The sequence below is a fragment of the Anser brachyrhynchus genome, assembly GCF_964034855.1.
Source record: "Anser brachyrhynchus genome assembly, chromosome: 2".
NCBI lineage: Eukaryota > Metazoa > Chordata > Aves > Anseriformes > Anatidae > Anser > Anser brachyrhynchus.
The window spans coordinates 11,168,035-11,744,750 of NC_137695.1; the positions used below are offsets into that span (position 1 = coordinate 11,168,035).

The 576,716-nt window shown below is 41.8% G+C and overlaps 3 protein-coding genes and 2 long non-coding RNA genes across 20 annotated transcripts; 2 read left to right on the forward strand and 3 right to left on the reverse strand.

Moving 5' to 3' along the window:
* Positions 1–6,315: 6,315 nt before the first annotated feature.
* On the forward strand, positions 6,316–113,908 carry ZMYND11 (zinc finger MYND-type containing 11). Of its 8 annotated transcripts, XM_080578247.1 has the most exons (17): positions 6,316–6,532; positions 37,321–37,401; positions 51,493–51,627; positions 68,799–68,958; positions 82,234–82,278; positions 85,086–85,247; positions 94,899–94,976; positions 95,403–95,495; positions 96,979–97,066; positions 98,242–98,297; positions 98,965–99,042; positions 99,589–99,707; positions 101,524–101,731; positions 103,571–103,639; positions 105,452–105,724; positions 106,813–106,998; positions 111,519–113,908. In XM_080578247.1, exons 3-17 carry the CDS (start codon positions 51,512–51,514, stop codon positions 111,639–111,641), a joined length of 1,854 nt encoding a protein of 617 aa, XP_080434373.1. In that variant the 5' UTR covers positions 6,316–6,532; positions 37,321–37,401; positions 51,493–51,511; the 3' UTR covers positions 111,642–113,908. The 8 variants fall into 8 exon arrangements, with proteins under 8 accessions (XP_080434373.1, XP_080434375.1, XP_080434376.1 ...); XM_080578249.1 differs by lacking the exon at positions 82,234–82,278; XM_080578246.1 differs by lacking the exon at positions 37,321–37,401 and having other exon boundaries at positions 6,317–6,532.
* A 3,840-nt stretch (positions 113,909–117,748) lies between these two features.
* On the forward strand, positions 117,749–123,301 carry LOC308188833. The gene is made up of 2 exons (XR_013945799.1): positions 117,749–119,000; positions 120,087–123,301. It is a non-coding gene; the product is annotated as an uncharacterized lncRNA (long non-coding RNA).
* Positions 122,341–439,712, reverse strand: DIP2C (disco interacting protein 2 homolog C). Of its 6 annotated transcripts, none has more exons than XM_080578241.1 (39): positions 438,999–439,712; positions 268,480–268,551; positions 265,720–265,887; positions 255,316–255,426; positions 238,782–238,907; positions 237,723–237,932; positions 231,694–231,804; positions 230,231–230,350; positions 229,054–229,251; positions 218,646–218,737; positions 214,286–214,396; positions 204,101–204,224; positions 203,342–203,451; positions 201,912–202,014; positions 201,469–201,533; positions 199,552–199,645; positions 199,315–199,434; positions 198,396–198,510; positions 193,760–193,899; positions 192,109–192,245; positions 189,654–189,862; positions 189,340–189,454; positions 184,739–184,940; positions 183,257–183,366; positions 182,394–182,474; positions 178,661–178,784; positions 176,955–177,076; positions 174,992–175,103; positions 174,765–174,874; positions 171,798–171,928; positions 161,931–162,099; positions 160,819–160,989; positions 153,839–153,868; positions 152,087–152,148; positions 134,319–134,376; positions 133,390–133,464; positions 132,057–132,231; positions 130,341–130,464; positions 122,341–125,582 (listed from the first exon to the last, which is right to left on the reverse strand). In XM_080578241.1, the coding sequence occupies exons 1-39, from the start codon at positions 439,081–439,083 to the stop codon at positions 125,330–125,332; spliced, it is 4,845 nt and encodes a 1,614-aa protein (XP_080434367.1). In that variant the 5' UTR covers positions 439,084–439,712; the 3' UTR covers positions 122,341–125,329. The 6 variants fall into 6 exon arrangements, with proteins under 6 accessions (XP_080434367.1, XP_080434366.1, XP_080434369.1 ...); XM_080578240.1 differs by having other exon boundaries at positions 231,694–231,825; XM_080578243.1 differs by lacking the exon at positions 265,720–265,887 and having other exon boundaries at positions 231,694–231,825.
* LOC308188831 lies at positions 383,180–423,030 on the reverse strand. Its single transcript, XR_013945797.1, has 2 exons — positions 422,905–423,030; positions 383,180–421,917 (listed from the first exon to the last, which is right to left on the reverse strand). It is a non-coding gene; the product is annotated as an uncharacterized lncRNA (long non-coding RNA).
* Positions 439,713–500,389: 60,677 nt separating the features above from the next.
* LARP4B (La ribonucleoprotein 4B) lies at positions 500,390–557,893 on the reverse strand. 4 transcript variants are annotated; one of them, XM_080580902.1, is made up of 17 exons: positions 557,400–557,893; positions 539,337–539,471; positions 525,450–525,597; positions 525,085–525,246; positions 522,288–522,369; positions 521,235–521,371; positions 520,553–520,656; positions 518,779–518,889; positions 518,141–518,194; positions 517,577–517,786; positions 514,210–514,316; positions 513,441–513,578; positions 512,384–512,429; positions 509,032–509,196; positions 505,906–506,030; positions 504,766–504,877; positions 500,390–504,260 (listed from the first exon to the last, which is right to left on the reverse strand). In XM_080580902.1, the coding sequence occupies exons 2-17, from the start codon at positions 539,415–539,417 to the stop codon at positions 503,979–503,981; spliced, it is 2,064 nt and encodes a 687-aa protein (XP_080437028.1). In that variant the 5' UTR covers positions 539,418–539,471; positions 557,400–557,893; the 3' UTR covers positions 500,390–503,978. The 4 variants fall into 4 exon arrangements, with proteins under 4 accessions (XP_080437028.1, XP_080437027.1, XP_080437030.1 ...); XM_080580901.1 differs by having other exon boundaries at positions 513,441–513,695; XM_080580904.1 differs by lacking the exon at positions 557,400–557,893 and adding an exon at positions 557,203–557,320 and having other exon boundaries at positions 513,441–513,695.
* Positions 557,894–576,716: the final 18,823 nt, after the last annotated feature.

The following is a 576,716-nucleotide window of genomic DNA, read 5'->3' on the forward strand; positions in this document are numbered from 1 at the left end:
CTACTTTGGTTACTTGTCATGACATTCTCTTCCAATTCTGTCAGTGTAAGAAGGTTGTTAGTAATAGGAAAATTAGACTTGAATATTATGATTGGTTTTGAGCAGGCATTTCCTTGCACCTGCTCAAATTATTGAGCTTCTTCCTGGCAAATTCTTGCTTCTTTCTTGCAAATTAAATTGGTGATACTGGATCAGAACTAATTTATCTTATCCGTCATATTATCTTAAAATCTGGATTATAAAAGATGTTTTCAAATAAGGGGTCAGAACCACAGAATGACAAATGTAGTGTTGTGTGTGTGTTTTTTTTTTTCCCTACATTAGCTTTCATCTTGATCATAACGGTTCAAAACTGACATAAATGTTGCTATTAATTATGACTATCCTGTGCAGCCAATCAGTGATATCACGAGGAGGTTTATTCAAGCTGCAGATGACATCAGGCTACATCAAAGCTGCAAACACATCATCGTGGCTCCATGCCAGGCCAGCTTCAGTCTGGAAGGGATCTTTAGCTCAGGCAATGTGTTAGATTCGAGAACAGTTCTGTTCCAGAAACAATTTTACCACTTTTGCGTAGCATCACAAGTGGCTAATAAGCTGTCTGAGACTGGAGCTAATGCCATGCAAAACACTGAGTTCCTGGAAATTGGAGCTTGGGAAAAAGCTGTACAGAGCCACAGCTGGGTAGCTCTGCATATGATCAGCTTGGGTCCAACAAGGCTTATTAGCTTCAGTTCAGTACTAGTGATAACACATTATCTCTTTCAGAAACATTTGGATGTCTCAGCTCTATACACCACAGAAATGTGTTTACTGGAAAGGCTTGTTAATCCCAGTGAAGTGCCACATGAAAGGCTGCACCAGCTTGGGTCCAGCACTGTGTCGGGGCTAACAAGCCAACTTTGAGCAGGGAAGGCTTTGAAGCGCGGGGTAGAGACAGAGTAACCCTGCAATAATTAGCTCAAAGCCAGTGCTGGACCAAACTCGATCAAGCCTGGCTTGTCATGAACTGACTCTTGTGGGCACTTGGAAGTCTCTGCATGCTCCTAATGTATGCTGTAATAGCTCCTGTACACAGGTTTTTTCACTGTTTGGCAATGGGAGACCCCACTTACCTGGAATAGAGGATTTTACTTATTTATTTATTATTGGCAATGCTGGCATTTAATTTGATGCACAATGTAATTATAATTTCCCTGCAGTTGTGACACTCATGTCTCCTTGCTTAAAAACTCCAGGTTTATAATTGCTTTTAGTAACAAAATATAGCATGTATTTCCTCACAGTGATAGCTGTTTTTCCGGCATGCTACATCTCCAGTCACTGCATCCTCATAAAATAAGAGTAGATCCTATTTGACTCCTTTTCAATCTAATAGCAAATTTCATTTTTGTGCATTTATTTTGCATATAAATAAATTATGTTAGATATTACACCAAGAATAGACAAACCTGTGTGAGATAAATTCCGTATACACTTTGAGGCATACATTAAAGCTTTTTTTCGTGTCACATGTTACAGCACCTGCTCCTGAATCTAAAATACAGTAGCCAGATGACACAAAGTATGAAACCGGTACAAACTCACTCTGTTGTTTTGAATTAGTGAAAAAATATTGAGATAAGTTTCCTTTGGCAGACTGTATGCTGAATCAGGCATACAGTTTTCATGAAGCATAATGCTGGCATAAACACGTGTCGTGTCATATGTCATAAACATATGTCAGTTTACTCACAGGTAAACTTTTTAGGATAAACCACTATTCCCAGCTGTGCATGAAAATCTAAGGAGAGAACACAGTGAAAAAAAAAAAAAAGTATTTTGTATCTTAATCTACATCTACACTTGGAAGGCTTTTCTATCTGAATTATTACCAGTGATAATACCTACAAGGTTCTCATACGAATATAAGACTGGCCATACGAAGTCAGACTAAGGTTCACCTCTCCATCAAGTACTGTCATCAACAAACACCCTAACTTCTGACTCTTCCAGAAGATTTTTTTGAAATTCCTCCTGTACTTTCCCCCCACACCTTTATATTTGTACTCTTCCTTTCTCGTGCCCCACTGAGTCACAGAATTCCTCATCAAGCTCTGAGAGCCGCACCTAGCAAGCACTGGACAGACATTCTGCATGGCCAAGGGCAAAGCCAGGAGAAGGAAGCCAAAAAGAGAGGATCCTTGCTGGTGCGGGGTCCACTTCATTCCTCATCATATCAAGTCTGTAAGGCCAGCACCTCTGGGTAGCATGTTTTACCCTGGGATAGCTTCAGAGAACAGCAGACATTGCTGGAGGTCCTCTGCTCTGTGCCCTCCTCCAGAGACTGCTATTTTCTTTTCGATGCCCAGGGAGAAAAAAGGAACAGTATAAGCTTCTCCCTAGGACTCTCCCATCCTCCAACTGTTTTCAGCTCAGTGGATTTCCTGAGTCTGTTGTTATTAAGGTTTTGTTCCCTTCCCCCCAACTTCCTAAACAAAATGCATTGCTGAGATTTTTACTGCAAAGAAAACTATGTTGCTAAGCTTTGTTCTGATGAAAAATTTACACTAATTTGCTGCATTAATACTTCTCCGATCACAACACAGCACAGACCTGCCTCTCAGGAAACACATTTAAGCTATGTTTGTTTCAGTGTGGCTGGGAGCTGAGCATGCACTAAAGTGGGTTGGCACCATCTGCAAGAGGCAGCTCTCCTACAAAGATCTGAGCACCTAATGGGTAGCTTTGGTTCAGTCAGGAAGACGGTAGAAAGTCCTGGAGGAGAAGGTTGGGCTGCACGTTTTTTAGCCTAGCACATGGTCCTGTGCAGGGAGGACACAGCAAAACCCTGCTGTACCAAGTGCAGCATTCAACCAACATTTTCACAGTGCTGAGCCTGGTGTCTGGAACCCTCCAGGTAAGGTGGACTTTTTTCAGCCATGTTTGTTGTACCACTAAAAAAAGAGCATGGTAAAAAAAAGTGAGGTATGAATAAAAGGTCCCATCCACACATTGTAGCATTGTCCAGTACTAGCACTGAAAGCAAAATGATCTCTTGAAAAGGAATAGTATTGTTTAAAAGGAAACTGCAGGCAGCAGCAGCCTTCTTGTGCCCAGAACATGTTCTGGCCATAAGAAGGTACGTCAGGAACACAGCACCAGCCAGGCACATATGTATTTGTGCCCACTAGTGTTGCTTCAAACTGCTTTCGGCTCAGGGACTTCCCAAGACATGTGGATTGTGTGGCTCCAACCTGCAGTGGATTTCTTTTCCACGAACCTGTCCAGTGACCCCTTTAACTCACTGCAGCAAATTACATTCTTAGGCTGGACACACGTGCTGGCAAAACTGTGCTTCTGCCTTGCTCAGCTTCTTCTCCTATCCTCCAGTACTGCCTACAAGTGAAACAATGCCGACAACAATGCTGCAGTAGACCTGACCAGCACATTACTGGCACACGTGTAGCCTGATGTATTTCTATTGTATGTACTTTTACTTGAAAGGAAGCAACTTTATTGTGTTTGCTTTCTAACACTGCAGTAGTGATGCATTTTCTTTTTCCACAACCAAGTAAGAAAAGAGAGAGATGTCTGGACCCCTTACAATTACACTGCGAGCTATTGAGTTTTGACAGGTAAACTGGTTCCCAAACTGAGCTCCTTCAGCCTGAGACGAGCCTGTCCAGCTTCACACACCCAGCTCCGCGTTCATCCTTTCCAGGGACCTTCGAGGCCGAGGAGGGAGGAAATGCCTCAATTTCCCCCGGCCTCCCTTCGCCTCTCGCCCGCTTCGGCAGCCAATCCTCGCCCTGGGGAGGGGGGGGCTGGAGACGGCCCCAATCCAGCGTTTGTATTAACAAACATTTCCCAGCGCCTATGAGGAAACATACTGCTGCCCAGTGCTGTGGGAGGGTGGGATTTCCTTCCTATTGTCTGCCTGTCTCAGCCTGCACGGCTTGGTAGTGGAGTTGTGCGTTAACTGTTTAAAGCTCTTCGCTCGCTTTGCCGATGGAAAGTTAATGGCCAAAAGGGCTCCGCGAAGCGTGCATGGGAGATATCACACTAAACACTGATAAATGCAAGAACCGAGGCTAACCAAGACCAGCTGGAGTCACTTCAATTCTTTATCTTAATGAACATAAAAAAAGTCTTTCCAATACAGTGAAAAATAAATCAAAATGATTGGGAAATGCATCATTTTTATCCTTCAATATGCACCACGAAGGCGATATAATAAAACTGGCTAGCTGAGGGATCTAAAGAGGATATCAAAGCATTTCAAAACAAGGCCCACCAACACCCATATATAAACTATATGCCTGTTTCTCTACAGTTGATTTAATTCACTGCCCATCAGCTCACACAAGGTAAAGTAGTTATGGTTGTAGACACTCCCTAAATGTTTGCTTTAGGATACCTTGTTCTTTACAAAATCAAATATTTGTATCCTGAAACAAATATTTGGAGACGGTCCAGACTACCCTTTACAAATATGTTAACTACAACAAATTGTTGGCAAGCAGTGGATTCCAGGAAAAAAAAACCCTGTAAGGTAAGGCAAACCATAAGGATTCAATCCTGCATACGCTTCCGCGTTCGTGAAACTGCGGCCTAAATATTTATTTGACAGCTCTCTATGGGACCTGAGAGATAAAGGGCTAAAACCTTTTTATACTGAAGATAGCTGAACTTCTGCCTTAAGTAAATATTTGTATAGGTAAGGAGAAGGCACTGTGTCAGAGTAATGAATCTTCTCACTAAAGAACCAGAGAGTGGAATTGGAGCTTTGTCTTGGATGTATGCCAAAGAATCCCCCCAGCCAACGCGGTTGTATGGGGTATCTGGCTGGTTTAGCTGAAGAATTAAAGACGGTTCTGTATGCTGCTGGGTACCTTTCTCTCCTCTTTGCTTCTGGTTGCAAAAATTGGTATGCCTAAAACACACCTGCTTGAGTAGACCTGCCAGCTTGACTGAATGGTAGAAACCGTAGAAATGATAAGCACCCAAACATTTTCCTTCGTATATAAATATAGCTCAGATACAATTTGTATAGAGCAGGTTTCAGAGGAACTTAAGGCAGCCAAGCCACCAATATCCTCTGGAAACTTGGCATATATTTCAATCAAGCGTCTTTTGAAAATTACAAGTCTTAACAAAATCTGAGCCAAACATCACAACTAAATGCTTAACATAAGGTAGCCTTTTTGTAATTACACTGACACTAAATCTCTTCCTGAGTGTCCTTCTTACTTAAAAAATTGCCCATAAATCTCATTTGCTTTTTATTAATGAAAGCAATATAATGCAGTTAATAAACTATAGTATCACTGTTTGGTATCTGCCCAGCCCCTCAAGTACCCTTTGAAAACAGATTACCAGCACTTTCTTTCCTATCTATTTATTTTAGATAATGTAAAATGTTCTTTCATATTTAAATACACAACATAAGTAAAGCTTTATCACTGCCATTCAACAAGCTCTTATTTGCATTTTATTTTTTAAAAGTGGAGGTGAAGTCCTGATGTAGCAGTCTCAAACAAAATGTGGTTTTAGACACTGCTAGAAATTTTATTTACTAAACACACTAGAGAAACCTTCACTGTTCAGAGTGTAAATTGTGTTAAATTCTTTGACTGAACAGGCAGAATGGATGCATCTTTTTTCATTATTAGTATTCCAAAACTATTTTAATAATACTAGTGACTACTCAGGTGAGTAAAATTATTTGCATGCATAAATTTTACGGGATTAAGCTTATAGTGTATTTTAATAAAGTATGTCACAGTGCTAGTCGAGTTTAATCAATTATAAAATGTGTTACTGTTCCATTATTTAATTCCTTGAGTATTTCAGAAACTTTAGAATGCATTTGCTTAGACATTTATGAATAATTAATATTTATCTCATAGTCTATGTAAAAATAGTATTAAAAGTACATGTTTTCCTGCTACTTACATATGTATATATATATACCTCTACAGTTTCATATTACCTAGATTTTCTAATCCTGCAGTGAAAGTGTGGACCCATAATTGGAACACATAGCCAATTCTGGGACAGAACACTGTTTCTATATGCTTTAGTTTCTGTTGCCCAAGGTGTGTATCCACTTTTAAAGATGTTTTCCAAACTGGGTTTCACGATAAGAGGTCAGATAACTGGTAATTTTTTCCTCTGCAATAAGAGAGGATCCAGATCTAAGAGTGTGATAAAATACATATATAATAAATAGTTAAAGATCCGTTTCAAATGTATTATTAAAAAAAAAAATAATAAAAGAAACAAACAGCAACTCCAGCAGACACCACTAGAGTTCTCCTTCTCCCAAATATCCCTAGCACCATCCTAAACCCTGTTTACCCCAGAAACCTGAACTGTGGACAGACAGAAGAGGAGAGAGAGAGAGAAAATTCAGACACAATAAAACTCTGAGGGGAAAAATATGTGGAAGGAGGAGGCAGCAGCGGCCTGGGGAAGGGATTGAAAAGTTTCCCCTGGCTTAACTTCTCCCCCCCTGCAGCAGCAGAAGCAGCGGCAGCAGCACAAGGTGAGAGAGACTTTTAAGTCTGGGGAGGAGGGGTGTGTGTGCGGGAGGGGGGGTTGAATTTACAGCCCTGTGGATATTTCTCTGTCTGCCTCCGTGGCTTTGGGGTGCGAGAGACACCGTGTCTCATGCTGGGTGGATTTTTTTTTAATATGATGGAGGATTATAAACATGGCGCCTTAAAAAAACTACAAAATCATGTACACACTGTTCCAAGGAGATGGGGGAGAGGGGACAGGGGAAGGGCTGGGCACGAGGGGAGGGGGCAATCCGGCCCCGTGGGGGAGCATATGGGGAGGGGGGAGCAATTATACTTAATAATAAAATGTGTGGGGCTGCGGGGGGGGGGGAGCGTGGGGGGGGGCCGACGGGGACGGAAGGCGGGATTTTTATATATATGTATATATATATATATTATTTTTTTGGAGTGGGAAGGATTAGCTCGCAGCCCGCTTGGAAATCGAGAAGAAGGGGGCCGGCGGCGGGGCGCGTGTGATTATTAACGGCGATTATTTTTGTCCTTACACGCCTTCCCCGGCCGGCTTTCGGCTTCCAATAAAAAAAAAAAAGCCGGCGGTTTCGCCAGACTTTCAGCCCGGGCCGGGATCGGGTCGGGGCGTGAGGAGGCGGTGGGGTGGGCAGAGGGGCAGAGGGCCCTCCCCGGGGGGAACGGTGCCCTCAGCGCTCCGCCGGGCCTGCAGGGCGCGGGGGAGCCGGGGACTCGCGTGAGAGGCGAGGCCGAGCGGGGTGTGGTGCAGCCCGGCCTCGGCCCCGCCGCCCCCCCGGCTCTATTCTCACAAGCTTTGCTCCCCGCTTTTCTCCCCCCCCCGCCCTTTTTTTTTCCTTTCTCTCGCTTCTCCCCCGCCGCCCCCGCGTTTCCTCGCTGGGGTTTGGGGGGGGGGGGGGAATGTCTGCTTGGGTCTCGGCCCGAGTAATGGCAGCTGCTCGACAGCGCCGAGCCTCCTCCGCAGAGGGGAGACGGCGGCTCCCCGCAAGCCGGGAGCGGGGCCATAACTCCCCTTCCCCGCAGGCGGGCAGGGAGAGGGCCGGGGCTGGGGGTGAGCTTACAGCCCCGGCCCTCCGCCCCCGGGCGGGCTGCGCCACCCCCGCGGCGGGGACGGCCTTAAAGCCCGGCTCTGCCGCGCCGGGAGGGCAGGTTGGGGGGCGGCCTCCGGCTTCCCCCGCTAGCGGGGTGCCTCGTCCTCCGGCACGGCCCTTGGGCTGCCCGGGGCCGGGGTGAGGGAGGGGTCGATGCGGGGGGCGCCTCCCGCTCCCTCCAAGAATAGTTCACTCGCTCCCCCCCGGGCATGAAAGGGACCTCCGGGGCTCGGAGGTCGGGTTTTAGGAAAGCCTGGACTGCTGAGTCTTTGGCGATGTGGGTTTTTTTTTGTCTTACTTTCCCCCCGCTCCCCGCCCCTCCAAGCCGCGTCTCCGCATAACTCCCTTCCGTGCACTTTCTGAGGCGTTGTCCTTCATCATCCCCAACCTCAGGGATTGTCCAGAGGCCTATCCATCTCCTTTCTTTCATGAGGAAAGGATGAAAGCATACGTGGGGGGTGTCCTGTGGTGGGGATGGTGGGGAGCCTTTCTGTGCTTCCCTGACCTTCCCTGCGTTTCAGAGAAAAGTCCTCCCATAAAATATTGATGTTACAGACTTGGAAAACTTTGCACATCTTTTGGGGCTTACCCTGAAAACGGCACGCTTAATTTTGGGATTTGTGTTATTTATTTATTTCTGCAAATGTGGCAAGCAGAAGTTTGCGAGCGCTGGAGCAAGGGGTGACTCAAAGAGAGGAAAAGGGATGAAAAACTCTAATGTGGTGCTGGTTGGTTTTATAATTGCATAATTTGGCATTTTAATGTCCTGGGATCATCTACCACAGTCTTTGTATTGTAGGAGCAATGCTGTTTGTTGTAAAATAGTTTTGAAAGATCTTACTGCAGTGGAAAGGGACAAATGCAGAAAATGCTTTCTTGTCTTAGTGATACTGGTTTTTGTCTTTTGTTTGTTTTTGTTTTTCTTTTATTTCCCCAACTTTGTTGCTGTTCTTTGTAGGGAATTGTTTAATTCTTCCAGGGTGATCACTGAGACAGGTGTGGGGGGGTAGAGTGGGAGTGGAAATGCCAGTGCGTGGTTCGGGTTGCAGTCCCTTGGGTACTTCTAGTCCCTCATCCTTCAGCATGAAGGACCTGGCATCTCTCCATGCTTTTTTTTTTCTTCATAATTTTCTTATCAACCATTCTGAGCATGCTACAGAAAGCCTTTAGGGAAGTAGACTGTTTGCTGACTGCTGTTTTATATAAAAGTGAGTGTATCTTCACGATAATTCCCTTTGTGAATTTTTGGTTAATGCCAGCTTTTCCATGCCTAAACAAACCTTTTCTGTTTTGACCAGATATTTTAATGGAGAACGGGATGGGGTAGGGTAGGACTGCAGGGTGCACCTCATCTTTCTGATTGTGAGTTTGGTTTTATGAATGGGGAAACGAGTTGCTGTCTTGGTTGACTGTCCTGTGGGTCAGTAGTCTCTGCAGTCATGGAGAGGCACCTGCGACTTACACTTGGTGTCAGGTTCAGCCCCTAAAGGACAAAGAGGGTCTCCTGGAAAACTCCTTTACCCGTCGAAAAATGACTCTTCTAATGAGCCGGATAGTGTGGTGGAAATTACCTAGGGATGAAGTCAGCAGTAAGGGAAATTCTGAGTGTGTGGATGTTGGGTTGAGGGTCTTAAGATTTTGCTGGTGAGCTAGGAGAATGTTCCTATTCCACGCTTCAGAGCTTTGTCATGCTAATTTGACAGAGAAGTGCTTTTTGTGGATAAGTGAAAAGAATCAGGCTAATTCTGTCCATGATTTTTTTTTCTCTGTGTTAGTAAACCAATTTAAATTGGCTCATTCATTTTAGTTTATGGATGTACTTCACGTATCAGAATACAGGAGTTTAGCTCTGTTGACAAAATTACAACTGGTTGAGTTTTTCCACCTTCACACACTGCTTGTTAACGTACTACACTACTGAGTGTAGTAAGTTGGAGTGTGATCACTTCCATGCCATTGTGAACAAGAAGTGCAGGGTGCTAGAAGTGTCTTCCATTGCAGTTAAACTGGTGTATTTTTTTTTCTCATCTAAACAAGTACTTTACAGATTCTTATTTTTTAAATTTGCATTTAAAAACAGTATTTTGGTCCCCATAAACCAAAATTCTTAGTAGTTTGTCTTATCCCTTATGTATTGTGAACTAAGGCAACATTTCTTAGTTCTTCGGGAAAAATTGAATACTACCGAAATAACAAGAATTTCATGGCTGTAATCACTGTGCTGACAACAAATGTAACTGCTGGGTTGTTTGCTGTGATCTGTGCTGTGTCCATTCTGTTTGGAGGTAGGAGGAGGTCTGCATGCAGCTAGTGTTCAGATCCCACCTGCCCTTGGAGCAGAGAGAAGAAGGAGCTTAGAAAGGACTTGAGGCTTCTGTGGGAAAGGAGCCTGGATCATCTTTTCTGCCTAACATCATCTCAAGAGCAAATGAGCCAGTGAAAGGCTGTAAAGTGTGTTCAGCATTTGCACCTTGTTGAGATGTACAGCCCACTGGGTGCAGACATGGTGCTCCTGGAAAAGAAAATGAGGTGGATGGACAAGGAATTTGGCCTGAAACTCCCCTGGAAGTGGCTTAGGCTACATGTAGGCTGTTGTGCATTTCTATCAGCAAACTGCAGCATGGGGACCTCTGAACTGTGCTAGCTGCCATCTCTGAATTAGGATGAAATACTTAGGTAGATAAAAGACAAAATTTGAAGATGTTTTCTTAATTTTAGGCATCTAAACCTCTCTGTAATTGTCTGCATTGTCTAATTTGTTATAAAATTCCAGTGTTTCACACAACTTGAAAATCAGGGAGAATTCCAGAATCAGAATCGTTTCGGAATTAGCTATCTAACTCCAGTTGTGAGTTCACAAACCTTGGACATAACTAACTATTTTTCATAGTTACTGCCTTCTACTGTTTTACAGAGCGTTTAGCTCTCGGAGTCTGTAAGGACTTCAGACAGTGAATCTCTTCAGGATAAAAGTCCTGAAAGAGGAACAGTGTTCTAATAGCAAATGTCTTATGGGAACATCAGATTTTCTTCTTAAACCGGTTGAAGAGTTTTTAGCTAGATTCAGAGCAGCATAAATATCAGCAAAATAAGTCTTTTATCCCTGATGTAGGTTGTTACAAATACTAAGTTGAACTATAAACAAAATTAATCTATCCAAAGTATGTGTGGCTCACATACCAGTGATAAACTTGGTTCACAAAATGCTGAGCTGTTTAAAATCATTGGCCATATGTGTGTAAGTTTACTTTTTAAAAAAGTCTCTGGATGCGGTGAGCACTCCCATAGTACTCGTGTAGTACTTGGAGCGTGGTGCCCTTGGTAGCTGGGCAGTGCAACATACGTCATCTTTTATGTAGCTCTTACATTTTGGTCTGTCAGAGTTGCTTGTGCTAAATGTTGTGAACAAAGATTGTTCTTGTCAGGTTCTGGATGATTTTCGATCAGTTGAATGTAAATTTAGCTCATAATTGGGTTATTGTTCTAAGGTCTAATCTGCCAGTTGGGAGAATATAGCCTGCAAAATAGGTAGTTTATAAGATGAGGTCATGATTCCATTTTGCAGGAATTTCTTAATAAGTTAACTCTTACATTCCTAAAAATAAGTTTTAAATAATCTTCAGTGTGTTATGAGGATGCAAATTCAGTAGCAGTGAAGGAGTATCTTGCAATCTATACAAAATGCAGAACACGTTTCAAACTTTTTTTTTTAATACAACTCAAATTTGTCTTGAAACCGTGGGGGGCAAAAAAAAGTTTCTCCAGAAAGCCTTACTTCCTAGATGTAGTGTACGTAACTGGGAGTGGGCTGGTAGGTGCTGGAGTGGCCGTGCATGGTATAATAAACACTGTGGCCTCTGGCTGAACGTGTGAACCCTTATGGCACACAGAGCTCTTTGATTTCAGAGGCCTGTCTGCATGCATCGCTCTTGGAGAGCAGGGCTGTGTTGGGCCATTTCTTTTTTTTCAGTATATTCAATTCTGGGCTTTAAACATAGCTTTATTATCTGTTTAAACCAATGTCTGTCATTGAGCTAATTGGGCAAGTCTGAACTCTGTTTGTTTTATTATTTATTTATTAACTAAGCCATGAATATTGAATCCATGCAAAGAGATGTGTTTTAGTGGTAACTAAATAACTGCATAGTGGATTTCTAGCGTTATTTGTGTTCCAGAAAGAGTAAATAAGCTACTTGTTCTAGCTATGCTGTTTCATCGAGTATCTAAAGTCGTAACACATGCAGTTGCAGTTGATTTGATATGCATCGATACAAGATGGCTGCAATCAATTTCTTTAAATATACAAGTTATTAAGGGGTGAACTTATTTGAATCATAGAACTGTACAGTCCTAGAGGCTGACGTTCCTTACGTTTTAATAATATTTCATTCATATTTTTTTTATGTCCCTGTTTTGTTTTCTTTCCCCCTGAGACAAACAGGATCTTTTAGTCTTGTTGGCAGATGACAGCAGGCACACTAGTGAGGCACTGTGACATGTCCATGAACCCAAGCTAAAGCTCATGGCATCTAATTTTAGGCCACACAGCTTTGGTAACATCCCGTCAGAGCCTGACCTATAGCTCTACCACGCAGATAAATCCAAAGCGTTGTTATTGAGAGTTTTGTATACAAAAGACTCTTTGATTTTTTTTTTCCAATCTCTCATTTTCCACTCCAGTCACTGAAGTGCAAAAGTTTCTGCTGTGCAAGTACAGAGACATATAATTTGAGTTTAAAGTACATTACTGGTTAAAATGGCAGGACCATAGTATTTCAAAATTACAAACGTATTAAAAATTGTAAGTGAAGTATTGTTATTAGTGCACCAACAGAATAGTTTTGAGTATACCTGTATACTATATTCAATATTTTATTCTAAGGTTAAATAATTGCAGAATAAACATTTTAAATCAAGGATTATGACTCTACATACAATTTTGAATTGCAGTATGGTATAAAACAAATTCTTAACAAATAGTTTTAACACCAGAGGGTGAAACCTTAAGTGTTATCCACTTATTGGCTAAAAAATAAAGTGGAGTATACCTGCCAAAATACCAATAACATCCCATTCGCCCTTTCTGTGGGAATTACATTTTTGCATGCAAACAGCTGGTCTTGCTCTGCTAATTCATTTTTGTCCATAATAGGATATAACCAATTTAAGATCTAGTTACTTAAAAAAAGTTAAATATATTGGTGTTTACCCATTTCTCATGTTTCATTTCCTTTTCCTTTGTTAGCATGTTAAAAATAAACATGAAACCAACTTGCCTTATATTCAAATATATGATTTTATTGCAGCTGACTTAACTAATGTTTCAGCTACAGACTGTAGGAGTCTGCTAGTAGGTGTAGGGTTCAGAAGTGGCATTTTGGAAAGTGGGTATTTGTACTTTGATCTCGTGCACTTACAGTACGGCATTATTATCTGGTCTTTTAAAGATAGGTGGATGGGAGTAGCAGGCGGTGACTCATGGGATATTGTACTTAGTTCACTAATTTTAGCAGAGTGATTCTTATCTTACAACGTTAGGTTTTATTGGAACCTTCTGGAGCGGCGATGAAGTGAAACAAAATGGAGTTGTGGGAAAATGATTAGTGGAATCCCAAAGTAGCTAGAAATAATACACAAAGAAAAAGAAAATTATGTTGGATACGTTATTGCTCAACAAATCTTTGACAAGATCGGAGAGACGAGAGCTTTCTTAGCAAACTCTCATTGTTTTCAGTTAAGTCTCAGACACCGTTCAGTATTCAGCAAGAGATCCTCTCTTCTGCAAATACCTGTTTGCAATTACAGATGTTTCTCAAGTCAGAAGCCAAGTGACAGCCAAGCCTGCCCTGACTGTTTGTGCCTTGTTGCTGTTTTCTTGGTGTCGTTGCTGGTAACAGAAAACTTCCAAAGAGAAGAGTGTCCCTCGCTGAGCAACATTGCAGTGCGTGCATTCACAGACACAAGTTAAAGTGGAAATTTGACCTTAAAATGATGGCTTTTTTTTTTCTCTGATTTTCCTTTTGGTCGATTGTTGATCTTGAGATCGGTACCTTCAGAGCCATTATTGACTTTGGGGGCAGCTTAAACCCAGTGTTTTTGCATAAACCCTTCTCCCCAAGCGATTATTTAAGATTCAGGTTCAAAATTGTACAAAATCAAAACAAAAGAATTGCTATTTCATAAAGCGTAATCACAGGGTACTGATTGTTCACTGATGAAAATTGATGATGTTCACTGCAGAAAATTCATTGTTATCGGTAGATTAATATTAATATAACGATGGAGACTTTGGTCATATAAGCATTTGTTTCAGACTGACATAAAAATGCATAGGCCTTGGAGCATGCTGATGAATCAAGCTTATTTTTCATAAAATATGCAAAAATTAAATCTTTACGTGGAACTCCAAATATCAAGGAAGAGCACAGTTGCAATTTGTTTTGCCTATATAATTTTTACATAATATTTTGGATACTTCAGCTGGAATACTCGATGTCATGTTGGCATTTTTCATGCCTTTTGAATATCAACTGTATGAGTATTGTTATTTTAAAAAAACATTTTTACATGCTAAATTTTACATAGATGATTGCTCCTATTGAAATTAAGACAATTTACTACATGAACGCCAGTTTTTAAACGAATTCACAATATCCAAGAGAAAAACAGAGGAAATCTGGATAACATTTTTCTGTTAGTGGCTTTTCACATTTTTTTTTTGTTTCTTACAGTCTGTATAGAACAGGAAGAGTTAATTATTAATAAAGGAAACTGGTAAAAGAAGAAATGTAACTGTTATTAGCTGTTTTCACAGGAACCAGACTGGCACCATTTTTAGCTTCATATAAATACAGTCGAGGCTCTAGGACATTCCTAAGAACCGACTGCGTGAACCTTTTCCTGGGAAGCTGGATGTTCCAGTGTCACTCATCGTGCTTGTCAAGTGACATTTGAAGATAATACAGCACACTGAATAATACAGCGTTGATAGTAACGTTCTCTGAATTAAAAAAAAAAAAAACAAACTTTATTTTCACCGATGAAAATAGCTTTCTGAAAACTTTTCTTGGTCTTGGTTAAAGGTGGGGGTGGATGAGAGGGGTTTTGTGCTTTAATCAGCAGTAATTCCCATCGATCGTCTGACCTCTAGAATGTAATGTCAGGTTGTTCAAAAGTAGTCATAAGTATTAAAATCTTTACTTTTTTTTCCAAAAAATTATTTTGCTGACGCATCTTTTTGAAGGAGAGGTTGCAATTGAGCTGGTCCTGATGCATACCTGGGAGCCTTTCGGACCTGCTGTGGGAAAGCAAGAAACCTGGCCACTCTCAGCCTAGTAATTGCATCTTTCAGTTCTGTACCTTTGTCAGCCTCTTCTTACATTGACCTGGAGTAAATAGACTCACAGGAAATACTTGGTGTAAGAAAGATTCTTCCTTTTCCTGTGCACTTTCCACTCCTCTGGCTCCCAGGAGGCTTCTTTATAAAACCTTCTAATTGGAAGCATACCCCTGACTCCTTTCGGATTCCAGACCTGAGAGCTCCTCTTACTCAACTCCTACCTTTTAGAAAGCAGGGATTAGCAGTCAAGTACCTCCAGGTGTCAGTTTTATTAGGTTTTCTAATCCACATTGACTTTCTTTATCTGAATAATTTTAAAGAGAGAGTTCTATAAAAAATAACCCATTTACAAATCATCCAAGTGCAAGCCTAATTTGTATCCCCAACTTCTGAAGACGTGTGGCTTTCAATCACATGAAGAAATTCTTGCCCCTCGTAGTGGCACAGGAAATGCTGACAAATAGCAGCTAAAGGCAACCGAAGGCTCAGATGCTTTGTGTCCTGGTGCACCAAGGAGCAGAACAGCGTTTGCTTTGCCAGGTTTGTGGGTAAGCCCTTGCAGCCTTTCCTGGGCCAGTGGGAAGGAACGGTGCCCAAATTCCCACTTGGCTCCTCTTACATGCCAAGTGCCTTTCTTGATCAAACTAGCATGACATGTAATCCAGAGTCTGGCAGTGGCTGGAGACAAATTTCAAATGTCTCGTAGAAAGGAGCCAAAAATCACCAATTTTCTGATGTAGGAGGCTCTAGAGAACATTTTTTTTCCCTCCATATTGGCTCCCCAGCAATGAGCATTTAGATGTTGGTTTCTGTTGTTATGCAGAAAAATAGGTTTTTATTCCAAAACTTTTTTTTGAGAATATTTAAAATTCTCTTTCATATAATAATTGAACATTTGCGCTAATAACATTAATGCCTGCTGCTTTTTGGGTCAAGCCTATTCTTCTGTCCTCTCCGAATGCCTTGCAGCCTTTGTCTGCAGAGCTCTTTCTCCTCTGGTATTTATCTAGAGCTTCCTCCCCAGCTGCAGGAAAGAGCCATGTGTACCTGCCTCTTCGTGCGCTATTTGATGGAGATAAGAGATGTCGAGGTGTGAGCTAATGAAAGCCCGTAGCGGTTGTCTGTCGAGTGCAAATAAGAGCTGGGAAACGCACATATGAAAGGAAGAAAGAGAAAATTTGATGTGAAATGTGCATTAAGTGTAAGTCTGGGTACACACGTCACAACGTGTGTGTGAGAGGGCCAGTTACTTTGCTAAAATAATTTGGTGACTTTAGTGCAGCAATATTAGTTTACACCTGCAGAGAATTTTCTCCTGAATGTCTGCGAATGAGAATATATAATGAAGTGTTTGTGTATGAGTGACAGAGAGCGAGCGTGTGGCAGTGAGAGCGCATGCATGCATTTTCAGGCCTGATTGATTATATATATATAAAAAAAAAAACCACCTAGAGTTGAAAGAACATTATTTTAAATTAACATTCATTATCTTCATGCGTGATGTAACAGTTCACTTTGGACCAGATCCTAGCACCATTATGTTTCTTGAGCAGAGACTGTTTGCATTGAATGAGGTTATTCAGTATAAGAATTGCAAAATGTAGGCTGATTTTTGACACTAAAGATACATTGTTTGGTCACCATATATTAGAACAGTGCTGCATTATTTCTGATAGGAAAACGTGGATTTTTTAAAAATAAATAGTTACATTTCTTTGAAATATAAAATAAAAAGCAGGAGGAACCTTTCCTTGGGTCTCTAATCTTATGCTTGGAGATGCTTGCAACCATTTTAATTTGTGCTGCGTGCATTGATCTAGCAGTTAGATTATTTACTCACATTGTGGCTAGGTCATCTACCTATCAGACACTGGTAAGGAGTTAATATTGTTGGGCTTAGTGGCTTCTAAGTGGCATATCTGCAAGAAGAAAGGAAAAAAAAAAAGGCAAACAAAACTAAATATCCCAGTTAACTTATACACAGTGTAAAGGAAAACAATTGAATTCATGGTCTTATCATGCAGGATCTTTTTTTTTTTTTTTCTGTACATAATTTAAACTGAAAAAAAAATGCATACCAAAGCAAACAAAGGGGAAAAAAGATTTTGATCTTCTTTGGCAGTTCTGCTTTTATATACAGAGTTTTGCAACATTAAGTCATGTAATTAGGCATCAGCTTGCTGTTACATATTTTCTCGGGATATATAGCTTGCAAGCATGAAAATGAAAGCCACGTTTTTAAAATGATGACCCTAAATAACTTTCTAAAGCTAAAAACAAAAATTCTAAAAACAGCTTATTCTTTAATTTTAAATATCACATTAAAAAAAAAAAAGTGGGAAAAGTATTTTATGTATTCAGCAGCAGGAGGAAACTAATTTCCTGGACTGTAAGTGCTGCTATTGTCCTATAGCAGAAGGACAATGATCTAGATTTATAAAAAGAGAGAGAAGAAATGTGGCAACAGCAAATGTGTGGCAGTGAAGAGGAGGAAAAGCGAGACGTGATGCTCTCAAGTGTCCGGTATTTTCTGAGAGGGAGCTACTCACAGTGGAATAAACCTTTTCTTGGTATGCAATAGGCAAGCATATTGTATAAAAAGAGACGGTAAATTCTTTGGCAGTGATGCAGTTGGCAGCAGTGGTTTTTAAAGGGTCACCCTTGCACTTCTCAGTTAATTCCCTACAGAGATGAAAAGAAAAGTTCATGCTCTTCTGAGGTGTTGTTTTGTCTGGCTTAATGCAGGTGGAACAAGAAAGTAATGTTTCATATGAAGATGGACTCGCTGCACAGGTCTGGGATCTGTATTTCCCACTTGTTAAAAGAAAGCTAAGAATCCAGAGATGCTAATTTAATCTGTCTGCATCCCTTGGTACATTTCCCTATGCATTCCTGATGTACACTCAAAGCTGAGTCAAACGACTGGATATGATCATGTTAAGTATCTCTCTGTTGCTGTACCTTCATCAGAGATACTCTAAATGTGTGTGTGTCAATTGTTCATCTTACTTACAGTGTGTTCCTAATAAGCACAATGCTCTTTGGCTTAACTCTCAGACTGTTTTAATAGTTTTATTATATTAGTTGATGACAATTTTGGTACGACTTCTTGTTATACTTTCCTCTGGGCTCTCTGGGTAGTGATTCCTTTCTGTAAGTATCAAAAAATGATGTACATACACGAGGAATCTGACAGTAGAGGAGGAATTTGACGGAAGGTTTTATGAATGTCATCCCCTTGCTGGGCAAGAGCTGTGTCGCAAGGCACTTTCAATGGGGATGTGATACTTCTGCTCGCTTCTGGAAGAGCATTGCATCAGCTGCAAATTCGGACGGATGTGCAGTGCCTATTCTGTGTGTTTCTTTGCCAGTAAATAGGAACTTCAGTCATGGAAGACAACTCAGCAAGATAAAAATAAATAAATAAATTGCTGCTGAAACCCTGCTGCAAGACAAAGAAAAAAATTCAACGAGAATCGAGTGATAATAGAAGCAAAAAGTCTGTTTTAATGCAACATACTTGCATTTTTTTTCGGGAGCTGAAGATGTCTGCTGAAAAAGGCTTGCAAACTCTGGGTGGCTGAGTTAGGGCTTGGGTGCCTTCAAGGGAATGCCGGCTTTGCTGCCAGCATTGACCACGTGGGCTGGAGCAGGAGAGCTAACAGGTGTCAGCGGGATCGCAGCCCAGCCTCACCTTCTTGTGGGTGTAGTGGCCAGGTGGCTATCAAACAAAACAATAAAGTGCAATACGAGGTTACAACGGGTACCAAACCTATTCATGTCTGCCTTACTGAAGTTAGGAAGCAAAAGAGCTCTTGACGGTTTGAAATTTCAGCCCCATCTTTGAGCATTTCTTCGGAGTTGCACTTTATTAATGAAATTAACTGAGCAGTTGGGACTGGTGGAGAGCTGCCTGTTAGCCTTCGTTACGGGAACATCCCCGGCACGATGTTCTGCTTCGCGATGCCTTTGTCTTGCATTTCAATGATGACCTTCGCTTCCCGCATCTCAGCCTACCTCCAGCTGCCGTGGGAGGTCATGGTGGGAAGGGGTTTGTTATCAAGGCTGTAGCACCCTCGGCAGGTACATAAGGTAATTAGGTGATAGATTATGCTGTACTCTTTTGATACTCTGTTGGAAGTGTGTATTTATGTTATGATTTTGACTAATCCAAGCCATTTTAGTGATCCACCGTCACTTTCTACGAGAACAGGTGTCCTTGCCCTCTTGCCCCAGTTCCAGTTTGGGTAGCTGCATTCTGGCTACCTATGTTTTTATAGTTTCACCTGGAGTTTGTTACTGTTGTTTATTTACATAATAATCCGTGTGTACATGGCAGTTTACAAATTAACAGCACAGGCTAAGCAAGTTACAAGAATCCCTGGTTCAAATTAAAATCAGTATTTGTGTGTGAATGAACATGGTGTGGCATGATGCAGTACAGAAAAAATACAAAGCGCTATGTTAAGTAATATCATTGACAGAAGAGGTGGGTTTTCAGGCTTTATGAAACAGAAGAGAGTGCAATCCGTGAAGTGCAAGTGTAAAAGAAAAGAGCAAACGGGTGATGGAGAGAAAGGAGAGGTGAAAACTACATAGATCTGGGATGGATAAGAAAAGAACATGGGATAAGGTATATATAGTTCAAGAATGCTTTGTAGAAGGCACTCCTTACAAAGTGGGTACACAATGGGTTAAGTTGTTGAGTAGTGCACACTGGTATACATATGATGCATTGTGCAGCAGAAACGGATATAATTCTCTGGTAGGAGAAATAATACCTGTCTATATTGTGGTTAAAACTATATATATATTTATTTTTGTTACAAGGTTATTCTAAGAAAATAAGATTCAAAACAGTGAACAGTGGCTTTCTGCCCAGCATGCAGTTCACTTAATGATAAAGGTTTGATTCACGGCTTTACAACATGAGGTTGGGCACCCATTTTATGTGTGTATCAACAAGGGCAGAGTCGATTGGGTGTATGCATGTGCCTAGGATTTAGTCAATCATAGATCTGCACATGGCAATCATTTACTGGTGCAGAAATGTTCCTCTTCTACATATGAAGGCACATTTTATCACTGGCCACTCGATGTCTCGGGATCCTGTTTAAATTGCAATAGGAACAACTTGCTGCCTGTTACTGTGGAGTAACAGGTAGGTCAAAAAAAGAACTCAAGCCACATCCTGTTGTGGAGAGCTGTTCTGTAGAAATATGAACTTAACGAGCTCTGAGGCATTAAAGCTGTGAGCTGATTCTTAAAAAAACAATAATCAATTTTAACTTGGAATGGATTTCCAGAGGAGTTCAGAATAATCCAAATTAAGCCATATAGCATAACCATATCAGACTAATATTTACAAGAACTCTCCCAATGGTCTTCCAAAAATACTTATGTCTGCTCTAGAGGTGCTTCGTCCACAGCCTGAATGTACTCCATTTGCCACAGACATTAGGAGTGCATGGAAAAAAAAGTTGTAAACAATTTTCATCTTGAAAATGCTTTCAAGAAAAATGTTTTTGAATAGCACTTGTGAGTGAAATCATACTCATCTCGAATAAACTGGCTACAAAAGGAGATTTTTGGGTTTTGTTGTTCTGTTGTTTTTGAGAAATGGAGAAAGGTTTTGGAAAAGTATTTTGGAAATATCTTGGAATTTGCATATTCACACTGATGTTTCTTACTGTTATTGTTCTTACATGACTTCATTTGCTATTAAAAGCAGTACATAATGTACTGGATGAGGGTATTTGTGCAAAAGACTTCAGACGATGCATGCACTCTTGAAAGTTGTAGTTCTTTCTATTTTTATTTGGGGCTTTTAAACATATTTTTTTGGGGGGCGATATCTTGCTTGGCAGTATTTTGGAAAGAATTTCAACAAAAATATTACTCACTTTAGGTCATGCATGCACAATAGTACCAAACCTTTAAGCTGTTATCTAGCAGAACTGTACTGATTGTTTATTCTGTCCTCCTTTAGCTCTCATGTAACCCAGCTTAGATAACTTTACCTGTTTCTCCTGGACTGGGCCCACAAAAAATTCCATCATGAGCCTTAGTAACAGCAATCAGTCTCTGTCATGTTTACTTGAAAGAGTTGAAAACCAGTCTTTCAGCCATGTGGGGTAGACAGATCTTAACAATTTAGCAGTCTATGTCTAGTTGGCTCTTTTCTGTCACTTTTTTTTTTTTTTAATGGAAGTAGGCAGGAATACTTCAATGATGAAAGCTATCCATCACCCACATGCTGCCCATTCTGCGAACGAAATCCATGTGCTTCTTACTATTTCTTTTTTCTTTTGTATCATTCATTAAAGCTGTTATGGAATATTTGCATAAGGCTAAAAGAGTTTGGACTCTCAGTCCCAAAAAGGTTTTGGGCTTGGTGCTTAATACTTGTACTTTTATCAAGCTGAGTCACTCAGAGGCTTTTGAAGGAGATACGCACATTCTCTTGAGTGAACTTCTTAGTTTTTCTGCCTAAAATGGTGGCAGAACTATACTTTTTAATCAGCAGGTTTTATTTACTCTCCTGTCTTTTGCCTCTGCAACAAAACTTGATTTTTACACTTTTATGTCAGGAGGGTGTCTACTTCTGTATCCGCACATTCAAACACTTCAGGCTATTCATGTGTGCTTCTGAAGGGTTTAGCAGCTCAGCCATTTCCACGCAGACTGTCAGAGTCGATTGGAGACTGTGTCAGAATTTGCTATTGGACTGTTGAGATGAATCTCCTGCTGTGACTACAGAGGCTAATTTTCCAGAGCACGTGACATTAATGACATTGTTATGAACAGTTGAGTTATTCGAGAAGATGTTATCTGGGCTTCCATCCCTACCTTCACCATGTGCTGTGGCATCACTCAGACCTGTATGCTGTTAAAGCAGTGCTAGAGTGGTTGGTACCAAAGACTCCAGGACCTCGGGTACTCAGTGGTACAGGTGTAGTTGTTTATGTCACTGTGCTAAACTATGCTTGTGCTCTGCTCAAAAAGAGGAAAAAGACGTGATTTACCAATATGCAAAGTTTTGGTATGTGTAGTTCACATCCATGCTTTCTTCTTGACTGCTTTGTTCTCCCTCAGAATTTCTAGCTGTTCCCCGAGTTTTATGTCTATCGCTGGGAGGAAATGAACAGTCTTTGCCTTATACAATTGCAGTGAAAAAGCATGTAAGACTAGTTTTAACTGAAAGAACATATATGTACCCTGTCAGTTTGACTGCATGTGAAGAATTCATATCTCAAAGAATTCCGGTTACTGGTAAACGACCTCTCTTTTTATTTTAACTGTAAATTTAAACTTTGACTGAACAATGAATGTGCTCGGAATAGTGATGTGCTTATTAGATTGAAAAAAGAACAAGCTTTTAATAGGAAAAAATTATCACAGGGCAGACAGCAGGGGATTTCATTAGCATTTATGGATTGCTAAACTGCAATTTAAAAGTCACATTTCCGCCTAAAATTTTTTTCCACAATAGTCATACAAGGAACATTAAAAAGTGTCTTTTTAGTTTGTTTACTTGGGGTCAAATTTTCACTGGTGTTTAAAGTGATTAAAGTTGCAGAAACTGTCTGCACAGGGTACACTACATAGCTACCATTGATATTAATGGGAGTTCAGTATATTTGATAAATACTTGTCTGAAAATCCTACCACGTAGGAACCTAACCTCTGTCTTTGGACATCCTTGAAAATCTGTCCCTTAGGACAGTTAACAGCATTCCCTAAGTTTTTTTGACTGGTTTTCACTTCTCAGTTCCCTTTTTACTCTGCTTGGGAAGGTCCATTGATTCTAGACAGGGTTTTGTAGTCATTCCTGGATGTATGGTTCATACCTGTCAAGAGGCATAGACTGGCAGAAGAGACTTTGCCCTGTCTTTTCACATGGTATTGTAGTTCTTTTTTATAATAAAATAAATAGTTCTTAGATTAATTCTTTTCATCCATAAACGTTTAAGTGCTACACAAGGATTAGTGTAATTAGTTTTGCATTTGGCAATAGTAATACAGAGATGCGCAGTGACTTGCCTGAGGTTAACCAGCACAGGAAGAAGCGGTACCAAGTTAGGAGCCCTAGCGCTCAACCTACTTTCTTCAGCAAATGCAGCTTCAGAGTGCTTGATCTATCCCTACAAAATACCCAAACCACAATCTTCTAACTGCAATGATTTGGTGCTTAAGCAGTGTGAGTCATGTTCTGGGATGCTGGCAGTGTTTCTTTGTGATATTTCCGTTTCACATTCAGCTTCAGGGGCTCAGCGGGGGCTTTTGGTCTGGTTGCCATATGAAGTTCATCAGGGGTGACAAGCAAAAGCAGCTTAATGTGCTTATGTTATTTTCGTCTATATTACAAGTTTGTGATGGAGACTCTCTGTTTTGCATAAAGATACCAAAATAATGCGTTGAGCTGCGAGCCAACTGGAGATGCCCTGGACTATTCACAGCAGAATAGACTGGATAGTGTTAGTTGTTGGATAGAATTATTCTGATTTCACTGGGACGGGCTAAAAATCACGTGTCAGACTTCTGAAACCACAAACCTTGATAATTGTGATGCCAAAGTTAGGTACTTACACTGGGCCTTCTGAACACAGCTGTTTGTGTATTGGTTCCTTGACTGTAAAATGAAAAAAAAAAAAAAAGGAAAATGAATCTTCTAAAGTGCTGTCAGCATAAAATGTTCAAGGCTGCAAGATCCTCAGCTGAGATGGCTTGTGGAAAAAATGCTAGCAACCTTATCCAGCTGCCACTCACTGTGGTCTTATCACTCTTCTGTCCTTGCTTTCTCAAAATTGGCCTTAGAGGAGGGATGCAGGGCCACACTGGATGTGTGTACTGTAGGTGGTACAGGAGATCTGGGCCCAATTTTACTTCCCTCTACCCCATCACTTACAGTGGACTACAGTTGATATGTAGTCTGTCTCCTTTGAACTGATTCCTTCACCTTGCCCAGCTGAGGTTTGTTCCTGATCCCAAGGCCGGAGACCATTTCCTCCAGGGATTCAGTTGGCCAGTGCTTTCCTCAAGAGCTCCCAAGATTAGCGTACATCTCTCCTTAAGATTCCTTCACTTGGGCACAACAAAAAGGCTCCCAGAAAAGACTTGGGATACTTCATGTTGTCTTCAAAGTAAGATTCTTGAAATTCCTCACAGCGTACTCAGTCATTCCAGTCAGAGCTTGATTTAGGGAAAGAACGTGTATCTGTGGGCCATATAGGTATGTTAGATGAGGAAACAACTGGTTGAAACTTGAATGTCATCTTGCCGAGGCAGTAAAAATATCTAACCTTTATTACTCCTATTTGTTGTCTGCTTATATTAATTAGCTAGGATTTAGATTTGTTATGGATTAGATGTTGACATTTCTGTAGTGTTCCAACAGAGAGGCGGAAGCTATGTTGTTACCTCTGTTACCTTCTCCATGTTTAGCACATGGGTGTCCCATGTCTTTGAGTAGATTCATGTCTTACTCAGGGAATTCAGTAAATGTGTCTTCAATCAATCCCTATGGTTTGTATGATCTCTATAAATATGTCTAGAAGGAGGTGACTATGAAAGAAAAGTAGAAAGCCACTTAAGTCACAGAACAATATTGATGTGAAGATAACTGTGTAGAGCCAGTCTGAATAAATGCTGTCTGGAAGTTAGGTGTAGTTTCTAAGTATTAGCATTTCTGATGTCTATATTAGATGTGTGTCATGTCATGGCTGTTTTTCAGTGTTTACTGTATTGGGCAAGCGTGGCCAAACTTACTCACTCTGTGGATTACACACTAAAATTCCTATACGAGAGCCAAAACCCCCATAACGTGTACTTTGGAGAGCTGAGGGCTCCTGAAATGCGGGTTTGGGCTCGCCTAAGCATTGAGTGCTACGTTGATGTTTGCTTCAGCAGCCCTTGTTGACTTGCTTCTTCTAAATCCAACAACTTGAATGTATTCAGCCACTGCTGCATCAGCATAGCCATGCTGCCAGTTACGTGACTGGCATTCTTGTGGAGCCACACCTGAGGTATTTTGAGGCAGGACTGGTTCAGAAGCTGTGCACTGGCCACCACTGCATTAAGAAGCAAGGCTTCTGCAGCTCTGAGTCGTGAGTGGGAGAACACCTCATCAGGTTTTCTGAAGTTATTTGCCAGTCATGCCTTCTCACTTACGTGCCTGTAGCAGATTTTGAATGTGATTCTCTATGGCATGATTTCCTCCCTGTAAAGGAGCAGCAGCACTTTGCTATGTCATGAGGCATTTGGAGTATAAATTAGCAGGGGAAAGTTGCACAGTGCTAAGGCAAACACTTCCATTTTATTGTGGGGACAGGTTTGCTTCTAAGGCCTGAAGCAACTGAATGTAAAATACCGATACTTTTAACACTAGAAGAATAGAAAATTAGAAGTAAGAATTAATGCATTCTATTTTGTGGGTGCAGTGGATGGAAAGAATGTGGTTTTGATAAAAATGAATGCAAGGGCAAAAGTAAAAGGCAAACAGATGTAGTACACTAAATTGTTTACTGGCTCTACAAACGTGGCTGGAACCAAGCTGATGGTACCTCTGTAGCAGCAGGAAATTGTGCTTAAGCCATAGAAAATGTGAAAAATGCTTGCTACTATGACTTTTTTATTAGTTTGTAAGAATTACATTAAAGGTAGCAAGTTTTTTACTTAGTAACTAGATAGATGTTATTTTGCAGTTGAAAAACTGCTAATAACCTGAAGAAAGAATGACACAAGAAGTAGCATCACCTACCTCCACAGAGAAATACGCCTTAAAATCCTCAAGAGGCAAAAAATCTTGCTAGCAATTTCCTTACCAGTAATCTATTACAATTTCTTTATTCAGAGTGAACATCATCTCTTCTCTGTGAAGACTGAAACATATTTCAGTCTTCATTTGGATACAGGCCATTCAGAAGTTTTGTGCTTTTTGCCGTGGCGTCAGAAGTTCTGTTGTCATCATGAACTGAGGCATTCACGGCAATAAAATCTGGAGCTGTCCTAATAGCTTTCCAGAGAACTGCGTATTGCTGTTCTTGCAGGTCAGTTGTCAGGTTTCAAATGTCAGCACAGAGGGTGTTTGTCCTATAGAATGAGACCCACACTTGTATTTCTTGAGTGATGTTAAACAGAAGTGATATTAAACACGAGTGTCTTCTTCAGTTTTCACTCATACAATCTGAATGCTCAACTTTCAAGTATGCCTAGAGAGTATTATCATCAGAAAGTATGTTGATTTTTTCTCCTCAGTCTTACAAAAGTGGAGACAACTTACGAATTGCTAAAAAAATAAAGCTTTGATAACATTTTTTAGCTGAAGTTAAGAAACTTTCCTTGCGTCACAGTAAGTCTGTAGCATTGTCGAGAATTGAACGTGGCCGTACCTGCAGACAGACCTTCTTAAACAAATTTATTTGCTGCACTGTTGAAGCTGACCGTCAGCTACTAGCCATGCATTGTCATTTCTGCTTAAAACAGATCGGACTGGCACGAGAGGCAGGAGGCTTAGTACCAAAATAGTCCGTGCAATCTTCCTGCAGCTCAGCTTTTCTGTTTCTTAGACTTCTAGTGGATTCTTCTGGAGTGTTTATCAGGTCAGGCAGTCTTATTTAATTCTTTCTCAAAGAATAGTAGCGTGGATTTTACACAGGCTTTTCCCTTTCTGAAGAAAAACAATAACAAGAAGTAGATAGAGGGGGGAAGGGAAGAAACAAACTTTTTTGTCTAAGCATGCAAATTACTAAAAGTAGTGATTTAAAAAAAATTTTTGAATAAATGAAGACAATATAATTCCTCTTTATACTTCTTCATGAAGCTCACATGAAACAGAAGTGATAACAGTTTTAAATAATCAATTTTGCTTTCTAATACGTACTTCTGTTGCTTTCTCTTTTCTGGCTGCAAACTGGCAAATTGAAAACACAAGTCAGTTTATTTTTCATTCCTTGTAATTAGCATTTTCATGTTCACTGTATGCACTAAAGCCTTCACGGAAGTTTTTAGATGATTAAGAAATATATTTTTAATTTATTCATTGATACTGCTTTTCAGAAAACCATTGGCCTCTTTCAGGTGCTGACAAATGGAGCTTCGGTTCCTGCCCTCGTGGGGGGAAGGACTTTTCGTACCCTTTCCTATATCTCTACCCCCTGTGTATCAAAAGCTGCTAAACGTGAAGATCAGAGGAAGTGAAGACCACCAAGAACATCAGGCAGAACAGAGATGAAGTGCCCCATGTCCCTTTCCCACGATTACAGGAAACAAGATATAATGAGGAATGGGGAGGATGTCAGGGGGGTGGCCTATAATCCATGAAAATTTACAGCAAATCAGCTGGACAACCAAAGGGGCTCTTGGTGTGGGAAAGTGACTGCAGAAACTGAAGTCACCAGAGAAGTACACAAACTATGGCAAAGTAGAACAGCAGTGAGCAGTTTATGGATGTTAGAAGCGTAATAAAGAGTACTAATAATAAAGGGTACAGAAGTCTCATCCGTGTGAAGGATTATCTAAAGGGAATTAAGCGCCCCTGATTCCCCCCCCTCCCTTTTTTCCCTTTTTTTCTTTTTTTTTTAAATAAAGATATCCAGAAAAATACCTAATTGAGTAGAAGCAAAATCTGTCAATTTTAATTACTAGAGAAAAATGATTAAGGTCCACCACGCCCATATAGGATGAGATCTAAGAAAGGTAACCCCAAATTTCATTTGCAGTTTTTATAGTGATAATGTGGCTGTTGTGGATGGTTCTGAATGTCTTTACCCTATTTATAATTAAAGTAGGTCTGCATCTTGTAGCATCACAGTCTTGTTAGGAAAACATACCATAATGCAGCTCACATCTTAGCTGTTAGTGCCTGCTTCAGTCCCTTTCAAAGTAACTAAAAAATCCTTGAATCTTCCAGCTAGTTACCTGATACCAAGCATTTTTTTTTTATCTTCCAGAGAAAGAAAATCAAGTGTTTCAATTTTCTGTACACTTGTGTTTATCATATAAATAAGTCCAATTCAAAATACATATCATCCTTCATGTCATATTTCTGATTTCACCATCTACTTACCACCTTTGCTATAAAAGTGCAAAGTCTCTTTGTTAGACACTTTGGATACTATTTTCAGATTGAGCAATTCAAAGTTACTATGTGAGAGAGAAGCAATTTTTGTGACATGGCTATGTTCTTAAGCTCTAACAATGATAAATTAGTAACAGTGCTTTACAAGTTTGTAGTGATTTTGCTTTTGATATGATTTGAAAAACTGTATTCCTTAAACTTTTGTTCTTCACAAACTATTTGAACAGAACCACACTATTAAACTTCTATTTTTGGCTGAATTATGGCTAGATTTGTTCTTTAGCCTGGTTTACTGGAATATATTAATGTACAGATATCAAATATAATTTATTTCCTTGGCAGTGCTGAACATTTGTATTTGATTTATGTTTACAGAGCCAAAATCTTTTAACAAATAATAAAAGCAAACTACTTCCATAGCTTGCTTTTTGATCTTTTTTCTGATCTGCATAAAAATTACTGCAAGTGCCCAGGGTAGTACCTGTGGTAAATAGATGTTTGATGTTATGTATTCCTCTACCATCTTACCCACCTGCTTATCTGGCCACAGAGTCTGGTGTCTCTCTTACAAAACATGCTTATTCATAGGAGCTACTAGTGTCATGATATAGACTTGAGAGCTGTTGACAATGTTGAAATGTGAAACTTCAAACATCTTTTTTTTGAGATATCCATCCACCTATTTTGCTGCTGTACCAAAAACAGTGTTTGTTTGTCTTTGTTATTTTGCAATGAGTTTGAGTTTTTTGTAAGAAAGACTATAACTTGTGTTGAGAATTGAACTGAAACTGTGCTTTTCTTAACATCAAATTATTTAGAACACATTGAGAATTTTTTTATCTTTTTTCCCCCCCTATATGCAGTCTTTTAAAATAATTTCTGTTACTCCAGTTGGTATAAGGCTCTGGTGCAGAGTTGTATGTGGTTACAGTGGAGCAAGGGAAGAACAGGAGAGGTTGAGCTTGGAGATTTCTCTCTGCTATTTACACATACTCTGATCTCCTACAAGCCATTTAACCTTTCAAAGCCTTAAGTCCCTCTGCTTTAAACTGTGGGCAGGATGTGTATCCAGTGTTACGAAGTTCTTCAGATGATCTAACAGAAAATCCTACTTCTTTAGGTACTAGGAATTGTGCTAGAGAAACTGATTTTCTCAGTCATCAAGTCTTAGTTTCTCTTCTTGAAAGGTTATCTATGAACTTTGGAAATTAAATATTTCCTTGAGGGTTTGATGATGCTTTGTAACTCAAAGTTAGCTCTGCATCCTAGGACAAGTCCAGTACGAAGTACATTGGCCAAATACATCCAATTATGGTTAGAATTGTGGATTTTGTGTTGGAAGTGGCTTGTGGACACAAGCTGCCTGATGCAGTGGTGGAGGATAACATTTTTGCTTGAATTTAGCTTGTACTGAGTCATCCTTTAGAATACTTCTTCTGCCAATTTACACCTATATGCAGCTCCTGTTACCATCCCCATCATCACCAGCTTCTTGAGGACAGTCACGCCATGGTGTCTCCAACAAAACCATTTTAGCACTCCCTGTCCCACGGGGACCTACCAGAGGAGCACTGTCCATGTCGTGCCGTGTCATTGTGAAACCTTTCCTTAGGCAGAATAAGAGCTTTTCTTTTCACTTTTGTCTTTGTGCTTTAGCACGGTGATGGGCATCTCACAAACACCTTGTTCCCTCCCAAACAGGTTTGGGCATGCCAGCTTTGGTCCAGGCGTAACTCAAAACGCTAGCCCTCTGCACTGCTTGCACTGCTTTCTTGCAGTGCAGTCATGAGAATTGTCACTTTTTGCATTTAAAATGTGATGAATGCAGGCCGTTCACGTTTTTGCCTTTAACAACGTATTTGAAGTAGACATCCAAGCGCTAGTGGATAAGCTTTTTAACTAATCCAGAGCTTTGTGTTAGTAATTAAAAAAATGAGTGGTGCCAGTTTTCATCAGAACTGAAGGTCACCGGAGGCATAATTTATTAAGAATATGTAGCATCTAATTTCCCTCCTCCAGATTCTTTTGTGAAAATTGGAATGTGTATGTTTTTCACAAATACCTGGGTTTTACCAGAATTTTGCTTTGTTTGATTAAAAATAAAATTAAACATGTAATTTTAATACTTTCTTACTCAAGCATGAGGAAAAATGAAATGCCAGATGCAAACCAATGGACAATATCACAGCGATGAATGTATTTACAAAGCAGTTTCTATAATGTACTGGGGAGTTAGTTTCTCTTACCTAGTATCATCTTGACCTTTTCTGATAAGTGAATAAATGAGACACACACACAACAGGTTTCTAACCTTAGGGAGAGTGCAGCCATCTAGGACATGAAGATGTGAATCACGTTAGAATAAATATTTCCTTCTTCAAACAAGTGGAAGGAGTCCAGAGGGGCACCTGAGCTCTCCCCAGCCTAGGCTGTCCGTCCGGCACTGGTGGGGAACATCTCCTTGCCGTGGGGGTTGTCCGAATCCTGGGTAAGCCGTCTTGCAGTCAAGTGCCCTGGTGAATTTGGGTGAAACCCCTCCATACGTTTTCAACATTAGGTGCCCCAGTTGGCAGGTGCTTTTGTACATGTTCAGTAGGAGAAACTGCGGGGCTTACAGTGTCCAAGTAGTGGCCGTAGGCTGCGTCTATGCTACTTCATGAGAAAAATGTCTTTGAAGTAAAAGAAGGACTGGGAAAAATCACACCTTGAGAACCCAAATCTTAAAGGGTCCTGTTTTAATTCAGGTAAACGATTGCAAATGCTCAGCCAGAAGCTCTACAAATATTTATTCTGAGGTGTACATCTGTTGGTTGTCCTACAGCAATCCATAAATGCTTGTACAGAATGTAGATGCACGTACACAGTTGTTAGTCACTTTGTGCTGGCTATTTGGCAATCAGTTAATTCAGTCACTGAATTAATTTTATTTTTTATTTTAAATCTCAGCCATGTTTAGCAGCATTTGTATGACGTACCTTCATACCCCTGAAATGTGGCCTTAACTCCCACTGCACTAGGATGCACCTCTAATAGGGAATAACTATCAAAACTGTGTTTACCTTTCTGACACTAGAATTGTAATGAGGTTTTAAAATATTCTCTGTCTTCAGTGAAGACAGGCCGTGTGATAAACCATTACCTTGTTAGCAGACTTCTGCCATTCTGTCGTGTTTTAATGTAGGGACAATAATGTTTGTCCAAATTCACCACCTGTAGAGGAAATTTACCCTGGTGCTGTGTTTAGCTCAGCACTGTGTATGCAGAATATTTGTGTGCAAATACACCAGATGCAGTTTTCCAGTGTTACTGTACAGTACTTCAAAGGATTCCCTTGTATCGTTTCATGTAGCACTTAGTCATAAAAAAACTACTTGAATATACATTGTGGGAACCTCAGAAGAGTGTTAATTGTATTCTGCTGCAGTGGTAGCCAGAAGGTCAGACGCTAAAATTAATATATTTCTGAATAATTAAAATTTTGTATCAAATTTGATTTTTCATGGATGCTATTCAAAGTATCATGCTAATTTATGGGTAATACATTACATTTTTCCCTGTAAAAACAATGAGGGCCGCTCCCCTCTCCTCAGAGGCAGAGGCATGTTATATAAACATTTTATACCTTTAAAAATAATTGAACATATTGGTAAAATCTTGGACTAATCTCAGATGTGTGCAGAAACCCTATAGAATTAAGAAAACCTTTCTTTTGAAAGGAATCTGCTAGAGATCTTTAGGTCAGTTTCATTAACTTTTATTCATATTATCAATATGTACGTCTGAAATAATTTTGAAAGAATCTTTAAATAGTTTATTCCTTTAAGGAAAACACTGTGTATTAGCTGAGTTCCAATACATTTTTTTGGAGAACAGTTGAGTATAATTATCTTTGGATTAATCAGTTTTTGAAGTCTTTTCCAATGATATGTACAGAGAGGATTAAGAGAGAGATTACTAAAGCATTAAGAATTTTTTTTCTGGTTGTTTTTAAGAAGTAATCCTGGCCTTAAGTCAATTACAAAATGATTTTCTCATAAGAAACTGTTGACCAAACTGAAAAAAAAAGTAAAATCACCTATAGCTATATTCTTGTGTCCTGTGGCTTGAGAGGAGATGTGCAAGCAGTGAGGGCCTGTTCTCATCATGCACCTTCTTTTCTAACTCTTTCTTTCCTGGTTACATGTTAAACTGGAGTTGTCTTTTCCTTTTCCCAATACAAATGTTGAAGTTCCTCTTCTCTGGCTTTTCTTCTGTTCAATGAGGAGCAATAAAGGAGAGGAATAACATCCCTCCTCACATCCACTGCTACCATGTTTCACTGGGGAATAGTTTTGTTTTTCTTGTGCTCATTTTTCATGGGTATTAACTTGCTCCGTAGTGTTCTCTACAGTTTGACCTTTATTTTATGTTTTGCTTTGGAGTTCATCAGAGTGCTGGTACAATTTAAATGCAGTTCTGCAAGATTATTTTAATTGAATGTTTGAGTAGCTCTGTGTGCTGCTGTAATGAATGAAATTAACTTGATCTCGAGCTTGGAAGGACTGTCCCACGGACGACTTCATAATCAAAACCAAACAAACAAAGATCTCTAAATGACTATAACATTCTGTTGAACAGATCTTGGATCACAGTTCATTTGCTTTTGGCTTTAGGGAGCCCAGTGCAGCCGCACCCTGAATTCCTGCTGCTCAAGTGTTTCTTCCAAGCATCCCATTGCAGCAAGAAATGACAAGTGACGTAGTTCGTGCTCGGAGAGCCACAATCTCACCCTCTCCTATAGGAATGTGCTTTTGAGTTATGGCTGTTTCTTCTTCTTACCTGCCTACTGTAATCCTGGCTTAGCACTGGATTGTATCACATCAGACAAGCCTATATGGATATTGTTTGGTAGATCTGTAATAATACCTCCATTACTTTTGTGCCTTCAGGGTTTCTTGTCTGGGTTTGTTTTTTTTTTTTTTCTTCTGCTTTCAAATTCATTGGAGAGGCTGAAGAATAAAGGGCTAAGCGTGGTCTAGAAAAGTTACACCGAGTTAACTTTGCAGGGTGCTGGTGTGGTCAATGATTTTTATTTGCTCAACAAAAAGAAGCTCTGCTTATTTAAGCCTTTTTTTTTTTTTGTTAGCATGACTGCATCCATGTTTGCATATGAGAAGGAACAAGCCTGCTGTTGTCATTATGCTTCCACAGTGGTGAAAGTTTCTATCACAGATCAGTTTTTGTTGCAGCTTTCCAAGAGCAGTGCTCTTCTCATCTCAAGGAAATACCACCCGCTAAATGACACAGCGTGCTGAAGCAAAAGCTGGGTATATACGAGTCCTGAAGCCTATAAAGGCAGGAAGAAAGAACAATCTGTCATTTGAGACATCAGCCAAGACTGATTTTTTTTTTTAAAGGTCCATTGGACTTGTTTCGAGTCGTAGCTGATTGTAACAGAGGGCCTTAGCCCTTGTCTGTAATTCATAGCTCGTGACAAGTAGAAGGGAAAAGCAACTGCTTTAGGTGAGGTTTGCCCATGGGTCTAGCCAAAAACTAGATACAGCCAGCCAAGATGGTTAGCAAGAGGTAATATTTGAGCTGGGTCATAAACCTTGGAAAGGCAGCCATAAATCATAATTAAGGTTTTTCGTTTCCTTGGTGGTGTAACTCCTCGGAGACGGAGACTGTAACTGTTTACCAAAGCCCATTTTTTGTCTTCGGAGAAGTGTTTAGGAAACCTGAAACGGGGTTTATTAGGCATATCTGTGCGAGACAAAAGGGGGAATTGTTGGTCTCCAAGCAGCAAGCAGCACTGACAGGCTGACTGGTGTGGTCAGAAAAGATATTTCATTTCAAAGGATAAACTACAAGATTCATTTTTTTCTTTTTTATCTGAAGTTAAGCTTATCTGGTTTATGCCTTATCTAATTTAACTTATGAGAATTGTAAATTCAGCTATGTTAAGCAAACAATTTATTTTGTTTTAATTCCAGCTTCTCTTTGTTTTAATAAACCTTGGTTTTTGTTAGGATTACTGTTGTGTGGGTAATTTCACACAGATGTCTTCAAAGAGTAAGGAAAAATCCATAACTCTTTAAGGGAATAGCTGAAGGGAAAAGGATCTCTGGAACTGCTTTTCATTCCTGTGCAGTCCTAGTGGCAGGGTTTGGATTAAAGCGGTGTATCAGGAAGTTGTCTGGCTGCAGCTGGCGAGCGTAAGGGACGGCCCGAAAACTGAAGAAGAGACAAAGAGCTAATGGTTTGGGCCTATAAAACCTAAACTTTTAAAATTATAGTCGTATTAGGACTGCTAAATGGTATAGAGAAAAGTAACAGGTCCTGTCTGTGTTGTGATGGGGGGGAAGATGTATTTCTCTTTCCATTTTAGAAATGAAATAATTAAAAAACAAACAAACAAAAAAAAAACTGTTTTGAGATACACAGTAATATGAAATGTGAGGTGAAATGATCAGGTTGTGTTGTTCTCCTCCTTTTCCAGCTTCATAAAATAGTATCAAGAAATCAGCTATTTAAGAGTAGCTTGTAGTTTTAGAAGGTATAAATATTGTTCTCAGACAGCGTGCATTTGGCCTGTAGACTTCGCTGTGGAGGTCATCCAGTTAAATATAGCGGTTCAATTTTCACAAAGGGCTTCATAATATAAAGGCTAATAACAGTGGCAGCAAGGCATGCTTAGAGACGGGTAATCAAATCTCGTGATTTAAGACATAAGCACATTACCTGTGAGCATCTGGAAAGCCCTCATTTCTCTCTGTCACCTGCAAAGCCTTCTGCAATTAGCAAGGTTCATCGTGGGTATTTGTAGTGTCTAATTTCTTTGAAGCATTGCTGCTAGCCGTCGTTAGGGAGAGGATACAGCCTTCTGTACTTCATCGTATCGTATCGAACACTTCCACCGAGCGTGGCCCTGCTTTTCTTGGCCATGCTGGTGAGTGACACCAGCATGGGCTTGAAACAAAAGAACCCAGAAATGTGGTGGTGCTGGCCGCAAAAGCACAAAGTTGCCTGATCCACCAGCAAATCCAAGTGAACTTGAGCTGTTTTTACATGCTACTTCGGGATTTAATTCAACTCTGTATTTTGTGAATCAGTTGAAGTTAAAAGGATCCCTCAATTTATATGCAGTAGTAAGATAAGAACTGAAGGCATGGGAGTAGACAATTTCTTTTGAAATAAAAATGGAGGTATTTTTTATTTCAAAATTTTTGCTCTTTTATTTCTGAAGTTTGCTCTAAATAGCAACTACTGAAGTTAAAATATTTTCTAAAAAATACAATATGAGGAGCATACACAGAGTTGTATCAAACTTGAGCTCATCATTTGCAAGTGAAACCTATGGGTAGGAATTCAGATAGTTTTGTGTTTTTTTTTTTTATTTAGCATGCTGGAAAACTAACATGTTTTAACAGGTAGAACAGCTTGCTGTTTCCTCTAAATAACTCATAGAAAGAGACAAAAGCAGCTTCCAAGGCTGAAGGCTTGAATTACACTGCTAGATTGATCCAAAATGACTTGAACGGCTTTTCCAGCACCCTGTAAACAGGAGTCCCTGAAGGGACCGGGGTGGCAGCCTGGGGCAGGGCTGCTCCTTGGCGCGCTGCTCACTCCCGTAGCAAAGCATCCCCTACAGCTCCTGCTGGTGGGGAGGCTCTACCTGGGCTTTCAACATTTTCCTGATTAATTTTACGTCCCATTTTATAACTTTCTGCGAGCTCCATAAAATTCAAGGTCAAACCGAGGGAACCCTGGTGAATAACGGGAGGCGTTTATTTCAAATTGATAAAGACAGGGACATCAATATTAAAAATTTCCATTACTTACATGTTTGCAGCTTCATTTTATTGTACTTCTTAAACTGGTCGGAAGTAGTCATGGGAAGTGCATGTAGAAATCAAGCTCGGACTAACTGAATAAATTTGATTAGCTGCATGCTGAGAAAGTCAGGAGGATGAGATTGCATTTCCAGCAGTGATGCAGTATTTAGGTCAAAGTCCAAAAAATTAGAAAAAGGGATGAAAAATTTGTACTTTTATTTTAAACGTAGCGACTACTGATCTGAAATCAACAGAAGCCTTGTGACCCACGAGAAAAAGTTAGCAAAAGCTACCCTCCTAAAGTCGGTACGGATATTTGTTTTCTTCCTTAGCTTAGCTTCAACTTGATCAAGGTATTATCATAAAACACTGAAGAAAATTCTGCAGTTACGCTTTCACGGTTTCATTTTGCCTGGCTAGATAGCTGCATTTATAAAATTACACTTCTTGAAAGAAAAATGAAAAAAATCTCTTACACTGCAATTTTTCCTTAATTAAAAACTCAATCTGTCAGGAAACAATTAATTCAAAATATACATTATTCAAATTGAAAATTAGAATATATATCAGACGTTGCCATTAATCAGTTGCCATTTTACTAGAATTGTAATGATATTACTAGGGTTATAATTGAAATGTCTCTGTTTATTTTTTATTTCTGAGGAAAAATATGCAGTTATTTAAGACTTTCTCAATGAAAAACACAACTGCATTTCTCGACCTTAAACAGATGGGGTAAATAAGACATCTTCAGCTATTCAGAGATGTCCATATGGAAACTGAAAACGTATCGATGAAATTTGTCATCCAAGAAAGGCAAAGTAGCAGGAAAAAAAAGCAATAATATGGTGGCTAGGGCCCTTAGCTGAGATGGAAGAAATTCAGTTTCAAGCAGGACTTTAAACTGGGTAAGCATAATTGCTGGTGAAAAAGGATGGCCTTTCTGAGTGGAGCGTGTGTGATTTAACTCCAAACGTATGAATTGGACATCCTAAGCTCACTTTATCTTCCGTGGAGAGAAATGGTTAATTTCAGGGCTTAATTCATCTGACCTATTTGCGATGTCTGCTCCACAACAAGATGAATTGTCGCACTGAGTAGATCACATCAAGTGTGAAGGGAGCATGGAGTGATTAGCTCAGAAATAGATGTCTGCATTTAATCAGTTTTTTTTTTTTCTTCCCCCCAGCCTCTCTCTCATGTTGGAGGTTACATTAGAAAATAACAGATTTGCTATAGGACAAGAGACAGATGGACACTGCCTTTATAACTCTGCTTCTACAGCTATGCCTATGATGCTGGAGACTCCAGGTCAGGTGGAGAGATGTAAGAGAGATTCCCAAGTACATATCAGATAGGACTGGTGTATTTCCACAACCGTTTTGCTACCAATAAAATTGGATTTTTCTAAGGAAAGAGCTTTATTAGAAGAATTTCAACTCGATGTTCTTTTCTATTCTAGTGTGACTATCTGCTTCACTGGAAGGATCATAAAACGTTTGGACTAGGAGGAATACACAAGCATTCAGCAGCCTTTCCAAAAGTAAACATTTCTTGATTTGCGGAGATGAAGTTTCAAATGTCCTCCTTTTGAGCGATCAAGCTATGGAAAGAATATCAGTTTGTTTGTCAGCATTATTTCCTGTTCTTGAGTTGCTTAATATGTGCTCGCTTTTGCAACATCGAACACAGGGAAAAGATTTCTTGCTCTAGCAGCTCTCCTCTTTCTTTACTACAGAAAGCTTTTCTTTTCAGAAAACTGAAGCCCCAACAAACACCCAGTTGTAGGTTGAAAACACCCCTCTGAGCATTGCAGCAGGTTGAGGGGAGAAAATAAGTGTGTGCTTTTTTCTTTCATGTTTGTGTATTTCAGTATTTCCTGTCTCTACCTAGGAGACATTGCCATGCAAAAGTAAGTTTTAGTGAAGTTTATGCTTTTACCTTTGAAAACCAGATTTGCAGCCTTCCCAGCGCGTTTTGGGATAAATCACGGCTTTCTTCTCTGAACAGGTTAGGTAACTTTTGGCCACATTTTTTCCTAGGTAATTATACTTTAGGGGCCCTGCATTACAACTTCTGCCTTGAATTATTTTTATAGAGCAACTGGCAGCGCTGCTGAATAAGGTTTCTTGGTGCTTTCTGTTCTGGTGCTCTTTCCTCAAATGCTTGTGCTTTTGTTAAATGCTATCTGTTTGGCCGTTACCTAGAAGAGACAAATGTTTTACGCTGTTATGTGGTGGACTTTTTGCCTAATCCTTAATGTATTTTTCTATGTGAAAAGTGCTAGTGAGAAGGTATCTTAGTTGTTTTGCCTATATGAAATAGTTGAAAGACCCATATAATTGTTGAAAGACCGTTCATAATGCAGTCATGAAATCTATTCAAAACAGGAAGCACAAAGGAGGGGAAGAAAAATGGAAGTGCAAATGTAAATGCCTTTTTTTTTTTTTTTGTCATCCTCTTGTGGTATTATGTAGATCCCCAGCCAGATGGCTACTGGCTATAAGCTGTGTGTGGATTCACAGGATTTTAACTCCTCTGTTGGTTTCCCATCTGTCATAAACTCAGAAGCTGCAATCCAGAGACTGACATGAATGTCAGTGGCTTCTGTAGCGCTCTGAAACTGTTAAGCCCGAAGGCTGCAGAAGTAGCATGAACTCGAAAGAGGACAGGACGTTGTCCCTTGTAACAGCCACGCTGCTAGACTCACAGTAAAGTTCCTTGTGGTCAGTTTAAAGTGGTGCTTTGAACCGAGTGCGACTGCTGCGGTGACAGCAGCCTCAGACAAACGTTGCCTGAAAAGTCTGCCCCAGAAGGAGGTTTTTCTGTTGTTGGAGCTTGGCGAAGGTTTTAAACCCACAGTCACTTTTGGTAGGAAATCTCATGTCTTAAAATAGAACAGCAGACAGTCTTTAACAGAGAGGAGGTGCATGGAAAGAATAGGCCTGAAACAGCTAAAAACATTACTACAAGTCATTCTTCACTTTAAAATGACCAGTTTAGGTTTCTCTACTTCTTTCCTTCAGCATATGTCACCACTCAATGAGATCTACTCTGTCTTTGTTAGTGGAGGCGAAAACAGCTGAAAACTTCTCAGATTTCACGGTGTACGGGAGAAAAAGGCACTGGTCACTTAGATGACGCATTCCTACTGGGGCCTCATTACCACTGAAAACAATTAAACTTGGCTCCTAAGAGTAAAAGAAGCTCTCAGAGTCTCGCTTTAGGTCATGCCATACTCTAGAAAGTGAAATGAACAATTAATTTGCACCTTTATGAAATGGGCAACAAAAGAAATAGTGTGCTCAGCCCCTGTTTCTAAACCACTTTAGAATTAATCATGGCGGGTAAGCCTGTCAAAAAGAAACATGTGCGTAAGTCTGTAAGGAAATCACTGTTACTATGAAGTCTGCCCAAATTTATGCTTGTTTTTCTTTATTAACATATTTGACTTATGTGAGAATAAAAGTTACATCCCTCCAAGAAAATAACCGCTTTCCTAAGGAGTAACTGTCTGAATTAAAGCAATCCGGTAATCCAGCTTCAAAAACGCAGCCATGAACAAACAAACCTTCCCATTCCACTTTAGGCTCAGTTCTGTAGGATAGGGAATAGCTGAGGAAGGTCATGCAGTGTCAGGCTGCGCGTCAGGTCCTTTCTTTTGCTTGGTGAAGTAGCTGGGAGTTAAACACCCCTTTCAGCACTGGGCATCACAGCCAGAGCAGGTATGGGCAGGTGCTTCAGCGGCACAGCAGACTCTGTATCTTCTGCCCAGGTGTCCCCATGACAAAATAGGATGCTGGTTGGAAGACTTGCCCTGCATTATAACGCCATAACATTACAATCCTCTTGCAATTTTTTCTTTGTGTTATGCAGAGAAGATTTTCACAGAAATCAGAATGGGACTGCTATTTCATGAGTGATACTTTCTGAAATTTATGTGAGATTGATGGTAGAATTAGCTAATTGTGCTGGGCTTTAACTTTGGCTGGTAGCCACAGCAGTGGCACGCTATTCAGTCTTTTCCTGCACTTCCCTCAATTTCCCTCCTCCTCCTGTGGGGTTGTCTCTGTGTCAGAGCTCATTCATCTGCCTCGAGGTTAAAGGAGTAGAGTCACAGCCCAACCAGATGTTGGCAGAGGAATAACTGAAATAATCTGAAAATGAAGCCTTACTTCTGCTGACAAAATTATTAATCCTATGTTTCTGTGCCCGAAGGAAGTGGCTGAGAGAAGATCGGTATGGTCCTGTTCCCTTTAATAAACCTCAGTCCTACATAATGATATAGCAGGAAGAGCTCTTGAGTGTTCAGGAAGTAATTTCCTCCCTAAAGGGCCTTTGTAATCTGCTCTATATCATCGCCATCATCATCAGTGCTTGGAGAAATAGGTTTCAGGTGCACCTGCCACAGGAGAGGGAGAACATAATTTTGCAAGTGAGAGGTGTCATAATCCTGCAGAGCTGCAGAGCACTTTTGTCTCTCTGGCCTCTAGCTCTAGCACACACCATGGACTTGCATATGAATATAATAGCAAACCATTGGTCAAAGTAATAAGTTTCCTGTGGAAGTAATGCAGAGCAGATATAAAATGCAAGACTCGTGATGAAGTGAAATGGATTTTCTGTTACAAAAAAGTGCATAATTTAGTTCACCTACAAGTGGTCCTGGAAGAGCCTTGAGTCGAATTCTCTACATTAAAAAATAAAGACACATGTTATAAGTTGGCTTCAGGTAAGAGAAGATGAGAAATATGAGTTGGAAGCATCTGAAAGTCATAGGTAGTAGAAAATATATCAAAAGAGATCACACTGGTTCTCCCACCAAAATCTTTGAAAGAAACTGCTAAAGAAATTCAGGATTGCAGTCTAAGATAGCATGTACTGTACTGGGGGGAAAATTGTAGAGTAGAAAAAGCCATTTGCCAACATCAGCCACACCAACAGCTGGTTAGAAAATGAAGGGATATATTCCTCCTGCCCTCACTCTGTCTCTTTTGAACAACTTGTCGGAAGGAAATGCTAACTTGTAATGGTAGGACAAAGTTTTCTTGATGTCAGCTGTTATCTGGGTTTGCTGAGAAGCTGGCATTATCAGAGGTTCAACATGTGTTCATCACCTGACCAGTTTCTTTGGTAGATCTTTGTTTCTTCAAATCATTTCTTGACTTTTAAGTTTCTCTTTATAAAGTCTGTGTTTTTCAAAACTTCCTTTTTGTCATTTTTCCACTTGCAATTTATCAACTTCTGCAACAAAGATAAAAACACAAAGGTCCTTATTGTACTCAGCTGTTTTCCACTTAAGGATTTGTTTACTTATGAATCCTGTTATTTAGTACATCACTTTTATTGAAAACTGTTCTCACACGTCTGTAAACTGTCCTCAAGGCAAGCTTCGTCCTTGTCCAGACATGAACGTTTGGGACTGGTGGGAGGAGTGGGGTGGAAATTGAGGGCAATCTGAAGTAAGTACGTGCAAACAAAATAAATTACTCATTTTTTGAGGTTTTTTAAAAAAATCAAAATGTCAATGGAAAAAAAATCAAAATGGGTCTTTGAAATGGATAGGGATAAAGGCTTCACAAAGGAGTGATGATAGACTTGGTTTGGGGCAGGATGAGAGGAAAGTTGAATTGAAATGTATATAATTAGTGAGCTTGGGTAATGGGAAGGACAGAACATATTCAGTTAGTGTACTTCAGAGTATACTTTTAAGCCAGATGTGTATGTTCAACATAGGAAATTCACTTTAAAAACATAGAAGAAAACAAGCGAGTTGGGAACTTGGGGAAAGGCTTCCGGTTGTACAATATATTATTCTTTCTGTTGATCTTGTTTTGATGAACTGTCCCACAGCTGGGGGGAGCATTGCATGAAACTTTCAGTTCCATTATTTCTGACATTCGTCTTGAATTTCAGAAGCAGGATCTAAAGCCCAGATTTTACAATTTGATCCTCTCCCTGCCTTAAAGTTTCTTTTGATTAAAGCTGTAAAAGCCTGTAAGCTTTGGCACTGTTTATCTTTGGCTCATCTTACCTGCATTACAGATCAATGCATTTTAACTCTGGAAGTTCTGAGCAGATTTCAGCAGGTTTCCAAGTTTTGGGCTTGAATTAGCTTCAGTTTGGAAACTTTAGCTGGTTCAGAATGGCACTCGTTTTCTTCATATAGTATCAATTCAACCTGAGATGACTTTTGACAAGAGGGAGTCTCTTCTGGGCAAATGTTATTCATGGCCTGACTTCTGGAGCAAAGTGCTCGCACATGACTAATATGCTGATTTTCAAATAATTCAATATCTGGACAGTTTTAGAAGTTGTGTAGTTGTGCTTTTATTTATGGAGAGGGAGAGGCCAAAGAGAATAGCTTGGAAAGAAACAAGTTCAGACAGTCTTGGTTTTTGTTAAGGAGCAACAAAAATTGATTCAGCTGCCTTTTGTCAATAAAAATGCAGCCTGCTGGAGGAATAGTTTTTACAAACATCTGAGGTTTAAGTCATGCTGCTAGCAGCAGAATCACAATTTGTACTTTAAAGATACTGTCAGTTACATGTAGTTCAGAGAAAGAGTAGGGAAGAAAAAACAGCAATTTGAAATCTCACATTACATCTGCAAAAAGTCAACATCCACTCTTTATTTTACCATATATCTTGCATAATCTGAAATGAATTTACATTTTTCCGTGATTTAGCTGTTTTCCATACATTCCTAATTCTCTGACCTGGGAAACGTGTCTCTTTCTCTTCTGGTTTAGTGTGAAACTGACCTTATGTGGAATTACATTTCCTGGTAATATACCATGAAAAATCACTTATTTATTTATGTCATCATACCTTATTCATTATACTTTACTTACTGAGGGGGAAAATGTATTGCATCAGTTCAGCTGAAGCTTACAGAATAACCAAGCTCCTTAGCTTTTAGAACAGCAAGGAAGATGATGATCAAAAGATTGCTGTTGGAGGAAGAGCTACTCTTCTCATTTACATTTCTGAGCATTTTCTGAGATGTCTTCCACCTCTCGGTTTTAGCAGAAAGAGTTGCAGAATCAAAGCGGCATCTATTTTATCATCCAAAAGAAAATTCCAGCCCTCACTGTCAGCCTTCTTTGGCCATGGTTTTTCCCCTTTTATGACCAAGTGAGCATTAGAGCCTGTCAGGATGCACATAGCTGCATTAATCATCTCCGCTGGCTACAGCCAAGCGAGTGGACAGGAAGTATCTATTTACTAAGGGCTTGTCTACACGGGGAAGTAGCTCTGCTCATTAAGCGTTAACTCCTTCTGTGGATGCTCCTGGAGCACCTTGCCATATTTTAGCTCTAGGCTGCCTTGAAAAATACGGGATTTGGTAGCGGGTGTAGTCAAACTGCAGAAAGCCTGTATTAGCATGCAGCGTGGGTTCAGACACACGATCCTGCCTGCCCCCATGTGTCACCTAATCTTTTGTAACTGACCCTCTTCATGCTCGTCGTCTGTGGCAAATGGAAGGTAAGATGTGTCGGTTCAAGCCTCTTACATCAAGCCAAGGTGATTTGCTTGTGTGTCCATGCTTCCCTGCATTCACAGAAACAGCATCATTGATAGCGATTTGGGTGCTAGCATTACTTTGATTATTCCCCAGTTAAATAATTTGGAAGAGTACTCGTTATTTTTTCAGCCATGATAGTGGACAAGAAGCGTGCGGGACGATAATCCACACCTCGCATGAACCATCTATTATTTAGTGATGTTGAAGTTAGTTGGGTTGAACTGCCTTTTGTATAGAAGATTTCTGTGAACAAAGATGAGTAGTCTTCTGGAGAACAGTCTCTAAGTGTGCAACGTAAAGGCTGTTCATACCAGTGTATCATCATCCTGGAAATAAGGGCTTTGTTACCATGGCAGCTAAAGCTTATCTTCATGAGAAAGTTGCATCACTTTAACAAGAGCCATATTTTTAAAAGGAATTTATACTAGTGTAAGTTCCCTCGTGGAAACTATTTAGTGTAGCTTAATTTCATTAAGCAAGCCTTAGCTAAACCGCACTAAACTTTTTTAATTGAAATTGCATTAATTCAGAAGTTTGCTGAGTACATTAACAGTGTATGCATTTTCAGTGGTGGTATTTTCTCATGCAAACAAAAACTTTTGTGATTCTACTTTTGATATTCACATTTAGCTGTTAATTTTGTTACTAGCTGTAAAAAGAATAGTCAAAATAATAGTCTGTAATATTAAGCAAAATACCGTTTATTTCAAAAGACAAACGTGGAACCAGGGCACATGAAAATTATATTGAGACAAGTGCTTATCAGAAAATACGTTATGTGCTTCAGCTTGCCTGGGCACATTACCTGAGTAAAAACATACCGACCATTCCAAAAAAAAAAAAAAAGTAGTAAACTGAAGGAAGGTGATAGCTACATTGCTAGTAAGTGAAAACTTTTTGCTTTCAGCTCCTTTGACTGCATTGCATTCTTTGGCAGTTGTGTTCTTCTCTTCTACAAACTTACATTGCTAGATAAAGTTTTATTCAGTGAATTCTGCCAGATGGGAACAAAGGGTCGTTTCCTCCGAGTTTTTAGGACGACATTTGCTATTGTGTGTGAAATTCCAGACTGGGGTTGGCTTGAGGGATAGCAGAATGTAGGATTACATTTTAGCCCTGTACATATATTTGTACTAGGTAGCAAACAAAACGACTTTGACAGCCTTTATTTGGGGTGTATGGCTATTATTCTTTCTCAGCAGCTGTCGTTGCTGCTTCACCTCAGGTTTTGTTATACTCTGTTTACGCTGACTTACACTTGCACTTTCTTAGAAATTCTTGTTGTGTGATGGAGGCCTCACCACTTCACAATTTTTGTCGAGTTCTCTCTAGCAGAGTGAATTAAGTAAACAAGAAAGTCCAAGTTTGGTTTCAAAAGAAAGAGTTCAGCTATTTGAACACTGACAGTTCAGAATGTCTGGGCTTAAAAATTCAAGTATCCTGTGCCTTAGCCTCAGTGAAAGACACTATGATTTTGAAATGAAATACAATAAAAATGAACTAAATGCAGTATCAGGGATTAAAATAGAGCTTACACATATGTGTAGTGAAAGTATTCTTGGGGCCTTTAATTCTGTAGTGTCCTTGGCTCTGCTTTCTGCAGTGGCTCACTGCCATCTTGGAATGCCACAAGGTAAAAGCAAAGGCTTTCTTGTGTTCTGCATACTGAAGTTGAAAAAAATTAAATTGCAAAGAGAAAGAAGCAGAACAGCGCAGTTCTGTACTCATGTAGTCCTGCTTTTTGTCTGTACTGCACTTTTTGGAGCTATGCAAAACCTCAGTCAAAAAGTTGTATGATGTCAAGGTTACAAATTTAGCAATCAGGAAATGCAGAAGTTAGGGCCGTGCATAACAGCACAATTATTTCACTTGCACATGAGAGGTAGCTAGGATAATTATGCTAATAAACATCTTTTTTGGATATACTGTGTGCAATTTAATATAACAGTGAAATGAAAAGATTTTCATGAGGAACAATACACATTGAACATCCAAAAATCTTCCCTAGTCTCATAACTTCCAAAATGGCAGCATTACGACATAAACTAATCTCTTACTACAAAAAAGAGCACTGAAGAACTCAGTAATTTTCCTTAATTTACAGTCTAATTTTCTATCTACAGATAGCTTAATTAACAAAGAAATTTCTGCCTATTTCAGCCACAAGTCTTTGTTACATCTTTCAGCTTCTTTAATGTCATTGAACACCTCCCTGAGTTTTTCATTGTGAGGACGTAAAAGAGCAGTCAGCAGTTAAAAGTTTACTCCAAAAATCTGGAAAGTCAGCAGAAAGGCATTTGTTGATTTTAGTGGATTGGGTTTAAGTCCAGTATAAATATCTAATGATACCAAAACACTTGCTTATTCTTAAACATTTGCAAATGAATTTATATGCAAAATCTGTATTTCTGATTATCTCCAGTTTTGTAAAGAGGGTCTTCTGCTACTAGGTGCCCAGCTAATTGTTAGGCTATGTTTGTAATATCGCACCCTCAGGAGGGCAAGTAAATGATAAAGCAAAATCTGGCATTGCCCTTGCAAGAACTTTCTTCTCACCCCAGCAGCTCCTCACCATGCTTTTGGATCACAAGGTTTAGACGACAGACCTGCAGTTAAATCTTCTCTTTTTTTCCCAACATACATGACCTCCACTGCTGCTCAGTCAAAACATTTTCACATTCACATTCCATATGTTAAAATAGGGTAGTTATTACATTTGCTCTCAGTTGTCCTAGGAGAGGAAAGACTGAAGAGTTTACCCTCCCACTAGACTGGTGATGAAAGATATGTTTTAACAGCAGTTTTAATTGTAAACTATAAACTCACAGAACTTCAGAGTACAATAAAGATCTGTATAAAATCTACTGACCCCCAACTCTACATCAGCTCCCAAATTTGTGATCTGGACTTTAGTAGGAAACTCCTATTTAATACAAGAACAAAGAACTAAACATTTGGAACTACTTGTACCACTGATGTATATGGTTTTATACTTACTATAAAAAGTTAGCCTGTAAGAAATACTAGAGTACATCGCATTATAAAGTGCATATAAATATCTAGTGAAGTCTGTGTCCAAGTTTCCTAACTGCCCAAACTCAGCCAGTCTCACAGCATGAAAGCCACAAATACCTAGGATTGAGCCTGGCTTCTTCCTTCTGTTGAGCCTGAAATCTTTTCACCGTGTAGCAAAGATGAAATAATAGCAAGCCCCAGGGATGCGGTGCTGAAAGGCAGAAGCTAGCAGCTGAGCAATGGCAAGGATCAACTCCTTAAATTGTCTTTCCATTGCAATTAACTGCATACCAAATCTCAGCCAAATGGTGGCTAATAGCAGGGATGAAGTTTAACCTGTTTGACTTTGCACTGAAAGGGACGAGTGCCACAGGTAGCCTTGCTTACGGTGAAGTACAAGCAGGAGATTTAACAAGCTACTACTTGTCAGCTCTTAATTAGCAGCTCCCATCAGAGTGGCAGCACCCAACTGCAGCGCCGTCTGCTTCAGTGCAAAGTCCAATTCATTAGTTAAAATTTTCAGAGGCGTAGTATTTTGCTTGGGTGATGGTATTTAACAGCTAAAGCTAAAGATTTACCTATCTTTCAGTTGTTTCTGTCAGTAGGAACAGTTTCCAGCTAAACATAGTACTTGATGGTATCTGCTAAATTGGACACAAACAGCGGGTCAGGAGGTTCCCTGCGCTAAAACACTAGACATGTTGCAAGGTGATTTTTGTTTATTTTGTTTTGACTTGCAGTGCAGATTTCCATATCTACTACTCTTTCAAGACGGCTGTAGAGCATTTGATTTGGCCGAGTGCGTCTCTAACAGCTAGTAGCGGTGCTGTTTTGACAGTTAAGTCTGGTTTGCCTCCGCTGTAACTTTGCCACTGCACGGCAATGCATGCTTTGCTAGGGGCTTTGCCGAGCTTGAGAAGATAACCAATGCTGTGTGTATTCACAAGATAAAGAGCAGTTTGTTGAGCCTGCCTGTTCACCCTTCCTGGTTAGTAAGAAATGTGGGTGACATTTAGCTCTTGACTAAAGTTGTGTGAAATAAAGTGGTATACTTTTCGAACTAGCACATTCAAGAGGAAATTAAAAGATAGTAAAACCTTACTCAGATTACACCGAGGAACAGTTGGAGAGTTGGAAACTGAGAAAAATGATTTGCTTCGGGCCCTGTTGTGAGTGTGTGATTGAAGCGTGTAAGCTGGCATGTCAGCCACACAAAACTTCCTTTATAAGGAGAATACTTCTTATATTTTCCAGGTCCCATGGATTTCTGCAAAATCTGAGACACATCCTGCTGATATAAATTCTTGGATTTTTAGCAATCCTTTAGTTTTCAACCTGTTTCCAAAAAGCTGTATCCTACTGTAAGCTTGTTAGCAGAACATGACAGAAATGGCATGAAACAAATACATTTGTACGGACAGCTAAAAAATCATGATGGCTGGCAAATCACAACTGGAAAATTAATGTTTACCTCAGTTTTTAGTTTTTCTTTCCAAAATATTGAAATGAATGCTGTAGTGAAGGAGGGGGATGAGAACCATCTTCAGGCATTTCTCTGTAAACGTACATTTCTTTTTTGTAGTTTTAAAGAATCTTTGGAGTTCAAACTTCTTGAAAACATTGCATAGATGAATCGGCCTCTTTCAGCACTTAACCTCTAAGCCTTAGATTTGTGTACATACTTACACGCACTGGAGTTTATGCTTGTTGTCTCACATGTGTGTACCCACTCATAAGCAAATAATCAGGGGTGATAAATACAGTTTTAAGAACGTAATATGGCTCCCATTAAACTTCAAACTATTATTTGTATGAGGAAGTTGTGCATACTGTAGTACTGCGAGCATTTTCTATTGCTTGGAGGTAGTGCTATGCAGTATTTTATTAACTATTAACTGTCTGATAAAGGTTATTTTTCAGATTTTGTAATAATATAGAAAACTGCTTAAATATATTTGCAGAAATGCAGAGAGTGTACTGTTCTGGTTGGTTTTACCATGTGGGAAGGGTGACAATGCAATGAACAGGAATAAATATGCCACAATCTTTTTTATCTTTTTCTTTAATACCAAAGGCTCTTTGTATTTCTTTTATACCATGCAATCAAAAGATGAAAATAATGTTAATAGTCTGGGCTTTTTGGAAAACAAACAAACAAACACACATCCCGTTTTTCTATTTTTGTAAGCATGGTGTACAAGACCCACTGTTCTTATGCTCTTGTAAGAACCTCTGACGTTCTACAACACTAGTGGAGCGTCAACTCAGTGCTTAACAAAAGTGCCCTTAAAGAGTAAACCAGAGATGTAAAAATGAAACATGTATATTATTTGAAGGTAGAATAGCTCCTAAAATTATTGTATCACATGGGTGATTGCTGTGTCCTGGCAGAAGGACATGGTGTTTACATGCTCCGATCACATAAAGTGTTACAAGGGTAGGTAGAGGGGCAGCAGGAGATTTGTTCCAAAAGTGTACTCCTGATCCCAAATAAATGCTTTCTTGCAGCCATCCAACTTATTATGTAAGGGACACTGGAGAAGGTAGAATAAAAATGGTGGGAAAATGTCCTCCTCCCTCAGCAACAGGCAGGGGAAGAACTCAGTAGGGCCTTTCCAAGGAGAGGCCTTCCTGCCCCCCACGGGCAGCCCTCTTAGGTGCAGATCTGCCACTGCACAGCCTCAGAAGCCTGCAACTACATCGATCCTTTACTCTCCCTCTCTGTCTCCCTAGGACATCAGCTTCTTTTCCTGCCCTAGGTACACACGAGGGAGTTTGCTAGTCCCGAAGGTCAGCCCTTGCTGAGATGTGGGGCTGCATGGAGGGTGGGTTCCCAGCCCTGCACTGGTGGCCCTCAGGCCGAGGCATCGCCGGGGTTTGTTTGAGAGAAAATCCACCTCCTTGCCCGTCTGCCAGAGCACTGCTCTCACGTGGGCAGCTATATGGCAGACCGCCAGAATAATGTTATTTTTAAAAGAGTTGGGATAACAGGAACCATTTCATTTGTTACAAAATAAACTGAGAACTGGTCTGTTGTTTCACACTGTTATCAGGGTTGAAGAGGATGATTGTTTTCCTCCTTGATCCTCACATGGTACTGTGTACAAGGCTCCGTGTCCAGCCTGTCTGCTGCAATGTTGGCTATCAACCATTAAAGCAGATACTTAGGAGAGAGCTAGAATACAGAAAACAGTTTCATTTTTAGTCAGTTCTGCATTAAACAAGGAGTTTTATGCTTCCTTTAAGATAGTAGGGCTGTAAAGATTGTCCTTTATATTGTTAGCATCAAACCCTCTTTGTGTGTTTTGGAGGTCTATTTTCCTTAAGAATTAAATTCTACATTTAATCATATGGTTCTCTTACAAATTAGGAGGGGTTTCCAACTTGCAATGTCCTCATGTTCTGTAATATGAATGCAAAGGAGGTCAAGGGGATGCAGAATCTTTTCTCCTGCTATTCCCAACAGAGACTTTCTCTGAATCATTCTTAGGTGATGGTATCTACTAGCTGTCATTCTTTGTTGTATTTCTGTCATATTGCCTCTTACCATTCCCTCAAAAATGTATTCCTAGCCTTTCTTTTCTGGGAGGTCCATCCAGTTGCCCTTGCGTTAAATCCCAGAGGGAAAAGATTTCTAAAGCAGAAGCGTTGGGCTGATGAGACCACACTGTGTCTGTGACAGCCCTGTGCACTTCAGCTCTTCTCTGGTATCTCCAGGAGCCAGAGGTGCCTCACATACAATTGCAGCTGGACATACATATCACTTCACATGATCTTTTTTTCTTCTTTTTTTTTTTTTGAAGTGAAGTACGTAATAGTGCTGTTAAATCATTGATTCTCCCTAATATACCGTGCTTTATTTCATTATACCTGTAGAGTGTGTGAGTGTTGCTGAGATAGTACCAGATCTTGAAGCTTGACAGTCCTCTTACACAAGTCCCTCTTAGTCCCACAGACCTCTAAATTGCATTTCTGCAACTGGTGAAATACTCAAATCTGTTTAATTTTTGTGAATTTGAGAGGAGGGACACTTTTAATACTTAAATTCCCATCTTTAGCATTGCACAGATGGTGTAACGTTTTTGCATTTTTATCTTATTTTGGGTTACTGAAGTTAATATTCTGCTAGTTACAAGTATCCGCATGCTCACCACAGAGTTCATTTTGAGGACAGAGCTCTCGAATAAATTATACATGTTGGTAGCAGTCATAAATCAGTCATTTTTTCATTCAGAAAGTGGTGGCACTGGAAGAAAGTTCTTCAGTGATCAAAATGCATCGTTAAGCTTTTAAAAAGAGAGTCTATTGCCTGTTGTAGAGCCGTAGGCGATTTATGGCTTATCTGTACTTATTGCCTTGAGCTTTTGGAAAATTTGTAAACAAAGCCAGATGCTCATTATGTTCCCATTCAGGGTTGGTTAGATGGTTAAATGCCATCAGAAGAACTTTGGTCCTGTTGGGTTTTAGGATGTTACAGAAAATGGAATTGCTCCAAACTATTTTTTTTTATATTTATCATCCATGAAAATATACTTCTACTTTCTGCATTTTTCTGGATTTTTTTTTTAATTGTTGTAAGCGATAAAAATCTGAAATTAAAAATCTGAGAACTATACTGTAAACTAAACAGTGGGTACAGCTTTTTCTCTGTGTCAGAGTTCGTACTTACCCAGAATGATATAAGTCAAGCGCCACTGGCCCTTTTTAAGGGTTTAGAGCAATGCAGGAGTTTGTTAACACCTCAGGCTAGGGTGATTATGCTTATGCTTTTTACCAAATTATAGGGAGTAGAAATGTGAACTAAGTGACTTTTCGTAGCCAATTTGATAAGTTAAGTCATGTGCTATTGGTTTGATAATTTTTACTGCTTACCTTTTGTCTTTTGTATAGATTATGTGATACGGAGGGAATTCTGGTAAACTACCTTTTTGCTTTTTTACTGCTCTTTAAGCATAAGAAAACATGATGCTGTATACAAATTGGATTGCTGTTAAGAATTTTTTCCTTGTATTTATTGTAAGATGATCATGTAATCCATTTCATAATTCATGATTAACTTTTTGGTGTATTTTTTTTTATTTATTGGCTGCAGCTGACCAAGTAAACAGGTCATGGCACGCTTAACGAAGAGACGACAGGCAGATACAAAGGCTATCCAGCATCTTTGGGCAGCTATAGAAATAATCCGGAACCAGAAGCAAATTGCTAACATTGACCGTATTACAAAGTAAGTGATCCATTCAAAAAAAATCTTAACGAGGGGAAAGTTTGATGATATTAAAAGCCCTGAGAAACAGAGACATTAAACATTATGAGAGACTGTGAAAAAGCTACATGAACTACTGAGTTACTAATTATAACAGAGTACCGAAAGATCCCAAAGTGAGATTTAATCTATTGAGATGAGATTTTGTTCACCCTGTATTTGTTTTGTCTAAGAGTTTGGAGGAAATATGCAATCTTTATAGTACTTGAACTGAATTTATTGTGTTAGAGTTACTTTCTAGCTTGGCCAAAAGAGAAGAGGTCTGTCTTGGGACCAGTACTGTTTAATATCTTTATCAACGACACAGACAATGGGATCAGGTGCACCCTCAGCAGATTTGCAGGTAACACTAAGCAAAGTGTGCACTTGATACAGAGTGTTGCACTTGATACAACCGAAGTAAGGGATGCCACCCAAAGGGATCTGGATAAGTTAGAAAAGTGGGTCTGTGTGAGCCTAATGAGTTTCAACAGTCTATGTGTAAGGTGCTGCACCTGGGTCGGGACAATCCCAGACATGAGTTACACACTGGGAGAACTTATTGAGAGCAGTGGAGAACTCATTTCTGGAAAACAAAGATAAATAGGAAGTCAAACTGCTTGGTTGCACAAGCCATATTAGTTGAGATGGGCATAGGATGCTATTAAAGAAGACATGGGTGTATTATATCTATAGTTAATACTATTGTTAATATTAAAGTATTCTTCATGATGTAGTAGGTGCTATATATACAGAGAAATATTTATTGTTTATTCTGTTGAGCTTGCAATGTTCAAAAAGGTCTAACATATTAAAATAGCTTTTTGAATAACTTGTACTACTCACTGTAATAAAAGCTGAAGGTTTTGTGCCTCTCTGCTTTGTCTGCATTTCCAGGCCAACATGCACATCACATTCGTCCAAGTAATCAATATGAATAATTTAAAAGAGCAAAACTAACCAGTTGGCAGCTCTTCAGTTGCTAGAACCGATGTGAACTGATAGTGAGGGCAGAGACCACCAAAGGGGAGAGATATAAACAGTGCAGGTGACTAATGAAGTGAAAATCAGTATAATATGGTCCGCTGACACAGTTTGGAGTCTGTGGGGTGGAAGTGACAGGCAAAACTGGCTTAATAAGTAGAAGTGGAACAGTTTAGGTTGTCCAAGCATAGCAAATAATAAACAGGAAAAAGGAAAAAGATGATGTACCAAGTGAATTAGTATGTACTTGGCTCTTAAAACAAAAATAAATGCACTATTAAACCAAAAAGTACCTTCCTAGAGAATTCCAGGCAGGCTTAAGAGGGAGATTGTATTTTAGGAAATTTCATTTTTGAGCTTGCACTTGAGCTTCTGAATGCTGTAAAACATTATGTATATTAGCATCATGTCTACAAGGAGATAAGTAGGTAAACTAATGCTATACACTTTCCATTTTAACGTTTCAAATGACTTGCTCCAGGCCATATATTAGCTGAATTTGGTAGCTGTTTATGTTTTTTCCTATGTAATAAAGAGAGACAGGCACGTCTGGCGAGGGATTCATCCCACTCTTATAAAAGATGCCTATTTTAAGATGGTGCAAGTAACATTTAGCTGGGTGAAGTTAGGGAAGAGAAATCCTATCATTACAAGGTTGAGAAAACAAGTAATTAAAAATTAGAAAAAGGGGTACTGCTCTTAGTAACTGAAGGGTAGCTTGATGGTTTTTTTAAACAGTCTCGATCCAGGTTGTATGACTCATCTGTAATCAGAAGAAAAATACCTTAAATGACTAAACAGAGATACAAGCAGCTGTAGTACTTTGAGAAAGATGAATATTATAAAAGTTTGGAAGATCATTAAGAAGTTCGAAATGGTTTGTTGTCTCTCTGGTGCAAGGTGTTAACAGTAAAGAGTTATCTAAAACATGCTAGGACACTGTAAATGCTCTACATGCACATCAGTGACAGAAGTTATTTAGTTTCGATTATGTGATATTTTAAAGGAGATAACATTTGACAAGGTAGGAAAAGACAGAGGTCTTTGAGTTGCTTTCGACTTCTAGTTGTTGACGGAGAAACACGGATGAGTTAGAAAATGAGAATGCATATCACATAATATTCAAAATAAAGTTCTGAAATTAGTGGGGTATCAGAATATCTCTTCTGATTAGAACTGAGAAACTGATGTATTCTTCCAGGCTCAAGGATCATTTGGTCAAGTAAAATTGCCATTCCTTCAGAGATAAATCAATGTCTTTTGTTTTGGTTTGGTTTGGTTTTGATTACATATTTAAGGTAAGTGACAGGCCTCCTACCATATCATATAGCAGTTTACAAGCTGAACAGATGATTCATAATTTAATTTTGCTGTTTGCTTGTGGTGGTTTGGGTTTTTTTATTTGTTGCTGGAGACAGGTTGTCCTGTATATTTAGTGACTTGCTAGTCCAAACACCATTAGAGCATAATCCATGCTGCTGGTTTCTTCATCAGATAGTTCGCTACTTTTAGGCATATCTACTAATTGTCTTTTCTTCTAACTGGAAACTCAGCATGGGTCTCTCTCTCTCTTCCTATTTTTAAAAGTTTATTTCATTTAATTCTTGCTTCTCCTGGCCTTCTAGTGCTGGATGGAAGTATGCCACTGTACATATTAGACAGCATTTACTTCTTATGATCAAGGAAGAAATGCTGGTAGTGTAAAAAGAAGATTCATGGTTTATAGATAACAAACTGTTTCAACACAGTATAAAAAAAAGATGAATCCATGTAACACATTAAAATCATGTAAAATGTAACCTCTGTACTTTATATAATTATTAAAAAATACCTGGGGTAAAGAAAGACTTCCCTAAGATACTGGTAATGGGAAGGAGGCAAGAAAAATCTATAGAACTAGACACTCATTTTCTGTAGAGAACATAAGAGTAGGAGGATGGTGTAGGAGGAGCCAAGAGCACTAGAAGGTACTTCTGATATTGTCAGAAAAACCTATAAGGAAAGAGGCCCTTTAATTAAAAGTCAACTAAATCAAGTACGCTTTGCTATTTAAATTGATGAGGGGGAAAAGCAAGAATAGAAAAATGCATGATTAGTAGCTGATTGAAAACTGTCTTACATTGAGGAAAGAGTTTTCACTTGGAAAATTTCAAAATACAAGTTAGAGCCTTTAAGCAATTCATTATTAAGCTTATTGAACTGTTGGCGATTATTTTGATAAGTTCACTGCATACGGAGCAGTATTTAGAAACAGAAAAATGTATCTGTTTTTGAAGGAATTAAAAATATGTGTGGAAAAAATGGCAAGAAGATGACACTAATAATTGGAGTATTATATAAAAACTTAAATAAAAGGATTGGTAGGAAAGAGACCATATTGCACAGACTTGATGTCTCCAAAACAATCACCAAATCATTATATGAAAGGAATTCTGCAATTTTAGTGATTTTACGTAGGGGTACATTTTACTTGGGAAATTACTTCCCATTGATAGGACATAAGTGTTCTGCTGTAGATTGAAAAATAAGTGAAGGACTGAAAACCAATGCTAACAAGCAATAACTGCAGTAAATTTGAAGGAATTAGTATGAAAATTGCAAACTGCCTTTTGAGAAGAACTTTAAAAATATATTTATATGTAATTTCTTCTGTTGGTACATAGGGTCCAGTGTGTTCAGTGCATTTTTATTTAAGGGTAAAGCTCATTTGAAGGCAATGGTAACATGTTTGTACCAATACGCAAAATAAATATTCTGACCCAGCTTATATTGTCATAGTTTATTTTGAGTCATTCAATTGTAATCATTTAAAAATCTAACTACAAGAAATATCTGGCATTTCTAAACTGCCAAATTACTTACTAACAAAATGAAATTTCTAAAAGGTATTTATCAAGAAATGTGACTGTTTTTCTGTCTAGGCCTGGTATTGCAATAATTTAACCTTAATATGACTATTATTTAGATGAGTATTATTGGGATTAGTTATGCTGTAAACACTAGCAGAGAAATAGCTTCCAATATCTTACGAATTCTCTGTCAAGAGCGCAGCTTGACAAATTGTTCATCCTAAAAGTGTGTTAAAAATGATAATTATGCTTTGACTTTCTCAGTTTTTTCCTCATTATCTTCCATCTGTTTTGGATTTGGGGTAACCTCAAAAATTGATTCTATGGAATAAAATGCATTAAAATACACTGGAAAAAAAAGGCATGCATATTTAAATGAGTAGGATAAATTATTGACAGTCAGTTGCATAGCAGATTGGTAAGTATTTCTGTACAGATATGTTTTTAAAGTTCCCTTTCTTTGGCTACTCTAGGCTTCCAGTTTCTTTTGAAGTATTTTCTTTACCCTGAGGGTGACAGATCACCAAATCAGGTTGCCCAGGGAGGTTGTCGAGTCTCTTTGTCTGGAGATATTCAAAACCCGCCTGGATGCCATCCTGCGCAATGTGCTCTGGGTGACCCTGCTTTGCAGGGGGGTTGGATTAGATGATCTCCAGAGGTCCCTTCCAACCTCAGCCATTCTGTGATTCGGTTATAATTTCCTTACAGGTAATCGGACTCCTAAGATTTAATTAACTATTAATTCCTTTTTTGCCCTTTTTCTCTCAAGGTATTGGGTTTCCTCGGTAGCAATTTATGAACATTTTGTGATCTTTATGATTAGTTCGGAGTTCATTATCCGTTAAGGTAATGTTATTAAAATACCCAGTTGACAATTATGACAAATAGGAGTTTGCCATTGTAAACAGAGAGTCCTTCTGGTTTCTAAACCATTTTATGGCTTCTTCACTAATGTGAAGAACCAAAGTGTAATTCTTTTCTTCCATACTTCCTTCCCCATATTTTTTTCTCTCTCCCTTTGATGTGATACATGATTTATTTAGTTGATTCTCTTCTCTCCCTGTCTCTTGTAAAGGCTCTGTCTGTACTGTCTTTGTGTACTGTGACAGGGAATGCCCTGGCACCATCTGGAGCAGATATGATGTGACCACACTGCGTTGCCTTTGGCTCATAGAGTGTTTCTTTGGCTGTGACATATTCTTTGTTTGTTTTATATGTGTGTGTGGTTCTTCAGTTCTAAGCGCCAAAAATAACACAGCCCACAGCAACGCTATTCTTGAAGCTGGAGGCTTGTGTAGTTTGCCATCGGGCATGGCATGAAGGCATCTGAGGACACATAGCATGCTGGAACAGTGCTGGAGTGCCCTGGGCAGAAGGAGTCAGTCTTGGCGTTATTTAAGTCCATGTTCTCTGTCTGGAGCAAACTGACCTCTTGGCCATGCTTTGCCTTCTTCCCAGAGAGAACAAGTTGGCTTTCTCCAGAATGGAGCCTGAGAATGGTTTACTTTGGGAATGAGACAGAGTGACTGTAGTCCCCAGGGTGGAGGTATCCCAACTTTTTGGGAGGATGAAGCTGATGGAAAGAATATTAGCTGGGATAATATTGATATGCTGTAATTGGAGAATTTTAAACTAAAGCAAAAATGAAGTTTCATCAGTCAGAAAGCTGTTTCACAACATCTGTGATACAAAAATGTATTTTCCACAAAGAGGTACATAGACTCTCATCTGTTTTTTAATTGACATACAAATGTCCAGTACCAGGTCCTTGAATGGACATAACCAGTTTTGCATATTTGTGCTGTGGACTCATTTTTGTTACATTCTAATTTGATATAAGTGCAGCTAAGTCAGGTCATCTAAGAGAACCGAGCAGATTCTAAGCCTACAGACAGTAGTCTCTGTGAGTCCCTTGTTAGCTTTGTGCAGACTGACATTAATCAGCATTGATGGAATAGTATCCCAGAAAAGAATTACTCAGTATGAAAGATTACTTTAAAATGATGAGATTTTTCTGGTCCCAAAGTTGAGGTGGAGTCACTAGCCGATTGAGTATGTGACCCTCTTGGTTTGACATTTAGTCCTATGAGGAGGATTTCTTCTCCAAATATCACTGTATGAAATTTCGGTAGTCAGTCCCTGAGGATATTTAAAGTTAAGGGCCTCTCCCATCCATAAATCTGTTTCTGTTGCCTTAATTCTCCTGCTGTTCTCTTTCTAGGCTGTCTGCTTTAACAGAAATCAATTTCTAGAAGCACTGATTAGAGCAAAGATGAGAATGAGCAATTTGAACAGGTAGAGAATAATCATAAGAGAGTATAAATAAGAAAATGAGCAATTTGAACAGGTAGAGAATAATCATAAGAGAGTATAAATAAGAATATGTAATGCAATAGCAAGAAAAAAAATGTAAAATCAAGATACTTACAGTATTGCTTATTTGAAGCTCAGAAAGTTGTTAGAAAAACTTGTCACTATTTATAGTACATCTGATGAGAATTTAAATCCCCCTAGTATTTTGCATGTTGCAACTAAATAGTCATGCGTAAACAAAAATAGTAAGCCATAAGAATGATTAAGAGAGCAGATTACTCTGGATTTAGAACTAGATAATCCTGTTTTTTAACTTTACATGAGCAAAATTATTGTAGCACCTGATATTTCTTTGACTGAAATGGAAACTTAGATACGTTTTTCTGCTCTGGTGGTTTCTTACCCTTTGTCAAGCCATTCCCTGCCTATTTGTTATTGAAGAGTAGGCTTATCTGAAAACAATGGTTCAAAATAAAGCATCCTCCTGTTAGCCATAAAAATGCAGTGGCTGCTTGAGTTTACTTCTAATCACTGTTACTGGCTCCTTTTCCACATTTTTACATTATCCCCCTATATGTTTAAAATGTGACCACATGGAGCAAATAGTGTTATTAAGAGCAACTTTTCAGAGTCCAGTATGTGTTAATCAAACCGTGGCCAGTTATACTGTGGTGGAACAGGTGAATGCTGAAGGAGGTGCTCAGAAAGCTCACATTTTACCAGCTGAGAAAGGAGGAGGAAGAACAGTGCAGTGAAGTCTTTTCCGTGCCATGCAGTGTAATAGCAATTCCTGATTATGTGAGGGTAAGCAAAAGTGTGGAGTCCTACACTAAGCAGCGTGATGCTACTTCCTCAGCAGCCCACAAAGCTGCTTCTAGTGATTGTGGGTCTCTTGAGTATTCACCTCAGAGAAAAGCAAATTCAGTTTGTGTTGGGTTGGCTCGATTGTAGATATGTGCATTACAGAAAACAAACACAGAAACACATCCCCAGGTGATGACAGCATGGAAAACTCTGTTTTAAATACTTTAAACTTAAACTTAAAACTACTTTAAAACAACCTTTTAAAGTAGTTTTAAATAATACTTCATGTGCTTTCTGTTACAGTCAAAGACAAGTTACTTCTTTCAGTGTGATTCCAGTAAGTCAATCTCCCTTACTGGGTTTCTTTTACTGCCCTTCTCTCTCTTTTACCCTAATAAACTTCTTCACTTCCATCTTTTAGCCAGAAAACATTGGATTTGTTTGTTTTTCTGTTTTTATAACACTTCTTACGTTAAACCAAGAGAATACACCAAGTCTGGAGTTTTAAAGCTTGTAAATCTTTACTCGTAGATCATCCTAGAAAAAAAAAAACAAGTATGTCCTCTTTTGATCAGGTTGGTTAAAAATCATTATATTTATAAAACAAAAAAACAATCTAAAATGGATAATTTAACTACTTCATAACATAATTTTCAGTAAAATTGCTGGTTTTGTCATATATAAAATCTCTGCATTATGTCGGTTACAATCATAGCAGTACATTGCAGAGAAATACCAAAGACGTCAAAATATTTAACTTACTGTATATATTATTTTTTATATTAGTGGCTTTGCATTGAAGTTAAATTATACATTCAGGTTGAAATTTTCAGAAATCTTCAAAATGTCCAGATAGATACTATGAAGTAAGAAAGAGAACTGTCAAAACTGCATATATACAGGGAATGTAACCATCTTTTGCATCATAACTGATACACAGTTTTGCTTGTAAATTGGTACGTAGAGTGACCATTGAGGTAATATTCAGGAAGCTAATAAGGAATTTTAACATCCAGATTCACAAAAACACTGAAGAGAAGTGAGGAACTAAGTAAAACATATTTTGTAAGACCCTTAAAAAGGAATGATGAACTTTCAGTAGTTGCACAAGGAATGTTCACAATGGGAGATTTTCATTATATTTCACCCTTGTTACCTGTAGATAGCTACAGTGGTCATAAAGCTTTTATCTCTTTGTTAATATTGGTTTAGTCTTAATTTTGCTTGTGAGTTCATCATGATTTTCTGGTTTGGATGGTATGTGACATTAATGTTAGTGGTAGCGATGGTCCAGTTTAAGATCTGCTTTTAGATGTTTTTGACTTAAGGAGGGTGGAAGCAGGGATGACAGGAAAAAATTGTAAACTTGTCTTGGATAAAGGCTGTGAAGAGCATAGCTACGTTTGCTCTGGGTAGTAGGAAAATTAAAATTGCTGAATTAGGAGCTTTGGTTAAAATACCATCTTGAGTTTATAATACATGTTAATAATTACTGTTTCCCATCAAGCTCTTCCCTCGATAGACACCATTTCTTGAATTTGTGATTTTATTTTAATTACATTAGTTAAGGTGTTTAAATAAAGACATAAAAAAAATGACTGACCCAATGAAGCAGATGGTGGTCGGATAGTTTTCTTTTTTTATTTCGAAGGTCAGTGTTCTTCATTGGGTCAGTAGGTGAAGTCATCTCTGGTCTGAGCAGAAATAAAATGATTCGTTTTAACAGCTCAATCATATGGTTATTAACAACAATGATACTCCATGTTTGATGCTTGCCAGTGACTGCAAACTCATTTAAACTTTATTTACTGTGCATGCTGCTATGAAAATTGTAATATTCGATGTTTAACAGTTTTTCTGGATAATACATGCAAACTATTAATTCCAGTGTAGCTATTCAGAAGGAAAGTGGTAGAAGTATTTCTGACCTGAAAATCACCATCTCCGCTTTCATTTATACACAATATTTGACGTACTCCATGCTTCTGTTAGTATTCCTGTTGAAGTTGTGCAAGCTTACACAGAAGAATACTTAACAGACTATCTTAATTTCTAATTACTAAAAGAAAGCCAATTTCCTTTTTATGTCACAGGCAGTATTGATTTTTGCTTGAATCATAACATCTTTATAATATTTAAAAGGGAAACTTCTAGCTTTTTTTTTTTGCTGTAAATAAATGCGGTTTTCTGTTAGAAATGAAAGATAAAAATGAGTGCGATATGGCTATTTAACAGGTTGTTATCTGGTCTAAAGTGCTCATCAAGCCTTTCTCTGTAATCAGTGGGGAGAGAGTGATCTCCAGAGCACTCCTCATACCATCTATTTTAGGCTGCAGTTTCATATTTCCATTCATACAAACAATATCATCACCAAAAGCAGCAGGCCTGCCCTGATGGCTTTTCCAGCTGTTGTGCTGTTCCCTAGCTGGTAATTATGTGAACATTTGTGTGACAGTGTGATGTGTTTGAAACTCAGATAAGAATGGAAATTAAATTAGATAGAAAACTCTGAAAAACCGAATCACAAAAGCACTTGAATGTGTATTTTTTAAGCGTGTTTTGAATTGAGACGCTCAATATGAGCTGACTAAATATTTCATCTGCAAGGTATCAGCCAGGATGTTGTATTCTGAGTCATGCATTATTTGTTTGTCTCTGCAGTACTTCCCCAGGAAAGTGCTGGCTGGCGCTGTGACCGCGTGTACACGAGCAGTTGTACATATTTACGCAACGCCACGGACTGGTTGGTGCTCCTCCTTGCTGGTGGCGCTCAGTGCGCACGTGTGTGTACACTACCAGCGTATCACATACAAGCAGTTTTTTGGGTCGGAAAAGTTGGAGCAGAGCCCTTTTTTTAGACAAGTTCCTCCTTAAGAAGGTGGTGGTAGTTTTGAAAGGGAGATTATTCTTTTTTTGATAAGGACTGAGTAGCTCAGTACCCTAATTACTTGCTTTCCATGCTCGTGTTGGTGGGTTACACAATCTTAAGTTGTATAAGAGAATTTAAATTACTGAAACAAGGAATTACTCGAATTGAAATTACAATGTTTTTGACAGAAATGACCCAGGTGATTAACGTTATAGGAAACTGCATGGTGCCTGGGGTATCTAAAAGCATGCACAAACAAGATTACTCCTTAGCTTTGTTGCAGCAGGAGCAGAAACATCAGGCAGAGCTGAGTTTTCCTGAACTGCAGTATTTCATTGGATCACTATCAAGTTTGTGTGTTCTTTTTTTTTTTAAAAAAACGTTGTACAAAATCAGTCTGTATTCACGCAAATGCTATATTTCTAGAATATTAAGGAGAGATGAAATTTTAAAAACCCACATCCTGCTTGGGTAGTGTATGTGCCTTCAAAGTGGGTGTTGCAGGCACTGGTGTCAGAAGGAAAAGAAAATTCATAATTTCTGTATAGTTGCAGTTTCTCTGTGTCCCCCATTTGGAATTTTGGACTGCACAAAATGTAGATAATCTAAGCAGTGTTTCCTTGCACTGGCAACATCTCTGTCAATGGCCGTGTGGCCCATGCAGGGTGCTAGTGCAGTGTGGGGTGCCGTGGAAATCAAACGCAGCCTGTTCCTATACCTGCAAGTCTCTTTGTGGAGTGGAGGTACAGAAGAAGGACATTATGTTTTGGTCGTATTTATCTTAGTGAATTTAATCCATAATCAAAACATCCATAACCGTAAACATACCAAAAAGTAGTTTAGGAAAAAAAAAAAAAAAAACAAGTGTGCTGCTACATTCCCAATGTAAGCAGTTCTGCTTTTCTCCATGCGTCTATATTGCCTTCAGCTCTCAGATCAGCTCTCAGTTTCTGGCAAGGACCGAATATCTATTTCAAATATGTGATCTTGAAACACAAATACCTATAATGCTTAGCCCGTGTGTTGTGAAGGTTGATTTATAACACAGCGCTCCGTCTGGGTGTAGCAGGCAGCCTACACTTCGGAGCTGAGAACTTAAGGTACACAAGAGAGAGCAGAAATCTTCACCTGGCTCTCCACTCGGATAGCTGGTAGGATTCCTGAGATTTGGGCTTCAGCATTTTAAGTTCTTATGCTGTGTAGCTGTATTTGTTAGGAGAAGTCACAGCCATCTCTTCCGTTTTTACTTTCAGTATGACCAAGTGACCTATTCTTTCAAATTAAAAAAAAAGTCTGAAAAAATGTGTGAACCCTCTGTAAAACTGCTGTCATGCTCTGAATCTAAAGCAAAATATATCACCAGAAGTAGGAACACAGTATAAAACTCAGAAAGGATTTTTGACTCTTTCCTTTCATTTTATGTGTTATTCCTTAAGCTCTGTCCCTCTATCTAGAACATTTCTATATACCTGCAGGTAACCTGTAGTATTAATGGCAGTGTTTCTGTTGAGTTTAATGGGATCTGCCGTATTTTATCAGATCTCAGTTGGGAGATAAGATTTCCGTGTAGGACAGCCCAAGACCTCTGTTTTTTCCTGGATGAGTTGCTTAGCTGATGGAGAGCTGCTGCCAGCAGCCTGCTGCTTGCCTTCGTACGGCGGAGGGTGGAGGCACCCACCATCGAGATAATTGATCAGACCAAGATTACAGTGTTTGCCACTAAAATTAGCATCTACCTACACTTGTCACGCTGTGTTATTTTACTTAAGGCAGCTGTTTCCTATATGTACTTTACTTTGGCCTTTTACAGAGATGTTTGCATTTTTCCAGTACTTGCCGTTTGATGAGTTCAGATGGCTGAAAATACAATTCTTTATGAGTCCATACAACTGAATTTTTATTTATTTTTTAATACCTTGCCAGCTCTCCTCCTGAGGTAACCTTCCTTCCTTTGCCAGCTTTGTTTTTTTGGGCCACGGCACGGGGCCACCCATGTAAACCAGTCGCTGCGTCTCAGGAGACAACAGCTGCCTTCAAGAGGGCTCTTCGAGGGCCAAGTTCGCTATTCCTGTGCATCGCCCTGTGGCCATGTATATTAAGCTCTTTGGGACAGCGTTTGGCTTCGTGTTGTGTCTTGTACGGCACCGGGCGAAGGAGCTGTGAGCTGTACGACAGCTGTAGGCAAAAAGTTCTCCATCTGATCCCCTGCAAGTGCCAGCTACTTTTGTGTCTGTGTTGTGCTCCCATGGTGATGGCAGCTTTAGAGTCTGCTGCCTCCCCACCCCTGGGATCAAACCAGGCCTTTCCCTCAAGTTTTAAGGTATGTTTTAAAGCATGTGTATGAGATGGAGGCTTTGGACAGAAAGGCATGCTGAAGACTGGCTAGTTTGAGAAAAAAACGATTGGAGTTCTAAGCCTGAATTGCTCCTGTGCAGACAGACCACGTCGCTTATCATGTCTCCTTTTGCACATTGAGCAGGCAGGTGGATTAGAGGTGGGTTTGGGTTCTTCTGTGGTCCAGTTTGGATCAGTGAAGGGAAGTGTCAAGATCCAGCTGCCACTTGGTTGCGGCATGGAGCTTCTGCAGTTTGGTGCTGCAAAGGAGAGGCCGCGGGATGGCACGTACCAGGTTCCCTGCATCTCAGCCCTCCCCCGTTGTTGCGACACGGCTCGGGTGGGGCGTGCAGCAGGTAACCGCGGGGTTCGGGGTGCTGCAAGGCCTGTGAGAACCGCTCGAGTGCCAGCCCTCGCCTCCGGCTGTGCTGAGCCTCTGGGCTGTCTGAGGTGTCGGGGTGATAACTAGAACAAGGTACATAAATAAAAGAAAATGATGGTTTCTTGCTGCTAGTTTTGAAGAAAAGTCCTGACTTCTGTTTATGCGCAGTCCCAAATAAGCTTAAAAATTATCGTTTCACATTTTTATAATTGGTATTTTGGGTATTAAATTTTTGTGTACTATTTCAGTGTACAGGCGAGTGCTCACACTCACGCACGCACTATCTGCAAATAATTAATAATTATCCTCCACTGTTCTCCTCTCAAACTTCTCTTTTGCTATCAGGTGTGCACGTACGTTAGCTGTGTGCACGTGTGCGTTTATCTGATTCTTTTGGCAGAGGCTTGTTTCTGAAGGTCAGCACATTTACATTCAATGGGGTGATGTTGCGGAGCTTTCTTTAAGGGTGGTAACGAACCACAAACAGGCTGAAGATTCTTATCCCTTGCTTTCCAAGTGGTGTTGCAATAATTGAAAACACATTCTAGCGGGCTCTCAGAAGTTGATTACAAAAATTGTAATTTTGCTAGATACTTCTATGCTAATTTCAAGGAGGTTTCTTCTGCCAGTTTGCGAGCGGAGAAGAAAATGACCTGTAAATACTGTAATACTGAGCGGCAGTTTGAAGATTCGTCAGTTGCTTCTGTGTCCTGCAGACTGGCAGCCTCATTTGGTGAGATTCGGAATTTAATATTCAGATTATCAGGCCAAGCCTCCTCTTCTCTTCAGACAGGCCCTCATTTTATAGGGGAGGGATTAGCACAGTTAAATTGTATTCTGAAATGGTTGTTTCAGCCCCCTTGCTGATTAGGGCTGCTTTGCTGATTTAGGGGATTTCACTTTGTCTCCACCCCGTGTTCTCTCATCTGAAAGCATATTTGCTATATTTGCTTTATTTCTCGTGGTTGGCTACATAATAGCAGGGTAGGGATTGGATTACACCTCCCAGCCTGGCGATAGGGAGGACTGGGCAGGAGCATAACAAACCAGTATTGCTTCAACTCCCCGTCTCCGCGGTAAGGCTAATCAGCTCCTGTTGAAAACAGCGATCAGGAATTTCTTTATCTCTCTCCTTTGTTTCTTAACTTCTTGGTGCCACACGCTTCAGTGCATGCGGTGCCAGGAGAAGACTTGCACTCCTGGGATTCGTACTGCCACTTCTGCACAAAGACATGTCAGTATTGTTTTTGCCCTGATCCCGTTGTGAGTCTGATGGGGGTAGTTAGGACCTCCAACACCATGTTTGCTGTCTCTAGGCTAGAGTTTAACTTTGTTTTTATATTCGTCGTGTTTCATACCTTGTGACAGTTTCTCACATTTCATTATTTAAAAAAAAAAAAAGAAAAAAAAATTCTGATTAAAATCCCGTGCCTTAGTAGCTTCTTAGTTTCGCTGCTGACTTCTGGCTGAAAAGGAACAGATATGATTTCACCCAGGTCCTGCCAGTGTTGTTTTACAGTCTGTGAATATCTCTTCCATGTACACCACGCAGGTTTTAATAAAAGTGAAAATTCTTTGGGGGTTTAGGGGCGGAGCACTTTTCTAACAGCAATTCTACCCTTCCAAGTAAAAACTCTCTCTCTAGCCGTGTGTGCTTTGCTGTGAAAGCTGATAGCATCATATTTAAAAAAATTGAAAACATGGCCCTTTTGGATCTCCAGACAGCACAGTCTGAACATTGACTAAGTACTCTACAAAAAGCCACTGGGGATTTATTGCTCCTCATTTATAGCTGAGGAAAATGAAGACAATGTTTGGCTGGTGGCAGTACTTGCACTGTGGTCGAGAACACAGAATGGATTTGAGAAACTGGGGGTTCAGAGCCTTGTCACTAGTGCACACACTGCCACAGTTAGAACAGACAGATTAGACCTCTTAGTTGACTAGAGTGGGTTTAAGGCTTTTTTTGTGTGTGTGTGTTGTATGTCTGCCTGTTCAGGAATGCAAATGAGAAATATCACAAAACGCATTGCTTACATTCAAGAAGTTTATTGGATTGTGGTCCTGCAACTCTGGGTGCTGCTATGCAAAATAAGTGGTTTCTTCAGCAGGATGCTCTGGAGACCACGGCACTGGGTTAAGACTGGATTTCTGTTCCCACAGTTTTACCAGCCTGCTGTATAGCTGTAAGAAATCACTTCTTTGCTCAGTGGCTGATTTTCTTCCATCAGTAAAATGGGGACAATGATAGTACCTATGTTCTGCGTTTTGAGAACTATTAAAGACTTGAAGAAACTGCAGAAGACAAGAGCGCTGTGGTTCTGATTGGGAAGTTATTAATCCAATGTTAAAATGGAAATTTGCTCAAAATCCAAAAGTTAGCAAACATTGACAAAGATAATTTTCACTTCAAAGATCTCCTTGCGTGTATTTGCATAAATAGGTGGGTATATGCACATGCATGAAATGCGTGTAACATGAATATATAAAGAGTTGAGTTTTTCTCCTTATTTCAGGCAGTTTGGAAGCTTCAGCGCTGTATTTCTCAGCATACTGATGGTGTTCACTTGCACAGTGTTTGAAAGTGAAGTAATAGGTTTGAGTCTCTGTCTGTTTACACCCTCCTTGGAATCTGGAGACCTTGGAAAACTCATTTGTGATGTTTAATACCACTTGAACAGGTTCTTCTGTTGAGTTTCGATTTCTACAGAAGCAGAGAGTGATCAGGTTGGGCAGGTGAGCATCTGCCCAGCATGATACAGAGCTGAAGTGCTGTGCCTGGCATCTGAGTCATTGCTTGGCCCGGGATCCGTGTTGGTAGCCAGCATAAGATTCGTGTGTATTAGCTTGGATCGCAGACTCGCACTGTTGTTCTTTCTCTATTAATCTCTTTTATTATTACTTACTTTTTGTGTAGTGGCAACATGTACAAACCAACCAGACTTGGACCACATTGTGGCAGATATTTTGAAAGCATGTGAAGTAAATGGTAGCATCTGCCTCCAAGGGTTTTTACACTAAAAAACCTCCCAAGGTCCTCCAACATGCTACATTTACTTAAATGCCTCTGATACCATGCAGCAACTTATCAATTGTCCTGTGTTGCTCTGATTATTGTGTGATTTACTACACAAACATATACTTCTGCTCAAACAGAAATTTACTATATTATTATATGCATTTAGTTTCCTTTAGAGAAAAAAAAAATAGGCTAAACCAGTTCTGAGCAAAAGCCTGAGAGAGAATGCAGGACTAGAAAATATGTTTATGCATCCAAACCAAGAACAAGTTAGAAAGTAACCTGTCCTCAAAGGGAAGGGTTGATTGGAGGGTTCACCACAAGGAAGGTCTTCATCCCCTTTTGTGAGTTTACAACTTCTAAGGCATTAACAGTTCCTGTCAGCCCTATTACTAAAAAAAAAATCTGAACTGAGGTAACTATTTTTTTTCATGTAATGCTACTGCATTAAATTACGTTTTCCTTAAATTTACTCATGATATTAAATAATTATATTTTGGTGAAGATGGTGGTGATGACAGTCACAAAAGAATCATGGTTGCTGGAATTCATCATCAACCATGGAACTGAGGATACTTAGCTGATAGCTTTGTGTTAAAGCAAGCAAATACAGATTTTTTTGCTAGGAGATAGTTAAATACAGAGCACCTAGAGAAACCATAAAAGGGAGAGAAATTCAGCTAGCTCTGTAACTGTAAGAGAGCTATGACTAGAAAAATATGTTCACAAAACAGATATTTCCAATTGATTCCAAGTCAGGACCCAGTCAATTCACTTACCTGCTGATTGCGTGCAATCACAGCTCTCTTTACTTCTCCATGCGTAGTGACTCAGAGGTATGTTCTTGGGATTCTGCTAAAAATGTATGAAGTGTAATGATCTTAAAACAGGAAGGCTGCCTTTTTTTGAGGGAAGATCGCTGTAGATTGTTTATTCCAAGTAAATATTTTGTGTTGGTCTAGAAGCAACAAATTATACTGGGTAAAGGCCAACATTTCGCAACTGAACCTCATGCATATACAAACATTAGGCTGTGTATGTTTTGTTCTCAGCAGTGGAGTTCATCATAGTGTGGTCACTGTAGTTGTCTCAAGAAAAGGAGAAAAAACACCTAGTGCTGTAACTGTTGTGTTTCATACAAGATGCACAAATTTCACATTCTTTATAAATGTGTTGTACTCACAGTCACGTCGTAGATTTATTGGCACATTTCCAGGCTCATTCTATAATGTGTGTGCTACAGGATATAACATTGTATAGAAATATTACAGAAATTCAAGTTTCAGTGAATTTATACGGGTGCAAATGTAGGTGGAAGTTTAGCGAAGACAAGTCCAAGCAGCATGCATGTCAATCTTGGGGTCTGATCATTTTCTCTGTAGAAGACTTACTGTGCAGTAAAATCCTGTACATCATAGCTTCAAAGAGGTGAAAAGATGATTTTGAATAGTGGGGTAAGTTATATAAATATTGAGAGTTTATAAACAACCTAAAACTTAGAATGTGTGCGATTTTACATCATTTAAAAAGAGTATTTATTTGCTGATATATTTTATAACTTAATGCTAACAGTTAAGGACTTTTGTGCTTTGTGTGCAGGTATATGTCTCGAGTCCATGGTATGCATCCAAAAGAAACCACACGTCAGCTGAGTTTAGCAGTCAAGGATGGTCTTATTGTTGAAACCCTGACGGTGGGGTGTAAAGGGTCAAAAGCTGGTATTGAACAAGAAGGATATTGGTTGCCAGGAGATGAGATTGTGAGTATAAAATCTTTGAGAAAATAGATCACGATTTCTGATATCTTAGCATGAAACTTGTTTTAATTTCTATTTGAAGTTATTTATAGATGCTGTGTTGATGCTTGTGAACAGGGAAGTAATGCACTCTTAAACCTTTTTAACCTTTTCTGTTCCATAGGAGCTCTTCTCAAATTTGAGTTTTCTGCTGTGAAAAATTGTCAAAGTCTTTTGCTCAGTCGTGCCTAATTTATGTAGTGTTACCTCTTCTACAGTTGCACAGGAAGATAGTATATATAATGCTATTGGTATTACTTGAAATCCTCAGACGTCCTTGAATCCCAAAGATGGTATGTTTTGAAAGAGATCAAATGAAGAATTTCTGATTAATATTGCTTTAATCTGAATCTGAGGAAGGAAAAAACTACTCCATTTCAAAAGTATTCACTTTCAAAAGTTTCAATATTCCTCCCTTTTGAAAGTACCACAAAATGTTGTACATTTTGTCATATGTAAACACACACAAGAAGATGTGTTTTACAGATATCAGGAAACACCAGGGCATTCATTTAGGAACGGTTTTCACAGTAAATTAGTTACAGGCATCCAGACATTGTTCCGCTGGATTTGTAAAATAAATTTTTAAATCCAGTTCTACAGGTTGAAAGTTATGTATAGGGAAGAAAAGCATTTTTTCTCAGTCCCTACATAGCTAAGTTGGAAAGTACTTACAGTGCTAACTGAGAATAGTCTAATAGACCAGGAACAAAAGTTGCACAATTATTTTGCCATGTTCAGAAGCCTGCTCTCTGTATTTACAAGACCATGTTTTCCTAATAAAAAACAGTTTGGCAAAGCTTTAAAATACTTGAACTAGGAACTGTTGCTTTGGAATATAAATTGTATTAAATACTGGTGAAATGGACAACAATGTTCAGACATAGATAAAAATGTTGAAGAAAAACAGAAAAACTCTACAGGAAAATTAATTCTAAAAGGCACTGAAATACTCATTGCAGTATTGAAGCCATCAATAAGATCCTGAAAGAGAAACAGTAGATTATTTTTTCTTCTAAAGTGAGAGAAATATTAAGTATCTATAATAGAAAGCATTAAGTTTAAAATTAGCCCAGTTGTACTAATTTGGAGTATTGCAGTATGTACATTATGTCCCTATTAAGATTTTCATTCTAATTTCATTAGAGATCCTCAAGGGAGCTTCCAAGGTGTATTTAGTTTTGTTTTCGCAATTCTCCCTGGGAGTAAACATTCAGAAATTCCAGCTTAGCTCTTATAGGTATTTCTTATGTCAGTTTTATCTGTTTAGAGGTGATGTTAATTGTGTAGACTCAACATGATACAGTCTGAGATCTGCAGTTATCTTAAGTATTCAATGTGTTTGTTTCCTATATTACTAAGACCAAAAAAAAAAAAGAATCAAAATGCCTCACAATAGTTATTTCTCAAAGAGTCTTTCAAAAAATACCCCTAATACTTATAAGCAACATTTATCTAACAAAACTTAGAAGATAATCAGTATGTAAATTCCTGGTGACCCATTAGAATTAAGTCATTATTTTATCTCAGAATGAAAAGAGTTGTCTTTGATTTAACCTTAAGTCATGTTATGAATAGCCCTTTGGTCAGAAATACTGTCTGTATTTACAGCACGACTGCTAAGCCCTGATGTTGTGCTGTGTCCATACGTCTGATGGCCATCTCAGTTGTTCAGAACACCAGTGCACACTTGACTTAACAGCTTTATGCGTTAGTAGGAATCATGTTCCAGTCCAGGCCATGCTTCGACAGTACCCACCTTCCAACTTCATGATCCTAATACTGAATCAAAACACTGCAGACACATCAAGCAAAATGTATTGACTTGGTTTTAAATCATTCTGTTTGTTCTTTTATTCAAAAAATTTTAACGAGCAACAAAGTGTCATTGACATCAGATCAGTTATTTTCCATTCTCCAATAACTGGCTCAAAACGACGTTTGGTGTGTTCTCTACGTTGGACAAACTGGGTAGTGTTACATGTGCTATTTACTGGGTCAAGATGCAATTTGTAGTTCTGTGTAATCCAGATCTGGTATTAATGACTGTTGAACCATAAACTAAAGTTACATTTCATTCAGGATAAACACACGGGATTGTTTTCAGAGATCCACTTGTAGGAGATGGAACTCTTGAAATACGTCTGTAATGTTTGAACAGCGACTTCAGACTCAGCAAATTTCAGCAATTACAGACAAATCCTTGACCCAATTGGCAAACTCAGTTTGGCTGGTACTACAAAAGCTTCGAAAGCTCATAAAATGAAAGACTGGAGGACTTATCCCCCACATCAGTGCAAAAAATGCCATTAGCTCGTTTTCTGGCACCATGCTCAATGAATAGCTCTAAGAACCACCTGTTTCAAGGAGTTAGCAAAGGGAGACATGTTCCTCATGTTCCTCCCTAGACACTTTTTATCTGAATATTTGCTTGATGATTTGCCTTTTTTTTTTTTAATTATTTAATTTTTAAATTTTTGAAGTTTTGGACCTTAATCTTAGCATTTTAAATCCATATTCAAATAAATGAATGAGTTGTCTGTTCAGGTACCGCTGAGCACCTGTTTAATTTATGTAGGTACCTGACTACAGGCTGCCACAAGGCCTGAAAGTACTGGTTTTAATGATGACTGTGGATTGATTGCTCAATGGTAACAATAATTAAAAGCATGTGGATTATGAAAGCACAGCTTTGTTCGGGAAAGATTCATTAGATAGTCTGTGGTGGTTGCTTATGTATTTCCAAACATTTGCCCCTATCCAGTGGGTTGACATCATGATAGATTTATGCAGTGAGGACATGATCTCTGACAGGGTTACTTTCAACCTTCACAGGAAAGTGTTAAAAAAAAAATATGCTGTTTTGTTATCATTGATCTATCAATATGTTGAAGAAGCTGTGGTTTAAAAGAAAAAAAAAAGTGAAGAAGAAGCGAAGTATCCTGTACTTAGACATGTCATACAAAAGAGCTAGCTGATGTGCAAAGATAAAACAGTTTGGGGGCATCAGGAGGAGGCCCTTTCAAAAGGGACAGTCATGTGAAAATGAATGTTCTGAAAAACTGGAAAAAAAAGAATGATCAGATTTAAAACAGCATAAAATTGTCCTGTTTTTCTCTCAGATATATATAGGAGAGAGATTTTTATATATGTTACTAAAACTAATTTAATGTATGGAATCAGTTGCCAAACATACTATATTCCAACAAATATTGAAGGGTTGGTAGCTATGCAAGAACTTTGCTGCAAATATTTTACTTCCTGGGCTTGTGCAGGTACTCATTTTGTTTGCTCATTTACCATCTGTACAGTTGTTTTGCAAATTTTCAAAATGTGTTCTCATCTTACAGGCTGTCTCATCTTGCAGATGATTAATGCATTTGCCACAAAATAAATGAGAGAAGAAATTATTTTCCATTGTTATCCAGCATTTTAGTTGTAATTTTGCATTTTCACTGTTTGTCAATGACATTCTTATGCAATTCAAAAAAATCTCTGCAGCTTCTTGCCTTGCAAGGGAAATGTCAGTCCTGAAATCTGGTAATGGACGTTTACTTTTCCTTTCTAAAAGCTTTATTTCTATTTCTCACAGAACTTTTGGAATTTGGAAGTGTTATTTATTATCAACAAAAAAGAAATGATCTCTTTGCTCTTTGGGTTTAGAAAAAAATTGCAAATAAGTGTTGTTAATGATGTTGTCAATGCAATGATAAATACAAGGGGAGTGTAGTTGTTGAAGAAAATAGTAATGAATGCCCTTACCTATTCATTTATGTTTTTAGTCATGCCATGATTTTTATGTACTTCTATCTTTGTAAAATAGTGGTCAGTCTAATCCTAATGAAAGAAACTGAATTAAAGCACCAATGCCGTGTAGCTTTATGGGGGTTTAGCTATAGTTCTTAGTGTTGGTATGTCTTACTCATTTACATATTTTTGATTTTTCTACAGACAGTGTGCATGGAGCTATTTTCAGCATTTAATGCGCTAATTCTTCTCCTCATGATTAAAGTCATAAAACTGCAGTGACCCAGCGAGAGGCATTATGAATGTATAATTTCAATTTACACGTGTTCATAAAGCCAGACAATATTGTGTTTTTCTAAAATAGAGATCTGTTAGTAACACAAGTTCCACTGTTTGCATTTGAATGCAACTTATCTCATAGCACTGCTGTGGTTTAAAGTTCGTAGTGGCCAAATTCTCTACTGAGATGTGAAGAGCATGGCTTCACACTTAGTTAAGGCACTTGGAGCTGTTTCTTCACTGCCAAAATAAATCAAAGGTACTCATGTTTTTGAGAGATCGCTCTTTTATAGAGGTCTATTTTCTGATCATTTAAATGATTGCTTATGGAAAGAGCCAGCAACTCTTGTGGCCAGTTAAGTCTGACTTTGGGCTTTAGTTGCAATTATTTTTCTGTGCACTTGGTCCTCTCCAAATCTCTAAATTGTTGTCTCTCCAATTCTTCCCTTGTAAAGATTTTTTAGTTTAGTGGAAGAGCATGCGATTTGGAGGGGCAGTTTGCTTGCTTTCCTGTTCAAAGAAAACCTTAGAAGAATGTGATTTTCCCCAGTCCTGTATTCAGAACTTGCTAACTCATACTGGGGATTTTCTGATATTTTGTATTTAGAAAGTACTGGTGCTTGCTCCAAGTAACTCCGGATACTTTCAAGTCTCGAGTCTGTGTAAATAATCCATCTCTTCACACTGTCTGCTTTACCATCATTTTAACCTTTGTCGTAACCCACTGCCAGCACCGTGAGTTTTGCAGGTTATTTTGTTAACCCTAGGCACACACTCAGTGATTATTGTGATTTGATGTGCTGCCGCTTCATTTTTGCTAGGATCAATCTACAGGAAAGGAGTATTTTGTTTGTTATGTTTGTGTTAATGTAAGTTGCTTTAGATTGAGCAACGTCTGGGTTTCTTGCTTGCTATGCTTAATTGCTTTTGTAATTGTATTGATTTTTCTATGCTAGGTAGCCAGAAGCTGTTTTGAACTGGCTATGTCATCTTGAGTCTCTCCATAAATATGAAGATAATTGTGAAAAGCTTAAGAATGGTCACTGTGAGGGTTTCAACCTTTTCCGGCATCAATTCCACTTTAAATTTAAAACAAAACAAAACAGCTACATAGCTACCAGTTATTGCTAGCATACGAGGGGCTTCTAACTAACTAGGCTGAGGAATGATTTTAATGTGCATCCCATTCGTTTCACTTAGGGGCAGAAGGATAATATGAAACAGCAATAGTGACAGCCCGTGGTTTCATCATGAATGCTCTTACTACCAGAGAGCACAAAGAGGAAGAACATGTCATACCAAATGAAGAAAAATTTTCTTCAATATTTAAAAAAAAATCTATTTGTCTTCTCCATCTGTATTGCCTTGAATCTGAAGTCCTGTATGAATTCACTGATCCAAAGCCAAACACAGCCCAAACCATGACAGTTATTGTTCCTCTCATGTTGTAAGCAATTGGGGATTTTCCAGGCTGGAACTTTCCAGAGAGATTCTTAGTTATTTTGAAAGAACCAGTGTTCTTTACATCTGCTACGCACTGATCCAAAGAGTTAATGAATGTAGTTTAGGGAGAGAAAAGTTCAGACTGGCTTCCATCTCTTATTCAACACCTCAGGGAAAGTATGAGGAGACTTTGAGGCTCAGGGCACCTATCAGTATGGTCACACAAGGGCACTCAAGGGAAATGAGCATCTGGGGTTCTTTGACTCTTTCTTTGCTGTCTGTCTTTTCATCCTCTTAAGGTCCCATCATTCAGAGCTTATTTTGCCAAGAGAACAGCATCATATCAATCACTGTGCACTAAAAGCAAAGGATTTTCTAGGAAATTATTATCATAAAGTGCACTAGCATAAAATTATACTTATTACTGAGCAAAAATAAGTGTCCACTAATGTAATATCCTGGTGTGGATTTGTGAAAGTTCAGAAAAAACAAATTTTTTCAAGTCATCAAATCAAAGCATAGACTATTTTGTCTTTGAGAAGCAAAGTGGACCTCCGAACTCCCACTTTATTGATGAGAAATATTATACTCTTGTGTTAAACCCAAGGCCCTCTTTTGTCTTTACTTTAAGACTATTAGCATGTAACGCATGAGAATGGCCTCACTGTCCTTCCAGTGGCCTTTCTTTCCCCAGACAGGTTAAGAATCATGAACAATTCTGTGCATTCCTTTTCCAACTTTGTTTTTCTTTTCCTGTGCATTCAGGAGTATTTCTTCCCTCCACTCTTCTTCCCTCCAAACCCTCCTTAGTTTTCATCCCCTAAAAAGAGAGTACCTGTACCTACCGAATGTCAGTGCAGAAGCTCACATTGTTTGAGGATCTTCACACTACCAAAGATAATAGTGAAAGAGTCCACCTAATTGCATAGCTAAGAGATGATACTTCTTTTAAACTGGTGAAACAATCCCATCAGCATCTTCGCTTGCATCTCCCAGCTTTACCAACTTGACTGTTAAAAATTCAGTCAGTCTAGTGCTGTTTTCTTCTTTAAGGTTTTCACTCACTGCTCTGTAGTTGAGATACTGATGTTGTTGTTCACAGATTTCACAAAATGTTTTTGCTGCCTGAAAGGGTGTTCAGGAGAATGGTAGTTTACTTCCAGGTTTGAAGCAGACTAGTCAAACTAGTGCACATAACGCTTCCCCCATGGGACTCAAATTATTTTAATAGATTAGATGACTTAGACCAGCCCATCTTGAGCTTGTTCTGAAAATGTGCATTTTGTGTTTTTTGTTTGTTTGTTTATTGTTGTTGTTATTCACTTCTTTTGTGCCAACATGGTAGCATTGTTTTCATTCAGTTTGTGGATGCAAACTGCTGTGCATCTCTGGCAGTTACGTTGGTTCTTGTGATGCCATGCTGGTCACTGAATGAAGCTTTGTTGAAGCTGATTAACTTATTAACATTCATGCTTCATTCACAATAAATGCAGACCTCATTCTTTCATATCACTGACAGCTGGAGCCGTACCAGCCACACCTATGACACAGGGGAAAAAGACAAGAAGTTGGAGTTATGTAGGAAGTTTTGTTGTTGGTTCAGATAAAAAAGGTTGGACTATTGTTTGAGGAAACTGTGTGTGGAGAAACATCAACTAGAAAAACAGTACAAAATCTCATGGAGAAGATATGGCCAGGAAAGCAGTGTAAACATATGCTAAGAAAGAAGAGTGGAGGGCGAGCCCTTTTGTGCACAGTGCTTCTTGGAAAGAGGCTTGGAACTACAAGGAAATAATGGTTGTTTTTTGTTTTTTGTTTCTTTTTTCCTGATCTGGATTCATCTTGTGTCAAAAAAGAACAAAACCTTCACATACATAATAAAAATATGTGGAAATAAAAGGCACTGCACCTAATAAATACTTCACTCCATCACTGATTTATCTCCCTAATGAAAACAGCCTACAAACCTCCTCTTGGTTCAACCTAAGTAAAAAATGGTGACATTAATAGCAGAAGCGAATCCAGTTTCTGAGCAGATAAGTTGCAAGTTTCTATTAACCTTGAACTCACTTGGAACGCGAAGAAGGAAAAAAATTATTTTCATTTAAGATCATATTCTATTTCTAATATCCTGGAGGAGAATGTTCGCATTGCCTCACCTCAAATAATATATACTACTGCTACCCAAACATGATCTTCTGGGGAGGGAAACTGAGATTTATTCATTGCTTCAGGAACGCAGCTCATAGGCTGAGAAGATAAACACAGAGGGATTTTAGCAGTTGTTTTGGCTGCTGGCATGCTACTACACTTCTTGGAAAAAGTTCCCGTCTTCATTAGCTCTGGGAGTTAGAGACGGGCTCTGTACTTTGGAGCCAATCACCTTGAACTGGCCAGAACATAAATACAAGATAGGAGAGGGAATAAAAATCTACCTGTCGTGGCAGGCATCCAGAGAAGATTTCGGCGGTTTCTGCCAGAAACAGAAGACTTCTAAGACAAACTGGCAATAAATTAATTAGACAAACTTGGGCTTGCAGATTAAACTCAGTGAACGAAAGCCAAAAGAGTACGGAGAGGCTCTGGAATTCACTGCAGAACCTGAGTCTTCTTGCATGTGTGCATCAGAACTGGAAGCAGTTATCAGTGAAGAAAACGAAAATGGATTATCACGAGCCTATAAACGCATCTGTGTTTAATACATATTACGGAGAAAGAGATTTTGGTCTGTCTCCTGACTGATGATTTTATGTTCTTTTCAGGATAAAAATGATCTCTAAAGTGAGAGAAATTAAAAATAATGGAACAAATTAGTTGTTGGCTGATATTCTGAAAATCCGTATAAAATGAGCCATAATAAATAAATAAAGTACTTGAGGTTAAGCAAGATGACTAGGTAGTTGTGAGGACATATGAAGTCATTATTGCTTTGGATTTCTTTTTGTGATAAAGTGTAAGTAATGAATACCACAAAGTGTCCTACAAAGTCAGTTTGTGGAAATCCATTTTAAAGATGAAGCCCAGGTCATCAAAGGAAAGGATCTATAAAAAGGCAACTGATTTGCAATGGACAGATTATCCTGTCTGTAAAAGCACAGATCATTGTAGCTACTTGCTGCAGTAGGGTTTTAGAAAAGGAAGGAGAAGATAAAGTGAAACAATTTTCATAAAGGGATTCTAGCTGCTGACATCTTTTTGGCTTTGAAGGAGAGATGGATGCTTGCTTATTTGCTGAGCACTTCTGATGAGCAAAAGCAGCAGGAAAAAAAATACCAAGCAAAACAGGAGCCAATGTGTTTAGTAAATACATATATACAAGGAAACTACTGGGGAGAAAATGAGCTTACTTTGATGCTGAATTTACTCTAACGTTAAATGTAAAACATGGGATGATCTAAGAAGCTTTATCACTGTAAAGCAATCATCCTGATCAAGTATGGATCCTGTACAGCAATGATAAAAGGGAAATACTTTATTAAACAGCTAGCTCACTATTTATGTGCTGCAGAGATGGATAAGTCCTCGGAGCCATCAAGCAATTAATCTTGCCTTCTTCAGTTCTGAGCCTTACCCATCGTTGTGATGAAGAAAAGAGAAGAGCAGATTCAGTGGGGTACTGAATGCAAGTTTACAGGAGGATTCTTGCTCACTGAGAAATAGATGGAGCCGAGGATGTTGTGTCATGAAGAGAAGGCTGACCCAAAGGGCAGGAGGAAGACTGCTCTCACAGCAGGCTAGGACCTGTGGAGAAAAACATATGCAGTGTCTCCACTGTGTTCGAAGACAATGGGAATGGTGCTCCATGACGCGTTGCATTTGTTAGACCCAGGTAGTATTTAATACACTCTACTGTCTGACTGAAAACCAAGACATCTGCTAGTGATTCGTGGTAAGATTTCTTACTGGGGACTGTACCCAGTGAGATACAGCATGCTTAAAAAAGAGGCAACTGTGCGTGTACTAGGTGCCTAACTGCTAGTCTTCCTCTGAAGGAAGGAATACGGATCTGCCTTGTCCAGCTCCATAGATGAACAGGCACATTTTGTGAAACTTTTATTACAGAGCAGTCACTTGGAAGTTCAACAGCAGTGCAAAAGCAGTGGATAGTGGGAGACACTTCAAAGTTGAACGTGGTTTAGCATTTCCACAGTTCTTAAGGGCTCTCGCACCTAATCTTGTCCGTGCTCCTTTCAGAGTGCTTTAGTATGGGACACAGTTTCAGATATTTATGCTCTGAGAGAAGTGTCGATGAACAGACCAATCATTTAAGGGTGTAGTAGCTGTTTAGAGCAAATGTATAAGTAAGAAGCATTTCCATCAGGTTTTGTACCGGAGGACAGGAGTGCTGTAGATAGTGCACCCCTACAGTAGTTTATTACATTTGTGAATCATCAAGACTGAAAAATGCACTGCAAAGTTTTAACAATTACCTGTAGCAAAGCTCGTGTAGTCAAAAAGCTTGGATAGGAAAAGCTCGGATGCTGCCTGAAAAAGACAGAAAGGAACAGGTAGATTAACAATGGAAAATTTGTTTAGAAATAGCTATTGCTTTGGGGTTTTGTTTAAAGTGCAGCATGCCCTGGGACCTCTTAAGGAGAGGACTCAGATACTGAAGAAAAGTTCGATTGAGTGATGGCATTGTAGATACATTCATGCTAGAATGCAGTACCACCTCTTGCTATCATAACAAAGGCTTTCCATTTGCCTCAGGAAGTTTGAAATATGAAAGATTAAGTACAGAAGATAGGAAGTTCTTCCCACCAGCAGATGATGATGGATATAGGTTGCAAAACGCAAGATGTGAAAAAGGAATGTGTAGTCCTTGTGGGAGGCATTTCTTTTGATGTATCTGTCTGCTTGATACAGACTGGTAGTCAACTTCTGTTTGATTCTGGTGAAGAGTTACTGAAAGCCAACTAAGAGACGTGAACAGCAGAATCCAAAACTTAAAAAGCTTCTCCCTTAGCTGAAGGAATCAGAGGAAAGAAGTGTTCCTTGTGACTGTTCCTGAATCCTGAAATACACCTGAAGAAACTGAATCCAGAACATTTGCCTCGGGAATAGCATCTTCAAATTGAGCATGGCCCAATTATCTCATTAGATGTCAGAGGAATCATAGGAATTTATTCATTGAGATTCTTTCCAGTGTTTAAAGGGTTACAAAATAATCAGGAAAAGATTCCACTAAAGTTTTGGATTGGTGATTTGAAAATGTCTTGAAATAAATATAGCATGCTACTATTTTCAAATAGGTTTTATTTTGGAAATGACTTCTTTCTGCTAGCTTGGACCTTGTTGCCGTTCTAGATTCCTGTACTGTGACAGACCAGAAGTGTTGTTATGATACAGTCTGGGTGAAATCTTACAGTGTATCCGCTAATACTCTTCCTCTAGACTAAATGTTAAAAAAAGGCTGTTTTAAGTTCTTTATTAGTTAGACAGCTGGAGTTGTCGGGACTGTTTAAAATGCAGACACTGAACAGGGCTGACCATGACTTTGTACACAGGTAGGTCTGAATAAATATGCAGTGATTTGGAAGGAGCTGTGTGTGCACGGGTGTGTATGAGAGTTATAGAGAAACACCACAGCAGCACATAGGTAAGCAGCAAAGAAACTCTGGAGAAGCACTTGAAACAGAACACCTGGAAAAAAAAAAAGTTGAAAGAGTGCTATGGGACAAAGTGCCACACAGGAAAAGGCTGGGAACCATGAGCTCCATGGAAAATGCTTTCCTTCGTTTGCGTCATACTGAATTTAGGACAACAGAACTGTATGTATGTTATTCATGAATAAACATGATTGCGCCAAAGAAATAACTGACTTATAATTGTTTTTCCCATCTATGTGACCCTTTTTTTTTTTTAGCTTACTGTTTGGGTCCAAAGGATAGCCATAATTTGGATGGCTTGGGAAATCTAGTTCAACAGTGTGAAACCAGCAAATCCCCATAAAGGGGAGTTTCAAGAATAGAGTTTTGCCTTTTTTCCCCCTCCCTTTTCCTCTCTCCACCTGATAGTAGAGTGACTTATTACCGAGTATCTGGGCTACCATTAAGGGACTTGGAGAAAACAGATTAACAGGTAAGAAATGAGTTATGTTAATGGCATATGCATTATAAAAAGGCAAAGTGGTCCTTTTAGACAAAATCTAAAGCGGAGGTTATGTTGTTTTCATGTGCTATGACTACTTAGAAATTATAGGAAGATAAAAATGTACTGTTTGTTTTTCCTTTTTTTTTCATTTTTCTTCAATAATTATGGGCTTGGTAAGGTATGGGAGTGACCTAATTGTTCCAGTTGTGACCTCTAAGTTATTGTTAATTTCACTGTCAGTATGTGCTTCTACATCTCCTACTTAATGGTATGCTAATTGTACAGCAGATTGTCACATTCTCCAACATACAGATTCCCTATTTCAATTACAGCTAAGTAAATCTCCATTACTAATGAGTAAGCATTTCTTTTCCATGTACATTTGCATTATAATGGACATTTTCTTTATGCACTAAAATTATTCTTTCCTTGACAACAACTATATATTTTATTTTACAGTAAAGGCTACGACATGATGATTCATTCTTTTCTGTTGGGTTTATCTGTATTTAAATTGTCAAATGTTCTGGATAGCCTGACATTTTTTGTCCCGTGTTATTTTTCTGTATTTCCAGAATTAATTTATGTATTTGCTTTAAGACAACCAACTTAAGACAAATCACAGAAAAGTAAGCTTATGTGTCAGTCATCAATTAAGCCATATTTCAGAATTGTTGCATTGCTTCATTCGTGTTGCTGAGAAATTTCAACTGCTGTTCGTGTCAGCGCAAAGTGACCTTTATGATACCGTGTTTGACTGATTTGAATGTAAAGAACAAGTGACCACAAATGACCCATATCACCGCCAGATCCCACTCTGCTTAACAGAGCATAGCTCTTTGGCTATCAAATACAATCCCCCAAACAGACATTTGCCGCCCTGCTAATGCATATATCTACAAATGCGATGGACAGCTGAGTAAAATGAGGGGGAAGGCCTCCTGGTACATCCGAGCTATGCAGCTCTGCTGCCAAATCCGCGCCCTCCGGAGGGTTGCAGCCAGTCGCTGGGTGCCGCTGAACTTGGGCAGCCGGCTCCTGCCGGCAGAGGATTCCCTTCGTCCGCCAGCACTGTGACCCAAGGGGCTTTCGCTGCCCTGCCTCGGGGAACGAAGGGATTGGCAATTTGAGCCCCTGTGGCGGAGATCCTTCCTTTGTTCTGCATGGCCCTGGGAAAATGTATCACCTTTTGTAAAAAAATAAGGACCGTGAGTCTTGTCGAGAAAGCGATAATTTAATTCTTGTTCGTATGCATTGAAGAAGCATTGCTTTGGTTTTGTTGGGGTCACTGCCTACACAGTAAATTACATTACAGGGGTCTTTTTTAGATGCCCAGCGCAGATTTATGTATCAAAGAGGGTGTGTTAATTAACAATAATTAATATTCTTGAAGATTTTTAAGTTGGCCTGGTGGTGGGTGTGCATATGGGGCAGAAGACGGGGTGCTGGGTTCTTTTAATCATGTAAGTACGTGGGATGTTGAAAAGAAACAAAATTTGTTTAAAGCATTAGGTAGCATTCAAGAAGTGCAGGAGGAAATGTTTGCAACCAGATGTTAGAAGTAACAGATTGATTTCCTGGTCACTGTGCATGAATTCTTTCTAGCCTTGTGTATATCCTGATAATCGGATGGATCACAGTATAGATACAAAGTTTGTTTTGTTTTTATTTTGAAAGGCCTACGGTATGCAGCCTTTTTCCCAGACAGCAGCAAAAAACAAGGTGAACAATTTTTGCACTATGTGGTTTTGAATTCTGTCATATTTTCTATTACGTTTCTGTCTTCCATTAGGATAGCTTAGTTTACTCTATTAACCACCACCATCATCCACATCACTTCCAATTCTGAGTTTAGTCTACATTATGTATGTATATAGTTTGCTGATTTTTTTCTCTCTCCTGGGGGCTGGAAGTGGTTACTCACACGTTACAGTTCAAGATGTTGTTACAATGGTTGCCCTTTAATCAGTCATTTTTGGAGTGGCTGATGACACCTGGTGGTGCGTTTCGTAAATGCAGACTTAACCGGGTTTGCAGCTGGCAGAGAATTTTGACCTGGCCTAGCCCGAGCACTGGCAGTCAGAGTTTGAGCTATTTTAATGAATCTGACCTCCTGCATGAAAAAAAAATAATAAAAAAATCTGTTGGGAGCACATTCTCCTCCCATCCAAACCAATGTAAACCAAGAGAAGCAATAAGATTGCACTGCTGTTGGAGCAAAATTAATGCCTCTGACCTTGCTATTGAAGTCAATAGTATAGTTTCTCACAAGGGCTATGTATCTTTTTTATTTTCTTAATTAACTTTACCGATATATTGCATAAATGAATGTTTTTATATATATTTACGCACTAAATATACTGCATTAAACTAAAAATCTTTCCTGTGAAAATCCTAGGTGATTATATTTAGAAATAATGATGTTTTCAAAACTTTGGAGTGGGAATACTGAGGGAAGCTTCTTCTGGTGTTTTATTTAACGTCATGGTTTCTGGCTTGAGTGCATGATTTTTCTTGCCAGCAAATATATTTCCGTATGTTTATTAAATTCCACATCTCTTTGCCAGTATATTTCCTAACAATGGAATATCTGGGATCTACCAATAAGTAACTAGTACGAATAAAAAAGAAAAATCCTGGAATCCTGATTATTTGGTAAAATTCCTCAGTAGCCAGAACCTATTGGGCTCTTCACCACTTGATTTTTATCTGGATAAAACTTTAATCAAAACTGATTCTCTTTCTTGCTTAATTGGCCTTTTATTGCTATCTGATTTTTATTATTTTTTTTGTGTAGTTTCATAAAGAAGATAAGTGTCACACTAAATATAAAAGAATTATAAGGCAATACTTTATCCTGATTTTTTTATCAGCCTACAGAGAATTCAGATTCTACAATGCAGTATCTTTAGTTATTTCTAAAATATTGCAAAGAAAGGATTCCCAACATGTTCTGCCACCGGACTTTGTGGAAGGGGAAATATTTTGTGAAATGAGAATACATTCTTTATAGCCAAATTAAGTGGTATTGTTCTACCATTCTGAAATATATAGAATTGACATAAAATTAAATGAGAAAAAAAAATGGTAGAAGAGTCAAGTTACACTGTTAATCTGAACAACAAAGGAGGGCAAAGTTCTGAGTTAAAAATCATAGGTTAAGGGGTTGTTGTTGTTTGGTTTTTTTCTTATTTCCCTATTTTTCTTATTTCCCTAAGCTTACTGCCCCAACATTCATGGTGTATAAACTTTAGTGTAGGCAATTTGGGTTGAGACTGTCCTGAAATCTCATTTATTTGTGGGGGGCTCTGCTCAGACAAGTTACAGGACACAGCTGCTCCTCAGCCTGAGGACTGGCAGCTCCGCTTCATGTCGCTCTTACCCCAACCTAGGTGACAGCACTTGCCAGGCATGGGAAAGGGAGAATGGCACAGATGCCTGGTCTGGCCACTGGTGGGAATTGCTAACTCCACCTTTACAACATGACATTAAAAATACCTTGGCCAGATTTTTATCAAGATAATTTAGTGAAGAGTAGGAGTAATTTCTTTCAGAGATCTGAACCCATTGAAAAGTGACATTTGACATTAAAAGGCATAGGGAGTTTTATCTGAGATATGACAGTTATTTTGTCTTCCAAGTGTAGGGAAAAGTGTGGCATTTCAGATAACACAAACATTTAACGGTGGCCACTGGCAATTCTGTCTGGTTTTAGCGCTATAGATTCCTAGAGCAAAATTCTTCCTCCAAATTATATGCATGCTGCTCTCATTTACTTCAGCAAAGCTTATGCACATGTTTCAAAGGTCAGAATTTGGCCATTGGGGCTGAATTTTCAAGAAAGAGTGTATTAAAGACATCTGTGCATCAACAGAACCATATCCTTTGTTTTGTGTAGGACATTTCAGGAGCAAGCCTAGTGCTGTTGGGCACTGCAAGTGAAACTGTTTCTATTTTTTGAATTGTATTGGGATTGCTTAGCAGAAACATTTCTTGCAGTAATAGGTTCATGATTTCATTTATTCATTGTGACTCAACACTTTGATACTGAAAAGTTGTCAGTTTTAAGAGAGTAAAGACTGGAAGGGGCCACCCTTCCGAATATTGCAGTTGACAATATACTGTAACAATCAAAATGAGGGGAAATAGTCCAAGGGAGTAGGTATGGTCTATTGAGGTGCACAGACTTTTGTTTGTAGTCTAATACAGAGAGGTCGACAACAGTGTTTTACACAAAGGTAGAGAAACCCACTTTTCACTGTGGACAGAGCTCATATTTGAAATTATGTTACTAATCAGACACTTGAAAAAACTAAAACTTGGCATTCACATGCTATTGGAGTTAGTATGTATTAAATTGATGAAGATCTTTAAGCATGTAGATTTTCCCCTGTTTTTTAAACATTATATACTTCTTAAACTGTTTATAATGTCTAATTGCTGCTGGATTTCAAGACATATCAATTTTGTTCTTAGTTCCTGCAGATTTTGACAGAATATCATACCAAAATATTTTGTATTTTTTGTAGGACTGGGAAACAGAAAATCATGACTGGTATTGTTTTGAATGCCATTTGCCTGGAGAGGTGTTGATATGTGACCTGTGTTTTCGTGTGTATCATTCCAAGTGTTTGTCTGATGAGTTCAGGCTTAGAGACAGCAGTAGTCACTGGCAGTGCCCAGTTTGCAGGGTGAGTACCTATGAGCTTTCATGTGCTGATTAGAGGATTGATATTCATTAATAGTTTCATTAAGGTGTCCAGATGGTCTGGCCAGGTTAATGGATAAAGAACCGAATATTTAAACAATGGTACATATCTAGAGCATCTGTACAGAGATACCAAAATATGGTGCATGTAGCAGATGGTTATTTTTGAAGACTCCAGCAAGTTTTACATATGCATTTGAAAGCACACAGTATGTACTGTGTGGGTATGTGTGTACGGATGTATGCAATGTATGAATGCAGGATATTGTGGAAATCTTCAACACAAGTAAACAAATTGCTGTATAAGATGCTACTGTTTTTACTTAACTTCATTTTAATGAATCACAATGTATTTTTTTATATTTTGATGACTGCATTTTTAATATTTCATTGGAATCATATTTCACATTACAAAGCCACAATCATGTTACTGACAATGGCAGTATCTAAAGCCATGGGGTGAAATCCTGCCTCTCACTTCTGTGCGTTGTATTGGCACAAAAACAGCCAATATGGATTTCACCCATAGCATCTGTATCTATACTGCTTTTTCTTTACAATTGCTGTTCTTACAAATGTGGTAGGGAGATAGTTATTTCATATATACCGTAGAAGAATGAGCAGGTATGTTGTCTACATGTTATTAGAAGACTAGACATTCGTCATGGTAGTGCTTGCTGGTACCTGGCCTTGAATCAGCCAGATACATCTCCTTACGGCTGTCATCTCTGTGTAACCTCCCACAGTGCACCACATCTCTAGGCCTCCTTAAATAGGGAAAAATGCATACGAATGATTAAAATAAAATTGTTGGTATTCAAATGCATAAAACTCTGCCAGTTGCCCTTTGCCTTGTCTTGCTGGAGGGAAAGGAAGCTCCCTTGGAAAAAGCCTAGATCTAGCTGTGGAGGACTGACCTCTGCGCTGCAAGCAGTGTAAGGCTTCGGGTGCTTCCTAGTGCAGAGAAGCAGTTTTTTAAAACATGTGGTTTGTTTTGTTTCAAAACAATACTTTCTGACTGCTGTTGCCTTAGAACCAGTTGTAAAAACCTGACACTTCTGCCTCAGATTGGGAGCTCTCAGGGTTTAAGGAAATAACGAAAATAAGAAAATTGAGCCTGCCTCAACGAGTGGAAGGGAAGGAAGAAGTAGTGGTGGCAGGGAACAGTTAAGAATAAGGAGGCAAGGAACAGTTAAGAATAAGGACATGTACTGTATCTTCTTGCATTGAAATACCATCATTTAATTTAGCTACTCAATATTCCCTCTGTTAAAAACAACAAATGGTCATATATAGGTGAATTGCTTTTAGATTTTTAAATAAATCTCTTTAATAATTGTTGGTTCTCATAATAAATATCGATAGCTCTTGTAAATGCTTAGATAAACCAGATCCTGTCTCCATTCTAGTTTACAAACAATTTTAGATGACATCTGGTGAAAGGAGAGACTGTGATTTAAGCCACCTTAGGTGGTGGCTTATAACATCCATCTTGTAAGATGGATGTCATCAGGGTGGAAGAGCTGAATCACTGCACGCAGCATGCACAGATATGTAGAGGGGTCAGCTTTGAGATCGGTTTGGCTTTCATACCTAGAGCTTTGAGATCCTCTATGGCAATGATATTAAACAAATGTTTACCTTTAAGAAAAAGCTATGAAACTTAGGCCAAAAATCAACGTTCCTTTTTTTTTTTGCATATTGGTTCCCTTTTTATTATACAAAGTCTAAGGAGAGGTTTGGGGGTCTCTTACATACTTCCTGCCCCAGAGACCTTTGGCTTGCTCAGTGCCTGAGATAATGATCAACCTACTTATAAGGATATTGCCATCCTGAATACCATGGCATCCCTTTTCCCTTTGTGCTCATATCTCCTACTCTCCTGGTAATTAATCCAACTCATTTGAAGCCCTAATTTTGCAAACTGGGACTTGCACAGTCCCTGGAAGCAAGGAAGAGGTCTTGTTGGTCATGGGAATTAGCATCCTGGTGTCAGGTTGCAGTGTCCTTCCAGTACTTTCCCTCCACCTTCTGAGGAGCTGACTGCTCTGGTTTTATTTTAAAAGAGATAGAGAAGCCTATACTCAAAAAACTATGGTAGTTTAGAGAGCTCTGGCTGATATCCAGAGGACATAACAGAGCTTAACTATCTTGCATAAGGGCAATGGGATTTACTTTGCATTATCAGCAGTAAATACGTGTGTTCAAGAAAAGTAATAGCTGGGACAAAGAGATGCATATATTTTTATAGTTTATTCTTGTGACTGGACATAGCACATTTTACCAGGGGATCTCAAAGCTCTTTACTGAGGTGAAGCAGAAGTATGTTTGAAACCTAATATATTGGGAGAAATAATCTAAGAACACTTCATTCTTATGTAAAGATTGCTTCTGTAATGCTGCCAAGGTCAGCAAGCCTTTGGGTTATTCGTTTCACAATTGCTGGTTGTACTGGTTCAATCAACCTGTGCAGCTTTATCTTGCACACTTGACTACTCAGAAACACTGTATAAAGGACATTGCCAAGGATTTGCTCATAATTTTAAAATATTTTTCCTCCCATACGGTTTATAACAGTTCATTGCAAGCTGTGCTCTGAACTCTGTTTCCCTGCTGGCAGTTTTTCTACACTGCATCCATAAGCAAGAATGTCTAATTCCTGTGTTGTTTTTTTTTTTTTAACTTTACCATACCAATCTGAATATTTTGTACCCTACATAACTCTCAGCAGGAGACAAGAGTCAAACAAAGTTCAATTCAAACCACATTGCGGTGATTGAAAGTTTTCCCTGGCTGCTGACTAATCATTGTCTTAAGTTAAATAAATTGGTATTATCAGCAAAATTCCTGGTAGACAGGTCACAAGAGAAAAACGGTATCAAGGGAGCTTAGAGATTGCATTAGACTTTTCCCACTACTGGAATGGTCCATTCAGTACAGGTTTAGTCTACTGGGTCTCTGAAGGATGCAGGAGACTTGTACATTTATTGCTGCTCTTTGGTTAGATAAAAACAGAAAATTAATTTTCTCTAGTTGTTAATTTAGCACCTCAAAAGTGCAGAATGTACTGCAAAAATGCTCAATTTTTTGCTTGAGAAAATAGATGTATACAAAAATTTGAATAGGAGAAAACTGATCCCGTGCTGGCTGACTAACTATGATTATTTCTTTAAAAAGATAATTAAATATTTTTTTAGAAAAGAAAAATTCTGCGTAGTTATTTTGTTTGACCGAGAGGAATACATTTTTATTTGTGAAACAGAAAGTAAGAAATATTCATATGGTTTCACTTGACTCCTAGTTAATTTTTTGCAGTCATCTGCTCACGCATTGATCTCCCATGCATGTGCTTTACAAGGATCTATAACCAATTTATCTATTGTAGTGGGTGGTTCAGTATTTCTCTGTTTTATGTATATGCAAGCGAAGTAAACCGTAGATCTTAAGATATCAAATGCTGTGCTGATACATATTCTATAAATAGGTTGTTTCTGAGTTCTGGTACTGTACTGAGCATTTCATAGGGTACATAAAAATACACCATCATGCAGTTCACAATCAACATTAGACAATGTGACAAGTGAGAGTGACAAACAGTGGAAGGTTACAAATGTAGAAATATGAAGAGTACTTAAGTGAAGCGGATCAAATAGTTAGATGGGGGATCAGTCAAGATAGCTAATATAAAATACAAGAATGGAAGAGAGAATATGGAGAATGATGTTGACTTTATGGGGTGTTACGGAAGAGGCAAATTCTCTGAGTTTGTTAGATAACTCTTGAGGGTTGACCTCTGCAGGCAGCTGAGCCTGGAAGACCCACTCGCCTCCCCCCAGTGGGATGAGGAAGAGAATTAAAAGAGCATATGTGAGAACACTTGTGGGTTCAGCTAGATACAGGTTCATAGGTAAAGCAAAAGCTGTGCGCACCAACAAAGCGAAATAAGGAGTTCATTCACCACTTCCCAGCAGCAGCAGATTTCAGCCCTTTCCAGGAAAGCAGGTCTTCATCAGGTTTAACAGAAGGCAAACAGCGTAGCTCTGAATGTTACCACTTATCCCTTCCTTCCCTCCAGCTTTTACTGGTGAGCCTGCTGTCCTGTGGTGTGCCATGTCCCTTTGGTCAGCTGGGGTCAGCTGTCCTGGCTGTGTCCCCACCTGCTTTTTGTGTGCCCCCAGCCTCCTCACTGGCAAGGCAGCTCAAGACATAAAAAGTCCTTGACTGCTTACATTGCTCAGCAACAGCTAAAACATCCCTGTGTAACCAACGCTGTTTTGGTCACAAATCCAAAACATAGCGCCACAGAGATACTATGAAGAAAATGAACGTATCCAAGCCAGACCCAGTACAAAAACTGCATGACGAAACATATTCCGTGAACAGGACCTGGCATTTGTACACAACAAATAGCAGTGAACTGGGTGGTGAAGGGAGGGCCTAGTACAGGACCGATGGTAGCACCACCTGGTTCGGTGCACGGAGCCCACCTCTGAGGAGGTGCCAGTGCTCAGCAGGCCTCTCCCATCCACCTCACAGCCCCGTGCTCCCTGAAGTAAAACAGGGAGCCAGCAGAACTGGACACTGCGTGGGGCATATTTACTGAAGTATAAAGGAATTTGTCCACAGCAGTGGGAAAACTGGGAAGCTTCCACTCTGCACATAAAAGCATATTTACTTTATGTGGTGCTTCTTTCTCAGAGTTACTGAAAGCATCGTACAAACTAACTTGTGGATTCAGCTGTAATGTCTCCAAAAGCACCTAACTGTCTGAAAAGTCTCATGTAACTGCATGTAGTCTTGAAAGAGGGAGGCCTTGTGCTGTGTTCTTCCCAGGCAGTTGTTTTGGTGATCAGGCTGTTCCCTGTCAGGGCACTGGTTGCTCTGTGACCTGTCCTCTGTGTCTGCATAACTTTGTCACTGGTGCAGAAAACCTGAGGGCCTGACTTAGGGCAGAGAGTTTGAGAGGATAGCAGAGAAGTAAAGCTTTCCATATATAGCACCGAATTCCTCTGTAAATTTAAGCCCTAAAAAAAAATAAAAATCCAAGGGCCTGTGGGTGAAGCAGGGAGTTTGTAAACAGCAGCGGTGGATAAATGTTAGATTTGTACACATAGCTCTCTTCTGTGGATGCAGGCCTGGAAACCTGAATTGCTTCTGAAAATGGAACTGGTGACTTAGTAATGTGTATCTGTCATTGAGCAGCCTTCACCTAATCCATCACTGAACTTTTTCTCACCCATACATGGAGTTCTTCAGTGCATGCACACGTGACAGTTGAGAGAGGAAGGGAAAAAATTTGGTTAATGGGAGACTGTAAGGCAAAAATGTCGTTGTGTTGGTTATAGCTAGACAGAATGCTGCCACTAACTCTGCACTTGTCAGACCTATACCATGCAGTCTCTATTTTTTTTCCTTCTCGAAAGGAAAATTGCAGCAACTGCAGCATAGTGACCTAGTCACCCCAGGAGTTGACAGCTACATGCTAACTCGGGGTGCAAAGGACAGTCACTTCAATCATAAACAGTGCTCCTGCAGGACAGTGCCTTCCTTGGGAGTCCCCCTAGCTGCTACGAACCTCATGTAGTTCGTAAAGTCTTGTAGTAAATTCCTGCACTATAAGCATGCCAGAAGTGACTGTCACTTACAGTCACACCTGCACACTGCAACGTATTGCTACCCTCTTTAACAGCTAAGCTGTATTATTAATTTGGTATATTGAATACCAACAGCAATGTAAATCCAACCTTCAGGTACCAGCTTCTAAGAAATAGATGGGGCACAGCCAGTAAAGCATATAAAAGTATTTCCTGCACCCACCAGCAAGGGTAGGTTGTAGCCGTGGCCTTCCACCTACAGGTCTCATGAATCTTCTACATGAGGATTGCTGTTGTCAAGTTTATGGCTTCACTCCTGCATTCACTATGTAAACATGCATGCCTGACCAAGCCTTTCAGTTTACTGTGATTCCGTGGATTTCTCTAAAAAATTGGTGTGATTTAAAAATCCTCCTTGCTGGGGGCTTTCCCTGGTGGGCAGCTAAGCACCACGCAGCTGCTGACTCTCTTCAACCCCCTCTGTTCCTCAGTAGGGTAGGAGGAGAGGAAAGGAGGAGTAAAAGCAAGAAAACTTGTTGAGAAGTGGAAGAAGAGAGAAAATAAAACAAGGGATGCAAACAAAGGCTGGCTGTTACCTGAGCAAAAGATGGCTAACATCCCTAAACAGACAGTTTTCTGTTTTTATTGCTGAGCATGATGACACATGGCATGGGCTATCTCTTCGGTTAGTTTGGGTCATCTACCTGGTCGTATCCCCTCCCAGCCTCCTGCACACTATTCACTCAGGAACACGGTGAGAAACACAAGTCCTTGATGCTGTGCAAACACTGTTGAGCCATAGCTAAAAGATCAGTGTGTTATCAGCATTGTTTTGGTCACAGATCTGACACACAGCACCATACCAGCTGCTGTGAAGGAATTTAACTCCACCCCAGCCAGAATAAGTGCAAGCCTTATATTAACATGGTATGTCCACAAAGAGTATATCTGCAAGTATAAAGATCCTGAAACTTCTGTTTGAGTTGAAACGAATCTTAGCAGCCTCTTTGAAATAAACTTGTACTTACACAAGGGTTGCAGTAGTGTGCCTTAGTAGATCTGACTGGGGGAAAGGATGTGCAGTGGATCTTACCACTTGTACAAAATTACAAGCCATCATCATTTGCTTTTCCCCAAAGTAGGAAATTAAAAGACCTGATTTGCATTTGTACTTGCTTTTATATCACTCTGGCTATAAAGGGGCCCAAAAGTGGGTACATTTTCTTGTGTCAGAGCAAAACAATTAGATTTTATGTAAATCATATGTCCCATCTAATGTTGTCTATTTTCTTGCTTGAAGTTTTTCTAGTTTGACTTCCCCAAGAACACTGCAAGTCTTCAAAATACATAATTGTTTCATTTTTTATTATTTTGTTTTGTTTTCTTTTAATTACACATTTTCAGTCGTAGCTTCCAAACAATGTGTTAGTGGTACCTCCTAGAGGGCTAATCTTTGCTGAAAATTGAATAAGATGGTTTTATTATAACTTTCTACAGAGGGTGGGTAACCTTGCCATAAAAAGACATTTTGCTTGCTGATGGGCTTCTATTCCCTAAATTCATTACCTTTCAATATTTAGAACCTGAAGATCGATTTTTTCTTAAAATATATCAGTACAGGGAATTGAAAGAAAAGTGGAGAAAATCAAGTTTGCCCGAATTGGCAAGCTAATTATATCATTTTCATTGGTGCTTAGGACGATATTAATTGCTGACATCAGTAACGATACAAAAGCAGCTATCTTTCTTTCATTACGATCTGAAGGATAAATCTGTAAACCATCTATCTTAACACATTCTCTTACAAACTGTCTTGCCCAGCAGGCATGAAAAAAGGTTCACATGAATTTCGAAATACTTGTAAAGGATGATAAATTCAGAGCCGTGTCACAAAAAGAGGACTAGTCTCTGCAAGTCAATTTTATTGAGTCCTAATAAGTCTCAGTCTGTTAAAATGCTGTGTCATAAGCAAGCATACAGCACTCTGTTGTCTAAAATGACAAAATGGCAGTGGCATTTCATAATGCAGAAAATTTAATGCACCTTTGGGTTTCCATTTGAGTAGGAATGTTGTTTTATGCAGAACTGACTAGGTGAACTGAATGTAAGCATCATGCACGTTCTCAAGGCAGACTGCTGCGTGCCGTGTTTACTTTCAACGTGAACATACAGAAGGTAATTCAGACATACGGCACAGAGTAAAAGTCTGTCTCATTCCAGAGTTTGGGCGGAAGGTCTGGGAATGATTAACAGCGTGAAAATAATGCTCAAATGTGATAGAAGCGTTAGAAAGCCCTGCTGCTGGCCCTTTCCACAATACTGCATTTTACCCAATAGTGGCAGTGTCCTCTCAGGAACAAGCTATCGTGGTATTCTGCATGCTGTAGTACCCGTGTAGGTTCATCATTATGGGGCAGAAGCAATTAACAGTACAGCATATGCCATGTTATGGTGAGGTAGAAATATTTCAGCACAGTTTGAAATGATTCTATGCATACCGTTAAGCAATTGAATAAACGCCTACCTCGGTAGCGCTATGTGCAATTTTGATTTAATTTTAAGAGGTAGTAAGTACAATCCTGAGATGAATAGCTTACACACTAGCTGTAGCACAAAGGCCAACCTGTGATTTCAGGGTCGTCAGTGTCTTTCATGAGGAATATAAGCAGAAGAGATTTGGTCAAATTTCTTTTTTTTTTTTCTTTATTTTTGTATTAGTGTGTAACTTATACTCTGCTAAGAAAACATGTAACAGTAGCTGCTCTGTACTCAACATATCTCCTCCCTCTATATGTTCAGGGTCTGATACGAATGCTTCAGTTAAAAGTAACACACTCCTAGTGATAAAATAGTTCATAAGCCTCTTACCTCTCTTAGCTACCTATTAGGACATAGTAAACTGGATTCTGTTTCTTCTTGTGCATCATAAATAATATTGTTTGCCGAGCAGCATCTGCATAAGTGTGCAGATCTTGCTAAAGACCATGCAAATCTGAAGAGGCAGGTGTGGCAGAAAGAGTATGGTCCCCACGGTTTGCATACAGGTGGTGATGTGATGCATGAGAAGGGGAGAACTCAGCTTGGCACTCAGTGTATTCAGACGTGCGAGGAGGAGTACACATTTTTGAGAGAGATTGAGAATGACTGCGGGATAATAAGCCTGGAACCAATGCTGTTGATTCACTGCGCTTTTGTTTTGGAGAACTCTTGTAGGCAAGAGCAAGGAGGAGATAGCACTTCAGCTAGCTGTTGTAAGGCCACACAGAGCTTTGCACACAGCCCCTGTGACCAGAGGTTGGAAAGGCTGGTTTGTAGCAGCACACTTGGCATTTGAGAGCCACCTGCTTTTCAGCAGCATGTTTTCTGCTTCCCACTAGCCTGGATTGACTTTGAAGGGTGGGGATGAGACTCTGTACTAGTCCAAGATGATGAAAAGTTCTGGATTCTGAGCTGCTAAAAACAAGCAGTCTGTGCTCCAGAATTTGGGTTAGATTTCGTGAGGGAAGAACCACAAAAAATAATAACTGCAATATTTCTTGAGCAGTAGAAAGAGTTTTTACTGGCTAGAGCAGTATTTGAGTCTGTCCTAGACAGAGTCTGTTTGCCTAGTAAGCACATAATTTATAGATAGTAATGGATGTTCTTTTAAAACTCATTTCTTACTTTACTGAAAATAATAATGCCTTGCTAATTAAAAAATAATAATTAAAATACTCCCTAAAATGCCTTTCTTCATTACTTTATTCTAATACATTTTTTTTACGTGAGAGGTTTTGACAAAATAGTATGAATATAAGTGGAAATAAAACCTGTAATTCTATAGTTGAAGTCCTCATAATTCAAAGCAACACGTATGATTGTTATGACATGTGTTAGTGTTACCGATTTCCCAGAAGAGATTTTCCCTAAAAACATGTCTGATATATACTGTGGTCCAAAGTTACCTTTTCAAAAAATGTTGTGACACACATAAAATATTTGGTAGATGAATTTTGAAGTCAAATTTAAAATAATAATATGATCCTGTTTTTCTTTGACAGAGTATCAAGAAGAAAAACACAAGCAAACAAGAGATGAGCACATACCTGCGGTTCATAGTCTCTCGTATGAAGGAGCGGGTGAGTCTGGAACAGGAAAGTTTATCCAAGTGTTGGGTTGCACTGTAGGGGATGTAACTGCAGTTGGTCATGTGTGACTGTGCTGGAATGAAGGCTACAAGAGGGTGTCATTTAATTTCCCTTGTCATAAGCAGTGTGTGTATTTCAACATACGTTTATCATGTCTCATTGCTTAGAGTAGTATCATTCTGGCAGGAATAGCTTATGCCATGGGCATAAACTCTTCTGAAGACATGGGTCAGCTCTTCTGAAATGGACATTTTTCAGGTTTGAGATGCATGTAATGTGTAAGATTGTAGAGGACTAGTTGTGCTTTGTGTGTTCCCCACCTGAAATATTCCAAGCTATTCCAATTTTTTAATCTTTTGTGTATGTTTTAAGCAGATTCTCAATGCAATAACTTGCAGTGTCTCATGGTCCTTTCAGGCTATAGATCTAAACAAGAAAGGGAAGGACAACAAACACCCAATGTATCGGAGGCTGGTGCACTCAGCTGTTGATGTTCCTACTATACAGGAGGTAGAGTGATTTGCTTTCTAACTTTCGCATTGTTTATGGTGTCTTTTATCAGTGAAGATAACCTTAAGGTCTAAAACAAACACTAATCTTGTTTAATTCTCCTCATGATGAGTATTTCAGTATTGTAGCCAGCATTGAATATGGGATCTTAAAATATCATGCTTCTCCTTATGAATAGGTAACCAAGTGAAAACATCTTGACTGGTGCCTAGTTTTCAGACACAGAATGTCCTCAATCCATTTTGTAGTAAGGTTTTACTAGGAGCTGCAGGTAGCTGAAATCTTTTTTTTTTAAATATGCTTTATCTAAGTCACTGAGTATGGACTTGAGTGCCTGTGTTTGCATATCTGGCCCAATGTTTTTGACCATATTCCAATTTTAGTCCCTGAGACATTGTATAGATGTCAACTGTATAAACATATGAATGATTCATAAAGAACCAATCATTTTGTTGATCACAAAAAAAAATCTTTTTTTTTCATGTTTTGCATTAATGGTTCCAAAAATAAAGTTCTAGTAGATATTTTTTCCTTTTTTTCTGAACTGAAGGTCTGATGGTGACTCATGGAAATGAACTATACATGACCAAAATGGATAGCATATTCATCTTGTTCATTGCTGCAACTCGATTGCTATGGCATGCTAGTATATATTGTCCTTTACAACTACAGGTGTAAAAAGCCTTTGCTTTATTATTGTTATTGAAACATACGGATAAACAATAGCTACACTGACAGTTTTGGAGACAACCACTACTGGCTTGCTTGAAGTACTGGCAATACTGGTTGAACCTGAAAATTGGTCAGGCTTCCCTTTCACTGTGTCACCTTCACCCACTTCCACAGAAGGTCTTTTTGGCCTTGATAACATCCCAGAAACCGAAGATATTTTGTTTAATTATTGGAATTCTCATATATATTCTTCACAGAGCATAACTGAAAAGACTGCAATCCTTACTAGACCACACTAAGAAAATGAACTGCATGGCTCCCTGTAGGTTTTTGTTATGAGTTTGGAAGACTAAAGCAATCAGCCTTCATCAGAAAGCACTCACTGTCAAAGGAAGATCTTGGAACTATAAAAGCAGTCAACATTGATTTGAAACTAGCATGTAGTTTAAGGTATAAAATCTTTACTTCAGGAAATATACCTTCATATGAATAAGTGTCCTAGGTCTTATGATGAACCTGCTCAGACTTACCCCCATTATAGCTGAGAGGATGTAGTGTTTTTGTTTTTTTTTAACTTAATCAAACATGAAAGCACCTGTTTTACTGCTAGGCGTTGCATAAAGGAACCTCTGCAGCCCGTGTTCAGGTACTACCAAACCATGTCAAAGAGATACGAGTGTTACTTTTGTATGCAGGAAGGGCAGCGTCTGATCTGTATTGCATAATGCAGATTTCCATGAAGGCTTCTTTGCATAAAACAAGTACAACACTTTGACAGTGTTTTCACAGTCTTGTGTTTTCTTTTGTATAGAAAGTAAATGAAGGAAAGTACAGGAGCTATGAGGAGTTCAAAGCAGATGCTCAGCTGCTTCTACACAACACAGTGATTTTCTATGGAGGTAAAGTGCTACATTTACTACTTGCATTATTTGATTTATCTTATTATAATATAATCTTAAGTGTAGATAAAGTCATCTGAGAGCCCTTACAAACCAAAGTAAGTTGCAAGGGAACTTGACTTACTGCAGGGTTTGCTCTTGCCCACCTGCTACACTCCTATTTTCGTCCTTTCTGGCTAAGCCTATCAGTGGGAATGTACAACTTTGACATCCTGTTTCTTCTGCTAAGTCAGTCTACACTACAGATTTCTTCCAGTGTACATACATTGTTCTAGAGTGGAAAGAGGTACAATCTCTGATGTGCTGCATCAGCAGAAATGTGCACTACAGGTGTGTGTTTTTTTCACTTGTGTGCAATATCTGCCTTAATGCAGTAGCAGATACAGCTACATCCACACTAGAAGTGCCCTGCTGGTGCCATCAGGAAAGGGGTCATCAGAAAAGCTGCCAGCCGCTGGGAAGGTTTTAAGTGATTATTTGATAGGGTGGGACAGTCTGGCTGGAAGGGAAAAACACCACCACTACTTCCAGAAGCTATATCCAGGTCCAGTAACAAGGTTCTCCAGAGCCATCATTTCAGTAAGGATGTGGTTCTCCCCCACAGACGTCTCAAGGAAACTGGGAGGAGACTGAGATCAGGCTATTCCTAGTGTCAGACAACCCACACTGTTGTTGGCAGGGAGAGATGTGAATGTGCTAATAGAGAAATACGCAGGTGTAAAAGGAAACCCATAGTGATAAATACTTTCTGAAGCATTACTTTGAGCAGAAATTGACTGTACAGTGATTTGAGCAGAAATTGATTGTACCTGTGTTCCTTCAAGTGGTGGTAGCAGAGAACCATGTTTTAGGGCAATTGTTAAGACATTAGCAGAGAAAGAAACTGGATCCTTATTAAAAGCAACCCTGTATCCCTGCTGCTGCTCCTCAGATTTATATTTGTATTGTTCAGTTTAAAAGCTCCCAACAGTATTTTTGCATATAAACATAAAAGAGCAAGCAAATATAGAACTGATCATTAGAAAATTTGAAATGGAAGGGTTATCCAAGTGGCTGAATTATGTTTTGTATTCTAAAGCAAGACAATTGCAGCATGAAAGTCATAGCAGCTGCAAGTCTTTTTAAGCATTGTGATCGTACTGTGATTGTTTATAGTCTTTATTTTTAATTTATAGCGGACAGTGAACAAGCTGATATAGCGAGGATGCTTTACAAAGACACATGTCATGAAGTAAGTAGTACCAAATAACCACAATATAGACAAGCTATTTGTTTCTTTTGTTTCAGAATCTAGGAGGATGATTCCTTCCCATTACAAATACAAGAAGGATGTGAAATTCGTGAAATTCTAACTGCTGATTCAGAATAGCTTTTCCTTTTTTTTTTTTTTTTTTTTTTAGTTTTGAAATAGTCTAGTAATACACAATTGGACTAGAAATAATTGTACTTGCTAGTATAATTTCAACTTGAAGTGGGATTCCTACCAAATTCTGTAACTGGCGTTGAAACATTTATCAATGTTCAGAGGAGACCAAAAATATAGCTAGGGGCAGCTGTCACCCTTACTCTGTTTGTACAGTTGAATTATTTCTTTCAGAATCTGCTTTAAATATTGATGAATTTAAAGAACTATGCTTTGCATTTTAGCTTTAATAAATCATTAGGAATTCAATTAGTCCCTCCCCCTCCCTTGTTTTTCAAAAGCATGAATAATGTTTGTGCAGCTTGTCTTTCATCTGCTCTCAAGTCACTGTTTCACACCTCATTTACGCAGACAGAAGTAACTCCACCCAATTAGCAAGCAGGACTGAAGAATTCTACCACTTAAGAAAGAGTTATACTAGTGAGGTCGTAGAAATAGGATTTTTGGAGCTTATTTATGTGTTCTTGTTTTTCAGCTGGATGAACTGCAGCTTTGCAAGAACTGTTTCTATTTGTCAAATGCGCGACCTGACAATTGGTTCTGCTATCCTTGCGTATGTTGCTGACACAGATTTTTATTTGTTTGCTCTTCTCTGTAAATACCTGCAGTTTTGGTGTCATTAATGCATTGAATATTCAATTTCTCTAAGCATGTTTCAAATATATAGTTAAGACTCTAAGTCTAGATATTTTACACAAACAAAATGTTGATTGAAGTTCAAAGCTGTAACAATGCAGATAATAAAATTTAGTTATCAGGCAGTTAAAATGCTTTTACAAGAAAATAAGGAGCTTACAGAAATAAAACTTTACTCCTGCAGAAAGCTATGAAGAAAGACAAGTTTAATTTTGGGGCGTTTAAGATCTCTGCTTTCAATAGACAGTTACACCCTTTTCAGACTTTGTGTTTTTTTGACTTTGATCCAACCAATATATCTAACAGGCAAACATGTATTGTAAGAAAATAAAAATGAAAATAAGCATTAGACATAAACGGCAACCATGTTCTTAAGATGCTAGTATACTATTACAGTAAAATATTTGTGGGAGGAATTGGTGTAATACTTCATATCCAATAATAAAAACAACATTTTTTGCAGATACCTAATCATGAGTTGGTTTGGGCCAAAATGAAAGGCTTCGGGTTTTGGCCAGCCAAAGTCATGCAGAAAGAGGACAATCAAGTCGATGTTCGCTTTTTTGGCCATCACCACCAAAGGTAATTTATTAATTCCATGTGCTGCTTTTTACAAACAATACTTAAAAGAGTTTATCTCATCTATCACGTTGTAAATCCTGGCTTAGCTGGTTGCCAACACTAGAAAGACTGTGTATGATGCCATAATTGTTTCAGAAAGTTTAAAGCTCAGTCTAACACATTCGAAGTTGCCAAATGGCTCAGAGATTCCCTTTCCACAGTTGCCATAGGGATGTTACTTAATGCCATTTTAATTAAAGAAAGCTAATGAACTTCTGTCCACAGAACTGTTTTGTCAAATCAGTAGCGGTCTGCTAATCCATGCCAAGGTAAAAATTGGACAGAAATGTACTCCTACTACCAGCACTATTGACTTTGTGCAATGTTCTCTTCTGAGCAGGCACACTACAATTTTATGTTTTAGTAACATAATACCTCACTAATGTTTCAATCTCAGTGCTAGAACATTGATGGAGTTCCTGCTGGGAGATGGTGTGCAGTTTCAGAGAAAAAATCTTTGGATTGGAAACTTCACAGCTTTTATTTCCAAATTCAGTTGTCATTTGTTCAGTGTTTGGGGAGGGTTATGGTAGTGTTACTACAGTGGATGTACTGATGGTTTGGTTTGGTTTGGTTTGGTTTTTCCTGTTTGATTTATATGCTTATAAAGCAGAGGAGATATTTGCGAACTAACTCATGGTTGTTGGGAAAATGGTGTATTTTGGGGCATCCCAAAAGAGCCTAGAGAATTCAGTAATGGTATTATATGAGGCTGTTTATTTAAATTGCCTTTAGCATAACTTGCACGCTATATAACACGTTTTCATTTGCTATGAACTACCAAGATTTTCTGATAGGCATAAAGTGGGTAAAGGATCTTTATTTGCGTCACAATCACAGAATGTTTTACTTTGAATCTGTTTGCAGATGCAGTTTCCCTTATTAGTAGTTCTGACATTAAGTTCACACAGCTTCGAACTATTAAGTAACATGACCATTGTGGGATGAGGTGCTTGCAACTTTTCTTAAATGTGTGCTGGTAGAAAAGGCAAAATACCTCTTACTAGAGAGTCATTGCTTATCTAATGCACTGAAAAATGAAAGGCTGAATTCCCAGTTGGTATACATTAGATCTGTTTCTGTAACTTCTCTGAAGTGATATTTATGTTACAAGGACTGAGAATCTGACCACAGACATTTAATTTGTTACTGTATTTACTCTGTTATGTAGATGTGCATGGCAGTAACTCTTTTTCTTTAATATCCAGTGCTGCTTAGTATAACCTTTCAAAATGTCAAGAGCTGCCCATCTAACTCTGTGAGGACTCTCTGAAAATATTTAAGAGGACAAAGTACCTTTGGAACCAAGTCACTGGCATGAATTCAATTCAAAAGAGCATGACGATCCGTGTATGAGCTCTGTCCTGATGGACAGGATCAGGCCACAAAGTATCTATATTCAAAGTGATAATTTGGTACATACCTTGACACTTCTAGGAGAGAGGTCAAGGGCTAAATCAGATTAGCAAATGAACCTTCAGTAAAGATGCTTCTGTGTCTGCCTCAGGGCATTTAGCAGGAGAGCAGGGAGATGGGAGTGCTATTGGTGCTGGGAGAGGTTTGTGGCTCATCAAAAATGAGAGAGAATTTCAGCCATAGCACCCACAGCTAGTAAGTGCTTATAATAACACAAATGTCTCACAGTATGCAGCACATTTTTTCAAACATGCAAGACTCCGCAAATAGGAATTGTCAGCTATTTTGAAGTCAGTTTTTAAAGTCAAGATCCCTCATCTGTATTTAATGTTTCTGAACCTGACTGTACTGTATTTAAAAGGGCCTGGATCCCCTCTGAAAACATTCAAGATATCACAGTTAACATCCATCGGCTGCATGTGAAACGCAGTATGGGGTGGAAGAAGGCCTGTGATGAGCTGGAACTGCACCAGCGTTTTCTTCGTGAGGGAAGATTCTGGAAATCAAAGAACGAGGATAAAGGGGAAGAGGAGGCAGAGTCAAGTATCTCCTCCACCAGCAACGAGCAAGTGAGTGCCACTGCAATGTTAGCAACCGGGGAAAATCTATTACAGGGTACAAAAATGACATATATTTGATTAATCTACTTTTATATTAGCCTTGTGCTCTGTGCGGTTTTATGGTAACTGTAAGAAGGTTCAAAGGCTTATTTTCCCCATGTTTTGTAGCTTAGTAATAGCAAGAATATAAAGTTTTTCTCTTTCCTCATTTTCTCAGACGACCTCTGTAAGGTTTCAAAATCTTTGTCACCTACAGCACCTTGATGAGACAGACCGAGATTTCTAAACTTAAACAGGCATGTTCAAGTTAAATGTCACGGATATCAGATGGACTGCAACACTGCCTTCTTGGACTCTCATCAAGGGACAGCCCCGTAGCTGTTCAGCCTTTTCACAGCTGGAGTGTGTTCCCTTTGGACTGTATTCTGTGTTACAGATCCTTGAGTAACACCAACCATGACATTTTCAGCCAGTCCAACTAAAGTTAGGTGCAACCATGGCACTTCAGGAGCATGTGACCAGCAACTGATTAAAGTAATTCAAAAATAATTCTGCAAAGCAATAAAAAATTATGATGCTTTAACAAAGGTGAAGAGCACAGAGGCCCAAGATAGAAAACTTTGCATTGCCACATGGAAATTCCCGTATCAAAGCTGGTCCTTGCTAGTCATTCATTGTCCAAGAGCGTGTTACGTATTCACTATCGCTGGCTTGGCAGGAAGATTTTCGTAACTTGCAGGATGCTTCTCAGTATTTCTGGCGACCTCTTCCCTGGCAACATCTTTCTTCATTTAAAAACACCAGCCTCTCTCTAAGTCTGTATTTTAAAAGATCAGTGTGTTTTGACCCACTGCCTCTGCCCTTTGGTCCAACAGGTCTATCATCTAATTTGTGGCTAAAATCTTAGAGTTTATTAAACTGGATGTTGCTTTAAGGGGATGCTTCTTACCAAATCTATTTTCTCTTTTTAGCTTTGTTTGCTTAGCTAGCCTTTTGTAGCCCCTCTTATTTAATGTTGTGCATGTAGTTGTGCAATACTGTAGAATGAAACGGGAAAACAGTCACAAATAGCATTTATGAAAGGTAACAGTTTTGCCAGTTTTTCGAGTGTCCATTTGCATATTTTCTATCCTGTCGCACCTGTTCATCCTTCACTTGGTTAATGCTTATACCTTTTCCACTGGTTTCCCAGATGGAGGAACATAGGAGTAACCATCAAACTCAGAGCTCTAAAATAATCTGCAGTGTTCTGTCACTAACACTAGCTAGTACTGGATGCTTCAAAGTCAGGAGTAAGAACTGTACTGTAAGCAACTGTAGGATAATATACCATTCACTTAGATCTTATCCTTGTTTCTACTTGCTAGAGATTGGCTTTTTTCTAAGCCATGACATTTAATGACCCTCCGTGTATACAATTACAATAAATTATAGCAAGTCTAGATAATCTTACTGTCTTTCCTTATATACATTTTCTTTTTGATCATTGCTACTTTCTGGCTTCAACAAGATCTGCTACCTAATTATGAGTTGCTGATATCAGAATATTCCAAAAATCAATTGAATTTGCGTGTGAAATGAACACAAAGAACAGTTAAGGATATTTTAGCAAATAGATATTGAATATTAGAACTTGTGAATTGTATTCTTTTATCAGATTATAGTCATCACTGATAATGTAGAAGGTTTACATGCTTCTCATTTAATAACTGTATTCAACTTTGTATTTGCTAAATTAAACAATTGCAAAACTCACAAAGAAAATGTATATCAGTCATGTTACAGTGAATGCTACTCATATGAAGTGTTGTTTGGAATGATTCAGTATTCTTTTCTTAATGTTCACAGCTGAAGGTTACTCAGGAACCAAGAGCAAAGAAAGGACGACGTAACCAGAGTATGGAACTCAAAAAAGAAGTAAGTAACCTCAATTGCATGTTTGCAGAGATAGCAAAATACTAAAAGTCTGAAATGGTAATAGACGCTCCTTTGGCTTCTGTCACTTTTTACTGGTTTTATAGTATTAGTCTTAGAAATTCCAGACCCCAGAGCTTGGTCCTCCTTGCCAACAAACATAATCATACCTGCTACACGCAAGCCTCTGGTGTCACTGTGGTAATATTCTGTATCATAAATAAATCAACAGTCAGCTTACAACTTTTTCTTTAGAGCAAATTCAGCTAGTTTAGTAACTAAAACAAAAACAGCAATTTAAAAGTGTCTTGTGAGATCAAGAATATTAAGTTCATAACATGTCATATCCAAACTTGCCCACAGAAATTCTTTCCTCATCTGTCCAACTCACAGACTGAGTGAATTGGGGGAAACAGTAACCTATGATCATGTAACTATGGAACTGTGTTATTATGCTTGTACACAAGAGGGCAGTTGCTGAGACAGCCATAAATCTAGCATTTCCTAACTTTTGAGTACATTTTCCTGGCCTTGTTTCAGCTGCATTATGAACACTAAGAAAAAGTTGCACATATGCACAGGACTCGGGGCCCCACTACAGAGTACAGGGCAGGCTTCGGCTATTTCAGCACCAGAGCTATGTGGGATTGCCCTTGTGCCTGAAGTACAATTACTGCCACTCCTAGCACTTGCTTCCCTGTCATATCTGATGCTGCGGGGCTAGCTCTGCAAGGCACCTTCATCAGTGTGGTGGTAGTGGCACACCTCCCTTGTCCGTAGCTCCCCAGGGCACAAACTATATTTGAGTGCCAGAACAACTTTCTTGGACTACACTTTAGGATGTCTCATCATTTTAATTGCATTTTCTATCAAGCAAATTCTGTAATTTGCTTCATATATTTTTGCCTTAACGTTTGCTTTCTTAGCCCTGTTTATGTTTGATCAGTGATCCAGAAGTCATTCAGAGTGACCTATTAAAGAGAAAATAGTTGTTGCAAAAGGGAATACACGGACTCTCGGTTGAGGTAACAAATGCCCCATCACACAGACTGCAAGTTAAAGGAAACAAACAATGTATACCAGTGTCTTCAGACACATCAGATATCACCAAGAGTTTGCAGGGATATTACTTCTATCTGTTCTGAACAGCAGAAACAATTGATGTTACACTGTAATAACATGAGAAGCTAAACTGGGTACAGTACACTACGGTAACTATGATTTCTTTCTTGATAATTGTGTAATTACAGAAAGCTTCTGTGGTCATCCAAGTCTAGTTCTATATTATTGGAAGCAAGACCTAGACGCTCATTAGTCTTTCATCTTCAAAGCACCTTTGAAGTACTAATCAATCTTTGCAGCAGTTCTATGAAATAAATGGAATATTACAGACTCCAGCAGAGCCTGTTGGGCCAGAGTAAGCCCAGAATTTGCCAAAAATGTTCAGGCACCTTGGCCACACAGTTACAGTTTCTTCAGAAGTAATGGTAGGGGGGAAAAAACTGTGGAAACCCTTTACTGGTGCCACTGGGTCTGCAGCGATTCAGCATAGCCTCTGGTATTCTAGGGAAGGTGGTACTTTTTGTTGAGGTTGGAGAAGTGAGGGTGGTGAGTGTGGCATACTGATGCCATGTGTATGCTTTGTTCAGGAGAGCTCCTAGCCGAGGTCAGAAAAGCCTGACCAGAGCCTCCCCAGTATCAACAAACACCTTTCACATTAGTTGCTCTGTTGTTAGTCAGATAACATTTTTTCTCCGGGGCAGCTGAGAGTTAACTTGTTCAGTTGTGATTTGCAAGTTTGTTCTTTCTCTGTAGGAGCCAGAACCTGAAACTGAAGCAGTAAGTTCAAGCCAGGAAATTCCCACAATGCCTCAGCCCATTGAAAAAGTTTCAGTCTCAACTCAGACCAAGAAGTTAAGTGCCTCTTCTCCAAAAATGCTGCATCGGAGCACCCAGACCAGTAATGATGGAGTGTGTCAGAACATGTGCCATGACAAATACACCAAAATCTTTAATGATTTCAAGGACAGAATGAAAGCTGATCACAAAAGAGAAACTGAGAGAGTTGTGCGAGAGGCAGTGGAAAAGGTAATACTTGTCGAACGCTCTGGTTTGAGGAGAGGAGGAGTGTTTTTTGTTTTTTATTTCACATTCCTTTTTGCTTTTGTAACATCCACCCTTCAGAAAGTGGGTAAAAACCCTTTTTCAAAGAGACCATATAAAAATAGTCATCGATATTGCTTTTCAGGCCATTTCTGTACCAACAGGCCTTAGTTTAAACAGAAAGCTTTTGCTTTTTTTTTTTTTTTTTTTTTATTCTAGTCCAGTGGAATTAGTTTGTGATCCAGAAGTGAAACTGATTGTTCATTCATGATTACCCTTTTCCAAAGCCTTCCTTTGTCTCCAATGTCAAGTGTGGTTGTAAACAATGATATTGTTTAAATCCTATTTGTAAATAATTTTTCTGTCAATCTTCTGACCTAAACGTTAAACAGATTGGCTGAAATTTGCTTGAATTTTCTCATCTAATGATAAACTGTCTAAAAATTTGGTACCTAAGTCTGAACTGGTCACCTTTGGCTGGAGAAAACAAGACAACTCAGAGGATGATTTATCTGACCTCCCTTAGATGCCTGTCTCAAGATGAGAATTTCCTCGTGGAGGAAGGACTATGAAATGAATGTAGGGGGTTAGATGTTAATCCTGTAGGACTAAGATACCAAACTTTTACATACGTAAGCAGGGGCAAAGGAATCCCACTGACAATGAATATTAAAAAGGTACCTCTGAACTGAGGCATGTTCCATTTTGTATTTTCTCTTGTGCCCTTGCTGTAAATTCATATGCACTTGTAGATTTAGAAAAGACAAAGTATTTGAGATAAATAAATGCATAATTTTTTAAGCTGATCTTTAAGAAAATATACATGGAACCTGTGTAGCTGTTTTTGTAGTTGCCTTGCAGAATAGAACTATAATGGCATTTTTATTGTAGACGTCTCTTACGGGATGGAAGTTTTGTTATAGCTCTAAAGGAGATAACTTTTTGCTTTCTAAATAGAAGAAATCTCTAATTATGTTACCTCCACCCACATCAGAAACAGAGGTTTAAAGATGATAGGTTTATTCCAATAGCTATGCACTGACTTGCTTTGCTGAATTACTTTCTTACGGCAGCTGCGTACAGAGATGGAAGAAGAGAAGAGGCAGGCTGTAAATAAAGCTGTGGCCAATGCACAAGGTGAGATGGACAGAAAATGTAAGCAGGTAAAGGAGAAGTGCAAAGAAGAATTTTTAGAAGAAATTAAGAAGCTAGCAGGCCAGCACAAGCAGCTGATTTCCCAGACCAAGAAGAAGCAGTGGGTAAGTCTCAAAAATTTATTACCAGACAGTAACTGGAAATGTATAATGCAGACTGCAGGCCAATTCAAGGTGTTTTCTTCCTTACTTTTAATGGTGTTGCCTTTTCACTTGTTTCTCAGCTATAAGTTTGGTTTTTTTTCCTCTGTAGTTCAGCTTTCGAGTTTTCTTCACCTCCAAATTTGAACTCCAGGTTCTGTTAACTTTCATCTTACTTAGGTAGTGTTGATAGGACCATCTTCTTGAGTCTAACCAGTTGTTTGTATCAAAATATTTTTTCTAAGTGTTGCTAAGCACATGTAATTGTACTCCATGTCAGATAAACTCTACATTATGTTCACACTACTTCGATCTCACGGCCTGGAGAGTACCTAGAAAGTACAAACTGATTCCCCTGCTAAGAATGCTGATATTGATATAATTTTGGCTTTTTCCTCACCTAGCTTTCTCTGCAGCTCTTCTATGTTCTTACATATTTAAAACATGACTTTCTAAAATAAATTTCCTTTCCTTTCTCAGACTTAAAACCGTATCTGTGGCATTGCCTGCTAAAAGCATGTTTTCATGTCCTTTAGAAAAGTGAAACCAGGCATCCAACTTACCATTCTGCAGTGCTACATGCCGCAAACTTTTCCCTGTTTTTTGTTTGTTTTGTGATTTCTTTTCAACCCCAAAGTGCGTTCTCCCAGATGGCTGTGCAGCATCTGGGCAAACACTGCAAGTACTAGAGCACTGTCCTGCTCGTCTCTAGTAGAGTATGAATGGGAACTCTTTTTCCGAGGATCACTGAGCCTGGCACATGTACAACATTGTCTATTTCTTTGATAATTTTCAGAGAAGAAGGAAATTAAAGCTAACGTTCACACTGCATTGTAATAGCTTTTGAGCTTTCGTTTTGCGAAGTGTGGCTGAGAAATGTGCCGGTGCCTTGCCACAAGATGGCACGCTCAGCTGAGCACCGTCCCAGCTGCTGCTGCTGCCTGGGGACAGCCTGCCCTGGCTCAGGTCTGCAGCACAGTTTTTCTTCCCCTGTACAGGGCTGTTTGTGTTCAGCCTCGTTACTCCTTGTTCTTACAGAAGAAATGATGCCCCCTGCAGAGAAAACTGTGTTCTGTAGAGGAGTGAGAGAAGTACTGAAGTGAGACAATAGCTTGCTGCCTATCACAGTTACTAATTTATTTTTTTTAATAAAGAGAAAAGAAATTACTTCAAATACCTTTTGAGCTCCTGTAGAGTTTTCATTTCTGTTCCTAGGAGAGTTTTACTGGGTGTGTTACGATACGGCAGTGCTTGGGTCTCTCAGTTAGCAAATTCCTCCCTACGTACCTGTCTCTGCAGACCCCAGAAGTTATTTAGGTCTCAAACTTGATCAAGTTACTGCGTTTAATTAGTCACCAGCCCCTGGTGTCTGTGTACGTGTTTTTGCTTGTGATACATGAGAGGGAAACTGAATTGGCTTTGACCACTATAAAACGATGTTAAATCTGCTCCATTCTGTGTGCACACGGGAACTGTTGCCCCGTTCAGCTGATAAGCAGTAATTCAATCACAACAACTTGATTGTGAGTCCGGGCTCTTTGCTATAGCTGGCTTTTGGTTTTGGTTTTGTCTTTCGAAGGCAGAATTTAGGAAGGACACTCCTGAGGCTTCCATTTGTCTTCTCCAATGTGTCTTTACCTTGTCCTTTAGAGTGCCGCGGTACCACATCACCGCGTCTTATGATCATGTGCGTGATGCCTTTTTCCAAGCAAGACAATTAAAGATACAAGGAGCGTTTGACGCTCTCACCTTTTCCTGTGGGCCCAGAGCTGTCAGTTACCACCTTAAATGATCGCCTTGTACAGGCAGCTGGTTTTCATGTGGTGGGAGAGGGAGGGAAGGATAAACACCTTTGCATTCAAGCTGATGGATCTGCCTGCCAACACACAGCCTCAGGCGGCTGGAGCTGGTCCAATTACACAACTCCCCAGCGATTTGTCCTTCGGTGGTACTAATGACAGTCCCTGGTGTGTCTGTGGTGACAGTACCACTGTTGTACGCTGCTATTATAATAATGATACCTCCTTACTAAAATCTCATGTAATTAACACGTACTAAATGAGTTTTGGTGGCTTTGCTTTTAATTAGAACCAGAGACCTCTGGTTTTGCGTAATGCAGATGTCTAGGCTTGGGAATACAGCTGCTATTATTCATACTCTATCTGTATACCTAAAAAAAATAAATCTGGTCAGAATAAAGGGATCATTTTGTTGGTGCTAGACAGGCACACGAGCAGACGCACTCCCAGCCCTCAGGAGCTAACGCACGGTTAAAGAACCACATATTCTGTTTCTCTAGCTGGTCCCAGTCCCCTTGGCTTAACCAAATTTCATTTTTATATCTTCAGAAAATTTGGACTTCATGCAGATGCCTCAAGTGAAAAGCAAATGAAAGGAAGAAACAAAAAGGCAGAGATAATGGTCATGAGGTTCTGCAGTGTGATGGTCTACAGAATGCAGGCTGGAGTGCTGCTCCTGTTCTGTTTCTTTTGTAGTTTCTCCTGGTTATTTTACTTGCATATAAGCACCGCTTAAAAGTGGTGCATAGCTCATTGTTAACCACTGTCTCTTCCAATAAGGCTTACATGTATATTTATTCTAACTTGCAACAGGTTGTTTTGAAGCGGATGAGTTTGTCCGTGAGGGGTGCTGTCTGAAACAAACCCCCAGGTGACTGATAACATTTAGAAAGAGGAAGATTCAAAGGGAAGGAGGCCTGAGGCCAGCTGGCATTTTGCCTTCTCTGCCACATGTGCTGGTACCAGCTTGGCTGACACTTTATTTTCCTTTTTAAGGGGAGATATACATCCCACACGTATGGCCAGCATGTGTAAAAGGAACTGCAGGATCTGCAGATCAGTTGTCCTCTCCTGCCTTAGCTATTTTTTGATCTCTCCAAGCAAGCAGATGTGAGCTGGTCTCGGGGCTGAGGCCCGTGCTGTGTGTAATGGAGAGGTGCAGCTGTTCCCTGCACCTTTCCAGCAGATGATCCTAATGGCTCCCACAGGCTCGTGGGCAGCCAGCAACGTGAAAAAACAGGAAAACAGGCCTCGAGAGGACACTTGTTTGCAGACATTTGTACATACAAACTTCCCTGGATCTCAAATATAAAAACAAAGCGGGGAGGTTCCCTTCTCCTGCAGCTCGGGCAGTCCCTTTATCGCTGATGTAAATAAAGTTACTGGTTTAGCCAATGTAAAAGGCAGCTTTCTTGTACCTTTTAGTAGTGTGTAGGTTTGCTAAGTTTTTGTTTTGTTTCAAGGCAATTGGGTTTGTTTTCTTTGTAGCACTCTGTTTTATTAATGCTGTAGCTAGACTGCAAAAAAAGAAAATTCTGTGTTACTCCGTGGTGTGCACACAGCCTGCACATTTCTCCACCCGTTTCCCAGCATACAGTGGGTGTTTCAGACTGGATTCTTAAAAATACTCTCTGATTCTGGGTGTGACAAATTCCAAAGGACAAATCTGAGATCATTAGATTCTGTTTTTCAAGGGTGCTGAGTTTAAGCAGCTCCCTTAGCAGTAACGCTACCCAGATTTATGGGTTTTTGTCAGAATGTTAGTTGATGCTTGTGCAGCACTCCTTTAAGTGGTATAAAAGCAGCTGGAGACAGAGCCCCTTGCCCGTCTGGGTGCCGTACTTCCTCGTGGACTCCCAGCAGCGTTGACCAGCACATTGATCCCCTTGTTTAGTTCCCCAGAGGCCACAGGGTTATTTTCAGCTACCAGGGAACTAGGGGCACTCTGCGTGTCCCAGGGTGGAAATTGTCTTTGCCATGGCACTACCCAGAGCCGGGTATTTCTGCAGAAATCAGGGGCTGCGCAGTGTGTCTTCTTCCAGAAATTTTGTACCGTGCAGGCAACCATGCCAAGGCGTAAGAGCCTGTGTTCCTCCTGTGTTCTCCAGGCCTTCCCTGGCTTCTGAAAGACGTGAAGGTCAGGGCACTTCCTTGCTATTCCCAGTAGCACTGGTGTAGCAGGAGGTCTTGTTTTCACCAGACTGCAGCGCCATCATCAACCTCTGGACAAATCAGGCTTGTAACAAAACCTCAGGAAAGCAGATCTTGAAGTCTGTGCAGAAATTGCTTGCTCCGGGAGTGCCTGTTGATTTATCATAGCTTTTAAGACCTAGATCAGGATGCCACTATACAAATGTAGAGTGAAAGATGGTTCTTGTATTGTGCAGCTGAAAAATCTCAGTCCGCTGCCCTGAGAGGTAAGTTTTCTGAAACGAGAGATGGGTTTTTCAAAAGCAATAATCCAAAGTATGGAAAATATGAAAACATTGTGACTGTTTGCTACAGATTGCTGCTTTTCTCAGCATGTGTGAAAAGTGCCCTGCTGTGTTTGGGTGCCCCAGGCATAAGTACAAGAGAAGTATTGCTCCGTGGGCACTGGTGAATCCACGAGCAGGTGAAAACACGCGTGTGTTTTAAGAAGGGGTCCTGCGAGGGCAGTAATCTCGTCTCGTTTGTTCTCTCCAGTGCTACAACTGTGAAGAGGAGGCCATGTACCACTGCTGCTGGAACACTTCCTACTGCTCCATCAAGTGTCAGCAGGAGCACTGGCATGCTGAACACAAACGTACCTGCCGCAGAAAAAGATGAAAGAGCTGTTCCTCCCCTAGTAAACCACCCCGATGATTGCTATTCTCAGACACAGCGGTTTTTGTTTCCAAGAAGCCAAAATTGTTTAGAATTTGCTTCCCATTTTGCACCAGCCTTTAAACACTTTTCGTAAAAGAAATTTTGCACAGTAATTTCAATCTTCTGTTTAATGCTCCTCCAAAATTTTGTCAGCGAAATGAATTTAACATCTCTGGGAGCAGGTTACTTTAAATAATTTTAAACTAGAGAATTTGTTGCATTTTCAGCAAATTTTAAAACATTTTTAGGTTTTACAGAGATTTTAATCTTTAAAAGCAGCAGATCTAAAAAATAAAAAACCATGCAAGTTTAACAAAAGGAACATTTAAAAACTAGATCTGAATGTAAGAACTACAGAACTGTTTCAGAAAAACGAAGCATACTACCTTGTAACATTTATTTCTTAACCTTGTTGAGCTGGTTTTGTTCAGCTTAATTTTACTGTTTAAAGGCATTATCTATTGGTTATACCAGTGGGTACATGATTGAATTTAGGGAACAGGGTTGACACAGCAGGTGCTAGTCCTGCGTATTTTTTCTTAAATATTTCCCAACTGTGTTTTATTTTCATTATTTCTTTTCAATATATAACTTTTATAACAAAATATTAGCTTTGATCTTGTAGTTTAAAATCACAGGGAACTGGGGTAATCTTTTACTGAGCTGGATCTTAGAGAAAAATGAATATTTAAATTTTGAAGTTTGCACATTTCATCTTTGTCCTAACATGAGTGCTTGTAACAAGAATAAGAAAAGCCAAAAAAAAAAAAGAAAAAAAAAAACTACCTTTATTCATATGTGGAATTATGAGGCATACAAATTTCTTTATTGCGCCCCCTTCAGCCTCCCCAATCCAATGTCATTTGACTGCCTATGATCTGGTGTCACCTGGTCCGTTGTAACTTGATAATAAAAGGAGAAAAAGCACTTAAGTTTCACAGAAGCCGTTATGTTTGTAGTAATGGGTCATTGCCTAATAATGAGCTCCATCACTGTACTCAGAATGAAGAATAATGCATGTTAATTTTCTTGTATTAAAGATGCCGTGATTTGTAAAAAGTCTGTATTTTGCGGAATGTCTGGATTAAGAAGCATTACCAATAGGAATGGATCGATAGTTGAAAAATGATTTTTTTTTTCGTTTGTTTTATATATAGATATATGAATTGCATCCATGTTCAGAGACAATTTTTTAAATAGATGTAAAGCTTACTTAAATAGCTTTTCTTTTAAAGTGTCTCCGCATTTTAGTTTCTTTCAAAGATTGGTCTTAGACTGAGTCATATGCCCATTAATCATCCAGCTATTTTTTGAGAAGTTAGAGGAATAATTTGTAAATATTTATTTAGATCTTTGATATTTATTGAAAGCAATTACATGATGGAACGATGGAAGCTGAAGAATCAGGAGGAAAGCCTTTAAAAAAGTTTTCTCTAGGATTTGTCAGGGTCATTGTAAAGATGAAAATATAACTAAGACTTCTGTGAACTGCCATTGAAATCCTGATCTTTTTTACTTACAGTGGTGATATAAGTTAATTGACTAGATACTGCCAAATAACGCCCAATATGTTGCAGAAATTAAGTGGTGAGCTGATTGGAAAAGAAAAATAGTAAGTAGATGGTAACTTGTATTACCACAGCTACATTATTGCCTGATAAATGTGTAATTAACTTTTGTCGCCTCTGTGTTGTGACTGTAAAACACTTCACAACTAAAAATCAATCTTGTTCGATTACTTTACGAGTTCCAAAACTTCGATCCACCCCTATGAAAGCAAGTTATTGTGGAAATATTTTTGGTGTAAAATCATTCCAGAATATGTAATATTTAACTGATAGCTGCATGAAAGTAAGATTCGTGTTACTTTGGCTTTTTTGTCTCTGTTGACACGGTTGCACATTTCCAAGTTACTACAGTGTGAAAACTGTGTGTTTTAAAGAAAAAAAACAAAACAAAAAAAAAAAGATTGTGGCCTGGTTTTGTATAAGTTTTAGGTAAAATTACAATTGATTGTTTTAGGAATCATGATTTAAAATTAATTTTTCTGCAAATCATAAAGCTATATTAAAGTGTTGAGCTTAGCCACTATGCACATTGTAATTATTCATTGTGGCTGTCCAGTTTATGATGCATTCTGGCATTTTGTAAGCTGCTCTGACTAGCAATATATAGAGTCATTTAATGTGTTAACATTGGGTAATAAATGTATTTAAAAAAAAAAAAAAGAGTTGCTGAAAGAGTCTGTTAATTCTGGCCAGTTGTCCCAGGGTCCTTTGGCTGCCGTACGCTGGGCCGATTTTTTTCTTTTCCTCTCCTAGAAAGCTGTGGCTTTTCCTCTCCTAGAAAGGGTGGCCGTGCCTGGGGTGGCTGTGCCTGGGCTCACGGAGACCTTGCTGCTGCCTGATTCAAGGACCACCGGCAGGTCCATGCAAGGGCTTGGACATTTAACCACAGCACTTGGCACCAAAAAAAGAGGTTTTTTAGCCCATTCAGGGTCAGCAGCCTTCAAGGGCCGTGTCCATCAAGTGCTGGTTTTAACACCATCTCCTTTGTGCCTGCAGCTCACCGACCCCCTGGCCCTGCTCTGCCTCTGGCCCCAGCCACGACTGCCGTGATCCCGCACCTGGGGCAAGAGCAATAGAGCAAGTTTACCTGGAGGGGCTGAGGGGACTTCCAAAGGTCCAGCCGTAACCTGCACGGCAGCAGCACTGCTTTCACAGGCGCAGCCCTGAGTGGGAACATCTCGTGCTTGCCTTCAGGACCAGGACTTGCTGCCCAGCAGCCGCACAAACTATGGCACAGCCCCACGGGTGCTGCTGCCTGCAGGGCATGGCCACGGCGCCCAGCAGAAGGGGCCATCCGGGGACAAGGCTCCAAGTTGCCCTAGAGTCCCCTTGGGGCTTCAGGGCTGCAGGAGCGGTGCTGAGAATTAGGTTCCCAGTGTTTCTCTGTGGGAATCAATACCTGGCAAGACCTGCTTCTTGCAGGAAAAACCAAACATACAGAAAAAAAATCCACACTATATTTTAAATACTTAAAGTTACCCCCAAAATCTCTTTTATTGTTTTGCTATCCAAACTTCTCTGTTCTTAAATGCGTCCTACCATTTTACCCAAGACTGCAAATTTCACTCATTCGAATTGCTAAAAGTTATTTTATTTAAAAAGTTACTAAGCACAAATAACCAACATAGCTCACGTATTGCAAATTAAGCATTTGTACCAAATCAAACCGACAAAGCGAGATCAGGAAAAGGCAGTAACCCTCCCCCAGCTGCCTTTTCCAGTCCTTTTCCCCTTCCAGTAGCTGGCTAGCTCGGCCTCCGAGCCCAGCACCAGCGTGCCACTGGCAGAAATCCCTGGTGGAAATGCCGCTGGAATGAGCAGGGTTGCTCCGAGCAGCCGCCTCCTCACAACAGCAGGCAGAGCTATGCACCCAGCGCTCCCGGAGCATCGCTCTTGAAGGCATTATTTCTCCTTTTATTGGCGTTTTCCTGTTATTTTATTAATTCTGGCTATTACTTTATTTTAAATCGGGAGTTTTCTGCCTCCTGCTTCCTTTAGGTGGAGCGAGCTGCCCGGCTCAGGGCTTGTTTGCTTTTCCAGCCCTTAAAGGACTATGTGAAATATGTTTGGGATTTGTTGCCGGTAGTTAGGGGCTACCCGGCCAATTTTAGCCTCACTGAGTGAGTGCACATACTCAAGCTATACATGTGCTTTCCAAATGTGTTCATAAATCAAATCAGGGGCGTAAGTATCAAAAGCAGAAAGGCCCTTCCTTCGTTGTTTAATGTTAGGGAAATTCAACCGCAAGTGGAAAGGACCATCCTTTTGTGAGAAAGGTAGAGTAGCGTTAGGTTTAAGTAGGGGATGTTCACATCTAATGTAAAAGGAAAAACAAAAAGACGAAGAAAAAAAAACTATCTTCCAAAAACTCTGAAAAAAATGCCATATTTTATCTTACTAAAACCTATTTCCAGAAGTCAAAAGGATTAAAACTACTTTATCCTCTGACTAATGCTCCTTCAAAAAGAACTGCTGGGCTGCTAAGCGTTACCAACTGGGCAGTCAGAGCGAGAGGGAGAACCCAGAGAAAACAAAGTTTTGCTTGGCTCTGCTGCTCCCCTGGGGCTGGTGGCTGAGTGCTGAAAGATTGCTTAAGGCAAATGGCGATGGACGGGCTGAAATGAAACACAGGGTTTACTTCGCAGGTAATTTTCACATAAAAAGAGACCAATAATTCATAATACAGAAGAAAGGCTGAGGAACTGGGGAGAAGGAGAGGGAGAGAGAGAGAGAGGCAGCACATGCCATGCCAAAAGGGCGAGATACGTGTGTGCTCACAAAGCCACCGGCCGGCTTCCGCTAACTGCCTGGAAGTGAAAAATAAGCTGGCGTGAAGCTTCAGTGGAAATAGGATTTGTCCCAGAAAGGCACCTAAAAATAGACCCAAATTCTGCATGAAGACACTGTGGAGCTGGTTGTGTGGAATGCTTTAGCAGTGCTTGGGCAGGCATCTCTGCAGCAGGAAACAATGCCTGTTAAAAAGCCAGAACACTATTTATGTTTTTAAAACTCCTTCGCTGACAGGAGAAGTGCCTTCAGCAGGCAGCTCGCTGCCCCGAGGAGGCCGCACGATGCCACACGCAGCCTTGGGCCCTGCCTCGCCTCATGAGCCACAGCACAGGGGGCACGCACTCATCCCTTGTGGCAGGGCCTGTGAGGTGACAAGTGGCTTCGTTACACACGTGGATGAAGTCAGTGCACTGCCTGTGGCAGCTCTGAGCCCCTGCCGGCAGGAGGGAAGGTGCCTCAGGCACCCTGGGGTGAGCCTGGAACAGGGCTGAGCTGCGGCCCTGCCCGCCACAGGCACCCAGACCCTAGGGGATCGCTGGGGATTTGAGCCTGAGGCGCCACATGGGCTCCTCCTTGAACAAAACACACAGCCCAAAACTCTGCCATGCATGGCTCATGCACTAGATCAACTTTTTTTTTTTTTTCCCTGCGCTGTCACTTGACCAAGGGACCGAGCCTTTCTCTAACTTCTCACGAGTCTGTAAAGACCACAAGTGCCACGAAGCCGTTTACTTTTCCCCTGAAGAAAGGGAGGATCAGCAGATCTTCCCTAATGCAACTGCTTGTGATTCTGTCCTGTGGCTGCCATACCAGCAGTGCTCCAGCTCTGGGCTGGTGCCACCAGCCACCATGGGGCTGCAAACGGAGCCCTTGGAGCCGGCACTGGGGTGCGGAGCTGCAGCCCCAAGCCGATCACTGCTGACACCAACAAGCACCCCATGGCTGCGGGAAGGAGCTGCTGGGAACTGGGAACAGCTCCACACCACCGAGCTGCTCCCCAGCCCAGCACGAAGCCCCCACGACCACCGTGCCCACACACACCTCCTGGTCCAGCCCCAGCCCGCACTGCCGAAGGGATTCGGTGTGCTGCCTGCAGCCCTGGGCTTGACGAGGAGCAGCAACCACCTGAAGCTGTGCCACCGTCCCTTCCCCTAAAACCCTGCTCTGCCTGGGGTGGGCGGCCTCTAGGGGGAAGACAGAGCCGCCTGCTGTGTAGCTAACAGCCTGTTGCAGCCCCTCCTGCGCTCGCTCCATCCCCCTGCCTGGGGTTTCGTGAGGCACAGAAGCCATGGCCCAAAGCAGAAGGTCCCTGGGGTCACTCCCTGTGCAGAATGCGCTGCAGAGATGTAACCAATTCTCTGTCTTTTCTGGTTACAGCTTCTTCCAAATATACTGCTGCTTCACCCAGTTTTCCCTTCTGGTCAGCACCTCCCCAGGCAGGGGTGTGCTCCCGTCCCTCCTGCCGGCTGCAGCCACTGCTTGGTGCAGCAAAGCAGCACCCAGAGGGGCCTGTCCTGCAGCAACCCTTGTTTAAAAATAAATGAATAGATAGATTAATATAAAGTCTGAATCATTTCTGGAGGTTAGGGCTCAGCTCCTCACAGCAGGAATTGTTGTGACATTTTTATGTTGGTTTGAAGTCTTCCAGCTTGCTGACTGATGAGCCCTGCGAGATCCTGAGGCCTGGAGGATCTCTGCCAAAAGGCAGCTGCTGGGGCTGAAACACAAAGCGCTGTGTCAGCACCTGGAGGAGGAGGAGGAGGGGAAGGAGGAGGAGGAGGAGGAGAAGGAGGAGGAGGAGGAAGGCCGTTTTGATTTGCTGCCCATCCAGAGGCTGCAGCAGGCAGATGGCAGTTCAGCACACTGGTGAAGTCTGCCCTTTTACAGGCCACTGCCTTCAAACTTTTAACAGACATTTTTTAAGACACCACAGCAGTGGCTGGGGGCTGCGCTTGAGCAGGACTTGCAGCTCAGCAGTGGGGCTGCTGATCCCCTTCAGGACACTCCTGAGCATCTTTCACACAGGTCTGCTCTGTAATCTATTAACGTGACTTCACTGGGGCTGACTGTACAGAGAGAGTGCAGAACTGGACCCAAAGCAGTACCAAGCTTTTTGTTTGGTTGGTTGGTTGGTTTCTGGGGGGAGGGTTATTTGCTCTGACATTCTTTTATCCTCTGTTTTTTTATCTTTTCTTAGCAACCTCTTAATCTACCGTTGTGTTGACTTGATCCTCTGTTCGGAGCAGGATTGCTCCTGTGCAGCGCCACTCACAAAGGTCAGGGGAAGTTTTCCAAAGACTTTTGTCAGAGCAATGCTGCCCTGAAGGGAATTTCAGCCAAATTTCTTGCTGTTTGCTGAGCTCAAGTTCATTGCATGGTCACGTCCCTCCAACCTCACAGGTCATGTATGACCCCAAGATCCTCGTGTGCCTCCTAATGGGAGCTGTGTGGGCACTGAGAGGTGGCCACACTACTCTTGCTGCTCTCTGAGGACCCTGATGAAAATGCTCTCCGTTTGGTATATGGCCAACCTACACTCAGGTCAAATATGGGCTCAGTTTTATTTATTTTTTTTTATTTTTTTATTTTTTTTAAGGGTAGGTCTTGAAATGTAAATTGTAGGGAGCAAGTGCCCTCAACAATTATTGTCCTTTCTGTGGCTCAGCATTTCCAAGTCAAAACTGGATAAATAGAATGCATTTATTATAATATTTACCTAAAATGAAGTTGAACTGCCTACGAGACCAATTCTAACTTGAATATGTAGATGCTTTCTCTGACACTTACACTTTGTCACATCTCACTTGGGCGGATGCATTGCATACTGACTTTCTTTTCTGCAGATCTCTTGGCTTTAATGTGCTGTAGAAGCAAATGACTCCGTTAGTTATAAGGAAGCTGAAATGGAAGTGCACGTATCTGCATGCACGCACAGCAAAACTGTGATGACGCTGTTTTCACGGCGAGGCTGCAACCCTGCTAGGTGAGCCGCTGAAAAGGGAAGCATTACAACGACAGTTTTAAGAAAAATCTGGTTTTGTTCGCTTCATCTACTTTTTTTTTCTTCCGGTTTGCTAACCAAATAGCTGCATGGGAAGGGAAGAGAAGGGCCTAAAGGAACCGTCCTCCATCCTGCTCGTCAGTGCTATTCCTTGGGCTGCATATTGCCGCTGCTGCTCTATACGCAGCAACCCCAAAGCCACGCTGGGTGTTCCCACAGCCACGGGGCCTTGCAGCCACGCAGGTACACATGAGTGCGTATCCTCACCCCGTCACGCAGCACATGTGTGGTGGGGAGAAAAGCATTCATGCAAAGAAAAATCCTACTGTAGATTTCAGGACACTATCTAAAGGCAAATGCTTGTGGGAAGCATCCTAGAGATGTTAGTGAACAAGTGGGTCTGCAGTGGAAAGTTTAATTCCTTTGTGTGGCCGCCGATTTCCCCAGGGCAGTTGCTGGCTCAAGCTCTCGCCCTCCTCTGCTTCCCAGCACGCTCCCCACCTGACCTTGCCTCACGGAAACGTTATTTGTGTCCTGTGTGCAGCTGCTCCTCTTACCCTTGCCTTCTCCAAGCATGTTCCCTCTTCTGTCCTTTTGCCTGATACAGGGATGGGTTTTGAAGTTTCCTGAACCTTTTGGATTGGGATAACTGCTGTACTTCTCTTGCACAGTGTCTGTCCTCCAAACCCCATGCATTTCCTCTCTTTGTTCTGTCTTAATCTCTTCGTTCTTGTTTCAAAACCCCTACATGGCTGAGGTCAGCACGTAGCAGTTCATCCAAGCCTCTGGGCTGAATCTGAGGTTAACACCAGGGCTGGGTGCAGGCCCCTGGAGCTCCCTGACTTGAATTGTACCCCTTGGTGAGAAGATCAAACTGTGGACACCTCAAATTACGTGCCTGAATCCACCAGGTCTCAGCTGCTGGACCCTTACCTCCACCAGCACCACCTTCTCTTCTCTGGCTCTGCCTCCTTCTGCTCTGTTCTACACCTCTTCCTAAAGCTGCCCTTCGTTCATGGCTCCCTCCACCGCTGTCCTCTCCTTTAGGGAAGGCTCAGTGCAGCTCCTCGCTCCTTGCCTCCCGGAACCCTTCCCACACGCTGCCACCTGCAGCTGGAAGCCATTTGGTGGCACCTGCTTCGTCCCCTCCTTCGGACCCCTCCACCGGACACTGCCTTGCACGAAGCCTGCCACCAAAGCATGAAATTAAACCAAGATCAGTTTTCTTGTTTTTGTTGTTGTTGTTTTTAACTATTATTAGTTGCATTATGGGATCTTCTGGGACAAAGCCTTTTGGTTTCCCCGGGTGGATCATACAGATCACAACAGGGCTTTGGCTTTGAAGAAAGCTTGGCTGTGTAGAGCAGAAAGCAGTGTGAGCTCTCCTGGCACTGCTTTTGAGGGGTGGGCAGTGCTGTCACCTGCTCGGGGAATCTGTGGTTGCTCTGAAAGGCCACGCAGGATCCAGCACTGGGATGTGTGCTAAAAAGGCACAGAAATGAGCTGCTGCAGGTTGCTGGGTGAGGAAAGAAGAGCTGCTGTTTCAAAGATGGTGACCTTCATGAGGTACAGCACAAGTGAGGCGATGCCTGGGAGGCTTCCTGGAAGAGCATTAAGGTGACAGTTCTCAAAAGGGAACAGAAAAACCCTGGAAAGAAAAGCCTAAATCTACCAAAATGACAGCAAGGTGAATGAGGGGTTTGGGGAAGGCAGTCTGCCGAGGAAGCACCCAGGATCACACCAATAGCTCAGGCTGAACTCTTTAATTTTCTCCCCAAATGAAATAAAAATAGAAAAACAGAGTGAGGGCCGGCTCTTGCCCTGGGGACAGGGGGTCCCTGCCCATGGTGACTTCAGGCCGCCCCTCCTGGGCCTCATCACCCGGCCCTGGCCTGCTCGGCGCTGCACTGAGGCCTCTGCCGGGGCCTAACAGCGCCCTGGGCCGAATGGGAAAACCTCTGCGGGAGGTCAGCCGCATCCCCAGAGCCTCTCGTTTTGTTTTTGAGGAGCCTGGTGGGAGCTTGTTGATCTCTGTGCTCCCCTGATAAGTAAAGGTGGATGAAAGAGGTGGATCTTTCTGTTGAAACCAAGCTGCCCAGCGTGTTGTGGAGCTCTCGTGTGCTGTACCGCACGCTGGCAGCTCAGGCCAAGAGTGCACAGAAGAAGCCGCAAGGTCTTTTATCAGACTTTTTTTTTTGTTGTTGTTGTTTTTGCCTTAATACTATCAACCTAATAATGAATAAATTGTACAGTTCTTACCGTGTAGGAAATGATTCACAGAACCTTACTACATTTTTTCCTGTTGAGATTCCCCACCAGTTTTTCAAGCATTATGGCATCATTTGCCAAAATGACTTCTAAAATGTGTACTCAGAGCATTCTGACCTTTTAAAAATCCTAATCACCATCATCATAAAAACATCAAGCCCTTGTTTTTTGTAATAAAACGCTTTATAAAATTGAATCAGGAGCTAAGTACTTGCTGTCCAGCCATCCTCCCCTCCCACCCTCGACTTGCTGCCTGAAATTTGACCACCGGAGCTTGGATTTTATACCCTCGGCTTTTCAGATGGGCTACCCAACAAACAGGGACTCCGAACCTCACCCTTTGAAATCACACGTTGAAAACCAGGGCTAGGTCCAAAGCTGTTCTCTGTGGACGCTGCTGCTACTGGCTGCCAACCAGAGAAGCCCTGAAATCACGTTTGTTCGGTTGGTTTTGGAAAGGGCCAATGGAAATAAGTGGATCACACTTCCTAGTGTTTTTGTCTGGCCAGCCAAAGCGTCTGAACTGATAGAGAGGTTCAAGCCCACGTGTGACAAACCAGTTCCCCATGCATTTCCACTGGCAGAAAGCTCCAGCAGCAGAGATGTAGCACCTGGATCAGTAACTTAAACGACTGATTAGAAACGTGCCAGTAGCAAGACTTTGCAACAAAAGTGATGTGACAAATTTGAGGAGTTTTACAGTACTAATGCTTGTTATTGCTTCTCACAAAATGTTACCAAGCTTACAATAATCTTTACACTTTCAGCAAAAATGTGAACAGTATATTTGAATATATTAAAAAGAATTAAAAAAACATTTCACAAAAACATTTGTTGCCATATGAAAGTCTTTCAGCAATAAATGCCCACACCAGTATTTAAACATTGTTAAAAGTATCATGATTTGTACTAATAAATTATGCAACAAGAGAGGTAAACAAAATAAAATTACAGTATAGCTCTCAATGTTCCTCCACTGAGCTTAGGCAGCTCTAGGAAGCTCAATTTTAGATGACTAATTAAGAAACTGATATTTTCAGAGCAACAAAAATAAAAGCTTTTATTTGTTCATTTGAATATAAAACAGGCGTTATCACAGATGTACAAAGCGTACTGGTGGTTTAACATACAAGAAGGTTGCTGTCCTTTGCACATAAAAATTTTTGTTTGAAACTGTGATTGGCTGAGTTACATGAATTTCTCTAACCAGTCACCACACTCTATGAAATAACGCTGCTAACATTCAACTGATAAAAGGGACAGTCTTCCCTTGGGTAAAGTGTCAAGCAGGATTAAATATATATAATAAACAAGCACCATGAGGAATCTGCTCCTGTTTGATTAGTTTTGTGTTTAAATGTTCATTGTGTACCCTCTGTTTTGTGCATGTGCATCAAGTTGATTACATGGTTTTGTCTGACTTCAAAAGCACAAGGTCACAAGACAAACATTTTATACATTCTCATGAATGGTTTATCTACAGTACGATTTCTAATACAGAACAATCCTTCTTTATTGCTCAGTCTGATGGTGCTTAAATGTTTCCTTTCTTTTGCTTGCACAACAAAACCAGAAACTCAGTTTATCGTTTCTCTTAACTCAGAATTTAACAACCACGGATGACAGGTTGCAGAAGAGAGCTGTTATTAACTGCGCTTCACAACTGCATTGCAGTTCTTTTTTTTTTTTTTCTCTACAAATGCAAAGTTGACTTCGTGAAGGTTAAAGTGATGCTTTAAATGACAGCTAAATTTGTTTTGCAGTACTGAGATCAGCGATAGCAGGACTTCACAAGTTAGTTCACACACTGCAATTATGTTTGTAATCAATCAACATCTTGTCTGAAACCTTACAGCGACTTGCCATTAAAAACAGATTTTATTCTTTTTAAAGGGAGCAGAAAATGAAGTTGACAAAATCTAGGATTGGTCTTCAGAGCATGAATAGGGATATTCACAGGACAGTGAAGTCTGAAAAGATGATTTGAAATAAAACAAGTCTGACATGGTGAGATGCTCTGTACTGTACATGCAGACTAAAATGTCCCCACCTTTTAAAAAGATTTTAAACAACCAGCATTGAGACTCAGAAGCCAAACAAAACTACTATCGTTAGCAGGGGTCCACTTCTTGTACAGCATTCTGCAAAGGCAGACAAAATATGTCCCTTATACGTGATATAAACGTGATTACGTTTGCCCTGCAACAATCTTAGTCATGCATACCTGGTAATGAGAGCCAGCACATGAACGTAATTTTGGACAATAAGAAAAGCATTCTTGGACTGCAGCTGGTAAATCCCACTCTTGACCACAACTGGGTCAATTCAGTTACAACCACATGAAGAAAGGGGAAAGTTTTTAAAAAAAGGGGTGTGGGGTGCAGGGAAGACAGCAGAATTGGGAAATCAAACCTCTCCTTTATCCAAAGGTAGTAAAATGAAGGCAGCTGTGATGCATGTTTTCCTACTCTTCTCCCACTGACGGCCTCAGGTCAGAGACCCTGGGACTGTGGATCTTAAAACAGGCAGTTCAGTTCCTCTGATGTTTTAATTGGCTTAGGGACTAGTTAGCAGATGCACGATTTGTGCTGAATTGGTTGTAGTGACTGTACGCTCCTCTCCGTTAAGGAATAAATTAAAGACCATCGAAACAATCGTTTTCTGTAAATGTAAACTGGATGCCTTGGCCACCGAGCTATGTGTCCTAGCTGAGAGGCAAATTGATAACTCTGTGCAAATAACCCCAGAAGTTTTCCTTATAGCAATAAAAACACCAACTAAAACAATGAAAAAATTGTGCAACAAAGTTTTGCAGCTAGACAACAGTGCTATTCCTCAACCTGCCTTTTCTAAGTCTAACAAGTGTATGCACATGCCAGCACGAATATTTATTGTTGCCTCCATGGCAAAGAAAAAAAAATTATTGTAGTGCATTTTTAGTCTTAAATTCATTCACTGCCTTAAAGGCAGCAATAATTCCACTTGCTGGTATCTAGAGGATTCTTTTAGACAGGGATACTTAGCAATCCAGGATTGCTTTTTTTTCAAAAAATTTGTGAGTAACATTTGATTATCTACAGTGGGAGACACCATGCAAGTGACAAGTACTGCATTTTAAACTTTAAAATCTTTTGTCATTAGTGAATTTATATTTCATATATATATATTTGATGTGATACTATCCACTCAAGATAATACAACACTTTGTTTTTATATTAGCAAACATTTCAAGAGTTTAATATTCTTGAATGTTTCTTCTCTTTTATACTTCTAAAGAGATCAAAATAAATTAAACGTTTTTGTACATAATTACAGAAGAAGTAGTTAACTTATTTTATCTTTTTAGTTTAGTACAAAGATATTTGCAAGTTCATTGCCGAAATACACCTTATTTATAAATTTCTTCCATTCTAATGCTAACAGCAAAGGCTCTTTGGCCTCTGTGCTTTCAGCATCTCTGACAGAAAGCTGCTAGATTTCTAATTTAAAGGTGCTACTTTGGGTATTCTCCTCGTACCACTACATAGTTTCCTAAGATGTGGGACCTAAAATGGCTTACGTTAGTAACAGATTTGTGTTCATCATCCTTTTACGACATATTAAAACAAATGAAGAAAACAATTCTTTGTATTAGTATGTAAATTGTTTTAAAAGAATCCATTTGGAGGGCAGAATAATAAAAAAAAATCTACTTCAGCTTACTTAATGTAAAATACAAAGCCACATTTACTCAAAAAGCAGTATTGTCCAATAAGCAAAAAAAAAAAAAAAAAGTTTAAAATGGGCTTTTCCAACAAACTGAAGGGCCTTACCCCATAGTCCTTCTTTTCTAAAATTTAGTGGTAAAAGAAAACATTTCACATTTTATTTCCTGCCAATCGTGACTGCTTTGAAAAGTTCCAAATAGAAACAGTTCCGTTCTGATGAGTGTCAGCATATTATCTGCACATTTTTTTTTTTAGTGGACACCAAAAAATTTTATACATCTATAGTAAAGTCCATGGAAGCTTTAAGGTACAAGACTACATGTTGTAGGCCACATAGATGGGATCTAGCTGGTCTGCCAAAAATCCATCTCGTAGGTGCATACGTTGTTTCTCTCCACGGGAGTTGATAGGAATTACACCAATGTCCACAACCACCACCACCCCTACAATCAGATAGTGTTCCTCCAGGACCACGTTGGTGACCAAAGGAACCAGGTCCAAAGCTTCTTGCTCCGATCCATCCAGCTCAACTACAACGACCAATAAATTTGTCCAGGTAAACACCGCACTGGAATCAAAGAAAAAGAAGTATTAGTTGCTTGTTTTTTTTTAAAAATCCATTTCATCCCACCTTGATTACTGCTTGTTTCAACCGCGATGCTTCCTTCTGTATGCTGAGCACAAGGCCTAAGTGGCAAGAGGGAACGTGTGTGCAGGCAGGGCAGAAAACCAGCCCCCCTAGCTCTCGCTTCAGTATCGCTGCAACATTAAGACGTGAGCTAAGCTTGACAGAACCTCGAGCCTAATCCTTGCCCGTTGTGTGAGGAGGCAGTAAGGAATACTGCAGTTCCCTCTGAAGCCCGGGAGCTGTCACAGCACGGCCGTGCTCACGCAGGCATGCGCCGTGTGGGTGGAGGCGTTTCCTCTAGGTTTTTCTGAAGAGCAGCCCAGAGGAGCAGAGGAGGTCAGAAGAGAAGACAGCGATAAAGCACCGTACGGCACACAGCCCAGCCTGGAAGACCTTTTGGATAAACTCTGCCTAGGATAGGGGTGCAGAGCTTCGGGAGCATCTGCACGGCACGCTGCGTGCGCAGAGCTCCCCGGGGGCTGGGGAGGGGGCGTTTGTGGCTGCACGGTGCTAGGCCGGTGTGCTACGCGCCTCCTGCAGTGGGCTGGCCGCGGTCCAGGCAGGTCCGAGCTCGGTACAAAAGAGCTCCGGTTTTTCTGGACCACTTGGTTTACATAGAAACCATCTGCTTTATTTCGGTTGTGGTTTAGTTCTGTCGGGTTTAAAGGGACAGGAGTTTTTACGTTCCTTAGGAACAGGTGAGACGGTCAAAGAAACACCGTTATCTCCAGCGTCTCTTCTTCACTGAACGAGCTTTGAATAACCCCAAAATCCTGGCTAGGCCTTTGAACCAAAGCAGGTAAGTTTTGGTTTCTGCTACCAGGCATCTTTCTAGCTAAGGACAAGGCCTTTGTCCTTCCACATGGAGGCTGAGAGGGTACAAAAGCCTGGTGTATTCTTCCCTCCACCCCTTCCCCACTCCTCTCACTTCTCCACAGCCTCTGAAGCCTCACAGAAGGTCAGCAGGGTTGAGAATCCACAAAGAGCAGTCTCGTTCCTCTTTGCACATGTTTAAGACACAGACCGTGGTTATTTCTTGCTCTACCTTATTCTGTTGTATAAATAATTATATTCTACACATGTAACTCTTATATCAAACCCTGTCCTCATTTACCTTGTAAGATCAGGGGATAATTTTCCATAACTATCTTGAGCAAAAGCGTCTGAAAGTTAGACCATATTATGTATATAAGCTAACTTCAGAAAAGAGCTGCTTACACTAAGGTCAATGCTGGACTGAGACCGAAGTGCACTCTTTTGATCTACTAAAATTCTGAATATCCGTGTACTTTGGAAACACACCTTTGCCCAAAAGTTAGCTATGAAAATGTGTTCTAAGTTGATGCTTAGCAGACTTTAGGAGAAAAAGTACTTACACAGTACTTACACAAGTACTTACACAAAACAAGCATGTTTCTTTTTCAGATTCTGCAAAAGTAGTTTGACAGAATTCTTATGAGCTTTTGTGTTTATTGATCTGGAACACCAATGTGTACTCAGAGTAAGGTTGTGCAGGCTCCTTTGGACTTAGTACTGCTACGAAATGAATTTTATTTTGTAATCTTGTTTTCACAGAAGTTCTAGTGAGCTGCACAAGCATCTAAGTTAATACTAAATACATTTTAACAAAAAAGCCTGGGAGGTTTTATTAAAATATTAGATAGCAGTTGAAACCATGCCTTAAACCCACTGTTAGCTTGTTATTTTGGAAAACTATTCATGGAAAGTCTCGGAAGCAATGCCCCTAAAACACAGCTTGGGAGAAGCTGGTTTGTCTGAGCCCAGCAGACTGATACCCCAAACCTTCATGAAGCTGCTAGTAATTCCTAGCATCATTGGCACTCTTAAGAGGGTCTCAATTTAATTTGAAACTCATAAATGAAATTAATTAAAAATTTCAAATGCCATGATTCCAACTCAATGGTGACCACTGTAAGTACAAAAAAAGACTGTCCTTTATGTTCCCACCAGTTGAGATGAATTTATACCGGCCAGCATGTATCACTTATGAATATATTATACTTGTAGCCCTGGGAAAACAAATGAATAAAGAAACAGACCTAGGCACCATTTTCTCAAGAAATCACAGTCACAACCCAAAGATGCAACACAGCCAGTGCACTGAGCTGGGAATGGCCCCTCCTGCTGCTTCCATCCCACTAACTGCTTCAGGAAAAGCAAGGAATTTGTTGAAATACCTCCAGAAATATAGGCCCATAGTAATTTCCTTCTCCAAATATCTTATGTAGCTTTACCTACTTGTCATTATGCACAGAGAGAAAACCATTTATTAGCAAATTCAAGGAAAGTATGTACTGTTCCTCCTTCAAGGCTTTGGAGCTAACATGAGCCAACAATGCGCTCTAATTGAATTACATACACACACGTTATTTCACATTATTAAAAACACTTTCCAAAATGTTTGGTGCAGTTATACATCACAATGAAAATGTACTGTGTGCCGTTCTGTTGCTCATTACATATCGAGACACAGGAGGTCTGAAGTCAGAGGTTGCTGATTTTGTGCTGCTAAAACTTTTTAAGAAAAAAAGAGTTAATTGTAAATGACCTTTACAGATCCTCAATAACAGAAGCTGCACAGCAGGATCACATATCAGCCAACAAGTCCCTACTTTCCTCAGTAGTGTTAAATGTTACAAAACGAGCATATTTCTTTGAAGCTGAGACTGTTTTTACAATTTATGGACTGGACATAGCCAGTAGCTTTTGTTTGCAATAGGTATCAATGCCATTAAGTTAAATCCTTAATGGGTCATTGTAACGTAAACAACAGTGTCCTCCAACAAAAAGAAAGAAACCAAAGAAAAGCATATACAAAGTAAATATACAAAGAAAGATTTTACTAGATATTATTTTGTCAAGGAGTCTTTCCCAAGGACAAGAAGAGGATATCCAGGAGAAGCTGAGTGAGAAAAGTCAAGGACAGTCAGGACAATGACTATAAAAGAAAACTTCACGCTGGTGACTTGAGAGAATGATTAGGTGGACCACTGGGTAGGAAGAGGTTGGGCACTGTAAGCAAGCCAGATGTTGCTTTGAACATCTGTGTGTCCATTTTCTGCAAGGACCACATCAGAAAAATCTACCTCACCAGAAACTTCTCCTCCCTGAGGAAAAGACAACCCTAAAGACTTTTAATGTTTGCCTTTGAGCAAAGTGTAGTAATAGCATCACATAATGTTTCCTGAAATCTTGTTCATGTGTCTTGTACCTTATTGCCCAACTACTGGGAAGAGTTAAGGCACTAAGAAGTATTTGCATGTACTCCGACCTTCTTGCAGATATCCAGGGGCCCGTCTCTTTGGTCCTCCCAGCTTATCTCAACCCTTTTTGAGTTGCTCCTATCCCACTCAGGACTTCCACGGTAATAGAGGGGAAGGATGGAAAGGTATCCCCAAAGAGCTCTCAGTGGTCTTGAGAAGAAGAATATAATTTAAAACTTTTTTGCCACTGAAACCAATGATGACCATTTCTGCAGTATATGGCACCTTCATTCACTGCCCATGAGCTCACACTTTGAGGACATACAAATCTCTGACAAACAGGTACTGCTGAACACACAGATTTATGAATCTGTGGCCATCTTAGAGTTGTCCCTGGACATCTTTCTATCCACTGATGACAAGAATATGACACATATGAAAGGAGCATTTCTCAGTATCCTTTAAGTGTTTGTACTGGTCTGTATGAGGACCCAGTATCCTCTACCCCATGTAATGGTCAGCCAGCACAACAAGACTGTCACCAGTGGCAATGTGCTAGGGAGCCTACAATCAGGTAAAACCTCAGTTACAGTCAGCTGAGCAATTAACTACCTCAGTTGTAACAGATATTGAAGAAAAAAGCAAAGCATTGTGACTGTAGCAACCAGTATGGTCCTTAGGCTTCCTTAGTAAGTTTACTGCTGCAGGCCACACCTTGCAGACAGGACTGAAAAGCAAAATGGGGAGTCATATCTTATATTAGCTGAATTGCTCTACCTGCTATGACAGGTTATTTTGGTTGAAAGGAGAAGGCTGAGCTGAGGTTAGATCAAAACAAAACAACTATCTGATTCGGTCTTCTGGTGCAAGAATAATGAAAAGCAATTTGTTCTCAAGATGGCCTCAAGAAATGATTACCTGCTGTGTGCGTTTGATGATGTGATATGTTGATTAAGACAACATCACTATTAACTCATTGATTTACTGCTTCAATTTCCATTGTTTGATTTATTAATAACTAATTCAAAAGTAACAGTGTGTTCACTAATAAAGTTTATTAGTGTGTTCATTTATTTAAAATGTTTGCTTGCTTACTCCTTCTAATAAAAACACTCTTAAAGCTTGAGCCTTTTTTTCCTGGTTAGAATATAAATCTCAAACTCCAAGAAACAGCTACTGACCTACCTGAAAGCTGCTTGTTTCTCTCAAATTTTCTCTCAAAGTTTAACCTTTCACTCATACTTAAAAGCACACAAAAAAAGGAAACATATTGAATGATAACAGAAAACAGTCCTTCCTGATTAAATTTTCTAATGAAAACTTTCATCCTAAAGATGCATTTACCACTGAGTTATAAATCCTGTGACCATCCTGACAGAGCATTTCCTGGATCAATTGCAATATCCAAGCAAAACCCCAGACATTATAGATATTTCAGCTTTATATAAGAACTGTGGTGTTATATAATCCTTACCATTCTGTGATGCTCTTGTGTGCTCTAATTACAGAGGTCTCAATATCGATTGGATGATATCTCATCCCTCGTAACTCCATGGCTTCATCTAATGCACCCACAACATAAAGTGCATCATGGCGTTCTGTTTGTAAGGGGAAAAAAATAATAATGATTCTGTTCTCTAGAACACTAAATCACAAAAATGTTCACATTAATAAGCAAGTAGTATAACATTTATAAATTATCCTCAAATTTATGAAACCCCTAAGTAATTTCCAAACTAATAAGCAATCTGCATTGCTGAAATACAGCAGAAAGCAGGAAAAAAAAAAAAAAAGGAATGCAGAAACGCTATTCCCATTTGACAAAGAAAGGCGGGTGTCTTTACCCAAATACAGTGGGACAAATTCCTTTTGTCTTGAAGGTGGATACAGAACAGACTCATTCTTTTTTTAAGGCAAAGTCCTAAGTAGACAATAGACTTCTTGCTTCTCTTTTTTTATTTTGAAAGAGAAAGGATGGACCTGACCCTAACAGTATGCAATATGTTGTTCCAGTAGCTTTGAGAAGGTCAGTTCTGCTGCTTAAGGTGTGCCACAAAGGGTTGCATCCATAAGCTAGAAATACTTGCTATGTGCTACATAGCAAATTGGTCATTAAGACAGACGGCAAGCTCTGAAGAATAATTCTCTTGTAGTATGAATTTTTATTGACTAAAGAAATAAATGAGGCTGAAATGAGACTTTTAAAAAGATATCAGGTTGATAATAAACTTTTGCACGTCATCCATAAAGGAAATAATATTTGCTAATAGACTTAAAAGCGGATAACTAATTCTTTTTATGTTAGCTCAGACAGTTGCACAGTGGTAATGTAATGGCAATATTACTTCTACCAGTAATACAGGGCAGAGAACTTTCTGCACAGGAAGCCAGAAGTGGGAGCAGAATGGGGATTTTGCAACTCTACGCCATGAGAAGATTTAAGCAATTCACATGCTTCAGGTGCTGTATTGTCAGAGAATCCTGCGTCTTCCCAAGGGTGGGCTGTCAGTACGAAACACAAAAAGGCTACACAACTGTGCTCGGCAAAAAGCCATCCTAAAGTAACGTTCTCCCAAGCAGAGTCCCGTTGTGTGCCTGGCGGTGCTTGGTTGCTTCCATGTGCACACAAGATAAGGGATGTCAGAAAGAGATACAGTGAAATCCTGTATGTTCCTGACAGGAAACCAAAATGCCCCATAGCTTCTCCTGCAGGCTCCTGCTGGCACTGCATTTCGGTAACCTTCCCCGGCAGTTCTAAAGACAGAGACGTTCAAGAAATAGGCAGTTTCTGTAAGTAAGTTTATAACCGAGGAAGAAGGTGGTCGTTGGAGTTAGGACAGGGCCCAGACTCACACCAGGGCTTTGTGTACACACACAAACATACCCCTGTGCATCCTGCAAGAACAAACGATGATATTCTGAAGCACTGGGCACATTAACAGTTGCAAATAGTCACTGGTGGAGGGACTTTATAGCACCCAAGGTATGGAAAAGGAAAAGCAACAGTTTCAGCAAGAAAAAAATGTCATTTGCTTTATTTTCTGATTGTTTAACTAAGTCTTTTTTTGTAGTTCTAAGGGCTTCACAGACTGAACATGTCAGATAGCGCAGGCCAAGAGACACAGTGTCAGCCTCAAACTAATCCAAATGTTGTGCACAGACCCTTAGCAGATGACGAGAAGCCTCTTACCTCCGTTTGCATCTGTGAGCTCTGTTCTTCGCAGGAACCCCAGATAGCCAGTTCGAGCCCAAATAGTCTGTGTGTCTCCAAAGCTGAGTCTTGAATTAAAGTGATCCGATTGCAAAGATTCGTCTCCATATATGGTAAAATACCCACTGGCATTGTGAGTGCTGTGAACCCATATCTAAGTTAAAAGCAATTATACTGGTATTAATTAAAGTAGCTTTCCAGAACAAAGCATTATTGAAAATTTTTGATGCAAATATTTTTAGTCATAGCTAGATAATACATATAACATCAGATAATGCCTTTTAACTGTTTCTGACCCATTTGCAGGCACAGTCTAGACCCAAACCTGACCTCATCGAAGTCGGAGTGTAGATCTGAGCCGTGCCGCTTGGAGGGGAATGCAGCAGCCACAGCTCCAGGGACACCCTCCTTGCAGCCCTCCGGCCTCAGACCTGCACAGCCCCCTTGAATTGACTGTGCTAGCTCCGAGCTCTACTTGGGCTATGGCAATTTTCAGAAACTCCCACGGACACAGTGCTCTTTCCACAGTTCCCCACGCCCGGTTCAGTGAATTTGCTCCAGCAGGGCATCCTTCACGAATACCTCCAACAGCACCAGTGCAGTGGGATTGCTTACAACATTAGAAGCAGGACTGAAATTATTTTAAAGGGAGAGGCCAGGCACCTTTACCTATGGAAAAGGATTCACTTCATTGAACTCAAGGTATCGTGGAAATATTCCAAATTCATAGCGATGAAATCTTCCAAATGAATCTCACAAATCAGATTGTAATCTTAATTATGACTAAGCAAATCCTTCATTTTGTTAATTAGATCTTTAATTGCTCATTGAAAATAACATTTTAAGTTTTTTTCTCTTTCTAGAAACATAAAATAAATTGGAAAAACATATAGCCTTGCTCAAATCAGCTAATGAGAGCACTTCAGTGCATTGAAGCACAGTGATTATAAAGAGAATAACACTAGAAACCCATCTAGCTGAAATTAGACTAATCAATAAACTTATTTTTTCATGTAAGTTTTCATTGGAATTAGTCAAGCACGAAGTAGCAAATGTAGTTAGAGAAAGCAGATTTTTTTCAAATTCTTTAATAGACAAGTTGTTATTAGTATTTATCGAGTATGTAACAATTTTAATAACGATACGAATATCATGCTACACACTTCATACACTATAAAGGTCTGCATCATTCACAATCTTTTAACCTGGCATTTAATAAGATGTATTACAGTAAACCACTAGCATACATGATGACAGCTTTATCCCTGTGATTTAGTTCCGAGTATAGAAAGGTGAAGTTTTCATGACTCACCTCACCAAGATGAGAATCTCCTAAGGGTCCCTTTGTTTCTGGATTAGCAATAATGATACGTACTCCTGGCAGGATCTATTGAAAGAAAGCATGCAACAGTGAGAAAGCAGATACTTATGCAAACATATGCTAACTATTCCTCACGAAAAACAAACAAAAACACTTTGTAAGAAACCAGAAAACATCATTAAAAAGTTAAAGTAGACATGCAGAATAAAAAATTAAAATAGCCGATCAATATAATAAATTTTGAGATATTTGGGAAAGGCTACAAAACCTCTTATCTTTGTAAAAGCTGTTACATCATTAAAAACTTGTTAGAAATCAAATGTTCATCTAAAGCAGAAAAATCCTACCAAATGGCCCCAAGTCTTTCTGACAGTACGTACCAGAACAGAAAAAAAAAAAAAAAAAAGCCCTGTTCACATGAAACTTTGGACTGAAACAAAAAGAAAGCCCTGGAGGCACCATGTAATCGCTTAAGAACGAGGCTCTTGCCAGTGACTTCATGTAATGGGCTGCAGAGGTGGACAGATGTTAAACCCTCAACGAGAAAAGGGACAGCCTGTCCCCACAACGATGCTGCCCACCACGCCGGGTCCCTCTGCAGATGGTCAGCAGCCATCTGCAAGTAAACAAGCGAAACGCTGACAATCTCAGACCAGTTCTCAGTGGATCCGCATCGATACAACTGCCTGTACTAGTGGCGCACTCGTTGCCTGTTTCTAGAGCGAGATGCAGAGTCTGGGAGAGCAATAATAAATCAGTTACTGCCACTGGGCTGCAACTCCAGCAGCAAAGAAAGGTCTGCACAGTTGATAAAGCTTTTCTGAACACTACATTCATTTAAAAAATGAAAAGAAACGGAAATTCACTGAAAATATTTACCGTGAAAGAGAGAGATGTTTAAATCTCCTTTCAGTACTTACTTTTCCTGACTCCATCAGGGGCAAACTATGCGGAGATCCTCTTTCTACTAAACGAACTCTGTAAAACACATGTAAAAATCATATGCGTAATACATGGCTGCATTTATTTGCTTTCCATTAACATTTATTTCTAAAAGGAAGGGTTGATGGTTGCAGAGATTAATGCTATTTTTGGAACAGATGAAGCTTATATCCTCTAGAACATACTCAGGCCCAATATTTAATCTTAGTCAAGACTTACGGCTGGGAAAATAATGAAAAAAAGATGTGTATGAACATTTTCTTATATATTAAATCCTTCAAACGTAATTGGTGCCTTTTATTTAGTTTTGATAGACTTTTGCAAATGGAATTCCAAGCAGAAAATTATTCACAACAAAAAGGATCTGAAGTATTGATTTCCCACAAGAACATCATAAATGTCAGGGCACAGAAACAAAAGCATGCGAGCTGAGTGAGCAACCACATTCCACGAGTAGCTAATAGTTAAAATCGAAGTCATCTCTAAATAGCTCATAACCAGGCCTCAGCCTGAGATCTGCCTTAGCAGTCTTAGAATTATTTTCAATGGGCAGTGCTTGGTAAACGTTTTAGTAACAAAAAAATAAAATATCAAATGAAAAATGTCACTACTGTCGAGGTCAGACCCTTTCTGAGTGTGACTCTCTGGTCTGCTCTCTTCCTTTCTTAGGTAACTCATTTCCCCACTAAAGCAACAGCAACGGCAGCTCTCCTGGGGTGGCAGGATGGTCTGGAAGGAAATTCCTCATTTAACATTAGAAAAATACTCAGCAGGTTAGAATTAAAGAGACTGTAGGGTCCTAAAATGGCTGATCAGCTCAGCCAGTAGATGGCAAAGAAGCTTTTGGTAACATCTAGGCATTCCTTTGTCCTCAGGGAGGTAACTTGGAAGCTCTAACAGCCCATGAAACCTTAAACTTCCCATTCCTGCACGATTTCATAATCCACTTAACTGATCTAAATCTGTGCTTCCATCAAATGAGCAGTTCTTACCCCTTTCCTCCCCTCAACTGGCTGAATGTAAAGGAAAAAAAAAAGCCTGAGATACCACAACCAAACCAAACCAAACCAACAAAAAACGCAGAAGAAATGTCAGTTCAAGACAGGGCACAGGAAGGCACAGCTACGAGTAGATGTGAAGAAAACTGGATCCAGCTGAAGTGATCACAAACCTGTAGTCAGTTAGGAGCAGTCAGGATAGATCTTTTTTGGACTGTTTTGTCATCTTTTTATAGATGGAGTACTGCAGCACTCAGTTTGGGGAAGGAGGGATGAGACACAGAGACCTCAGCTAAAGGTCCCTATGGGGAAGAACAAAGCTTTAGCAATTTCAGCCCCTAAACATAAAGGAGATGGAGAAAGAGATGGAGAAAGGTGTTCCTTTTTTTTTTTTTTTTTTTTTTTTTACTATTTCTTTGCTCCAAAAATTATCTAAAAGCTGGGATTGTCAAGGTCAAGGCAGGAATAGTGAAGAGTGTTTTATCTGCGGTGCGGGGGAGTCTCTCAGCCTTGATGGATGGGGCAGGGCACATCACTGTGAACAGTTCCTCACACTAAAAGCAAGAGATACAACCCATGCTCCCAGCAATTTCAGAACACTTTTCTAAGTAATTTTGAGATGAAATGGATGCAAAGCGCCCTACGAGAGGTGCTGCCTGGAGCAGGCATGGTTGGGCAGCTGCAGCCTGACCTGCTCTCCTGAGGTGCATGCAGAACACAAACCACCCTTCCCGGCTCCCAGGGACACCCCCAGGGACGGTGATGCCACCACCTCCCTGGGCAACCCGTCCCAACGCCTGACTGCTCTTTCTGAGAAGAAATGTCTCCTCATTTCCAACCTGAACCTCCCCTGGCGCAACTTGAGGCCATTCCCTCTAGTCCTATCACTAGTTACCTGTGAGAAGAGGCCGACCCCCAGCTCCCCACACCTTCCTTTCAGGTAGCTGTAGAGAGCAATGAGGTCTCCCCTGAGCCTCCTCTTCCCCAGACCAAACAACCCCAGTTCCCTCAGCCGCTCCTCACAGGACTTGTGCTCCAGGCCCTTCACCAGCTTCATAGCCCTTCTCTGGACACGCTCCAGGGCCTCGATGTCCTTCTTGTAGAGAGGGGCCCAAAGCTGAATAGCAGAAACCCAGGAACTTCACTATAAGGTGTATGTGCATGGCTTAAGTCATGCTACTCTATAAAGGGCATGTCTACATAAGACACCTGAAATGCTATTCAAACGGCATGCCAAACCTTAGGTGTTTAGGAGTATGCAGCAAATGGTTTGAAAATAATTCTATGCATATTGAAAAAAAAAATCAAATATTGCAAGAAGCAGTTGTTAATTAATGCCTACATTTCTGCCTTCACACATATATATATGTTCTGTAAAATCTCTATTAGTGTAGAAATGAAAAACACCTTTAACTGAACTCTTCTGAGCAACTGACATCTCTGATTTTTAGATCTGTAGTTACAGACAGGTGGCTGTTCTTAGAAGAACTAGTCACCATCCCAGACCCTTGGTACCTCCTTTAACAGAGTTACCTCATTCATTATTTACCAAGATTCGACAAAGATTTGATCTTAAAAAAGAGACAATTCAAAAAAACCCAGCCATACGAAGTGGTAAAAAGGACGGTGTGGCCAATGTCAGGGAGTACTTTATTTGAATTTGAGATTGGTTTAAAAACAGTTCCATTTTGATAACAGGAGCAAAAACACTCTGGGACAGGAAAATCATATCTGAGAGCTGTCCAGTTTTGTAGGGATTCTGCTGGCCTTTGCTCCCTTTCTGGCATCAAGACGTGCCTCAATGATGTGCTGCTGCATTCCAGGCCCAGCAGGAATCACATACAATAAAGCACGTATAACAAAGCTATACATTTAAAGACCAGTGAGTGACTACTGGAAATGAATCAACATTCATAATTCTGACCATCCCTTTCCCCTGTCCTTTCAGCATCTGTGTCTCCCTCCTTGTTGTTATTGCTAGCACACTCTTCTAGCTCCCTTCTCCAGCTATTTCCTTTAACCTTGTCTGAATTTTAGCACATGAAGACCCAGAAGGTGCAATTTCTCGGTTTCCAATTCTGTTAAAGCTCTCCCACTATGTGCTTTCCTCCTCGTATCCCTTCAGAAATATCACAGCAGTGCACTAAACATAGAAACATTTCTTGGAGGTTTTCTGCTAGGGCTCTGGTAGTGCTCAAGAACTTAGACTCCATTTTAAAAAGCTTTGGCTAAGCTCACAATACATTTGGGAGCATGCTGTTAAACCTCTAACAACTCTGAAATAATAAAAGATATTTTGCCACAGAGAGATTTAAAAAAAATAGAAGTGCAACATTAGATTCTGATGTTACTGTCTCCTATGTGCATACTTAATTTTAAGTGCATAATAGTCTTACTAACTCTATGGGGACTAGTACTGTGAATAAATTATGGACATCATGCGATAGTTTTTTAAAATTAGTTTTGCTCTGTCTCATCTTAAAATAATTCAATTGTTCCCACTCCTCTCCCTGGAGATTTCCATTTTTGCACTGACAAACAGACAGCAGACATGACTGAGAACTTCTTCACCTTCCCTCTTGAGCGAGCAGCACCATCCCCAAGCCTGCCTGGCGGGCAAGAGGTAGAGCGCAGGGCTCCTCAGACCCAGGAGAAATACCACCTCTGCATCACACAGATGATGCTGGCAAAGGAACTCACGGCTCCTTATGACACTGTTTCTCAAAATTTAGAGTTCACAATGAATCATAACGTGCTCCCAGGCACCAGAGCTGCAGGAAGGGCAAGTCCCGTTTCTCTGCAGTGCTCCAGGCTGTGAAAAAAAGTCTCTTATAAAGTGAGTGTAGAGCCTTCCCACTGTTTCGTATTGCCTTCGAGTCATGCTGGGAAGGGCAGAAGAGAACATGGCAGCAGAGCCAGCCTGGGCAAAGAGCCCGAAAATCAAGTGGATGGGATGAAGATGCTGCCCTTGGGCGTGAAAGCTAGTTTTGCACCTTCTGGTGGTTTGCAGCCAAGCCGAGAGGGAAAACATAAATGAGTGACCAAATGCGGAGAAAACATGGGCTTTCTCTCCCACCAAAATGTCTCACTGGGGAGGAGAGGCAGAAGATGTTTAAGAATCATTGGACTGTTACAAAGCTATAAGCAATGATGATGCATAATGAATCTGTAGTATTTATATAGTAGGGTATGAGAGAGTGTAATTATTAAATTTTTCTTCTCTGGTTCCTAAGAATTAGTCTTTTTTTAAAAAAATAAAAATCTATAACTGGCGATGTGCAGTTGAGAAAGCTTCTTATGTTTCAAAGCCTGGCTAATGGGATTTAATATGAAAGGCAGCTATAGCATTAATATGTGCTTACATTCTTTCTTGTTCAATTTAATATATTGGATGGATTTCATCTCCTCGACTCTTACTATAGAAAAATAGGACTGAAATCTGACTTCAGAATGAAAACTGGCAAGCTATAACCAACTGGCACTGTAATAATCGTGTAATGAAGGGGATACAGAAATACAGTAACAATGTCTTTCTGCCTAACTATTTACATAAAGCCACAAATTTTGTTTTCTATCTGGTGACAAAAACTCTCCAAAATGTGTTCCACAGCTTATTGGTATTCTCTTTAATCAACGAGTTTGTCAGCAGAGCCATTAAAGAGTGCTTTGCTAATCAGGAGTCTGGAGCGCGCAGCGTGGTAGTAACCAACATTACGATGCCAAAACTGGGAAAACCTTCAAACAGGGCTGTGTTACTGCACTGAGAGAGACTTCGGGCTCTGTGATTCTAATAGAGATGGAAAGAAACTATTAGGTCATCCAAGTCTCGCTCCCTGCCAAAAAAAGACTGCTCCCTGCAGGGCACTTTCGAATGCTTTGTCTACTCCGGTTACAATATTTCGAATGATAGGGCTTCTTCCACTTCCCTTCAGAGTTTACTTCTCAGCTGAATGTATTTCATAGTCAGGAACCTTTTTACTGCCCTGTTTGGCATGGACTTTTTCTATCTTCCTCTTGGTATTTCTAACTAGCTCCCCACATACAGTTCAAAAGATTTTTCCACTTTTCTTGTTAAATATTTCAGCTACAGAGGTTGCCTTCTAAACTAATACTTGGCAAAACCCCACACCTTCAACTTTTATCTTTCCTTTAGAGCCATTCCCGCAGGCCGAGCCATGGCAACTGCCCTCCACCTCCTTGCCAGCGTGCCAACATCTTCTGCTGTTAGCCAGCCTCGTGCACTAGCACGGCATCTTCCATCACTGCCAGCTCTCATCTCCCTGTTTAGCCTACCAACCCTTAATTTGTCTTCTTCTTCCTATCTTGAGTGGTCTGTTCTCACACCATGCCGCCTTGCAGTCATGCCAGCTTGGCAGTCCAGCTCTTTGGTTTCCTTAATATTACCTTTTCTGCTAGTATTTTACTTTTTTTCAGTAGCTGACTTGGAACGTTGTCATGCTTGAAAAACTTCTGCAACAAAAACTAAAGGAAACCAGATACGATACGATGTAAATACAGCCTAACACATTGAAAATACACAGAATATATAAAAATATTGATATTTGTCTCCTAGGCCCTTTCCTTGGCCACAGCCTTTCTGTGGCAGGAAGACACAGCTGATGGGCTCCTTGGTTTCATTCCAGACTTATTCCTTAAGATTTCTTGCTGATTGTCATCTTATGTTAGAAATTGAGGTTGTGGGGAAAGAGTGGATATTTTCTTATCACGCAAGAAATTTATGTTTTGAAAAATTCTGTATACTGAACTGGAACAAAGAGGAGAAATATGAAGTGAGGTTGTAAACTTAATCTGAAAAAAATGCTGCAGGCCAAAAAAAAAAGAGGTTACCTGAGTTTAGTTTTTCAGTATTTGTCTTTTAAGTTAATTAAGTCTCCAAACTAAAAATGTTTTAACAACCATCATGAGCAAAAATTAAAAAGATAAAGGAGGATATTTTGACCATTTTGAAAATTTTACCTTTTTTTCTTAAGCTGTGAAAGATCTGTCAAAACTGACTTTTCTAATTTCAACAAAATGGTCTTTCCTGGTGGAAAAAAACCTCTTATTTCATCGGAAACTTTAACCAAAACCTAGTTTTAAGACATTTGATTTCAGAGGGCATGCACTTAAGTGTAGCTATATCCCATAACCCAGCTGTGATTTAAATGGCCCTGTATTAATGCCGTCATCAACACCTTTCAGACACATACCGCTACCTAAAAGAAGTCTTTGACACTCAAGGCTTTCAGTACATCTTCTCTTTACACAAACAATAAAATATTTGTAAATAAACTATTCCAGAATTTACACGTCAATGAGCTCATTCTACCCTAAAATGAAAATATCGATCAAAGCAGAAGATAAGCTCTGCCTTTCAAGATGAAATACCCTGTTCAAATAGCCAGATCAGAAAAGTAGGAAGATGGCACTGCTGAACACTTTGGCTGAAGGGAAAATCTAGATAATGAAGAAGACTTTCCCTGCATCATCCTGGTTTCCTCAAAGCAGTTTTCTTCTCATTGCATGACAACTTCCGATAACAGATAAAAGACAACTGAGAGTGAAAAAGGGAGTTTTTGGGTTTAGGCAAACTTTATCTAACAAGATGAACAACCATTAAATCTTCTGTATGTCTAGGGCATATTTTAATCCTGTTAATTCTTTAATCAACAAGTTCAGTTAAAAAACAGCAATAATTTCCATTAATTTAAAGACTTTCTTCATTATAAATCTAAATTGTGCTTCATGTCCCAAACTCGCTGAGGTCAAAAGCAAACCAGTTCCTATCTTTCAGATGCCTGAATAAAGAAGCAGAAAGGGTTACACAAGGACTTAAGACAATGCAGAAAGCTGTAAAGGAACCAAAATGAAGCAGGAACTCAGGTTCAAGAAATGAGTATTCCAAGCTTCAGAGGATAAAAAAAAAAGAGTAATTTTATCATAAATGGCTATGGGAATGTGTAAAAATAAATTCCATATTTATGTCTGTTTTCAGATTTAAAGTACTGTAAAGCGTTCAGATTTTTTTATATGGGAATTACATTTAATTTGTTTAACTTCACAGATTGTGTAAAGCGTAATGTACAACCATTTAAAGTCAGTGCAGTGGACTGGGACTGGAGAGCCCCACCTGCCCCCTGGCTCTATCTCACACCTGTCGTGCCCCAGCAGGCACAGCATCGCATTTCTCTGTGCTTCAGGTTCATAACTGCAAAAACAGGCATAATGCTGCTCTCAGCTTTTATCTTTTTATTTAGATTACAAACCTCCCAGGACACATTGTTTATTGCTAATTGTTTTTACAGCACTTTTCATAATCACAATTGGGAGCTGATGACTCTGTTTGATACAACGTGCTTTTCCTATTTTGTAATCTTTTGTCCTCCCAGTTCTAACTGGGAAAAAGAGACTCCACACAAAGGGAAAACTTTCATTCTAAAAAATCTGTGACATTAAAATTTTTTCAAGGAATAGAATTACCCTATTTATTGTTAACAAATGAAATAATTTTAGCTTCCCCGATGCAATGTTTATATTCTACATTCACACAGTATTTTGAAAGGTGAAATTTCTGACATCAAGTGCCCCCTATAAGGCTCCTTCTCTTGCTACAAGCTTCAGGATTCACACCACCAGCTGACTCATGGAGTGGGCACCCTGCATTTTTGGGGAAGAACGTGCAGAAAGTTCCCTCTCCTTACCTACCACCAGAGACATTTCCAGTGCATGAAGTTCAACACGTGGAGACACTTGTTTAGTGGAATTAAAACCACAGATGAACAGTCTGAAGAAAAGGCAGTAGTGCAATGGACTGCAGTGCCACGTACACCTGAAGTCACTGGAGAGGGACCATCCTTCTTACAGGAGGCTCACTGGGAACCCTGGCTGAGCTGCATAAGGCTCTTCACATAAATAAGCTCATCATCTGCAAACAGATGCTTCTAGGATATAAAATCTTCAGGAGGATATGCGAGGCTTGAAGCAGTATATTAAGAGCTATTGAATACAGCTATTTGAAAGGACATTGCATCTCTAACAAAGTTAGGGAGGGATCTTTATAAAAATATCGGACACTTTTACTGTTTTTCTGAGCTCTCCTTCCCACACCCGAGTCATTCAGTATTCATACAGCCACAGACTCTGCTGACAACAGGAGCCAAACGAGTGCCTGAGGCTAGCACAGCTGGAGTGGGTCACAAAGGTGACAGAGCCCAATTCCCAGGGGTAACCACCAGCACGGCACCCACTGCTGAATTATTCATGGCAAATAACCGTCAGTGTGTGGGAGAGCAAAAGCCCTGTCTGTCCTCCTGCAAAGGCTGGCAAGAGAAGGGGAGAAAGAAAACATGGATGGAAGGCACTTAGGGAGCTACATCTCTTACGCACATCTCTCATACGCATCTCTTACAGCGTACCGCAGCTAGGTCTGCAGAATTTTAAAGGCTTGCTCCAAATTTTACAGGTATTCATTAAGCATTTTTCCTTCCAAAACAGTTGTTTCTGTTGTGAAATGCACTCTAAGGCTGCAGTATGGGAAAACAGCACTTTTTCCTGTACTGCCAAAGCCGTAAATGTACTCTAGGTCAATGACTTCTGGCAATTTTAAAGAATCACTGTTTAGTGGTCCATTAGATCACAGAATCACAGAATGGCCGAGGTTGGATGGGACCTCTGAAGATCATCTAGTCCATCCCCGCTGCTGAGCAGGATCACCTAGAGCATCGCGCAGGATGGCATCCAGGCGGGTTTTGAATATCTCCAGAGAAGGCGACTCCACAATCTCTCTGGGCAACCTGTTCCAGAGCTCTGTCACCCTCACTGTGAAGAAGTGCCCTCTCATATTCAGCCAGAACTTCCTGCATATACCACAATGAGGAAAACAAAGCAAAATATGCTTCAGAATACACTGTCTGTAAAAATCAAATACAAAATACATGTTATCTTCAAAGAAAATGGAAGAATGAAAATTCCATTTTTTGGGGAAGACTTTCCTCTAAGTGTATGGCTAGACTCATGGCAAATTCCAAGAGAAAGAAAGAGAGAAGTATGGCTTTTAGGAAAGGAAGTGGAAGAATTTTTAACAAATCCTCCTCAGAAAGGTAACCTGCCACCTTGTTATATCAATTCCCAGCCTCCAAGACTGAAACGGACCTGGAACACCAAGAGAAGGTCGGTACATGCTGAAATGGGCAATCCCTTTTTTTTAGATAGCATCAGATATTCTTCGGGAATAAAAGTGTTGGTTTAATAAGCTGGAATGCTATTGGAAAATTCAAAAATGGTTTGTAAAAACAAAAATTGAACATTTTCCATCTAGTTTTATTGTTAATGTTTGAAAAATGACATGCAAATGGCACTTGCAAACAATTATGTAAATGTTCAGGTGCAGTACACCTACTTTCCTCGAAAGCTAAGGCTTTTTGTCTTCTCTTTGTCTTTGTCTTGGTACGCACTACAGTGTTTCCCAGCCCCTCCATGGAAATATAACTGGAATTTCTCCATTTACAGTTAAGGTATTCTAAACCACATCCTCTTTCAAAAAACACCACTAGAGTCAAATCTTGTTGTGCTATTCCACTAAAATGATAATATTCTGTTCCCTTGAAAAAGACTATCAAATTAAAAGTAGACTCAAGGGAGCAAATACCTCAAGGGTCTGTTCTTATGGAGCACAGGAATTACTTTGTAGGACTCCCATCTAGGTGAGCCTCATAACTCAGCCTGACTGGGACAAGGGGGGGGCTCCCATCTGAAAGTTAATGGATGTTTGTTCCTTTCTCCCACCCTGCAACCGAAGACGATTTATGCCTGGGAACATGAGATATCTTTCAAAGCTCTTAAAATAGGTATATTTACAATTTTGGTTATAACTCTGGATTCTCTTACATAAACAGTGCAATCCCTCAGACAATGTTCTAGACAGTTTAGTTACCCAGGTCATCAGCTGATTTCCAAATCAGCCTATTCAGCCGCGCAGAGGCTGAGCAAGGCTCTTGGTTCATCCCCTGGTGCAGGCAGCAACTGCAGGAGAGGACCTTTCCTCCAGGTCAGGCACACCAGGACTTTTCCTCTAAGCCAGAAGTCGAAGTTTTGCTATTAAACTCATCGTCCAGAATGAACTTTTCTTTCTGGGAGATCTGTTTCCCAGAGATCAGAAATAGTGCCAACAGGATTTTTGAGACAGAAACAAAAATATAATGCCGCTAAAAAGCCAAGGCTGGATTTTCTCCTGAGCAAATACGTGAAGAACAAGGAAGGTTTTGCCAGTACCGTGACAGACAGCTTAAACTCACTAATGAGATTCTACAAGTTAATGGGCAGAATGCCTAAAAGCCATACACTTCTCCAAAGAATCCTCAAAATCAAACTGCATCACAACTTAGCCTACTTAAAACTTAGAGGGACTTAAGCTTTATTTTAAAGACCTCAACCCTTCCTCCTCTCAATGGAGAATGAAAGTCTTCTACTGACTTTACAGGGGTAAAAGACTTTTCATTTTTCCATGACAATTTGTTTCTGTGATAATAGGAAAAAAAAAGAGAGAAGAAAAAAAAAGCTACAGCAACAGACAATCTTAAAAAAAAGCATAGGTAATGTGTGACACTTGGAAATAAAGCTACCTGTACCAGAAGATCCCTGAAGCTCAGGATGACTGGAATGGCACTGCTGGAGGTGGCACTTGACATGACACAATTCGTAAAAGAGCTTATTGCTTAAAAGCACTGATGCTTTTCTGAGGCCGGTGATTTGCCAGGTCGGTGTTTTGAACAGTTCCCCAGGTATCTAGCACTCCAAACCTCAACACACTCTACACACGGTGCCTACTGAATCGCAGTGTAAGGCAAAAGGTGGTGAAGTGTCAAAAGGGACAGTAATAGATCCGTATTACCCCTTCGGATCTCACACAGAGTCAATAATTGAGGACTGGGATTTTCTGTAACCTGCAAATGGATTCTGTACACGGTAACCCATTACAGGAGCTGGGAAAGGCACTGCTCCCCAGAGCGTTAGGGAACAATTTTCGAAGTTTCTTTTCTGTTGCCATTGGTAAATTGCTTTCAAGTATGATTAATCAATTAATGCTTCACAAAGGTAACTATTTTATTGTCGCTTGCCATTAGCATGTCTCTTTCTGACATATTTCCCCCCAGTCTCTTTTCTCTGCTACGTGACCATAAAACAGTTCTCCTCCATGCTGTGACTGTGCTACAGAGCACGGCTGTGGCTGTAGCTTAGATAATTTAGCTAAGTAGTTCTTTTGTCTGGTAACCCTATAATAAGGGTATTTTTCAAGGTAGATGGAAAAGAAGTGCTTGAGAATTAGAAAAAAGCTCCCGTGGTTTTGTTGCTTGGTATTACTCAAAACAATGTATACACAACATGAAAGTTTCAATAAAATAGAGTGCAGAATGATAAACAATTGACAGCCAGGATAAAAGGCTATTTTTCTTTTCCTGCATGAAGTCTGAACTGCTGGAATACATTAAAATGAAGCCAAAGCCTTAACTGATTTCCTTTGACAGAGCCTGTATTTGAGACTGGGCTCAGTGTATAAGCAATCTATAATAATAAATCCTAAGTAACTGTTTTCACATATCTTCGAAACACTACCACTGTTCTTTTATTTTCTTGGGGAACGAGACTCAGAATTTCCATCCTCAGAAATCACCATTCTCAAGGGAACAATGTCTCCCAGCAAAGCTGACAGACGTTCAGAGCTCTTTGAACACCCCAGAAGACCACAATGAAAAATCAGATATAGCACAGCATATAAATACCTTCCTAAGACATAAGTCAGCTAATGACTTAAGTAATACAGGGATCAGTTATTTTTAATTTTGAAAAGATTCACTAATTTACATAATTCCCAAAAAGATGTCTGTGACCCCATAAGAAGACAAGACACCTATTCTTACAGACCTGCCAACTGCTTGTTTAATAAATACAGTGGAAAATCAGACTAAAATAATTTGTTTTAATGATGGAATGGGAATATTTCAGTGAAAGGCTTTGGATACCACATGCGACATCATGAGTACCTGCCAGAATAAAAAACGAGTAACTTGAACCAACATATATCCCACTGCCTCTACCTGGCCACATCCCACAGCTGGATTTGACTCCCTGTTTGGCGCCAGCTGTCTCACCGTGTCTGTGACCATGAAACTATCCAAGCAGCTCACCATTACATGCAGCTCAAAGGGAAATGGAGTAAACCACAAAAAGGCTTAATAATACAATTCTTCTTACTGCACCGAAAAAAAGCAGCCAGACTTAACTTGATGAAATTAGAATAATTTGAATGATCATTTAATGCAACTATTGTTTCACTAAAGGGAATACTGGAATTTAAAGACAGGATCAGAAGGATTTGAGTGGTAAGGATGCCTGCATTTATGAAAATAGAGATAGCATAACAAAATAATAAATGAGAATAGTGTTTATTAACACTGACAAAGTCTTCATTCTTGCCCATTTTTGGTACAAAATGTGGATATAGTCCAATAAGCAGCCTAAATGCAACTTGTAGCCAAAATCAGAGCAAGCTGTCCAACTGCATGTTAAATTATTATACCGAAATCATTATAAATACATACACAACTCGATCAGTGGCTCTCTCCCCACTAGAAGTCTTAGCCTCCACTCTATCAGAGCTCACAAATTGTCACTATCAGCTACTGAACAAGAAAACTAGGGACATCTTTGCCTGCTTTTGGGGGTAGACACAGATTGAACTGAATTTGTTTTTTTCATTTTTATCCTTTTGAAACAAACTCTGATTTCAAAGTAGGTCTTTCACAATGATTTTCATAATTTTGTCTTCTGTGTTGATAAGGTTTTGCTACAGGAAAGAATATCAGGATGCAAGGCGATGTTTATCTTTGCAGTGGCTGCAAGAAGTTTCAGTTTTAGAAGATCAACAATCTCCTTCAGGCATCACTGGATGATCCTTCAGCCCACTAATTTCTGCAGAAAACTTCTATACAACATTTTAAATACAAAAGGTACAAAAATGCAGGAAAAAAATGAATTTCCTATATTAAAATTTGGGAAAAATTTCAAAGCAGTCAAAATACCTAATTTCAACATTTTTCATGATGCTTTATCTCTTATTCATACCAACTGCGTTTCAAATTTATGGCAATTTCAAAATTTAAACTAGCAGGTTAAATCAGTAACATTTTGAAAACAGTTTTGAGCGATTTAATGATAAGTATATTTTAGAATATATGTAACTATACTGAAACTTTTGAAAATCTGACGTCCTAAGAGCATTTAAAAATACTTTTTCCCTGTCTATGTGAAAGGAACGTTTATTTTGGAACACACGTCTCAGTTTGATGAAGTGGCCAGTTTTGCCAATTAAATTATTTTTCTACTAAGATATAACTTGCTGTTAAATTGATTATCTTGTACATTTTTAACCTTACACATGTGTGTAGATATTGTTTTACAGCATCCTCGAAAAAAGGGATGCTTGGTCTTGAAATGTACATCTTTCCTGTCATAATAGCATGGAAATATTAGAAAGTGTACATCTTTCAATATGTGGTATTCTGGTACAATGAGAAAAGGATCTCTGTCTCTTCTTCCAAGCACTTCTCAGCTTTTAGCATATTTAGGTATCTTGTGTTTAACCATCTGAAAAGCTTTCTGAGGAGAACATGACTGGTCCAAAATGATGATGGAAGGATCTGAAAACCAGGGGATTTCAGACAAATGTGAGAAGAATATATTTGTTCTATTTCTCTCTCTTTTTTATTTTTATTTTTTTAATATAAAGTTGTTTTCCCAGAAGCATTGGCAGAGAATTGCAGTCAATGGCACGACAGGGTGCTGATGCCTGGAGTTTTGTTGCACACACACGTGCATGTTTACATGACCTGGGAGGCACAGTGAGCAAGTTATTGGGCCAGCGCAGCCTGCCAAGAGGCCAGCTCATGCACAGTGAAGCATTAATCCACCTATTTTGCTTTTTGGATGTGAGTTAACCTCTCTAGTAGTGCAGGGACATATACATCACCTGCTAGGCGTCCTCTCTTTTTTTTTTTAATTATTATTATTATTTTTGTATTAAGTGGCATAGGTGGGACAAGTCTGTCTTTACTTCTCACTCTTTCTGACATCACCTTCTGGGGACACTGATTTTTAGAAAATCGGTGGGATGACCAATAGAATGATATTGATGCATTACCCCCAAGAGCAAACTGGAGTGGGATACTCTTGCTGTTAGGACATTACTCAGTTTCCCAGACAGAGGTGTCTAATGCCATCCGGTGCTTGGGCCATCTGATTAGTGCTACCAGATACAACAGGCAAGGCCTGATGGAGTAGCTGTAGCACCTAAAATTCCACTGGATGATCACTGTTAGGCAGTTTAATGCTTTTTCTAGTACCACAACCGATGCCTGCTAATGACTGAGTGGTTGCACCCCTTGGCATCAGCTTCCTGAATCTCCATGTGAGCCCAGTCCCAGGCACTTCCCTGACCTGGCAGTAATATGGCTAGAGCTCTAGGAATCCAGCAGCTAAACCTGTGGGCTGAGGGCTAAAACACACACACACAGGCAGATTCAAAAGGTGTTTGAGAACATCTAACCTAGCCCAAGAAATAAACCATCAGAATCCAGTGCAAGCTGGAAAGAAATGTCTAGTCTGGTTGACCAAGCAGCTCTAGATCTCAGTCTAGATCATACACGGCACAGGTATTTTGATCTAAACTGTCAAAGTTACTTTTTGCAGTAACTAGAAAGCATTATTATGCCAAGAAAAAGCAAAAGAATGATGTTCAGTCTTTTTCAAATTCTGGACAATATCCTACAAAATATAAAATACAAAAAAAAACACAAAACAAAACAAAAAACCACAGAATCACAGAATTGTAGGGGTTGGAAGGGACCTCAAGAGATCATCGGGTCCAATCCCCCTGCCAAAGCTGGTTCCCTAGAGCAGGTTGCTCAGGTAGGTGTCCAGACAGGCCTTGAATATCTCCAGAGAAGGAGACTCCACAACCTCCCTGGGCAGCCTGTTCTAGTGAAATCCCTCACATTAAGTGTACAGTGTAATTTTTCCATATTGTTGGGAGACTGGCTGACCTGTGAAGATGCAGTCAGTTGTTACTGTACACTCTCACAGCTACATGAAGCAATCTTTCAGTTGCTGCTAAGTGATAGTGACATTCAGTTCCACTAAAATGGTTAGAAACAGCAAGTGTGAAGAGACTGTGCCAAATAAAGTTGTTTTGTCCCCTAATTTATGACCCATGGATCTGATTCTAAATTCCCCAGGATTGAGTAAATGAGGCACAGCTTTAATCCATCAAATTAAAATCTACATTACCACAATGTGAGAAGGCAACTCCAAAGATCATCTTTCATGTTCTGTAGAACTAGTCACTAAATATAAATTAACACACTGCAAAGTCTGGTCTTGATAATGATGCCTACTTCTCAATGACATGGTAAGGCAAGGAAATAGTAAACCCATGCCATATACAGCTTTTATGAAGCATGATCTTATTTTCCTTATATAAAGATTTACAAATATAATTTTATTATTTATAATTATTATTATAAAACTGTAAATATTCATTTGTCTTTATAAATATATGTTTCTATATATTTTCCTTCCAGTAAATATTACATAAATTTACTTCTCTCAGAAAAATTAATTTAAAGCTATTTATATTTGCTTTATTCTCTCCCCTCTATAGATATAACTTTAGCTCTTTCTCCTGCACTTGAATGATGCTTACTGATACATGCTTATATTGTGTTCAACTTAGCTTCAACCATGTTAGAGCTATGATGTTAGTTTAAACACTATGGGCAAATAAGTCTCACCATAATGCTTCTATTAAAAAATAAACATTTGGTTTAAGTTAGTTGTTTAAGTTTCCTCCCTCATCAATAAAGAAAGAATGGTACCTTAACTGCAATTCATCCCATGCTGATGCATGTCTGAGATAGCTGTGTTACACCAGCGTTTTGTGTCCTTTTTCAATGACTGCAGAAGGAGCCTAGGAGACTGCTTTAGACTGGATGAGATTTATCCTGCTCAGTGTTTGTTCTGCTCTTAGAGAAAAAATTGTTCCACTCCTCACCCCCTTTTTTTACAAAATAAATCATTCAACTTCTCAGGTAAATCCCCTTTCTTCGGTGCACTGCAGAGATGATAGGCTCCTGTAATGATAACATCAGGACCTTTTTTCCCTGGGCTGAGTATGAGCATGTCTACACAGTACCGTAGTTGCTGGGCCAGGAGGTTCAAGTTTTCTGAGGCCGGGTTATGCAGGCAGCAGTATAGCAGAGGACTGATGAAACGTGAGTATTACTGTTGGTAATATAGTGTGTCAAAGGAAGAGAGAAATGGTGAGAGTGTCAAGTATCTTACAACTCCTTCCTTCCACCTGCCACACTCCGTGTCCTGTAAGAAGACGCCTATATTTGTATTTGACTTAACTATTCTATGTTCCCTTTATAGTTAATGGAAAGAAGCACACAATTTTGAGTCCATTTAATGTTTCCTTAAGCTGAAAACTTACACGAGAACAGGTAAATCACATCCTAAAACTTCCCATTTGCCTCTTCACTAAATGGGGTCTAGGCAGGCGGCTCTGAGCTAGATGTCTCTGCACGTGCAGGACAAATCCCTGTTCCTCTTCAGCCCCTCACTGTGACAGAGGAAAATATACGAAAGACTTGCTGAGAAGGTCCAAACTATAATAGACTGAAGGTCATGCTCATTTTAGAATTTATGTGTTGTCCAAAAAATATGAACCTGTTATGACTAGCATTTATGAAGTACTGGGAAATGCAGGGGGTGATGTGGGCAGAGGCCAGCACTACCTTGAGGTTGGTACCCTGCACACTGACCCAATCACTTTGATATAGCTAAAGTCAATATTTGCCTAAGGTGAACAAATTCTCTGCTGTTGAGCTTTTATGAAGGAGAGGGGAAAAAAAGACCAAAAAAGAGTAAGAAGCCCCATTTGGATAATGATTTTTTACGGCACCAGCAGTGGTGAACGCTGTCAACTAAATGTTCACCACTTATAGAGTTAACAGAAAACTGTTTTGTTAAAAGAAAATTCTACAAAGAGACTACCTGCTAGCATTTTGACTACTGTATTGGAAAACTGAAACATGTGCATGGGTACTTTCTAAAATTACACATTAAATTACAAGTTTCCTTCCATCCAGAAGATTTCATATATCTCCTTACAAACACTACATGTAAATTTTAGTTGTTACTTGTTATATGACTATTTAACATTAAATATAAAACTAGAAAACATCCAATGTCAAAGAATGTGGTTGCTCACAATGGCCAAAAATCGATAATTCTTCACAGTCTTCCAGCATTAAGAATTACAGCAAAATCTCCCCATCGTCTTCTCGCTGGCCTTGCCCAACAAGGAGAAACACCTCTGTGAAGCCAACAGGCCCAACAGGACTCCATTCCTTAGGGACTGGCTAGGCCGTCCCACCAGAAACAAGTGTCACAAAAACCCTGAAAAGCTGGGAATCTTGTTAGTGAACAGACTTGCTGTGCCTGATGCTTCAGGTTTATCAATAGTAACATTATTTAATTAACCAACTAATAAAAATAACTACTTCTGCTTGCAGGTAGGAGTTATCACAAATTATTTATGAGGATTACAAAGGCTTTCAGGGTGAGGTGTGCTGACTTTTTTTTGCTAGAAACTCTTAAATGCGTTTGTTATAGAAGAAAAAGGTGGTTCCGACCTGTCATGCCTCAGTGCCCTCATATCAACATAGACTGTGGTTGGATCCGGTCCAGATGTCCCCTGTAAACAACAACATCAGTTAATCAGAACTTGAAGGCTGGGAGGAGAAAAGAGATTTACCCCCCGAATAACTGAACATTCATTTCACTGCTAATTATACTAATCAAACGACAAGTTATATTTAAGCTGTTCATCAAACAAAGCTCAGCTTTACAGAGTCAGCTTTACAGAGCACCTGAAAACATACCTACCGTCAGGTACTTGTTACCTCGTGGTTGGTAAAACGCATCAAGCGGCCATACTATTTAACCAAACACATGTCAACAGAGGTTTTATTTGCTACAAAAGGCCAAGTATTCAGCATGTGGATACATACAAAAAATGTTAAACACATTTTGCCATATAAAGGAATGCAGAAACGCCAAGAGGAGACATAGTTTAATGGCAGAAGCACATGGTCAGGAATGTGAAGCATGGTTTACTGAGAATCTTCCACACATGCAACAGAGAATATATTTGAAGCTAAAGATATTAAAGGTAGCACGCATGACACGAACCAGTGTGGACTGAAGATCTATAAGCAATTATTCTGTTCCTTTTCGGTCTTCCACTGCATAATTTAAACCCTCGTTTTATGTCATAATATTTAGTTACTTGAATAATAGTAGGCTAATTCGAGTTTCCTTTTATGCAGAGATGATAGAGTCTTTTAGGCCTTTCCACCCACAGCTTTGCTGCAGTCTTGTAACCTGCTATGATTTTCCCTTATCCAAGACTTCAAACTCATCACTATACAACTTCATTGGAATTTTCAGTGCTGTAATCTAAGGCTCTTTTCTCTGCTGCATAGCTCACATCACTGCTAAACAGAAAGCTAGAAGAAAAGCACAACTTCATTTTTGAACACTGGAACTTTGGAAATCGTTTTTTTTTCTTTTTTTCCATCAGATAAATTCACCTAGCCCAGGTAGTGTACAAGTGCAGGAACTCCTTTATCAGTTATTTAGATCTTAATTATTTAAAACAGCAGACAGCATCAATTCCCAGTGATTTCGGTCCTGTTTGGGATATACTAGAGTACAATTCTTCACATTAAGTATGTCTGAGGTTAAATTTTGTGTTTCTGCAATGCTGGCCAGTAGCTCCATGATTCATTTAGCACTAAAAATTGTGAGAGAATTCAATGAATACATAATTTTGTATCTAAAGGGGAAAAGAGCTACCAGTACTGATTGATACTTACTGTACAGACACTGATAGTGACCCACCACCAGAGGAGAAAAAGAGTAATAGAGCTGCACATGCATGTTAGCCTCTTTAGCTTGTTATACACAATACAAGATACAATATCCTCTCTAGCTATTAACGACACGATTTTGAGTCTACTAGTAAACTCAGCAGTGTAACAGACTAGTGCTGAGCGGAGAGCTTATTTCAAATATATGCAATGTTAAAAACAAAAAACGAGAAAAAATTGTTTATTGTTAAAAAATAAAACTAAACTTGAATTGGTTTATAAAATAATGAAAATCAAAGACAATCACTATGGTATTTGTTATTTTCAGTGTGAATGAAAGAGTTACAACAGACAACTAATATTTGATGAAACCTGCATCCAGATAAAGCTATAATGGACTTGTATATAATTTCATAGGATCTGAAAATCCCCAAATCTCCAGACTCAATTTCTAGTCTGTCCCACTGTTGGAAGCTGATAGGTGGGTATTGAGGGAACATGAAAATCCCCTACCTGCTCGGCCAGCTTCCCCAGCCTGTGAGGCTATAGCAGCAGGAATAGCAGGGATGAGGGAGAGAAGGAAAGAAGGTAACACAAGACGAAAATAATAGTAAAAAATGGGAATGAAGGGTGGGAGAAAAAAAAAAAGAGGAGAATGCAAAAAGCAGGGAGTAAAATAAAAAGAAAAACAATGTCAAATACAGGAATCTTACAAATTAACCATTATACCATTAAAGGTTAAAAAAAGTAAAAAATGAGGTGTCAACATTTTAGTAGAGCAACAGAAGAGACAGCTGTAGACTGCTAACCTTGGACAAACAGACTTAAATGGTTTTAGGACACTACAGACAATGTTGTTAGTGGAAAACATGTGTCTAGCATACTGATTTTTTATTTATTTTTTTTTTGTGAATAAGTCAGTAAACATTATGGCCCTGCTATTTTAATGCACATCCATTGAGACAGGGGTTCCAAGTCTGCCATTTCACTACTAGAAGTTTGTAAGCGATGTCCTGTAGAAACCATAAGTAAGCTCTCTTTTGGGAAAAAAGTAATTAGTATACAATGGAGAAAAGAGAATGATACTTACAACTTGTTTCATACAGATTAACCTGCTCCTAGAGTGAAATAAAATTAAGGCTTCTTCCACAATCTAATTACTATAAGACCATAACTAAATGGAGTAACTTCATAGTTCAGTAACTCTTCATTCTTAGTCTATTTTCTACTATAAACAATGTAATACTTATATAGAACAGTAAAATTAAAAACCAATAGAAACCCATCAGTTCTCCACCACGATCGATAATGTAGTGAAGAGACAAAACACAGTCATGACTAGTCGTAAGTTGCTACTGTCATGTTGAATTCCTAACCAAAGATGGTTGCTGCGGGACTTAACCCTATAACTTGCGAAAATAAGTAGCTCTGAGTGCACTGCCATTTCACATCCCGTTTGTTAAACTTCTGAATTCCAGCAAAGTTAAAAACTACAGGAAGCCGCCACAGCAGCATATAAAAATAGATATATTTTGGATGCGGGGGAAGATGAAGCTTTTTAAAATATAGGATGGATCTGCTTCTTACACTGCTACCCGAAAATAGAAATCTTACTAATAATCCAAGTTGAACACTGCAGTGTAACTGCAACAAAGCAGGGGAGTTGATGAAATTCATCAGTTATATAATTCATTGCTTGTGACTATTCTGCAGGTCCAGAGAGGTCTTCGAGTGTCTGAGCCTCGTACTGATTTTATCTAAGGCCTTAACAAACAGCAGTTGAGGTCTCAGCATTGTTTTAAAGAAGCAGGATCTTATCCAAGACCTGAGTGACTGACTCAATTTGTGCACATTTATTTTGTGAGACAGAGATGGAGCATATCTGTAACACTGGTAACAGGAAAACCACAACAGAACCTCTGTTGTGTCTGATACTTAGTAAGGACATGCTAGGCAGTGTTGAAGGAAATAAAATGGGCTAAAAAGCTTTTTCTGCCTGAAAACTCGTACATCATCAGTCATATCCTTTGGAATAAATAAATGTCTTGCCCACAGGATGCCACCAGGGAACCATCCAAGGCCGATGCCAATCTCTGCAACATGCCAGGCATTTATTCTCTGAGAAAACTTTGCAGGTCAAAACCGCACCAAGAACCACCATACCAATTAGGAGAGATGACAATGTGCCAGCACTCAGCCTGCACCTAATCTCCACTGCAGTTAAAGGCCCAGCTATGTGCTCTCCTCTCCTTCCCTCCCCAAAGTTAAAAACCAACTACCTGGCAAACAGAAGTCCGAAGAATTTAAAAATAACTGTTTTGCTTCATTTCATTTCATTTTGCTGTCTGGGCTTGTGGCCTCAATGTTTATACTTCTGAGACTACTCCTGCTCTAGTGATGCTCAGAGATAAGATTTTTTGATGTACACTTCCCAATCTCACATACGCAAGCACAGCAGCTGGAGCTGTGAAAAGAACTTCAGAGCATGACTCATAATACAGGTGGGGGAACAGAATCTGATGGAGCTCACCCAGAGCTGCAGCACGGTGCTAAATGTGAATCATCCACAGAGTGCCTGTTGCACTCCTCTCATAGCAAGCTCTTACTACTTTTAATATGGAGGATCCTCAAAGAAGTGCAATCTATCACTAAGGATAAAGTAATGTTATCTTTAACCCCTAAATTAACTGACAAAGTTCCCTTTGCTAGACAGTGACGGAGGGATTCATTTCATATAGTTTCAGTCATTAGAGAAGAAAGTGTGCAGTGTAAGGCAGGAAGTACCTCCTGATGGTGATGAATCCCAAGATGTGCACCTGAGATCAGCTGAATGACACTCTCCTTGGAACCATTTCTTTGTCTCTACTGCCTATAGATGGACAATAGATAACTAACTTTGTCCTAGTGTCTAACTTCAAGGCGAATTAAATGAAGCCAGATGAATCCTGCTCCCCTGCTCTAGCTTGCACATTTTCAGGGATAACTAAGGAAAATGAAACAAAGTTTATCCTCAACTGAAATTACGTAGCAGGTTGAATAAAATTCTACTATTTATTTCGAGTGTTTAAATGGAAATTAGCTAAAATCCTAGAAAACCATCTGTGCTGCTGTAAGAAAGGGGCTACTTTTCATATCTATTTCTCTCTCTCTCTCTTGAGAATGCTAAGATGCTAGTTAATGAGAATTAGAATACGCTGGATGCAATCTTTTCATCTCAGAAATAGCTGGACAATTATCGGTGACTGTACTGTCATAAAAGGTCAGATATTAATGGTATTTAAGTCCCTAAAGATGGAGAAAATTATTTATTTTCAAAAGCATACCTCTAAAAATCTAGTCCAAAGAGATTACATCAAAAGACACATAGCACATTTGCTCTAAATTTGAGAGGAAATGAATACAAATGACAGTACATTAGTCTGTCAGTGATCCTAATCCTGAAATTATAATTCATTTGGTAGGCTAAGACTCTTTTGTACCAAAGAGATTATCATAATGATTTCCTTTTCAAAGTAATCTTTAATAAAAGGTCAAATTCTGCTGTGAAGTTGTATACACATACACAGAGATACATCTCTTCTTCAAATAGGGGTGGAAAACAGTAAAAGCTTTTTGAAAAATCAGTGTACTTTCCCCTTGAAACACCTGAGCCTTAATTTAACCAAAAAAAAAAAAAAAAAAGGAAGTTAAAAAGGTATCAAAAACCACATCCAATTTGCATTAGAGGCAGTCCATGGAGAAGAAATCCTGGACAGGCTTTTTGCTGGTACGGGGCCGCAGCTGAACAGTGAGATACGTTTAGAAAAGTGATAAGTAGGTATAAGATTTAGAATGACACTAGAATAGGCTGGATCACAGTTGTTGCTGTGAAAGATGGTGTCCCAGGAAACACACGCTAACCTCACAGACCATATAACTTGAAAGAAAAAATGGAAAGGCAGATGCTATTGACTCAAACATGTTTAGAAGTATTTTTATGCGATGTGAAGCATACAGAAATCATGAGCAATTTCTGGAACATACTGGAGACAATGTTAATTTAAGGAACATTGTTGACCAAGGATTAAAATTCATTCTGTTCCTCAGCCCAGAAAATGGAATAGCCCCCAAGCTACTGTGGAGTATCACTAGCCATAATCTTCCAGAACATTTGGAAAGAGCATTCAGTCTAATTCAGCATTCAGTCTTTGGCAGTGCCTACTACCAGATGCTTCGAAGGATGCAATCCTGTATCTTTCTTTATATTCTCTGTCAAAATGATATGTTTTATGGTAATGCTCATGAGCATTATTACATCTTTAGTTATATTTCAATCCCCTTTAGAACTTGCCAAACTACTCCTGGCTTAAAATGCTTCAAAAAAGCATTCTACTTGGAAGGGTAATGTTACCAAATATAGACTGTTCTGAAATGGCTTTTTTTTTTTTTCATTCTAGCCACACCATTCTTTAAATTACATATGGCTTTTAGTTTGTCCTGTGAACTGAAATGTAAAATCTTAGTACAAGTAAATGAAGCCTGACACTAAGCTATATGATCAGCCAGGCTGTTAATCACCTCGCACTAGGATTGAGTGCTGTTCTTAAATTCATAGCCAGTATTATCAATAATATTCCTTCAGAGAGTTATCCAATTTTACAGTTTGTTCCAATATGCTCCTCCCACCCTCTTTTTTTATTGCTGAGCATGACTTTATCTGGTGCGGAACATCCCCTGGGAATGTCCTAGCTGTGTCCCCTCCCAGCTTCTTGCACATCCCCAGCCTTTTTGCTGGGTGAGGGAGGTAGGCAGAGTGAGAAACGGAGAAAGCCTGCCTGCTGCACGGCACTGTTCAGCAATAGTGAGACCACTGGTGTATTATCAGCACTGTATTAGTCACAAATCCAAAGGACTGCGCCAAAAGTGTTGCTGTGAAGAAGTTAATTCCACCCCATCACAGGCAGACCAGTACAATATTATTTCCAGTGAGGCTTACTTGGAGCCCTGGGCATTGAATCTGGGTTAGTGTCATTCGCCTGATTCTATTACTTGTCCTGAAAAAATGATTTACCTCCTAGGTGAAGCAGCCACTACTTATGAACAGTCCAGACTCCTGCAAGTCTGAAAAGGAGACTTTCATTAGTGGCAAGCAAACTTCTGCCACTGATCTGTCCTTGTTATCTTCATCCTTGGTCCGTACATGAACCAGAAGCCAGTGGGAGGTCATGGTATTTTTCAGAAAAAGCTCCACCTCAGCTGGCCAGGGAAGCTGGTGGACCCCGTCCTGGTCTGTCCGAGAATTCAAAGCAGTTGGCCAGGGATGTATGCCATCATTTCCCTCTTTCCCTCCTATGCTGGCGTTTCAGAATGGCTAACGATACAGGAATGAATTAGAAAACTGTTGTTACCAAGTAACTAGCCCATCTTTCTCCTCTGATCTCCCTTTATACTTGAGGGAAAATGAGAGTCAACCCCAGGTGTCCTTGCTGCCTGCAACACTCCTCCCAGTGAACTGTTTCAAGTTGCTTGGATTGCTGACTGGGAAAGCACACCAACCCACACCTGCTAACTGGCCTAAACTGGTACCTTCCGAATTATGTTGTCTCAGGTCAGAGTGCCTGATGTTTTCTGAGTTGTCCTCTCTGCCTTGTCACCATATAGCAGTCTAGATTTGGAGAAAGAAACAAAGAGGCCTGTATCCTTGCAAGGAAACATTCAGCAGAAGAGAATTCAAAACTTAGGTCAGTGTTTTTTATTCCTAACCCATGACAAAAACATGGGGAACATGTTGCTCTAGTCCACTGAAGTTTCTAAAAAGATCTAAAAGATGCATTTTTCTCTCAAGACTATTTCTCATTAGGGAAAAGATACATCTGTTTTAAAGGATCCAAGTGCTGCTTTTGAGACAACAGGAGACTTTCTTGAATTTTTATTCCTGGAGAATATTTACGGCAGCAACTACAGAATGTCAAACTATAGAATTCTATGTCTGGGACACAAAATGACTTTTAACCCTGCTCAACTGTGCCTTGTCATCTGTTTGATAATAATAATTAAAGTTACCGTGGGCCGAAGGGATATTGTGCTGACAATCAGAGAGAAAGCAAGTAGTCGTGGAGCTGTGTGATACCTTCTGTATTTATCTTCTGATAGCGTGCTAAACAACAAGGTGACTTTTAGCCAAGGCCTGATGAGAGCCATGATTCTTCAGTGATGTTGAACAGGGCAAGAGGGTAAGGCAGGCATAACACACAGACATACTTGTTCTGTGCTAAACCCATCACCTGTATTAGTCACATTTTTTTTGAATAAAATAAAAAATCTTTACATGGATGACAATCCAAATGCCTTATTTGTAGTGTCACTGAGAAGATCTGTTCTGGCTTTCACACCTAAGCAATTATGTAGGTCACATGCATAAGAAATTCCTTAATGTAACCCAAATGGGTATGGAACTTACCAGACTATGCAGTTGCCAGTGCAGAAGATTATTTCTGCATGATTTTAAAGGATTAATAAGTTGGAAATCATATTCTATCTGAGTAGGACACCTGTGGTAATATTATAGGGATAGTATGTAAGGTTCTGATACCAGATTTGGAAGGATGGGAAGAGATCAGGAGTCATAAAAATGAGAGACAGATCAGGAAAGAAGTCTTAAGATTCTTTATCTATTTATCAAAGACTAAGATTTGTATTATAATCATGAAAGAAATGAGATTCTTTATTCCAGATTAGAAAAACATACTAAAATAAAAAATGGCTGAGTCTAACACCACATGAATTTAAACTAGAAATAAGGCAGAAATAATTAAAAATTGAACACCTTATAAAAAGGGAAGTTTACTTTCATCACTTGGAGTCCTGAAAGATAAAATGATATGCTATAATTCAGCCTAAAACTATTTGCTTGGTGTAGCTATCACTAGGTGAAAACCTAGAGGCTATTCAGATCAGATAGTTACAGTGCTCCATCTGTCCTTAAAATCATGATTCAATAAAGATTCCTGGAGGTTAAATCCCATATTATCCCTGGGTACTTTCTTCTGATTAGTGGATCAAAACAGAATGAAAGATGCTGCAAAATAGTTTTTCATTTTAAGCAATAAATTGCATGCAGAAAAAAAAATATATAGTTAATAGTAAGGGCTGGAATTATTTTCTAAAGAGAAGGAATCAATTTTGTACCATATTAAAAGTAAGCACTTGCAAACTGGATTTTACCTTACATAACTCAATAATATTTCTGGAGTACAGAGTACACATTCTGCCACTACCATGCATTTTTCTGAATTACTGTATTCATGGGCAGGATAAATGCTATGAATGCAACATGAGAGGGATGAATAGTGTTCACTGACGAAGTAACAGAAGTTACTGCCTGTATATGCAAGAAGAACATTAAGTACTACATGCATTTTCTTAATATGCCTACAACAAAGCTGCCAAAGGGAATACAATGAGTATTTCTTAGTGGAAACCATCTTCATTTGAGCCTAAGTTAAAAATCTTACCTGCAAACATATAGCCAGGTTAACTCTACAGCCAAGTGACGTGCTGACTGCCCGAGGATGGAGACCAAGGTCTTTAAATAATTTTGAAAATGACTGAGTAAGAGCTATCCGAGGTCGTTCTTCAGCCACTACTACACATGTCCGTACTCGTGAGAGGTCCAGTCCCCTTGCCTAAAAGGAAGATAAAATGTAACAAAGGCCACAAAAGGGCAGACTTGAAGAAAAAAGGTCAGTAGCATTTAACTGCAGGTGTAACGATTCAAGACGGATAGAGGGTAAGGTGCCAGTATAATTTCAATCTTTCCTGGAAGCCGGATGGCCAGATGACAGTCTAATAGCTGTAGAAGAGCAGACATACTTGCTTGGCATTTCAGCAGGAGCATTTAGGAAGAGATGGGTATGCTCATTCCGAAGGGAGGCAATGCTATTTAGCAGTATTAATTCAGAATGCCACTGAATAACAGCAAACAGGAAGCATTGACTAGCCTTGGAAAAACTGATTAGGAAATTATTAACTGAGGATGGTAAGGACTGGAGACATCATAAAATGTTAGTATCCCAAGATCTAATTTATTTCAGTAGCATACTGGAAATTCTAGATGATTTCAGAAATGTAACTGGCTACCTGGCTTTTAATTCTGAGTTAAAAAAAAAAAATATCCAACCACCCTCCTTCCCCTACAATGAGGAAAATCCAGTTAAAGCAATATGGTACTTCTAAGTATGTGATTATTTAACTATATGGATCAAAACCAAACTAGTACCTCATATAATCATGGAATTTATAAAACATAATATACAAATGTATGTCGTATATTGGGTATCTTGGACTTTCACACCTCTGTTTTCCAGCATACGCCTACTAACACAGACTGTAACACAGATCAGAAAGCTTAGTTAAATAAAAGCATTTCCTTGATGTTTAAAAGCCTTGTGATCGGAAAGAGAATGATTGATATTAATATACAGCCTCTGGCAAGGAATAATATCAGTTCTGTGGAAGCTGCCCTTGCCCTCTGATGATTTTCTCAATGCATACATTTAGCATAACCACTCCGGGCAGAGAAGACCCAAACACTGTGCAGATTATGCAGAAGGACTGAATTACTTACCTTCAGTGACTCTGTTTGTGAACCCAGTCCCTTAGTACAAAGCTCCATGACCGAATACGAACAAAAAGTGTCTCTCACTTTGTACTGACTCACAGCAAGAAGCCACAGAGCAGGATTGGTCTCCAGTTCTGAGGGAGGAATCAAAATTGACTGGTGTCCTGAATAAACGCTGTAAAGATACAAGATTTGTTAACACATGCTAAATGCTTGTGCCTGCAGATGTTTACAAGCTATGTGGTACTAAAACATAAAGATTATCAAAATATGCACTGATCCATGGCAATGTCTTACAGTTCTCTACAGGTCCAGTAGTTTAACTTCAAGGGCCAAATTCTGCCTTTTGCTGTACATTTGGAATCTATGAGGATACAAAGAGGAATGCAGGCAGAACATGCTCCTGAAACACTACGTTACTCAAAATGCCAGTGTGCTTTGCTGTTAGAACTTGACTGAAGAGAGCAAAATAGCTAGGTTATTGATGGTGCTAATAAACACTATTATAATATCAACAAAAATTATGTGTTGCTGACAAATAATTAAGATTGAGTAATTACCATTTTAAGATACCTTGATTAAAAGAGTTCTTGATTACTTAACATGGAAATAACCTCTCTCCTGCTGAGGCAAGCAAGCGGTTTGCAATCATTTTCAGGGATGTAAATCTGGCCCCACTTCAACAATACTTGGGGCTTTACATTTCTGCTGTGAAAGTTTTTTTTCAAAAACCAAATATCCTACATCTTTTGTTTATTGGATACCCAGGGAGCACAAGTATTGAGAAAGATACTCACTAGGGTCCCTGAAGGAAATAATTATGTCAGAGCTAATTCCTTGCTACCCAAGACTCTTCCCCAGGGAAAATGTATTCCCAAACTGAGGTCTTTATTTCCTGTGGGTCCTATGTTGTTCACTCATCTCAGACAGCCAGATTTACCATCATTTTTACAGTCTCCATCAGATCTTAATCTGTGATTTGTAGATATTTCAGATCAGAACAGTCATAGCATAAACCTCCCAAATCACAGAAGTTCTGAAAAAGGACAATAAAGCCCCAGAGATTTATGATGCACAGGAGAGAAATTCATTTGTCAGTTGAAAAACTGAAATGCCAGCTTGCTAAAATAAAGCTGACGCTTTCACATTCAAGTGCCCTAGGTAAGACACCAAATGGATCTTTGTTTTCAGGAATGTGAGCATCTCCATAACATTTGATACTAAGAAGAAGAGAAGATACACACCTGGAAATTTTTGAAGATGTGCTGCTCACACAGTTTCCATCCTTGGTGAATGAGTGCCTCCTACCCCCCACAGCTGAGATCAGAGTGCTTGCAAAAGCTGTGCTATTCAGAACAACGTGCGTGTGACCTGTATATCTTTATGTGGTATGGTAAAGTCCAGCCACAAAGGCAGTTAATAAACCAAATAGTTTAGGTCTGCTTTGGAGTAGGAGCCAGAGGATGTCATGGAATATGTATGAAGTACAGTTCAAATAATTTCATTTATCATATGGTAAAATTTTATTTTGTCCACATTTGCTTGCCCACATTTACGCCACTCTTGGCGATTCATAAGCTGTGACTTGCCATGAAGAGATGTGTTCTCAGATGCAGTTAACATAACTACTATAGCACTCGATAGTCAAATGAAGCATTATGCTTTCATGTTGCTTTTATGGAATCAGAGTAAAGTATGGCTGAACCAGGAGTATGAGCTTCAAAAGAGTGTGAAAAGAGATGCTGGCAAAGCTACCAAAGCCTGAAAGGAGTACGTCCTGAGTTCAACTGACAGATCAAACCCAGCAAGGGAGTAGTAACAGATTTTACTATAAATATTACTTCACTCTTTCTTTCTCAGCCAGTTCCATTAAGTTTTTCAGATTCAGTATCAAACCCTTCCCCCATCCCTGAACTCTTCTAGTTGATGTGACCTCTATCAGGAGAAAAAAAATCTGCATAATAAGGAACAGGCTGCCAAGGGTCAAGTATGGGAGAATTATCAGATGATTCAGAACTGCATTAAGGTCCCTTAAGTGCCACTTATTCACCTGGACAGAACATCCCAAAATAAGAACAGAATCAGAACAAACTGTATCCCTGTACTGAAAAGTGCCCACACAAACTGCGGAGTACCAACGGAGGAAAACACTTGTTACCTGTAGTAGAGGAATGGAACATTGATTCCAAGTGCACTTTACCAGAAAATAGTCCAAAATTTGGGAATACAAATTCACAACAAAGACAAATCTTCCCTCCTCAGGAACACTAATAAGAGAGGGTGAACTGTCTTCCCCTCTTGATCAACTTAAGCTAAACAAGTAAGAAACGTATTTTTGCTCTCCCTCATGATCCCACCAAAAGCCATGCAGCAAAGCATGAGGGAGCCTGGATTTGGACGCAGAATAACCCCATCTTCTTGAGACTGAGGGAAACAAACACACTTATGATCAGACTAGGCAACAGCACACTTTTACCAGAAATTTCACTCTGATTAGATTTTTTTTTTCTGATTTATTAGATAAATGAAGATACTGCTAGTACCTTTTCTGAATTTTATAATCCCTCAGAAATACTGAGAAGTTTAGAACAGAAATGCAGAGCAGCAGGAAATACGGAGCAGGAAGGAAACTTTGTATTGTGCAGAACCTCAGATGTGTGCTGTTCTTGCCTACAGTACATAAACCTAAAGAATGAATACCATGCCTGGAAATTTGATTACCAACACAGCCTTTGCCTACGTAGCTGTGGTCTAATAAGCCATGTGCATCACCTGATTTGCTAGAGTAGTTGGTGGAGCTAGGAAAGGAACTACAAAGACACATTTCTGGGGGGAATGTGCCAGTGTCACAGCTGAACCGGTTAATGTAGCACCTGGCCACCATGATGTCAGCCACGACTTGGCTCACCTTCCTGAATTAATCTCAGAAACATTGAGCAGGTTTTGTGAATCACTCCAAGCAGCAAAACAGTCCTGGAAGCCTCATATCCTTGTGCATGTTCAGACTTTATGCTTCTACATTAACCCCACAGAAGCTGTATGTCACCAATGCTTCTGTGGAGAGAAGCTGAGAAATAAAAGATACTCCCTTGTATGGCTGGTTGAAATGTTTCTACCACTCTGGTGATTTCAAACCACTGTGAAATGTTACAGGGTGTTGGCTTAGCGTGAAAACAACAATTGAGCAGAGTGCTTGAACAGACTGCAGTTGTGGAAGGATGCTTTGGAGGATGCTGGATAAAGCTGTATATGGTCCCAAACGTATAGAAACTTTTGTCAACTTTGCCTCTGGTACATCTAGATACAGGACATTCTAGGTATGGTAGAGTTAATCCTGAAAATGAGGAACTCCAGGTAAATAGTACTATCTCACCTTCATGAAAGAAGACAGTCATCAAGAGATGGTTAGCTTTGCTAGTCTCATACTGGAAAACAACACAATTGTGGTGAACACTGGCATCAGGGTGATCATGTGGGATATTAAGAAAAGTTGGATGTTTAAATATAAATTCTGGAAGCTAAAATTACCATTCTGAAATTGAAACAGTACATAATGTATTGGAGTCAGAGCAATTTTAAAATTTAGTTATGTAAATATTGGGAAGAAACTGAAACAAGACCCTTTCTTCCACTTCTGTAGAAATCTGTTGCCACAAAAGTGACTTTCCCCTGATACAAGCCTTATAACAGCAGTAGACACAGTGTAGAACTGCAGAGACTGACAGTCCTGGACATCTCTGTCATGTTTAGGAATAGGCAAAAAAGAAGACAAAAAAGGAGACTGACTTCAGAGCACCCCTGCACCTGTATCCGGGCATTTTTACATTTGTAAAAATGACTTTTGGGATGCAAATGCAGAGTGAAATGCTGAAGTAGCTGAGGTAGGAGACCCCCGGTTAGAAATTATGTCTTCCTTCAGAGGACTGAAAAGCAATCTGGGGGAGAAGTATTCAGGTGATGGACAAAGCCTTGGATTTTGGCAGTAAGTGAAAAGCCCTGTCTGCCTGCACTGAGCAAGGGCTGCCCAAGGACAGGAATACTCCAGGTAAACACACCAGAATGTATTTTGGTACGACGGCGCCATCTGATCACAGCTCTGGTTCCACCGCCTGGCAGGCTGTTCTGGCAGCATACGGCGATGCCTGGAAGGACATCTTGGCAATTAACTGTTCCACTGAATCAAAGATTTACCCCATGTCGTGCTAAGGCAGATTAACAATAAACTCTGAGGTTTTATTATAGTTCCAGAAATTTTAGCAGGGCAATAAATGCTGACAAACGGCAACTGCAATTTGGAATTGCATTCTGGCAGGCTGTTAACACGCTGCTGCCCTCACTTCTGGTGCCCTTCTGAGGTGGTATTAGCTGCTTTTCTACTTAGCTGCTGGAGGCAGGTAGGTACTGCCGGGTCTTATAAGTATATGCATCTAGTTTCTGCATTTCTACAGGTGATATTTTGCTCTTGGTGATGAGGGACAGCATGGGTACTTGGCATTTGGTTAGGCCCCAAATAATTGAGTTGTTTTGCACATAATTCAAAGTCTGTGAAGGGAGTCAGCAGGCCAAGGGAATCTCAACAGGGCCAAGCAAAAGCCTTCGCAATCATCTGGACCAGAGCTGGTAGAAAGGACAAAAGAGGACATAGGGGACACTGCTTGGACATATGTCTCACGTAAACATCACAGGACTTGGGCCAAAATGAATCTTCAGTTATCCTGAAGACCCATTACATGCACTAAAAGGGGACTTTTGGAGAACAATGAAGATGAAAAAGAGCGTTCCTAACCTGGCATACTATGAGCACTGCTGCACATGGTGAGCAGATAATCTATCAGTACTGGAGACGCAGAAGTATCTCACAAAGAAGTTCAACCAAGAGCCAATGTAGAGCAAAAGGGAACACTGCGTAGAGCATGCAGGTCTTCCAAGAAAGGAAAAGACATCAACCATAAATTTTGATAGGCTTCTAATGCTGAGAACAGATCCAGACTTTGCAACTTCCATATCAGAGTACTGGGTGCCAATGAGAGTGGTGCCATAACCCAGGACCCTGCTTTAACTCGAGCTCTGGTGTAGGTACTCTAATCAGACAAGCGTATGCCTTTGGTTAATGCCGAAATGCCAGTACTGCCTGCTGGGACCATGCTGTTTGCCCTGAATGACAGCTAGATGTAACTCGAACTTCTAGCTACTGTCATTTCTTCAAAAGGCTTTAACCTCCCCCTTTCAGAGAAATGTTTTATCAAACTCTAACCTTGTAAGGGATGGTTTTTAACATGGCTCTAGATTGCTATTGGGCATTTCTGAACTGGTGTGTAACATCCCTGGGAAGTGTGTTGCTGACCGCTCCTGAGCATCCTACACAGCAGCATCAGGAGTGGAAATCATACAAAGTCACTTGAAACAATTTGGGGTGCTTAGCATCATTCCAACACGAAGATCCTTTATCTAAAAACTTCAAAGCAGGCAACCAAATCAAGGAAGCAAGTTTTAAAATTTTGGACACTGTTTTGATTTTGTTTTGGGAAAAAAAAAAAAGAAAAAAAAAAGAAAAAAGAGAGAGAGACAGCAATCTTGCTCTGAACTAATGGAGTTTTCTACAGACCTTTTCTGATGCCCTAAGACCTTGCCTAACTCCCCCAAAAGTCTGCAAACAGAACTTACAGTTTGAGATTAATTGGATATTATAGACAGCAATGTCACTTCTATTGGTATTGGCATTCAAGTCATCCTAAGGTAGGCAAAGGTTAAACACTTCCAGCCTGTTAGTGCCTTCAGTCAGCTACAGAGTCAGTGGAGTTAATCTGTTGTACTCACATATTGAGGTAACTCAGGGCTTTCGGTTGCCCTTGAACCTTCTAGACTGAAGGCAGGTTCAGCAGACCTATTGCAAAGTGGAGAAAATGCAAATTGCCTCTTCCACAAATTGCTACTGGCCATGGGAAATTGGCATGTGTTTTTGTGTGCAGCACTGCTACATTCTGCCTGAACCTCTTGTGCACTGTGCAAAAGATACAAGAGAGCTGGCTATGTCCGTATCTTGCATTTCCCATGCCAGAATTATTCTTTTCTGACGTGGCATTTGATCTTCTTTATGTAGCCCTGCCTTTAATTTGCTACAGGTGGGCTAGAAATTGGGTGAAGTGCTCATGCCTGGCAGATATCTTCAAGTCAACCTAACAGTAATTAATGATTCTAGCACAGTACATTTTTGTAAACTGCAACTGTCATGCTAATGCTGCAATTCCTTCCATATATCTTGCACAACTCCACCCACTTGCTTAACAAGACACCCCATGGTCTCCTGCTGTAGAAGCTACCCACCAGCACCACTGGGTGCTTGTGGCTACAGAACAGAGACAGCGGAAGTGGAACAGGAGGAAGCCACTTCATCACACCTTACCTGGAAAGCTTTCCTAGGACAATTACACAGCATTCACCATATTTATTAGGTGGCCACTGTGCACTGGAAAAATCTAGTTTCTCTGGTCCAGTTTGAGTCTTACTGACTTGCACCATTTTAATCACAGCTTCTGAGAATTACTAAAATATAATTTAAATCATCGATTTTGTTAACTTTAATTTCTACAAGGACAATTTTATCTTTCAATGGTAGAAGCAGAACTATAATATGGATAAAATGGAGGGAAAATTCTTAGTGTACTGCATCACTTAGCAACTATCAATTAAGAAAATCCTCATTAATGAAATGTAGAACTTTCTATTCTGCCCCACAGTGATCGGCATTAAGACAGGGCCGTCTTAATTTCAGGAAGCATTTTTGAACAGTGGGATTTAGCATCATTTGTTTTTAAACTGGAGGACACTTTCAACTTGCCTTTTTTTTTAAAAAAAAAGAACATGATGGGCTTTAAAATGTAATGCGATGCAAGGTAGAACACTCTGATCACCCTCTCATTATTGAAGAGAAAAATGCAAAAATACATTTTTATTGAGTAATCAGTAGCAAACTGTTACAATTAAGAAGTTTGGATTTATAAACTCACATGGGGCTGATGACTGCTGCCACACCAAGGATGTGCTGTTCTATGACAAAGGTTCCAAGGAAACCCTGCTGGAGCATGCAGCCAGTTTAGAGGGAATGGGATAAATCCATTTTTTTTTTCATGTATTGCTCTGCTTTGCAAGGTTTCTTTTCTTTATTATTTTATACCCTTTAGGCCATAAAATAATAAATGAATTAAATAATAATAATAAAAAAAACCTTTGCAAAACTATGCAATATATTCCAGACTTACCAAAGGTCTGGCTCCATGCTCTAGCAGCTTTCCTAAGTAGCTTTGACCTCATAGATTGGTGCATTCTGGGGCACCGCAGTGGAGCAGGCCAGAACAATGTTTAAGCACCTACAATGGGGATAAAAAGTTAGTTTTTCTTCCATTGCTCACTCAATGCCTCCTTTAGTCTAGTTAATAAAGGGATTCAAACGTACTTGTTATTTTAACTGCACTTCTGTACAGGGGCTTGCTTTCTCTTCCTGCTGGGTTCCTAAAACAAAGACTTCCTATTTAACTCTCAAAACCCTACAGCTGATAAAAATTTGAAGATCTAACTTCATTTCCATGTGCCATTAGAAGTATTAATTTGGCTAATGGGGCTGGTGACAGACAACCCTATCTTTCTAGCAGAATCCTCTGAGGTAGAATCTGGGCTGAAAAATGTTGGGAAGTATTTTGGCATGCTAAACTACAAAGAGTAAAATGCAAAGTTGCAAAGTTTTAAAGATTCTAATAACCTCCAGGATGTATTTTTTGCTATTACAGAGCACATCAAATACTCCTCATTTCTAAAATAGTAATGAAATGGAAATGAAGTTTGTAAGTGGAATTAATGAAGCTGTTATCTGATGTCAGCTCTCTCTAAATGACAGTTGCAATTCAAGCAGCCTGCAATCTTCCTGGTTTTATAGGGACAGATATCAGTGACAAAGAAGAGATTGACACAATGGCTCACAAGATTAGAGTTGTTGTCCTGATCTCAGTTCCTTCAGCTCCGTCTTTTTCCTTCTTCTCTTTGAAAATGGTATAAAATTTTCTACTTTATAGAGGCGTACAGACTGATTCTTTCTCCCAGTGGTCTGCTGCCTTGTTCAATTGCCAGTCATAAACAATCTTCTGCAACAGGCTGAACATTATCAGTATTGGGAAGGATCTAAGGGCAGCAAATGCCTACTTGTTCCAAATATTATTTTGGAATAAATAAAAATTTGTGTATCTGGGAGACTCATGGGCACCACAAAATACCTGTTTTTTGGACGTGTCAAAAATTTATCTCTATTCTGTGCATCTATAATGATCTTACATAGAAGCTATTCTTGTATGCCCCATGTTCTACACTACCTGATACAGAAATAAACTCCTTAACTGAATTTTCCCACAGTTCTCTACAGTCCTTCCCTGGTCTTACCTCGCTGAATATATCACAGCAGATTTAGCTTAGACAATGAATTTGACTACCCACCAGAGCACAGGCTGAACAGTGTTGACACATAACTCTGTATAATAAATATGCAGCTGACTTAAAAATATCAATATTTAAAAAAATTACAGAGTGGTTTAATTAAAATTTCAACATTGCTGAAATGTTTTCTGAGTTTTATAGAACTAAGACATTGAAATAACACTTTCAAAACAAAAAAAAATAATATTAGGGCAAGCACAACTGAAATAGAGAAATATTGATCATGAATGAATAGGATAATACTGTTAATTTTTGGCCCATTTCATATTTAATAACAAATATTTTAAAAAGTAAGGGCAACAACAGGCCAATAGAACGCTTTTAAATGAACAGTACTTGCTGAATACAAATTGCTGCAACAGTTTTTCTATAATGTTTCCTTCATGTATTTACTAAATTGGTAAAATGCTTATCCAGAGCTGCAGCATCTTTATTGCCCCTGGCTTATCTTAATTTCAGTAACTAAAACCAGCACTACTGCTAATACCAAAGGGCTTTCCATAGAGAGAGTACAGATGCTGGACTACTCTGACTCTAATATGTCTTCATAAAAATGTGCTCCATTAACCTTCCCATAGCTCTTCCCCTTTGCCTCTACATCAACCCAGCTATCTTAAAAAGAAAAAATCAGAAGAATAAGCACCAAAAAAAAAAAAATCGATGGAACTGCTTTCAGTGTTGAACTGTAACTTCCCTGGAGTATAGAGATTGACAGAATTGTTAAATTTCTAAACTTCCTATTAATAAAAAAAAAAGCTGATTCACATTTCACTAGAAATGTTTGTGTTTTTTTTGTAGTTGGTGTTTTTTTTCCTGATAGCTTAGCTACTGCCAGAGAAGTATCCTTCTGTAACAAAACATACTTCCATGTCTGCAAAAATCACATCCATATGTCCTGCAAATGAGAAAGTCCCCAATATCCACTTGTACTTTCAGATTAAAGAATAAAAAAGAGGAAACCAGGAAACCACTTCCTCAAAGTAATCTTGGTAGAGTGCTGCCTTCATCAAATAAAACTAGCCAGACTCTGCAGATACAGCAGTGAAACTGCAGAAGTTAATGAACAGCCATGCTGACGCTCTGCACTCATAAGCCTTAAATACCTATGGCCATGTTTCGAGCAACCTGGTCTAGTGTCCCTGGAAGGTGTCCCTGCCCATGGCAGGGGGGTTGGAATTAGATGGTCTTTAAGGTCCCTTCCAATCCAAACTATTCTATGAGTCTATATCCCACTCAAAGCAAGTGTACTCTCCATACAGCATTCTCCGTATAGCTTCTGGCAATACCAATTGCCTGTGTTAGTCCCGGAGGTTCTACCTGTTACTCCCATCCTGTTTGTTGTGGTGTAGTACAATGGAAGTGATATTTTAAAATGCTGAGGAGAAACCTCACCTGCAGAGGCACCAGAGGACAAACCCAAGTCCACAGTACGGGTCCAGACAGATAGCGACTTCTCTGGAGGGATAAAGCTCACACTGCAGCTTAATAGAACGACAAAAGGCACTAGTGGCTGCATGAGACATCTGAAAGACAACAGCAAAGTAATTAAAATGATCAACTATGTCATTCTGAAGGCTCATTCCCAAACTGCGCCAAGTGTTTAAATCAGTTACAGGATAAGAAAACAAATAAATATTGACTTTGTGCTCAGTGTAAATACACATGTAATTTATAGTAAGGAAACACAATTTTCCTTCAAGAGGGCATCAAAATAGCCGTGAAAGAGAAGGGGAGACATAAAGAATGATAAGTTTGAAGTGATTTAGGGAGAAATCTGTGAGTGTTTTAAAGACGTGCTCCAAGCTGTGTGTGAAGCTAACGATAATGAGCTAAACTTTCTGGAAGAACAAAGGAATGAATGACTGCAGGACATGAATCTAATTTGAAGTAGTTTGTTGATCTTCAGTAACATATTTCAAAGTACATACTACTTTATATAATAAAGAAAGAAAATTATCAATATACTTTTTAAATTAGAGAGGATTTTGTGTGCAAAATGGTACTAAGGACCTAATCATTCAGCCACAGGGATCCCCGATAAACTTTGTAAACATGCTGAAAATGTCTTTATGTTAACCAGCTCCTAGCTGAGAAACATTTGTTTTTTGTTTTTGTTTTTTAAATCTTGGTAAGGAAGCTCTCAGAGATAAAACAAGAAGAAAGTAGAAACAAAAAAGAAATGATCAAAAAGATGCTTTTTCCATTTTCTTAAGTCATTTTAAATCTTCTTACTGACAACATGTAAATATAGCTGTGTCAGGATGTTTCCCACAAACTCACCCATCCTGACTTAGAAGTTCTAACTACAGTGGGAACACAATTACTTCTTTTAATCTGTGTCCTCTTTGCTAATAACAAGAAAGATATCTGTATTAGAAAGACAGCCTGAGTAGGATTTAACTCATCTAACCTCTGCTCTCTGCCACATATTGGCCTTCTTGCCTTAAATATGATTAAATAAATATGATTGCCTTAAATATGATTATAGTCAGTGGAAAGGAATAAGCACCTGACGTAACATTTATTTGATCCTCAGTAAACAGGATAGAGCTCTAGAAGTGATTTTTTTCTCCACTATGGATTCCATAACCGAAGCTGAACATGTTCCAAGTGATGCATAAAGACCAGCTCAAAACAGGTGTCCGCACTATGAAAGTCTTCAGTTTGAAGAGACTAATTCTTCTCTAGCTGAATCAAGACCATTTTTTGTCATACTGGATTACTGAACTCTGCTGGACAAGAACCAGTGTTATTCTGTGAATTTTGACACCTTACTGGGTTCAAGCTAGTGAGAAAGTTGAGAGTTAACCTAAGTGTAGCTTACTACTTCTGAAGTGTCTATGAAACATTTATCAGCTTTTCAGAAGCCATGTAAGTTGTTTAGCCATTGTTTTTAATTGATCACTGCTGCATTATGACAAGCCTTGTGGCCTCTGATGATCCATTTGCAGTAATTAATCACTACTGGTGATCTAGTAGATGGCACTATCTACATTGACCTGCTGAGATAGTGATCTGGAGGCTTTGTGACCCAGATACCTGAAGCTAATTAAGAATTCCATTAGTGATTTATCTGGATTTCCCTTTAGCCACATTAAGTAAAGGTTCTTTGCCTTGCCCTGGCTTTGACTATCTTTGAAGCTCTGCAAGTACTAACTTTGCATAATTAGTAGTCATTTCTACAAGTCTGATAAGGTAGAATTCAGACCTGATTTAATATGGATGAGCGTGTCTCAATCATTTAAGGTTTCCTGTAGAGGAAATGAGGACTCATTCAACATTCACCCCATTCAAAAATAGATGTTTCAAACAAGCCAGAAGAATTACACCCTAAAAGTCTCTGCTTCTCTCTGTTGGTTATTGAGGAGCCCTCTGACTAGTCCACATCTAGTAGGCATGTAGCTCATCATCTCAAGTTAGATGATACGTGTCTCCTAGGAGTGTCTGATTGGCAATCATAAGCCAGCCCAGTCATTCAGCTATTAGCCTTGGGCAGGTCATTTCACCACGTTGCAGATCAAGTTCTCCATCTGAGAACTGGGTAAATAATGCTTTCTTTGTTTATAAAGTATGCTAACAGTTTCTGAAAATAGATGGATGATGCCAAAGAGGATGAGGAATTCAATATAAACTGTGAGTGCGATACTTCGGGAAAATTGCTGAAGTCTTTGGATATGCAACGGGTAAGAGCAAGGAAGTAATAGGTAAGAATAAGAGGGTGATTTTACCTCTGCCTGTGCATTGCTGAAAGCACCACTGGAATAATAAGTGTGTTATGAGCTAGAAAAATCATCTTTGATAAACTGTGGCTAGAGTGTTGGAGTAAAGGCCAGAATAGAGATTTAAAGAGCTCAACAAACCTAAGCTTATCAAACAAATCTATGAAGAAACGTTTTGCTGATTACATTAGTATTGTACCAGGTAAATATACCAGAAACATTAGCAGTTCCCTTAATCACATGAAGAAGAGAATATTGAAAACCAATGGCGAGCAGCTGAGCTGCAATGAGGAGCAAACAATAAATGGGCACTGGGACAGGTAGAAAAGGATTAACCAAGTCTCATTTCCTTCATAAAATGGAAAGAATAGATGCTTCTTTGAAAAGAATGCCCCAGGCAGACAAGTTACTAGGCTATCTGTGTGTGTATCAGAGGAGGAGAGAGGCTAAACTCACTGCACTCGGGACACCGGTACGGAATAGCTTATTTAATGTTAATGCAATCAAATAATGACTGCAAGGGAAGTAGCAATTCAATTTCTACTAGCAAAAATCGATAGAATTTACAAATAAAGAGCAATGCACCACCTGCCAGCTAGACGTGAGAGCAGGAATGACAACTTTAGCAAGAAGCCCCTACCTTTACCCCCGCTAGCATTCCAGTTGTGGAGACACTGAAGTCTAGATAAGCAAGTGTTTCAGGGTTAGAAGGTTTGTAGATCTGTGCAGGCCGCTTCTTTGGCAAGTCGTCTAGTGAAAATAAAGAAAGAACACGGGAATATTACTCCAGTGACAGATAGACCTCCGAATGCTTGACAAACACAATAACAAATGAAGACAAAACAGTCCCCTGGCCTTGGTATTTACCTGTATCTAGTACTGGAGGCCACGTTCTGACATCCACTGCTGCTGCTGCCTCTCTCGACCGTAACAATTTACATATTAATTGTGTAGTCATTAAGCAGGCAGAGCGGCTCACCTAGGAATTCAACAAACAAATAACACAATGGGATACTGATTAATTCTCCTGTGAAAATGAGCAAGACCATGGTTTGCTTTACGCCAGAACAGGACACAGGTAAATTAGTCTTATGTTTTCTAATCAGGAGGTGAAAAGATCCATGAAAAATTCAGCTCACAAAGCAGACAAAGTCATGTGAGTTTTACAAATTACATGAAAACTGCACTTCGAGTAGAGTGTTGTAATGAAACTAAAGGCACGTCAGCAGTGGGAATATGACTTTTCCAACACATTGTATCACTTATCAACCCAGGATGCCAGTACAGAAGACGGTGACCAGAACATTTCCTATGTGATGGTACTATATCCTGGTTTATAAATAATTCTTTAACATAAACCAAAACCCAGCCTGACACTTACTTGAGCAATTTTACTAACTTAAGCCAATTTTATGTTAGCCATATATTCCTGATTCTTGTGCTTAGTGATAAAGCCTTGGGAACTCGTCTGTTATTGTCTAAAGCAACTCTAGACCAAAAATTGTGCAAGTGACACTAAGAAATGAAATGGTGAATATACTGCAACTGCCATCTGTGCTGATGATGCATGCTCAAGGTATTCTCCTTAGATTTGCTATTTAAAAAAAATATGTAAGTAGCAACTACAACAATATTTTTACTGATTATAAAAACTTACATATTTAAGGAAATTTTCAGACAAACATGGACACTATTAATCACTGAAGATAGTACAGAGGAAAAGCTGAAAAGGCGGCACCATTTTTATTTGCTGTGAAGTCTGAGAATCTGTTTACAGAAATATTGCTAACAATACTTTTTTTTCTTCCAGGAATTTGAGACATTTGATTGCACATCGACTTCCCAGTGTTTAACAACCTAAGGAAATCAGTAGCCATATATACACTAAATTTTACCACTTCAATAACAGAATCACAGAGTGGTTGAGGTTGAGGAAACCAACCAGGTCTAGTTTGCCTATTAGACATGAAAGTAAAAACAGTATAACACATTTTACATCACTTCTATAATTTTAACAACCAATGCTTAAAAACAGTGATTGGCAAAATATTAGATAACGAGAATCCTGAAGACAACGAGCCAATTTCTCATACCTCTACTGACATTTTGCAGCATCTGATGCCGTGAGCAAAGCAACAAATTATAACTATCTCTAGTACTTATTGCTTGAAATTATCAATAAAATCACATTTGCTTCATCTTCTGTTATTTCAGAGACTCAGAATTCCATTCAATAGATTAGGAACTGTCAGATATAAAAGGTTATCTTTTTACAACAATTTTATTTCCATCAGTAACATGCAGAACGAAGTTATTTATGAGCAACAAGGCTACGTATTATCAGATAAAGCCAAAATGCCAAACTAGAGCGTTAAATGAAAAATTCAAAATAACACTGCTCTGGATGAAAATAAAACCATCAACCAATATCTTCCCAGCAGAACTTTGAAACTGATTCAAACTGCACAACAATTAGGTGAGCACAAAGCACCAGCAGGCCACGCTCAGCTTTCTATTGAGATATTTCTCAACGTCGAGTGTAGTGTTGCCGGGTGGGGAATCCCACAACTCCTAACTAAATATGAGAAAGCACTTCAAATACATTTCCTGGATGGTGTAGCACAACTGCAGTAAAATGTGTCAGCAGAAGTCAGAAGGCTGCATGCTGTCAAGGAGTGATGACTGCAACACATTGAAGTCGTGAATCTTTGGAAAGAATACAACACTTTAATCTACAACACCACTCATTTAAGTTACTGTTCCTAAAGACCATGCAAGTCCACTGCCCATTTCATCTGCTTGTGCACTTTGAGAGGTTTTGTCTGCTCACCTCCACGATCATCTTCACTGTAGGTAACGTTGTCGCTATGTTCTGGGGATGTGGAGGTCGAACTGTTATTGGCACACAGCCTGCATACAGGCAACCGTAAAATGCAGCAATCAGGTCTATTCCTGCATGAAGAACAAAACAAAAATCCTCCCCTGAAAATCAAATCTTTTAATCACAGACACCTATGTCAGCATAAATATTATTTGGGACTCAACTCAGAAGGCTAAATTAGGAACTAAGTCCTGTAACAGACATCTTTTTCAGACCCTTGTCAGGATTTGTTCAGCTTCACTGATTCCTTTCAAAGACGACACACAAAGCTGCAGCCAGATATCATCATTTAGGTAAACACCACTTTTATGATCAGGAAGTAACTGGTAAAAAGACTGATTTGTACAGATTAATTATCTTTCTAATGAGAGTTTCAAGAAGTGGGATGTCCCAGCAAAAGGATGAGGGAGCACCATGCCTGTTCCTATCAGCTGTACAAGGAACATCTGGAGGTTTTAATAGATGATACTTTCTTTCTCGTGTCATTTTTAACTTCACTTATGCAGCTTTGACTCCTCTACCTGAAATTTCACAATAAAAAATGGAGCCATGATTTTGAACCCCTGTTCCTACCATAAAACTAAGTGTTGCTCTGTATAAATATTGACTGCAGGTGACAGATTGTGGACACTTCAGCCCATGTAAGGAGGCTGAACTGACAGCTGCACAAAGACCCTGTGACTTTGGCTGTTTGATGGTTCCTTTGTTCTGTACACAGGCTGTGCCAAGGTAACAATGGGGACTATTTTACTCTTCCAGTGGAAAAGGATCTGGAGTACAGGAACAGTATTGTTCCTTCAGTAAAATGATTTATCTTTGGAAAGTGAAATACAAGAAATAAAAACTGAAGTTTAAAATACTTGCCCTCTTCTGTGGGAAAGGTTTTCTCATATTAACCACTGTGAAATTACACCTATAAATTATCAAGATTTAACCAGTATCTTGCAGTCCTTACAGCCTAAATATCATAATCCAGACTTTAAATCAGACTGCTTATTTCACCAAAACACATGAAATGCTTAAGATAAAAGCAGCACTAGATCAGAAATAATTTTAAGCAAATGTAAAATAAGTTACTGGTTAACATAAGCTTAAAAGCCCTTATGTCAAAGGACAAAAATCCAAACCACATAGTGGGGTAGGTTGATGATCTACAAATTATAATAATTCAGTATTTTTTAATTATCTGCTACTTATTAATCATATTTCTACTCTAAAAATGGATTACTTTCCAGGTATTGTTGCTTTACCCTTGTGAAATGCAGCACTTCCAAAAGAGAATTCAACAGGTGAATCTAAGAAGAACACTCAGCAGATGGAAAATTTTAGCAGAACCATGTGCTCATAAAATAGTATGTCTCCAGCAAATTAAAAGAAAAGCAGTAAATCAGTGTTTAAATTTGACTGATTATGAAAGAGAGGTTTTAAAATCACAGGTTAATCTTAATTTGAACCCAGAGAAATAATATGTACATACATAAGGAGAAAATCTTTTAAATATGTTTGGCTAAGTTCAAAGAAATGTATATATGGCAAATATTTCGTGTGTTGCCAGTTAACAAGGTTTACAGGCTGGTAACAACACCGGTACAGCACCATTCTACAGGTCATAAAATTTTGAGAGCACCAAGGTACCAAACATGGTGGTTCTTTACCTGGTGGGTAAACCAAAGCCACATGGTCTCCGTCTTGCAAATGCCCTCTTTCCATCAACATGACAGCTATCTTCTCAGCTCGCTTATGTAGCTGGACACACGTCAGCGAGTTGGCTATTGTTCCCTGCACAGGAAGAAAGATGAATGTCACAGAAGATAATGCAGCGTGCTGAACTCTATATTCTCCTGCAGCTTAGAAGTTACTGGATGAGGTGCTGCAGTCTTCTAAAGCCACAATATGTCACACCAACTTAAGCAAGGAAACCTTCAGCCTTATGCCAAACTGTAGTTGGAAGGAAAAAAGATGTTTGTCAAGGAGGGGATCATTCTCCATTCCCCTCTCTGTAACTTCCGCCCTCAGCAGTGCTTTCTTTCTAACCAAGAAAGTCACAGAAGCATGCTAGAGTCATGCACATGTAACCTGTACTCCTCTTGCTACACACATGGCATTCCTGCCTTTAGGGTCTCCTGCAGCAATCTGGAGAATCTGTGGAGAGCAATCCTGACAATTGCACTTCATTGTCTGCATGCTGGAGTGAAGCCAAATGGCACAGTGGAAATACTTTCAAAGGCAAGAGACAAAAGACACCAGAGAAAACAATACTTTGTGACAGGCGAAAAGAATTAGTCTGGAACGAAAGCTAAGCACATGCATATGAATGAAATAGAAAAGAAAGGCATTTGTTGAATTTGAGTAACTCTGGTCAGCATGGGAAAAAAAAAAGGAAAGTGACAATACGCTACTACAGAGTCTGTTTTTTTGAAGCAATTCAAGTAGCACTAACTCAAAATTATCAAACAGACATAGTGTTTTAAATTGGATGAGTGTTATGGTTCTTGCATTCCCTAAAAATATGTTCGTCTGTATATATGCACATGCACAAATACACATACAGAGAAATATGTATATATGTTGTTATCACAAAATTCACTAACAGGGCTGACAGCTCAGAAGAGATGATACCCCTGATACACAGCTATGATACACCTGGCACCTATCACAAGCACTGAGCTCATTTAAAAATAGAAACGCTGAAGAAACTGCGGGAAAAAAAAAAAAGGCAATATATACTCTTAAAAAGATCAATGCATCAAAAATGCAATGCAATGCAATATCATTTAAAATATTGTATCACTGTTCTTATTAAGAGATAAAGTAATAGGGTCTTCTGTTTTACAGGAGACCACTATATATTCTTTAAACTTTAACAAGGCAAGAAATAATAAGCATTTGGATTGATTGCTGATTTCCATTCATTATCACTATCCTTCACACCACTACAGTATTGATTGATCACAAGCTTCAGAGAGGAGAGAACAGTCTGATAAATGTCTCGCACTGGAAGTAGGGACATAGGGTGTTATCATGTATGTATCACTTGGCATTTACAAACTTTATATGTCAAACACTGTCAAGAAAGAGCACAAGCTAACTGAAAAAAAAAAGGGCAAAGTCAGGGTTTTGCATTCCTCTTCACAATGTTCAGCAACCACACTTAGTGAAATTCTCTTCAGGCAATTTTAGTATGTCTTCAGAATTGTTCTACCAAGAAAACTTTGTCTAAGGACGTGTGCAGCTATTGGGGTTCTGGACTACAGATGGCTTCCATGGTCAAAGTGACCTGAGGTCTTCGTGCCTAGTCACTGCAGACGTAGCAGTAGGAATGTGTTTGAACTCAGTTCCTTCTTTCAAGAAATTGCCTGTCTGCATACTCGTGGGGAGAAGGACCCTTCATTTCCCCCACATACACCAGAATCACAGGCCCCACAGACACAGAAAGGAAACTGCTGCAAATCATGCATATTTGTGCAAAGCCCATTTAAGACCTCTGGCACTTGCTGCAGGTGAACCAGCAGAAAGACAGTGTTTATATGAAGTGCAGAGAAGAATTCTGTTGTTGGACAAGAATCATTGGCAAGCAAAGGGAAACATTCCCTTTGGGTCTCATACATGAACAGTCTCACAATGGGAAGGTGTTGCAATCCTTCATGAAACACACTAAAAACAAGGCACTGTGCTAATTTAGAAATCTTCCAAATTCTCAAAAGGCTCGGGTTACACAAAAACACTAATCTCGGCATGTATCTATTAGACATCAACTGCAAGAGGTCTGGATGTTTTAGAATAAAGTGTACAGACAATATGCAAAAAAGACAAAAAGGGAAAAGTTACAAACCAGAACTAAAATTCAAGATGGGCAATAAAATTTGCTTAGGCTAAAACCTACCAAACCTGCCACACCTTTCTATTAGACATTAAATGTCTTCATAAAACTACAAAACTCTCAAATTTCATACGATGCCATACTCTATGCTGAGAATATTAAAGGAGCAGAGAAATTGAATTTCAAAATTCAACTATTTTTCACTTCTAAGGAATGACAAATTGTTTTGTTAATCCTCACTCTCCATATTGTGTCCTTCCCTCCCACTGTTTGAACCCTTCTGTCAGCATGGGAAGTCTGGCTTTATCTAAAGTTCAAAAGCAACAATCTGTGTGGAGGAGATGGGACAGGACGTGTCACTGTCTCTTTCTCATAGCATCCTTGCTCCTAACTTACAGGTCAGGACAATGCACTCATTTAATGGTGTAATAGTGCATCCGTGTACAGCATTGCCTCTCAAATTTTCTGCTTTGCTACAGACAGCTAAATAACTACACCACTGTCATCTCTAAAGTAGCAAATGTTCATATAATGCTGGTTGATAATCTGAATGAAAACAAATTGGTTTCACGACTCTTTGGTAGCCTCAAACTGAACTTTGGTACCAGCACTGTGATATGGGCGAGGGAAGCATATCCGGTAAATACACTAACTGGTCATTCAGCAAATGTTCACTGGAGGTTTATGATCTCATCTAAGTTGTTTAAGTGCCAAATGGGCTGAGAACAAACACCAGCTATTCCAGGTGGCACAGGTGAATATTCTGAGCCCTTTCCTTTCCTTGAGAACCTCACATACTAGATATGTTTCCCAGTTTTGACAGACATGCCTAGATGTACTGAGGGGGGCTGGTTTGAAATCAGGTTTTTTTGCTCTGCAGTGGTCTTGGGAATTACTGGCTTGTTGTCTACAGTTGTCTAGGCAGCCTGTAATCACCCACTCTTAATAAACTCAAGTTCTGTACCATGTGACATGCAGTAAATCATTTTTGATTGGCAATGAAATATTGTGCCAGGCTGGCACTTCATGTAATCTATGCAGAGAAATGCATTAGTGATCCTTTGCAGACCTGGCGAGATTTTGGACATACCTCTTCTTCTTTTTAATTCCTTTTCCCATTCTTTCACCTCCCATTGGCTGGTCCAGTCTTAAACCCAACAATCATTGCTGTATTTACAAAAATGCTTTCATTTTGTCAAGCCTGTATTTTTCAAATTAGAAATTGAGACTGTGAGCAGTACTAAATACCACTCTTTGGTATCAGAACAAGCAGTAGTGAAACAGATTTGCAGTGTCAGCTCATCCTCAACATGTATGTGGTAGAAAATGAAATGAGAAATGTAAAAGGTGGGGTGCCTGATACAGAAGCAAATTTTTTTTTGGCAACTGGCAATGATTATTCTCTTTTCCTCCCTGCCACAATGAACATTAAATACAGCAGCTGAGTATTAATGGGAAAAGAAACACAAAGAGTTGTGTTCAGCCACAGTGTAAGCAGGTGCAGTTGAAATATCAGCGTGTCATTTTCCATACTGCAACTTGCCAGCTTACCAGTCTGCTCTGCTTACCCTGCAGTTAAGTAGAGTGTAAAGCACATGGTCAGGAGTGGTCTGAGCTCTCCATTGTAAAACTTCTGAGAGGAAGAGGAACTGAAATAAAGCAGAGTGATAGTCATGGCACTAAATAACTTTTCAGCTTTAAAAAACATACAACTATGTATGTTTTTAAACATGTCGTTTTTAGTTGTATTCTGTATTTTACATCAATAACTATGAAGCACTAAACCTAAATTAATTCTCTTGTCATCATACATTTTTACAACAACGTGCTCCTGTGCAGTAAAAGAGGCCTCTCTGGAAGTCAAGCCACTACCGGAATGATGATGCATTACTACATATACTTTCAGAACAATAAAATAGTTCTTACTAATCTCTCTGAATTTAAGCACAATTTTTATTCTTCAGCTTCCTCTCTTTATCTTATTATAAATATAGATAGTTAGAGCGTAGAAATTATTAATTTAATTACTCGCATAAGCCTCCAAAGAAGCTGAACTGAAACATAGTTTTACAGAATCAAAATAAAATAAAAAAATAAGGTCAGGACCATACAGGCAAACAAAATCTCCTGGACTCTACTTGGCCTACTAAAAAGATATAATAGAGAGTAATTTCCGATGAAAGCCCCATTAACACTTTCTACCATGTTTTTTCTATCGTCCCATGTATCCTTGTAAAATAATCCATACACATGAAATGCAGCGATTCCCTCATGTCTATTTCATATTTCCCTGTGAAGAGGGTCCTGAAATAGGTTTGTTTGAATTAAAATGCAATCATCAAATTCTGAAATAACAATATAATCTGTGTACTGCTAAGTCTTCTGATACTAGCTAGCTAAATATAAGCCATATCAGAAAAGTTTAACTCACCTTTCTGGCTTGATCATTATCTTCTATTTGCCCCAAATCTCTACCACTGGCCTGTGCAATTCTTTTTCCAGAGACCAAGTTCCCCACCATCACAGAGGCGGGGCCAATTTCTAGAATAAATCAGAAATGTGTTAAATGCAATAAAGAATTATTTGCTTGTGGATGAAAGTTATTTGCATTTCCTTTTGAATCACAAATTTTCCTCATTGATATCATTTGCTACAACACAAAACCTTGAGCACATCTCTGTTGACACAAACTTTGGTTGATGGACCAGAAGTAGCTGAAAGATATATAGGCCTGGATTCATCTCATCTTAACTATATATTTAACTAAGCAGCCTGTTTAGCATGGGCTTTCTAGGGTCAGAGACACAGCTTGTCTGTCCTGATGTGAGGATTCCTATGAAAATTCATCTCCTAATTTAGGCATGTCCATTCCTAGATGAGATGTGTCCAGCCTTCAGGAATGGGGTTCCTATTACTCTCTTCTGTTCCCAGGGATAAGTTGCATCTGTGTTAGCAATTCTGTAAGCACTACAGACATGAAGTGACAAGAATTAGGAAGGCAGATGGTGCATATGATAAAATATATGCAGACCCCCTAACACACAGTAGAAACTGAAGATAACGTAAATTCAGAAGAAAGGTAAATGTCAAGACTGACACTTCTCCATGAGGCGGATTCCATTGATGTTTTGTTGACTGCCATTAGGGAAAAATACAGATATAGAAATCCTTGAAATTAATCTCTGTACTAAAATCTGCAATTGGATTCAAAGTAAAAAAAATGCAATGTAAAAAAAAAAAGCAGGTTCTTGTTCACTGGGCATGAGCAACCAGAGATGGTACTACAGCAGGCTACAGAACCCTTCTTGGTCTCTTGAGTCCATGCCTCGCTGTACCTTTTCATATGATATTCTTCATAAAATGCAGGAGAACTGCAAAAGAACCATCTTAAAACCAGTTTAGTTTTCCCCACAAATATGTATGAAAAATCCAGAACCTCCCTCCTCAGGTAAAAAAATTCTTGGTTTGAATTTATTCATAATCAGTTTTTAACCATTTGTTTTTCTTCCAACACTGTTATTTAATGTCAATGGTCTTCTACACCTTTACTTCCATTTTACAAATTCAGCCTCCAAATAAGCCAAGATTTTCTCTTTCTGCTTGAGTCTCAGTCCTTGCACTTTAAACACGACTGACCGGGAATTTGCAAGGAACTTCGATTTGTGCATTTTAGAGCAATAAAAAGTTCTTCATTTTTACTATTGAGCAAGCATTTTAGAGCAGTTTTCCTTGTGAAGATACTCCTCCTACCTTCCACCAGAACAGATCATGTCCTTAAAACACCCATAATATTTAACATGAACAGCTGATGGAGCTGATTCTCACCTGCATTAACGGTTACTTGATTTTACCCTGTACAGTGCCATGAACACACAGTGTTAAGTCACTGTCCTTTTGCACTCACTCATCTTACCTGGTTGTTTTTGCCTTGGTTTAGGCAGGTTTGTTACGCATGTGTGGGGACACATCAGCACATTACAAGGATGCAGCGATCCTTCCAAGAAAAGCTGTTTGGTTTCTGACAGGTGTATTCCTCCCAGCGGTGTCTTGGGAAGCGTGTTTGCTGGTACCAGTGCTAAGCAGTAGACTCCCACTTGATGAATACTGTCAATAGCCTAAAAAAAGCAGGAGGTCGATTTTAATGAAAGGCTAATTTTTCATCATGATAATAAACACATTATTCTGAATTGCTGCATAAAACAACCCTAATAATTAACTGGCAGTAGAAAGACACTTCAGCAATGCCTGTGATAAGGAGGTTCTTTTCATTGGGAACAGGTGGGTAGAAGTTTAACATTGATGTTGTTACACTCATCCCAGAAGATAAGAAGAAAAAAAAAAAAGCAAACAAAAACCTCGTGATAAATACATGGAAATCTATTAACAAATGCTAAACAGGCATTCTTTAGGTACATGATAGTAGTAAGTATCACAGACATTTATTACTAAGATGGTCTGGGAGCTCATGTGAAACTGATCTTTAACCTGCACACTTCTCTGAATTAAAGTTCAAAGGATTGCTATCAACCTCCAGTCCACCTTGCAGAGCAAAGAAAAATTTTAAATGCTGCACGTGTATCACTGTACAGCTACTGATGTATGTAGCTTATGTTTTTGTTTGTTTTTGTTTTTTTGTTTTTTTTTTTAAGTTCAAAGCTGTTTTGTTCCCTGATTACTGTGTATAAGATCCTCAGTCAGGAATGAGAACAGATACAATCTAAGGGAAAACTACAAAAGTACTGACTTGAAAAAAATCTGTTGAATGCAGACCTGAAAAATAAGGATTTTTGAATCATATAGTAACCCTGTTCATTGTCTGTCAGTGGAGTCAACTGCATCACTTTCGAAAAAAGCAGTAAGTTCAGTATCTATGTAATTTATTTAGTTAAACATGAATATATATGCACTTAGATTTTAATTCCATACACATTTTAACTGGTTATTTTCCTTGCAAAAATTTGCAGTAAGTGAGTTAGAAAAACAACTTTAAGACATCCAAGCAGACTGAGAAACAAATTACAGACGGCATCTCTAATGAGAAGTCAAATGTTAAAAATATAATTTACTTAACTTGCATTTTAATTTTTAACCATGAGAAAAGTATATGCGTACATTTGTTGTTTCGAAGATACAATCTATATTCCAAGAAACAAATTATTTACAATTATGTACTTAAGTGTAGACCAATAAATTACCGATTACTTCTACAGAAATTCTAAATAATATTTGTCTTTTGACTTCTGTTTGCTTCATTTTTTTTATTTGATTGTAAAATTTGGTAAGAAAGAATAATAAAGCAGTAAGTTGTTTCACAAACATTGCAGTTTAAGTAGCGGTAAATCGCATGGCACTACTAGAAGACCTCACTGCTGGTCTTTTTACACCCTACATTAAAGTCCAGCAATAGCTAGATATGCGTGACAGCCTACAACCAACGTCTCGTGTTTCTGGCAGAAATATGAAGTGTCAGACCTCATAACGATAATGTTATTTGTAGGTTTCTGAAAAGTAGTGATAAATCATGGGATCCTCACCTAACATCAGCTTGAAGAAAAACTGTTACAGTGTAAGTAACCACTCTTATCGAAACATACCACAGTGGCTCCTAAACGTGAATGGAGAGCAATGCCCATCTCTGGTGGCATTAGGGCTGTTATATAGGCTGTTATATATGAGTGACTTCCAAACTGTCTTCTTTGATAGATACCTCTGTGGCACAATGCCTGATAAAATGTCATGGACCATTCAAAATCGTTACCTTTCCCATTTTGGAATTCAGCACATTGCTGAAGCAGGTGAATGACTTTGTTTCACAAGGATGAACACTGATGAACCAAACCTTGACATTCTGAGAGAAGGGTACCAGTCAACTTTTAATACTGCTGGCATTTATGCCTTTTGAAGAGATGGCACAGTTTTTCAAAGACATAACCTAGCCAGTAAACAGAGTACCTGAAATCTTCATCCCTCTGTTTCATTGAGAAAACCAGAACTTGCACAGAGCCCAGACCTGCTACATTGTTCAAGATAAGAAAACATCCTATTCTGACAAAATTCTCCTAGCAGACACCCCCGGTTCTGCAGTAGATCTCCTAGCTTTGCCTAGTCTTGTCAAGTCCTGCCAAGTGTGTTGGCACTGGTAAAACCAACATCCAATCTGCCAGGAACAGGAACTATATCTCTGCCTGAAGGGTCAGATCTGTTTAAAGCAGCCTTGGGAGATGAATGAGTATCTAGGATTTATCCGACTAAACTCAGGGGACCTGGGACCTTTGCTTGCACTGTCACTAACATATCTTCCTATTTCACTACTCTCAAGACACTCTGTATTCAGCCTGACAAATCCCTCCCAACCATGCCTCTGCTAAACCCACAGACACAGCCCGACATAGTCTTGTACATACAGCAGCTCTATTGTCCTTCAGCCCCTTTGCTGAGGAGCTGGAAGGATTGGGGAGAGTGAGAAGAAGGTACAACCCGCTGGAAAGAAGTCCTGAAAATAGATACAGGGAAGAGAAGTAGAAACATAGCAAGCCAGGTGGTGTACAGAAGGACTGGCAGAGGGCAGCACATGGAGGGAGTCTTACAAGTATCAGGAGAAATGAGGAACAATTTGTTACAGTTTGTTATCAAGAGTATCCTTGAGAGTCATGACACAAGTGTGATATTGTTATGTTGCTCTTCCCTAGCAGATGATTCAGATACACTTGGTTACCACTTCCTGACATCTGTCATTGAAACTCTGATTGGGAAGCAGGCACAACGCATCCTGCATGTTCCTGGCTTCTGTTCTCCATCTCAGCTCTCGGCTGAAGTGGAACCGGAAACATCTTGTTCACATAGTGACACGTGCTAGAGTTGCAGACTTCATACACGGGTGATGAAAGCAGCCACACAAACGTGTACTTTAATGAATGGCCCACCATTCCATGACACTGTGGTGACTTGCTTATAGTCAGAATAATAAGAATTGCCTTTTGGCAGGAGCAACTTGACACAGGACTCCCACAGAGTCTGAGTACCGAGTTCTACTGGCTATAATGGTGTATGAATGATTTCTGTGGAAGTCACAAAAATGCGCAGCTGAAAAACTAGGAGAAGTCTAAGTCCAGAACTCCAATCTCTTCTTCAGGAGCTTGTTTCTTGATAATTATTTTCAAAGCATGGACAATCCAAAACCTAAATTGTGCGCTTCAATGGTTTTCTGTGTGATGGACAAGCTAGATGTTCTAGCTTTTCTTTATAACAATCTAGGTTAATTGTGAAGATGAGATGCTTCTAACTGTATAAAAAGTAGCTATCTTCTAAACCAAGAGAGTATACAAATATGTCTTGAGATGGATGAAAGCTTATTTGTTCAGTTTATTTAAGGATATGGCAAAGATTCCCTTTCTTACTCAGCACAAGGCAATGCTGAATAAAAATACCTTATCTGAACTGTGTGGGAGTTCTTTAGCTCTTGGGTAAAGCTTGGGTAAAATGTATTTGTAATATATTTACTTGAGAAGGAACCTTGAGGAAGGACAGAAAGAGGGGTAAGCAAGGGAAGTGGAAGTTAACAGGTGCCCAGCCATAGAAAGGTAGCAACAGACTGACTTCATTTTACTACGTCTCTGCTAAACTATTACTGTTGAGTGAGAATTGGCTTAGCCATGGTGATGGAAAATGACTTCTATCCGAAATATCTGACTTTTATTGTGTGGACATTCATGCTGAAAAACCTTTGAGTATGGTAATGATATTTGTCTTAACTTGGACTACTACATGTAGGAAGAATTTTTTAGCATACAGTGGCTTCTGTCTTCTGGTCAGAATGTCAACAAACCCACCAAGGTGGATTTCATCATGGTGGTATGTGCCTTGCGTGATCCACCAGACAGCTGGAATGGGATTCCTTGCAATAGGCGTCCTCTATGCAGATAATCTTACCATAGATGCCTACATCTGAGCTAATCAATCCCTTCCCGTTATTTCAGTGGAGAGAAATAGGTATTTTTAGGCTGTGTTTCATTCAGTTTACTTTAGGTATCACCATGGTGCACTAGAACACACCTAATTCTCTCCCATTGATTAAAAAGAAATCTAGAGATCTAACTCAGATATGTATGTCTGCTTTTGATGAGGTCAACTCCATGCCAGTGCCAATAACTGTTTAGGAAGAGACTTTGGTAGCATTTCACAGTAACAGTATATGCATTCATTCATTACCCTTTTGAAGTAATGAATGACTGTATGCTTATGACCATACACTCCTCTCTTCTTACTATTGCCTCATTTCATCCCTGTTTTCTTACAGCATTTTGGATAGGGAAGGGATCGCTCTCTGGATACGGGTGGCCTACTCAGAAGAAGCTAATTTTGTGCTCATTAGGTAGGTGGAAGTGTGACTGAAACTGTATTTACAAATACTCAAACACAAATGTTAGATTACTTAGGGGGTCTAAAGGATTAATAAATATATATATATATATAAAGCAGGAAAACCAGCTTCTAAATGTACATAAAAAGCATTACCTGGAGAACTCTACTCATCCATTGAAAACTGTCTTCCTCTGTGGAATCTGGCCTTTGCTCAGCAACAATAACTATCCTTTCATCATGCAGCACGCTCACTGAAAACACTGCTATTCTATAGAAGAGAAGGAAAGAAGAGTATTTAGTGCCAGGACAGGCGAAAATATGATCCTGTCTTCTAAGTTAACCCTCTGTAACCATGATTTTGCTATTCATTACTTCCATGCTACCTTCTGAAAGCATTTTGGGTCACTTACCCCTGGTCTAAACAAAATAAAGATTTCTACTCAGTATAAGAAAAGAAGGGTCCAAACCTGCCCCTGTAGACAAATTTCATCGGTTCCACTGCCAGCGCTGTTGCTACAATGTCATCAGCATTATGTCTTCTTCCACTGACAACCATCAAACCATCCATTTTGCCGATAACAAAGACGAGTCCACCTGGTCCTATAAAGCCTAGGAGTCCAGTCCTTATAAAAGGATATTCAGTGATAGGGCCACCAGAACTGGTCATAGGAAACACCTGTAAGACACAGAAACACAGGTCTTCAGTGCTGTACACTGAGATGATACTGTTAAATATTTCAAGGACGGCCTTTCAGATGGCTCTTCTGGAATTAAGTGAATAGGTCTCTGGTGATGCTCTTTGCTTCACTGACCATAAAAGGAGCATTGAGAAACTCCTAGGCTATGTGTATAATTTTCAGTACCTGAGGTTCATCAAGTTCAATCTCGTTCTGCCTACCAAACACATTTTCCCTAACTATGGCTTTGTGAATCATTTCTGACCTGAAAAATAAAAAAACAACATAGACAGTATTGAATAAAATAACTTCATGTTTTGCTGAGCTAAAATAATCCGAGTTGCTATGTACTGGGTACTTTGGTGATTAAATTGTAAACATTACAGTTCAGGTTCTTTTCAGTATCTCATCCTCAATTTCATTATACTGTAGAGAAATAAACAGGCTAGAAGTAAAGCTATTCTAGGGTATTGTACCTTAATGACTCTTACAACTGACCATATTTTTATCTATGTTCAATTAAGTGCTCACAATACCCGTGTTAATGCCTTATGTAGTATGTCTAAAAGCGACAATACAGTCCTACACAAAGACTCTCTAAATGTTTGAACACCAGATGCATACATGACTTCCACAGGATAGATTTCTACTCAGGTCAATTTATTCTGCTTCCCTTACCCCGCTCAGCCCAGTGTTATCCTTCTGGCACGTGAACTGCTTTGAATCACATTCTGACACAAGCACACTTTCCTACTGTCTCTTAAACTGAAATAGCTTAAATGCAAGTTATTTAATATAATGGCAAGTGGAAGACCATGACTGTATAGTGCCCTTCAAAAAGAAAAGTCAAATTCTGCTGCCAGATGCTCATGGGTGACTCCTATTGAACAGGTTTAATACTTATACATCCTCAGCCATAATTCATCTCAGCAACACAAAACTCTGACTCTATTACCAGCAGCATGAGTAACACACTAAAATAGAAGAGAGTCCCTCATGAAGAGGGTTCTTAAGAACATGCTTAACTTTAAAAATGAATGATCCTGCTGACTCAGTGGCAATGTATTTGCCATTAGGAATAACTCCGAACGTGCTGCTAAACTGCAGATTCAGTTACAAATTATGAATGATTTTACAATTACAGCAAGTACTTCAAATTGAACATAAGCACCTTTCTAGCTTGAAATATGTCAAATCTGGGATTATCTTTCACAATAGCTACTGCTACTTTTTTTAGTAGCACAGTAATCAGTGATCTATAAAATTCAGATCACAATAGCACAGTAGGATTCCTGGCACCAGTAGCATGATGGAGAAATGTATCTACCAGCGTCCATTAATTATTTCATGTATAGTGTTTACAACATTTAGATCTGTATAATGAAAGCTGAAACCATTTTGCAGGAGGTATTAGCTACGTGTAGCCTATAAAATATGGTAAGAATATTTGATAAGGGAAGTGCAAATGCGCTTTTCTTAGCTCTTCCTCAAATATTCAAAGAGAAAATGATCATAACGAACAGAAATCTCAGCTAAATATTTTCAGTATTTCTTGGATTTGTCCACCATTTCATACTGGCTTCAACAGAAATTAATGATAACAAGTGAGCAGGTACAACAGAGTTATCAATACAGCAGTCTACACTGGAGCTGAAACATACTGGAAAACAAATTCCACAAAGCAGAAAAGCTTTCACCTAAGGCAATTCAAATAAAAGCGAGGGTGGGAGGATAACTCGGAAAAGGTATCTTTGCTATTCAGATAGCTCTTGAAGACTATGTCTGTCAGGTTTCTGTATAAACGCAAGACTTTAATGCTGGCTGTGCTGTGGAAATGTTGGAAACTGCTTTTAAAAGATGCACAGCAGCTTTCCCACTGTTTGCAACAATCAAATTCTGCATGTAGCTAGCTCATATACTTGTACATTATCACCTTTTGAACTTTTTTTTTCTTCCTGCTTTCCCTCTGACTGGTTCAGCCACTGGTATCTTCTTTCAAAATTATAGTAAAAGCTCTTCAGAGCCAGAACTAAACCCACATAATGATCTGTTATTGCACTTAATGAAATGGGCTTCGGTGAGGATTGTCTGGCTAAAGTACCTAAGGTCCCAAGCCACAAAAGCACCAATTATTGCTGATATTCTAATACTGTTACTGTCAATATTCTATGTGAAATATTATCCTGAAAAAGTTAAAAAGGAAGTATTTTACTTAACATTTTCCATAGCGTTTTTGTCAGCTTACCTCAAAAGTATTTTTGGTCATGCCTGAGAGTCCGTAATATGATGTACCCGTTGCAATAGCACATACACATAGTTCTCCTATTTCATCTGTTTTACAGAGCTGTGGAATTCCATCTGGCTTCACTGAACACATTATAGCTAAGGGAAGAACAAAGGACTTTAAAAATATTACAAAAATAACTATAGGATAATACAAATTCTGGAAGAAACACCACGGTGGAGTTGACATAAATAAATTACATGTAGACAGTAATCAACAATCCGCTTCTCAAACCCTTAGGTGCTCAACGTTAAAAATGTTATTTACATTATATATCATATTTACAAAAAGATTGCAAAGATCTGTACATAAACTAAGTCTTTAAATTGAAAACAAAACCTAATCTTTTTGTATCTAAAATCTCAGCTGATTTGTAATATTTTTGTGGTGTTACTATGTTTCCAGTTTTGCCTACTGAAGGCCAGATCTGCTGCAGTCAGAGCAAAATGAAGTATCTTAATGGTGTTCTTGATAATAAATATACTGCTAGAGAGGCAGTCGAGCAGGAAATCCACCTCTCACTAAGTGGCAAGTAACACCATATGAAAGATCAAGACATTCTAGCAGACTAATACAGAATAGTAGAAGCTAAACAGAAAGGATTAGAAAGGACTGATCTGAGGAAGAAACATTTTGTGTGTGAGCCATGTGAATAAAAATCAGGTATGCTGCTACAGCTTCAATTCCTGGAATAGGAGTCCAGCAAGTGTAAACTTAGCAGTTGGGGCCCGAGGTTATGATGAACAAGGGACACCAGAAATGAATCAGCAGCATCTCTTATAAGTACAAGTGTAAAGAATCTAGAAAGACCTTTCTCTCACTCCAAGGACAAACAGGAGTGTGTACTTTTTTCAAAACTATCAGAATATATAGTATGAAGTGCAAGATGGTACATCTATAATAATATTTTATATGATCACTTAGACAACAATCAATCTTATCTTTATTTTAAGTTGCTCAACTGAAATTTTATAAGATGCATAATTTAAGTTTTATTTGGTGCATAACAAACATTCTGTTATGAAAAGCTACAGTACTACCCTTTTCTAGTCTCCATAACATATAACTTAAAATACAGCTCTTATGAAAAATCTTATCTTCATCTTTAGAAGCACTGGCTTCAGTCTGAATCTATCAACATGAACTGTTCAGTCGTGCCTCCTCTTTCTGATGACTGGGTGATAGTGCAGTATTTTTGGAAAAACATTCTGCAAGCCTGCAGATAACAATATTGTTGATCCTTAGCATAGGTTATATAAACTTTTACCACAGAGTTTCACTTGGGGCAGACTTATAGCCTCCAGAATAAAGTCTCCAACTTTCTTATTTTCTATATCTGTATCTCACAGTTAAAAAATTGACATTCTGATGTGTTGGGGGGTTGTTTCAAGCATGTCACTAATACAGGTAAAGAGAGCCACTGAAGTAATTATAGAGAAGAAATCTTGAGGTTTCCAAACCATAAAGTTTTGTAAGGTAATGCTTTTAGATTAAATTTTTTTCACGTATGCATAGTCCAACCCTAAAGCTTTCTATGACTTTCTAGAGAAAACCAATTAAACTGATTAATCGATTTATAGTAAGCTTCAAAGGAAGTTCTTTCAATCCTTACCTCCTGGCATGACCAAGCCAACGTCCTGGACAGTCAAAACAGACAGCTTTTCTTCAGAGTCCACTCGGATCACTCCGTAAGTGAGACCATGCATGGACAGAACTCCTCTGCCTGGTGGCTGATTGCTGTCATCTGTTGGCCTGAAACCATGGTTTATAACATCACCACACTATCAGGCAGATGTAAGCATTTATTTAATGGACTAATATTGCAAATACCCCTCTATTTGAGAGTTTAAAATTTCATCTTGCTCTTTTTTTTCTAGCAGATCTGACAGAATCCCATTTTCAGTCATTTCTGAGTAATTATGTCTGCCAACTCTCCCATTCAGTAGTCACCCACATACACGGTGTTGCAGAGATGAAAGTAACACTTAACATTTACCTAACACAGCTTGTATTTGATTTTCAGATAGATTTATAAAGATTGCTTGATTACCTAAGTAAAGGGCTTTTGCCTTATTTTAAAAATACTGAAAGGCAGTGTAAATGATGTGGAGGGAAACTGCATTCTAAATATTCAGAAATGATCAGTAAATAACTTGACAAAGTCTCTTTATGTTACTTAGGGGCAACCTAGAATTAGGAAACCAAGTTCAACGGTCAGAGTAAAAGGTGGTAACATTACCAAGATTAAATATTTATTACCTGTGTTTAAATCACAGATGAGATTTTCCACTCAAAATATTTAAGCACTTAGAATTACTGACCAGAAGAAACAAGGTTTTAATAGATTCACTGCCAAGTATCCGTAGAAGCTGCACAGACTCCACCACTTTTATTTTAGTGCATATAATTTAATTATTCCTACTTTAACTTACGCAATGAAAATTAAAACAAATTACACTTCCATCAGCCATGGTCAAAATGTCGTGGATGCAGCCACTTTGTAACACCTCAGTTTGCTCAAATTCACTCCCAATGTTCTTTACAATTTCACAGCATCAGCACAAGCTGTCTGTCAACTTGTTTCAAGATAAAACCCCATGCTGTATCAGTGAATACATTTATACATATATAGAGTCTGGATTGAGCAAACGAATGTTGATCTACGCAAGCTATTAAGTCAGAAGAATATGTCACGACTTTTCATGTCTTGAAAGATTCTTACACTGTCCTGCATTTTAGAATGCCAAACTGGAGGCTAACATAATGCTGATTTGGGTATGGATAATGCATCCATGTAGAGCAGCCAGATTCCAGCTATCTTCAAGATCCATAAACCAGCCAATATTCACTGCAAGATTCTGTATTTTTCCTAACTAGTCCATCATAATACAACTGTTTCTTCACAGATAATGTCCTTTTTATGACATTTCTCCTGTACAGTACTTGAAATATTAGATGGGCCTTAGCCCATGCTAAGGCACATAAGCCTTGCAGTGATCGGCATTATAAATTTCAATTAATACGTTTTACAAGGCATAATTCTCAAGTGACATTGTCAACGTAGAAGGATGTGGGCACGCTTGAAAATGCATTAGAGCATAACAAATGGTGCTAGTAAACAAGCAGCTGTGATAAATAACATTCCTATCATGTAAAAGGAACTTTCAGCCACATTAATTGATCAGCTTCCTCTCACCCTTGCTCCCCAAAACACACATTTTATTGCTCAGAACATTTTAAACATGAAGAGAGTGCTCGTCTCCTACAGGCAAACACAGCTGCTCACAACCTTCTGAGAGAAGAGACCACGTGTACTTCCCTCATACACATTTTCTTGAATTACTTATTACATCTAAAGACTGCTAAAAAAATAATAAAAGAGTGGGCATAGCTTTGAAAGACACCAGCTGCGTAGACAGGGTGTGCAAGGGAAAGAAAGTGGAGGCACGAGGCCAGTTAGGGTTGTTTTGGGGCCTGTTCAGTAGAGAGGCACATGGTGTGCCCCCGGTCAAGGTAACAGCTTTGCCAGGTTAACAAGAAGCACAGGACAGGCATTTCAGAACTGTTCTTTCATACTACTTCTGGTATGCTGGTAGTCTGAGGTGGATCCTTGAGAGAGTCACCAGTTAACTGTGCTGGAGTCTCCTCTAGGAGGCCACACGTTAGCTGACACCGAAGGGAATAGAGAGGGCCAAGGTGCAGGAGTGAGGTGGGGACCTAGGCAGCCTGGCAGCACAGCTGCGCCCACGCAGCTTCTTAGGAAGCATCTTGTGAGCCACAATCCTGCAATATATAGGATCTTATTTTGTCCTGCCCATGACATCCACATGGGTACATCCCTAACAGAAGTATCTCAGCCAAGCACAAGGACTTGGAAATCACTTGGGAAGGAGATGAGATACAAATAAACCCATTCTAATGTATTTCTAATTTATTTTAAAGTTAACATTTAAACTTTTCTTTACACATTCAAGATTCCCCATGATGAATTTGGAATTCTATAAGACTACCTACTAGATAATAATAAAAATAATTTTTTGATTAAGATGGGAGCAAATAAACAAAGGTATAATTTCACGTACTTCATATGCTAACTAAATTTAGCATAAACCAGACAAACCTATCCCTTTAGTTTCCTCATTTATGCAATAGGGACAATGCTTATCTACTTCAAAGATGATTTGTTCATGCTGAGGAACTGTAGAGCATTTTGAGAACAGTTACCACTGCCATTTAGAGATACAATCTACTCTACCACTACTTTTTGTCATTTGCTTAAATGGGAACAGATTTGTACTTAAACTTTTGCACTCACTTAAGCAAGTGGGTTCAAATTCATATGCAGTAAACCAAAAGGAAATACCATAAAGAATTATTTGCATGAGACATTCCTTTAAGTATTCGGTCTTAGGATTCACCTCTAAGGTTAAACTACCCATTAGTCTAATATTGACTGTCTTTTTTCTAAACTATAAGAATATTTCAACATAAAACTAGTTTTGTCACACTTCCTTGCAGGAAGATCAGTAAAAATACACCATAGATTTTGAAAGAGCCTGAGCATTAACAGGGAGTTCTCTGGATCTGTGCTCTGTAGGGAGTCATTTTAACATATATTTCAGCTGTAACTCCTTGGAACTTGTATGATAATGACTTTACTGTTGCTGGAGATGGCTTGAATAAAATGAAAAATACTAAAGCTCCCAAGTTCAGCTGGTATTACCCTACCATTACACAGACTTCAAAAAAGCAGATATGTGTTCAATAACATTTGCTGCAATAAGAACGTCTCTGTAATTACATAGTGAGGCACTGAAGATAATAATGCTTTTTTTTTCTGAATTATCAGCTATTTTATGTGCTAATAATATTTTTTTATGTAAGCTCTCAATGCTAGTTAATTTGAAAATGAATCTCTAGTGCTTCAGATGGTTATAAGCATAGAGTTTAAGTCTAGAAAGGGCAAGCCAGCCACTGCACGTTGAGATGCAATGAGTTCTTCCACTTCAAACCTGAGAGCTGGGGCAGATTTTCCAGAGCTAATACAGGAAATGAAAACTCTCTCCCATTAATCAGAGTTCAGCTCAAACAATGTATGCTGTCTGTCCACCTCCCCTCTGCACTTCACAGAAACAGTTAATTTGAAGGTCAGAGGGAGTGAAGGTCTGCACAGCCTACAGCAGAGGAACCCAACACATGAGAAAAACAGCTTACTTCTTGGGATAATTCTGTGAATGGGGGGGAAAGGCTCATGGAATGAGCCTCAAAGCTATGAAGGACTCTTTGAGATAATGCAGTTTATGGAAAGAAGACTAACCTGGACAGGATACATCACTGATGGTCAGATTTCAGACATTTTAACTTAATAACATAGTGCCTGAAAGACAACCACATTGTGTCTTTGCATTGTGTCTTTCTGCCTGTGGTATTTTATTGGAAAGCTAATTGAAAATCTAGTTGAATTTCACTTGTACAGTGTATTTTAAACTTTGCAGCAGGAAGTATTTTACTTAATACTATTACAGTCCTTTACAGTCATGTTTCAACATGTGAAAAAATAATTATAAGTGGCTGTAGAAATCTGAACTTAAAAACAAAGTGCCTACTGTTCAAGGTACAGCTTCTGAAAATTATGTCAAAAGAGACAAGTTATGCTATTTACTATGTGCTACAACACCTCAAGACTCATGACTCCTTCATAAGGACACTCCTGTATATAAGGCTTAATAAATTTATCAGAATTTATCAGTTTTATTTCTAGGCACAAATCCCACATACTCAAAGGGCATTTCCAGATGATTACTGAGAGTATACAAAAGGTTAGAAGCACCAGTTAGCCAAAATCAACGTGCAGAATGCCATAATTCTCTTTAAACTGGCCAGTTTAAAGCATGATTTTCCTTAATAGCAATTCCATTTAAATTCCGATATTTTAACTAATTTTATGGTGACATTTTTCCGCTTCTTTTTATAGAATTAGCTTTTGCATTTCAGCCTATTTAAAACTAGATGAAATTACAGGAATGGGAACTATGTTATAAAGTGCTCTTTACTTAGGTGTTAACTAGGAAGTCAATTTATTACTCTACAAATTCTTGTATGACAGCTTTGGAGACAACAAAAAAGAAAATTAAAATGTAATTCAGGAGTTAAGTTGGGAGATCCAATCTTGAATACATTTTGCATTTCTTTTTAAATTACCACATATAATGTACAGTGGGTCTGTTTCAACTAGTGTAACACGGTACCTTCGAATAGCCACAGTGAGAGCTTCCGGTGAACTAGCACAAGGACAAATGACCTCCTGTCTTAGACCTTTACTTTGGAAGACATTGAGAAATGCATCACAGGAAGAAATAGACCCTGGGGTAAGAAAAGAAAAATTAGAGGAGAAAAATAATCTGATTTCTGAAGTGACACTATTCAAACTGCAAACTTACTGTTGAATATATAGGGTTTCCAGGAGGGAAAAATTAGGAAAGACCCATGTTCACTAGGAAATAAGTCATACCTGATACAACTATATATATGTGTGTACATTGGTATACACATACAGTATATAAAGATTAATTTCTGAGCATGAAGTCCTTTCATTATGCTTATGTAGAAAAGCCATTAATGCTAGATTTGTAATGTGGATTTCCTTTTTAGGATGAGGCAAATTAAAGATTTAATTCAGAAACTGAAAGCATTTTAGTATCACAGTATCTTAAACAAGGCAGAGAAACAGATTAGAAAACTAATTGTCATGAAGTGATCCAGATGTGGTTCTCTACAGTAGTGTAAGTATTCCCCCAAAATTCTCAGTTAATTCTACATGTGAATTCTGCATCTGCATTCTGCATCATTCAGAAGAAATGTTCTAATCCTTTCTACAGATTAAGTCTATTTACTTCACTTTTTATGCATGGCTGTCATGTTAAACAAAACTGGATTTACTGCAACTTACGTTATGTGAAATATCAAGTTTGCTTCAGGATTAGCTAAAGAAAAATATATTTAAAAAATCCAAAATTAATTACTGTTTCCATAAATATCAAATAGTTTGCAGTAGACAAACCTTATACTTTGTTAAATATTTTAGCTAAGATGGTTGAAGACTGAAAATTTAGATGCAAGACAGCAAACACTCCTTATTCTCTGCTGGACTGCAGAAGGATCACTTACATGGGTTTGCACCATCAGCCACTATTAGCATACGCAGAGAGGAAAGGTTGATGTCTCTTTGATCTCGATGTGCCACCAATGCCCAGTGCATGTCTCTAGATTTTACACAGGCAACTTTTGCTGCAATAGGAATAGGAAGATTACTAATGCACCATATGAAAGGTATATAGCTGTATCAACAATTTGTTCTTTTGATTTTGACTTGCAAGCATACTTTCAAATGTTCTTGTTCCTTACCTTTGTATTGACAGACTTTTTGTATCCATGACAGTGGATTCACTTTCATTAAGGAATATGGAATACTTATAACATGCATCATGTTCATGACACTCTGAAATTAAATAAGATAAATGGGTTTTAAACAACAATAATGGGAATTATATTGTTTTATGAACAGGGTATCTATGTTAGTCTCTCTATGCTTGTTTTATTGTCAATGCTAGCATTTATCTTTCCTTGTTTAGGTATCTACATTAAGATGAAACGGAATCCCCATCTTCTGTTTTAATTAATGAATAAGGATTTAGACATAAGCCCTACTAAAAAAAAATTAAACAGGTTTTCTTCCTAAGCAATTCACTTTAAATGGAAAAATAACAGAAAGCATTAAAAAATATGTGCATCTACAGGATGAAGAATGCCTGCATGTTTGCTGTGTGGGTTAGCATTATCCCTAGGCCTGCTACACTTCAGTACATATGAAGACTCTTTTCTCAACATATCTGCCTAAAAAAGTCCATCTCTGTGAAGACTGAAAAAACGCTAGTGGCTATTGGTAGTGGTAAAAAAAATATTGAAAAGAGAGTAGACAGAGAAACTGGAGTCATAGATTAAGCAGGGATCAATTTATTTTAATAGATTAAAAAAATGAACTTTTTTATTTTTTTAATCCTGTTTCAGGTAGACCAATTCAAGTGCTTTCAACAAGGTTATGAGAAGTTGCAGGATTTTTAGAAAAAAGATGCTGTCATTGGCTTCACTCAGCTAACAGATCTCCTAGTCTCAGGCAGTCAATTGCTTTAGCGATTTCTCATGGGTTACTGCTAAGCAAAACAGCCTGCAAATGAGGTGCTGTATTGCTTCTGTTACCATTCAGAAGCATCTCCTGATAGCAACAAAGCAGCTTGGGTTAAATACACCATTCATTTTTTTTGGAAAACTTAGGTTTAAGAAAGTTGCTCCTGACACAGGTAAGTGTCCCACTGGGTTAGTCATCCAATTGGTTGCAGAACCACAAATGATAGTTTTCCATTTAGTCTGCCACAGGTTTAGGTACAGAAAAAGTACTTACAAGCAAGTCAAGAAAGAAAATGAACCTCATAGGAAGGTTAATAGCAAAAGAAGGCATAAAAAAGCTCTATTAGATGCTTGCTTTCAACATCAATGATAAAAGTTTTTTACCATGAGATATTTATGGACATTAAGACTAATAGGCTGCTCCTGCTTTAGAAGTGTTGTTACTGCCCTTCGATACTAGGAGCAGTCTAACATTGAATGGGAAAAGTGTATCAGCTCCCTGGGAAACATAACATGTACGACCTGTACATCCCGGGACTCCCAAACAGTGACCCTTCAAATCTTGTCATCTGTTCTTAATCAGCAAATAGCATTTTGTCTTACACCAACTGCAACAGCACCTTTGGAAGCAATTTTTAAAAATACAGAAATCGGCTCCTATGTCAATTGACACAGACAGTCAAACAGCAAGGAGACAATTTATGCAACTTAAAGTATCAGAAACGTTTTAATGTTAGCAAAAGCCCTTGGTGGTGGAAGTTTTGATAGAGAAGCTAGTCAGTAGCAATATAGCTATGCCATTGGACCATATTCTTGCACAGGCAAGTACTAATGTAGGAGGAACAAATGAAAATCAAAGTCTGATCTCAAAAACATGCACCTGTAAGATCAGGATGAGGTAGTACAAATGGTTCCAGAGTACTTGACATGAGGAATAAAAACTCTGACATCTTCACTGTGCTCATTAAGGGGAAGAGCACTAGCAGAGGACTGTGGGTTTAAGTCATACATTTTTTGCTTTCCAAGCAGAAAAAATTGTATTAGAAGAAACTGTAGGACATCTCAGTTTGTAATAGTAATAAGCATATTAGGTTAGTTTATTTTCAAATATTCACACAAAATAAAAACCATACTTACTGTAAGAATCCCATGCCATAAACCAACATCCTTCTTGAAATCTAATACATTCACAATTGTTTCAGCTGTCCAATAAAAACAAAACAGAGTTTACTTTTTAGAACATGGCATTGACTCAAGGCAAACCCCACTCAAAGGAAGGAAATAGAGTAAGCTTCAGTGTAACATGACTGATGACCTCAAAGCTTAACTTTCATAGTAAGTCTCCACTGCAGGATTTGTTTTGGCTAGGACATTATTTGTCTTCTCTTTGGTACCTCTCATAAAGATATTTTAAAAGTGCATTTTCCAAAATCAATGAAAAAAAAAAACCACCACAGTTTTTTAATCTAGAAGCTTTTAACACAGATCTATGTAAAACATGAGACAGAAGCACAAGGTGAGAAACAAATTACAATTCACACTTGATTTTAAGGATGAAACAAGGGAAGTGTACTCCATACCTTCTGTGTATCCACATGCCTGGGTCAGAGCTTGGCAGTGCGTCAGCAGCGCAATCCTTGTCACAGTCACCCCAAGCACACTTCCATCTTTACATGTTTTGTACTAAAGAGAATCAAGCAGAGAAAGTCCATATGTAATGGCTGCCCTATTTCCATTATTTGATAGTTTACAGTGTTTCCTATGTAGGTGAATGCTGGACACATTCAATGAGTATTTTAAGAAGGCAGAAGTACAGAGAAGGTCGGAAGGCTTTTTTAAGATGGGATCTCCCTTCTTGGCTGAAGCTTCTCAGGCTCAATAACAGAAATCCATCTCTTGTTTGAATACAGGCATTGTCGAAAAAATAATTCTAAGAATTCTGACCATGTTAACAACTAAAGGGCTGGCTAGATTTAGCAGAGAATAACGTATCTCAGTCTGCTCACTGTTCACGTTAGATTTTATAGGCCAACTGATAAATCTGAACTTCTCCGTTCTGTGTCATGGAAAGCATGGGATAAGAGCTGATTGCAGAACCACTGCTGGGTGCTGTTATGATAATCTATATGTATACACTCTGAAAGACACAAGCTCTTTGACTGCAAGAATATGAGAGTCATGAGAAAATAGAATAAAAAAGCGGTAGGAGATCACTGCTGATGATCACGGTAATTTTTGCAACTTTATGCAAGAGTTTGAAAACTATCAGTGGCAATTAAAGTAAATTAAACATTTATCTTTCTCCATGATGAAGATAATCAGCAAGATTGAAAATGGAGTTATTTCTGTTCTCTAGCCCAGTGTTCTGACTGTGCAAATACAGGAAATATCTTTGCTCCATTCACTTGAACTTTTTCCCTTTGGATAATCATTTAAATTCAGTACTAGCATCACTGAATTCAAGGCATTTGTGTCTACATAGAAGTGGGAGAAAAAAAAAGGAAAGATAATAAAAGAGAAAAATTAAACTTAACAGCATTGCTAATTTTCCCTTCCTGATGCTGGTCTTCTGGGGGTAGTGTGACTCACAAAGCAGTAAGTGACAGACAAGCTTTTGAACAAGAAGTTCCTTCTCTTTCAAAGGGTCTGAAGGCTGTGATATGAGAACTGAAGCTTCATTGTGAAACTTGTCTATCCATCTCAAGGCTAGTGGGCAAGCCCACACTGTGAATGAGACCTAGGTTGGTCAAGGCAAATTTAATGTAATATTGCAGCAGTGTTGTAGATGACATAAAAACATCAATGTTAGAAACCCCCAAAATACAATTTAACATTCCATTAATTTTTCTGAAATCAATATACAGTATAATTATTAGAAAATATTACTTATTAATAAGCTAAAACAGGATGTTCTTTGCTTCTGTGAGTAACAAATGAATAATTATGTTTACCTAATCCAGAAGTGCCATGTGCAATGATTCAAAGAGAAGATGCATCTTCATTAACTCACCTCAATGTAAGCAGTGTCATTGTTTGCATCCTTGATATGTGGGAACCAGTCACGAGGAGGCTTGGAGAGATGTTTAGACTCAGTGACAAACCACAGCAGCTTTGGCCAGCCTGATACAGCCACAAAGAAAAGACAGTTTTTGTTGAGCTTCTGCCGGATAAGACACAACAAAATTCTTCTCTGCCAAAGTTTTTTCCCAAATGCCTGTGTCACCATTATCTAAACATTGCTGCTTTTAAACCTCAGCATAGCGTGAGAAAGAAGATTTTCCAAAACTGCCTTCTGAACACAGCTATAAAGTACCGAAGCCTTCTCAGCCAATTCCTGAAGAAATGGCTGTGCAGTTTAAGCTGTTATTGACCCAAATAGTTCATTACCATACTCCTATCAGAGGTTACTGTCCCTACCTCTTAGCTATAGGACTGAATCATCTGAAGCCTTCTCATCTACTACAGTCCAACATCTGTTGGCTTAACATAGTTTGCAAGTGAAGACGACTTTAGTAGCCCAGCTGAGCTGGCTGTGAAGCAGCTGGACATGGGGAGCAGCAATGTCTAACAGTGATCCAGTAATACACACCTGGGGCAACAGCATCCTGATAGCCATGGCTGCTCCCGAGGCACCTGTTCTGTCAGGGTTCTTGAGTCACCTCAGCTGAATCTAGCATTTAATCTCACCTACTACAAGTAAACAAATACTATGACTAGTGTCATAGTAAATTACATGTGTGATATCCACCATAATCAAGGGTCAGCTTACCTTTAAACTGTGGTATCTCCCCTGTGGGGCTCTTAGGCAGTCCTTTATGGCATGCATCACTAGTCAAGGCCACAGTAACTCCACAGCTTCCAAGCAAAAAGCCTATTTGTTGACTTCCTGCATCCTGATAGACATCAAAATAAAAGCAATACATAACATTGAAGTGACTACAGAACAAAAAAATTTTTGTCCTTTGGCATATTATCTTGAAAGGAATACAGTCTCTTTCCTTGAAACAACTTAACTGATTAGCAAAACAGATTTGTAAATTCACATAGGAATTCCACAACCTAGATATCTTCTCACCTGTAACAACATAAATTATACAGAGAACTGAAGTTATCAGTTGGTGTCTGCTCTCTCAACTCTTCAGAAATGATGAGAGCCTGGAAAGAGTGGCTGATACACCCGAGAGTTGTGTTGCCACCCAGAGGGACCTTGACTTGCTGGTAGGAACCTCGAGGGATTCAATAAGAACTGCAAAGTCATGCACCTAGGAAGGAACAACCCCAGGCACTTGTATGTGCTGGGTGGGCATCCAGCAGGAAAGCAGATTTGTAGCAAAGGACCTGGGGGTCCTGGTGGACACCAAGTTGAATATGAGTCATCGACGTGCCCTTGTGAGAAAGAAGGCTTAATGGTATTCTTGGCTGCATTAGTCAATGTATTGCCAGTAGAATGACGTAAGTTATCTTTCCTCTCTACTCAGCACTGATGAGGCTAAATCTGGAGTACTTTTCATTTCTGGGCCCACCAGTACAAGAGAGGCATGGACACACTGGAGAGAGTCCAATGAAGGGCCACAAAGATGATGCAGGGACTGGAGCATCTCTCCTATGAGGAAAGGCTGAGAGAGCTGGGACTGTTCAGGCCAGAGAAGAAAAGGTTCGGGGAGATCTCATCAATGCATGCAAATATCTGAAGGGAGGGTGTAAAGAAGATGGAGCCAGGCTCTTTTCAGTGGTGCCCAGTGACAGGACAAGAGGCAATGGGCACAAACTGAAACACGGGAGGTTCCTTTTGAATATAAAAGAACACTTTTTTACTGTGAGTGCTAACTAAGCACTGAAATAGGTTGCCCAGAGAGGTGGTGGAGTCACCATCTTTGAAGATATTCAAAAGTCATGTGGGTAATCTGCTCCAAGTGTCCCTGCTTAAGCACGTGGGCTGGATAAAATGGCATCCAGATGTCCCTTCTAGCCTCCACCATTCTGCAATTCTGTGGTTTTGTGATGATTCTAGGAAATAATACGGGTTATAGATACTTCCTCTTGGAGAATGCTTTTAACTTTAGAGATGTTATGGTGGACATACAGTGGTGACAGTATCACTGTTTATGCTGATCTAATCTAATTTGTCAATAACCATTTCATTGAGTAGTTGTACACATAGTTCAGGAGCACTACAGATAGTCAAGTGCCCATTAAAGAACGCACACTACATTTTACCGTCATCAAGAAGAAATGGGTATTGAGGCTAAAAAGTCATGTAATGATTTTCAAGTCTAGGCCATAGCTGTTCCTTGAGAGCTGCTGTGCTTCCACAGCATTATGTCTGCTTTACTTATAGTGTCTTGTCATGATTCTTTCATGAACTTTACATCTATCCATTAGGCTCTTCAACAGAGAAAAGCCCTGGACATAAATACACACAGAAGAATTAACTCTTTCTTCACACAATGATTCTAGAGAAAAAAGCCTACTGAGTTTCAAAAGATCAAACTAAAATATCTTTCAAATCAACCATAATGCATACTTAACCATGGGAGCAACCAGGAATACAGAACAGTTGCCTTAATATATTGATTCATTCAAAGCAAAACTGCATGATGAGCCTGAAAACTTATCTGACTATTTTCAATGCATTTTTTTTGTAGTCAAATAAAGCAATTTAAAGTGGAGAAACAAGGAAATCAGAGTAAAAACCAAAGCTTATTTGTTTTCCATAGCAACACAAAATAGGCATATAGCACCAATTATCAGAACTTGGATAGCTGACTAAACAATGCGGGACGATAACCTGATCTATCAAACCTACGCTATGTAACTCCTTCAATCCATAATTACTGCATTTGCTTTTGCTCTGTTGCACTATTACCAGAATGAATGTAAAACCAGGAAAAAACGACAAGGTACTTTTTCAGGAAAGCTTTTTAACATTAAGCTTGTTCATTTTTTTTTTTTCCCAATAAAAATCTAAATGAGAGCAGTAGCCTTTGAACAACAGAGAAAAGACTGGTATCCATCAACGATGTTTTGGGGAGCATGTTGATCTCACAGTGCCTTCACCACAAAGATAAAAATGGCTTTGTCAAGCATTACTGTTCTCAGTACAAGTGCCGGGACAAGTGCCTAGCCTGATCAGATACTGATTCCATGTGAGGATGAGACCTGGCTGCACTCCTGTAGCCTTCTTATCAGAAGTATGTGTGGGTGCCTGGACACTGCAGGAGCACTGGTCCTTCCTTGTGGGCCCTCATAAGGAACAGCAGGAAGATGAGGACTGGAGTCCTCCAGAAGACAACATCACTTCTTGAGCAAGACATAGCCTCTGAGATGTGCTACTGTGCCATGTATAATGGAGGGCCACCAGTTTCTTAAGACATCCTATGTATACTTCCATTACCCCAAATTTCCCACTAACTGCCAATTTTTTTAAACAGAATTGAACATAAATTTCACAATCAAATGCAGGAGCTGCATCACTCTGAATTTTAAATTAAAGTCAAAATCTTGTTTTAAGTTTATGCCCTATAAAAGACTGCTAGCAAGCTGTTTCACCACTGCACCAAGAAAATGCACACTCTCAAGTACTAGATCTCATTTCATAGAAGACCTTGCAAGAAACTAACTTAATAAATTCCCGTTTAGAAACTTAACACATATAAACCAGTAGAAAATGTGGACCTTAGAGCATCAGCATATCACAGCCCTGGAGGATGCATCATTTAAGAAGTGATCTGCCAAGCTCTTCTCATAACAAAGCAAAACAACAGGAAAAGGAAATTTATATCAACAGTTCAGGTTTTCTAGATAACACAAGAAATAATGACTGTGCTTTCACTTAGTGTCACACCAATTCTTTTGGAGCACGTCCACTTAAAAATTATTCATTCATTTGTAGCACTCCACACACAAGCAGGGAGAATAGCGTATAGATTATCTAACATAATCTACCCACACATCATAGACTCTTATAACAGACTTAATTTTAGGTCAGGACAACCACATTTCAAATCGTATTAAAACCTTCAACCCATTTTGTTCTGTACAGTTATTTCTTTCATTTAAGGACAAAATGGTTAAACGATTACGTGATGCACCTCTACCACAGGAGATAAGGAAAAAAATCCCCAAGCACAGACCATAGCCAGGGTGGTTTTCAGACTTTCATTTTCTATGACATGCCTTTGGTTTCCACAGTAAATCCTGCCTTGCAAGAAAAAAGTAACTCAAGATGCTGCAGGAGAGGTTCACGATAGACACTGTTCTCAATAGCTACAGGAACTCCAGTTGAGGATCACACAACATGAACACTATGAAGCTTTCTGGTGTTCTGCTAGCCTGTGTCAATCGTTCCCACTTCCAATGTCATTCTCACACCTCCTAACTATCACTGCCTCCTGCCTGCTCCTGGTGGCTTCATCCCAACTTAGAAGCAGAAAGTACTGCAGAGAATAGAGAGATGGAGAAGGGGTGAACATTCCTCTCCCCGCGTAGGTGCCCCAGTGATACCTGCTGCCCTGCAGAAGCAATCGTTTCTAACTACCCAAATGGTGGGAGGTCTGAAACCATCTGAAGCCGAGAGTGTTATATATCCCACAGACACACTGCAACCTTATCTAAAACACTCAAGTATGTAAATGTGATAGTCTTTGCTGTTCCTCATGCCTCAGAATGACAGACCCAGAGCAGTGAGTGCCTTAGGCAAAATTTCTAAGTTTGAAAAATGAATCATAGAATCCACTAGGTTGGAAAAGGCCTTCAAGATCATCAAGTTCCACCACCAACTTGACCTCCTGAGCCCCATCACTATACCATGTCCCTTAGTGCTATGTCCACACGTCTCTTAAATACCTCCAGGCATGGGGGGACTCCATCACTTCCATGGGCAGCCCATTCCAATGCTTGACCACCCTTTCCATGAAGAAATTCTTCCTGATGTCTAGTTTAAACCTCCCCTGGCACAACTTGAGACTGTTTCCTCATATCCCATCACTTGTCACCTGAGAAAAGAGACCTACACCTTCCTCACCGCAACCTTTCAGGTAGTTGTAGAGAGTGATGAGCTCTCCCCTCAGCCTCCTCTTCTCCAGAATAAACAGGCCCCATTCCCTCAGCCTCTTCTCATAACTCTTGTTTTCTGGTCCCTTCACCAGCTTCATTGCCCTTCTCTGCACATGCTCAAGCAACTCAATATCCCTCTTGCAGTGAGGTTGGAGTTGAAAACTGAGTCATTTGTGAGAAGCAGTCAAAGCTTCCATATGGCAAGGAAAGACTTCTGACTTTAGGAGTATTGATTCTTTCAGATTTCAGAGACTAGCTATTGAGCTATCGGCATCCCTTCTGAGTAATGTAAAATGAATGTCTGCAATGTTGAAAACTGCTTTGTAAGTAAAAAGAAGAAATCAAATCACCTACTGCTGAAAAAAAACCACAACCCTCTCCCCCATAAATAAAAGCACCCTCTGCCCTTAAATGGAATATATTTTCAAGACATACTGTTTTGTTAGCACCGTTATTTGCTATTTTGGTAGATTATGCTAATCTGCTACTTTGACAAACCCTCACTTGCCACAAACACTTTATTTTGCTGAATTTTGTTGGGGTGGAAGAAAACCTCACGGCTCCAGCAGAGACCAGGTGAAACAAACGAACGAACGCAGTCCCAGGCGCAGATGGGGAGAGACTTTCCATTGATGCTCATTGTCAGAAGCCTCCACAATTCACAGTTTGAAATGACAAGTAGTACAGGTGGAAGGCAAAAGATACAGCTGAGGTATTGTAGCATGAGGTTTCAGATGAAATGCTAACTTTGGAACTACCATTTTACATTTCTTGAAGGCATCGCACTTGCTGAAGTATGAAAAATGAGGTCTGCATAGCTTTAGACAATGTCTGCACACACCTAGAGAGATCAATCTTGCAGATGAAGCGAGCCAGAAATCCTCTCTGCTGTAGGTAGCCATTCAAGGTTCTCTAAAGACTTTTATTAAAGGTCCCCTAAAGGTTTTCACCACTACCTGGAGGCAAATTGTCTTCTTCCTGCTGCAGAGAGTGATAATTCATTGTCAGGATAAAAAATCCCACGTGTGGCTGCATTTCAGCATGCTGTTAATGTCATTTTTGTAATGCTTTGTGAGAGTATCTGTGTGAAGGAAAACAATTATGTTCCCTTCTCTGTGCATGAGAGTGCATAGTCTTCCACCTAATATGGAAGGAAGGAAGAGACAGCCAGTGCAAAGGTTGGGCTGGTAAAGGTTACTCCTGTCCATTTCAAGTCCCAGACTGGTTTCAAATGAGAATTATGTAGCAATACCTTGTAAAATTAACTATTTATTTTGTTGTTGTTGTTACAATGCTTATTTGAGCTCCATTTGCCTTTACCCTAATAAACAGAGCAACCACCAGACGCAAAGCCCAAGCACCAGTACCTTTAAAACAAACGTGAAAAGGAATCAAGGAAACCCTCTGTTTTAAAAATACAAATATCAAAGATCTTAATAAAAATAATCAAACACAAAGCAGATGCAATTTTCATGACCAGCTTTATGAGGAAGAAATCAGCTGTCTCATCAGAGAGAGCTTTGGTATCTGGTTGTAATTTTCATGTGAAACACGTAACTGTGAGCAGTCTAAATGTCCAAAAGTCTTAATGAAAGCAGGACAACAGTTATTTTTGGCAGGGGACACTGGACGAAACGCGATATTCTCTGTAGGAAACTACCATTTCCTAAACTTGAAAACACAAAAACAAAATGTAGACTGTAAGGGACCTGAGGTTCACGGTGACCAGCTGAGCAAAGACCTCCGCTCAGTGCCTGCGGAGGGGAGGGTGGGCACGGCGCTCACGCGGGTCCAGCAGCGTGTGCCAGGGGTTCAGCAGGGCTGAAGCTGGATGACTGTGCCACCAAAAATAAAATATATGGCATTTTATGCATGTTTTAAATCTAGCGAAGAAAGTTCGTTGTCAAAAGCTGTTCAAAACTATGTCAATTTCCAGTGTTGCTGGAACTCTGTGGATGTTTCAGTGTATCAGGTACAGCACAATAATGATGAAAGCAGGAGGGAAACACAGCTTGTTTTACCTCAAGCTCTGAAGATGTCTGAATACTAGAAAAAGTGTCGAGGTGTATTTCCTTTGGAATACAATTCTGCCTTCAAATGGCAGAAAAGACTGGGACAACTTCTCTGTTTTTTAAAAGATGTATCTCTCTGGCTACTGTTAAAGCTTTAATAACCTAACTTTTCAGGATTTAATAAAAAGAGCTCCTGGAAAACACTTTTTACCCTCAACAAAACATCCATTTGATATTTTTTTTATGTGTCCGGGAGTGGGTATCTCTGAACTTCCTATAGAAACACACAAGAATATTTCAAAATCACATTGTCAAAGCCAGCTTCTGGGAGAGTACAGAAACACTTCCAAGAAGCACACGTAGCATTAAGTCTAACAGGGTAGGAAATAATGATTGAGAAATAGTTTATATGCTTTCATGTCATATTCTGTTACAAATGTTCGCCTCCTATGACAAGAAAGCCATAAAGAGCTATGTGGGATCACTGTTCACATATTCACAGAAAGTGATTGAGCATAAGTACGAAAATGCTTGGAGGACAAAAATGTTATTTTGAGATTCAAACAGATTAGCTCCCCTGACTGTATCAGAGCAAAATAATAAGAACTTTCATGGTGCCCATCAAATGGAAAAAAATAACCTACAAAATCTGAAGAAAAGGAAATCAAAAACATATTTTAAAATCTTTTCCTAAGGGGAATAGTAAGCCACTATTTGAACTAGAACTTGAAATGTCAAAAATCCTGTATCCGCTACTTTGATGGCACGTTCTGTGACACCTAGTTTGCAATTCACATCGCATCACGTATACAATGCGCCAATTCAGAATACTCCAGCTTCTGATAAGATTAACCAAAGTGGCAGTTCTGAAGGAAGAGATGTCGCACGCAACACACTAAAAAGGGACCCATACTCATCTACTGATTTTGGGAAACATAAAGAAATAGATTTTGGGCAGAGGGACTATTGTAAAAAGCACAGCCCGTAATCTAAGGGATGAGGATTAGTTACAAAAAATTTTGGAAGCGATCACGATACACATATTTCAGTGGCATTAGTGCAGGAAAAGAAGATGAAATAAAACATGCTGTTTATTCTATTGTGACAATGACTGTAACTGCTTCTTCTAGAACAGAGTTAGCTCTGATGTAAAAAAAAAAAAAAAAAAAAAAAAAAGCTTGAGATTTCAGTTTTTAACTTTAGATCTGATTTTCCCAATCCAAAAAGCCAAAACCATGCTGACATGAATGCCCGGTCCCAGGTCCTTGCTAAACACCCGAAAGTGTTCTCAGAATACCAAAAGTGAAGAACCCTGCACAGAATCCAGTGAACCCATCCCAATTGCCATGCCAGACAGGTCTCTCTAAGTCCTCTGGGGAAGTACAACAAATTCTAGGTATTTTGTCAATACAAAGATGAGATACAGAAGGAAGATGAGATGGACCATCACCTAATGGATCTACCAGAAAATAACTCTGTCAAAATCTAAAAAAAAAATACACTCACGATACAAAGAGTAGGGAATACACACCGAATGTATGGGCTACTAAAACAGAAGCCTTTACTCCCATACATGCATAGATGCCTGCAGAGTAATACCTAAGCCAAAAGGCTACCTGGCTGCAAGTATTACTGTTCAATTTTAAACTGCCAGGCACAATCGGCACAGAGCTGTGAAAAACTCCTCCTTATGAAAATGCAGAACAGTATTAAAGCTGCTAACACAAGTTTTTAATACTAAAAATGTGCTGATGAATACTAAAAATGTGCTCATGAATTCCCTGAAACAGCTCATCCTGTATGAAGTTGTTATTCTGTAAGTCCGTATTAGCCTGTAATATAATTGTTGGTCTATTTGTTAGTTCACATCTCTGTCTTCCAAAAATCAAGCCAAAAAAAGGTATGCTGCCAGAATTTACTGAAGCGTGAAGAAGAGAGAACAAATAATGGTAAAGCATAAAAGAACAGCCTAGGCCATCGTGAGATGACACAAATGACATCTTCCCACGGATGCCAGAAGCAATCCGCTGCCATTTGACCAAGCAGAGGTATTCCTTCTGGGACTACCCAGAACATGATTTTCATCTCATTGCTTCCACTCCAGTTCCTTCTCCATATAAACAAATGCAGAAATATTTGCAATAGTATACGCTGTGAGATTGCATAGTTTTATTTATAGATCATAGATCATGTTGCTTTTTTAATTATACTGCTGACATCTCTGTTATTGTTTTATCAGTGCAATATTTAAACATTTGGGAATGATCTTGGCAACAGTTAAACAGTCTGAGCCTGTAGTTATTGCCTTTTATAAATATATATATATATATGCATGTGTAAGTATATATTTTTATATATATACATACGCACACATAAAAAAAAATCAAGGTTCAGCCAAATTAGGGTAAGTTATTAACCTGACATAGGGTATTTACTTGGACAGCTGGATTTTATAGCTTACTGGATGGATATGGTATCAGATGTTCTAAAATAAATCTGATTTATACCTATCCATATACTTTAACATGCAATTAAACCTTGGAAAATAAGCAACAGGGAAAGACATACCAGATTTTTATTTTTTTTTTATCCCTTAAAGTCACATTGCCTCTTTTTTGTAAAATGAAAGTCAAGTTAACTATGCGAACGTTCGGTATGATCTTACAATGTATATAGTCTGTTTGCCTTATTTTGGTGACACATTTAAAGCAGAAATAATGCATCACTTCATGCAACTACTTCAAACTACCTTAAGGTACTGCACTCACATATGAAAGCATGGTGATAGCCTGATGCAAATGCAGTATATTTCTACTAAAATCATGACACTCATTCCAGAGTCAAGTCCACTCCTCAGTGATCTCTAATACAACACTTAACAAACAAACTAGCATGAACTTATTCCCCAAAGTGGATTAAAGAACACATGTTGTGTGGACAATTCCAGACCAAATACTTAAAGTAAAGCATTATTAGTGCTAGCTAATAACAAAGGAATTATATAAGGGGACATTTGGGAGAACCTTAGAATGAGCATTGCTGCCAGCCATGCTAAAATTAAGGGGATATGGCAAAAAGAGCTTGGAATGGATAAATACGTTTCATTATATTTACAGCCTCAAAGGTATGCATCCTCAGAAAAAAATGCATGTTCAGCGGCATCAGTGTAACCTTCCCAGCTGTGGCTCTCCAGTACCACTGAGCCCCCTCCCCTCATTGCCCCCAAGTATCTCTTCAACCTGAAACTGTTATACCTGTCTACTAATATTTTCCCAGAAACCAGTGGTGGAATCTGCACCAACACTGCATGTGAAATGTTTTTGATTAGCCATGGTCAGTTTCAGCTACGAATGTATGCTCCGTGGCAAGAATTCACAAACTAGCTTTGCTCAAAGGCCATCCTTAGCAGAGATGACAGTGGTGACGGAAGCTTCAGGATACAACTGCACATATAAACACAGGAGAAGGCATTTCCCTAACTGCTTTGAAGTAGCACACAAAGCACTAGGGGCATTATAACATAGCTTTGGTTGCAGGGACAGGTGGAAAATCAGCAGTTGCTGCCAATGAGTCATTGTCAATGGCCAACATCAGAACGCTTTGAGAGGCTAAAAAGATAATCCATCTAGGGCAGGCAAAGTTGTTCTCTTGCAAAATTTTCCTCTCCTTTCCCAGGCAGACCTGCATTTGCTGAAACTGCAAGCACATCTTGAGATTTGCCATCACAGAAAAGAAGGAACTATATATAACTCACCACACAGCACTATCTTTGTATCTGTAGATTCAGAGCTAGTTAACCACAAATGTACTCAGAAGTTAGATTCAGTTGTGATTCATTCTGACATAAGTTTTAAAAGGCAGTATAGAGAAGAAATTCTGTTCCCTACCTTTCTTGTAAGTGGCACTTCAATAGGGACGGGGACAACTTCTGCAAGCAGGCAGCCATAAAATGCTACCATGAAAGCAGCGGGATCATTGTTAGGGAACACGAGTGTTACCTGAAACAAAGAGACATACGTTAAAGATTTTCTGAAATGCATGTTTTATCACAGGTTTCAACTAACAATAGCTGGAGTTTCTATGCTTCTTTTGGGAGAGAGGTGATTACAGAAACATTTCTACAATTATTACTCAAATACCTAATAAAAGATGAATGAGGAATCAGAAGGAATTTATTCTGATACGCGTTCCTTTTGTGAACATTTTCACTTAGGTTGTAGTTAAATATTTTCATGCTGCATTGTTTCCTACGTTGGCAACACCTTTCATCTGATTTTCAACTTACTGATTGCTTTGCAGATATTAAAGAACCAAACAAATGGAATTAATAGAATTTTACATTCTAATTTAGTATTTGCTTAATGTTACTGAAAACAAAGTGGATCTGCGACCAGTTCAGATTATGCAGACTTACTGTGTCACTATGTCAATCACTAACAATTATGTGTTGTCTCCGTATGCTTTGTCTCACACAATAATTTTATTTTAGGACTGGACTGTTGTCCAAGCATAGTCTGAGAGAGTGAACACAAATAGCTGGTATCTACAGAACCAAATGTCACGTCCAGAGCTGGTAGGATAATGTGAAGCTGGTAAAAGGGCTGGTAGGCATGTCCTGTGAGGAGAGGTCTGGGACATTTGCTTTGTCTAGTTTGGAGAAAAGGAGGCTAAGGTAACCTCGTTGCTCTCTAGAATTTTCTGAAGAAGGGAAGCAGAGAGGGAAGTGATGGTTTCTTCTCCCTGGAGCACAAAGCTGCACTAAGGGAGGTTCAGACTGGATATTAGGAAAAATTTATTCACCAAGAGGGTGGTCCAACAGTGAAACAGGCTTCCTGGAGAGGTGGTTGATGCCCCAAGCCTGTCAGTGTTCAAGAGGTGTTTGGATAATGCCCACATTAATATGCTTTAACTCTTGGTTAGCCCTGAAGTGGGCTGAAGTGGGCTGAAGCCCTGAAGTGGGCTGAAGTGAAGCCTAGTCAGTTGGACTAGATGATCTCTGTAGGTCCCCTCCAACTGAACTATTCTATTTCTATTCAATTCAATTCGATTTGATTTAATTCTAAGTCTGGACTTGCTAAACTTCACAGCTTTAGGGCTAGGGAATTATTTAGATTAAAGAATGCCAAGAAAACATAAGACATTATAGCACATCACCTGTATGCTCATGAGGGGCCTTTCATCCCCAGATGTGCTGAACTGGGCAGCTTACTTCTATGGGCGCTGCAATCTCTTTAGATCATCCAGGGACAAAACAGAAGGATAAATGAGATTGCATGATCTAGCTGAGGATCCAGCAACCTGGAGAGTCCACAGCTCTCCTTGCCATCAATTAGTGGTTAAAGACCTCAGGGGCTGGATCCTGTCTGTATTTTTATTTTCATTCAGTCAGATGCATTTTCTCAACTCATGTCTTCAACAGCTGTAATGAAGCCGGTAACTCTACCTCAGGGCTGACAGAAGCGGCATGCAAGAGGCGTTCCATGTGACTTCTAACTTAACTTCTTTGCGTTTGCACACAGGATCAGCGTTCAGCACCTTAAAGTTTGCTGAAACTACATAATAAGTCTTCAGTTTTCACTGATTTGACATCCTTAGGAGTTACACATTTCAATCTCTTGGAGCAAAACCATCGTGTTTTATATACACTTGCCAAGATTCAGTTACTGTAGATTAAGTGTACTCAGTGTTTTCATATGGCTTCAAAGATGGTTCCCTTCCATAAATTAAATTGATTTCTTCAAACTAGAAGAAATCTAACTGTGTCCAAGGGGCTCAAAAATATCTCTGTTTTTAAGCTGAAGACTTAAAACTTCAGGAACTTCATAGAAAATATACTGCTATCATATCTGTATCCTAGCACAAGAAACAATACAACTGCACGAGATGGCTGTGCAGTTTAGTATATATATTTTCTGTACACATACCATAAATATCCACAAGGGAAATGGAAGGAAAGGGTTTTTGCTAGGTACACTGCAGGGATAGCAGTTTGCTGAGCCCAGCACACATCTGAAAGATGTTGAAAGATCCCAAAAGGTACTTTGAGGATTGTTATTTTTTGTGTTGCTCTTTGTTTACATACACACAGAGAAGGTTTAGCTGGGAGTCTTTTCAAAGGAGCTGACAGAGGTGAAAAACTCTCACTGAAGTCCAGTGGGAATGAGGCATTAACTTCCCCTTCAAAAGACATTAATCACTAACAGACCTGTACCAAATAAACAAATAGCGTGGTAACAGCAAAAAGGGATAAGGCTGAAGGAAAACGAAATATACAGTGCGTTGATGAGAATCTGTTTATCTGGTAGATATATTAGAGGCAAGCTTAATTTCCAGGCAGCTGTCTGGGATGACACGAGGTTAAATTTCTGAAGATACTATAGAAGGCAAATGCAGTTCTTCGAGTGTTATATCAGAACCAGGGACTCACATACAGGCACAATCACCTATTCTTTTGTCTTGGACAAAGAAACTAAAGAGTGATGTAATAGGAGTCATGAAAAATAGAGATTGCATTGATAGAAGATGCTTTTAAAGGGGGAGAGCCCTTTCTGAGTTTTATATCATATTAACTTAAGGAAACAACTACCCTCTGATTTAGAAAAGATCACAAATATGCACAAATGCATTTCATTTAGCATTTCAAAAGTACCTTTAACTGTTGTCACACAAAATACATTATTTAGAATAAAAAGTCATCTTCAAAGAGGTCAGAAAGCTTTTATGTTATTACAACAGGGGGATAACAGCCAGAATAACAGCCTAGAACATCAGTACAGTAACACCTCATCTTCCACATGAAGCGGCTTTAAAAGATTGTGTTTCTGTTACACAGAGATGCTAAGCAAGATGTTTTTACAGCACAAGCATATGCTTTCAGCACTCAGCCATAAACATTTGTTTCGCTGTAATCTAGGTAGACTTATTTTGGAAGGACTGCAATTTGTTATGTATGTGTCCTGCACTAGCTAAACTTCCAGCTTTCAGACTGAATTATCCACAAATCGTTTCCTAACGTTAGGAGATGTCAGTGGTTGCTGCAGTAAATTAATGCAAAGATGGGCAGTTAGCAGACAACAGGGAGAGAGAGGCACACACACCCTGCCTGTATCTGAACTTTATTCCATTTAGAGCCTTCTGGGTGGATTCTCTTGATGCACACACTTGAACAACTTGCTGCTTCTGCTGTTGCTTAGATACACACTTGTAAATCAAGTAAAAGAGATTCTTCAGATGGCTGAATGCCATTGTAGGAAGCAATTTAGACTAAGGATCTTGAGATCCTTTAGTTAAATGCTTTATGATTTATTTCCAAAAGAAACATAGAAAGGACTGTCAGGTTTCTTTTTTTTTTTTTTTTAATTCATTTTTTTTTCTGTGAAGCTTTACTGCATGCTCTCATTTTTGAAGACATAAGAAAAGCGTAATGCATATCAACACATTTTTCACATATGGCACAAAAGGACCAAGTAAACCAGCAGTTTGATAATTGCTTTCACACTGGAAGAGGAATCCTTAATTTCACATTCAAAACTCTAATCACAAGGTTGTGATTAAAATGTGCATTTCTGACAGATCTGTTCAGGAATCTCCATTCCATGACTTAGAGCCAACCTGGAATGGGACCTGCGGAAATTTGGATACACACTCTGGCAGAGAAAAGAGGTAGCATGAAGGCAGCAGACTAGCTCTGTAACCCTTGCCCTCTGTGCATGTTATACATTCACCTAGATACAGCCTCCAACAGTAGCTGAATTAGATTCAAGAACAAGGAATGGAAATACTCTCCACATTACCAGTCAGCGTAATTTATTTATTTAACTGGCTGCCAAAATGTGCTTAGCTTGTTTGTGTTTGTCCTCCACAATGCTCCTCTTTTTTCTACCACCTCAACAACTACAAAGTCATTAGTAAGTACGTTTTACCCACACGACACCTCCAGGCTCTATAAGCAAGCTTTTGCTAAACAGACGGCTGTTCCACGTCCAAAAATCACTTTCCATGGGAACGTTTATTGCTGATGTTGCCACAACTTCAAGTTGCTATTCAGCGAATACTAGCTCAGATTATTTAATATGCAATTCAAAACATCTGTCTGAGTGATCAGCCCTTTTCTGAGTAAAAGGCAGACTTTCCTCCACCCCCAACATTTAACTTCATTAATTTCCCCTGGGCACCCAAATACCTCATTCCTTCTTTGTCAACCCAGGATCTGAATTATTCATAATTAAAAACCATTGAGATACTCACCCTGTCTCCCGGTCGTACCATTGGTTCTTGTTTTGTGCCTAATTTATGTAGTATATTGTAAGCAACCTTCATACTTCTGGTCCAAAGTTTGCCTATTAACACAAAATTTGTAAAATTAATTTTAAAATTCTGCATGTTTTACAAGATTATTAAAGGGAAAGAATGCCTGAGCAGTGGAAGAAATACTTGGAAAATGTATATGAATTTTCCAACTAAATGTGATACCACTGCTGCAACTAATGGAAATATTTAAATACGTATCAGATATTTTCTTTGAACTTCAAGAAAGCAGCATTTTTACGACAAAAAAAAAAAAAAGAAAAGAAAAGAAAAGAAAAAAAAAAGAAGTAGTTTTCTTGCTTTGCAGTGAATTGGATCTGGACTCCAAAAGTCAGCTGTTAGAAGTGGCTGGAATACCAGGAAGTCCAGACAGACTATTAGCAAGCTGCAAAAGCTGCCTTTCGGTCCAGACTGTGCTGTGCAGGGGTACTTCCCTCCAAGGGTATGATGCAGAAATCATAATGGCACTTTCCCTACTCCAAGACACCATGGGAAAAAGGAAAGGAGTCCCAGGAAGGAGAGACAAGGAAAAAAAAATCAACAAACAGAAAACACCCCACAGCCAAAGGGGCACACTGAAGCAGCAGGGACCCTCTGATCCTTAGCACACCTGTAAGACGAGTTGCACTTTTAATTCTGGACCTTCTTCGATTTAATTTGGCTTTTAGTTCTCCCCCACTCCCACACAGTCCTTTCTCTCAGTTTCATTTCACTTGCATCCAGGTATCCTTCCTTTTTACCATCTCTGTTCTCCCTTGCTTCATCTCTCCATCTTCACTTAGTTAATCCTCATGAAGACCTTGTCCCAATATTATTTAAAGAAAAAATGATCTCATCAAGATGTCACTGGCCACATTGTGCCTTTCATTAATCCTTTAAGAGATCAGCGTATCCCGACTATGCAAGCTCTTTCTGAGAGCCTTTGTTTACAGTCCTTGTTACTTCCATTCGAATAATACCTAGCATAACAGACCTTGGTCTTGGCTGGCCCTCAGCTACTATCTTGAAGCAGTATTCAGTCTGACAGTAACAAATCTTTAATTCATGCCCACCTATAACTTAAACAATAATAGGTTCTGACAACGGATTACCTATGGGGTTCAGCAGTTCAGGCTCCCAAACAAGCACTATTGCTATTTATAACTAAGCCAAGCAGTTTTTATAATAAATTCCTCCACATTCTGGATATGAAATGCAATGCCGTATTATTTTAAGTGCCAATCTGATGTAAATGTAACGTATAATGAGGAGGCCAGATTTTCTGTTTTAACTCTTCAGGAAAATTGGAAGGTCACTGCTGCTTGTTATTGAGAAAGTCCTAAGTGCAATTACTTCTTATGAAAATGGTAATATTTTATCATCAAATTATATTTTGTGAAGTTTTAATATATTTAAAATTGCTCCAGTATTTGGATGCTGAACTGCCCTGATGTTTAAAAACAAACACAAGTCAATTCTGTTCCACTGAAAACCCAATGTGGATACAGGAGTACTTCTGCAGAATTAACCATCATAACACTGCAGTGGAACTACCTGCCTTTATTGGGAAAAAGTCTTTAAAAGCATCCCTGTTGCAACAGTCAACACTTAAACTTGACCAGCAAGTGGGATAAAAACAAGGATGCCCTAGAAAAGCAAACATTCATTTTCTTAAAGGTTTCCAACATTAAAGTTTCAGTGGCAACAAAATTAGAAGAGCAATTAGTACTGATACAGGAATTTGGAGAATGGAAATGAAAAGCCTGGTGAAAGTTCTGAATGCAAGGAAGAACCATCTTTACACAAAACACTTTCATGCTTATAATGAACACTGAGATTTTGATCCCTTTTCTGAGAGACATAAGGGGCTGCTGTGAAAAGTTGTATTGGAACTATGGAGATTAAATCTGTTAAAAGTCTTAAATTTGCATTTGTGACATATTCATACTCATTTTTCATATATCAAACGTGCTATCTTGCATACAATATTTTCTTCAACATTTGAGATCTGAAGCACTATTCATATTAAAAGACTTAGATGCATTCTAAGTGTAGTACATGGGTACACACTATAACTATCTCCATGCCAGTGTAAATCAAAGTAAATGTAGAAATAAAGTTCTCTCAAAGACTAATGGGTTACTTTCTGGTAAGGTTGTAAATATTTAAGTCTAAATACATTTTGTCACGATGCTCCCTTACTTCCAAAATTTTACTTCAGCTTCTGAAATATAGAGCATACCAGGCTGTCTCACTACTTCCTCACCTTTCTGTTTCAACACACCTTGAACTGCACAAAGTCTGTAATAATTTCTAGAGGTCTTTTTCCTTCCAGGCCCTCTCCTGTTCTATTTACTGTTGGAATACCAAACTATGTCAGCTAACTGAGCTACCTGTATGTGCAAAAGGGTATGAAACCATGGAAAACTGGAACAAGGTAGGCAGTTTGCACTGAGCTCTGACAGAGCAGGGACACAGGGTCTCTCCTGCATCCCTCAGCGCTTCCATCTCTTCAGCCCAGTGCACTCAGGCTCTGCCCGTCCCTGGCTGCTGTGGCCTCTGCTCCAGTGCCAGCAGTGAGGAGCACTGCTGTGTGCAGGCCGGCCATCTTACACACTGATCCCAGAGTGAATCCCACACAGATCTAGACCGGGACTGTGCTCAACAGCAAGCCCGCCATTTATCTTCTAGGTATATAGCTTCTTTCCAGAAAAGCCAGAGCTGTGAAGCGAACAGCAATGCGGGAGCTGGAGCCAGGAAGGCATGAGTCACCAGGGCCAGGCCTGCGGCTGCTGGATGAGGCGCGACGCGAGGCCGACTGAACTGTGTGTTTATTTTGCCACCTTGGCCGTTTGGCCTGCCAACGTCACTGAAGAACACAAAGGGCTCCGTGACTGTGGGATAAAAGCCCTCAGTAGCAGAGGATGTTATAAAGAAGGAAATCTTTGAAGTGTTTCCTTCCTCGGTTCTGCCTAGGTTGCAATTCAGTGTAATTCTTCCTTTGTAAACTTGAGAGATTAGACGTTGCTGGGAAAAAGCTGATTGCTAAAATCTCTCCCGCAAATCCCGATGAGGAGACCTTGCCTTGACCTCAATTCCGTGCACATCTGCCCCGGGGCAGAAGGCAGCCCGGTGGGGGAACCAGCTGTGCTCCATCCAAGGCTTTCACTCCGGGATGGGGCCGATCCTTGCGTGGGTGAAACCTGCTACGAAGGAACGTGAGCTGCAAAGGAACTTGCGCCGCTGGGGGCTGCTGAGGATATGGCCCTTTGTCCACAATTCAGCACAGGTCTTCCTCAGATAAACACATCGCCATCCATCTTCTAGTAAGTTGGCTTGAAAACAGAAGGGCAGAGGTAGGAAACTCAAGCAGCAGTTTGAGGCAGCAGGGGCTGGACCAGCCCACGTTTCTGAACGGCGACAGATCTCCTTTTGTCCAGCAATGCCACTGTAGCAGAAAACGGTTTTGTGCTCTCCTGTAGCAATGAAAAGCAAGCACCAGCTGGGTGCAGCTACCCCCAGCACCACTGCTGCTTCCAGACCCTGAGGCCCTTCTCATCTTTGCTTCCCTGGTCCTGTTCAACTGCCCTCCCACCTGCCTTGCCGGGGATACTGGATGCTCGCAGTACTTGTCCCTACCTGACTCTGTCGTATGTGAACTAATTTCTTGAGTTTGAAAATGAAAGCTTGGTAAGTCCTTTAGAGAGATAAGTCATTAGAGGGAAATTTGCATGTCCAGTGGCATTTTGGACACCAGGGTACTCTCCAGAGGGGGTCCGCGCTCCTGCAGATCCTGGGCTCTGTCAGTCACACACAAGTGTCCTGGGTAACTCAATGCCTTCAATAAGGACCTGAATTTTCCAGTTTTCAGGTCCAAAACTCTCTCTCAAACAAAGAAAACTGTTCAGTATCCAAAGAATTTCCTGAGTTGATTTGGGAAAACAAACCAAACTGGACAACATTCAGTTAACATGTACCTTGTCACTACATGTCACTACTACAAATTGTAATCTTCCTACCCCCCGTCAAACTGCTTATTTTGGTGTTAGTTTCCGAAATCTTTTATAACTCTACCAGATACAAAGAAATCAAGGTTTTCTCCTCCGTATCTGTTATAGCCCAACACACTTCTAATTGCTGAAGCATTTACTGAAATAAATCTTCTAATGATGATCAAATCTTCCTTAGCTGCTCCTGCCACTTGTCGCAGATATTCCCACCAGACCTGCAAGCCCTAGTAGTGTGTTCCTGCAGTGAGGCCAAGTCACCTTTAATGCTCTTCCTACACTGGCAAACCAAGCTGAGCATTCCCAGTGCCCAGCAAGTATCAGCAAGTGTGTGGTGCAGCAGCTATGTCTCTGAAGCTGAGCCATGTCCTGCAGGCATCACACACACACACACGTAGTCAAGGCAGGAGCAAATGAAAAATGTCACCTCACATTCTGGCAGCCACGACAAACATTGCTAATGCATGTGTGGGGCAAATATCTGTGGGTTTCGTTTGTTTGTTTGTTTTCTGCTGGAATTTTGATTCAGTTGTGTAGTAGCAACTCTACAGCACTAACCACATATTCTAAATATCACTTGTAATCAGTATTGTTCTGTGCTAACAGCCTATTCAGAGGGCAGTATCTTTTTCCTACAAAAATTTGCAAGCTAGTGTGAGTGAATAGCCAGTCCCATCTGGTTAAGCAACACATTATGAGGATAAAGGAAACCACCAGGTCTTAAAAAACATACAAAAAGGGATCAGTTGGTAAAAATATATGCTTTCCACATGACACTGAAGTAAATCCCCTTCCCCTCCACAAATCTGTACAAGGACTATATGTTTGTGTTGAATGTAAAGAAGGTTATAAGAGAAAAGCTGCATCAGGAAGAAAACTTAAAGACAAAACAAACCACAATCAATTCCCTTATTGAATTCTGTATGCTTTTAAGAACCACACAGCACTAACTCAGCAAAACCAAACCTGTGGTCGCTTACCAATCTCCATGCACAGCAATTGCGAGACTGCCAAAACTTAACTGAAAATAATGTTGTCAAATATTCATTCTTTCAAGATCACAATATATTTCTTACACTAAACAGAAACATGAAGACATTAAATCTGGTATAAATGGCAGACTTCTTAACATGATATAGGTAAAGGGGCACCTTTTCTGCATCGCAAAATAATAGCCACAGTTCTGCTGCTCTGCTAACCCTTTCTTCAGAAACATTTGAGATCCACACTGAGCAGCAAATGAAGCAGGTGTCTTATTGGAAAAATATCCAAACAAACTAACAAAAATGTTTTATTGCAGAGAATAAAATACCCCAGACATACACAGAATAGAGGGAATGTTACTATTACAGTACTTGATATCCCAGTCTAAATCACAATTTTGTAATATAGATTTTTAAAGCAAGCAATTTTCTTTATCTTTATTAAAGCAATAAAGGTTGAAAGTATTAACCATATTGTTGATAGATGTCTAAGGACTTAAACCATGATGACTTTTACCTCTGCAAGCAATGATTTATTTCAGAGATAAGGACAATCTGGTTATTTCGTTACTTGGTTATGAGAAGACTCTCAGTTCCCTTTACGCTCCTGGTAACTGTGAAATTCCTGGTCTAGGAGATCCTGGATGCAAGAGGATGTAGATGGCTGTGGTCACACGCCAGCTGCAGCACAGCTTGGGGGTGACTATTTTCTGTCTGTTGAGTGTCAACCATTTCAGGCTATCCCCAGTGTAACACCTCTGCTAAGACAGCATGACTTTGGCCTCAAGATGTTAATGGCTGCATTATGTGTTATTTTTTTAATGGACAATTCATTTGAAAAATGATTTCTTTCTCCACAGAGTCAAAATGGATTAAAAAAAAAAAACAACAGTTCACTATCCAAAGAGCCTTTTCTGCTCTTTTCTCCTAGCTCTGCTGTTTCCAGTGGGCCTCTGATGTGTGAAACAATACACTGGAGCTACTGAAAATGGTTTAAAAAACTGATTACAGAAAGTGTTAGATAAAGGCAATGTGAGATTCTCTGAATCCGATGCAGTTAACTGGTACTCATTTCGTTGGTTTTAATACTGGTTGCAATAAAAAAGCTCAAAACTTGCTTATTTCCAAATTACGTTCAGCTTTTTACTTTTTCCTCAGCCTTTCTGATCCTTCTTACAATAATCACTCCACAGTAAGAAAAGTAGCTGTGATAATGTAAGTAGTATATTGGATTTAATTATCCTTTATTCATGTTTCTCCACTAAGAAATCACTAAGAATTTCATTTGTAATGCCAACAATACCAAAATCAGCTGCCTGACTACTCTGATCAACTTTGTCTGAGCAAGATATTGTCCTTCTTTTCCTCAAAGCGTGTTAGGTTTCTAGTCAGAGTTCAGATGTACATAAAACCTTACAAAGACATCTTTCCCTCCCTTATCTCAGACATTTCTATTTATGCATATTCAGTGATTTGATTTACAAAGGGATTGTGAATAACTTAACTAAGATGCTCTCCACTTAAGCAAGTTCCCAGAGGAATAAAATATTTGAGAAATAAGGAATATTCATAGCATTTCATTCACTCGAAAGAGTTTAGGAGATTTGAGTAACAATTACAATTGGGACAGTGAAAACAACTTGAAGAACTGAGAAAATATTTCAAAAACTTGCTTAAAATAGATCAAGTGTAGAAGTACAGCTGTTCATTTCTTCTGTCTTATTTCTTAATCTGAGACACATGGAGGAAGACAATCCTAACATGCTATAGAAGACAAAAAAACCTTGAAAAACATGCTGAAAAAGTCACAGGAGACATAAGCAATTACTAATTAGATGAATTCCTGCAGGGGAATGGGAAGGCGGAGATTAGGCAAAGCTGTGCAGAGGAAAAGGATCTGGGGGTGCTGACTGATGCTCACCTGAACATGAGCCGGCAGTGTGCCCAGGTGGCCAAGAAGGCCAACGGCATCCTGGCTGGTATCAGGAACAGTGTGGCCAGCAGGACCAGGGAGGTGATCGTCCCCCTGTACTCTGCTCTGGTGAGGCCGCACCTCGAGTGCTGTGCTCAGCTTTGGGCCCCTCACTACAAGAAGGACATCGAGGCCCTGGAGCGTGTCCAGAGAAGGGCTATGAAGCTGGTGAAGGGCCTGGAGCACAAGTCCTGTGAGGAGCGGCTGAGGGAACTGGGGTTGTTTAGTCTGGGGAAGAGGAGGCTCAGGGGAGACCTCATTGCTCTCCACAACTACCTAAAAGGAAGCTGTGGGGAGCTGGGGGTCGGCCTCTTCTCACAGGTAACTAATGGTAGGACTAGAGGGAATGGCCTCAAGTTGCACCAGGGGAGGTTCAGGTTGGAAATGAGGAGACATTTCTTCTCAGAAAGAGCAGTCAGGCATTGGGACAGGTTGCCCAGGGAGGTGGTGGGGTCACCGTCCCCGGGGGTGTTCAAGGAAAGGTTGGACGTGGTGCTTAGGGACATGGTTTAGTGGTGACATTGGTGGTAGGGGGATGGTTGGACCGTGGATCTTGAAGGTCTTCTCCAACTTTAATAATTCTATTAATCTATGATTTTGGGGGGCCAGAGAAAGGCTGCTGTAAGAACCAAGACTGTGGTGACAGATGGGATGAGATTTAGCTGTGTAGATGTGAAGAAAAGTCTGTATTTGTGGAGACTTGCCCCCAAAATTATCTGCAATGATCAGACACAGAATGGCTGTACGAAACTAAAAAAACGCCTGGGTCATTTATCATACTGCGGTTACAGCCCAAGAGACTGGCAGAATGGCAATATTGTCTACACTGATCAAGAAAGGAGGAGATGAAAATGCTTGGTGTGAAGGGAATAAGTACTCTTTCTTAGCCGTGATGTGTTTTAGCTGACAGCTACAAATCTGTCACAGGAACAGCCCTGGAACTCCATTTGGAAAGAAGGAAAGAGATCTGGAATAAGCAGTTAAACCTGTGATTCCTCCATGCAAAGACAAGAAAGTAGAAAAGATGTTTTGTATGAAAAAAGTAGGGAACAGAAGATACCATGCAGGATCCTGCTCCTATCCAGAAAGCTGAATAATGAGGATTTCCATGCAGATATTAGAGAGGATATGAGAAAAGATTGAAGCAGAAACAGTAAACAGAGATAAAATACTGAAGGCAGGGATATAATACATCAGGAGTGAACCTCTAGAAATTTAGAATTATTCTTTAAAATCTTGAATATTTGTCAAAACTGTGAACATATGAAAAGTCCCGGAAATAGTGTTTCCTTGAATTATCAAAGTACACAAAAGGAGCTGTGAGATACAAACTCAGAGGCTACTGGAAGTTCTCAGTGTTGATATTTTAAAGTTTTGGTCATCTGATACAAGGAAATACACACCACAAGGAAAGGAAGTGTCATATTAATGCCATGTGGTAGGATTTGGGGGCAGCCTCATCTTTCAAAAGTTCATTACACTGGGGCCAGGGGAACTAAGCAGGGATAAAAATTCATGCATATGAATGTCTTTGCTGATTTCAAGGCTTAATTTCTGTTAGTCTTCAACTTTTTAAAACGCCATGCCCACAACTGCTAGGAAATAGTAGAGCTAAAAGGTGGCATAGTTACAGCAAAATCATTCATAAAGTCACCAATCAAATGGCACATCTGTAAACTAATTATCTTTCAAAAGCAATCATTATTCATGTAAAGAAAACTAGTAAAGGAAATTAGTAAAGGAAATTGTGATGTGTGTTACATCAAAATGGATTTACTTATCCCATGAAGAAGAATGTACACTTGAAATCTAGGTAGCAGAGAATTCACTCCATCTTCTATGAACTGTGGTTTTGTAATTTATTTTATTTATTTAAAAAAAAGAGGGGGGGGGAGGGAGGGAGATTTGATTTTTTCTAACCTTGGGGAACTACTGAAAAGCAACAACAAAAATCAGTGTAGCTAAATGATAATAATGAAGAAAAAAAAAGATTTAGTCTAATTTTTCTAAGGATTTGGACAATTTAGAAGACGGATTCAAGAAGAGTTAGCTTAGGAAAGAGAAACAGGCGAGGTGGCTTCATAAGCCCCATGGAAGAGCTCCTCAGGCTTTGTTCAGCTTACAGCTCTTCAGGAGAAATAGGACATATGCTCGGACTCTCTGGACAGAATCCCACATTCAGAAATGGTCTGATTCTTACTAACGTCTTCATTTCCTGTCCTGTCAAATTTATTTAGGGCATTCAGTAGATGATATGAATTGCTCTTCTGCAAACATGTAATTGCAAACATAAAAATTCTTCTCTAGTTCCAAGTAAATGTCCTTAAGGAAGAAAAACATCGATCAGTGGTGAATCATCTTTGCTCCCTAATTTAAGTAACTTCTTAACTCTAAGAAGCACCTGAAGGGAAAATGTTTCATGCATGACCTTCAGTTCCTAAAGTTCTGTTATGCTTTAAAAGCCTTTAACCGTATTTGCAATCCCAAACTTGCAGCAAACATCTTTTCAGCCAAGGACTATCACTCAGCCTAAATCCTGAACAGAAGGGAGCATTCAGCACTGAACAATGCAGACACACCTCTGTATCACAGCATATAAAAATATTATTTGCACAGGACTCTAGGTCCCTGAGAAGGCAGAAATAAAAAAAAGCAAAATCATTTTTATATTCATACCAATAACATAGAGAAATGTTCCAACTTGCTTTCAAAGTTTGATGGTTATTCAAAATAATTCATTTGAACATCTCACAAATGCTCTCTGAACTTCTCAAAATTAGAAGATATTTGGGAGTTATTTGACAAAGATATCCTTATGTTTGTCTCCATTTGGCCTCTCTCAGCGCAATGAACTTACGGAAATGAATCGACATACAAAAGATCACACAAATATATCCTGGCAAACCTATTCCAAGGGGGCATATTTGTTAGCTGTACAACTACATATCAGGAGGAATAATTCATATTACACTTACTGCAATGCCAGTAAACTGTAAAAACATGGGAAAAAAATCCTATTTTAACTTTTCAGGAAGCTGGTAAATTTTGTATACCAGGTTCTCCTTTTTCAGAACAAAGCCTGGGAAATATCCCAGGCTTAACAGACTTTAATCTTCAGAAAAGTCTGTCCTAGTATGTATTTCTATTTAAAAGGTGGTTTTAATTTATAATCTGTGATTCCATAGGTATATCAACCCAGCTCTTTTCCTCTTTGTGAAATAAGTCATGCTATAACACCTCAGAAATTCATATTTGGAAACCAACAACTTCAATTTTTTTTTACCTTATTCAGAAATGGAAAAGATGCATTGTTTTGAGTGCTTTTTCACTATACACTTATGTATTTACTATACATACAGACGCTACATACTATACATAAAATCACAAGGAGTTTGAAGAGTGCTCACCGTAAGTGAGAATATACAGTGGTTTTCCATTAGTATCCATAGTGGTTAGGCAAGGAGCTTTTGGTGAGATGGTCCCCCATCGCTGCAAAGCTGCTTCCAGAGAAGGCGGCCAGTTTGTAACCACACCTAATTGTTCCCCACGCATAGCCAACATCTGAGCTCCTTCTGGCTTTGGCTGGTTTGGATCTGGCTGTTGAACTTATGATTATGAAAAGATATACAGTTACCATGTAAATTCTATACCTTGTGTACACCTGTGTAACCAAGAGAATAAGTTACCTTTGCAAAATATCCTGAAAATAATGACATGTTAGAAGGTATTGAGAAGCAACGGAGACATAAAACAAAATAATTAAGTTTTAAGTTTAACAGAGATGAGGACACTGAAACATCTTAGGAATGCATGTGCTTATATTAACACTAGTTCTACAAGCAGGGAAAGAAACTGCTGAGGCAGCATGCATATATTTATCTTAGAAATAATCGGTCTTCCTTCATTCCTAAAGAGAGATGGAGAATACTTTTTCTTGCCAAAAATGCAGTAATACGATGAACTGCATAACTTCTGAAAAATTGTACTCCAGTAAGTCATTAGTAACTCATCAATTTAAGTCATGTTCTGTCGCAGTGCTTTCTTATAAACTGCTACAAGGACTAAACCACCATATCCTGACAAATCTTAATTCCCAAAGCACTGGCCTCCTTAAAAACTAATTTCCATTTATTGACTTTATCCATGTTTCTATCTTAGAATCAGTGTGTTTTTTTGTTTGTTTGTTTTGTTTTTTGTTTGTTTGTTTTTTTTATATGTTCCTTTGTTACACAAAGGATGTATAAAACATTTAACATGCTCCTTCACTGACGGTTTTTTTTCATATTGATGTTCAAAAGAAATGGTTGTAACGCACTGCTGAATGTTCTCAGAGAAAAGCTTTTTCCCCCTCTCTTCTGCAGTTTCATTGCAAGCAGAACCATGAGCAAACAACAAGAGACTTTTGATTCTACCGCACTACATCCAAGCCCACTACAAGCAGATTCCACTGAATATCAACACTTTTTGGTACTTGCCAGTACAGGGAGGGCTTATTTAGCTTTCTAGAAAGTCAATGTGCGAGACAAACATTTTACAGAGTTTTAATAAGAGATCCCCAAACCTTTTGAAAAACAGTCATTTTACCTTCTAACAATTCCTCAAAGTCATCTACAAAGAACTCTCGTAATGGTGGTCGTTTGGGCCGTTTTAGTGTATTGACCAGCTGCTGAATCTTTGCTGACACTCTGCTGCTCACTGGTACTCCTGCAGGACAGGGATCAATGGAGACATCAGTTGACTGCTACGCTGAACGCCACCAGATATTAATTGGGGTAAGAAGAAGGCTAGGACTGCAAGGCCACCACAACTACAGTTTCATGCCATACCATGAGTGTGACTCGAGCATTCAACATTAAGACATTAAGATCATTTCAGCAAAAAGGAACAATGATGCCTAGTGTAAATAAAAACAATAAATACAATAACATCAGAGTGAGCTTGCAAAGTTAGAGGGGAAAAGCACGTAGACTGGGGGAGAGATGCACAGTGAAAAAGCCCTCCCTACAGTGAGTGTTGGCAACCTTAGAGAACTCTTCTAGGTGGCATTGGTGATGGTCATTGAGAAGACGGGCATCGGCTCTTCCCATGATCACTGGCTGTAGTTCAGCAAGGAGCACGGGTCATAGGCTCTGCCCCATCATTTATTCTGGATTGCTCTTTACACTGCAGTGGATGTCTGTCCAGTATCCATCTTAAACATGGCTGACATCTTTGTATTACTTCAGCATGACCCTGTATTCCCCAAACATCCCTACAGCCAGTTCCATCAGCCAGCAGTCTCCAAAGGGAGCATGCTTGTCCACACAGCACTTTGAAAAAGACAATTATGAACAGCAGTGTGGGGCAAGGGGCACTTTTGTAATATAATCCCATCAAACACCTCCCCCCTCCCTTTCCCTGGCAGAGTGCAAAGCCTCTGCAACATTCATGTCATCTGATCCTGAACTAATAACTTTCTGTCACTGCATTGCAGAAATTTCAACTTCCTACCCTTCTATACGGTTGGCTCCAACACTTCTGCCAAGTGGTTTTTATAGCTGAAGCTGCTAAGTTTAGATGTGATACACTTGGTCAACAATTCCACACCCTGCTGAGGTATCATTTAATATGTTTTAGAAAAGAGGAGCAGTAAGTAAGAAAGGGTTTACAAATAACTGTTTTTCAAAAAAAAATATACTCAGAAAATAAAACTTTAAACATGACACTATTCAAGATGTAACCATCCTCTTATATGTCGCATTCCCTGCCATTTAAAAAACAGCCTAGCTGTAACCAGACAGCATGATAAAAGCAGAAAAGCAGATCTAGAGAGACTTGCTGCTTCTATTTGCCAAACAATTTCTACAGGGAATCAGCTGGGCTGATTAAGAAATATTTCTCTATGTCAGCTTCATGTATACCAGTTTATTTGAGGACTGCAAAGATGCTGTAACTACGTAGGTGTTTATAAATGACAAGTGCCCAGAAGAAACAAAGAACAGATGCATACGCTAACTACAAAAAGGTTACAATACTCAAAGTGAAAACGATTTTGCTTTTTGACATACCATCACCAGTTTCCATAAGTTCAGCGTTTCCATACTTTGGTGCCACCCGTGCCGTTGATCCTTGTGGTCTTTCTACTTGTATTGAGTGTTCTGAGGTGTAAGTGGTAACATCTGGAGGGGCAGAATGATTCTCTGTGAAAAATAAGTTTAAAGGTTTAACCATGTACCTCCAGTGTTGAAGGGCATAAGAACAAAGGGGAGAGGAAAGAACACCTTTTGACTTTTTTTCAACATCCAAACAGGCAATGAAATTCACGCACAAAATGAATGTATATAACTACAAAGTACATCATAATTTTAACATGTTTCCATTGATTACACGAAGTACCATATAACTGCAAGAACATAAGCAATAGGCTAAAAAAAAAAAAAAGATACAATTAGATTGTTGGTTCTCTGCTGACATTTAATTTTATACCAAGTTAAAGTTTGTGGACAGCTTCAAATAGAAGAAGACCCAGACAAATATACTTCTCACAGATTACTGCTTTAGTTTTATGAAATAAAGAGAATATGGCATGTTGCCAATCACTTGCAAGTGCCAATGCATATCTCTTTTATATTTTGAATATGAGAATTTTACTTGAAAAAGGAAATCATTGTTTTATTAAGAAAAAAATCAATCACAGCAGGGTTGGAATCTAGGGGAAAGAAATAAAATGTAAAGAAACATGAACTTTACATTCTGCATGGACACTTGCTTGTCTACTATTTTTAGACAGAGCTATTTCAATTCTTCTGCATAACAAAGATATGCCTTCCAGAAGGCAAACACAAATCCAACTGACTTATTCCAGCATTTCTAAACAATTCCACAGAGCTAATCTTTCTCTTTCATAGCCTGATAACTCAGCATGCTCTGGTTTGTTTTCACATGTTTTCAAGTCTGAGTCTGTATTACCTACATATTGTATACTATTTTTACATTTTGTCTCATAATTTTATTCCACATTTTCATAAGCATTAGGGTAGATGGAGATAAATGCCATGAACAAATAACAACTTCTCTCTTTATTGACATAAAAGATCCCCAGGAGCCTCTGAGATAGAAAAGAGGACAAGTCTTCATACTGCTGCCACTGAAGTGACAAAGAATGCTCTCCATTTTACAATAGGGAAAGAATCTTTAGCAGACAAAAGTTCTGGAAAAAATTTAATTTTGTTCCAATATTACTTTAGAGATGCACATTTTAGTAAATATGTCCTACAAGTATTATGATGTCGTAAATCTACTATAATACCAACTCCTACAGTGGATTTCACCTGAAATGCAATTATCAAGCATTTCCATGAGTCTTGAACTTTGGACCAATGTAATTCTTGTGCGTTCAATCCCAAATTCATGTACTACCAACAGAGAAAACTAACTTTATGGCTATAAATACAGTATATGGATGCTATATTAGATGACTATTTTGCATACTTCTCATTTGAATGCAGCATTTGACAGATAATCATCATGAAAAATTAAGACATGATATTAATGTCTATAGTTGTTATATAATGTTTATATTCATGAACGTCATATAGACACCACTGTAACTGGTTGAAGAAAACATGAGATGGCTTTTATTGTGCCACTCAAAAATATCTTGCAACTTGCACATGTCCAGTTGAGCCTTTTGATTCTGATCACATCCACTCTTACCATTCTACTGAAATAAAGACCTTATATTGTGTTATAAGTGACCAGCTGAAGTGTAATAGCTTGGACAATGAAGCTTTTACTGGTAATTATTTGAATAATGTCTTCGTTTGAGAAGTCTTGTCATTTATCAAGTATTTTAGAATCAGCACAATTTTTGCCCCTTCTTTCTAAGTGGCAGCTTTTTATAGATCATGATTGAATTACCCAATAACTAAGTCAATTAAAAAATGCTGATGTTTATCTTTTTATCTCTTACTTATAATGCAGTTTTGCTATGCAAATAGGAGAGGAGGTCATGACTAAGAAAATAATTGTACTTAGTCAGCTATTAGTAACATGAGAAAGTATTTTTTTTAGCTATAATTGTTTACATCTATTCAGCGAAATATTTCCATCTTTCAGACTTTATAAGACAAATTGAATTTGAGTTAAAGTATCTCCTTTCAGGTTTTTACACTGATATGATTTTTTTTTAATGTGTGGGAGAGAAGATACGTGACTCAAAGCACCACAGAACAGAGATGCTTTCCCTTCGCATCTATAGATTTGAAACCAAATACTTCTTTGTAACACATGGTGCAGAGCAGGGTGAAATAGAATGGGAAAGAAGCTTCCTGCTTTTTTGTAAAAGGGCTTTCTTTTGAACAAGCAGCACTGGCACTTGAAATTACCCAGAATGAATTCTCTTCCCTATGTGGTCACCACTGGCTGGTCAAAGAGTGCAGTTTTATCACACCCTCTGCCCACCTGCTATTTACATTTCTATTAAGAAGAATCCTTATCCAGCAGAAGATGAACAATAAGGCTCGTCTTGCCCTATTTCTTTGTAGGATGTTCTTAACAGATGTCTTATCACGGCCATATTTACAGCAGTAGGTTTCATTCATTAGATTTACAAATCTTCAGTCAGTTCCCTTCTCGGGCTTGGAGAAATGAAAGCCACTCAGACAAAAATTCGGTCCAAAAGACTTCTACAGAAAATGTTAATTCTTATGTTATGTGAAATTCTTATGTATGTTTTTTGTGTGTGTGTGTGTGTAGAAAAGTAATCCAGGCATAGACTATGAATAAAATCTGTATAGAGCTTCTTGGTCTTATGTCTGGTAACTTGAAGTACTGTTTGAGGTTTAGTTAAGAATAATCATCTTGACACATCTGTTGATTAAAAAACAGAAACTGTGACAGCTGCATGACTTCAAAGAATTTCCTCCATCAAACACATATCTGCATCACCTCTTCTCCCCATCTCTTTCCAATATTCTTGCATTAGAAGATCACAGACTGAACAGCTGTTTCCAGTTAAGACCCTTCATTTCTGCTACTGGAGTGATATAATCTACCCCATTTCATGAAAATGAAAAAGAACCAACAATTCAGAGCACATTCATTTAGGGACAGAGGGTGTGTTTTGACAGAGCACCATGTTTAAGGAGAAGTAAAGAGGTAGAGGAATACTTTTCAGTGGAAGATAGGAAGCACAAATAAACACTATGCATTTGGAAATTCTCCAGGAATCCAAATAACATCCTTACAATACTGCACTTGATGAGAATATAGCTTTTTCTCCCAAGCAAGCTGGCTCTTCTTGTCAGGGATGGGAAATCCAGGGTAAGAGCTGTAGCTTTTTATATCAGCCAGGTTTCGCCTGTATTAGTATCCAGGTGACAGAGGCTATTTTAAACTAGTCAGTCTCCTGTATCATAAGTTAATATTGGTCCTCAGATCACATTAGAATTTTAAGGTTGTCAGAGAACTATCCATCATGCCTTATGGCACATGTTTCTAAATTGATTTTATTAGAAACCTATGTAGCCTTTGATTCCAAGAGACGCCTTTGATTTCCAAACAGAAACATATTTGAAACATATAAAGGAAACATTAAAAGCAGCTACAGGACCAAAATTTTATACTGAGATATTTAACTCATTAATCTATCTAAATTTACAATCACAGGTAAGTGTTGTGTGATTATTATTACATGAATTTCTGAGCTCTGGGATGTTTTCGCACTTTGCTTTTTATATATGTATAGGTCCAAAAAATGTAACACAGACAAATGAAAGCTTGAAGACCTTAGAAATATATAGAGTACTGACTCAAAGATGTAATGAACGTTAAATATTTTTTAGAGATTTCACTGTTTTGATATCTAAGTTCAAGAATTACCCGACACAATTTTGAAACATATGCCAAACTAGAAATTCTCTCTGTAGTTTCATTCAAACATCTGTCTTATAGCTGAGAATAAATACTTAAAGGAAATATATCCTCTATTAGACCTTTGGCCATAATAAAGTAGCAGCAGCCATGAAATTAAATAAACAGTGTAAGATAATAAACATATAATAGATTATGCAAATAATCTAAATGATACAGAAAGCTGAATTTTGATTATATTATGGCCAAAATGTTTTATCAAATTCCTTCTCAGGACTGTATTACAGCACTTACACTGGAAAAATCTCGCTTTGATTCTGTGATGCACTCTGGAAGTCAAATCCTAGTGGATGTCAGAATGGAGGGCTTTTTTTGGTTATCATTACAGGTCTTCCCTGTTGCGCCTTAAATTTGTACTTATCAAAATTGCATCTCCAGACTATGGCAGTATATCCTTACATACTTACAGATGATTTGCTTCTTGAAACTGATCTGGAGAACAACTCCCTGGACCAAATAAACATCAAGCCATGTGAATATATCTCAGAATTATCATCTGTGCAGCTTCTGTTACTTTTTCCAATGATCTTAGCAACACAGACAGTAACCTTAAGATCACAGTCTGAACCTGTTAACAGATATCAGTCATATTTTGTATCCAAACAAACTTTACGTCACAACTACTGTCCAACTAGAGTTGCTATTTAGCGTATCTAATTGTCAGAATGAAAATGTATTTACAATGAGGTAAGCTTATCTGCTTTCTTCAAAGAAGAGATTGTTCCAGTCAACAACAAAGGAGAAAAAAAAAAGTAGTATTTTTCTTCTTCCACACAATACTGTCATCTTAATTTAGCTCTAAAAATGCTGTATTATTTACCGCAAACTCAGTGAGAAGATTTACTGTGCCAGATTTAAAATTACTGAAATGTCACATTATAAAGAAGCTATATTTTAAGACAGATAAGATTTGGTGTGTGAGTAATGCAACCTTTTAAGAGTTTGGATAAATTTAATTCTCTATGCTATAATTTCCTCTAGCATTTCAAGATGAAGTCACAGAAAATAACCAAATGCAATGATTAATGTGTTCAGAAGTGTATGTGTTTCTAAAACAAGGTTCTAAGCTATTCATTTGGCATGAATTTAAGAATACAATACAAATTCTTCCCCTGCCTGCAATTCAGCAATTCCGTAGTGTGGTAAGCGGATTAGTCATCTGAAAATACAGGTGTTACATCAAGCTATACCAACAGCAAAAGAAAAAGGGACACGGACTACTGTTCCAGCATATAAAATCAGGAACATTTAAAATGTTTTCATGTGTCTCATTACATATACTTGAAAAGGAACGATCAGCTGAGGAACAGTAAAATAAACATGTGTGCAACAGAACTGTAGCAAGGTTGCTTGATCTGTTCCAATATAGGCTCCAACGTATTTTAGTGAGACTACCCAATAAACAGCCACTGCAAGAATGTACCCAAAGCAGACACTTCATATGATTAACAGCAGTTACTGGAGAATGAAGGGAGCACAAGCTTTGCTTTCTACGTGCCTAATCATTCTAATAGCCATCTCATTTAAATGAAGACTAATGGCAATAACACTATATCCAGAAACAGTTAATGTTTGTGAAGTTTAGGTCTGTAATGGAAAGAAAGCCTTGACTTCCTGTGATCTATCCAAGGAATATAAACAAGCTATTAATAATAATACCAGCTTCCTTTTATAAAGGTATATAGTAGTCTTTCTCAAGGTTGATCATAGATATTCCATCCAATTCTAGATTCAAGTAAGAGGACCTACTCTTAGCAGAGAATTACCTAAAATCACTCAAACCGTGTAATTAAACTATTACAGAAGTAGAAACTTGTGTGCAAGCAATCCCTAATGCTGCATGCACTAATTTTCTTTACTGATGGATCCTAAAGAGATCTCTTTTAGTGTTAAGTAATGGAATTCATGCAAATAAACATTTCAGATATTTGGGTGCTAACAGCTAGACTGTTAGCCATAACAGAAGTCTACCCCCAAATTTTAATTGCACTTTTTAATAAATCTATTATTGTAAGAGTAGCTTTTAATATAAAATATGTAAAATGAGAAAAAGAAGAAAAAGCACAAGAAAACCTTTTGCAAGGCTTCAAATAGCAGCATCAGCTGAATGTGAGAGACAAGATTCACATTAAACTGAAGACACTGAAAATGGTGGTATACTAACCTATATGTGTTTGAGCCATAACATCAGCTAGCCTGTGTGCAGCACCACTGCCTCCACTTTGTGTTGAGGAGGAGGAAGTGGTTGACGTAGTAGAGCCATGGATCGCTTGACTGATCCAATGTTCCATGTTTATACTCCCCTGACTTGAGGTGGGAGTTCCCTGGGAGTCACCCTGCACAGAGCCTTCATCTTCTGAACCAGAAGAAGTATCTAATAATTAAAAACAGCCTGTTAGTTGCAGTGCTTTTGCTTGTTTAAGTAGAAATAAGGCATGTTCATATTATAAATCTAAAGAAAACTGTCATTAAGAAAAACTCACAAAGGCAGGCAAACACAATAAGAAAAGTCTGTAATACCAAGAGCCCTGAAACTAGAGACAACTGCTAACTACATTGAGAGTGCTTTCACGCACTAGTTCAATGGCTTGTATATTATTCTACAAGAAAACAGATAAGGATAATAGAAGTTTCTTCCTTTCTAATGTGGCTTTAGATCTTCTGAAGATCTCCAACCACATATTAACAGTGCAAAATACCCCAAATACTTTCCCAAACACACTCCACAAAGTCTGAGAAAAACTTTTCCAGCTGTAAAAAGCCTACCCCTCAGTGAGAAATTGAGTCCTGCCTAAATACGGTGAGTATCAGAACGCATAAGATGTGGAGTATTTTCAGTGTAGTAAGTAGGTAAAAGACCATAAAAATTCATAAAGAGCTGGCTGGTATGACAAATCTTAAAGACAACATTCCATTGCAGAATTAAGGAATAAACCAGAAACTTGAACAATACCTTTAGTCACATATTATATGACAACTTCACCATAGTTAGAGCCTCATAAGATCAAAGCGATTAACACTAGGTCAGGTACCACCAAGGGCAAAGCAGTCATGGAAACTGCCCCAGTTGACTTTCCACCTTCTTCTCTTCCAAGATACCTCAATGTTATGTTCAGTGTGTTTCAAATATCATTTCTGTTACCGTCCATTAGACCATTAGTTCACAGCAGCACAAAGAACCATTTAAAAATTTTCCATAAAACGCACAAACACAAATGCTCACCTGGAGGTGTGTAGGCATCCATTGATGTTTGCACCACCAACGAACGTCGTTTTGAGGGCATGGGGACTGCCATTTTCCTTTCTTTATGTTTAGCAAGGGCTGCCTGAACTGCTTCTGTGTGGACATCTGGAAGAAAAGAGAGATTTCAAGCTAGTGTTCAAACAGAAGAGAACTGTTTGTGTATTCAGTGCATCTGCGTGCAGGTTAGCTTGTGCTCCAGTGAGGCTGACAGTGCATATGAAATGATGGAATGCACGGGATCTCAGAGGGACTGCACCGGTTCTCCTCATGCTAGAAAAAGAGGCAATAGTGAAGAGTGCTGTACCAACAAACAAATCCTTTGAGCTGTACAATTTTCCCAGAACACTGTAGCAGTATTTGGAGAGTAGGAACCCTGCTTCCTTAGAGTAAACCTCCATTTAACAATGTTTTGAAATGAGCTGTTGCTTCAGCAACAATTGTTGTTTTCAGTGAAAGTGTGGTGTATTAACAGCACCTGGTTTTGAAATGAATGAGGTTTCTAATTTATACAAAAGTCACACAAACCAAGTGAACAGGAATGTTTGCTCGAAAGGTAAGAGTTATGAAGTGTCACAACAAAATTGCAGTGGGTCCCCCCATTCCCAGATCCTTCTCCCGCCACCGTCACTTAGCTTTATTCATGAAAAAAATATGACAGTTGGCCCGAGGTGGAATGGGAACAACAAGCACTTTAGACATGAGCCTTTTGCTTTGCAGGTGAGTGTTACATCCAGCTTAGTCCTGTTGGCTCTAACATAGGCAGGTCCACTTCTCAGTGGGGACATCCCCAGAGCACAGCTTCTCTACTTTTCACGTGTATATGCAGCTGTCTGCTTCCCCAAGTTCAAAAAAGTCCATTTATCGTGTGTAAAATATACCAGCAACATATTTTGATAATTGCTTTGTTTTGTGCAAATCCTTTAATGACTACCACAACTATACACTGAAATAAGCCTGCCTTTAATTTAATACCTTGCCCTATTTGCCTGTGTATTCCTATGGTGTGGGGAAGGATATGCATGAGGAGACAGCATGCACAACACATGGTACCCAATAAAAGTCACTTGTGGTTAAAGAAGATGCCACACACTGACCATCTGGAACACAACTGGAAGCACACTAGATGTTGCCTTTCAACCAGCTGATGCTAGCGGTAAAAAATGCAGCAACAAATTGTGTGCAAAACTCAGCTATGCCCATTAGTGAAGTAAGAGCATAGTGAAGCGGGTCTAATCCAGAGTCATCTTGCTTCTCCTGCATCTGTTTGAAGACTGCTGTTGCAGGCTGGGTGGGCAGCATGCAGACTATTTCTTGCTCCTGGTGGTGGCAGCTCTGAAGAGGCAATATTTCCTGAGAAAAGCAACAGAAAAGAGGAGGGTATAATGTGTACCACCTTTATTTAATGAGCTGTTGGTTGGACCACATCAGCGTAAGTGCCCTGTTGTACCTAACAACTGGAAAGGATGACTGGAAGAATTAGACGACACCTGCTGCTGCTCAGCCACAATGCCTCGTTTTTAAGAATAGTGTTCCCTACCTTCTGCCAGGGCTTAAGGACCTCTCAGTGAAAGACTGCAGGGAAGTGTAAATCTAAGAAAAAGAACATCATCGGCTGCTTCTGTGAGTTGTTTTTCACTTCTATTTTAAACTGGGAAGAGAATGAGCACGTCAGGGAAAGCAAAGCAAGAAAATTGACAAGAAACGCAGAAAAAGCATATGATAAAAGAGCCATGAAGCTGAAGGACCAAAACAGAGGAATACTACAACGCTAACATCAAACCAGAAAACAGTTTCTCTTCTGTGAAGTCATTATTTTAAAGTAGAAGGTTTAAATTCTTTCTTATAATTAATACCTGATGAAAAGTTTTATGCAAAAAAAATCAGACTAAGAAAAAAAAATAAAAAGCAATGTAAGTCTTTACCTAACAGCATGTCCTCAAGATAAATTCCCACCTGATCACTCCACACCAGTCCTGTTCATGTACACAGGACTGAACATGCCCGCTGACAGTTTGCTTTCCTTATCCAACAAACAGGGAAAATTCTTGGTTTTCACTCAAAAGATAGAAATTAGGTATCAAGCAGTAAAAAAAAAAAAATGACCTTTCCTATCTTTTTTTTGAAAAACTCTACAGTAATTTTCTGAAGAGAATAAATTTTGCTGATCAAGACAGGAGGAATTACTTGTGTTTTACTGGATTCAGGATTGTGTGGGGTTTTTTTTTGCTACAAGCATTAGGAGGGAGATGAAGTGTAACTACCAAGTTCTTCAAAAGTTTTTTTTTAAGGAGGATCACCAAAAAAAGTCATTATTAAAATGCTTAGTGACAGCTGGACACTGAATCCTAACTTGCCAACTCTTGGATTTCTTTTTTGACGCTTTTTTGATGGAAGAGGCAAATCCCTCAGCATAATTAAAACACACTTTGCAGTGTTTTCATTTTCAAATGAGTCCATGGGAGTCCAGGAATTGAATTGTTTTCTTAGTAAAGCACATGCCTGATATGTTTATTTGTAATGGCTTACTGTGGAATAAATCAAACAGGATAAATCAAACTCTTAACAAAAAAAGCAGGAAAGACAAAACAATGGAAAAGATAAGAAACTCTGATTCAACAATAGGGAAGCTGGGCAGAAGGAATATGCACACCTGCTCCCAGGCAGCCTGCTAGGTTGGCTGTTCTGAAAACATTGCTCAGTCAGCGGGCTACTAAACCAAGACAGGAGACACATCTAGAAAAGGCTGAAGACACCACGCAGGGATGGTCCAGGAACCACCACCAAGAGCTTTCAGGCTTTTGGGGAGAGAGGAATAAAAGGCAGCAGGAACAGTCCAGCTTGGGTGAAAAATCTTTTGAAAATGTTCACTCCCAGGAATAAAAACTCTGCTGGTGAAATGAAGTGTACCTAAGTACATAAAAGAAGATTAAGGATTAGGTAGAGGGAAGGAGACAATAGATTGCATGGTCTTCTTCTTGAATAAAGACCTATTGATGCGTTCTGAAGATACTCTTCAACCCATCTTAACGTTCTTGTATACAGCGGGACTTGTTAACAAACACTGAAGCCATTCATACCCAGAGGCTTAGTCTCTTAGCTTAAACCTAAACTGAAACGTACATATCTGACCAAAAGGAGACTCTGGTGATTCCCTTCTCATCAATTTGAGCAAGAGTGTGGTAGTTTGTTGCTGTTAGCTTGGTGAAAGATTGGCTATGGTGCCCGACATGTTGTATGTGACCTCTTCTTTCCCACTGCTTGCCTACAATCTGTCCCTTGCAGCTACTGAAGAAAAAAAAAAAAAACACAGAGACTTGTAAAGGGAATGCATAGAATAGCAGCTAGAAGCTCCTTGTTCATTAAAGAGAGGAAACCATAGCTGTGATACACTCTGGGGAAAAGTATAATGAGGGTAAGAAGCCATACATGATTTCCGTTGGGACAGGAAACTGTTTACCCTACCAAATCCCCTCAGCAGAGAGCAGTTTGTATTCTCCACATATCACACACAGTATCAGCAGTGAACATCATCCTAGCATTTTGAACTGTCTCTGGCAGGGTGATGCCCCTCGTCTTGCAGGTCTGACAAGTGTCTGGACTGTCTTCTCAATCTACCCTGGTACGGTCAGCTTAACTGAACTCATCAAGTTAGGATTGTTAATTTTTCCTGAAAAAAAAAATCCTTCAGGTATGAAGATTTTGAAAGCCACACAGCTGTAAGCTTTAATTAAAAAAAATAAATCAACTAATAAAGGACTTTTCCTCTCTTTCCTCATGGTGTGGCATGCTGCAGTTTCTCACCCTTTATAAACTTCTGACAGAGGTTCAAACGCAGATATACCTTGACGCAGTTGCACTCAAGCCCTCTAAAAAGCTCCAGGTCTGTATGGAAAGAAAATGCTTTTAGGTGAAATGTTCTTTTATGCAGAAGTCTGTGACATTCTAACTGCACTGTTCCAGCTGATAAAACAACTGCAGGTCCTGACCCTTTACAGCACTCCTATAGGTAGCAAAATTCTCACTGTTCCCACCTGGCTTTTCCACAGGAAAGACTCAACAGAAAATCTAAAGCAGTCTTGGCTCTTGCTTTCAGCCATTTGTTTGTATCTGTTTATTCTCTCCCTTTGCTTTCTATGACAGGACAGAGAGGACAAACATACTTCTGTGAGCAAAGTCTGTAAGTGAAATACAGAGGAAGCACAACTGTAAGAAGAAGCACATGGTGGAGAAGAAGTTTCTCTTTAGATAGCTGACAATCTATTGAATAAGAGACAAGGCCTCAGACCAAAGACAGAGAAATTAAAAACTGTGTAGAGGAGGGTCCATGAGCTCAGATTCCCACAGGGATGACCCATGGCTTTGGCCACAGGGCTCCGTAATCAGAAACTCTAATCTACTGCAACCAGCAGTAAACTCTTTGTTTTACCAGCAGGAAGAACTGTCCAGGTCTCCCAGGAGGTGCTCGGCTTAGCACAGTCATTGTTCTCGTCTGGTTTATCTTGTAACCTGGCACAATGTTCTGGTCCCTGTTTAAATGAAAAGGCTTAGAAAAAAAAACAAAACAGCACTAAAATACATCAATGCCCAGCACCAGCTCATTACAAACAGCATGTTCTTCATGGTCTTTCCCAGCCTTATCCTTCAGTGGGACCTAAAGGCTGGGTGTTCGACACACCAATGCATTCAATTGTCTGTGGAAAAGGAAACAAGCCCACCTCCTGGGATCTGTGGCACCAGGTGATACCCTGCCTGAGCTAGGACACCACTCCGATGTTACACCACCAGCAGAACAAACCAGCAGGAGACTGGACTCAGCAGTCAGCACGCAACCCACAGAGCTGAGCCGAGACCGCTCATGTTAAATGCACGGCGATGGGGGAGGGAGCAGCCGGCTCTGAGCAGGGCGAATTGGGTGACAGAAGATGCCAGGGACACACCTGTGGTAACTGCTGGTAGGTGGGTAGCGTGAACAGCTACAGGTGTTCAAAGTTAAATAATAACGCCCAGAAAACTAGAAGCAAATGCTGTGTCCCTTAGCCATTCATCCCCTAAATTTTTGATCACCTGACATGTCATTTCTTGGGATTTGGTGGGACAATATTTTATGTAGTCAGATGTTGGGTTGGCGTACAGGAAGAGGGGCTGGCCGGGAGTTTTAGTCTGCTTTATATTGGCTCTGTGTAAGTCTCTTCTGAACTTTTACTTAAGTCTTTCTCCCATTCTTGCACAGACGTATGTGTACCTATAAGTGGTGTGATTCCTCTGTGACAAGCTGCCCTCCCCAAGCTGTTTGCTCTGGGGAAGACAGTATGTATGGTCCTTCCAGGCTCAGACGAGGTCTACAAGCAAATCAGCCTTCCCTTCCTGAGGCAAGAAGGGAATTGTTGTGTGATGGACAAGTTCACCCACATCCTGGTCCACACAGCGGGCAATACCACAGCTCGTTTCTCTTCTGAAGTGTGCATCTTCATCTGGCATGGGGCATCATCCTGACTCGCCCTTCCCCTTACACTTCATTAACAGGGACACCTCATTCTTTACTTGGGCCAGACACAGTGCTCCCGAAAGCTCAGAGCTGCAGCTGAAACATGTAAAACACACTGTAAATTCCTAGTCCCAGACTCACGCAGCTTCCAGCAGCAGAATTTGTTCCTTTTTGTTCTTCTCTTTTAAAAAGCAAAATCTATTCAATAAGTTTCAGTTGCATTCTTCCTTCATGTGGAGGGGTTTTTAAACTTTTTTTTTTTTCCTATGCGTGTTTCACATGCCTCAGTGGCTTCCTCTGTTCAGTATTAGCTGCATTTGCTCCACTGGCATGTCAAACACTTGACGTACTGTAAGCAAAGCGATACCTCCTCACGGGTCGCAGATCTGGGTGTTAGTTCGGCGTGGATCATGAAACAGGGCGCTCTTCCCATTGCAAGCGTCAGCTAAATTAAAAATTTTCACATTATAAAACTGTTCCTCACACCCATTGCACAAATGCCTCAGGAGACAAAAGAAAAACGGTGTCTTCTTTTGTACTTAAATCAGATCTTGCAACTGTGTGTCAGGTGGTTCTCTTGCATCTAATTCACCACTCAGCCCTATTCTTTCTAAGACAAGAAATGAGACCAGCAGATAGGTGTGCGTTGCTAGAATCAAGATGGCAGAAGTCTGTTTCCATCTACATTTCAGATTACATATATTACTTCAATTGTCTTTGCTCAAGTCTTTCATTTCCCAGTAATAATAGAGCCTTGATGTTTCTATGTTACTCTGCTTGCTTTCCTGCTATGAGAAAAAAACGGTATTTTTGATACCCAATCACCAGATGTTTAAGAAACACAAACAGGGGAGAACAAGCTGTTGCCTATTTTTTGCTGTACAGATGTAGGATTCTGATCAGAACGGGATCCTGATCATCTCCTACAGCTTGGTTTTCCAGTTCTGAAGTAACGACACTTTCATCCCTCCCTTCAGGGAACTTACCCCTGAGAGAATAAAACTGCCGGGAGACATACCTTACCTAGGTGTGATCTGAATTCATGCCTTTCATCTGTTTGTCCCCCCCCCCCTTTTTTTTTTCCCTTTGGAAACTCTTTCTTCCTTTACTTTAGTAGCCAATTCTTGCTAAGGTGTTGATACGAGTGGGAGCAGGACAGGCCCAAGGACTCCGAGAAGGTCTAACATCCTTGCTTCTATGGGCTCGGCCACAAACGTAACCGACTGGCTCACGGGATGGCAGATTATTAAGATCAAGAAGGTTGATGCTCTGTGCTAATGAGTTTAGAATGCCAACTGATTTTTAATAAGAGGTTATTTATGTACATATAATACATATTTATGTATTATTTATACCGCGGTAGTGGATCAGCCCTGAAGTCAGACATTTAACGAACGAGTAAAAACATAAATACGTCTCTGTTTCGGAGAGGCCAGCACCTGGGGCCGCATCAAGGGACACAGCTGTAGGAACAGGCAGAAAGAGGCAGCTTGCAGGGGGCAAGAAGAGCAAGGGCAGTGGCTGCTGCACCACCACACAGTGCAGCAGACTTGTAAGAGCTGAGTTACTACAGGGAGGCAACCGATCCTATGGGAAACGGCCTCCCAAAGGCCACCAACACTCGCTATCAAAGGTGAATTTTGGCTGAAAATTCTAGATAAGGCAATGCTAAGTATCGCAACAGCATGCTGGTAATTATACAGGGGAAAGGTTGGCAATTGCTGCCTCACAGGAAACTAGTATTTGAAAGCATGAAAGTCTCTTATGAGTTTAATCAGACCTTTGTTGTAGCTACCATGGAAACGAAGGATATACTGAGAATTCATTTCCTAATACGTGGCCTGTAAATACTTTGAGTAGAGATAATTTGGTAGCTACATCTACTGGAAATGCAATCAGGACACACTAAATAGGGTAAGACACGGTAAATGTGGTATCATCAGAACAGATTACAGTTAGGCTTTGTCTTTTGATTGTCCTGGGCTGACAGCATTGACTCTATTTTCAGGGCAAGCGATTTCATAAAAATTGCTGTGTTTATCCAACACAGATCAGCCCTTGGAAAATCATCTCACCCTAGGAATGTGAAAGCGAGTGAGTCCATATAACAACGGATCTTTGCTGTGGGTGATGCTATAATGAAGCAGTGTCAGAATACTTTCACAATATCTCCGGGCATTAGGACAGAAAAGCACACAGCCCGAACAGTGTGACACCTAATTTCTCTCCAGCTGCAAGCAGGTGTGCCATTAATTCTGAAATATGGTATTCACAACACGGTGAATACCCAACTGAATGCAGGAACATCTGCTCTAATAAGACATTTATATGAGGGCTGTGGAGGTTACGAACAGAAATAAACTGTTGCTTCCATGTCAGGAAACAATTTCAGTGTGTAAGTTTCAATCTTTGGGATGTTGTAAACCCATTATTAACCCAGTTAATAGTGGGTCTCTCGTTTTACTAGGAACAGGAGATACATGGATATGCAAGGAAACGTTCTGATGACTTGCCATGAATTTGGGTCATGTTTTGTTGACCTGCACAATTTTTTACGATGAAATGTCAGCTTTTTAGAAAACATCTGCACTCCCACGAATATGCCACGAAAAAGACCTCGCTCTGCTAGGATGCTGCAGCAAAGAAACTTCACTGGTGTGGGAAACTTCACTCTGGGCACTCTGCAGAGGGCTGCACCATGCTCATGCATCCTTCAGCTGCTGCTGAATAACTACAGGCACATACGAAGCAACTGGAAATGTATGTTCTCATGCACTCAGAAACCTTAATTCTGAAGACAAAAATCATGGCTATCATTTTGCAGTTCAGATGGCAGTAGTGGCAATCCACAGTTCTGGGTGAAAGGAAGGTAAAAGCTGAACACACAGTTGGGAAAGCTTTATGGACAGACAGTGAAATAAACAAGTTATACAATTGAAGCAGAGGATACAAAAACTGAACTAAAAGGCTGAACTCTTTATGACTCCTCTGCTAGTTTTGCTGAAAGGCACAGTTTTTGCTTTGGAGTCTTCAGGTATTATAATAAAGTTGATTTTAAAATGTTTTTCTCGAAACTCTGAGATTTAAAATTATATTAACTCTAATCATAAGTGAAATAAAAAAACATGCAAGACTCCCACTAATAATTTCCATCCCTCCATTTATTTATTATCTCATTTGTAATGCAATCTGGAAGTCAGCTTCACATAGTGACTTCATCTCAGGCCCCCTTATTATGCGATCTGAAGTAAATCAACTTTCTATTTGTTTCTCTCTGGAGATCCTTGAGTAATTTTCCTCAAGAGTTCTGCAATTATCCTTACAAATTTTTCTGCTGGGTCAAAAGCAAGGACATGGTCATATAAATTACATCTTTGCAAAAATTTGCTTTCAACATTTTTTTTTTTTTTTGCCCTGATTGAATTGTAGGTTGAAATTAAGTTTATAAGCAACTTAAATCAAATGGGAGATGAATTAATTCCTGAGTAAGTGTTCCTACGGACAGGTTCATTAATTAACTTTTCCAAGTATCCCTCACTCATCTGAAGGGTTAATAAATTTTTGGTTTTATGATAAACGACCTTAATATACATATGCGGTCCTGCCTTGAAACATAGTACATTCATCAGATTTTTGTCCCTCCTTATTCTCTGGAGTGATGTTAAATGATAATGTTTCAATAAAAATAATTGCTCGTATCTTCTCATTCCATCCTTCTACCATACACTGCAACTTTTACATTCTCTTAAAATAATTGAGTTTTATCTGCTATTTTCACTTTTTCCTTTTCAGTTCTAGAAAGGCTACAAAATGAGATCTTGAATACCCTCTCAAAAATGCAAATATAAGCTATCCATATATTTCAGAATCACTGTGAGGTAAGCCGTAAACATGCAAAATGTCAGCAACCTTTGCTATAGGTCATACCCACACTTACCTCATGGTCAGTGAGGACAAACACGTGGTAAGGCATCTATCGAAGCTGACAGAGCAGAGCAGCTCAGCTACCCAGCGTCTGCTGCCAACTCCTCTTCTAGGACCAGGGTCTATAGGGAACGTTGTTTCATTGCTAGCTCCCTTATTTCAAATGCCCCTCGAACTGATCTTGGGATGATTTGTTTTGAAGTTTAATGATCTCATGCTCAGTATAAGCTGTTCAGTCTTTTCCCTGTTGAAGCACAGTGTGGGAAAGGTGGCTCAGGAATGTGAGCTGGGACAGAGCTGTAGTTGGGATGCATTTGTTTTGGCAATTTCTCCCCAGATCTCCTATATTAAGATGTCTTTTAAAAGAAGTGCTGAGTGAGCTTGGAAAATGAACTGTTCTCTGCAGTGGTGGAATCTCTGGGGCAGGGGTTGGCAGCCCTCCAAGAACGGTGCACTTTTTCTTTCTCACCTTCAGAGGTTAAATGCATGGGGAAAAATTCACCACAGGCGGGTGGAAGAAGGGAGATCCTCGCTCCCAAGAGTCAGGGTACCATAACCACCTCCCCAGCAGTATCTTGCCTCTATGATACCAGCTGAGAGGTGCTATTTCACGTATGGTCTTTCTCAAAACACTCTGTTTCTCAGCTCCCAGCCCTGTGCTCATCCACCGTGTGCCTTTTAAGCTCTGTCCATGTGGTGCACGTAGCACATGTGCTCTCGTTTGCTGGTCTTTGCTCCAGGATAACGTGCACCCTGAGACACAGGAGCGGTGCAATTTCACCTACACTCCTACTTCCCACATCATTTCTGACATCTGCAAAAATCAGTTCTCACTGGTCTCATTTTCCTTAAGTGCTAAAGTTGCTCCAGGTGATGCAAAACACTGGCCATCTTCAAGGCCTCTTGGAGACCTCAGGAGAAACAAGGGACTTCATAAACTTGGCCCAACCCATCTGTCATATTCCCATCTCATCAGAGGAGAATTCTACAGCTGAAATCAAAGAGCCAAGAGAGGCTATCTCATTCCTAACACATACATGTGCGTTTGAACATACTACATAACTTTCCCTATCATTTAATGATGGAATTTTTAAATTTCTAATTTTTATTGGTGCATACCTTTGTGTGCTTATGCAATATTTTTTCTCTTTCTTCCTTGACAAACAACAGCTGTGGACACTGTGAAAGACAGGTTCTGGCACACAGGGAGGTGCCTGGCTTTCAGCATTGGGATGGAGAACTGAGGATTTTTGCTCTGGCATAATCCAAAGGCCACAGGGGAGTCCTTTGTAAAAATGAAGTTGTTAAGGACCTGACCGTTTATTTCTCCATGTACTCAACACCTGGCTGAGGGAAGATAACACACTTGTTCTCTGGAGAGGATTTAAAATAGGTGCTGAAGGTCTCTGCAAGAGAGTTGTTCTCTGAATCATGTCAGCCATGACTGGCTGGAATACGCAGAACTGATGGAGATTTCTCGTGATCAAGAAAAGCTTTTCTGGTTGAGAGGATCTGCCCAGTTTAATTATGGGGTATTTCATTACAAACTGCCACAGCAGCAGATGCTGCTGTACTGAGCTGCAGCCTTTATGTGGCAGTAGAGCCAAGCTCTGCTTCAATCAGCACAGAAAGCCACTGACACTGGGTCAAACTCAAGTAGCAGCATTAATTCAGGGTTACGCTGTGGATAGCTTACAGATCACCACTTTAAGCAGGACGTCAGCAAGACCATTCCTCTAAGAGCAGGACGGCCTGGATGATGGCTTTTAAACAATGGAGGCAGAAGCTCCAGTTCCTCCTGTGAGAGACTGCAGTGTTAGAAGGAGCAGGTTAGCCGATGTTAACCAGGGAACAAACAGATCCCTAGTGACTCTAAGATGGACATGTAGAGCCAACATCCTCTGTAAATCTCAGTACACTACTGAGTTAGCAGAGTTCATTTAGACAACACAGTAACACCATGAAAGTTAAGCTATTGAGGTTTCTCACTTGTTTACTCCCTGTTATAATTCCTCCTTCCTAATCTCAACATACCATACCAAACCCATGGATATGCAGCTTCCAAAAGAAGCTGAGAAACCCTGTTTCTAAACTGCTTTAAGGAAATAAAGCTGTATGTCCAACTGTGGCTATATCTACACGGCCATTACTAACTTAGTACTCTTCATACACTGGGGAGGTGCTGGCCTCTTCTCCTTGATAACCAGAGACGGGATATGCAGGAACAACATAATGCTGCACCAGGGGAGGTTCACACTGGACATTTGGAAAAATTTATTCACCAAGAGGGTGGTCCAACGCTGGCACAGGCTTTCTGGAGAGGTGGTTGATGCCCCAAGCCTGTCAGTGTTCAAGAGGTGTTTGGATAATGCTCTCATCAATACGCTTTAACTTTGATTATCCCTGAAGTAGTCAGGCAGTTGGACTTGAAGATCTTTGAAGGTCCCTTCCAGCTGAACTATTCTATTTCTATTCTGTTTCTAAATCTGTGTCTGATTTTGCAGAGTCACGTAACTTGAGCCACATCTAACCAGATGCCTACATCTATTCCTCAGATAGAGGCACAAGTCAAAAGAACAAGTCAATTCTCCCTTGACTGTTTTTTCTCGCCTGAAAACCCACTGGCCAGAAAAGCCTTTTGGCAAAAATTAGTGATCCAACCTACATGAAACGTTTGGCTTCAGTGCCAGCTTGAGCCCCCAGATAGTGTTATAGTACAGGCATGGGCTAAGGAACAGCAGCTGCTAAGAGGAAAACATTGCCATGTTCTACGTCTGGCAAACCTTTTCTGATACTGTTTCTGAGTGAGTAAATAGTGAATTTTTGTATTTAGTAGTAAACAAACCAAAAATCTTTTTGAAATAACATCAGCTAAACTAGTTGCTGTTTTTGTATAAAGTAAATAATATAGCTGAACCCTGCACTGATTCAATTACTGAACTTATGGCATTATCTATTTCTTTAGGCATCTGGAAAATGATCAAAGAAGATGACATCCTGGAACATAATGATTTCAGTATCACTTCCCATATATGAAGAAGGAGCAAGGAATTTCTAAAACTGTCTGGTTTTAAGAAATTAGACTACATTCCCAATGTAGGTTGAATTCTAAAATCAAATCATCTTAAAACACAGAATGTGCTATGAACATTTACCAACAACATAGCTTCCACAAAGTCAGAGTCAATTTTATTTAGAATAGAAAAATCATAGAAACCAGGTTTTCAAAATTATAGTGCTAAAAATTCTGTTACAACATTAATGAAATAATAATAATAAAAAAGACTGAAATGGGAAAATAGGTAGGGATTTAAAATGTCACAGTCTGACATTTTCCATAATAAGAGAGCATAAGTTGAAGGTGATATTAGTGGCAGCAATGATTTTGAGTCTCCAAAGAGAGTTCATTAAACAATCTTTGCTGACATCTAAATTTATGTAAAAAGCAAAGACATGGAAGGAGAGTTGGATGATTTTCAGGGATGTCAGACTTCCAATTAGGAAAACCTTAAAAAGAAGAGACAGAAAAGGACTTTGATCAGAGTTTGAGTAGAGGATTTGTTTTCAGATGTTAATTGAAATAAATTGTGCAAAAAAAATATAGAAGGGAAATGTTTTCCTAGAAGTGAATTACTTATTTGTTAAAGACTGCACATTCATTTTATTTTGGGGCCTTTCCAAGAAGATGTGCCAAATATGATAACAAGCACTGGAACTGGGTAACAGCTAGGATTTAATAATCACAGTACGATCAGAACAGAGATGCTGAAGTATTAAGCACAGCAAAACAACAGGCTAAACAAAGGCTTCGAACTGAAGCAAATCTGAGTCTGAAGACAAGACAACCAGAAGGAAATCTGACTTACAATTTTCTAATCGGCAGTAATAGAGTCATGAAACTAAGAAAGAAATGAACTTCTGATCTCAGAGGGGCAATGCATAGAAGGGGATAGTATAATTCAAAATAGGAGCATTGAATTACATCTTAGCAAGGCGCTTCAAAAACTAAATGTAAAGATGACGATTTGATAACTTCTCACAACTGAAATGGAAGTTTACATTTACTCGTGCTGACATTTGCTATGTACAGTTTTCTTTTGAGCGAATCAATTCTTGGTAGCTGTTCAAACCAATTTGTTGGAGAGCTTGGTGGTTTGCTGAGGAGTCATGTTATACAGCAGTCAATGCAGGAATTCAAAGCCCTGACATAAGCCCCCAAAATACCATCAAACTTTCCAGTTTTAACACCAAGGACATTTTCAGAGCTAAAAAGGAGATCTGAATTTACAGCACAATCCTCATTCTCCTCAGATTAGACTCCTCCAGTAACAACAAGCAAGCCTTCATGCTGAATTCCATACTCTTCCTTTCAGCAACACAACTAATATATTTATTATTTACCTATATTATCACAACACTTAGTCCTAAATCTTATGTGCTATTCAGTGAGCAAACCCAGAATAAGATTTTAAATTCCCTAAAGCTGGGATTGCTTGAATAAAGACAACAGCTGGATAGACAGGTAGCAGAGAAGGAAGGCTTTCCACACCCTCACAAGCACATCCAAAACAACGAGACAGAACTGATCAGCACGGCAAGCTGATCAGCGTGACGATCAGCACATCAGCCATGGCTGAGCTCTTCTGAGGGAGAAAGGTTCGGAGTCCCCACAGCAAAGGAGAGTTTGGAAGCAGCATGTGAAAGGGGTAATGTGCTAGCTTGAAGAGCAGTTCTCAAGTCTGTGTTTCTGAACACATGTGAAAACCGAAGAGTTTGCTCAAAAACATGAGGAGTAGCAGGAGCAGGGTAACAAGAACGGGTCAGAAGGAGGCAGAATTCAACACTGACGGGGACTGACAGATCATATGTAAGATTGGCAGATGATCTTTTGGCCCTTCCTCTCTAAGCTACTTCCCTAAGCACAGATAATTAAATTATTCTCTCACGCCTTCCCTTTAGGACAGCAGGCAGCGACTGGAAGCAAGAAGAAGCAAGAGCAACTCAGAGCACTCCTTGGGTATCAGAAGAGGCACACAGAGAAGATGTGCGTGATGTCTCCTTGCCCATCCCCAAACTGACTCATCTCTTAGTTTACAAATTGCAAGCACAGCTCAAGCAGATTACTTCCAACACACAGTCAAATACAAATGTTTTTAACAGAACTCCTCTGAAGAGTCACTTTGTGGAGGTTTGAGGATCATGGGTTGCACACCCATGAATTAGACAGTTCCAAGAACAGAATTTCTACCTGCATAAAACCACTGTGTAGACAATTTTCAGTATGACGTGGGAGAAGCTTCTAGAAGTTTATATGCCAAGGAGTTATTATGCAGATCACACAACCATTATTCAAATAAAAAAAAGTGTTGGCATCTACAGCGTGAACCCCAATTTTCAATGAGAAGGGAGTTTTCAGATTTATCGGGATGGTCTGGATATACACGAAGTTCTTTGCTAACATTTATCATTAATTTTCCTTTATGTCAGACTGGTAAGCTTTTCGACTAATGGGATGAACTAGTGATATGTTGAAAAAGGGTTAATAAGGAGGTCTCTTTACCTTTCCAGTTTTGTCAGTACAATGAGTCTGACCATGTCCGTATCGCACTGGTACTGGGGAACCCAGCACCTCACATGTGCCTCACCATTGCTGAGCAGAGAGGAAGGATCACCTCCCTCAGTCTGCTGCCAGCAGTCCTCCTACTGAAGCCTTGGAGACCGTTGGCCTTCGTCATGACAGTGCATTGCTGACATGTTTACTTTGTTGGCCACCAGGACTTCTCTGCCAAGCTCATTGCTGGCTGGTCAGCTCCCAGCCTGTCTGGGTACATGGGATTATTTCTTCCCAGGTGCAGGACTTTGCATTTCCCTTTCTCAAACTTCAGAAAATTCCCGTTTGCCCATTCCTCAAGCCTACTGAGGTCCCTCTGAATGGCAGTACCCCCATCTGGTGTGTCAATCACTCCTCCCAGATTGGTATCATCTGCAAATGTGGGAAGAGTGCACTCTTATCTCACCTTCAAGGTCATTAATTAAGCTATTAAGCAGTAGCGGAGCCAGTATTTATCCAGAGAACACCACTAGTGACTGGTGTCCAGCTAGACTCTGTGCTGCTGATCACAACCCTTTGAGCTCAGCAGTTTAGGTAGTTTTAGGTCCACCTCACTGTCTTCTTATCTAGTCTATACTTATCTAGTCTATACTTCACCAGTTTGGCAGTGAGGATGCTACAGGGGACACTGTCAGAAGCCATACTAAAATGAAGGCACAGAACATCCACTGCCCTTCCCTCAACCTCCAAGGTAGTCATCTTGTTGTAGAAAGCTATTAGGATAGTCATCATGGCTTGACCAACCTAACGAGGGAACTTCATAAGGTCATGCTTACTACTCCCAATCACCTCCTTGTCTTTCGTATCTCCCAAAACAGTTTCCAAGATTATTTATTCCACCGCTTTGTCAGATATCAAGGTGAGGTTGACTGGCCTGTAGTTTCCCAGATTTTCCTTCTTTCTATTCCCAAAGGCAGGAGTGACACTTGTTTTCAAAGAATCAAGAGTAGCTTCACAATGACATTGGCCTCAGCACTTGTGGGTGAATCCCATCACGTCCTACAGCCCTGTACATGTTCAGTTTGTTTAAACATTCCCTGTCCTAACCCCCTTTCACAGAGGGTAGGTTTTCATTCCTTGAGACTTTCCCACTGGTCTCTGGGGCCTTGGATTCCTCAAGGCAAGTTTTACCAGTAAAGACCAAGGCAAAAAAAGACATTAAGTATTGTGGCCTTCCATGTCCTTTGTCACCCAGCCCTCTGCCTCATTCAGCAGTGGGCCCACGTGCTCTCCACTCTTCCTTTTGCTACTTACAGGCCCACGGAAGCCCTTCTTGTTACCTTCACATTCTTTGCCAGATGCAATTCCAGATATGCTTTGGCTTTGCAACTCCACCCCTGTACATTTGGACAGTGTCTCTGCATTTGTACAATTAATTTTTCCCATGTGTAGGTATTATAAGAGTTTACAACAGAATTCTTTTAAACAAGACAAAGCAAAGAACCAGCCATTTCTATTTTTCATTCCAATTCTCTAGTCTTCAATCTACTTACCCGATCTATAGCGCTCATCCCGTGACCCTGAGGACCTGCGACGGTGATATCGAGAGGAAGAGGACGGAGTAACAGGAGTTCGACGTTCTTGTGGTAATGCCTGGTCCACCCCTGCATTAATAAAAAAAATAAAAAATGTATCATCCTCATGGAATTCCAGAACCTTAACAGTGAGGAGGAGCTCAGACTACACTAGAAGTAGAAAATGACTATTCAGTGGCTAAACCAGGTCATGTCAATTGATTAAACAGTACTTGGCACTGCTCAGCTTTTCTGGTGTGCTTATATCCCTGGTTCTCTAATAAGATAAGCTTTATCCAAGATCATACACTACATAAGAAGAGCACACAGCCTGTAAGTTTGGGGAGGATTTTTTTCCAAGCAGGTGACCTTTCAAGAAGTAGTATTCAGGAAATATTTTAATATGCTAATAAAGGCAGACACTATTGCAATGGATCTGGAAGCTTTCCTGCAAAATGCTTAAAAACATTTCCTAAGATTTAGCCAGTGTGTATAATAAATGCTTCTCTAAAACCTCATCCAGTTAGACGGTATCAGTTGGCGACAACACAATATTAACCTATGTAAATTACATCCTTGGTGGGAAGAGTACTATTCAATATCTATGGACATTTTCAGCTACCAAGGGCCAGAAAGTAAGCAATGACTGTTCTAAATACAGGCTGAAATAGTAATATGTTCTGGCAAAACAATTAAAATAACTCAGCCTTATAATACATACCTGCAGCATCTCTGCATGCCAGGTCTAAAAAGCCAGTATGTAAGGTTCAAATTTTGTATTCATCCCTCTTCCTTAAATTTTTAATAGGCATTTTCTTGAAGGATCCTTCAAAGATAGTAGTGCTATAACTGCAACAACATTCTTTATTCTCTATTCTGGTCTATTCTCCCACGTGCCTGGTGACAGGACGAGGGGGAATGGGCTAAAGTTGCGCCAGGGGAGGTTTAGGTTGGATATGAGGAAAAAATTCTTTACCGAAAGGGTTGTTAGGCATTGGAATGGGCTGCCCAGGGAAGTGGTTGAGTCACCATCCCTGGAGGTCTTTAAAAGACGTTTAGATGTAGCCCTTAGTGATATGGTTTAGTGAAGGACTTGTTAGTGTTAGGTCAGAGGTTGGACTAGGTGATCTTGGAGGTCTCTTCCAACCTAGACAATTCTGTGATTCTGTGATTCTGTGAACATATATAAACACCTCCAGAAACTAATTTTCCTTCACAACTTCCTGAGAAAAGTGAAGTGAGTTACTTAAGCAGGATAATTCAAACAAACAATAGGAAAAGAAAGCAAACATAAATCTGTAATAGTGGCATAATATGCCACCCTGTTCTCTCACAGAAGAACCTGAGTAAACAAACACAGTAAGCTATGCTTACAGCGTAGGTCTAATAAAGCAGAGCATCAGGCACTATGATTCACAAAGAGAAAAAAAATAACAAAAACAAAAACAAGAGACCATAAATAAATGAAATTCATTCTTTTGCCTTTTATTTTTGGCTTATTATTTTTTGACTTTAAAAACCAGTTACACACCATGTGTTAACTGTAGGAACAGAAGTAAAAATGGCTCTTGCACTTAGGGTTGATGGTAGGAAAGATCTCTTAAAACTCATTAATTAAATTATTAATAATTAAGTTCAAAAGAATGATTAAAAAATTGAAATTGGATTCAAAAAAAAATGCTTGGGAAATATGTTTATATTTTTCTACTAAAACAATGTAAAACCTTTCCATTACTATTTCTGAATTGTTCAATGCTTGCTTAGTGGGGTTGGATGTGAGTTGGAAACAAGAATTTTTAGGTAGAATATAGACCAACAAAAAATGTTACGTTGTTACGTTGACTTCAATGAATCTTAATTGTTTCAATGGACTATTTTAAAAGCATTTTTTTAAAGTTGGCTTTGTACACTTATTTCTTTGTGATGCAGAAACAGAACTGAGAATACAGCTTCTCTCAAATCTTTAGGATATCGGAAACGTTAAGTCTGCCTTGATTCTGTGGAGAAATACCTGGTTGGCTAGAAAATGTACTTGGAGTAAAATCTCATAGATGCACAGAAGACAGAGTGAATCCATAAATTTTCTTTTACTCAGACTGCAATTAATAATTCACACTCTTACTTCAAAGAAAATGTCTTCATTGAACTGCTCTGTCTCCATACTACAATACTGTGTAATTTCACTACAGTAATCTGCAATTTCACTTGCTCTCAAGTCTTTATATTCTTGAAAGTATGTGAATGTAACTTCTGAACATTGAAATAAGCAGAAGAAATCTGTGGTGTTTTGTTTTGTTTTGTTTTGTTTCTGAATTTTCTCCTCATTTGTACATTTAGTGTTTTTCTTTCTTTAGCTGGTCACCACACAACCACCAATATAACACTAACAACAAATATTAAAATTATCAGTTAAACTAATCTTGATTGAAAATGTTCAGAAAATTATGCTTCAGTCTGTACAAGATTATAACCAAATCTCTGTCCTTATCCATATTGCCAGTCTGTTTTTACGGCAATGAGATACGTTCTGAAAATCACATACACTTAAAAAAATCCTGAAAAAACACAGCCAAATCATGCACCTAAAATTGTTACAGGGTTTAGGTGAAGAAAGCCGTGCCAAAACTTCACGTGGCAAACTGTTTGTGTGGGCCAATGGCACATGGACAAGAGCACGCAAAAATCCATTAGGTGCTGCTACTGAAGTACAGCATGACTATAAAGAAAAAGTGGATTAAATACATCCTTCCAACAAGAAAGCTGCAGGCCTTAGAAACACTGAGGGGAATTAAACTGCGAGGAAAAGCAGCAGGGAGATGCGCAACTGTAGCAGGCAGACCTTGCAGGTAGACCTGTTGGACAAAGTACGTTGAGGCCTTTGTTTTCCTTCTGCTGGCCATTTGGCTATGAGACACCCCAGTTGCCTCAGGCAGCGAACAAAGCCCTCTTGCACCTCACAGAGAAGGCAGGGATGCAGGGTAGGCGCAGGCTCTGGGCCTGGTACTGCAGCTGGCAGCAGGAAGCCGGCCGGCCGGCTAACACCACAGGCCGAGCCGCTCTGGGGTAGGCTCTTCCCTCCTCCAGCTCCCCACAGAGACTTGTCCTTACTACAGACACACAAATCTCTCATCTAATCTTAAAATTCAGATACTTTACATTAGTTTACCTTCATCCTACTTTGTATGTATGTAGTATATTTGTAAGTGAGTCTCTTCTGATAGGACCAGTGACAGGGAGTTAGTTTCCTTAACAGTTAGGAAAGAGACAGCACCAACACCCTATGCTGGTATTCATTTAAGGCCACAGCAAACTACATGAGAGTAATAAATATCCTCTACTTTTGTGAGGTCTGGGGATCATTTGGTGACTTTACTTCCCACTTTCCCATAAATATAAAACCAGCAAATAAACCTCTAGCCAAACACAGAGCCAGACGTGTACTTGGTTTTCCGATTTACCCAAGTTAACTCTGCAGTGACAGGTAGAAGCTCTGCATTAGCCACCTGTGGGGAGACCTCTCTTTGTATTAAATTCCCTGACGTGAGAGAACACAGAGCATTTGGAGAGACAGTAAGAAACCTGGTGACAGCTCCTTACTGAAAGGGCTGGAGCAGGACTTGCCCAGCACCGCAGGGACCTGCACCTTCTCTGTCCTGCACCTGCACCGCCGATGGTGCAAGACAAGGTACGCAACAGCTAGAACCTACACGCTGCCATTTCTGAGTGATAGGTAGGAGTGAAAGCCATACAGGCTAATGGATACCATCAAGTCAGTAAAGCGTTGCCATAAATAGCGACGCGGTGTTAACAGCAGAACTGTTCACCTCCATGAAGGCTTTGGCAATACAGTGCAGTAACAAGCATCCTTTTTTCACTTGGAATTCTGAACATAACTAAAACCCCCAAACTGATGGCTTTCACAGCCAGCACACAGGTTCCGTGAGTTAGGCGCTAATGCCTGTCGAAGTACAGCTTCAACAAAACGTGTTTGGGGATCAGTGGAAGCGGTGGCGTAATGGGCTTTGAGAATTCATACTTGGATCGATTCCTAAATTTAAGGAGGCAGCAGAGCAATGAATGACTTTCATTAAAGAAAGGACAGTATCACTCCAGTGCCCTGTAGACAGACACAATCCCAGTCACTGTCAAACTAGCATCATTCTTAATAATGCCATAGTCCTCTGCAGCCTTGTGGATAGCAGGACTTTGAAAGGTAAGTATAATTAGAACCACTGAAAGAATCAATACTAGTTACGAAGAATTTCAGCAAAATATATAGTAAAAAACACATGCCCGGAACACAGTTATTTTAGATAAAAGGATGAGAAATCAGTGCTTTGTGCTCTTCACATTACACATAAGCATTAGAAGGTGCATTGGAGCTAACAGCCATACTCTTAATGTAAGTATTAGTTCATTTATCTAATGCCGCTAATGTGGGATTCAGCTTGCAGATTAAGACACCTATATTTAGGTGTCTACGAGACGGTGCTTAAGCTAAGCTCCCATTTTGAAAAAGAGACCTAGGCCAGGACACAGGACTCTAAACAGAGGTGTCCAATGTCTTTTTAGATGTAGAGTATGATGCCTGCCTTGATCAGGATGGCTTGTGTCCCCTTTAAGTTGTTTTCTATGTGCTCACTGTGCAGATGCCTCTTCTACTTTAGGAAATCTTGAGCAGTATTAGACACTTATGGTCAGGCAACTCAGCGAGCCTAGGGGGGCTTGAAAAGCTGTGCAGGGGGTCAGCAGAGGTATCTATCTGCTTTCGAATAAGCTGAACAGCTCTCTGGGTTTCATTAACTGAATTAACTGTGTCTCTTCACTTAAGAATGGCAGTTTAAACCCCAGGTTCATAGGCAGACAGCTTAATGCAGATATATCAATCTGTAAATCCTAACATGCAAGCTGGATCCTATCTTTGCTGCATTTATCTAAAAATGCAAGAGCCACAGTAAAGCTATTTAAGCAATACCATTGCAAGCTGGACAATTTTATTTTTATGCACACGTAAGGCACAGAACTGTCAGCTGGAAACAGGCCTCATTCACCTCCTTCCTTCATTTTTTTGCCTTCACATTTATGTTCCTCTCTTCCAGCCTTTACTGCTTTTGTAGTTGAATTGTGTTGCTGTGTTTCAGCAACGTGGCAATAACTGCATTGCCCTCTCCAACAGAGGACAACTGTTTCCTCAGTGACAGCTGCCAAGTTGCTTTGATGCATCTCTTATTCCTATGACTGTGTCAAAAATTTGAATCTAAAATTGCTGAAATGTCTAATTGACAACAAATAGAAGGCATTCTCAGACACAGGCTACTTTCACTGTTCTAAAACTAAATTACAGTGTATGACCCCAGGAGAAAAAGCTGTAGAGTAAACCCAGCAACTCCAGGGCTGGTGGGAAGGAAGGCAAACAGTATTTGCAGTTTTAAGAACAGTATTTACATTCAGTTCAAACTTCCCTGAGCTTCTATGCAATGGCTGCTGGCTCTGCTTTAAAAGCAAAGCCAAGGGATGAACACACCATATATTTTGTAAATAGGTTAAATGTCACACCACGGAACTTGTTCCCTAGCATGGCACTTCACTCTTCCCACCGGATATAAGTAATAAATTCACTAGATCCAAGCAGTCCAAAGGAGATTTAAAAGGTGATGCTCCTAACCAGACAACCAGGAAGGGGGAGCCGCTTTTTGCTAGATAAACCTGGAGAAGATGGAATTTCTGATTAGATATGTTTCATTAAAAATCTTTCTTTCACAGGTGATCTTTGACACTTAGTCTTGCACATGGTTCTAATTTCAAACAATGCGCGTACTTCAAATGTATCTTCTTCTTTCCTTATTACAATCTTGAGCTTGCCTTTCATCATTTCCTTGTAAGTGTTAAGCCTTCGGTTCAAACTTAGCAGGGCTAAAAGAATCATAGAATCATTCATAGAATGGTTTGGGTTGGAAGGGACCTTAAAGCCCATCTAGTTCCAACACCCCTGCCATGGGCAGGGACCCAGGTTGCCCAAAGCCCCACCCAGCCTGGCCTCGAACACCTCTAGGGATAGGGCAGCCACAGCTTCTCTGTGCAATGTCTTCCAGTGCCTCACCACCCTCATAGTAAATAATTTCTTCCTTGTATCTAATCTAAAGCTACACTCTTTCATTTTAAAGCCATTGCTCCTTGTTCTATCACTACATCCCTGATAAAGAGGATCCCCACCTTTCCCGCAGGCCCCCTTTAGGTACTGGAAGGCTACAGTAAGATCTCCCCGGAGACTTCTCTTCTCCCGGCTGAACAACCCCAACTCTCTCTGTCTTTGTGGCAGAGATGCTCCATCCCTTCTGATCATCTTCTCGGCCTCCCCTGGACTTGCTCTAACAATGTTTTCAATGTTTCTAATATTTTCCTTTTTTTCCTCAATCTCTTAGAGATGGTGGCCATCACATTACTGCTCCAATTCACTCACGATGTTTGATTTCCTTTTTTCTCTAGGTAGTCCCAAAGCTTCAGTGTTAGATTTGAAGATTTTTTTAGGAGAATATAAAGAAAGAGACTACCTATCCCCACAGCAAACACATTCACCAATGTGCTGGCCAGCTTACACTGCCAGCATTTCAACATCCTTCTTTCAGCCTTCAACAACAGGGATTTGCAGCAGACCTGTCCATTCAGACAGCGTCGTGAATTCCAGCAGTTTTGTATTTTGACAGCTGCACCAAGCTCTTCACATGCCTCCATTTGCTCCTTCTCCTCTGTCCCAGCATACACAAGCTTTGTTTCAAGGACTGCAGTGGTGCATTTCTTTTCTACCCACCATTGCTCACCTCTGATTGAACCATCTTCTCTTACCCATTTGTCAGATTTTCAGACAAACATCTTGATGTCTGGTCCTATGTTCTTACGTTTCACAGATGCTCCCCATGCACACCAACAGATATTTAATTGAAATTCTTCAAATTCTTTAAAAAAGATTCTGACTCTGATCTGTACTAAAAATATCCTCCCTCCAAAAATCCATCATGCTGAGTGGTGAAACCACTACCAGCATCGACAGCTGATACGCTAGCTGATTTCATCATCTACTCATTTCTTCCCTGACACCCATTCTTTGTCTCATTAACAGACAAATTCCTTCCTTTGAAGGAAGATACCTTTTTCTCTGTGTTTGAACAGCCTTTGATGTTATGAGGTCTTACTGCAGGATAGGAAACAGAGGTGCCATCATAAAACAAAGGCTGCTTAAAATAATAAATGGACTCTCAGTCAGCATGGCAAAAGCAAAGCAGTAACACAGCTTCCACAGATGGTACCAAGGGGTAATTCTCAGATGCTCTCAGAACGTCCCTTTTTAACCAAACTGGGCCCTGCAAGGCATCGACCAATTCAAACCGAAACACTTTCTAAAGCAAGACTTACTAAACTCTCATCTATATGCCATAGCTTCTCATCTGTAAAACATCTTCATATTGTTTTCAAAAATGTGGCCATGAGTTGTACAATGCATACGCCTTGCAATGAGATAAATGTTCTTAGCCTGCATCTACGCTTTGAAATGCTCCGCCATGGTTATCCCTTGCTAAGATCTTTGTGAATTAGGAAGGCAGATGTGACAGGAATATTACCTATTGTTAATAAAGTGAATACATGAGGGATTTTTTTCAGTTCTAGAATCAAGTTTTGTTTAAACATTTCCTTGCGATCTTTGCAATCCAAATAATGTTACAATCCAAATAATGTCTGTGGAAGAGAAAATGAAATTGTAATCGCCCAGTTTACTTTCAGCGCCCGAAGGGCTAGCAGCAGGAATAGTTGAAAGCAAATGGCTGTGCACATATGCAAAAGTATGCAAATGTATGCACACATTACAGATATACATAAATTTGTCATGTTAATAACAGAGGATACAAAAATTGGTTCCTGTAATTCTGTAGAAATTTGTTTCATGAGGTAAAGGCATCTTCTGTGAGAAGGTGTTATCTGCTCCGCACTGCATAGCTTGAAATTTCCTCCCTGCACCAGTGCTGTTGGGGCTCCGGCAGCAGGAGATCCAGTATTCTGTCTCTAGGCCTGCAAAAGGAGCAGCAGGTGCCTTTTAAGCGCTGCATCTCACAGGTTTATTAGCCATAATAAATAGAGCACTGGTGACTGGTCTACATGGTTACGCTACAAATTGAGCTACATTGGTGGTACCAATGATGGGGAATTACAGAAAGTAATCCAGTGTAGACACAGCACTTGATTAAGAGAGAATGAACCACCCATGTCTAAGCTGTTAGAAGCAAAGCTTAATTGATAACAACATTGTCTCTCTGTTCTGTGAATGAATAATCAAATTTCCTGGCAAAAGACTGCAAGCAAATTGGGCAAAAACACAGCTTATAGGGGATGCAGGTAATTTAGTTATTTTTCTTCTAGTGAGGGTTTCTCCTAATAGCACGCATGCAGCTGTCTGCATGTTATCGTACCCAGAACTGACTGATCTAATCAAGATAATCTTCAGAAAAGCATTCTGAAATGAATGCCTGTTTAAGTGGTTATTCTTTCAGTTCTCGGCTGTCAGGGCTCCTCTGCAGAGGCAGCAAGAGAAAGGTCACCGCACAAGAGAGATCAGGAAGCATGTGCAGATATAAAGGTCCAGATTCACTATTATTTTTAGATGTCTGACATACGGACACGCTAAGAAAAGAAAAATTACTCTGCGCACAGAACCTCTCCAGCTACAAACTGACATCCTGGAGAAAGCGCTTTGAGGAAACAAAGCTGTAATTTGGTCTCCCTAAGTTAAAGCAGGTGGGAATTTAATGGAAAAGAAAAAGGGGGCTCCCCCTATCCCTTCTCCCATTAACACTGCCAAATGTGGCATATCCGTTCCGGATTTCTGAATGTTCGACAGCCTGGCTGGAACGGTACAAATGTCCTTTGCATATGTGCAGTCTGTGCAGCATCTGGATGTGTCAGACCTATTGTGCATGCACCGCGGAGCCAACTTGCAGATGTGCAGTGGACCCAGCAAGTCCCCCATGTGTCAGGCTCACTGCGCATTTGCTGTGTAGCATATGTGACAACACACTCTCTGGGATTTTCTTGTCCAAAATAGAAACCCTAAGAGTGAACTCCCACATCACCTGATGGAGTATCAACCACACGGCTGCACATTTTCCCCTTTCGGATTAGGATTATACCGATTCCTGAAAAGTAAGTGCTCTCCCTTTCTAGTGTGATAGCATCCCAATAAGCACAACAAAAAGAACTCTGTTATACAGTTATATGTATGTGTTTTTATGTATGAATATAGCCAGTGCTTCTACTGCCTCCATTGAGCACTGAAATGGCTTTATATAATTAATTCCGTTAAAACCAAAATTCCAATTTAAATTTAATCATTTCCATTTTATGGAAAACTCAGGCGGAGGAAGATAACAATGTCAGACAGAGGGAACCTGACTTAGCGCAGCCCCACGTAAGAGGAGAAACACAAGCAACACAATCAGGTTTTGATGCAGATTTCCTCTAGAGTATAATAGCAAATTTGTTTTAAAATGAAAAGGGTATGGGTGTCTCAGAGGGGTCATCTTTTCCCAGGTTTGTCTTACCCTGACAGAACAGCAAATCCCATGGTCCTCCTAGCCATCTTACACTGTGTCTGGGCCGCCTTGTGGGAGCACGGACAAGCACACAGTGAAGAGCGCATGTGTCCACATGGCTGGCAAGAGAAAACCCACAAACTCAGGGAGTAGGAACAGACTGTCTGCCTGCCACCAGCCCCGGGACATCCCCAGAAGGCAAGATGAGTGTCTGCTGCAGGGCACAACTGCACTGGCATGGCTTGGGTCATGCCTCGCCTGTCTACGCTGTGGACATGTAGCCCTGCAGGAAGTTCTTCCACCGGTCTGCTCCAGCAGCCTGATGCCTGCTCCTAGAACTTGGTCTGCTTCTGAAGGGCCTGGACGCAAGCTGAGTTTCTGCGCTGGTCTCTACTTGAAAATAGTGTGGAATTAGGGGTGCTTAGACTTTTACAGCTTCCTCCTGATCCTGATGGGCTTGGACCTCTCCAGAGCTCTGTAAAAAGGCAGTGCCAAAAAGGGAATTAGAAACACATGCCTTCCTGTGTTTCAGCAGCTTACTGTACGGAACCTCTTCCAAAGGATCCATGGCATGGATGCTACACATTAACATGTTCATATGTTACTGAAACTGATGATTCCTTCTCCTTGTCACCCCTCTCTCAGGCAGACAACAGGCGGTTACAGCCTTCCAGATACAGCTGTCCTGCCTTGTCACGGGCAGCTCCTCGTCTACCTTATTGATGCAGGTGTCTACCAGAGGCTTCCAGATGAGGCACACTTACAGACAGGTACGGACTGGAAAAGATGCATTCGTGGTGCTCACCAAAACGAAAATAAAAGAGAGGCCGGTTTCCTGCCGTGCTGGCTGCTCTCTCTCTAGCGGCCGCTTCCCGGATGTCACAGACACCAATGTTGGCAGTGCGGAGCATTCTTCTGGCAGCTCCTTCACTGTGTTGCAGTCTACACCGTACTGCGGCAGCTCCATTCGCTGCTGTAACAAGTTGAAAAAAACTAATTAATTCACGTTTAGTTTTTTTACATTTGTTACAGCAACGAATGGAGCTGCTGCCCCCATGCAGTACAGCACACACGCACACGCACGCACAGACACTACAGGACACTCACGGAGCCAATGGGGTCAATGTTCCACTCTGCCAACATTGGCGTTAGTAATGTTAGCAAAGGTGCAGCGAGAGGACTGGGTGTCCAAACAGAGGGGAACTGCCTTTGGATTTCCTTTAGCTTCTTGAGTGCGGTCACAGAATGAAAATCCCAGCCCTTCCCCGATGCCTTCGATCCCAGCAGAAGAGCTGTGCCCATTTCCATACTGTTTGAAAATCTCTCTAAAACTTCTCTTCCTCTTTAATAGCAAGATCTAAGACCAAAGCTTGTAAGTTCTTGCAGTTCCCCATGAAAACAGATTACAAAAGAGAATCAAATGACTAATTTGGTCATCTGCGTGATTGCTCAGGTATTAACAGAGGCTTATAAAAGGCAGCCTCTGTTTTGCTATGCTAATTCTTCTTAGAGAGGATTCATCTCCCCCTTCCTGGTGAGCAGGGACCTCAAGCCATTCAGGTGAGTAAGGTCTTAGAAGGAAAATACCAAATTGCACTGTTTCAGGTTTTGTCCAGAAGGTAACACAACAAAACAAACAAAAACTACAAAGACAGCAAAGACCAAGCACAAATAGTATCAGTTTCTGGAGGAAAATACTTAAATACAGTAGAAGCTAATGTCTTTAGCCGTCAGCTAAATGACTGAGCTTGATGGATGTGCAAGAAAACAGCAGACAGTATTTCAAAATTCCTTTCCTCTCCATCCTATCATAATCTTCTTTCACTCATCCATGTCCCATATTCCCAGTGCAGGATTTCCTGGGAACTGGTAGAGGGGTAAACATTCACCTTGTTTCCTCCCATCTTTAAAATCGCGCTAGATCAGCTACATCCTCAGTCCTGACCTCTTCAGATTATTGAATGGATCCCACTATAGGACTGACTTCTGTAGATCTCTCTGGAGAGATCCTTTCCTTTACGCTGGAAAGCTTTAGTATCACACTAGAGACCTTGAAAGATAAACCTTGGAGGGTTCTCCACCTTCTCTCTTTCATCATTACATGCATGATGAATCCCCAGCAGTCTGAGACAAGGCTACAGTTCGACCAAAAGACTACGAGCTCTCTGGACAAAGTTGTATTTTCTTCTGTGAAGAAAAAAAGGTAAAACTAACTGTACAAACAAACACTGGTACCAACCACATCACTGTGTGGAGGATTACAAGGAGGTAACACTCTCCTCATAACACAGTTTATCTAAGTACGTATCATGAGAACATACTGTGAAGACTACCGTATGTCTGATAGTTTGGTCAGACCAACGAGTACCCAGAAATCTAATAATTGCATCTCCGGGATTGTAGCTTTGTTGATTTGATTAGTTTCTTTCTGTTATGGCTCACAGTGGTTAAGAAACTTCACAGTCACCCTCAAATCAGGCATTACTACTTCAGAAAAAAAGATGTGTCTGTAACACCCATCTCTTTTGTGGAATTTCCATCAGTGGAGAAGACCAAGTGAAATCCAAAGGCACCAAAATACCATTCTGCTACGGAGCTAGCTAATATATATATACCTGAAGAAGAGAAAACAGGGCAGTACCTCTACACACAGGTAGTTTAAATAGAAAACTATCAACACCATAAAGGAAGAATTTTGTAAAAGAAAAAGTGAACTAGTTCCCAGGCCTGCAATAAAAACAGGGCTCAGAGGACTGCCAAGTGCAAGTGGAGCCTCCATAAGGTCAGTGAGTCTGCACAAGAGTGTGTGGCACGCTCCAGTGGGACCGACACAAAATAGAGGCCTACAATTATACATAAAACCAAATATTCAGCTTCATGATTCTGTGCCTGTAAAGCATGAACCCTAAAGAGTTCTTTTCTTGTTTCTGATATAAACATATTGGAAATAACTTCAATGAAGCAATAAATTATTTGACATTCAATTTAATTTGAAGATTTTCCTACACTTTTTGGGCAAGTACATGCAACCCATCCCTGAATACAGAGACCAACTGTCTATAAAGGATCCGTTGCTTATTCGCAATAGGACAAGCTGAAGTGCAGGGATGTTGCTGCTCTCTCTAGTGTCTTCAAAACAGAGATCTGGGCAGGAAACTCAGAAATGGAGGAAGGCACAAAGCTATAAGGTCCTCTTCTTCCACTCTTGTGGATACATCTCTTTAGAAAGCTTTACATGGCCTAGGTCTTAATGAGCTAGGACACCACATTTTCTTCTGTAGTTTTGTGTTACTTCTAATAAACAATGCCTCTCTAACGAGCCTAGCCTGATGTTATTTTCCAGACATGACCGCCAAACCCACAGCAACGTATGTAAAAAATGTACACACACATCAAAGCGGACATATATGTATGTAAATATACATTAAATGGATGGAATAAGCTTTTTCTGCATAACAATGGCTTCGTTTCTGTCACATAAATTTCTTCAGAGCTGCAGATTTTTATTGTGGCAACTATCAGTACGCTTGACATCTTCATATATCGCAAGCACAGATAAACATACCAGGAGGTTGTGGCAGGTAGGCCCCAATTAATTTTGATCTCTTCTTTTCATATCCCTTCTGTGTGATGTCACCTGCCAAGAAAATAAAAGGAAAATCAATAAGACGTGGACAAAGTCAGAGTCTAGCTTCTTCATGGCTGCACCAACAGCTTAGCCACCACTGCACTGTTCGTCTGTCTTGACAATTATAACGAACAAATGAAAGCACAGTATGATCGTTCTACCCAGAAAAAACTCATTTACGCCAGAACCCTTCTGACAAGTAAATACCCAGCCTTGATTTATTCCAGCACTGGAGTCCAGCAGCAGAGTTTTAAAACCATTTTGATATGCTGTCACACAAGCTTTGAAAAGCTACAATGACCTTCATTAGGTTAATAAACAATGGATTATATGGAGTGCGTGGGCCCATGGTGGCTGGCAAAACACATTGCTGATTAGCATTTTTTGTCATTAATGGGATTTTCCTAATCAAGCATGTAAGGCACACAAGATTTGAAACTGCTGCTCTATCATTTCTGCAGTATAAATGTTTAGCCCACTTCTAAGCAGCAATGAGAGCAACAGAAACATAACAAAACAAATCTACCAAAGATCCACTAGAAAATGGTAGCATAAAGACTTTTGTCTGACTTGCCAACAGAACCTCTAAGAAACCTTCAAGGCAAATGTTTGAATTTCTTAATTTCTATTAATATGACCCTTTGCTGTGTTTGCAGTTTCTTCAGGTCACTTTTTTTGTATAATGTAAGGATTAAAAAATATTTTTCTGTTAACTTTTTTCTAGAAGAAAATGATGGATACTTAAATACATAGAACAAAACATATACTTTTAGTCTTACTAGAGTTCAGGAAAGGCCTGGTCATTGGCTACAGTCCTGGCTCTGGAGCTCAAGACCTGTAGCTAGCAGTTAAAATACATGTTCAAATGTAATTCAGATATCCAGATTCTTCTTTCCAAATGCATGAGTGCATGTGCACACACATATGTGTAAATATTAAATTCAATACAATCTACTCCGGATGCTAAAAAAATTAGATGGGTTTTAAAATCATGAGATTTTAAAAATAACAACATATTCCCTGCCCTTTCTGTGAGTGTATCTGTTTTTGTGAAACTTAACATGCAGTTAAAGTTACAGCACCGGACTTGTACATTTGTAAAAAGCTGAGAGCTTAGGAGGGGAGAAACCACGAAAAGAAGTGGAGCTTCGGCAGTAACGTCCAGGCAGACACAGCAATGTGTGCCTGAAACCACGAAAAGAAGTGGAGCTTCGGCAGTAACGTCCAGGCAGACACAGCAATGTGTGCCTGCTCAGGCTCCCCCATCCCAGTGTTCAACCTTCGCCTAAGGAGACCATTGCTAAGAGGACTGCATACTCATTTCCATCCCAGCCACTCTGTTCTGGATGCCAAATTAGCAAATGTATAGAGAAAGCTTTCTGTGGGTTGGCCTGAAGTCGCTAACTAAATCTAAACACCTTCAAATGGTAGCAGTTGTTCCTTGATGAAAGATCCCTTCTGGGGGATGGTTCCAACAAGCAAGAAGGAGGCAAGAGTCTCCCAGCCTCTCTGCCAGTGACCCGAGCCAACCTCTCACCCCGCATCAAAAAACAGCGTTTAAAATAACACCTACCCTGTTCGCCACCATATCTCAAACTGCTCTGCAGTAGAAGTCAGCTAAAATATCTGTGCTTTTAAATGAGGAAAGTGAGAGTGAAGCACCTCAGATGATAACTGTCCCATATTTACCCAAAGAAGAAGTGGTAGACTTGGCAAGAGGACCTATGTTTTTAAAGTTCAAACCCACTGTCTCTTTAAGCACAATTATTCCCTTCTTGAACATTTCTGGCATATGTTCTAACCAGTGAAACAAGCTCCCTCTCCATTACAGTCTTCAGCTTCTCACAAAACAGACAGTAACTATAGATACTACTTCATTAAAATGTTGTCATTAAAAATGTGTTTATTTCTACCTGAAAATTATAAAATATGAACAATTTTTTCTTTTCAGGTTTTGCTAAACAAATTACCATTCATTTCCTGTGCTCATCAATACTGAACGCTTATGTATTTCGGGCACATCTTAATTTGAATAAAAATCTGTTATTATTATTTTATGATTGCTTTTAAAGGAGCAGAGATACCCTAAGGAGAATTACAGCTCCGTTTGAGTATGTACAGGGTGGCAATGCCATTTTAAACACAAAGCTATTAACAATAGGTGCTCGACTATTGCTTAGTCTTCCACACACGTGGTAGTACATACACATGCAAATCGATAGCTTTCTATAATCGTGCGCATCATTGCCCTGGCAACCAAAGCTAAAAAAACCCGTGAAAGCAAAATACAAAATCAAGATAGAAGGAAGTCTACTGCATCGTATAGTCTGGGGCAGTACACAAAACCACTTTATCAAGATTGCGCTTTGTATTTTTTAGGTAGACTGACTTCATAATGTACACAGTAACTGATTAACCATAAAAATATTATCAATATATATATAAAACTAATGTATTTCAAAACTATCTTGAATTCACTTTGAAAGCTCTACATATATACTGAACACAGATCACCAAAAGTTAACTTAGCTTAAATTGTTCTCTTATAAATTGTTATTCACCCAGTTTTCTATACAGAGTATTAACACCCTTGGTCTACATCCTCCATTCCTTTGCAAATTTATGCAATAATTTTACCTCTATCATATGAGAAGTATTCCCCTTTTTAGTTAGGCTCACCAAGCTCACGTTCTTCCACAGTATCATATCATGAATTCAGGCTTCGTTCTTGGAGAATTTGAACGGGATTACAGGGACTAGAGTTCCTTGCCATAAGAATACAAGATGTACAATACCTTCCCATTTTTAACTAACTCTTCTTTTCTCAAAAAGCCAGTGGCCCCTCAGGACTCTGCTGCACGCTTGCAAAGTCTATCTCCAAAGAAAGAGGGCAACAGCATCTCATCCCCGATGTCTTAATATTCCTCCCATGAGCAGGCAGTACCTGTAGGTTATTTTATTTACTACAGGAACGAACTCTTCAGAGGCCTGTAGACCTCCTCATTACACCAGCACTCTCTAGCATTCTTCTCACGGCACCTTCACCTGCATTTGCGTGGCATCTCCAAGCCGTGTGGCAGTGCCCAACAGAACATTGTGGAGAGGCATGCCAGTAGTATGAGCAGGAGACGAGACTGGCAGCAGGTTGAAGGGAAAAGGCCAGGTCAGGGATGGAGGCAGGAGGAGAAGACTCCAGCGTTAAGGAAGTGCAGGGGCTGAAGGAGCATGTGGCTGCAGGGAGCTCTGGGGATGGCTCTCCCTGGGACAAGAAAACCCCTAATTTCTGGAAATTTAGCAGCTGCCTTCAGCCCTCTGCTCTGCCTGCCTCCTTCCTTGGCTCTCGCCTCCCTTCAGGCCCTGTCTCAGCTCCCGAGTCCCCTGCCCTGCTCTGCTTCTTCTCAGCTCCATCCCACGGCCTGTCCCCGGGCCCTCTCCCCTCCTCGCTCCCTTCCTCCCAGGCTGCGTTCACCTCAGTGCACCCAAGGCCTTCGGCCGCCTGTTCACATCAGCATTTTCCAGGTTCTTCCTCAGGACATGCTGCTCTCCTCCTCCTCACCTGCACTGGTGATCTGTCAGGTTTCTGCCATAGGAGGGGCACAGACCCTGGGGCAGGAGCCGGAGAGGAGCACAAGCCTGGGAGGAAGCTGCTGGGGCAGGCCTGAGCTCCTCACCGGTAACCGGGTAGTACATTTTAACCTGGATTTTTTTTCCCCATCCGTATTTCAAACTGACTGCCAGGGACTACTGAACAACGAGCATGCAGCACACCGACCCCAATCCACAGAACGAGTTCATTTGTTATTTCAAATCTTCCAGAGTCTTTTCAGGCACAATGGGAGAAAACGCCAGCTCTGAAATGCAAGGGGCAGCACAAACGGAAGGCCAGCCAGCCCGCCAAGGAAGAAGATTGCCCGGTCGAGCTGAATACAGGACCAAGGCTTTGTCACTCCATAATCCTATTCCCACCTCTTTATTTGTGGTTTGTGCCTCGGCACAAATTGCAGATGGCAAAGCTCTTTTACACGGGCACTCACTGATAACAAGTATTTTGTAGCTATATTTAGCAAAGCTGCGCTCTATTGTAAGTTCACTCGACTATGCTCCCCACAATGGTTACTGTTTGCGTGATACTCTCCATTTTCTTGGAAAATTTACGATATTTACTCTTTCCTTCAACAGTGTTAGATTTCTGCCCTTTACAAAGATGACCAGGCACAGCTGGGGGAGGCGGGTAGAGGACGGTAAGGACCGCACACCGTCATCACCAGCGAGGAAGGAGCTTCAGGCAGCACAGAGATACTCAGGGTATTCCACACTGCACGAGGCATTCTCAGGAGTAAGATGTGCATGTAAACGTTGAAGTTTCTCCCATTATCCTGTCCCCCCCGCGGCTCCTCAATGAGACAGCTGCCCCTGTTTACACTGCATGTCCTAGACTACAGACTGGTCATGGAGTTACAGCTTAAATGAAAATAATTAAAACGTGCACTTTAGGTAATGGGCAAAATATTGACTTTTTAATATTTGCTGGGGGAGCAAACATTTCATTAAACACGAAAATACTTCCACGAGAAAATATCTATATATTAACATCCTTCTTTAAAGTTTTTTAATGTTAAAAGCTGACAGCAGCTAGAAACACTCTCAACATCGACAAATAAGATGCTACAATACTTCCAAGAAAGTAGACTGCCTAAAGTAAATAGCATAGATATATACTACTAGATATAGTATGAAAGTTTCCTTTTCAACTGAAATGTTTATTAGTTGATCTGTTGTCACTTCCTGAGCACAAACATGTCCAGTCTTGATGGACTGTTACCAGGATATACAAAGTAAATTTATTCAAGCAAAAGATAATTGCATTATGCAGAAGGAAAAAGAAAATAATAATAATAATAATAATAATAATAATAATAATAATAATAATAATAACAACCTAAACCTTTCCTTTTTCCAGAAAGTTGCAAGTACTTATTACCATTCTCAGTCTTTTTGGACACAGCACAGGTGAAAAGCAAATGATAATAACAGGAACCACAATCACCTTGTTATTGCAGTGAACACTCAATTTAATGTTCAGTGATCTCAAAGCCTGACTGATGCTGACGGTTTCCACTACACACGCATGTTTTGAAATGAAATTTCAGACTGGGACTTTGAATTACTTTTAGGCACTTATGAAAAATCTGCCACAGGAAATAATGCAATCAATAATGCCTCTCCAATACACCGACTGAAACAGGTCGTTGGTGAGCGCCTTTCCTGAGCCCGTGATTTTCTGCCCTCTAAAGATTCAATTTTCTGTAAGACTTGTTTATTGCTGATGACTCAAGTTCAGTGTCAGCATCTTGGCAAGAGGGATTTGAATGAAACAAAGCTCCTCATAAAGAGAACTGTGACTCATTTACTTCTCCCACTCATGATGCAGTCTCCCTGTCTGGTCTCCCAAAAATATGCCCAGAGACAAAGGATTTCATTTTGGACGGTGGAAGTATAGAGATATAAAAACTGCACAAATCTATTTCATGCAACTTGTACATGAACACAAAAACACGTACGTCAGAAGCTGTTTTCTTCTCCAATATCTTTTTTAAAAGATGCTCAACCTCACTCACAGCTTAAAAAACCAATCAGAATTATGGGGAAAAAAACATCAGTCTATAGCACTGGTCAGGTAAATTAATGGCATTTGCATGTTTTCATTGCAAGCAGTACCATAAATTACACTCCTGCTCAAATGTCTTTAAGGGGAATACACTATAGCTTAAAGGTTTCAATGATAATTTCACCCACATATAGCTGAATTCTCTCTTTCCCCAAGGATACATTTTGTTCCTGTACGTTGCAAGCAAAGCAGAAAATGGCTGAATTTCAATGACAGCTAAGGAAGGGTGTCTCGTGTACTTTATAGCTTATGTTTTCTGATGTGGCTTCTAATTCAGGAAAAAATGTTTAAACAGGTTTCTCCATTAACAGACACAATAAACTATATGAGCACCGTGAAAATAACACAGAAACAAGGTATTTTCAATTTCAAAAGTATTCCTGTTCAAAATAAGTACTTTCTTCCCATTCTGTGGATATAGGAATTAAATATCTGCCATATAATCTATCCGGTCTTAGTTTTAATTTGAATTTGACATAATTAAACAAGCAAGGCAGTAGTAAATCATTTTACGCAGAACATATTTTTTTTTAGTATGTCCACCTTGAATCCCCAAAGATCCCTTAATCACCTTCCCCACTTACTTTCTGGTCTCAAAGTCTTCAGCACATTTTTCCAATACCCAAAATACGCCTGGACTTCAGAAGAAAGAAAAAACCACCACCGCCACCAACAAAAAAAGCTCCAAAAAGAACCCCTAAAAACCCAGTTCAATCCAACGAAAACAACCCCGCTGGATTTTTTTCACTCCAACCCTCTGCTCTTCTGCCAACCCGGCCGCAAGCAGAGATTGCCAGCGGCATGGCGCACCGCCAGCGACCTGGAGGCCTCGCTGGAGACCCCGTCTCTTCGGAGGCCACAAGTGTGTGGTCCCCAGCCTCCGCCGAGCTCCCCAAGAATGGCATATTTGTGCAGCGCGACTTTTATGGCCTGGATTATTGTAAAGTAAACAGAGACCGGTCTAACAGTGAAGGTTTCCATTCTCAGTGTCAGAGTTTATTTCATTATTTAAAGCTTTAACGAACACTTTATATAATGAAAGCAATCCTTGCCATTTTTGGAATTTTATGGCTGTTGGGACCCTTCATAATGTTGTTTTCCTTCCTTTATTGCTTTATAAGGCTTATAGGGCACCCTTGAAGTGTATATCCTTTTTGCAGCTGCTGGAAGCTCATCTTTCATCTCTCCACTCGCTTTCCTGTTGCCTATGAGGCACTTGCCTGTTCTAGTTATTCTCCCTGCCTCTAACGCAAACCTTGCAGAGTCAGATCTCGCTGAAGATGAAAATAAAATACAGTTCGGAAAAGTACGCCTAAGGAAACATTCCTGATAAATGTTATTTAATAGACAGGCTTTGTATTTCAAGTTAGAAATGTTCCCCGAAGAAAGATAATTACAGCAGTAATTCCACTTATTGTTATTTAGAATTTACAGTTCAGAGAGAATCAGCCATTTCCATACCGAGTGTGCAGCACTGTGCTGCCTACTTCACAGATCTCTGTCCTGATTCTTTCCCAGCCCTGAAAACGTCTTGGGGAAAAAAAATACACAGGAGGAGGAGGAGAAGGAGGAATACTAAAGGAGGAACACATAATAGCTATACGAAAAAAATAGCAAATACATTATCTGAACCAGTCTGCAGGTATACTTCCTCCTCTGTTCAGATGAATACAGCCAGGCTTTCCAAAAGGGAAAACCTGCAATATCTGAGTAAAATTTATTAATAAGTAAATTTCTTTTTTTGCTACATCTCTAGGAAGCAGCCTATGAAAGTAACCCTCCTGGTTAGGACCTTGTATTTTTAACTATTTATTTTTTCACTACTTTGACCATTCTTAAGCTTAACCAAAAAGTCCAAATGGATTTATCTTTGGAAGAGAGTGCAAATCTTTCAAAAAGCAACAGATTTCTAAACCTGTCATCCACAAATTTGCTTCCAGTATTTTAATGCAACAAAGTATGACTTCTGAATAAGCTGGGAAAAAAAAATATATATATATATATTACCTGATATATTACAACTTTCTCCTTTCTGATTTGGGTTCACCATATAGCTTTTGCATTTGAGATTAGTTACGCTAATCAATAATAAAAGTGTTTCAGCACTAATAAAAATCACTTTATTTTTTCCTACTGAGGGTTAAAGACATTATGCTGATTTAAAAATAGGTATTTACAGCAGTTGTACTATTGTATTAGTATGCCAAAATGTCCAAATCTCTTCCCACAGTTTTTGTAATTTTAGAACCTCTTCTAGGCAAAAAAAAACCCTTCATGCAAACACAAATTTCCACGTACTTTGACAGCTGGACGCAAATGCAGAAATGCACAGATTTCTTAACTACCACTGGGAAACTGAAGTAGGAACACTCCTTTTCAAACTATTAGAAGACCGCTAATGGTTGTGGAAGAAAATTGAGGAGTTGTAAGTAGTTGTGAGCAGGGACTTGAATTACCATAACGAGTGACCATAACAGCTTGAAAAACACATCACTGGGGAGATCATCAAACTCAATAGTCTGGTCTACTATTTCAGCACACCATGTTTTGTTTTATGACACAACGTGATTTTGAAGAATTAAAAGAAACTATCATTTATAAAGCAAAAACAAATGTTTTCCATTTCAATATTCACTTTTTCTTTTTTCTGTTGAAAAGCTCCAAAAGCCCAAGTGTAATAATGTGAACCATGTTATATGGTGTTCTAGAAAACCTCCCTAGATCTACAAGGTCCAGCTAGCAACTCACCTAATAACCTAATCCACACCCATTTTACCTCAATTCCAACTATTATGTTATGTTATGTTGTTTTGCCAGTCAACAGTAACTCAATTTTTTTTTTCAAGTTTCCGAGCAAGAGTAGACCAACTTTGATTTCTTTGAAAAAAATAAAAAATAAAAAAAAAGTGAAGTACAGAAACACATTAATTTTCAAAGAATAAAAAAACCTGAGAGACCTCCTCAGACACTCAATCCAACATCCTGCTATGCAAGAACAGCAGAGATCAAAGTCAGCAGCCTTGCTCTTAGTGGAGAGCATCTAGTAACAACATTAAACAGTCACTTACATCTTCTCTTTTGGTCTCAGCAGATTTTTAACTACTCTGGGCAAAACAAAACTGCCTTATTTAGAGATTTAAGTCCCCTCCTGAGTGCCATCTGAGACACAGTTATCTAAGGATTTACTTAAAGGGTGAGATGTTGGTTCAAATCTCCTCTGGAGGAGGAAGCAAGTTTAGTTTTATGTGCTTTAACATCTAGAATAATAAATAAAGGCATTTGCTTCAGTGCTATTTTGTGAGACAGGCTGGAGACGGTCCAAAGTATAGAGTAAGTCATCTAAATTTCCCCAAACCACACTTCTTTCTGAAGTATTTCTTCTTGGCTTATGTTCTTGCTAAGATGTCTGTGATGGACCTTAATGTTATTTTACTTGGGAACATGGGTTTCACTAAGCAGCAGAGCACTTACAACTTAGATGGTGCAGGAATTAACATTCGGGTGCATGTTCTAGATCTAATCAATATTTTCTAGACCCACATCCCACAGTCCAAAGAACCCAGGACAGTTATAAATTTGTGTTACTCTTCTACCTCTCATGCAGTTGAGAAGTAATTCAGATATTACTGCTAGACAAAGAAAATGCCACTCTCAGAAATTTCTGAACTGTAGAAATGCAGCACATGCATATTTATGCTCACTTTTCTGGGCAATTAGTTTATAATTTTGTTCCTCAGAACTTCACTTTAGCACAGCATTAGACACTATCTCTGAAGCAGATCGCCTGAATTATTACTTCTGTCCCAGTGCCGGTCAGTGACAGACTGCTGGCAGGGGAGGCAGAACAGGGAGGCTGCAGGAGGAATACATGGGGTAACATCAAAGCAACGCCTTCACTGAAGAAGCATCGTGGAGGGATGGGTTATTCATAAACCTCTTTGCTCACTTTCACTTGAGGAAATGCTGACCTCCCATTTTACTAACCTGATCCTTCAGAAGGTCTTAAAAGGTGTCAGACAGGCACAGGGAAACTTCTGGGACACTTAGTCCAGTCCCCTGTATTGCAGGAGAGCATGTCAAACCCTCTCATAGAATAATTTAGCTCCAACTTTTTCTTCCAGCCTGTTATAGCACCTCCTTTACCTTTTTTTTTTTTTTTTTTGCGGGGGGGTGTTATAATTCATTCAGATAGGTCTGTAAGAATTATCTGACTATCTTTCCCATCGATTTGAGTGCAAGTAGCTTTTGCACCTCTAGTTTACAGAAATTTCCAGGCACTTCTACAAGCCAGATGATGATCTTTTGAAACTGCAAACCCCAACTATAGCTCTACTTCAATTGTTTGACTATTATATTAAAATAATCAGGTAAAATGAGATCATTTTTTACAGCCATGAGTTCTTCATGACTTGCCAAAAGTTTAAAAATAGTTGCATGTTCTGTTCAGTCAATAGGTGGTGATGAAGGCTGCTGATGACCATATCAAAAAATATCTTTTACTACCCTAATTAAAAACCATTGTTCTCCAAACTGTTTCCAAAAGTTAAAGGCTTCCATAAATGTACACCTCCTGGAATTATTTATTTTTCTACTAATCTGATATCACAGAATCACAGAATGGTTGAGGTTGGAAGGGACCTCTGGAGACCCGACCTCCTGAGGGCTAGCCTTGGCAGTGAAGACTGAAGCAAAGAAGGCATTCAGTATCTCTGTCTTCTCTTCATTCTCTTTTGCCAGGGTCCCTGACCTCTTCAGTAGCGGGTACCCATTTTCCTTAGTTTTCCTTTTGTTATTTGAAGAAGCCCTTCTTGTTACCCTCAACATCCCTAGCCAAATGTAATTCCAAATGGGCCTTGGCTTTCCTTTTCACATTTCTGCATACTCTGACAATGTCCCATTCATTCCAAGTGGCCTGTCCCTGCTTCCACCTCCTGTACACCTCCTGCTTAAGTTTAAATTTTGTCAGGAGTTTCTTGTTCATCCATGCAGGTCCCCTGTCCCCTTTGCTCAATTTCTTGCCCATAGGGATGCACCGTTCCTGGGCCTGGAGGGATTGATCCTTGAATATTAATGAGATCCCTTGGACATCCCTTCCTTTTAGGGCCCATTCCCATGAGATTCTTCAAAGAAGGTCCCTAAGAGGCCAAAGTTAACTCTCCTGAAGTCCAGGGTAGCAATCTTATTGCCCTGCTTCCTTCTCACAGGACACTGAAGTCCACAATCTCATGGTCACTGTAGTCAAGGCTGCCCACAACCTTCGCATCTCCAGTCAGTCCTTCTTTGTCAGAACAAGGTCCAGCAGGACACCTCTCCTTGCTGGCTCCTCCACTACCTGTGTCAGAAAGTTATCTTCCATGCTTTCCAGGATTGTTTGTGCCTTGCTATGTTGTTCCTCCAGCAGCCTTCAGGGTGGCTGAAGCCCCCCAGGAGAACCAGGGCCTGGGACTGTGAGACTACTTCCAGCTGTCTATAAAAGACCTCATCTACTTCCTTCTGATCAGGTGGCCTGCAGCAAGCACCCACAACAGTGTCACCCTTGTGAGTCTGCCCTTTAAACCTTACCCGTAAGCTCTCAACCCACTCATCGCCCTCCCTGAGGCAGAGCTCCAGACATTCCAGGTGTCCTCACACAAAGGGCAACTCCGACACTTCATCCTTCGGGCCTGCCTTTCCTAAAAAGCATGTAGCTATTCATGACAACATCCCAGCCATGTCAGTTATCCCACCACGTCTCTGTAATTGCAATGAGATCAAAGCCCTGTGACTGCACACACATCTCTGTTTCTTCCTGTTTCTTCCCCATGCTCCGTGCACTGGTGTACAGGCACTCCACAGAGGTATTTGAACATGAGGAAACTAAATATTCACTGTAAATAATCTGCAATTCAAAGCAAACAGATTTTTATTTCAGATCTTGACCCATATCTGGGCCTCAGCGGTAAGGGGGATGTATGTGGAATGAATTAGAATAGAATAGATCTATCTCCAATTATAAATATTAGAATTTACCTGTCCTGGTAATGTAGAGTAAATTACTTTTGTCTGTGGTCTTAAGAAATCAAAACAATTAATCCTTGTTTTACAACCTACAAATGCAATTTAGGCTGAAATTTTAAAATACATTTTGTTGACTGTTTATTTGGTACAGCAGCCTGATATGATAAAATGAAGAGCTAGTTAAAGGCATCTGCAATACTGGGACTGCACTAGGTGTTAATAAGGTACCCAGATCACTTCATATTTTCTGTGTAAAAAGTTACACTTGAAAGCTGTTGCATGAATTGAACCCAAGTAATAAAATTCCACTTTTAAAAGAAATAACCTGAAATGTATTCGTGCCATTTTCCCACTGCGTTCCAAAAGGACCTCAAACAGCAAGATGAATTAAGCACACATCATCTGGTTACTCAACTCACTTCCAAGTGTGTTACTAAAGGAACAGAAAAGCCTAAAAGCAGCTCACTGTTCTCCTGGTATGTGGGCAAAGTGTTTATGAAGTACTGAAAATATGCATCCGTTGACTTGAGGACTTCTATTACCAAAAGGCTGACTCAGATCCTACTCTCTTAAGCCGGCAAAACAACTCAAAAGGAAAAACAGTCGCACACCTTCAATTACCTCAAGACACAATCAATGCGCCTGTTCTCTGCAGCTTTCACAATATTTGACAATTCCATTTTTTGCCTGCTGTAGCACCTCTGAAGGCTCCTAAAGGTCTGTAACATTTTGATAGACCTGATGTGACAGCTCATACTGCTGTTAGCACGCAGCAGCTGTTCTCATAGCCGGCATTACCCTCTAGTGACGGGGAAATACGGCACTTGGAGATCTGCAAGTTTCTGCTAGGTTTGATGCACACACTTCTATACAGTTTGGAAATCAGATTGCTGTACTCTAATCTTTCTTTTTAGAGATACTTTTTTTTTTTTTGATAAATTTCCAATTTACAACTACTCTTGATCAGGATAAAGAAATTAGCTGTGGTAAACCGGATGTGGAAGCATTGTCTTTTCTTCATGAACTCTGAGTTCATTATTAATTTCACATGTTAATGAGGTTAGTCTGTGATTTCTGTAGCCTATTACCTCAGATTTCAAAAATAATAAATTTTATAAAAAACAAAGAAACTGCGACTTTTACATCCTTGTTACATTCTCTCATGCAAATGCAGATCTATTCAAAAGGAAGCCGGAATTAAATCATAGCTATACTTTAAATAAAAGTAAGCAAACTTTTATTAGAAGCCAAAACTAGCAATGCCTTTATAACAGGCAGATGTTAGCAAATGTCATTTCCCACGTTGATAAAGTTCAGCACTTGGTTTTGGCTTTCACTGCAAGCCAAAAAGCTGGTGGTTTGAAGTGGAAGTTTTGGAGAAAGACTGTGAAGAGATGTTTAGATCAATATATCAAAACAGATACCGCTCTGCTCTGCTTTTCAATTGTCATGAGCTGACAGGTTGCTAATTATTAGCACAAATGTTTCTTAATTCACTGTTTTGCACATATTCCTATTGTGGCTTACCTAATGTTATGACTCAGCAGGTAGAACAGCAAACATGCCAGCCTGACGATCAAAGGAATACCAATAATGTCCCTCACAGAAGCGATCAGCCCACTTATTTTTATAGTTAACCCCGCTTTATACTTTACAAGTGCCCATAAGGACTACTTAACCCGTGGAAAAGCAACGACAGATGTCATTCATATTTTGTTGTCAGGTCCCAGCTGGGAAGTGGACTAGCAGAGCGCATGAAGGTGGGCATGCTTTAGAAATCAAGAATGCCACAATTAAGGTAAGATTCACAGGATATGCCCAAAACACTGACCTTCTGGCATAATTCAGCTAGCAGGTACTTGTAGATCGTTATGGACAGAAATGCACGTGACCTGCATGCCCACATCAGTCATCAGCTTCCAAACCTTTACATGGAAATTAAAGATCCTCAGTCCTGCAACTGTGCCTTCAAGCACCCGTTTGGCAGCTCCCAGCAGGCGTGGACAATTGTCCAGCTTAAACTCGACAAAGCTGAAGGTGAAGTATCAGCTGAAGTGGTGCTTTTGCTAGCTGACCTACACAGCCAGACCCGTACATCCACAGACCTTTTCTCACCCTAAGTCCACACCAGCAAAGAAATACGCCCACTCACATCAGCTGGTGCCAAGGTAATGTTTACAAATAACTCAATAATCCTGAGGTAATATGCACAAATCATGCTTTTATTTAGTTCTGCATCGTTCTTATTCATCCTTGATTTATCCTTTCCTCAACTCTCCTTCCCAGTGGGCTCTGATTGCTGTAAGTCTGTGTCTGAATCACATTTTCAGGGATTTTCATTCTTTTCTTCTTCGCAAACCACCAGCTTCAAGCCAAGGGCGGCCTCACAGGCCACACTCAGAACTGATGACTCTGCAACTGCATAGCAAAGGTCTTTAATCACCCCTTTGCTTTTTAGTACTCATAAGGCTTATCATCTATTTTAATTTACCCTGATTAATCATCTGCAATCCCAGATATTGCTCATCCTAACATCTTCATTGCTATCCCTCTAAAGCCTTCTACACGTGAAGCTCACATCAAACCTCGTAGCTGCTCCACTATAACACAAAGTCTGGGATATTTCACTGGCTGGCCCCCATAGAAATGCCTCACAGTTTTCATCTGACTTCAGAACTACTGTATATTTTACTTGTGAGATGGTAAATTTATGGTTTCTTATCACGTTAGTACCACAAAGCCTGACTCCCTGTCTGAACTTCTCAGTTCTCACTACAACCTTCATTTTTATAATTCAAACACGGACAGAACAACAAGAATCAGATGCTTTCGCTCAGTAACAAAGAGGTGATTCCCACGCTATTTATATAATTCAAGTACTGAAAGGCATCTGAAAACCTTTACATGTCAGACGGGAAGATGCAGCATCTTTGCGCATTCCAGAACAGAAATAATGGCTTTTACCACTTCTCCAATAATGTCACGCTTTGGACAGCTGAAGAGGTAGTTATTAATTTTTATGACTGTTTGCAGGACTGGAGAAGAATGTAAGAAACACGGTAACTGTCACACTGGATCCCGGCCAATGTTCTTTCACTTCTTTCAGCACTTAGGGTGCTTGTTAGAGGACAGAGTAAGGTAAAAAGTTTGAAGTGGGAAATGTAAATAATCTGCCCTCATAGTGTCACTTGATCAAAAGCTGTTGGAGGCTCACCTAAGCCCAGGAGCACATTACAAAAACTTTTCAGCAGTAACTGCTACAGTTCAGAGTGCCTTTTGCTGCCCAAATTAAACTGGAATCCCATTTTGAATCTTGCCAAAGTCTTGGCTGAAGTCATGGCCTCAACAACTTTCTGCGAAGAATTAATTCCACAATGTAATTACACTCTGTGGATTTGCCAACTTTTAAGTTAATTAAATATCCCCTTACCCTCTACCATGAAAAGTTCATGACATACCTTCTCTGCAGCGTTCATTATTTGACACACTTTGGCCAATTCCTCCTCATTTGGCTCCTTACAAGGTCATTAATTCCAGACTTTCAACACTCTCTAGATAAAGATTTTTTCCATGCCATTCACCGCTCTCACCCTGTTATCCAAGTGATAGCCTTGTTCTCCAGAGGTGAGGGTGAGGGGGTGAGTATGCTTGTGCCCAGCACGGTGGTCCCAGCCCTGGCTCCTCCAGTGCTCCCCATCCCCAACATCTCCCACCAGCCAGACCTGCACCAAGCCACTCACTTCACCAAACTATCAGCACTCATGTTCAGGTCTCTCTTCTCACCTGCCTGCTTCCACCTAAAAAAAAACCTAAATGCAAACCTTTTTCCTAGAGTGAGTTTTCACAGCATATTAAAAACTCCAGAAAGCACAGATTAATAATAGTTAGCTGAGAAAACCTGACAGATCTGATTTTATACTAAGGTTAAGACTCAGGTGATCCAAGCCCATAAGTTTAAAAGAAAAAAAAATACAATTATTCATCCTGACACACAGATTTCACACAGAACATGTTCTGAGTGCTTCACACACCAGCATAAACACAAAACTTCTCTGTATATTTATAATACATTATTTAATTCTGTATTATATATATTTCTTTATTAATAAAAGCTTTCCTTATGGCGCTTTTGATTTTAGCAGGATCAATATTATATCATCATTAGGATTTTTTTTCTTTTTTTCTTTTTTTTTTTCTTCTTTATACTACCCCCTCTGTTTTCCTTGGCAGCCTAGTTCTGACTTTCAAGAGCCCTGATGTAAAACCACTTTTTCTTTAGGATGGCACATCTTCTTTGGACCTTTTCAAACATTCTGTAATCCCAAAGCACTCTGTATTGGAGCAGAGTGGCTTGAACACCCATTTCAGTCTAAACCTATCTTTTATGAAGAGTATAAACAGAAGAAAGAATAAGAGGATTGAAGAGCTTGTGAAGACAAAGGCATGTTTTTGCTTCCTCAAATTTACAAAGATGACTAGCTAATAAAAGAAAGAGTTCTCTTTTGCCATGTTTTTTGTTAGGATTTAGTTCCAAATCTTTCACCAACAAAAATAACATGGCATACATCATGCTCTAATTAACCCTTTCCCTCCAGTTTCTCAAAAAAAAAAAAAAAGTGGTTAATGTAGTGCCGAATGTATAGGTATTTCTAAACATCTCAGTATTCTGTGGTTTTAAATCTGATAAGCACACGCAGTTTCATTTTTTCATTTTGCCCCAAAATGCAATGCCTGAGCCTCCTGCATATACTACAGAAACAAACTCAGTGAGCAATGTAGGAGCAACACAGAGCAACAGTGAGTCTTCTCCCCAGTGGCTATCAATTTATTGCTTATTTAAGAAGCTGGATGAAACAATATCAGAGAAGTTTCATTTAAAACAAAAAAAAGCAATGTGTCCAAGCCTCCACAAACTAAATATCTGCTGGTTTCTTTAGACATGGTTGCTCCTACACAAGAGTTCTGCACAAATACAGGGTTGCTGTAAAAAAAAAACAATTGAAAATGTTGTTTCAACAGTGTGAACTTTTTTTTTTTTTTTTGGTTAAATTATTATAATTTACAACACTAAGAATCTGACTTCTTCAGTCCAAGGAACTATCATGTTTCAGTGCTGTTCTATTCTGTATTTCCGTGTGCACTGATAGAGCTGTAGAAGGTCACACGGAGCTCAGAAAAGCCCTTTTCTGTGCATCTTCTAAATATCAACGTAATATAAATAATGCATAATAACAAACAACACATTTGTACCTCCACTATGAAAACACATTTGCCATGAGTTTTATAAATCAGGCTGGGTATACATTTTTACTCTTTAACCTTTGCAAGCTGTATGTCAAACAGCCCCTTTAAAAATCACAAGTTTTTGCAAAGTCAGGCACTGCATCATGGCTTATTCCACAACCTACACTTTGCATACATATGTATGAAGAAATTACAGGGAAAAAAGCAGCTCAGCTGTTTGTCTTTTGGTCACCTAATCAAAAAGGTGATTAGATTCATTTTTACTGTACCATTGAAGCCACTGGAGAGAAATAACTTTTTTTTTTTTTTTTTCCATGTGACAGATGAATGACCTTCGCCATGGACTCAACATGGTCAACATCATGCCCATGTTCCTCCCAAGTACACCAAGGCCATGGTTCAGCTCTGCTTACGCACGGGGGGAATACCAGATGGAGCACAGGAGCACACTCTTTCCACTCTCAGAGTATGTAATGAGGCTCATTTCATTTCCTTCTGCTGTAGGGCACAGCTGATCAGGAAGACACAGGCCGGAAAAGGAGGTGAGATAAGAAGGACCCCTGCTATGCATGACTCGAAGGAGATACAGCAACACAGCCTTCCTTTCCCAAGGCAAGTCACTGCCCTGCGGCATCCGAAGTCTCTCTACACATCGAGATTACAGGCTGGAACACAGGCCTTAGTTAAGATACATGAAAAACAAACATGCAACCCCGAAATCCAGCTCAGTGATTTTGTTGACCACAGTACAACCACGGGTCTGTCACGAGCCTTGTCACAGCCCTGCCTCCTCCAGAACAGTGTGTGGGATGCATCCCTGGTCTGTGGAGGAGCTCTTCCCCGTCAGGCCCAGCTCAACGAGCTTCCTTCAGGAGTAGGCCACAGCGCACCCACAGCTCTGCAGTCCTCTCTTTTTGGTCTTATGTCTTTGTCTTACAGAGAATTATACTGCTTGCTTTTACCTCAGTTTGCACTATCAGTGCTGGAGCTGGGTCACAGTGCCTTTACTACTACGGACTACACAGGACGTATTACATATATTACACATTGACTTCCACATGCAAATCTGAAGGCAGGCACTGCTTCGAGGAGCAGGGTTTCACCATGAACCCGAACGTCTGCCACCTGGATACGCTTTGTGTGACCTCTTCTCCTCTTCATCTGGCCTCTCAAGGAAGCACCACCACCAGGCCTGCCTCTTCAGGCAGCAGCGGTAGACATGGCCACCCACTGCTGCGGCTTCAGGGACGGGTTCACCAGGTTTGTATGGCTTTTCCAGCAAATCTGCTAACTATGGCAAATCCCAGAAAGGTCTTCAGGTGAGCAGGCTAAGCACTGACAGGGCTACCCCATGAACACAGCATTAACAGAATCTGGTAGAACCTGTGGTGCCGCCTCTTGCAAAGCTATGGGCTGCGTTTGGCTACCTGATAACTGTGGAAAGTAATATAATAACAGAAATAATAACAAATCAATACATTATTATAAATAGTAAATAATAATAAATGGAAATATAATAATGATTGAAAGTCCCTGTTACAGTTGTTGGGCATCAAGGATGGCCAAAATACAGAGATACAGTAAACTTAAAAAAAAAGAGCACTACTATTGTGTTCTAGGACAGGGTGGAAAGGCAACCGTAGATGTAACCTTGCAACCCAAATGACATTTAGACAAACTACTGCTCTTTCTTTCAACCTCAACCTACGCCTTTCAGCTGCAGGCAGACAACCTTCAGTGTTTCCACTGTACTCCAAGTGCTGGGAGATGGTAAGGGCAGAGGGCTGCTGCTGCTCCCCTCGTCAACTTAAATCTGGTTTTGTCTGAGAAAATTGGGCTGCATGGGTAGAGAGCTTAGGAGAGCAATGGAGACACACTGCAGATCTATGAGCCTTAGCAAACTACACACATACTCTTTTCTTTATGAAAATTCAAGAGGTTATAATGCTTTAGTAACAATGGTACATTGGACAACCTGGAAGCTGGCTGTGTTCTCATTTACACTGACCTAATTTACTGTTAAATTTTCTCTTGTTTCAGTGTAGTCTCTCTCTTTTTTTTTTTTTTTTACGAGCAACAGTCCCAGTACTGACTCAAAAAAGCCTTTAAAAACTCAGCTTTCTGTGTATTGCTTTGTCGTAACTTGCATCTATAATTTGCTCTCACAAAAATAAATACTAACGTGCTTGAAAAATAGGATTCAATTTTCTGATATGAGTTTTCTTATGTAAATCTCTCTGTACAATTTGTATGTTATTCTTTCTAAACCTTTAAACTACTTCTTCATTCTAGTTCGAGCTCCAGAGCAAATGCTAAGATTTATATTCAGATTTTAAAACATGGCACAAGGCAACTGCTCTAACTTATGCTCCTGACTTTGTGGACAAGAGAAGTCTTCTGTCCAGATTACACTCAGCACTCAAGATGGATGCAAAAGAGCCTTATTAAATAAACTAAACTAAATAATTAACTGGATAGTAAATTTAACTGCATAGTAAAAAACCATTTCTGCACACTTCAAAAACCCACTTTAAAAATTCTTGGTCACAGGTGCAGACAGCTCTGACATGTTACTCATCATGATTGTTTCTCATAAGAAGAAAAACAAGGAAGATGATTTATCCCTAAACTCCTACCTCTTTGGCACCCAAGCACAGGCAAAGTGATGGCAAATCACCATTTTATATAAATGTTATTTCAGTTGCTCCAGAGAAAGAGCAGGACAATTCAGAATTAACATGAATTAAAAAAATATTAAAATCATTCTTTAAAGCAAGGGACTATACTATAAATAATTATAGATACTCATTGCAGAAAGCAATAATACATAAGCACAACTTTGCAGAAGCAATAGTACTTGAGATTTTAGATTTTGCCTTCCTAATAAAAGCAATACAGAAAGTATTTCCTTTATCTGTATTTGCATGCATTTACAATACAGAGGTCCTGCTAAGTGGCAAAGCGATGGAGTTTTGATGAAATTGCTTCTCAAAGCACATACCACCCACATATTGCAAAAGCCTTGGAAATTGTAGGCTCACCACATCCATCTACCATTTATATGAGCTGCCTGGTACACAGTAGCCCTTGCCTCCTTCAGGCTGAGGCAAATGCGCAGGATCATTTTCATTGCTCTTCTATAGAAGACTGCAGCAATATCTCATTTCAAATATTTCCATTTAAAGTTGTGAATGATGTATCAACAGCATCAGAGCATCACATCCTCTTTTTATATTTATGAGGAAATAAAGGAAGTATAACTTGCCAAAAAACATGTAGGCAGTCTATGGCAGAGAAGAGAACTGAACACAGATCTCCAGCTAGTATGCTACCCATCCTGCTAAACTACCATTTAAAAGAAATATAGAAGGTCCCTAAGAAAGTGATGTTTTCCTTCCTTTATGATTAAAAGGATCCTGTGTTCCCTCTTTCTAGCCCTGATAGGTCACCAGGCTATGCAAACAGGTTGTTCCATATTACCAGAAAAACCACCCTAGAAAACGTACGCTGAATGTGGCTGGACTGAGGTTTTATATCTTTGTGCAGTATGGAGGCTGACAATTGCTTGGGTCCCACTGACCTTTCCTTCTTACCTACAAGGTTTTTTTTATTAGTATCTGATAATGCTCTTCCATGGTCCTGGCAAAGTTGGCTGCCAACCCATGCCTTTCTTGGGGAAAAGCTACGGGGTGAATAGTAATACCATTAATAGCAGAGATTCATATCTGCTCTGAAGAAAGGACGCATCAGTCCCAAGAGGCTGCATTCAAACCTCTCCTCCACAGAGAACAGCATTAAATACCAAGCTCCAGCAAACACCACAATCTGGCAGAAAAGCATTAAAACAACATGAAAAATCATCACTGCTCTTTTATTTATTTATTTATTTATTTTTAATACAATAAACTACCTACTGCCATTCAGGAAGAGAGAATTGTGTGAATTATTGGGATTACCCTTGTGAAATATAATTAGAAATAACCAGAAACCAAAAGTAAAGAGATCTTAGGAATCATTAGGAGAGAATGGGAACCTCATACCTACATCATACAAACTAGATGTATGCTCCATCCATCAGTGTGCTTAGTGCTAGTCACCTCACCTCTGAGAAGATGTGCCCGGGAGATAACAGCAGTGAGGGTGAGCAGACCTGCAGAAACATTTCTGTAAATTGAAAGTCAATGATGACAAGTTCCCTAAAGCTTGATAAAATGAAGACTCCAGGAGATGTGATAGATTTCTATAAAATGAATAGCAGATACATGGTAATACAAGTGTTTCCCATTTAACTAAATAGAAGAAATGGTACCCCAAGGAAACTATAAAGCAGAAGATTTATAAGAAATAATTAAAAAAACAAGCCTTTTTCTCCAAAGCGCATAAATCCTGTATGGAACTGATTGCTCCAGCATGCTCTGCTGGACAAAAGCGAGATGAATTTCAAAAAGGGATACTCACATTTCTAGAAAAAAGGAGGTCCAGACATATGTTGGACCAGACACAAAATGACTTACGTCTCTTATTTTCAGAAACTAGCAGGGTATCTGAGGGGAAGAATCACATTATACCTGACTTGTGCTGTATTTTTCCACTCACCATCCATAGGCGATGGAGGATGGATCTGAGGCAGGCCACTGACTAGAAGAAGGATTAGAGTGATGCAGGATAGCTCTTGTGGTGGAGTTCTCCCATTGCCTGGCTCCTCTCCTCTACTAAATCTATTTTCAGCTATGGGCACATTTTGCACGAGCTAATCTCCTTAAAATGGATAAAGATCAGACAGCCACCGAGCGGGGAGTCTCAACAAGAAGCCTGGAGCCCCTACCAGATGTGGACCTCGGGTACCACCTGGGGCACCTGAGAAGGCTGTCACCTGGGTCACTCCTCCCTCATCTCTCCTGAGCAGTGTCTGTCAGGTCACTAGTGAGAAGCTATGGGTCAAGTGGCTGCGTGGACACCAAGGCCAAACCGCCAAGATGCAGTTTAAGAAGGAGCAGGAACAAAAAACAGTCTGTTTTCTCCAGGGCTTCTCCATTACAGAATAATTTCTCTGCTTCACAAAGAGACAACTGAATTCAAGCCTTCCACCCCCCAAGAAGTGGATAGTTTGGAGGGATGAGAATTATCAAAGAAGCACGGCTACGTACGTCGTTCTGGGCAGAACTGTTTCATTAAGAAGACATCACATGAACTGGGCACAGGAATTCCTGCTATATTTGTATGATCTGTGTTTACGCATGTAAAGCACCAGCATGGGTATTTGGGGCAAACGTAGGAGAATATAAATTAGAGTGCATATTAATCAAATCATTGTGCTTGCAATCTAAACTAGCAGGTCTGTTTATTCTATATACGAACATACTCTTGAAGCTGCACGATACTAATTTAAAAGACAAGCAATTCAAAGCTTCCTTGGTTGACACTGCAGGTAATGAGATTTTTTTCCCTGACATTTTGTGTTTCATCTTACCTCATGACTAAATAATTCAGTGCATTTTTAAAATATATATATATAAGCATTCTGAACAGTAAGCTGTGCACGTCCTATTTATTTTGAGTTTTCTTTTTAAAAATAGATATTCCAGAAAAAAAATATTTCCTATGCAATTGTCAACAGAAGGAAGTTTATTTAATCCATGAAACAAAGACTTGTGAAGGTGAGACACACACAACGGTAATCGTGAGATCTTTTGAACTGTACTACTAATTCTGAGAAATGAGATTTCAATTAAAAAACAACATTTCCCGTGCGACTCCGTCAGTTGGCAAAGCAAATGACAGCTTCAGCCAAACCCGTGTGGCTGCTATGACAGGTAACCCCGCAAAGGATGTTCAGTGTGCAGCTCATGTATAATTGGGTTCATTCTAGGTATTTGCATATATATAAAACGCAGGATGATGCGAAGACTTGATCAGCATGAAAAGGAGATGACTGCAATCTTCACGCATGGCCCGAGCTGTGGGGACACTCAGAGGGTTCAATGTAATGAGTGCTTCAAACGCTTTTACGACCTCTGCTTAGTGCACAAGCACTTTGACTGACGGGACAAGAATGGAAGCTTTATCACGATCAGTTTTTAATACCACTACCTATTTACAATGCTAGCAGAAGCCCACAGCTCCTTCCAGGCCCTTCTTCCCTCCCATTAAAAAAAAAAAAAAAAAAAAAAAATCAGCTGTGTCAATTATAAAGCATTTCAAGGCTTTACTAAAACACGCTGTTGGAAAACCGTCAAAGTGCTTAAATTTCAACAGGCTCCTCAAAGGCCCTTTGAAGTCTGCGGAGGAAGTCTGCGGAGCCTCCACTGCTGAGCCTCTGAAAGCCCGCCCGTGGGACAGGCGCTCAGCACTCGGGGAGGAAAACCACTCTAAGAACTGGTCAGGAGATTGAGAGAAAAGCAAAAAGAAAAGAAAGCGGTTAAATGCAGTGGGTATCTGCTCTAGAAGTCCCCCTTTCCATCACCGCTGAGCTACAAGACGGCTCAGGATAAATCCCAGGCAAGGGCAAGCTATTTCTGAAATTCTCACACAGGATTCCTTCAGAGGAGGCATCCCATGAGAGCACCTCCTTGCTGCTTCCAAAAATAAGAGAGCTGCGAAAGCCCTTCTCCAATGTACAATTTCTGCTTAAACTAGAAAATCTCACAACCTCCTAAGTGTTTTTCTTGGTTTGGGAGCAGCCAGCATTGAGGAAGGTGTAACTTTCCTGAGAACGTGTATGGATCTCTTCAAGGGGAGCAGAAGGGACTGCTCGTGTAGTACTGAATAAAGCTGTCAAGGAAAGGAAATCCTCTCTTTGTTGTTTTATAAGATCCACTGACATTGCTTTTTAATTTTCTGGCATTACACACACATTCAGATCCACGCACAAATGGACACTGTTCCTGTGCATTAAGCACCAGGCAAGAGTCCTGCCTGTGGCAACGCCCACATCAATGCTACTTGACTTTTTAAGGGCAGAATTATTCAAAAAAGGGAAATAGTTACACACAACCTGACAGCATCGTATTGTATAATTTGGACTGAGAATGTTTAGAAAGCAAAGATGCTTTCTAGAGCCACCTGACACTGGAAATACCAGCACCAGGAGCAGTTAGCAATGAAGCGAAGCTGCTTTCACTGGCTTTACAGCACTTTTCTGTTTCATTTCTGCCTCCTCCCCGCATGTAGGGTAGATGGGGTTGGATTAGCATGAAAATTTTCTGCATTAGAGAACTTGCACGCGATGTACCTAACGAAGTCCATAGGGCCTGGATATTTGTAGAATATATACATTTGTTGGATACTGCTTGCCAACCTCTTTTATATTTTACTTAAAAACTAAAGCAAAATGGGCAACTAAAATAAAATGAAAACTAAAACCGCTGCCAAGTTCAGGAGAGTTGGATCTTGAAAAATAAAGACAGCAAACTGGAAGCCCCTCTCTGGGCTCTCTTGTGAAGAAAATGAGTGATTTTCCAGGCTGCACTGGAGTTAAGATTTTAACAAAAAAATATGGCAGATAGCAATAGAAAGGAACATTATAGTCAGGAGCATTACAGTTTTTGAGCAGGCAAAAAAAAAAAAATCTATAAACCATTACCAAACTATTTGTCTAGCACATTTAAAATGGAGAGCACGCACTTATCAGTCACTGAAGCATGATCCACAGCCTGCACTCCAGAAACCAAATGGCACGTGGTTCCAGAAAGCCTCCTGTCTAAGACCTACTGAGAAACAAAAGGTGAAGCCATGCACAGGGATATCCTTCCTCCGTGCATCTCTGGATCAAAAAAATGGGGAGTTGTAATAGAAAGATTTTGGATAAATGCACAATTAAAATAAAGGCTTGAAATAAACTTTTTCGAGTCAATGGTTTTGGAAATGCAAAGTTAAATTGCATTTCAGAAATGGTTTGACCTCCCCCAGTTGTGTGCAAGACACAAAACCAGAAGTTTATGGCTTCAGGGTTCTCTCAGAAACATTATTTTACCTACATAATTTTAGTCCTTTTATTGCATGGCAATAAAAACAACCCCCTATATAGCACAAAACAAGAGTGCAGAAGCATTTCAGACAGTCACTAAACCTTCTTATTAGCGGTTCGCTGCAATAAAATTTTAATATGGGAATGCATGATGCAATTTTACAGGATGAAAAACTGCACAGCTGTCAGCACCTCCTGCAGACAGAGATGAGCCAGGAGTTGTGCTGGGGAGGAAATCGAGCACTGCTCACAGAAATCGGTGGGCAAAAGCCCACTCCTCGGGGAGGAGCTGAGCACCACGGCTGCTCAGGGCAGCGAGCACCAAGGGGAGCAAGCGCCTTCGCAGCACGGAGCTCGCCAGCAAAGGCTGGGTGGGAATTCACGGTCGTGTCATGGAAATTTCCCACAGCAGCTTTCACCACGGGGTAACAATAGAGTCCTATGAGAAATGAAAGCTTATTTTAACCGGGTGATGTGCCAGCTCGCAGTACAATGGACCTTTTTAGCAGAGGCGAGGTGTAGCTTGCAGCTTTCTGCAACCAGGAGGGATGGCCCTCCCTCCACATGGACGTTCAGGGGAAGGCAAGGTAACTCGGAGATACCAACAGCCCGACGGGGATGCCAACCTCCCTGCAGCCTCAAAACACGGGCCAGAGAGATGACAGCTTCTGTGATTCTGTGAAACAATGCCGCCTTCATCACGATAGAACTGACAGCTCCCCACGAACAAGCACACGTTTTTTTTCTTCCCCGTGTCGCGTGGGACAGAGGCGCAGCGTGCCTCTTGTTCGCTCGACCTTTCCCCAACAGGAGCCCAGTCAGCTCGCAAACCTCTGGGGTCAGCTGCCTTTGCTGAGGGCATCGGGAAAAGCAGCAAAATCAATCCAAACCCACTGCAAGGGTCTGGTGTCGCTCATGGGACTCGACCGGTGCCTGTCCCTCTCTGCTGCAGCTTGAGAAGGCTCCGCTGTGGGATACAAGCAAGTGCACGGGCACGGAGGATGCATGTACAGCAAGAGGCGACTGATGCTGTGCGCTGCCTTACACTTCTCAGGCAAGGAGAGATGAAGAAAATCAGAACATCCTCGCCTCCAAAAGCCTCCGCAGAAAAAATCCCAAGCTGCCAGAAATGTATAATGGAAAATGAGATGAAAGAGAATGATGTGGGCATTTAAACTCTGTTGGAAGAGTCCCACCTTCTCCGGGAGCTTTGATGGGAACCGACGAATTGTCACAGGGGTTCACTAATGGCTTTTCTGCCCTCCGGCTTTTACCTGTGCTTTTGGCTACCAGGAACACTCCAAGACTGGGATCTGGACACCAAACAAATTGCATTTGCTTATCTTGTATTTGCTTTTATTTCTCCTAGATGTGTTGCCATGGCTTTCCCCGTCGTACAGGTAACAGAGGCAGGGAGAGCAGGGACCTGACGGGCAGGTCCGCGAAGATCTGCCTCGCCACCAGGGCACTGGGCGCCAGCTCTGCTCCAGCCCACCTCGCCTGTACAGCAGACAACAATTCAATAGGATTAAAATCACGCAAAGTCTTATCAGTGACATGCAAAATCTCTCTTACATCATTTCCCTGCACACTTATGAGCTCTAAACGCAGGCTAGGTTAGCCATGGGTTTGCAAGCCTTTCTCATCCTGAACCTGATTTATTCAAACCATGCTACTGCAGGACTCTGCGCTGAAATCCTACAAAAACTGCAAAACTGGGAGAGTTTAAATTCATGTTCACTCAGTTCCAGAGCAGAGCAGTGCACAAGAGCGTACATGCGATGGAAATGATTCATTTCCAAACCTCTCTGCCAGGCCGCGCGTCCCTTCGGCTGGCTCTGCTCAGAAGCCCTCGGGAGCTATCACGACCGAAGCGCTGATGCGTGACCCCAGCGCTGGCGTCCTACAGCAGCACCAGCCGACTTCCAGCTGAAAGGTCTTTTCAGTGCAGCTCTTGCCCATGAAGCAAACCAACAGAAAACAAATTAACTTGCAGCAAAAGAATTTAGAGAGCATACAGACAAGGGCGTTTGTCAAAGTCGTGTCCCAGTGCCAGCAGTGCCATTGGAGCAGCGACCTTGACATCCATTACGCACTTGCATCTGCAGCTGAGCATGCATGACATCCACACAGGTCAATTATTCAAAGGCAAAATGCACAGTGCCTCTGTTCTTCAGTCATTGTTTTGTTTTACAGTATTTAAATATAGTACACTGTATTTCTGGGCCACCACCAGTCCCGCTCCGAAGGAATCTGTTCTCCATTTGCAAGAGAAAGATGCATGAAAGAGAGCTGCAGTCTTCGGTCCTGTTTTCAACCTGGTTTACTTTATCTTTTAAAATTTGTGTAATACAAGTTTAACTAAGTATTATTTTAGAAGTCACAACTGAAAATTTCATTTCTGTATTGATTTTAAATCCAAGTGTTTTGATTTCTTCTTTTTATTGCAATGCATTCTTTGTAACAGCTATTTGTCTTGCTGCTCCTTGCTCTTTTTGTGGGGGGTACCTCAACTATTTTAACGACCTCAGTGTCATGTATATTCAAATAGGCAGTGATAAGCCACACACCTGTAATACCTGTGCCAAACCAAACAAACCACGTCTGGCCTTGAGCCAAAGATCTACTTGGTCTCCATAATTTACTGCAACCATCGTTTAAGTTCAGCATTCTTTCATCAACTTATAATTGTTTCTTTCTCTTCACTCATGCCTTCAGCTGCAGAGGAGGATTCATCAAATTCAACAGTGGTTGAAAAGACATGGAATTAATGTCTCTTGAACTTCCAAGTGCTAAAAGGTAGAAAACATTGATACTTTGTGTATTTGTCTGATTTTTCATATTAGCATATCTATGGGGTGTTTATCAGTTTTTCCATTGTGCTCATTTTGCAAACATTCTGTGCTTGCTTAATAGTTTGTAAACAGAGGTAATTAGTTGATAACAAACATGATTGAGCTTAAGCATGCATGAAATTATTTTCAAGATCAGGATCCAAATTAGTTAAGCTTGATTCAGGTCATTGTTAAATAAAATTTTAAAACCTCGCTATTTTTATGGAAGACTTTGAAATAAATTCTCTCACTTCTCTTTGATCTTCTTTGTTCTCTTCACCCTACTGCTTTACGGATGACATTCAAAAGCAGAAGTCTGCATTTTTTAGGTAGCAACACTAAAATTTATCCACAGCTTTCTGTATTGAAAATTATTAAAATGGTTGCTCAGAACTTATTACCCTCCCTTCCCCACAAAGCCATAAAAGACTTTTCCTCAGAGTAGCAGTATAAAAGCAATACCTATCTTTATTTCATCACGTCAGCAGCTGCATATATGTCATTAGACTGGTTAAGAAGAGATTCTTGGGAAAATGGTAGCAATATATTTCTTTATTCTATATAGCAATACTTCATTACAGCAGGACAACGCTGTTTTATCTGTGTATGTATCGCTTCTTTCCAATTTCTACCTCTCTCTTCACACCACTTTTCTGTGTGCATGTTTATTATATTTGGGTTTTGCATAGCATTACTCAGTTTATGGCTGCCTAGGCCTGTATAGAGGGCAAGCAAATGTATTATTTAAGGTCATATTTACAGTAGCAGGAGTACTGAATTTATTGTTTCTACTACCAAGGACAACTTGTAAAATTTAACAATTAAGTTATCGTCCCACTAACCACTAAGACATTTGTACTCCAAATCTTTTGACCACTTAAAAAGAAAGGAATGATAATCAATTACAAGTTAGTTATCATATCAAGTGTTCTATTAGAAAGGAAAAAACGTAGGCATATCAGAGCTGAAAGAACAAAATGGGCATCAGGTGCCATGTCCCACAGCCCGAAGTATCTGTAACTATCTGTAGAACAGATCTTTGATTAGAGGGGTCTATAAAACCCATAGTCTGCTCCTTGCTCGTTCATCAGTCCCCTGCACGCTTTTTAGCCTCCTTGGCCTGTTCAGAAGCTCCCACTTCAAAAGCCTCTGCCAAGCACTGCTAAAGGACCTTTGGCAATGAGAAGCAGCAAGTCAATGCAGGTCTTTCCCTCATTATCTGTACTGCTACTTGTTTGCTTACACCTCATACATTTCAAACATAAAGAAACCGTTCTTGAGGTAGTTATATCTGTTTTATTTTATTTTTGAGAGGAAATCTGTTAGGAAGGGAGCCAGATTACCACCTGGGTGATTGGGCTCTTCAAACTGACTTCCCAGTGCTCTCCCAGCACCCTCTTCCATCTTCTCCCTTTCCTTTCTGCAGCGCAATCGGCAGACAACGACAGCGCCACAGAAGAGACTGGGCTTACACAACAGTAGAAAATCCATGCAAACACACTCTTTAAGATATTAAAAAATTAGATGTTATTTTTAAAGGCATTAGGGTGAATATTAAAAAAGGGAAAGTATGTGGAATTAAAGGACTGCCCCTCATTCATGAGGCTTGAAAGCAAGTCTCGTATGACGGTAGGCTGAGGGAGTTGGGGTTGTTCAGCCTGGAGAAGAGAAGGCCCCAGGGAGACCTCACAGCGGCCTGCCGGGGCCTAAAGGGGGCTGCAGGAAAGCTCTAGAGGGACTCAGTGTCAGGGGTGTGGTGATAGAACAAGGAGTAATGGCTTTAAACTAAAAGAGGGGAGACTGAGATTAGATGTTAGGAGGAAATTCTTCACTCAGAGAGTGGTGAGGCCCTGCCCCAGGCCGTCCAGAGAAGCTGTGGCTGCCCCAAGGCCAGGCTGGATGGGGCTGGGGGCAGCCTGGGCTGCTGGGAGGGGTCCTTGCCCATGGCAGGGGGGGAATTAGACAATTTAAGGCCCATTCCAACCCAAGCCATTCTGTGATTCTATGAAAAAGCCCCTTCCTCAAGGCTAGGGAATTGTGTTTATGGTACAGACGCACTCATTGCACAGAGAAGCAACACGTGCTCCTTGCTGAAAGCTGCTCTTGATAACTGCATGTAGATCCAAACACTTCCACAACTCTCTGCAGCCAAACCAAACAGCTCCAATCGGAGGATTTCAGATACGGCACAAGAAATCTGTGTATACGGATTCGTCTGGCCAGTTTTCCCCCCAGTCATTCCCACTTCAAAATACATACAAATCTCAGATTGATTTTTTTTTTCTCATTATAATTTGAAGATTTCTTCCCACATCGAATTTTCAATCAAATTTGAAAATCAAAATGAATTTTCACGTGGCTCCACATTTGACCGGTGTATTGATATTTACAATCGCAGCGCTGTGTGTCCCGTCTCTCATGTTTCCAAGCAGCTTTAAAAGCAGCAAACTAATTCAGGAAGCTCTTTAAGAACAGTACAGGTGTCAGTGAAGAAATCTTTATGTTTACCCTGGTGCTTCAAAGCCACGGTGGCCCGTGCTTTAGACCCACCCAGCTCCGCTTCAGTTCCATTTGACAGGCCTCTGATGTTACTCACTGTAGTGTAAAGTGTACAGCCGGTCAGATAATGCTCTGCCAGCTGGGAAAAACAAAACTGAAACTCTATTTTTAGTGGAAAACAGAAAGCCAAAGAAACGCGTATTTGGAAAAAAAAAAATATATATATATATATACTTTTTTAATCTGCTTTTTTAGATCTTTTTGAGCTTGAACTTTTGTTGGAAAGCATTCTGCCCCCTGCAAAGCATGCACGACTGCCGTGTTTCCAGCGTGCTGAAGCAAACCCAGCTGATCCCTGTTTATCACCAGGCTGGCACCCTGCAGTAAGGCCGGCACGGACAGTAGCAGCGGGCACGGAGATCAAAGGGCCAGGGCAGCCACCCCTGGATGAGGAGGAGGAGGAGGAGGAAGAGAAGAAAGCAGAGCTGGGGGCAGCACCACCCCTCATGCCCCAGCACACCCCCTATCCAGCACCTGGAGAGCAGCAGTCGGCCACATTTAAACATACTCCTTCTCCCCCTGTGCACGGCATTTTGCAAAGACAAACCCGCTTGTAACCTCTTCCACATTTTTCTTCCCATCCCTGCAGTGCAGCACGGCACGGCAGAGAGGAGCGGGAGTGGGTGCGCGTGGGAGGAGTGAAGGCTTTGCCCTTTCCCCGTGCTCCCTGATTTGGTCTACCACATACTGGGATGTCAAAGCCGGTGACATATATGTAGCAGGACAGCTTTCTCCAGGGGTTCGGTCCTGCTCGCAGCATTCAGCAGTCTGCAGGAGAAAATCAATAAGAGCTCGCCCTCATCTCTTCTCTCCGCTTTCTTCCTGCATTTCTCCCTACAGCGTATGTACTTATGCAAAAAGCACGGCACTCTGTACGATTATTCCCCCCACGACAGCCATTACAGTATCTAAACAGTGAAAGGTGACATCGATAACTGACGCCACAGAAAGAGCTTTCATAGCTCCACAAAATAAATATAGACAAACCAAATATTTGAGCTAAGCCCCATTTCGTCATTCCAGGTTTAAAACGGTGCCTGGGCTCTTCTGATCATACCACACCGGAAGTATTTTTACATTTCCATGTTGCTAAATTATCAGGTATGCATGCCTGAAACCCCAAACACCCTTTTCAGTGTCATAAACACAGCGATCATCAGACAGGTCCCCTGAAATGCCAACACCCATTCCTCTTGTTCTTTCCATTGCCGTTTCCCATGCCGTAGTGTTATCTGCTGGGACAGCTCAGTATTTTTTCCCTACAAAGCTAATATTGTTTACTTTGTGCTTTATCTTCATCTTTTTGAACACAGTTTCTTTCCATTCAGCATTTTTCTATTATAACACTCTCTCTTATAGCCATCACATGGTCAATAATAGTATTTTTCTTGGTCTTTTTGGCAGTCACGTCCTGCTTAGATGTTCCACATTCAATTAACACTTTCCTATTGCTCTGTTGGTTCTGGCATCAGGTTCTCCGTGTACTCCTGGGAACACATCTGCTGCAAAACGACACAATTCCAAGCAAAACCTGTTCGAAGACACAAATTGCTCTTTGTCCGCGTGTAATGGAAGACAAGAGGAACCAGGAGCTGCGGGGTTCGTGCTCACCGTGCAGCAGCAGGCCCAGCTAGTGAGACACGTGCTGGCTGACCACATGCCACGGTCTCTGGGCAGCCACCGAGGCAGGTGGGACAAGTCTTTGTCCCCGTGATACCCCAGCTCATCCCACCTGTCCCGGTGCCTCTTTTTGTGTTGGACTTTCCAACGCAGCCCTTCTCTCCAGAGAGCCTCTTTCTAGAAGTGCTAAAGTAATCGAGAGGAACGGAGAAAAGAACAGAGAGGAGATTGTCCAGGCTCCATCCCCATGTCAGATGGGAAAGCAATGGATGAGACCCACGAAATGTCCCCTTCCTTGGGGCAGTGGCCCAGCAGGCGCAGTCCCAGAGGCTGTGCACAGAGCCCTAGGGCTCATGGCGCAGGCTGTCCATGCAGCCTCTGGAGTGTATTGATTTCATATTCTCTGAAGCGAGCGTGCATACACATACAAAGGGAAGAGAAAAAGCAAGCTAAGCCCTAGCACGTGTTGTATTTTATCTGCTAAATGACTTTAGTTCAAACTATGGGTTTCTTGTAGGTCTGTGCATCGAAAGCGAGTCATCTGCTGATCTCTAGAAATTATACTTGAATTACTTGTTAAATTTGGTAAAAAAAACAGTAAACTATAAGGTGCTTTTATTTGCACAAAAACCCAGCAAAAGGAGCAATCTGGCAATATCTAATAACCCCAACAGGGGGAGGAAAAAGAAGTTATCACTTGTAGAGTGAAAGCATTAAGCAGCAGAAACAAACGATAGTCTTGCTTTAGCATTGTGTACACACAGACAAAAGCCAGATGTTGGTACAATAAACACTGCAATCACTGGAACCAGCAGCAGAAACATTCCAGTTTCGATTGAACTGACAACCTTTCATTGCATCACGCAGGTGTTTAATTTTCCAAACTTTGTGCTGGCTTCATTTTGCCTCGGAAAGGCCAGAAATGCTAAAGCACGAAAGCTTTTTGCACTGCCATCTTCAAAACACGCGTCTCCAATGCTCCCGTTACGCAAGCCTTAGGAAACCTCATTTCCTTGCCAGCACGTCGCCACTTAAGCAACTTAACCTCTCTCCCCCAGCTACACGAGCGGGCCGCAAGACAGACGTGGCTGGGCCCTCTCCCAGCTCCTTGCCGTGCTGCCCCTTGCACAAGCTCTGAGTACAGTGCGGCGACAAAAAGCCACAGATCTTGAGTTACACTGGGCTACTTTCAAGTAACAAGACTTAAAATGTGCCTCCACCTCTGCACGGGTTCATTACCAGAACATTCATGGTCCCTCATGAAGAGAAATCCCGTATTTTACCTTTATTTTGAGCCTGTGATTAGAGGTGGTTTATACAAGTCCAGAGACTTAATTCTCACCTCGGCGAGACTTTAGCTTTTCTTTAGTAACGTCTGCAGCCGGTGAGCTTCCTGGCAGCACACACTGCCTCAAAACCGCCACGCTGGGCTCTTGAAACATGTCAGAAAGGCTGGGCCTTTCTCGAGCCTGGTTTTCATTCCTGCCTGCTCGGCGCACGAGCCGCCCTTACCGCCCCCTCCTGCTCGCTGTCAGGCTTCCCACAGAGGAAGCCAGACAAAGTGCAGGTACTTAGAAAATGTAAGTAATAATTTTAATTCAACCCAAATGTTGCTTTGCCACATAACTTCCTTGAATAATATGTCCTAATGTGCCACTTTGTTCCTCTCTTACATTATTTACACTATAAGGATTCTGCTGTGGGAGACGCAGAAAACCAAAGTGCAGTCAAGTAACTGAATTTTGCACGCGGAAGGCGTACTGGGTCAGAGATGCAATTTGAGCAAGCCTTGGCCATTTTTCAGACTCTATTTTTTCGTCAAGCTATTCTGGTACATTAGTTAACTGCTCCAGAAAATTAAAATAAATTAACTTGGGTTCAAGTGAAAGGGCTGTTGACTTGCTTTGTGCAGATTTCATTTATTGTTTCTGAATTTGTAATTGGAAAGTAAAATTGGGTTTTATGTGCTCAAATTATGATGCATTGTAAGGACAGCAAACAGATTTTATAGAATCACAGAATCATTAAGGTTGGAAAACACCTCCAAGATCATCTGGTCCAACCACCCCCCTACCACCAATGTCACCACTAAACCATGTCCCTAAGTACCACGTCCAACCTTTCCTTGAACACCCCCAGGGACGGTGACTCCACCACTTCCCTGGGCAACCCGTCCCAATGCCTGACTGCTCTTTCTGAGAAGAAATGTCTCCTCATTTCCAACCTGAACCTCCCCTGGCGCAACTTGAGGCCATTCCCTCTAGTCCTATCACCAGTTACCTGTGAGAAGAGGCCGACCCCCAGCTCCCCACACCTTCCTTTCGGGCAGCTGCAGAGAGCAATAAGGCCTCCCCCGAACCTCCTCTTCCCCAGACCAAACAACCCCAGTTCCCTCAGCCGCTCCTCACAGGACTTGTGCTCCAGGCCCTTCACCAGCTTCGTAGCCCTTCTCTGGACACGCTCCAGGGCCTCGATGTCCTTCTTGTAGCGAGGGACCCAAAGCTGAACACAGCACTCGAGGTGCGGCCTCACCAGAGCAGGGTACGGGGGGACGATCACCTCCCTGGTCCTGCCGGCTGCACTATTCCTGATACCAGCCAGGTTGCTGTTGGCCTTGCAAGGGACACTACCGCCTACCACTGGCTACATGGAGCCCATTTGAATGGAAGCACCAAAGCGTTCCAGCCACCTGCAAAGTAGGAAGGAGGCTTAACGAAACGCGGCAGTCGGGAGAGCAGAGAAGGCCGTGGCACACAGGTAGTTAATGGCAGAGTTTGAGCTTTAAAGTTTGCTGTGGTAATTCTCTCTGCGTAAGCGTCTGATGGCCCGCAGGCAATCCACGGCGTGCATTTGTGCCTTGGTGCCTTACAGAAAAAGAAGTATCTGTGTTGGAAACAAAAAGCACCCAACAAGGAAGAAAAAGGTTTAGTGCTTATGAAACTATTAAAGGCATTCAAACAGCCATCAAGGAAAAAAGCCGAAAAATCTGGGTTTGGTAGTAGTCAGAGCAACTCATTTCAAATGGCCCTTTCAGTTCTATGCGATATCAAAAATACGGTGGCATGGTACTACAAAAAATTATAATCTCACCCAGAAAAGTATCTTGGCAAACATGCAAATAGATACATTAAATGCTACCGAACTGCAAGTTCTTTCCCGAAACTCTGGAGGCAAAGGTTGCTCATAAACACTAAAGCCACCGGTGAGTGGCAATCCCATGTTAGCTGCTGCTGCATTGTTAAGTGAAGGGCCACCTCATAAATTAAAGAACAAGGTTAAATGCTTGGTGAAACGTGTACTGGAAGTGACCAGTGCAGATCCCCTGGGCTAGAGGAGACGGGAAGCAGAGGGCTCTCTGACACCTATGTGGGTACATGGGATATCAGTGCTTTCACCTGTGGAGTAACTCTTGAGTTTGGCCTCTGTTGCACTTCCGAAATGACAGTGTTTGCTTTTTTCATTTGGTCCTGCGATCGGACTCATGATACTTAATTTTAGCCGTAGATACACTTGACATTTATTCTGCAGTAATGATTGATGCTTCCTCTGGAATCAGCAATAAGAGACAGGCACCTTCAGTTGGTGATTCATTGGGTCCTAAAATAGGTTTATAAAACAGGAATCTCCAGGGATGATTCAATCCACATCCAGTGACTAGGACTGAATTTAACAGCTAAAGTTAAATGAAATAAATCCTATTCTAACCCACCAATCATGGCACATGAATATTTGCCAGGCAGAGGATAAGAGATAAAGCTGAGGAAATGAGTGAAAAAGCCTCATTTTTTGGCATGTTCCATCTGTTCAAACTTACGCTTTTTGGAACCATGCAGCTCCTCTCCATGTAGAACAACCACATGATTTATTTTTATTCCGATAAACTGCCTGTACAGCTTCAATTTTCTTTCTTAAAAAGCAACCAGTTCCTAAAGAAGGTGTCATATTCCTTACTACTTTTTCTTCCCAAACCCAGGTTGATCCGGCACGCCTGTGTTGTCATCCTGACCTTGGAAGAAACCACACCAGCAGCCATCCTTTCTCTGGGAAACTGAAAAGGCATGCGCACACACTCAGCCTTATGTCTCTCCATCCACAAATTTAAAGGTGCCTGTTTAAGTTAGCTAGTTTTATTTCTCATAAATTGCAGTGGCAGATTAAATAGACCTCTAAAGAAATTAATAAAATAAGAGTATTACTAAAAGTAGAATATATTCAACTGAAGATACACAACTCAGCGATCAAATTACTCTTCATTTTATGTAGGAGGGTTGAAGATTTCATTAAGTAGGTTTATTACATACAATTAGCATTTATTTTCTCTTGAAAAGCTAACTCTTAATCACATAATTTATGTAAAAGGCCATTGGATAGGTTAAGAAAATAAGTAACATAAGCAGATCACTTAAACATAATGCAGCATATCCATTTTAAATATTCATTTCTAGAGACACAGAATTAAAAACAAAGCCATAAAAATTGTACAACTCCTTAAAATGCTTCTGTACAACTGAAACAAATGTGCAGAAGAGTGCCACAGACTGTAATTTCAGGGGGCTTGTTCCCTACAGACGTCCATGCAGAAATCAGGCACACACACAAAGTAACACTAAACTCTTTATTTGTGTAACTCCAGGTCAGATAGATGTTTTGTTTTGTGTATTTTCACTATAAACAAATCAGCTCTGTCTATAACAAACTTGCACTCTGTATTTTCTGAAATGTAAGAAGGCTGGCAGATTAACAGATTAAGCAAAATAAAAGGAAGCATTAAGTATCATCAAAAGAGAGGAAACAGTCAACAGCAATATTGTGAAGCGAGAGATTGTTCTCCCCGATACTGGCGATGGTAAACATCCACCATCGATAAAAGAACTCCTGGGACCTACTCTCACGGCACTGATGGAAAATTAATGGGCCTTGCACAGACCTCTCATCTGCACAGGCTGAGCATCACAGCAAAAGATCTTCATTCCACAAACAAGACGCATCATGCAGACTCAAAGGTCTCATTGTATAATCTCTGGCAGACAAGACCTTCACGGATATTTTTTTTAATATGCACAGAATGTTTTACAGAATACGCTATCGGCATACTTCTTCAAAACGCCACGAGACAAAGCGTTTGGAAATGCGCAGAGAATTCTGCAACTCCAAAAAGAAAGCCAGATGTACGTAAGAGAAGAAAAAGAACGTCCAATACAAAGATTAGAAGGCAGTAAAATATGTATATAATGAAGTTACACGCTTCTGGAAGGCAGTTGCACTCCACAGCGGGAAGGATTCCTCCCCATGGGCCCCCATCAGCCGCCTCCCTCCCACCCTGGGAGGATCGGGACCTAGCGAAACGTGCCCGGCAGCATTCTTCGAATGCAGTGAGATGTGGCCAGATGGCTTGAAGGCATGTCCAGGACCTGACAATGCTGCTGGAACCAGAAAAAACCCTCTCCTGAGTAGTACATAGCGATCTCAACTGACCCGGAGACCAGCAGAGAGGCTGGGGTGTAACAAAAATGTTTTCCACCGCTTATTACTGTGAAACTCCATGGTTTTTTTACACTTTGGAAAGCACTCCTCCATTCAGGGGGTAACGTGGCAGCTATTGGTGACATTTGACCGCTGTGATATTAAGATAATAGTTTTTGACGTAGCCATGCTAAATGTCATTCCTCATTCTTCCATGTCAGTACCAGTAAATCAATCGCAGAAACTAATTTATTGCTGGCAGAAAAGTCCTCCTGTCTTTTGACTGACATAAATTAATGAGCTAAATAACATCAAATTATCTGAAGTCAACTGCTATTTGCATTAGTCCTACAGAGGTCACGGAAGCAAACGGCGTGCATACCTGGCAAAGTCCCATACCAACAGTGAAGTTTAGTTTACGTGTAAAATATAAAAGGGGTTATTTTTGTTACCACGAGTTTTACATTCCTCTTCTGCTCAGAGGCCTGCTCTGCTCCGGCCCTAGCAGCGATGCGCTAACACCGTTCAGCGACGGAGTGTTGTGCAAGGCACAGTGGCAAAAACCACACGATGCAGAGCTAATGGCTGACCCTGGGGAAAAAAATCCTAACAGTGCATGGGATCGGCGGTGCTCTGCTCCAAGGGATCGGCAGCACTCTGCCCAACGCGAGCCACGGCTCCCAGCTGCGGCCTACACCACGGAGCTGTGATGTCAGGAAGCCACTGACAGCTTTCTTATTTCTGGGGGGGAGATTAATGGGGAAAACCCATTTGCACCTCCCCAGAGCTCCTTCTCCCCTCCAGCAGCTCCACTGCCCCCACGGCCACCAGCCATGGCCCACGGCCGAGGACGTTGGCGTTACCTCAGGCGCGATCCCGCCAAGCAGCTGCCGCAGGCTCGCCTTCAGCCACGCCGTCACCTCTCCTGTCCTAGTAAACACCAAACCCCCTCCCGCCAGCCTTAAGCAGACATTTTTGGAGACATTTTGGAGGAGCGTATGCCAACCTCGGCGCTCTGGAGGAGTTTTGATGCCCACTGCCTGTCCCTAAGGAGGGCAGGAACGAGTCTGTGCCACGCGGCCCCACTACACCCAGCCCTCCCGCCTGAGGTAGACAGCACCGCACACAGATAAAAGGGAAATTCAAAAGGCAGCACAGTCCTGGTTTCCTACTTGCACCATCAAAAAGGCAGGAAGGATGTCAAGGAGCAGCGGCACTTGGAGCTGAGATCATAACAAATAAAGATTTTTTTTCATAGAAGACTTAATTGACCAAAAACTTCTTGGTTCCTTTCAAGTATTTTGCTCCCACACAATCTGTTGTATCTCCTTCCAAAGCACCTCCCCAACCTTGTTTTTTTCTATGCAAATTAAGAACAGCTTATAGAAAATTCATCAGAAAGATTATTTCTTTTAAATACTAAACCTTGGACTGAGGGATTTTAGCATATGAATGCACGTTACAACAGAAGTATAGCAAACAAAACTGAAACACTCAAGCTTCAGTGTTGTCGTGTAAGCAATTCTGCCTAAATAGAAGAAGCTACCGCCTTGATTTAGCAAGCTATTGTCTCCTCTTTATTAAACTACAGGGATGCCTATGCAGAAAGGTTTTTGCATCCAGAAGAACAGCTTGCTCTATCCAACTGTATCAGTTGGCCAAGCCATGATGCCCTTGGTGAACACAGTCTTTGTTAAAATACTTCACAGCTGTAGTCACCTGTTCGGGCAGAACACCACCCCAGTGAGTGACAGGGCGATTTGTACACTTTCACAGAGTTTTCACATTTTTCTTTAGCTGCTCACTTCACAGATATTATTTTAGGGCGCTTGCCATGCAGCACCTTGCTGCCCCTGATGCAAATATTGGTTTTCCAGTTTCCCTCACGTGCCATAGCTTTGGTTTTCTTCCTTTATGTAACTCAGTTTTCCATTGCTTCCATAAAAGACAACTGGGAAGTGAGGGGTTTCTTCCCCACATGGAGCTCGGGGAACTCGTGCCACCTGGCCCGGCGCAGTGACAGAGCCGGTGCTGAAGGGGAAGGTGGCAGCCCCCGGAGCGTAGCTGGGTACTAAACGTGGTTCTTTCTGGGAAGGGAGAGGTGGACGGGCTGGAAGCCTCCGCAAAGCATTAGCTTTCCGATCCCTCGCACAGATCCCACACCCCATTGTCTCCAAAACCCCTTCCAGACAGCTCTCCAGCCAGGATTAATGGTTTTTATTTGGAGCAAATTAAAAATTAAAGCTGAGAGCACTGCTGCATGCAAGCTCTGAATACAGGAAACGCGACTGTTACTCACCATGGCTTTTTCAACATCAAAAAAACATTCTGTAGATATTCAACATAGATCTGCAAAAAGATCTAGTTTATTGTAGCACAGAAAACTTCCATCCCAAAGCAATCACGCATTCCTCTACTGCCTTTACTCTCCTATTTGCCTTTTTTTCCGGCTTTCATTGCATGAACGTAGACCTAATTCCCCATGCTTCCTGAATGCCCCATTAAATACAAGTTTTCCTACAACCTTAACACATCATGTAGCTTCGAACGTCATTAAAATCAAGAGTGAGCTTTCTCTTCTGCAGTCTTCTCGGCTTTATAGGCTTCATCAGAAATGTCAGCTAGGTAGCACCGAACATGTGTATTAATAAATTTGTTCACCAAGTGTTCAGTTTAAGAGCCACATACCGAGCAGTACCAGATGCATCATTCATTACTCCAAATACAATTATTTACAGAACTCAAAAAATACGTACAAGACTTCTGTAACAGATAGCAGAATATAGCTTATTTGCTCTTCATGCTAAATTAATAATCTATGCAATTAAATGCTTGCAATTAACAGGGGTTTATGATTTTTGCAGTGTATTTCTGTAATTGCTAATGTAGTATAAAAATCTTGAAAGCCATCTGGGGGTTCATTCGAGGGATTTATTAAAATTCCACGGAGCCTTATGACAAGTACCACCACAATGGAACAATGTCTACGGGAGAAAACTACAGACAGTTAATTACTGAGCAAGGTTTTAATCAAACCTCTCTATTTTCCTTCACAATAACAAAAGAGATCTTTGGGCACTGGGCCAGGGAAGTATCTGTAAATTTACATGTTCTTTCCTTCTTCTGAAGAAAAGAGGTTAAAACATCATTTCTAGCTCAATGTAGTAATTATTTAAAATCTCTGACATAAACTGTTGAAACGTTAAATGTATTTAAAATTTAAACGTGAAGGAAGAGAAAAAAAAATGGGATAACAATGAGAAAGGCCATTTTTCAAAGCACCAGGAGAACTGATTCCTAAAATACAGTCAAGGTTTGGGATCTTTTCCCAATCCCCACCGGGGGCTACCTCTCTGTTACCGGTCCGCAGACATTTCAGCCCACGAAAAGCCTTGACACGACTCCGCACACTGCCGAGTTGCAGTCAAGCAGTCTTCAAGTGAAACGTAAAGCTTTTTGGATTTCTTTGGTTGCACGGCAATTTAACTCATTGGCGAGGTTAAAGAAAACTTTTAGATAGCGGCAACAATCTAAACACTGTAAGAGATACTGAAATCTGTGACCATCTAAGTTATCTGTTGAACTTTTAAGTACTTTTAGTCATCCATACATATTCAGCCACATCTGGCCTAAAATATTGTATTCTTCCATCTGTAGTCTCTGTTTAAAAAATGTATGAACGAAGCCAACTGCAAAGCACTTTCCTGCAGATACTGCCAGCAGTTCAGAATTTCCCCTCTCCCACATGATGGTTGTAACCAGTGCGGGGCATGGAAATAAAGTAGAGAAGCTTTCCAGCAACCAACCTGCTTCAAAATTAATGCTGCTCCACGTTTTTTAAAGTACACAGATTTAGCCTAAGTACCCTTCACTTCTTCCACTGTTGAATGACCAAGGTGATGTTAGTCTTTTTTTTTTTTTTTTAAACAACAAAGTAAACATTTTTCTAAGGAAAAAAGTGGACATTTTTCCAAGCAGGGTAACAAGAAGGAAAATTTTAAGAAAAACAAAGGGAAAAATTTGCCTAGCAACAGAATAACTTCAGTTTACACACTCTTTCATGATCACTGTGTACACAGTCATGAGAAAGATTATTTAAAATAAGTCAAATAAAAATGACGTAACCCCAATGCAACGAGTATTAAGAACACAGCGCTTTGCCAATGACCTTGAAAACAAAGCTCCGAGCTGTAACCTGAGTTCTGAAAGAAACGAAAATCAGCCGAAGTAGTATTGCAGCAATTACGTGTGCTGCATTTACATCTCCCAGAAAGCCTCGGCGGTTACACCCGGGGCAGTCAAGTGAGTTATCTTCACTCTCTCCACTAAATTACAGATGTGACTGAGGCTCTCTTGGGTGGGGAGAGTCGTTCTCATGGTCAGTTTTTCCCCCACTACTGCTCATACATCAATGCAGGAAACAGTATAACCCTTAGGAAAGGCAATCTGTGGGACTAAACCCCCAAACTGGAAATCTGTAGTAAAAAATGAGTGGGTGACCTCAGGAAGCCCGAGCGGCCCTGCAGCGCGCCGCCGAGTCGCACGCTGCGGGCAGCACACGTCCCTGGGTCCCAGGAGATGCTGCTCTTCCTTCAAAGCGCCTTTCCAGCTCCAGCCCTGACTCTCCTCTTCATTTCTTTGTAGGAACGCCATCGTTTGACTGTTCCCGTGACCTACTTACTCAATAGTGCGTCTTTTCACTCTGAAAGCAACGTAGCACTCTCTGCTCATAAAAGGCTAAAAGGAGATAGAGGATGCTCTGCACAGACTGCAGGCGAAAAGACATTTGGAAATAGAGATAAGACAGATAATGGGAGTATCCTAATATGTCTGCAGCAAAATGGTGTTTGCCTACCTTCACAAAACAGGAATCTGGCTGCAGTTTATTTTAAAATAACAATACCAGAAAGACAAAAAGAGACGAAGAAGGCGGAGGGCTAAATGAGAAGAGAAGGGTTAAACCTGCAGTGCTTTAAAAAAGCACACGTGAGCTGCCAGCCAGACATCCTGACAGAGGCCACGGTGCTCCAAGACACCATTCCAGCTCCCGCCCTGGCACCAGCAGAGAAAGATGCTTAAGCAAATGCTTAACTTTAAGCCCTCGGCTGACCCCAATAGCTGCAGTTTATCAGTCCGACAAGCTGCCATCCCAGCTCAGCTGACAGCAGCCAAGTACACGCACAATATTCACATGCTTAAAATTAGGCGTGCCCGAGTGCTTTGAGGTGTTGGTTCCATTCCCCTGCCCATCGATTAATTTAACGACCACGGTGCTCAGCTCACAGGTATTTCGGAGCACTGAGGAAGGTCCCAGCCCATTCCTCTCTTTCTAAAGTTATGTGCTTCAAATTGCCAGTTTTGAAGAACAGTTTTGAGGCATTTACCACTTGTCACCATTTCAGATAGCTGCTGTCAACTGGGCCTAACCGTGCCTGCCAGCCCAGCTGATAGCGCGTACCGAGGCAGCACAGCACACGTCCTCGCGCGCCGGTATGGATGGCATGCGGTGCCTCACGTGGCTGGATGGGACGAGCCAGAGCGTTTAAAGGTGCTAAAAGTTAATACCTTTGTCAGCTGTCAAGTGGGGGTCTATCTGGCTGGCTGGTCTGCTGGAAAGCCACCTCGCCTAAAAAGCGCTTTGGTTTAAAGTTCTGCTTTTTACCTTGGCACAGTCGAAACTCCTACAAGCTCCTGTTCGTGCCTGTGTAAATTTATTCCTGCAAGTTCAGAAGACACAGATGCCTGGTAGAGAGGGAGATAAGCACAGTCTAAATTAGAGCTCATGACTGCTGCTAGCACCGGATCAGGAATGAGACGCTATCAATCACGAAACCTGCATGCTTCAAGTTAACCTCCGGTAGTACCCGGTCATCTGCTCCTGAGCGGGCAACAAATCAACAACCCCACCGCCTGCATTTCCCTGCTTACAAAATATCTCATCGAAACACACTAAATCTAAACAACAGGGTTTAAAGGCTCTACAAGAGCCATTGCTGTTGGAAGAGAGGTGAAATTAGATCAGAGCACGCTGGAGAGCTGGTTGTGGTAGGACTGTGCAGCACTGGCTGTGTGCAACCATATTCTGGTCATTTTGCCTGCTTTCTTTGCCTGCTTTTCTCCACAGAAGGATTGGTTGGTTGGTTTTTTTTTTTCTGGTTTTGTTGTTATTATTCTAACTTGAAGTATATTGATAAAGTTCACAATATGATTTTTCAGTTGAGGAGAACGTAGAATAGTCAAGTGTGTGCTCACTTTGTGTAAGAAACCGGAGGGGTTCTTAAGTTTAGTAAATTTTACTAAAAAGATATTTTCACAGAAAAAAACATATTCAAGTGAAAAATATATCTATGATTGTTTCTTAAAATTCCTGTACCCGTCACATGCTACTCCAACAAAATACAACCATGTCTTGTCCAAGCACTAATTTACCTTGTATTTCTACAGCAATCACTATACAGACGTTTCCTATTCAACTCCTGACTGTGTTTTGCCTGGAATAAATACCAAAACCTCCTAAGAGTTCAGTTTGCAAGCACTTTGTGCCCATCCGCTGAGACGTGTGGAAGATGATCAGGGGGGGCTCTGCCCGCTGCCCCCAGACGTCAGCCCCATGCACACCAGGCTGCGGCGGCACCTCTGGCCCCCAGGCAAGGGGGCAGGCACTGGGCAGACCCAGCCTGCACCCCATGGCCCCTCAGTCACTTCTCAACTAAAATCGACAACTAATTCTCATGCTGGAAATGCATTCCTTGGCTTACGGTTACACTTCTATTTGAAATGAAACACGAATTTCTTTTCTTCCATTGCTAAGCAACGTTTTAGCAAAAATTAAAATAAAACAAAATAAAAATAAAATAAAATAAAATAATAAAATAAAATAAACAAAATAAATAAAATAAAATAAAAAAATAAAATAAATAAAATAAAATAAAATAAAATAAAATAAAATAAAATAAAATAAAATAAAATAAAATAAAATAAAATAAAATAAAATAAAATAAAATAAAATAAAATAAAATAAAATAAAATAAAACAACAAAGGAACCGTATGGGGAGCAGGAAAACTGGCCACAAATATTTTTTAATTCCGGATCACCTTAAAGATCAATGGAACATAAATTATTTGTGAGCCTAGCTATTTCTGTAAACACCGCTGAAAGTTACATCAAAAGCAAAGCACAAAGCCCATGAAAAACAGCACTGAATAATTTCCCCTAACCTACTTCAGTCACTGACTGCCTGGGTGTTACTTCTAATGGAAACACAAATATTTCTGCGTGCGTCACTTCAGAATTGATGCTGATTGCTTGAAGCAGTCACTTCTTCCGTATTAAAGGTAACTCAAAGTGTAGTGAGATCTTCTGAATATGCCACAACACTCAGGCAAAGTGTGGTATATTAAAAACAGTCTTTGTGCTTTCATCTATTGTATCCTTACATCACTTGGGTGTAACATTACTGCACTTGTTTCTGTATTACAGGATGCTGTTCATGGACATATCCAAAGCGAAGAAGACAACTTTGCAACACAAACTCCAGGGAGAAGCTCTCAAAATGAGAAGCAAAGAGGGAGCCACTGGGCTGGTGTCTATAAAATAATGATTCGAAGAGAAAACAATCAAAGTACTTGAGGAAAAAAAAAGAAAAAAAAAAGCCTGCTCTGTGTGCAGCAGCCTTGACGTGGCAGAAACAAACACTCCTTTCCAGCCCCCAGGCAGGGCTTTGCCTGCGCGGCCGCTGGGCCTGGAAGGCCCTGGCAGCGGTGAGCGGCACGCGGCTCACTGCCGGCCTCCCCACGGGACACGAGGGCTCTGCCCGGTGCGGCCGCTGCGGCAGACTGACGTGACGTATCGAGTATTAAACTGTCCGTGTTACAAGCCTATTCTGGCCAAAACAACTTTAAAAATAACCGGACACTTGTAATTTGAATGAAAAGCAGGCCAGTGAGCCCGGAAAAGGGATACAGGCCCATAATTTCACACAGCGCTGTTCTCTGTGGAGAAGCGCTCAACACACTACTGCTAAAAATGTGAATGTTGTTGTTTATCTGCTTAGGACACATTAAAGCAATCGTGAAATAATCTTTTTTTTTTGCAATCAGTAAGAGGCAAAGCGTAGCTATACTGGATTTTTTTTCCCTGTGGCTGGAAAGGAAAGCACATTTGTTTTTAATTAGGCTGGCCTTGCTCAGGACTCGCTAAGCCAGCTCTCATCCCCGTCCCGCTCCAAACCCTCCGCGGCCCAGCGAGGGCACAGCCCCGCGGGGAGCTGCAGGTGGGGCACCGCTCGCCTCCTGCCCCTCTGGTGACGGCTACAGAAAAGCCACGATCTCGTCTGTTACCCGTGATTCAAGGAAACAAGGCTTCATAAATGTCTGTGAGTCCAAATTTTACCTGCTTTAGAGAAGATGCAAAGTTAATTCTGTTGTGCTATAAACTCTATTAAACTGAAAATGGAACCGGAGCCCAACGCATGGCACCGAGTGTGGTGGGGTTTGCCTGCATTTCTCTGACAAGCAATGCATTACAATTCTGGCTGTTGCCATCTGGCAGAACTGTCTGAAGTTAAATTTCATAAATCACTCTCGTTCTTCATTATTTGGGGCATATTCTGCAAGCACACGACTTATCACAGCTAATAATACAATTTCAATTAGATTTACTGCATTGAGAAATCTTGAAAATCGCTGCAGAATTCAGGCCTTTACCACAAATCAGTATGTATGTACCTAGGATTAGGATAAACCCATTTTCTCTACCAACTGCTTACGGTTATTTTCTATTTAGCTTCACTGAAAGTTTCACAGAGACAGAAAAGTTGGAGCTGAGCACCACCCCTCATCTGCGGCACGCAGACGACCGTGTCAGCAAGGCCGGTTTTGAACAATAAAAACTTCCACGTATTCTGTGTCAACGTGACATTTAATAAAATCAGATACCAATATTAAACAACAAACTCCATTTGTACACGTGTGCTGCTATATGAAACTATGTCTGCTGCTCTTCTCCGATATTAGAGCAACCGTGACTGCCAGCGTCACAGAGCCGAGGAGCATCATTTATTGATACAAATCAAAGCCTGATGAGTAATTTTACAGTTGTGTTTGGAGTCACTGCTTGGTCAAGCAAACATACCCTTCTCTGTCATGCTCCTGCTTGGAGGAAATGTGACTTGTCATGATGTGTGCACACTTTCAAGTGTGCACGATTGCATAAGTACCATTTTCAATTTCAATAAAAGCACGCAGATAAGGATTACTCTGTTATGAGCACTGCAGTGCAGATCTAAATAACTCAGTCTGCCAAACTAGTGTTACTATGGGAACAAAACTAATGTGCTGTGACCACATCTCTTACTGCATTACTTAAGACCATCTGGTTAAAACAAATATTTCCGCGGCATAGTATTTGTTCATAATTGTGTACTGATCATTTTCCTTCCTCCTTTTTAAATAAACAAATACATTACATTTTATATATGTTTATTTTTGTAGTACTACGCTCAAGTTTTTGCTGTATGTGGTCTTAGTCATATTTAATGCGCTATGAATAGATCCGCTTGTCTCCAAGTTAACCAGGACTGGACTACGTGAAGGTACCTGGTCTGAATTTCCACCAGTGGTCTGAATTTCCACGTTCTTCTGAATCCCATTTCGGATGCAGTACTTTTTTCATATTCCTGTATCACAGGAGGAAGCACTTTACACCATTTGTTCTCCACTGGGAATGCAACCATGTCGAAAAGTGAAGCAACGAGGCTTTCAGCCCCCAAGCTCTGGTTTCTTGATTGCACTGAATGTGAAAAGCACCTTTCAAGTGAATTGGCAGCTCCCCCAGCAGCTCCCTTCCAGCAAGAGGCAGAGCACTTTCCAACTGTTTTGTAACTTAGAAGCATTTTTCAGCCTCATAACTCATCCCCTGCCCCTAACAGCTTCCTGTGCCTAACCTTTACAAGTTTAATATTCTGACTCGAGATGTGTCATCACGGATACTACTCCGATAAGAAAAAAATGCTTTTACAGCTAAACCAGGCCATCAGCAACAGCACCACAGAAATGTGAGGGCCACCTTTCCTATCAGTTTCTAAAACTGGAAATTGGTTTCGCTCCAGGGAAAACAGAGTAAATTTATAAACAGTTGAACTAAAAAAACAAGTAGATCCATTTCTCGTTTCAGTGCTTCTACAAAACTACAGTATTCAGTTCCTACTTAATATGGACTGCATATTAAATTGTCCTTTCCAATTCAGATCCATTAAAATGTTTAGCTGTCCACAAAATACAAGGGAAAACAAAAACAGTGCAATTTCCTCTGGTTTTGAGAGCTCCCAAAGCTCTACAGAGTACCCAGGTTTTGCACAGACAGCCTTCCTGGCTGCATTCCTGAACTGCATTATCAGCTTGAGGACAGAAAGCTGAACACATTTGGTTTTCCAATGATGAAAGGAGCAAAACGTTTTCCATTTTGACAACTAAATATTAAAAGCAGAACATTTCTCTTCCTTCCACAGTCCCTGACTGGAGAAGTTCATTTGCTTTTTTGGGTTTGGCCTGAATGCTCCTCAACAGCGTGACTTGGAGAAGAAAATTCACTGGGGCATGGATTATCCATGCTGCTGGAGGTGTGAAAAGTGAACGGGTTAATACTGGTTAAATGACCTGCAATCTTCTTTAGGCAGCTTTGTTGCATCAAGCCTGTGAGAGCTGAAGTCAGGAAGAAGCAGCTTTGCCCAGGGAATGCAATGAGCCAGCGCTTCCCTTCCGGCCGTAGGAACCGGTGCTCCGTCCACACAGCTGCAGGGGACTTCTGGCAAGAGCTTTGGTAAACGCACAGCAGCTTTAAGGAATCAGGGATGATACTTTAAAGAAAACTCAGAGCAATTAATCTACCACTACATCTGTCTGCTTGCATTTATATCTACACACTTTACCTAGATGGACTACCGTGGCATTTGGGAACTTGTAAAGCCTCAGTTAGATGAGCTCTTCTATACTGGTCTTGAAAACAGCAGTGGAAAGTTACGAATTCAGCTGGGGCCCCCGCCATTTTATGAAATATATCCCTAGTGGAACTATTAGCGTCCTAAATTATGTGCTTCAGAATGCCACCACTGGAGATGGGAGAAGAAAAGCAGCTCTCAGTACAGAGCTCGTGCAGATCCCCCAGGGCACTTCTTTCTGGAACAGTCTTTACTCAATACTGCCGCTATTTCACTCTTCTTTTCTGTTTGAGAAGAAAACTGGGAGAACATTATCCTTTTAAAGAACACAAACGTTAAGAAAGCATAATTTTCCTAGTTCCTAAATACAACTGAGTATCTGATTGCCGACCACGTATCAGTCAAGCATTTCTCATCATTAAGAAATCAGTAATTGCAGCAGGAGATGATTGAAGGAAATCAGCCCATGTCTGTAACAAAAATTGTATGTCACCATTTATCAGATGGATATAACAAAGTGAGCATCAAAGTCTGGCTAGAGGTTCAAAAAAAACAGCTCGGGAGCAAAATGCTGTGTAATTGAGAGGTGATTACAGAACACCTTTACCTACAGCACGGCATGCAAAGCACCCCACGTCCCTGTGCCACACACGGATTGTCCTTCTGTCAGGGGCTCCTCGTTTGGCTGCTAGGAAGGTATTCTGGCCGGGGACATCTGCAAGGTGATCTGCCAGCAAGGAGCAGCGAGCATCCTTCTGCCGCGAGCACGGAGCCACGCGGGTGCCTGCATGCAGGCGGGCTCTGGGGGTCTGTGCACGAGCTGCCCTGGCCTCTCCTCGCTCTGCCTTCTCTTCCACTTGGGTAAACTTCAAAGAAAAGACGAAAGCGAACGTGCTCCTCCGTCACCGATAATTAATGATGGAGCTGCTGCCATCTGATGGCTTAGTACAGAGGCAGGAAATAGGAAAGAGGTGCTTTTCCTACTCCAAGGCGGTGTTAAAAGAGGAGTTGTGCTTGGCTGGTGGAACAAATACAAAAGCAAAGTAATTTCTGTGGTATAGATGATCAGAGGGTAGATAACTAAGAGGGTCTTACTTCATAGGATGGGGAAAACGTCCAGCAGTTTTTATCATCTTTGCAAGGCCACAGAAATACCCAAAATATTTAACAGAAGAAATCCTGTTGTACTTAACTGTTTCCATTAATGACCGACATAGTTTATGCAAGACAATGGAGACATAATTACATGTCACCTCTTGGTGTGATCCTCACAAAATTAAACTACAGTCAGCATCCCTTCCACTACCACCAAGCACAAGCTCCTCGCAGAAACCTCAGAAGCCACCTCAAAAGGAAGGAAGCTGGGAACAGCCGGCATCTGGGCTCCAAAGAAGATGATCTGGAGGAGTTACTGTGGGATACAGCATCTAGATGTCCAGCGTGGCAGGGGGAGAAAAGCAGGGGGAAAACCAGATGCTGACGTTTTGCTGATGGTGGTGTAACACCAGTGGGCTGGAAGCTCCCCAGTGAAGCTCCCTGCTCCCAGCCACAGCAGGGCCCCAGCAAGGCAGGCTCACCTTAAAGCTTAAATCTGTGAGGCCAGATCAAGTTTCTTCAGACTCAGAATACCTCACAGGTTCCTCAAGCCCATTAAAGATAGAATTTGTAGCATATTGGAACGCAAATGTTACAGTATTTACAGTACGTCTTGGCACGCATCCCAGGTAAAGTAACCGGTGTTGTCACAGAAATCAGAGCAGCTCTCATTTCTCCTTCTGACACTTCAAGGAGCACCTGTATGAGCAGCTCCGGTATTTCATGCTCTCAGGTGTTGGAGGTGGCCTCCCCAGCCTTGAGGACAATGACAAGAAGACACCCTGCTGGGCAGGGCGCGGGGTGAGGGTGAGGCCTGTCCCGCCTGGCTGCCCACGGCCCTCCTGCCACATCCTCCGCCGGGGAGCTCCCCCTTCCCTGCCGGCGATGGAGACGGCCCTTCCCGGCCTTTGCCCAGCTGCTCCGCCGCCCTCCGTCCCTGGGAACCCCTGAACCCTAAAGATTTCCCCTGTTCTCACGGTAAATCTTGCTCCCAATTCCTTGTACTGACGGACAGTATTTCAAAAAAGCATCAAAAAAGCATCACGACTCAAGCGTCTTCGGGGTGTGCAGGAAGAAACGAGCACATGCCCGTGTGGACAGAAACGCTGCACGACTTCTGCATCTTTGCCCGCTCTTTTCCCTTTCTCTCGACTGCTTCTTCTCATTATCTAAATTTAGATGGCCAGCCCTTCAGTCCAGACAGCATGTCTTTTTATGTCTCTGAGACAAACTTATTTCTGTCCCGCTTTTCATTTTCGTGTACCTTTCTTCCTCTCTGTGTACTCTCCATGTACACGTCAGGGCCAACAGCTCAATAACTCACTTTCCAGCCACATTTCTTGCTAGGGATAAGGACAAGCAACACAATGAAAGTAATGGAATGGCTGCACTAAAAAGTCCTTTGTAAGATTAACGTTACTGGATTTGTTCCTGAATGTTTTGAGACAGCATCATATTAAGTTTGCTTTCTTTGCAAAATAAAAAAAAATAATAATAATAATTTTCACTCAACAGCCAGCACCTAGGTCTCCTCCTGAACCCTTAAGACTCATCTTGTTCCTCCACATGCTACATCGAGGACAGGACTGCAAGCACAGAGCACCCCTGCCGCCCTCGAGTTACACAGGGACATCTACGCTGCACTAGGGGTTTTTAATAGGATTGCTGTGGTGTTCCTGGGATTTAAAGAGAACAGTCACACGTGAATAGCTTGAATATTTGCAGATAAATAGAAAGAACTATGAATTCTTGAGAATCAATTCTATGAAGTATAAAACTTAATAGGCAAAAACCATGGGGTTTAAAAATTACATATACATATGCACAATTTTAGCTCCCCTATTTCCATTTTCTTAGGTATATGCAAATACCTGAAGATTCATAACTCTGAAAATCAGTCACAATCTCACAACCCAGTATATGGAAAGTTTCCTTATTTAATAATACAGTGGGAACACAGAATTTCTAAGAAGTATATCTGTAAGTAAGTACGGTAAGTACAGTAAGAGTCTGTTTTAGCAGAAAAGTCTGCATACCCTAACTCAGAAGCCTACACTTGGACCACCCATTATTGAATAACATCTCTTTGGCACATACTGTTAATTCTTGTTAAGAATACTTTCTTTAAAATAGAAAAGGATTAACAAAAAGCTAAATCTTCAGTGCTTGACACATACGAAGATCACCAAGGAAACTGCAGTTATTTGAGTCAAATAGTACAGTGGTTGGATTTAAGGAAAAAGCATGCACAGGATTCTTAGGGAGCTTTATTTTGTTTGCATTAAAATGCAGCGTGTTCAAACCAGTCTCTCCAATTTCTAAAATGCATTTATTAGATACTTAACATACTTGTGCTCTTCAACACATATGACCCAAATGGGTAGGTACTAATGTAAATCACTTACAGTGGTCTTCCTAAACACAGTTTCTTCCACCCTGCACAGTATCTGGGGCACCGTTTGTTCACTAATAAGGGGAAATTGCACCCCAGCAGTTTGGACCTGTGCCCCAGCTCTGTCTGATTGCTCCAAGGAAAAAACAGCCCCACTGGTCTAACTTACAGCCTGGTATCTGTATGTGTCTATATTCCGCTGCATACCACTATGTTGTCTTCTAAAATAATAATAATAAAAAAATAAAGTTCATTTTTCCCTTTTCTTTCAAATAGCACACTTTCCAAATGGATTGTGAATCTCAAACCTCTTCAGGCCTACCCAAGTTTTATTTCCCTGTAAACTCTTTGGTGTTAGGTTGACAGTTTAAGTGTATTTTTTACAGAAATGTCACTATTTCAACGGTTGATGCTTAAAAAATTGCACATACTGCACTTTATATATAAAAAAGAGAAAGTATCAAATGTCTACCCTTAAACCTCCTAGTTAAATCCCAGCGACACACCCAGGGAGTGACTTTCCTGAAGCACGAAACACAATTTGGGTAATTACAGACATGTCCAAGTGTCCAGAGGTATCTATTTCTGACTGTTAACATTCCACAGAGCTTTTGCTTTATTATAAACTCGAGCTCTGCCGCATAGTTACCAGTGCTGCAGCACGAACTATTCGGTATCATAAACTGCAACAGCATTTTCCTTGTGCTAGAACGGACTGAAATGGCTCCAGCAAACCTTGATGTACGGTCCATTAAAACACAACCAAAATTTTCATGTTGTCCTGAATGAGGTTTTGAGCAGACTTAACAGGAGACGCAGATACCTGCCCCTGGACTATCTCCATTGTTGGAATACCTACATGGCTCCAAGCGCTAACAGCTGCAACCCGTTCAGCCCTACATTAACAGAGAAGTCCATATTTAAAACCCTAACAGAAAGGGTAGAAGCTGATGGCAGAATTAACGGAAAGAATAGTGGAAAGAAAGTGGAGAAGGGGAGTAAAATGACCAGAAGAAATAAAATTTAAGTAGATAGAGGTAATTGCGGGCAATATTTTTTATAGAGACTTAAAGAAAACACTCACATTACTTACTTTTTCCTGAACTGTTCTAGGAAAAAAATTTTTACTCGATTCTTGTAATTCACATACACTATCTAAAATATTCATGTGATCATCATTCTAGCATGTAATGTTAAATGTGTCCATGTGGGTGTTTGTCTCAAAGCTTCTTCCTCCGTGGAGTTGAGCAACCTCACCTACTTTTAGAAAAAACCCTGCCCATTCATTTCTGCAAAGGAGATCAGTTATGAGCCCCAGCCGAGGGAACAGCTGCTAAACAGAAGGAGCGGTGGTGACAGAGCACTGTGCCTATAAAAAAGGGGACGGACACACAAAATCAAAGAGGTCACATTGGCGAGGAATCAGATTTACTGATAAGCGACTTCCAAAGGAATCTGTTTTTGCTAGACGACACTTAAAAGGACTGGTATTCACCCAAGAAGAGGGAGATTGAACTAGGGTGAGGGTGTCTGCACACCCAGGATGCAGAACTGGGACCTCTGATGAAGATCCAGGACCTGATTCTCAACCTGGCAGTACGACGGCCATGGTGTACGCACTGCACTTGGAGCACCCATCACCAAGCATGCAATACGCCTACAAAAGGAAGTGTTTCCCTAGAGTTATATGTCTCACTGAATTGAACTAGGGCTTTTTCTTACCGTTTGGAGGAGATTTGTGAGGAGGGAGGAGAAAGGTAGAGAATTAAGCACCTCTTAGTTGAAAAACAGATCTTTTTGTATGGTCACATGGCCAAATTGGAGAGGCAGGGACTAGGGAAGAGGGCACAGTGGGTGGCAAGCTGACTGTACGGCTGACTCAAAGGATGGTGACAGAGATACAAGGTCCAACCGGTGGCTGGTTTCTAGTGGTGTCTCTAAGAGGCTGATGTTGTCGCTAATACTGTTCGATGTCTATTAATAATCTGAAAAGTGGCACGGAGGACACTCAGCAAGTCAGTGGATGGTACCAAGTTGGAGGCCGATAATGCTGGAGGGCAGCGCTGTTATTCAAAGGGACCTCAAGAGGCTGGAAGAATGGTCCGATAGGGACCTTCTGAAGTTCAGTAATGACAGAAGTGAAGTCCTGTGTCTGGTATGGAATAACCCCGTACAACAGCACGGAGAGGGGACTGACTGGCTAGGAAGCAGCTTTGCAGAAAAAGACCCGAGGGTTCTGGTGAACAAGTAGTGACACGAGTCAGCTGCATGCTCTTGTGGCAAAGACGAATGACCGCACGCGGCCTGTATTAGGAAGCGTAGCCAGCAGGCTTACGGAAATTATTATTTTCCTCTATCCAGCTTTTCTGACAACAATTCTAGTGTATTGTGCTCAGCCTCAAACAAGATTGTAAGATAAGTGTCACGGAAGGCTAGATTGAATGTGATGTTTTAATCCCCTCAGCTTCACTGTATCAATATTCCAGTCTACAGACCTGTATCAGGAAGGAAGGTGGTGGTACAGAAAACACAGAAAATAGTTCTGGGGGTACTAAATGCTCAAGATAGCAATTAGAAAAATCATTTAGAAAAAAATTAGGAATTTTTGTTTTGAATTCTGCAACACATTTAATTCTTCAATCTGGAAGAAAATGGAAAAAGTATGGAAAAGTATTATATTTGAATGTTTGTGCAAAGCAAAACTTGACCTGATGGTTTCTCTAATCATGGAATGCAAGGTGTTGCAGAACAATCATCTGATCAAGAAAGAGAAATGACATGATATTTCTGTGATCAACCATATAGCCAGTCTTTCTAATCATAAATATTGACCAGACTATGGAACAGGTGCAATGAATTATTTCTGAGTTATTCCCAGGATTTAAATTATGTACAAAACAATTAAAAGTGGCAGGCAGGAAAGGAAAACAATGAAAATATTTTGTTCCTATAAAATTTCTGAATACTAAAATGGCCTGAATTCTATTAATTAGATGTTCACAGTAATTCCTTCATGCAAATTGATTCATAACAGCGTTGCCAATTCTTTCAGCCACAAGTGGGTCATTCACATAACAGCAGGGTTCTGTTTAGTTTGGCCACCCCACCAGGACCAGAAGCACAGGCAGTACAGCCAAAAAAGAATGGGGATTTACACATTTTATTAGGGAATCTATTTTTTTTTTTAATTTCCCTAACATCGCTAGTAAGAAAGCAATTATTTTACTTTACATTTTGCAATAATGCTACTGTCAGCATTAAAATTAATCTTAGCTCAGACCTCCATATAATGAGACTGATATATAACATGCTCAAGTTCCCCCTCCCTTCCTTCTTAACTTTTAGCATATGCTGAAGTCACATTTTCAAACGTATCTCAACATCTTGAGGACTATTAATTTACTCAGCAGAGAGAGAGAACTTAGACCTGAGTACAGGGAAACAAACCAAAATGGAAAAGCCAAAGGGTCAAGCTTCACACCTACTGAAGTCACCAGTCACTTGCAGCAAGGGTTTCACTCCAAGCAAAATCAGGAAGGTTGGCAACGTGACAGTTAAACACAGAAGCACTCTTCATCCTGAAAGATCCTCCATTACGTATCTTCCACTCACATCTACACTCAGTCCTTCTGTTAGCCACTGATCTACAATAACTGCCTAATGGCACAGAGCAGCAGTACATAATACAAAGAAGAGGAAATAATTAATTTTCTGTGGCTCACTGAGAGTTTTGCCAAAACGTCACAGTCAGTACTCTGTCATAATCACTACTGTGCAAAAAGCCAAATGGTCCATAATGACAAAAAAAAAAATCAAAAGCCATCTCATATAAAGAACACAAATAACGTATTTTAAAATTATTTTTCAGCTCTAGTTCAAAGATTTGATTAAAATGGTATTTCTCTGTAAAACTGAACACATGTACAGGGTTTGTTGCATTGCATTTGTGAGTTCAGCAACATGTGAGGACGTTGTACGGTGCGGCAGAAATCGGAATTCAAGGAGAAAAGGAAAACTTGCATTTTTCATAGGGCATGGTCTCAGGCAGTGAATTCACATATGAATGGTCTACACCCTGGCTTACCTTTCCATAGCATATGTGTAAACCTTAGGTGTAACAAATAAAACGGAATTAAATGAAGACTACCTCCAGTGCCTCCTGAAATGGATGCCAAAACCCTCCTTGAGAATAGACAGGACTAAGCCTTTTTCTCACAGCTGATCCAGGAAAGGCTGGTACTAAACTATCAAAACTACTTCAAACCCCCTTTTTTCTTTTTGCATGAACTTTTTTGTACAATTTTAAGAAAGTCACTTAAAGTCTTCTTTGCATTTTGCTCTGTCTGTGGATAATGGCATTTTTCCACTACCTATTACCTTAGTTCCGTTACAACGGTAATTACATTATCACTTGCAAGCTGCTCACATGCTAGCGATGTGGGCCAGCAAAGCAGCACGTCTGGGAGATGGCTGATGTGCTCACAAAGGAAGAAGCCACCTCTGCCCCTAAGAAATAAGCTGTCATTGCCACAGACAGAGTCAGGAGTCACTCCAATTTCTGTCCAAGTGCCACTTTTAACAGTAATGAAGAGATGCTGCGCAAGGCAAATGAGTTTGATATTTATTTGCTCATAATTAGAAAAAAAAAAAGAGTTATAAAAATATGTGATTGATATTGGAAAAATGCATTGAAGCAATTTCTGGTAGACATCAGAAGAATCTGCCCATCTGGCTCTGGCCCCTCCAGCATGTTCACCGCTGCCAGGAATCCAGAGCAGTAATTACAGCTACCCGGTGCATGCAATACCCGCATGCTTTTGCCTTCTATTTTCCGTATTTACAAACCGAAGCTTGTCTCACAGCTGGATGTTCCCTTCAAAGCCCAGAGAGCTCCATACCATTTAGGCAGTGGACGTTCAGAGACCTTGAGGAAGAGAGCGGAGCTGAGGCTGCTTGGACCTTCTCTCCTCTCCTCCAGGCCTGGCTGGTCCTGGTACACGGTTGCCTCTGAGGGCCTGGCTCCCAGAAGACCTTTTTCCTGGAAATCCAGCACCGTTTGAGAAGACAGCCTGTTATTTCAAGAGATGCAGTGAGACTGTAAGAGGACAAATCATTCCTTAGAGCTGGGCAGCCTGATGCCAACAGCGTGTGGCAGGCGCAGCCATCTTGTGCCGTGTGATGAGGAGCGCTGCAGCACTCTGACCAGCCAGCACACAGCCAGCTATGATAGACCTCGGCTGTCCTGCTTAGATTGACTGCTTCTTAATAGAAATACAAGTATATAACTTACAGCGCAAAGCACTAGAAAGAGTGAGTGAACTGACTAAGGGATACAATTAGTCATAAAGGACTGGTAATAAAACTGGGTTTTGTACCATACCATACCTAACACAGAAGCATGGCTCCTTGGCAACACCTCAACTTTAAAAGCAGTAATTTTAGCATTACCAGGAAGGTAACTACATAGATGACACCAGCTCACCTTCCTCTCCTGCAACCGATGGCCCTGCATCTGTCCATCACTTATCGTGTAAAGCTTCCAAACCGCTCTGAAGAGTCCCCTTCCCAAACAAAAAACACACAGCTCGGACCTCATCTAACCTTGAAATGTGCACCAACTGCAGGCAGTAGAGTATTTGCTACAAACCAAGAATTACAGGAGACAAATTTTGCATTTCCCTGTCTGGGATTATCAGTGCAAATAGCCATTTTGCTTGTATACATTCATAGTTGGAACCTACGCAACTACAGCAGGTGTCACAGGAGCACTCCAATATCTAGATGTAAACTTAGACATTTCTGATTAATGAGTGTATCTGGTAGTCCTCAATTCTACATCCCTTTCCTGAAAATGGGTGTATGAGATGAAGAAGCCAGGAACACAGGCACTACAAGTGTTATTGCTAATGGCTTGGAGAAATACTCCTGTCTGGGAAGAACAACAATGGATATCTGCAAGATCTCAAGCACCTATTATCACAGGAAAAAATTCCTTCTGTTGTCAGATTCTGCAGGAAAAGTGTGGTTTACAGGGGAAGTTATTTCAAAAGAATGCAGCAACTCATGGATTAGGAAAAAGAAAATACCAGCAAAAGTAAATTTCCCACTTCTGTCAGCAGAAAAAAATGGCTGTTGTATTTCATTGCAATACGATCTGCGGTGTTTATTATTAATTCTGAAATTTGATTATTGCTCTTTGCATTGCCACCACTTCACAGGTTGTATCAAAGCCCTAGTCTGCAGGACAGGTAAATGTTAAGAGGCATCAAAATGGGTAAGGGAAAAAACACAGAAGTCACAAGTAGAAGAAGAAAAGCAGGACAGTCACTACAAGGACTGGTGTAGAATTGTCTTGGCTCATCAGTATTAGCATATTGACAAAGATCATTCATATATAACCTTATGTGATGTGTGTTACAATATCATATTTTGTAATTCTAAGGTTAGAGAATTCCTGGTTTCAGCATTACATCAAATAAAATAACAATGCCCTAAAATAAAAATCCATTCCCAATGTTCCTAAGTGTGGCCACAAGTGTACATTTACTTCCTTCATTTCAAGCTTTGCAGAACAATTGCTGCAATTTTCTCAGTGAAGAAGTAGAAAACAAGGAATTAGTATCAAACATTGGGAGATCAATTTTCACAGACCCTATTGCCTGATAATTCAAATGATAAGTACTGCAGCCAATTAGTCTAGACTGGAGTATCTGAGGGGGGCAAAATTTAGGTTAACAAATACTCCACAACATTATCTGAATAATACGGAGCAGACTTCCTACAAAGATGATTTTGTATCTGCCCATTATATAAAACAGGTGCAAAGAGTGCGTGGGAGAGGTGAATTCATCCCTCCCCTAAATGGCAGCATAAAATAAAATTAGGATATGAAATTTGGGGGTGTCTCACAGGGCAGTTTTTAATTATATACTTAGCAGCATCTTTGCATATAATCATTACCTCAGCCTCCTCGTTTGCATGTATATATTCTTTTGTGCCATGATCAACGAACAAAGGTTAAATCCTACTGAAACTCTATTCAAGCAGTGAAAATTGAAAACAGCTATTTTGAGGCTTTGGGCTTTTTTGTATTTTTCAACTGTCTGTATAATCTGCTTAAAATTCTGGTTACTTATTAAATCATATATTCATAGTGTGACACATAGACAGTTGCAGAACACAGGTGAACTAGCACAGTTTTAAGGAGGAATGTAAAGAACGTGTGGCTTCCTTTCAATGGGTATATCCCATGAAACAGGGAGAAACAAAAAGAAATCTCCCCCTGAGATACCGGCTGTCTTCAGGAGCTCTCCCAGAGCTGCACACCTCCATTCTGTTCCCTCACCCAGTTTTGTTTTGCAAGGAAAGGTTTGGTAAAAAAAAAAAACCTTTATCATTCTCCAGTGCTCTGTTGCAATACTTAAAACACACAGACTATCTGGACAGCCCTGGGTTAGCATCCAGCCTCAGTGCTCGGGGCGGGCGAGAAGGGATGCAGGGTATAGTCATCCCCATGCCAGCTAAGAAGGCTGAGACTGTATCTGCTAGTTCCACAGGGCACTTTTTAACCACCCCCTTTCCGCTTGAGAAAATTCATGTTTTGTGGGTTTTTCTCCTTCCTCATTGAGCACCCTGTTAAGGCCGGTTAGGGCTGCTGGCTATCTGCATAGGACTGGGAAGGCCTCCACGTTCACTTGGCATTCCTGAAGTTTCAAAGGGATGAAGTTCTCAGTACATAGGCTATTTCCACTGCTAACCCTGAGCACAAACAGAAACACGAAAGAAATGGGTTGGGGGTATAAATGTATATATTCTAATACAAGGCTGAACGTTATTATCTACTTTTATTATTTTTGCTTGTAAAAGACCACATGTGAACGGATCCCTCTTGTCACCCAGACTGCTGTCTTGCTCAGCACAGGACATGGATTCAGCCAGCAATATCTGGAGCAGAGACCAGACACCTTGCAGGTGAACAAGAGCTTGACTTTCATCATTGCGTGAAAGAGAAGAGCAGTAACCCAGCTTCTGCTGAGAAACGCAAAGCAAAGTGATTCAGATCACAGGATTTCACTCATTTTCTGTTCCAGTTAAACCCGCGCATTCACTCCATTTAATGGCCTCACCACCCGTGACAGCATGCTGAGGACTAACACAGGCTAATAGGGGAAAGCCATCACACAGAAATAATTATTTTCCTGTCCTAGTTTCATACATCACTTCCCACAACACCTGTGTGTTAATTTAACAAGCTCCAGGGAAGTGGGGGATAAGTTTCGAAGTCGTACTTTTATCTCTGCACAGAACACTTCGCAGAGAGGTGCAGTCACAGCGTGCAGGCCGCCAGCAGGCCCGGCTACAGCGTGGGGCGGCCATGCCTGTCTGCACTGCCCAGGGCCCTTGGCCACTGCTCGGCCTTCTCCGTACGTTACCACAATACAAAGACCAAAAAAGAAAATTAAAAGCTTCAGAGCAGGTCCCTAAAACATACAAAACAGATTCTTCCTTACACCAGCAACACTACAGCTGCACTACGTCCTTTATAGACTCTAAAACACTGCCAGCCTTTGGAAGAAGCAGAACTGACTGTGAGGAAATTTCTAACCAAACTACCGTCACTGGTTGAGGATACAACCAATGCTTCCACTGACATCAGATTTACAAAATGTGGGGTTTGATTTAGGTAATAGTTTGCTCCTGTTTTTATATTTATTTTTAATTTTTCTTAGTAGAGGCTGGCAGGATCTGACCTATGGTGTAAAATTCTAGAATAAGATCTGGAGAGATGAACTAACCTGTAAATGAAGCCCTACAAGGTACATGATACGGAAACAGTTCAGCAATTCCTCCCATCAATTAAACCTGCAGAGATGCATTTCTGTAGCACTTCCAGCTGGTCCTTGTGATATATTGCCACAGAAAAGAGAATGGTTAGATACAGGTTGCTGACATAAAAATGCCACATTCGCACAGGTGAGAGCACCAGAAAATACTTCAAGGTTCATCTAGACACCAGATATCTAACTTCGTCTACCACCCCAGCCTCCCAAACTGGCTCAAACACTAACTACTGGAGAAAACCTCTTCCTTCTTCTGAACATTCCTGAAGCAACACCCACCTAAGGCTGGGTGACATTTTGTTCCTGGGCTAGTAACCACTTTTCAATAAAGAAAAATCGTACCGGTTAAAACCATTTTACTTCACAGCCCTGAAGGATTTTTCTGTCACTGAAAAGATGCCATTTCGGGTCTTCCCTGCAACCTTGTAATGATCTGAAATAGTGGAATGAAAATTTTCTGTCCCAGGCACTCAATCTTTCAGATCAGTAGTGAACACCTAGATAGACCCTAGTTAGTTTCAAAGAAATAAAATGAAACTTAATTACTGCATGCTTACTCTTAAACACATTAAAACTCATTACAAGAAAGCTGTAGGGGTTCCCCTTACTTCGAGGCAGCAGAAACCTATTTTGTAACTTCCAGAGGTCAATTCTGTCTAGTTCATTAATACACATAGAGGGGATTAAAGGGATTTCTTTTATATTTAATGTTTTGCAACTCCTCGCCAAAGCTACTATAAAGCCCTGTGTTCTTTCAATAGTGGCAATTAGCTGTATTCAAATTAGGCCAAATATTTTGCTGTACTTTAAGTAGATTCAAAATCTTTCATTTTTCTGTAGCTTTTTACTGCTCTTTATTACTACTTGATACCACAAGTCTTCAAAGTACCACCTCATAATGATGGAGCAATGAGAGCTCTAATAAAATTTTCTTTCAGTGAGGATTTGCCAGCCCTCCTTCTTAGAAACTGTTCCTTCCCCTTCCCTCATCTCGTAATTTCCATGCCCTACTAGCCATAAAACAAAGATATGCTGAATTCCCAAAGGCTGTCAGCCTTTCCAGTCACCAGAACTGAAAACCTCAAAATAAAGGAGTTTTATCCTGAAAAAATACTGTTCAGCCTGCCAAAAAACTGCATAGTAGGAAAAGTAGTTCTATATAAGCCACAGTCACATAGTTTGCTGAAATACAGACTCACTCACAATGACCAATGATATATTGTAGAGATGGAAAAAAAAGGAGTCTGAGCCAGATCAGAAGTTAAAATAATGAAGATTTACTATTAGGAGTATTTGACCATTTTAGTGATTTCATATATGGTTTAAGACAGTGTCTTTCCAAAAAAAATTACTTTTCTAACCATTGCTTGTATTTATGTAGACTTATAGAAATATTTCATAAGAAAGGTTTATTACTCTACAAACACAGGAGTGTTTTCTTGATCATGAGTTTAGATTACAGCAGAGTTCTTGGCACCCCAAATACTACTGCAGTTGTGCAAGCATGTTTTTCAACTGGAGAAGATGCAGAAGCAACCCACTGGTGCAGCATGTTTGGAAGAGACCCTGTCTAAAAAAGCAAAAAGCAAAAGCCACCAGTGTGCCCTCAGCATGGATAAAGCAAATCATGCCTTGGGCTACATCAGGAGGAGCAGAGGCAGCAGATCACGAGAAGATCCCCACTGACTCACCCCACTTTGGCCGCGTGACATGATGTGTCCATTTTCAGGCCTCATGGCTTAAGTTTGCTACAAGACTTATCTGAAATTTCAGTTACCAAAGGGACACTGGGATTTTCGTGAACACTTAGTTTTTTCACACTGTGCACACATTAAAAGCTACATGGTAGGTGAATTGATGGAAAAATATTATAGTGCAAGAAAAAATGCAGAGCCTATTCGGACATATGTTTTGTCATGTTATGCTGGAAGTCCTCTGGATAGATTCATTCGGTGCAGGTTTATTCTTTGTTAGATTTGCTAGGGGTAAAGCGAGGATGATTCAGGAGTGGCACTGTGAGATGCACTGCTCAGCTTCAGGCTCTTCCATGGTCTTCCTTTAGAAGAGAGTTTGAGAACAAGAGTGTGCAGCAGAGAAGGAAACCCAGCCGGATGTAAAATACAAGGTGAGGCTCTCCTTCTGTGATACTCAACATTAACAGCTTCTTGGAAAGAACGAAGAATGTGAACAACATCCTATTTCTGTCATGCTCTGCCAAGGTACTATTTTAGATGGGGATGTTGGAGCAGTTCTTTTTACTCCACCAACTCTGTCCTCGTTTAAGAAATGTTTCCACCATATGGGAGAAGTTGTCACTTACAGAATCACAGAACAAGTCATCTGGATATTCAGTCAGCTGCTGCTTTCAGAAATGATGGAATCCACAATCTCAGGAAGTGGCTCATGGAAAAGCACTGAAAGGAGGGTTTCACCTGCAGTTCCAGAGATGCTCTGGCATTCTGGCCTCTTCAAAAGACTGGCTGAAACTAGTTTAAAATGCTCAACTACAAAACTGTGTTTGTCCCTTTCTGTTTAAATACCAAAAATCTGATCTTTAAAATTAGTATGTCCACATTTAATCACAAACCTCCAACAGAAGGAGAGCTGCAGATGTTCAGCAACATCTGAAAAACAATCTATGGAACAAGATAAAAATTACCCTCGAGGCAGCGTGCTGTGCACTACTGGAGTACTGTCACTGTTTTTCATACTGCCGCTTGGAAAACAAATGGCTCTAAGTGTTTTTTCCTCTTTAACAACTATCAGTAGGATTTTTCTGTCAGTGACCAGAAGGGCATGCAGGCATGTCTCCTGCCTTCCAACTCAACTCCTGTGATTTAGGGTTTGCTATGCAGCACCCCTTTAAAGCTCACTGAATTGCTGCTGTTTCCTTGAGAGCTTGCCTCCTGTGTTCAGATGAAAAGAAACTCAACTGCAGTGCCCTGTAGCACACAAATGTTATACGACTAGCTAATTTTATATAAAACAGCTAAACATGCACACATCAAAAACTGGAAAGAATAAAGCCAGAGGATCCGACACTGTAGGAGGGCAGAAGTACACAAAATTACTCTTCTCTAAATAAAATTTAAAATTTAACTCCTTGCATAAAGCATATATGAAAATACAAAATCACTCACAGTGGTACATGCAGTATAATTCGAGCCTGATGTTGCAGACACTAAAAGATCAATGATGAAGCAGATGCCTTATGTAGCCGTGCTTCACTGTCCTGTACATAGAAAGCAACTTGGAAAAACAACCTCGAGATTTGCACTTTTTCCTCCTCATGATGGCAAAACTTATATTTCAATGCTCTTTTATCATTTCAGGAAAAAAAAAACAAGTGTCAAAAATGCCTGGTATCAGGAAACTAATTATAACTTGTACCTATATAAAAAACAGAAATAGATCTCTTTAATAATTGAAGGTGTTTCAAAAAGCCAGCTTTTCTTGTCGTTATTACCCCAAATCAGATTACAATTGCAGCTGAGATTAATATTTTTAGTATCTGAATGGAAACAAACGTCTATTAAAACTGTGCGATGGCCTAAGGCTTTATAAATAACCATGTCACCTCCTTGCCAGTCGCGGCGATGACTGCTCATTCCGAATGCTAAGTTATGCCATCAGAAGCCACGTGCTCGCGGGCGCACTGCAAAGGGAAGATGAAGGTTAAACAGCTACCGCTAATTTCTAACCAGGAAGGTGACTGCGTGACCTTGCAGCTCCGACATGCTCTAACTGAGGAAAGTATAGGCTATGAATTATCCAATGTTGCTCATATTCTTCATAGGAGGTGGTTTTTTTGATGGGGTACAAGCATTTCATGTTTAAGAGGCCAGCTAGTCAACAGTTTGCATACAAAGGTGTGATATTTTTAAAAGGCGTGGTATGTTTCATCTCTATTGACATTAAATACAGACACTTTACCCCAAAATTACTTGCTCGTGCTCATCTCATATGGAAACCTTTCCTTCACCGGAACCCTAATGCATGCAGCTGCTAAAAAGACTTGCTTTTTAACAAAAAAAGTACTTTCCTTAGAAGTATTTTCATTAGAAGTCATGCGCTGCTATGCAGTATTTCCCTAAAAACCAGCACTTTTATAAAGAATGACTTCCTGATGCGAACTGATTAATATTCCAGCTCCCTTTTCTATCCCAAACTTTGCCTGGCATTTCCTCCCCATTTAAGTTACACTTAAAATGCATTTTCATAATCCAAGCACGAGGGTGACTTCTGCTGAGCGGATGGGAGGGAGACTGGAGTCTTCTGGGGTGCCGTTTCCCCCTGGCTACTTTAAGATGCCAGAAAAGAAACTTTGAGAGGCTTTGTCTTACAGAAAAAGCTGAAGGAATGAGACCAGGACACTTCATAGCGGGATTTTCCCCAGGTTTAACACCGTGTATTCGTCCTCAGCTTCCCAGGAGTCGAGGTATGGCTGAGGCTGCCTGCAGCGTTGCAGGTCTGGCAGCTCGCTTCCCTTTCTCTTGCTTCCTGACCCAGCCCTCTCATCCAGGCAGAGTCAGTCCTTCCTTCTCATCGCCCATCTCTGACCTCTGACAAGTGGGTTTTTTTTTTGCCAAAATGACACTTCAGGACATCTCGTTATAATTTGACAACCTCTTAGTTTCCACCCAAATCAACATTTATCACATTCCTAACAGCGTATTGTTGCAGCTGGGGGTGGCCAGTGCTTACATTCTGAGCCTGATTTGCTCTGCTTTCTGAGCTGTTAGAAACGAGGGCTGCCAAGGACCTAAAAATGTTATTGTTTGTTTCTAAATGGTTATCACAGGAAGAGGCCTCAGATCACCCCAACCTTAATAACTGCTGACAAAGCTGTTTCCACCCGCTAGCAGTTGTCAACAGGTTGGTTTTGCTTAACTGGCGGCCTCACTTAGCCGCACTCAACAGCATCTTCCTGGAAAAAACAAAGTTTGCAAACCTTCATGTGAAGTAAATTAACACAGTGGCTACCATAGCATGTACTTCGGAACTGAAATGCAGTTCGCTCACAGAACCTCATCTTCGGTCTGCTACTTTTTTAGTAATTGCTGCTAACCATGTATTTGTGTTGGCAAGAACAATCAAACCAGCATCCTGGGACAGCAGATTTTGGCATGAAATCCATAAATAAAATTAAAGTGCTGGAAAATAACTTGAATAGTTTTTATTTTGTAGGTGTAGCACCAACTCTTTTCCTAAGCAGATCAAGAGTAAGCTGACAGAGCAGATCTTCCTAAGGCAAAGAGGAAAACAGTTCTTCAGAAAGGAGAAGAACTCGAATAATGCCAACCTGCCCCTTACCTGCTGGGCTATTTCTTTCCTAACCAGCACACAGAGCTCATTTCTCTTCCTGTGACAGAAAGCTACTGGAAAACCTATGGTGATAGTTTTTTTTTTTTTTCCTAATTAATGCCAAATTTGAAATTGCATTGAAATTAGAGGAGGATGAAACCTTCCACGCTGGTGGAGGTACTCCTGCCCTCTGCCCTGCTGCTTACAGGGAGCCCTCTCCCCGGCACCACAGAAGGGCACACGTTTCTCTCAGAAGCCCGCCTGAGTGATGTGTTTTCCCCTTATATTCATAATAGGGATTTGTTTGCTTTGGTTTTGGCCTCATGAACAAAGACGGGGGTGAAAAAAGGGAAAGATTTTGTGGGGGAGGGAGGTTTGGGGAGGTAATGGGGTTTGATAGCTAAGCCACTGGTATCTGCTATTAGTGTATGCTATCATTTTTACTGAAGAGAAAACAAAACCTGGCAAGTAACACAGCAGCTACGTGCCCTGCCAGTGCTGGAGGCACCTACCCAGCTCCACCAGTGTTTGTGTTCGGGCTCAGAAGCAAAAGAGCCGTAGTCCCTTCCCTCCTCGTGCTTCACATGCGTGGTTTCTTTACAGAAACAGCGTCTGCAAATGAATACTGGTTGCCAAAAATGTGATAAATTCAAACAGACAGGCTCTCATAATTACCAGAGAAATCTGTATACAAAGAAGGAAAGTGAACTATGCTCTTGATGTAAAAAAATAACAAACAGCATATATGAAAACAAGACAAAGGAAGCTGTTGTTGAAATGAGAATTGCCAGTTCCCAAAACATTTGATTTTCTCTTTTCCCTTAGGCTTTAGGCGTGTAACTGAATACCATCTTCTGTAAAAATAAATAAAATCATTCATTTGGGGAGAAAAAAATAACAATTAGCCCCTCCTCCAACCCCCACCCCCCCAAGCAGCACGCAGGAACCTAGAGCAAAGCTAACTGCCTCCAGGAAAATACCCCAAAGCAGGGGGCAGTAAGCGCTGCACAATTACTGAAGACATGGAGTTGCCCTACCCGTATCATCTAGGCACCCGAGCAGTACAAATTAATAAGGAAAAACTTCATCAGCTGTTAATGCCAGCTGCCCCCACATCACTGCAGAGGGCTTTCGTCCTGCTGGCGTGGAGAAGCAGAGCTGCAGCTCGGCCTCAGAGGCTGCACTCAAATCCTGGGTCTCCCGGAGCTGCTATCTGTAACCAAAAGACACCGAAGGGCTGGCTGGGGATATTTTGATTATTCTCCATAGCATTCCTCTTCAGAGCGTTTCAGTGTTTGGTTTTTTTTCAGTGGTGGGGACATCCTTGCCATGGGATTTGGGTGTCCCAGCCGGCAGCTGGGACGCTGTGGGGACACATCCATCTTGGCAACACTTTCTGTGCCCCCACGTTTGCCATTTGCCATCTTCTCTTCAGTAAATATTGAAGAGATTTGAGAAAAAAAGGCTTCTTCACCTCTCGGTTCCTCCCGGTGTCCGTCATTAACGGCACCTTGTTTAGTTTCTGACCTCACCCCAGCTGCTTTTTTCTGGGAGGTGGCACCTGGAGTAACCCTGAATGCACAGCTACCTGCACAAACAATCAGGTGGCCATCGATCTCTAGTGGGGTTTTCTATCTTATTTCAGGTTTGTAATTGCAATTTTTGAGGGGAGACCGTTGCATCCAATAGATATATGCAGGAGTTTTACAGGCCTTTTTCGTTATAAATAATGTACCTAAAATACCATTTCAAGATCATGCTGCTAAGCCAAAAGAGCAGTATCATTGGAACTTTGAAATGATTTCATAATGCGTTAATAAAAGAAACTGGATGGCAAAAAATGTTACTGCTCTTACCTGTGAAAGTCATTCTGGCAAGGCCTTCTGCCTGCATTCAAACAGCATCACATGCTCACGGGAAACCTTTCAAACACATTGGCTACTAATAACAAGTCTGCCTGTGCCAACACGTACCACATATTAACCACAATGATTTCCTTTCCTTGATAGAAATCTCTCCGCAGAAATTTGCTCTGCGCTAATGCCTAAAACTGATTTTTAATGGCACAGACTAGACATAAACAAAATGAGTTTATCTTCTCAGAAAAAAATAATAATCTCAAGGTTGAACCAACAGTTTTAAGATGCATTAGGAAATAAACTAATCCTGCAGACACAACTCCTTTTACTTTTCTGAGATTTTCATTACAGGTCAGAGTAATGCTTTGCTGATATTTCTAATTTGCCCACCCGTTTTGTAACTAGCTTCAAAATGTGTAATCTGCCACAAAAACCGCCCCTCTAAGAGGCTGTGATCTTGCAATTCACAGCAGACAGGCAGCTCTGAATGCTCCGGATTAAAATATTTACACACTTACTGGTAAGGTCTGCAGAATCTGGAAATCTCCTAAAGGACAAATATTGCCAAGGAATAAAAGTTCTTTTTACACTGATTACATCATATATTGCTCAAGCTCCGTAAATTGGCCCTGAAATGCCACATGTAATGAGTTGGGAAGAATTATTTTTAAGTCTATGAGCCTTGTAGACTGAACAACAGGCGTGCAGTTTTCTGGGAGCATACGCTGGTTAGTAGCACTAAACACGCTGCTTTGGTACATTCACACAAGCGCATCAAAGGTTGACTTCATTTTTTAATACTTGAAGGGTGTGTTTATTAAGTTGTGTTGTTAAAATATTTTGGCACATATATGGCAGAATTTTGAGCTGAAATGCATAACATTGATGTAACAACATTTTCTGTGAACACATAAAATAAGCTGGCACGCTCTTCCCTCCATTGTGCAAAAAGAAATTCAACTGCATTATCTGTACTGCTCTGTGAATTAAAAATAAATGTTTGGAAAATTTTTCTTTTACAAGTTTAAAAAAAAAAAAACAAACAAAAAAACCCCAAGAAATCCAGTTTACATTGCCAAACTCATAATGTTCAGTTTGAATGTATTTTCCATTTCTCTTCCTAGACCCACAGTCACAGATGATAAATAGAAAACATAGAAAAAGAATAGTACAAGGTACACGTGATTGCAGAATGCAAAGCAAGTATCCTCCAAAGCAGGAAACTGAGTCCCCTGCAAGGGGTTACTCTGATTCTGATGGTTTTCTGCTCTGCAGAGCTTTCCATTTTTCTGTTCTTTGATTTAGCCTTCAGAAGCTGGGGTGGGAGGTATTATCTATTTGATGGAGATTTTTCGCCAGATTGTAGCCAAAAAAAGATGACGAGAAGGAAAAAAAAAAAAACCTCATGTAAATAGCCTCAAAAGATTTGATTTACAAAAGAAAAAAACCTGCCAGCCACAAACTAAATCACACTTTATTTATTCTGAAACAGAATTAAAATGAATAGCGTCATTAACTGCATCTGCTGAGAAATTAGCTAGCATCTGTATAGCACGAATTTCTGCTAAGGAAGCCTCCTTCATACTCGTAGCTCGCCCATGGAGGCTGTGTAGTAGAAGCACGTGCCAATTACGGCTTCTCCTTTCAGACAGACCACTGAAGAAAGCAGAGGTCAGAGGGAGAAATGCACTGAAGAGGGTTCACCACGAGAAAAGATAAGATTTATATGCTCAATGAAGAGGGATAAAAAAAAAGGAATGAAGGCATTCAACAAATGGGTCACACATATATATATAACATATATTATATATAAAGATATATGAGAAAAAGCTCGCCACTTCAAAACCCAATAGTAAACAACTCGCTCCCATTACATGATATTGCTGGGACTGCCAAGCAAGTCCACAGATATTAACAAAATTATGTAATCGATGAGGCTGGAACGAAACCTAGCAATAGCTAAAACGCTTTACAGATGGGATCTAAGACCATTAACTAACAAAAGACTGACCATGTGCATACGAACAAACAGAACAGATGTTTCACGTAACTTACTCTTAAAAGCTGGTACTATAAATGCCACGTAAAGCAAAGAACACAAATCTACTCCTAGGTTGCTGGGTGGAGAGGGAGAGTAGGGGTTATCTCTGCCTTATTCCATTACTTGGGAACCACGTAAACAATCCATAATGCTTTTTAGTTTTCAGTTATATATGACTACTGCAGCATGAGAGAAACATGGAGGCATCGTTGAACAACAACGAAGCTGCAGCCTGTACTTACTCGACGTCTGTGAGATACTGAGACCAAACCAAGCAAAGTAAGAGCATCTTTGACAAAAAAGGAAGAATTATTTTAAATTCAGGGCCTGAAATTTCAGTTAAAAATATGGTCAGACAGAAGGACAGAGTGCATTTCTTACATACTATAGAAGACTATAGGAAAGGGACTACAGAGAACCAAACGAACTACTGAACATGTGCTTCATAGAGGGCGGAACAATACCTGGGTGTCCCAGCTGATGAATGACCCACACAGACCTTTCTCTGATTTTCCTTAGCAATAGCTTATTCAAGCTCCTCTTTGAATAAAGACAGCTCGTCAGTCAAGGGGTTAAATCCTTCTTCTCATCTTCCTCCTCTACTCAGCTTCCCACACAAGACCAAACCTATTTCATAAATGAGAGCTGTCCTCCCACGTAAGATTTATAGTAATGAAATCACTCTTCTAGGATCACAGGCTACATCTCTACTAATACATTAAGCCGTGCCAGGGACTGCTCCACCACCCCTACCGATAACGCATCAGATGCTCCGTGGCAGCGCCTGGCCCCAAACCCAGCAGCACCCTCCCGAAGGAATCCCCGGCCCGGCTCAGGAGCTAGCTCTGCCCACCCGTCCGTCTGGATGTGACCACCCAGCTCGGGGGCTGAGCGGCTGAACGGTGCTGGCAGAGCCTCTTCCACGCCGCCGGCCCCTGAGCTTTTGTTCAGAGTAGGAGCAGACTTCACGCACGGTATGCCAGATCCGGATCTCCCCTCGCACTGTTGACACCTAGGTGTCTTTAACAGCCTGGTGCCTGATGCACACACATTAGGGAGCAGATCCAGCTCCAGCAGTACGTAGTTCCCACAAGGGGGCTTCTCCCCCAGCTACGGATGTGCGCTGCCATCAGTGCTTCCTGCAGACGGTGAACTGTAACCTTGGAGCCTGATCCCCTATGGTCCATCCATCATCAGCCTGGAAGCATTAAAGGCTCGATGAGTTTAATTCTGGAAATATGTTATTTTTCTACTAGTTAGTATACAAGTTGGAATTACATAGAGGTAAATTGTTATTTAAAAAGGACTTCAGAAGGCAGCACACATGCTGCAAGTATGTCTGCCTTGCACAGCTGCACCAGGAAGGCAGACGCTGAGCTACAGCAACAGCATTAAAAACGCCTAGGTGAGAACTCTTTGAAATGACAAATCAAGCTCCTTTTTTTATCTTCCTGCACCCTAAAACACTTCACTGTAGACAGGAAAGGTCAGACCTGCCATTAAATATGCTACTGGACTCAATTCTATTATTTTGATAAAATACAAACATTTGCGGAGCAAGGCAGGTGTGTTGCGGGCGCTGCTCTCCTCTCCTCCCCAGTGAATGTTCCACGTTGAGCAATGGGCACGCCCCAAACCTGCATCATTCCTAGGTCTCTCATCGGTCTCCCGTCATCAGAGACGACTTCAAAAAGTAACTGGAGAAGCTTCTGTTAGGTCTGTCTTTTCCAAGGACTTCAGGTAGCTAGCTTGCATACTGGCTGCGGTGTGGCTGTGCTGAGCCAGGCCACGGTATAAGCACCAGGGGATCCTGGGCTAAGACAAATGAGCTGCAAAAATTTAGGATGTTCCTGCCAAGTCTCACCATTGTTTCCCCAAACCTTTGTTTAGCCCTTCTGCTGGTGGTGGTGAAAACAACCATGCGTGTTCTCCAGCCGCAGGCAGGCTCAGCTCTTCGGAGCACCTCACCTGGCCTGCCCGGCCCCGGTGGCTGCAGTGGTGGCAGTGCCTAGGTTAGCTGGTTTAAAGGAGACCCGCATGTCTCCTACAAAAGCTACGCTGATGGAGAACGCTGCCTCTGTGATTAGATTCAGTGATGAAAATGCAGCTCTCAAGACAGAGGACAATTAATTACCAGAGTCTACTCTGCTGTTTCTAAGTATCACACCAAACATGTATTAGCACCTTTTCCTTGACACTACGCAATGGAAAAGAGAGCACTGTATTATATATTTTGGGTTCAGAATACTCGATCAATACAAGCAAATGACAAGAACATTAAGTAGAAGCAAAGATGACTTGAAAAATATGATCTAAAAATCAAACTCAGAGTGAAATGGAATTTTCATCTTCCAGATGACCGGCATAACACGAAGTGACTTAACTCATCTGACAAGATGGATTACAGCTGGCCCCTTATCTCTTGGCCTGCTTAGCAACATGAAAGGAAAAGAAAAACAATGCATTAATTGATGGTAGAGAACGTTTTTTCTTCCTAATGGTTTCCAGCCAGAATTTTTGAGCTTGAGCCATTTCCCAAATAATGTCTAGCATTTGTGTACACATTACTTTCTTTCATGTGACAACGAAATGTAATTTTTCTTTGAAAACATACTCATTAAGGAAGCAAAACCCTTCCCCCCCTCCGCAGAAGCCTCTGCACCCCATTCATAAGCATGACACAGTATAATCCCTCCTAAGAGTCTGCAGGAACTGCAGACCTTTTGAAAACTCCCACAGCAGAGACACTTTCTGATGCCCTCTATTAGCTCAGGTCTACCCAGTATGTTAAGGTTATTTGCAATGCAATAACCATCACAGGTCTCAAGCAGGTTGAGTTATTTTAGGAAATACAGAAATTCAAAGAAACTAATGATTATCACAAATAAGTGAAAGAAGCAGGCATCGTTAATATAGCCCTAATATTACATAGGTTGATTATATGCTCAGGAGCCATTTGGAAGTATTTCTTTTCTGATAGAAGCTTTCCATTTCGGTTGCATAGGGTTCTTTCAAGAAAAGGAAAGCACACAGGGAGTTGCTAATGATTGCACGCTACTTCTTACCAGCCTGAGTGCATGGCGAGGCTGGAGTTGCAGTGATGGTGGCAGATGAAATTCAGTGTGGGTTAGTGAACAGCAAAAGGCACTGGCTGAGAAACCTAAAATTCTCCTGTACTCTGTGAACATGTAGATCCCCAGCAGACAAGGCCAATTGCAGAAATACCCAGTGAAGGTGTCTATCCACTGCGTGCTATACCTATCAGAAACAGGACGTAAAGATTTAGCTAAAAAAGAAAATCAAGATGGTGTGTCACCTAACTTTGTGCCACGCTGTCCATGTTGGGCCTTGGGTTAAACAAATGTATCTGCTTGTGTCTCATTTCTCTATCCACCATTGAGATGCAGCTCAGACTGTTAGCGTTCATGAGAACACATAATCCGCAAAGTGATTATATGAAGGTGCTTTATTAGGCGCCGGAAGTTAGGGGCACGCCTGCCCAAATCTAACTTCGTCTGATTTGTTCTCTTAGTTCTCTTTTATCTCCTAAGATATTACATATGCATTAGGTTTCACAACTCATCTATGCATATTCATTTCCTAACTCCGCCTAGCCTCGCTTTGTATGCTAATTATCTTATCAGTCCTTCTGCGCTTGCTCTCTGGTGGTCGTCTGGGTGGTCGTCGCGATGAAGTAAGATGTCTTCATCAGAGTTGAACATTTTAACCTTTCCTTCTCACGCATGCTCTCTGAGCCCTTGGTCTCAGTCCAAACCGCAAGGTTGGTTTGATCCAGTTCCCAGGGTCCAAGAAGCCCCAGTTATCTAGATGTCTTGCAAATTGAGCATTCTTTTAATCCTCCTTACTCCTCATCATGAATTGGTGCATTCTCATGTTACCCTCGCACATATATTTTGTATCTTCCAAGCGCAGCCTCGAACAGTACATCGCAAATGTAACATATTAAACAATATTGTATTATTTCTTCTTCTATTACTAACAAGACCACAGAGGTCCAGTAGACAGCACGGTATCCAGCTGACCCAGGCGCCTGAGCTGGCGCCAGAGCACAAGACCAGACGAACTCGTGATTCCTTCTGTCAGAGCAGAAACCGCGTGGTCTCCCTCCTTGGGCTGCACCCCCGGAGAGGCTCACTTAGAACAGATGGCAATGGCGATTGAATTCCTTGCCCGAGACTAAAGCTGGAGCTCGGTTTTACAAGGCAACAGACACTTGGTGAATGTGCAGGCATACAAGGTTCATTTGATCTCAGCCTGGACACACGGGACCGAAAGATGTTGCACTGGGGAAATGCTCCTCCCGGTGAGGCTGGTGAAAGCACTGGGTGCCGGGCTGGCCGGGGGGGCTGCTGCCCTGCCAACAACGACGAGGCCGATGCCGTAGAGCACGGCCTCCTCCTGGCAGCCCCGGCACTGACAGACATGGCCGCCTGTGGCGAGGCGCACCTCGTGACGCTCAGCTGGGGCATGGACGGGCAGATTTCTGTCATCGCTGACGGCTATCGAGTAAGGCCGGAGGCAACCCGTGAGGAAAAGGAGCCAAGCAGCCAGCAGCTCTTCCGTCGTGTGTCACCCAAACGTGGGGACCCAAACCCACGGCCCTTTGCTGCGGGGGGTGCCACAAAGCACTGCGAGCTGGGCAGGCCTCTGAGGCCGCCCCGTTCTCCAGGTGGTGGCGAGGTATCTAAGAAACGCACTCGTTCCTGTCAGCAGCTCTCCGAGATACTGAAAAGTTCATTTTCAAGAGTAATAAATATATTTCATAACCATCCCAAGGGAGTGTTTCCTCTTCACTGAAGCTACTGTGCTTGGCAAGCAAGCAGTGTGACATTTTTTCCCCAAAGGCTTTGGAGTGATAAATGGAAGCTAAAATGAAATCTCCTCGCAGGCTCACAGCCTCTGCAGAGCAGGCGTTAGGAAGCAAGGCCTGGATTAAAAAGTCCAAAAAATTTAGAAATCCCAAAATTTAAATGTTCAATGATTTGGAATAGAGCCAAGACTGATTCACGGCGACCAAACTGTACCGAAGCACACTTCCAGGCACTTCTTTGGCGCACGGCAGCCAGTGTAGCAGAGACATCCTCTTACGGCCTTTCACACAATGAACTGCTCTCTGAAAATGCACCACAACTAAACAAATCCAATTCTGTAAGAAACCAACATACTTCATTACTATTTAGCTGTATTCAGACATGGAAGTAGCGTGCTTCGAATATCCTTCAGACCACTCTAGAAAAATTTTTATTCGTGAATGAGCTCACTTGAGGAACACACAGAAATAGTAATGAAAATCATGGGTCTGAGGGGTTTGCCAATCCAGAAATGACTAATTTCTTTAAGTTTAGGTCACCTAATTATGATGATTAAAAAAGAAAATCCAACTGATTTATTTCTCTTGAGGTGTTCAACTGTTAGCTCTACACTTGAGTCCTGTTTTCAGAAGTTTTAATATAAAAATTGTTTTGTTTGTGATGGAAACAGATACAATAGCATCACTCATGAGGCTGGCTAGGTGTTGAGAAAAATGTTCCAAAACTTCACAGTTAACTCTTCTTGACAGCTTACTGTGGAATTTAAACATATTCAAAAACTGCACTGACCCGTGATAACCTTATTGACACGGCACCATTTATGTAGTCTAAGTTCTGGTGAAGAGAAGCCTGACCTACATGCGCTCTGAGCTGCGTTAAGTTCACTTGGGCTCAGCTTATTTCTGGATGGGGATTCTCACATTTTCTTAGAGAGTGAAGCCCTGGCTGCAAACCGAAGCTGCCCAGTCAGTCGTTTCTCAAGGGCAATGGCAGCTTCCCATAGCACCAACTGGAGCAAACTTGGGAGGTTTATCTCCAGATCGTCAGGACTACAGAGCAATGTGGAAATTTATCTTTTCAGCACCCCTTAAGTGAAACAACAGGATGTACAATGATTGATTATATTGGGAAATCGTAATTTTTAAAACATGATAGCAAAGGGTTGACTTAAATGTAGTACTTTTTAAACCTACACAGTGAATTTACAAGAGGTATTATCTTCATCTGTAGCTACTGTAGTCACCAATATCCTGAACCGCAAATGGAGAAGCAAACAATTGGCGAAAGAGAATTACTTTTTTTTTTTTAAATCACGTCAGCTAAATAGAGTGTCATACCACTATACACAAAGTAGAAAATACTAACCCATTTTCTGTTCCCACTTGAACAGTATCCGAATAAAAAGCCAGTGCCCCTAATATCCATTCAGACTCATTTAACGGATATCTCTTCCATTCCCACTCCTGGTGAGAACGCTAGCAGAGCTCAGAAACTACTCAAATAAGTGAAGTCAAACGTTTTCTATTTTGCAACCCATAAACATCTGCTACATTGAAAGATATTTTCACAGGTGACTGAAGAGCCAGGGGAGCAGTTAAGTAGATACAGAGCATTTCACCACTCGATCACCGGTACAAACATAATTTGGTCAGGTATATTTAAAATAAATAAAAATTAAAAACTACCCCCAAAAGCCCAATCCTTCCAGCAGCTGTTCAGTAGTATATATTATACTCCCTAGTTACAACCAACTATTTGAACAACTTCCTTGTACAACATGCAGCATTAAAATAACATCTCGGCCTAAATTACTAACATTTCAGCCAAGATTATTCACATGCCTACAGCCGCCTATCTTGGAAAATCAAGACCAAGACGTGTTTCTTCCCAAATGGCTAGACTTCTACACCAGAAGCCACTGAACTTCAGCAACACTGAGCCAGTAGCCCTCTGCACCCTTCTATCAGAGCTATAATCCATACTTTCACATGATATCCATAATGAGATTCTCACATGTACAGCAAACAACAGACTGCATTCATCTACAGTCAGGCTGACGTGTCTGGTCCTACAAACTCCACTCAGAGAAAAGGCCTAGTAAAACTTCACGTCAAATGTTAAGACTACTCGAGGAAAGGAGACAAGGGTGGAGGAGGACCTGAGTGTCAGGAGGCTCTGCTCACTTGCCTGGTCACTGCACTGGCTCACCTCCCTTCACTGTGGTCCCCATAAGTTAGTGATGATGGCACCAAGGTCTTCCACACAGAGCTCGGTTGAGAATGAATGTCCCTAAGTAAGTACTAGGCAGTGTTCTACAAAGCATGGAACAGAAAATACACTTCAATCACATTTTGGTATTGCTGAGAGCAGCAAAGAGTACCTGAGCACAACTATATAAAACAGCAGTGGAGCCCGTAAATTTCTGTTGGGGCTGTTCTGGTAAGAAAAGGCACAACAGTTCTTACTCCTGAGCAGGATTCCCATCATCCCCGGAAAGGGACTGAGGCTACACAAAAAGAAAATGTCTGATACTTGACACTGAATTACGGTATTAACTTTATGATGTATGCAAGTCAAATAATGTCAGAAATGGACTGTAAGTATTTCACAGGAGTGGACGTGCACTGGGTATGGGGACACGAATGGAGGCAGCCTCCACAATATCCCACCACCACCTCGAAACTGGGTTTTGTTTGTTTTTTTTTCCAGGAGCTCAGAATCATTAACTCAGCTGTCTCTTTTTGCAATCAGCCTTAAAAAAGGCCTTGGAAGTGTGAGCTGCCTGTTTAGCTCAACCCTTTTTTACCTGGGATTTCAAGGTAACATTTACATGCCCTAAATATGAATTCCTTGCTGTACTTAGAGCACAATTAGGTAATCGAGCAAAGCTACAGTCGTGAATTGCAGCCAAGCATCCATTAACTACTGGGAGCAGCAGCATTAACAGCTGGGAGTTTATTTTATAGCACAATGTTAAAACCTATCTCTTGATCCATAAACAATTCCATTGGAGTGTATACACAAAAAAAAGAGAGAAATTCCCATTAAATGGGAAAACACAATGAGATAAAAAAGATGAAACGATGCGACATAAAGAAGCAAAATTTTAACCTGAAGATAAACAGACTAAACATGGGAGAGAAGAGGGAGGCCTAAAGATTATCTAGAATTCTTTATAGAGGACCAAATGCCTTTTGAATAGTTACATTTTAATGAAGTCAGAAATAACCAGATGAAATTCCATGACCTGTGTGATACAAGAGAGAAAACTAGATGGTCTAAGGTTGCTTTCCAGCTTTCAGATCTAAAAACCTATGAACAGAAAAGGAAAGAAGCTGGAGGGATAGCAAAGGAGACAGAGTTATGCAAAATTTGTTATTTCAGGCAGAGAAAACACACTGCCAAAAATAGTAAGAAAACATGTCTGACATATGCATATACATGCTCTGTTCTCCACTACCCACACCACTACTTATGCATTCTACATATAATTTGGCAGGACAAAAGACAACAGAAAAAGATACAGTGGGTCGCAACTGAAGGGCTTCACAGGTGCCTCCTAACTTACACCGTGTGAAATGGAGAGGAAAATTCTCAGCAGCTTCAGCACTCTCCAGACTGGAAATAGAGAGGGCACAACCCCCAAGTTCCTTGGACTTAGAGAGTTATCTTCCTCACCGGCCGCAGCCCCGCCGCGCTATGCACAGGGCATGCGAAGAGCCAGGAATCAGCAAGGAAAGGACTGGCCCGTGACCAAATTGCTCCAGCTATTCACAGCTGCTGGATAATCCCTTGGGGATCCACGGACAGCTGGCACAGGTTGGGCAGCCCCCATTTCTCAAACAAAGAAAAATGTCTGGGGGAAGATAAAGATCAAGATTTCGAGCAGAATCACAGCCAACTGCGCAGCAACAGCAGCAAGCAGCCGGGTGTTACATAAAGCAGAGAGGAGAAGCGAGCAATTTTCGGGAGAGTTTGAACAGGGAAAGTGCTACACGAGAGCGAGCTGTCACTGCCGTGTACCTTCAGTTGGGTATTTTTATCACAGATTATGAGGAAATTTATCTCTGAAGTTGAAAAGAAACACTGCATGCAAAGCAACGCTTTAAAGCTATGTTGCTGCTGGCGTTAATAACAACTGCAGTGGATGTGTTCGTGGAACAAAGAACTGGGCTTTTTGCGGTGTACTCCAAGGCCTCTAAGAGATGTTCCTGTAGGGCTAAGATTGAAGAAGACCTGCCAGAGAGTAGAAGTGTACACCGAGGTCTGTGCCCCAGTAATTTGCCACGGGCAAAACCTATCTGCTTTCACCAAAGAGCTGTGCTACACAGCTGTGCTGTGCCCTCTCTTTTTTTGTTTAAGATAAAGTCTTCTGCTGCTGTGATGCTTTTATAGTGTGTGACCACATGCACGAGGCACAGACACTTGTGCATGGGGCAGCTCAAACCACTTCCCAGTGGGAACCAGTCATGGATGTGCTGCTGGGGTACTCCAGGAGTTTCCCATCACCCGGTGACCTGGGGATCGCCTGCTGCTCTTGCCTCTCAACAAGCACCCACAGCACCCACCTCTCTGAGAAACCCAGGCACCAGGGCTCCTTCCGTGATGCTCCTGGCGATTTCCTACAACACCTGCTGCGAGGCGTGCCATCGCCTGTCCTAAATAAAGCAGCATACATAATATTTCGGAAATGGCCCAAAAATATGCAATAAAAGAGATGAAAATTGTCACAGCGTTTTCTTTATTAAATCAAATCCTTGGGGTTATTATTGTGCAGTTCACCATATAGCAATTAAAAGCCTGTGCTCTGCCTGCACAGACAAATATATGCAAAAGCCTGAGACACATGAAGGTACAGTCAGAGAAAGAAGGAAACAGAACAGAACCAGGAACCCAACTCCCACATGTTTGCAGTTTTCAGCTAGTCTTGTCAATAATAGCCCAATTGTTTCCTTATAGAGAACTGCATGGAGGGTTAATTATCAAAGAAAAACTTAATGCTTTTAAGGCTGGGGAAAAAAAGAAGGAAGAAGAAAAAAAAAAACTTCATTTCTTAGCTTTTGGCACAAGGACTTAAAAATCACTTACAAAACAGAGATTTCTAACGAAACCTTTGGTGTCACTGGACATTTGAAAGCTATTGCTCTGCTTTTTTCTTTTTTCCAGATCACCCACCCCACCATCACGATAACAGACCAGCTCCCAAGAAAAGAGCACAGTCATTTCTGAATCACTGTCCTAACTTTTCATAAAATAAGAGGGAGGACATGAAAATCAAGAAAGAAGCCTTGTCACTCTGACTGAAAGTGAAGAGTACTGAAATGGAAGTGCCACTCAGACTGCTGGTCTCATATCACTGTTTCTGTTCCTGCTACAAGGTAGGAGCTTACTAATTCCAGCAGTTACGGACAGAATTTGAAGTCATCCTGTATTTATTTGAGTATGACGGAGAGTGGAACAACGATGTGGCAACTTCAGTTTCACATTTGGGCTATAATGGGCAAATCTGCACGGTGGTGAGCTGACACAGGACTGTTAGCCTGCATTAATGCAAATGAGACCCAAATCACATCAGACTTCAGAAACTCTGCAATAAAATGGGAAAATATGAAGTTTCTTTTTTCCCTTTTGGTTCCAGATTTAAAACTATTAAACTACAAAGCCTGCAGAGCTGGGATGCTGACTTACCAATTATACCCTTGCAGACTCAAGAATGTACATAGGCTTCCAAGGCTGAACTGCATTTAATTTCTTCCCACATGTCAATAGCTTTGCTGTGATATGTCATACTTAAAGAAAAAAAAAAAAAAGAAAAAAAGCAGCAGATTTCTACTTTTGTCCTAGTGGGGGAAAAAAGAAAGAAAAAAGAAAAAACAAAATTCTTTCCCATGCTCTGAAGCACCCCATTTACAGAAATGCACAACTAAATAGGAAAATAACTGTAACAGTAGTAGTCTTAAAATGATTCATTTATTTATGATGAATAAAACATGATGGAGAGCTGTCATAAAAAAAAGACAGAGATCTAATCTGCTAAGACACGCCAGTGTATTTCCTGTTCATGTCAGTAAGAATAAAGAGCCCTGTACAAAACCCAATGAATTTACCAGGCTGTAAGTGCCTCTGTCATATAAGAAAAAAATGACTTGTTGATGATTCTGTTTCACATATAAAATGAAGAAGAAAAGAATAAGTAAAGCCAGAAAACATGAGGAATATTCACAAAACTAAATGAAAATTTAGAATTATACTCCATTTTTTAACAAGTTTTCATGGACACATGAAAAATGAGTATCCTTGACCACACTGGATACCAGCACAGAGTACAGTCTTTCTGATGAAAAAAAAATGATTCTGAAAAAGATCTCTATTAACCTGCTTCCAGCAAACAGGGAATTTAATGGGACATAAGTGGTTATGGGGAAAAACTGGTTTTCTGCAGTATTATTGATTTCATGCAATTGCAAAACAGCTAATCAACACACTAAGGACATACAAACAAGTGTTTAACTTGCATAATACCCAAAGTAATCCTTCCGCGTTGTTCAGTTTTGATAAAGCTCACGTGAAAGCTGGTGATCAGTCCTGGGCCCTCCAGGTTAACTCAGCACCAAGTAAGATGTCTGGAGTTGTCCAACAAGGGATGGCAGAGGTCTAGAAAACTTGATCCATGCACTGTTTGCTGGCCTGTTACAGTCTTTAACAATCATTTAAAAATACATATGCAGCTGATCCCCGCTGAGACAAAGGAATGAACTGGACAATCTCCCTAGGTCACTCCAAACCATATTTCTAAGAACAGTAAGAGTCAAAATAAATCCATTTCTGCAATCCCAAGTGAACTGATTTTGACCTCAGGAGTGCTTGCAGTTTAAAACTCAACAAAGACAACTTTTTCTATCACTACTATAAATTCGGTGTTTGGGTGCACTATACCTGCCTCAGGATCGCAGCAAACACCAGGCTGCTGCCAAAGCCTAACTTCTCAACATGAGAAATCAGCATGTTGCGTAAGAGATAATACAGAATTGCAAATACAAATAGAAATTTGCAAATGCAATTACAAACATTTTCTATCTATGTAAGTAGTGAGATGATTGCTGACATCTGAACATATTTTGACAAGCAGTTCTATCTAAGAAAACAGAAGCAGCAATTGTTTTAATACATTTTTTTTGGCAGAGGCAAAGAACTATTTTCAAATTCATAGTTAGCAAAGCCACGCTTTATTTGCGAAGGTTTTTGGGAGGTGGGGAGTTACCAGCTGCAGGAAAACCAGTCTCATTGTCTTAACAGCCTGCTAATGTTCAGAAGAGTGACTATGAGAAAACTGCCCCTTCTTAGCAGACATGCTCTGTATGTGACGTCCATGTTAGCTCTGGTTGCTTTAGGGATTGAAATTGTTTTTCTACTCATTTACAGCTCTTTGCAATGCAAAATCCAACATGGAATGGAAAGCATGAACGAGATTGTTTCTGGCTCATACATCATTAGACTTGTTAGTTGAACTCCAGTTGCAGAACAACTATTCCTGGTTGCTGTGTGGGAGCCATGAAAAACATGGCCTGACATCCAATTTACAGGGTTGGCACCTTGGCGTCTGGAGACAGGGAAAATTATTCATAGATGATGCATATTTCAGCGAGAAGTCATTAAAAGGTCTCGAATAAGGAATTCCATAATGCCATTTCCAAAGACCCAGGAATCAGAGCTCTGTCACACATGAAGCATTCTTTGAACCTACAAAATTCCCCCTGTAAGTGGTTTTGTGTTTTTTGTTTTTTCCACAGTCCTACGTTCAGTTTCTAAGCAGCAACCAAGAAAATACCTTGTCCAAAATGCTGTACCTCTACAATAAACCGATGACTGCTAAAGTAAGAAATTGAATGCGCAGCTCTGTAGACCCTGCTCTGCAGGACACAGGTCTGTGAACCTAAAGTAATCTTTAATATCAAAGAAGGATTTTGTCAGATAATTAAACTTCTTACTCTGCACTAGTAGAAAGAGACTCGGTAAGAAATCACATCCGGAGCGTTGTCTACAGGGACGTTTTAAAATAAATAGTTTCTGAAGAAAATTTACATGCTTATTGCACTTACAAAGGGTTGTGGTTTCCTTAAGGAGTTAAAACATTAAAAGATTTCCCCAACTGGTTCTAGTTTCCATTATTTTTGACTGCTCCAAGACAATAAACAGGTGACCGTGCTCGTTCCTCCAGCAGGGCGACACCATCAGACTGACCAAATATTAATAAATTACAAAACATTTAACTAGGAAGAAAGAAGTCAGGAGCTGTCTTTAATTGGGATCACTGCATTCGGTGGAACTGAAGGAAGGCTCTAACATGCGAAATGGCTTTGAGAAGAAAGTACAAAGGAGCCAGTATCTGGCAGGCAAATGTGATGCACATGTGGTGAGGCAGTCTGCTATCCATCTTCCTAGACGGAGATCTCTTTGTTGTTCTGCTGGGAGGGCTGTTAGATGGCCGGCTTGCAGAGCGTGCCACTTCCGAGACAAAACTGTGGCGTATCGAACAAAAATAGTTATGTTTGTAAAATGTGAAGAGATGCGGGGACCAGCCCTGAAAACAGGGATGTTCTTGGTTGTCAGGGCAACACGATCACCCCAGACAACACAGACGTCAGCAGCAAGCTGCAATACACGTCGGATACCTAAGCATACAAACAAGTCGTTTTGCTTCCCCGTTGTAATTAAGCCAGTGGTGTAGGTAACTGTTGCTAAGGTGTGGCTCGGTGTTTTACTCTATGTTATCAGGCCAGGAAGACCAAGAATATGGCTAATGCTTCGAAAACAATCTTACTGGCTTTACCCATGCAACTTTCTAACGTAGGTGAAAAGGCTCGACGGACAGCAAAAAAACTGAGCGAAAATGTACGGAACGATCCTTTTGTTAAACGTAGCAGTGTCCAGCAAACGTGGGCAGCTCTCCCAAGACACAACATACTATTCTTTCTTTTTTCTTACTTAAACTCATGCAACTCTTTGCTTTCACCAGATCAGACTCGTGTTGTGTACCCCCTCCCTGTGCGTTGTCTGCCGCCTGACCTCCGCATAAGCACATGGCCTCCTCCATCGAACCAACTGACTTCAAGATCTCCACTCAGCTGCAAATACACAAAGATTCATGTGTGCCACAGAACCAATAACCAGATGAACAAGTTTTGCTTGCGTGCCTTGCTCGTGAGGCCATAAAACAAATAAATTGAAGTCACATAGGTGACTAAAGCAAAAATGTACGATTTTTAAGGAATTATTACTGAGGGAAGTAGGTGCACTTCCTAACATTTACCGATCCCACAGCGTTACCATTGTGGGTTTATATATTACTCTTCTCTCGCAGTCTACTCACTCAGTGCTTTGGATAGATATCTCCCTGAAACCGTTTTCAGAAAGCTATCCAGCTGAGAAGAATTCCTATGGAGTAGAGAATGTTAAAGATTTTGAATTTTGAATATTAAAGATCATAAAAACAACCCCATGATTGACATCTTGTCAACATTGCTGCTGGTGTCTTCTTTAAAGACTATCTTCCTAAAAATATATATATATATATATTTAAAACCCTTTGTTTAAATCCCTCTAGTCATTAGACCACATCTTTAGCACTACGTGGAGATTAAAATGTTCCGTCATCAAATGGGATACACATTACTGGCTGGAGAAAGAAGTAACATGATTTTTAGAAAATTCAGGCAAAACTGGGTTTATTTTTTTCATTTTTCTGATGTTAAGAGAAAAATTATACTCAGCAAGAACAAGTGGGAGGGAGAAATTAAAAAAAAATGGAGGAAAGCCTATGGAAAAAGAGGGAAACATCACTATTAATTTCCAAAGTAGCAAACTTTACAATCAATTTTGGTTAAAATCTATCATTTTCCTCCCAGCTATGGCTGGGACTGATCATTTGCAGGCAGTTTTGCAACGCAATCTTTTCTCAGCTGGTGAAAGATTGTGCTTCTTCACATCTGAAGCTTGAGAGATTTATTTGTACTTGTGTCTTTTACTCTTTCATCCCTTGAACCGTAATAAATTGGCTGGTTTACTTTTAGGGCTGAGAGGTTATATATGACAAATAAGAAGTCTTTCTACAATAACTTCACAGTCCATACTAAGGTGTGAAGTGAACTCTTCTCTTTCTGTTCTACTTGAAATGAAATTGGTGTTACTAGTGTAAATATTTACTTTATATCCATAAATACACATATACCTTCCCCCCCTACATGCCCCTGCAATCATTATGTAGCTACACAAGCTAGCATTACCAATCTACAAAACAAGGGATTTTTCAAGTTATAACTTGAAACCCCCATTTAGCAGATGCAGGAAACCAACGACACGAACCATCGGCTGGTACTTCTCAGAAGCTACGTAGAGAACAACCCCACAGCTAACATCTCGATCCACGTAATTTACAGATTATTAACAATCTCAGCTCCGCTTCATCAGTATGGTAACGACACTTCCCACATTCAGGCAGAAAATGCTTCTTGCTCTTCTGGTTTGTCAGAACCCAGGAGCGCAGCAGGGGAGGAGAAAGCCAGCCCCGTGGCGGTCCTGCCGGTGCCGCATCCCTTGCCGCAGCTCCCGCCGGGCTGTCCTGGGGGAGAAAGCCCCTGGGCCTCGTTAGCATCGCCGCACAACCCGGCACGGAAGACTCGAAACAGCCACGAGCCATAGATGGAGCGTACAATGGAGTTTAAACCATAGATGGAGATAGGCAAGTCAGATAAGAGATCCAAGTCGCAAATAATACAGATCAGTTTCTGTTTTATATTGATCGCTATATGCATTAAGGGCAAATAATATAAGAAATAATTTTAATGTATCTTTCACATGCTGCATGTTAAAGAGCTTTTAAAGTCTGTTGCAATTACTGCTCTACCCTGTGATCTAAAATATGAACCAGGAAAGGCCAAGCACCACTTTACATTGTTTCCAATCTACATCAAATACCTCTCCAGAATTGTTTGTCAAAAATTATACCATTTTTTTTTAAACACCATTTTGCTTTCAGTTCCACAGGACTGACATCTTAGAGGAGCTCCACCGTCATCCAGCACGAAGGCAGGTGGGGATTGCAGACAATCCGAACCACGCAGAGCTCAGGATGTCCCCAACATCACAGGAAAGCAGAGCCGGATCTCAAAAACACTCTGGATTCCAGGCTGCCCCTAAGACTTCCCATCCCAAGTAAAACTAGACCATGTCTTTGTCTCCACGCTTGGTTACACAAAACAAAATTACTCCAAAAGCTTAGTAATTAGAGAATACGAAAACTTTCCACTTCTTAAGTTCTTCACAGGCAATAAAGGTGACTCAAAATCTAATAAACTTAATTCCTTAACTGGGATTTTTGCTGAGCTTCCCTGAAGTTGCTTCTTTTTTCTTTCTTTTCCATGGCAGCACACCATTTGAGGAAGCTGAAGTTTATCTTCAATCTGCCTCAGTGCGTGCAGGCTGCTCGCTCACCAAAGGGGTAATCTCAATATTCACTTGTGAGCAAGCTCAGATATGACTGTCGTCTCTTCCTCAATTTTTAGATACTTATTGAATTACTGCATTAGAATGCACAGGCTGTGACAGAAATTTATTGAAGTCAAAGAAATGAAATTTAGACATATTTGAAGGAATATGATGGTTACAAAGCTTATACACAGGTTCCATGTTATAATACACAAAATGATTTTTGTGACTGTTAAGTAAAATTCCCAGCCTTCAGTTTAAGGACTTATCCTGAATAACCTACTGCAGAAAGACACCTACTCATAACCAGAAGAAAAAAGTAAGTTCTGTAAGCTTGGACAGCCATGGAACTCAGGCCAGGATTAGGGTAAACACATTGGTTTAAAAAATATCTACTATGAAATGTTGATTTTCATCAATCTTCACTTCCAAGAAATTCCCATAGAAGTCATTCCTTGAATGATCATATCTGGCCAAAATCCCATGGATATCCACTAACTGGCTCACATGACTTCGGATTCCTCTGTGCATTAGAACTGTCCTCAACTGCCAAACTTTTTACTCTTTCCATAAAAAAATTAGCCCTGGCACAATTGGTGGTAGTGACCCTTTGTATTTCTGTTATCAGTTGAACACGGCTACTAGTTGGAGAGCTGGAAAGAAAGCAGAGCCTGCCCCTCACACTGCCCTGGAGTTACAATTTTATTCCACAGCTGATCCCTCTTTTTTCTGCCTGCCAGGTTTGACTTTCTCTCTCCACTATGCGCTTCGCACCTTCCTGTTTTTGCTGGTTCTTGACTACTCAAGGGTCCTCATGTTCCTACTAAAACCTCAAGTGCAAAAACGTAATTATTGAGAATTATATTTGTGACATCAGGGTTTTTTATTCCAAGTATTTATTCCATTTCTAAATAATGATCAAGGATGATCTCTGCCTCCCCCTTTCAAATACAAAAATAATCAATGCAAATACATAAATAGTAGTGACAAAGCCATTCATCATTCCTGATATTAAAACTAAGATCTCTGCTTTGAAGTGAGGAGAGGTTATACGACAGTACCACCCCTCCAGTCATTATGTCCCTTTCATGGCAAGTTTTCTGGTATACAGCAGCTGTTTTTATTATTATTAATGCCGCACACTGACTAGAAAAATCCGACCTGAATGGGATAAAACCAAACCAGCTGTTTCATCTCCTTTCATCTATCCATGTCTCAAAGCAGGCTTTGTGCACTATCAGTTTCCAGCGAAGAGCTGAAAAATCACATGTCACGAGGGGGGCACGCCGTATGTGGGTCATCCAGCAACTGCCAGGCCAGAGCACGGTCAACAGCAATTCTCGGCCCACCCGCTCCTCCCCCATTTAATCTTACTAGGCTAAACAGGCACGAATGAATGCAGCAATTGCTTTTCTTAATTTCTACGATACATAAATAAATGAACGGGCCAGGCGGCTTGTGCAATCGTAGACGCTGCTCTGAAAGCCCAGGTGAGCAGTAGAATTGGAGGGGTAGAAAGGTTTTTTGTGTACAAAATTAGGAGAAAAATAAAAACAAACAAAAAATCCTGCTACTTTAGTTCCATTACATTACTTCTACACAAGACATAGCAGTCACTCCCTTTTTCTACCACAAGGAAAGTACTTCTCCCAGTTGTCTCCCTCCCAGCCTCCTTACTTAGCCTTCAGTTCTGCATACGGTGCTTCTGTCCCCAAAAGAGACACATCAGTGCTGCCCACGGACTCAGGATGACACAAGCTCAAAAATAGAACATTTTAATTACATATCTCTTTTAATTTCACTTGTGAAGAATAATTAGAGAGTAAAAGAAGCCCACACAAAAAAAACAAAAACATCCCACAGGAACTGAGTGGAATTCACTGCGATTCGGGCGCAGCACCCATCTAATGAGCCCAGATGTGGTTACTGCTAAGGCTTGGAATTAGACAGAAGGACATAAGAAGAAACTTGGCTCACTAAGACTCTGCAATGGTTAATTAGTACAGCTTTGACTTGAGATGACATTGCTAGTACCAGAAAATTACACATGTAAAGTATACTTTAAGGTATTATTTAACCGTGACTCTGATGTGGCTGACACTTTTCAGGGTTCCTCTCAAACCCCAGTAATTACCTTTTTTTTTACAAAAAGCTGTTCGATATGCCACTTTTTGTAGCCTAATCATTCAAATGGATGTTTATTTCCAACAGCAGTAGCTGCTAAGATGGAATGCAAAGAACATACATGAGCGGTATTATAAATGCTTCTGTGTTTCATGTATTTTAAGTTGCAGCTATAACAATTAGCAATATGGTACCTCGTATGTCCTCCACTCTGATAAGCAATCAGTCAACTTTCTAACGGAGCACAGCTGTTAATTGAAGATATTTGATGTATCAGTAAATTGATGGAATAATTCGAGAGTCCAGCCTTATTGCCAAGGCCATTAACGTGCACGTGAGCACGCACCAGCAGTGCCTCTGTACAGATGTAAGGTTCTTCTCCGCTGGTCTGCAGCAGAGCACTCCAGCTAGCCAGCACATATACTCAGGGCTCAGAAACACGTGGCCGTGCTGTGGATCAGTTTCTGTGAACAGCCAGGGCTGCAAATCTGGCCGCCCAGCCCGGCCTGGTGCAGCCCAGGCCAGGCCAGGCCGCGGGCATCGCGGAGCCCAGCGTCGCCTGACGGTGGGGACACGGGGCTCGCGTTATGAAATTAAACTGCACCCGAACACAGGCGGGTGCATCCCTTCTTCATGATTTCTCTGGCAAGTCAGCTTCGTACAAGTGGCCTTAATATAACCAGTCTGCCTCAGGCCATGGCGAAACTCCGCACTGCCTGAGATCTCCAAATTTCAGGGCCTAAACACCCCAAAGGCCTGCTCTCACCTCTGGGGAAGTTGTACCAGGGCTCCTCTGTCCTTCACGGGAACAAGCTGAAGCACAACAGCATTCAGACTTTTAATTAAAGTACTTCATGCACGACTTAGTGAGCGATTTATCAGTTGCAGCACTTCTGCGAAGTCTCTCATCTCAAGGTTGTTGTTAATGGTTCAGATAATAATTGCAAAAAATAACTTATTTGGAAAAATTACATTATAAACATTATGAACAACTTCTTCGTGCTGCATCTAATACTCTGCAAAGACTAATCTCCAAGGAGGGAAAAAACAAAGGGAAACAAAGCAATGCACTCGCACAGCCCCATTTGAGCAATTCCTCTGCAGCAATCACTCTTTGCAGAACCGAGGATTTAGTGTTACAACTCGTAATGTTCTATTAAAGCCTTGGAGACAGCAGAAACTCTCCAAAATATATGTTGTTATAAAAATTTCAATGTTGTAACTAAGAAGAACAAATCAAAAACTAGTTGTGTGCCACAGGTTTGAATTTAACGTGAACAAGCCACAGATCTGCATCTGGCTGTGGTTAGAAAAGCCTCGTTTTTAGCACTGTGTAGACAATGAAGGTGCCTAACCAGCTGCAATGAAATCACAACTCAGAATTAGAAACAAAACATTTAAAAGTATCATGAAGAGAAGTTAAAGTTTTGATGATGAATATAGAGATAACAGTAAATAATTTCCAAATTGTCAGAACAACTCAATCTGTTATGGAGATTAAATACCTGAAATATTTATCTGCACATACCTGTATTGCCACGTAACCAAAAAAAAAACAGGGATAAGAATTTCTAACATCCAATGATTTCACTAGCTACTATTATCTTACAAAAAACAATGCTGTGTAATGTGGGGAAGCATCAAAGATGAAATGCATGGTCCTTCTTCTACAGGTGGTACCATTTAAAAGTTACATTTTCATAGCTCTAATAAAGTATCAAAGGGGAATGCAATCCAACCACCTACACGCGCACACGTTTCTGTCTCCAGCCTTCGCTAATCCAAGCCACAGCCACAGGAAATGGGGATTAAAGATCAAGGCAGCCTCCAGCTCCTGCTGCAGACAGGTGGGCCGAGGCTACGGGTGAACCCTGGCCTCCAGCCCCAAAGGTGCTATCTCACAATGTGCAGCCACCAGTTCTTCTGCAAGCCTCTACGCAAGTATTTTGAGCAGTAAGCACATTTGTAAACAACTTACATCCCACCCCATCCTTCTTTCAGCTCTGCTTTAAGCCTTCTCAGCACGCCGCTGCACTCCTGACTTGCTGGCTGCCCAGGCTCACCCTGCAGGTGACGGCAGCTGAAGTGCGCCTCCCTTGGCTACCAGCGGCCATCCAGGCTGCACGTGCTGGCAGCTGAAGAACACCAAGCCTTGGCTACCTTTGGCCATCCTCCCTGCACGTGACGGCAGCTCAGGAACACCTGCCTTGGCTACCTGCGGCCCCCCAAGCCCCGCTGCCCAGAGGCTGGCTTTGGAGGAGCCAGGCCCCCTCGGGGTGCCGATCCCCGATCCCTGGGTACACACGGAGGCAGAGGTGAATCACCCTTGGCAGGTAGCTCGTTCTCTATAAATAAAGCCAGAATGACTAGTTTGGTGTGAGGCAGCCAGAGGCTGGACGTCCGAGTTAGGGCAGATGAATCCTACTTGTCATCTCTGAGTCACGGATCCTCCCCAGCTTTTCACCTGAGGCCGCCCGGCTATGGAAGTCTATGCACAAGCAGGACTTAAAATTACATTCTGGCCAAGAGCAATCTGAAAAACAGAGGAGACAAAATTTGACAGCTTTATCATAAATAACCCCTAGGCCTTCTAAAAAGAAACCATGCGGGGAAAACAATTACTGCCAGATAACTGTATGTTTTAATGGGAGTGCAGATCTCCTCTGAAAATTAACTTTAGAGTGATATTGTGGGGCTATGTTTATTGCTCCTCAGCGATAAAGATAAAAGCAGCACTTAATTCGGCTGCCAGGGCTGAAGCCTCCATCGAAGAACCAAAGGAAAAGTTGTGATCCGTCTGGTGTACGCAGCCCGTCAGCCCCATCGCTAACGCGGCGTGAGCTTTGCAGTCTTAAGGGAAGTAAAAGTCGGGCTAAAAATTGCTTCAGTGACAAAAATAAGCAGATGATACTTGAAGTTGCATAGAGAAAGCAATTCTGTTGTAATGATTTTATGCTGTCATTTTAACAGACTATAAATAGATTTAAAAATATTTACTGAAGGCCAAACTCTGCAGAGTTGGAGCCAACCAGCAGTGTTATGTAAGAAGGGACTGCAGATCTGAGCGCTGAATTAGGCTGATAATACAGCTCCAGAAATAATATATTCCGTTTTCAGGCAGTCTATTTTCCCCTCAAATTTTCAGACTGATAAGTTTACCCTGATATTTTTCTCTTCAAACGGTATCCACAGACCTGCAGGATCTGATGATTTGAGTTGGAATGAAAATTGGCACTCGTGGCCCCTTCGTGCCAATCTTCCCTCACGCTCTCAGAAAGAAAGTTTTGCCATAAACTGAAGGAAAATTATAAAACTGCAGCTTGAACTGCTCTTCAAAGACAATGAATCAAAGTCTTTCTGAATTTCTTATGTCATTCTATTTTAATTTCAATGAAAATATGCACAGTACTTGAAATATTTTGGTTATTATTAGTCATCTGCTGCCGTGGCATGGAGACGAGCTAGGTGAGAGGTTTCTCCTCGCTGCACATCGCCCTGCTCTGGCACCAGTGGCTCCTGTGGTCACAGGCTGCTAAAAGAAAATCTCATGTTTGTCCTGCATACTCAACCACAGTGTAGTCAGCAGCACTGACAACCATCAGCAGGCTACTCTTGCCTACCGCAGTTCATTTTTACATGAAGACAGTTTAAATGAAGACAAAGGCCCTTGTTTTTAAGCCTGTACCTAAGCATATTGCAGCTTCTTTAATAATAACAGCAGAATATATCCAAAATCAGCAGAAATTAGCAATGGGAACCCTGTGGCACAGATCATTTTCCTCACAGCACAGGGAACTTTCTCCTCAGCCACACACTGCTTCCCACCAGAGCAGAAGACATGTTCAGCAGCACAGACAGACTTTACTTCTTCTACATCCACACATATCGGAGCAGCAGCAAGGCAAGGGCTAACAGCACTGTGATGCTCAGACGACGGGAAGGAGGCTCAGCAAAACTTGCCCAAGCCACAGGATCCAAGATGCTGCTACTGAGAGCTCCGCGGGGATCCATGCGGTCGGTCTGCAGGCCACATCCACCTCCCCCTGCAAAGCCAGAAATGTCTCCAGCAGAGGAGAGGGGAGCTCCAAGTCTCAACTCTAAGAGCAGTTACAAATCTTTCCCCCAGAAATCTCATCTACCCCTCAAAGGTGTTACAAACAGTTTGTTTCACGTGCCTACAAGACAGGAATTTGAACGCTCTCCATGAGCTACACTGAATTGCACCATGAATGACCACAGCCTTCTGTTTCGTGTCTTCGAGGGGAACGGCACCGAACTCAGAGCTTCCTCAGCTGGACCGAGAACCTGTTCTTTGCTCAGCTCTGACAACGTGCAGGTAATTGCTGAAGTGCAGCCACCTCTCTAGAGGCCCTGAGACAATCCAGTTTTGGGTTTTGCCTCCAACAGATGAGCATCGGGTCCTCGGTACGGTGTATCGAGTAGCTGCAATATCGAGGTCAGACAATGATGCCAAGGAACATAATAATAACACCAAAGTATTTCTAAATCACTATTTCACACAACAGCCTATTGAAAGAGGATATAAAGTCTGACTCACTGTAATCTTCATACATTTAATGGATTTTTCCACACTCCAGTTGGGCTCCATACCAACAGGAAGAAGGTTATTTTCCTCAGTAAAGACCATTAACAATTCATATGCAGCAGTTTCTGCCATATGTGGCTAATCAGCTGACTGCCTTGATCTATGAACCAGTCTGGTGGTGGGCTTCTTCTAGCTTAAATGAAGAGCACATTACTTTATACTTTTAATAATATTACGGAGAATGATACTCGAGCCATTTGCTGTGAAATAAATGTTGATTTTATTCTGAAACATAGTTGTTTAATCATCCTCTACCTAAACGCGTTGCTCACTTTTTTCCCTTTCTCCTGTGTGCTTGCGGGGGAAGAAAGAGATGTGGGAGGACATTTGCAAGACATAAAAAGCTTCAGAAATTTCCAAATGGTACCATGCACTGATAAAACCTTGTTTCAATTGGCTAGAAAACAAGACAAGAGAAAAAAGGGGGAACATTCATAGTAAAGAACAGTTTTCTCACTTCCTTCCAATCCCTGCTTCGTTTGCCAAAAAAGGGAGAAGGGTGAAAAAGCCTGTTTCCAGCTACACAGAAAGGGCTGGGTTTTAATCAAATACTTATTTTATAAAATTTACGGATTTCAAAGCATTTTTCCACAGATCTCAGCACTCTCTTTACTGTACTTCCTCTCTGCACTAAATCACCATTTTCTAAGAATCCAGTTTTTGCTTAAATATGAGCTATTAGAAGGAACAGAGCAGAGGAGGAAATTATGATTCCATGCCAGCTTTATGCAGAGTTACAGGTACTGAAATCAATTAGATTATTTTTGTGTGCAATGAGACTAGGACCTACATTATGTGCCCAATCTCAGATAAAGGTAGAATGGGAGAAGAACAGAATATCCCAAGTTGGAAGGGACTCACAAGGATCATCGAGTCCAACTCCCGGCTCTGCACAAGACCACCCAAAAATCAGACTGTATGTCTGAGGGCGTTGTCCAATCACTTCTTGAACTCTCTCAGCTCCGCGCCGTGCCCACTGCCCTGGGCAGCCTGTCCCAGTGCCCGACCACCTCTGGGTGCAGACCCTTTCCCTACCACCCAGCGTGACCCTCCCCTGTCCCAGCTCCATGCCGTTCCCTCGGGTCCTGTCGCAAACAAAACTGCAAACTAATGACGGTTCCCACAGACCCACAGCCAAGCACGTGCTAAGGTATCTGCTACATTCTGGCCCTGTTGTTGATATAGCACTGATATCAGCTTTTTTTCTAATACGTAGAAATTATATTCATTTATTCAATGAAAATATGCACGTAAATGTGCACACAAAATCTGTTTGTCTCAGAGTCCCCGACTATTCTATATTCTGTATTGCACAAGCAAAATCTACTTTGTCAAGGAGATTAAAACTTCTGCAAAAGAAAGCACAAACAGCAAACAATGCTTCCGTGCAGTAAGATGGTTTGGCCCAGAACAGCCCTACTTTCAGAAAACAGGGACAGAAACATCCCCTGCCAATAGGATCAGCTATGACCTTCAGTTCTTACGTCTACCCTCCAGATTCCCAATCCCACTCAATGAAACCTACACCTACTTCAGAAAGAAGATAAGCTGAATTACTCCAAAACCAGTGTCTAATTGTGCTGACAACAAACCATACGAGTTCCTAAGCTATATAAAGATTCTGCCAGAAAATAAGAAAGGGGATTTTGACTGTTGCCCTATAACAGTCAAACAGCCAGAAATACAAATCTTACAAACATAGCGATGGGCCATAGGGAGCCATTTGTGTTGGGCTTGTTTTGAAAGGAAACTGGGTTTAAAATCATACTTCGTCGCCCACTCACAGTGAGAAAGACGAGGAAAGGTATAGCTCAGGTGACTGCAGGGCCCTGCCCCTCCCCTGCCATCCAGTTTGGGGCCGATCTTTGACCTTGGCAGCAAGCTGAAAGCCCCCTGCTCTTCATTTGCCTGCGGGGATGGTACGCAGCTGTGACACTGAGGTGTGGCAGGCAGCACTTCTAGTTCGAGGATGCTCTGGACAGGCAAAACCAGAGTTTAAGACCTGAGTTTAAGACTTCATTAAGATGTTTAAATCATTCTTCTTAACATGTTCAAGAGAATTGGTCTGGAGATTAGCATGAGATAGCTTTTCTGTCCTAGATACCAGCAGATTTGGGTGTACCAATTATTCCTGTGGGGTGTCGTTCTCACACTCGGTTTGCACGGTCGGCCGACTTAACCACCTGCTTCTCTCAGGTGTTATTCTTAGACGGCACCGACAGTGAGCTTGATACATTCCTAAATGGATGTCTTCAAAAGAAGCAAAATAAATCCTGACAATCCTGGGAAACCGAGCACCGTTACGATTACCAAGACTTAAGGAATTTGCTTTCTGGTACAGAAATAATGTGGCATCTTGTTAGCAAGATGAAAACAGCTTAGTGGTCACAGGAACAGAGGTGAAATCGAGTAAGAGTCTTTCTGTGAGTGGAAAGGATGACTTGACAAAGAGAGTAATCAGGAGTTATTTTGTAAATGGACTGGCTGATGCTTTGGAAAACATCAAAAAGGCCTCTGCTATTTAAGATAAAAGATTATGGTAAATAAAAATCACACTGTTTCATTTATAAATCATTTTCCCTCAATTTCATTTCTAATTGAAGTGGATTTTATAATATATATTTAACATATAAGAAAACTTCCTCTGGCTTAATTTGTAGAAAATTTAAATCCTGCTCTAGTCTTAACAAAACAAATGGAAGTAAGGTTTTAGCTGCAGTAAAACAGTTTTGATCTGTAAAAATGGTAGGCTTTGTTTGCCTTTTCTCTGAGCACTGAGATTTTTAGTGTGACTGAACATTCAAGAAACGCTGAAGAAAGTATTTCAGTGGCCCTGAAGGAAAGAAATTAGCCAAGAAGTGAGGGCTAGCTTCTACAGCAGCTTCATGGGTTTGGGATTTCCTTTCTGATTGCTTGATGCTGATACGTTTGGAACTCATTTAGAATTAATTAAGCCTTTTCTTCGCCCCTACACATCCGAATACCTTCAGGTATAACAGCCGTCAGCTTCCGAGTCTGAATGAGCACCAGGGAACGGCAGAAGAGTATTCTGATCATGCAAACAAAGCATGTTGAAATCACTAACATGGGATCAGTACAGTAAAAACAGAGCAATGTGAGCTGGAGGAGGCAAAATGTTTACAGGTAGCCGACCTCCAGAAGGGAAATGCCACCCTGAGGTCTGGTGTTGGACAGTGTCCGATACGTAACAGAACGAGGCTTAGGAGTTGTCCTAGAATCCTGCAGCCTCCAAAGCAGCACGCAACATTTACAAGACCCGATTCACTGCCTCCAAGCACAACCCCCTGCAGCAGGGCTCGCCGGCTGGAAACACATCCCTGTGACAAGCCGAGAGCCGGGGGAGGAGAGCAGCAGCACCCATCTGGCCGTGGGGCAATGCTGAAGCCCTCCTCCGAAGCACAAACATGCCAACGCAGGAGAGCGTGTTTTGTCTCAGCACCACGGGGCCTGTACGTGTGTGTCACCTTGAACGAGGAAACTGAAACTCGAATGGCATTAGGTGCATGCCAACCGCGTTAACACTCAGCTAACTTTTTACGTTCAGCAGCGACAATATCATTTCTGCAGCCTCCTTTACTGCTCGTGTGTGTGTGTGTGCAGGCTGGGGAAAAAGAAAAGGTTATTTATCAGTCCGAGTGTCTCTCTCTGCCGGAGCAGAATCGATGACCGAGCCGAACCTGCAGCAGCTCGTCACTGTAGACATCCGTTGTGCCTTGGACCAGGGGATCCGGTGCTCCTCCTCCGCAGTCTGCTCGTGGTACGGCTGGGGTTGAACGAAACATTCCTTCTACAACTGCATTTGTCTAGATCAACGCTGCAGGCAGTTTATATTAATTTCACCACTAAAAGCAAAATAATTAGCCACATTTATCACGAGCGACATCACGCACTGCGCGTCCCAGCAGTTGCGCGGCCGTTTCAGTCCCTCTGCCTCCGCCTGTTACGTAAGCGCCGCTCTGCAGCTCCGGGTGATGGAGGGAAAGCCCCAGCCCGTGCCGCTTTTGAAGTCTGCATTACAGCACAGAGACAGAGAAAAACATGACAGGGAAAAAAAAAAAATCACACCAATCACCTGCTACGGTCTCGTCGGCCACTTTGGGCAAGGAATAAATGGCTTCGGCAATCGGAGTTACCCAAGCGTTTAAATGGTTCCTGGTTAAAATAAAACACAATTCTAACAAGCTCGGTGTGGTTGGTACTTGTGTGACTATTTCATCCTCACCAAATACGATAATTAACTCACATGGTGAAATCCCAGCTGAAACGAAACCAAGAGCAATACCTCATTACCTTGGGGCCATAGTGACCTTTAATTCTCCTATACAGGCTCCACAAATCCTGTTCAAACCGAGCCTCTTTATTACGAAATTACAACAAGCACATATTTTTTTTCGGACTATTGTTTCTAGAAATCAGTTCTGGAAAACAAATCCAACCAACATAGTCTTTAGGGATTGGCAGGCTCACAATTCAGCACTTCCCAGAGAGCATAAAATCACAATCAACAATGTTCAGCTGGCATTTAGTGCTAGCTATGCGGGGACAAAGCTGTTGTTTAAGTATTACACAGCTATTGCTGCATAGCTATTAAAAATTTTCTTGTGTTTAAGACTAAAATACAAGATTAAAACCTGGTATTTTTTTTACCTAATCGTCTGTCCTGGCAATTTGTTCTGTTTCATGTGCATCGCAGTTCCTATTATTTCTTAATTTGGTAATCTCTTGCTGAATATGTTCACGGTATTCATAAATTCGTATCAATTATACAGCATAATCAATGGCAACAACAATTCTCACTGGAAAATCAGACCGCAGCTCTTTAGTATCTAACAGATCCCTTCCCCCTTCCTTGCCCGTATCCCTGTTTATCACCCGTCCCACCGAGCTGAGCACTGAATCAGGACCTTGGTGGGCCAAAGCTGCTTGCAAGAATAGGATGCCAAAGCGGTCATTAGCGTGGCACTGCTGTGCGCGGGCTGCTCGGGGTGGGGGTTATGTGATGTGCAGGCACAGGCTGGCAGAGGAGAGGCCACGAAGGCACCCCAGGAGCCAGCAGTGCTGTAGGCAGCAGCGTGGAGTCGGGCAGCCGCCTCACGGAGTGCGTTCATCCCGTCCTGTCAAGTGCCACAGCCTGCGTGGGTCGCTTCGAGTGCCGCGCCGGTGCATTCTGGGGTGAAAGTCTCATTTTTCAAGGCAGATTAGATACACTAGGACTCACATTAATTACAGGTTCTGGGCACTAATCCACAAAGACAGGTGCAGAAAACACAAGTTTACTGCTGTTTCGAGACTTCTGCAATGGTTTGCCAGAAGCAGCACGCCCTCCCTGCCAAGCGATACGGGTCTGTCTCTGAAAAACACGAGAGCACCAGCACGGCAGAGCCAACATGCAGCTCTACGAGACATGCTTCTGCTACAAACCCAGCTTCTGCCTTTCTTGCTGCTCCTTTGCATTTACTGCATATATTCGTTTTATCACGAACATTAGAGGTGAGCTTTGCTATTGAAATGATCCATCTAAACACGGAAGTTTTGAGAGAAAGTTCCTTTCAGAGAGTCAGAGCAAGCTAAAACAGCCCTCATACTACTGAGTTACATTGATGTGCTACAATAAAAGTAACTTCCAAGGCGTACAGCAAAACTTTTCCTAATGAGAGGCTCCTTACCAGTACGCTCTGCCAGATGAAGTTTGGAGAATCGTCTGAAGAGCTTCCTGGGCTCTCTGTTCTCACCACCGCCCCTGCACGGGGTTAGTGGGGAAGATCTGAGCTGACCTCCTGCAGGCTTTCCTGCTTCTACTGACTGAGACCCAACTGTATGGCCACGGTTGAGTAAACACAACTCCCTCGGAGGCCAAAAGCCATAATTGGGATCATTAGGCAGAGGAATTGCTACTGAAGAAAGTAAGATGTTTCTCCCCTCCAGCAGCTGAGCCCGATGCCCTGCCGCCAGCCTTTGCCAGCTCAGAAAATAACACCAGTTTCAGGTCTGACTGCCAGGCCAGACACTCAACACAGGCAAAATTTCTTCAGACAAGGCATACATGAAGTTCCTCGGCACTGCCTCCATCCACTCCTGCAGCATAAAAACATCTGGGATGGGGGATAATGAGTGTTTCTGGGGAAACATATGTGAGGTTGGATAATATCTATGTTTACACTGTGCCAAAGAAACAAATCCCAGATTTGATAATATATCTCCACAATAAATCTCCCTTTTTCTCCATCATAATACACTCATGAATCCTAGGCATCTACATCCCACAGCTCTTTCCAATAACCCAGTGGGATCTGTCTCCTTCATGCCAACTTTATGGGTGCTGTCAGCCAACTGCTAGACACCTGAATGAATCCCCACGTGCATCTGAAGGGCCAAAACCAGTTACCAGAGGGAGAACATTTTTCATAATCACTACATCCCTTTTCTCTCCCTCCTGACCCACAAAGGAGAACTACGAAGTACCTTCAAAACAGAACAATACCAGCACAAAAAATAAAATGAATTATTTTGACCACTAAAAGCCGCACGTTGGCAAATTATAATTTCCCATACTCCCTTCCCTCAGCCAGCCCCTTAACATGTTTTTAATCGTGTAAATAATTTCCATAATTAAGTTAAATTCAGTACATTCTTTTCAGCTGGTGAGAATTAGCATTAACTATAGAAACTCTGCTGTCACGATGAGTTCATTTCTGTACGCTCAGTTAAGGCAACCCCCTAAGCCTCTTTGCTTTCATTAGCTTAGTTTGATCCATCTAGGGCAAACCTAGGGCAAACCCAAGTGTAGTTTGGGACCTGAAAGGCATTCTGAACCTAGCATTTCCACTGGCACTTCAACAGCGTGGTTGGAGGGTTCAAATATACAAGACAAATATAAGCTTATGTCCAAAAAATCGAAACGGTATGCAACCACTACAATTTAGGCATAAACAAATCTCTGCGCTGCAGCGCCTCCGATTCCAACCCTTCTTTACAGGAAATTATCTAACATTTCTTCATCCCAAATATATTCTCTTACTCCGTTTCCACCTAACCGTGCCCAGCCCACTGGGGCTGCAGAGTTTACGCAAACCTCACAAGTGCTCGTAAAGCGCCAATTATAATCTGGTCTTTCTGATTTCCCCCGTTCCAGTCCTTCCAACTCATTTTTAGGAGATGGGCCAGAAGCTCTTAAAAGGGATCTAGTTACTACACAGCAGTCCTGTTAAGTCAGGAAGAGATACAGATGGCCTTCGGCGATTTCTTGTGTTCAAGTGATGCCAGCTCAGAGAACAATTGTGAATGGCTGCAAGGCTGACTTAAAAACATCTTGATAAACAAAGAAGCCAATAGCCCTTGCAGGATTTTGTTTGCCGATAAGCAAACGCGTTTAGCTTTCCAGAGCTGAAATGCCAAAGATGCAAACTTTCGTTAAAATCGAAAGGCTCTATAATCAATACAGGATGCGCCACCAGCTCAATCAGCACACTCTAGAGCTCGAAAGGACGAACGAATCTAAGGATCTGAATGTTTGTTTGAACTGCACGGCTTGTTCGATTCAGCTGCTTACAAGCCAAATGCTGTGTGCCTCTCTGATATAAAGCAGTCCCAATGAAATCAATACAATCATTTCTGTGACACAAATAATTCGGCCTGAAGTTAACAGATAACTTCTCTCCATCCAGGGAGAAATATTTTTTGTTAAATGCCATGTCAAAATATAAGTTAAGCAGTGGTCTGGTGGCTGCCATGTAGTTTACATGAAGAGAACTAGGGTTTCAGTTTGAATGCCAAAAAGCCAGGGTGCCTTCTGTAGACTTGAGAATCAGCAATACAATACCAGAGGACCAGTACGACTTACCAGTGAGTAACTGGTACCTCAAGACAGTGCCGATATTACAGCTGTGCTCAGGAACATCTTTACAAGTACCTTTCCAGGGCAGTAGGCTTTGCTTTCAACGACAGGAGGCAGCAGCAAGGTCTTACGTGCTCTCTGGGTCCCCTGCTGTCCCCCTAAGAGGGCTAAAAACTTGAAATGCCTGTGACCCTCCCTCGGCTCCACGCCTTACACTGCTTCTGACACTGAGGTCTCTGCAAAGGAGCAAGATGCCAGCCCTCAGAATAAAGGAACAGCATCGGTGAGAGTATAGCTACTGTAGGACAAGGAGCCATCTTCTCCCTTCTGGTCCCCTCAGAACGGATCCCCCCGCAGTGACAGGTCAATGGCACCCGTCTGGATCACAGGGGTAAAGAGTTTCCGCTGTATGTACACAATACAGGGTTGTTCTCCCAAATTAGTCATCAAAATGAGCCGCTAAGAACAGGGCAGCACGGGGAACGAAGGTCAGTGGGCTCTCGCTGTAGTGCTGCTTCACAAATTGGTGATCCCACGCCATCCATGAAGCAGACAGAGATTATTGCTTGCACTGTGATGAGAACATCCCCAGTGCCCAGTGGGGGAGCTGTTAATTCGGTGAGTTGCACTCTTCTATTCCTTTCAGCATCTTCTGCGTTGAGATCTCTTGACCTGCAGCATGTCTGGCTGCAGCCAAAAGCAGCGATGGCACAGATAGTGTGGTCCAGGTGGGAAAATAAAGTCAAGTCCTGGGGTACGTCTAGCAATTTCTTTTTCCCCAGGGACAAGCATGGCCTCAGAAAGCAGGGGCGGTCTCTCTGACCAGCATGCACGTGAATACCTTGTAAGAAACTTCTGTTCCTGTAACAACAAAATCCCAACCCCACCAGCCAAAAAAAGTGCAGTCCCTGCCTGCCTGCAGGGAGCATCCCCAGGGGCACCCTGCAGGAACACAGCCCGAGTGGTCATTTCCAGCAGCCTGGGGACCAAAACAGCTCCTAGTGACTCTGGAACTGGGAATATGCTGGTCCTTGGCTTTTCTTTTCTGGACATGTCAGGAATTTGGGGAAAAAAATTAAAAAAAAAATAAAAAACATACCTGGCAATAATCCCAGACATGGGTCAGCCATGAACAAATACTCTGATTACTGTCATTTTCTCCTCTGGTAAGCAAGTGCTGTAAGAGAATCAGCTCTGATGCAATACTGTCCATGTGATGCAGCTATCCACTGACCATCAGGGGAAGCTGGCTAACTGTAAAATCTGTAATGCAGCTTTTGGCCCCGAAAGGCCCCTGAAATCCAAAGTAAAAGGACTTACTCCGACTATAACAAACATGTCTTATTCCAGTGGTAACAAAAGAATCCACTGTTCCCTGCGTGAAAAGCCATACATTCAAAAAAAAAATCCTTCTCTACTTTGCTGGTTATATAAACAGTACTTAAGATAACTGTGACTAAATCCACTTAACAAGTTACTGGGATTTCTGCAATACATAAATGTTCCGATCAGAATCCACGTCCTATTTTTCCATTGTCTGGCCATAGAAAGAGACACTAAGTCAATCCTCCTGGGGCCTGACCAGAAACCTGATTACAATCCCTAGTGAGATTCTCTGGTTAAGATATCTCAGTTTTGTCACATGAAACTACCCCATAACTATCTGGTCTTTACTCTTAGACAAGGGACAGAGACAGGCATTCCTGGACCATAATTCATTTTACCCACTGGATGTCTAAAAAAAGCGATCAGATGAATTGTGTCTAAGAAAGCCCCTATCTCTCCATCGATTACACAGGGATCCCAGTGTGATATGATCAGAGCTAGACATCTAACTATCAAACTTTATACGTGAGTCACAGCTTTGGTAGCCTTGACAGACCCTACCCCAAGACCCCTGTGCAGCCATTAGCCAAAACAAACCAAGATCCTCCATTCGGTTGCCAGGACCCATCAGCACTGACCATCTTGTGGGCTGGCAGAATCTCCTCCAGCTCCGCGGCTGAGGCAGGGCTGAGCTGGAACCCAGCTGGAACTGCAGTGCTGTGTCCTATGGGAAGTACGCAACAAAAAATCCGTGGTGTTCTTGATCAAGAAAGCGTTTCAAAATGTGATATAGAAGAGAAATGCCAACTAAGAGAAATGCCAAAACAGAAGCATTTTGTTCCACATACCTTTTTTAAAAATGAAATTCCACTTGGAATCCAAACACTAAGGTCTTGGAGGAAAACTTTCTGGCTGAGTAGCTGACATGCATGGAATCCCAGCCTGTGACAACCCACAACGTGGTCCCTCTCCACTGTGTGACCTGGGTGAGCTGTTGTCCCACGGCAGGGCAGCACACGGGCAGGCTGCCCTCGGCAGGACGGGCAAGCAGATTACCCGTGAAGCTAAAGCAGCCTGCCTACATTTTGCTAAGAGACTCACCAGAACCTATGCAATGTGGTCTCCTGGTTACATTTTTTTTTTTCTAAATTTGTTAAAAATCACCCTTTGTTTGTTTGTTAAGCGTTTCTTAGCTAAGTACTCTATCTCATCCTGAAATAAAGGTGTAGCAGTGGCCCTGAGCAAAACCATGCAGAGCATACAGCCCAAGTACAGCAGGCAAGAATACACATGACCAAGAGACACGAGGCACAAAGCCAGTGAAATAAATACAGCAGACAGTGATGACCTCAGATCAAGTTTGTCAGGATACTGACTAATGGGACCAACCTGGGGATAGCAGGAGCCTAAACGCTGGCTTCTTTTCATCAGCAGTATAAACGTAAGTATTTTGCTTTCCTTATCGATGCTTTACACAATGTTATCATGCACTTTTACTGAGTTTCAAGTCTAAGCCCAAACTGATTACAGAAGTGACGCAGTTTGCTTTCACACAGTTAGCTTCACACAGAAGGCTACCTGTTCTCATCAGGCAGCGCTTCTGCGCACATCTACACGGCGAATATTCCCTCAGGAAGCTTACCCCGTTATGCTTCTGTACTGCGACAGCAGCCAGCAGGCTGGTCGGAGTATGGCATATTTACATGCACTTCTAAGAAACAGGTAAAAGGATGAACCCACATTAGATAAAATAAGTAGATCAACAGAAACCACAGCCATAATTCTCCATTTCATTCAGTTTAAATTAAGATGTGAAAGATGCTGAGCATCTGTATTTCTTATCAACTGCAGTGGAGCTAGAGTGCACTCAGAAGACATTCATCACCTGGTGCAAGAAGGAGCGCAGTCTCTGCATAATGACCTGAAGAGGCCTTATCCTGCAAGACGCCAAGTGCTTCCTGAGGTTTGCAAGTGACTCTTGTGTAGCCGTGAGATCTGTCAACACTGCTGTACATGCATCTTACTTCCCCTGCTGCCTCTTCTTGCAATCTCTGCTTGCCGGGAGTTTTTCTGAAGCCGGGATGTATAGCCTTTGGGGTTGAAATTGTTTCTTTTTATATATTCGTTTAATAAGTTGGAGTAACTAGATCCGATTCTGACTGCAACACTAAAAATCACTGCTAAACATAAGTTAATATCAGCACTGCAGATTTATATGGCTCCTTCATGAGAGATTAATTAGAGCAGTTCAAATTATGGCAGGGCTCTAAATGTCTCCTTCTGTCTCACCTCCAGAGTTACCGAGATGGCTGAAACGAGAGATATCATTTTACTTTTCACCCTACCTGTTCATACCTGGGGGAAATAATAATGCAGCTCATGTACCAGCTTTCATTTCTCACGTCTATTTATACTGTAATCAACTATGACAGCTATTGCCTCTTACTCTTACTTTCCACAACACACAGCAGCAGTGGTTTGAACTATATGTGACTGTAATTAATTAGGAATCTACACCATTTATTACCTCCAGACCAGAGAAATGCCCAAGATGGCTCCGCAAGAGGTCTTACACCCCTATGGCAGCCTAAGTCAACAGAGCAAACAGCCTAAAAAAAAAAAAAGATGGACCAAAAGGACTAGGGGAAGGAAACAGCAGGCCTGTGGAGCACACAGTCAACCCCAGTCAGCCTGGAAGTCCCCTGAAGGAAACTGTTGGCCCTGGTGACAACAAATGCCTCTCTGCTCCCAAAGTCCTGACAGAGGTCAAAGGAACCCAACACTTTTTTTCTTTCCATTTAAATTTTGAAGTTACACATAAAACTCAGCAGAAATCTGAGGACTTCTATTGGCTAGGAACACATTTGTCACCGTACAACAGGATTTGACAGCATTAAAACAAGAGATCTTGCACTGGCTGGAATACATCATAAAAGTAACAGCTCCACTTAAATAATGAAGTGTTGTAATACCCCTGGAGAAACACTAATCTATGCAGTGAAAGCCAGGCACAAAGACAAATGTGTCTTACCACATAGTAAATAAATTTCAAGTGTTTAGTAAACCTTTATAAACAACAGGATCCGAACGCCAGAAGAAGCGGTAACAAGGACGGGGTGAGGACACGCGGCCCACCTCGGCGCCCCCGGGCTCAGAAGCTGAACCTCCTCTGGCTTTGCCCTGTCCTGATGTAAGGGGCGAAGATTAGGGGGCTGGGTGGGTAGAAAGCCCTGGTCAGAGGCCTCGTTCCTGCTGCCACCTGGTACAGGGCCTGAGGGGTCGGCCTGGTCCGTGCTCCGGTCACGGTGAGCAGCGGGAGCGTGGCCGGCCCCTATGGGACAGGACGGGACGCGATGAAGGTTGTCAGGTGGTCCAAGGGCAGGAAGAAGAGGCTGGGACACTTGCATCAAGGCCTACTGCTCGGCTGCCTTCAAACCTAAAAGCCATCGTTTTTCGTGACAAGGAACCAGTCAAACATGCTGGCTAAAATACAAGGGCCCCTTTGCAACTACAGATATAATACATAAGGCAAAAATGGCACAGATAACCACATATAACTGTAAAATCATGGATTTAATTGATGCAGTGATCAAAGAGGTAAAAAATAAACATATTTCAGGTTCCATTACATGGCTGCAGACGGCTCTTATCCGTGAAAACCTGTAACATCTCCGTTTCTGATGCCAGAGACCAGACTAGCTCCTCAGCTGTAATGTCTGGCCAAAGACCTTACCCTGGGTGCCAATACGCAAATCAACTGTCCCTTCGGTAATGCTATACAAATGCTAACTGGCAAGCTAGCAATAAAGAGAATTTGATTTCTATCTGTTAAAACACTGCCACAGTACGCATTGTTTCCCCCACACTCGCTCCCAGCTGGCAACTGTGTATTACTTTTGCACCATTAGATTTTTGAGACATTTCTTTTTTGCATGGTTGGCAGGTCTGAAAAATGTATTGGGACATAAGTTGTTATCTTCCCCGCATGAAAATTAGTTATTTGGACTACTCAAATAAGAAGTCTGATTAAACTAAGTTTTAATAAAAACATGCAAAATGACAATTCCTGGGTATATTGAAATAAAACACAACTACAAGCAAACTCTATACTGGAGAAGATAAAAGATTCTGTGAAGAGATTTTACCACCTTTTAGGGCACTAAGTGTTTCTTTATCTTACAACTATAACATCCATGTGAAAAGAGAAAGACATATTTAGGTCCTACTCCTAAAGTTATCTATCAGGATAAAGCAGCTCTGATCTCGGGGTATATTTTCTGACTTGTTCTTAATTCAAACACTTGCTGACTTGCCTTTAGATAAAGCATCCATTCCACCTAGAACTGCAGGTGAAACTTCGGGCCCCGCTGCCTCATCTGTTCCCTCCAGGCATTAATCAGGAAAAGGAGCAGTCACCATCGCCCCTTTTCCATTCACTTTGACTCAATTGCTGTAATACGAAATTTCATGCCTCTGCTTGAGGAGCTCTGACACTTCTGGCCTTTCTTAATTACCACCTATTTTCCAGGTCACTAATTAGGTTTTGCAACACTCAGTTCTTGGCAATGCTTTTTCTAAGATCAATCGCTTTCCACATCTCCTGTTTCTTTCATATCTGAGCTTTAATGAATCAAAGTTTTCCAAGCTTTCTTTTGAAACCATTTTGCTGAGAATACATCCAAAATGTTATTACTAAATTTTGAATCCTTTCTAGAGTTTAACATAATATGGTAAACCAATTCTCTTTCTTTAAGCAGTGTAAAACCAAAGGAGGATAACATACCTCCTGATGTGTACTGTCCAAAATATTTAAGTTATGCCCAGCATAAAGGAAAACACAGGAGATTAAAGTATACGCACTTCTAAATTAGAAAAAAAGAAAGAAAAAAAAAAAACATAACCAGAAACTTAATGCATATTTACAACAGAGGACTGAGAATAATTATGAAGTGGCCAGATCTAAAAATGAAGCTTTTAAATCAAACGTTCGCAACAGCTATGGTTTTTGTCATAAATCAACCTATTTAAATATGCAGCATTACTTGATCGAGACGGTTTACATTCAACTTAAATGAAATGCAATGCATGGGTTATGTTTTTAAGAGAACACGCTCCCCTTCTAAGCGTAACAAACCGAACCCAGGAAGGCATTTTCAGCTGCCTTCGATGCCTGCCAACTGCAATGCCCACGGTTAGCTTACCCATGGGCACTCATTTACGACAGCAGGAATCCTCACATGTTTAAACTTAAGCAGGCTCGAGGCTTTACTGTTCACATGTAATAGTCAGAACATAAATCAGAGCACACTAAAAAAATCCTGTTACATTTTTCACTTCTGCCAAAATCGCCTATCACTGCAGACTGCTGGCCACAGGCCCGTGGACCTAATCTGCCCCAGATCCAGTTGCTTTTAGGCCCAAGACTTGTTTCAGGCACACAAAATGATTCCAGTGTGTAGCATGGACAAAGGCAGCATTTGTCTTCCAAACATTGTTATTTAAATACGATGTTGAATATATTCTTAAGCCCATATATATTCAGAGACACTTTGTTTACGAGTATAACCAGAGAAGGAAAGTATAAGTCAGTAGTCAGTATCAAAGGAATTTGACATTTGACAAACTGGCATAGAAAAATGAAGCAAAGCTATCCCGTTTGGGACACTGGCACTTGTGGCAGAAGGGACCGAAGTCCCAGCAGTGCATATCTTAGCAAAACACGCAGGGTGGGTAAGGAAAGACTTGCTCCAACCCTGACCCTTTGCCCTGCTATATGCAAAACCGAAGCGGCCATCGAAGGAGCATAGAAAAAAGCCCCGTATTCTGCACACCCTGCCCTCGGGAAACCCTGGTCCCAGAAAGCACCAAGTGAGCAACAGTTGTAAGCACAGCAGCGTGAAACAAGAGGTAAGCTCATTCTTCCTTCAGCTCTGGACTACCAGGGAAGTGTCCCTGTGAGCACATCTGGGCATCCCAACCTCAAGATAACCCGTTTGAAAAAAAAATGCTAGGTGCATTTGATTCATATGTGTCTTCTACTTTACTACCACAAACTGCTCTTGCTTTGTTTTTAGACAAAGTAACTCTTCAGTGCACAGTCGCACAGTGGCTTAATACCCAGATAAGATTTTGAGTTGGAATATATTATCACTCACTAAGAACTACACTAATCACTGTAACTAAGACGCTATTTAAACAATTATTTTGGTATTAAAACTATTTTGCACAGCCTTAGTTTCAATGCTTTTAATCCACTGTTAAGTTCCTCTTACTGAACAAGAACAAAAGTTTCGTTGAGAAACTTCTTAATCACACAGTAAGTATTTTAGTTGTAATGCTGACATCAAAGTTCTTAACAAGAAAATCCATTTCATTTATTTTGGATAGCGAGGAAACTTTTGACACCACTAGGTATTACTGGACCAGTTACTACTGTGTTTTGCAAAACCCAAAGAATCCAGTGCTAGTCAGCTCCACCTGTGTAACCACTAGCCAATGTGTGGTATTGTACATACATAAACACAGAAAGAAGAAAGGCCACAGCTTCTTACTTCTCTGCAGAAAAGACAGGACTCAGTTGTGCTTTGGCCACAGGGATGCATCAGGCAGCAGACAGTGCGGAAAATACTGGATCAAATGTGCACATCAGTCTGCTACAGTACCGTGTCTTGAGGAGCAGTAGATGAGTTTGATGTAAAACCATCAGCCAAGAGCATCATAAATCTTTCCTTGTTTTCCTGGCATTAAGCTAGATTGAAATAGACAACGTAATTTCCAAAGTGTAACTAATACCAAAAGGAGGCGGCAATCAGAGCATTTTGATATCTGAGTTATTGACTCCTCCTTCCCAACGCAGCCTTTCAGCCTACAAAGCGCATTAAAAGAGTGCACTCCTTAAATACTGATGGGTTCTGTCTCTAGTTATATTCTTATTAAAAGATTACTGCAATAAGCTTTTCCACATTGAATTTTACCTTCGCTGAATGCAAATGAATTAGTCACACACTAAACAGCATCCAAAACTCAAAGGCTATGGAGACTGAGACGCTGTATAAATACCTCTGCCACTTTCCAGACCCTGTTGAAGTCTCCTGGCTAACTAACTCCTTTCCTTTTGCCGTGCACACCACATGCTTTGGACAATTTTAGCCACATTATCTTCAGTAAAGTTCTCCATTGCCAGTGAGTGGCAACAAGTAATATTCAAAAGACTGAAATGCTTATGCCTTCACATATTATAACCTTAAAATGCAAGAGCTATTTAGTTATATTACCTTTGCGTGTAGCTTCTGATTCATGCCTCATGACTGCTATTAGAGGATCAAAAAGTAAGAAGGCAGCAATACTTTTAATATACCATATATGCCACCAGTAAAACACAATTATTTACACCCCCAACCTATTTAACAGGTCTTTATTAAGTGCAAAATGCCATTCAGGAAGAATTAGAACATCATTTTCTAGTGGGAGAGCAATATGTACAAGGGTAATGAAAAGCAGAAAGAACACTGGTTTTATTACAGCTGCCATTAATATTCAGGTATAGTTGCAACCTCCTTCATCATGTGTTGTGAGTAAACTAACCCCTGAGGGGTCCTACTATTGTCAGGCTTACAAAGAGCAAAGCAGAGGCTCAGATAATTTTAGGCATTAAGCAAAAGTGAGCTTGACATCCCTCCTACAGGGATGATACACAGGATTTGCTTGCATTTATGAACTGCATTTCTAACACTTGGGGAAAAAAAGAAGCCTTAAATAATGGCAACCCATTGCTAGTTTAAAATAAGAAGTCAGTTTAATGTAAAAACTAGTTAGCAATATGCCAGTAATTTCCATCAGAGCTGGAAAGTGAGTGTGTTTGGTGGATGATGCATCAGTCATTAAATCATGCATACCACAAAAGAGACAGCACTGCTTTCCTTGAAGAAAGAATCATTTTCATCACGATGACTGATTCTAGGCTTCAGCAACTTGCATCCCTACGTTCAATACACTCAGTAACACGTCCACTTTTACTTTCAAAGGGCAGCACGATATGATGAACTTCCCCAGAAAGGTGCACTGACAACAAACCTTTCGGTTGCATTAAAACCCCCACCACTTAAATGAGGCGTAATCCTTCCAGGCGGCCGCAGAGCAGGGGGTTAATGCTGCACAGGAGCCTGCAGCAGCCGCAGAGAGCCTTCCTGCAACCTTCCCACTTCAGGCTGCTCGCCGGTATTGGCAACATGCATTTGGTAACAGTCCTACCGCCTCTACCGAACAGTGTTAGTAAGGGGAGGAAGGGGAAGAGACCAAACTGGGAGAAAATGGCATCATTTACATATTGCTGAGTGGGAACACGATCCCTTGCATGACATATGAAGTCATGGGGGGGGGGGGACACAGCAAAACTGTTACTCTTCTATTCAGATGTTTACAATGCTACCCAAAGCCCAAATCTGTAAATCCCGAAATAGAAACAGCCATGGATCTGCAGAGTTTTGTTTTGCAAATCCCGGGAATGACATCAGTGTGACTCACAGGGCACAATCTGAAGAGGCAGCAAGACAGCTAAGAAAAGCACAGGGAGGTGGGAGAGAGCAGCCATTCAGTAATCCTCCAGCTCCGCATCTCAGAAATCATTTACACATTTATGTTCCCCTGTCTCCATTTTCAGATGAAGAGGACGTGCTATATTTAGCTCCAATCTTTCTTGTGACATGTTTTAAAGTGTTGGTGGCATGCTGTATGGAAAAGAGGTGTAATTAGAAGTTGGAACTTTAAATGCAAAGCGGCTGTGAAAACACACAAGTCAGCATGCTATAGATAAATACATCAGTTTTAGAAAACCCAGTTGGCTCATGTTAACCTTGTGAACTGACCCTATATAGAATTCATCTTGCTGCTTAATCCCATGCTTCAAAACAATCTTGGAAGCATAACTTCATTTTCTAGATACAGCATTCCTATAATGCGTGGAAGCAGTAACTGGAGTTATCTCACAAGAGAGGTCCTCCCACTAGTTCATACATTCGCACGATCAAACATTTCTTACAATACTTTTTACCCTGATAAAACAGAGTAGTCATATCTCTGGCAAACTTACGAAGCATGTTCTTATATTTAGTCCTCTGTTGTGCCATTTAGACTCTCTGAAGTCAATTAAAAAAAAAAAAAAAGAGGTAAAATTAACTATAGAGGAAAAGGCTGCAGCATAAACATTTGTTATTCTTTAGGAAGAATCAGCAGCAGGGTTAAATAAAAAATAATAGGATCCAGTGATCGGAGGGATAATGCACCTATTACAACGTACACATCACTAAAAATGTGTACGCTGAAACAGCTGACACATATGGAGTCCTGCACTCATTCAAAACCTTCAGCATAGGAGAACGTTGTTTTAAACATGCATCTGTATCACAGCTGTAAACTAGCTGACATGCAGTCTTAATTAAAAAAAAATGGCTATCTGAATGAAATTGCAAAGTATAATTGAATTTGAAAAGACATCAGATACAGTTCAAATATTGCATATTCCTTCTGCCTACCATTCTGAAATAAGGTATAGCTAAGCACTAAATAAACCACTACGCTCGGCTAACCCTGACAAAATCATCTGGGGGCCTGGGGTGGGAGGATGATGAGAGGCAGGAAAAGGAGCGATATGTTTCCTCTCTCAGACTTTCATCAAATTTTCCATCCCAAAGTCAAAAAACAAGAACTAGGACAGTTTTATTTGTTTATGATCAGACAGCCATTAGCTAAGGCTCATTCAGTATAACAGATATTCCATCATATGTGGAGGGTTTGTTTTTTTTATTGCTTTGTCAAGATCGTGAATATATTTTCTACTTTTTCAAAACTTCAGCACCAGAATATCCTTCTCCAAATAAGCCTGGGTATTTTTTAATAAGAAATAAAATCATCTGCTTGGAAACAGGCTGCAGCAGAACCCAAACGAATTCCCATTGCTGCTGAAATCCCCTTGGTACCTGGTTATTAAGAAAGTGCACCATAAAAAGTACAGCAATAAAATTACTGTTAAAATCATGGGGAGGAGCAATGCATCATCTCTGTTAAAATATATTACAGAGAAGAGAAAGTAAACGGTAAAATGTTCAACTCCCCTTTTCAGATGAATCTGCTCTTAAATCCTGCTTCCTAATTTCCTGTTCTCGTTTTATTCAGTCATTCTGGAGTCAGAACAGAAATAGCTAGGAGTACATATCTCGGCTTTTTTTTTAACCTTTTAGATATTGTGCAAATGCATTAATTTCTCACTCCACCTCTTCACATCTCAAAGTAACTGCAGAAAGCTAAAGAGAGCGACAATATACAGAGGAATGGGAACGTTTTATTTCTCTATTGTTCAAAGGCAGCTTGGATATATCGGGCACAGGCCCTGAGCTTCTCAAGCCTTACCTCTCTCCTAGCTACTCATTGCTTTTGCCATCTTCCCAGATACTGTTGCCCACTGAGCAGGAATGAGTGAGCCACTTCATTTGAAGATTAGTTAAAGGCGAAAAAACAAATGAGTACGAACTCAGTCCTACAGGGATACGAAATCAGAGCCTGGAGCTTCACAGTTGGCTGAAACACCATGTTTTTGTACTTAAGGGACTCCACAGGAATTTCAACCCAATCGTTTACAGGAACAAAGGAACTATCACACTGGATGAAACTGAAGGTCCATCTCCTTGTGAATGTTTTCTCTAGCAATCTCCTATTTTCTCGTACTTTTGGAATTATTATTCCCTTTCCTGTAAGTGCACAGAACTCAAGGGGAGTCAACTAAATTAATATTTAACAGGTTTAAAAAAAAAAATAAATCCAACTAAATGAAAAGGAAGGACTTTTCCACACAAACAAAATCATTAAATTGTGAAAATCCATCCTGTGGAGGCCAGAAGTCTAAACGGTTTTATGAAAAAAAAAATCAGGGGAAATTAGCTCGCCGCTGACTACTGAACACGATGAGCAAGTTAATGATGTAGCTCGGAAAGTTTCTGGCTGGCCAACGGCAGGAGGCTAGGAGGGCTCACAGGGGAAAGGGCTGCCCTGGCCTTGCCCCTCTTTTAATATTGTTACTGGCCAGGATCAGGCTGGGCTGGGCTGATCCAATACAGCCGCCCCTACAGCTGAGAACAGCGACGAGGAGCCTGCGTCTTGGAGGACTGAAACCCATCTCCATTTCACACAGTCCCAGGCCACGACCTCTTTCCCAAGCTCTCTATAGCTAGCCTACGGTGCTAGGATGGCCAGTTTGGCCTTTCGCAGGGAACGGCGTCTTCATTCGTCCCATTTAAATACAAAGCCCATAATGGATACATATTCAAAAATATTTCTGTGGGGAGAGCGTCTTATTCTGGAGGAAGACGATTCACATTCTGAAACTCAGGAAGAATTTTCCCCAGCCCTATTTAAGCTGAGTTTATCAAATTGAGGGAGGACCCTCAAAGTATGTTAGGAGTGCCGTACAAACAGGCTGCATCAACACGACCTGCCAACTGCCTACTGACATCCTCGGAGAACTGCTTGGCTTAGATAAGGTCTAAGGGAACGACAAACAGCCGCCTTGTATCAGTTTGGGGTCACAAAACCACTGGGGTGAGCAGGGTGCTCTGGGGATCATCCAGTCCAGCCCCAAAGAGCGGTGCCCTGGGGATGTCCCGTCGTGGCGGGCAGCCGCCGAGCAGCACGATGGCAAAGAAGGAAGGGAGCAGCACGAGTCCTTCCCAGGCAGAAAGCTTAGAGCAGCGCTCGTGCGATGCTTGGAACACGAGGCAGTCTGTTAGGGTGAAAAAACAAGCACTAGCAAGGACTTTTAACGTCCCCAGAAGACAAACTATTCGAAGCAGAAAGATGAAATTACTGCTATACGGTATTTTACTTCTCCTATAAACTATTTATAATACAGTCCTACAATACCGCACAGTATAAAATTACACCAGGCTTTTCACAAAAATAATTAAATAAGTAAACTATAATTTAACTCAGTACCCTCCAGGCACTCACATCAGAAAACCCAGGCTCTCCATCACAGGCCTTTACCAAAGCATGTTCTCTCTCTCACACACACACATCCCTCCTGAACTTGCCAGACCCTCGCTCGGAGAAGCTGTCTCCCTCACACAGATGTTTAACCGAGTCACAGTTGTGTCCCAGTGCTTCCCCACACCTTTTTTTTTTCCTATAATTCTACTACTGATGAATGGCAATTAGTAGTGAGACATTAATGTTGTCAAACATCCATTATTCTTCCTTGAAGCGGTAATGGGAAAGATGTTTTCCAGCTGTTTCGGGGCAGATAATTTTTTAAAACTGAGTTCCTTTAATCAGCCAACCCAGCAGTCAAGCACAACCTTTCTGCACCAAAGTGCAGCCTCGGCTTTCAAAGGTACAAAAGGCAGCTGAAAGATGGCAGGTGGCAAAAAAGCTACTCCAGACCTTCAGTTCCAGCTCCTCCTCTTTACCAGCCCAAGCTGCATATCTGTGTTTTTCCAGCAGCATGAGACTACTTGAAAACTCAAAAACGGGCTCTTCCTAAGACCACTTAAAGATATTCCTTACTTTTATTTTGTGGAGAGAAATACTGCAGCAATAGTAGGAATGAAAAACCAGAAGGAAAAAAAAAATGGGAAGTTGTAAGAAGAAAGCAAAAACACAATTGGCAAAAAGAGGAGAAGTCCAGAAGTAAGAGAAGCTCGGTAATACAATTACTTTTTAAAACTTCATTTGCCTCCAGAAAGACCAACAGAACTATGATCCTCATGACAGTGGTGAGCTGAATCTTGCTTTAAAACCCGGGGAAATAACAAGTTCACTCCCTATAACGAGACAGCTTCCATTATAAATTGTCACAGGGTGTCCAAAGTTGTCATTACCCTTGCACAATGAGTTAGACCAGCATAAGATTTTTTTTATTCAGAAATAAATCTTCCACTGTGAAACTTCTAATCTGTTAAATGCGTTTTGTAAAGCGGGTTTCTGTGCACAGGACATTGACCTATAAACGAAACAAACTCGACCAGAAAGGTACTTCTTGCCACAAACGCCAGGTTCTGCGTCTCGTTTCAGGCCAGTCCCAAGGGCATTCCCGGCTCCCAGCCCTCCCCGCCGCGAGGTTTCGCTGGCTAAACATAGCCCGGCTGTACGGCAGCACGGGGCGCCCGGCTGGGCTGCTCCGCCGCCACCCCAACAGCTCCCACACGCAAAGTGCCCGGGATTATAAAAAAATTCAGTGAAATGTCACGTTTCTGGAAGAACCTGAAAGTAAGGCAGCTTAGCTAGAAAAGTGGCATAAACATAGCTACCAGGGTGCTACGCCAACCGAGTGAAAAAATACAGGTATCTGGGCACACAGACAAGAGCTCTGACAGAGCTTCGTGCTTGCCCTTGGGATTTCCAGGCACTGGGTAACACTTATGTGGGGAGGATGCAGAAGCAGACGATTTATTCTTAGATAACCTTAATCCTCTCCTTCGGAGTAAATGAAGACTCTGTACCACGTAATGCAGCGCTGGATTTGGACGGGGCACCGGGAGGACACTAGCCAGATACCTTTATTCCCTGACCAAGTATTTTAAGGCAATATTTTTAAAAATCAAAAATTTTGAAAGACTCCTTCTGCCGTTAGCAACTGGAATGCGAATGGAAGGTATGGAAGCAGCTGAGGTAACACGAGTTGCCGAGTGATACGGCTTGGACAGGATTCAAGGCACCTAAAATTGGTCTCTCTGATTTTACATTCTTGGCAGGAGAAACTTGATTAAGAAAAGCAGTTCTCACCAGCTACTGCTTTTAATAAGTAGCCTGCTACTTGTAGCCTACAGAAATCGGTATAATGACTAAGAGTGGGTGAAGCAGAAGAGAGCGGATGACTTGCTAGAAGTTATTATTAGGTATCTGATGTCAGAGCGATGATGGATCCCTCCGAGGAAACACTGCTCCCGCAAGCTCCGATGTTCTTCAGGAGTTCACCTCCTCCAGATCCGCATCCTCAGCCACTCCAGAGAGAGATGAGAGGGGATGGAGACATCACCGGACCACCCCTCTGCCCCCCAGGGAATATAAATCCTCTTTGTTCTCCTCATTTTAAGGCAATGTTCAAACGACACAGGGCATCGTACCCACGAGGACACCGCCACGGGACGGTGTGCCCAGCGCTGCCGCAGCCCCATCCTGCACAGCCCCAGGTGGTTCAGAAGACTTTTGGAGGGTAGCCTGGATACATCCTCCCAGGTGCAAAAACACACCTACCTCTTTGACATCCTCTCACATTTGGCACCATCTGCTGACATTTATTTGCCAAATAATTTTTTAAAGAAGCCTGACTAGAGAGAGGAAAGATAATTTCTCTTCTAGGAGAAAGAACTTGATCCTCTCAGACACTTGAGAAGCTTCCCGAAGATGTAAGAGCAGCAGGACGAACGGCCTGTTAGACAGCCGTTATGCTGACAGAGACCGGCTGAGCCTCGAGCACAGCACACGAAGCCGGAGCTCAGTGGTCTGTCAGAAACAAGTCAGCTTCTGGAAACGGACCCCAGACAACTCGCGACAAACCCATTTTTCTTTCATACACAGACCAGGATAAAGTGATTCTTGGCAATCAGTGCTTCTGCACCGGATCTTTACTTTCGGAGGGGAAACGTGCTTTGCTCAGAGCACCGGGGGCAGTACCACTGCCCGTCTGCCAGAGCGAAGCCAGGCCCCTGGACGCCGTCCGTGTCCGTGCACCTCAGTCCCCGTCAGCGCCAGCCTGCAGTGCACATATGTATCCCCCGGAGCCACCCAGCTGCACCACAGCTCCCCCACCTTCCCATCCCTTTTGCAACTTTCCCCCGCTTCCCGCCCCAGAGGATGAACAGGATCCGTCGGTCAGCACGCACTGAGTTCGGCAGCCAGCTTCGCATTTCATCTGCCGCACACAATCCCGCGTCTGTCTTCGGCTGGAGGCACGGGGTGAGGCCGAAGTCAGGAGGCCGATCCCCGCAGTCAAGCAATCGAGATAATTTTAGCTCATCAACCCGTGGCCAGCTCTGCTCCAGCGGACTTACGTCAAACTTGTGGGCCCTTGCATCAGACGGAAGGACTGGGCCTGCCCATGTCCTCATCTCCTCGTGGGATGCCGGCGGCCCGAGGAGGAGCTGTGACGGGCCACGGGAGCAGAGGGCTGGCAGCAGCACAGCGTGCACCGCCAGCAAGCTCGTGCTCCGAAGCAGGAGGACTTCTCCCTGTTGTTTGACACTGCAAGCAGGGTTAGCTCCCCGCCTCACTTTTACGAGTTACCCAATACTTCAATAGCTTAGGTTCTATTAATCTGCTGGAGTCGTTTCTGGCGAGTCGCAGAAACACTGAATCATCCCACATTATCCCAGAGAGACTTCATAAATACATCCTTCTATCCAAGAAGGACTTGCTGAAGGTTTTTTATACGAAGCAAACTATTTTGGTCCTGTAAATAAGTACCAATGATTCAGCCCGATAAATGAGCCGTTTGCTTTTTTCATGCTGATCTTTTCTAGAGAACGACAGGGCCGATAACTCTGCTGTACACGGGCAGATTTCATTCATCCCCCTGCAGCAACCTACCAAAAGAAGGAAAAACTGGCATAAACTTTTCTTCTGCAGGTTTTCAACCCACCACTGTGTATCCCTCGTTTTTATTTGAAAAGCCTCCCAAAGCAGAGGTGACTCAGCAGTCATTACCTCAGACTTCAACACAGAATTAGAGACTTTATAACAATTATGCCAATTAGATTAGCCAGACATCTTTAGCGCTCCTGATTATACCCAGATATTACATTTCAGACTAATTTGAATTGCAATCATAGCCCATATTTACATCTTAGATGAATGCCAGACAGAAACATCAATTAATTTGTATATATTGTTTGAGAGACCAATTATGATCGTCAGGCACAGTGCTAGACTGGATCTATGCAAGTGGTAAACAATCTGATTTTTTTTCCGACGGATAAGTTTGCCAATTTCCTTCTTTCTAATGCATTTGGAGAATTTTCCTGTTATTTTGAAGGTGGAAAAAAAAGGAAAATATACTTACTTCAGTAAAGGCCTTGAAATTATTAAGATTGTCAAAGAAGCTCTCAAAAGCCATGAGCCTATAATGTGCACTGCTGAAGGCACATAACTCTAATAAACAGTCTTTATTAGCAACTTAAGCTGTACAAATTTTGCCAAAGTATAAAAGTCATCAGACAATAAGCATCTGTTGTACAATGGTGCACTACATCATGCACAAAATCTCAAATCCATTCAGTCAGTGATAAAGATCCTGTCCCTCTGTCTGTGATAGGATTTCTGAGCAATGAATGGGGCTTTCTCCTCCACATAATCCCTTCCTAATTTAGTGTCAGGATTTTACTGTGTAATTCTTCTGTTCTGGAACTGAAACAATTTCAAGTCTTACTTAGTAAAAAACAAAGTACCTATAATTCTATCTCATTGACATGGGAGTTTTGTAAGCCTTCAATTGCTTTTTCTTTCCAAAAGACAATACGAACAGACACTTTCTCTTTGCCATCTAATGTTCTTATATACTTACAGGGGTAAAGAGCATCTATAAAATTGCAGCTGACACACAAATACCACATTGGAAGATCTTACACTCACTCGGAGCTTGTGGAAAACTAGCCAGCCTGTCAAGATGCTTAGTGGCAAATTGGATATCTTATTGTTCTGAGCAGGACTGAAAAAGGAGCCGTGTTGTGCAGAATTGGGAGTGACAATACCCATTACTCTATTTAAAAAGGAAGAGAAAAATAACTGGGCCTGAAAATACAAATACCTGAAACACAAATGTCTTACCGAAGAACCTCCCAGGAGCAGAGGTAGTTTTTCCTCCTAAATACATATTTTCATTTCCTATATAGGCATGTATTTTCTTTACACGTATGCAGGTAAGGACAAAACCGCAACTGTGATATTCTTGTAGGAAATGACTTGTTGAAGAGTAGCTGGGTGGAAATACTCCCTTTATGGCCTGAAGTCACGGGCATAAAACCTCTTTCCTCTAAACCCATAAAACATCACTGCTCTCCCCAGCGTGCGAACCGCTGCCGACATGGAGTTGGGAAGGCGCCCGACTGCCGTGCGAGGGCCCGCTCCTTAACCGGGGTGGGGACAACCAGCCCTCCGCACACACAGCCCAAACGACCGCCAGCAGAAGCACAACGGACATTTTTGAAGTTTCCGCACGTGAAATAACCAGAAGTAAACAAAAAACACCCTGAAACATCACTACTTAAACATTTGCCAGCTTCATTCCCATTTCTGCCCCTGATGCCATGCGGATGACCTCTCGGGGTGCAAGCAGGTGACTGCAGCTAAGCAATGCCCTGCACACACGTTTCACTCTGCAAACACGTTTTTCACCTGTTTTTCTACATAAGCTCAATGGCACGGCTTCACGGGTGTAGCTATACATGAGCACAGTCCTGGATACTGAAAATACTGTTTTGTCACGTGCCGTTTTAAGGGGAACGAGATCTATTTTGACAAGAGGACTGGAGAGCGGTATTTTTAGAATTCACACACACTACGGCATCTCCGCCAAAAAAGGAAAGCAGCAAAATATTTCTCAGCTGAAATATCAGTGCATTTGTACTCCATATCCTCGACTCATTAAAACCCCAAACTGCTCAACGTGAATCTTCCAAGCAGTTAAACAATGCTTTTTTTTTGCTTTATGCATTTCTCATCTGGAATAAAAACGCTTTGGTTCATGTTCTTCCTGTACGAGCCCTAAATAACTTTTTGATTAAAAGCAATTTTCTGCTATCACAATTTGCACGGCAGTACCTTTCTGCTCAGCCTGTTGTCTGCTTGTTTTTTAAATAGATGTGGAGTACCAGATCGGGCCAGCCAGCTATTTGGTTCAGTATTCGATCCCTGACAATGGTGACATATAAACACTCCGTAAAGGTTCCAGAAACCATTATACAGTAGCTTGGTCTTGTGGCAGTTTCTCCAAACTGCTTATTCATTTGCAACTAGTCATAGCTCCAGGGCATCGGAGTTTATATCCAAAATCCTCACCACTTACTTTACTTGCTATAATTGATGCCTCTTTTTGCTGACTCCACCTGAGTGTTATTTCCACCGTGTTCAGTACGTATGCTTACTTGAAATAACTTCACAGAACTCAAAACGTAATTTTGGAGCATTTCTTTGCTGCTTCTTTGTTAAGGTTGCACACACCTTTGTGATACTTGTGATACTTGTGGGATTCGGGTGCTCAGGTGCTAAGGGATGCCTCTGGACAACCGCCTGGCACAACCCAGGACTTGGTGCACGCACATTTGCCACCAGGCTTAAACAAAGGCTGAACCATGCACTGCTAACGAGGTACTGCACAGATGAACTGCAAACTGCCCATCATTAGCTGACCTACCCACACTGCTCACACGCACAGCACGCAAGTGCTGCCTATAGCATTTCAAACACAATGGCAAGAAATTCAATGACTCTTAGCTCTTGGCCCTTCCCAAAATCATTTTAAATGCTCAACTGTCCAACCATGTATAAAATGGCCTGGAGGCTGCAGAACAATTGATGACATGTAAGTCAGATGAGCGGACGATATTGAATGCGATCCTTTTGTGGCAGGGGCTCTTCTGAAGATACGCCACATGCAGTTCAGGTGCAAAGCGCACCTTTAGCTTGGAAATGTCCGAAACTCATTTTCTAACTTGTACCCGATGTAAACAGCACACTGAAAAAAGATTTTCACTCACAGGTTTATGAGTGTGAAAGTTGGGTATCTTAGCGCGTCTTTGTATCAGACAAAGCAAAGTAATAACAAAAATACCTGGAGAGTGTGACTACACCTTGCTTCCTTGGGAACCAAGCCTTCTAAAGCAAGTGAAAAGAAATTAGGGTAATTCCAAAAATGATAACAGTATCTTCTACAAAGTACTAAAAATGTCAACGTATGATCCATACTTTGGCATTGGATATGGAAGATAAAATGAAAAACGTCCACGTAAGGGAAGAAGTTGGTGTTTAAGCAAATTTCACCTCTTCACCGAAAGCATGCAAATAGAAGTAATTAAGAAGACCTCATTATCAAGGTTCACTCTAATTTTACAGTCCTGCATTCAGTTTTTCTCTGAATCTGTTGAAAACAAGATCAAATATTGAGGTCAAACTGAAAGATTCCAGTCTTTTATCTACAATCTGTTTTTCAGTAAAATTAAAACAACAACAGTGCTATGTTTGATGACAGTCATTATAAGAAGGTCTAAGAGTCCACTGACTCTGTCTAAGGCCATATTCTAACCCCAGTTCCTCCCCGAGTACTGAATAATTCATCACCAGTTGGTCTTGAAACATAAAGTACCGCATGACTCCTCCTCAGCAAAATGCCCGAATGTTTTCATTTTGGCTATTAGGCCCAGTAACTAATGCAACTGGAGGAAAAAATCTCAAGTGCTTTGAAGTGCAACAGTTCTGTTTGGGCTTTGATGACAAAGCTCTTGAGGACATGATGTGTAGGGCTACTTTCTGCTTAATAAAGTTACAAATCAGCTGTAAACATGTTATTAAAACTTCACTCTGAAGCAGTTTAACGGATTCTTTTTACAAATTTCTTCAAATTTGTAAAAAGCCTAGGACTTGGAACAATCCATGAGGACTGTACTGGGAGTCAAGCGGCACGAGGCACTCACTACATGTTACGTACTCTGCATCAGGCCGGCCAGCTTCTCACTAGGACACTGTAATTGCTCACTACAGGGAGGCACTATCTCTGCAGTCTCTACACTATTGTTTATCCTTCCTCACCTCGTTACTGCTTTCCAAGTAAATACAGAGCTTTGCAGTTCTGCACACAACATATTTGGTTATTTCCCCAAGCAATGCCTCACTATGACACCTGCTACGAAAAGCAAGCGTGCAGCTGCTGCTTGGCAAACCTGTGATGGACACCAGAATATCTGCATCAGTTGTGCATTCATACTTGGGTTTTCCTCCCACTCAACCACTTCAACCTTCCTGCTAAAAAGCCAAAAACAAAATTGCAAGCTCAGAGCCTTTTAATGAAGGAAGAACTAAAAGTTCAGTTCACTCACTTGATTAAAACTGACATAATTCTCCCCTTAGAAGCTTAATGGTGAGACCGGGAATGAGTCTTTTTCTTAATTTAGTTCAAATTCACGGAGAACTTGAAGCAGATCTCCAGGAATCATCCAAGATGAGTTCTGGAAACCATTACTTTCTATTGGGAACACATGTTTAACAGGGGATTTTGCTGGTCAAATCTTGCTCTTTGCATCGCTTGACTTTACCCATTACTTCTGCAGCGCTGAAGAGCATAACAAATTTTCAGAAAGAAATGTTACAGTCTTCATAATCCCGTGGTAATGTCAATCCTTGATCATCAAACAAGGAGAGATTTTGCGCGCAGCAATCTGCAGTTTCAAGTTCAAATGTTCCAGTTCTTATTTGGAATGATTGCAGGCTTGTTCCTCACGCAATTATTTGCTCTGTTAGGCCCAAATTTTCGATGGCTTTCTAAGACATCGCAGTCAGCACTTCACTTGTAAGGAACGGCAATGTTGCCTAAGTAAGAAACACAGAAATTCTCTTGGAGCAGCTGGCAGAAGCGCACATTATACACTCAAAACCCCGATGTTTTCAGTGATCCAGAAACATAAGTGCGAATCTCTCGACTCAGTCTTCCCTTTTGAAGCAATGAACTGCTACAAGGACACTTTATGAAGGCTTCCCACTGGACCTCCGTCCACTCTTCTCTTATCTCTGGCCAGCTCAACCACACTCGATACAGCTCCGTCCAGCAGAGCAAGCCTGCTTTCTAGTTTCCCATTTTCCAAAAAGCAGACATCCAATTTTGTCCCCCACAATTGCATCTCCTCCTGTTTCCTGCTATTCACTATGCACCCAGATTTTAACACTTGTTTTCCAGCTCATCTCTACCACCTGAACATGAAGCTCGTGCATCAATCCCTGCCTCGTGCTCCCCGTGAGGATGAGGGAGGCAGCTCCAGGACCTCAGCCATAAAACAGCACGTCCTCGGGAGCTGGAGTCTCCCGCAGGAGACTGCTGTATTTTGAGCATCTAGCTCTTGGGTTTGCAGCGGCCTGGGGGAGGAAACTTCTTTCCCTCCTTCCCACTTTCCTGTTCAAATCCATGTTCAAACAGTGGGCGGCCAGAGCCAAACTTGCTCTTGAGAAGCCTTGAATTCAACCCATGGGCTGTAAATGAAAGCCTTCATACCATTATGAAGGAAAACAAAAGAAAAACCACCCCGAACTATCCCTCCACTTTCCCTGGACAGAGCAAAGTGCCGCACTTTGTCTCCAGGCCCTATTCAGTCCTGTTCCATGGGCACATGCTGAAAGCACAGCCCCCCGTGCCACACACAAATTCCTGACAGAATAGGCTGTATTTAGGAAAGGAAACGCAAAGAGAAAACGCATTTCTGTTTTTAATGGGTTGTTTTTGAAATCTCGGTGAGGCATCTTAGCTTTCAGCCTGAGGTTTAAACCTGGATACATCGCCGAGCAGAAGTACGGTCCTGAAATGTCAGAGACAATTGTGCAGCTGGCCCCTGAATGAATGTGGGGAAAGTAAAACACTTGAACCCAAAGTCTGCTCCTCAGAAAACAAATCCGTTATTATTCCTTCCCAAAGTAACCTCGCTTTGGGTTCTGGCGAGCACAGTCACCAGCACCCTGCATCTGCCAGCTCCACTCAAATTAACACAGACCCCATGACAGTGACTAACAGCAAGCATGGAAACTGGCCCGAATACTGAGCCGCTCACAGCTTTTAAAGAAAGGGATAATGGGTAATTTGTAGGAGTGACTTGTCAAATTATATATTTATTTCCTTGTATGCACACCAATAATAGGTTTAAGCCTGTAACTTGCACTTGGAATAACGATTAAAGTAGCGAGCTTCGGAGGTTTTTGTCTGCAGGACTCTCAGCTGAACTTCTCCTCGGGTCACAGCAAATCCTCGCAGTCTGTCTTAGGACTGGACAATATGAATCACTGCTTTTTTACAGCGAGAAGGATAACGCACGTTGGCTACATTTTTTTTTGTTGTTAAAGCTACGATCTGACATAAAGCAAAATCACTGCTGACCCAGGAAGTCCCTGACACAGCCACTGATGAGAAAATCTCATAAAACACATTCGGTGATGTTGCAGCCTTAACTCTGAACGATTTTTGGCCGTTCTAGATGACAAATGGAGCTACAGTTTAAATCTTACCTTGTACAAATAATTTCTGAAAGTTCCTGAAAACATAAAGACCTACCTCATCTTTTCAGTGATCAATACCACGGTATTACACCAAAAACAATGCAGTAGATTTATTAAAGAAGTTGATGCAGAGTTATTTGCAAGTCTAAAATGGTGACGTGCCTGGATCCTTCTGAGAAGGAAATTAATACGGAGGGGTGATGTAGCACGCAGAGGACTGGTAAGGCAGCACAAATTAACGCCCTTAAAGAAAAAAATGACTAAGTAATTTTCACTTCCATAAATCTGTGATTCATAAAGTGGAGCCCAGAACACCTAAACCATGCAGTGAAAAAGGCAAAAATTCAATCCTGAACCTAATGGTTGGACTCGATGACCTTAAAGGTCTTTTCCAACCTCAGAGATTCCGTGATTCTAATTTCAGCCTTGTCCACACATTAAAATTGTATTGCGGTCATAGGATTGGTTTAGAAAGAGCAACCAACAGCGAACACAGAGAAAGTATTTCAAGAGATTTCTATACCAAATTACACCGTGCTCCTCCAGCAATTCGGTGGCCATACAAGTGATTTTCTGCCTGTTTTAAAGACACTGGGTTTTAACCCAGCTTCTAACTGAGGCTCCTGGTCTGTCAGAGCCGAGTAAAAGCAGCGTGCTGTGTGCCGGGGGCTCTCCAGCCAGCTCCGACCCGTGTCCTGCCCTACGGTCTTTCACCCTCTTCCACCAGAGTGCAGGAATCAGCGCCCAGACAATTTTTTCAATGGTGCACCCACGGACACAGTATGCAAAGCACACGAGAAAACCAAGCTTAAGAGAAACAAACACAGGTGATGACAAAAGTTTTGCCTACAAAAAGCCTCTTCCAGAGGGAACAACCAGTCCTTGGAGAAATGCAATCATCAAATTAAGCTTTGGTTACTTCGCATAAACAAATCTATTCATCACAAAAAGTCAAAAATGTAATGCTTAACGTTAGGAATGAAGTGCGAATCTTTGTATGCTACTAAAGCATTATATTTTTCACAGCATTTTATCCATTTATTAAAAAAGCCACCGCTTAAATGCTTAATTTGCTAAAATGGCAAATGGAGCCAGGCTTACGAAGGCATACATTTTTTACTGGTTTTAGTTTTGTCACTTTTAAGTGCAAACATTTTCAGCTTGCAGCTAAAGAACGATTTATGTGAAAGGAAAAGTGAACAGGAGGAAGAAAAACAAATTATACCTTTTTTCCTTTAAAAGACATTTCATACCTTTGATACTTAATTCATATATGTAACAAATACATTTTTGATCACTACAAAAATATCCCCACTTAAGTGATTTATTCTAACCAAACAAAAAGGTTAATTATAAAGCTTGGATAATTAAACCAAACAAAATAACAGACAAAATCTCTTTTTGAATCTTTACGATGATGTCTTCCTTGCAGACTAAGAAATGAACCTTGTTTACATCTTACAAACAGGTATGTGTTTTTTTTTGTCAATTGTGCTGAGACCTTTATGATTACAGCAAAGAACTGCTAACATAATTAAGAAGCTACTTTGTTCACAGCAGAAAAAAAAACAGAAGAGTATAAACTATTTTCATCCTTCAGCCACAGAGGTTACTTCAAGGGCATTACACGTAAGAGAGAAGTGTATGTTTTCATCAGAAACTCTCCACAAAATGCATTCAGTACCTGGAATCCGACTTATGGCTGCCTGACACCATTATGAATTGAGCAGTTGGCTTATTCCAGATTGCAGTATTTTTCACCTCTCTCTGAACAAAAAAAAAAAAAAAAAAGGCAAGCAAACTAGGTATGTCACTGAAACTCTTGACATAAATAGGTATTTGTCTTTACTTATTCAGAAGCTTGCGTTTGTTTACCTTGCCATGCAGGCATTTTGTCCCAAATACTCCACATGGGGCTAGTCCAGCCATGCTGATTCCAGTGAGCTTTCTCACCCTTTGCTGAAAAGCTTGGTACTCAAGAAATGGTGACCTTGCTCTAAGCCTTACACCTCAGGAACGCTACCAGTCCCCTTTGTACAGCGAAGCCTCAAGCTGTGGGCATCCATCATCTGCCGGCAGTAAGAAACTGGAATCTCAAAGCCTGGCACCACAGTAAGCCAAACTGCAAGTGGCCTATCACGGAAGATTGGCTTATGCAGGAGACCGAGCAGAATGCCCACACGCTGGAAGTCCCGTGACTCTGCCACGTAGCTACAAAAGCCAGCGCCGTTCAGCGTTGGTTCGGCAGCGGGACCTGAACAAGGAGCACACAGGCTGAAAGCATGCTGCTGCCCAAACCGCAGTCACCGTCCCCTTCAGGACGCACCTCCAGCTGTCAGAGCTAACACAATTTCACACTGTCTCTAATCACATTTTAATTTTAAAATAACCCATTTTCAACGGTGCATTTCTGTTCCTTCCCATTTTACACAGGATTTGCATTTCTTAGAAGCAACCGGCTTCTGCGGGCTCATGCACTTCTTTTGAGTCATGCATCAAAACCTGCTCTGCTGTTAAACAGCCATTCCCTTTTAATAGGATCCACCGAGAACCAGAAATACAAAGGCATCAAAATAAAAAGGGCAGGTTTGCATCTAATTTGATACAGATATAAAATAACGAGCAAATATAAATGCCTCAAAAAGTAGCACTGAAAGCCACTTTTTTTTTTTTTCCAAGTCTTAGCTCTTATTTGGCTGCACTTGATTGCTTAGAAACTATGATAAATGAAGCTCCATGAATACAATACCCAGCAAAATGACTGCAGCGCAGAACAGGTAATTTGCATGCTATATTTAGCCCCTATGCATATGTTAGTGCTGACATGAAGAGCTATTAGAAATGCCTAAAAGAATTTCAACCTGTGCTTGGGCAAAGAACTTTTCCATGGTAAACACTAGATAAAATATTTAATACATCAAGTTTCTATTTTGGAGGGGCTTACATCTCAGCCTGTTCATCACAGCTTATCACAAGTGCACTACATGTTTCATCTTAGTAGATGAAATACCTCGAAGCTACCAGCTTTAAAGAAATGCATAAGTGACTATTTGTTCGTACTCGAGGCGCAAGTGGGCACACATTCCTAGATTGGTAGATTAGAGATACAAGATTAGACCCTCTCGCCTCTCTCTGGAGTGGGGAAGAGAAGCAGGCTCACTCAGTGACAGACAAATCAATACCACATTTAGGCAAAAAGGGGAAAGCGGTGAGCTTACACTGGTAAGGAAGAAGATAAAAAATAAATGTAGCTAAATGTACACATTGTCTTTTTTTCCTCACATGCACCTAATCTGTAGAGATACTAGGTTTCCACAAACTTGGAAATCAAACTTTTAGAGATGGAAACCTGCCAGTACTCTAGAGCATACATAAAACAAGAGACAGTTGATATTTAATGGGATCACCTTGGTAACAGGTACAACACATGAATAAAAAACTACCCATATTTCTATTTCAGACCGGTTGTACTACTGCAATCTCTTTATACGGCTGCAGATTCTCCTGGTTTCTGAAGGGCCCTCCACATGGTGCCACAGACCAGCGTGGCCTGAAGAGGACACCGACTGGGACTCGGCCTTTAGCTGTCCCCTACATGAACACTTATATGGTCTAAGGACTCTCCCTGTGCCTCCCACAGCCTGCTGCATTTATTTCTGCTCCCTGCCCCACCTCAAGCGAAGTGGGGAGGAGGACGGCTGTCACCGCCACAGCAGCCTCCAGCCCAGCTGAGGCCTGACGCGGGCGGGCTGGGGAAAGCCTCGGAGGCCCCACAGCCAGGGGAAAGGCCTTGAGCAGGACCTGATGGTTTACCAGCACATCTCGAGGCCTTTCTTTCCACATCATTTGTAAAATCAAACCTAATACGGTGTCAAGTGCATAAAGAGAACAAACAGGAGAGGAAAAACAAAAAGCTCAAACACCTTCCCCTCATCTTTTGAGCCTATGATAATCCCAGACAGCGCTTAAACGGGCACGCTGTGAACTGAACTCACTCAGCACTGAGATGTAGGATGATGCCTTTCGTTCAGTAGGCCCTTCGACAGAAATCTTCCAATGTATTTTCTGCTTAGGTAACGTGTTGTCATTGCCATCAGCTAGCCACACCACTCAGAAAACCCCACTTCGCGTTTCGAATTCATACATCCTGCCAAAATGTATTTGAAGTGTAGGTGTGAGGAGACCAAAATATAACCTTATATATAAGGAAAGATGAAACAGGGAAAATGTGACTTAAACTGTGGAACATAATTAATCAGGTTTGTAAGAAAAAAAAAAAAAAAGAGAAAAAAATCAATACAATCAATTTTCCACAGAAATCTGGTTTACTTTATAAAAAACAAGTCTGCCAGACTTGCTCCTCCCCTTTGCCTTCAGATTTGCTACCAGCTATGGCTCCTAAAACTAATGAAATGACTAGAAGAGAAACGTCATGGCCTAAATACTTTTTATGGAGGAAGTAATATACAAAATCAAGCATGAGGTTGTCACCGTGTTCTCTCAGAGAAGCCCCAAGGAGCCTGCAATCCTTTACCACCTGGCTGGAGTGCCCCATTGCTACTGCTCACAAGAAAACCTCTGCCAAGTGCACGAGGGTTGCACCAGAACTGCAACAGTCCTTGCACAGCAGTGGAGACCCGACTGTGCTTCTGCCCGAGTTTCTTTGCTATAAAGAGGTCGTCTGGGATCTTTCATGCTGCCAAGCAGAGAGCCCAGTGCTGACAATGTGAGGACTTCTTCTGGACTAGTGGAGCCATTTTTCTGAGGGCAGCAGGTAGAAATACTAACATGTTTGTGAGTGCTGTCAGATTTAGTGACTGACGCCAGCTTAGTGCATCCACAGAAGAGGCAGAGCAACAACCGAATCACCGTGGTTCCACTCAATATAATCACCTGGATTAGACAATTCAGAAACTGTGCTTGTGCTGTCAGAGTTTTGATTTTCACTAATTGGAAAGGTTTATTGGTTACACACATCATGATACAGATCCTAACAACCTGACAAAGAAATTCACTTGATATTGTACACATCTTGCTTCAGACATTTTACCTTCACTTAGAGCAGCTGATATAAATCTAGGAGCACCTACAAAGTATGGGTATGAATCTCCCCACTCTGACAGGCAGAGCTTGAATTTAACATTTCCACAAGGATTTTCTTATTCCACCATGATCCTGAATAAACAGCTCTGTCAGAGCATTCTGCTATTAACTTCAGAAGGTAGCACGGACACTTTACCAACGAACAAGTTACCATATCTTCATCATCACAGCATCTGAGAAAAGCAGTCATTAGTGGAATTTCTACTAGCAATGTTATACTGAGCTAGTGAATGGAAAAAAATACCACAAACAAAAAAAGCCCTACTTCTGAAGGAAGTCCACAGCTCAGAAAGGAATTAAGACCAGGTTTATGAAGGCTTTCTGTCCATGGCCTTTTCCAAGAAAGCAATCTCTTTATGGAGTATGTGGATCCCGTTTATGTTCTACATTCATTGAGGATGCCATCTTCAGAAAGAAATGGTAGCTTCAGCAAGGTACAGCAACAGAAATCCAAGAGTTCATTCCGCCTGTCTGTTTTGATCTGCTTAGAGACCCTGTGATGCATGGGGTTTTGTCAATCTCAAGTTATTTTAAGTAGAAGCAGTGTACATTTTCCGTAAGAAAAAAAATCAAGAAAAAAAAAGTTGTGTATTTAATGACTAATTAAGGTAACAAACTGAAGGAATTTTCACACACCATTGGGCCAAGGGCCTTGTTCAGAACAATCCCTGAAATTTTTATTTATACTGATTAAAGAATTGTATTATCCTGTTAGAAAGTCTGTAATAGGAAGTCTGGGACTCTGCAAGTAATTGGTAATAGCTTCAACGCCAGCTAGTAAATAATGGACTTGGAGTTCTTCCTAACTGCTGTACCTCGTGCTACAAGGAAACCTCCCTGCTCATTTCTGAATCATTTGGGCAGAGCCACTGAACCCCCATCCTTTGGTAGCACTGGTACCAACAAAAGTGGCATGTGACAGTGCATATAACAGCTCGTTACTGATGTTAAGGAAAAGAAAGATTACAGACCCAAGTCATTATTACAGTCTCCTATTTACAGGAAAGGAAAGGGGGCTATTTCAGAGTTGCAGTGTGGTAGAACACCAGTATCACCCTTATTATTAGCTACACACACAGATTTGGCTTGGATTATTTCCATTTTCTCCTGTGACACTCAAATTGCCAGAGACTGAACCCACATCAGCACAGCTGGGGCTGCTGGGTGCTACCAGGAATACTCAAGTTCTAACAAGTGCTATCCATGTGGCGTTAGGACTTGATGTATTTCTTCACTTTAAAGACTTACTCACAGGGAAATAAAGGAAGGATTGCATTTTCAAATAAAACGTTAGTAATTACAGCACCATTGAGCTACATACACTGAAGTCCTGTAAACATGCTATTGCATTGTATGTATCTGGAAAAAGAACATATTCACAAGCTTTCTCCTCCTATTTTGCATAAAAAGTAAAATACCTATGGAATTCTAAAACTTTGCAAACTTATTTCAAGGCAAGTGAATTCAAGGTCCAATCTTATGTTTTAAGTATATTTTTAGAGGCAGAAAACTAGAACTGCAAAGTAAGCTAATTCATCACCACGCAATGTATGGAAAAAGATAATAAAAGGATGCAAACCACTCTGCAAAGCTATTCTCTGCCTCTTTGTTCTAGCATCCCAGCCCGGTCTTTATGGCTCATTACACAGTGTTTTACTCCAGTATCCACTAGGGTGGACTGGGAATCATCCAGCCACGGACAAGAACTCCAGAACTACCAAGGCAGTGCAAACAGTGGAGAGCACAAAAGGTACGCAGGACTACCACCTGCAACATTTGTTGTACACCTTCAAAGAGGTGCACAGACCAAAACACCTCTTGGAAGTAAGAGCTGCAGCCAACTCAAGAAGGGATGTAAAATGTGGACCAAGTAGGACTGAGGCATCTTTGCATCCCCTTGACTGGAGAAACCAGCTTTACAAAGGAGCTGCAATTTCAGATACACTGCTTTGTTAAATATATATATATATATTTATTGTTTAATCGATTAAGAACAGTATCTGTGGGGTAAGATATAACAAGCAATCAATATATAGGATTTCTGAATTCTTACTTAAGGTCAAATGTAAAAGCAATTTTGTCCCCCATACAACCACGTTGCATATGAAGGTAAATAGCTCTGGTTCTGCTCTCAGTTGCAGGGCTCACGCACCTACAAATGACGTGCTGTCATGCCACAGGCTTTGGGAAGTTTTTCTTGATTTGTTTGTACGGTTATTTCAACCAGCAAAGACAGCAGCATTCCCCTACAAGAGAGAGCAATATAAGCATATGCACAGGAAACAATGCTATGGTAATTGAGCCAGCTAAATGAAGTGCTTAATTTGTAAATGGACATGATGATATTTTGCAGGATGTACTCCAAAGGTTACCAGATCTTCGTTATGTTCAAACTCAAGTATCTGTTATACTTGTAATCACACACTAGAGTCACTTGTTTGCTTGACTGCACCAACAGCAAAGCTGTTAACTAAATTAAGAAGATGTAAAACAGCATAAAAAGCAATAGGAGGAGTGTGAGAAGAAAGCACTTTTTACCATTTCTGAATTACGAATGCATGCTGGTTTTTTTTGTTTGTTTGTTTGTTTGTTTGTTTTTACCATAAACAAAAATGAAATTCAGGTTAGAACCTAACCTTTTATTTATGGACTGATCTCTTGTTTTATTCACAAACGCTACTGTTTTTGAATAAAACAGTATGTTTTTGCAGTCATCAGACATAACCAAACTCACAATTGGACACTAACTTCAAGACACCGGTCTCTGTAACTTACACTACGTGTCAGTTTTGCTGAAGGAGTTAAGTTTCATTAAGGACCATAGCAATACCACACACAATCCGAAGGCCACAGAGATGAGGCAATCAGGAATTGTAATACTTTCCCTAAACACAAGGCAGAGGATTCCTCTGGCAAGCTTAAAATTAACTAAAATGGGACCGGCTTCACTCATCTGGTTTGTGGAGCACGGTCTCTTAGGAGCAGAAAGCTTGTTGTATCCTCTGCTGTTTTGTGAAAGCACCAAGTTTCCAGGGTGGGAAAATGGAGCACAGCCTTGAGAAAGGCTTCCCCTGCAGTAACACTTAAGCATTAACATACAATTCCCAGAGCTTTCATTCTGTCAGATAAGAAGTCATTATTAAATATTGTCAGCTATCTCTGTAGGAAATGCTAAAGAGTAAACTAATAACTCAGGTTCAGCCCGAAAATAAGGAACGGAATCATAGAGAGTAATTCAAATAATTGATTTCTCCTTACAGTGTAATGAGACATCAAAGCCAAGATTCATGAAGAGTTAGGAGGAAAATTAAGCTACATAACAAAGATAAGATACCTCTATGCATTCAGCAAGCAACTGGCACATTCCCTGTGCAGGGTCCTCATAAGCTGAGATCCTCCTCTGCTCCTGAGGGACAAGGCGCATCGCTGCTGCGTGTGACGAGGCAGTGAATGCTGCTGAGCACCAGAAAGGTGCCCACGTTCCCACTTTGCACACAGGGAAGGCAGGGGCAGAGCCACCTGTCACAGGCAGCCTGTAGCAGAAACTCAAACAGAGCTTTTCTACAGCCTAGGCTAACGTCCCGGGCACTGGAAAAAAAAAACCCTTCTTGTTAGGGAGGCCTGTTACAGTCGTAACAAATTCCTTGCATCGCATTATCTGGGGGTTAAGATCTCTGCATATTACAAGTCGCTTCAGTTTGTACTTCAGCCCCTTTGCCAGAACAGATTTATTTCCTAGCTAACACCAATTAACCCAGTTAAACAGAATTAAGCCATTATTTGGGGGAGAAAAAATCAAAAGAAAACAAAATGCCCTCGAGCATTTTCTTCTGGGATGGAGTCTTCCAAGGCAGAGATGCAGGATGCACCCGAGCATGACAGAATCGGAGGGAAGGAGGCCAAAACATTAGCCACAGCATGCTGATTTAGGAAGACAGGTTATGATAATTGCTTTTATACGGACCGCTGTGGCATAATACTATTTGAGACTAATGAGTGGAGATAAGATTCAACAATATCGGTTTCACCTGTTGCCCTGCCCCGGCTAAAACACGCATCTAGAATAAGCAGTCTCAAAATGCAACAAGCACCGAGGGGAAAAAAAAAAACAGCCTTGGAGGTCTGAAACGGACAAAAACAAGCTGCAGACAGAAAATTGATCTTCTGTCCTTCATCGGTTTGACTGAAGACAGAAATTGACTTCCTGCAAGTTATTAATTAAACTTACCGAGCAAAAATTAATCCTTTGCGTGTGGCTATCACATCTTTCTTTATTCAGAAGCCTGAAATCACGCTGGTGTAACTCACCTCACCCTCATTTCCTACGCCCTGGGAAGGGGGAGTACTGAAGCACTGCCCGCCCCAGCCCCAGCCATTAAGGGTGGCATCAATTATTGCTGCTATTCTTGCTTCTGGGCTAATTCCTCCCAGACGCAAGGTCCGGTTTTCTTAAAAGCAGCCATTCATTAAACAAATCCAGACAAAGCAAAAAGGACTTCATTCACGAGGTAAACACAAATAGAGCACAGACCAGCGCTCGGACTGCATCATCTCTAGTGAAATGAAGCAACAGCAGGAGCTTCGAAAAACAGGGGTGAAGGAGATGGCTCCTGAGGACTCGTCCTGGTGGCAGTCAGCGGGCTGAATGGCGCCACGCGTGGTGCTGGTCCCGCCAAGCCTCACCGGGTGCCTCGGGAGCAGCGGGGCTGCAGGCGGTGCTCAGGGGCCCTTCCCCAGCACGAGGGGCTCGGGGCCAGGGCACCTGCAGGGTAGGATGGGCAAGCCACCAGGGAAGGCTCACAGAAATGTCTAGAAAGAAACGGGCAGATTTTTCAGAGATGAAACTCAAAACCTCTGCGTCCTATACTACCTACGAAGATATCCGTAAGTCCCGCAGACTTAAGGCACCTGAGAGCAGTGTCACGTTCCCCTTTTGCCCAGGCACAGCTCCACGCATGCACCCTCCAAAGGATGGCGTGCCAATCACTCGTGCTTGCAAACACACTTCTCTTCTGCTGGCACAAGCCGGCTACATGCAGCCACCTTTTCCACGCATTGGTGAGTGCACAGACAGTTTAACAGCGTAAAAACACATCCCTGACATCAGAAAACAGACTGCAATAAAGCAAGGACTGAATAGAGCGATTATCTCAATATGTGGTTTTAATTACCTCTAACTCGTGGCAGTCTGTTCATCTGCAGCTTTCAGATGAGACCTTAAATATCCATACCCCGTGTGCCTGCCTTGGACAAAGAAGATAGCTTGGGGCTTTCTGGAAAAAACACAGATTCCTGCCTCGTTGTCCTTGGCTGCCACAGTCCTCCGAGGTGGCTGCAATTCAGCAAAGCAATAGGCTCGCAGCCTGGGAATTAGGATGGAAATTGTTATATGAATGCAAATATCCTTCTAGATCTTTTCTTTAAGTGTCAGCAAAAAAAAAAAAAAATTTCCACAGAATCCTGCCAAAAAGCACCTGTCTAGCCACCAGCCCTTAAAAGTGGAACGAGGCTGTAATTAAATCACTAACTGATAGGAAAAAAAGAAAAAAGAAAATCTGACTGGAGCAGCCAAAAAGACCTAATTTAAGACAAAGCAGCTCGAATGACTGTGTAACCATTTAAAGCAAAATCTATCTGAAAAGCAACCAAAGGAATAAAACATAGATAGTAGAACTGAAAATGGATCCAGGGGAATTATGAAATTTGTTTATTTAACAAAAACACAAAATTACATTCTTGTTGGCTCTTTGTAGGGCTTCCTAAGAGGACTGCCCCCCGCTCCTTCTGTGTGGCGGCCACAACCCGGCCCTTAAAGCCTCACCACGACCCCAATCAATTTTTATGGGAAGTGGCAGCTTCCAAATTGCATTTATGGCATCTCCTTACTTGGTGTACAACACACAGTCCGTAAGCCATTCCATGCTTTTAAGAACATCAATTCCGAAGCAAGAGGTTTAAATGCTGTGGGTAATACTGCACTGTTGTTTTTAAACATGTGAATCAGGTATTTTAAGCTACTGGTAAGGCTCTGCTGTAGCTTACAGTCAAAATGGGATGGAACAAGACAGTGTATCCGAAATCCTTTAATTTTTACCAAGATGTCATTTCCTGTCAGAGCTTCCACAAACACATCCCACCTACCTACCACATTTGCAGAAGCCCAAATCCTTCGCCCTCACCCAGAGCCGAGGCCAAGGCCCTGTCCCAGGCCACAGCACGAGGATTAGGACGGGCGCGAAGTAAGCCCATTACTTAAAGCCGAAAGAAAAACCACTTTTAATTACCGGCTTTAGCTGCGGGAAGAGGCAGGCCTGTACCACCGTTAGGGGACACTGGCCCAAAGACAGGCTCGGCCCTACAGCGGCGACGCCGGGGTGATCGGGACAAGAGCTGAGCTGCGGCGTGCCACAGGTGGGGCAGGGACGGGGACAGGGATGGGGACAGGGCATGGCTCAGCCCTGGTCACAGGCCGTAGGTGAGGAAACCAACTGCAGGTACCTGCTAACAGCAGCCCCAGCTCCATGGAAATAAATCCTCAGTTCTGTACTAGGAGCCAACTCCATTTCCTTCGCGCCGGGAGAAGGATTGCCGTGCCGTTTCGTTTGGGATTTTTAGTCACACACCAGGAAATAACACCGGAGAAGGTGGGGGGGGAAAGGGGCACAAACAGCCGTAAGCGGTTCTAAATAAATAACAGCGCTGAATAAAATGCTAGCAGCCGGTGAAGTGAGAGGGTAAGAGCAGCGGGCAAAGACACGGGCTCCAGAGCGCGTGCCCAGCCTGACGGTAACCGAAAAGTTTGTTTAGGAGCGAAGTGGCAAACACGGCGAGCTCCCGTCCTGCTCTGACAGGGAAAGAAGGCTTATCTTGTTTTGGCTAAAATGCTTTCTTCAAAGGATAAGCAAATTCCCAGCACATCATTAAGCCCTCTGCCACAGTTTCCATGAAGAAAGTCGGCAAACAATAGAAACATCCTACAAACTTCACTTGGCGGTAATAAGTGCAGTACAGAAATCGTTTCTTCATGTTAAGTACAAAACACCGGCAGGGCATTTCGAACAGGACCAGTAGCCAAACACAGTACTTAGCACCTGCCACTTTACCAGCTATCTTTATTTAACTGGGCAAGCCATTCGATTCAATAGACAGTTGTGAAATCCTAATAACTTTTGTGACTGGCATACGTATCTCTCTATTTTATCACATTTTAGGGTTATAATTTTGAGATATATATATTTTTTTTGCCATAATTTTGCTGGAATAGAAGCTTTAGGTTTTTTGTTTGTTCGTTTTTAAAAAAGCAACACTGCTCGAAATTGAAGAAAAAAATCAGATCTACACCCCCCAGTTCCAAGACAAGGCAACGAGCACCTCCCTCCCTCCACAACTGCAACCTGCTGTGCCTGCTCCGCAGGCACTTCCATAGCCAAATACCCACCCGCTCCCGTTTTTAGCTAAGGCTGCAGCTGGTCTCCGAGAGGTTCTAAATTAAGGCAGGAATGCAGCACAAAATGCGTGCGCGTGGATTCAGAGCCCCCCACACCCACTGCTGCGCATCTCCAGAGAAACCAAAGGACAGTACAGCAAGGGATGGAGAAAGGGGCACTCGTGCTACATGACACTGATCTTAGAAAACAACTGCTACATGTGTTCCACAAGTTAACTAGGCTGCCTTGGCAACGCTCGATCATCTTTGATTGGTAAGAAACCTGGAATATTAAATAAAATAAATAAATAAAATTAATAATAAATAAAGTGTACGCTAAATTACAGCTCAGGTTCTTTCACGGAGCAGTAACATCTTAGAGGAGTTCAAGAGAGCACAACTGGAGACTGCAAATGGTGTTGCTAATTGTAAATAAATTGAAATAAAATAGAATGGTCTTTTAAAAGGCTGTCTCAGAGAGAAGTGGAACAATGTTCAGAAACAGGCCAAATCTACCTTTGAACGTCTTTGCATGCCGGGATTTACAGATCAGATCCGTGCTTGCGTACTGTATGGGAGGACAAACCCAGCGACCAGCACCCAGCTTCTGCACTGCTTGTGAGCTCTCAGTTTTCTTTCTCAGTCATGGGAGTAAAACGAAGCCTCCCGAACCTAACATGTACAGGCTGTGCAGTTCCTGCAGCACACGCCGTGGACGTCTGCCTTCTCACACTTCCAACACACGCAGAACACGGAGCAGTGCGTGGCCTTAACGTGATGGGAGATGGAGCAAAGCATTGTGCAAGCCACCCACCAACTGACCGTGTGTCACAGCCAGGGCGCATGATCCCATTTGCCTTTGCCAGATGCTAACCTCCCTGTTCGCGTGCCTTCCACTCATCCATTTCTCTTCCCCTCTTGCTCCCGTTGCTGCCAACGTGCCCCAACCTCGCCAGCAGCTCGGCCGCCCCTGCTGCCCGCCGCACAGCGCTGGCCAGCTCAGCAGAGCCTTGCCGCTAGCAGGGCCAAGCACCGACCCAGCCGATCCAGCAGTGGCCCGTGCAGAGCAGCCCAGCAAATTCTCAGCTCCAGGAACGTGTACTGGAACGCTGCAGCTCAAATACCACATTTTAAAGCTTTTTATTTCACGATTAAACCTGGGTAGGCACACTCTGGTGTTATTCATTCAGCATATATCCCAATCACCATTTATTTCTCTGCATATACAAACTGGTGATAGATTGTAAGAGTCTGGTCCTTTTTTTTAAAAAAAAATCCTATTAAAAAACTAACAGTGAAAAATTCCCAACTTACTAAGCCATTCTACAGTCTGACTACATCATTTTGAGATATACAGATTTAATGACGTTACTTGGAACTAAAACTAACTGGTATGTTATTGTGTGTTTACAGAAAATAGAGGAATTAGAAATCTAGTAGTACAGGTTAATCAAACTGTCAACAAACCTTCTTTGCTGCATAGCACCATCCATACAGCAATCTGCAAAAATGCATTACAGAGCATTTAACAAGCCAAATAAATTCAGCAGATTTTGTTTTATAAACCACTCTCCAGTAAATAAAGCACTGCTGCCTGTAAGGCACTACAACATTATTTGTCAGGACAAGAGGGAAGAAAGTCTCCGCAGTAACATCAGAGATGGCGCTTTGATTGGGATGCTGCCGCACGTGTTGATTGGGGCACAGACTGGGGCAGATCCCAGACCTCACCAGCAAAGCCCCAAGTTCCTGGTGTGGGATGAGAGGACCAGGAGCGCCAGTAGAACATCCCTCGTTGCACCCACGGTCTGAGCGCAGACACCAGGCTGCTGCAGATCACTGCTGGGGCACAGCTCGCAGGCGACGGGACCAGTCAGATCTAGGTGGGTATTTCAAAAGAGCTTTTTACTGGCTTTCTCCTAATGAAGTTGTATGGAAAAACTCAAATTCCTTTCAGAACAGAGGGAGCAGGAACTCAGCAGGTTAAGACTGGCCCCAGTCACACATCTGCTCACTTCCACGACCCAAAATGTCTTCTACCAGCATTTACAGCTTAAAATTAAGAAAACAGAAGATTGCGACAGCCTGGTGTCAAAAGCTGCCTCCTCCAAGGCGTTTCAAAGACGTGCAAATCCTTACAGCCACTACAGTGCACCTCTTCCTGACCCACACCAACAACCGCCCCTGGAACCGGGGCCTGCAAGGCTTGTCCCACAGAGGGGACGCTGATATTCTCTAAATGGGGGTTCAAAGACATTGCTGCAGTCCCACAGGCTGCTTTTATACCCTCTCCGGTCTTGTTCAGATGGCTTCCTGACAAAACCGCAGTACTAAGCACTGAGTGGGCCGCGGATCAGAGTGCGGTGGCAGTTTTTCATGCAGAAAATGCACGATGCGCTGATCCAACACGCTGAGCTGAGTAGATCCCCGTCCTCTAAGGTAACTTAGATTATTAGCTTAAATGAAACTTTACCCTCAAGGCAATAGGCTCGCATTCAGATAATAACATAGGACCTGGCTCAAGCGCCATTGCGATCAGTGGAAAGATTCAGAAACGTTTCCAAAGGCTTTGGGCTGAGCTCGTGGAATTCCCCACGCCAGTGCAGCCTGCTCATCGCCCACCAACAACCTGGGGGGAGGAAAGCAGAAAGAAGGGACTACAAAGCACTCAGATGGCATCGCGGGGATTCAGTCCCAGCAGCCTGTCATCTGGGCCGCACAGCGCTGAGTACGTGTCCTCTGCTTGGTCTGTGCAAAAAGCAAGCGTTTCTGCAGTCCTTACCTGGATTTACAGAGAACGGGAAGGGCACCTCCATCTAATGTCAGGCACTTTATTACCAAAACACACAAATTCATACCTCTCACATACAAACCTAACGCCGCTTTCAAAGTTTGGCTCCACAAAACTGTGCAAATCTCTTCTCCTGAAAGTCGGTGACACCTGGCAACATCACATCACAAGAAACCTTGTCCCAAACCCACTAATATATATATATATATATAATTCTACCTACGCTCTACATAAATTGGAATTAAATGTATGCATCTTATAGGATGAATTACAACATATTAAGAAGAGTGGCTTAATCTGTTCAACATTGTTGCATTCTCACCTTAAAAAAGTGTGAAGTGGAAGGCACCATCCTAAACACCCATTTCTTCACTGGAATTATCTACTGCTCCAACAAAAGTACCACCCAGAGACCTAAGCAGGCATGCTGCATTCTGCGCCTTCTGCAGCAAAAAGAAGGCAGAACGGAAAACAAAAAAACATTGAAAATGTGTTACTAGAATAAGACATCATTGAAACCCAATGCATGGGATTTACTGAACAGTATGACATTTTTCTCTCTGTGCTGTAACACAGAAATACTTTATTTTCCCCAAAGCTTAATCTTTTCCCTTTGTCAGATTTAGATTCATTTTTTTTCCTTGGTAGCTTACCTGAGTTTAAATTTGAAATGTGCTAACCAAATATTGTCTTAGATCTTAATCTTTTAATCTACACCACTCAATAACAATGATGGGGTAGCGGGGATACAATTTGGGCAGATTTTCTCCGCTAGAGTCTTGCAGAACTAGATTCCTAAATGCCGAGAGATTTATCATTTTGTATCAGATGCTTCTCTCTTCCCGCATCCTATACATTTCTGAGGCACCAAGGACACACTGAAGGAGAAGTGGAAAATTTCATGGAAACGAAAATTTAGTTGCCATGCAGGGGGCTCTTCTGATGTCTCTGGTGAACAGTGAGCTACGGTGGTATCCCAAACACCTAATCCAAAGAAAAAGTTTTCAAGATGGATTATTTTCTCAGCAATGCATTTCAGGCACAGCCTATGTTTTGTCTTGGTTTTTTGCTTCTGAAAAAAAAAATCGATTTAGGGATCAAAAAACTTCCAGTCTTTCAAAAGATTAAATTCACTCTGCAGACTCGAAATTACAATATCACGGGTTACTAAACAGTAAGCCACTGTTTGCTGGCTACACCAACAGCATACAAAAAAGGCCCACTGCCACTTTGTAAGAGCACATCTCACCGTGAAGCCACACATGCAGCATACAGCATTTTCAGGATGCTTGCCTGGTTTGAAAACAAACCATAAAATCAATCTGTATGACCTCAGACCTCCTGAGCACAGGCTCCAGAACGTCATGCTGCCATTTCTCAGTTTGGGTGGTATATTTTCAATATTATTTGAGAACAAAAGTAAGCAGGTTTCTTCACTAAGAACGTGTGATGACATTGGCATGGCATTTTTCCCATAGTGTCATCACTATCGCATTTTCCTCTTGTCATAATAAATAATAATAATAATAATAATAGTAATAATAATAATAATACCAGTAATACAGGTGATTGTGCCTGTTAGAATTTGGTTGGCAGTTTATAATGTCAGAAAGACTCCCGTTCCTTCACCTGATGCCATCTGATAAAGCCCCACAGATGTCATTCCAGTGTAACCTGAGGTTTTCCTCTAATAATTCAGGCTATGATTAGGAAAAAAAGCAGTTGACCTATGTTAAAGATTCTGTATCTAAATGTGTAATAATGTAATCTTCATGTGAACGTGCACTATTTCCGTGCACTTCAAAACAGGCTTTTTACTTAGCCACAATATCGGGGAAAATTGTCCTTGCATAGAGCGTCTACCGTTAGAAAAACAAACCGATCTTTTAGAGAGGACAAGATATTATTTCAAAGGAGTATAGCAGAAGAATCAACAGATCTGAGTGGGACTTTGGAAACAGGGTAAGGTCTCACTGTCACGGACCTGCAACTTGCAGAATTAAACGTATCAGGAGAGCAAGAAGTGGGGCTGAAGAGGACTTCACAGTGAGTTCTTCATTAGTCCTGACCGCATCTTAGAATTGGTCTGAACAGTCATCGAGTTTCTTCAATATATTAGCATGTGTTTATACGATTTAAAGGATGTGCAACTGTGGCATTTTCAGGATCTCTTCTGATTAAGGTCATTTTGGGAAACATTCACAAGGGAGAGGAATCAGATGAGCTCTGGAGTTAAAGCACACCATAAGGCAACTAAAGTCTACCCTAGAATGGAGATATTCTGTTGAAGTTTGAGAGATTTTCCTTCAGAATAATCTTCAGATAATATCATCTTTTTAAGATGACTGCCGGCCTGACTGTCTGCTCTCAAACCGCGTCGGTGCTCCCGCAGCATCCAAAGCTACAAGGGCATTCTTTCAGCTGGTTAACACCGAAACGTGGGCACAGAGGGAGGCTTCTTCAAAGGAAAACAGCTGTATCGATAAAAAATAGTTGGGAACAAGAACCAATTTTCTCAACACAATTCTCTTTAAGCTGAAAGGGGAGCAATCCCTCCAGCTGAACAGGTGCTGCCGGGATTGCGGGCAGACAGGGAGCAGTTCGCCCCTGCTTCCAGCCAGCCCGCCGGCACAGCACCGGGAGCTGCCAGGGTAGGGCTTGGACTAGTGGGACGTGGAAGCCAAGAAGCTTCCCGGACATAGCTGCAGCTGGGAGGATGAATCCCTCAGCATCAAGCCTGATAGCAAACGGGAAACACACCTTCTCTGGTGAGCGGTGCCAGGGCACAGAGGGGCAGACGAGCCCGGCCTGTGCTTCTTAAACAGCTTTGCTTTGTTTAAAGCTTTCTTTCCTACATGTGAGAAACTAACACATAAAAAAGGCCGTAAATAGCTGTTCAAGGCATTAACTCTTTTCTCCCCTGCTGTCTTTAAAAGCAGTGCAAACTATAAACTACCCCATAAATGTACTCTGAGCTTCCTGTGACAGCTTCGGTGTCAGCCCCAGCCTTGCACAATGAAACAGTTTTCGCTTCCCATTCCCATATTGCCCACGGATCTAACCTCAAGTGCAACCCATTTGGCAAGTTTGCTCTTTTATGAAGTCCCTGTTCCTATTATCTCAACGTGACTCATTTTATGGTATTGAGTATGGCACACGGCATGCGAAATGGCTCTTGCCCATGCAGCACCTCCATTTGCCTTTACAGTTACAGGCAGGAAATCCTGCCAGGCTACATCCCTATTCTAAACAGTGCACTTTCTTGCACAGACAGTGTAGAAGATATGTTTATGGCACGTTAATTACAATGCTACCTTTTAATTAATGCTTCCCTCCTCCCTACAAAAGACTCTGCACTCACAACTGCCCGTACGTATTTATGTAGCACAACTGCACGTTATATCCACAGCATTTCAAAGATTACGGCTAAAAAAAAAAAAAAAACCAGTATTAACATAAGCAGTCATGCAACACAAAAAAGAAGAGCTACATATTACTTAACAAACATCAAGATCACAAGGACCTGGCCAAAAAGCATGTCACACCAACAAGTAACAGCTGGAGCTTCTACTGCAGAGCTCTGCCTTGCCTTTTTTTGTTTCTCTGTACATACGTATCTAGCACCTTCCAAAATCATCTTAGCGAGACCTTCGAATCAAGTAACACCATCAGTTGTATCACTGCTCAAGTGCTGTTATTGTTCCTTTCGCTACCCTTGCATTGACATCACCCAATCTGCCCGCTAAGAGCCATGTTCTGGGGGAAGCCCTGCTGCTCCTTTCTTACAGGCAAGGCCACAGGAGCGGAACAGCATCGGCAGCCTTCTGAGGGGGCAATCAGCAACCAGCAGCCAGGCGCTGCCAGATTTTTATAGATCTAGCAATTTTAAATAAAGCAAAAAAAAAGGAAAAACAGATTTGCAAGCCTTGGTCTTCAAGCACAGTAGCAGATGTTTACTGTAACTTCTTTCTCCGAAATCTGGCAGTCCCACTTCCCTAAGTCTCCACAGCCATCAGGAGCCTGGAGCACAAATATAGAACAAGTGAGCAGAGGGAGACATGCCGCTGGTGTTAATGTATGCGTCTTCCAACACAAACGCATTATAATTCTGGCCGTGTGGTAAGGCGGCGAAGAAAAATATCTCTTGAATAATAATCCATTTAGTGACATTCTCACATTGGTTTGCTTTTGTGATTTAGGCATTTTTTTTTTAAGTTGGTAAAAAAATTGATAGTGACACAAGTAACAATTTGTTCTCCATGTCCTACAAAAAATTCTGGCATTTTGTTAAATGAACATTCACTTTTCTAGATGAACTTGAGGTTTAGTAATATCCATATTCGAGCACCAGAGAAGGCTGTTGCATTTGAACCACACTTCTGCTGCATCCATCATGGTGCGCCCAGCACCCTGCATGCCTTCCAGGCTGCTAGTGAGAAACTTCAGTGCAAGCAGCAGTAAAAGCAGCAAGGTTCACATCAATTCCTCTCTGTTATTACCCAGCAAACTGCTGGGATAGAACCCCGGCTCCATCAGAATGGATGGAGCTTGGCCTTGGCTTTGGCTGGGTTCGCTCCGAAGTTTCAGGCAGGGAGAAATTTAGCCTAAAAATCTTGTCTGAAAGGGTGACAGTGTATTTTCATCTGTTCTTTCCACTGGTGTCTGAGCCTTGCATTCTCCAAAAGCAAGGATGCTCCCTAGAGCATAAACATTATATAATTCAAAAATACAGTTCAAGTTTCCCCATACTTCTCTATTCTTCAAGCAAAATCCACAGATGTGAACCAGGTAAAATATCTGAAGGTCGAACTGATTTTTACAAAACACTTTAAGCCAACTGAGTCACAGAAGGTGCATGAGATCAGTAAGACATACAAAGCTGATTATAACCTTCCAAAAAGCCTCAAAACTTTAGGCTGGGTGACACGAACATAGCGTTTCACACTGTAAGCAACTTCCCAGCGATGTAGGCCAGTTTACTTTTGCGCTATGAAGGGATTTTTGCAGCTCTAGCTACAAGTAACTGCAGTGGTTATTTAGGATGCACACAACTTCTACTTCTAGAAGGCACCATGCGAGATCAAGAACGTCTCGCTGCTGCTAGCAAGCAACATCAAACACAGCTCCCCGGACACCTTTTGCAGAAAACTGCCCGGTTTTGTTTTGAGGACGGGATGAAATTATTTGTAGCATTGTCATATAAAGCATCTGTGAAGCCAGTTAAAACACATACTCAAAAAAAAACAAACCAAAGCAAAAACAAACAAACAAAAAGTCATTAAGAGCCTAGGAAAAATGAGAATTTACTCGAGTTATTCTCTGAGCAACACAGTGGGAGCCAGATTTTCCAGTAACAGCTCCTCAGTATTTCCTGGTATTTCTCTCCTAGGTTAAGCAGCTTCACCTACCAATCAAATATGAATGAAACCTTTGTCTTTTGGGGAAAAGGATGCAGAAACAGTAACTTAACAGAAGTATTTTTGTATCATCCAACATAAATATTTAATCACGTCCATTGTTCTCCCAGTCAAGCATTTCTGAAGACATTTTCAATACTCCACTTAAGATGGAAAATGGGTACAGGTGTTCCAGTTTCTCTGTAAGGAACTTCCCTCTGTGGATGGCCAAGGCGTGCTTTTAAGGTGGCAGGCTTCCATGTTAATGAAATGCAAATTTCACCTCAAATAAAATCCATGATAAATGGTCCAGAGTTAATGGCAGTACACCCTCATTCCTTGAGCAAACTTCTGCTCCTGTTCAGGCGTCCTTCTCATGGCTGGTTGCAGCCAGATGACTCCAGGACCATTAGGGACCTCTGACCTGCCCTGCTTGTGGAGCCTGCACTGTGTCCAAAATGCCCCAAACACATTCAGTTTTGGGGTTGCTTTCTGAGAGGAAACTGACAAAATGGATGTGTGTGTTGGTAAAATTGTTTTCTTTAGGATTTTCTTTAACTGAAAAGTTTGAGAAAAAAACAAGCAGATTCAAATCTTTCCTGAGTCATTAACTCTGACTAATTTAAAGGCAAGTCAAATGAATGCCAGCTTATCCCAAATCTTTAAGGGTTGCTCCTTTAGAAGCTGCTGAAGCATCAGCTAGCAGATGCAACAGGTATGGAAATTCCCCGGCCAGTGCCCAGGGTGTCGGCAGAATGCAGCTCCAAAAAATGCAGGAGTGTCTTTGATGCTTTCTGCATCACCCCACCACCTTTTCATCTTGGGGCTATCGGTGGGGTTAGGACACAGCTAAATTTACCTTGTGGATATGCCCTAAGCAGTAATCTATACAGGAAAGGAAAATAGTAAAGTGGAAGGCAGAAGGCATATTTAGCACTGTAAGATTTTGAAGACGTACCGAAACAGGAAGGAGCTGGTAGAAAGCTGTGTCACAGCAGCTCTTTACAGAGCTAACCCAATGGAAAACACTGTTGCCCACAAGAAGCCTGGAAAACATGAATGTTGATAATTTTTTCCTTCCATATTTCTGGCCTGATACTCTGCGGCACTGCTTCCTGCAACACAATGCACCACTCATTCCCGAAGACAAACACTGTCCACTGAAAACTCCCACGTAGCAGGAGCACTCCTCTGCAAGACTTCACCAACGTAACAACGAGGTTTGGGATTGTGTCCTCTGGCCACCCTGGGTCTAGGTACTTTAAGGCCACTTAACTCCTTGCTCTTCCAGCATCAGAGCCAGCCTACGGTTTTTATTTCGGCTAGAGAAGCATACACGGATGCTGCTAGGAGCTACCGAGAAACATGAAGCGACTGCCAGGGTACGCTCTGCTGCTAAAGGTGCCGCTGGGCCAAAGGCATTTGGTAGCGTTGCAGCATCTTTGTATAGCCAGGATCAATGTTTGCCAGTTCATGCACGTAGATGTGGCACGAGGTTATGCACAGATGCGGCACGATACCAGCAAAACGCCTGAGAGGCAACCACACCCAGCTGGCGTTGGGGACACGAAAAGAAAAATCAAAGATACACTTAGGGGATGCTCAGCTTGTCACTCAGCCAAACACAAAACACACATGAATTTTTGGCAGGACGCAGCTCATTATTGACTTTATTTATCATTTTACAGAGCATACTGTAACAGTTCATAAAAGGAAAACAAACATCCAGAATATCTGAAACCACACATCAATAATAAAACCCCGAAACGGCAGCTCGCAGAATTACACTCCACTAGGCACACTGGTGCAGTGAGGGGCCCCCATTCAGAAGGTGAAAGAGACCCAAAAATAGATTTGTCTATGGAGAGGTTCAACGTGAGCAACTGGAGCTAGATTAATACAGCAAAGTCATGTAACTCCAGGATAAGAATGGAAAACAGACACATTTTTCCGCTGCTTTTTTTTTTTTTTTTTGAAGTCAAGCAGAAAAGATCCGTCAATCCCAACACGTACACGTGGCAGACAACACCGAACAATTCCGTGCTGTTGTCCATGCTCCCCAAAGAACCCCGGCACTGCAACTGCACTGCCCTAGGGTGAACGAACAGAGCACAAGCTGCGTTTGATGTGACAGTCATGTTTTGATTTAAAAATCATCATTATACAGGACAACTTTTAAGCATGCTTAAATAATGTCTCTGCTATGGGTGAATGTTAGCTCATTTTATTGAATCATGTCAGCTAAGAGGCAGAAGAAACAGCATGTGGTAAAACCAATTCTCTCTCAGGAAAACTCCAAATCTATCTTCTAAAACTGCACTTGCCACTTCCACTTTGGTGTTACTGAAAATAGAGCAAAAATCAAAATGCTGGCCCCTACGTAGTTTCAGAAATTACAAACTTACTTCGCTACAGTAGCTGGGATCCAGTTATACTGAAGCAAAGTGGCAGCCACCTCACTTCTTTTAGTTTAAAACGGGGTACAAACTAAGAAGAATGCATCAGTGCTATGAGGCAGGAGAAATTATGTCCACAAATATTAATATTATCAAACCTTAGTTGAAAAAAATATTCTAAATAATTCCTCAAAGCTGAAATTACTGCACCTTTCTATGACAGGAGTTCTGTTATTTACTAATAACCTTGGTTACAGTTATTTCGTTTAAAACTGTTGTGAGCGAGACTTCACACCTCCCTGACGGCAAGCATGAACTATTAGTCACGTCTCTTTCTCCATGCCTTCCCCTGGCGTACTTTCGCCCTTTTAGAGGTAAGTATACGAGCAGTCCGATAGCCAGGTGAGGTACCTGAACGAAAGTCTTATCCCCCAAAAAAGAAGCCGTAATAGAAAGACCCGTATGTCTAAGAGTGCTTGTGCATCTCTACCAGTGACGCATTGGATAGCCCAGGGTGAATGCATTAGGGCCCAGAATCAAGAGTTTCCTGATTTTAATAACCTCCTAAATCAAAGTACATCCCTGTGCACTGGTCATTCCCCTAAAAGCCTTAAAACAGGAGAGGTTTAAACTTCAAACCGTGCAGATACTGTGACAGAACTTCTCTTGGCACTCTGAAATGAGCGCAACAATCAGATGGGTGTAAAGAAACGCAGGAATGAATGCAACAGAACAGCCCTTTCTTCATACGCACAGCATTTATTTGGTTTGGAAATTAGGCCCAAGGACCTGTAGTTACAATTGCAATTTTTCTTTGACTCCAGACACGTATTCAGTTGTGTATTGTCTCATAATTTGTACTCTAATAATCCCCAGTTTGCTCGGTATTTTGCAAATAGTATCGCAACAGTTGAATTGCCTTAAGCTTTTTGTGATTTTTTTTTTTCCAACATGACAATTTTGAACTACCCCCAAGGGTCTGGCTGGCTCAATTTTTACTGCAAGCTATCTTCGTGCTTTAATAACAAATTCTAAATCCTAATGAAATTGAAAAATACAGTAAGAACGTGCAAGAAGCTGGATTAAAGGGACTTACTTTATGTATTTTCAGAGACATGACAAGGGAGAAAAACGGGAAAGACAAATCAGAAAGAGGAGACAGCATTTTTTAATCAATACTTTTCCATACCCCACACTTCTCCCCCATATTCCCAAGCTTTTTGAAGTCACCATGCCACATACAAACATCAAATTGTAGTTTCCACAAAAGAGTACCCACTGAAGTCACAAATAGCTTGCTTTTGGTTCGACAGCTTACACTGCTTAAAACTGACAAGATTTGGTTAAGAAGGGCCATTTGCTTACTGCTCTGAGATGTTCTGGCTTAAAACTGCGATGTTTTAACATCATGATGCAACCTAAAGCAATAGTTCAGAAACTGCATGGTGGATCCAGTGATGACATCAGCTGGTGGGGAAAAAAAAAAAAAAAAAGGCAAGGAAAGAAGAGAGAAAAAAAAAGAACATTTGACAAAAATAAATATTGTCAAAACTTAGAACAAAGTTTTATTAGCACCTCTGCTTAAAAGCAAACACTTTTGATCTGGAAACTGTTTTGCTGTCAGTTCTGTTTTCTTCCTCCTGCTTCTCGCTGCCAGCCTCTTCCCAGCAGGAAGCCGTGGCCATCTTCACGCCAAGCCGCCAGCTCCGCAGGCTCCCGGGCTCTGAGCTGGCACCAGGCAGCGCTCGGCAGAGACGCAGCAACAGCGAGGTTCCCTTCGTGCAACAGAAGGTGCGAATGCCGGCACCCGAACCCCCCGCATCTCAAGGCAATGCTCAATTTATCCCTGTCCTGTCCTTTTGTCAGAGAGAACTCCTGGCACATGTGTGCTCTGTTGACATACCCGTTAGGGGAGAAGAATGGCAAGGGTCCCAGCAAAGCCCCCCACGTGGGACAGCATCCAGGCTTGCCCACGTTCTTCAACTGACTTTCTTTTCATTGGGAAAAGCTCCGTTTTTAAGGCCTTTGTTGTCTTCTCTGAAACAAACATTTTCATTCACGGCTGAGACACCCAAGCTGTCTGTGCTGGGGGACACAACAGGGCCAGGGCACGGGGTCAGACCCTGCCCCACAATTGTGTTCAGCACTCGGCGCTCTCCTTGACACAGTTCTGGCCCACGGCGGCCAGCACTGCCCCAGATAATGCCCAGACACGGCTCAGGGGACAGCACGTCCCGCAGGCTGCTCACAGCAGGCCACTGCTCACAGCAGGCCGTCTGGCTATGACCAGATGCTGCAAAGAGGTCTGGGGCCGCGCGCGGGAGCCAGGCTGTGCCACTCGGGCACGGGACCGGGGAGCAGCCCCCGGTGCTGGCTGACCGCCTTTCTCAGTGCCGGGCTGATCGATGAGGGCTCAGAGCTTCAGGAGCTGCTTTTGTCTTATACAAAATAAATACACAGCCTACGCAGGAGATTGATTGGAAATTGTGGAGGAAGAGGTCTCAGGAATTACTCAGTCAGGCATATATCACTGATGTACCTCACGCAAACTTGAGCTCTGGAATAGAAATCAGCTGCTGTATGGGTAAACTGTTACCTGATTTCTGGATACTGGTCCTTTATAGCTGGCTGAGGTGGACAATTCCTCAAAAGCAGATGACAAGGCTCTCTGCGAGATGCTACCTGTATCAGCTGCCTGCAGACAGGTCTGTCTGAACTGCTTTTCATCCCCTCCAGCATGCTCCAAACCCAGACGGTGGTTTGTTGTTGTTATTTTGTTTTGTTTTTGTTTTTTATTAACAGAACAACAACTAAAAGCTATGAGAACTCTAAATGGTCCTGAGCCATGAAAGGCTTGTGTTAAACTACCATGACTAAATCTGCATGATCAACCATGGTTTTTTTCTCGTATTATATCCAGCATGAAAAATCACCCCCTCGATGAGGTTAACCTAGAGATGGGCTTTAAAATCTCTGTAGTACGGAAGGGGAGACTCAAATGAGCATCTCTGAACACCACGCCAAACGTTCCCAATTCAGCCGCAACTGTTTTGGTAACGCTATTTGCAGAGGCATGCGTTCATTCCAGCTGGGATTCAGCTGCCACCACTCCCCTCTGAGTGCAGCCACAAAAGCCGCTGTCCCCACGGCAGAGGTGGCAGAAGTCAGTGCATGCCACCAGGTCCTTCAAATCTCAGGCCAGGATATTAATCACGGTATTAATTAACGTACAACGCCGGGAATTCATGCGGCGGGGCAGCAGAACGCATCTGTGGGCGCCCCAGCTTTGCTGACAAGCGCAGGGAGCGTGCGGGCGGCTGGGGGCGATGCCGCCCCGAGGGATTCCCAGCGGAGCAGCACAACGTGTCTGAAGGTAAACTGAGCCTCTGGTGCTGAAGAACAGATGCTTGCTGCCTCCTTATTAAAATGTTCCAACTTTGTGTTTTTCCTGTTGTCCACTGGAGGTTATTACTGTTTTTCCTTCGTTGTCTGTGCCAGATATAAAAAAGGGCAGGAGGGAATAAAAAGAACCATGTGTTTCCAAGACTGTAGTTCCTGCCTCTTGAATGAATGTTTTAAAAAGTTTCAGTTCCATCCAGAACGCTATTTGTCCAGCTTTAAGAGCAGGAACATTTAGTCCAATAAAAGAAAAAATTTAAAGGACCGTCAGGCTTGTTACTCTTTAGGACTTCTCTTGCAGTGTACAGCATTACAGTATTATCATCAAACATTGTTTAGATGATTTAAAAAAACATGAATAAAATTATTCCAGATGTGAAAGTCCTTGAGGCTGGAGAACTCAATACCATGTCAATAGTGGAGAGATCACGGGGCTTAACGCTGCACAAGCAGGTTTTGTGTCCACTTCAGTTTACTTCTTCTACAATTTTTTGGGTACCCTTTCTTTTTGACATCCCTTCTGGTTCTGTAATCCAACCCTATTCAGCGGAGTCCTTAACCACACAAGCCCTAAGTCTGTGCCCACTTCCAGCCGCATGTTTCAGTTCTAACCGACCTAAATATGACTTAAACCCACCATAAAAACATTTCCATGCAGCTACGTTTGTACCTACACACTACTACAAAAAATAACATAAACTATCGTTGCCCAACGTCACAACAGTACTCTGAGATAAATTCCTTCTCTGTGAATGTCGCTCTGCAATTTCCAGTCCCGTCGGTTTTTCACAGGCCCGTGCACAACACAATGCCCCAGAGCCTTGTAACAGGAGGTAAGGAAAAGTGTAAGCTCCTGCTCTTGGCTTTAAGTGCTAGCACGGTGCTCCCACAGTAGTGATTGCATTTCCTAAAGTGTAATGGAGTCCAACTCCAATACACCAGGTTACGTTAACCTCAGCTCTGTCAATACTACATAAATTCGCGTCCAAAACCAATAGTTTTTTAAGAAGCCACGCACAGCTTGGTTTCCTAAACAGCAGAGCACCTTCTGTGACCTGCGGATGAATCACAGCTAGAGAACACCGGGCTGGGAACAAAGCCCAGCTCTTCCCAGCACAGGAAAGGACGGCTAGCCGTCCAGCAGGCACTGCAGGTCACCCCCAGGTTACCAGGCCTGTAACTGGGAGAGCCTTTCGTACGTGTGTGTGATCAGCAGAAATCAGGATTTTTTTCTAACCTAAACAAAAACCTCAAACGAAACAGCAATCGACCTATGATTTCCTGAAAGATCTCAGTGTAAATAAATCATTGCTCACGTCCAGAGCCACGGACATGCTGCTATCTATACGCTGAACCACCTATGCACATGTTGGTGGAGGCATGACTTGAAGGGCACGTGTTCTCCTGGAGATGCTGCAGGAGAAACGGCTCCAGGTGTTGGTAAATGGAGCTGCCGTCTGTGCAGCCACTGCTTCAGGTGGTAAAAACGCTGCAGCCTTGCTACCGATTTTGCCTGTGCTAAGGCCCTGAAAAGCTAACACTGCTTCTGTCCCTGCCACGAGGCTTGGGAAGTGCGAGCGTGTGCGTGCAGCAACCGCCCCGAGGCCGGAGGAAGGGATCCTGCCCAGGAGCAGCGTTCACCTCCCGGACGGTTCAGCCTTGCCCAACGCTGTGCAGAAGTCTTTGAGCCAGCTTTGGATTTCAAAGCTCTTTTACTTGCATCCAAAGACTTTCTGAATATTATGTCCCTGTCTGCCAAATTGAACTTCCCTCTCTCATTATTTTCCCCCACCAATTATACGGGTCTGAATTTGCTCCAGTTTTAAATTCGGTTCAGTGAGAGCCCAAGCATTTTGTAACAAAATGCCCCTACAGAGATCACCAGATACTGCAATTGGAAAGGCACAACGTGTTAAAATAAGCCTCAAGATATATACAATGGGGTTTTACTTTATTCACTGTGTATTTTGATATACCAAGGGTTATTACAGTTAATTGTTCTGAGCCAAAAGACATTGTTGTAAACTCAGCAACAGCATGTAATTCACTTCATGTGACTGAGCAGGAACGTACACCCCACAAAACTAGCTGGAATCAAGATATTTGTTAAGTCAGTTTCACAACAAAAGCACTGGTGATTCATTAGAAAGGGTGTGAGCCACTATAAAAGCCAAAACACCACTGAGAAGAAATAAACAGAACAGGATTAAAATTATCTTCTTGTGCCAGACAGTTGAGACCGAGCATCACAAAACCCCACATATTCTGCCTTCGTTTCAAAGGCCTCCTAGTGACAGTGAGCCGCCCTGCGTCCTTCCTGACCTCAGCAGTTATTCCAGGAATTGGAGGCATGGTGGGGAAGGGGCTCGCACATCTGATCCGCAACGCGGGGGAAAAATCTGTGACTCAGGATGTGGGGAACTTGCGCGTGCCCAGCGCTCCGGGAGCTGCTCCTGCAGATAACATGCCCTTAAGTGGGAAGGTTTCTTCACTGAGGAGTCAGCCCGTGAGTTTCTTCCTTCCCCATCCTCTCTGCATGCGTATTCCTTTACATCGGTAAGCCTACCTGCACCGACTTACACACTGCCTGTAGAAATAAGGAGGTCAGTATTGTACCTGGTTTTTACAATTTAAAAAGCAACTTCCTTACAAAATAAAAAAATAATAAATTAAAAAAATAAGTAAACCATTGCCTCAAGAGATGTTTCTACACCTTACTTGTTAGGTTCTGTAATGTATCCCATATAACTGAGCTACTGGCTTTTGTATGGCATACACAGGCCTTGTCCAGTTCTGGTTTTATGCCTCAATTTTAGTTATTCCATCACACAGAGTCACTTCTCACCCTCTTCACACCTTAGTGGTGGGTACAAACAAGAAGATGGTACCACTCCTTTCACTGCACAACCCCAAAGTTTCTTTTGCTATTCAGAGCAAATTCAGAGTAAGTGTGGGATATTACAAGAGGGCCAAGCTCCTTGGAGCTGCTACATTTTCATACAGATTAATGAAGCAAAACAAAGCAGCAGGAAAACAGTGATGCTTCAGGCCAAGTTCAGTAGATCACAGGTATGATGAAGACAATAACACAATGGATGGTAAAAGGAAAATGAAAATAAAAATGCAAAACACATTATAATCACTTTCTGTGATCCTGAACGGAATCTTTTATTTCATACGTTAATGAGAAGAGAAGAGAAGAGAAGAGAAGAGAAGAGAAGAGAAGAGAAGAGAAGAGAAGAGAAGAGAAGAGAAGAGAAGAGAAGAGAAGAGAAGAGAAGAGAAGAGAAGAGAAGAGAAGAGAAGAGAAGAGAAGAGAAGAGAAGAGAAGAGAAGAGAAGAGAAGAGAAGAGAAGAGAAGAGAAGAGAAGAGAAGAGAAGAGAAGAGAAGAGAAGAGAAGAGAAGAGAAGAGAAGAGAAGAGAAGAGAAGAGAAGAGAAGAGAAGAGAAGAGAAGAGAAGAGAAGAGAAGAGAAGAGAAGAGAAAAGAGGAGCACAGCTCCTGCGACTCAGCACCAGCACACCACGAGCACCCTTCACCAAAGCGCTCACTGCACCACTCTGCTGGCACTCACTGCCCTGTGAAGCACAAGGAAATGCTGCACACATTCCTCCTGCTCCTCTGAAACCGGGGGTTACCCCTGGCCCCTGCAGCGCAGGATTTTGGCTTCCTTGTATCAGCCTGAGTTCCTGCTCTGGGAGTCAAACCTGCAGTCACGGCCTGTAGCCGGGAGGCGACAGCAGACACTTCAGACCGACGGTGCTGTTCAGGCAGCCGGATGCCTCCTCCTGCACCCAAGCACAGGCTCACACACTGCCGCAGTCTGCAACGTGGCTTCACCTGCGCTGGGTGACTTTTCAAAAAAAAAAAAATGAAAACAAAGTGGGTGATACAATTCTATCCTGGAGGATGTGGCGCAAAAGCAAGCTGAGCTGGGTCCTCTGTTCACACCTACAGAAATGAAGAATGTCATCACCCAGAATCTCTTAAATCTATGTATTCAGCAAAGCACAGAGAAAACACACAACATGAGAAGCAGCTATCAGCAGTTCCGTTGTTCCTCATCTGATGACCTGACAAGGCTAAGTATATAGTGGAGCATAATTAAAAATAAATAAATAATGAATGAATTAATAATGCTGTTAAGATTCCTACCTTTTCACACCATAGTGTGGGGGGGGTGTGTGGAAGACTGTCGATCCCCCCATTACTACTCTTTTTTAATCAAGCAATGAAAATGACAACGATTTGCTTTCCTGTGCAGGGACGAGATGCTGACCCCAGCTGTGCCGGCTGGGTTTAGGTCAGACCGGCAGTACCGATGAGCCTGAACACATGCTCAAAATGCTTTGCTGAATCGGGACCGTGCCCCACATAACTTCCTCTTGCAAAAGCTATGGCCAGCTGCTCGCTGAGCAGGCAGGAGACAATGTGGATGTGGAAGTTCTTTCTATTTAAAAGCTGTGTTCATACCCCAAAAATGTAATCCAGCTCCCTTTGTACTTCCCTTTTAATAGAAAGAGAAAGCCTGGTGGCTGGGGAAGAATTAATAGGGTGAGGCCCACCATTCCCAAGGCCCACAGCCACGTAGCAGTTTTCGTACGAAGACCTTACTGGGGGGTCTGCAGTGTCAGCGTAACTGAAGACCACCTTCTAGCTTCGCCTGGAGGGTTCCCTTCTGCATTACTGACTTGGGAAAGATACACAGTATTTAAGTGCATGGTCATAGCTCCATGTGACTCTTAGCACAGGTTCCAATAAAACTAATACGAGAGCTCATGACCACTCCAGATATTTTCATTTCTAAAATTAGTGCTAATGAGGAATCAAACAAACTGATTTTCAAAGCCACTGAGTTCTCTTCACGTCCCTGCTCCAGCCAGAACCAGAGCAACTATTTCTTCAGAGATAAAAACAGATACATCCTTTCATACAGGTAAAAACCAGGAATCATTTAAGGGACAGTCATATACCTGAGCGATGGTCATAATGGTGGCATTAAAATCACCAGAAGCAACCTCACCCACGCCTGAATCCCAGTCATTTACCTAAGATGTAAATTCACCCCCATGATCAAGTTTTGCATATAAAAATCAGTAAAGTTATTCGAAGTGAAACGATTTCAAAATCCAATCCCTGCTTAATGCACCGTGCTTCACCTCCCACACTGCACGCTTCTGTTGACCACCACTATTATGTGTGTGGCATAATTAAAACTGAAATTTAAAAACTTGGTGCTATGAAAGGTCTCAGATGAGGAGCCACCAGTAGCAGGCCTAAACATACCACAGAAAAGCCTTAGCGTGTCATTCCAAGGAACACATACACTGCGAAATTGAAGAGAAATGTACAAGGAAGTGCAAAATTCTGTATGTATCAGTGAAAGGTGGCCATTTTTGAGGTGTCTCAGAGTGGCTGAGGCTGGCAGCACCTCTGGGTCCAGCAGGGCCATCCAGAGCAGGGTGCCCAGGGCCACGTCCAGGCAGCTTTCGAAGCTCTCCAAGGAGGAGACTCCACAGCCTCTCTGTGCTCCTACTCGTGCCAGTGCTCCATTACCCTCACGGTAAAAAAGGTTTTCCTTAGATTCACACTGTGTGGACACATCCAGCTTTTTCCTCGGCAGCAAACCTGGATTAAGATGTTTCCATACACGTCCCTTCCCGATGCATCCATCCTTCCCTCCATCCCCGCTGCTCATACCCCTGTTCTCAGCAGAACGCACTTACCACGCTGCACTATGTAGCAAACTGCTCAACTGGCCCAACTTTAAAAATAATCAAAAAACCAACTTTCACAGGAAAAAAAAAAAACTCAAAATTTTCTTCCTCTTGTTGTTCCTTTTGGTTTTGTTTTTAAATCCATGGCCAGAATGATGACCCCCTGCACAGGCAGCATCTTCCGCTGGTGTTGGGCTACTGCAGAGATAAGGCTCCACACCGGATTTAAGAGACTTCCACGGACAAATGATCTCGTTTTTCTTCACCCCGCTAACAGTGGCACAGGACAAGACGAATCGCAGCACTTGCCACTGCTTCCATACCAGGTGTGCTCATCGATATGCAAGGCTGATTTGAAGATACAGTTTCTGATCCATGCTGTATGCCTGAACAATTTAAAAGGCTTTCATCATGGAGAAAGCACCGCCAGCTCCTTGCAAGTAGTTCCGTTGTAATTTTAGGCTACATAAGCTGTATTTTTGTTTAGCGTGGGTTTCACGTGAATAAAAAGAAAAACACTGTGTGGAGGTATTATCAACAGAAACGCATTTTTAGATGGAGACTAAATGGCATAATGCCGGATCAGATTTCAAGAAATTGAAGATGCACCTTTCTCTATAAATGCCTCAGACTGCGGGGAGAACATGCTAATTTGGCTTTAATTAAATAGGATAAAGTAGAGGTAAACAGCAATGACAAAAAAAAGCAAACATCCACAAGATTGGCAAAATCCACGTACCTCAGGCAGTGTCTACACAATCTGAGTGTTTCAGGTAGTTAACAAGTTTGTTACTCCAAGTCAGGAAGTTGTTTTAAATCAACTTAAGAATAAAGAAGATCTGAGGTTTGGTCTGACATTATTTCATAAACACTCTTTTACAGAGCAAAAACAAGAAAAGTTATTGCAAAATGGCATAACGTGAATAATTTACAATGTGATAGTGCACGTAAGTCTGCTGTGCTGCTTGGGAGCAGTGGTGGAAAGACAGACAACAGAGGAATTTTGCTCATGGACTGAGATACAACGGGTGGGATGGTGACTTACCATTGTCTGCCATGCTAGGGCAAGATTCCTCTGGAGAGAGGCCCCAAAGGTCAGAGATAACAACGGAACAAGGGGAAAGAAAGAGAGCAGGGAGGTGAGGGGAAGGAAAAAAATAAAGCAGGAGTTCCTCTATCACAGGCTGGCTTTCTCTTTCTCTGTCGCATAGGAAGAGGTAACACGGAGCACGTGTTACCTCTCACGGAGCGCCAGAAGTGTTACGGAGCGTTTGTGATCACGTAGCTTCCAGCAAATTAGTAACAACTCCTTTAAGCACGGACTGGTTCTCCAGTCATCAGCGGGTCTGCATTTTCTCACTGGCAGTACGCTTTGGCCTGTTGTTCCACGCACGTAAGGACTCCGTGTGACACGCAAAGCGTTCTCCAAGTACCAAGGAGGACGAGACACAAAGCGAAGAACCGGCATCTGTGCGGTTCGTGCGTCCAACCACAGCCCCTTAAATATCACAGACTGTTTCTGACTATTCGCAGGCACAGCTTTAAGTGGAACTACACCCAGTAGTGCACTCCTGATGCCAACATAACTTTTGCCATTTATTTTTAGGTAAACTGGACTTCAGTCTGAGGGAAAAAATAAATACAAGAATTTCTGTTGGCAGGTCTCTTAAACTCCCTCTTTATTTAAGCCCCTGTAAATAAAGCTTCTGCTTTTACAGCAAGACTACTGCCATACTTATATTTTGATTGTAATTCCTGTCGTAATTTTTTTGTATTTGTACCACAAACCCGTATGAGCCCAGGTCTGGGAGGCACAACTGCGCTATCAGCCACGCTGGGCTCGGGAGCGGAATGCAGAAAGCGATGCGGGCGGTGACCCAGCCCATGACAACAGTCACACAGGATTTTCAAAAGGAGGCTGGAGAAAAACAGATGGTATTTCAGAAGGGTATGGTGACTGAGATGCTTCGTTCTCTCTCTCTTAACCCTAACATACCCATGTGAGCAATTTTTTATGATGAAGCATACATAACGCCTTACTATGTTAAACAACAGACAGCTACCACCTTATCATCAGTTACCTTCTCAAACCATTCTTTTTCACAATGCCCCCAGTAGCAAAACCCCCCTATACCTAGCAAGAAGTCTGGTTAGAGACTTCTTTGGGCACCTGAGTTACAGCAGATCTATAACCAAGGTAAAAGGACTGTGGAACTTTCAGATCAACGTGATCTTCATGTTAAAAAGTTAACTGGAAAGCAGAGCTGGCTTCCTTCTTCCTAGTTGCAGCCTAACTAGTCCTAGATACTCATTCTACTAAAAAAATAGGGGAATATGAGGCCTGGAGTTATTTCTAATATATCCTGAGGCAGAATGGCTCATAAAGGAAACTAAATCTGAAATTGCATTTATAATTCACAAGAGTTAACCAGTTATAATAATGAACAAAGTACATTGGAAGCAACAGAAATATGCAGTTTGACATTCTGAGGGATGAGTAATAGACCTAGTGCTGCAGGTGACACTTCCCTATCAAAATACATCAAAAAGCGTTCTGTTGCTTTGGCAAAACCAGATCACCGCCTAGAAATAATAAACAACCAACAAGAGGACTTCAGTTTGAAATTCTTTAAGCTTCAGAGGTACTGCGGTCTGGGACAACATTTCTTCAGTAATACAAAGAGCCAGTGCACGAACCAGCCTTGACCCCTCCCAGGAGGGCAGAGAAACTGGCACTGAAGAGAAGAAGCCCAGTCTTCCTGCATTGGTTGGTCTAAAAGTGCATTGTGGAGGGAAAACTGTTACGGACCACATTACCAAAGTTACTAAATGTCTCTAAACGGTCCAGCAGTCCATGACAAAATGTAGTATCATTGCGACTATTTCTGGCTCCAGGCATCCCCCACACCCCTTCTTCACTTACTTGCTACAAGGTGACCCAAACACCTCGCCTGGCTCCACAGCATCCTTCGTGGAACAAGAAGCAGCCCGCAGCCTGACCTTCAAAGCTGAAGAAAAGCTATCAGACTTGCCAGGAGCGCCAGCCTTCCTCAGAAGTACCACCAGCAGACAACACTGGCTAAGGCATCCTCGTGCTCGAGAAGAGAGTACCTGGGCTAGGTAGGAAGTGTCTTCTTTCTCCTGCTGCAGACGAAGGAGTAGATTCCCTCGACGTGCAGGCTTCTGCACTGCTTAGAGGGAGGGGACTGCCTTACTTTTTCACTGTGCTCCAGCAGTGATTGCATCTGCAGGTCAAAGATACCAGCCTTGCGAAACTCTGAACGAACAAATATGTTTCACAGACAGCACAATGCGCCACAAACAAAGACAGATACACTTCCAGCGCTCCTAAAGCCTTCACCTACTGTCGTGACACAAGAGAACAAATCAGAATTACCAAGACAAACCAGTTAGGAAAAATCAAAGACATCAGAGCCAAGAACTGGCCATCTCGGCAAAACCTTTCTATGAAAACTGGCTTTGCCTTCTAAGTAGGAAGGGTCTTCTACTTGGTTGTAACTTAATACCCTGAAAAAACATGGACTTAGGTGCATTAGAATCACGTATGGCATTACAAGTAATAATAATAAAATAATAAAAACCACTAAATGGGAAGGAAACAAACAGTATACACAGGTCCATATACTATAAAAGGATACCTAGATATATATTTACTGCATGAAAGCTAAAATAAAATGTATAACTAAACCAGGAAAACACTACCTGTCTTGTTCCAACTCATTTCATTGCTGAGTACATACCTCACCTCCCTGGAGCATCAGGGAATAGGATCTTCAGAGGAATTGATCGTTTTCTTATTCTTCATCTAAATTATTAAGAAGTACAATACCTTTACATAAAAGCCAACAATTAAGCCACCTATGATAAATATTTAGGGAGCTTTTTAAATGTTATTGTTCTGCCACTTCACGCTTACAGAGAAGTCACCTGAGCTGCTGGTAAAACCCACAAGCAGTCAGTACTGAAGCAGACATTATCACGGACTGTATGGGATCTCCTCTCAAACTGTAATGTATGTACGTCCTTACAGTGTTCGGCATCGATTTTCAAAAAATTACTACTGCAAGTAAATGTCAAGTCTGCACTGCTGAAAACACACAAAACCTGAAATTCTCAAGTACTGATGTGTTTCCTCAAGTTACCAGGACAATACAGTTCCTGATACTGGACTAAAACTTTTATAAAATGCCATCACAGAAGTACTTACGGCGCTGTGTATTTCTGGTCAAGAGTGCACTCAGTGGCTTACGTACACATGCTTCTTACACTCTGTATTTCTTAGAAAGGAGTCTTCTATCCCGTCGACTAGTGGATTCACTTTTTTCAGAAAGCCACTGAGTCTTCTTTTATTCGTAAGTGTTTCAGCGTTTATCTAGCCTTAGTAATATTTTCGGTCTTATCTCCAATCTGAATTTGTCTAATTTCCTTTCCCAGGAGCTGGAACTTCTCATGTTTTTAACGGCTAACATAAATAACTTTCTGCTATCAGAAAATACTCCTCCTTCCCCAACACAAGATTTGTCAAATAATCCAAATAAACTCTCCAACTTTCTCCTGGCTAACAAGGTTGATTAGGATTGCTTTAATCCCCTATGTCCACGTCCCTACTCTGGGTCACTCTTAAAGACCTCTTCTTAACTCTCCAACTCTCTTTGTCAAACTCTCCAAGTCTGTGGTACGGATACTCGTCTCGCCAAAGTCAGAGCTTGTAAGAGACAAAGATAAAACCTTGGGAGTGGAATGTGTCAATTGCATTAGCAGTATAATATTCATAAACACAGATTGCAAGTCATTTTTTCATCATAAAAAAAATAACAGGAAATTTCATTCCTGCTAGCCCCACTGCTGTTGCTCCACACACCAAACCAACTTTCCCCATTGCAACACGAAGCTGATTAGAAGTAGAGCCAATTAGAAGTATTGCCAATCCGTTAATTTGCCCTCTTAGAAGCAAAAATCACTCTGCAGTCCAACAGGATTTTTTCATTTTTTTCCCAAAAAAAGCTAACCCCTCATTTCACAACACTTTGGAAAAAAAGGATGCCATCTTCAAAACAATGCTTTAGTTTTCCTAGACTAAACAAATATGGCAAATGATACCAGCCTCTTCCTGAGGACTCAGCACAAGGGTTTGCTGTTGTCATTAAGGACAGGATCGGGCCATTTCTATGTTTTGATCTTTCACAGTTTAACTGCTGTATGTTCATTCTCAGGCATCTGTCAAAGAAGTCTAGTATCTGAAGTGCAATTTCCATTTTAAGAGTCTTTACCACAGTTGAACTGTTCACGCCACTGTAATGCCATCATTTTATTTCATTTTGCATTTGAAAAACATTTCTTTCAACAAGGATAAGGGAGGTATGGCATGGAAAAACCTAGGTTTTGCTCATTCTCCTTGCAATTAACAATGAAAAATATGACTTAATATGACTAAGGGTATCCCCCGCCCTCAGAAAAAAATAAAAATAAAAAAGCTACGTTTCATTCATTTCTACGATCTTGGAAGCGTGTAGCTGCGTAAGACTGTAGTTACAGAGTAAATGGATTTCTGAAGGAAGCTATTTTTGTAAAATTTCAGAACCGTTACATATGAGATACCAGGATCCTGACGACCAGCTCGGTCTCTTTTTCCATTGAACAGGAATAGACGCTTTAGCCCTGTCATCGGCCTGCTGGTGCCCCGGCACTTTATCCAGAGGGGCCACGCAGAGTGCGCAGTCAAGCCCTGGGGCGCTTCCAGACCCAGCTCCTCTGAAGGGGCCTCTGCCAGGGCCTCTTTATTTTGCCAGGCTGTTTATGGAGGCCCAGACAGCCTCAACATCCACACAGTAGGAAAAAGGCTGTCACTACACTTCTTTTGGGTCTCTAAGCCAAATCAAAATCTTTAAACCTTTCCTAGTCTAGGCAGGCCTTCAACCAGCAGCCCCCCCAGTGAAACCCCAGGCTCCGTGACCCACACTTACACTTCACTAGGTGTCACAGAGTTTAAGAAACATTTCCCTGGCTTCTGAACAGCTCCTACCAGACCAGACTTACAAGATCTTTTTGGGTTTTGATATTTTAATCTTACACACAAATCAAGCCAAGATGTAAATGAAGAACTATCAGATGCCATGGTTAATACAGAGGTATGGTTTCTGGATCCAGACAGCAGTAAGACCAAACAGAGGTCCTAATACTCCCTTTTATTCCCATAATAAGCAGGGAATATTTGACGAGTCCCTTCTTCCCCTCAACTGCCAGCATTCTGTAGACCCACCTGCGTGAGTGAAAGCAAGCGCTCCTCCAAATACCCTGAAAGCTGGCTCATTACTGGTCCAGCTCAGCCTCTGGAAAGCAAAAAACACTTTCACACCTCCACAAGTCACAGGACATCCTTCCTTCCTATCCTTGTTATCAGGATACTTTGTAAGAATTCTTTCATTCATCCAACCATTTAACATGTGATATTCTTTAAAAGACAGGGCTGAGCTCAGCCATTGTACACTTTTCAATGTTACCTTCTGCTGCAAAACAATGTGACAACTTTCCACATGCTGGCACTTAACACCGCCATGCCTATCAAACAGCCGAGAGCCAGCAACTGACTGTCCTCAGAGAAGGGACCGCAAGGAGCAGCAGGACAAGCCTCCCTCCTTCCTGCAGGAGCCATCGGGTTGCCCTGGCGAGACCCCACGTGGCTTTGGCACCAGCCTCGGGGGGCTGCCAGAGGCTCCAACCACAGCCGCGGCCGGGGCCTTCCAGGTGTCTCTGTCTGCAGCTGAATTGCTTGGAGTCTTCCTAGCTGCTGTTCTTTACTGCAGGACATCATGTCACCGTTATGCTCTGTACTTGTTTTAAAGTTGTACTTAACCCTAGTGATAAATAATACTCATAATTAGAAGCCCTAGCTAACATTACTGAAAAAAATTAATTGATTTACACGGGCCTAAAATGAGTGATTCCCTGACACGTTCCACCAAGTGGAGTGAAACGAAAGCAGTTCCCATTTTGTAAACTTTACCAATAGAAGGAAAGACCAGAAATAACTGCAGAGAGCAACCGTGTTTCGGATCACACCACCAGCACCGCGGTCAAGGAGAGAACCAGGGACCACCCTAGGCAGCCAGGCAACGCTCCCCACCAGCCGGGGAAGACGGCTGCATCCAACCTCAGCTGGGTGACTGCTGCCTGCACCTGGGTTCCCAGGAAGACAGAGCAGAAAGGAGGCAGGGGACGACAAAAGGCAGAATGGGATCATCAGGGCTAAGGCACAACTGATGCTCACCCACTGGGAAGGCAGGGAAATATACACGCATAATTTTAAACGGATTAAGAGTTTGTGTCAAATCTGTTCTGTGCTGGGGTGAATCTTGCACTGCGGTGAGTCATCTTGTCTGACAGTTGCCAGGGAATTAAAGCAGTTATTTTTAAAAAATTATATGTCCTGCTTGACGCTTTATACAAATAGCCTCTTAAAAAATTAAAACGCAGTCAATGCATTTTTAAGTATAGAAGAGCTACGGTACATTTAGGATTCTCTGCATCACACCGCAAACGTCCATCCTGAGCTATGAAAACCAAAAGGAGTTTATTGATGTCCCTTTAGAGAAACATTGATCTTCCTGCTGCTCTCCACTCCCAGGCCAAATCCTCCATCAAGGATTAGTTTGTTATACCTGCCTTTCGTATAGCAGGGAATTTTTTTGCCCTGAGAAAAATGAACCACAAAGGGAAGAGGTGTGCTATATCTGGATTTCTTCAGTACGAAAGAATATTTGGTTTGCTAGAATAAAGTCTATTTGACTCGAAATGACGGTTTTCACCTTACAAAGGAGTAACCCAGGCAGGTCAATACCTTCAGAGAAGGACAGCACGCCAACCCACAACCACGGGCACACGGCGAGCTGTCGCCGTGGCAAGGAGAAGCAGAGGCTTGTGCTCCCTGCACTGTGCAGCACAGTCAGACAGCCGTTCCCTGAAGCTGCAAAGGGCAGCTCCTCGCAGCGCGTGTCCCTGTTACAAACACGCCGCTTTCCGCCCGTTTTGCCTATAGAACTGACACCCCACCGGCAATTTTCACACATCCTTGGGAGAAGTTGTTCGAGTCCGTCTGCTGGGTAATACAGTAGAGATCATCGGAATGATCTATGACGTGTAACCCTTGGGCATCAGTGCTGCTCGACATCAGCCTGCAATAAAGGTGTATTTACAGCGTGCCTCCAGGACAGCTCTTCTGGGAACATCCCGGCGATTTGCATAGTCTGCTTTACAAGGCGTTACAACATACTTCAGCTGAATGAGTGACAGCAAGTCCTTTTGACACAGCAACGCCCCTTAAATGCCCTGAAGTCCAAATATCACAGGAAGATGAAGTAGGTAGACACACATCCAAAAAAAAAAAAGACTTCAAATTCCAGCGCCTTTCAATGTAAACGGATATTAACTCTTGAGTGAATTTAACCTGTTTTTAAAACTACCAAGCAACTCTCCCTCTCCAGCATGCACACCATCCAAGAACCAAAGCAGCTGATGAGAGGAGGTTCATCTTGCAGAGAAAGAAAAACTCATGTTGCCAGCACTCTTGATTTTATCATAATTCTCATGGCATTTGACATATTTGCCTAAAACCTTAGATCTTGTATGTAACGTGAAAATTTCAGCTTTACGTATGTTGAGTAGGTTTGTCCTCTCTGCCAGAAAAAGAACTGAAAACATGAACCAACTGCGCCCTAACGACAAAAAAAAAAAAAGAGAGAAAACAGCAAGAACCAAATGTGAGTATTGAATTTCTTAGTTCACTTCTCACCCAAACTCGGGAAGTATTAACACTCTGTCATTGTGCGGGCTATACCCACTTGCTAAGCAGAGCACTATCTCTCAAGGAGTGAATTAAAAGGATGACTCCGCGTCCCAAATCACAGAGGTGTGGTAGTTATTGAAATTTTCACACTCTGAAACCTCTCCGCGGGTGAAGAGTCAGCTGGCAAATGTCATGCAGGAATAATAACCGGAGGAGCTGACTGCAGTCCTCTGGCCCCGCAGCAGTGACTACATCCAGGCAGGCAGCTTGGCGGGGTCCGGTGGTCCTGCGAGGCACTGCCAACCACAGCTCCCTCCTGAGAGCGGCGGCCCTTTTGCTGACGGGATCGCTCTGCTGGACAAGGGCTTTGCTGTCTCTGTCAGGAGGCATCGTGCATTAACGGGCACCAATAAATGACACGCCGTGCACCTATAAAATAATACACCGACCAGACAATGACCCAACCAACCCATGTAAGATGAGTGCATATAACCAAGCCAGCGGATGTAACCAAAGTTTAGGACCAAATTAATCACCTGAGCTCATGTCCAGTGCCTTTGGGAAGGAGCAAGCATCCCTTGAAGATCCGCTGATGCTTTTTGAAAGCGGTCTTTGGAGAAAGGCTCAAGCTTACCAAAACCTGCTATGCCTCATATGTTTAAAATGAGAGAGGACTGGACGTATAGTACGGAATATGAGTAGAGTAGTTTCTGAACAGGATGTTTTTCACATTTTCCATGTGGCGTCTGTGGTTCTTTTAAGTGTTTCAGCTCTGTTATCTGACACTTGGATAAAATACTGGAAGAAATATAGAGCATCTTTTCCCGATTAATTTTGGTTCAGAAAGTAATTGGAGGGGCAATATAACCCTGTATAACCTTAACTAGAGGGGAAAATGAGAAAAATATTTTCGGGACTTTCTAATTCTTAAGTGTTTTTAAGAATGGAGGGGTTGTAAAATTACGTTTTTAAACAGAAAGACAACATATTTCAAGACTCCTGGTTTTATTAAATGAGTTCTTCAGTTAACAGCTCCCAAGCTAGTCTAAAAAAAAAACGAGATGATTCATCTATTTCCATCCAATACAATTTTATACACAGTTAGAAAACTGAAGCCTCGTAAAATTCTAAGCGGCCCTCAAGAACAGCCACTGCAGAGTGACATGTTGATTGCATCAGCCTCCAAAGGCCACAGTTTTGAGCACTGCGAGCATTAGGACTGTCACTGGAGCCCACCGCAGCGTCAAAGACCACGTAGGTAACAGGCCAGCCTCAGCCACGTTCACTCGAGCACAGCAAAACAAATGCCTTCAGAGTATCTGGCTGGATAAAAAAGATTCCACAACTCACTTCTAATACTCTTACCAGACTTAAAGTGCTGCTGCACCTCTCAGTTCTGAGAAACACGGAAGCATTTTCCCCTCCCAAAATGAAGCGAAAACACCATCAAGAAGTGTGCTATTGCTGCCTTAAGCTGAACATAAAATTAAATACCAGCGCATGAACATGAAAGTCACTTTCAGCACTCATCAAAGTGCGAGGCTACCTACACAGCTCCCTCTCTCTCGTGGGGTAGGCTACAGGCACACATGCTCGGAGGACACTGGTAAACATTTCTGACTCTGACTGATCTTCAGCCTCTAAATCAAAATAATGAAACTAACAAAATCTAAAATGGTTACCCTAATTTGCATCCATAGTACCTTTTAAATAGCTTTGTTTGAAACAAAAAAGCGCATTCGGACCACAACAAAGGAGAGGTAAAAGGCATGCGGCTTGCCCACAATAACCAGCAGGTTACAAGTGCCAGAAACAATCTTAGCAGCGCACAACGTAAACACCTTTCAGACAAACTCCTCTTCCCTCGAAACCAAAGAACAGTACAGAGCTGCCTAAACGCTCGCAAAAAAAAAGGCGCTTTGCCCTGTCGCCTAAAAAGCATGTGCTACCTACCCGGCAGCCACTGCATGAGCTTCTGCTGTCAGAATCGCTGCTGCGAGTCAGCCCCTGCCCAGCGTGCAGCCGAACAGGGAGACCAGAATTTGGCTACAAGAGGAGAAACTGCCACGGCCATATTGAAAGGTACAGTGACTGCCGGCAAAGACCGCGATGACAGCATCCGCGAGTGCCCGCTGTGCCAGCGCCCCAGCACCACTTGTCTGGGCGCGCGGACACCGGCTACCCCATCCCCTGCCTCGAGGCGCGTGGCGTGGGGAGGACCCGCACCGCCACGCGGGATGGGCAGGACCTGGGGAGGAGGCGGCGTTAGCTCCCAGCCAAGAGGCCGCGTTGCGATAATCCTGCCAGTGCTCTCTTTGCACAAGGCAGCAACTTCTTTCAGAAGCTGTCCCTAAGTCTCCCCGGTCCACGAGAGGTTTTGGCACGCGATAACGAGGTTGCCGTGGTACAAGTGGCAGCTGTAAGGCCCGTGGTGTTCAGAGGCACCAGAACTGGAAAGCCCGCGGTCACACTCAGTACAACAAACCACTTCGGGCACTCGGCATTTGAAAAACATTTTCCTAGCAAGTCCGGTTTAGGAAGGGGGACGGAATTTAAGGCAGTCCCTCCACTCCCAACGTTATCAATGAGACCCAAACACGCGTGTAAGCATGCAGTTGCCCATCTACTGCTTTCTACAGCTACCAAATCCAAGAAGGCGGCAGAGATGCCTTAACACATCATGAGCTCGACACACATTGAAACCTCAGTCTTGCAAACATTTCTGCACAGGCTGAAGCCTACCACAGTGAACGGCACGCCACCGAAGCCAGTGGGCTGGCACACGATGGTCAAGTTACATGTAAGGGGCACACACTCGGGGCCTGAAAATGCACGAAGTTGCCTTGAAAACCGCCAAACACTGAGCCAGCGTGGCCAGACTAGGACCAGCCTTCCACTGAAACAAAACCTTACGAGTTACTGATCCTGCCCTACGCAGTCGTTAGTTTTGGGAAGAGGCCAGAATTTGCAACACGTGTGCCTGAAGTGAGGAGCTTTAAGAGGCGGAAGGTTGAGTTTTCCCAGGCACGGAGCACTGCAATTTACTTGACTAAGAGCACACCAAGAGTGGCTTGGGGGAAAGACACTGAAAGCAGGATGCTGGCCCCTTCTCCTCCCTCCTCCCAGTTCCAGCCAATCTTGATTTAGGTTGTCACAGTCAGAAAACACGAGCCACGCTGTCTGCTGGGTGTAACGTCAGTGGCACAGAAGGAAAGATATTGTCAGTGGGATAAATTCATTCCAGCTCTAGCTCCAGGGAAGGCACAGCAGTGCAGATAGAGATGTCCAATTGCAAACCACGTCCTGCTTCCTCCGAGTCTTCTTGGATTATGCTTGCGGCAACAGGAACTGTACCATAAAACTGCATTACAACTTCAGTACACTGAATTAGCGTATTTCTTACTGAGGATCTAAGTCAGTTTGATTTTGGCCTTCTGAAAGCATTTACTAACATCTGTTTTAATTAGCATCTTGCCTGTGTGCAGACAGTAGTGTGATAAACACCAAAAAGCATACAGCAGGAGCACACCGTGGTATCGACAGCGCTCCCTGCTCCCTCCCCAGCACAGGGAAGGGCTGGTGGATGGGCACTACCTCGCTGTAAGGCAACATCGCATTGAACTTTTCTTATTTTGGGTTTTCAGGAGGAGAAGGCAGAGAAAGAAGAGCCCCAGGCTAATCAGTAGCTCCTTCTCCTCTTCCCCCTCAAAGCGTTAAAAGGAAAATACAATGTCAACATCAGCTCCTCCCTGCTGATGAAACTGGCTTGAGCGCATTTTACTTTCTGGCTTGGAGCCCTTACAAACCGTTACGAAAAGACGGAAAGACAGCTCGGTGTATCGAACACTTCCAATAACTGATCTGGGGCACGCTCGGTCATTCCGTCAAGTGTTGCAGCCTGTCAGCGGCGAACAAACACTAACATTTGTCTTTTTTTTATTAAAAGAAAAAGCTCACGGCACATTTGCACTTGAGGAAAGAGCCAACTCTAGCATCAGCAGATACAGATACTCCCCACTCCCTGCCTCTGCAAGGAACAGCTTACATCTGAGGCACCACAATCCTGCCCAACACTGACGGCACTCTGGGCGCTCGATCCCCATCAGGGAGAGATCCCGACGGGCAGCAATCGCTCCGTGCACCTCATTCCTCCGCCGGAGCTGCCACAGATGGAGACGGGGAGCTGGCTGCCGGCGGGCTGAGGTGCGGAGGGCGGGCTCGGGCTCCTGCTCGTCCTCCCAGCCACAGCCGCGGCAGCGATGTGCGGGCTGCACAAGAGCCTTCCCAACTGGCGGAGCATCAAAATCAACCAAGCCAAGCAAACCACCACCGCAAGCTTTCAATTAAACGGGAAATATATATATATATAAATATATATATATACGCAATTAACAACAAAAAAAATCCTTTCCTTTAAGTAGTATTTTTGAGGTGACCTTATCATGGAGTGTCTTGTTGCAAGTGCTACGCTGATCCCGAGGCGTGCACTTGACGGCAAGCCCCTCGATACAGCCAAGCAGCCTTTTCGCCCCAACGTTATGTGGCAGATTTCTGTAAAACTGCATTTTCTTGGCAGGACAGGGATCCCTGCGAGCCAGCCCGAAGGATTTTTCCATCTTCCGTAATAAAACATGCGAGGCTGGAGAGCAGCGAGCCCTGCCGCCAGAGCCCCCCTCTCCAGCGGAGAGGGGGGCGGAATTCACCACAGGTAGAACAAAAAAATATATATATAAATAAAAAAATAATAATAAAAAAAAACCCGCCCGCCCGAGCCTCCGGGGGCGAGCACAAAGGCGCGCACCCGCCTGTCCCCTCAGGAGCTGAGGGAACGCCGAGGGGACGCGGGGCGGGAGGCTGGGAAAGAGGGGTCGGGGGTTGGGGGGGGGGTTGTGGGGTGGCACCGAGGGGCTGAGGAGGGGGTGAGGGGGCGATGGGGGGGGTCTGTGAGGGACCGGGGGGGGTAACGGGGTGCTGAGGGGAGGGGGTGCGCGCGCCCCGCCGCCCGTCCAACTGTCACCGCCACCGCCCGCGCGCGCGCACGGGAGGGCCGTGCCCGCTCCGCCGCCCCCCCCCCCCCCACCTCCCACGTTTCCCCCCCCCCCCAATTTTTTATTTATTTTATAATTTATTTATTTATTTATTTATTACCTTCGGAGAGCTCCAGCTCCAGCTCGGCCAGGCGGGCCCGCACCTCCAGGGGCAGCGACACGCTGTCCAGGCTGCGGTCCGCCATGCTGGCGCGGGGGGCTCTGCCCTCCTCCTCCTCCTCCTCCTCCTCCTCCTCCTCCTCCTCCTCCTCCCTCCTCCTCCCCGCTGCTTCTCCCCCTTTGTTCGAGGCGCGGAGGGGAGAGGAGAGGAGGGGAGAGGGGAGGAGAGGGGAGGAGAGGAGGGGAGAGGGAGGGAGGGAGGGAGGGAGGGCGGCGGGGCCGCGCCGGGTGCCGAGGTCCCTGCGCGCCGCCTCAGCGGGGCATGCGGGGGGAGGCGGGCGGGCGCGCACGGGGACGGGGCGCGGAGGGAGGGAGGGAATGCGGCGATTTCTCCTCTCCTCCTCCTCCTCCTTCCCTCTCCTCCTCCTCCTCCTCCTCCTCCTCCCTCGCCGCTTCCTTCAGCGGGGCCCCGCCATGGCCGCTGCTGCTGCCGCCGCTGCTGCTGCCGCCGCCGCCGCCGCCGCCGCCCGCCCGCGATCGCTCCTCATCGGCTTCCCCGCCGCTGCCGGCTCCCTCCCGGCTCGCCGCAGCCGCCCGGCCCCGCTCCTTCCCCGGGCTGGGCTGGGCTGGGCTGGGCTGGGCTGGGCTGGCGGCGCCTGGCGCTGCGGTGCCGCTGCCGCGACTGCTGCCGGCCGGGCACGGCGCCGCTGCTGTCACGGGCACGTGACCGCGCCGCCGCCGCGCGCCCCCGACGCCGGCCCCCAGGGGGCGCGCACGGCGCGGCGCTGCCCCCGCGCGCGCTGAGGCGCTGAGGCGCTCTCGGGTTGGGGGGGGGGAGGTGGGGGCCGGGGTTTGTCGCTCCGTCGCGACAGCCCTCAGAAGTGGGGCTGGTGGCCCTCACGGTGCCGCTGCGAGGGGGAGAGGGGTGGGGTGGGGAGGCCAGCAAGCCCCGAATTCCCTTTCCTGCCCCACCTGCCGAGCGGCTTGCTGCCTGCTCCTGTTGGCGGCTGCGTTCGTCCGGCTAAACAGTGGAAATGCAGTGCGTGCGTTACACAAAGTGCACATTCCCACTGACATCCCCACTGACATCCCCACTTACATCCCCACTTACATCCCCACTGACATCCCCACTTACATCCCCACTGACATCCCCACTTGCTGTCAGAGATGAGGACGCAGCTGACACAGCGGCGTGCCCGTGCTCGGCGCCAGCGTGCGCCCACTGCCACCTCCATCCGGAGCACCCGCGCCCCAGTCACACCGCTCGTAACAGGGAAAACGTATAATATATATGTTCAGATCAACAGACACGTTCGGCAAGGAACACCTGCCTTTCTTTTCCTCCCTGCGTACGTCTTCTCTTGTATATTTCGTTTTGTTTCAGAGCACCCCTCACCAGAAGGACGGAGCAGGACACCACACCACCTGCCGTTCCATAAGCCCTCGGAAGTCAGTGGGAGAATTTGTCTCACAGGGACACAAGTTTAACTGAAAGAAAAAGGCGTAATCGTCCCCAAGTCAACCACGGCTTACCATTTCGGTTAGCGGAAGGAAAGGATGTAGGAGTTCCTTCAAGCGATGAAGCTCAGGCTGTGACTATACTGAACAATGTAATTTTTTAATACGTTGTGGCACAAAAACAAATGACATCATATTGCCAGCTGTGCTGGACTGGTGTCAGCACCGGGGCGATCCCTGCACTGTACGTGGTGCTGGCAGCTCCTCGTGCTCTGGCTGCACCCAGACACGGACCCGCTCGCGCCCGATGCCGGCGTCCCTTCAGCCAGAGCAGTGCCACCACCGCCTGGAGCACCTCGGCCAAGCTGCCAGGTGCAAGCAAGCCTTGAACACACAAGGTCCCTGCATTTCATGGTGCCGGTGTTTGTTTCATTGTCACTTATGCTGATTTCTATTAACCACCACCGGGCTACTCTTCAATGCGCTGCGGGATTGGAGCCATCTGTTTAGCCTCTCCGTAGCCCACTACTTTTAACAGCATGGCAACACGCATGCCATTTAGGGTATACAATGCATCGCCACCGGCACTGTGCTATATAGGGGTAAGACTTTTTGCCTATTGTTGAGCACCGAATGGCTGAAATACAGGCATTCAAGGAATTATCCACGTCTTTCAAGTTCCTTACATCAGGACCCAAACAATGAAAAGCAATTAAATCCAAATGTGCTCCAGGCTTCCTACCTGAGAAGCCCGGTTTTGTTTGTTTATTGTTTCATGGGGGATGAAATAGGCTGAAAGGCTCAGCGCTCCACAGGAGGAGCTTTTTCCAGCACCGAGGAGGCAGCCACGAGGGAGGCAGCGCGAGGCTCTGCGGCGATCCAGCTTTCTGCACCAGCGTGTATCTCCGAGCTGCACCTTTGCTTCCCCGCTCTTTGAGCTGATGGGAGCTGGTGATTTGATTTGTTATCTGATTGTTGCACAATCCCTACCAGCGACGCTCACCCCGCTCTCCAAATTTTCCCTTTTGTGAAGTTACGTAAAGGGACCTAAAGAGAAAGAGCTGAACGTTCACAACATTTCACATGGAATTTTCCTGGCGCTTCCATGACAAGCCCCGTGTTTCAGCAGTTGGGTACATTTCCTGAAAGAACAGTCGCTTGCTGTGTGAATCCATCGGGCAGGAATGGAAACACCCGAATCCTGCAGCCTCCCCTTCGAGGTGCCCTGCTGGATGGCGGCTGCTGCAGAGGGGGTCTGGGGAGCCCCTGGGTGGGATGCAGCAAGGCAGTGGGGCTGGGGCTGCAGCAGGGGAGCCTCTCCCCTTGGCACGGGGATGGGGGAGCCAAACCCCAGCACAGGAACATGCCTGGGGCCACGGCAGCCTCGCTCGAATGAAACATTTGTTCCAACAGGGCTCCTCTGCCTCATGAGAAGAGATTTCTTGCTTACCTCCGGGTTCCAATAATGAAATTTCAAGCATATAAATTTGCATGATGAATTTGATGAAACACTGAAATTAAAACAAAAAAGGAGCAAGTCAGGAGGTTTGACCTAGTTGGTCTTAATTAATGAATCCTTCCAGATTTGTAGATGAGAGGCTGCGTCATAATCATCCACCAGAATAAGCAGTAGGAATTTTCCTGACTTCAAGAAAAGCAGGACAATATTTGTGTTTTGGACCCAGTGATTAATTAAGAGTGTCAGGATTTCTAGAATCCCTTTCCTATAAAGACAAACGTTTCTGCAAGGCATGACCGTATTTGCACGGTGTACGGTTTCATATGCGTTCAAGAGCAGAAACGAGCCTGCAACGTCCTTCTGACACAGGCCCTGATCTCCGCAGCTTGCCAGTGACTTTGTGCCCCAACGCTTTCGTTGACATGATTTGAATTATTTGCATGCGCTAACCTATTCGAACATACGTGTCTTCACAGAAGGAAGGAAGAAAAAAAGTGTGTTTGTACTTAAAAATGCTTATTGTTGCTGTAAGTTGTGAAGTCCTGCTGGAGATCGCCTTACAGTGGTGTCGGTAGCCGAGTAGAAAGTGTGAAGGACAACACAGAGTTGACCTTGACTAGATAAAAATTCACTTTCCTAGCTAATTCACAGCAGAAGATGTATCCAATTTTGCAGAGATTTAGCCTTTAAACCGGGTCTATACCAGAAATCTTCTCAGCATCATAACCTTAGGAAGGGGGCAGGGAACAAAAGACATTTGGAGAAAGGAAAAGCTCTTGTATAGACGCTATCACATTGACCTAAAGCACCAAAAATTACATGTGGGTCTCCTGGACACCTTAATAAAAGCAACGGGACTGTGTCTGTGAGTGAGCTGGTTAGCTGCTCTTCTGTTTATGTGACTGGGGAATCAGGATTCAGCCAGAGTACCAAAAAATAAAAATGAAAAGCGGAAGGCATTCATAGAAAAACAACAAAAATAATCAGCTGCCTAGAGGGACTGATTTATAAGGAGAGATTAAAAAGAGTGCTTCTCAGCTTGCTAAGCAACAGCAAGGGATGGCCCAGATAGCTGCCCACAATTATCTGAAAGGTGTAAGCACTGCGGAAGTTAAAGGGAAAAAAAAAAAAGCGGGTACAAAAGGATACAACTTTGAATAATAGGCTGGAATTAAGAAAGGAAGACGAAATAAATGTCAGGGAAAGCTTCCAAGGGATGAGCAGCGTTACAGTGCAAAAGAGACTCTCAAAGGAAATAGTGGAATCCCCATAATTTGAAACATTAAAAGCAGAGTAGACAAAGCAATCATGAATATGCTGTAGGAAATAATCCTACTGTGGTATTGGATGAACATGCCTGTCTGGCATTGGTTATGCGGAGATGTACTGCTTTTTTTTTTTTTTTCTAGTGAACTCAATTTATTTTTTACCCTTCACCTCTCCACTCCCACTCTCTCTATTTGCATCTGTCAGCTTGTGCCTCATGTGCAGGTTGGGAAATGCATTACACTTTTTACATTTTACCATGAATGTGGCTGGACGTCTACCTACTACTATACAGCAAATTGTACAAAATAACTGATGAGATGCATTAATCAAGTTATCTCTGAATGGAATGCAAAAGGTCCTATAATTATTTCCAACTTGGGTTCTAATTTCGCTTAACACTTCAAAATTAACTCGGTCTCATCTTCTAATTCCTCTCCCGCCTATTGGGAAGGGAAGGGAAGGGAAGGGAAGGGAAGGGAAGGGAAGGGAAGGGAAGGGAAGGAAGGGAAGGGAAGGGAAGGGAAGGGAAGGGAAGGGAAGGGAAGGGAAGGGAAGGGAAGGGAAGGGAAGGGAAGGAAGGGAAGGGAAGGGAAGGGAAGAAGGGAAGGGAAGGGAAGGGAAGGGAAGGGAAGGAAGGGAAGGGAAGGGAAGGGAAGGGAAGGGAAGGGAAGGGAAGGGAAGGGAAGGAAGGGAAGGGAAGGGAAGGGAAGAGGAAGGGAAGGGAAGGGAAGGGAAGGGAAGGGAAGGGAAGGGAAGGGAAAGGGAAGGGAAGGAAGGGAAGGGAAGGGAAGGAAGGGAAGGGAAGGGAAGGGAAGGGAAGGGAAGGGAAGGAAGGGAAGGGAAGGGAAGGGAAGGGAAGGGAAGGGAAGGGAAGGGAAGGGAGATTAATTACGGAGAGCGTGTGACAGATGCAAGCTGCTACATATCTTGGTGTTCATTTCTCCACCCTAATATTGAGTCTGTAAACTGATGCCAGTGGCCCACTCTTAATTCACAAAAGTCTATTGAAGTGATATCTGGGAATCCAAATGCCCACTGAAGACAGGCTGACCTAATTCCGTGCTCAGAAAGGTGTGTGAACAAGTCCTGCACAGAGGAGAGGCCTTCAGCCATTTTCTGCCTTAGCCTGGTTGCAGACGAGCTCAGTAGTTGGGAAACAGAGAAGTTTCCTTCCCCGCTGCGTCCCTGTGCCAGAGGTTACTGGCCTCGTCGCACCGCTGGCAGCAGGAACATAAACTCATGCCTGAGCTCCTTCTGCACATAGTTTGGCATCGTAGTTCACATGCTGATGAAACGGGGTTGGAGCTAAGATGCACAAAAGACTTTCTTGGCCAGAAGTGAAGTACGACACAGGAAAAGGAAAGAAAAGAAACCCTAGGAAGCATCATTTCCCGTTGTATATTAGATATTTCCTTCTTCAACTCTCATGACCATTGTTCTTAAGGAAATAATTTGATTATTATCAGTGTAAAAGTATTGTTTAAAAAGGGATTTAGTGCATTTTAATAATTTTCATACATCTCTCTTTTTATTAAAAAAATAAAATGAACTTACGAGTTTACTGGCACAGTTTAATAAGTTTGGTTTGAAACTTAGTCTCACATAAGAAGTATTTATTAGGCTCCTGCAGTCTGGCCAAGCCTGTTTCCACTGAGAAAGATCCCTTCCACTGCTGCATTTGAGGTAGGAGTTGATAACACATTTCACAAGTTCAGAGAGGGAACTGGCATCCGAAGATAGGAAATGTCTTAATATTCTAATACAGGATTCCCAAAGCATCCGCACGCACAGCCTGTCTCTCACTACACCAGGCGTCTTACAGGGAAATGGTTATCCGCACGGTGAGTGAGGTTTAAAATGCAGTAACACAGTTTTCTGGAAAGATTCTCTTCAATGAAATTTACTGAACTAGATTTAGACCATTTCTCAATTTACTGAAATTAAAATGCAACGTTGAGTATTCTAGAGCAAATTTAACCTGAATTATTTTTTTTCTGTTTTCTATGATGTCATCTGGAATAAAACGTGTATAGAAAAGGAACTACTCCTTTTTTATAATTTAGTCTCCAGTTAATGCGATATATCATAAGTTTTAGCAAACAAAAATCAGATTGTTACTTTAAGATAATGGCACAGAAGACTGTTGGCACACTGTAAAAGACATATAAGCAATATTCCGTCACTTATCATGCCTCTCTGTGATCCCATCTTCACCTCTCCTAATGAACTTTAAAATTGTATCATGTCAGTGATCAATTAATGTACAAAAAATACCTCTAATACCTGGAAAACATCTCAAGATTCTTTCGGCTGTGATATGAATTAACACCTTGTTGGACGTGCCTTAATATTTTCATGGATTACACAGCAGACAGCTAAGCTAAGCAATAGAAATGTCTATTATAACCATGAAATTCTTTGGGAGATGAGGAAAAATGATTACAAGCTTTTGTTACCCAGCATTCACAAAAAAAAAATGGATATTTAACCATTGAGCATTTTTACCAATCTCTTTAACTTGAGATAGACTAAAGCCATCTCAGACTGATTGTGGTCACCCAAAGTCAGGATTAAAGTTGCCATTTGCAATGATGATGGGTTGTAAAAATTCAAAGCATTCCTCTTCTGAATGTTTTTGATGTTTTAAGATAGTCCTGAGAGTTTTGTGTTTTCTTGAAGATAATCAAGGAGATGCTAGGTTGTTCTTTGTTAATGCAGAGTACCGGATATATAAGCAAAACGTTTTAATAATTCTCTGATTTGAAGTGGTCACAGAACAAATACATTCTTCTCAATCTTCTTTTAATTGGTTTCCCAGCTGGAATGGGAACTGCTTTACTACTCGTAAGACTTGGGACATTTCCACCCCCCAAGATGCAGAATTTTTATCATCACTGATTCCTGGAAATAAAAATAATTAACTTGCTACCACATCCAAATGACCCAAATGAACAACAACGAAAATATTTTGGAGCACTCTCCCAATGTCTGCAGCACTGCCTTTACATTTTCTTTTTTCTTTTTTTTTTTTTTCTCTTTTCTTACTTAGCAACGAAAAACAACAACAACAAAAAAAGCATCGAGAACTTTGTTCTGGGAAGCTCTGTTATAATTATCTCTCCAATCTGCTCCAATTGCACAGTGTCTTACATCTGACAGTCTACCATTAGCAATTTTGCACAAGTGGCAGTAAACGCATGACAATTACCGATCTCATAAACTAATTTCTTCTGCCTTTCTGGAAGATACAGAGCCCCTTCTTGTCTGAGGCAGTAACGTGACTTGTTGAGAAAATACTGCTGTTGCAGTTGCTCTCGGCATCACAATCCACGTAAGAACATAACGGCCAAATACAAATAAATAACACTTAGACTGGGTCCAAATTCTACATCGGTGCCAGTTGTGCACCTCGGTACTGGCAGGATCCAGGAGGTTCTTTTTCCTGAAAGTGAGCGCCCGTCTCAGCCAGCCTGCTGCAAATGTGGTGCAGGCTCAGGGCTCCCTGAGGGATGCCAGGGCTGGCAGAGCTCCCCCTCGTGCTCCCTGCATCCCTGCCTCACCCTGGCCAGGTTCTTCACCCCTGAGCTGGTTCAGTAGGGAAGCTGGTAGGGATTTTTATTTTATTTTATTTTGAAAAAAATCTCCTATTTTGATCCTGCCCTGAACCATCCTTACGTTAATCTCAGAAGGAGATTTCTTTCCAGTTTTACCGTGAAGCTCTGAAGGACGACTTCTGCCGTTTCTCCATATCGAAGTTTCCAGCACCAGCTGCTCCAGGGGCTGAACCCCTTCACTTTGGGCTCGCTGAGCCTAGGTGGGACCTTGCAGAGAGCTGTGATAAAGCTGCTATGCAGAAATGCTTGCCCTGGGAGAGCAGGCTTGCTGCTGCGCTCTAAAACTCTACCCTGCAAAAACTCCTCTCACTGGGCCTTCGCACAAAAATCCTGCCAGGCCTTAAGTGGCAAGCGTTTGCTATTTACATAGCCATTAATGAAACTTTCCAGAAGTTTTCTTCTTTGCATGCCATTGCCTTACTTGGCTTTTGAGTGCAGAACTAGGGGTGGCCCGCTACCATGGTTTTGCAGGCAAAAGCTCAAACGTGAAGCCACAACCCCAATTTTTACTTCAGGTGCGTGACTCAGTACTACCTCAGGGCAGCACACAAGAGAAGAGGAACTCCTCGCTTGTGATTTTGTGTACTTTTTTGTTGTTAAATCAGTACACCAAGGTTGAATTCAGTGCTGGAAACGAGATCAACTAGCACTTGCTCTGATTTCTGTGTGCTTTCCGCAAACGCCGAAGTCATTGATCTAGCCTTCACCTCGCTTCCGCAGCAAATTAATGAATTGGAGTATTCCCTTCGAGTGAGAAACCAGCGCTCACCCTGACACACATCAGAGCTAAAAAGGTTAACACCGGGCTATTTATTCGGCTGTAGCTCCTCAAAGGCACGAGCTCAGTGGACCATTTTAATAACTCCAGACAACGCTCCCTGCCAGGGCTCTCCCTGGCCCTGCGAGCCGTTCTTACCAGAAAAGGCTGAAACTCCACAAACACAGAACCACTGGCCTCCAACCCCACGTCACTCGTCAGGATTGACAGCTGGGAACATCAGTGATCCAGTACCATGCTTAAAATCGCTTTTTTCTTCTTAATACTTTTAAGTATAGGCACCAGAGTGTGTCTTGCTGGCTTCCAGGGACGTTGGAGCTGACAGTGAAATCATTTTGTTTCTCTGGGTTATCATCATCCAGAGAATGGGATTGCAAATAGCCTTGTTGAATGGGATAGCAGCTAGCCGTACAGAAGCCAGGAAATATTTACTTACCTCATCAGGCATTGCGAGGACCAGCTATTTAATAGCACTTGGGCACTTCTGTGGGAAATACCGTGAATGCCGCAGATACCATGTTTATCTAATGATAAGCATTTATTTTGCAATAAGAAAAGAAAAGAAAAGAAAAGAAAAGAAAAGAAAAGAAAAGAAAAGAAAAGAAAAGAAAAGAAAAGAAAAGAAAAGAAAAGAAAAGAAAAGAAAAGAAAAGAAAAGAAAAGAAAAGAAAAGAAAAGAAAAGAAAAGAAAAGAAAAGAAAAGAAAAGAAAAGAAAAGAAAAGAAAAGAAAAGAAAAGAAAAGAAAAGAAAAGAAAAGAAAAGAAAAGAAAAGAAGAAAAGAAAAGAAAAGAAAAGAAAAGAAAAGAAAAGAAAAGAAAAGAAAAGAAAAGAAAAGAAAAGAAAAGAAAAGAAAAGAAAAGAAAAGAAAAGAAAAGAAAAGAAAAGAAAAGAAAAGAAAAGAAAAGAAAAGAAAAGAAAAGAAAAGAAAAGAAAAGAAAAGAAAAGAAAAGAAAAGAAAAGAAAAGAAAAGAAAAGAAGAAAAGAAAAGAAAAGAAAAGAAAAGAAAAGAAAAGAAAAGAAAAGAAAAGAAAAGAAAAGAAAAGAAAAGAAAAGAAAAGAAAAGAAAAGAAAAGAAAAGAAAAGAAAAGAAAAGAAAAGAAAAGAAAAGAAAAGAAAAGAAAAGAAAAGAAAAGAAAAGAAAAGAAAAGAAAAGAAAAGAAAAGAAAAGAAAAGAAAAGAAGAAAAGAAAAGAAAAGAAAAGAAAAGAAAAGAAAAGAAAAGAAAAGAAAAGAAAAGAAAAGAAAAGAAAAGAAAAGAAAAGAAAAGAAAAGAAAAGAAAAGAAAAGAAGAAAAGAAAAGAAAAGAAAAGAAAAGAAAAGAAAAGAAAAGAAAAGAAAAGAAAAGAAAAGAAAAGAAAAGAAAAGAAAAGAAAAGAAAAGAAAAGAAAAGAAAAGAAAAGAAAAGAAAAGAAAAGAAAAGAAAAGAAAAGAAAAGAAAAGAAAAAAGAAATTTCTATGCATTAAAATGCCTCCAGTAGCTCCTTGTGTTTTCAAGAAGAATGTCCTTGAGATTTACACAGTTGCCCTTTCAGCATAATTAAGAGAGAAAAAAAATCACTTTCTGAGATTTAAACCTTAGCTTTCAGAGGGAGCAGGAGAGCCTTGTGTTCTCCAAGCAGTACTGCACCCCAATACTTGGTCTTTTTTTCAATCACATGCTTTTTGCCTTGCTTCGTTCTGTTTTCCTGCTCCATTTGGTACCATTTCTTGGTCTGTTTTTTAGCTGATCTGTTTACTGATCTTTTAAAACCTCTCCACACATTCTGCAGTATCGTGAGAAGAGCGCTTCAGGATAGCGCTTGCCTTGACTTGCCAAGTTATCAGATGTACGTGGAGTGCCGAACCATGAAGATTAACGGGGGCTTGCCTGTATGATAACCAGAGGTGAAATAACTAGTTTGGCCAAAATTCAACTCACTGGATGTTTTTGGTGCAAGTCTGCATATGAACACCTTTATGTTGACAAGATGTCTCCAGGTCCTGCTGGAGTAACTAGCAGATTGCTTCTAAGCGGTTTGAGTCAAAACCTATCTAAACCACTTTTACTTCAAATTAAACTGCAGTTACATCAGTTAGGAACAGATCTAAAATAAGATGAAGTAAAAATACCCCTAATCCAAAATAAGGACAGTTACAGCAGTTTAATTACATCAGTGGCTGTCTGTAAAGAGAAGACTTACCATCAATGCGCTCTTGAAATTATATTATTCAGATGAAATTCTGCCCAGGGGCAAGGATTGAAATCATTTCTTCATTTCCCCCAACCTTCTTTGCACAGACAGTTTGTTAAATGACCTGAAGCGTTGTTACTTGTTTTGTTATTAAGAAGATTTTTATTATTGGTAAGAAAATTCTCCTCCTACGGGAGCTAAATTCAGGTTTAAAAAAAAAAAAAAAAGTTTGTCTTGCAGGAAAGAATTTGATTCACAGATTTTACAAGGTTTCACCTCTCACAGCTGTGATGTTGATTCAGGTCAGATGAGGTATCTCAAGACTAACGTTTTCTGGGATTCCATCTGAAAAATTTCCCAACGTGATAATTTTACACCTATAAGGGAAGAGGATTGTATAGCCCTTTAGCCAGCATAGTCATTCAACGTCTTGCCCGAGTGCATTTGCAGGATGAAAATAAACAGGATATATTTGACATATTCTTCGTGAAATGCTTCCGTTTAACAAACAGCTGGATAAAGTCTCTCACTTTCTGAACACACTGGAGACAACTTGCAGGTGTTCGGGGTCTCCCAAATCCCCACCTTCGTTTTTCAATCACTTCTTTAGCCTGATGCCTTCCTCTTCACTGCCACTGATAATCGCTGCTTCCCACACCCACCGCGTGCCCTGGGACCCCTGCCATCACGTTAGGGACCTGCTGGCTGCTGCGACTTTGCCTCTGATCAGACCTTGGGGCTTGACATAGTGCCTTGGCCAGGGCTGGCCTAGTCTGGGCTGTGGTGACTGAATAATCTGTGAGCTTCAGGCGGAGAGTTTTTAGATATAACAAGATCCAACCCTTGATTTGTGCAGACATCAAAGGGCCAACCCATTGCAACCTGATTTTTTTTTTTCATCTATTCCTCTTTATAGGGTTTGTTGGCTATTGACTCACACAGTTGAAGGATCCAGTACCCACATGAGGCCCAGCATCCAGTGCCCACAGCTGGCAGCCACCCTGGCCCGTGCCAGCCCTTCCTGCTCCTTGCCAACGGCCCAGCTTGGGCAGGAAATCCTAGGCAAGGAGCAGAAGAGGGACGCAGGATTTTCATGGATCTTCCTACAACATCTGGGAGGCCTGCCCTTCCTCTGGAGGCAGGAGAAGGCCCTAGGCCATAGCTGGCTTGGTGGGGCAGGGCTGGCACCGAGCTGCTGGTCTCAGGCTTGGACGAGGCAGAGGCTGGAAAATGCTTCTGCTCCTAGGCACTCCCATTACCCGCCTTCACGGATGGTGCTGATGGCAAGATCTTGTGGCATCTGCTGACACTTTGCTTATGACAGCCGAATGGCTTGCTACCTGCCTGGTTATCTGAGCTGTCACTTTCCAGCCCCGTGAAAGCACGGACTAAACTTTTATCCCTTCAGGCTCACTTTTTGTTATGCGGGAGTAGAAAGACTTGTCTGTGTTGTCTTGTTTTTAATTACCGCAGGACAAGAGTGCTCTTTATGTAGCTTGAAAGCATAAAATAGATGTTGCAAAACAAATCATTGTTATTGTATGTAATGGATACTCTCCAGTGAAATAGCTTTTTTTTTTTTTTTTGGTACTTCACAGTGTATTCACTCATGGACAGCTTTTTTTTATTATTTTTATTGGAAACTACTTCAAAAATGGTATAATTTAGGGAAAGACATAGTATCTGGGACACAAATACCATGGACAAATTCATGGAAAGGCATACATCAGAGAAAATGGTCTGTGCATTGCAGATATGATTAATTATTACAAGGATAGCCCATGAAGGGTAAATTACCAGTGTGAACAAAGTGGCATTTAAAAACTCTTGAATTATTCTGCTCTCAGTTCTACGATCAACTCAGAATTTCATATGCTTTCAGGATCATGTCTTGTTACATGGCTGTATCATGGAAATGACATAGAGTTTCACCTTTCCTTCAAAAATCTAGATTATTATTGTTAATAGGAGTAAGATTCTACGATGTTTTTGTTAATACAGACTTAAATGATGCTAGTAAACAAGGTGCTTAGTTCGCTGGCATGTCAATAAACCTTTAAAATAATCCATACAAAAAGCTAACTGTAACTAGTAGTATATTAAGAGCCTGAGTTTTTCTCAGGGAGACAGAATAAATACTTACTGTTTTCAATTGGACTTATATGTATTGTGGGAAGATGAACTAGATGACTACAGGGATTTTTAGTTTGCTTGGATTTATGTCCTTTTTCATTCAATATAAGACAAAAATGCACAATGTTTTTCCCCTGGTTGTTGTTCATATGGTAAATATATATTGGAATTGTTATATTTGGCTTTCCCTGCTGGAGGGCTTGAGAGGTGATGCAGAGACAATTTTTCATGTCTTACCTACCTTCGTAAAGGAGTGGAGCTTCAAGTCTTTAACAAACCCCAGGTTTCCTCCTGACTGTCCAGTCCCCATTGCAGGTGGAGGCCGGGGGAGCCAGGGCTGTCCGTAACCTTAGCATGCCCCCTAGCTGCTCTCTGGTAATCTGGGCAGTCACTTGGGTCCCTTCCCTCTACACACTACCTATTTCCACGAAGTCTGTCGGACTCTAGTGTCTTCTGTTCTGTTCAGTCATCATTCTGCAGAGAAAAGAAAAAAAAAAAGGCAAAAAGAATGTAGGTTTGTTTTTTTTTTCCATTTTTCTGAGTCACGGTTAAAAAGCTAAAAGACAATATCCAATGCCAAAAAGGCTAACACATGAATAAGTGCTATTGGTTTGTGGAAAAATCATCATCTCATCAGTTTAAAATGTTCCCAAACTGCAGCCATCAAATAGGCTTTCTAAATACACTGAATATTCAAAGACATTGTAGTTAAATCACACTTTAAAAGGCCACGTGAAGAATATTTGATATTGCCCTTGTATCAGGTAGATACGTGCATTAATCAAGACTTACATTGAGTCGAAATTCCTTCAGAGAGAAAGAGCAAATGTAGGTCTTACAGCAGAACTATCCTTGAGATGCGCAACGAGACGGTTCCCGTCCTTAATGACTGGGAATGAAGTCAGCCCCAGTGCAGCTCATACTGGCAGACAGCACGGGATGAGACAGGCTTGGGAAATGGAGGTGAGATACCCGCAGTAATGAAAGTGTGAAATGGAGCTCATCACAAAGCTAAGACAAAGATTAATATGTAGATTACCTTGGTACTCGTCCATGTCTCTTACAGAGGAGGTAGAATACTTAAATACTTAATATGGCTTTTGTCATACAAATTCAAGCCATGCCCAGCAGCATGCACAAAGTCAGGGAAGAAGTCCTGCAACCTGAGCATGCTTTGGCAGCTGGGGATGCCAGCACTGCAGGGCATTTCCAAACCCCCAGCGGCATCCAGCTAGGAAGTTACACATCCCTCTTCGGAGAACAACAGTCGTTAGATCATCCAGTGAAAAGGTAAAGACAGCTCATGAGGCACCCAGTACTGCATTTGTGAGCTAACAGCCCTAGTATCAGTGCACCCTGGCTGCGATTATCCTGTCAGATAAGGCTTATGTGGCATCAGCTAGCTCTTGTCTCTATTGTTCATGTGCCCTAATCACTTCACATAAGATGTGACTCATTCAGTGCAGACAGGGTAGGATTGCTTTTGGAAGATTGTCTACTCTCACTGATATGAAGATGCTGACTCAACATCTTAAGTAATTAGTAGAAGAAAACAACCTTGAACAGATTTAAAGTCAATAGATTCAAGCAGGCTATTTTCCAGAAGTGCTGAGCTTTTCTGGATCCCATTAAATCCCGAGAAAGATGCTGTATTCAGCACCGCTAGAGATCAAAGCAACCTTTAGAGACCTTTGGGGATCCGTGTCTCAAACGCACAACTGAGCTACCAAGCAGCAGAGCCAGGCTCTTTGTTCTTTCACAAGGGTGTATGTCCTAACCTACCCGCGCTCTGATTCTGGTAGATATGTCTATGCTGTCTTTAGGAAATCTGGATTCCAATTTATGTTCTCGATGCATAGAAATGGCATCAACTTCTAAACGCATTTTGATATGTGCCTAACAGGGTACATAGCTTAATGAACATCTGAAACAGTTCTCCAGCTTGCTTTCAGCAAGCAAGCTATATTTGCATCGGTACCATCTTGCATTAATCCTACCCACACAGCAGGAAGTTTCTGAGTATTATCAGTAAAACTGCACATAATTAACATGCAACGCCCACTGAAACCAGCACCGTGTTTCCTGGGCAGCGGGAAAACATCTCAACAACTATTATACTCCATCAGATTTCTTTCAAGCACTTCAAGCAATTAGCTCTAAGGACACTGGAACTACACTCAGATGACAGGCATCTTTCCTTCTTATTCGTGGCTACATGGATTATTTTTATATGAAATTCTTGAAGATTAAAGCAGCTTTTCCAGAGTGCTGTGTCTCTCTGACATTCTGGGAGCTATACGAGAACCATAAATCCTTGTTTTCCCTTGTTATCCTCAGTAGGGTCAGTAATTAAGGAAAGCAGGCATTCGAAGACAGTGACCTTTGTAATTGTAGTTTCAACCTAACACAGGTGAAGAAAATAAATATCTGGCCAGAAAAAGGAGAAAAGAAATCAGGAAAAACTCTGGAAGGAGGCTTGTGAATATTTTTCCATATAAGGTTGGGGAAGATATTGTAACGGAGCCATTTATTTACTTAATTTGGCTTCCAGCACTCACTTCCCTGAGGTCAAGGCTTGGTACTTCTGTCTGGTCCTAGAACAATATGAGATGTTGAGAAAGTGGTGTGAGTGCTAACTGTTAGAGATCAAACCACACAATTTGTGTTTTAAACCCAATCTAGAATTTTTACATAATGGTGGAAGATTTATTGAATTGTGTTAGAATTAAGGTTAAGGTGTCTTTATGGACTTAACCATAATGGTGCTTGAGCTGCATCTCCAGCAGCGTGCTCCAGTGGATGGCATGCCTTTCACATCGGCTATATTGACAATGTTTACCCATGAAGCAGGTCTGTCCGGGGTACCGGTGTAAGCGCTTACCTCAGCACCTGAATCCCAGTTTTGTTGTCTGACCATCAGATCTGGAAGTGCTCTCTCTGGTGGTGACTTTGTGCTCATGAGGGAGCCCTCAATAGTGATGTTCTTGCAGGCTGATAAAATCTGCCCGGTAGTGGTCAGTTCTGCATGAAATGAGGTCCCAGGCATGCGTAGCTCTTTTTCTTCTATTGGAATTTCACCTCTGTGAGAGGGTCAGCTCTATTCTCCTGGGCCAAGCTGACAGCAGAAGTGACCTCTATATGCATACCCGAGAGATCCCCAGCAAGAGATAAGTGACTGTTACATATAAATATAGCCAGTCTATAGTAAGACCCACTTTAGTTCCCTTTTCTCCTGTCTGATTATGAATACTCTTCCATAGTCTCTCTGTCTCCATCTGTATTGCTTTTCACCTCTCCATCTCTGCCCACTTTTCAATTACCTCTTCTGGACAGGGACTCACTGCTGCTTTCTATCAGCAGTGGAAAATTTCAAGGTGATATTTCAGAAGGGAGTAACTAAACTGAGTATACAACCCATTAATACCAATTATGGGTGTCAGATCAATACCAACAGCAGAGACGTTTTTTAGGAGCTTGAATTAATACTATTATGCTGCCCGGTCAACTATGGGCATTTTCAGAGACAATTCCCTATTCCCATTTGATTATAATATATCTTTTCTGAAAATTCCCATCATGGTGAGGACATGAGGGGAACTAATATTGATGGCATAAGGCCGTCACTCTGATAGGTGATAGCACTGCTCTGACAGGAGCACCCCTGGGATGTGGAGTGTCCTCAGGAAGGCTCTGTCTCTTTGTCTCCTCCTGCCAGGCTCACCACGTCCCTTCGTGCCCGGCCTCCTCCTTGTCCAGCTCCAGGTTCTCCTCACCTGTTTCTGTTGTGAAGCAGAGAGTGTCAAGCACCAGGGTGGAGAAAAGGAATATGGGAGGAGAATTTGGGCTTGAAAATATATATGTTACAAAAACGGTTATGTAAGAAATAATAACTAATGCTCCTTGCTTCCTTTTTTCTTTCCAGACTGTGTGTGGGCTGAGATGTGTGGGGACTTCAGCCTCACCAGTTCCCTTCCAGCGGTCAGAAGGGCTGGTGCTCCCTCAGCCTGGTGCCCATCGGCAAATGTTAAACAGCCACGTCGCTCTGGATGGTTCTCAAGGGCTTCCTATTCTCAGACCTGCCGGAATTAAGAAAAGAAGGACTCTCAGGAGTCTTTTCCTAACAAAACAAGGAAAATATTATTGCTGCGTACACAGTACAGCGGTGAGTTTTCTTTGGGAACACCGCGAAGTGAAGCCCGTGCTGAGGAGACTCGCAGAGCTTGGCTTGTTTAGTCTGGCAAGAAGGCTGAGGGGGATACGATTACCATTAAATATGATGTGGGGTTAACATCAAGAAAGGAGAAGTGCTATTTACACTAAAGAGTGATACTGGCACACAGTCAGGTGGGTATAAACCGATCGTGAATACATTTGGCATTGGTTTTAGGAGAACGAGCCTGCTTCCCTGGAGCAGTGAAGCCTTTAGTCAGAATAGTGGGGGGCAAAATATATAGCTAGATTTTAGAAAGAGTACTACACATTTATGAGGGGTATTTTATGCTGCAGTGCTGCCATGGCAGGGGAGTGAATTCAGTGACCTAGAAGGACCACTCAGTCCCATTTCCATGTTCCTCACAGTCTTTGTCAGAAAAGTAAATTGATAACAACATTGACACTAAAATCACCCTTCGGAGACAATATTCTGAGTCCGCAGCCTACTGAGCTGAAAGGTGGGAGACGGGGAGGGAGTTCATCTTTCATACTGCCATTGATTTAATATCTTGGCTCATAGCAGATAATAGCACTAGTTTGCACTCAGCTCACACTTGAAAGGTTTTTTTGTTGCTTTTTTTTTTTTTCTCTTCAAACACAGAGTCTAGAAATGATTTTGTTTAAAAATCAAAGCTCAGATTCTGCAGATGTTCAAGAATCTTTGATGGGAATAGGGGAGGGACTCCTGATTCATCAGTGATTAAACTAAAGTGTATTTGAGTAGGATATTATTCGTTCATTACAAAAGATAATAGAAGCAGGAACACCAACAGTAGCTTTTCTCCTTCATTTCATAGTACTCAGAAAGCAATGATGTGTCCCATTCAGATCTTGGATTTGTCAAGTAGCAGTATCAGCTTTGCATAAAGTCTTTTTTTCTGAACCACTTTTGATGAGAATTGGATATATAATTTTAGAGAGCCAGTCTAAGAGATTATCGTGTATCACACTTCATGCAATTTCTGGTTGGGAAATTGAGAAGATTGTTTTCCTGGCAGCCCAATTTTTGCTTTTCTCCTCCTATTTTTTTTTTTCCTTAACTGTTTCATGGTTTAAGAATCAATTTAGGATAATAGAGTCTTTTCCTTTTTATTTTCTCCTTTCATGCTACTTTAAGGGAATCTGTCATTCAGTATTAAAAGGAAAATATTCTAGCAAAACTTGAGATTGCAGTTCCTTGATAATTATATTCAATGTGCAGAAATGTTGGAGTCTTTCATGGGATCTTCCCTATCAATTTGTTCTTTTTAATGTAACACCCCATGAGTCAGGCCTTTACGTAACCCTATTTACCGATGGCTGCAGAATCATTTATACAAAGAGGAATGTAGTAAGTGCTTTCATTTGTCATCAAAATATTGAATTCCACATGTGACTAGTGTGGGAGCCTACACAGTTGAACTAAAGACACCTTTTGCAGTTGCACCATCACATACTAATTTTTTTTTTCCTATTTCCACATAGAAGGCTAGAAAAAATAATTTGTGTTGTGTTGTAATTCAAGGCAGATGATTATGAATTAGCTCACACGAGAAAGGCTGATTTTTCATTGAAGGAAAAGAGTATTGTTTGCCTCATCAGCTCATTTTTTGGAGACATTAATTATTAAACTTGTCGGTCCTATTCATAAGAGGACATCTGAATCTTCCCTCATACAGTTGCAAATGATGAGTTAGAAAAAAAAACAGCTTTACTCCAGTTCAGCTCATCTGGCTGAGCATTGGTAACTGTGCTGGCTAATTAGATATAAATGGTAATCAATTGATTGAAGTTACAACAAAACCACAAATTTTTGTTTAGACAAATCCTGGTCAGCCTTGTTTGCTTCGTACATCATGCAAATGCTCTCATCAGCATTCATGTTTTCAGAGGAGGTAAGGCACAATACATGGGAAGAAGGAGGTAAAGCCAGCGGCCATGAACAGTTTGCAAGGAGCATGCAGAATTCACTCTCAGAGCACATTCACTGGATCGAAGAAAACTGACAAATTATGAAATTAGTGGGACGTTTCCACAGTTACAGAATGGAATTTAATATCACCTATATCCTGGGCAAATGCTCCATTCAGTGCATTACCGGCTATAATGAGAACTGCCTCCTCTTTGGGAAAAGAAAAACATATTTGCAATCTTTTTCTTTTTTCTTTTTTTTTTTTCTTTTTTTTTTTTTTCAGTGCCTCACTTTTTCCTGGGGGGGACTCAGAACTAGAAAGCACAAAAATATGAAGAAGGTACAAAAAAACTTAAATTACACCTTTATCTCACCTTAGTACTCGTACCTCCTGCCGTAGGTACCTGGGTGTCACCCAGCTCCCACCTGCAGGTAGGAAACATCTCCAGTCTGTTAGCTGGCAGAAGCCAGGCACAGCTGCAAACTGTATGCTCACACCTCCTTTTTTAGATATAGACCTCAGATATTGTTGTGGTGAACATAAGAAGACTAAAGAGGAAATTTCCTATCTAATAATCTTTTTTTTTTTTTTTTTTTTATTAGAGCAGAATATAAACAGTTTGCAGTACATAACACATAGGGCCACTCTTGCAATGCAGATAATGAATCATGAAATTGCGGCACACTATGTGAACGAGCTCCTCAGCAAGTCATCAGGACGAGTCTATCAGCTACTCAATCTGATAGGAATATCTCGTGATATCTAATGGCCCTTGGAACAAATGTGTGCTTGTACTGCATCAGGTCTATGCAGACAAAGACCCTGCCATACAGACCATAGGTACAGGTTTGGCTGCCTCTTAGAGGCAATAAGTTCTTTAATGGACTTTGCAGTGCCCTTGACAAGCAATTATGTCCAGGTCCATGACATTAAATGCACAGACATGGCAGCACAGATCTTGGAGGCTGTCACAAACTGACACTAAATAAATTGTCCAGGACCCCGGGTTGGTACAGCAGTTGATTTCTTTCGAAATATCATGAAGTTTTTTTTCGCTGCAGACTTGACTGGAACAGCAATGCAATTACTTCCTGTTAGGAGGATTAATTGACCTACGCTGTTACTTTGAGCCAGTAAAACTTAAATGGGGACATAAAATCTGAGCATTAGTCAGTTATTTAGAGCCTAACCAAGGACTCTTTGTTTTTACCACATCTTATTCTCTGTCTGGCCCTGCTGCCAAAATGTAGCCGTACTTAAAATGACAACATGCGATTATGTGCTATGTATACAAACTGCATTGAAATAAAGTCGTTCAAGATTCCCAAACATAGAAAAGATAGGAAGCAGCAGATGTAAGAGTTTAAATGCATTAAGGTTAAAGTCTGATCACTTTCTAGCTTAGTTGCTGGACCAAATTTATTTTGCATATAATAATAAATCGGAAGAGGACATACATGCTGGTACAATACTTAAATCTCATGGCTAGCAACATGTGCCATGGAAAGAAGTACCATATTTTCAACGACTGAATCAAACCTTTAAAGAGGTTTTAATTTAGTTTCTTGTGACCTTAAAATCAAAACAAGACGCTCAGAGCTACAAGCTGTACTCCTCTTGGAAATTTCTTGAGGTCGTAAACTAAGATCGATATTAAACAGAGTGTTACCGACTTGTTTCTCAACACTATGGATCCATACCCATCTCCTGTACCTCAGAAAAGTAGATTTCTGTAGTCATTGCTTCACTGTGCACTACGTCAGCTTTTCTTAGTCACAGCTATTTTCTTGCCTGGCAAGAAAATTTATACAAGGTGCTGGAGGTGGATAGACAGCTCTGCCTGGGTCACTGAATTCACTTCAGTTTCCTGCTCATATGGGTAGCATATCACATCTCTGAAACTTACCAAACACCACTTTAAATCCAGAGATACATATTTTTTTAATCTACAATGATGCTTCGTAGCTTCTTAAATCTCCAAAAACATCTTGAATGAGTTAGAACAATAAAGTTCATTATGTGCAATGTCTCTTCAAATGGCCAAAACCTACCGTACTGCTAATAAAATGCCAACCAAGTTAATGACTGTTTCCCAAAGATTCACTTACCTCTGTGTAAGCAGGAGCAGCTTCTACAAAATGAAGAGGAAATGAGACTGATGCAGCTGGAATTAAAGACAGATAGATAGATGGACAGATAGATAGATAGACGGATATCTAAGAGATGGAAAAACACATGAGAATAGCATGCTGGAAAAATAATTCCCATAGAAAAATCTCATTTAAATCAAGGACAGACTAATGTTTGCAGAAATGATAAGAAACACTACACTGGGAATTAGTCTTTCCTGAAATAAATAGGTTGCTTTTATGAGGCTGCAAGTTAACCATAATTACTTTGCCCGTTTTTAACCTTATAGTTATTCTAAGCTTTCCCACTTTCAGAATGCCCTAAGAAAATATTGTGTCCTTTCTTCAAACTAGAGTCAAGCAGCATAAATTGCACTCTGCATGGCACTTGAAAATGATAAGTGGCTATGGTTAAATCTATATGGAAGGACAAACTTGGCCCAACAGCTCACCACATTCCCTTTTCCCAATGTCTGCAGTAGCAAGAGAGGATTATACCCTGGTGCTGAGCTCCCGGCCTGTGTTTCTACATGCCTCCAGCCTGTCTCAGGCAGAATCACCTGTAAACGTGACTTTCTGGAAGTCCTGGGAGAAAACAAGGAAAGGGTAAAACTAAAATTAGAGCTAAATCTGCCTACTAATAACATGATTTAGAGGTCAAGCTCTTTTATTCATTCAGTGGACATAGAAGGACTCTCATAGCATGAGGAAGCTTATTTGTATGAGTAAATGCTCATCTCTATGAGTAAAGCTCTCAAAACATCACGGGGCATTTTAATACTTAATGACTTAGTGACTTAGCAATGACACAGTGGGAAGAGCGAAGCCTCCTGAATTGAGGCAGATGCACCATGGCACACCCAGCAAGCACTCCTGTCAGCCAGTCAGAAATACAAACTTTAAAACTAGGGGATATTAAAACCAGGGAGAAAATAAAGCACTAAACCCACCTGGGATAACTCTCAGTGAGAGCAGAGTTGCAAGCTGTGGTGAAAAGAAACCCCTCCGGCAGCGTGTGCCTGGGAAGTCCAGGGGAGCAGAGGTGCCTCCACACCTTCTTGGAAGCCATTGGGTCCTGATGAGGTTGGGTCTAATTTAGATAACACAGAAATGTCACCACATCCAGCCTTGAGGCAGGCCAGGGGATGTACAAAGCAGCCAAGCTGTGCTTCAGAGGCTGTTTGACGGAAACAAACCCCACGAGGGCCCTGCCTGGGGTTATAAAATTAAAACAAGCACCTTCTGCTGCTGCTGGCTACCTTGGCCAGAAGAATGAGGTGGTCTTCCCCGTGCCTCAGGCAACCCCATAACCAGCAACCCAGGTGCTCCATTACAAATTCCCATATGCCTTAGCTCCACAGGTTGGATTTGGCCCCTGGACAAGGGCAGAAATGTTTTGTCGGTTGGTTTTGGAGGTGGAGCATGACCAGCCACAGGACCTGGGTGGGCACGAACACATTCTCTGGGCTTCCAGCCTGGGTCCGCACATTGACCTGCAGCGGTTAGTGCAGGGCACTGTTGCAAAAGACATAAAAACACCACCTGGGTTAGTTGTGTTGGGCAGGGATTTTTTTTTACCTGTCGTAAGCAGCCCTGCAGCCCTGGAGAGGCTGTAGCACAACCCACACACCCCAATGCTGAGGAAAGAAAGCTGGTGAAGAAACAGTCCAGAAAGATGTATCAAAGCCTTTTTTTAACAAATATGGTTTCTTTTCAGCTTGTGACTTTGCTAAGTCTGTCGAGGTACCTCAAGTATTTTAGCATCCGCTTCACTGAAAACTAGCTTTTTTTAATATCACAGTTGTATCTTTTTTCTATTATTACAGTGCACAGTGTCTCTCTATGCTGCAATCCTGTAGTTAGGCTTTCCCTTTGAAGATAATTAACTGTGCATTAATTACACTATGAACTGGCTGGAATTTATCATCGGTTTCCACACATTCCCAGCAATTTAGAGAATACTAGAATTATATGATGGTTTGGGCTGGAAATCATCTAATTCCAACCCCCCTGCCATGGGCAGGGCCCCCTCCCAGCAGCCCAGGCTGCCCCCAGCCCCATCCAGCCTGGCCTTGGGCACTGCCAGGGATGGGGCAGCCACAGCTCCTGCTCTTCAGGGCTGCTCTGTATCTGTGCTTGGGATTACTTCTGCCCAGATGCAGGACCTTGCACTTGGCCTTGTTGAACCTCACGTGGTTCACACGGGCCCACCTCTCAAGCCTGTCCGTGTCCCTCTAGATGGCATCCCTTCCCTCCAGTGTGCCAGCTGCAACACATTTGTGACCAAACTGCCTGACTGTCACTTGGTTGTGAAAAGGCAGTGACATAAAACACGAGGGAGTTCAGCAGTGCCGTTGCGGCTGCTCTAGCATGGAGACGTATGCATGTGTCCACAGAATCAAACACAGATAGCTGAAAGCTACTTCTTCCCGAGGCCTGAGCCAGCTGACATGTCGCTCAGGGCCTTACAGCCATCCCAGCAGGAGCCATGTTGGCACGGGTGAGTCCTCGTTGTTGTGCTGTGAGCACACGTTAGATCCTTACCTTAGGGTGGAGTCCTTGGTCCCACTGGGATGAGCTGCAATGCAAAACCTGAATCAGCTTGTCACCAGCAAGGGTAACTGTAAAGCTCTGTGCCTGGTCCCAGCACGTTTGCACCAGCCCTGTCACAGGGGAGAAGCCATGGCCAGCCCCTCACCGAAGGGAGGCACAGCAGCTCCAGGAGTATTCAACAAATTAAAGGGTTGAACCTCTTTTGCTGGCAAGCATCCCAGTCGCTTCAGCGAGCTTGTGGTGAGCTCCACGAAACACCCCTACCACCGCAGAGATCTTCATGGCACGAAACAAGATGGATTTTTCTTTTTTTTTCACAAAGGGGGTCACCGAGCAGCTCGGTTTGCAAGGTGGTTGCGTGGGGGCTGCGAGAGATCTCAAGGCATCATGCAGCATTTCACTTCCTTTCCTGGCTGCGTCACAAATCCCTCACAGTAAATACAGGATTTTGTGGTGCACCAGGTGTCCTGAGGCACGCAGAAAACAAAAACACTGGTTGAACAAGGCTTTCCAAGCATCAGGAAGGTTTCATTCAGAGTTCAGGCTAAGGGGAAGATGATCTTGTACCTAAAGTATTCTGAAGGATTCAGGCAAGCCCTGGCTGCTTCGCAGGGAGCGGCAGGGATGCATTTGTAATCTTGTGGGAGGCAGTGCTGAAGGCCATATATGTAGATAAAGAGAGGCTCAAGAGAGAAGATTTTTTTTTTTGATTTATCCCTGCTGGCTCAGGCGTACATCTTAACCCTTCTGGTGTAACCCTCGCCAGCGCAGCGCTGTCTCTTTGCCCGAGCACCACAGCCCTGCGTTTCTTTCATCAGTTGTGCTTCCCTGCTGTTTACACAAATCGCAAAGCCAACGGCAGCACAAATCTGTGCAAACAAACAGAGGCTGCGTAAACGCATCCTGGGATGAAACAAAATCCCCAAGGCCCGCTGCCGTTTCCTGGAGAAAGCTGGAACAAAATGCAGGGCTGCGGTTCCTGGAGGACGTTCGCTTTGATGGCAGGGAGGTTTCTGCTGCTCCAGGGGGTTGTTTTGGTGCTGCCCTGCCCTGGCTGCCAGCTGGGTGCAGGATGGCTCTAGTTGCTGATGTGATGCCTATGTGGGCAGGGTTCGCCAGGTCCTGCCGTGCAAGGAGAGGTCGGGGCTGGATACACATGAGGAGGAGGCAGCTCCTCAACCCAGCTGAGGAAAGCCATTCTGCTGCCTCCATGAGCTGAGAGCACAGGGTGGGTACAGGTGACAGAAACAATAAGCTTCTTCTGACCCCTCCAAAAATTGCAGGCGGGGGAACAACGCCTATATCTGCAGAGGGGAGAGCCAGGCTTCACTGGCCCTCCTCTCCTTGTCCTTCCCTGGAGGCTGCAGGCACCGTGCCTGCGACAGGGCCCCTGGGTTTGGAAACGAGCAAGAGAAGGGCCAAAGAGGACTTCATTTCTGCTGAACCTGCTGGGTCTCTTCCACCATCGGGTCTCTTCCCAAGCGAGGTCACAGCAGCTTGCAGCAGCTTCACAGCAGCTCCTGGCCCCAGAAAGGCCTCAGTGAGGACACCCAGCACACCACAAAAGCCGCTGTCTACAGGATTTTGGGCCCAGCCAGACCTCACAACAGCTTTCCAGAACCCCTTGTTTCTTTGGCCGTGTCCATTCATGCCAGCCTAAAGGGGCCGGTGGGCTCCTGGTATGGACTGCAAGTAGCTGAAGCACCTTGTTCTTCACCAACGCCAGCTTACACCTCTGCTTCTCTGTGTGAACATCTGCAGAGGTGTGAAATTAATGCACCGTTACGTTTCCTGGAAAACAGTGCTGAGCATCACTTTCCAGAAATGCAGAAAGCCTTCTGCATCATGAAGGGTCCCCAGAATCACAGGGGTGGAGTGGGGGAAAGGTTGGCCAGCAGGAAGAGCTTGTCCCAGTGCCATCATTTCTTAACTCATCTTTCAGTGAAGAAAATTAATGCAAATAAAATCCTGGACTGGCAATTAATCAGAGAATAGAAAATAAAGAAGGATATTCCTATATTGCTCTACTCATCCTTACACATGAATTAGGTCATAAGCTTTTTTTTTCCTTCTAAATACAGGAAAAAGTAAAAGTGACAGCCTGATGCTCCATAAAATATAGGCATTATAAGCAAAAGCTGTGTATAAAAATCATCTCAATTTAAATAATAGTTGCACAGAATCATTCCAACATGGGTCAGTTTCCTGTGCTCTATATCTCTGTTCTGTGAAAATGGATTCAGTTCCATCTCCACCACCACTTTTTTTTTCTGAGGTGTTGAACAGGTTCCCTAATTGCTCCATCCCTCAGTTTCTCATTCACAAACAATTGTACTTCCCTTCCAGCATTTTTTTTTTCTTTGTCTTATAAATTATGTTCAAAAAAAAACAACTCAGGGTGCAAAAATTTGTACTACAAAGTTAGGATAGTAATGCTGCATTAAAATTGTCTTGATTCTGCCTCTTGAACTCTCTTTTTGGACTCTCCTTGAGGCATGAGTGGTTCGACAATTAAATACTGTAACTTAATGCAGATAGGGGACAGAATTAAGGTTGCGCACTAATCATGCCTTTCCTTCATCTCAAATGCTTGACTTTGAAGCCTAAATAGAATTCTCCCAATGTATCGCTAAATGTCATTTTCTGTGTAATTTTAAATAAAGAAGTAAAAACTCAATTATGTTACATCTAACTATAATGTCCCTTTTTTTTTTTTTTTTTTTGTGCATTCATTATGCCATATAACTTGAAAGAGCACGCTGGCTACTGAGCACCACTACCACCTGTACTAACATCTAGCCACACCAGCTGGTACCTGTGCATAGCTGTTGTATAGGGTACGGCTGGCAGGATGAGGGGACACCAGGGGACACCAGGGTACAGAAGAAGAGGGGAGGACTGAAGAACCCCAGTCTTTCCATTTCCACAGCACCTGATCTAGACAGAGCTGGTCGTCAGACCTCTAAGGGCCTCACATAGCAGGTAAGGGCGCTCCGGCCACCTTTACTCTGCTCACGTGGAGGTCCTGGTGGTGTCCTGGATGGAGCAGCATGTCCATCACAGTAGGTCTGGAGCCATCCCCCAGCGCCCCCAGCCCTGCTGCGTAGATGAAGGCATGCTTTGGGGCAAAGGGGCAGTCATGATCGATCAGTTTGAGAGTCCACTAGTAAATTCTTCCAGGAGAAGCATAAAAGGATAGAAGAGAAATCGTTGTTTTCAAAGTTCATAACAAAATCTGGATGACTTTTTATGGAAAAAGAAAACACATTTCCATAGCTCCAGGGGTTCCTTCTGCGACACCTCAAAGGCCTGCTGCAAACACCAGCAATACTGAGCTTCTCAACAGCAGAAAGTATTAGATAATCAAAATAAATGGGCTATGATTGGCAGTTGTGGTAATACTACAGCCCTACACCAACCCGTTTGGATGTCTCTATAATCAATGCCTCGGCTAGCACCAGGCTGCTGTGGCTCATCGTGCTTTTGTGCCTCTGTGTGCACGTGTCACTGCCTGCCCGCGTGCCGGCATGTGTCCCCTGTGCACGTCTAATGCCTCTCTCCAGGGAGTGCTGGCAGCTCTTGATGCGGGGGGGGGGGAAATATTGATGACTCTGCACAATATGGGTCAGTGTAGGATTACGTGGGTTGCTTGTTTGTGTGTGTGATTTGATTTGTTTCCATTTGGTATTAAACAATGGGGTAAGGAAGCCCTTGTACAGCAAATGCATACCCTGCCTGCGATGTTTGGATTGCCTGGCAACAGGCGGAGAGGACACAGCGGTATCAGGAAGCGAGATGAGCAAGAGGACTGAAAAACCTGCTGGTGACACTGGCTGGTGAAGAGCACCACAGCCTGCCTGGCCTGCCCGTGAGGTGGCGGGAGTCAGGCAGTGACCAAACTCCTGGCAGTGAGAGCAACCGTGTTTCCCCTGCTGCACTCCATAGAGTCACAGAATCATTAGGTTGGAAAAGGCCTTCAAGATCATTAAGTCCAACCACCAACCTGACCTACCGAGGCCCATCACTTTACCATGTCCCTTAGCGCCACATCCACACATCTCTTAACTACCTCCAGGGATGGGGACTCCACCACTTCCCCGGGCAGCCTGTTCCAGAGCTTGACCACCCTCTCCATGAAGAAATTCTTCCCAATATCCAATCTAAACCTCCCCAGTGCAACCTGAGACCATTTCCATGCGTCCTGTAACTTGTCACCTGAGAAAAGAGACCGACACCCTCCTCCCTGCAGCCTCCTTCAGGTAGCTGGCGAGAAATGTAGTTTTGAGACAAAACGACAAACAAAAACGTGTTTTAGTAGATGGTCAGGGTAAGAGTGAGTTAATTTGTGTAGCAGGGGCCGAGATCTGAGAGTGCCCGGCTGCTGTTGATGGAGCAGCCGACAGTAAGGGTAGCAGTGACAGGACACACACCACGACGGACAGAACACACAGGGGAAGAAGAAGGAGCAAATAGACCCAGTCCAGGAAAGTCAATGGTCTGAGCAGGAACCTATAAGCAGGGTGCAGTAAGGATGGCTTCTGCTTATTCAGAATTAAAATGGAAGTGATAACTGTTTCTAAAGAGCTGATTACAGAGAGGAAAGCAAGTAAAGAAATAAACAGAATGAGCAGAACAGGCTATTTAGCCTCCTTCAGATCCCAGGTTCAGGAAATGCAGAACAACTGTTTTCCATATTACACTAGTCAGCTCCAACAAACCCAAGCAATACAGGCATTTTTTGAGGCACCAATGTTCCTAATTCTTTTTTTTTTTCAGATGTTTTCTGAAGATATATGAAAATAAGGCATTTCAAGATAGTTTTATTCCCTGATGTAACTTCTAGGATGACACTTCCATGCAAAAATGTGGCCTTCCATGTTTCACTGGGCTACTAAAATCCAAATTCCTGAGTCTATCGGCCCTCTAATAACAAATACCTCGTGACTGTCCCTCAGATGTGTTTGTGGTCAGAGATGGATAAATGGTGGCCGAGGCTCGGTGGTGGCCAGAGCTGGCTGCAGCTTGCCAGCAGGGCAGAAGCCAGAGCAGCCCCAAGGTTGGTGTGATTGATGCCTACAAGGGGTATAGGATGTTCTCCTTGTTCCTGTGCTCAGGCCAATGATGGAGGTCTAGTTGTGACTTTAAAAAAAAATACGTATCAATCCCAAATCCCAAAAGGAGCATTTTTACACCAATATGCACCTGAGAGAGAAATAATAGAGTGCTTATTGGGTTTCAGCTGGGGTAAGCATTGATCCGATTGATGAGTTAAGAAGATGACCCATTATCAGGGGTCTTCAGTCAAAACCATTAATGCCATGTAAGAAGGGGAGAAACGGGGAGCTGTGGGTGCCTGGATCATCCACCTGGCTCTTTGCCTGCTTGCCCTCTCCCCTGGGGCTGCTCAGACAGGACAGTGAGCGAGCAGGATCAGTCATTTGGGGAATCTCCTGTCTTCCCAGTTCTTCCAGTAAAGGCTCAGCATCACATCTTCCCGGCCTATCTAGGCAGGCTTCCTGTTTGGATCACGCCTCAAGCCATGGGGACATTGGCCTCGTGGCTGTGTCACGGGGAGCCGCCAGCCACATGGCAGGGCAGAGCACGAAGCCTGCCATGCCTGAAACCACTACTGAGGAGTCCACAAGCTAGACAGAAGTCTGTTGCAGCAGTAAACACAGCAAATTCTGCATCAGAAATGGCCACTTCTGTGTATCACCTGCCTCGCTGTTCCCCAGGGTGAAGCACAGTCCAGGTACCCTGGAGGATGTTACGGTGTGCTGGGGGGAGCACAGAGTGGTGGCTGATGGCTCAGGTCTGAAACATCCACAGACCTCACCGCGTGAGAGGTGAAGGAGAAAAAAAGAAGGGAATCAAACTTCTTAATTTGGGAGCACGTATGTCCAGAGCTCTTTGCCAGCTGTCTCATTCCAGCAGCACCTGGAAACTTCCCCCAGTGCTGCACTTCTGAGCCCTGTCTCAGCTCGGTGTGCAGTGAGAGAGAAGGGGACTTTGTCACATTTGGCATGGACACCGCACTTGCCTCCTTCAGAGCGGGACCTTGCGAGGGGTGAACGTGGCTGCAGCATTTAGCTGTGCACTAGTCAGGCTGAGCGCAGCCACCACCGGCACAAAACCTCTGGCCACATGGGCACGTAGGGCTTGCACAGTAGGTGCCCTGGTCCCTGGCCATGGCAGAGCTGTGCACTGTGGCAGCACTGTGAAAATCAGCCCAGGATTAACGAGTTCCAGGTGAGTTGTGCTTCCCTTGGCTCATGTGCCACACCACAGATCCTGAACCCCACCAAGAAAGGCTTTGAAAGCTGGAGAAAAAGCCACAAGGTCAGAGCAAGCTTTTCTCCCTGCCCCCTGAGCAAAGACACGATGAATTGTTGGAAAAAAAGAAATAGTTGCTGAAACTTTGTCTGTATTTCACCAGTGAGTGAAATACACTAGGACCCAGATCGACTCCGGTTATTCCTTCCTCACGAAATCTAAGCACCCGCGGGTAAAAGCTCTGCACCCAGGAATTTGTCCACCGTGGCCATAGCAAAGGATGTAGTGAACTCAGATATTGGATTATTTGCAAATTGCAGCAGTGAAGCTCATCTAACCTTTCAGCAGCTCTTTTAAGTGATATTATTATTAGCCCTTGTTCAGAGGATGGCAGGCAGGCAGCCAGTAAAGCACTTAGAGTTTACCATCATCCATCTGCTCCTCTATAGATTTGAAGACTGTAGAAATTTTCCTTTTTAGGACTTACTTTGAATATGATTAGTGGGCCACTTGCCATGTTGCTGTACAAGCGTGTCTGTGTGCTGTAGCCGAGGTATGTGACAGGTATTTTATCAATGAGGAACCGATTGAACAGTGTTTCCATTCATCCCTCCACTTGTTTATTTGCGTAGTAAATCTGCCCCTGCTCTTCTCAAACACACATCCGAATAACAAACATTTTGCACCGCAATGAGGGCGGTATACACGTACACATAGCCTTCCAGCTGTAAAGGAAATTAAAGTTAAAATTTAAATTAAAAGGCCTTATTTTTAAATATCTGAATGATGTGGGTTTTTGTTTTTGTTTTTGTGGTGTTTTTTGTTTGTTTGTTTGTTTGTTTTTAATTTTTGTAATGCTATTTATCAAAACACTCAGTGGAGCAGTGCCTGGGGTCATGGGCAGGCACTGGGCAGGGGTTAGCATCATGGCATGGGGGGTGCTGGGGCAGAGCAAAGAGCTAGCCCCCAGCCCCAAACCCGTACCATCCCAGGAGCCATTTGATGCTGTTTTTCCTGGTTCCTCAGAACATAGCAGGGCCAGCTCCGACCCGGCAGCCCCGTCCCAGAGCTGGGGCACTAAGTCCTGGCAGCGACAGGGAGCACTGAAGGCAAGCTCGGTCCTTCTGCTCAGGTGCTGGCGACTCCGAAAGGTGATTTACGACAGACCTCAGCCTCCGGAGGGGGTTCAGTAGAAAGTCAATTCTTCCTTGAATTCTCCCAGAGCTTCGCATTCGGTATTGCGTAAATCTGGACAAGACCAAAGGTGTAATCACCTTAAATGACGCGAACGTGCCCGTGCCAGGCAGGGCTGGCAGCAGATAGGTCCGGGGAGCGTGGCAGACGAAAGCACCGGAGGAAGCCCTGGCTGCGCGATGAAGGAGGCCCAGCCGCCGCCCCAAGGCAGGGGATGCTGCCTGCTGTCGGCACGCCTGAGACTCCATCTGTGCCCGCTGCACGCCTAAACAGCAGCTGCATCTCTTCAGAAAACCCAGCACCGGGGATGGAGGTGCCCGGGGAGGGCCGGTGGTGCAGGCACGGCACCCAGGAGACCCGAACTGATTTGCTTTCACCTGCGAGCCCCTGCAACGCTCCTGCGCCTTATCTATGCCGCTCCCCAAAGACGCGTTTCCAGAAGCTGTCGTTTTTCGTTTGCTCTCTGATAAGCTCAGGAAGGGCTCGGAGCACAGTGTTCCCCTGTAGGCCCCTGGTGCTCCTAGCGATGGTTCTGAAATGCTCTCCGTGCTGGAAAGCCAGAGCTCTGCCTTCCCGGGTACAACCTGCACCCTGAGGAGGCGAGCAGTATAAACACATCTCTTTTGAAGCAGCCCAGTTCTCCCATATTGGGCTCTGGTTGCTGTAGCACCTTTTGTGCTTGCTTTCTAAACACAACTGCTCTTGTCAGGGCAGTGGTCTCAACCAAGAGGCAATTCCTGCTCCAAACAGATACACAGCTTTCTAACCTGGACTAGGATTTATCCACCACGTCCTCTGTCAAGGAGACCAAGCAGATGATTTCCAGGAAACCCAAATCAGTAGGCTGTAGCTAAGCCAATTCTACCATGAAATGAATAAATGGGATGGGGGGAGAGAACAGTGCTGCTGCTTATTTTTGCCATGGACATGGAACCGTCTCATCGTGTGCCCTGGTGAGAAGGGAAGGCAGGGGCAGCCGGCAAGGTCAGCGTTTGCACATGGGACTTGGTCCTGGCACCCTTCTGCCTGCTTCTGTCAGGCTGGGACCTTGCCCAAACACATCGTGAGCGGGTGCCTGGTGACAAAATGCCCTGCCAGCCTTTGAAGATCTGTTCTGTGTGCGTTTCACAGGCCAAGCGCCTTGCACGGTGTTTCCTTGCGACCTCTTGTGAGATTTGAGTTGGCACAGGGCACAGACAAGCAGGGAACGACGAGCTGACTTGTTGGTGCTGCTTTGGTACACACAGCCTGCAAGGAACACAGGAACTGCAAAAAACATAAATGAAAGACTATGGCTTTGAAAGCACTGAAGCATGTGTTTAACTCCTATGGACTTCAATGGCTGTAAGAACCTACTGAATAGGGCTTCTGATGAGAGTAAGTACTTGGATTAAACTTGGACAGAGAAATAACAAGCTCTTTCAGGTTCAAAAACACATCTCGTGGCTCATTAAAAGCGCTTTTCCACGAGGCTCCTCTGAGCATCTGCAGTCTGCGCCGTCCCTTTCTCCCACACAAACTCAACAAAGTCTGGCAGAAGGGTTTCCTCGACCATAAACATGTGCTCGTCTGAGAAGGCTGCTCAGCCTCCGAGGGCTGCTCCTGGCACCCAGCCTCCCACCCCCGTGGTCCCAGCGAGCGGACCCCTAACTCTGCTGCCAGTCTGAACAGCCTCCCACCTCCCAGCAGGACCCCAAAATTGGGCATCCCATCACTGATTCCCACAGGCCAGGCACTATTAGTACAGGTACATTGGGAATTTGTGAGTATTTAAAGCAGCACTCATATATATTTTCTAAAATTGTATCCTTTGTGTTTGGAGAAGACGTAAAGAAGAAGGATAAAAGCTTTCAGAAACACCAATGGTGATAGATCACCCACCTGAAATGCTCTAACAGAGGCATGTCTTTTGTTTTCTTTTTCTTTTCTTTTATTTTTTTTTTAAGAAAATATTGAGCAATCCAGTTTTAAAATCAGGTTTCTCTGAAGACTTCTCAAATCAGCTGTCCATACGTACCACTTGGTTTTTGAGCATGAAGGAAGTGAAGCTCAGCAGCCTGTTCTTTCTCTATATAGAACTGGAAGAACATGAGGAATAGAGGGAAAAAAACACTATTTTGCATAGAAAAATGGCAACTAGCAACTATGCTTAAGAAAATTGCAGAATATAACAAGAAATACACGCCCTATTTACAAAGAAAAGCACTTCCACCGTACCTGCTAAGACATCCAAATTGCTGCAGAGGCAATTAACAAAGACAAGGTTATTACAACGGCTGTAATTCTGTCTTTAATATTGTATAGATTTGGCATTATTAATGAATAGTGACTGAAGGTCAACAGATGTGAACTCTGAAAACACGTGGGACTCAGACTACTTTAGGAAATCATTATTTTCAGACATTTTTATTTTCAAGAGGGCTTTAGGTGAGCCACGTCAGATACAGAAAAGGAGCACTGAACGCATAAAGACTTTCTTTACTAAATAATTTAGTGCTCGTGAAAGGTGCCAGATGGAGAGCCTTGGGGACTCAAGTCTCCTTTTTATCTGGAAAGCTGCAATGGAATAAAAACCAGCAAATTTACCAGCCTCCTTCTCTGGGGGCTCCCGTGGCTGCCCGAGCGGTGACAGGTAGCTGTGGCCCCCGGGGGACAGGATGGCTTCGCCACCTCGCCCCCGTGCAGCCCTGGCTGTTCCTGGTGCCACGCGAGATGAGGGCGATACGTGGTGTGGGTGGCAGGGGACACCCAGCTCTCCTCCGGCAGCAGGGCTGACGTTTGCTCGGCCTTCATGGGTTCTGCCACCAACTTGCTTATAAAATCGATGGTGGGTCACCATGGGGTTTGGGCTGGTTCAACAAGGTGAAGTGGCCTGCGATGAGCACAGAAAGAGATAGCCCGCTGCCAGGGGCTGGGCTGGGTGATTTAGGAGGATATTTATTGTCTATCTCCTGGCTTTAACGATCCCGTAAATAATGAACCATCCGAAGTCTTCTGAAACACTTCAGATTTATAAGGCCCAGTCAGTGTGCACGGTGCTTTGCAAACAAATAACCTGATAAAACTCTCTCCATATGGTCGAAGCCAAACCTGTAATAAAAAATGATACAATAAACAAGAGAAGGGCTAAGGAGAGCCATGGCTACCATATGCCAAGACACAAAGAGGTAAAAATACGTGTTTTCCTTACACATTTTGTTTTACATGGGACCAAGACAGAAGGCAAAATTGTTCCATTTGAGGTGAATTCCTCAGCATGAGGCTTTTGTAGCACAAATCTGAGCTGCGACTGTGTTATCTTTAGCAGTGGGACACTCAAAGGATACCACTGGTACAGTGACTGACTCAGAGGATACGTAAGTTAGCTCTATGTCTGTTGGCCTGTATTTTGTTCAGTTTGGCCTGTAAAAGCAGAAAAGAAGGGCTTTTGTGTTGATGGCACTCACACTTCAATACCACTGCTTAATTCAGTGATGCAAGTCACCTCCTGAAATCTCAGAGGTGATCTGGGCCTGTCTAAAAAAACCTTTGCTCTGTTCAGCCTGGAGTAGGATCGCACCTCCCGTGAAACAACTGTCTGTACAATTAGGTGAAGCAAGGACGAAAAGTAGAAGTGCTGACAAAGCTCTCATCGTAGCCTCTTAGCGCATGAAAGGATTAAGAGATAAGGAACCTGCAGCCCACAAGAGGTGTGTCCATGACTGATATATGGATTTATGCCCCAAGGACTTGAGATGAATGTTTCCTTCTCCAGCAGAAGAAACCTAATTGCAGAAACAAACTTCAGGTCCTGAGGAGAGCCTGGTAGGAAACCACGTCAGCTGCCCAACAAGGTCTGACTGTAGACCTGTCAGATGGAGATAAAAGAATTGCCAGTTGCTCCAAGCCCACAAAAGAGGAGGAGAGCTGCGTGTGCCAGCAGGCTCCGTGCCAGGCTACAAGCAATAAAAGGAGTTTCTGCAGTCCCAGGAGAGGGAATGTGTACAGGATCTGGCTCTGACGCTGTCCAGACCTTGTCTGCGCTCTTCCAGGAGGAGTGTCAGGACACCTGCAAAGGCGTTTTGCTTGACTGCAAATCCAGATCCCTCCTCTGGAGGTTAGCGTACGTCGGGCTGGCTTTTAACACTGAATCAGTGCCAGAGCAAGGGATGGATGTGACCAGCTCCGTCCTCAAAGAAAGGCAGGGGAGAGGCAAGAGAACCAGATGTAAAGAAGTGGGCAGCAAGAGAGGTGGTAGGAGAGAGGGGAGCCATCTTCTAGATGCCTGCATGCCTGATCTCATGGAAACGCCAGCCAGCAATGAGGAGGCAAACCCCAGAGGGGCCTTTTCTCACCTCAGCTCTGAACCAATGATCCCAAAGAGAGCTAGGCAGCTGAATATGTTGTTTTGTGGATCTGAGCCATGGTGTCCTACAGAATCAAATTACAGTCTCAGGCCTGGGAATTAGAAAAACTCCACTCGTGTGCCTGTGTCTTGTGCTGGGAAGCTCCCCACTGGACACTGGCGCAGTCTCATAATTCCTCCACTCAGGACTCGTCAGAGCCACTTCCCCCGACCTGCTGGCTGCACTCCCGGTAACACAACTCCACATGCAATTCCAGCTGGGCTCTGGGTTCCCTAACCCGATCCCTACAGGCTTCAGCGATGTTCCTGTGTTCCTGCTGGGCAGCCTGCCCCTGTTCCCACCTTCTTTGCATTCCCTTTCTACTCTGGAGCTCACTCTGGTTCTGTCTGGACCAGAAGCCCTTCCTTCCACACAGGTGATGTAGTGTGGGGAGTGCCAGGAGTAGTTCTAATTCATTACAGGGCAGGTGAGAAATAAAGTCCGTTTTCATTTACAGAAGAATTATATTTACAGCTACAGCAATACTGAGTTTTCTGAGGAGTGCCTAGAGTCAGAAAGCCCCGGCATCCCTCAGAGACGAAGCTGTGCCAATCTGCACTGCGGCCGCAGAGATTCCCATCTCTTCCATGCGATGTCTCGTCTTGACCAATCTTGACAGCAGAACTTCTGTACAAAAGAAGAAGAAGAGAAAGTCCAACCGAACCAGGATCACAAAGAGGTTTGGCGGTGTTGCATTTTTTATAAGGATGCTGCAGAAACGCAGGCTCTATTTGAGGAGTCTGGGAAGGTTTTCTCATGGGGAGCTGGGAGGCGTAAGAGCAAAAGCACCTCCAGTGTAGAAACAACCCGGTTCCAGCTCTCGCAGCCCAATGGTGCGGGCAGGCAATCTCACGTCACAGTGAGAGGCACGCCGCAAGAGCACAGCTTTGATGGAATATCAAAATTTTCAGCACAAAGATTCCGAGCAAATACAATGGGATGGGGTAAGTAATCTCCTATCATAGCAACATCTAAGATTTGAATTAACCTCCCTAGGCCTTAAATTACATTGCTTCACATGGGGCTAGTGTGTCTCAGGTTAATTGTGTGGACCTCTGGTAATTGGCCCAAATATAGCACAAGGGGATTTTCATGCTAAGCCAACATCAATACTGTGCATCAAAGGCTGCCCTGAATTCTCCCCCTCTGTTGCTCAGTCATCTTTGATCTAAAAAATGAAAGGAGTAAGGGATTTTGTTGTTATTTTTATTCCTTCTTCCCCACCTCTAGATTGAGGTTACTGAAAATACAAACAGAGGAAAGGTGGCAAGGCAGAAAAAAAAAAAAGATGTAAAGAGAAGCAGGGATGATGGGGTGAAGTAAACAGAAAGGGGTAGGCTTGGAAAAGAAAAAAGAGTTGCTGATGGGAGATAGAGAAACGCTGTAGGCGTGGGATATGCCAATGAATAGGGCGGTGAAGAAAAGCCCAGGCTTGGTGTTGTGAACGAGGAAGGGGGATCAGTTCGTGACTTTTGCAGGGTGTAAGAATCAGGTCTGCTTCAGAAGTCACTAAGACCTCCGTGCACATGCAAAAAGGTCTTATACATTTGAGCCTCATCGGCAATCACCGTTATTTGGGAAAGAGATGTTACTGCGTGACCCTCGTACCACTCATATAAAAACCAAAGCGGGTCCATGCCACCCCCTGTTGCTGGCTGCGGAGGAGGAAAGGGGCTGCTCCATCCACTCGGAGCTTGGGAAAGAAAAAATAAGGCTCTCATGGGTGAAAGAAGGTTACCCACTGAAGGACACCCGGTTAAATGGAGCTCTGAGTGTGCTGAGCCAGGGAGAGGAACAGGTAGAGGGAGATGGGAAGCAGAAAGGAGAAGACACATGGAATTCAGGGAATTTGGAGATTTGGGAATTGAGGGTTCAACATCTTTGTTCTGATATTGCATCAAGTCTCCCAGCAGAGCTGAGTGCTTCCTTTTGGCAGCCCCACAGAATGAGCAACTTGCCCTTAGCGACACCAAGACTGAGGAGAGCTGAGCCCCAGGGTTATACAAGTTTGGCTCCAGAGGAGGATGTTCACAGGCTTCCCATTCACACATGAGCGCCAGGCCCATTAATTACAGCAGGACAGATCCCCGGTGTGGCAATCTGGATGAACTCACAAAATGCACGAGGACACTCAGACCTTAATCCTCCAGCCTGGCCTCGCTCCTAATTTACAGCCCCAGGCAATCTGTTCCCAAGCCGCCCTGCCTTATCCTGCGCTGTTATCAGCTCTGCTCCCAGCACTCGCTCATTCACCCCCACAGAGGGCAGTTCGGGGAACGAAGCCCAGCAAAGTGCTTCAGAGAACTAAAAAAGTCAGGAGAGGTGGATTTCCCTTGCCAAGGGAAATGTTTCTTCATGTCTGATGTCGAGCTGATTTCTTAAAGGGGTTAAAAATTAGCTCCCGATGAAATATTTGGGTTCACATCAGCTCCAAATGCATCTGGTTCTCAGCCCCTTAGTTTTCCAGCTTGACCACTAAAGTGGAAAACATGCTGTTTGCACAGCTCTGATTGTGAAACATTTGGATGCCCGGCTAGAAAATTATATACATATATATACACACACATGAAAGAACAAAGAAAAAGAAGAAGAGGGAAAAAAAAACCACAGGAACAAGCAATAACCAACCAGAGAGAAAGAGAGAGAGAGAGAGAGGGAGAGAGAGAGAAAGAATTAATTTCTGGAGCTGTTTGAGCTAGTTTGATAAAAATGTCTCCAGATTTTTTTTTCTGTATTCAAATAAGACCTTACTAATTTTTTTTATTATTATTATTTTTTTCTGTTTGGTAACCAAATCAAATACTGATCAAAAATACAACATTTCAAAAACCTGCCTGTGTGAATCATGAGCAAAAAAAGACTGTCTGTTTTTGTTAAAATTTAAAGATATAGAACAAAAGGACAAAATGGTGCTAGGAGTGAAAATGTATTTGTTCAGGCATCTGATGTGAGAGCGCATCAGGCAGCCTCACCAAGGTAAACAGATGAAATTTTGAAGCCCCCTTCTACACAGAAAAGCAGTGGGTATGTTTGACGTGCTAAAAATGCGCCTACCGCTATGCTGGCTTTTAATTGGACTCATTAGGAAAAACGGGCTTAGCAAACACGGCTTTACCTCCCCACCTTTTGCTGATGCGTTCCCACCGGTGTGCTCCTGCACCGCCGCCTGACCCTCGAGCCTTGTCCTGCTGCGTGGTCGGGCTCTCACCAGCGTGCCATCTGGAGCAGCACGCTCACGCAGAAACCACCCAGCAATTCCCCTGCAAGGCCAGCTAATGGCACTCACTTTCCCTTCTTCCCACTACAGCCTCCTAAGGGCCAAATCCTCCCTCGGCTTGTAATCCGGAAAGCCCCTTCCACCCGCTGATGTTACACTAATGCAACCTGCGGGCTAAATTTGGCCCTGAGTTATTTGTATAGTCGAATATTAACTTAATGTAGGCCATTTTCTGAGCTCGGTTCCTCTGTGCTCCAACATATCTCAGTTTACTGGAAGTGAGAGTATCCTTCCCAGCTTCCCGTACCACAGATACGCATTCCTGGGCAGAGGCAGAGCTGTCGTTTTGCCACTTACGGCTGTGGTGGCAGTAGGATGAGGTTGCCTTGCACTCAAATCCATTACTGTGTTGCAAATTTTGTTGGGGGTGGGGGGATATTTTAGGTGATGGGTTTCTTTTGTGTTATTTGGAAATCAGTCCTCTGTAATTTAAGGTTCCTTGTCCTCGTTGAATTGCTCCCTTCCTGGTGGAGCTGCTTTGCACGCCGGTTGGGAACGGAATGAAAACTCAGTGAGGTCCACGAGTCTGCTGCGGAGATTTCTGGCGACGTACGACCAAAGTCCTCTTTATTCCCAGCCCATTGTTTCCCTCAGCATCTGCTCAGCTGATTAGTTTTAATGAGCGGTAGCTCCACTGGTGCATGAGGGAATTCACAGCTCAGTAGGTAAGGGAAAAGAAGGCTAGCGGTGGAAAATGGCTGTGTGCAGGTGGCTGTCTGCAGGATGTGTACCTCTATAGGCACATCAGGAACAGCCCAGGAGAAAACATCCTGCTTGTACAGGGCAGCCGGCGAGAGACTGTCCTGCACTGAGCAGCACTTCTCACTGAGAGCAGCTCTCTGGGATCCAAAAACACAGACAGCAACTAAGGATACCCAGGGAAAAGTGAAATTACGACTTGGCACTGTTGTGGCTCTAAGTACCTGCAAGCCAAGACTGATGATTTCCCTAAAAATGCCGTGATCGCCTCGTACATGATCGGAGGAGGAAGTCTCCATCCTTGGGTTTTGACTTCTGCAGTTTCCTGCCGCCTTGCACGTTCATCCTGTCTTTTCCACTGGGACCAGGCTTCTGGCACACGAACACGCAGCGGGGCCGTCTGAGCCAGAGGCGCAGGAAGGCACAACTCCGCCGTGCCGTAACAGCACCCCGTGGCCAGAGCGCTTCCCTTCTAGCCGAGCTCGTGTCCTCCCTGTTACAGCAGCCATTCATCAGCCTGCTTCATCCCCGTGTCTGCTCCGTTTTTCACACCTGGGACACGTGAAACACTCAAAGCGCTGGGTCCCTGGCTGTAACAGGGCTCGGTAATGCCTTCCCATAGACCCACTGTCTGTCTGTCTAGCTGAGGTGCTGAAATGCCAAGGGAAAGCCAAGCCCAGACAGAAGCAAAGCTTCCCACTCCTGGCCTGGTGTCTGCCATCTCCCCGAAGTGTCTTCCTCCTCTCTCCGTCACTCCAGAAATCATTTCTGCAGAAGACTGCAGATGCCAAATGCTGTAGAAAAAAATGTTCTGGAAATGATAACAAACAAACAGGTGGGAATAGTTTATTTTCTGTAACCGGGCAGTAGTAGTAGTGGCATCAGCCCTGCAACTAGAACCACTTCAGCAAAAACACATGGAAGTGATAGTGTTGTGTTTTTTTGTTTTTTGTTTTTTTTTTTTTCTCTCTCTTTTGGCTTTCCAAGCTGGGACGAGAGTTACTCAGCAATCCCCAAACTCTCGCCACCCCACAGAGGAAGTCCTGCACATCCATCACGAGGACAGAGTGGTTTGGGGTAAGAATCACCCCAAGTGGGTGAGGCAGGGGCTGTGACTGGTGAAGTGACTGCGATCAGACGTCAGGGTCCCATTCCCACCCATGATCCCCGTACGTCCCTTGGCTTTGGCTGTCCTTCCTCCTGGAGGAAGAAGAAGGTGGCCATGCTGTCATGTCACGCTGGAGGCTAGGGCTGTCCTAGGCATCGGGACCTGCTGCAGCATCCTCCCCTACATCCATCCCAGCTGCTGTGGGAGGTGAACCATCCCCGTCTTCCCTTCCCATGCACGTCTCTCTGGACTGGTGAGAACAACTTGCAGCAACAGGTCAGATTTGTGAGGTGCAGTTGATAAATAAAGGGGCGTTTGTTGTTCTCACCTGCCTGAGAAGCCACCCAATGCACTCATGGTCAAGGCTGGTGGAGGAGTAAGCCCATCACTGGATCACCACTTGCCCTGGGACTACTGCTGCCTGAAAAAAGGCTGAGAGAAAAGATCCAGGGTATGTATGGTCAGACCGCACTGCGTACAGCCCATATGGAGCCTATCTTTAGCCTTCAAAAAAAAAAAAAAAAAAGAAACAGTGATGGTTGCTCAGAGATACAGATTTTCCTCCCCTTGAAGTCTTGCACAGAAGGAGCCCCCGGCACTGAGTTATGTCTCATGGAGGAGCCTCCTGGGCCAACCAGCACCCAGCTGCCCCACCAGCACCAGTCTCTGAAACACAAAGGTGATGAAGAAAGATTTCGTAGCATTTCCTAGCATTTCCTCACACCCATGTCTGTCTGCCCAGTGCCCAGATGTCTCGCTGGCATCTCCTCGCTGGGGAACACCACCACCAGGACTGCTGGCACGGAGGGTCCCCAGCTCCCTTTTTTTTTTCCCCAGCAAACACACACTGTTCATCCTGGTTGCATTTCTGTAGCTGCCTGGAGCACTGTGTTGTACAACAAGCCATGGTGACGACTTTCCTGTGCTAGAGATGCTGCGGCTGAGTTAGACCTAACCCTACGCCAGTGAGTTGGGCTGGACAAAACCCGGGTTAGTCAGGGCTAAATTCATCCTGTGGCGTGGTCCCACTGAAACATTTACACTGTACCACAAAGGGATTTGGGGAGCTACAGTTCTGTAGGAAATACAAATCAAAGCAGCCCGTGCCATCCTCCTTCATGTTTCCACCTTATCAGAAGTCCCCTGAGCTGAAGATAAAGGAGTAGAAAGAACAAAGTCCTGTCCTAAAGAGCTTCCAGCCGAAGCAAAAAGATATGATGGAAATGTGCAGGTATTTTATTAACCAAAATATGCCATGGATCAGTTTACAACCAGCCAAGTGTTGGTTAATTCTGACAAGCAGTAAGAAGACCTGGTGGCTCCTGGGCTCCAGAAATGTTGGGAAGGGTGTGCCTTTGCTCCCTACAGGGAGCTCAGGACAGGGTCACACCGCTAGTTGCTTCCCTGCAGTGCTGGCAGGTACTAAAAAAAATCCTAATTTCCCTAAAGGTGTGTGTTATTTACTGAATAACCCCTTGTATTTACTGAACAACAGGTAGATTTCAGCCTAGGGGTTATTTGATCACCTGAAGATTCCCATATGAGCGTGTAGCAATTGTTAATCACTTCCTGAGGTTTTCTTTCAGAAAGGCAGCAGTCTTTGCTACTTCACTGCCGAAGTGTTGTCTGTCCATGCGCAAAGAAGGCTCCAGGTGCAACAAACACCTTGCTGCTGTCCTCCCGTTTATCTCCCCTAGGGCCAAGACAGAGCATTGTACTGCTGCTGAATTAATCTCAGGATGCAAATATCAGCACAATGACATCGAATTGCAGAATTCCTACGAATCTAGGAACCACAGTGAGACATGTATGGGGGGGCTGGTTCAGCCCCAGTCTGCTCACATTTGGTCCTCCTGCAGTAAGATGTGCTCAGGGGGGCTGACAGGCTTTTTCCCCATTCAGGAAAGACCGAAACAATTTTTTTGTTGGAAAATAGAGTGCTCTTATTGAAAAGCTACATATAGCAGCTGTAGACAACAAACCCAGTCTCAGCTACTCCACAAAATGTGTCCTGTCCAGTATAACATTTTACTTGCGCTTTTGGTGTCCTTTTTACTGTCAGTATATGAAAGACCTATTTTTCTCAATGGAAAATGGAGCAACATTTGTAATCTCAAAGTGCGCCAGACTGTGAAAACCTTTTTCAGTGCAGTTTCATCTGAATTTCAGTCATTCAGTTTCTCTCCACTACACACAACTGGCAGGCCAGTTCAGATGAGTGAGGGGTACACTGCACAGACGAACCGAATGACGAATACAAAGGAAGAATACTTCTAGTTTTGTTTTTTGCCAATTAGATGACTACTTATATTAGGTATGTTAATTACAGGCATTGCAGAGATCAGAAGAAAAATGGAACAGTCTCATTCAATAGAGGTGTAAACCAGTGAGCTGCTGTTCTGCAGCCACCCGTCCTTGGCCCGGCTCGGTGGGCTTCCAGCTCTCCTCGGCCCAGCACACGGCCGACGCTGAAGCCTCTGCAGCTTTCCCCTGGTGGCACCTCCTTGTCTGCAGAAGGTAACAAAGGTCCCCGCAGCGTCAGGGCTCCTGACCGAGCACGCGGTGCCGGCTCACATGCTCTTTTCTCCTTCCAACAAAGGCAGGTGGGGAGCCGGGAGATGGTGGCACGAGGCTTAATCCTGCGCGCCGCAGCCCGGGAGGTTCTTGGACAGCGTTGGCTCTGGCGTAGGCGAGCAGCATGTGATGAGGTGTCCGGCTGAGCGCGTCACAAAATGCCCATATCAGCATGAATTTTAATGAGAGATCCCTCGAGCCTGTTACGAGCTGGTATTTCCTGACTCTCAACCTGGCTCTGCCACCGATGTGCCCTCTGCTTACCTCCCCCATGCCATGGGGCTGCAAATCTCACCTGGCAGGCAGTCTCACTGCGAGAGACAAAACCCATTTTCCATCACACAGGGCTGTTTCCCGCTCTGCAGAAGCCACAGATGCCCACTTTACGCTCAGAGCAAACGGCGGTGCTGCATCAGCGCTGAAGATGAGCACATAGAGCTGCTTTGCATTGTACTACATCTGAAATGCAACATTTAACTATTAAACTTTAATAGAGCTAAAGAGGCTGGGACATGAAGCCCTTGAAACATGTTTGTAATGGGCGGAGGGAGAAGCCTTTCAAGCCAGATTTATTTCTGCACCCTCAGATAGCAGCTGAGAAGAGCCAGGTCCCGGCTGGGAGCCTCTGAGCTCCTTTCTTCTGCCCTCTAGTGCCAGATAGAAACATTGAATGAAAGAGAAGGAGACCGCAATTACCTCCTCACAAGGCACTAAATAAAAAGAAGGGGAGGCAAAAAACATTATTTGTGCCTGCATTCTTCTATACCAGTTAAAGGAAAACATGCCAGGAAAAAAAAAAAAATAAGTGTAACTGCAGCAAGGCCACTATCAGGCAGGGGCTGTGGTGCAATTTGGGTGTCCGCTGTGCCAGCCCTTTCGGGGAAAAGGGCCGAGGGCACCCAAGAAGGTTGGATCCAGGCATGCCTGGGAGGTGAGATGGCAGCGGTGGGGCTGGTGCTGGCAGGGGCACAGGAGGTGAGGGCTGAGCACCAGCTGAGCCAGAGCGCGGCTGCAAGGAGTGCTGGGGACAGGAGGGGATGTGCAGAGCTCCTGTGGTTGAACTGGAGCCAAACCTGATGAAAATGATTGAGATTCCCAAGCAAAGCAGGTACTTACACCTTTTCATACCATGGGATGGGACAGGTGTGTGCCTGTGCCACATCCTGAAGATGTGCCTGGTCCAGTCTCACTGCTTTGTGTAGATTAAAACCATCACAAAGTTTGGTGCCAAAATATTTACGCTTGGGAAGTGCCTGCTGTTTAACACATCGAACCTCATTTAATTCACACTTTTTCCTTAATCTCTGCTTCTGAACACCACCTCGTCAGTCTGAGTCAGATCTGTTACTCTGACTGCTGTCTTCCAAAAAAGTGGTGGAAAAGGTCACTGCTCTGGGGAGGGCTGCTCTCGTCACCAGGTTTTGCTTTTTGTGTTCAGACAAGATATTATTTTTTGCTCAGAAAAGGTGTAAGGAAAAAAACCACACAGTTATAATCACAGCAGCTACTGTAAAAAAAAATGAGACCTCTCATACAAGTTCTGCTGCCAAAAGTGGATGAGAGCTCCAGGATGTCCCAGGTGCAAATGTCAACAGGAAAAGCTGCAAAAGAGGGACTGGCTTAGTCTGAACACGGTTCAACTGATGCAACCCAAGGACCACGCTGGACACTTGTTAAATGAGTGCATGGGACTGCCCTGAAGTGACCGATGCTAAATAGGCCTAATGAGAATGCAAGTGGCTGAGCAGGGCTGTACACCAAACGGGCAAGTGGCTCTCAAGGGACAGGAGCGTGCCCTGAGCTGTGGGGCAGGGTCTTGCTGGCCTTGGCTCCCTGCAGCCTGCTGTTTGGGAGATCTAACATCACTGTGATGCATAAAGCTTGTGCTGGGTTTACGTGGCAAGGTTTTGGTAGCAGGGGGCTGCAGGGGTGGCCTCTGTGAGCAGAGCCCAGCAGCTGCCCCATGTCAGAGCAGAGCCAGCTCCAGCAGGCTGCAAAGGGACCTGCTGCTGGCCAGAGCTGGGCCATGAGTGATACTGGTTGGGCCTCTGGTAGAGCAGATTTAAAAGAAAAAAAACTGCTGCACAACAGCAGCTGGGAGAGAAGAGTGAGACCCAGCCCTGCAGCCCCCAAGGTCAGTGCAGCAGGAGGGCAGGAGGTGCTCCAGGCACGCAGCAGCAGTCCCCCTGCGGCCTGTGGACAGGCCCCTGGTGGAGCAGGCTGTCCCCCTGCAGCCCACGGGTCCCACACGGAGCAGATCTCCACGCTGCAGCCCGTGGAGGAGCCCCCGGTGGAGCAGGTGGATGTGGCCTGGAGGAGGCTGCGGCCCATGGAGAGCCCCCGCAGGAGCAGGCCCCGGGCCGGAGCTGCAGCCCGTGGAGAGGAGCCCCCGCAGGAGCAGGGGGTCTGGGGGGAGCTGCCGCCCGTGGGGGACCCGTGCTGGAGCAGTTTGCTCCTGGGGGATGGATGGACCCCGTGGTACGGAGCCGTGTGGGAGCAGTTCTTGAGGAGCTGCTGCCTGTGGGCAGCCCCCGCAGGCTCAGTTCGGGAAGGACGGCATCCCGTGGGAGGGACCCGCGTGGAGCAGGGGCAGAGAGGGACCGTGAGGGAGCGGCGAGGAGGAAGCATCAGGGACTGCCCACAGCGCCCATTCCCCTGCACCACTTGGGGGAAGGAGGTGGAAGGGTGTGAATGGGGGGCAGGTGGTTTTAGTTTTTTTTTAGCTTTGCACTGCTCTAGCCTGTTAATAATACGTAATAAACTATATTAATCTCCCTACACTGAGCCTGTTTTGCCCATGTGATAATTGGTGAGTGATCTCCCTGTCCTTACCTCAGCCCCTGAGCCCTTTCCACTGTATTTTCTCCCTCTTTCCCTTTGAGGGGTGGGATCAAAGTGAGAGAGTGGCTGTGCTGGAGGTCAGCTGCCCAGCTGAGTAAAACCACCACGAAGCTACGCTCTGGGGGGCTCCTGACCACCACTCATCCCTCTGAAAGGGTGCTGGCCCAGGATGTGGCAACTCTCCCTTCTCGCGTTTCATCCATCCCCCCTACCCTTTTTGTCCTGGTTTCCTCTCCTGCTGCTTTGCCTTGCACCTGGCCAGTGAGGCGAGCCCGTGACCCATCCCAGGAGGAGATAGACGTGAGACCCCAGTGCCCCTGGGATGCTGTGGCTGTCCAACCAGCCCAGGCTCTGCCCACCACCGGTGGCTTCCCTAGAGCTGCTGTGGGCACCAACAACATCCCAAACGCGCTGTGCCCTCAGCCACTTCCCGTCCTCGCCCTTTTCCTCTGCACACCTCTAATAGTCACAGAGGAAGCAATTAGGAGTGACCAGAACAAAGCTTTCCCTCCTGTCTTCTTCACTTGATGAAACAAAAGCTTGAAGCCACATCCTCCCTTTGAAAAGCCAAGTGAATTGTGATTGCATTTTGCATAACTGCTCAATTTCAATTTCAAAATGCTTATTCTTGGTTTTGATCTATTTCTCCTGTGTATCCTCATCAGGATGTTTTGAAGTCTTGGTGTGAATTTGCTGGTGTATTACCATGGCACTATCCAGGACAAAGTCTCTCAACTCCCAGACCCGCCAGGCAACGAGCTGCTCAGCCTCACACGGTGCCAAGTTCAGATTTAAATTCCTGCTTCTCTCAGTCTGCTTGTTCCTTCAGTTAATGCATCACACCCTCCAACTTGCAGGACGCGTGCTGTACCAGGCACCAGGGGAGCTCTCCAGTGGTCATTGCCATTTCGAGTTGCCCATGGCCCTGCTAAAACAGGGTCCCCAGTCCTGTCCCACGCTACTGGCCTTGCTGTGGGTGTGTGATGTGGACACCGTAGCAAGTGCTCAGTAACTTCAAATGGGCCACGAAGCCAGGAGAGAGCACAACTTGTCAGATGTGTAGGCTTGCTGTGGAGGGGCAATGGATTTAAATTGAAAGACGGCAGATTTAGATTAGATATAAAGAAGAAAATTTTTATGTCGAGGGTGGTGAGGCCCTGTCCCAGGCTGCCCAGAGGAGCTGTGGCTGCCCCATCCCTGGCAGTGCCCAAGGCCAGGCTGGATGGGGCTGGGGGCAGCCTGGGCTGCTGGGAGGGGTCCCTGCCCATGGCAGGGGGATTAGACCAGATGGTCTTCAAAGGTCCCTTCCAACGCAACCATCCTCTGATTCTGTCGTTTGGCATTCTGATATCCCCCTGGGATCAAGAGTGGTATGCAGCTGAGGGGTGCAGCAGAGGACACAGCAGTGTGGCTCCAGGTAAGACGCCAGGAGCTGGCTATGATATTGCTCCCGGAGAAGAGACAACAGGACTAAAACCCCACCTGCTTTAGTCAGAGGTCTGCAGATGCCTTTCCTCCAACACTAAGACTGAGGTTTTGGAAGGATGCTCTTTTTCTGTCCTTTTTCTTCTACTCCCTACTGCTCTCAGTATATCGTACAATCTGATGTACTCCCTGTGGGAGGAAACTATGAAATAAGGAAACTTCCTATGGCAGCTGCTTCTGCAGACTGGTACAGAAGGACATTTCAGTCAAGTGATGCCTTCAAATACTGGCCCCATAAGCCATGCTGTAAGCCTAGCAAATGATCATTGCTTCTTTTTACAGCTAGTTGTGACAAACCACAACCTTCTCTCATGGTATCAGATTTTGGAAAGAGTCACAATTTCACTGCAAGATGCCGAGGCCTGAACTCACCTAAAGACATGGCACAAGAACCTTCCAGATGCAGTTTGGGTGACTTGCAGCTGCCTTCATCAGAAACAGTGGCAGTCACAGGAGCCCAATGGGTGATACTGAGAGGTAAGTCAGCGTCCCCACAGACAATTAAAGAGAGGTTCCTTTCTTCTGCATCTATCACACATAAAGCCAAAGGTAACGTGCTCCTTTATTGCACGTTAGCTGAGTTGAGGCATCCATCTCACCTGACACCGGTCACTGAGGGGAGGACCCAGGGTCTTCAAAGGGAAAGAAACAACACCAGAAACAGCCTGCCAAAAACACGCATTTTTTTGAGTGCCGGCAAGTCAGATGTCAGCAGGAACTGGGGAGGGATGATGGAGCAGGACCACACAATCACACATTGGCTGGGGTGAGAGGGGCCTCTGGAGATCATCCAGTCCAAGCCTTGGATTAAGCAAGGTCACCTATAGCAGGTTGCTCAGGGCTATGTGCTGTTGGGTTTTGGATATCTCCAAGGATGGAGACTCCACAACCTCTCTGGGCAACCTGCTCCAGTGCTTGGCCATCATCCCCATAAATAAAGCTTTAAATTACAAAAAGATTTCTTTAAGTAGAATCTCATGCGTTTCAGTTTGTGCCTATTGCCCCTTGTCTGCTCTCTGGATCACCTGAGAAGAGCCTGGCTCCATCTTCTTTCTGACCCCAGCAGGTACTCAGACACACAACTAAGATCTCCCTTGTGTTTCTCATATTCAGGCTGAACAGACCCAGCTCAGGATAGGAGGAAAACTGGAAAACTGCTGAAACACAATGAAAGCAAGGGAGATGATGGCATGTGTGTTTTTCTTACAGTGACATTTTCCTCCTGCGTTTTATTTTCTGTTTTGTCCTCTTTAACTTCTCATGTTTGTGTTTGCAGAAGCCAGACCGCCTCTATTGATTTCAGCAAGTTATTTGGCTCTCCGCTCCCTGAGCGTGCAATTTCTCGGGAAAGAATAAAGGCACTGGAACTTCAAAGCAAAATTACAAATGAATAAATGTGTAGAATGACAATTCCTTAAAACAAATTACTTTTCAGCTAATTGGTACAGCCGAAGCGGCTGACCCTGACCTCCCTGTCCCCAGCCAGGGGTGCGCTTCCAGCTTGGCAGTCCCAGGCAGACAAACCAGCAGAGCCTCGCATCCAGCCCTGGCACCAGCACCCGGCATGGATTTGCTGACCTGTGCCAGATGTGTTGCAAAACACCTTGTGGCTCATTGCCACTGGTGCCTGTTTGGGATCAGGCCAAATCCCTGCCGGCTTGGCGCCCAGAGGAGCTGCTTGGCGTGGGTGCCCTGATCCCTGAAACTCCTGATGACAGCCCCACGACTCCCCCGTGTCCCCCGCCGTGCGGAAACATCCGATTCCCCGCAGCCCGGTCCCCGGTGACTCAGATGCTTCAGAGGCAGCATCAGCTGCTGCAGAGCAGCTCTGACAGACACGCTGCAGAGAGGAACAGCCGAGAAGAGCCGAGCCACAGCCAGCGGCTCCCAACGTGAGACAGCATTTATTTTTAGAGCAACGTAGCACGAAGGAGATGGCATGAGCCACGTTCCTCTCGTCATTCTGACGCCATCACCCACCGCCCCCGCGCCCCACTAAGTGGGTTATCGCAGCCCATCAGGCTTCCAGGGAGAGGGGAAGAAAGTAGAAAGGTCATTTCTCCCCTCACGCCAATAAACAGCAGAATACTTTTAGTGCTGTGGTATTTATTAATGGACTCTGGTTTAAAGTGCTGATGGTGCCTTATGCAAGCCATCATCTCCCCTGCTGCTCGGAGCCCTGGAACTGGCTGTAAGTCACCGCCCTCCTAAGTCTATGACAAACCCCAGTGCTACAGCACTTAGGGCTTTCCTCTGTCTCAGCTGATAAAAAGCCTTTCTGCATCCTTGTTTTAACCCTGACCTGTTGGTATTCTTTTCTCCCTGCTAGACATCGCTAAAATCACTGTGATCCCAGCCACCATCCCTCTTCTCAGCTGCCTTCTCTGTCATTTCAATTTTCCCACCTGACGTAACAAAATTCACACTTGTCTGCGATGTTTATGTGTCCTTTGTGCCACGGTATTTAAAAGGACTCCCAAGTGATGGTTTTATCCTCAGCTAACATATGGACGCGGTACCAACTCCCCGCCGCCCACGTCAGCAAGAGATCAGCAATGTGCCCAGCGTGGCAGGGACCGGCCCAGTCCTTCACACCTCAGGTCACACTTTTCTTTTCCTCTTTTTTCTTCAATTAGAGTCAATATTACCGCTCTGCAGCCCTCGCTCCCACCCCGGTCGCCATCCCGCACGTCCTTCCAGCACAGAGCTCCTTGCTGGGAAGTTTCAGCCTGTTCCGCTGCACTTTTCCTGCACATTTTCCTTCCTCCAACTCGAGTTTTGAAATTTCTGGCACCAGCAAGGCGCTCGCTGAAGTAGCACATCTCGGCTCTTCATCTGCCTAACCATCTGCTTGAGAGAGCGCGGGGCAGGGGGTGTTTCTGCTGAGATTTGTAGACTGAAGGCCAGAAGGAACCAGCAGGATCTAGATCAGCTGCATAATAAATACCATAGCCGACCAGGCAGCAGTTCCCACAGCGAGTCCTTCATCACTCATTGCATTATCCCTAACCAGTGAAGACCAAGCTTTCAGGCCTTTTTTTTTTTTTTTTCCCTGTGGCACTTATTAAAACTGTACTGTGAAAATACGTACAGAGGGAGAACAGGTAGGGTTTGGAAATCTTAATGACCAGATTTGGGAAGACTGTAAAACCTCAGGATTCGTTACTGAGGTACAAGTACACATAGACACAGAATTCCAAGCTTGCAGACTTTAATTAGAAGATTATTTTATCCAACATGACATGTGGAAAGTCCTAAATGTTTCATTCCCACAAGTAATGGTGCCCACCTTCTCAGGGAGAGCCACAATGGCCAGGAGTTGGAGCTCTGCTGAAGCCCAGCCCTTGCATAAACCCAAGCTGGTGTACCGGGAACTCCTTCGTACGCTCACCCAAATGCTGTTGTTGGAAGCTGTGGTGGTTTTACTCGGGTGGGCGGCTGAGCTCCACCACAACCGCTCTCTCACTCCCCCTCCTTAAAGAGGAACGGGGAGAAAATACGATGAGAAGGGCTCAAGGGTTGAGATAAGGAAAGGGACATCGCGCAGTAATTATCGTGATGGGCAAAACAGACTCAGCGTAGGGAGATAGTAAGATTTATTGCCTATTACTAACAAGCTAGAGAAGCGAGAAACAAAGGAAATAAACCAAAAGCACCTTCCCCCCCATCCACCCTTTTCCACCTCCTCCCCCTGAGCGGCACAGGGGAACAGGGGAACGGGGGTTATGGTCAGTCTGTAGCGCTGCTTCGCCACCGCTCCTTTTCGGTCACTCTCGTCCCCTGTGCTGTGGGGTCCCTCCCACGGGATGCAGTCCTTGCTGAACTGATCCGGTGTGGGCTGCCCACAGGCAGCAGCTCTTCAGGAACTGCTCCAGATATGGGTCCGTACCATGGGGTCCATCCCTCAGGAGCGAACTGCTCCAACCTGGGTCCCCCATGGGCAGCAGCTCCTGCCAGGTCACCTGCTCCTGCGTGGGCTCCTCTCCACGGGCTACAGGTCCGGCCCGGGGCCTGCTCCGGCAGGGGTCTTCCACAGGCCGCAGTCTCCGTCGGTGCAGGTCCACCTGCTCCACCGTGGTCTCCTCCACGGGCTGCAGGGTGGAACCCTGCTCCACCGTGGTACTCCATGGGCTGCAGGGGGACAGCCTGCTCCACCACGGTCCTCACCACAGGCCGCAGGGGACTTCTGCTCCAGCGCCTGGAGCACCTCTCCCCCTCCTTCTTCACTGACCTTGGCGCCTGCAAGGCTGTTCCTCACTCCTCTCACTCTCCCAGCTGCTGTGTGGTGCAGCATTTTTTTTTTTTTTTCCATTTTAAATATGGTCTCACAGAGGCACAAAACAACACCACTTATTGGCTCAGCTCTGGTCAGCAGTGGGGCCCTTAGCAAGCATGGGGCAGCTTCTAGATCCTTCTCACAGAAGCCACCCCTATGGCCCCTGCTACAAAAACCTTGCCATGTAATCCCACTACAGAAGCCCAAACAATTCCTGTTCCAAGACGAATGCCACCTTGTGATCCAGCCCCAGGTTAGCAAGCCCACAATGACCATGGCTAAGGCTGCCCCAGACTGCTCTTTGCTCCCAGGTAGCTATATGTGCATAAGCACAGAGCCAGGCCTACCCCAGCCACCAAAATGCCATCATTTCACCTCACCTAACCTGGAAACACGATCGCCATCCCTCGGCCTTAGGAGACTGATGAACCCCCCCAGACCTTAACCTAGATGGAAACCTGCTGTGCTCTATTTCCAGGCAGGTGTCACGCAACAACACAGGGACATGTGCCCGACCCTAGCTCTCCTAGGTGTTCTGCATTTAAGTCCTGCCCTCCAGGACCACCACCCTGACACAGGGAAGACCAGCGTCCCCTCACCCTACAGCCATAGTCACAGACTTACCTCGTGCCGGCAATAGCTCAGCCTAGGGAGCTCCTAGGAGGAGCTCAGATCTTTCTGAGGAGGGGGAGTGAGAGCACAGCTTGGTGGGTACGTGGCAGCCAGCCAAAGCCAACCCACCACATCTCCCTGAGAGTAAAGGGCACGAGACGTGACATTAAAAACACAGCATCACAGAGTGGCTGAGGTTGGAAGGGACCTCTGGAGATCATCTGGTCTAACCCCCCTGCCAAGCGGGGTCACCCAGAGCACATTGCACAAGATCACATCCGTCAGGGTTTGAACATCTCCAGAGGAAACTCTACAACCTCTCTGGGCAACCTGTGCCAGTGCTCTGTCACCCTCATAGTAAAGAAATATTTTCTCAACACAGCTCATGCAAGTATTAACTTTCTTTGTACTTGTGCAAACAGTCTTTCAGTAAAAATTGGTTCTTTCTTCTTAAAATATGGCTAAAGCCTTCACAACACAGACTTGGTCTCTTCCACAATAGGCGATGTGGAACATGGTGTTCATTAAGATATCTGTGCATGAGAACATACCGCAGGTTCCTCTCTGAAGTGCCTTTAAATGACTTCTTGCATTGTGAACTAGAAATGGCTTTGGCATCTCTCTGAGTGGAAGCTGACATCTTGTGGATAGTTCACTTCAGGCCTCCCGCGGAGAAGTACATTGAGAAGCAACACTGGGAGCGGGTGGGAGCTGGCGGGGCTGCCAGGCTGCCACAAGATTTATGTCCAAGAAAATTTGTGTAATTGGAAATCTCTTAAATATTGTAACATATAAAAAAGAATTCTGTGAATATTTTCCTACAGATTTCTTGCTGAGGAAAAAACAGACTGCTCATGGTCAGAATCGAGAGTGACAATTTAATATTTAATCAGTATACTCCAAAGAGCAGGAAAACGTGCTAGCTCTGGCCAGTCCGATTTATTTATTTTTTCTTTAAATGGATGGACTTCAAAGTGGAGTGGTTGAGAGGCAGTTACTTTAGCAACACTGGTGGCTATTTCTTTTGAAAGACACTCTCCTAAAAGAGTAATGCTTTCTCTACAGACCTCTGGGCTTAGAGTTGCCACCAGGGAAGAGGCAACGTGCAGTAATTGACCCCATGCGCTCTCTTTGTCTCTGTCAACGAGGAGCTCACCCGAGTTAGCTCAGCCCTCCTTCGTGCAGTCCCAGACCACTGCTGAGAGCAAGAAGCAGCCGAGGCGTCCACATAATTTCTTTTTGAACAGCACCTGAGCCACATCCAAATGACTAAGTTCAGATAAATTGAGTCATCAGATGCCCACTTAAGACAAATTAGTTTAGAACGGCTACACTGCATTTGTCAATGGTTTAATGCACTAGAAGTGTATTTATAAGACAGGGCTAATTTTCTAGTCCTTGAAGAAGAACACTTCAAGAAAGCAAATTCATCTAGCAAAGTATTCTCAGATGCAGTCAAAAAGGCATTAGTAGCATTAGTTTACTATGATACATCCTTGGCTAAAAGTCACTCCTAAGGCTGAAGAGATACGGTCTTTGGTTTCTACAATACACACTGCTGAAATAAGTGCCAGAACACTGAAGACATCATGAATCATGTTGTACAAGCTCTGTTTCTTCTCTTCTACTGGATTAAATAGCAGTTCAAATGCAAACCATCGGTATTTCCATGTTATTTTTTATAAACGAGATTTTAAAGTTCCAGCAGGGACTGACCCTCTTTCCTCCATGTCAGAGAAGGATCTCACTGCAGCCAGCTCTGTCTGGGATGGACATTCACCAAAACGCACCCCTTTCTGCCAAGGGCAGGGCCAGCAGGTCAGCACGAGCAGCCAGCCCATCTGACCACCCTCTAGTGCTGGCCACGCTTGCTGCCAGCACACAGGGGTGTACAGTGCCTCGAAGCCCTTGTAGCAGGAAAAAAAATGCTAATTTTTCAGGACTTTCTTCAGCTTTTCACTGTCTGTCCTTCACTAGATTGCTTGGGAAGGTAGTTTCCATCACAGAAACAAAATAAACATCCCAAATATCCTGTTTGGCATGGATGGAGCAAGAACAAGGCAATAGACCAGTCATTTCCTGAAGTTCCTCCTAAACTTGTTTTTTTCCTATGACACTGAGTCCATGCTTTCAGACGTTTAAGCCACCAGGCACAAGAAAATCAATAAGCCCTCATCAACTGTGCAGAGGGGTGATCAGGGCTGTAAGCAGTCACCATGCCTCACTCGTGACACTGTACACCATTACATGATCTCTTGAAAGGAGCGGGCCTAAAGACTTTAAATCCGCAGTTATGCAAAGACAAGGGACATCTAGAATTACCGTCCGCATGGAAAAGGGCTTTGCATGGAAAGTAGACTGCAACAAGAGTACTGGCTCCAGGTTTGGGCCCACAGCGAAAGAAAAAAATCTACAAATGAGCCAGTTCAGAAGAGGTCGACGAGGAGGTTGGGGCTGGAGCGCTTGCTTTGTGTGGAGATGCTGAGGGAGCCTGGTCAGGCTGGAGAGAGGATGGCTTCAGGGAAACCGAACCACAGCCCTGGGCACCTACAGGGAGTCATCAAGGAAACAGAGGTGGGCTCAGTACAGCCGTGCTGAGGGAGGATGAGAGGGAAACAGGCACATGGAATTTTTTCCTAAGCTCTTTCCCCACAAGGGCAATCAAATACTGAAGCAGGTTGCCCAAAGAGTTTGTGCAGTCTCTATCCTCTAGTGGTTTTCAAGAGCCAGCTGCTTAAAACCATGAGAAACCTCATCCAATCCTGCTTTGAGTAAAATGTCGGACCAAAGACCTCATGAGATCCCTTGAGACCAGAATTATTCTATGATTCTACAGTTTTTACTTAATCTGAACCTGGGAAAAGATTTCATAGCAAATCCAAAAACACATGATTCGCAGCCGCTTCCAAACAAAGACCGTCAATTAACCGTTATTCAGGCCAACAAAAAGTTTGCCATTTATTTTAATATTAATAAAGTATATCAGCTGCTTTTGTGGATGCAATTGAATTCATGGATGAAGATGTCCAGTCACAGGTGTCTATACAAGCTGTGTATCAGAGTCTTTGTGTTTCAGTGGAGCCTGAAGAGCTACTCAGGCTGTTCAAGATGCAGGGTCAAACTTCAGCTGATCAAGATGCAGATGAACGGCTCTCCAGATGCATTGCCTATTGATCCAATCTCCATGGACTAAGTAGACAATTAAATTTATGTACATCTGCAAGCTGAGTCCCAACCGTTGCCTAGTAGTTTATAACTTAATTTCTGCATATTATATGCACATTCCTTGCTCTTTTATGCTGTATTAGCAGACAACAGCCTAACACAATCTCCCATTTAACTGCTTACAAGGCAAATCTAGTGTCATTTGCCTGGGAGTTTTTCCCATGCTGAGCTGAGGCCAACTTGGCAGCTGTGCATAAGGGATGGAAGGCCACTAATGAGCAGAGGAAACCAACAGAACTATTCATACATCTCACAGAGAAATGTTGCAGCCACACGTGTCCACAGAGCATGCAACTTGCCTTGCTAAGCCTGCCATTCCCTTCCTGGTGCAAAACTCACAATTTCCCCTGCCCTCTGCTTTGTTTCTATTTACTAGACGATATTTCTAATTTATTTTTGAACCACTGTTTTGGCTATAGCAGCTGTCACTGGCTGTAGCTCCATGAAGTTTGCAGGCACCAGCCAGGTTCGGTTCTGACCTCCCCATCCTCACATCGAAACTTCGGCCACTCCAGCCCTCAGTACCAGGGTTTCCCATGCACAACACTGCTACCGAGGAGCTTGAGGGCAGCAAAAAGGATCACAGTGCGCTTCATTGCCATGGAGCAAGGTCCTGACACGCTATGAGAAAGGCAGAAGCCCAGGGGCTGTGGCAACGGTGATGGGCAAGCAGCAGAATGGGCCTGCAAGCTGCCTGCACCTTCTCCCAGTGCAAAGGGACGCCGACTATTTTTGTTAGTTGTTTTGAATATAAACCACTTTTAGAGTTTCTCATAGTATCAATCTATCCAGTCTTCTTCAAGAGGAGTTCTTACAGATACGGAATAACGTCAGAAAGCATTGAGATATCCCTGGCAATACTGCCAAGCAGCGGAAGGTGGCTTCACACCAGTGGGTAGCTCAGCACAGCACAGCCATGATCTTGCTCCTCCTCCTCAGAAGGGCAGGGGGAGAAAACACGATGAAAAAAGCTCATGGGTTAGGTAAGGACAGGGAGATCGCACACCTGTTATTGTCACAGGGAAAACAGACTCAGAATAAGGGAGAGTAACGTGATTTATTGCATATCACTAGCAGACCAGAGTAGTGAGAATTAAAAGCAAAATACATCTCCCCCCCAACCCCTCACCCCCACCCTCTTCTCCCTCCTTCCCCCAAGTGGTGCAGGGGAATGGGCGCTGTGGGCAGTCCCTGATGCTTCCTCCTCGCCACTCCCTCACGGTCCCTCTCTGCCCCTGCTCCACGCGGGTCCCTCCCACGGGATGCCGTCCTTCCCGAACTGAGCCTGCGGGGGCTGCCCACAGGCAGCAGCTCCTCAAGAACTGCTCCCACACGGCTCCGTACCACGGGGTCCGTCCCCCAGGAGCAAACTGCTCCAGCACGGGTCCCCCACGGGCGGCAGCTCCCCCCAGACCCCCTGCTCCTGCGTGGGCTCCTCTCCACGGGCTGCAGCTCCGGCCCGGGGCCTGCTCCTGCGGGGGCTCTCCACGGGCCGCAGCCTCCTCCAGGCCACATCCACCTGCTCCACCGGGGGCTCCTCCACGGGCTGCAGCGTGGAGATCTGCTCCGTGTGGGACCCGTGGGCTGCAGGGGGACAGCCTGCTCCACCAGGGGCCTCTCCACAGGCCGCAGGGGAACTTGTGCTGCGTGCCTGGAGCACCTCCTGCCCTCCTGCTGCACTCACCTGGGGGCTGCAGGGCTGCTTCTCGCTCCTCACTTCCAGCTGCCATTATGCAGCAGCTTTTTTCCCTTTCTTAAATCTGCTCTCACAGAGCTGCAACCACCATCACTCATGGCCCAGCTCTGGCCAGCAGCAGGTCCCTTTGCAGCCTGCTGGAGCTGGCTCTGCTCTGACATGGGGCAGCTGCTGGGCTCTGCTCACAGAGGACACTCCTGCAGTCCCCCTACTACTTTCCCAGGCTGGAGCCAGTTTTGGTACCTGTATCTCCTATTCCATGTCAGAACTAAAAACCAGTCTCAGAGAGCACCTCGTTTGTTTGATTTTCAGCATACATTCAACCTGTCACCCAGCTACCACACATCCAATCCAGTGCAGCTACCTTCAGATTTTCTAGGTGGGGATGGAGACGTGCATCAGTAGGCAGGATGGCAGCAATGCTTCCCCAGAGCGGTGGTGTTTAGGTCTATGTGACAAGAGCTAATTCGAACAAAAAGTAAAATACACGAGTTTATTTGAAACAAGATTTGCTGCCAAGGAGGCAGTTGACCGCCAGTCCAAGCAATTGGATCACTGGAGCAAACTGGTCACTTCAGTGCCTACTCTCCGTATCAATGGGTCTCTCCAGTACTTCTCCCTTGCCATAGCTTCAAGGAAGGAAGCTGCCCTCAGTACCACCATGAGTCACGTTAGACAAGATGAAGCGAGCATTTGCCAATACGTAGGGAGTAAGGGTTCTGGCAGAAATGAAAAACTTGGTTTCCAGACAAGCACCACAAAACCAGAAACAGGTATAAATATTCAAAGACAGAGCATAAGTTTTTTTTTTTTTTGTATTTATTGTATACATTAGTCTGGGAACTTAGAGCCTAAGAACTGAAATATATCAAGATAATCCTCCTCTGAGTGGATTTGCTTTAACATGTGAGGGGGGAAAAAATCCAGCTAACTTACCTGTTTCAAGATGCTGAGCCTACTGCATTTCTGAACATAGGTGTAATTCTTAGGAGCAGGGATCAACAGTCTTCTTCCACAAGCAATGCAACTCTCAAGCTTGACAAATGACAACACTCCATCTCCAGAAAGGAGGAGAATATACTGAGAGAGGGGGAAATGACTGAAACCTTACACATCCCATTTCTAAAGGGAAATGATGGAAATCACATTCCAGAGGTGTCAGAGGCTGTGTAGGCAAGGCTAGCCACAGCCAAGGCAGACCCCAAGAAGCACCATTTCGGAAACAGGCCTTGTCCCCCAGACAGACCGTTCATCAGCCATCTCCAGCCCTGTTCCCAGCACCCGGTGAGTCCTGCTGCCTTCCTGGCTCTCCCATCCCGGCACAGCCCGCAGCTCCCTCCCGTACTGAGGCTGGATGGTGGGAGCCGCAGGCCCCTGAGCCCACCCTGCGTGTGAGCCACATGCTCACATTTTAAGGAAGTTGCAGTCAGAGACAAAAAGCAAGAGCAAGAACAGTTTCTCATGCGTGCTGCAAACTACGCACCTGCAGTCACTGGTAAGTACTCCAAGCCTTGGGAATGAGATGAGAAGTAGGCCAGGCCTGGGGACCCTGATGCACCCATTGTGCCTGGGCTGACATCTCACTGCATGCAGCTCCACTTTTGGAAGACATCTGGGAGACGTTTTATTAGGTACCAGTAATTCTGCCTTGGCACGTGGATTTCATAGGTCTTTCCAGCTTCGGTGTATTTTACAACATTAAATTTAGCCATTCATCCCTCCTTCCTCAGAGCACCCTTAGCCAGGGTAGATTTACTGCTCTGCAGACAACCGCCTGCCTACAGCAAACGGGATGTAAAGCTATCAAACCGCAGAACGGCTTCCACCCTGTACGTGCCTAACACGAGTACACAAAACAATTTGCTCTTCAAACTGATGCAAATTTAGGAGAGATTAGGGGGCGTGATTTTGCCTGAGCCTCTCTTGCCCCAGCACACACCCTGCTGTTTTGTGAAAAGCGTACTCCAGGCTGTTGTGGCAAAGCAACGCAGACTTCTGATGAGACTGCCGTCATGAAACAGATTTCAGAGTTGACACATTTACAGCATATATATAATAGCCGTTAAGGCTAAGGCAAGAACTAGACCCTTTTGTCTCTCTTCTCCCTATTATGAAAACAAGGCTCAAAAATGATTAAGCTACCTTAGTTTAACAAGTTGAGCCGCATTCACTTAATGTAAGGTAACGCAACACACACAAGCAAGGCTATATTTATGCCGAAGCCTTTTGCCCTGAGTTTGTCATAAGTTAATTGCACAAATTTCCGGCTCGTTTCAGCTGCTGTAAAACACCAGCATTGCCAAAAACACCTCACCTTCCTCATCAGGGTGCCGACTGCCCACCCCTGCCCCTTCCTCCGTTCTGCCGACTGCGTGACAACCTGACACGTTCTGGAAAAGTCCTCTCTGCTGCTTTTCAGACAGACGAGTGTGCTGATGACATGAAGGGAATCAACAAGAGGAGGACACTGCTAGGCACAGGTAAGCCAGCCTTTCGACAGCAGCAGCATTTCTTGTGCTTATTTAGCGTAATAGTTTGGTATTAGCATTCCACCTTCAGCATTAGTATTCCACCCAGAATCGTTGTTTGATCAACTTACGTTGATCATCGAATTACGTGAAAGATGTGTAGCCACGTTTTAAGTTTCATGATGCAACAACGCAGCCACCGTGAGCGGCTGGCATCAGCGCCCTACCCCGCTGTACAGCTCCTTCTTCCAAACACAGAGGTAAGCGGGTAACATTACTTCTACCAGCTAACTTTCAGTTGAAATCACTTCCCTGACTCAAGCCATTACACCCATAAAAGCCAGGCCATAAAAGCACATAGAACAGGAGGTTTCCAGGATTTCGTGAAGTAAAAGCACATTAGAAAGTGTAGTAAAAACATTTTACGACATTTTAAAGAAGCCCCAGGATCAAAATGCAACAAGTTTCTGTGATAGTAAATACCGTCTGGACACTCAATTGCATTTAATCTTCCCCATTTGCTATTTCTCTTCATGCCCAGTAGGAAAATAAACCATTTCTTCAGTGTGAACATTGGGGCAGCCATCATCTGTCCCTTCATACTGGGGAAAACTTGCACAAAGGGGACACCGCCTAATTCCGTTGTGTGAGCACATCGATCCCGCATTTCGCCCAAGCAGGGATGGCCCTGAGGAGCTACTCCAGTATTGTGGCCACAACACTGGTGAGTTTCTGTGCATTTCTACGTGTTAGGTAATAGGGGACTAAGTTCCAACAGTAGAAAAGCACACCCTATTCTGACGTTAAAATTGGTTGTCTTCAACTACTTGTAGCCCACACGAGGACCAAACGTTTAGCCGGCACACCAAGGTTTTCTATCATGCAGAAGCCTGCAGTGCCCAGTATGCCAGGGATGGTGTTCGCTGACAGTTCAGTGCTGCTCCACTCTGTCGGGCATACAGTCGGCAAAAAACAGCAGCACGCAGCCTCGTCTGTACACAAGCTCACAGAACATCCAGCCTGTAAAATAACACTGCAGTACTTCCCAAGATGAACACTCAGACATGGAAGTCTTAGGAATTATGTCCATCATTAAGCCTGGTCAAATACAGGTGAATGAGACACAAACCTAAAAAAGAAAAACTGTTATAAGCATTTCTAAAATAGATGTGCTTAGAGGGGGAAGCTCTTCTTTCCTGAAGGCGGCACAATGACAATAACTTAAAAATAATGCCAGGACAGCCCCAGATTCAAGTAACCAAAACTTTAAAATGAACGTTTTGAATAAAGTTCTGACTCGATCATAGACTCTGAGGAAAGCACTAATAAAGACAAGAACCCCTTGTGAACAAAGCATTATATCAGCTCTTCCCCCCGCCCTTTATTCCCACCCTCAAGTTAATCATAGTTAACTGAGAGATATTGCTGCCTCCACCAGCGATGTTATTTGCTCCTGCTGCTGCATAGCCTTAGGTGATGGTTACAACAGCTGTGCTGAAAAGGAAAGTTTTTTTTCCCAAAATTAGAAATAAAGAATTTCCAAAAATGGGAGCAAAAGACAAAAGGTAATAAAATACTGCTGAAGAAAGGTTTAATTAAAAAAATCAGGAATTCAACAGTGCCTAAATCTTTATTTTTCATAACCTACATATTTTTTTTTCAAATTAGACAGTTTTACATTTTATGACACAAAAGGAAACTTAAATTACTGATAGTTTACATGTAAGCTTGATTCCAGTCTTAATGGAAGAAGAACAAAAACAAAAACCCTCAAGAAGGCTTCCATATTACACTTCTATTTCATGAATTGGCAGCTGTTAGGTCTCCTTAGAAATCTTCGATTGTCTGCTGCTATTAGTGTAATAGGTTACAAAGCACATAAAAATCCCTAACTGTAGCTAGCTGAAGGAGATACAGAGATAGGTATGCACCATTACAGTCAGCTGTTGCTTGTGATACACTGCACCACGCTCAAACAAGGGCCTTCCTGTGCCAACTGCTGAAGTCTTTAAAAGGATAAAGCAGCAACCGAAGAAAATTGCCACCGTTCATAGGTTTCCACGTGGCAAGTGACAAATGTCGTGGTGGGGGACTGATCCGAAACAAGATCACACAAAGTTTTAAAAGCAACCCTTGTTTTGTTTTTTTTAAATTCCTGGAAGAAGTCTCAGATCCCGTTTTAGCTTGTTTGCAAAATGAAGAGCATCACGACACAATCCCACAAGGTAAAATGCCAATTTTAATTACTGTATCCCTGAACCTTTAACTCAGCTACTGCTTTGGGGAGGTTTTTCATTTTAAAAGCCACATTTTATTATCTCTATGTATCGTAGCAACAGTCTGCATGCAACTTCACAACTCTACTCCGAAAACTCCATTTTGTCATCGAGTGGAAAAAAAATCTCCAAGTAAAATGCAGTAAGGATAAGTTGTACATTACACAGCTATTTGGCGTGTCACCTGTTTTTTTTCTTTAAAAAAAGCTATAAAAACCACATCAGAGGAAGATTTAAACTTTCGATGCAACAGACTGTTGCTGGGTAAGCAGTAATTACAGTGTATTGACCTAGCACAAATGGCAGCAGAATACATTAGAACAGCACAACACATCCTGCTGGTCTCAATATATTACCTTATGTACCAGTTGAGTATTATGACTAGCTGTACACAGTCGCTGTAAGTAACCACTTGTGATTGTTTGCAGCTGGTAAGCCTTTCACTTTCAGCAGACAAACAAAACGAACCATACAGCTGGCCTAAACCATACACAAATCTAGCTACCACTTTCACTGCCACCGGGGAAAGGATAAGCATGTTCAAATCCAATGACAGAACTAGTTGAGCAGTTTTGGTGATGTTGTCAGAGTCCTATCTCCTCCCACAGCATTCACAAAGTGCGCTTTTTAAATGAGAAAAATCAACGGATTCCAGCATGCCCTATTTAAACCAATTCTGCAGCATACAACAGGCTGGATTTAGAAGGTCAACTAGTTACCGATTGATGCTTTTAATAGGAAATTTATCAGGAGTTAACTTCTACGGTTACTTTACAGGTCTAGGAATCATACTTAGGAAAGCACTGATATTCTTGAAAGCAGACAAATAAGCTTCAGTGTATATTTTCTTAGCAGTCTGAAGATTTTTCCAATTAAATTTGATTTTATTAATGACTTAAAATTACAGTTTGACTGCTAAAATTCAATATTTACATTGCAGAAAACTTTGGAATTGGTTAAATCACTTATTTTTAGAGGGATTTAGGAAAACATTTGAGGGCTTTCAAATAAGACTTTCGTTCCATTTCCCTTTTGCAGTGAAGAGGCAGAGTCAGTTCAGCACACCAGAATAAAATAAGAAAAAGAAAAAACAACAAATTAAAGTAATATTCAAACCACAACATTTAGTTTATCTACATCCAGCTCAACAGCAACATTTATAATATCAATAATTTTTATCAGATTTTTTTCTTTAGGGTACCTTTTTATATGTTCTGATTATTTACAACTGTACAAGCAAAGCACACACTTCCAAGTGCACATATTTAATACAGTATTGACTATTTGCATTTACAGATTTTTCAACAATCTGAAAAAGATCAACTGTTTAAGATCTTTATAAGGTATATTACAAAAACTGCTGCTAGTTCCTGTACTACAGTATGTTTACCCAGTAAGACCAGTGACAATAGATACATACTGTAACTGAGTAATTCTGTATTCCACTCTTGCTAACCCTCAATGGGGTCAGACCTCATTAACTCTAAGCTGTCTTGTACAAAAGTTAAGGCAAAGTCATTTTCAAGTTTAAATAAAATTCAAGTCTTTAAATATTGGATGGAAATAATTCTTTAAAAAAATCAGTTGTTTAAATAAACATTTTTGTGGAATAAACTGTACTGTCATAGTCAGCAGGAATGAGTTTAGTCTGAACTTCCTGCAGTTTAAACACTTAAAGAAAAGCTTTAGGCATTTTAAAACAAAAATAATTTATATTCAACTTTATTAGAAACTTGCTAATTTAGTGCATCCTTGTCCTTCAGAAAGCGCATCACTTCTAAAGTAAGTGTGAGAAACCTCATCCCAGAGGTAAATATCAGGGATCTCTTCCTCCACCACACAAAACAAACACCATTATCTCACGTCTCGAAAAATTTAAATCTTTATGCCAATGCTTGTAGTTACAGGAAGACGTCAACACAAGGCTGACTAAGATATGAACTCTTTCAAAGAGCACTTGGGGTAGAGTTTAAAAAAAAAAAGTCTACACAGAGCACAGGGGTAACCAGAACATACAGCGCTGACTCAGTTAACTCCCTTACAAGCACAGGGAAGCTAAGGTTATCACAAGAAGGCTACAGTGCTTTCTCCTGATAACATCCACTAATAAGCTTCACCACCATAGAAGCTCAAAGACTTAATTCTTTCTATTCACAATGTGCTTTGTATTTGCAAATTATAACATCAGTTTTATTCTGGAGTGAGAAGATGGTTACTTGCTTGCAGTAAGTCAAAAAAGGAAACGTTTTAGAAAGACTGCTATGGTGCTCCATAGGATTCATTCTCTGTGTGCAAAACATCAAAAAAAGATTCGATTTTTAAAAACGCTAGAAACAACTACTCGTTTAACCTAAAAGTGCAAGTTCATTTGCTGACATTTAGTACAGCAGCCCAATAAAAAAAATCTTCAAGGTCACATACTAACTCGTAAAATGTATCTACTTCCTTGCACTCTACACACTAGCTGCCGTTATCAGTCTTTTGGACACTTTAGATATGTACTTGCAGACCAGTTTATTAAAAATATTGCAGCAGCACATTTCTGCTTAACAGTTTAGAAAAAAACTCACTATACAGAGCTTGCACTCACACAGCCACAGAGAGGCTTAATAAAAAGTTGATTTTTTTTAAGACAAATATTTTACATCTTGAAAAAAATAATCACACTAAGCTTCACCTCCAATTAAGCACCAACCTAAAGGTAAGGTTTAGAACAACTATCCAGAAATATCCAGAAAAAATAGAATGTTTGTTCAAGAGGGGAAAAAGTATTTCACAGAAAAATAACTTGCAGGCATTGTTACATGCCTAGTATCACTGCAAGCTCCTAACCAGCAACTCATTCTCAGGTATCTTAGTGGGAACATGGGTTTAATTTGTGGGAAGCAGACCTCTTTTTGAACCCCTCCCAGTTGTTAGTTTCATCACTGAGGAGACTTGGGAGGGGTGTTCTGTTCTTTATTTAAGCGTTTGCCAACAGCTGGAGGGGACGATCTGCGTCCTGACTGTCTCCTCTGGTCTTTGGGTTGTCCAGGATGTGACTTCGCAGGAGGAGGTTCTCTGTTTTTCTCTATTGTTTCTGTGGGCTTTCTTTCTTCTTTCCCACATGCTACAGTGTTTGGCTTCTGTTCTTTCTGGGGTTGCAATGTAGGAGGATCCTTAGTTGTTCTCTGGCAAATTTCTGCATAACTAGGTTTTCGCAGTTCCTGTGAAATCAACAGCAAACAGGACAGCAGAGTTAAAGCATCCTGAGCAAAAACCATTTACTTTAATGAACAAAAAAAGGAAAACCTTTTGTCACAAGTGACTGATGTGCTTAAATGTGTATAAGTGTTTGAATATAAAGTTTACAGAAGTGGTACAGAAAACAAGGAGCAAGACAAGGTAAAATGCAGAACGCTATTCCAGAACAATGGAATACTGTGACAGAGAAAATACTTCTAATTCAGGTAAATGCTAAAACAGCTGAAAGAGCACAAATACTCCGGTTTAGGTATCAACATACAGATTAATACTTCTACCTCAAGGCAACCACCAAGTAAGACGACAATTCGGGTAGCGCTATCATTCACTGGAAGTTATCTTGAACATTTTTGAACTGTTAATTGCGTATCATATGATCAAGCAGCAATGGGGAGCAACAGAAGCAATATTCTGTTAAATACACCAAAGTGAATCATTAAGAGAAAGTGAAGCAGTAAGGGCACTTACTGTGGCAGCCCCGTTGACCTGTACCGATTTACATGCAGTACTGAGTGTGGAAGAAGAAACCCTTTCTGTGCTCTGTGTCTCTCTCTGCTGTTTATCCACAACCTTGGAGTCCCTGTAAAGCATCCAGCAGGAAAAAAGTCTCACGAAAACTGAAACATCAGGATAAGTGATTGATCTAATAATGGCTCTGAAACTGAAACTGTGTTTGAGTATGACTGTGAAGTTATAGCTATAATTTGCCTGGCACACTGACTAGCATCGCATTTAAAAAACACTCAAATATAAATATTAGTGTGGAATTTGACATGACCTAGTATTTGTGACATTCTGATAGCTTTTGGTAGTCAGTTATCTTACTCCTGTTACTTGAACACCTCAATGTGATTTGCAGGCTCCCTCCAAATGGTCTTACTGAAAACTTTCTTTCTCCTATGAAGACAAATTGAGGGAGTTGGGGTTTTTCAGGGAGACCTTACAGCAGCCTTCCAGTACCTAAAGGGGCATACAGGAAAGCTGGGGAGGGACTCATTATCAGGGGGTGTAGTGACAGGATAGGGGATAATGGCTTTAAACTAAAAGAGGGGAGATTTAAATTAGATATTGGGAAGAAATTCTTCACTCAGAGGGTGGTGAGGCCCTGTCCCAGGCTGCCCAGAGAAGCTGTGGATGCCCCATCCCTGGAGGTGTTTGAGCCCAGGCTGGATGGGGCTCTGGGCAGCCTGGTCTAGCAGTAGGAGTCCCTGCCCTTGATGGGGGAGTTGGAATTAGACGATCTTTAACGTCGCTTCCAACCCAAACTCTTCTATGATTCTTTATTGTATGGACAATGATACTGCCCACAGGATCATGGATTTACTCCCTGTGCTTCAAGGCTATCTAAATACAAGACAGTAAAGTACTCAGTAATTTATTTTTTTAATATTTGCCAAGGCTAAAATACAACACTAAACTTTTGTCTGTTGAATGACCGTCTGGATCACTATTATGATCCTTAAGTTTTATTGCCTTTACTACAAGTACAAAAAATTACTTTCATCAATATTTTAAAAGCTATTTACAGTGTTCCATCTTGCATTCTGATGACAGCAAATGCAAACATGACAGAGTAGAATAATTACAGATGTGTAATTAAGTTCTTACTCAGAAGACTGGGTTGGCGAAGGAGACCTTTCAAACGTCCTGGGCAATGTAGAAGAGACTGGCAACAATGGCTCCCGAGGAATTCCAGATGGAATAGTGTTTGTACTTGCATCCACATTAAGGTTCTGAAGGAGAAAAAAGGCACAGAAGGGCAATCATAGTATCCAATTAACATGGTTTGCCTGAAGATTAATGCAATCGGGAAACAGTTTATATGTTGATTTTAAATTGTGAATTAGCTACAGAAAGCTACAGAATTAGCCACATATATTGGAAGGGTCCAATATATGGATTGGAACTGAAGTTTTTTCCTTTACAGTTACTTAGAAACACTGACAAATCACATCGAGGTTCTTTTGCAAGGAGTCTGAAGCTTTTTTCCCTGTGGGACGTATCTGGATGACAAAATCACTTCTTTTCGACCTTGGAATTTTGCATCCGGTGGTGACAAAGGCGGCTTGGTGTCTCCTTACATACCCATAGCTAGCTTATTAAGACAAAAGTCTCTCAGAGTTATACACTAAAAATCAGCTTCTGCAAAGCTCTAGCTTCTAACTCAGCACCATCCTGATAGCTGGTGCTAAAACCAAAACAACTCTAAAAAATTAAGTTTTTGCAAACTAGATTATAAGCATCAATTCTAAGTCCCTTTTCTATGCTTACAGTGTGATTTGCTACGAAAGAGGCTTCTTCTGCAGCCCTGACAAGATTGTTCTAATGTCAAGTGACATGGTGCTTCCAGATAAAGGCCAGATAGATTCGAGATGCACGCATGAATTTAAGTTGTCACAAAGCAAGAAGAAAAGTGAAACAAGACTTTCTCTAATTTTAAAAAAATATTTCTAATATTTTAACCATTTCACTTGTTCTAAAAAGTGTTCTTTTTCATACTGCTTCTGACCTGACTGATTCTAGAACCAGAACTGGAAAGAAGGGAGAGCAATGGTGGAACCCCAGCACAGAAGGAACACAATAGCCATCCTTTTACCCCTAAGGCCAGCAGTCATTCAAAGGTCATAAAACACAAGACTCCTGTGGTCACTACTAAAAAAGAAAATGGTATTTGATGACACACAAATCAGGCAGCATAGGTTACTATGCTGGATTTAAGCCTAGTTTTATTTGAAATAAAAGTAGAACCATAAGAGGCAGATGTTTAAAAATAAAGGAACAGCTTCTATAGTCGTACTCACTGTAGCCGTATGTGCCTAGTCTTGAAATTGCAAGTTGCTAAGTATTCTGGCCCAAGTGCATTGAAATTCCTAGGTACACAGTTAATTGAGAATAACTTCAAGTGAAGCAGGCATGCAAGTACTGTTGCTAGGCCAAAACTCTCAGCCTCTCATCTGACAGAGCTGCAGCTTCCCAGTTAGAAAACATGGGATGATTAGCTCCTGCCATTCCCCAGAGCTACATCCAAAGTGCAGAAAGATATGATGCCTCTCTAACAATTGCTGGAAATCATAAAACCTAAGTCCACTTAGCTTCTTTACATGGGTCTTGCTGATCTATAAAACAAGAGCAGCACTGCATAAATCTAATTCAGCACTACGTAACTCTGTGTCACGCAACAAAAAATTGCTGAGATTAAGATGAAAAGTAGCCTGTATAAACTGGCAAGATTCCAACGTTAACCTTACTAGTAGAACACAATTGCTCTTTGAAGCCAGTTACTGCTATCTTATTCATTATTCACGCCAACATGGAAAGAGTGCAATTCCTCTCTTGCACACAATGGTACAGACATTAACTCATGGAACCCAGAAAAATAAAAATAGGAAATCAAAGGAAACTTAAACGTGACAGTGCATTGTACCTGCACGGTATCACAAACCATCAGTGCCTCTACAGGGGAGAAGAGCAAATTCATTACGTTAAGCACACTGCAAAGCAAGTACTGGATTTGTAACAGGAGGAGCAATGCGTTTTAAATTGTAGCAGTGATAGCGACTGCTCAAATTACATTTAAAACATGAAATATGGTAGCTAAAACCACTCTAGAAATAACACAGGTAAAATACAAATACACAGATTGCCAAGAACAGATCACAATCTAGATTACTGGCACACACTAAAGACTGCTCTTATCATGGCACTGTTCTGCACATTCCTTCTAAACACAGCCCTGGAATGTAGCTGTCTCTTGTCTACATAGAGGAGACAAAATAAATACTGTGTCTGTGTAATTTTGTTCGAATGGGGACTGCTCTGCTACCACTACTTTCCTTTACCAACCTATATCCTAACAACCTCTGATACCTGGGCAACAAGAAAACACATGTGCAACAGTCCAGGTTCTAGAGGAAAAATCAAAAGATTTTGGCATTCATTGGGTTGCTTTGCACTGCTATATCCAGCAGTTAGCTTCTTCATTTAGAAGTCAGCCCCTGGATATAGCAGTGCAAAGCTAGAAAAACACAAATTAACATTAGAGCTAGCAAGAATTTTAAATGATACAAACTTCCATAGCCTGGGCTGTTCAGTAGTGCACAGGGTGTATCACTCTTAAGAGAGAACATACTGTCACTCACAGTTCTAAGGATGAAATCTATGAACAGCTACTGAACATCAATTCTCACCTGCATCGCTACAGTATCTAGAGAGCAAACTTTAGTTGCCAAATCATAGTTATATTTTATCTTTGTGCAATATGACAAGGCAACTCTTGGATCCAGCTGGTTTTGATAGCAGTTCTTATTCCAGCTGAGATGCTTTGTGTATTAAGATTACATAGGCAGCTTCTTTATATTTCAGCACTTAAAAGTTTGTCACTTGAAAGTGTTTTATACACAGTTCAGAAGTCTTGACTTTCAAATAGGACAAAAATTAATCATTTTTCACATGGGTCCATCAAAAACGCTGAGGCAATCAGGAACAGTAAAGAGTACATTTTCTAATCTCTGATAATCTACTTATGTGGGTACACGTATTCCACACCATTTCAAATAGAATACCCAACAAATTCTAAGATATAAATGCAGAAGGCAGTCGCACGACATTTGACAGCTGTTTTTTTTTTTTAAAGCATTTCTCACGACCCGTGTCTTTCTTACATATAAGACACCAAATCTGAGAACAAGAGATACGCAATTCTTTGTTTTCCCAATGAAAACACTGACTACTCACTCTCTCTTTTGACGTTCCTATTACCACACTGGACAGTCTGTTTTCAAAAAGGTCTTCAGTCTTTAAATTGCCAGCAGCCCCGGGTAATGGAGGAAAGCTAGATAAACCCAATTCAAAGCTAGGAGATGGAGGTTTTGGGGGTGGTGGAGACTGTGTTTGGCCTCTCTGGAACAGAAATAACATGCTGAGGTTACCACAATGGATGACAGAAAAGGAAGTCATGACAATAAGTGATAATTTGCATTTGATTTATATATGCGAAGCCCTACAGACCTCCCCCACCCCACTTCCCAAGAAAATCACAGTACCCAGGAATTCATTTTCCATTGGTGCCCTTAAAGTATTTAATTATAATTTAAATGGGATGGCATAAGTATCTTTTAGTGCTGCTGGTATAGTTAAGTTTTCTCCCTGACCCTTCTTTCAGGATGTACAATACGCTGACATGGAAAAGAAAAAGACCCTTTTAGATATCATGATATAGTGAAAATTCAGATATAAAGCCCATTTATGTGTTGCTGTTAACATTCTACGTTAAAGACAAGAGTTAACAAGAATCTTATATCGTTCAAGTTCAGATATGTTAAAAATTGGCAAGACAGCATGCCTTGCATTTAATGTAGATGACGGCACTTTTCATCAAATTTACTAAGTGACCATATGAATTCACATTAAAAATGCAAATAAGCAAAGTTATTTTTGAAACATGCAGAACTTTTCTAATTAAACCTAAGAAAAACAAAGTTCCAGGCAAAAACATTATTGGGTTAAAATCTGTACCACCCACAGCAGTTCAAGAACTAAATGAGTCCTTCAGGCAAAGATCACTCATGGAAACTGCTTGTAAGAATTTGTAAAACTGTTCTATTTCCATTGAAAAACTAAATTCCTTATGTTATACACTGTAACTTAAGTTACCCATTAACCCATTAACACGTGCTAACATGATCTCTGCTTCAAAATAGTAAACGCAAAGTTGTCTTTGAGATGATTCCTGTTTTTGACAAGGGAAACAGTTACTGGTATATCACTGAATGTGAGAATAATGCTTATAGACAGAATAGGAAAAGTGTTGCATTACTTACTGTTTTATCCCCTTCTTTTTCACAAAGAGCAATAGACATGCAAAACTACCCTTGAGATCCCTTCACAAACTACATTCTATGCCAAAAGATGTGTGTATCAGTTGGGAAATAGGGAAAGAATAGACACAGAAGCAAGAACAACTGCAACCCTCAGGATTGCTACTAAATCAGAATTATGCCCCTCCAAAGACAGAATTCAAGAGTGTTACAGCAATGAATGGTATAAACCTCCCAAAATAGAAGCTAGGTGACCCATCAAAGGGTCATGGAAAGAAACTACACTTTATCCAGCTCAAACTGCAAGAGGGACAACCTTCTCCTTTTTAAGACAGTATTTCAAATCACAGAACTTTGTTTTCTTAAACAGGACTCAAGTCCTGTAATAGATACTGCTTTAGATATTCCCAAAAAATAGATCCCCCTAAAAATATGTTAGAGAGAAGTAGCATGGATATATTAACATCTTGAATTAGAGGGACTAAGAAAGACTTAAACGTAACTTAAGCTGCCAACTGCATAAAATTTCTCAAGTCAACTTAATCCAAGTTCAGTAATTGGCTTATGTTCCTATATAGCCTCAGATATAAACTGCTCAATTTCAGGTTTCGTGTGCTTTCTCAAGCAAGGATGCATTCTTCCTATAAGTGCTCCTTCTAAAAATTAAAAGGAGTCATCGCTCCTTTCAAATACAGCTGGCTGTGCTGATGTCCTACATACAATACACAACCACTGCACATGAAATAGGATCCTGGATTGTACAGTCTGAAGGTGTCAAATGTCAATCTTTCACTTCAGGATACGTTACCTAACGGTGTACGCACTGAGGGCGTGCAGCTGCTCCCACCTTTGTTGAAGCTGCAGTATGGGACAGTAGAGAGTACAGATTCACGGGCCAAAAGAGACTGGAAGGAACCTGACTACACAGACTGCAGTTAAAGCCTGCTGCTGAGAAAAGGGAACTGGTAGACCTGACTTCCAAAGAAGTCAGTTTTACCAGTTTTACATTTAAAGTTAAAACAACCTTTAAAGTCAGCTGAGTCTGAAGAACCTCTTTGTTCAGTAAGAGTGCCCCAGGTAATCCTTGCTCTTGCCACTCATTTATACATCATGCCTAACCTGTACCACTTCCTTGTTCTTTCAAAGGAAGGAAAAAAAAGTCATTGATGGAAAAAACATCAAGCAGCTCTTAAAGAGCAGAAGAAATAAGGACTGAGAACCTTACATGTAATCTGATCTTACTGAGTTTTGAGAAGTTTGACAAGAACCAAAAGGAACCACTTGCCCTGTTATACTTCCTAAAGCCTTGACGTTCTTTCTTATCCATGTCCCATTAAACTACTCAACAGCAGGAGGCACCAGTATGCAAATGCAATTATTTCAGACTTCTGAGAATGTGTTATGGCTCAAGCAGTGGCATTTCTCTGCAACTGTAACGTGAATCATGAAATAATCCAGTGAGACTTCATGAACTTGCCACGTGAAGCAGAAATGAATTGCAGAGAAGTGTCTGGTTTTAGCAAACCAAACCCTAAGCACTATAAAAATATAGCTAGTGGGTAGAAGAAAGAAATAAGTCCAGACTTTTTAAGTATTTATTTAGGTATCTACCTTGAATTTAAGTTCACAAAAATCACAGTATTTCAAGCGTTAGTATATCCACCCTTAACAAGTGGTCCTGAACACCTTAGTGCCTCTTGCATAAGCAGAATCTCTCATACACTCCCTATAAATGAAGGATGACAATATGGTTCCTGAAAAAACAGCTCTGTCCTTCCAAGGAGAACTAGAACTATTTTTTTTTTTATTTTTTTAAACTCAGAGTTGGAAGTAGAAAGGGAGAAAGAGGAAGAGGTATTAGATTTAAGAAATATAACTGATCTCTTCATAACTAACATTCTAGCTATACATTATGTGACACATGGATCTATAAAATACTCAATGTCTACATGAATGATAATCAAATCTCAAGCTAAGCTAAAGTTGGCCCTCCGTGAATGCGAACAGTCAATCATACTGACAAAATAACACTAAGGTAGAAGTCATTTGCCATGATAAAAGAGTAATTTTAACTTTTTCCTGACTTTTGAATTAATGGACAATCTTCTCTGATACCCAAATGCAGTAAACTCCAGTGAATTTAATCAGCTATCTTCAGTCAAACAAGTTCTTATGCAATAGGTCATCTCACCTGCTATTACACATAATATCCATACTATTGCCTTGCTACCCCACTTTAATTATAATTGAATGCGATCATGAAAACTCACCGTAAACTTGTCCTCCCTTTTCTTTCGGTAGCCATACGAGTTTTTCCTAAGGGAAAGAAAACAGTTATCAGAACCTCACCTTTACATGAATAGAGAAATTAGTTTGAATCACTATTTCATTCATCTTCAGTTCTTAATAACCTGTCTAGAATGTTTTAGGAAAAGGTTAGCAAACTCATTAAAATAAACGTACAGACTTTATACAAGTCAGCATAACACACTATTTGCAAATAATTCATGAGTTAAAAGTGCATCTCAGTGCCAAATATGTCTAATGCTTAGACAAAACCTTTGAATAGCCAGGGGAAAAGTTGTTTTTTTTTTTTAAGCACAGAAGTTTAATACAGGATCATCTGCAAAAGACTCTAGTTATCTTCCAATTCTGTAAGCAACTCAAAATTATTTAATTGGAGACAAAAGCACAACCATCATTAAAGAAAGTACTTTTATAAAGCACTTATTAGAACTGCACTGTATTTCAAAAATTCCAAGATAAACCTGCTAAATTCTCAAATTAAAATTGTTGCCATCACTTTTCAGCCTCCCCCCCTCAAACTGCACAACAATAGGTTTTCTTAGTTGCACATAATCCTTCTTCTTCCCTCCATACAAAGCCATCATCTTGGACATTGTAAACATCTAATATGGCTAAAATTCTGGTCTTTCGACTGAAAGTATTAAGAATAAGCTCTGCTGGTACAGATTCAGGTGCACGATCTACATTGTGACAATGGAATGGCAGAACTGCTTCATTAAAGCCAAACATGCAAAAAACTTTCCTACAACACCTGAAGAAAGCATAGAGGATTAGATCTATGTAAATTGTTCATCAGGTGCCTTTAATGGCTTTCATTTGGTAGGAAAGTATGCAATTCCACTTTGCATTTTATTTCTCTATTTAGGACTTCCTCTGAAGTACTTTCCAAGATTTTAGGTATGAGGAGAGAGTCTCAGATTAAAACAGTAATGAGAACAGTACCGATAGCATTCCTCTTTTAGTAAAAGCAGCAGCACCAATATCATGTTCTTCAGCAGACACCTACAGAAGCACACTCACCTTCCTCTACCTAATCCAGGAGACGAGTCCACGCTGGTCTGTTCCATTCGTCCAGTTCCTACTTCCCTCTTGGTGTAACTCGTAGTAGCATTCTGCATCCGTGTCCTGTTTTGTCCCGGCTGCCGCGTCTGTGGACTCCTGACGCCATTGATTAAACGATCAGCAGAAAAGTTGAATATTGTAGGACTGTCTAGAAGCCCAGGTCCCCTTTCTGCACTGGGTATTGTATGTCGTATATGGGACTTGCTAGGATTCCTACAAATTCAAAAGTCATTTCAACATACGTACTATGATAGATCTTCTGAGGCCTAAGTCTATACACAGAATTCAGAAGAAGCAAAATCTTTGGTCCTCTATCGAGCATTTCATTTACATGTTAAAATATTCATTTGAACAGGCCATGTGAACTATCAAGTTAACCTTTCCATTGTATTTTCAACTCTGGCTTAACTAAAAACTACTTGAAACTGAAAATGCTAGATCAATAATACTGCTGGTCACTTGCCATCGTTCAGAATATTTTATCTGAACGTATTAAATCATGGAACAGAGAAGTTCTCAGCTTTCAGACAGTCCATTTGCAATTAGAAGCAGCATGTTGACTAACAATAGCAACACCATCTGGCCTTTGCTGTCACTTAACCTTGCACCAAGTTCAGTTTCACAAGTATTTTCAAGTTAGGTGGTGTTTCTAAGATAAGTAGATTAAAACCCCATATACCGGGTAATACAGTCGTGTATATATGGCTAAAAGATAAGTTGAACTTGCCTGTTCCTGGGAGGGTATTGTCTGAGTGTAGTCAGTGGTGAAGCAGCAGGCTTGAAGGTTGGAGATGTGAACCCATTGATAAATCCAGTATTTGGAAATGGTGTTACCTAAAAAAAAAAAATATATATATATATATTGCATGCTCATAATTACAAGCAAACTGTATACTATTTTCTCTTAGCCTTGTATTTTATATCCTTCTATACAGGTCAGTACTTAAAAGAATGTCTCAAACAGCAGTAGAGCATTTGCCCAGTACCTTGTAACTATCTCACAAAATGCTTTTTTTGTTTGTTTGTTTTGTTTTTGTGGTGTTTTTTTTTGAGAACACAGCCACTATATACATATATTCAAGCTCTGACTTGTTAAAAGTATTGAGAAATATTGAGCCAAAATTCTCAACTGTAAGCACTCCTCCTCTTACTTCAGACCACACTATGAAGCATCTCTAACCCCGAAGCCATACATTGTTAGTCTCTAATGTACACAACATGTAAATGTTTCTTATTTATATGCAAATCACTCCTTAAAATAAACCTTCTCGATTAGTTCCTCATTCTAGTTAGTTATCTTCCACATGACACCTACATAAAGCCAAGAGAGCTAATGAATGTTAAACGGATCTGATTCTTTTTGCATCTTACTAACTTAAACTACACGTTACTCACTGTCTCATTCCCAAAAGAAAATGCATTAGCAAAAGATTTTACGGGGGTGGGTGCATATCAACATCTGATATTAACAAGATACCTCAATTTGAAGCACATTCATATTAGCTTCCCCAACATCACTAGTGTACTATTTTTTTTAAGGGTATGAATGAGTTTCATTTAGGAAGTATTATTAGTGATAGCAAATGCTTGCTTATCGTCTTCTCTCCCTGGAAATAACTCAAATGCAGAAGAATAAGACTATTTTCAATTAACATTTATATCATACTCAGGAATAAACTTCCACATAGCACTCTTTCTGTACATAATTAAATGATGAAAAAGACTGCATCTTCCAAAAACAGCTGGGATTAACAGTTTCCTATAAATGGATCTGTAAACTTGTCTAAAAAAGCTTGTCTTTGTTCTTGTGAAACTTAGAGCAAATCACTAATCAATGAAAACACCAAAGCTGTCATCCCAAACTACTGTTTGCCTAACCTACTGAATGTTAGCAAATGCTACCTCTGACTCCGAAACCAGACCCTTAAGTTTAATGAAGGAACAGTTTCATCAAAACACTGCTTTGAAGTGCTTTGTGCTTTGATATTTATAACTTGAACACTGTAAATTCAACCAAAGCTAGCAAACAGCTACTGAACCTGAATAATGAAAAAACACTGAATGCAGAAAAGGAAAATCCATTTAATTCATTGCTTAAATGGACACTAGCAATATTCACCTCTTTTTTCTTTAGAGGGATGATCCTTTTAGAGATAAAAACATATTTCCACTTTGCAATAATGACAAATGCCTTAATTTGCTTTCTGCACAGAATTAATTTGATTCCTCAAAAGTACACCTATTTTTACAAATAGTAAAAGACAGATCTTTTTTCAAATACTATTATGTACTTGATGAAGAAGTAGGTAATCTTAAAATTTGGAGGTCATGCTGCCATACTCTAGTTTCAGAATTAAAGCTTTAAGCCCACATTATTGTGTGTATTTCATCACAAGCTAGAGATGAGAAAGAACAGTTAGCATTTATGCTGAAGCAGAAGACGAGAGAAACTTCTGGCATATGTGCACACCAGTCTCTACACGCAAACTGCAATCTTGTCTCATGAAAATTATTGCAGTATCATTGTTCTTCTTGGTCCCTGTTCTCCTCACAAATGATTTCTATTCAAATATAGCTTCTTCTATTGTGTGAAACCACCACGAAGGTTCAATAAACATCATACTACATTCATGTACACAAACTGCAGCCAAATGCTGTAAAGAAGTGCAGCCAACCAATGGCAATATGCCTCAACACAGTGGGAGGCAATGCTCTGCCAGTTAATTTTCCTATTTTTACTAAGAAAGGTATGAGAACTTTTAACGCTGACCAACTTTTAAAGTCTTCCCGCAAAAGCCAGGACTAGTAAGCTTTCAGGAGTACGAAGTTCCACGATAACTTAAGGCAGATGCACACTACGTTGTGCTTGAACCTGTGGCCAATCAATCTACACGTACATCGGTGCTACCAAACGACTCCACTATTCCACAGCAAGACTTGTGCAATAGCTGGGTTTCATTTTTCTAGAGTAAGAACCACATTCGTTTTAGCTGCTGCTTAATAACATGTCTGCCTCTTAGAATAACATTGTTCACTATGCTCGTTACCTTGTCTCCTCCACATTCTTCATCCCCCTTAAAAAACCTTCCCCTGCAAGGGCTCTGGCTGCCTTCCCTATGTGTGAAGTGTTTAGCACACCAACTTTTTAATTAGCTTGCTGTTTGGTACACAGGAAGTTTGCTCAAGTTTGTTCAAGGACACTTTCATCCTCTGCCAAAAAAAACTAAAAAGCTTCTGATTTTGAAGCATTACTACCCTAGTTTTTCAGCGGCGAGCAAAGAGGCATTTATAGAGGGGACAAAGCGGCTCCAACAGAGGACAACATTAGTCCCCGACTCATTAACAGAAAACTATATTCATATTAATTTCCATAGGATGACAATGGAAGACTAAAATGAGCCAAGAATGTCATAGTGGAGGAAAAGATGGAACACTCACTGCAGGATCCATGTCCCAATACAGTATAAAAGGACTTACTGCTACCACTCTAGCTCTAAGGCTTACCCTTTTTTTTTTAAAATTATTTTTCAAATTCTTTTAAAAAACTTTTAAAATGCTTAACAGAACTAATTCTATTTTTTATTGCCAAAAAGATGCACAGAAAATATTTTATCCTGTTTGGCATGTTCTTAAGGGAATTTAGCAGGTTAAGCTAGAACTTCCCTGCTGGAAGACCAAGACACTAAATCATCCTCATTTATGTGATATGGTAACATTAAAGTTATTCAGTACAGATTTTTTTCTGGTATTCATGTACATATTCTGAAGATCTAGTTTCTCAGAAGATTTTTGACCTTTACTGAAAGAAGTCTTTACTTGGCCATTATCAAAAGAAAACTTGCTTATATCTGGAAAGAACTACTGCCTCAAAACCTGAAAGGTTAAGAAGAGAATCTTGCTCCAGTTTAAGAACAGATGCTATTCTCAATCTTGTACATCGTGGAGAATTTTGAAGAACTGTTTTTCAAGAAGAATCAGCATCTTAAAACTACCCTTTTTAGGATACGTATCCTTCCTGTACCTCAACATCAAGACTCCCTACCAAAAATACCAACTTTGAGCAGAATTAACTGCTTCTTAAGCAAGAGACTTACCAAAGCAGGGTCAAGGTAGCTGTGTGTGGTTGACCAGGTCTGTGGGGCGATTAAGCTGTACAACGGAAACTGCTGTTGGGGGCTGTATACTGGAGGTAAGTAAAAGGATGTTGTGTAACGCTGCTGCGTGTAGAGGTTCATATCCAGAGGTCTATATCCATTCTTTGGCAAAAATGTATTTATAGCTATTGCCTTTGCTTTTATCCTTGCCTGCAAAGGAGATTAGATTATTTATTACAGCAGCCTTTCAAATGTAATCAGGATGGTTCAAACTAGCAGATCTCAAACTGGACACTTGTCAGTCATTGCTCTCTCCTTCAAGGAAGGCAGGAACTGCTGAATGCTTCCCTGCCGGCCTGATGCTGGGTTGGACATACTGCTGCCAGAAAGGAGGAAAAGGAGAAGTATAACAGCATCTGCTACATTTCAAAACCAATCTTCAGGTCAAATGGCTGCTGAGATTGGACCACCTTAATATATATCAGAAAACACAAGTGGGCCCCCACAATAAAACAGAACATATGCACACACACACACAAAAATAAAACTGAAAGCTCTACTTACCTTAATGGGTTTTCCTTGGAAAGTTTTCACTTCTTCTCTAAGGTATCTGTAAGCCTTTAAAAAGTCATTGTAAAATTTGTCAAATATAGTTTAAACAAAGGCAAGTTAAGTTTTGACAGGCTAAGCCTAACAATAATTCTTGAAGTGTCCGTTAATGTTAGACTAAAGAAAACCCTCATATTTAATCTGCATTTGGCCAGATTTAAGTTATCACTGCAGAAGTGCTTCAGTAGCATTAAAACAAGATTTTAAGTCTTACAAATGAAGTGTTTCAATGCGTCATTTAAAATATCAATGCTCTTAGTACATAGTATTATAGCTTTGGCCAGGAAGCCAGGATATGCAAACAAGATAAAACTTAAAGGATTATGTTTAATAGTACTGATAACTGAGTATCAGCTAATGGGAAGCACTGCTGATTTTTAAAGGATTTTTTTCTTCTTAAGTTCTTACACATTTGTATTATGGCTTATAACACCTCTTCCAGGAGGGCCCGTGGCAGGGGGGTTGGAGTTTGATGATCTTTAAGGTCCCTTCCGACCTAAGCCATTCTATGATTCTATAACCCAGTCAATCCTCCCTCATTTCATCCTTGTTTCCTGTTTTAATTTCAAATGCTTCAAAAAATAAAGTGTTACCTGCTGTGCATCGGCTTCTGATTCAAACGTGATGAACCAGTTGTCATTATAGGCAAACTCACAGTTGATAAACTTAGGCAAATTATCTCCTTTGAAAAGTGCTTCAACCTCCTAAGGAGAGCAGTTTTGACAAGAAGGAAAAGGAAAGTGTGGGAGAGAAGAAGTGGACAGACAAAAGAAAACATCAATTTGAAACAGGATTCAAAAATTCCTGGTAAGAAAAATTAAAAGCACTTTTCAGCTTATAGAACAGGAACTGAGAACTTCAGAACACCTGCTCTAAGTGTTCTCTCTCCAAGCTCCCTGGTAGTTTGAAGAAATAGAGGGAAGCACTGTCTAGGCCATATCAAAGCAGCTCCTGCTTGCTCCCTTGAGCTAGGGGAGATAAGCTATTTAGGCCACAGAGAGACAAGTAAATTTGGCATCAAGTGCAGAATTCTTCTGAAAAGCTGTTGCACCTTATCACTCCTGCATAAAACCACTTCTTCCTCCCTCCTTTTGTGAGGCACCAGTGTCCACGAGAGATGAGGAAGCTGATCCAGAACAATGTCTGCATGTCCCTTGTTCCCAGATCCATGGAGCCACACAAACTTGTCCATACTGCATGGGATAGGAGATCCCTGACCTTTTGGCAGAAATTTGGAGATACACTTTGACTCAAGTGGCTACAGATTAATACATTCGAGAGCAGGGTTTATGTTACATGAAAAACAATGAACTGATTTTTATATAAAAACACCTTGGACTTTTATTATTTTGCATACTATTCAATTTTGTCACTGAATGGAGTCAACCAGCATCAAAAAGCAATGCAGCTTGGGGGGGCCTTACAGTAGGTCAGAACATTGCTGCTTAAATAAAGCCTGACCATGCTCAGCCAGAAAATGTATCCTGTTAAGCCTGGCTGGTTAAGTCTAGATTTTCCAGTCCCACAAGTTTAAACACAATGTATAAAAACATTTCACTTCAGACTTCTCAGAACTTTGTTTTTGTTTTTAAGCATTTAAGAGAGACCACCCAGTGCTAATATATCCAACCTGACAAACTGATGACAGTAAGAAAAACAATATATTATATTAAAAGCCAGGCAGTCTTTGAAAGGCTACATTTCATTTAGAAAGTTAAAAGCAGCTGATATTTTTAAGCAGTGTACATAACACATCTAACTTCTTCCCTCTGATTCCTTTGAGCATTTTCTTTTGTGCTCCAGTCTCTCTAGGCCACTTATTTCTTTACTCTAAGTTCTTAATCTAACAGTACTACTTGCACATTCAAAAAAATCAAGCTCACCACTCTTATACCCATTCCACAAGCTAGCAAGATCCTTTGCGACTCGTTGACACCTTTACCTTCAGCATTGTGGGAATGTTTGCAGAGCTTTATGAACTTTACCCTGAAAAGGTGCAGCAATGCCATTTTCCATCCCAAGATTTATCTTCTCTCATCTTTGTTTGCTATTTATCCAAATAGCTAAGAGCTAAGTGTGTATGGATACGCCAGAGTCCAAGAAAATTATGGTATCTCTACTGAACACACAGCATCATCAGTTATTCAGCCCTCTTTAGAGTTACAGATTTTACTGCAGTCTTTGAGTGATATGCTTCTATCAAATATATTTATTATCCAAACAAAAACTATAAGTTAAGGCTTAGAAATGCAGACAGTAATGAGAAACATAGTAAGAAATATGATGCTCTTATTAAAACCTGGGGAAAAAAAATCTAACTTCCAAATATTAAGTAAGAAACGTTCCTCCTACTAAACAATTACTTACTTCAATGGGGGTAGATTCAGGTACTTCACGTAAAATCACAATACAGCGATTCTGATTTGGCCTAACTTTTTCTCCCTTCTCATCCACTTGAACTAAAGGCAACGCTAAGAGAGGAAAAAAAAATGTATTTTAGCTGTCAGCAATCATAATAGCTTTGCACACCAGAAGATGCTGTGGACACATTTTTACAACAAAATTGTGTGTGTTAAACTTTAAATATTTCAAAATATTAAGAAATAATAGAAGACTGCTGATAATTTCAAACACTTGAAACTGAACAGACGTGTACCTTGAACTCTCCACTCTTTTCCTACGCTTCCAGACCAGGAAACCTCAGGTCATTAGTTATACCTTTTAAGTTGCACATTGAGTCTTGTCCTTCCTTAATTCTTACTTTAGGGGTAACGTCCAGTAGCCTTTTCTGAGAACCTAAACTCACATTACTCTCATTTACATAGATCATTACTCAATACCTCAAATGTGAAGTAGCTTTTACAGGGCTACTGTTCCAAAAACATGATGGTCTAAACTGGAAGATGCCTGCTCTTTAAGCTTTACAGTAAAAAGGATGACAATTTACTGCAATACTTGACAAGCAAAATGATAAGTTACTGAAAATCCTGATTAATAGTCCTACAGCAGTTACCAAAATGCATTCAAGCGTTGAGCTGTTTTTACTTACATCTCAGCACTTCAACAATCAAATCCATATCAGTACTGAGTTTCTTGACATGATCAAGGTTTGCTACTGTCATTATTGGCACATACTGATCACTGTCCATCTGTGATATAAGGTACATGTCACTGGCAAGATTTTCTCTGTTGGGAGAGAAAAAAATGGGGACATGGGACATGTCATAGACGTAGCTTTTTGTGATCTTTAATAAACTTGAGACAAAAACTGGGTAGAAGACACATTCCTGCAGTAAGCTGTATTTTCAGTGTTTTCAGTTCCCCAGCCCATTCAACTTACCATGTTCAGCTGTTTCACCTCCCAGAAACCATGAAAATGACTTTTTTTTTTCCTTCATGCAACAGTATTGGCATCTTCCTGTTAAGGCAGCACATTACCCCCACAAACATGTAATACTGATAAGCATTTATTACTTCAAGTGACCACTGATTGCAACAGGCGATGCAGGAACATATGGATTAGGAGTTTTTCTAGGTTACTAAAGCAGGTGTTTAGCATTTTTTTAAACTAGAAACAAGCACTGAGAACAAACGGCTTTGATAAGCTTGTATCGGTCTATACTGGAATGTGTACGTTTCAAAGCCCTTAATTTTTTTAAACTGATCATTAAAAGATAAAGGAATCTACAGATGCACGTACAAAAACCCTAGTCTGTTTCAAGCCAAATTTTAAAAGATTAGTTTACTCAAAGCTTATCACATGGGTTAAGCTACCCAGTTTTAATTTGCAAGAGAAACCCAGTAACAATACAAGCTGTTACACATCAGGTATATTCCAACAACTCTTACTTCAAAGCAATGTATCTACTAGCTTAAGTTTTACCCTCAGAAGTTTCACATGAGCTTTAGGAGGTACATCAAATATGATACTCTATCATACTAAAAGGACCATCAATACGACTTTTGTGCTACCTTCCCCAAATTTTCATCCTTTCCAATCAGTTTTAAGTGGTAGTTGTGAAATATATTAACATACATGCCAAACTTGGTATGAGATCTTGTTGGTAATTCACCAATTTGCTACATGTAGGTATATACATACCTAGATAAGCAGAATTCCAGTGTTTTTTTCAGTAATTCTCGTAGATCTTCCTGCCCCTCTGGCTGCAACTGTTCGTTTCCACCTAGAATTAAAAAAAAGGTTAAAATTTAGTTCTGCTATATTATTAAACGACAGATATTTTAATCAAGTCATCATATTTACTACTGGCTGTCTATCTAGTAAACAATTTTCAAGTTCAGTAAACATTTGAGTATTATAGTTCACTACCCAATAAAACTGCAAAGGGAACACTATATTTAAGACAAAAGAAAACCATATACACAGAGATTTGAAACAGCTTTAGACGAACAGCTACAAACACATCACAGTAAATACTGAACTGATGTAGCTCGTATACGTACCTTCCAGCCTCAGGAACCTAGCCAATTTCTAGCTGACTAAACCCAAGAACACAGTAAGAACGCAATGCAAGAGGCATATCCATTCTTTCTTCTGTTCTTGCTCTAAATTCTTGATATACTAATTCAGAAAAGGTTTTTAAAATGTAGTTATGGAATATCAACAGGTGTGATCAATTAACAACAGAAATGTAATCATTAACCACCTCTCGGCAAAGGAAAAGAGGTTTTTTTCTTCCAAATTATTGCAAAGGCTTCCAAATTATTGCATGGAAAACAATTTTTTGTTCATTTTAGTTTGGATCCAGTATGCTATAGTCAGTCAAGTGAAAGCTAAAAGTGTCAGTTGGAGAACTGTTTAAAGATCAGAACTTTTATAAATTTCTAAAAGCCACATTAAAGTGTTCAGTAACATGTTACACTATCAGGAATAGCGTAACCAGCAGGACCAGGGAGGTGATCATCCCCCTGTACTCTGCTCTGGTGAGGCCGCACCTCGAGTGCTGTGTTCAGCTTTGGGCCCCTCGCTACAAGAAGGACATCGAGGCCCTGGAGCGTGTCCAGAGAAGGGCTACGAAGCTGGTGAAGGGCCTGGGACACAAGTCCTGTGAGGAGCGGCTGAGGGAACTGGGGGTGTTTAGGCTGGGTAAGAGGCGGCTCAGGGCAGACCTTAATGCTCTCTACAACTGCCTGAAAGGAAGCTGTGGGGAGCTGGGGGTCGGCCTCTTCTCACAGGTAACTAGTGATAGGACTAGAGGGAATGGCCTCAAGTTCCACCAGGGGGGTTCAGGTTGGAAATGAGGAGACATTTCTTCTCAGAAAGAGCAGTCAGGCACTGGGTTGCCCAGGGAGGTGGTGGAGTCACTGTCCCTTGGGGAGTTCGAGGAAAGGTTGGACGTGGTGCTTAGGGACACGGTTTAGTGGGTGACACTGGCAGTAGGGTGATGATTGAACCGGATGATCTTGGAGGTCTTTTCCAACCTTAATGATTCTGTGATTCTAAATGTAAGTTAGCTAAAGCTATTGCACACAAACTATTACCCTCTATACCCTTCCCTTCTTCAGTAACCTTCATCTTTTTTTCAGCTCTCCTTAACCTTTCTTCTTCCTAATGCAACTTTTAAAATTCCTGCCAGTATTGTCCTTCCCATGTTCTATTTCGAGGCAGATAATGCCAACATCTGAAAAATATATATGTTGCATACTAACCAGTATTCCCTTTCCCCCATCTCCTCTTTCTTGCTTGGACAAAACCTAGCAAACATTATTTGATAAGATCAAAATTACATGCATTTTTAAATATAATAATGAAGAACAGACAATAGTTGGAACCACTTATATGACTATTGACTATTTATCAAATAGAATAGATGCAACCTGCTGTTCAGCTGCTTTATAACACTATTCAACTCTTGTAAGAAATTAACTGCTTTGGACAAGTAAAGCATATGCTGATTAAGTTCTAACATAAGTTGAGGAAAACCGTACCCTTCTAGAGTGCTAGGCACCGTTAATGTAATTTCTATTTGCCAGTTATTATTTATTATTCCACAATAGCACCTTTAAGTAGAAGTGTCAAAAGAACTTTGTTTTCAACACAAGTAAGAATGATGCCAGCAACTGTGTCTAATTCCAGGTATCTTTATTCCAAATATTATGGATGCTATTCTGGTTATTTAAATACATGTTATCATCAGCTAGCCACAATAAATAAGGGGCAGACCTCTCAGGAATCTCAAAACAGAAACACCCACAGCACATTCTCCTCTTCTTCATCCGTTATCTCAGTTGAACTAGTAATCCTACACAAATCTAGCAGACCTTCTGTCCATTTCAGTGAAATATAAGCATGGCTTAATCTCTACACTAGTTTCCAGAAGTTTCTTAAAACATGCCATCTGGTATAGACTACAATTGCTAACGGCTGTACTGGAAAAAAAAACATGAAGGTCAAAGAAATTACATTAAGTTGTTGCTTATTTTAGCATTTTAAGTACTAGGCTCATCTTTAAACACACTAAACTTATCACAATAATACTTGTGAAAGACAAATAGTATGTGAATTTCATCTCAGCACTTGACCCAACTAGAAGCATGCAGAGTAGACAGGTGGATATCTAAATACAAATATCAGCACTAGGGACTTGCATTAGAAGAAATATTTCAGAAGAAAATATTCAGTTACATCCAAAAGTTTCAACTGGTTCTGTACGCATCTCATGAGGCCTATTCTCTTAACAAGAAGACTGTTTTCCAAACATGCCTGAGACCAAAAAGGAGTTTTTTTTTCCACTAGGATACGTCTACAGAACGCATATACTGAACAAATATATATATATATGCACACACACACACATATATATCTTTTAATGGATGTTCATTATTCAACTTTTTTTTTCTTTTAAATCAAGCCCAAACAAATATCAGCTTTCTTTTACCTGTCTGAGCAGTTTCATGCATAGACTCATACTCAGAATGATCGAGAGCCAAAGGGTTCATATCTGTCTGGTCTGACACCGAAACAGCTGGCGACGGCTCCTGCAGTTCTGTCACCACTGCATTCTGATGCTTTTTGTCGCTGTCTCCATTGGCATCCAGTCCTGTAGCGGAGATCACAGAGGTAACATACTCAAAAAATCTTCCTTCCAAGCACAGTAACAACATAGCTGAATCTAAATCTCAAGGATAAGAGTTGCTTACATACTTGCATTCGTTTTTTAAATACAAAATAAAAGTTGAAAGAGTTCTGCACTGATTTTTAACCTTCACTTGAGCAACAGCCTAAAGACTATGTTATTCATACCTTCTTTACAGGAATCTGGAGGCTGGTCAGGTATTTCTTCCCACGTTTTGCTCACACTACCATCAGTGGCACCACTTGCTTCCAAATGTAACATATGATTTCCCCACACCTTTGCATTAGGATTTAACTCAGAAACCTTGGCTGATTCCTACAAAAGAAATTTTTATTTTGATTATGCGCTTTGTGGATACACAGCACACATCTATGTGCATGTACATACATTTCAAAGCATAGTACCCAACATACATCTTAATATGGTAGTGCCAGGTGTTTTCACACCTGAACATATTGACTGAGTTGACATCCAATTGTGATTTTAGGTACAAAAATACCTGAACTGTGTAGCACGAAATTCATTTTCCTGATTAAGAAACACCAGAAAATACTAGCCAAGCGGCACAAACTACAACAGACATTTCACTCTCTGCTTTTGACAGACTGACGCAACCTGAACTTGCCCTAAACTTCAGGCAAGTCTCTAACACACGTTAACAATAACAATTTTATTTCATCCGCTTCTGTGAAAGAACAAAATAAAATATAAAACTATGCTTGGTTTTCCTTTGGACTCTCATTAGTACATAACAAATAGTTTTAAGGAAGCATTACAGAAAACTGTGCATGAGATGTGTGGCAACTACCTTTACTTCCAGAGAAGAAACAGCATTAGCAAAAAATTAGGGTAGTTTTTTTCCCTAGGCAAGACAAAAAGGAACAAATTACCAGTTCCAGATCACAATGGTTTAACTACCTCTTTTAACCTGGACTGGAAATCATTACGTTTAATGGTAATATATACAGATATACAACTGTTATATGAAGAGTTATATTTGCACTTCAGAGACTGCTCTCTGCAGTGCCAACATCTACAATATTTTTTTGTAATAGTTTTCTCTTATTTTGCTACCGCTCAAGCAAAATGCATTATTTTATTCCATGTCCATATCTTTGGTATGTGTTAATATGATTAACATATTGCGAAAGAGTAGTACTCCTGATATCACATACTACTTAGACTTATTAAAATTTGTTTTGTGAATGCTAGGCACATCATGTAGTTCAACATCGGCACTTCAAATCTCCGTAGAGCTTTGATAATTCTGAACATTTGCACCCAACTAAGTTATTATTGTGCATGGAAAGCAAACCCAGAAGGTAGGAAAACATAAGGAAACTCAAACACATGTATTAAATAACAGAGAAAGGGCTGTTAATAAGTAGAAAAGATGTTGGACATGACTACTTTAATAGTAAGGATTCAAAGATGACAGCAAGTTCCACCAGTTTCCATTTTTTAATGCAAAAAGCTCCCCTAACAGATAAACTTAGCTGCTAGCGTGATCCACTGCTGGCACCGCAATTGCTGGGCAAGGTCAGAGCAGCTGCCGTAACGCGGTCAGTGCGGAGAACAATGCTAAGCGCCGGCTCTGCTCAGAGGCAGAGGAAGAAGAGCAGCAGCTGCCACAGGTCATGTTAGTTGCTTTCTTACCCCAGCTAGCCAAGATGCAGTCTAGCTCATTCCCCATGCTCCTCCTGCAGCCATTCGTTTCTACAGCACTTCAGAAGAAGATCTCCAGAAGTGAGCAAAAGGTTTCCTAACTGCTATCAAGCAACAACTTTAAGATTTCAGGAAATCCACAAACATTTCTTCCTATACGAAGGTAAAGAGCACTATTAACAGCCTTCCACATACTGAAGTGTTCGTCTCAAGTTCATCTAGAGATTGAGAATTCACAATCAAGACACTTTACCCAAGGTTTAAGCTTTCAGACAAGGTAAACAACCAAAAAGGAAATATCAATATTTAGTAACATTTTGTATTATTCTGTACATTCTGTTTAACATTACATTTTGCAAAGGAAAGAGATTGATCAGTTTCAGGACAAAAGAAACTCATAATGAAACTGTTAACTATTTAAAGAAACCAAGGTTTGACTTATTTCAATTACAGCTTCAGCCTCAAGCTTTAACATCAAATCACTTCTGCAGAATACTTACAAATTCATCTTCATCTTGCCATCCCCAAATACCAACATTTTCTGATGCTACCAGTTGATAAGGGTATCTTCCCACGCCATATGATGCACCTGTTAAATCTTCAGTTTTGTTCTGGAAGTTTTTGCTACCTTTATGTCGTCTGGCATTCTTTACAGTTCTGTCAGAAATTTTATTATTCCATAAAAAGCCCATCAGATATTGACCATTATCTGCAGCGACACAGTCAGAAAACAGCTGGTGTGTCAAATCAGCACTGCCACCCTGCAGACTTAAGAAGTGTGACCATATTTCAACTTGGGGATTTTGTCTGTCCAGTTTATAGGAACACTCTTGGTTACTCAATACATCTTCCACCAGATCTAACACACACCTCTCACTGCCTCCCTGAAATCCTTTGGCACCAGAAGAGGCGCTGTGTATTTCATATGAAGGAGTAGCAGCATATTTGTCTACCTGCTCTGGGTCAACAAAAGCTCCAAGCTCTCCGTTTGAGAAAACCTTGTGCTCTGACTGTTCACAACTTGTGGTCAAGTCATTCGTTTGAGTGTTTAATACGTAACTGGTATTTTTCGGTTCAGTAGACTTGACTTCTAACTGCTTTGAATTCCCAGTGGTAAAAGCTTCTACTGTGCCAGCCGACAGACTAGCAACAGTGAGGTTTTCCTCCGTTGAGTGGATACTGACACACTGTTTTTCTTCATTCTGAAGATTACGTTCATTTACATCACACGCACTTTTTTCATGAGTTTCTGACTGTACTTCAGTAACGGGCCCAGAAGAACCTTGGGTATTCCTGAATTCTGGCTCTGGGCTGGCACGGTTACATAACTGACTCTCTTCCATGGGTTTATGATGCACATGACAATATGAATTTTGACACAATGAAGGTAAACGATCAAGGTCTTTATGAAAAAGGTTAGTATCTTCAGCAGTTTTAGTATGAAAAATATTAGTATCCTCAGAAGCTTTAGAGTCGTTTATTAATTTTACACTCTTGTACATACAACTGTCCAGAACTGCAGGTACAGCAAACCCAGAGCAAGTATTTTGATCACGAGTCAAGTCTTTATAGAAATTTAAGGTGTTGCTGTCATGATCAATAACATTAGCATCAGAATTCTGTTTTACATTTTCTGTCTTGTTATTAATCGTTTCATTTGGATGAACTTTTGTCTGTTTCACAGATTCTATTCTATCCCCAGCTACTGCATCCAAGTCAGTCCCTGCATTCCACTGATCTTCCACTGCATGGAAGGAACATGCAGCCTGTTGTTTGTCTTGTCTACAGTTCGAGTCCACTTTATCCATATCCTCATGTTCCACAGACAGAGAAGAGACACTGCTTTTGCTATCTGAATTTGAATAGTTGCGTACTTTACCTTTATTCCCTAGTGACTGTTGTGAAATCTGAAAATCTGTGCTGTTGTCCTTTAGGAATATTTCGTCTGTGCTTGTGTTATGAAGTTCACAAGATGCCAAAGCACCACTTACCCATGATTGAGTTCTGCTCAATCCACGAGCTTCCTCAAGCATGTCGTCTTTTAGCTCTATGCTACTCATACAGATATCTTCCTGCACGATCCTTTGGCATGCGCTTTCAGTTGATGTCTTGTTTTCAGTGCAATCCTTACTTTGAGTTTGAAAATCAGAATTTTCTTCCAAGCTTTCATGCATATCAGTCACATTCAAAGTTTCACAGCTATGCAGAACTGTACCTGTGCATTTCTCTTTATCTTTCAAAAATTCTTCCAAGGTGCTGTGATATTCACATGAGTCAGGAGCAAGCTTCTGGCTATTGTAACACCTTCTTTGAAGTGTTCCCTTTTCCACAGACGAGTTTTCTTCACTTGCTGCCTTTAGGCAGCATTTTTCAGCAAAGTTTTCTACATGTTGATTCACCAAGAAAGAATCATTGCCTGTTTCATGCAACTGTAATGATAATTCAAAGTTACCCTTCATATTCTCTACCACTTGCTTAGTATTTACGTCCTTTGCAACAATTGAGGAATGCATACTTACAATCTCAGAGTCATTATTTTCCTCAATTTTCCCTGAATTGCATACTCCAGTGTTTAACAATACACTGGAAGTACAATCACTAACACATTTCATGTTTTCTGAATTAGGGCTGTTTTGGTCCTCTTCAGCAGGATCCACAGTTTTTACGGAATCACAAGTTCTATTAAGTGATTCATCCCAACTGACACCGTTATCTATGTCATATTCCTCCTCTTGTTGATTCTCAGCAACAACTTCATCGTATGCTTTTGCTCTTAAGCCAGCTGTTACTATACTGTCAGTGTTTAACATATCCATATGACAGCTGTCAGCCAGTAAGTTATTGTAAGAAGATTGGGTGTCCATGTTACAATATTCCTTTGTTTCCTTTTTCTGCATGTTTGACCTGTCCTCTTTTTTACACACAATCAATTCTTTCTGTGAATTAAACTTAGCTTCCACTTGTGCCGATTGCTGCACTGGAAATTCCTTCCCAGTGTCTAGAGGCTGTGCCATGCTGATCATTCCTTCGTCAGTAACAGCTGAGTTATCTACGTCTGCTGCAATCTCTTCATGCACAGTAGCTGGCACATCTTCATCCCCTCGCAGATCTTCAGCATCTACAACACAAAGGCTGTAAAACTCCCTATCTTTTAAATGTTGTCTGTTGTCTACATCAAGATAGGAAAAGGTTGGAGACATCTGCTTATGTGAACTTGAAATTTTTTGTGAGCTGTCACTCCTATCGTCTTCAACATTTACTATCGTTTCGTGCCGTCTTGAATGGTCGCATGTAACTGCATAATCATCCAGAAAATTTCTATTTAAGGAAATTTCATCCTGTAGGGCTTTGTCTGTGACGGCCGGTACACATGAAGTAGAAATATGATATATTGAACAATGCTCTTCTGCAGCTACATTTTCATTATTACTATTATTTTCTACATCGTTCATGTGCTGACCACTATTATTAGATTTTTTAGGCGCTCGTTTTTTAATAACCCCATCTTTCTTTTCTTCACTTTTCTGCAGACTTCTGTACCCACCAGAGACCTTCAAGAGGTGACTAAAGGAACTAAAGAAGCTTAAAGGTCTGTCATATGATCTCCTAGAGCTCTCACAGTGACTGTTCTCCACGCTTTTGTATGACTGATACTTTGCTTTTCTATCCCAGAGCCCAGATTTAGAATTTGACGCCGCGCAATCATCGGTACAAACGCATTCAGTGCCGGCTATCCCAGCCGCCCCGTTAACCGTCCTTCCCACTGTACGCAGATCCTTGCTGTCTACAGTTCCTAAAATTGAAGATAAAGTTTTACTTATCCTCGAGCCTGGTGCCTCCTCTTCCACAGATTTTTGTAACAAGCCAGTTTTCTCCTCATTTGTGCTGTTACTCAACTCCTTACTGAAGCAGCAGCCCATGTTCAATTAGTGTCAAAGGAGCCTTCTCATTGCAAATCACCTTCCTCTATACGCTAAGCTAGCTTTCTACAGCTACTGAGGAGACAAGCCAACACCCAGCTGCCAAAAATAGCACTTTAAAACCATGCAGGGGGTTCATATGTCAGTGCCACTCAAAGTCCAAATCCCAGTTGCTGAGCAATGTTTTAGTGTTTCATCATATGCGCTGCAATATTCAAGCCAAATAATTTTCCTAATGAGATTACAGTCTGTTTACAAGTATTACTAAGTCTTACGAACTTCCATTGTTTAATTTCCTGAAGGTTCCTTCATCCAAATCATTAAAATATTTAAATGACATCTTTCACAATGTCTGTGTGCCAAAAGAGCTGTCTGCTTTCAAGCTTAACGTGATTCCCACTTTCTACACTAGGAAAAATGCAGTCTGGCTTCACATGTTTAAACCTGATTTGAAGACTAAATTAGTGGAAGCTATTAGATCAAACAAGTTCTGTGCCATTTTCTCCTTCTCTTCCCTCCCCCTAGAGCTGAATCTACACCGAGATGACTTCTTTAGGAAAAACAGGCTAAAGATAGATAAGACCTCATGTATTCCATTGAACAGTCATTGTACGTTATCAGAAGCCAGTTCTGTCCCAGGACTTTTTTTTAATCATTATCTGTGTGAAGAAAAAAATCCCCGTGAATTACAGCACTGGAAGAGGCCTCACAATCATCTAGCCATCTTGTGGAACTGTGGCAGGATTAATTATACTTAATTTCCCCCCCAGAACTGTGTATTCTTTTACAAAAAAACTCTAAAGATTTTAAAAGGTAGTTTGACTAAATGCTGCTTCTCCCAGAAGTCTGTCAACAGTGAGTTTTGTTTATTGCATGTAAACCGACTTCCTTCTATCCTCCTGAGAGCACAGACCATCTTTGTGAACGCTTTTAAATACTGGAGGACTTCTGCTACTCTAAGCCCCTTCATATGTTAAAAAAAGTGATTCTCCTTCAAAAATAAAAGCCCAATATAAAACTGAAAATACCCAAACTTTTCTGTTCTAAACAGAGTTGCTCTTATTTGCTCTTAACTTTACACCATTTATATCTCCTCTCAAATCCATCAGTGTTATTTCAAATTTGGAGCCCCTCCTTCAGAGAGCTTGCAGACTCTACCACCACTCTACCCCATCAGTTAAAATATACCAAAAACACTGATGAAGGCAGGACAAGACAGACCCTTGAAGTACCTATTTCAAATGTTCTTTCAGCTGGACATCGAACTGAGTGCTATTTTTAATTGGTTATGCACCTTATGGCAAGTTTAATCAAGATGTATTTGAACTAGACTTTCGGTTTAGCCTGGTAGTTTGCCTTCATTGTATTAATACAGCAGCATAAAAGGGTACTAATGCTAATAGAAACAGTTAACTTTCAGATAACTGGAACTAGATCTAGTTTAATTTTTACTGTAAACTATACTTGCAGGGTAATTGTTGCTTAACACATCTAGATCCATGCTTTGGTTTTCCATTTTATTTTTTTTAAACGTGACTGTCATTGTAACTTACTTTACAGCTGCTTTCGTGGCCAGTCAAGTAGCCCACATAATAAGGCTTCAGACATGATCCAGCCTTATTTAAGCGATCATTACGGTCCCTATCACTGCCATATTGAAATCTTACAGTGTTTTGTAAACTGCAGTAAATTTTGTAAATTACAGTATTGCAAACTTCAAAAGCTTCAGGATTTTTTGGTAAACCAGAGAAGCCCATAATCACTTCTTCCTTTCAACCTCCCTTACTTCCTTTACTCCAACAGGAAAACCTACTGCTATCAACAGAGCAGTATATGCAGCTGATGCTTAATCATAATTAAATTAAGCATTAGTCCTTCTTTTACTCGTTCATGTCTAGCTAGTAAATAAGGTTCACATCTGTTTAAAGAACCAAAAGGAAGCAAACTTTCTTTGTTCCATATTGAAGAGTGAGGGGAAAAAATGATGCTGCACTGAACCACAGCAAGCAGAAGCAGGCTGAACTAAAATCAGGTAGAAAGAAAAAAAAGGTCTTGCTATCTCAAACTGTTTGCAATCTTTTGACAACAACTTGCGAATACAAGGTAGTACTGCGCAAGTGCAGAAGCACTCTTGAAATTCAAATGTTTCACTTCAGACAGCCTCCACTGCAGCCACCATGAAGTACTCCTGTAGCAACAATAGAGTTTACAAATTTAGCAGCATAAACCAGACTAGAGGTCAATCATCCCATAAACCTGACAGGTAATGCTTAAGGGATAATGTCCTCCCCAAACAGAGGTGAGAATCTGAAACCATTCACCTCTTTTCCTGACACAGCTGAAATGCTATTGTTCTTTTTTCTGAAGCCTTCATGAGATATTCAAATATTTATTTCAAGTAGCTTCTTATCCTACTTCTCTTATATTCTGTACACAAATGCTCCAAGTAACACAAAAAAGCATAACGCTATAATGAAGCTGCCAGCATAGCTTTTTCTCCCCAGACAAGCGTTCTGCTTGCAGGACAAAGGAATCAAAGGAAATGATGTTTCAGATTGTGAAGCACAGGTTACTATATATTTAAATGCCATATACATTTAAGTGCCTTTGGCAGACTCAGATTAGTACCTACAAAAGAACCATACTGGCTAGCTTTCAGGGGAAAACTCCTACTCACCACTAATCCTCTGACCATTAAAAAGATTACTGAATTGGCTAGGAAATAAATACATTCCCGCTCAGCAAGCCCACTTCGAAATCACAGAGTACCAAGAGAAAGGCTACCCTGCCCCCCGGCTTATCTAACACACCAAGCCTCCCAAGCACCTGCAGCTATACTGCTCTTAAGGATAGGAAGTCTGGTGCATCATTGCTGCCATCTGCTGCATTTTTTTTTTAATTCTCCCCTGGGACAAAGTTATTCAAGCTGTATCCAGCTTGATTCAGACTTAAAGCTATGCCAAGGCACTCCCCTCTTTAGCATTCCCTGGAACGAAGTGCAGGGAAAGGGGGAGGCGGCTGTTTGTAAGAGGTTTTGTTGTTGTTGTTGTTTGAAGAAATGCCATGGGCAAACAATTCAGCTGTTTTTAATGTCTGCATAAAGCCTCGCTAGTACTTCCAAAGTTTCTAACTTCTCAGAAAAATCTCTCGTCAGGTAAAGTAGCAGCATGATTTCCCCCTCTGTGATACAGCCATTACTAAGCACACGCTTTCTGGTGAGGAACTGAGAGCCTCTAAAAGACAGACCTGGGCAAAGTCCACTTCTCTTGTGCCTTAACAAGCAATTCTACTATCGGCTAATGGAGAGAAAATGGCAGAAGCAGTTCAGGCAAGCAGAAGGTTCTTCTGGTTTTCCCATACTCTTCTTATGTGCAGAGGTGCATTCTGTACACGTTCCTTTGGATTTTATCTAAGCACCTATAGCAAACACAAAGTCACACTCCTCAATACTGTTCATTAACTTCCAAGACTCACTAAGTCTTAGAAGTCCTCTGACTAAGCTAACACCTCCACCTGACTTGAAAAACTCTACCAAAGCTAGCAGAATTTGTGCTTTAACACTTCAGAGCCTGATTCAGTGGAGTGAGGCATTTGTACTTGCATTTTTTTCTTCTTTTTCTTGCAATTTTGGTTCTTGTGTATTTCTCATATACTCAAGGTTTCCCTTCCCCATGTCACAGAACTGCTCCGAAGCTGCACTTTCACAGCTTGAAATTTTTATTTAATTAATATTTTAGTCATATATCCTGCATACATCTACAAAGGACACCACAGGTCAACATGCTCATTAACGGGAGTATACCTCCAACCTACTTTCATTTCTACATGTATCTATTAACGCTCTCAAGGAATAAGGGTTTGAATCTATATATAGACTGTATTTTAAAACTAACATCTACAAGGCTATCTGTAAAGTTACAATAGCACAAGTTAAAACAGTCCTTACAACCTTCTGACATTTAACTTCATTTATCCTTTTCCTACAGTGAAGTCATACAACTGTAATCGGCCCTTAAACAGTTACCCTAGGCAATTACCTGATGTCATGCCCACCACCAGTGACAGGAAAAGGGCAGAGCAGCGTCATGACAGACATGGCGAAGACACTGCTGCAGGTTGCAGGAAGACAGCTGATCAGACTGCTTAACTTCCCCCCAGTACATCGAGGTTAAGTGGACTGTTTAAATATGCACACGTTACACATCAAAGCAATTTAAAAATAGCATTCGAAGTCACCTAAATGTGCAGAGCTATTAAATACTTCTCTTATATTCTAAATGTAAAACTGTGACAGAAAAAAAGAGCACTGAGCAATATCAGTGCTTCAAGATGCGATACTGCACATGTTCGGTTTAAGGTCTAATCCTCCCATCTCTTGTTTAAAGCTATTCATGACCTCTTGAATTATTAAATATCACCTACATGTTATACAAACCGTTACTTAACTCTTAACTGGCACATGCTGTAATGCTGTATATTGTCAAATGGTCTCAGAATTATATGCTATACTGAATTTTTGCTCAGGGCCTTGTCTTAAACCTAATTTCCTTAGTCCCCTTTAAATTCAATCAGGCTTATTCTTGAATGGGTTGCAAAAGAATTTTTGAACGTAACATAGCAGCTGGTAAGCCCAAGACATCCTTTCATATTAACTGCTGTGAAAAACTTCTTATGAAGTTACAATCAAGTCCCATCTTATGCTTTCAAACTTGCTAGCTATTTTTATTGGGCTTAGAAACAACAATTTGATTGAACTTGTATTTACAGTAATTATGAACACTGGCAAAAGCCAGCAAACCACAACAGTTTGACTTTCCACTAATAGAAACCCCTGAAAGCACCTGACAATTATTGAGTTAGAGACAGTATGGGTGATGTGCACATCACGACCAGCAAGGGGTTTAGGAGACACCCCTGCCCCGTAACTTCCTCCACTGGAACAAGCATTTGCAGAAGCAGTTGCTGCTTTATGTCAAGAATCCCTTCTAAAGCTTAATTTCAACGTCCAGATTAGGTCTCTGATTCAGCTGATCAATGAAAGAAAATCCTCTGGTCCTTGGAAAGTGCTCTAGAGGCCACGTTCAAATGACAACATGTCAGGAGAAGAGTTTAGGGTCAACGCACGAGGTAAGACTTTAACACTAAAGGTTAGGTAAGTCCTGCCTGGCAGAGAGAGGTCATACAAGCTACCTCCACCACGGGATTTGGATCTCTAGTAGCAAAGGGTTACTGATCAAAAGTTCACAAAGGAGTGAGTGAAAAGGGAGAGAAACATTTCTCAAACACAGACTTTCCTGGGTCCAGTTTGACAAGGGCTTTCCGAAACAGAATTATCATCAGGATACAAAAAAGAAACTAGAGAAACTGTGGTTTGAAATGAAACACCTAGTGTACTGTGATATTTTAAGACAAAAGGAAAGACTGCCTCCCTCACCATCAGGTTAAGACTCTGAAAATTGTTAGTAAGCAAATGACCTCTGTACCACTAACATAAGCAAGCCTGGCAAGTGACTTCTGGAGGGTTCCGTCATGAGTCACAGCACCAGAACTTGAGTCTGAAATCAGTCACTACTGACTATCTGGTCAATGTTAGTAACAGCAGAACACGTGTTAAGTTTTGGTCCTGCCAAAGAAAACAGAACGAATGTAGCGATAATTAGGAGGATTTAATATTTAAAGATATAATAACGAATACATTATATATTCTCTCTGGGGAGGCATTTTTCCAGAATCTAAAGAGCTGCATGAAAATTCCCAATAGAAATTCTGCAGCTTTCCTCCTAAAGTGCCAGAGAAACTCAGACTAAGTATCACCTGATCCTAGTAGAACAGCATAGCCAAATTAGCTAGGGAACGTAATTCAGCAGATTTTTTTAAAGGTATTAAGAAAGACTCCTAGAAATCTTGCCAGATACCACGGCAGTATGGCTTCACATCAAATACACACTGGAGGATGGATCACCAAAGACATGTATCAGCCCCATGGAAAGGGATCTGGAAGTTTTGTTCGATGGCGAGATCAGTATGAGCCAGCAGTGTGCCCTGGCAGCCAAAAGGGCCAGCCGTACCCTGCGTGCATCAGGCACAGCACTGCTACCTGGTCGAGGGAAGGGATTGTCCCTTTCTGCTCTGTGCTGGAGCAGCCTCACCTCTAGCACTGTGTGCAGTTTGGGGGTCTAGATGGGAAGATGTACGAGGAGCGGCTGAGGTCCCTTGGTTTGTTCAGCCCAGAGCAGAGCAGGCCGAGGGGAGGCCTCATGGCAGCCTGCAGCTCCCTCACGAGGGGAGCGGAGGGGCAGGCGCTGAGCTCTGCTCTCTGGGGACATCGACAGCACCAGAGGGAATGGCATGGACTTGGGACAGGGGAGGGTCAGGCTGGGTGTTGGGGAAAGGTTCTGCACCCAGAGGTGGTCGGGCACTGGGACAGGCTCCCCGGGTCACGGCACTGAGCTGCTGGAGTTCAAGAGGCATTCAGACAACGCTCTCAGATACGATCTGATTTTTGGGTGGTTCTGTGTGGAGCCAGGAGTTGGACTCGATGATCCTTGTGAGCCCCTTCCAACAACCTTGGACATTCCTATGATTCTATGATAAAACTATACCTCCATGCAGGCTAAGAAAAAGCTTTGCCCTCTGATCTCAAAATAAATAACAAGCAAGGAACAGCAGGCAACTTCAGGTAACTTGTAGCATGCACTTGCTAAATGTAATAGAGTCACAACTTCAGAAGTTTTTCTCCTTTTTACCTCCCACACTCTTGGAGAGATAAGACTGTCTTCGGAAGTTTTACTCAAACTGTAACATTGTTATAACATTGTTACAGTTTGCAAATGAAAATTTGCAAAACTTGCAAATGAAGTTCTGAAACACTGTCAAAATACACTCATGCACGTACACCGTTATGAAAGAGACCTCCTTTAAAAGAAGGTGACAGCATGTATCGACAAGAATTCTGATATAACAAAATAATCTTGTGATACTGTGCATGCAGAAGTATAATACTAGCACAATTAAAAAAAACCTTGAAAACCTACAGAACCCATCTTTTGGAAATAAAATATTCAGAAAAGGAAAAGCTTTCCTCTCAAAATAATAAGTTATTTGAAATGCATTGTAGCACTACAGATAGATTCCAGGATATCCATATTAATATTAAAATAATGGATTTGTCTTCTGCTAAGAAATTGAGCAGTTTTCCTGAAATTGCAAGAAAGATTATTTCTCCAAGTATGAAAGAACAGAAATTGAAACTTAGATCCAAGTTTACATATAGCTTTAAAAACTTTAAAGAATACCAAATTACAAGAACTACCACCAATGCAAAGACTAATCGAACTACCTCTAACACTAATACACTTGTTAGAAGTGCACTGAAAGTTGCAAGTTTGTGGCAAATGGCCTCTTACTCAAGCTTACACATTGGTTGAAGCATGTGGCAAAATAACTTTCAGAACTTCAAGGATTTCTTGGAATTAACAACCTGAATAATCAAAAAAGGTTCAATTTTAAGACCACTTCTGTGCCCAAACTTACTCCTCTACTGTCAAATAGAAGAAATTCATATCTGAGAAAGGTAAGACAGTAGAGATGAGATCCCAGAACAGCCAACACTTTTTTTTTGTGAGGGTAAGGGTAGAGGGGTGCAGCATACAGGAACACCAGCTCCATTAGTTAAGCAAAACACAAGTCTGAAGTGTATTTGAAAACGTTTCTTAGTGCTTGCTGCAAAGGAAGTTTAAGCAGCAAGCATCCACTAATGCATAGCACAGATTAAGTGCCTAACAGAATATGCAGTGAAACCAAACCCTTCAAGATGTTCCAAGAGGAAACATTCCTCCCAATATACAATTAACTATCAAAGATGAAAACATAACATTATGAGTAAAGCTTATACACAAATCAAGTATTCAATCTACTTGAAAACATCTGTAACATTTACTGCAACATATATTCATAGAGCACTATCCACTGTATTATCTGCCAAAAAGCATCCCATAAAGCAGCTTACTGGATGCTGCACAGCAGCACCAAAGCAGCAGCAGCACGTGCCATTTGGCAGAACTGACTGAGCAAATCCTATTACAGAAGGCAATTCCCTCTTTTTTAGGGTTTATGCTTTTTTCAGTTGTAGATTCAAGTGCGTTTGCTACATGTTAGTTAATCTGTGAGTCAGAATCCAAGTCAAGACTGGCAGTACAATTCCTGTATAGGCTACAAAGCTCTGTACCTTACTGAGTGAAAACTGAGTTTATCTATCTTCTCTGTAGGGTTGAAAAAAAGTTAAGGCTCCTACCAGGTATGAAGGTGGCTACATCTCCAATAGTTCTGTTCTAGGATTTTATGTTGCAATGCTATCATAGCCCACTGTCTTCTTTTAAAACATTCTGAGACGTAATTTTGATTAAGAAATACTAAAAACCTGCTTCACGCAACACTTACGTGATGGGAATGTGTAATTATAATACTTACTAGATGAGAACCGTCTTTAACTTCTTGTACTTGCTGCACCTGCGGTTCAGCCACAACTTTAGTGTCCTGATCAGAAGTCATGAGCTGTCTGCTTTTTGGCTGCTCAGAGAGAACTTTACTGGTCACCTTTGGAAGCTGTGGAAATACAAAGACAAAAGATTCTCTAAGCAGTGGTTGAAATTGCTGCAATTTCATAGCCATTCCTGACGTGCCATGCTGATTCAGACCAGAGGCCCAAAGAACTTCCCCACGACGCAGTCATTATGGGTTCAAGGAAAATGTTAGGGCAGCAGGCATGGATAAAGCAACCCTGTAAACGCGCCCAGCTTCCAGTAGCTGACAGCCCTGGGAGCGCAGATGAATAGCATGCACAACACTTGCCGTCGCACAGGGCAGGGAAATTCCATGGGGAAGTTTCATTTCATTCTCACCTTAATTATTCAGAGTGGTTTTCAAACTCTTCTTTACACCACTTGGTAGACTTACTCATTAAGAAGCATTCTAGTCACAAACCAACCTTTGTCTTCTACAGCTACTCTGACAGTCACTTAATCTTCGCCAACTGTAAGAAGCATGTTACAACACTTCTGCTCTATTAGTGACGCTCAACAAGTTGTTCTGCTCCATCATCCTAAAATGTTATTTTATTTGATTAGACAAGTGGAAAACTGAGGAGCATTGAATGTCTGACTGGCTTAGCTTTGAAATTCGAGCCTATTACTTAATATTGTTATTTTAAACAACACCTGGTCAATAAGGAAAGAAAAGGTTCATTTAAATGATGTTTCAAAAAGTAAATACTGGGAAGTAAGTCAGGGTAACTTTTTTGTTAGTTTCTATAAGGGCTACAAACAAGCTCTACTACGCTTTTTGGTTTACATATTCACCCAGAAATTACAATCTTGCAGCACAGGGAAGATAACTGTATGATTCCACTCCTTAGCTGCATAAGCTCCTTTTATGGTATCTTGACACCTAACGATTGGAGTTAAAGAGTATTCCTGTCAATCTATGGCTTTATGGCCTTCTGTGCAATCCCTTCCCCATTATATTCTGAAAGGAGCAAGTCTTTCATACAATTTAATCCATTCCAAAATTTTCAAGTGTAATCATAATATTCATCTATGTACGGGACAAACTGATTCAAGTGTCTGTACGACAGTCGTTCAGGAGAAAAGTTGTTTTGCCAATACTGTTGAAAAAAAACTGACATCCCGGACAGGAGCTGATATTCAGCTTAGATGAACACTCGAACATCATTTCATGCTATTGGTGTAAAGTCAGCATAAAAAAAAAAAGCATATGTTTTCAACAGAAACACATGCACTATGTCACTGTTCAAACACCCAGAAGCTTGTTCTGTGTTTTTGAACACCCTGCCTCTCATCTGGGACTAAAAGCTATTCAAGTAGAGGAGAAATGAATTCGACACGAAAAGCAAACAAAGAGGAAATAAAAGACTATATTGACCCACACATACAAACATACACAGAGCCTTCACAGGAGAAAGTCTGGAATTAATTTGGGATGCTTGTCTTTTAGAAAATAAAGAAAAATCATCCTCAGGATGAAAACCATTCTTCAAAAACTACTAAGTAGCATGATCCTGCGTCATCCAAACCCCCGCATGGGAAGCTGTATGCACAGTAACGCTACAGGTGTCCAAGCTTCTTGCCGGAAGCTCCTGTTAACTTTAAGAGGCTAAAACCACTTCCTTTAAAATTACGGATTTTTTTTTTTAATATAAGAACAGCACAAAACTTATTATGCATTTTATATTCACTCTACATAAACCACATTGCTGTTCATCCTAACCTCAAGCATGCACGTTAGTCCTCATCCACAAGGTAAGCCCTACAGAAAACACTGCTGTGTTTCAGTCAGTTATGACATTATCTCCTCTGCACGGTGATTCCCGAATCAATGCCACGGTACTCGTTGCATCCCTCTATGCCACCTGCTGATCTCATACATCCCCATTTCCCTCCTAGGCTCAGCTCGTCCCCAGTCACACCGCAATCTCTTCCACCCTCCAGTATGTCGTGTAAGCGCCTGCACTTTGTAAATCCACGGATTGTGGAAGGAAAACAGCCAGGAACATGTGATTCTAACAAACAAGAGTAAAGTTCCACTACACATATGCTCTTTAAAGCATTTGCTGACTGGCCATCGAGCACAAAATATTCAGCTAAATCATTAATTTAGGCTGAGGGTAGACTAGTTGTTAGCCAGCTTGATAGATAACAGATGCCTGCAACGTTCACATTACTGGTGGCTTGCCCGAGCAGTCTGAAGTTGCAAGAAGAACAGTACAGCGTTCTATTGCTTTCCAGAAGCCCTTCAGATGAGATTACACAAGACCCTTATCACGGACTAGGCCTAGATTGAAGCTCTAGGTAACTTTGTTTGGATTGCTCAGACTAATAATTATTCTCATTAGCGCACATATTTGTTGAGATAGACATCACAACAAATCCACTGACCTCACGAAGAGTTACATTAATAAATGTATGGGATTTGCATTGTTGTTAAGTCGCATTTCCACCATTAAGGATCAAAACATTTCTCAAAACAAATGAAATACTATAATCTGTTTTAAAGGATGTTCAACCTGCCTTTTAAGTCCTATGCTTTTAACAAAGCCCAGCTATTGCCTTTCTACAAATGGGTAAACCATACTGAAACATCCTGCAGCCTTCTTCCTTTAGTAGTCCACACTGCTTGAAGTCTGCAGGACAGCAAGTGCTCTGCTGCAAAATCCCATCTGTTGTGCTGTGCTTCAGTACAACTTCATGTGCCGGGCTGTTCTGGGAAGTTAGTTGCATGCACTTTTCCACTCGCCAGTCTCTTGAAGCATAAAAGCTGTAATACAGCAGCTTCCATGACTGTCATGTCAGAGAACAAAGTGCTCGTGGAAAAAAGCAGTGCTATTTCATAGAGAAGGGAAAAAATAGGAATTAAAAAGAAAAAAACAACACCAGATGTTAAAGGCTACTGGCAGGATGTTTTTAGCATGCTATTCATTAATACTGGTATTGTTATAAATACCTTTACACACAAGCTTATTTGCAGAACCAGCCAGTATTTGGCAGTACCAGCAACTACAGATAAGGATTTATAGTTCTGAAGAGTTTATCCTCTCTTGTAGTTTAATGGTCAAATTCACAAGTTCAACGTGGCATTTTAATACAGCAATAAAGTTTTTAATTCCATTAAGCAGTTACCTTGCCCACCACTTTAACAGATACACTGGCTAGCTGATTGCTAAACCATATCTTTGCATAAATACATACTGCCCCATTAAGTAGGAGACAAGAAAAATGCAGGTCAGCAGAGCGCTTTGGGACAGACAGAGCATTCCCTATGGCACAACACTGAGCTGTCAGAGGTATTTTTTTCACTCAAATTATTTAAAAACAAGAAAAATCGTCATAGGCATGCAATCTTTTAAATAATATTCTTAGTCTATAGGAAGCAGATTCACAAAAAAAATCCATGTCTTCTATGAATTATGTCTTGTCATGTAGCCTACAGAATGGCTGGATTTATGATTTGATTTGGAAGTACCCCATTATGATTTCATTCTTATATCTCATTTCAATTCTGTAAATATGTACACTACATCATTACTTTTCCTTCTGCCTTGCTGTTTGATCACCACAGAATAATAAGTCAAGTTGAACAACGTCAGGTCTATTATGTGAAGAGCAAACTAACTCTTGAGACATGCAAATACTCATTTTCAGAATTGCTTAATCCGAGAGAAGCTGAATGGCTTTTCCCTCAGCTTCTCCAAAGCAGTTTGGACTTGGTTTGTAAGCAGGCAAGACACTTAGCCCCAAAAGATTAAAATACAGGTGAAAACAAATTTCTTCAAAGACAACAACAAAATTCCCAGAACATTCAGCCATGAAGTCCTTATTACTCCCCAAACTGTAACCCTACCTGGTCTGCTAGACTGGTAATTGCAACAGGAAGGGGAAACCACGCGTTAATGCGGCTGTTTCCTCATTAGAGCGAAGACACAATGAGCGCAGTAACTCTTTACAGGTACTTGTACAGAAGCTGTCCCTGTAGGCACCTGGTAGCAGTGCTTGATCTGAGGAGCTACAAGAATATTCGCAGCAGGGACCGAGCCGCACCGACGGCAGGCATTTCAGCCTCTGCTGAACTGGTCTCCCTCCAAAACATCACAACCATCTTCACCAAGTTTTCTGAAAAGCCGTCGACGTGATTCTCTACGAAGCCGCATGCCCCTTGTTGTAAGAAGTGTCGTTCCGGAAGATCCCACAGTGTCCACCGGACACCTACAGAGGCAGCGCGCACAACCACGCGATCGCCCTTGTCTGGGTGCCAGGCCAACCGCGGCTGGGGCTGCGCTCATACGCCAGCCACACGTGCGTGTCAGTGGAGTGCCAACATCAGGCTAACCTTTACACCGCACGTTAGCTCGGGCTGAGGTATCTTACAGCACTGGCAGAGTTAATGTTCAACCATCCGAAGGTATTTATGCACAAACACACCACATCCACGTACACCACAACCTTGCCAACATCTCCCAAGACATCTCCCGAGTCGTTACGCAGCCACTACTGCACCCCCTCAAATCCCCCAAAACCTCCCTTGAGTGCAGCTCCCGATCCCCCCACACCTCCGCCTCCATTAGTCGCCTCTAATTTCTCTAATTCATATTCAAAGCACGCTGTTATGTAGGCTGTTTTGCTGCCTAGAGTTACAAAGGTATGAGTAGCAGCGTGCATTCCCTCAATCAGACCGGTCAGATAGATCTGTTATTTAAAAACATGCAAAACCCAAAACAATGCTCTAGGGCTGAGATCTTGCCTGCCAACTTTCAGCCCAGTGTAATCAGCCCTTAAAAAGAGATTTACAAATGCAAGCACTGACAACTAACTTTCACACTGCAAACAGCAACACCATAAAACAAAAAAGCTCGCTAGAATAAAAGATCTTTTCACCGCTCTTCCAGCAGGCAAAAAAAAAAAAAAAACAGATTTGAGCCCGGCTGTGCGCGCAACTCTTCCTCACAAACATTTTCGAAACTTTAAACACAGATTAAGATAAACTTTTCACAAGGCTAATAATGCAGAAATACGCTTCCAGGAACATGAGAAAGCATTACATGTTTTCAAAACAGAGGTGCACTTCTCAACTTACGCCTCATAACAACCTGCCAGTTGCCGGCCAGAAGCCCTGCTTCCGCTGGCACACAGCACACTTTCTCACCGTCTTTCACACCCTCCTGAGAGCATCCATGAGGATCAGGAGAAGCAAGCACAACTACCACCGACTTCAGCTTTGAAGAGAGCTCCGGCACCTGCCAAATACATCACATAGCTGGCTTCCTGCAGCAAGAAACACCCGAAACATACTGATCACTGGCTTAGCTACGTAACAGCATGAACTCTATGACGGGCTTGAATGCAGAAGCCAGGTATTTAACAGAGGATGGAAAAACAGTATTTAACCTCCAAAATCACTTTCCTAATTTGCCATGACACTGTCTCATATTCCTATGAGCTAGGAGAGTCTGAACAGCATTTGTAGTTAAGACTTCATAGTTGATAGGAGAAACAACACATGCCTCTTCCAAAAATATGTCACCAGTTTAATACACTACCTACTGGTTAAGTTTACTTTTTTGTTTTGTTTTGTTTTCTTGCTTGTCTCATGAGTGTTTTGAATACCCAAGAAATATGTGGTCAACTCCTGGCATATTGCACTCTCACTCCAAGTAAAGCTGCTTATAGAGCACCAACAAAACCTGGTGAATCCAACTCCTTAATGGCTGCAGGTTTCCCTCCACCTCAGCACTGAAAAGCATTACAAATTGGAGCCTGCCGTTTTTAATCAGAGGGCTGTTTTAAAAGACTTCCAAAGAAAGACTCCAGCTGTTAATGCCAGAGCAGCACCATCATCCCTCTGCATGGGCCCAACGGCACTGTTTTGAAGATAAATAACCACACAAAGCTCCATCGTTGCGATGGTCCCCACAGAAAGCCCGCGACGCAACTCTTACCTAGATGTCAGGTTCACGTATTTCCTTCCAAAACGGGCAATCAATCTCCTCCGAGCAGCAGATGGGAAAAGCGAAACATCATTCAAAGGGCAGTATTATTTAAAAGAAGATACACTGTGCGGTGGTTACATTACCACAGTGGACATTCAAAAGCCCAACAACACCAAAAAAAGAACCATTTGTCAGCGGCGCTCTGTGCAATCACCATCACGTCTACATAAGTTGTAAACTCCGTGTTACCCAACAGCAATTACAGAGCTGACGCGACATAAATATTTAGTCACAGCGTGTGTCCGCAGAAGTTAAATATTGAATACACTACTTTAAAAATCAGCACACGGCTCCCGATTTGTTTAACTGCTAATTAACTCCACAGTAGGGGGAAAAAGTTGAAAGTTTCACCCAGTTTGACCACATGCCCAGACGTTATCAGAGCCTGCCAGAGGAAGGCTTCGGAACATGCACGCAGCCAGGGCAAGTGCCAGCACGACTACGGGGAGGTTAGGTTTCAAAAAACCTGAGAAGTACCAGCGGATTCTCTTCATTTTTCCTTCCTGACGAGAAAATTGCCTGCGCCCAACCACTCCCCGGGAAGCACCCAGAACAACGCAGAAATTGGGGTTTTGACAAGGAACACGTACATACGCGCGGCAGGTGAACCCACACCTGGGTACTTACTTGGCAGACGTGAGGCATTTTAAAACCCATGTGGCACCGCGTCTTAATGACACACTGCACCAGAAGGCCACCTACATTTTAGTGCTGTACTCTCTTTAAAACGTTCTGCAACAGCAAACACTTGCTCCGAGGGTTTAGAGCTGCTGCCTCCGCTTCCCAGGTTTTTGTTGTTTCTGTTCTTTAGGCAGCCGATAGCTTCCAAAACTATTCCGCGATTCCAGTAATGATCTCTTCAGGTGTAGCTGCTCCTCTAAGAATGGTTCAAATTTCAAGAGCACGAGTTAACTTTGCCATGCGAAGGGAACACCGAGTCTCCTTATTTCAAGGCCTACCAAACGTTTCTGTGCTGGGCTTCGTGAGCGATTTGCAATCTCATCCCGGGCTAAGCTTCCTGATCCCGACTCGCACACAAACACAGGCAATGGCGCTGCGCGCAGAACTGATTACTCTGCAAGTCTAGAAATTCAGATCGTTAACAGTAATTAGCTGTCCGAGAGATACCGAGCAATAAGTTACCGAACAAAGGTGACAGATTACCAAAGAAACCTGATACTAGTGAATAAGCGCTCTGTGCAGAGGTATACGGAAAGGTCTGGCAGTCACAAGCAAGAGAAATGGGGGGGAAGGGCAGAAAGTTGGAGCCTTTTGCACCTGCTCAATCCCAAACAGTAAGAAGAAAGTGTGCCAGCCCACGGAAGGTGAGGGGATGACCCTGACCAGCCAACAGTCCCGGTTATCATTTTCAAGTCTAGCCTTCCAAGCGCTAGATTTCAAATACACACACTGGAAAGGAAATCCCTTTACTCTACCGAAAGGGATCACAATTTCTGCTGGCCTCTCGCACACCAAGAAAGGTTTACGTGCAGGTACTATCCCGTGCACACCTGAACATCACTCCCAGAAGAGTAACAGACCCGCGGAACACGTCCTCCTCGTAACACAACACACTACGGACTTCACGGTATACAAGCTAAGAAATCCTGCCATTTAAGAACGCTTAGGAGCACCCACCAAATCGGGAATAGCCTACTGGGAAGAAGCTTTCGTTCCTGATAAGAACACCACGTGCCCCGAAGACAAGTGACATTGTGTCAGGAGCAGTTTCAGTTTGCTTACAGCCTGTTCTCAATTTTCAGATCTGAAGCAGCACTTTCCTGCCTGCAGACTGAAGCACATAACATTATAAACCCCAAAGTATTAATTAACCGGAGTTGCTGCATGCAGCACATCCATCACGAAGCCACAAGCTTGTTTTCTTCACCTTAAGTGGACTAACAGCACACACCCTGCAGGTTATCCATACAGACGCATATTTCATTTCCATTATAACGACTGCATGTCAGATAGGGTTTTTTTTTTTTTTTTAAATCAGATGACGATTTCAAAAACATTCCAGACCTAATTAAAATAAACTCTTCACTCTCCTATTGTGCATTATTTCAGCAACCCTCAGACGGCAGAGTTCAATTTGTCGGTAGCTCAGCCACGCCGTGACAATTTTGCAGAGAGGTGGAATGCCACCTTGGCATAAAGCAGCTGCCATCGCAGTGCTCCTCAAACCCATTCTCTGGAGTAAGCAGATAAAAAGTATCAGCTGATGTTTTCAGCTGGACAATCACCAACACTACGCTCATTACCAAGGCCTACCGAAAGCAGAAGACATCTCACACTCCAGGAGAGAGGTCTTAGCTCTTTCTCAGGAAGGAGATCACGAACGTGACACTCAAGCACTTCGGGGAAGTACCTGAAGGTAGGATTTTCCATTCAAACACTCCCTCGCTTGCCCTCAGTTCGGTTCAGGAGCATTTGACCTCCACCCTACCTCCCAGCCCTGGTCTCTCTTCTTATTTATCCAGGATGGCAAGCAGCAGCAAGACCAGAGATGCAACAGATCTGAGCGAGCTCCTTCCCACAAGGAGCTGACCAGAGACCTGCACAGTGACTGCACACACGCACTGCTACTTCTGGCACCACCAGCAGCGTGGTGGAGGAGACAGAGCCCAAGCTGAACGACTGACACCATTACTGGTCCTTTCCTCCTGCTCCCCAAGGAACCATCTCCATCAGCAGAGCGCTGCTAACCCAGCGCTGCTGCTCTGAATGAAGTTAGCAGGGCAGGCCCATCTCTTTGCTGCTGCTGCTGGCCTACAAAGCAGCACCTCTGCTCCCAAGCCGCGGGATGAGACCGCGCACGTTAAAGGAGCCTGACCATAGAGGGAGGCTAACTTTGCAAATAGTCCTCTAAAACAGCCCGCATATATAACGGCCCGAACTAGGAAATAAAAGCCATTCCTGCTCAACGTGGATTAACGGAAGCTGTAAAACGTGGTGGAAGCTCCCTCCTTCCACGCGATTTTTTTAAATATATGGACACGCAGACAAGAGAAGCCCACCGATGAGGCTTTCATCAAAGCCCAGGCACCGCATGCTGTACTCACACACTACTTGCTAATTTCTCGTGATGCTCCCATCCATCCGCATTCACCTGCTACACTCGGCTACACCACGAGGCATCAGCCCGTGTCCACGCGGTGCCCGGAGTGCTGGAACACTCATCTGCAAATACTCATTTGCAAAAAATGAGGCAATACAAAGAAAATGTGTTGGTACTTTAACTAACAGAAATACTTGTAACTGCTAAAATTGTCTCCCTACTACAGAAACACTGTAGATGCTTTGGCGGGATCTTTTATAGGCTAAATGCATCCTTCTCTGAAAGTTAAAGCTTCTCAACAACTTTAGAAATGTTTACGCCTACCAGCTCCAGGCTTTTTGTGTTGTACCACTGTTCACTGATGCAGAAATTATGTATTTTTTTTAATGCAAACGTTAGGAAAGCATCACAGAAATACATTTCCGAAGTTTAGCACCATCAAATGCGAAACCTCATCGAATTCCTCACCAGCTTCCATCACCCACTTTGCTCATCTGCGCCGAGGTCACATGAATTGACAGTTGCACAACGCCTCTGTGCACACAGAAAGCAGAAGACCACGACAACTGACTGGCAGCCGGGAGCCGAACTGGGAAGAAAATTACAGCTTGACCTGGAGTAGATGGGGCAGGAGCTGCTGTCTGCTAGTGGCGAGGCATTTCAGAAAATACTGCTTTTCATTTCTGTACTATTTCTAAATAGGCATTTGCAGAACACCGGATGGTAACAAACTCCCATTTACTTAGAGAAACTTTACAAGAACTTGCACTCAGCCCAAGTTACTCCTTCCCACAGACAACACCCTGATGAGGAGATCAATGTGACTATCCAAAAAAGCCACGTGAAAGGCTTCTCAGGCATTTTTCCTGTAACCTACAGTTCTTCACTTTGACACACCTTATTTCCAGGAGGTGAGTTTACTGGGGCACTCGGGATCCTAAGTCTGTCTTGTTCGATCGTATCTTCTCATGCACAGCTGAAAAATTACTACGCAAAGATACTATCATGCATAATAATGTATTTTCCTTGCTAACCTTCCCTCCAAACATAGCTGCCTTGCTCTCATTTAATTGAGGGTTATTTTTTTCTTTTAAACTATCTGCTGAAGGGAAGTGGGAGAGATTAATCTTCCTATTCCACAACTGAAGGAAGCAACCACGAGCTATGCTGAGAGCTCACGTGCAGCAGGGAAGTTTACAAAAACGGTTGCGCTTTTGTCATGAGAGGCAATTTTCAGTTTAGCATCGAGGCCGATTCCCAATGTGGACTGGAAAATGTAAGATTCTGAACTTTGCTGGCTACCAACCTCCTCGGCAACTCGGCAGGGCAGCCTCACCATAAACGGACCCGCGGTTTTATAAATTGTTTATTTCACAAAACAACTGGAGCGCCTGTGGTACCTTGCTAGCAGCTGCACGCGTTTAAAGCTACGATGCAGCAGCTACTTGGCCTTGCTGAATTCTTCAAAGCAGCTAAACCTTCGGGAGATGACACATGTCAGAGGACCAACTGCTTCAGCACTTACTTAGAGGAAACAGGCTAAGGGCTGTGCATGAAGAGAGGCAGTTTAGCAATGCTGGGAACAACGAACTTCCTTGTTTCAACTACAGGATGTTCCTCCTCCTGATTTACCAATACGATCCTTTAGTTTTCCGCATACTTCTCTGTGCTGCTAACCAGAAAGTCGCCAACAGACACACACACACTGCTAAAAATCTGTTGGTGGCTCTAGGCAGCGCAGTTCCCCAAGGTAAAGGAAATGACTATTCCTTACAGATCTGCTGATTTCTAGAAAAGCCCAGAAGTTTGCAGAGGAAGATGCAGTTTGTCATGATGAAAGTGCAAAAACATCGCTCGAAGCACTGAGGTTAATATTTAGGGTAGTTCCAAGGGTGAGGTTAGAAGTCTGACGTTCTTTTACACGTCTTAAAAGGCTTATCATCCTCGAATAACCATATTGCTTTTATTTGGATTTCACGTTTCAAGTCTGCAATCAGCGCCGTGCTTAAGGAAGTGGAGGTCAAACACTTCATTAAGAGCTTCTAGGGCACTTAAAGAGTAATTCAAAGCACAAAAAAAAAAAAGACAGCAAATAGGCTTTGAAGCTGTGCTTAAGTTCTTTATCATCACATTCTTGAAACGCACAATGAACGCCTAATGCAGGGAAGGCGAAATCTTAAAGCAAGGAGCTCGGATTCAAACGCAAGCAGATCTAGGACTCCCAAACAGATCTGGCGTGCCGATGGGACAGCTGCTGCGGTGCTCTCACAGCACAGCTTTGGTCAGAACAGTCTGGGACAAGTTAGACAGAAAAGGGTCTATACCTGCTTGAAAGTCCAGGTGGGAGACATATGTGGAACCAAACACAACAGCGACAATTACAGTACTAAAAGGTGCAATACAAGTTTTCTTCCAACAGGAATGTATACAACAATCCTCGAGTATGCAAGGGTTATGTTAACAAACAGCTGTCCTGCAAAACATACAACCCAGGACGAGCTTCCCTCTGGCTTTGGGGTTTGTGTGTTTGTTTTCAGGTGACTTATATGTTTCAGGTGACATAAAACATGTTAAAGTTCTGGAACATGCCCAGGACCAAACGTAAAGTGAAGTGAAGCTACCTGCAGAAGAAGCGTCATGTAAGGCTTTGTAATACTAAGAGGAAGCTGATGTTTTTGCCAATTCTTTCATTAACCTCTTTGCCAGAAATAGAGTTTAACCCAAATAATCCAGTCATTTTAGCATTACTTCCTCTTTTGAAAGAAGCTACCATCCTCCATTACGAGCTTTACTGAAATCAGAAGCAACTTTTGCTTACTTTTAAAACACTCCATGAAAGACTATCACCTGCTGGGTTCAAAGTTAGAGCACCCCACCTTTTCAGAGTATCACTGTAATCAAAACTACTGGTAATTCAGGTTTTGACTCACTGTTAAAGGATGGACTGTTCCAGTACTGGAGCTTGGATTTAAGGACAATTACACTTTCACGCGAATCAAAATACCTGAGCAAAGACCCTCCTAAAAATTCCACTGGTATCTTGAATTCAAGCAGTAAAAATACATGGCATTAATTAAGAAAAGTATACCCAAAACAAAGTGCACTGTGAACTCAACTGCAGCAGGTTGATAAAGAGAATCCCCGCTAAGTCTTACAGACATGTATTAAGAAAATATCGGGCAAGCTTTAAGCAGGAACAGGAGCACAGACCTACGATCTTGGAGACGCTCCAACAGAGGCAGCGCTATTTTGCCCAAACTGTTTGCCTTGCTGCTTTAAACAGCAACATGTTGATCATTTTCTGTCCCTATCTAGCAGGCGGCAACAACACCGAATGGGAATGAAACTCCGAGCTCAGACTGTGAATTCTGCATATACAGGCAGCTCTTTCCTAAGCTCTGATACTCAGCGCTCAAAGTAACTGTGCCCTGATGCACCACGCAGTTTTGCTCTGGTTTTTCTGACTCCTGGAACACGAGTCAGAAGCCAGCTGAACACATCAAAAGACTTGAGCAGAAACCTCCGGAGTCGGGGTATGAAAAAGCGAGGTGCTTTGGACATTGGCCTGTTGATTCACCAGTTCCTTGTTTGAACAACAGTCAGAGTAAGGCCCTGTTGTGGGGCAACCTGTGACAGCATCACAACCTGTAAAAATACGCTTGTGCATACCAGCACTGCCAGCAAACAAACCCGTACAGCTGGCACCAGGCTGCACTGTAAGGCTGCTCAAGCATTTCACCGAGTTTCCGACACGCCAGTTTTATCAAACGGTTAAATATTTTTTTTTTTCCTCGACACAATTACTGTTTGGGTAACATTTTGTTTCTCGAGACTCCCTGTCGGATCACTGACACCCTGTGACAATAAAATACTTGAAAATAGAGGCAGGATGTCAGGTCTGCAGAGAAATACCAAGAAACACTTTCAGGGAATAACAGCAGGCTACAATTTTGTCAAGTAAGCCTGCAACCCCCTTACTGGGGGGTGGGATCTATCTTAGGAAGACCTTCGATAAAGCATCAATACTTCCCCATTGTCACTTATCTGCAGAGGCTAGCAGGGAGGAACCAGCATGAAATCAAAGGAGAATTAATCTAAGCAAAGAGCAAATACCTGATACTTGTGCAAGAAAACGTGGGATATCTCAAAGTCAAGTTTAGAGAGACAGTACTTCAGCTGATGTGCAAAAAGCCCAGCACAGCCTGAAGAGCGAGCCTCAGATAAAGTAACTACGCTCTGCAGCTACGCTCCAAACACACGACGTTCCCGGAGTTGTGTGTGAACTACTGACAGCAGCTGCGGGTGCCTCTCTGAAGTCGTTACACTGCTGTCTGGGTGCAGTTTTAGCCGTGGTAGAGACTTTTAGGAAGATGTCCCTAAGAGGCAACACAATTCTGGGTCCCACTCATCACAGGCCACCACGCCAGACGGATGCACCGATGTCTGCGTGCGCCAGGCCAGAACCGAACCTCGTGCACAGCTCCTGCGGCCTCAAGCACACGCGTACCGAATCAGAGATGCCTGCGAGCACATAAAGGCAATCCAGAATAAACCTCCACTGCAGGACACAGTCTCGGGGCCACCGGCTCCTTACATGCCAACAGCCTGATGCGAGCACCAAGAGCTGCTGGAAGCGCAGAGGCGGCAATCCATTGAGCTTATGAACGAGTGATTCCTTTGGTATTACATCACTCAGCTCCCCATTACGGAGCTGGACTGACAGGATCCAGAATATGCATAGCCCAGCCCTCCACGGTAAATGAGTGTTAGAAAAGATTAAGGCTCAAAGAAATCGGTGATTCATCAGGGCGTCAAAACAGCGTTTCCCCAATTCCCTGCAATGTTCTAGGCTAAGTAGCTGGCCACATATTAGCAACCCCGTCAGACTTCCAATTTTGGAGTTAATTGCCGTTCCTGAAACACATAGCCAGACACAAAATACCTGCAGCAGCAGCACGCATCACACAACGCTGTCACGGCTATCCTAATCGCAAAATTACCCCGCGTTACAGTCACGCCTAATGGAGGTGCTCCGAAGCGCCCCGCTCTCGGCAGGCGCTGCCCTGCAGCACCGCCTTCCTGAGCGAGGGGAAGCCGCTCTCCCCGGGACAGGGCGCGCAACAGCAACCTGCAGGGAGCACACAAAGGTGGGAGACCGATGAAAACAAAGTATTCTCGGCTCTGTCACCAAAACTTTTGATGTATCAGCTGTGAACCAACTCTCTGAATCTGCCTCTCTCTTACGCTGCTTTGTGGAACCGGGCTAAGGTTAAATGAATGGGTGCTACAGAAACCAACTGCTAGTCTCCGTGGCCAACAAGTTCCGCAAACTCCGTATTTTTAAGATAATTTTTGTTTAGCGTGAGCCAGTCAGACAAAACCAGTATATTCTTAAAAAAAACCCACCGATTGTTGTAATAGAAATGGGGCTGCTTCAATTATCCAACCTGTACAGCACCCAATGACTTACTGACCAGCTGAAATGTCACCGAGTTTTATATTCAGATTTATATTTTTATTTATATTCGTAAAGTGCTTCAGAAGCTCTATTTTCACGTTTGACTCATGACATACTCGCTTGCCTCAAATTTAACACATATAAGAAAGGCATTTGTAATGCCTTGGAGAAGTTCTGCTTTACAGCATTTTCAGTGGGTATTTTTGACCCAGTATATTGCTTTTATTTTCTTTTTCAGGATATCACATAAAACAAGAATTATTCCAAAATGTACGTTTTTACATCATCTTCCCCTCCCTAATCTGCTGACCTTATGAGAATCTATCCAACTGGCTAGTTCTCGTTTTGTCTGAACTGCAGTGATTAAGTTAGATATACCTCATAAAAAGTTAGATTCAGCATGAGCAGGATTTGCTTAGGGAACAGCATTGCTCAGATGCCTTTCCTGGGCCTTTTACTACATGAGTAGCTTTTACTCATCTTCTACGCATCTCTCCACATGCTATTGCCTCTTACAAAACTCCCAGGGGAGGGGTTAATTTTCTTCCTTACAACGTCCTATGTTGTAACATCCTTCCTTTCCCGCTGGTACCTGTGTGCCCATTCTGAACGCAAGCTACAAGAGTTGTAAGACTGAAGTCAGTGTAGTACCACCAATTCCATACAGAGTTATTTTTAAGAGTTACACAAACTTGTCACCTAAAAATGCCATATTCTAGTAAATGCTTAAAGGAACAAAACGCTAGGCAGACCACATTTTTGACAGAACAAGGACCTTCCACCATAAAGCAGTCCCTCTCACATCAATGTGTACACACAAAAATCGCACTTCCAAAGCCTGAAACCACGTTACTTTGCCTTCTTCACCTGGTCTCTTCTGCTTTTTTCTCTGTGCCAGGGACAGCCTTCTCGACACTGCATTTGTTAGCTACCTCCACAGCCACCTCTGCACCTGCTTTCACAGAAGATCTCCAAGACAAGGCGGCTCCTCTTCAGGAAGGTCGGTAAGGCCGGGGCCCTTGAATACACCTACCCTTCCAACACAGACACAAAAAACTTCAATCAAGTGCTCTAGGTGCTCATTTGTATAGCTTAGCCATTACCTCACATGACTGTGGAAGTCTGAAATGTATCTAAGAACCGTGGAATTAAATACTGTTAGCACTGAGGGGCCAGAAAGCCACCTGGTTAAAAAAAAATAAGCTAATGGAAGACATTTACTCCCTATTACCTTGTTCTTTGTAACTTCTTTCTTACTGCCTTTCAGCTGTCACTTTAGATTTGCCATGCACCATGGTTAGAAGTACGCCTTTTCTGTGTCTAGCATGTGCCTTTTGGTAGGTAACACACTAAATATTTAAAGAAAGTTTGCGTTACCCTGCCAGTGAAGCTCACAACCAACTTAAAGCCAAAGCCACCACCGGATCCGAGACTTAGTATGAAATGCAGCAAGAGATCTCCACAGCGCATGTAGCTTGCACAGAGGTAAGCTGCATTTCTTTTGCATTTCAATGAAATAAGCCAGGTAGTTAATTTCACTTGAAGTTAAACATCAAAGCAGGAGATTGCCCATACAGTTTACCACACGTCTGTAAAAAAAAAAAAAGGCAAAAATCAAAATCCCAAAGTCCCCACAATTGCCTTCAGTTACTGATCCTCCATCTTGCCCTGTACTGAACCAGATTTAAGTTCCAGCCACATACCTGAACATATATATTATCGTCTACAAGTCAGCCGTACCTTTCTGCGTGTGTATTTGCATCAGAGCAAGCCAAAAAAAAAGCACCCAAGGTAGAACAGCTCGTGCTGACCCCCTCATCCCTTTAGGGCATCCGCGTGTAAACACTTAACAAAAACAAAGAATTACACGGGAAAAAACTCAGCCTAATCCCGAACATTATGTGCAATTAAGGCCCCAATTATATACAAGGAAAACATGCAATCACTTGTCTAGGAACATTCAAGAGGTCAAATGTTTCCTACCAACTCATTTAGCCAAACCTTGCACTTCAGTGTCAACAAAGAATATTACTTTTTTTTTTTTTGCCTGAATATAACATCAATTAAACACAACAGTAATTTGGGCTTCTCATACAAACAGCATATCTATACACACGGCAACAGAAGGAAAATCAAATTATTTAGAAACATTATGTATAACATACATGCCATTTCCTATATTTGCTTTATGAGGACATAGTGTTGCCATCTCCCTCCCTCGCCACAACACAGAACATCTAATAGAAAATATCAATATCACCCTAATTGCTGGGGTGAATAAGCTGATTAGTTTCCTATCTCCAGAATTAACTTGAAGAACTGCTTACAAGTCAGCAGGAAACAAGTGAAAGTTCAACTGATAAAAAGTTACCAGATGGGAATCAAAACCCTGGAGTTGTGAAATCCCAGCAAGTTGAAAGAAAAAGCACAAAACACGCTCTGACCTTTTTAAAAATGACCCAGTCCTCTAAAACCCGATCGCATTTACATGAAAATGAAGCCACGTGAAAGATTACAGCTTTTCGATCAGGATCCTGAGGCAGCACTTTAGGGAGCTCCCTATTGCTATTTTATTGAGGGTTCAGACGGTGCCCAACAAAACTAGGCCAGAGACGAGGCGCAGCACTGCCGGCCGGAATTCCCATGGTTTTACCCCAACCGTGACTCAAGTTTAAACAGTGGTTTTGAAACCAACTCTCCCTGCGTGGCCACGGGCAAAGCGTTAACCATGCCGCCTCAATTCCCTCACCTACAGAACATAAATAATTATACTTATCTGCCGCAGAGGAACCTTGGACAACATTGTTTGGCAAGCACGCATCTGTTTAAGCTGCGGACAGAGCCCTGTAGTAATTTCGAGCATCTGCACAAACTGAAACCGAGAGTGAAAACAACCCGGCTGAGGCACCCAGCGACACGATCCGGGGCGGGGGGGGGGGGGCACCAAACACCGTCTGCGCACCGGCTGCTGCTGCGAGCGCCGCTCTGCAACCTGCACCCCCCGTTCGCCTCCTCGGGACGCGGCTCTGAGAAGTCCGTGGGGCCGGCGGGGTGCCTGCTGCCGAAGCGCTCCGGCTGTGCTCCTGCAGGAGCGGGTCAGGGCTCCGCGTCCCGGAGGTTCGCGGCCCCGAGCCCGCGGCTCCCCCCCCAGCCCAACGGCTCCCCGTTCCCCTTCCCTCCCCCCCCCCCCGGGCCCGCTGCTCCCCTTCCCTCCGAAGGACCCCGGGTGGAGCGAAGCCGGGGCGGCGCCTGGCCCTACCCCGGCGGCAGCACGGCCCGGAGCCGGCCTCCCTCCTCCTCTTCCTCTCCTCCTCCTCCTCCCGCTCCCCCGGGAGCCGCCTCGGGTGGGAAGATGGCGGCTTCCCCAGCAGGCGGGGGGGGGGAAGGGGGGCGGGGGGGTGCCGGCGGCCCCGCCGCTCCCCGCAGAGGCCTCCCGGGGAGGAGCCGGGCGCTCACCTGTCACAGCCGCCGCCGCCCTGCGGCCGGGCCTGGCCGGGTTACGATGAGGAGAGCAGCAGGGGCCGGGCGCGGCGGGGCAGGGGAAGGGACGGGGACCGGAGGGAGGGGGGGGGGACGCAGCCGGCCGGCCGCCGCCGCCGCCGGGGCCCTGTCGCTGAGCGGCGCCGGGCCGGGGCCTGTCCGTGCGTGGCTGCCGCTGCGCCGCCGCCGCCGCCGCCGGGAGGAGGAGGAGGAGGAGGAGGAGGAGGAGGAGGAGGAGAAGCGGAGCGCGGGGCGGGGCCGGCAGCGGGCGGCGGCGGGCGGGGGGCGCGGAGGAGGAGGAGGAGGGGGAGGAGAAGAGGAAGGAGCGGAGGAGGAGGAGGAAGGAGGAGGAGGAGGAGGAGGAGGAGGGAGGAGGAGGAGGAGGAAGGACGCGGCGGCGGCGGGGCCCGCGACGTCTCCGAGCCGAGCCTCAAGCACCCGCTCGCATGAGAGACCCGCTTCCGGCTCCCGGCGGAAGTCCCGCCTTCCGCCGGCGGAAGGGATTGGGCGGCGGCGGCGGGCGGCGGGCGCGCGGGGCCGGCGGCGGCGCGGCCGGATTGGCGGAGGGGGAGCTGCCCCCTCCCCCGCCCCCTCCCCTCCGAGGGACGCCCCGCGCGGCACCCGCCCCGCCCCGCCCCGCCCCGCCCCGCCCCGCCGCGCCCCGCCCCGCCCCGCCGCGCGCGCCCAGGAGGTTTGGGGCCGCGCGGCCGCCGTAGCCGCGGGCGGCGTTGCTGGGGGCTGGGGGGGGGGGGGGGGGGGGGGGCCGGCAGCGGAGGCCGGGCCCCGCCTCGGGGTTCAGCGGTCGGCCCCTGAGGGCTCCTGGCGCAAAGCCGGGGGGGTGCAAGGGCCTGCCCGCCGTTATAGGGGCTGCCCCTCGGAGTGCTGCACAGTCACGGAGCCCTAAAATAATAAAGTGTAAAAAAGCCCTCCAAGATCACCTGGTCCAACCACCCCCCTACCACCAATGTCGCCCACTGAACCGTGTCCCCAAGCACCACGTCCAACCTCTCCTTGAACACCCCCAGGGACGGTGACCCCACCACCTCCCTGGGCAACCCGTCCCAATGCCTGACTGCTCTTTCTGAGAAGAAATGTCTCCTCATTTCCAACCTGAACCTCCCCTGGCGCAACTTGAGGCCATTCCCTCTAGTCCTATCACTGGTTACCTGTGAGAAGAGGCCGACCCCCAGCTCCCCACACCTTCCTTTTGAGGTAGCTGTAGATAGCAACGAGGTCTCCCCTGATCCTCCTCTTCCCAAATACAGTCCTTCATACACCTTCGGTTGTGTACAGCTGAGGTGAATTCCAAGAGTGTGCTTCTTTGCCCAAAGAACAAACCTTGCCAAACAGTTCTGGCTATTCAGTGCGGATCATAATTTGTTTTTAACTCCAGTTACCTAGGGAAATGGAAAACGAGGTGTATTCTCCATCAGCACTTCAAAAAACTGGTGGAAAGAAGCATGCCCCATAACTAACCCTCTGCTTCCTATCCACCTCAAAAGTGACACACTTACAGCACCTCACATCCATCCAATGACAACTCTCTGTACCATGCACTGCTGCCTGTATTTTTATCGCATGAATGTATCCAGATAAGGCCTCCTGGATCCTGTTTTTAATCCTTACTGATAAGAGTCATGTTCCTGCCTTCAGGGTATCTGACAGAAAGTCCTGTAGACACAGTGCTATGAGTAACCTAGAACACCTCTTCTTATGACCCACAAGTACCCTTTGGAACTGTTTTTGAGACTGCTGTGTTCTGCCACATCCCTATCAAGCAGAGGCAATAAAGTACATCATAGTGCTGGAGAGGAGGTCAGGCCTTATCAGAGGGGAGGTTTTACTGTTCGTCCCAAGGAAACGTGTCTGAGCATTCATTCTCGGGCAAACCAATATTTCTTCTAGCTTAGATGTTGTTTTCCTTAGTGAGTTGTTTCAGTTTTCCAGAATTATGGTGATGAAGAAAACCTGAGCAAAGGCAGGCGGCTAGGACAGCAACAATTTGGGAAAAGGAATAAAACTTAATTTTTAGCATAAGTGTTTAGAAGGAAAGATGCCACAAGCAGTGCAGGAACTATGACGGATCCATTAGCTGGTGACCATGCAACTGTTCTCTAAAGAATTAATTACTTAAAAGTCTAAAACAATTGCTATTCCTAATTCTTTTTCATATTATAAACGAGCTCAATCTAATTATTTTTCTTTAAAGATAGTCTATTTCTCAGCGGGTTACAGTTCTCATTCAGAAAAGGAAAAAAAAAAAAAGAAAGGTTTAATAATAAACTCTCAGATATGATGAATCCTGTTATATCCTTTCCTCTAGAGGGGACTCAAAATTCCTGATGCTTACCCCTTTAGACATACAGACTTTTTGTCTCCCCCAAGCCTTATCCTCATGCAATACTTGGGCAGGAAAGCAAACACAGGAGACCAACAAGGAGACTGCACTGCGTCATTCCTTCTGCTAACTCAAAGCTTATGATTTCAGAGCTCACGTCCCTTTCTGTAACTGAAGTGATGGCTGACAGAAGGGGGAAAGAGAGAGACACAGCGACTGATCCCTGTAAAGCACCAACACTAAGAGGCATGTAGGTAGGTAGACTTCACTGTAAGTAGGAGTTTCTTTAATGCTTTGTAATGGATAGTTTGTACTGTTTGTTTGGGATTTTCTTCCCAAAGTAACTGAACTGTGTTATTAAAGAAGAAAAATACTCGAGACTGATTTTTTTTAAAGGTCAATATTATAAAAATGTTAGATATTGACAGACAGGCCAATATATAGGTGTTGGGTTGATTTTTATTTCCTTATTGTTAAGTTTTATTGTAGTTCACTAACAGCCTAACTAGTGCACTTTTTCCATAAAATAATGTGAGCTTTCTACTTGCCTGGGTCAGTTCTAATACTCTTCTCAGTGTGGGGGATGTAGAGCTTAATGACTGAATGCTTCTATTTGTAATGGCATACAGCTGAGATCAAAGAGATTTGACATATTTTCTTTTGTATGCTAGTAGCTGAGGAATGTGTGCACAGGTATGAGTAAAATATTACAAATAAGGCTGGATGCTATACGGTTATAGAAACTACTCCAGTTCCAACTCAACAGCCTGGGGGAAGAATGCATCTCTAAAAGAACAATGTGGACATTATTAGGACATTATTAGCCCACAAAAGTAAAACAACATTAGACAAAGCAGTTCATTCTTTCTTGGTCTGTGGTCAAACAGATGTAGAAGGGACTATGTGAGTTACTTATCGATATGTTAGTTATATATCGTTGAAATTATACTTTGTAAAGCTTTTTAAATCAAGATTCCTAGTTCAGTGAAAAAGAATGAGTTATTTGGTATATTTAGGAAGATAATGCCTAATGAAGATGAGCTGCAAAAAATACAACATTCCTGGAAACTAAGCATGGAATTGAGCAGTCAGAAACTTGAACACTTAAAAATCACTAAATTTACTGCAATGCTTGTGCTTTACAGTCTATAATTTTCCAGTGTAAGACAAAGGATAATCCTTCCTTCCTCACAAGAGCAGTGAGGATAACTCATTAAAGTTTGTGAAGCAAAAAACTTCCACTGAAACAGGACAAGATTTCTGCTCTGTAAGGTAGTTCCTGGTTTAGGCTACCTTTTTTTCTTCTTCTTCTTCTTCTTCTTCTTCTTTTCTTCTTCTTTTCTTCCTTTTTACTCCTTTGCAGTACACACTAGCAGTTGCATTCTCGAAGTATTTTATCCTGCAATTCAGTGGAATAAGACTCCATGAATCACCTGTATTTAAGAACTGCTGACCCGGAACACTTGCCTAAACTCACAAACCACTCAATGCCTTGCAGTTTGTGAGACCTCATAAGGCAAGTAATGATACTTTACAGTTCCTGATGCTATTGTGCAAGAAGAGAGAGATCTTTTCAAACATAAGATACAAAATGATTGCATGCAATGGGCTATCCCTGTCATAAAACTGCAATTTAAATGAAATCCAGTGATCATTCTGCATTGCATTGATTTGGTGAGTAGTATTTTAAATATACATTATTTCTATGTCGGTATCTTTCATAGCTCACAAGTGAATAGTTGACTGTCTGTGTAAAAGACGGTCCCTATTCCAAGTAAACTATCATCTAAACAGTCAAAGCAGACCAAGATGAGGAGAAGCTAAATGTTGATTTGAAAGGGAGAGGCAAGTAAGACAGATTAATTGACCTGCCCAAAGATTATGTAAGATATGTACGTTTGAGTCACAGCTCTACATAGAATCCTGTAGTTTAGTGAAAGATTCAATCTTCCTTTACAGCTAAATGAAGATTTGTTATCATATAAACTGTTAAAAATCCATTACTGCTCACATAGACCTATGATCTGTATTACTTATACATCTCTAACTGCAGGAATTATCCACTTTCAGATCAGATAGCCAGAGAGATGTTCCAATATTATTTTCAATTAAGTGCTGATGCGTAAATATGGAGTATTGGATCCGTTTCTTTTCTAATTGGAGAATAATTTACAGCAAAGTGGCTAGGCTATCACGAGACAATTTCTTCATTATATTTAGTGCCAAAATTCAATTTGAGTGCAATGATATTCCAACGCAGAGATAGCAGCACTGAGCTATGCGATTGACTCATGTGATTGACAACACGAACATGTGCACTTTCTGACTTTCTTGGATCAGCTGCTCTGTTTGGTAACAAACCTTGTGAAGTGCTGCTGTAGAACTAGTTCAAACAAACCCTTACTTAACAGATTTTTCCCTCTAGCCTTGTCCCTTTGGCAGGTTAGTTATAGTTCTTTAACACGCAGAGACAACTTTAAAATAAGGTTGTGGTGTAGGTACCAGCTATTGTTAAACACTGATTTTCATTAATGCAGTGTAAAAAAGCCTAAGCTGTAATAGGTAATGATAAATATTAAAACCATTGTTAACAGCAGCTGATTACAAACTTTCAAGAGGTGGTTTAGCAGTAATAATTACCGTTAATTGGGCATAATCACAAGTCTGAAAATTACCATCCTATTTCATGGAGTTTACGCTATCACCAAACAAACCAGTATATAGGCCTTACTCTATATATAGCAGGTCTGTAGCAGAGACAGGACTTGAAACCGGATCTCTCATGTTCCAGGTTTGATCCGTTGACACTGGCTTCCATTTAGTCATTGTTCATCTGGGAGGATGTTTGGTTCTTTAGCTGCTGAGCCCATTTTTAAAACCTAATTAAACCTTCATAAGGAATCATATAATTTACATAGATTTTGTGGTTGAGTAAGAATTTTCTGAAGGGATCTGAAAATCAACTCTGATTTTCTTGGCAATACGCATGTTGGCAATTTTCTTCCTTTGTACTTTGTTTTGTTATTCTGTCACTATTGTCTCTGAGCATTTCACATCATTCTTTAAATATCAGTGCAGCCACTGTGTGAAGTATGTCAGTATGTTTATCCTCAATCAACAGGTGGCAAACTAAAGCATGAAGATGTTTGAGCTCTGTCTTGTAACTGATCCTGTGCAAAAGTTGTCTCCTCTGAGAAGTGATTATAATTTTGTATTTCTGTCTTCTTCAGCCTTATGCTGAGACTCAATGATGACCAATATACGGACATTTTTATTTCACAAGCTTCCTATTTCAAACATTAGGGTCTTGAATCGTATTTCCTGAACCTGTTCTCATAAATACCAGAAAAAATATTTTCTGGTTTTATGTTTTTGTTTTTTGATACAATTTTAATTCTTCCCTTCTCACTTATGTTGGAGATCTGTGAAGAAAATTGCATGAAAAAAAAATATTCAGTCCCCAGGTTTAATGTTTTGCAAAGCTATAGATATCATACAAGACATATTCTATAATAGTGAGCTGGGATAAAATGTTGGAAGTTGATAACTTAAATTTGAAGACTTGAGAAATAATCAAGTGCCCTCTATAGAAGCATATTTGTGACACCTTTGTTTCCAGTTATTCAGGAAAAATGTACTCCTTAACTGAAATTAACATTTTGTTTAGCCATTAGTCAATTTAATATCAGATAGACTTTTTAGTATGCCCCACCCATCATAGCAGAGTATTTGAATATATAGGAATAGACCACATTTAGAACTCAGGAAGTGTTTCTTTTCTGAAGTTTATTCAGACCAAATAAAACGCTAATAACAAAAAGAAAATGTGGTTCTAAAGCAAGATTTCCCTGAATCTAGCAATAGTCCTATCATTACATATTATGGCATGTGTTATTAACATAGAACATAATTTACATCACTGAGCTCTCCTAAAAATTCCAATTTACTTGCAAAAATGTCTTTTTCTACTTTAACTCAGCATCAGATATCCCTCTGTGACACAGAAGTGCAGAATAGTTTTTTATGGCAGCTCATCAGAAGTGTATCAGTTCAGTTATAGTGATAATGAAGATCCTTTAGGTCTTATTCATAGGCATATATTCCTATGTGGATAAAGGAGCTCATCTGAAAAACGGTAAAACTTACTAATGAAGAGTTAGCAGGTTCTCTGCTCACCTTACTTGAATGTTCATTTGAACTTGGAATTCTAGTGCTAATTGGTTATAAAGATATTCCCTTCTCATTGCCATTGTATAAATGACTGGACAGTGTTGAAGGACAAGGAAATTGGAGTTGCCACCTTGTCTTTTACAGAAACTGATGTTTTCAGGTGATCCGTGTGTAGTTAAATCTGTGCTGGGGGTGCATCCTGCACACACTGGTATTACAGTGTCTACGAATTACTGTAGGGCAGAAGGAGATCTTTTTCCCCCATCAAACTGGGCTATGGATAGACTGTGAAACTGGGCTACTGTGGTTTTTATAGTAGAGCTGTGAGGGTTGACTTGAATATTTCTAAGAGGTCATTTTTGCAGCTTGGTAACAGCCTGCAGCAAGGTCAGGCACGTTAGCAGATAGTCTAGGCCCGGATTATCAGGTATGTATGTACTCACTGAGGAAGGGAAGAGGTATGCAGTCCTTCGCTCTTCAGAGTCAGCATTTCTCATGTGTTCTGCATGTCTGAGTGATGTTGCTTCAACTGGGCAGCTTCAGGCTTCCCCTTCTTCTCCTTCCCCATCAAATACGTAGAACAACAGGATGCTGACGGTGTAAATTTACCCTAACACCGCAGAAGAAAACTGCTGCAGACTGTTATAAATTTGTTAGATACAAGGCAGGTTATCTGTAAAGTGGGAAAGCTTCAAGTTTATAATAAAGAGCACTCGTTGGGGTCTGCAGTAAATGCACAAGAAATTCAGATGCAATTTAGTGTTTCAAATGCCGTAAAACAGTGAGGATTAGTAGGAGTTTAAAAATACCATGAAATACTGTGGGCTGGTTGTAGGCTCTGAAGGGATGCTTTGATGTCAACGTGCTGGGCAGTGCTTTTTATCCAGAGATCCTAAGGTCACGGTGGGTTGCAGTAATCTCTTTCACACTACTGCTTTTCAGGGTCATTGCAGCTCAGGCTACCAAGGAGTGTACCCAAAACACCCTTTCAGCGCTAGCGATTCCCAGCTGCTGTCATAGTCCTTTGTGATTGGGAAGGGACTGCCCGGCCCACACCAGGAACAGTGGAACTGCAAAACTGGGTCGAGGCAGCCGTGCTACGCTCTTCTTCAGGCGCACCCAAACTGCTCCATCTGAATAAGGAGACCGTGTATCCTTTTTCAGAGTACTGGACGTACAATGCCTGGCACTTCATTTCAGCATCCCCTAAGCTGACAGTTCCTGGCTTTGCTGTTCTTTTCACAGCTTCAAGAACTGATTCACCCTGCTGCTTATAATTAAACATACCCAGCAAAAGAGGTCGTTTTGAGAGTTTTACACCGTATGGCTTGATTATGAGGTTATATCTTTCTTAATGATATTAAAAATATTTTTGCTAGAAGAAGTGATAGGGACAATAGCACCAGAAGTGGCAGCAAAACCCCAGCTGTATTCATCAGTCAGGACAGGAGGATTTTTCGGTTTTTCTTTTCACATATCCTTTTGAATTATAGGCTTACTGCTCCTGAAGCTGCAGAGCTCAAGGTGATCATTAGATAAGTCAAAAAAGTGTCATTCTTCACATGCTGAAATGTCTAAAAGCTAATTCCATTGTAGATCACCTGTACTCTGCTATATAAATAAAAACAGTGTCAGCTTATGAGTCACAAACATGAATCACATGAAAGCGGGGTCTGTAATCAAGGGGAGTCTGTTACATCCAGTCCTGAAAACCTACAGATCATTCCTGAATAGATTTAATTAATGAATTAATTTTATTTTATTTTTTGTGAATTGCCCTTTCAGTTGCACATGTATTGCAAGGTATATTCATTTATTTATTGTTGTCCAGAAAAGCCCGGTAGCCTCTGCCTGCTCTCTGATAAACCAAGCCCAAGTTCCCCGCCATTCTAAGGAGAGAAGCGATAGAGCAGAGCTGGCTATTTTGTAGCTCCGATTACAAAAGCATCCCTACCTTTGTCACCTGGTGCAGGGGGGCAGAACCACCATCAGTGGCTTCACGTTCACACATTCCACCTGGCTAGCATTGCTTGTAAGTACTTCTAAATCGCCATACCTCAGAGTTGCCTAGGTTTTATCTATGTTAAAGAAATCTCCGCTGCCCTGTCTTCAGGTATTTTATGCCCATAATTTACAGTTACACTGTAACGTGTACACTCTGGTTCTCTGGCGTGTCTCTCGTGCTCTGCAAAAGCAGGCAGGCCCGCAGAGAAAGAAGCGGTGCTTTCACAACGGAAGACCGTTAGCTGTTAATAATCTGTGAAGTCATGTCTGACTGTTCTTTACACCTCTTCCACCTCAGTCAGAGAGCACAGCTACTCTCCTGAGGCTGGTAGAAGAATCACTTCATGCGCTGAACGCTAGAAATTGTCAAGATGAGCTGTTCGGTACAGCCTTGTGACCCCTTTTCGCTGAGCCCTGTTCCATGACATGGGGATTCGCTTCTGGTTTTCGGGCAGCAGGAAGATTCCAGGTAATTTCAAGAGGGGGGGTTCCTACACCCTTCAGTTTCTAACACTCAGAAAGAGAAACACTCAGCAAAACCTTGTTTGAGAAGCTACAATGCTTTCATCTCAGTTTAAGCTTCAGATAGCAGCCTTGGCATCTCCATCACGTCTCTAACCAGAGGGCCTTGATCCTCAGGACATTTTTCAGAGGAAGCGTTTTCCTGTACAAATTGCTATTGCTCATCAAAAATTCTGACTGAACTGTTCCCTCAGCTACAACAGAGCCTTCTGCTCATGCTGCTGCTTGCTTCAAAACTCTCTAAGAGGGGCCTTGCTAACGTATCTATCTCCAAGGAGGAGAGAGGTCAGAGTCTATTCCTCCTCTCTTCCTAGTGCTTCCCTGGCTCAGCTGTGATGTTGGCGTCAACACACCCTCTGTCCTCTTCCAAACTGGGATGGTGACACTTAATGGCAGCTGGTTTACTCAAAAACTTGCTTTCTTTCTTCCAGTCTATAAGTTTCCCCCTTCCTAGGATCTCACCTTTTTTTTTTTTCACTTACAGATGGGTCTTTTCTTTAATCCAGGCCTTCTCCCTGCTAAGTGTCTGCCATGCTTTATCGCAGTACCCAGCTCCAAGCACGTTGAAGGGAATGCTCCTTGTTTGATTGGTATTTGCAGCTCCTCTCTGGTTAAAGGAAACACCCAAGCTGAGAAATGCAGTTTGTAAATCACCCATAGTGCAGGGTCCTGCACTTGTGGTGATGGGTTAACACTGGGGCTAAAGCTGTGCTGGTCCCCAGACTGCCCTAAAAATTGTTGCTGCCCGTGCAACAGGGATGTCTGATCTGCTTATAAAAGAATGAGTTTCTGTGTCACCATGGTTTTCAGTCCAGTGCATCAAGATAAACCTAAATTGAAGTAAAATAACTCAGAAGAGAGGGACTGAGATGCAAGTGCGTCTGTCTCGGTGTACCAGGCTGGAAGGAATTTGGCCATCAGAGAGTGGCTCACGTGTGCCAGACTATGGGGCTGGAGCTACCTGTGAAAGGAAACCCCAGCAGATGGTGACTGCTGCAGACGTCTCCTTGTAACCTACTGACATAGCTGTTACACACCTCAACTGCGCGCTTAGTTCTGTGTGGAAACCACAGTGCACCGCAAGGCACGTGTAAAAACAGTACAGTTTATGCAGAGTTTTTGTGCAATCTTAGTTCTAACTTCTGCTTCAGTAAAAGGAAGGAGATAGAAATCTGATTTAAAAGCAAAAGCAAAACCAGTTTATACTACAGGATGCATGAATAGCAAGCCCCAGCTGGCTGTTTCCTAAGCTAAATCCAACATGGAAATCTCCACGCGCCAGGGAAATAAAGTAGCTTTTCCTCCCGTGGTGGCACTCAGCCATGATTGTTGTTTTGAACACGGTCAACTAACGCTGACTTTGGATGCAAACTTACTATTATTCATCCTTTTGCTATTGCTATAGAGAAATAATAAAATCAACATGAGAACTAGCCAGTAGTGAAAAATAACATGTTTATACTGTCTTTTTTTTTTTTTTCTCTCTCCTCAGTATGCTGTTTCAGTCCTGAGTTAGGTCTGTGGGGCTGGAAGCTTCTCTGTCAGATTCTGTGCAAATATCCTGACTTAACAACAGGCTCCGTGGCAAAAGCCAATGCCTCCTAGTGAAAGAGGTGAGTCCAGGTGAGGCAGAAATGATTTAAGACTTGTGCATCTAAGAGCTACTTTCTTCACAACCAGCTCCCTGTTCATTGTTTCACTCTAACCCTCTGTGCCTCTCCTGTGTTTGGACAAAGAGCAGAGCTCTGCTAGTACAGCTATGAAATTGGAATAGGATGTGAACCGTGCAAATACATGTTGTGTACACTTAAACCCTCATTTTCAATACACGGTGATTTTGTAAAAAGTTTGGTACTGCCTTGAACTGTGATATTACCTTTTGCATTTCCAGCACCTCTTTTCCGATGTGTCGGCACAGTAGTAGCGTGTTTTTAAATCTGCTGTGGATAGTATTTGTAGCCATATGTTTCAGATTTTTCACCAAACTGAGTAATATGTGAGGGGTATCCCACAGAGAGAACACGAGCTGTCTTTTTAAATTAACTGTGAAAGTGATCCTGTCTGTAGGGAGGCAGTGTGCCTGGCAGACAGAGGGAATTCAGCGGTGTGGAGCGGGTGGGACAATGGTGGCTGATGGCCCAGGATGGCACAACAGGACTGGTGGTCCCAGGAAGTCCAGGGGAGGTCTTGCTGAGAGGCCAGCAGGAGGCTGGGTCACAGGCACGCAAATAAACCAAGAGGAGCTAGGGGAAAATGGATGAACGTGACCCGCCTTGCTTCAAAGACCACAGGGAGAGAAAGGGCTTGTGTGTTCCTGCTGATAATCCAGGCCCGTGCTTGTGAGAGGCAGAAGTGGACCAGTAAGTAGATGGGAGTTATGAACATGAAAAAAAATCTTAAATAGGATTAAATGGAAACCTACAAATATTATTTAAAGTGCAATCTTTCTACGGAGAAATATAAATCACATTAAATCACCGGGAAGGGGGAAAGGAGAAATGGAAAGAAGGATGCAGTTGGTGTTGTGGTTTTTGTGTTGGTTTTTTTTTTTTTTTTAATTGAAAAGCATATAATTAAAAAAAATAAAGAGCAGGGGAAAAAAATATTTTGACTGACTTAGTGACTAGTACTCTTACCTCTTTTGCCCATCAGCTTTCTCTCTTCTTTTAAACTCTTGGCATCTTGTTTTTTTAATTAAATTGGAAGCTCTTCAGGGCAGAAGCTATATTCAGATATGGAGCAGTAAACACCCTGCAGCAATAAATACTTACCCTGATTGGCACCGCTGAGCAATATAAACACTATGTAAATAATGAGAAAGCCTGAGAGGTTCTGGGTGCTGAATCCTGGATAAACACTGTTTCTTTCCAGCAGCTTATGTTATAGTGAAATTAATTCTAGCAGTATACAAAACCATGTCGCTACATGGGCTAAATGCAGCCTGGACATTCCTTGGAGCTATGGAAACTCAAGAGCTGAAAGACCCCCATGAAGTCCTCTGGGAGTGAAAATGCTCTGGGGAGAAGTTGATTTGGAACTTGGAGCCAAAATTTCCCACCCTTTGGGAAGGAAAAAAATGTCAGAGAGTCCTCTTCTTAATGTGACATTCAGGGTGGCATTTAGCTCATGGATTCAATGTCTGCGTGTGAGATAGAGCCTAGCTTCCATTGCTTAGTGAAACCTGGAGAGCCATCCAGCTGACTAGCGTTCAGCTGCCCACGTATATTTCTCTAATGCAATTCGTGATGCCCACGTATATTTTGTGGTGCCACAACACACCATAGCTTCTGACTGCCGCTTTCAAAAGGGGAAAGGTCATGTTTAATGTTTGGCAATTCCCCATAAACATTTTGGGTACCACAGGCAAAGCCGGCACTGGACATACTTAGCCAACTGTGTGTGTCCTGAGAGGTCTGCTTTAGGATGAGGTGGGCAGAGCTCCGGATTCCACTGACTGCAGTGAAAGCTTGGACGTCCAACTCACATGTAGATACCTGCCAGGTGTCTTCATCTGCAAGGTGAATCGTAGTGTCGTTTGAAGTGTGCCCTAAGGCTTATCTTAGTGTCCTTCAAGATAATACTTAAAAAATAACTAATGCTAATAGTGTAGAAGTTCTTCAACCTCCATTTTAAAATCAGGAGTCAGTCACATTTGAGTAGGCTTCAGATCTGCTCTAAGTGTGCCCCCTCTAAACAGAGGAATGAAGCTTGCTCATGCTGTGTAGAGACACCTGAGCTGGCTCTGGACCAGGAACAGCCTGCTCATGATAGTGTAATACCTGCTAGATTAACCAGCGTGGAGAACCACTGCCCTCGCATTGTGTAGAAGGCTGTGCAGAGAATACATGTTCTCAGATGTTACAGAAAATGCATTATACATCTCCAGATCTTTTCTGTTTTCCTTTCCTTCTCCTTAGTTTTCCTTTTTCCTCAAAAAGTGTTTCCTTCCGAGTACGTGAACTTGCTGCGGCAAGAAGTAACTTTTGTTTATGTATATATACGACACAAACACAAGGAGCACCTACTCGCTGAGAAGGATACTGTGGCAAAACAAATTAAAAATGTAGGTAGAAAGCAAAGGTGCACACAAGCACACTGAGACAAGACTGAGGCCTTCTGAGTTTTGATTCAATACTTCAAATATAAAAATACCCACATTAATTTCCATGCATTCTCTTATATACTAAAAAAAATGGTATTTGGGTAGTGCCCAAAGGTTGCTGTTTGTCCTAGATGTAGGCAAATGGAGAAAAGAAGCAGTCCTTGACCACAAGGGATTACAGCATAAGGTCAAAGAAAGGAAATGAGAAGGGCATTTAACCTCCCAGGTATGCTGCCCACGTGTAGCAGCAGGACAGATGGACTGATTGCCTCTGCATTCCCAGATGTTCTCAAAGTGAGCAGAAACTGAACACCACTAAGGGTTTTTATCTGAAAGTCAGTACCAGTATGTTTTTTCACCTCCTATAAACAAAGAAAAAGAAGGGTTTGTTCTGCTTCACTGGAGCAAAAAAAATAACACAATAGACTTCCATTCAGGCACACAAATAGCAACTGTCCTGTGACTTCTCTATTTAAATGGGTATCCATGGTGAGATGTGCATCGCTTTCGTTAGATGGCTGCGGAACTGTGCTGTGGTTTACACTGCAGACAGGAAGGAAAAGAGGGCTGAAAAATTCCCCTTACAATGACTGACTGAAAGAATGAATGAATAAATGCAGTAAGATAACAAGTCTGCGTTGCATCACGCTGCCAAAAGATGATGCCTGTGTTGTCCATCTCTGCGTTACTATTCCTACACTCTGCTTCTCCAGGCCCACTCAAATGAAATGCCAACCTGTCCTTGGAGGCACAGCTCTGACCAGCAGATGGTACGTAAATAGGTGTGAAAACTGCAACATCGCAAAGAGCTTCCTTCTCAGGCTGCATTCCTTGCTTGCTTTCTTCTCTCTTTGTTGGCAGATGGGATCAGCAGTTTGTCCTGTGCTATAAGTAGGCTGCCCTGCATCTTGCCCGGCTCAGGGTGCCCAGGGATGACCTGGCACTGCAGGGGTCTGCTGAGCAGCTGGCCTGGGGTGGCAAAAAATGAGAAACTGGAGTAAGATTGTTGGGTTTCCTGAACTGCCTGTTTTCTGAGAAGGATGGCAGAACTGTCGAAAATTTAGGATGCCACTGGTTATGTCATCAAGGCTGTTTATATCAGTGAAATAAAACTGAAAATCAACTGAAGAAGTCTGAACTGATGAGCGATGACTGCCTGGTGTTGGAGTAGTGGTTCGACTTGTTCACAACAAAGATTTGCTGTTCTGCCAAATATATATATATATTTAAAATGGTACATGGAACCCCAAAATAAGCCAAGAATGGCTTAAAGATTGAAATATGAAAATATTACCTTAGAGTTGTTATTTATATTTTGCATTAAAATACTGAAGGCTCACACTTTTGAGATTTTATCTGTATGTAAATCAGCTAGAAACATTTTTAAATGTCATATTCTGGTGATAAGTTGAGTGTAAATCTCCTTTTATAGATCATAACATTCACCATAAAATTATTAGCCTTGCCAGTGCGGGATGCATGTTGGAAGATACTGATAAGCCAGTGATAATGCATCAAACTTTATGTTCATCAAAACTAGTAGAAAAGCTGCTCCTGGCTTCGAGTGAGAACCAGCTCTGACCTACATATTCCTTTAAATGTTATGTTGAGGTGATAAAAATTTTAAATATGAATACAAATGGATTCTGTCACTGTTGTCATCAAGGTAAAGTCCCAAAAGCTTTTGTATATATACCTTGTACCGTTCATTATTGTATTTTGCTTGCATGTGAAGGCTGAAAGCGGACTGATCAGTAAGCGTCCTGCTTATTCAAACCAAGTCAGGAGCTAGGTGCTAAGCCCAGCTGTTAACAGTACAGCAGCCATTGAATTGTGAGAGCACAGTTAAAAAAGAGCTAACTTGAAAAGTGTTTTCCTGGGGAATCCAGCCAGCTTTTGAAATCAGACTATCACTGTCTTCAGTAAGCCGTCCAAACGTTACAAAATCTGGAAACAGTGCTCGGGAAGCCTGCCAGTCCCCTGGCGCAGAATGATCATCTCACGTAGCTTCGCTGCTTGGCTGTCAGGGCATGCCAGGGTAGATGCTCGTGGCATGTTGTGGTGTGTGCTTTTCTTCGGGAGCATCTGAAGAGATGCCCCTGTGTGTGCCTCTAGGTCTGTGATGTCCTCGGTGCAGCCCGCATCCACAGGCTGCCCTGCAAGGCCGTGAGAAGGCAGAATTCAGCAGTGCTGGCAACAAGGACAAGATAGGAGGAACGACATCGGCTGTCTGGGATTCTGCGAGGAAATGGAGAGGAAGAAGCGTGGGCAACATCTATCAGGAGGTGGAGGCAAAGCAAACCAGGCATAGGTAGATGTTTGTGCAGTCCTGAGGGAGGACGTGGGCATCCGCGCGCACGAAGGCACAACCAAGCATGAAGAAGGAGCAGAATCGGTTCGCACTCAGGAGGCACAGTCAACGGCCCGGGTGTTTTTGATCTGTACTTGGGAAGCAGATGCCTGTGGAGTTAGAAACAGAGCCTTGTGGTTTCCAAGTGCTCATATTTAGCATTCTAGCAAGTTGGAGCAGATGGCAGGTCTGACTACCCTGGGCCCCATTTCTGGGCAGCAGCTAGAAATCCTTCAGGCCTCTCTGAACATCGGTGCGGATATGCCTGCTTAAGGAATGGCATCCTGGGATTCCCCACTCCCATCGCCGCCTCCCCCTAGGTTTTGTACGGCTCTCAGCACGCAGGAACGTGTCCCCAGCCACAGTGCTGCAGGCCGGGGACACCCCGCTGGGCCGCCCGGGGCCAGGCCCTCTGAGTGGGGTGGCGCGGGTCTGGCTCCGCACCAGCCGTGCTGCGCTGCCTCTCAGGTGGAGACGTGGGAGAGCAGACGTATCTGGGCTGCCTGAATGCCTTCCAGAAACCAAGTCATCCGTGAGCACCGCTGAAGTGAAGTCAGCACGCTCAGAAAAGTAGGGCATGGCCGGTTTCCCATCACCGTTCGCCCCTAGAAGCAGAGTGCAGGAAGTTTCAGAGCAGCCTTGGCCACAGGCCGCTAGGATGTCCAAGCCAAGACTCACCACCACGTGCACCCACCTCCCCAGCGTGACTGTGGGGCACGCTGATGGGTAACACCAGCTTTATGCCACTCTTATTACCCCACACAAGCCAAAATAAATTCTTTTTTTTCCTTCACAGTTTGAGAGGACCCACACAAAGGAGGTAGAAGAGGGCAGGTTTTCGCCTCACACATGTAGCTTTCACAGAAAGCTGCAGCCTTTCAAATGGATTTCTAAACTTTGCTCACTAGCTTTAGCAAATTTCAATGTGCAACAAAACAGCTGTTCTTACCGAAGTATTGTCACCCAAAATGATGCTTCTTAGATTCTCCAGCTATTGGTAAAGAATCCGTATGATGAACGCCACGTTTACATCCTTCACAGTCTGTTTTATCTGTGCCTTTGGAGAGAACCAACGCAGAAATTGTCCAGCTGCATGGCAAATAAGCCGTGTGCTTGGTTTTTGTACAGGTGTGAGGTTCATTGTGGACAAAGAGAGAAAGGGGGAAAAGGCAAGAACCTGTCAGTGAGACTGAGGAAGGGGCCTGGACCAGTCCCAGTCAGTCCCTGGTTTACCAGGCTCCACCTGGGATGACGTGAGGCGGTAAGCACGGGCGCTCAGTCACCGTGGAGCATAACCACGCTGTGGGGATTAGGCACTTCGCTACACGTTCACCAGTAAAACTAATTCTGGAAGAAGAAAGAGATGAAAAGCAACTCAGAAGGAGAAGGCTGTCATCGGTACTAGATGTGACACAGCAAATGAAGTAGTGGGAAAATAAAATGATGAGAAGTGGAAATGACCTGTCGAAAGCTGATACGTGGAAAATTAATTTCAGATTGAAACCACCACTTTACCAGGATGAAGTCAGAGAAGTTCTCTCAGGAAAGAAGCAAAAAGCACAGAAATTCAAGTTTCAACAGTGAGGTTCTACATGAGCTGACAAGGCCTCAGGGAAACGGCAGGCGGATCAGCAAATAACAAATTACCAAAGTGAAATTAGCATGTAATAAAAGTCTCAGTACCCCTTTGAGATAACACTTGCTCTTACCTGTAGAGGTTTCTGAGAGGGTTGTGGGAGCTTGAAAGAAAGCAGATGCTCCAAAATCTCAAACCTCAGAAACAGGAAGAAAAGAATTGATTCCCAACGAAACACATGGGTAAGAAGATGCCTCCGCTGGGAGAGGTCATGTCAGAACAGCCATGTCTTTAGTCATCACTGAAGTCCTGAAATCAGAAAGGCAGTCATGCAAGACAAAAGGAATTGCTCTAAGGGCTTTCTCTCTTTCTTTCTCTATTCCTTCCTTCCTTCCTTCCCTTCTTTTTCTTTCTTTCTTTCTTTCTTTCTTTCTTTCTTTCTTTCTTTCTTTCTTTCTTTCTTTCTTTCTTTCTTTCTTTCTTTCTTTCTTTCTTTCTTTCTTTCTTTCTTTCTTTCTTTCTTTCTTTCTTTCTTTCTTTCTTTCTTTCTTTCTTTCTTTCTTTCTTTCTTTCTTTCTTTCTTTCTTTCTTTCTTTCTTTCTTTCTTTCTTTCTTTCTTTCTTTCTTTCTTTCTTTCTTTCTTTCTTTCTTCTTTCTTTCTTTTTTTTTCTTTCTTTCTTTCTTTCTTTCTTTCTTTCTTTCTTTCTTTCTTTCTTTCTTTCTTTCTTTCTTTCTTTCTTTCTTTCTTTCTTTCTTTCTTTCTTTCTTTCTTTCTTTCTTTCTCTTTCTTTCTTCTTTCTTTCTTTCTTTCTTCCTTCCTTCCTTCCTTCCTTCCTTCCTTCCTTCCCTTCCTTCCTTCCTTCCTTCCTTCCTTCCTTCCTTCCTTCCTTCCTTCCTTCCTTCCTTCCTTCCTTCCTTCCTTCCTTCCTTCCTTCCTTCCTTCCTCCTTTCTTTCCTTTCTTTCAATCTCTCTCTGTATATCAGAGATGGGGCCCAGCCATGAAGTACAGCTCTGACTTCATCTCTGGATCCAAAATTCATACAAGATAGGATTTGGGATTTCGGGACTGGGCAAATTCCTCTGAACCTCACGGAGTTTGGGAATTTGTTCAGTTCCATGGTTTTGGCTCAGGTTTTGCTCCAATTCATCCTGACTGATGTATAAATCCCCACTGGAACTGAACCAGCAGAGGACTCAGGACGTGTATTTTGTGCTGTCATGCGCTAGCTCTGTTCATGAAGGGGTGGGACGTTGTAGCTGTAGTGACTTGCTGTGTCTGTGCTCATCCTGCTTTTTGTTGAACTCAGTAGCGCTGCATGGCTGCTGCTGCTGTTGCAGCTGATGGCTGTGCATCCTTAAGTATAGGGGTGCTCACAGTGCTAAATGCCAGTAAGGCTTTGGGGCCGGGAGCATAGACGGAAAGCTCTCTTTCCTCACTAATCCCTCCACTCATCAGCCAATTTTGTCTTGCAGGGCCACACAATTCCTTGGGGATTTAATCACAGGAAGCCACGGGATGTCGCAGGGGACAGGAGGAACGGTTTGCCTTCAGACCTTCTCCGCTCCATTTTGTGGGGACACTTCAGTCATCCTGACCCAGATCCATTTTGGGGTCCTCTGATTCCTCCCGTGTGTCAGAGAAAGGGAGGAATGCTGGTGGCAAGGAAGCAGGAAGGCTTGGAGGGAAGGACAGTTTGCCTGTCCCCACACGGGAGCACAGAAGGGAGGAACCGTGCCATCCGGGTGGCTCAGCGCAGGGCCAGGCAGCAGCTGCGTCGGGCACACGACTGGTATTACAGGTTGTGCTGCTATTGCCTCAGGTCCTGCCGCTGCCTAATAGCCGCGGTATTGTTTGGTGTCCTCGCCGAGTCACGACCCTGTGGGATTTCTGGCACTTGGGCAAACCCCTGACACGCAGACCGGTCGCGTTCCTCCCACGCAGCGCGTGGGCGAGCCCGCGTGCGGCCTCCTGCCCCTGGGTGCACAGACAGCCCGTGCGGAGCTCGTGCCTCTCTGGTGTGACGGCAGCACCCCAAAACGTCCTTTTATATATCGTACTTGGCCGTTCCTCTCTCGAGAAGGGCTGCGGCCCAGGCCTGCTGCTGCGGGGGGCGTGCTAAAAGGCCCTGCCTTGTGCTGTTTGTTGGAGGATCCCTGGGAGGCCTCACAGAGGCTTCAAAAATGGTACAGTCGAAAGCTGCTGTAGCCAGTATACACCTGAAAGTATCAG

Excerpts from the sequence above, each read along its gene's own strand:
- ZMYND11 (XM_080578247.1), top strand. The coding sequence starts at position 51,512 with ATGGCACGCTTAACGAAGAGACGACAGGCAGATACAAAGGCTATCCAG. Across the intron at positions 94,977-95,402 it reads TCTCTCGTATGAAGGAGCGG|GCTATAGATCTAAACAAGAA; the intron begins GTGAGTCTGGAA and ends TGGTCCTTTCAG. Across the intron at positions 101,732-103,570 it reads CCTCCACCAGCAACGAGCAA|CTGAAGGTTACTCAGGAACC; the intron begins GTGAGTGCCACT and ends TAATGTTCACAG.
- DIP2C (XM_080578240.1), bottom strand. The coding sequence starts at position 439,083 with ATGGCGGACCGCAGCCTGGACAGCGTGTCGCTGCCCCTGGAGGTGCGG. Across the intron at positions 178,785-182,393 it reads ACACTCTACTTAACTGCAGG|GGAACAATAGCCAACTCGCT; the intron begins GTAAGCAGAGCA and ends CTTCCTGTGCAG. Across the intron at positions 174,875-174,991 it reads GCCTCCAGTACTAGATACAG|ACGACTTGCCAAAGAAGCGG; the intron begins GTAAATACCAAG and ends TATTTTCACTAG.
- LARP4B (XM_080580901.1), bottom strand. The coding sequence starts at position 539,417 with ATGACTTCTGATCAGGACACTAAAGTTGTGGCTGAACCGCAGGTGCAG. Across the intron at positions 509,197-512,383 it reads AAAGGGAGGACAAGTTTACG|AGAGGCCAAACACAGTCTCC; the intron begins GTGAGTTTTCAT and ends TTTCTGTTCCAG. Across the intron at positions 504,261-504,765 it reads AGGTCAACGGGGCTGCCACA|GAACTGCGAAAACCTAGTTA; the intron begins GTAAGTGCCCTT and ends TTGATTTCACAG.